This window comes from Pezoporus wallicus, unplaced genomic scaffold, assembly GCF_028554395.1.
Source record: "Pezoporus wallicus isolate ANWC-B61680 ecotype Strahan unplaced genomic scaffold, APGP_CSIRO_Pwel_v1 contig_1583, whole genome shotgun sequence".
Lineage (NCBI taxonomy): Eukaryota > Metazoa > Chordata > Aves > Psittaciformes > Psittacidae > Pezoporus > Pezoporus wallicus.
In genome coordinates this window covers 281,017-725,253 of record NW_026637266.1, presented here as the reverse complement: position 1 = coordinate 725,253, position 444,237 = coordinate 281,017, and the positions used below count along the sequence as shown (strand labels likewise).

General features: G+C 40.4%; 10 protein-coding genes across 20 annotated transcripts; 6 read left to right on the top strand and 4 right to left on the bottom strand.

The window, feature by feature from the left end:
- The first annotated feature begins 245 nt into the window (after nt 1–245).
- SEC24B (SEC24 homolog B, COPII coat complex component) lies at nt 246–42,564 on the top strand. Its single transcript, XM_057404556.1, has 24 exons — nt 246–378; nt 4,680–5,384; nt 11,790–11,975; nt 16,377–16,481; nt 21,145–21,225; nt 21,967–22,145; nt 23,458–23,642; nt 24,802–24,904; nt 25,746–25,872; nt 26,516–26,625; nt 27,545–27,657; nt 29,069–29,187; nt 29,598–29,653; nt 29,964–30,170; nt 30,877–31,000; nt 31,608–31,766; nt 32,209–32,382; nt 33,058–33,168; nt 34,351–34,526; nt 36,109–36,246; nt 37,084–37,188; nt 38,270–38,362; nt 40,115–40,218; nt 41,657–42,564. Exons 1-24 carry the CDS (start codon nt 261–263, stop codon nt 41,769–41,771), a joined length of 3,693 nt encoding a protein of 1,230 aa, XP_057260539.1. The 5' UTR covers nt 246–260; the 3' UTR covers nt 41,772–42,564.
- A 10,169-nt stretch (nt 42,565–52,733) lies between these two features.
- On the top strand, nt 52,734–98,145 carry MCUB (mitochondrial calcium uniporter dominant negative subunit beta). Of its 5 annotated transcripts, none has more exons than XM_057404553.1 (9): nt 52,980–53,118; nt 54,204–54,398; nt 90,389–90,464; nt 90,735–90,905; nt 93,600–93,704; nt 93,968–94,128; nt 95,240–95,443; nt 96,881–96,997; nt 97,943–98,145. In XM_057404553.1, the coding sequence occupies exons 2-9, from the start codon at nt 54,381–54,383 to the stop codon at nt 98,018–98,020; spliced, it is 930 nt and encodes a 309-aa protein (XP_057260536.1). In that variant the 5' UTR covers nt 52,980–53,118; nt 54,204–54,380; the 3' UTR covers nt 98,021–98,145. The 5 variants fall into 5 exon arrangements, with proteins under 5 accessions (XP_057260535.1, XP_057260534.1, XP_057260536.1 ...); XM_057404555.1 differs by lacking the exon at nt 52,980–53,118 and adding an exon at nt 53,350–53,466; XM_057404554.1 differs by lacking the exon at nt 52,980–53,118 and adding an exon at nt 53,420–53,557.
- A 379-nt stretch (nt 98,146–98,524) lies between these two features.
- CASP6 (caspase 6) lies at nt 98,525–105,981 on the bottom strand. The gene is made up of 7 exons (XM_057404549.1): nt 105,653–105,981; nt 104,839–104,881; nt 103,093–103,239; nt 102,585–102,661; nt 101,978–102,153; nt 100,454–100,610; nt 98,525–99,994 (listed from the first exon to the last, which is right to left on the bottom strand). Exons 1-7 carry the CDS (start codon nt 105,729–105,731, stop codon nt 99,756–99,758), a joined length of 918 nt encoding a protein of 305 aa, XP_057260532.1. The 5' UTR covers nt 105,732–105,981; the 3' UTR covers nt 98,525–99,755.
- A 5,221-nt stretch (nt 105,982–111,202) lies between these two features.
- Nucleotides 111,203–116,286, bottom strand: PLA2G12A (phospholipase A2 group XIIA). Its single transcript, XM_057404548.1, has 4 exons — nt 115,930–116,286; nt 114,742–114,818; nt 113,431–113,596; nt 111,203–111,949 (listed from the first exon to the last, which is right to left on the bottom strand). The coding sequence occupies exons 1-4, from the start codon at nt 116,144–116,146 to the stop codon at nt 111,831–111,833; spliced, it is 579 nt and encodes a 192-aa protein (XP_057260531.1). The 5' UTR covers nt 116,147–116,286; the 3' UTR covers nt 111,203–111,830.
- A 3,044-nt stretch (nt 116,287–119,330) lies between these two features.
- On the bottom strand, nt 119,331–134,474 carry CFI (complement factor I). The gene is made up of 12 exons (XM_057404547.1): nt 134,374–134,474; nt 132,503–132,821; nt 131,115–131,259; nt 129,984–130,162; nt 128,893–129,003; nt 127,209–127,325; nt 126,007–126,054; nt 125,439–125,542; nt 124,713–124,828; nt 123,777–124,051; nt 122,560–122,661; nt 119,331–119,787 (listed from the first exon to the last, which is right to left on the bottom strand). Exons 1-12 carry the CDS (start codon nt 134,431–134,433, stop codon nt 119,570–119,572), a joined length of 1,794 nt encoding a protein of 597 aa, XP_057260530.1. The 5' UTR covers nt 134,434–134,474; the 3' UTR covers nt 119,331–119,569.
- A 2,034-nt stretch (nt 134,475–136,508) lies between these two features.
- GAR1 (GAR1 ribonucleoprotein) lies at nt 136,509–141,167 on the top strand. Its single transcript, XM_057404546.1, has 6 exons — nt 136,509–136,726; nt 136,807–136,961; nt 138,344–138,403; nt 138,804–138,939; nt 139,863–139,991; nt 140,418–141,167. The coding sequence occupies exons 1-6, from the start codon at nt 136,522–136,524 to the stop codon at nt 140,429–140,431; spliced, it is 699 nt and encodes a 232-aa protein (XP_057260529.1). The 5' UTR covers nt 136,509–136,521; the 3' UTR covers nt 140,432–141,167.
- Nucleotides 141,168–146,714: 5,547 nt separating this feature from the next.
- On the top strand, nt 146,715–157,653 carry RRH (retinal pigment epithelium-derived rhodopsin homolog). The gene is made up of 7 exons (XM_057404545.1): nt 146,715–146,946; nt 151,023–151,213; nt 152,735–152,834; nt 153,543–153,696; nt 154,046–154,214; nt 156,255–156,433; nt 157,336–157,653. The coding sequence occupies exons 1-7, from the start codon at nt 146,841–146,843 to the stop codon at nt 157,439–157,441; spliced, it is 1,005 nt and encodes a 334-aa protein (XP_057260528.1). The 5' UTR covers nt 146,715–146,840; the 3' UTR covers nt 157,442–157,653.
- A 624-nt stretch (nt 157,654–158,277) lies between these two features.
- Nucleotides 158,278–171,128, top strand: LRIT3 (leucine rich repeat, Ig-like and transmembrane domains 3). Its single transcript, XM_057404535.1, has 4 exons — nt 158,278–159,044; nt 160,288–160,766; nt 168,741–169,046; nt 170,001–171,128. The coding sequence occupies exons 1-4, from the start codon at nt 158,929–158,931 to the stop codon at nt 171,101–171,103; spliced, it is 2,004 nt and encodes a 667-aa protein (XP_057260518.1). The 5' UTR covers nt 158,278–158,928; the 3' UTR covers nt 171,104–171,128.
- A 16,978-nt stretch (nt 171,129–188,106) lies between these two features.
- EGF (epidermal growth factor) lies at nt 188,107–247,410 on the top strand. 7 transcript variants are annotated; one of them, XM_057404540.1, is made up of 24 exons: nt 188,107–188,755; nt 197,946–198,077; nt 201,479–201,678; nt 202,660–202,841; nt 205,476–205,706; nt 206,818–207,020; nt 211,949–212,074; nt 213,106–213,228; nt 215,671–215,793; nt 217,569–217,694; nt 218,701–218,837; nt 220,720–220,868; nt 222,477–222,581; nt 224,371–224,594; nt 227,383–227,550; nt 228,288–228,437; nt 228,885–229,034; nt 229,820–229,936; nt 230,745–230,870; nt 235,274–235,424; nt 237,874–238,038; nt 242,186–242,288; nt 245,322–245,424; nt 246,909–247,410. In XM_057404540.1, exons 1-24 carry the CDS (start codon nt 188,629–188,631, stop codon nt 247,130–247,132), a joined length of 3,645 nt encoding a protein of 1,214 aa, XP_057260523.1. In that variant the 5' UTR covers nt 188,107–188,628; the 3' UTR covers nt 247,133–247,410. The 7 variants fall into 7 exon arrangements, 5 of the variants coding, with proteins under 5 accessions (XP_057260523.1, XP_057260524.1, XP_057260525.1 ...); XR_008971583.1 differs by lacking the exon at nt 245,322–245,424 and having other exon boundaries at nt 242,169–242,288; nt 246,909–247,014; XR_008971582.1 differs by lacking the exon at nt 246,909–247,410 and having other exon boundaries at nt 242,169–242,288.
- Nucleotides 247,411–291,901: 44,491 nt separating this feature from the next.
- ELOVL6 (ELOVL fatty acid elongase 6) lies at nt 291,902–369,770 on the bottom strand. The gene is made up of 4 exons (XM_057404539.1): nt 369,451–369,770; nt 317,768–317,899; nt 296,373–296,524; nt 291,902–294,376 (listed from the first exon to the last, which is right to left on the bottom strand). Exons 1-4 carry the CDS (start codon nt 369,537–369,539, stop codon nt 293,952–293,954), a joined length of 798 nt encoding a protein of 265 aa, XP_057260522.1. The 5' UTR covers nt 369,540–369,770; the 3' UTR covers nt 291,902–293,951.
- Between the last annotated feature and the right edge of the window lie 74,467 nt (nt 369,771–444,237).

Sequence of the window (444,237 nt, the reverse complement as noted above, 5' to 3'; positions counted from 1 at the left end):
GGCAGGGAGGTGTCGCGGAGGTGCCACCAGGGGGCGCTGTGGGAGGCGGCGTTAACGGGCTCAAGGCCGCGGTGGCGGGAGCGGCGCTTGGGCCCGGCTGCGTGCTTTGCCTTCCGCGCTCCCGAGGAGCGGCCGTGGCCTCCCGCCCGTTGGGCCCAATCTATTGGCGACCCTTGATGTCCGGCTGCGGCTGGGGTGAAGAAGAAGAAGGAGGAGGAGGAACAGGCGCGGGCTGGAGTGAGAAAAAGCTGCGAGAAGCCATGTCTGCGCCCGCCGGGCTGCCGCCGCGGCCCGCCGGTGCCGCTGTTTACCCCAGTAGGCCCGGCGGTTCCCGGGAGGCCGCGGCTCTCCAGAGCGGCGAGCCTCGCTATCAGAACGGTGAGGGGCCAGAGGCCTGCGCAGGGCCTAGCGTTGGCGGCCGGGGCGGCGGGGAGAGGCCGCCCGCGGAGTCCCTGAGGCGAGCTGCACGGCTCCGCTCCCTCCTCGGGAGCCCTGCAGGTGCCGGGGCCGGGGAAGCTGGTCTCTTTTCCCTCCTCCTGCAGTGGTGGGAGGTGTGGGGGTCTGTGCGGGGAGGCAAGGGCGCGGGTCCGCCGGAGGGCCCGGTGGGCCACGGTGGAGCCGGCATGTAAGGAAGCCCTTCTCTGCAAGGCAGCAGAAGCCGCTTAGGAACCGCGCGTCCCGCCCCGGCTCTCGTCGCTACGTGCGGAGTTAAGGTGTTAGAAGGCGCAGCCTCGCTGAAGCAGCGAGGGAGAGGGTGTTCTTTACTGCCCTCCCTGGAGGCTGGATCTGGTCCGTGTTGGGGCGCCTGCTTTGTGGTGTTTCGGGAATGCTCTGGAGGCCCAGGCACATCCAGGCCTCGGTTCCGGCAGCCGTGCGTGAGTATGGGCAGGAAACCACGTACCGTAGGTGAGAGCGCTTACTTGCTTCATAACTGTGTGTGAACTTAAACATAGTAGACGGTAGGCATTCACGCAACAGGATCTTGGGATTTGAGTTGAATAAACAAGATTGGGCAGTGAAATATGGGTCACTGAAAAACAAAGGTAAAAGAGTTCAAAATCCCAAAATACTGACTTCCTTTTCAGAGGGAGAGGTGCTGATACTACTTGTACTATGAATTAATTAGCGTTCACTGCCTAATTTTTAAATTGGTGTGCTATAAAATCAGTTTTTTATTAACCTCGTTAACTTTTCAGGTTGCCTGTATGAGCTTTGTCCCCACCTAATGATAGTATGGTATCTAAATTATGCCTCTTGCTTGCCTAGAGGTTTAGCTTTTACTGTTTAACCCTTTATTTTGTAGTCAGGCTGTTTTGAACACAGGCAGTTTTTCTGCGCAAGTCAGTATGCAGGATAATGACATGGAAGAATTTTTACTGCTGAATTTTTCTCATGTCAAAGGGGTAGTTAGGTGATAAGCAGTTACATGCCTATAAAGTAGGTTTTGAATCAGTTTGCATATAGCGCAAAAGTCGTTGAAGTGACCGAAAAGGAATGTAATTAAATGGTAGATTAGTATTCTAATGCTAAGCTTTGTCAAAATTATTCAGAAAATGCCAACCTGCATGGCTTTTACTGAAAAACATAGCATTATCAGTGCACAGCTACTACAGCATCAGTACCCTGAAAGTATGTTTCACAGAAACAAGTAGAAACTAACATCATGCTTTCTTCTTGTGTTTTTAACTGACTGAAACTGATTTTTAAAGAACCATCATTACTATTTGTTATTTTAATCAACTCCTTGCTGCTGATAATATTCTTAAAAACAACTTTCTTAAAACTTTATAGTAGACCATTTATTTTCTTTGAAACACTTTAATACGGAGAAATTTATACACTGTTCAGAAATAGGTTTGGATTTTTATTTTATAACTTGCTAAATAGTCAACTTGGGCTTCTGTATGCCTTAAGATACCTTACAGTGGTGTGTATTTGATGATTTGTAGACAAGAACTCTGAATTTGTCGTTTTGTGTCCTTTAGCAATAGCATTCCAGAATTTTTAGATTAGTGTGTCTGTCGTCTTCTGGTACTAATCTTCTGAAGTTATAACACAGAATTTAAGGCTTACTTTGGTTTTTGTTTGTTTGGTTGGTTTGGTTTCTTTAGAAGAAGAACAGGAGAGAGAATAGAGAGAATTAATAACTGAGAAGACAATACTGGAAATTTCTGTGCTGTCCAATAGAAACTAAATTTTACAAGAAAGGTTATAATTGATTTTGAAATTTAATTTTACATCAGTTTTCTGTAGTTTAGATGTTAGATATATGAGTACAGCTATTTCTTCATTAACTGAAAGAAAACACCAGTGCATCCTTTTAGATAGTTGGAGTGCTCTGTGCTGTAATTTCATAAAATCTGGATTTTTCAGGTAGAACTTTGAAGTTACTCAGATCTGATGGAAGGATTTTTTTTGCAGAAAGCAAGCAACCTGTTGCACATAGACTGATATTTAAAGGGATGTTCAGCTTTGTTTATAAAAGTTTTGGCTGGTCCAGTGACAAATTCATTTGAGACTGTTGGAGCTTTTAGTTTTAGTATAACTTGGGGATATTTTTTTTTTTAATTCTTGTTTGTATTTTTTTTCCTTCTCTCTTAAAGTGCTTTTGGTTTGATTCAATAATGAAAGCAAGTGTTTAAAAAAAAAAAAGCCCTTTTTTGGCTTGTTGTTCAGAAGTCTGGGGCTTTAAAATACAGTTCTTCTGAATAAATTCTTGCAAGTTCAAGAAGCTTTTATTGCTGTAGTCTTACAAGTGGCTTTGTATCTAAATGGCAAATTACCTCTTTCCTAGTTTCAGCATAATGAAATGTTGCTTGTTAAATCAGTACTAAAGGTGATGTTTTTTCCAGTGGCGATGGAGGACTTTGCTAACAATTTAATGCATTTAAATGTAAGGCTGAGAGGATAATGGTGTTGAATCCCCATTGTTCTGTCTAGTGTTGTCTACAGTTGGTTTGTAAGGTTACCATTTGTATCTCTACTAGAATTTTGGGACCATCATTTTCATTATGTATTTAGCCTTGTTTTCCATCCTTCCTCAGGCTTTGTATCTTTTGGGCAATTTCATTAAATTTCATAACGGGGATAAAGGTCTGAAAATGACAAAATCCCTGAATATATTGCAAAAATAGGAAGCTGGGTCGTTGAAGGAGCTAGACATTCATTCCATATTGTGAGAGCTCAGCAGTGCTTGATTTGCAGGCTCGTTTGCCAGCAATTAACAAGGCACAGTGGTGCTGCCCCCTGTCCATTCCCTAAAGGATACCTGCAGGATCTGTTGTGAGTCTTCTCTGGGGTGTGTAAGGGGATGTTAAAAGTTGCAGGAAACTAACAGGTATTCTTGGCTAGCAAGTTTGTGTTGTAGGGTACGCAGACTATATATAGGTGGGGTTCATGGCAGATGGTTAAGTTATTCAGGTGAGAAACTGAAAACCAAACATGACACTAGCAAGCAAAGCTTTATGTACCACACAAAGTAGTACAGCCATAGCACTGTGCTTTTTTTTTTTTTTTTTTTGTGATGTCTCACCCCCACCCTCCTTAAAAACTGATAAGGCTTTTGGGGTTCACGTGTTAATGCCCGTGTAGATATACATTATAACATTATAAAATATTAATTTGTCTGTAGCGGAGCTTCACTGCTTCCATTATAGAGATAGTGTTTTAGCAGTACATCTGTGTGTAGCTAAGGTTTTCATATCCTCTTGTGGAGTTGTTTTTTGAGAAACTTGTCAGGTGTTTTGGGAGGAAGGCAAAGTACCTAAGACAACAGGACAGACTGTGCAATTAACAACATTTCACAATGACAGAAAAGATTTATGCAGATTTCCGGTGTTGAAAACTGACCAATTATCTCGTCATCATTAGTAGCTTCAACTACTAATTGCAGTACAAAAATTAATTTCTTTATAATTTTTAAATGGACAAAACCTCACTTCAGATAATGGGAATAATCTGTCATCTGTAATTGTAAAACTTGCTTTTAAAGGACCAGAAGTTTAAAATAAAAGAAGCACTTTTTCAAATGTCAGGTGTGTCTCTTTTAATGAGGTCTTCATGGGATTTATACTCTTCTGTGCTCATGTGAAGTTCAAACCTTATAGATGTTTCTACTTAAAAATGGAAATAAAGGTGACTTAGACATACAGGGTTCAGGAAAACAAGTTGAGGAAAACCCTTCAGATTTACCATTGATCTGTTGGCACTGAAAAGAAAACCAGTTTGGACATAGTTAACATTGCGTCTCTAGCAAACGAGTACTGCTTTGACCCTTACTGGACTACTATGTAATTAATCTCTAATGTTGCAGAGCCAGTTGCAGTGACAGGAAAATCACATCTCTTATACCTGATGTAAGTATCGGGCAGTAAAGAGAAATGAAGTGCCTTATCAGATACTCTGTAGTTTCATAAAATTGTTGGGTTTCATAAAATCATAGTATGAAAGAGCAGAAGACAAAAAGAAGTGCCCTGCAGCACTGTATCTTGGTCACCATATTGAGGATATGTAAAGAAGTGTGCATTATACTTGGTTTGTTCTCCTTCTGCTGATGGAAATTGGCCTCAAAACTAGTGGTGGAAACCAAGAAGAAACTTATTATTAGAGTAAGTACAGAGTCCGTTGTCACTACTAGCAGATGCACCTTTAATACATGTGACATTTTCTCTTTGTTTCAGGTCCTGTGCAGGGTCACGCGCAGTTCCCCTCTGGCTATGACTCGCATCCTCCAAACTATAGTGCGCCTTCAGGACACTATTCCCAAGTGCCCAATAAAGCTGCTGCTTCACATTTGGATAATCAGTATAGAGCAAATTACTACCCTACTTACTATTCAGCACCAGCACAAAATGTTATGACTCCTTCTGCGGGTACCAGTGCGTTGAATACACAGGAATCGCAGCAGCTGTACAACAATATTCCTCCCCATACCGTGGGGTCAGCTGAAGGACCTATTCAAGGAGCAATATCATGTGCATCCTACTTGCATACAAGTGCTCAGCAGTCATATGCAGCATTTGATAATCACTACGGCACTTCTGTCAGCTCTTCAGTTACATCTCAGGGATTTCCCCTCAATTCTGATCGCTACACCATGCCCCTGGCTCCTGGTGCCACGTATCCTAATGTTTCCTATCCTGTGGCTGCTGGCAGTGTGTACGGGCAGGCATTTACCTCTCAGACCCTACCTGCTCCTGGACAGTTCAAAGAGACAAATACGTTTTCTAGCCAGAGTACATCAGTACCTCGTTCCCTTCAGCAGCATGTTCCCATGGGATATAATACAACATTATCAACTACTTCATCTGCTCAGTCCATTCAAGACAACCTCTGCAGGAATCTCGCTGGATCAGTTTCTAAAGTAAACAACCAAATAAATACAGGTATGCTGTTATTTGAAGGGTAGTGAACTTCCAGACCTATCTGGGAAACATCAGAAATCATTATTTTGTTGGTTTGTACTTGTTCACTACATGAAATTCAGTGTCATAATTTTGAATTCTGTCCTTATTAATTCTTGAAGCTTTTTTTATTTTTACCACAGTCCTCACAATAGCAGCTAATTGTATCACTGACATCTTTCTACAGAGATATACAGGAAAAGATGCTATTTAGGGGATAGCTGTAGTTTATTGGCTTTTTTTTTTTTTTCATGTGAGTGGCCTTGGAAGGGAATGTCTTTCATGCACTTTTGAAGGAATGTGTAATTTCCGAAACACGTATATTAATCACTAAGATACTTCTTTTCTGGCTAGAGAATTTTTCGAAGTCGTGATCTAAGTTGTTTCTTCAAATTTTACCTAAGGGAGCGTGCATATGCTCTTCAGAAAGTTCAGAAAAAGTGGAAGCCTGCATGGATTTGGAAGCAGTTGTTTGATATAATACTTTTATGAGCATTTGAATGAGTAATTTGGTAGCTTTAGTTTATTTTTTTTTTTTTAAACAACAGCTTGACATTTTTAATATGGATGTAGCTATGAAGGGCAAGTTGAGGACAAGTATGCTCAGATCTTGGTAGCAGCTGCAGCTTCTGCTTTATGGGAAAACTGATACAAGTTCATAGGGTAGGCAGTACTTGGTAGGAAGAATGGAAGAGATCAGAAGTGTGGGAGTGCTTGAAGCGTCTTGCTCTCTCTGAGAGATCAATAGCATGTGCAGGAAAATTCTGATTTTCTTTCTCAACTGGTCATTTTCTGACCACGCAGTTGAAAGTTGTTCTAAAATAGTGGTTTTCTTTTTCTGCTTTTTCTCTTTTTCTGAGACTGATTAGAGAACTGTAGAAGGTTTCCTTTTTTATGCCTGATATTTCAGATTATAGCTTAATATTGGAATTGTTTTAGCAGTCGTTGTAGCTGAGGTTTTCTAAGACCAAGGACTTCTGAGAGAACATGGTTTTGATTTTTTGATGATGATAAAGGTTTGACTGGAAAAACTAGCTAAGCTTAAATCAAGCTTATCCAATATATGCCAATGGTGCATTTAGTTTCAATACTGCTTTTTTCTACCCCAAGGCTAGGATGTAGAGAGTCCTCATTCAGGTCAGTTTGAGTACTTTGAATATTAGTAGATTTGAATTCTGTCTCTGAGGTGCTCTGTGCAATATTCTGTAATATTTCAAAAACATGAATCAAAATACTGTTTAAAAAATTAAAATAGGGAGCTTCTTGAAAAGCTTCTGAAGTTGATTGCATTTCACAGTTGAGCTTAAAAATGAATTCTTTCAAGGACTAAAGATTTAAAACTCTGGCCAAAAAAATTGTTCCTGAGTGCAGAATCTACAGCTGGACTAGAGAGAATGCAGATATCTTTCCAGAATAGAAAGATTTGCAGTAGTTGTATGAAAATGAAAACAGAAAGTTATAATTTGAACGTCTGTTAATTTTATTTCCCTTGGAGCTATCTTGAAATCAGTGATCTGTTTATAACAGTATTTTTTATAAAGAACAGCTGTTTTAAAGGTAAAAAGTGAAGCTGACCAGACTATGAAGAGCAATGTAAGCAATGGGTGGTCTTATTTCTTAATTCAGTGAGTGCCCTTCTTAATGAAGTGACTGAGTTAATATATGGCCTTAAGAAAACATAGTAATAGTATGCTTGAATTTCAAAGTGCTGATGATCAAACTGGCTGTGGTAGTGGTGCATAATAGGTACACACTTTGCAGTTACAAAAATAAACACTGATCTGATCCACTGTTTCTGTTACACTTGAGTAACATTGCAGTACCCGGTTTGTTTGCCAGACTGCAGGCATAATTACTTAAACCGCATTTAACTTGTTTTGAGCTTGCAAAGCTGCTGAGGTAAGCATGCCCTGTGCTTTGGACTGGATTGTGGAACTGGTTTATCTGGAGAATAACTGTTTTTCTCTTCCCTCTGAATCCTGGTATAACCTCAGCACACAAATGATTCTGTATTTACTGACTGGGAAGGAGCAAATAAAGATAGCAGCCAGTAGTAGGCTGAAGGAAGAGCCAGGCTGTTTTATTATTAAATTCTAAAGGCACCATTTTTGAAGTCTGGGGCTAAATAGACTCCATTCTGTAATATCTGACTTTTTTTGAAGTCTTTGGCTAGAATATGTTAAAAATACAATTGCTGCAACACCTGGTTTATAATAATTACTAACAAAATAATATGAATATATAATAAATACAATTTTTAAAATAGTAATAGTCTTGTCCTGGCATAATTTATTTACTTATTGCAACACTGATATGCTTTTTAAATTTCCAGTGCAGTTGTCTTGTTCTCAGATGGAGTAATTTCCTGTATAGTATTCTAATTGTTTGCAGCCTTTCAGAAAAGGAATTGGATCTTGAAAATTGTTTGTCTGCTCTTGTATGTCCTTGAAAAGTGTCTGAGTCCAACACACAAGGAATTTAAAGAAATAAGGAGTGCTTTGTAAAAAGTAGTTTTTCTGAATATTTAATCCTCCCTACTGTTCTCTAGGAAGAAAATGATGGAAAACTGTTTCAGTCTTTTCTGTATATAGTTTTTGGCAAAAGTGGGGAAAAAAGAAAATTTACTGTAATTCCTAAGAGTGCTTTCTGTGAGTGTTCCATGTAAAGAAATTTTGATACAGTGTACTACTATTAGTCAGTGTCAATAAGACAGTTTCATGCTATTGCTGCTGTGCTGTGAAAGAAGACCCCTTACAACCCTCAAATTATAAATAAGCAAATACTGTAGTTCAGGATGCTGTCTTAATGTATTTTTCAACAGCAGTTTTGCGCAGTCAGTGAACACTGAAAGCTCTCTGTGATGAAAATGAAGTGTTCTTTCTATAGAAGAATGCCATGTTTTTAATAAAATCTATGTTTAATCAGGACTTAAGAAATCTAGACTGGCATGAACTTTTCAGAAGTTTGATGATTTCTGAATTGTTTTCTAGTTGAATCAGAGAAGTTCTAAGCCTTGGACTTACAATTGGATTTTTAAAGAAAATTATTTGTGTAGGGGCTTAGAAAGCCCCTAAAATGCTGAAACTGTTCAGATCAAAGCCCTGAGCTGCTGTATGTCATGTACTAAGGGCACAGAACTGCAACAAAAATCTTTTTCAGAAAGTTCAGTAGCCACTATCTAGAATCACTGAGGTATTTTCAGTGAAGCTTGCTGAGATTTCTAAAGAAGAAATTTATTTGAAGAGGGATCTTTTTCTGGAAGTTGACTTTTTTGGTAAATAGCAGCCAGTGAGGATAATTTTCTTTGCTTTAGGGAGTATAAATAAAGTAGAAAAGAAATATATTTCTGCTTGCTGGTTTAAACTAGTTTCATCTAGCAAAAACACCCTCTTCTATTTCAGCAGAACAGTGTTGGTATAGGTATGTCCAGAAATGGTGTTGTGCTGTGTAAATAACGCACTTTGTATTATTTAGGCTTTTTGTCTTTCTAGCTCAGTAGCTTTCCTTAGTGGGTTTGGGGTTGGGGTTTTTTTCAGCTTATTTCAACTGAAGTTGGTGCACTCTGATTTTTCTTGGTGCTTTCCAGTCAGTGTGGATGTCGGCCAGGATGCCTAAATTTTAGTGGACTCATCCCTGAGAAGGGGCGAGATAAGAGATTCCCTCTGTGGGGATAGGTCAGGGTTTCTTTGCTTCCTAGTCCACTGTCCTGTAATCATAGGCCGTCTGCTTGAGCAGGAGACACTTTAATTTCTTGATCTCATTCACGTACTTCCCCCCTTGTGTCAGATCAGGATTTAAAGTCCTTGCTTCCCCAGTTTCTTAGGAATGTAGGTTATAACCCTGTAAATCTGCTAATATAGGTGTAGTTGGAAAAAGAGGAAGGACTGTAGCTGAGATACAGAAAGTTTGTCTTTCAACACAGTCCTATATCTTCCTAACTGCAGGGAGGTGTTAAATCTTAAGGCAGGAATTGCATGTTATGTTGGAGGGGGGTGGAAGACCAGGAGGGCTATAGCAGCTCAAAAGGAATAGTTCTTACATCTCTTCTGAAAAGTTGAGAAGGTACTGTGGTACTGTGCTTTTTGAACTACAATACCTGTAGGTCTCAAGTTGGAAATTAAGTAAAAACTTTTAAGTTACAGTGCGTAGAGAAAAAGGTGACTTAAACTGCTAGTTTGCACAGCTATGCAGATTCTTACTGTAACATACCTTTTAGCTGTAGAGCTTTATTAGTACATGGCTTTTGTAACCAAGTGGTATACTTGGTCATTTTTAGTACAAGAGATGTTCGTGGTTGAATGGCACAAGGGAAGACTTCAGTGCCCATTATAGGTGAGTGGAGTGGAAGATGAGAAACAGAAAATACTGTGTCTGTGAGATTGGGTTTTATGTTTATTGCAGCCTGACAAAGCCCTTGGCTTCTCATGGGATTGGTTAGTGGCAATGTTATATGGCCTGATTGGGCTGCATAAGCTGATGGGAAACTTGGACTGAACATCAGTTTAGAGTATAGCTTTGTCATGAGCTAAAATATGCAATCCTAAATTAATCAGTACTTACATGACAGAGTCCAAGCTGCTTACTTGCCAGAGGAAAAGGAAAAAATTGATACCATAATTACCATAACCATACATTTGTCTCATGTGATGATAGCTACTAACAATGTGTTCTTTTTTAAGATTAACTTTGTTGAAGTGTTTCCTTTGGTCTTGGTTATTTATGGCTTTCAAGAGCTTTCCAGAGCCACCAAATAAAGTTTAATGTATAATTTTGCAGGTTGGATTTTTTTTACAAAGAAAAAATGAAAAAGTTACATTTTTGAAGGATATCTTGGATAACTTCTGAGAATAGGTACTAGTACTTGGCTTGAAGTACATTTTCAGTTAATCTGGGTGTAAATTGGTTTTGGTTTTGAATATGTGACACTGGCGTTACAGCATTTGGCATGCTTTACAGCAGTGCTTGATGTTGCCAACATCACTGTATTGACTTGAAGTACGGAAAATACCATAACCCCATAAATAACTCTCTCTGCTACAGAACCTGGGTAAGCACAGTAATGTTGCAAAGAGCTTCCCTTGTCTTCTTGCATATCTTGCTTTGAGGGAGCTGTGTTGCTACCCTGACAAGAATATTTCTGCTGACAGATGCTGATGCTTTCATGGGGAGTCCTCAAGACGTAATGTGTAGAAGCAGAGGTTATAGCAAGTACATTTCAATAGAAAATGCTGTGTCCATGACCTTCGAAGAAATACATCTTTTAATTTGGATTTTGATAACACTTGTGTGAAAGCTGTCTGTATACTCAACATTATGTTTGAAAACTGCATAATAAATGAAAGTTCCATTAGGGTGCTGAAAATGTATGCTGTTATTTTTGGCAGTGAATTTGAAAAGCAGAGGAATAATTTTAAGCTGCCTCTTCTTTTTGCTCCTTCTAAAAGACTCAACTTCCCCTAAAGTCCTTCCAGATATCAACCCCGTTACTTAAGGAAAAGTCAGGGAATATATGAACTGTACTGCTATATGTGCAAAGGAAGCAATGTTAGTATTACAGGTGCATCATCCAGTGAATTCTGTAACTTAGATGAGTACAAATGGTGAATTTTGTTCTTGCTTAATTTCTGTTTACGAAGTAGTATTGGTCAGATTTCCTTATTATTATTTTTAACAGCTTGTCTGTCAGGATTTTGGAAAGAATCAATATGATGAATTTTTTCAGTTCATAAACAAGGAGTGACCCTATTAAAAGCTAACTTAATTGAAGTTATGTTGTCCTTATCTGATAGGAATTTCAACTGAATTTTGCCAGATCTCTCAAAGCACTAATCTTGACTTTTTTTTTTTAAGGAGAATATATCTGGTCCAGATGTTTGAAACACATCAGAAGTTCTGTGGAATACTCGGGGTTGGTTGAAACAGACTGCTTGGAATATAGTCTCATAACTGAGTATCAAAATCACAAAGTACCAGGCCTGTGAGGAAGGCAGAATGTTGGTCTGCTGCACAGCTGACTTTCAGGTTTCCTGTCTCTGGGAGGAATATTGAAAGGGAGTTATCCTGCATGGACTGCATTCCTCTTACCCAGGAAGAGGAACCTGTGAGGACATGGAGTTATGAGGATCAGTCAAAAATGGATCAGTTTAGCTTTTGCTTAATCTTGATCTTGCTGTATCATGATTTCCTTTTTTGCAGTTAGCTGTCAGAGCAGTTTGTTCATTTTAATGGAGTTTTAACGTTATATTTAATAAAAAAAAACAACTCTTTTGTATAAACTTTTTTGAAGTACTGTATTATTTTTGTAGTTACTGTGAAATCAAATGTGATTGCTTTTATTGTGTAACTGTACAAATCCAAAGCATTCCTGCTTTCTGCTGTTGTCTTCAGGTGGTGGTGATTCTTCACAGCCTGTGCATTCTGTGAGCCAGAGCATTCTGTACACCAAGCCTGGGGCTGGAACATCTGCTTCCTCTCCTGTGATCTCACCAGTAAGGACACCTGCTCCAAGCCTTTCTTCCAAGCCGCAGTCTTCACCCTCTGTTGCACAGTCACCAGAGCTGGGCCTTCAGGAAGGTACTAAAAGGGAATGGGAAGTTACAGTACAGATTTCTGCCCTGTTCCACATGCACACCTTGGAACCTTTATTGCTGCTTTTCTGTGCTTGTATGACTGGACTACACCTTTTGCATCTCTTCATGCTCCCTCAGTGTTCTTGTTGTATGCGACCTTGGTTCTAGTTTCTCTTAGCTTTTCTGTTTGATTTCATTTGGTCACGTCTCCTTTAGCATTTTTGTCTTGTTGGTCTTACATGTCTCTTCCTCAAAACCTCTTCTTTTAGTTCCCTCATTCTTCTAAAAAGCTGCTCGCTATTTTAAGTTCTTGGAGGAAAGTTTTAAAAGTAACGAAAGAATCAGTTGAGTCTTCATCCATGTGAATTCTGCCCTTATGGTTTGACTTGTCTGTTGACTGTTGCACATTTCTGTATTTAGTATTCTATATCTAATGTACTGTGCTGGTTTGTTTGGTTGTTTTTTAGGGGGTAAGGAGGCTGTGTTTTCTCTTGGTTATTTCAGAATTTTAAATTCTTATTTGGTGTATGAGGAAGTAAGCATTAATTTTTCCACAAACAGTTGGATACATTTAGTATTCAAAAATAATTCTCAGAAGTGTGGTGTGTGACTGTCACAGTATGGGTTTTTATTCTTAAATTTCAAAATCCTCTGACATAAACATTTAAATTTCCTCTTTTCCTCAATTTCCTTCTTTTCCTGGTGGATTGGAGAATGTGAAAAAACAGCTTGTCTGTGAATCAGCATATCTTACAGGCAAAAAGATAATTCTTCATTGCTTTAAAGTCCTATGTACAGTGTGACATTTTGAGGAAAATGATAAATCAATTTTTGAAACTGTGCTTGGCTCTTGCAGAGTTTCATGGTTGACTTTGATATGAGGTAGAATTTATACTGTAGATGTGCTTCTTAGGAAAAACTGTTGCTTCATCTTCCAAAGAAATCACATACTTTTTCTCATTAGAAACAATTTTAGCTGTTCAACTGTGCTTGCCTTGATGTGCAATACATATGTTCTTGCAGTGATTCCTATATAATGTGTGAATACTTAGTACATTAAATAAAAATCACTGTGGTCACTACCAAATGCACTGAATTCAAATACTTCCATATAAGTGAATAATAATGCACTGTGTGTATGAGCACACTTTAAAACCAGCTCTATACCTGTGTGAGGAATATAAAGATGTCAGGAGTTTTTGAGTTTAAGAATGAAGTAGGATTCGTTTTTGTAAGGACTACTGTTTGTAATATTAAAGATCTTAATACCATGCTAACTTCATTGAATATATGTGTGTTGTGGGTAGAGAGCCAGTTAAAGATCTTCCGAATATAGTTTATTTTTGCATGTGTTTATTTAATTTTCAGTCTGGCTCCATTATGGAATTTAAGCCACATAAAATGTATGTTTTGTAAGTCCTTCATGGTATGAAGCATAACTAAATAGTTAGTTTGTTTCATAGGTAAATGAGTTCTTAGCTCAGTTTACCCCTTTGTGTCCTTCCGCCTATATTTCTAGGGTCTGTAAAACACAGTAGGTTATTACATTACAGGTACATTGGTATCTAAGTTTCCAGTGCAAGAAATCTGTGACAATTTAAATACGTGGTTACATTTTAAGCCAGACCTTGAAGTAATTCACTCAAATAATGATTTCAAAGTAAGCTTTTGTGCTTCTAAGGGTGGGAGATTTTCACATTATAGTAACTCTATATAAGAAACTAAGCAGAACTGAGTTGTCACAACAGAAGTCATGGTTAGGCACGTGGTGGCACTTGAAACTGCTGTCTTCGGTCACCCATTTCTGGCCTTCAGTTGCTTTCTCCCCCGTGATCGGCTACTGGTGGCAGTAGAACAGAATGGGATGCATTTCCAGCTGAGAATGACTTTTAAACTAGGTTATTTTTCAGTCAGATCAGTTCTCATGTTTTTTGTGCCTGGACAGTAGTGCTAGCACAGCGCAAGGAGTATCCTAAAGCCAGAAATTTGTAGTACTGCTGGCAATGAATATAAATAATCTATGCAAACTCATAAGGATGTTACAAGTCACACCAGTCAGAGGATTCATAGTAATATAGTCCATGATTCCTAAATTTCTATGTCACCAGCATATTTTTTTAATCTCCTTCTGTATTCTTTCTGAACACATGCATCTGTCATGTGACTGGAAAAGTGGGAGATTTAGTAGAAGTTGGGTTGGTTGTTTTGGTTTTTTTTTCTCTTCCAAAAAGCATTCCAAAGACTCCAAAGTAATATTAGTAAAATAACTAACTCAGTCTCGTCTCATCTGCCCGTGCTTGGAATTTTTGCGTTGGTATGCCCTTTGCAGCTAGATTTTTCTTTCTTCTCCTATTTTTGTACATGGTATTTGTTAGAGGTCTGTCTTTGCACTCTCTCACTGTGCCCATCAAGTGTGTTTCTTCTTATCATCCTGACTTTTTTTCCGTTTTAATTGCATGTTAATTATTTAAGTTGTTTTGTTTTCCTCCACAATAATGCAGTTGTTCTGTCTTTTCCCTCCGTAGCTCTCCCAGGCCTGAGAAAAGACATAGCCTCCTTGGCTGTAGTCTGGTTTTGCGCAGAGAGTATTGGGTTTGGGGTTTTTTTTTTTAAATCTCTTATGAAGTGCATCCAATAGCCTTCATAAAAGATGGGACTATGACTCACTTGAGTTAGTCCTATGAATCACTTGAGTTAGTGTTTTAGCAGTATGAAGAAACTGAAGCTTTGTACCTCCTAGGTCACACTTGGCTTTATTTTTTTTTGTGTCTTTATCATTGTGACTACTTGTGGAGAAACTCGATTGGAATCGAATGAGTATTAATGCAGTAGAGTAAATGTAATCATGTCAGTCTCACTAACTTCTGTATGAAAGTTCAGCTTCTCAAGAATACAGTGATATGGTTTTGCTCCTTTTTTTTTCACACTATTTGAATAGGTATTCTTCACCTACATTCTGTTGTTTTTCCAGAAGTGAAATTGAAGTGGTCCTCTTGGGTCTATTTGCTAAACCTTTTTAAAAATCCATTAAACTAACAGCATTTTTATCCTATATTTTAAGTAAAATACAAGTTGATAGAGTTGATAATAAGTTGTGGATGGGAGATTATTACTGTGATGGTTTTAGATTATGCATAACATATGACACTTCCGTAGTGCTTTGTAACGTTAAAGTACACTCATGGTGCCACAGTGCACAGGGGAAAAAAAAATCCCAAGTTCTCAAAAGTCTGAACAATTTTAAAGAACTTTGAAGAATTAGGATATTTTCTTGTTATAGCAATCCATTGGATTGCTAAGAGAAGCAGTAGTCATTTGCATATATTTAAATATGACTACAGACCATTTAAAATCCTTGCTAACCCTACCTGGTGAAAAGAAAAACTTAAGATTTCTTGGAGGTGCTGAAATTGCATCAATAATGAGTAATGTAGAAAATCAGTTCTAAGCCATTGCTGCATGCTTTACTGTTTTAAAATACTGTATGTGTTGCTTTTGTGTATTGTTCGCATGTTCAGGTAGATATTAAAAAAACAAACAAAACCAAATAAAATCACAAAATGAAACAAACCCCCACACATAAATTAAAAAAAATAAAATTAAAAAAATATATAAACCAGACTAAGAAAAAACAAACCCAGCCAAGCAACCAAAAAACCCCAAATGACTACCAAAAAACCTTATAGATTATTATTTGGAGGTAACAGTGTTAAAAATTGTTGCATTGTCACCAGGTCTTTAAAGTGAATAATACGTTTAGGTGCTTAAATATGGGTCTATGAGCCTGAATTTAGGAATTAACTTAAAAATAAGACTAACCAAGTTTTCGTATTTACCCATCTTAAATTTCACTGGCTCTGTTGCAGAGGTACGTCTGTACTCTCGCATATTGCAGCAGCAGTATATTTCATTAATTTTTGACACTGTTCAGAATTCCAGCATGAATTATTCTTGTCTTAAAAGGGACAGATGTGCCAAGCAAAAGTTCAATATTAATGTTTTCATAGCACAATAAAAATTTGTCTAGGAGGGAGTTAATTTTGTTCTAGGTATTAACTTCTGAAAGTATTCCAGTGGACAAACTGATACTAAATACATATATAAAAAGTCTCTGTGTGTTAACTTCCTGATATACATGCACACACACACACACATATATATGAAGTTTCCTCTGGTACTAATACTTTGCTAAACTAGCCCACTAAAAACTGCTTTTGTTGTACTGGTAATATAGTTCATATATGAGCTATAGCTCTATAGTCTAGGGTTGTAGATCTAACTTTTCGCATGTTGGGATTTTCTCTAGAATGGCTAATTTCTCTTGCTTTTAATGCAGTGATTTGTGACTTCATTTCTCATCTTTCCTGTCTGTCTGATTCTTATGTTTGTGCTTTCCACTTCACAGGCATGCAGTATGGTGGATATGTTAATAATCAAGCTAGCTCTGCACCAGCTCCCTTGTCATCAAGTTCAGATGATGAGGAAGAGGATGAGGAGGATGAGGAAGCAGGTTGGCTTTAGCTTTACACCAGTATCTTGTTCTCTTCCTACTCAAGTCATGTTCCATATTTCCATCCCCTGAAACGTTTTTCCTTTAAGATAAAACGTCACTCTGATGCGTCATATATCAAGTTAACTAGAAGTTTCTCAGCTGTTTTTAGTGTAGTAACAAAAAGGAATTCAATAGTAGTCAGCAAGTGGTTGTCTTTTCTCATATTAGTATCAGATGGTTTATATAGCTAACAAAGTAATAGTCACAACTTGCAAGTCTCCCTTATTTTTAGTGTTTTGATTTGCAGTAGGTTTTAAACTCTTAAAGTAACTAGCTCCAGAACTTAGACTGGTAATTGCTTATGTTAAGCAACTAGATACTAGTTTGTATTTACCTGTTTCTCATCTTACGCATAGGGAACTCTTAAAATTAAGGTAGTAAAGTAAATATAGAAAGATAATAAGCGTGATTTTTAAGACAGTAAATTAATTTGTGCTGCTTTTTTTTTTTCTTGAGATATGTCTCAAGCATGTAGGTTCAGTATTAACGTCTTTGTTCTGTAGGGAACTTAAGAACTTTTGCTTACTTTTTAAATTTTTTTTTATTTTTTTAAGAAGCAGTTTGTCCTGATTGATTGAAATGTTACGTTCATGGTTGCAAGGATTCTGCCTGTATTTTGTCAGAACGGTCTGGCTTTGAGTTTGATGTTTCTCACCACCTTAGTTGCTTGAATGCTAACATTTTCTTCCAACTTAAAGAAAACCATTTACAATCTATATATGCATGGTAACACTGTAAAAAGCTTCTTGAGATTAAACATTAGACATCTACCTGTGTTGACAGATGGAAGTGTCTGCAATTGCATGTACCTTGTGCTGATATGCTATTCCAATTTGTGTGTGCAGTTTGGGGATAGCAAACTTTTGTAACTTTTACTTTAAGCTTATAATTCATATTGTAGCTGAGCACAAAAAAAAAAACAGTGCCATATAATTCTGAGTTGTATTTAAATATAAAACTAGGGTACTTTGAAAATAGCTTAGTGCACAAGATATCATGAAGAATGGAGCAAAACAGGGATGACACCCAAGTCAAAAATAGTGTGGTGGATTCATGTTATCCGTTTGGATAATATGGATTCAACTGTTACGTTGAATAATTAGAACATTAGAAGTAAATAGTTGCTGTTGTTGTTTTTCCTAGGAGGAAGGCATTTTCAGCCAAAGACACTTATTGTTCTAGCTAGAGAAAGACAATGTTTGGAGGGTGCAGTAGTATCAATATAAGTGATATTATTACCCCCATCCTAGGGGAGCAAAGGTATTAGGATAGTTTGCATATCCTATGTAATTCTGGCTCTTTCAGGTAATTGATTCAGTGTCTTCCTTTGTGTGGTAACACAATTGATCTTTCAACAGGCTTCAGTATTGGTATTAAATTATGGATAGGAACTCTAGAATAACTCCACTTTTTAAATCTAAGGATACTTTGTAATTACTTTTTTTCTAAAGTAATGAGTAATTAGACTATAACAGCTAGAAAGCAATCCTACTTTGGGATATAAAATTTGCTTTGGCTGTTGTGGTACAGCTGCTGTTTGAATTCTGCTTTCTAAAGAGTAGTCTAAAAAAGACAGGAGAGCATTCTGGCTTTTGGTGGTTTTTCTATTGTAGAACTACTTACTGATTTTTTTGCCTAATCCTATGCAAAGGTTTCTATCAATGTAAATGTAAGGGGTTTGGGTTTTGGTTTGTTTTTTTTTTGGTTTTTTTTTTTAGCAATTGCAACCTTTGTTTCCTTACTTTGTTTCCTAAACCTACCAAAGTTTTCATACTCCCTCCCATCTTTCTCAAGTCCTGTACTTTGATAAAGCCTGTAACCTTTGAGCTATCATTGTATTTAAATTTATCTTACACGAAAGAGTTAAAGGACGCACAAGTTCAATATGTAGGCTACCTGATCAGTAAGCTTTCTGTTTTTATGCCCTGTCACTGGAGTTAATATACATCCTAACTACATTTTGTAGACAGGTTTCTAGCTCATGCTTTGGTACTGTTTTTATGAAGAATAGGTATTGGACATCTGTTTGCTTGTGTTTGTGTAGCTTCTCACTTTTTTATCACTCTTACCAGTTAGATCTTATATGTTGCCAAAGAGTTCTTGAAAACTCTGAAAGCAAAATTTATATTGGTAAAATAACAGCTGTAAAAGCATGTTCTAAGTATTATTTTTGTCTAAGCAGTGTTAACAAAACATTTTTTCTGTCTTTGCAATATGTTCTTGTCTGGTCCTTATTATGCTCAAATAAACTTTTACAGCTGTTATAGCTTAATTCAAGCATAGGAAAACTGTTCTTTAATTTTGTAGAAGATCTTGGGTTTTTTATTGTTGGAGCATCTGTGAGATCTCCACGACACATGTGACCACTGTAGAGTTTGAAGCCACATTTGGTCTGCAGTAAGCTGTATAACTCTCGCTGGTTTTGGGTCAAATACTTGTTTTCCAGTGGAAAGTAGAATAGGACACATTGTAATTCTTATACGTCTGACAGTTTTGAGGAATATCTTACAAAATCTGAAAGTTCTTTAGAAGCCAAGACTGGAAGTGACAGGTCTTCAGTTAGCATGTGAGATATTCAGAAATAGGATTCACTTTCTTATTTTTAATTAGACAGACTTTGTGGTTCAAAATACCTGAGTTTATACCTTCTAACTGGAACTTTTCTGTATGTTGGAAATGATACATAGATTTTTTTTTTTTTTGTAGTAGTAGAAGTATGACTAATTTGCATTATTTTTACTTACAGCATGCTTTAAAAATATATTCTTTCATATATTTGTCAAATTGGTTTCTATTAACTTTTCTGGCAGAGCTTGGGAAGTCTATAATATTTCTTTGCAAATCACTATCATTAATGTCTTCCTAGTGAAAAGAGCAAACTCATCAAATTATATAGGTGGATGTGAGTTTATGAATGCAATTTACTGTGGGAAGAACTCTGTAAAGAGTGACATAGTGGTGAAATCAGAAAGTTTGAACTAGTGTTTTATATGTTCACAACTGTGCTTATAACCTCTTGGTATGTCTTTTGAAATGCAGAACTAGCTTCTGGTCAGACAAAAAAAGTACTTCTTGAAAATTCTTAAATCTTGATCTTCTTGAAATAATAAAAGCATTATTTTGGCTTTTCTGTACTAGGACTTCCCAAACCTTTACAAGCTGTGTTTCTCAGGATAAAATAGCAAATAGCTCAGGATAAAAATAGCAAATCCTGTTTCCTTAAGCTTCTAGAATAGAAGGAATGATTAAATTTGGTAGGAAAATGAATCTTGCAGTTATGTTCTTTTATAAACTTCAAGGTCAAAGGGAAATTTACAGTGAAGAACAATCTGAAAACTAACATTGTGTTAGTTTTGCAGCGTTAATATATTTAAAATAAAATGCATTGTTAGTGTTTTGGGGTTTTTGGAGTAGTTTTCTATTTCTTAGATGAATGCTTTAAAGGCAAAATGCTCAAAAATAATCTATACAGTCACGTTGTCACTATGATATTAATGTGTGTCCCAGATGTCAGGGATGCTTTATGTTTCCATATGCAGGGGTCTCTTAACTTTGAAATCTCAGTTGAAGTGGGATCAAATCTCTCATGTTCCCCCACTGAATTTCTCCCCTAATATACTTTCAGCTTCACAGTAGGATGTGTGGTCACAGTTGATCCTTCTGAGTACAACAGTATCAGTAAATCTCTTCTAAGTGTGTTCTGTCACAAAAGTTATATATATAATTGTCTTTTCTGAAATCTTAAATATACTCCTTTTCTGTGGCACTTCATGGCTTGGGGTGTTTTAATGTCTTTGGCCTTTTTTCTTTGGAAATGTATGTGAAGTCACACTTGAAGAAATGTTTTTAAATATTTTTTTTGTTTGCAGTATTTTGACAGTAAGACATTCTAGTTATATGCATAGAGTGAACTAAAAATTAAGCATTAGGTGTCTCTTTGGTATTAACAACCATGTATGTATCTATGTGCTTTTTTACTTTTGGCTAGTTAACTTATTTACTTGTTACTTACTTTTTTACATGGTTACTCTTTACATAGTTACCTTTTCCTCTACCAAAAGTAATATTCTGGGACCTCTTACCAAGTTCTACGGAAAACAGAAGCTTTACATTGAAAACAAAACAAGCTCTGAATTGCAACACTACAGAAAGGAGGAAAGAATTGTATGCTTGCCAGTTTTGCTAGAAGGTGGGGATGGTGCATACTCTGAAGACGATAGGAGTCTTCTGTTGGTTGCAGTTACGAAGGAAGTCATGACAGAGATTGTGCAAGGCATCAGTTGATGTAGCCTAGACAGTTTAATAGAAAATATTTTTTATCTCAAGAAACAACTCTTTTCGTTGTTTTTGTCCTTTTCCCATTGATCTCTCTCTTACTATTTCTTGGGCATGTGCTTGCTTGCTTGCTTGCTTTAGTATCACATCAGTTGTTTCTCTTCCTCCCCCTCCTCTTTGCAGTAGTAACAGCTGTCAAGTTATAGGGCTGAAGTGCTGTTTTTTCCCAGGAACTTTCTTGACAGTTTCTTACCGAAGTTCTTAGGAAAAAAATCTCAGTCTCTTTATTTCTCAAAAATTTGCTATTTCTGAAGCACCTAACTTTAAATTATTTTTGTCCTCCCAGCAATTGATAGTTCCTCTACTACAAGCAGTGCCTCTCCTGTTCTGAACAATTATGATGCCCTGGAAGGAGGTGGCTATCCAGGTAAGCAGTTTATTACATACTCATTATGAAAATTTTTGTTTAGAGACTTACATATTTACTGGTTATGATTTTTTTTTTTTTCTATTCTGAGTGCTGCTTATTGTTAATTAACAAGTAGGTGGAAGGAAATGCTTATGAACAGCATGGGGGCAGTCAGCAGAGAGAACATACCTGACTTTTTTAATCGCTCTTCACAGTTTTTACATTGAAGTAACCATTTGATAAAAATTCCCTGCGTCATAAGTCATACTTTCCATTGCAAAATTGAGGGTAATGCTGAAATTATGCTTCATGTGAAAGCAAGCATCTTTCTCTAGGTTATACTATATGCCTGATTGTTTTAACATAAGTTACTGGTAATAGTTGATATGCAGTTCAAGTTTTGAAACATCAAGGATATCAGGATATCCTGAAGGCATAAAGAATAATAGCATCAAGTTTAAATTTGTTCGATCTGTTGATTTGATTGATTTTTTTGTTTTTGTTTGATAAGATAGCCTTTTGTTAGTAGCTGCCTAGGCCTATGATCATCTTCCCATGTATGCCCTCTTTAACAGCCTAATTGCAGTAACTGATAATTTATTTAGTCAGTGAAGATACACAACTTAATGCAAAAACTTAAAATGGAAGTTTTGTTGGTTTTAGGACGACATTTAAATTATAAAAGGAGTAGTAATACTTCAAAAAAATTCAATACCTGTGGGTTTTTGCTTTTTTTTGTTTGTTTGTTTGTTCTTCCAGAGACACGTTCTGTGAGCAGCAGCCCAGTTCCTGCTTCATCAGCCCCACAAACACCAAAAGCTTCTAAGCCTTTTGGTTACGGATATCCAACACTGCAGCCTGGCTACCAAAACGCGGCACCTACTCCTGTGCAGCCCAGTAATCCAGGACACCATCCTGGGTTTCAGCACTATACACAGGTTTGTATTTTTAATTTCAAAGTTACTTCAGGAAGTAACTGCATGGGGAAAGTGTTTTCTATGGGATATATATTTTTCTTTTTTTTTTTTTTTTTGCATGTGTCCATATTTTATTTTTTATAATTTCTGAGACTATAAATGTTAAGTGTAATATTGATATCATAGTTCTGGATCCTAACTTCTTATTAGAATGCTTTTGAATTAAAATTTTAAGTATATCTCCAAAAAGTTACACTTAACAATTTTGCTTCACCACTTATTACCAGCATCCACAGTTTTAATGTTTGGGGTTTCAAACAGCTGTAGTTTATTGATAGGAAACCATGAAGAAACACAATGAAGTACTTCATCAGCAAAAATGATTTTGAGCAGAGTGCCACTGTGGGCTATGATCTCAAGCATTAAATCACCTTAAAAGCAAGATATAGGGTCCAGAGGAAAGAGCTGTGCAGAGCCTGTGCTGGGTGTGTGGTACAGCTGGTTGCCTCCATCTGTCCTTTTTCCTGGTAAAGAGAGGAACAAGCACTCAAGTACAATCACCTGGCTCCTGATGCACATGTGAGTCACCTAAGAGCAGTGAAATCTGATGAAGAGGCAGTTACTGAGGCAAAATACAGATGCAGAAGAAGGGCAGAGAAGTTAGACTCTTTTCAGGAGTACAAAATAAAAGAACAAAACCCAGTAATTACTGGTTGCAGCAAATGAAATTCTGGTTGGACCTATAAAGGAAAATTCTTCAGAATAGGAGTGGGGAACAGATCGTGCTGTGAAGTCATCAATCCTTAGATATTTTTGAAACTCAGCTGGGCAAGACTATGATCTAACTTTGAAGTTAGCCTTGCTTGAGCTGGGCATTGGACAGCCAGACCTCAAGTGTGCATTCCAACTTAACCTTTTCTCCTCTTTTATAGTGTTTTGGTTTTAATTTAAAAATAAATATCTTTTTAAGTTTTTGTAGCTTGGAAAAGTTACATTGTAACCTTCTGGGGGGAGAGGGGGGTATTGTCAGCCTTCTAGTAACTTGTTTTCTTATGCCTGGGAGGCTTGAAGTTTTATGTGTGACCTCCAGTGTTGATTTGTATAATAAATTTGAATTTTGTCCAATGATACTTATTTGGCTGTTATGTCAGTTGTGTCTTAGCATTTTTTTTAATTTCTACCATAAAACTCTTCTCTTGTTTGGGTATATTACTAATTACTGCTGTATTTTTTTTAATATGTTTGGAAGAATTGGGATTACGGGAAGATTTAAGGTTGTTATTCAAACATGACTGTGTGTTTACCTGTTTGCAATGCTCTCACTTTTTTTCAGCAATATCCAGGTGTGAACCAGCTGTCCTCTTCCATAGGAGGGTTAAGTTTACAGCATAGTCAGCAGCCAGAAAGCTTGAGACCAGTAAACCTCACACAAGATAGAAATATTTTGCCTGTATCTTCAGTTCCAGCCCCTGTGCCTAACTTGAATTCTGAACTTAGGAAATTAAACTGCAGTCCAGAGTAAGTGTACTGTGCCTAGAACAGCATTTTCCAGTGACTGATAATTATGTGTAGTGTCAAAAAAGTCTAAAATGACTCCTGACTTTAAATCTTTGTAATGACCTAATATAACTCACTTGAAAATAAGTTTATCCTCTACATCCCTATATAAAGGTTGAAATCATGCTGCCATCAGAATGCATTGAGTTGGGCTCACTTATTACAACATCAGATCTGCTTAGTCTTTGCTTTGTTTTATCCATGTTAAGGAAAAAAATCTATTAATAAACTCCTTATTGTCATGCAGTACATCTCATAGAATATTTTTATAATATTGCATAGGACTTTTTTCCAGAAAATTATGATGATCACGTCTAAGTACACTGAATAAACTCTGAACACATTTTACTGTGAAAATTGTAATCCCGATTACAATTATCCTTTCACCTCCTGTTAACATTAAGCAGTACTTTTTACTGTCCCAACTCAGGTGCAGCTAGATACAATGGAAACTGCTGGCCCTAAAAAAATCTTAATTCTAATTACAAAATAAATTTTATTCATCGCCCCACACTAACTCAGCTTACTACCCTAGTGGCAATGCATGTCCCATCAGAAAACAGAAATCACAAAGTGGGGGGTCTCAAAGTGATTCTCATGTGTGGAACACTTTGGACAGCACTATTTGTGCATTGGGATTTTTTTAGTGACCTTTTTTTATCTTTTAAGCTCACCTTCCACTTTAAGCAAAAGAAAATATTGTTACTTTTTCAGTATTTGAGATCCTTTTGTACTGTTTTATCAATATTATTTTTTGAGAACTAGCAAATACTGTATTCCTTCTTTAGTTCCTTCATCCTCCTAAAAAAACTCTTTGTAATTATTAAAAAATACAGCATTTTACATTGAGCGTTGTACCTAAATTAGTTTTACCTCTTTATTTTAAGTTTGATATACCTTCATTGCTGAACTACTAAACTGGGGAACAGGGGAGTATATTTTTGTTTAATTTCTTTAGAAGGCTTTTTCTTAATCTCCTTGATGCATTAGTTTTTATTTATTAAATCAGCTTTATAATACAGGATTTCTTAAATTTCAGAATTCTTTAAGATCAGGTGTTAACACAATGTTTTAAACATCTTTTAAAATTCTGTTTTCAACATACTGTTTTTCTTTTCAGTTCATTTCGATGTACATTGACAAATATTCCACAGACACAGGCTTTGTTAAACAAAGCTAAACTTCCTTTAGGTTTGCTGCTACATCCCTTCAGAGACCTAACGGTACGGTAGCTTACTTTTCCTTTTTTTAATGTATGTACTTAATATACACATTTGTCTTATTTTTGTTCAGGCAATAAAATACACTGAACTCTAAGGCCTAAGTTATGTGGGACTTAGGAGGAGGAGAAATAAAACCTTGATTTGCTACCTCATTTTAATTCATGAGGGAAAAGTTTTGGACAAGTCCTTCAAAATTATTTCCTTATTCTTGGAAATCCTTGTTTGCCAGTGGTTCTCTGAAGCTCTGAATTACTACTCTTGTGTTGGGCTCAGAACTGTTAGATGCCTCTCAGAAAGGTATTTACAATGCCCTCTTGGAAACAAGTGTTTATGTTGAATGTGTTACTGCCATGATAAATGCTGTCAATAGAAGGTAAACACAATGTGAGGTTATTCATGAGTGTTAATCAGCCCCTCTCCATTTAACTTATTTGTATTTATGTGAAAAGGTAAATAACTGTCTGCTATGACTTCTTTTCATATGATGTGTGCTCTTAGTGTAAGGTTTGCTCTCTGTCATGTTTAATCACACAAAGTTGTCCTGTCTTTCATTATTCCTGTTACTATAGTGGCTGTGTCATTGTAACTGTGTAATTTAAAGTGATTTCATTAAAGATCTCATTTCAACTTTTGATTTGTGTGATTGGATTAAGATAATAAATACTATTTCTCTGGATTTTAAAGGGAAGGGTTTTTTTAATTGACATCATAATTACTCTAAGAAAATTAGCTGAAATAGAATATCTAGTCTTATGAAGCTTTTATGCACAGTACTGCATAATAATGTTTTCTGTAAAATGATTGTGTACCTTTGTTACAGTTTTCCATTGTTTCTTTTTAGCAATTACCAGTAATAACATCAAGTACAATAGTGAGATGCAGATCCTGCAGGACATATATCAACCCTTTTGTTTCTTTCATTGATCAAAGGAGGTGGAAATGCAATCTGTGCTATAGAGTTAATGATGGTGAGTCTTTGTAGGAAGAGAAGCTTGCATTAATAAAATCTCTTTCAAGTATTTGCATTATATCAGTCCATGCTTTAGATTAAAATGACAGCGTTCCTTAGGTGGGTTTTGGTTTTTTTTTAAAAAACCTCTGGATCGTAAGTCAAATGTTCTGTGCATTTTCTGAAGCTTGTTTTGCTTGAAGGTTGTTTTGCAGTTTTCTTGGTGACAGAAAAAATGTAACCATATTATCCTGATTATAATAGAATCAATTTACTCCATTGACTGTTGTTCCAACATACAAATAGAAACATGATAACAGCTGCTACTGTCTGTGATCCAGGCCAGAGTTTATGAGAAACGGTAGAAGTTGAAGCTTTTTGTTATTGTGAAATGCTCTATTTGCATTGGTGTTTTAAAGCTGGCAAGCTACTGTTTTTTGAAATAGGCCTTCTTTTGTTTTCAGTTAACTGCTGTTGCTTGAGATACTTGAAAAGTTCCTTTGTTTTATGTATCCTTAATGTAAGTCTTTTTCTGTTGTTAGTGATAGCTGAAATGTCTGCATTAGTTTCCCTTTCCTTTGGCTGCCATAATACTTTTTATTTGCTGACAGATATATAAACTTTCTTGAAAAAATAAACCAAATTTTTTTTGTTGTTTATAGTTCCTGAAGAATTTATGTATAATCCTCTGACGCGATCTTATGGAGAGCCTCACAAACGGCCAGAGGTCCAAAATTCTACAGTGGAATTCATTGCTTCCTCAGACTATATGGTAAAAGAAGTTTTCATGGTAGCTTCAACACCGATTATTAATAATGCATGTTAATATAAATGCATTTGCAATTAATGCTGCTTAATGCTCCAGTGGTATGTGTTAATTTTCCTGTGAAGGTCCTCTTAAGACCATATAATAGTTAAAATACTTATTTTGAGTTTTAGTAAATGTGGACAGTTAGATGCAATTGCAATGCGTATAGTTGTCCACTGTAGTTTAATGTAGCATTAGCCTGATCTTGGGTTTCTCCATCATTTTGAAGACATTTTGAAAGACCAATGGAATAATGAGGGAATTAAGTTGGGTTCAAATTTTTTGTTGATAATTATGATAGAAATTGTTCTAACTAGGAGTCAGTCTACAATTACGGTGGTAGTAGTCTTGTCTCCAAGAAAGATAAACAAGGCCTGAGAAAAGGCCCTGTTCATAATGACATTAATAACAGCAGAAATATATTTCTTGAATTTAAGTACTGTGGCCAAGACATTTGGCAATGAATAAATACAGCTTATTACATGGTTGGGAGAAGTATGTAGGTAGAATATTTTAATTCCATTTAATTGATTGCATTGTGCACATACTGAAAGAACAGTTGTGTTTTGAAGAGTGAATTCTGTATCTGTTACAAGTCATTTTTGAGTTGACTCTTGGAAGGAGAGACTAAAATACCGAATTCTGTTTGGAAGCACAGCATTATATACTTGTTACAAATGGGAACTGTTGAGCACTAGGAATTTTAGTTATATCTGTCCACATGACTTCTAGTTAGTAAATCAGTTTTACTGTGTAACGTATACCTTGCTTTTTTTCTAAGTATTCCCTTTTCCCGCTTCCCTTTGAAATGACTAATCGTTGTTAAAATTTCTTTAAATATGATTTTTGAACTTTTTTTTATTTTTATTTTTTTACTTTGTAGCTTCGTCCTCCTCAGCCTGCGGTATATTTATTTGTTTTAGATGTATCTCATAATGCAGTGGAGGCTGGATATTTGACAATAGTCTGCCAGTCATTGCTGGAAAACCTAGACAAGTAAGAATATAAATAAACTTTTCAAATTAGTTAATGTGTTATTATGAACAATACTAACATCCAGTTTTGTAGAAAACCTGCGTATAGTGTTCAGATATTCTGTCCCTAAAGGACAGAAGTTCTGCTGCCTGAGATTCTGATGTGCAACTTGCATCTCTAAAAAAACCTGAACAGCTGTTGAAGCAGTTTACATGATGAGAGCTTTCTTCCCTGCATGTGGTTAAAGGTGGATCTGCAAATAATTTACTATTTATATGCAAAGTATATGTTGCTGTAAATTCTAGCAACATGCTGATTGTACAACGTCTATAAGCTACAGTCTTTCCCCTTGACAAGACCAACAAAAATAACTAAATTACAGGGATTAAATTGGCCTGTTCTTCGTCTGAAATGGCTGAGGTGCTATGTCCTGGAATGTTGTAACTCGTGTGAGACTGTCTGAAATGTCTGACAACCAGTTGTCTGATTTTTCAGTTTGGTCTTTTTCAGATCACAGCTACACAGATGTACCTGTGCTGCTTTCTATCTGTTCTCACTTTTATACTGGAACAGCATGTATGGGATTGGTGGTGGTGCTTTATGAGCATGGGTTAATAAACTTTACTGTTTGTGTCTTTTGAAAACTAATTTGCATCCTGTTGAGATCTCACTCTGAAAATTGTTTTCTGCAAGTGTTTCTTAGGAAACTTGATTTTAATTTCCAATAAAGATATCAAAACATACAGTGAGTCTCAGACACATGCTAAATTATTTTAGGAAAACACATAAAATTCCATACAAAGTCTACAGGAATGCATCCAATTAATTTGTATACCTAGATGGTAAAACCAGTATTAGCCGCTATTGCTTTTGTTCACCATCATGGTTTTCAGCATTTGCTGTTTTATTTGAGAAATCTCATTCAGTTTTTCTTTCTGTATTTCTAATGCCATATATAGGAACATGAGCCACATGAGAAATAAGTATTTTGCATTGTAGAGAGACTGGATTTTGGTTTAGGGCTGTAAGTGCTCTTTAACTATGTTAGTAAATGTGGGGTTTTAATTAGAAAAAAGCAGAACAAACTATTTTCCATTAAAAACTGAAACGGCTACCTTCTGTCATATGTCAGTGTAATGATTAAACAAACCTACTAAGTTCCAACTTGGAACAAAGCATCAATATCTTCGTGATTGCTTATCTGTAACACTTAGTCCTGTAAATGGTATCATCACTATCCCACCTTTTTAGAAAATACTGAAGAATTATTACTTGTATTCATGTTTCAGATCTCCTTCCTTTTGTTCACCCTTGATACATGAGCTGAGTTTCTGCTAACATCAGCAGGAGCTATATCCTACTTATGTATCTTGAGAGATAAATTTGGAGTTTAATTGGTTGGGTTTTGTGGTGTTTTTTTTTAATGCTTCAGGCTGCCTGGAGACTCGAGAACAAGGATAGGGTTCATAACGTTTGACAGCACTGTTCAGTTCTACAACTTGCAAGAAGGTTTATCGCAGCCTCAGATGCTGATTGTCTCAGATATCGATGGTAAGTTGAAAAAGATGGAAACCAGATTTTTTAAGAACTAGTTTTCTGGGTTTTCTTTTTTTTTTTCCCCCCCCCGAAGAAGGATTAGAATTTCTCCAATATTCTGGAGAAATTCCAAAATTATGTCAATTTTACTGAATGCAAAGGGAATATATTTTTAAAAATATTTAAATATATTTTTAAAAAATAATAGTTAACTACAGAGTAGGTGGTTTTTAAAAAGTGAAATTTGATTTTGCTTTGAATAAAACAAGCTTTGTATAGACTGTATTATTTTCTCTAATACGTATATCAGAAAAGTAGGCTGTATTTTATGGTACGTATAGCAGTGGGCAGTGAAATATTTTATTCTGTTTTGATGTTTGGGGGTTTATTTTACTAAGATGCTTTTTTATCCATTCTCCCTACAGATATTTTCCTACCTACACCAGATAGTTTACTTGTAAATCTCCATGAAAGCAAAGAGGTACGATTACTGAAAACATGTCATTGAATATAGAAAAAAGTTAAATAAAGAGGTTCCTTTTAAACTTTGAATTCATGCCTATCTTCATAATATGTAATTCCAGTGCTACTTTTTAATTTTTAATTATAGAAGTATTACATGTTATTTGTTTGATGCATCATAGTTTTTAAATTTATTGCTTTGTTTTCCTTAGTGTGTTGAAACTAAGCTGAATTCTTTGTCTACCAGTTGTTCCAGTTCAGCTTTTTAGAAATAGCAGAAAATCTCAAGCTTGCAAAATCTCATAAACACCTTTCAATCTGTTCTGCAGCTCATAAAAGATCTATTGAATGCATTACCAAATATGTTCACCAATACAAGAGAAACACACAGTGCGTTGGGCCCTGCTCTTCAGGCTGCATTTAAATTGATGTCTCCAACGGGTGGTCGGATATCTGTGTTTCAGACTCAATTACCATCTTTGGGAGCAGGGCTTTTGCATTCCAGAGAAGATCCCAATCAAAGGTCAAGCACAAAGGTACAAAAACTTCCTTTAATGTTCATCTCATGAGACTAGGGACTAGCCGTGTCTTTCTGACTTGAGTAGTTCTGCAAATCAACTCTTGGGTTTTGTTTTATAGCAATTCCCTAAATTTTAATTATTTGATGTCTATGTGCATTTAACTTCACTATTTTATACATGTGTGTATGGTATTGTTTCAGAGTGCGTGAGCTGTCTTTTGGGCCTTTGGTCAATAGGTTTTCTTGGCAAGCAAAAGAAGCTTCAAATATCACTGACTCAATTAATATCAACCTGGGTTTTGAACCAAAGCGTGGATATATTTAATTGTAGACCCGAAACATTACTGCTTACTATATTTATGGCCTTGTAGTTTACAGCAAGTGCCGCATAGGTACATGAATGTTATTTGTATGAGAATTAAACTTCTTTGAAAGTTTGTAGCAGTTACATTATGATACTTTGTAGCAGTTGTATTAGGTTATTACATATCAGTTATGTTAGGATACCTACTTGCAAAATAAGTATCATAATTACTTGTAAATACAAACTAAGAGAATAAGGAGCTTGAGGTAAATAATTTCTGCAGGTGGAAATGCCTATGAATTATTACTTAAAGGAAACTTCCTTATGATACTTTGCTACTGAATAGCATGTCTTTGCTACATAAAGTTAGAGTGTAATTGCTGTCTTAACTCTTTCCTGTATAATTTATTCACCAAAGGTGGTCCATCATCTTGGTCCAGCAACGGATTTTTATAAGAAGTTGGCACTGGACTGTTCAGGCCAGCAGACTGCTGTGGATTTATTTCTCTTAAGTTCACAGTATTCTGATCTAGCTTCTCTCGGTAAGAAGTACCTCACGTGTGCGTTCAATTTTCCACACTGTCTTCAGAAGCACAGGCTACTTTGGGAATTCTTAAATCATGTCAGTGTTTTTGTACTTTGTAAGTGCAGCTAATGCTGCAAAGGAATTGACTTTGACGTTTGTAGCAGTAAAAAATAAGTGTTGGATTGCTCATATCAGACAGTTTATTCTGGGATTTCGCAGTTTTAAAAGAGAAGGTCCTCTTCTGTTCAGGAAGAGGAAACAGATGGCAAAGAAGTAATAAAGTTTAATCATGAGGATAGGAAAGACTTCTCATCTTTCAGTATTAAACCAAGATTTGTCTCTGCATGCACACTTAATTTTGCCTCTACACCATTATCTATTTCTGCATGCACTCCTGTCTTAGCAGTCAAAAGTAGCATGCTTATTGCAGTTTATTATTAGATCACTGCGTATTGGGGTGACTCATCCCTGAGTATGGGCCAGTTCTTGTTGTCTTACAGATGTGGGTCATACCAAGAAAAAGATGAGCATAGCTGTGACTTGCAGAAGGTTGGACAGAGCTTTTGTGTCCTGACTTCACATTTAGGTTTTACTTCTCAACCATATCTTTTTCTCTGTCACAGCTTGCATGTCCAAGTATTCTGCAGGGTGCATCTATTACTATCCATCTTTCCATCGTAGCCATAATCCTGCTCAGGCCGAAAAGTTGCAAAAAGACCTTAAAAGATACCTTACAAGAAAGATTGGATTTGAAGCAGTTATGCGCATAAGATGCACAAAAGGTATGTTTGAAATACTAATACATATGGAAAAGTTGGTGAAAGCATGTTAGCTGTCATTTTGATGTACTTAGTGTTTAGCAACATGAGATTTCAGGTTATTTCTCTTTCACTGAAGAGTAGTCAGATAGTTTCTTTTATGTAAGTTATGTTAATTTTTGCCTTTTGTTTTGTTTTTGTTTTCACTTAAAACGGCACCATCTTGCTTCAGGTAAGTTGACATGTCTAGTGTAAGACCATTGTTCAGTTCAGTGTCCAGAATCTAATCTGAACTGTACAGGACCATGCTAAAATGTCTAATGAGTCACATAATTGATTTTGCATGATAGTTAGAATAAGCATTTTTACTATTTTCTTAAACTTATCTTGAGAACTGTGGATTTTAATTATTGACAGGTTTTCATGCTATTGTAGCCTCACTCTGAATTATTTAATCTGCTTCTAGGTCTTTCAATACACACTTTTCATGGGAACTTTTTTGTACGATCTACTGATTTATTGTCCCTTGCCAATGTCAATCCTGATGCTGGATTTGCAGTACAAATGTCCATTGAGGAAAGTCTGACTGACACATCTTTGGTTTGTTTTCAAACAGCTCTGTTGTATACTTCAAGCAAAGGTAAACCAATTCAAGTGATTGGCCACCCAGCTTTTTGTTGTTTCATCTAACATAATGTTAGTTAGTTCCACACAGCTAATTCCACAGCCTTTTGTTGTTCTCTATACCCTAACAGAAATTTCTTAAAGATAAGAGCCTACTTGGCAGTTAATCACATAATGTAAATCTTTATCAACTTTATTTTGATGGGGAAATGTAATTTATCTCTATCCTGCATAGAGCTGATTCAGCAAGATACTTCAAAGGCACACTGTTGTTATAAGCAACATGGCATGTTTGGCATGTGCTTTGTTCAAAATCACAGACCTGTGATAGATTAGAGCTAGTTGCAAATACATTGTGGGGGCATGAAGAATAGCTGCTAATTTCTGTTGTGGAAAATGCCACAAAATTTTGGGCTGGGAATCAGTGTACTTCATTTGTAGGATCAAGACACATCGTGGATGTTACATGCTAGTTTGCGTTACAAACTTGTGCTCGTTAATAAGTTGAATGCCTTAGAGCACTGCATAATTTGAACAGGTGAAGAGACAGGAACAGGAGAGTGTTACAGCAGTTTCCTGATTGGTGCATTTTTACAAAATGGATGTATCTTATATGAGAGGAGGTATTCTGTAATGACTGAATTAGTACACCTCTACCAGGAAATACTGCAAAATGATCTCTACTTATTAGGTGAACGTCGAATCCGAGTGCACACGCTTTGCTTACCTGTAGTAAGTTCACTGGCTGATGTATATGCAGGAGCGGATGTACAAGCAGTTGTATGTCTCTTGGCAAACATGGGTGAGTACAGACCAGGAAGATTCAAACTTCAAATATCTTTTTCTCTTCTTACTTTTGATGGCCATTTAAATCAAGTAGTGAATGAAGCCTGAGTATTGTGGCAAAAGGTTGGAATGGAAGCCTGAGAATACTAAAAATAACAAAATCAAAGTTATACCAAAACTGTCAACTGAAATATTCCTTAATCTGAATACTTAGTTGACTTTAATAATTTAAAAGGAGTCTTACTAGATTATTCTCCAGAGTTTATTAAAGGACAAAAAATCATAGCGTACTTGAATCAAAACTCTTTTTTGTGTCATCATCACTGCTGTTATATCAAACTTTACCATTTGGGGTTACTTAAACAGTGATACAGTTGTGTAGTAGTTGTTACTACTTAAACAGTGATACAGTGTGTAGTGAGTTACTGGAGATGAAAAGGGAACCTCTGACAACAAGGTATCTGAGGTATGCATTAGTTTTGTATGGTTCTATCCTGTCATTGCTGGGTGGAGGATTCTTACTTGTCCCCTACTTCTGGGTCATAAGTAGCTGTTTCATAGACTCATCTCTGCCATTGAACGTGCATGGCTCTGTGCAGCATTTTAATAGATGCTGTGTTGTCTATTAATGGTTAAATAAATTAGAAGAAATAAATAGCATCTCGTCTTGAGTGCACATTTAATCCAGCAGGTGGCTTCCTCCAGCCAAAGGATTTGCAGCCCTTTCTCAGTAGAGAGAGATAAAGTTTCATTTGCACTAATCATAATTATGCCACTGAAATAATGGAAGAAATTTCCTGGGGGGAGAGGGAAAGTTGCTGCAAATCGTATCTTGGACATAGGAGAGCAGAGAGCTTAATCAACAGCTAACTTACTTGAATAAGGTTTAAAACAGAATTTATATTTAGTCTCGGGTATATACCATAGCTTTAAACAATTTTTTTAAAATTCCCCCCAAGACTAGGGAGCAGAGATCACCCACACTGTATTTTTTTTAAGCATTGTGAATGTGAGTTTTGGTATGGGCAATCTTCCTGTTTTCTCCTAAAATAGTTAAGGCCACTGGTGTGGGTTTGGGTTATTTCTTTTTTGTTTTTAATCCTAAAATATCACCCAAAAGCACAATTGAGATTTTCAGAATTCAAGGGAATGAATGAGGCCACCTATATTAACTTCTTTTATCCTTCTAACCCAACAGCTGTGGATCGCTCAGTTTCATCTAGTCTTTCAGATGCAAGAGATGCCTTAGTTAATGCTGTGGTAGATTCCTTGGCAGCATACATGTCAACTGTCTCGAATCTGCAGCAGTCCATGCTAATAGCACCAAATTCCCTCAAGTTGTTTCCACTGTATGTTTTGGCCCTTCTCAAACAGGTATGTATAATCTAGTGGATTAATGTTTGATATGTGAATCATTGTTCCATTTGAGGAATTCTTCAGCTCTAGGTCAAGCAATGTGTGCACTTTTCTAAAATTATGAAAATTGCGTTATTCTTTTCAAGCTTCCAGGACTTTCACATAAAAGTCTATGTTAGCTTATTTTAAATTAGTGCCTGAGAAGTTTAATAGTTTGCTTGGCTTTGGACCTTTTATATTTTGTCTTATTTTGTTTTACAATTAAAAATACATGTACATAGTAACAATTAGTGTTTCTCTGATTTTGGCAGCTAATTGTTGTTGCGCATAAAGATTGTTGGAAGTTCTTGTTAATACTTTTTCAATTTTATTTTATGAAGGAAAACCATTTCAAATATTTTTTTCAACACATACACTCTGTACTTTAAAGCACCAAGAAGGAGAATAAGTTTCCATGGAGATACAGAGAAATCTGTTACAGAAACTGAAGTGATATAGTTGAAAGTTCAAATAGGAGCAGTTACTGCTTGGTGATTTTGGGTTTTTTTAATATATATTGGCAAACATCATACTTAAAAATAGAGAACTCACTGCAGGATTCTGTCATGAATAAATCTCATAGCTTAAAAGATTTCCATGTCTGATGTTTCTTTCTTTTCTTATCACGAATCAACCTTTATGTAAGTTTGGCAAGAAATCCAATCATAACTCGTTTTCTTTGGCATGGTGATTACTTCAGTCTTTAATACACTGATTAGGACTTCTTTGGTACTTCCATAATTAACACCTTTGATGATGGGGAAAAAACAGACCATTTACTATGAAGAGGATCCATGTGAAAGACTGGCTGGGAAAATAAGTTGTTTAGGTCTTGACTGGGTTTTATTATTATTGTCTTTATTTACAATAACTAAAAAAGCCTGGGGTATAGAGAAACCACAATCAGAATTCTTTTGGCAGCGAGGGAGAAGACAACTGATGCACTTTGTTGTAGAAGTGAATATTAGCTTTGATTATAGGAATATTTCCCATTGAATCAGAATATGGTGCTTGCTTCATTGTGTTGCTTTTCACAGTGATCCTTTACCAATTGCTTCTAAAGGATATCCAAGAAATCCAGTAGGGAAGAGTTACAAAATAAATTTAATACTATGAGAGCCTAGTTCCTGCTATAGAACATGAAAGTATATTTCCCTTCCAAAGCTTTTCCTTAACATTTAATTCTTGCTAGTAAAATACCAGTTAATCTTATCCACAGAAATATTTTTTTGAGCTGTTCTGGGCCTGTATCTTTGCATACCTTGCAGCAGTCAGTTTCACAGGTCAGTAACATATGGCAAGAATAAAATGAGAAATCACAGACAAATTTTACATGAAGTAGGGGGGAAATGTATTCTCCTTCATCAATAAAGAGGGAGAATGGATTACCTTTTAAAAGGTATAATATTCAAGTTGTGTTTGATTTTAATGTATCTCAGTAAGATACTTTACAAAACCTTTGTCACCTTCCTTGACACTTGCAAAACATCTGAAATGCAATGTTTATATGTGACATAAAATACAGGGCTTATTTGAGTAACAACATACTGTTCTTTAACAGAAAGCATTTAGAACAGGCACAAGTACACGCTTGGATGATCGTGTATATGCTATGTGCCAGATGAAGAGCCAGCCTCTTGTTCATTTGATGAAAATGATACATCCCAACTTGTACAGGATAGACAAGTTGATTGATGAGGTAATGTATGAATTTTTTAAATAGATATTTTTTTTAAATACTCTTTTACTATATGGAGATGTGCTGAGTCTCCAGGCTATTTCTTTCCCTACATTATTTCCAGAATGCGTCACAGTTTCTTAGTAAATAATTCAGCCTAGTTTTGTATTGGAAGGGGAAGCAGCTTTAATCTGAAAATACTGGGGATTTGGGATTTTTCTTATTGGTTTTGTCTGGTTTTATTGCTGGGGAGGAAGGAGGTGGGTTTGGATTGTTGGGGTTTTTTTGGTTGGTTGGTTGGTTGGTTTTGTGGGTTGTTTTGGTTTTGGTTGGGTTTGGTTTTTGTTTTTTTTATAATCTTATTGGTAACAGCCAGATTGTTTAATCAGACCAGTCATAGTGCTCTGTGGACAAACCCTTGTATTACTTCAGGCAGGATGTTAAATCAAAGAACTTTGTTACTTGAATACAGTAAAATGGTGAACCTTTATAGAGAGTGGGATTTTATGGTTTTCTGCTCTTGCAGCACTTCTGGTGAAGTTGAATACAATGAAAAAGTCTGAGGAGGTTGTTTGTAGAAAATTTAAGGTCTTTTGAGAGTTTGGCATCTATAGCATGAGAAATGTTGCACACACAGATGAAATCACTTTTTTTTTTTTTGGTGATAAAGTGTCCCTTAATTTAAATACATTCTACAGTTGTTTGATGTACATAATCATTTTGGCATTTTGTTACATGAGACTCCTCAAAATTTTGCTAAACTTTTTGTTTTTCTTTTTTTTTTTCCTTGGTTTATTTTACCTGGATAAGATAAACAGGATTTATTCTGGAGTTACTGAGTATTGTTTTTTGTTACAGAGTACAATACATGTAAATGACAGAGTTGTTCCACAGCCACCTCTTCAGAAACTGTCTGCAGAAAAGTTGACAAGAGAAGGAGCTTTTCTAATGGATTGTGGCTCAGTAAGTTACCCGTTGCACACATTTCTTTAAAAAAAAAAAATCAAGATGATGCATACTGAGTCATTGAAAGCAGTCAACTCCTAACAGTAACACTGTAGTGATTCACCATTACAGGTAACCTGCAGTAATCTGTGACCCAGTTGAAGGCTTTCGTATTTTGATCAGAGCAGTATCTTTTAGGTTGCATATTAAGGCTTCAGAGGTTAATTTTATTTTCATGCTAGAATATATACCAAGAGTTCACATTCGACTGGGGGTTTGGGTTTGTTCGGAATTTTTTCAGGCTTGATTTTTTTTTTTCTTTTTTTTGAAAAAATGGATTTCCATTTTCCAAACCTTCTCTTAATAGTTATTAAATTCTGTGTACTACAGCCTAAGCACTTCTCTACTGATGCAGCCTTCTCAGTTATGCACAAATGTAAGTGATTTGTGGGTTGTGTGAGGTAAGAGTTACAAGAGTGAGGGAATTGTCCACCCTCCACAAATAAGTTATTTGTAGAAATTACACTAAACCACACTTGATTGGATAAGGCATTATGCTTCACAAATGTGATAAAACGTTATGCTATTCTAATGGCAGTCTAGAGAGTGCTTTAAATCTTGTATGAGTTCAGAGGCTGACTGTGGATGTCAGAATTATCTTCTGTCTCCAGATGTCTGAAATAATTAATGTTTTTGATAATTGATGCTTTACTATGACTTTTTTAGATTGGTAAGTCAGTGTGCAGTAAGTGACACAGTGGTGTGACTTCATGAAATCTAAGGGGTTTTATTTTAGGAGGTTACATGGGAAGTTACCACATTAACTGTTCAATATAGATGTGTCCTGCATCCTCATTCTTTCAGTATTTGCCTTCTACCTATAATTTTTGACATTTAATGATCTTATTCCGAATGCTACCAGTGTATTAATAAGTAAATGTGCAAATAATGAATATAGAGATGTATATATGAATTGCAAATGGAGCTTTCAAGTGACTCATTTGCATGAAAGGTATTACCTTCCAATTATGTCACCACTTGTCTCTTTCTCTAAAATGTATGCAAGGCCTTTACTAAAACTGTTTCTAACATCTTACAGATTTTTTACATTTGGATTGGAAAAAACTGTGATAACAACTTCATAAAAGATGTCCTTGGATACCCAAACTATGCATCAGTACCACAGAAAATGGTAGGTGTTTTAATGAACTGTAGAGTGCTTATATTTGGAATCTATACTTAATCTATTTTCTCTGCATTTTCAGTTTTTAATTATGTAACTCTGAATTAGGATTTTTTTTTTTTTTTTAGTAGGATACTTTCTAGCCTCTTCCCAGCTTCTTAAGAGGGAGATAGAACTTGTGAAATGCTTTCAAGGAAGGAAAGTAAATTATTCTATGACATTACTGCTTTTATTATTTTTATGGATACGTATGTGAAATTCCATCCTATTCTTGTGAACCCACAGAATAGATACAAAAACTATCCAGGCATGTTAATTAAGATGACAGTTATTTTATTGATATCATGATTTTTTGGAAGCCTTTTGTTCTCCAAACCTCGTGTAAGATACCAGGTCTATGGCGTGATGTGATAGGCCTGTAAGTAAAGGGCAAGACTTAGATTTTGTTCAGCTTCCAAGCCTTGAGTCAATGTTAAAACAAAACTCTTTTAGCTGTTAGGACATCAAAGATACTTGGATGTGTGTTTTGGTAGAGGGGATTTTATGTTATAAGCTGTACCTATAGTCTTGTGCGTGAAACAGAGCAGCAGTAAAAAAGAAGACCCCTCCTGTGTGGGTAGCACGTCTAAAATGTCAATGAGTGGCAGGTAATGATGGACCCTTTTAAGATACTGCAGAAAAGTACATAATTGAATGGTTATATTCAGATAGTACCAAAAACTTAGTAGTCATTATAGAAGCACATTGGAAGATATTTCTGCTTATAAAGCTTGTATGGTAAGAAGGGTAAAGTAAATGACAAGATACAATTACAAGAAGAGATTAAGAATGGTGAACTTTAAGACTACTATCAGACTGGACTGCTTGTTCAGAGTTTTGTATTTTGCTTGAATTAGCAGTTTAAATCTATCCCCTCTGATCAGCTGGTGGTAAGTATTAGTTGACAGTTTTCAGGAAGAACTTGGTTAAAGGAAGGACAATAGTTGTTTTTTCCTCTCATTTTCATTATAAATAGATGCTATATAACAATTGAAAAAAGTTAACAGAAATGAGTTATCTTTACTTTTAAATTTTGTCCTCCGTTCATTTACTACCAAGGTAGCAATGGAACTGCTTTTAAATTTGGCATCAATTCTTTTTTCATATTGTCTAAAAAGGTTATATTGTTCCAAGAGTTGGTATATTTAGCTCGGTGAATGGCTCAAGTTTTTTAAATTCTATTTATTTTTTTTTCAGCTTATTCCCTGATGAAATAGTCCAGTCTAATCTTTGCATTTTTGGAAATTTGCTTACAATTCAGATTTCACTTCATGCTTTGTTCATCTTTTCAGTACTGCAAAATGCAACATATAGGGATGACAAAGAAAGATAAGGCAATAAAACTGGGAAAGCAGCATTTTGAAAAATGATTGTGTTTTCTTTCTTTAATGAGCTTGCTTTCTAAAATCTTTCACGCTTAAAAGGCAATTTAAGTTAAAGACGTACAGCTTCCTACAGGTCAGATACTACTGAATTTTTGTACTTTAGGCTGAACTAAAAATGGGTATATATTATGCATTGTTGGTAATTTCTTAATAGAAATTAAGAAACAAATAATGATTAATATGATTAAATTTTATCTTAAAGTAGCCTTGAAAATGATAATTTTCATAATTTCTTAATAGAAATTATGCCTTTTATTGTGTTATGACTATCAGGATCTAGTTTTTAAACAAGTTTTTAAACAAAGATGGTGACTTCCTTCAATTACTTTTCAACCAGACACAGCTTCCTGAAGTAGATGCACTTTCTTCAGAAAGGACACGATCTTTTATATCTTGGCTTAGAGACAGTAGACCTTTAAATCCAGTTCTTCAAGTAATAAAGTAAGTATTTCTGTTAGATACTAAGTAATTATTGGCAACTTGTAATTACAATTGACACTAATGAAAAGTTGGAATATCTGGCCTGAAAAAAGCTGAGTAACATCCTCTTTCCACTTGATACGGTACTGTTATCTGAAACCTCATAGCAACAAAGGTCATGTTAGAATCTAGTACAAATTAAGCTAATAGTTTTATTGGTATTAATTAGTTGTATAGTTTTATTATATTGTTAAGAATATGTTAAAGCAGTGGATGTCCTTAAGATCAGTGGGATTAACCAAGTTAATTTCTGATATAGCTTTAATAATTTCAGTACATGTATTAAGAAAAAAAAAGTAAGGCTAGTAATCTCTGGATGGTTTTAATAATTGTCTGTGTTTGTTACTGAGCTCCATAGGACAGCAGTTGATTTACAACAGGTGAGGCAAGTTCTGTAGCCTTTTGAAACCATGAAAGCACCCACTTAAAGAAGTTTAAATTTTATAAAATGCTTATATTTGAGTTTATTTTTTATATTTGTCTTTAGAGTACTCAGTTTACTGAGCCAGATGTGAGATCACATTTTAGAGAGCATGATGACTTTCTTACTCAAATAATGTTTAAGCATAGGACTGAAGCTTTTCTACGTTGGCATTGTAACTGCTGCTGAAATTGCAAGTAGTGCTGAGAGACCACAGTAAATAGCAGAACTTTACTGCATGCTGTACTACAGAGTACAAGGGACTGTGCCCCAGCAAATACTGGCTGCATCCCACCAAACTTTTATTGGGGCAGTAATTGTGGATACTAGATCTTTGACACATTTACCTTCTCTCTTCTGTTGCCAAGTAAGAAAAACTGGGAAGGGAATTAAGATTATATTCTTTACTGTAAGGGTGGTAAGGCACTGCAGTGGGTTGCCCAAGGAAGTTGTGAATGCTCCGTCCCCTGGCAGTGTTCAAGGCCAGGTTGGACAGAGCCTTGGGTGACATGGTCTAGTGTGAGGTGTCCCTGCCCATGGCAGGGGGGTTGGAACTAGATGATCTTGAGGTCCTTTGCAACCCTAACTATTCTGTGATTCTATGATTACATGTAATCAGAGATGTAAATTCTGCATTTTTTTTAATCTTTATCAGGATTTAATATAACCCTTTTACTATAACCCTAAAACAAAATTATTTTTGTTTCCTTTTTAATGTTTCTGCAAGGTATTTTACATCCTGCTTCACTTGCTTTTCTACCATTTTATACTTCTTTCAAAGATGCTGCTGTTTGATAGTGTATTTCAAATTTCAGTGTTTTTTCCAAACTTTAGATTGTTTGCAGCTGTAGTATCTTTGGACTGAATCTAGACTCCAAGGACCAATAAGCATTTCATTAGAACCTAGCCCTCTGCTTGTATTTACCTTTGATTTTTTGCTCAATGATTGGACTAAAATATTTTCCTCTCTTTTTTCAGAGATGAGAACCCTGCCAAAACAGATTTTTTTCAGCATTTAATTGAGGATCGGACAGAAGCAGCTTTTTCATATTATGAATTCTTACTTAATATTCAACAGCAGATCTGTAAGTGAACAAGGAGTAAAAAGAAGAAAAATCCTGACTTCAGAGAGAAGCATGGGCCCAGAGAAGCATATCAGAAGTTACAAAAAGTGGATGCTTGTTCTTCAGACAATATACAGTGACCAGCACTGTTTTGGAAGCTTTACAGCTAAAGAAGTATACATTTCCAAAAGAATTTTGCAGTTTTACTTCAGTCTAAAAGTGGTAGGAGTGATGAAGCTGTTTCACTAGTAAACTTTAAATTGGTTTGTACACGTTTCCACTTGTGCAGCGGTATGGTGCTCTGTTTATTGCAAGCTGGTGAATTTATGTAGCTATGTGGGATATTTCTTAATGAAATGTACAATTAGGTAAAGCCTTTTTTCTTACATTTATTATAGAAGCCCTTTCAGATCCAGATTCTTAACAGAGATGTCAAAGGGCAGTGATGTATGTTGGTTGTTTATATGAATTTCTTTTTAAAAGGAATGATTAATACTTACTAAAGACTTCAGCAAATTCCCTCTGAAAGTTGTAGAGTTTCAGTAAAGTACATCAGTTGTAGAAATAAAATATATAATGTACATAAGTATTACATTTGTAAAGAAAATGTAAAAAATGTAAGTAAAAAAAAAAGACTTAGCTCAGTGTGCAGAGGTGTTGAGTGCTCAACGATGAATTGTTCTGTCCCAGGCTAGACAATGAAGTTGACTATTAAAACATGCTAAAAAAAGTATCCGTGTAGAAGGAACACAGCTGCTGCTTCTGTTAATTTTAGGTGAATTTATTTATGATTGGCTTACTAATTAAAAATATTTTGCTTTATCATGTGTTTTTATATTTATGCAAGTATAATCTTTTTGCAACTAACTCTTACTGAACTGAATATTAAAGAGAACATGTTTACTGCTTTATTTCACAGACCTCTGGAAGGGAGGAGAAAGCACTGCATAGTCTGAAATGAGCTATTGATATGAAGTTCCTAAAACCCTTCTTATGTATTATCCTAAAGAAGGCATATCTGTTAGCCTCGTTTTACGTTTTGTAAACTACTGTAGTCTTGGTCTGGGTTTCTGTAATTTGTGTCGTCTGCCATTTAGAGTAAGCATGGGTAATCACTCACACTTGATGATTTGATTTCTGCTGTGATCTAAAGAAAAAAAAAGAGGGGGTGTAAAAATTAATTACATCAATGGAAGCAAAGGCTTGAAAATGTTCAAATTCAAAATGTAATCACACTGTTGCATCTCTTTGAAACCTTGGGCATAGTAATGTTTTGGTAACTCGATGGTTTGGGCTTTTTGATAGGTTTATGACAGATTTTTAAATTCGGTTGTTAATTTGGGATGGCTTTTGTTATTTTGGGGTTTTTTTTTTAGGCACATTAGAAATAATTCATAATGCACAATCACTCACTATTCTGAACTTTGTTTGTTTATTTAAGTGCAACAAATAAATGATGATTAGTATGATTACATTTTATCTTAAAGTAGCCTTGAAAATGCTAATATTGCATTTTTGACTGCCATAGCCCCTGAATCAAATAATCAAGAAAAAATGTACTAGTTTTGGTTTGCAAATGCTTTAAAAGCTACACTAATTAAATTCTGCGAGTGGTGTTATTCTGCATGTTAGCACAAAGTCATTGTTTGGAGAAGATACCTTTATAAGTTATATTTGTATGTTGTCCTTAACTAAATGTGTTTAAGTTACCCAAAGATTACTTAAAAGAAACTTTCCATTTAGCAAATTAATTTATCATGTAATAAATGTCTCAGGTGATGTCTGAATGTTGTCCCTAAATCAGACCTCCTTGATTTCAATACTTGTTTATAGATTAATTTGCATTGAGTGAAAGCTTAGTGCTAATGAAGTGGGGCATCTTAAAAATAATTTGTAATTGCAGAGATGAAAATGGGATATTAAATGCCCCATGATAGATGCTTCTGACTTACAAGCTCGGTACTGAATATCTGGGAACACACTATGCCATGATTAATTGCAACGTATTCTGTAAAACCGTTACTTAAAGTTTTATTCTTCTATGGGTTTTGTATATAAAAATTATGGAAAATACATCTTGAGAGCTATTTGTTCAGTAAAATTATTACATGGCACAGAGAATCTAGTTACTTTTTTACCATAGAGCACATCTCCATTCTGACTGATCTTTGGTTTAAACTTTTAAAAGACAGTCTCATAGAAATATCTTGAATTGGAAACATCTCAGGATTTGGGGTATTGATTTTAGTGTTTTGAACAACAGTATGTTTGTATGCATGGTAAAAGTATCTAAAACAGAGGTTTATTTAAGACGGTTTGGATCACACCACTGTACCAGAGGATACACAGCAAAAGATTAATCCCTACCAAGGGATGCACTGCGAAGCTCAACATGCTTTTTGCCTGCTAAGGTTTGGGAGGAGAGGTGACAGGCATGCTTCCGTATCTGTTTAAATAAAGTGCTGAACTGCAGACAACATCTCCAGCCATTTTAGGGACTGAGCTTTTTTCCAAAATGCCTTCAACACTGTTTCATTAGAAATGAAAGATTTGCTGGGTAGGATGTTTCCCAGCCCCAGCTAAGCAAGTCTTCAGGGGATCATTTCAAATTCTCAGCATTTTAAATGGGCATCCCATTCCACGTCTTAGTTTTAAAAACATCTAATACCTCTTTTTACCAAATAAGAGGTTTGGGAGTTCCTGTTGGAGAAATTATAGTCCGGAAAGTTCTTAAAATGATAGGACACGATATGCAGCTCCCAAAAGATTATTACTAAGCTTGTTTCTGTATTTTGTTCCTAAGCTTCTTAGAAATATGCCTATTTATTAATCTCACTGTTCAGCTTCATAGCAATGGAGAAAATATGACCAGGTGATTTTGTTTGGTTTTGATTTTCTGTGCATTTTGTCAGATACTGAAAAAATGGTTTTGTCATTACCGTTGTTTTTAAAAAGCCACTCACAAATCACTTGTGAGTAAACCTGAGAGTCAAGAGGTCTTCAGTAATTTTAAATGTGGAGTCTTAATGTTTTTGAGGCAAATACATTTTTAAGAATTTTATGCAAGATTTTCAAGGTATGGGACAGAAGTGTGTTTGTGAGGGGTATTACAACCTTAATCACGGATTTCTCTATATGGAAGTATTAACTCATGTAAGAGTCCTGAAAGATCTTGTTTCAATTTCAGTTTTAGAGGGTATTGTGTCTCAGTGCCATAAGCTTAGCAGCCAGATTTGGAACTAGTGTTTTGGGAGGTCTGAGGCTCTAACTGGCGATGGATATACGGAGTACCCCAAATATGTGTCAGTTACTCTGTCAAAAATTTCTTTAGCGTTCAGTTTCTTTGTTGTTTTGGGATTTTTGGTTTTTTAAGAGTTCTTCAGATTTTAATACATGTTAAATCTTTCCTGTAACTCTTATATTTTATTAAAGCTACATACATGGGTTGTATCTGGGGTTTTTCACCCTGGAGGCAACGAAGAATACAGATCTCCAGTTACATCCTTAATCATGTTACCATTAAAAGTGGCAGTTTTAGAAGGTCAGGAGTGTTGGAAGGAAGTACTGTTTGGCTAGCAAGTAGCATAGTATTTCTTTGTGTTTATCAACATGAGTAGACAGTCTCTGCTTGCAAGACACTGAGGCTTTGGGGGATTCTTAAGTGAACATGTTCAATGGCACAAGAATCCTCAAGCATGAGAAGGAGTTGATAATAATTAACCATCCTGATAATCTGCCAGCCACAGGAAATGTCATTCTCATAAATTGTGAAGACGTTTAAAAAATGAACAAAATATTTTCATGTTAGAACATCACTGACAATTGACAGAGAAATCCTGTTTAGGAAAATACTGTCTTTTGCTAATAGCTTCCTTTCCTAATAACTTCTGTAGATAGGATACTTTCAAAAAGTCCTACAGGCTATAAACCTCAGCTTCTATGAATACAAAATGTTACTAAAAATTACCTGGTGACCTAATGCTGAAGCAAAGAAAAAAAATGTGTAGCATTCACCTGTAGCAGAGGAATTCTTTATGCTTTTCTTTGTCTCTTCAGTGGCTGAATACGCTGCCTTCATTACCTCCATCATAAGTGGAGCTTAAGCAAAGCCAGGAGGAGAAGCAGAACTGGAACCACTGGTACATGTGCTGGATGTCTTCATCCAGCTTGCTGAGCATGTGCATAGCTTCTAAAACATTGCTGCTTTTACTGTCTATCCAGATGTTCAAGTTCAGCAGTTTATTGTAATATGGCTGTATTTCTAAAAGCCTTTAAAGTTTATTCGATATAAAATGCCATTAGTGTCCAAGCTTCCCTTTTTCCCCCATCCAAACAATTATTTCTGACTACCAAAAATATTTATAAGAGTGTAATATTTTCTTGGGCAGCAAGCGCAAAATCTCTCAGCCCAGCATCCATGTTTTGAAACTCTTACATTCCTAGAAAGAGTGGGAATTGCTTCTACAGCCATGGCTCTGGCATCCCTAGCAGTGCGGATGGATAGGCTCTGCAGGAAGAGCACAGCTGCTGAGAAAAGCAGCACACGAGGGGTCTTTAACAGTGGCTGGTATAGGATGATGCGGGGTGAAATGTGAGAAATCCCTAGTGTGCAGGTTGTCTTACTCTCAGTTGCATCTCTACTTTACATGTTTAGAGATCAGCTTGAGATGAGAAACCCTCCTGGCATTTTTGCTCATCAGAATACCTGAGTATTGTTGAGCTTAGATTGCAGAACTTTTCATTACAAGAAATTATTCAATCTAATCACCTGTGAAGAAAAGTGTATTTTTTTCCTTCTTTCTGGAAATTGCTGAATGTTTTGTAGATTCCTGTGCTGGGGGAAATAGTAGACTTCTAGGAATGTCTTTCAGCTTTAACTTGAGAATTTTACATGAATAAAATAGAACATGTCTTAGAAGCCAGCCTTTTCTCCTATAAGCTGCCATGCTCCTGGCAGTCTTTGTTTCTTAGCTTAAAAACAATAGCTGAGCAGACAACATGGGAGGGAGGGAGGGAGAACTGTTACCCAAACAAAGAATGTTACTACAGAACCATTGCACAAATGTGCTCTGCAGAATAGGTGAACAGAGTATAATTTCCTGGGAAGGGAGTGGGGTGGGAGCGGGTGCTCAGGTCCCTGCACATTTGCATAGCAGAGGATGTCAGAATACGGCTGTGACTCACAGTTTGCGCTCAGCTCTGATGTTCATTTGTATCTGAATGTGAAATGACTTAACAAAACCAAACAAACAAAAGAATCTCTGTATCTAGGTGTGCATGCCATCCTCTGGTATAATTAATGGTTGTTCCTGTTTGAGGAGTCATTCTTTTTTGCTATCTGCAGGTTTTGGACTATGAAGTATGTATTTAAGTTCAACTCTTTCATGTTGGTTTCATGGTCTTTTCCGTGTATTTGAGTGAAGCGTGTCAAGCTGTACATAGCTATTACTAACTCTCTGTTACTAGCATGGAGTACTTACACGTAGGTTCCGCTAAGGACCCCAACCACAAGGACTGTGCCATGCTGCGCCCTGAACAGTCATTGCTTCCTTTCCCACCCTGATGACATTAAATTTACACATTCTCACATTTTAAGCTGTGAGTTATTCAGAGGTGTAGGTTATTAGGAGTGCCAGAGTGAGGAAAACCACTTTCTAAGCTCTTTTTAGTACTGCAGGTGCCAAGCTAAAGACTTGAGCTCTATCTCTGTGCCAGGCTGGTGCAAAAGGGGCCAGAGCCTGAAACCAGCTGAAGCTCTGCCTGATGTGGGTGGTGTATCCAGGCAAGGGGGAACAGCTGATCTTTTCCATCATGCTACTGCTCTCTGATGACAGGCTGTCCTGCGCTGAGCAGGAGCTGGGCCTGGAATGGCTCCAGAATTAGGAAACCCTATAAGGCAGATCTATGCCCATATTTTCCCAGTGTGTTGGTTGTTTCTCCCTCGAGCTGTGGTTCCAGAGGCAGTCTAGACTGATCTCCTTGTGCAACAGTTCTGAAAGGGGGATTTCTGCCCTGTCTCTGTATGTTCCCGCTGCCTCCCTCTGTCAGCACCAAGTCATGCAACTGCTTGTCCTGAGACGCAGGTGTTCACAACTGGGCAGCCAAGTAAACTCTTGGCAAATATTCAAAGTATGCCTACAGCATTCACATCACCTTATACAAACGGTTATTGTTTCACTTGTCTGTTCCTGCAAGGTCCTGAGTGCTCAGCACCTTGAAGGATGGGGCATATAAACTTGATTTTATCCACCAGAAAAAAATGTTGGTGTTAGGGACCAAGAAGCTAGCAGGACTCCTCCCTTAGGGACCCTATGCTCCCCCAGGGTTGTAAGAGGAAGGCTCTTCACTGAAAAGCTATGCTGTTGTTGGTGCCTGTGGCACGAATGCCTAATAGGCTACTAAAATTGTCCTGGGAATATCAAATGAAAACTTGGTATGCTGCTTCCATACCTAGAACAAGGTTAACTTTGAACTTGACTTTCAGTATTAACTAGTGTACTCAAACAACAGTCTTTTCCATGGATGCTATGCTAAGTGAATTTCTAGGGACTTGGCCTGTGTTATCACGCTGGGGTCAACTTAAATGTCAAGCTGCAGCCTTTCCCTCTTGGGCCAGTTCTTTCTTCATCTGGAACTTTTTGGGACACAGGCTCTGAACCATATTCTGTGTGATTTCCTGCCCAGTGTAAGCCATATCTATGTGTGCAATCCCAGCCTGAGAAATAGCTTACTGCTTAGCTTTGATAGATTTTTGAGACTTCTGTGGCTATCAGGTGGTCCTCCGTGTCATTCCTGTATGAAGTTCTTAAATGGGATAATTATTTTTGTAAGAATTTATTCTTATAATGAATCAAAGATAAATTTATGAGCAAAAGAATATATATATTCAAGTTTAAGCAAACAAGCAGACAGTAGAAGTCTCAGAAGAGGAAGGAAAAAATTATGACTGGATGATGCAACTTTCCTAAAATCACAACTCAGATCTCTGCTCTACTGACCTAATGCAGCAGTGCAATTTAGGCAGCCCGGGAACTCTGTAATAAGAGTATAATTTATGATCCTCCACCTAGTCTAAGCATTTCTCATTCCTTGAGTAAGAATTTAGCTCTGTAATTGGAGTCCAGGTCTTTTCCCATGTGGCGTTTTGCTTTCCAGCAGTTTATTTAGGAAATCTTATGCACATGATCTGCTGCTCTAGAGAAAATAGAGCTTTTGTCTATGCACTGTGTCAGTCAGTGGTAGGTCTCATCTCACTCTGCCTTTACCAGAGCAGGAGTATCAGTATATTAATCCTGGCAGAGCTAACGTTCTGCAATGAGCTCTTCTTCTTGAAGAGAGATTTTTGCTGTCTGTGCACTATGAGGGAACATAGTTTACCCTGGTGAAAAGTTTGTCTTTACATTGAACTGCTGCAGTGCTATTACTGTGTCCAGATGGAGCAAAAGAACTTTATATGCTCCCTTCTTCATGAAAACATAGCAGTTTCCGCTTTATCCTTGTGACTTCTGGGAAAGTTTGCCTTACCTGGAATTTTGCGAGCAAGGCATGAGATCTTAGCTGCTGAAGAGATTTTGCTTCTCAACACCAGATGCAAGATAATCTATCAAAAGAAACATGGGATTTTTTTGGAAGCTATATCACATAATCTTATTCTATTCCATTGTAATTTGTCTTTTGAACTGTAGTATGCGATTGTTAAAAGAAAAACCTCTAGCTATTGGTTTTCAAGTAAGATACACTGGAAAGTTTTGTTCCAGGACTATGCTGGAAGTGGGAGGATGAAATTCTGCTTACTGAAGGAGGATGGTTTAAAACTGCTTTAGAGGGAGGAACCTCAAGCTATCTGCTGTGGGTTTGTTATTGCATGGATGGGGATTTTTAGTTTTGTCATTGGGGTTTTTTTTCTCTCTCTTACCCTGTAATTCTGCAGAAGTACCTGTGAACAAACAAGGGAGCATCAGAAGAACTGTGGTGAGGGAAACGAGACAGAGGATGAGGAAAAGGGCTCTCGCTTCCCTGTAATCATGACTGAAGTTACATCTGAGCATATGTGTTCCCTTGAGCAATGGGAACATCATCCTGTAATTGGGGTCCTGGTTCATTTTGTCATCAGACTTTTATAGCTGGTTAATGAAGATGATTACCGTGTAATAAGTCTATGTACCTTGACAATCCGGTAAGATGCATCTGGAGTTAAGGTGCTGTTCTAGAGCTTGATATTTTGCCTAGAGAAAAAAAGGTTTTAATTCAGAAGATCGTCTGTGTCCTTCTGTCTTACCTTAAAGTTTGTCTTATTTTGGTTTTCTACCTTGACAAAGATTTGAAATTAATGCCCTGAGATTTAGGAGATTGGAAACACTGTGGCCAGGGTCCCTCTTATTTCCCATTAGTTTCACACTTCCTAGAACTCCATCTGGTTTTATTTTAGTGAATAGTATCCTCCTTTAAAGATGACCCTGAGAATATGACTTGAAACATAAGATTCTAGTCTCTAATAATCTGCTTGTTTTCATAACCATTTTCTTACTGGAACTGAAGCCAGTCACGTCTGCGTAATATGATGACAGGAACCCTGATGCTGTGCATGCATAAATCATGTCCCTTGAAGTGTCATTTCCTACTGGCAGAGCATGTTGTTACCAGAAGGGAAGAGATTAATTTGTGTCTCACAGGTAAAGAAAGCTCATTCAAAGTTAGTTTCAAGTTAATGTAATCTAACTCCTTGTTAGCAACTCCACTGTAAGCACAGGGAGGGGAGAAAGCGGGCAAAAGTTTGGGAAGTAGCAGATCTTCCTAACAACTGTTCTCCTCGAACAGCTGTCAGGTACAGACCTTGTTTTAGTGGCTGTACTAAAGAAACTTTTCTATTCACCCCATTTTATAGCTATTTTAATGGCATCTGTGACCAAAGTGGTGTTTCACAGGAATTTTATACATCTATTTGTATTCACTGGATATGAACAGATAATTACAATGACAGTTTTATGTAGACTTTTCTATGTCAAACATTAATTATGTTTGATGTTAGTTTAGAAGGTACATTTTGAGGTATAACTTGAAACAAGCTAAGTTGCAGTGAGTACTTATAGTGGGAATAGTAAGACATAAAACATGTTGCTTAGCCAACAAAGCAGGAATTGCTTTGTGAGAAAATCAGAAACGTGTGACAGGTAAATCTTTTTAAGCGTGGCAGTGACACAAGGCTCAACTAGTAAAACATTCTCTCATTTCTCATGGCCTGTAGATAGAAACATGAGTCTTCATTCCTAGCAGAAGCTAAATCCACAAGTTGCTGTGACAGTGCTTCTTTGATCCTTACTGACCTTCTGAAACAAAGTACAGAAAAAAAGTGTATCATGGAACAATGACCAAAACCAACTCATCTCTTTTCTAGTCCTGACACTGATTTTTTCCTCCCTAAAGAGCAGGATTTTGATAAAACCATCGCTATGTGGCAGAAGCCTTAAAAAAAAAAAAAAAAAGCCATTTACTATGACCAAGACACCTATGCTTGATGAAACCATAAATATTGCAATGAAACTGTAAATACTCCATCTTGAATTAATATACCTAACTCTGAATCCTTTATTTCATCTTTGGCAACTTCATGGATCTTAATATCATTTACTTAATAAGGTACATAAGTCATAGAATCACAGAGTCACAGACTGCTTAGAGTTGGAAGGGACCTTAAAGCTCATCCAGCTCCCACTGCCCTGCCATGGGCAGGAACACCTTCCGCTAGAGCAGGTGCTCCAAGCCCCGTTCAACCTGGCCTTGAACACTGCCAGGGATGGGGCAGCCACAGCTTCTCTGGGCAGCCTGTTTAGTGCCTCACCACCCTCACAGTGAAGAGCTTCTTCCTCATGTCTAATGTAAATTTGCCCTCTTCCAGTTTAAATCCATTTCTCCTTGTCCTATTCACCTAAAAACAAGTCTTACTTTGCCTCAAGGAAAACTACTCCAACAAAATTTGGGGAATTTTGCTGTGATAAATATTAACTGTAATTGTATCACAAGTTACTGCCTTTGGGAGTCACTGTCTCTCACAGTGCAACTTCTGTTCTGTTGTTTTCTGGGACCATACTCACTTTAATAGATTGCAGTTACCCTGAAACAGGAATGAATGGATCAGTGATCTTATTTGCATAAGGTTTCTGCTCCAGAACTTGGAAGAGGGACTCAAATGGGGTCTTATTTTGTCCCTCAGAGCCATCAAGCATGCAATCAGTGGTGGAGTTTTTCCATGTTAATGACACTCTTTCAGATGTGGTACAGCCCAGTTTATAAGATACTTTTGTCATCACTGGGTACAGTTGGTTTTGTTTTGTGCAGCATTGCTTGTAGGAGCATCATAAAGGGCAGAGAAAGCAGATGAAGGTGGCACTTTTGTGTGTGTTTCCCTGATGTAATGTCATGGGTATTACTCACTTCAGTGGTTTGCATTGAACACAAACATTTGCATTTGTGGGCATGAAGATTCTGTTGGATAAGGGGCTACCAAACAAATGACTGACCAGAAGAGGGTCAGGCCTTGCTAACTGCTTTACTGATGTAAAGAGAACTTTCTTGTAAAGTAACAAACTCCAAGAGTGGGAGTTCGTTTCTTTGTGCTTTGCTGATCATTTCTGTGGAACCAGATTGTGTTTATTCCACTGAAACATGAGGAGTAGCAATGGTTTTGTTCCTCAAAAAGGGAAATTATCAGCTATGGAAAAGGCAGGTGCTCGTGTAAGATAGGAATTAATAATTACCTTGGTCTCATTTATAACTATGTATATAACCAAGTTACTGATACCCATTTTCAAGTTCAGGAAGACACACGCAGAAGAGGGGGGCAGCACCTGTGTGTAAGGAGCTATCGGTTGCGCCCCGCTGAGGCAGGGCCACCTCTTCGTCCGGAGTTCACCGCTGCCGCCGCGGAAAAGCCTCTCGGCCCGGCTGCGGGCCACCCGAGCGCACAGACAGGCCGGCAGACACTCCGCTTCTTCCCGCTACTGTCCCCGCCCGCCCCGGGCCTCGCCCCGTCCAGCGGGACGGAGGGAGCCGCTCAGCGCTGCCCAGCGCAGCTCCTCCCCGGGGCTGGCGGGAAGAAGAGGAGAGCACACAGCACCGCCGGAGGAGACGCCCTCCGCGGGGACTCGTCCCCGCCCGCCGCGGCAGCCAGCGCCGCCCGCCACGAGCCGAGCCGTGGCGGAGCGCGCCTGAAAGCGGCCCGCTCCCCGCCGGCGGAGGCGGCCGAGGACCATGCTGTCGGGGCTGGGCCGGGCGGTGCTGAGCGGCTGGCCGCGAGGCGGGCGGCAGCCCCCTGTGCTGCTATGCGGCCGGGCAGCGCGGGTCAGGCGCGGTGGCAGCCCCCTGCCCTCAGCGCCTCAGGTGAGCCGCGGAGCGGGCGAGGTTCGCCGCGGGACGTTGTCGGGAAGAAGCGGGAGTGTCCCGCGCGGCAGCCGCCGCTGCCTTTTCCCCTGACGCGTGGCGGGGCTTAGCGAGCGGAGCGACACAACCTGGGGGAAGCGCAGCAGCGGCCGGGCTGGGGGCTTCGGGGCCTGGCGGGACGGGCCCCTCAGGACCGCTGCCTGGCGAGAGGCGCGGTGACTCACACGCGGGGCGGGGAGGCGCCGCGCCGCTGGTAACGGCCGCGGGTTGGGGACGCCCTAAGGGGCGGTGGGGCCTCAGCGCGCCTCTGGCCTCGTTCCCGGCTCCAGGCGGGGTGGAGAGTAAGGGGTGAGTCACGGGCTGCTGCCGTGAAGTGCGAGGGGGGAATGGAAGAGCAAGAAAGTTTCCTCACAGGCTGTCGGGGCATTAGAACAATGAGGTCCGTCAGCCGGTGCGCTTCTGTGGGCTTTAATAAGTCTTAGAGTTGAGTAAGAAGGGAAACATGAAGGCACAATGACTTCAAAAATACCGGACGTGGGACAGTGTGGTTCTGGAGTACTGAGTGACTGGGAGGGGAGGCAGCTTCGTCCTCAGTGGGTGTTTTTAATGTTAGAGATGCTATACGTGCTTGCAGGTCTTGCAGTGGTGGAACGGGATAGCCTGTTTCCAGGGCACACTGGTGGTGAGGAAGTCTCTGGAGCATGTGGTGACAAGCTTTTCACTGAGCAGCTTCCAGAGTTTCCTTGAAGCTGGTGGTGGCAGTTGGGTTTGAGGAGTTGTATGGAATGAGCTCTGTGCTCTTTGCTAAGAAAATTTGCAAGAACTGGCCAAAACTCTTACAAAATGCCGTTGCATTAATTTGCCCAACCTCTGCTCTGTTAATGTGAGTGGCCCTTCTTTGTCATGCGTGTACATGAAGGCACTTAAGAGAGGAATTTCAGATAACTATTGACTTAGCTTCCTTAATCTTCTAAGGTTCAAACGAGGCGTGCTAAAACCATCTTGCACCTCCCTGAGAGCATTACACTGTCATTCAGCACACACTGATACGACATACTTGGTTTGTCACCTCTTAACTTCTCCAGGGTAGTGCTTTGCAGACAAGCTTCCTGCTTTTCTGAGGCTCTGAAATGACACTGAAGCTGATAAAACTTCAGGAAGAGACACCGAAAATGAGAGGGGGAGGAGGAAACGCTCTTGCTCTGTCAGTGCTGCCGTTATAAGAAAGAACAGAAAAGCGATCGGCCCTGTTACTTCGTGGGATGGAACATGACAGTGATGTGACTCAGGAGCTGAATACTTGCCCCGAATAGATTAAGGAGAGGAATGTTGTAATTTTGAGGAAAATTCTAGTTGGGAAAAGAGTTTAATGCAAGACTTTGTTTATTTCTTCAGTGGAAAAATTTTAAATAAATTAATATAAAATGCTTTTTATGTATGTAATCCATAGTGCTGCCTTTTCTACAGAGTTGTTAGCATGATAGGTAATGGAGCATGTTGACTGGTTTTGCCCTTCCTGTTTCCATCTTTGAGTACCTTTCATTTTTTTAATTACATATCTGCAGAACTGTTCAGGCAATTAAAATATTTGTTCTTGTAAACACTAAATGAATGGCCAGCAGCTGTAATTTCAGGCTAGTGAAAGTAAGAAGTGTGGCAGTTGTTACTGCAAGTTGTTCAGCTCTTTATGGTTTCAGTGTAATGCAGAACGTCAGGTGCCGTACATCTTGTTCAATGCAAATATCACTGTTGTGATATTTCATTTTTCTCTTTTATCTTTTCTCTTTCCCCTGATTGTTGCTGTTGCACGATGCTAGTTCTGCTGCTTGCCATTGCTGTTTGTGTGAACAAATATTTTGCCTCTAGCTCTGGACAGAAAGGTTGGAGTGCTTGCACAGGGCTGAGGAACACAGGGCTTGCTTGGTTGCTTGTTGCCTTTGTGCTCAGCGTGGTCTGGTGCCATCGTGGGCCATGTTCTCCAGCTTGTTTGGTGATGGGAATCCATTTGACCAAATACCTTTTGGGGCACTGACTGCAGGTTTCCATTTGTAAAGCTGGAGGTGATACTTCTGTGGCCACAGAGGGCTGTAGTGTGGGTACTTAGTCATCACATACTGAAAGATATTCAAGTATTACTGTGTTGATAGACAGGTGTGTAAGTACACAGTGTATTTCTGTGTGGTGTTTTTGACTAATAAATCCACTGCTGTCAGGACAAATGAACCGTCATTGCAGTGGCTAATTTGCTGTAATTTCTCTGTAAAAGCAGGGATTGCTGTCCCAAAGAACTATATCCTTAACTGTTAGCTTTTCAGCTCTGCTTTTAGACAAAATCCACAATTATTCGGGTAGCTGTGATCCGCTGCTTTGCTTTTAAAGTGATACTCATACAAATTCCTTTTTATGTTGTAAAGTTGAGGGTTTTGTTACATGCGGAGTTTTGTATTAGTTTTTTTAAGTGGCTAGTGCTTAGACACTTAGTTTTTCAAACCAAGAATCTTGTATCATATTTTTCAGACAGGCTTTCTTATTACACATAACTTTATTCCCCAAAGGGCACAGTTTATTTTGCTAAAGTCCCAGATTTATCATACTGCAGTTATTTTGCATGTGATGAAACCTAAAGGTTGCCAACTCTTTCACTTCCTCTTCACTTGCACGATTTAACTCCCGCAGATCTTTCTGAGAGAAATGCCCTGCTTTCACTGCTCCCCCTGCCATATCACCGTGGAGAACAGATATATTAACACAGAATCAAAGCTTAGAATTGCTAGGGTTTTGGTTTTTTTTGTTTTGTAAATTCATAAACCTTTTAAGCGGGGAAACATTGAAAAGACTGGATTTAATATAATTCTTTTTTTTTTTTTTCTTAGACGCTCCTCATTACTCCCTTTATAGCACTGAATTTGATGAATCTAAAACTGGGTTGTTTTCTATGGCCGTTCATATACGTGAGATTCCCAGTTTAGTCCATACTATAGAGATCTGTACCAGCATGCCTGAATCACTTGGCATGTGGAAAATGAAGCCTGGGTTAGAGTTTCACTTCCCTTAACACTACTTTTCTTTAAAGTCTTGCAGCCCTGTTCTAGCTACAACTGTTTCTATCCTGTATGAAGATGGACAGAAATGTACGAAGGTGAAGTGAGGACATTTCTCTTGCAAAAGGCGGGGCTTGATTTAAACAACTATGAGGGAACTAAAATGTGAAAACTTGACTTTTTTTTTTTCAAAATGTGAGTTTATTTAACATCATTAATTCAGAATGCATTCAATTTTTGTGAGCAAAGTTCTCTTACAATTGTATTCCCCCTCTGGAATACACTGTGAGGGGGAAGATGGTGTGTGAGCTGGCAAGATCAAATTGCAAAGGTTTCTGTGAAAAACATTAGGGCTTTTTTTCTTCCTTGAGTAGGATATCGAATATGCTTGTTGCTGGGGGGAATTTTCCTCCTAGTTGCAAATTGCAGCCAGTAAGAGAGTCATTGGTTTTGTTTATCTGCAGAAAGCAGGGTAGAGAGGAGGTTCTTTCTTTGTTTTGAGGTTTTTTGTCAGTTCCTGGTGTCATCCATATCTGTTAGAAATGTTTCTTTTAATGCTTTCAGCTGATAAGTTTTTGACTACCCAATTCATCAGACTGGCTTGAACTTTTTTCCTGTCCTTCCTCTTAGTTTTTGTAGTTCTTCAAACTCCTGAATTACTGTAATGATCCCAGCATTATACCTGTCCAGTTTCTCCTCCTGTTTTATACAGTCCTATAAGTAAGGACCTAAATGGGTCCACAAGTCCTAACAGCTACTGGATAATTGGAAATGTGTTTTTTTCTTTTCATTTATTTATTTATTTACTTACTTCTTTTCTCTTTTGCACGGACTCTGCTATCAGGATTTCTAAGTCTGTCAGAGCAGCAACCCCAGGACATCCCAGGTGGCTTCACAGAGGTGAATTATCATTGAGTGTCTTGCCCTGCTAATGTTTCACTTAAATGTTGCTTAAGTACCGGCTTTGTATTTTCAGCCTACTCAGGTCCTTTGGAAATTGAGGTCCAATTGGAGCCAAGAACTGGGAGTAATCTGTGGCTACTGGGCGTGTTTTGCCCCATATTTCCTTCCCTTTGAAAACCTTGCACAACACAAGTTAGCTTGTTGATCGAAACAGAAACATTGAGCTTATACTACCATATGTCAACAGAAACATACAACCCACTAAGTTGTTTGTTCATGGAAGTACTGTTTACTCTTACTAATTTCTAAATACCTTCGAAAGCCATCTAGATCTCTGGCACTCGCTATAGGAAATGTGCTGTCTCAGCAGGTTCATGTATTTGCCTCTGATGGCGTAGCTATGCCAGAACAACAGGATGGCTGCTAGCTATTTCCTGTTGTCTCTTGTCATCTGACAGCTGGGAGATAGTTACGTGTTCTCTGATAAATACACTTTTGGAAAGAGATGTGACATATAGCACAGAAATTCATCATCCTTTGTACTTCACCTAATCTCATCTACTGTGTTTCTGTATCTAATCTGTCTGGTACAGATTCTGTAGTAACTCAGAAGGTTCTGAGATACTCTTGTATGTGCATATATAACTACCTGCAAACCACTCATTTCCTTGAAATTTAGGGCATTTCTAATAACCAGCCTCACTCAGTGTTTGAAACTGACATCAACAGTGTTTTTGTCCGACAGGGCAGATAACAGAAAAGCAGCGAACTCAGATGTGTGTATCAAATCAGCTATCCTTGCATAGAGTATTGCGATGCTTTTTTGCCTACTCTAAGTGTTCGTAGATGCGTTTCTTTGTGTGAATATAGCAATTCCTATGAAAGGAAATGAAAACCTGCTCCTGCAAGGCTGTGAAGAATGCATTTGTGCTCCTTAGGATCACAGGCTTAAAGAAGTTGGAGCTTTTGTGTGCTGACTAAAGGCTGTGTGGTATGCAGAAAATGTAAAGAAACCCTAAAATGTAAATGCTGTCTAACATTATTATCTGTAGCAGAATCTGCATAGTATTTTAGCCAGCTTCCTGAAGAGCTTTCCCACATGGGATGCAGGAGCAATAGGCTGTGCTTCTTAAAGGCTGGGAAGTACATTAGTCCAAATATATGCAATAGACATAAAAGAAAATAAAAATTTACTTAACTTCCTGTCAACTGTAGCAACATTATTTATTTATTTTACATATTTTTTTTTTAATTTAGAATGGGGCTAGGAATAGTCATACCATAAAGTGATACCTGTATTGGCTGCATCAAGTAGATGACAGAAAATGATGCTGTGATTTCATGTGAAGTGGATGTTGTGGTCATACGAACAGTACTGTGCGAGTAATTTTTGTTGTTCATGCAATGAGAAACATCAAAGTCTGGCACTGTTCCTTCTGGCACTCTCAGTTTTTCTGTACCTGTAAAAAGACTAATACTAAACCTCTAGAAGATGTCTGAGAACATTGCTTTGCAAGAGTCTTAGGTGCTCTGAAGATTTACCAGAGAAGTGTTGAATACAAAATGCTGATTACAAACCTAGTGCATGCTTTAAAAATATGAGTCTCTTCTGATGTATTTTTTTCTTTTGATGTTTTTTTTTTTTAAGGTTTAAAAACATGTTTTAAAGTTTATAGGGCAAAAACTGTAGACTATTCTAGAGCTTATAATATCTTAATTTCTGAAGTAATGAGAGGGAAGGAAAGTAATAATCTTTTTTGTTTGGTTGGTTTTTGGTTTTTCTTTTCTTGTGGTGAGGACTTTTTGAAGTCCTTACACAGTAAAATTTTTTGGCATTGGAGAGGAAGCAAACAATGCACCTGTTCTCTACATCTAGTTAAACATTATAACCTTTTTTTTCCAGCCTTCCCCTTAAGGGGAAATGAGCTGAAGGAAAACAAATGGAATAGCTGGGCTTGAGCTAGGCTTGCTTTCTCTAGGATTGTCTTTACTGTGGTGACATACTTGCAAGTCAGCAGCAAAGGTGAATTTCTCATTGGGCTGCTCATTGGTGGGGGGCATTCCTACAGCCAGGGGAGAAGGCAGTAAACTTAGCTAAGCCCAGAGGTGTTTCACAGGCACTTCTGGACCTTGTTATAATATAACGCTAATTAAGTGTCTGCTAAGGGCATGTAATACCAACATGTGCATTCCCATGGGTGCGTTTCTCTCCTTTTTTGCTCTTTTCCAGAAAGATGAAAGGGAGATACAGGTTCTCTATGTTGCTGCCTTGTCCTCTGTCTTGCTGTCAAGATACTGAGTAATAACTTGGTGATCAGGTTTGCACGGGAAAGAGGTGGCTCTTTATAAGGTCACTCCTGCCACTCTTACAACTGCTCATTGTGTCATTTCTGGTATCCCACTAATCTGAGTAGCCTACTGAACAATGAAAATAAGCTATTTGTTCTGTGAACTTGAGTAAGGAGGTGAGTAGGACAATTTTCAGGCCTGCAAATTATTTGCTGTGACTTTTTCCATCCTCAGCTGTTGCATGAGTCCCGGATCATCTTGAAATTGCATCCAGTGCAGGTGTTCTTACATGCTGTCCCTGAAATACTTTGTGTTTGCCAGGCAGGCTGTTCTTTAATTCTTGCAATATGTGGAGACTGGCTTAGTCTATACAAGTACTGTTGTATACCCATTTGTAACTGATACACCGTATGAGGAATCCATGACGTGATCATGGTGAGTATAGATAGCTTATGGGGAATGCTTGACCCAAAGTCCATGATCCCCAAGTGTTGGGAAAGTGCGGATCTAGACTCTGAAGGTCAGGTCCCTCACTAGTAAAATAAATCCCTCATGCTAGAGTGATTCTATTTACTGCAACACCAACAGCTGAAGAAGGAACTAGAATTTTAAAATGAACATTGGTTGTCTGCTTGCCTACTAATGATGGTGATTTCTGTAGTCATAAACTAATTCTTCTCTACCCAAGGGGGGCTGGTGGGGGTATGCAACCTACTACTCTGTGCAGAAGTGTCAGATGTCAGCAGTAAGTGCATGGGTAAACAAATAGCTTTGTGCTTGTGTGATGACGACTGGCCAGCACAACCTCTCCTTACCAGCAAGGAAACATTCAATAATCCCTCAGACTGAAGTGGATAAAAGATGATTACTGTAAAAATGGGAAACTTATACCTTCTAAAGGCTGGTTTTATCATAATGAGCACAGGCAGTACATCTTCAAAAGGACAGAAAGATTGAGTACATTATACACAAGCAAGATATAATTTTCTTTATTTTTTTTACTGCAGATAAACAATTTGAAACAATTATTTTCACATTTACTGTCTGGTCATTTTAGATCAGAATTACTTCAGTCTTTACATTCTGGTCAGATGGAGAGAAATAAGTTGTCTTTGAGTTGTTGTCTTTAAAGAAAAGTTTTGCTTATCTGAAAAGCAGGCAATGATTTAATCTTCCCAGTATCTCCCCATTGGTACTTACAAGTATAGTAAAAGACCACAAAAAATTGATTTAGAGATCACAAGAGCATCCTTAAATGTCCTGTATTTTTGACAGAGAGGAGGAAAAATTACATTGCTCTTCTTCCTGACAAGTAAAACTTAGGACATGAGGACATCACTTTGGTCAGAGTGCCATGATAGGGAAAAGTTGAGTACAGTACAGTATCTCTCCATGTACAGTGCAGTTGCCTGTTTTACCCAAAGGGCTTATGCCATACCGTTGGCAGAACAATGTGCTATGGTTTTGTTTGAGGTTTCCTTTTTCTAGGACCTGACCTGACCTTTTCTGTACTTTCTCATGCAAACTATTCATTATTTATATCTATACTTACTTTTTGACCCAGCTTCTCTCTGCCTGTGTCAGCAGAGCTGTGAATGTATTCCATTGTGCTGTCAGTGGAAGAAAGACTTTTTAAATAAAACATATTTCTCACCTTTATGTGTTTGTTCTAAGTGGAAGTATAAAGGCGCCATGCCCCTGAAATAGAGCAGCATGTACACACCTAGGGACCTCTGTGGCCCCAGCAGCTCCTCGTCTGGCCCCTCTGAGCTGGAGTCCCTCATGTGAGACATGGTTTGTGACTGTGTAACCACAAAGTAGTTCATTTTTCTTTTCTGCAGATACTGTCTGTTTTTGCCTTGCCCTAGGCACAGAAAGAAGCTGAAAGAATTGTTTGCAAACAGTAATTGCAAAAATATAACCCCAGTGGAAGAAATACATGTGTCATAAAATAAATATTATGTGAGAATTTGAAGTTAATGGTCTGCTGTCCTGAATGCTGTACTCAAGGCTAGCAATTCTGAATCAGCTGAGTGTTGGAAGTCAGGGATCTTGATCAATGGCTCAAGTAAATGCTGGCTGCTGTTAACATAGATAAAATAGTTGAAACTTAAAGGTACTAATCTTTCACAACAGTGTTTTAAGAGCTGTGTATCTGGTTTGTGTATCTGTTGTGTTTTAAGTGGAATAGACACCTGTGAAATGGCAAGGTTAGGAGTTTATCTTGGCTTCTCAGTGGATCATCTTCAGTCTACCCTTCCTCAGCTTTTCAGAATTTTAAAATTCCAGATGGAACTATGAGAAAGTTGTTAACAACTCAAAAGCTTCTTAAAAGACAGCAGCAGTTATGAAAGTTTACGCTCATGGATTCCTCAGCTCTGTAAATAATACTGGTTTTCAAACCACTGCTTATGCTGGTATTTTTAACTAAAACCAGGAAGTCTCTTAAATCTGGGGACAGAATGGAGACACAGCAATTAATGATCTTGAGGAATCTGTTTTCTTCTGCTTCCAAAGGCAAGAGGCTGAGCATGTCTCTTGTGCCGCCATCTGTTTATATTTGACTTCTGGATGGCTACGAACTATGTTCAAGCAGGAAAACTGAATCAATTCCTTGGAGTTCTCTTATGAGGAGCTTCTGTGCTCAGTAACCAAATGCCAGGATTCAACTCTATAGTGTATCTGTGCTAGATGGGACTTTGCTTTTTGCTTACATGTTCCCTTTTAATCTTACGTGCTGCTAGTGACATCTGGATTCTTAATAGCGCTTTCCCAAAGGCTGCTTTAAAATGAGTCCTGAACTATTCAGGCATCATGTTACCTGTGTTTGTGGCACACCTTTTGGTAGTTTGCTTGGAAAAGTTTCTGAAGGTATAATGAGTTCCTCGTAATATCCCGAAGGGTAAGCCTTGCTCAAGGTGCAACAGAAAGAGACTGGGAAAGTTTAGAATGGGGAGCTTCCTGGGGGTTTTGCCCTAGGTTGCCTTGGGAGATGATGCGGTGCAGGATGTGTCACAGCTTTCTTAAACCAAGAAAAGTGTAATAACAATCTTGAGACAATATTCCTGCCAGAACTTACTCCCAGACATGGGCACCACAGCAGTATCTTTTGCAGTCAGTTCTTAGTGGTACAGTTTCTCAGCTAGCTGCAATGGCTTTCAGTCAAAAGCATTTCTTGTAAGGCAGGTAAACATTTTTTGCAGAGCTGGAGCTAGTCCCAATTTAAAGTGCAGGCATTGCCATTTCTGCACTGAGTTTTCTACCACTTTTTTCTCATTTTAATTTGTTGGTTATGAGTGTATTCTCCAGTGTTCTTTATTTTTGTAATTTTAAATAACATCCTTTATCTGAAGCCATAAAGTTTGACATGCTATAGAATATGAAACTGTAATTAATATTTAGGCCTGTGTGCTTTAATCAGAAGCCAAAGGTGTGTACTTTGTGTTTGTAGTCTTTTGTGTGTAGTGAAATTAGGCATGCTTAGAAGACAGCAGTTTGAAGGTTGACTGTAAGCACACTGGGAATGGGACAGTGCTGAAGTAATTTAAAGAGGCATCAAATAGCCCAGGCCCTAAAACTGAATTATAGCTGTTAAACCATGTGTGCTTCTTGGAGTACTGACTGTTCTTGGAGTACTGACCCTTGGAGTTCTTCATGGCAGTGGAAGTATAAAATGAGCATGTTTTGCTATAGTTCAAACCTTGACACAACTTTAATCTTGCCAAACCATCATAGTGGTGCTGTTCTTCAGCATTTCATAATGCTGCATATAATATAGCTTGGTACTGTTCATTCTGCAGTGTCCCTGTTACTTCTTGTGAACAAGGATGTAACTTGTCTATGGGGATTCCTCTGAGCCAGCAGATGAAAGCTATAATCCCATTGGCATTCAAATATAAATAGAGTTTTGGGTTGTTGGGAAGTTAGATCTTAAAACTGTGCACTCTACTCCTGACAGTTACAGCACATCCTGTTTTACTTGGCATTAAATATCAGTAGTTAATAGTTTTCTTGACATATTACAGAAGCTTTTGTGCAAGTTATGAATATTCATAACTAATTCAATAATTAACTGCATAAAGTTACACAGTAAGGTAGATGCTATCAGAAGTTATTAAGAGGATTAGACAAAAATGCTGATGTTGATTATTCATATGCTGCTAAACATTTTGGATGCCATACAATATTTAGAATTCAATCCCTTACATACCGCTCTTGGTCTTTGTGGTGTTCCTGATAGTTTCTAGAGTTTGGCTGAGGCTCTGCAATGGTGGGTCAGCCTGTTGTAGAGTCCTATAATTTAAGGACTTGAGCGTTAAGAAAAACACACAGCACTTCATGGCAGCAGTCAGACCAGTGAGATCCACTACAAGCAGCCAGCTGCAACATGCTGGTTCACAGGTCAGTGCATGCTCCTATGGCACAGGCTAATCTTACCTGCACGCATGCAAGAGAAGTACTGTATTTCCATGACAAAAATTTGCAATACTCCATATGTACGAGTAATGCTAGTTTCTGTGAATGGCCGTCATAAAAAATAGTCAACCAGCCGCTATTCCTAGGCCTGGAGCTAACAGAGGAACCATCTTCTCTGCTGCTTTATTTTTATTTCACTTGGAGCCAATACTGAAAAGTGGGTTGGCAGGTCACACATTAATATTTAAATCAGGTGGTTGCTGGTATCACAGGGCTCCCTTGCTGCTGTTAGAAATTCACTGGTGTGTGTCATTTAAAATGAAAAAAAAACAGTTTGTCTCTCTTAGTGTTGCTGACACCACATGTAGCCCAGCCCAATGCAGTTGCCTCAGTCTGTCTCTAGCTCCTGCTCCAGGCGCCTTGCTGCTCTTTCATTCGAGAGGTCACCCAAGTGCATCCTGAAGCCCTGCAGAACGGCAGGGGTCGTGCTGCTGCAGTAATGCTTTCTCCGCCAGTATTGGGTCGTGATGTGGTTTTCAGTGCTGTGGAGTATCTACTTCAGGGGGAAGCTGTAGTTGGAGAAATTTTAGTCTTATTCCCTGCTTTCATGTTCTGTCCCTGTGTCCCGTGTTGATGAAAGCAAAAAAATCTCATGTCCGAGTTAAGAAAGATACGGTTGAACCCCAACAGCACATATCCAGAGGGAGGGAAATATTGAACATTTATTCAAAGACAGTTGTGAAAGCACAGAATTGATGGACTCTTGTGTTTAGCCCAAGCAAGCCATCAATATTTAGTGGGCTGTTTGTCTGCATTGTTCATTGTAGCATACTCTGCTGGGATGCACTCTGTGGTATTTATATCCCTCATCCATGCAGAACTATTCAGGCTAGTCCTTTTCATTTAAGTTATTGTTTGATAGTGTTAATGCCTCTGTTTAAATATGAGTAGCTTGCAAGTTGCTTCAGCTGCAACAGGTAAATGTGGCAGATGATAGGTTTTTAACTGAACTTCAGTTATCTTATTCTGAGAGTGAAGGAAAGTAAAGACAAGGGGAGACAATCTACAGAGACATTGAAAAAACATATTGCAGCAGAATATGGTGGCATCAAAGAGACTGAGACTGTATTTTCCCGTGTACTTTTTTCCAGGATGACACGTTGCAAATGAGTCCCTGTTGCTCACTTGTTGTTAATCGGGTATGTTTTCTAATTTGCTATACTTTCAATAAACCTTCAAGAAGAAAATTCAGACACTATTTTGCGCTCCAGGAAAATTCTCACTGAGTCCTAAAGGTGTTTGTTGTAAGATACTGCAGCTTCTCCAAACTGCAGTTTTCTCAAGAAGATGCAAGTTTTATAATGTGAGAAGAATTAACAAGAATCCTCATACTGTGTATTTGTGGGGAACTCGGCTCTAATCTCACTGTCTTTCTTCCTTACAACAAAGCAGCAGTCTTGGAGCATGGCTGATTGCATTATCTCCATTTCAGTAAGGAGGATTGTGAGATGTATAGTCCTGGGTGTCTGTATTTTGCAAAACCATTTGCAAATGGTTTTGGACACAGATTGGGCTCTGTGGGCATGATTATGCTTTTCACTGCAGCTTGTTCTGAGTGGGTTGCTGTATCCAGAAAACACTGTCCATATGGAGAGACTAGCTGGGATCCTGAAAGCAGCAAGTAGCTGCTCAGTGTGTTGGTGCACCTGGACCAAAAGCCTTTCTATATTGTGCTGTGAACATCTAGCATATACCTTCTCAGTGGGTTGGGAAGAGAACAGCATCGCAAGAGCTTGTTTCAGGCTCTTTTTGTGTGGAGTGCCAAATTCACAAGGTAACACAAACCAAAGAATAATCCTTAACCCAAGTAGGTTTTAAGGTACAGAAGACATTTTCCCTCTGTATTTCTAGCAATGAATGTTCTCTGTGTCCACTTCAGTCACTTGGCAGCAAGCAGTCCTTGACTGTTTTGTGTGTGTGTGTATTTTTTTAATGTCATCGCTTCTCAGAAACATTAGGCACTTATTTTCTGAACAAAATCTGTGTCCTTGCCCTCCATGGGGATTCAAACCTTTGAGATGATTTGAGTAGTGTGTTTTTTCAAGCTCTTTTATAGTCAAGAGGATAATATATTCATTTATAAAAACTGAGATTCTTATCCTGTAGACAATAGAAGATCTGAAAAAAAAAATAGCACAGGGAGTAGTGCTGTGAGTAGCTGGTGGGTATGTTTTGCTGTCTGGTATTGGACTTTTTAATTTGTTTTGTTGTGTTTTTTTTTTAACTTGGTTAACAAGTTTTTGACCCAAGTTAAAGATTGACTTGACTGTGAGCGTTATTGTTTCTGAAGTGAACGGGTTTCAGCATCAAATTGATTTTCCAAACAAACGAAGTCTGATTATTTCCTTGATAATGTTTCAGGTATTTTCTGTCAAAGTATTTTTTTGTCTCATTCAAAAACTAAAAATACTTTTACTGTTCAGTCTTTTCTACATAGTGAAAGAGACAATATATACTAGCATGATTTAATATGAAGTAGCTTGAGCAGACATGGTTTTGGTAAAAGAATTTACAAACTGCTGGAGTTAAGAAAGATGTACTAGTCAAAGCACTACTTTTGCTGGTATAGTCCCATCTGCAGTAGGAATTCTGCCTTTTGGAACCTGTAAGGAACAGGGAATTTTCCAGCCAAAGTCCTAGAGTTGGTAAAAGCCAAAGAATTGGTGTTAATCCTGGTTTAAGATCTTTGAAGGAAAATTCAGTGTAATTATTTATCTGTTCTGCATATATGAGATGTTTCTGTACTGAGAGGCTTTGTTGGTATATATACTACAAATCTTTTTTGTGGACACTCTGACAAACAGGAGACATAACATTTATTACCAATTTTTTTTCGTTTAACTTACAGCAGTTACTAGTCAGCTGTTTTCTGTTTACTTTGAAAGTTTTAAGCTTAAAATACTTAGAATAATATGCTGTCATAATACTAACACACATTCAATTTAGGGTAGCGCATTTAATAAGAAATATGAAAGAATATGAGGAGTGATGGTCTGATAAACATACACGGGAATCTCAATATCTAGCTCTGTAATTGCCACTAGACTTTTCTGTTGAATGATCATTTTCTATGTTGCAGCTGATAGCTTTGGTAATGAATGGGGAAGAAATGTTGAGTGGATTTATTTTTTTTTTCTATTAGACACTTCAGAGCTAATAGTAGCTAAAGAACTCCCATATATATATATATATCCTGTGTTTTTGTTGAAATGTTTCCTGATTACTATATCAGTAAGCTCTTGATAAAGCCTTAGCAGGGTTCATGTGAAAACATTTTAAAAGTACATGACTCTGTCTTAATTATAGTGAGGCAAGAGCTAAATACAGTGTTGAATCAGCTGGACATTAATCACATCTATCCAGTGATGCTGTGAATCAAGGTGAGCAACTTGTCAAGAATAACATGTCAAATTGTCTGTTCCTTAGCTAAAGCAGAGTTGATTAAGCATGATGATAGGTATTCAGTGGAAGCCGGAGGTGCTGTCTCGCAAAGAAGCAAGATGTTGCCAGCCAGTATATTGGTGATACCTTGTCTCTAAGGCAGCAACTCACAGTTTCTGTGTGTGAGCTCGCTGGGAGTCAGGACCCATGACCTGATGACTCCCAGCACACTGGGATGCCTGCCAGCGTGGTCTTCAGCATTAGCCATAGCGCATCTTTTTGCACCAGCACCATGTGATGCTGATTCCTCCTTTGTAGAAAGAACAGAGACCAATCTGGAACCTGTTTTTCTTGCCCGGGGCTAAATGTAACATAATCATCTGTTTTGTCACTACTGATGCTGAAGTAAATTTAACTCGTGCTAATAAAATGCCTGCAGAAGGACTCCTGCATTCTTAGTAGAATACAGAAGTGAAACAGCTGGTGTAGTAATGCGATCTGCTGCTGGTTATGGATCTAGAGGTATATTTGAGAGCACAGTCCTGGCATTACTCTTCTAATGGTGCTGGTGACATTTGAGCCGGAGTTACAAAAGTAAGTGATATTCTAAATTCTCATTAAAAAAAAAAAAAAGATTTCTTCTGCAGAAAACAGTCTCACTAAAGGGGCAATACGAATGAAAGCAGATTTGTCTTATCTTTGCCATGGTACCTAAAAGGCATAAAAAGAATCTGGAATGTTGCTTAGACCCACAGATGTGTCCAGAACTGCACTTCAGATTAGCCCTTTGGATATGATGCTTTTATAGCATTTTAATCTGTGTGAAAGTACTTGATTTTCTTCGCAAATAGATTTACAGATTGGACCTTGTAACTCCAGCTCTTGGGATTTCTAGGTAGTCTGTTCTTTTTTGTGAGTTGCTCCAGTGATCCCCTTTCATTCTTGAACGCTGACAGGAGGAGTAGAGCTTTAGAGGATTCAGTAGACTTTTTTTTTAGGGAGATCTGAACATTCTGGATACCATAGGTATAATTTCAACAGGCTCAAGACATAAGGGAAAGATGAAAAGGAGAGAGAAGTGATAATAGTAATGACAGCTGCCCCCTACTTCAAAATCCCTGGGGAAGGAGATGCCTGGGTGCTGTAGTCCTTGTGTGGAGCTCTCACTCTGTCCGAAACAGACAGTGGTTAGGACTCATCTTGCATCTTCAGAAGGATGTAATAAATTGGGACTGCTCTACACTTGCTACTGACCTTTCCTTGAAGCTGCTGGGTCCTAGAATTGGCTAATGACTTTTTCCATGTCTTCCCTTCCCAGCTGCAGTCTATACACAGCTGGGGAACAGTTGATCCATACCTGTGAAATACTGCCCTGATTTTAGAGAATCGTTCTCCGCCTCTGCTAATAGTTGAGAAAAGAACAAGTTTTTCTAATTTGTGAAGGTGAAACTCATAAAGCAGCAAATGTAGAACAAACATTCAGATGATTCCGTATTTGAACGGATAAGAGGAGTGGCTGAAGTTCATCTCAAATTAAGTAAGTACTGTCATAATCTATTAGTAGGACCATTCACATCCTGGAAGAGTACACTTACATTTCTGAACATGATATACTGTCGGCTTCGGACCACAGGGGAAGATGAAAGCATGACGCTGAAGTAAAGGAGAATCAAGCTGAGAAGTATGTTGGCATGATTCTCGTAGTTAAGTATTTATCAGAAGCACACTGTTCTTAGGGTGTCATTTTTCTTCAGCCATCAGTATAATAAGGTCATAAACCATGCATAGATCGTAGTTTTCCAGGGAAATGGCTGCAAGGGGTCCTGCTTCTTGAGCAAGAACAAGTGATGTCCAGTTCCATTTAAAAAAGAAACTAGAATATATTGAGTATTTGTTGTTAGTCATGAGAAAGCAAAGTTTCTTCTTGAGCTGTAGAGTTGGTGTAGTACAGCATAAGGGAGTATTCTGTCTCTGAGTTAATTCCTGTGAGTATCAGGATGGGTGCTGACTGTAATAGGGTGGCTGTTAAATTGATTGTGAATATAGTGGTTTGATGGGGTTGGATTTTGCTGTTTATCAGCTGCAAGTTCATTATGCAATTTTATCTCTCTGCTGTTTGTAAAGAAAGTTTTCAAGCCTGCGGTCTCAATTTCTGTTAGTGTTGTATCAGTGAGTGCAGCGATTGTGCAAGGCCTCTCTCCTTATCATAAATCACTTTTGCAGGCATGGTCGTGAGCTTGCTGGCTTGCTTTGGTGTCATCCTTCTCCATAGCCCACTTCATGTTCACCCCAGTTTCTCTCTTAATTCTTCTGCAGAGGTCCAGAATCCATTTTACATGGAAAGGCAAGAGCAGTGGCAGTATGGCAATGCCTGCATTGTCTTAACACAGCTGCTAACATCATCCTGCAGCTGCTGCTACTGAATAAAGAGACTGTGCTTTGTGTACACCTCATGTTTTGCACATACAGAATACAAGATGAAGTTCTGAAGTGGCCAGTGTATTTTTTCTAGGTCCTGCTGTCTCACTAGTGTTGAAAAAATGAAGCCATTTGATAAAAGAGATAAATAACTGTAAATTTCTGGTGTCCCAGTGAAGTCCAATGGCACAGGTATTGAGAGAGAATCTGAAAGGCATCTGAAAAGCAACATAAAAGCTTTAGGGGGATTGACATAGTACTTATTTTGTAATTTTTGTTGTAATACAATAAGCTTGAATTTACTTGATACTCCATTTTACTCAGCACTATCTTAGTGCTAGATACAAGTTTGCTAGACAAAAGGAAAAGCACAAATGTAATACATTTGTCGTGCTCCTCCCCATCTCCCAGGGAGGAACCCCCCTGAATTTTGGCACTCCTGCTAAAAGGTCTTAATGATGAGGAAACCATGTGAATATGCTAGGGTGGTAGGAAAGACCAGTATAATTTTGCGTGGCATGTGTGGGAGGAATTTTTTAGGGGATAAGAGAATAAGAGTACTGGTATGACAGTATCTGAAATATATTAGGCTTCATCTTGCCTAATACCATAAAGATATCACTCACTGAAGGGAATTCAAAAGCAGTATAAATGGGTGGAAGCTGTAGAGATTCATTCATGAGGAAAAACTTAAAAGTCTGGGATGCATCAATAGGAGCGTGACCAGCAGGTCGAAGGAGGTGATCCTGCCCCTCTACTCTGCTCTCTTGAGACCTCACTTGGAGTACTGTGTGCATTTCTGGTGTCCTCAACATAAAAAGGACATGGAACTGTTGGAACAAGTCCAAGGCAGGGTCATGAGGATGATCAGGGGACTGGAGCACCTCCCGTATGAAGACAGGCTGAGAAAGTTGGGGCTGTTCAGCCTGGAGATGAGAAGGCTGCGTGGAGACCTCATAGCAGCCTTCCAGTATCTGAAGGGGGCCTATAAGGGTGCTGGGGAGGGACTCTTCACTAGGGACTGTAGTGGTAGGACAAGGGGTAATGGGTTAAAACTTAAAGAGGGGAAGTTTACATTGGATATAAGGAAGAAGTTCTTTACTGTTAGGGTGGTGAGGCAGTGGAATGGATTGCCCATGGAAGTTGTGAATGCTCCAACCCTCGCGGTGTTCAAGACCAGGTTGGACAGAGCCTTGAGTGTCATGGTTTAGTGTGAGGTGCCCTGCCAATGGCAGGGGGTTTGGAACTAGATGATCTTGAGGTCCTTTCCAACCCTAACTATTCTATGATTCTAATTAAATATGCATAACTTGCCTAAGCAGTGACTACGGGGGTTCATAAATCTAACAAGTATGAGAGGTGCAAGCACAGAAAAATAGAAAAAAACTGTGTCAACAGTCTGGGATAAAGCCTAAATGGAAACTTTGAGTGTCCTAAGCATGACTTCCTGAGAGTGAAATGGTCTGAGCTATTAAATATGCTCCTTTGGGAGAGGATAAGAATTAATTACTTGATGTACGCAGAGCTACACTACACAGAAATCTAATAAATCTGTTGTAAGAAAAATCCTGTCCTTTTAGGATGGTTAGATGTATGTAGTGAGCCTGGCTTCGTCCTGTGACACTAGTCACATTAGCTGTCAGCATTATTTGAATCTAGCATGAAGGATATGCAACATGAGTTAGCCATGCTGGTTTGGGTCCTAGAAACAAATACTGGTTTATAAACCCGAAAACCCCCTCCCTCTCTTCTCATCCTTGAACACTGGGTTGAGGGGAGGAGAGTGTCACAGGATAGCATACTCTGAAAATTAAACATTATTTAATGAGCTCCTAAAGAAAGAAAATGAATATGTTAAATGTGCTCAATCCCCTTTGTGGAGGCTAATCTAACGTATGAATTCACAAATTCATCACTTAATTCATGAGGGTTCTAACTCCGAAGTTCTCTGATTTGTAACTTGTGCACCTGTGAGCAAAGCAGTTACCTTCCTGAGGGTGAGAGTGCTCAATCCCTCCTCCTCTTGCTTAATGCAGGCATTCCTGTGTCACGCTGGAAACCATGAGAGCCTCAGCAATCTGGCTGCTGCTGGATCTGCTTCAAAAGCTTTTTGGGTGCACTGAGGAAGTTGGGTCTATACCATTTCCATAGGCTAGTAGATTCTGAAAACAATGACAATCAAAATCCAAGGCTGATGGCACAGGAGACAGGAAGCTGCAGGTGATAACAGCTGACTAATGGCCTTTTGCCCTTCTTGCCTGTGGTGTCCTGCCAATGCATTGCTCTCGCTTTGACCTAACTGTGCTGCTCCCAGCATATATCAGGTCTTGGGATGGTCTGCATGTTAGCCAAAATCTGAGCAGGAGCTGGGTAGCAGGCATAGACACTTCCTCAGACCTGCTTCTGTCTAATGGTCAGGCTGAAGTTAGGTGGTAACAACTCCTCCTCTCTTGCCACAGGCTCGTTCTTAGACCCTTGCTGCTCTTCCTTGGAATTCTCCTTTGAGAATGTAGCAGTTGTGTTTTCTGCTACTTACGGTCACCTAAGTATGCAGGCATGACACAAGTCTACCTGAAATAAGGTGCAGTCTGAAGTGGAATTGGCTGCTGAACAGTTGCTGTGTGCTGCACTTGTTGCTGCCACTTCTTGTAGTATTTTCTACATTTAGCAAAACAGCTGAAGGCTAAGAGATTCAATCTCCCAAAGCCAGGTTGCTGAGTGTCTTTAATACATGTGATCTTTGCAGTGATAGCTGTGAGACAAAGCAAAATCGTGTGACAAGGATGTCAAGCTGCCATACTTTGTGAAACCCATGTTAAGTGTGCTTGTATTTTGCTCTTTTAAAGAGAATACATGTAAAATGTGCTGTGGAAGGGAATGAAAGCATTCTTGCCCTGTCCTGATTTCCCATTGAGCCCTAAAACAGAATCACATAGCCCTCTTACAAATGTGTTGCAGACATGATACTTTGCTACACAGGTTTTGTTCTTTGCTCCACTATAATCTTTGTGTGCTACCTTTTGCAAGTCACTTAAAATGTTTGGTTTTTTTCAGTCTGGATAAAGAAGTAATTGTACTTCCCTGCCTGCAGCAGTTGTCTGAAGATCAGAGACAGACATGTGCAATTACAGTGTGAAGAAGAGACTTATAATCAAACTAGCTGTAAGTGCTCTAAAAGATAAAAGTGTATTTCCTGCCTCCAACCTTTCCCTCTTTTCCAAAGCAATTTTTTCAAAAACATCTTTCTTTCGGCAGGCTCACTACTTTGTTGTTGAGTATTGCAGTATTGTTGAGCACCGAATAGTGACAGCTGTTACATTTTGGCTTGAGGTGCTCTTTACTATCTGTGCCTGAACACTCAGCAGTTGAAAATAATCATGGGAAAGGATTAAAATGCCAGGTGTTGATTCTGTTTCATGTGTAGGATGCCAACTGTGATTACAGTGTAGGGTCAGGCTCTTGAAGCAGAGGCATCCTTTAGAGAATGTGAAGCAAGGGACTGCAAAGGACTTTATCAGGGCACCCCCTTCCTCTTTCTTGGCAGGTGTCACTTATTTCCTGACCATCACAGACTGAAAGTGCAGGACCTATCAAAGCAGCTTCTCAGGCATCAGCTGTAGGAGCGTGACTTGCTTTCTGCAATAGGGACTAAACAGCAATGTGGACGAAGCTAATGGTTTGATGTAAAGAAGCAGAACCCCACAGAGACCTAGGAATCCTGCAGCCCTATAATATTTTTTTCTGGTTTTGCCAGTTTAATTTTCAGAAATCTCTTGTTCTTTCCTAGATTTGAGCTGTTCTGTTACTGTTTAAATGCAGCTGTACTTTGAAGGGTTGAACTCATGAAGCACATTGTTAATTTAGTCAGATAGTTAACAGCTACTTTGTGAAATCCTGGTGAATTACACAGTGCAAAGTAAATACATGTTTTCAGCATTTTGACTCCTATACAGGTATGTTATTGGCTACTGGAGCCTGGCTAAATCTTCATGCTCCAAGCCTATGGATGTTGTCGGTAGTTGTTCCAGTTCAGTCATCTGTGAAATATTCACAGATTTACAGTCAGCTTAAAAGTGAAGCTGTCAAAACAACCTGTCTGGTAATGATAAATAGCTATCAGAGAAGTGGTAGGCAGCTTCTGGGCTGAAGTGTTTCACTTCTAGAAAATTTAACACCATTTGTGTTTTGTATAATTTCTTCATTTATATGCAGAAATGCATAAATAAAAATTCTCATTTATGTTTTTTTTTAATGTTTTGAAATGTCTGAACTTGTCATGTGGCTGTTATTTTTAGTGGGTTTTTACTATTTTTCCTGTCAAAGGAAGAAAGAGGAAAGAGATGAATGACTTACTACACGTTGTAAACAAAATACACAGTGATGGGTGAATTTAAACAGCTAAACTGCCTGACCACATTGTCTGCAGGCAAGTGGTTGAATCTTACTGTTTTAAAGTTTTCAGAAAAGACTGTCTTATTAATAGTAGTGGTTGTGAAGTACCCACAAATAGAAGCACAGCAGTTCAGGTCAGCTATTTCCCATCTGATTTCATAAACACAGGTCTAATTTTCAGATGAAGGAAATGAAAGGAAATGGTTCTGTTGTACTGTATCTGCTTGTCTCCATGTGGAATGGCATGTGGAAATAGTCTCAACTGGGATCTGAATGAGGATAGATTATGAAACCAGGTGCAGACTGAAAAAGAGGGCAACTTTGAGAAATATACCAAAGGTGCAAACAGATCACCCTTCTGTGCAGGACAGATGAGGATATTGTGTATTTGACTGCCCATGTGCAGTGTTGATCTCAAAAATAGCTGCTGACTGCTTTTCTTGTTCCTTTGCAATAGCTTTATTTGTCTTTGCCTGCTTTTTCCATGCTCTTTTTTTTCTGTAGCTTCAAATGAAAATCATAAAGGTGAGAGAAGAAAGGGACAGAGATGCTTGGGAGAGAGTAAGCTCCTGGGGAAACAGATGTGTCAGGTGAGAAAACAATACATAGTCAGCATTCCCTGTGGCATTCCAGTTGTTGGCTCTGCTGCTCTGGGATAATACTCAAGTTTCTGTATTTGTGCATGTCCCATCCCTCTAAATCCATGTCTGCAAACCTTCAGTTAGGCTGGTCTGATATTTGGCCTGTTTGGGGAGCTGGTAGCTATTCAGCTGGTGACCAACCAAAGGTCACTAGATGCGTCATTGTCGTTGGGGTCATGTTTTACACTGACCACAGTCCACTTGGTTTTCAGGCTTTTCCAATTTGGGCCAAGGATTATATGTATATATCTCCAATTTAAGGTATATATATATATATATACATGAAATAGCTAGTTGAAGGTCAGGATGGTGCCTCTGATGTAATTTTCCCATAGCTGAGGGCTTGGGGTTCTTATCTTGGCTCTACGCAGAACAGGAGTATGTGTCTCTACAGAGTGACTTGTCATTTGCCTTTGGCAGTTAACATTAAAGTCTGGATAATAAGCATTCCTTGATTTGTTGCTTTAATCTTCTAGAAGTAACACTTGGCTTTTGACACTCCCTCCCTTTCTTTGGTAAAAAAAATTTGAGTCCCTAAGTCACTTAAAAGAGTAAATGGTTTTGTTAGAAACTTCTGACTGTTTCACCTATATGTGAATGTTCTGCTCTTACTTGTAGGACCTTAATTCTGAAAGAAAAGTTGGGGTTTTTTTTTTTTTGGTTTTTTTGGTTTTTTTTTTTGTTTGGTTTGGTTTTGGTTTTTGTTTTGTTTTGTTTTTTTTTTTCATTATGATGCTAGAGACTTTTTATTGGTTGCCTTGGAAATTGCCTGTGGTTGAAGTTTGGGATTTCAAAACAGAGAGGAATTCAGCTACTCACCATTTGACAGAGGCTGGGCTCTAACTGATACGCAATTTTGTAAGGAAATAGGTAATCAAACGCAATGTAATGGGGGTACGAGATGGCAGGGTAGCATGACCATAAGGAGTCAAAAAAATAAGCAGTTTCTTCTGATTGCAGGTAATTCTTAAGCACTCATTATGCTTGCACTGTATGAAACCTTTTGCTGTTGTCTCTGTTGCATTTCATCTTTAATTTATATCCTTGAAACCAATTCTCCTTGTAAACTTCACTTGAAAACTTCTTTCTCCTTTTTTCAAGGAGTATCCCTGGCACTGTAAAAGTAATCCATTTTAAATCAAGTTTGACAAACCAGAGGTAGGAGTAAGTAAGACCTAAGTGAGCTACCAACATACCAATTAGTAATAGTAATACCTACTAAAATGTACTTGTCTTGAATTTGTAAATAAGATATCAGTAAATTGAAGGCACTATATTAACTGTGAATGCAGTGATACCACGTTTGGGGTGGCTGTGTAAGAGCTCTTAACCTGCTGATGTGTGAGTATCCTGAGCAACTCAAACAGAATACAACTACTGGTATAATGTACAGGTTACCTAAACAACATGGTTTCCAGTTGCTTTGCTGATTAATGGACAGGTCATGGTGGATAATTTTGAGTGCTTACTGAAATCAGTTCCTTTTTGTCCCTTTTTGTACCAAACTAGTACATGTTTGTGGAAAGAAGTGTCCCTGCCTGTCGTTTGTTTGGTTGTTTGTGAGATCCCTGAGCTGAAATAGTGTCGAGGCAGTTTTGATAAGGTTGCAGTCTTGGCTGCATGTGTGTTAGAGGTACATAACAGTACTAATGTATTGTGACACTTCTTCTAAAACTCTTTTTCCAATGAAAATATGGGAAGACAAAAACTAACAACAACCAGAGTTCCTTGCTATCCTTATGCATTGTTTAGCTGATCTAATCAGAGATTCACTTGTATACAGTTTTAATTACTGCAAAGACATGGATTGATTTTTTTTTTTGTGTGATTGTTTACGTGAACTTTAATTTATATACATATAGGATAAAATATTTGGGCACTACCTGAGCAGATTAATTTGTACACCTGTTGGCTGTTGAACTTTCAATTTTAACTAAAAGAGTAAGTTTTATTCATGGCATTTTAAAGGGAAGTGCTGAAGGAGGAGGGGGAGGAAAGAATTAATTCATATATTGTTAGTGGTGTTCTGTCACTCTCTGCCATACTGAGGAGTACCAGTGGATCCGTATGCTGTTTCTCCTCTGCCCTCTGGTTTCTCCTCCAAATTCACCAACATTTCATTTCTCATAGGCATTTATGATGATACCTGTCATTGTTTTGCATCCTGCAGCTCTCCTCAGCTAGCCATTAGCTGTGTATTGAGTACGTCATCTGCTTTATCCTTTTGAAAAAGTAAATCTTGAACATCAATATTTGTAGTTTTAATAATATTATTACCAAAAACGTGAATATGGCTGATTACTTGTCATAAAAACCCAGGAATATTGTCCTGCCTGTTTTGATACACTTTCTCACATACACACAAACCAGTTACACTTTCCTGCAAAGTTGAATATACAGGATATTGTCAGTGAGAGTATCCATTAATGGAGATGTAAATCTGCACAACTGTAATGGTCTGTAGTATAAAATCAGATTTAATTTTTTTTCTACAGAAGGCTCTCATAGAGTACCATTGAGGTTACCGTTTTTTCCACGTAGACGCATTTTGAGATTTAAAAAAAAGCTTTTAGAAGAGGATATCATTACAACTTTTAAGAGGATATTACGCTGTTATGTCTCATCAATATAAAACCATGATGCACAAATGAATGTTTTCAACTGAATCTCTTTATCCCATGAGCACTACATACTCTAATGAAATGTAAACACTGTAGGGGATGAATGCATTCCAAATCCCTGTAAGCATCGATATGGAGATTTCCAGTTCTGATTGCTGCAGCTTGCTCTGTGAGAGGTCAAAACTTATGAGACATGTCTCCTTAAATCTCACCTCATATGGAAGTGGGTGTGCACTGTAGCTTATGGTGAGTTATGATTGGTACCATTGCCTGCTGGATGTCTTACAGTTATAGTTCAACTGCAAAACTGAAGTTTATAGACTGAAAAAACTAATGTTTTTGTGATGTGCATGCGGGTTTGGAGTGCTTGGTTGGAAGGCAGTTGTGGGTTGGAAGTCTGCGGTAACTTTTAGGTGCTTGATACCAGGCTTAAATACTTTAAGTCTGAAACACCTTGAGGTTAGTGCACTATCTGAAAACTTGGATGTTAATGACTTTGCCTAGTCTGCACGGTGAGTCAGAATGAGAGTTAACCACCTATTCTGACTTCCAGCTCACCTGCTTACATTGCCAGCAGGAAGAAAATTGCCACAGTGTAAAGTGGAAGAGAATACATCAGTGTGGTTCTTTTATGGATGTTAAAATTGGTACCTTTACTGAGACAAGAAAAATACACTCCTATAATAGACTCCTGGAACAGTCTGTGCTGTCCCTGGCTGAGGGTAGATTAGATTGGGAAGAGCTTACAATAGGACTGCAAGAAAAATGGCTGAAAAGTGCATCAAAGATGAAGTACCTGCGTATATATGAAGCAGTTTATAAAGCCACATTTCCTACAGGGTTTTCACTGTAGATTGCACATCTTTACCATAGCTCTGACAACACCTTTGTTATAACTCAGTTGTCCCAGGAAAGGCACTAAATAACATACATGTCTTTGAATATGGTGCCTTCAGTGTTCTTACCTTGCAGCATTCAGACTTTGTGAGTGACCACAGGCTCTGAACAGCAATATTTGCAATGCTTCAGTGCTCACTCTGAATTAAAGCTACAGATGACCTTTATGGAAGATGGCAGTCTTTCCACAGTGTTAGAGATAAGCAGGGGGAAATTATTTTGTTGTTTGGTTGGGGATGCTTTTGTCTGCATGCACAGAATAACATGTTAAAACTATTCTACATACAAATTAATTATGGTTATGAGGGTCCTGGATAAACACGTTGAGGTGGAACAGCTGACCCTTGCTGCTTAACAGCATTGCTCCTCTGTTGTTTTGGTAGTGTGGAGCAGCAAGCTTGCTGCCAGGAATGAACAGATGTTAGGTGTCAGTTTTGAGTAACCTCTCTGTAATCATATTTAATTTAAAATTAAAATCTCTAATGCGCTAATGTTTTATGCATCGAAGTAGGGGGAATGTAGGCTGTTGGATCTTTGAGCACTTGTTAACTGTTTCTGACCAAGTGGCTCCTGGCAGTGTAATAATGTTAGTGGAAACTGACTTCAGTAGGCAGACATGCGGCATAATTATGTGTCCTGTTCATATAGGAAGCCACACTACCAAAGCAAAAGAAAAAATCCAGGTCATCCATAACTCTGCACAATAGTCCTAACCTGAAGTGTGATGTTTATGGTTGGGGTTTTCCTCTCTTCTGTTGGCAGAGTTAGTAAGGCTTTGAATTGCCCCTGATGAACTGAGAAATTCACTGGGAAAATATTTGGTCACTTAGAAGTTCAAAAGCGCTAATTAATGAGATATATAACAAGGAGCTGCCTTGCTAATCAGTTTACAAAGATAGAAGTGCATTGAGAACACTTTCAATTCCTTCAGAGCAAGGACTTTTTGCAACTGCAGACACAACCTGTACTCTACACCTTCTTTCAGATCAAAGTTGATAAAAGGGAGAAGCAGGATCTATAATTTCTAAGAGTTAAGTGCAATTTTGAATTCAACTTCATATACTTTCTTCACTTGACAATTAATAGCTTTCAGTAAATGGTTTATTTAGTTTATCAAAAATGTAAATTGTCTTCTCTGTTAATATTTTACAGATGAATTTCTTTGCTGTTTCCAAAATAAATTGTTGGCAACATGTTAGAATAGCTGTTGGCTTCTCTCCTGACCCATTGTGTCTTTTTTTTCTGCGCAAACTGCGTATACATTTATACATATACTTTACAAAAGAATGCCAACTTGATATGCTTTTATTCTGAATCTCAAAACATAGTGGTAGGTAGGAAATCTTTTTGGCTATGCACATTTACATAACAAAGGGAGAGAGTCATTTTAATTTTCCAGTGATCATATGTTAAAATTCCAAGATTAAGAACTAAACAGTTTTCAGATCCTTTGGATGTGAGAAGTTTATATGTTCTGCTGCTTGCTCTTAATAGTAAAGCATTAACAAGTATGCTAAACCCATAGTAGTTATAATAAGTTATTTGAGATTTTACTTCAGGTAGAATTCCTGTACAAATTTGGTGGGTGTATGTTGGAGCTGGGGTGAATAGAATGACCACAGACCATTAATTTTCTAGGTCAGTGTTGTGCTGTGTTCTAGTGCACAGAGGCTATAAACATGGCAGCCTGACACTGAGCACGTTGCAGGATTGAATGACCTTATTTTAGAGTGTTCTTTTAGTAGTGCCTTCCCCAAATTATATGTTTTTAGTCAATTAGGACCAAGTCTGGGGGAAAACTGGTGTTTAACTGCAAACTCCTCTCGATTAATTAACAAGGCGAGAGGATTTAATTGAGAGAGTTTAAAGGAAATGTGCCAGCATAAAACAGATTTTTCTAGTGTTGCAGGGTGGAGGAATAGTGTTGCTGTCTGCAGGAATTTGTCTGCAGGTACAGAGCTGGGTAAGAAGTTCTGCTTCATAATCACTGCATTATAGTAATCTGCTTCTGTTGGAAGAGTGGATGACTACATCCAATGTATATTGATGTTACTATGGGCATGAGGAGAAAAAGAGCAGGAGGTTTTGACTATTGGTTGTTTGTTGTGTGTGGCATTAAATTCTTGTTTGCTTTAATGTTAAAAGGGGTTCCTAAAAACACTTGGTAAACTCTGCATTTACAGAAGGCAAGTTCTTCCCCTGCCTGTTGCGCGAGCCTTTCAAATACATGCCTTAAGTGAATTAATAGAGGAAGAGGAAATAGAACAGCTCTTAATTGGCTGGAGTTCAAAGCCTTTGGGGTGAAAAGTGAGCAGCTAACATGCAGATTTGCTAACCTCCCCAAGGAAGCACATCGGGGTGCATCGGGATACAGGTGCTGCACCATCTGGAGCATACAGAGCCTTATATCATCTACTGGTTTGAATCATTTTTCTCATGATAATAAGCTTTAGAAAAAAAAACAAAACACTGGAAACCGCTATAGGAAATATTTAGTTTTTCTGCTTGTTTTGCCTGCTCTATAGAAAGCTACAAATTTAGAGGCTTGGGGTACAGAGTAAAGCCTGAAGGGCAGAGTGAAGGGCTCAGTGTATCACAGCCAGTATTGGTTGTTGATTCCCAAATATCATTCCTATCTGTATGCTTTATACTTCAAGAAGAAGAAGTTGAAAATCAGACAATGCTGGATTCAATAAGGAATGCTGCAAATGAGTTCACTAAGTCATTGTTTCAGCCCAGGTATGTTTTTAAAACACCGATATTAACAGCTGAAACATGGAAGTGGGCAGGAGCAGCAAAGTCACAGCCATTTGATGTTTTTAGTGTAAAATAACTTCTTGAGATGAGAAAAGACTTCCAAAAGAAAAATAGAAAAGAAAGCAAAAATATATGGGTTTTTATTTCTTGATATCTGACAACATTTTGGTGTGCCTTCTTGGGTGATAGCAATGTTTGAGATGTGTCCACAAGTATTTGAGAGTGATAGGTCCATAGACAAAAGTTGAGAAGTGCCAGGACATACATGCTCATCAGGACCCTTGCTGAACTCTTGGGATAACGAGGCCTCTACACACTCAACAGCATGGTTGTTTTTCATGCCAGAACAGTGATTGGATTTTCTAGCTAACTTTGCTATGGTTACCCTTTTAGCAGGAACGCTTGAAGCTACTTCTCCCAGCAAAACTCTTTCCCAACAAGTAGATGCCTACTTGCCTACTTAGATGAGTTTTGTGGGTTTGAAAACATTTATGTAGTCCTCTGTGATAAAGGAAGGACTTAGAAGAAAGTTGTCTTCTTAAGTAAAGTGTTTCTAGAACAGTGTTGCTAAACCCAGGTTGTTGCAACTGTTCTGTGAGGTGGTGACCTCGTAGCAGCCTTCTAGTATCTGAAGGGAGCCTATAACGATGCTGGGGAGGACTCTTCATCAGGGACTGTAGTGATAGGACAAGGGTTAACTTAAACAAACTTAAATAGGGGAAGTTCAGGTTAGATGTAAGGAAGAAGTTCTTTACTGTGAGGGTGGTGAGGCACTGGAACAGGTTACCCAGAGAAGTGGTGAATGCTTCATCCCTAGCAGTGTTAGGTGGCATGGTCTAGTGTGAGGTGTCCCTGCCCATGGAAGGGGGGTTGGAATTAGATGATCTTAAAGTCCTTTCCAACCCTAACTATTCTATGATACTAAGATTCTATAAGTGTGCATGAAGGCCCAAGGCTCTTAAATGAATTGACACTGATACATCTGTAGTGGCCCCTTTGATCTTGTTGCTTAGAAATGTTTATTTTCTTTGCTTTTGTCTGATTATTTATTTTATATTTTCCTGCTACCAGGATCTATTAAATGGCAGCTGTACAGTTTTGGCAAAGCCTGGTGAAGTTTCTATTAACTGTGACCTTAAGTTTGCTGTTAGTTACTGGCTATGGATGTTCTTATAGTATCTGCCATAGAATTTTGTTTTAATGCTATTCTTCAGAAGCTATGGAAAGGGAAAGGATCAGCTTTCTCGCTTTACTTGGCTGTTTATGCCTTTGTTTTCTTTAGTTACTTTCTAACAAGGCTAAAAAATGTGGTTTGCACTCCCTGCAAGTAATATGAGCATCCACAGGAGTGTAACAGCATATAAAGCTGCAATATAAACTAACAGTGTAAGCTCTGTTTCGGAATTACCTTACAACTATCTGTTATAAGGGATATAAATCATTGCATCTACATACTAATACCAACTGCTAACAGAGAAAGGCTTTTAATCTAATCTGTCAACTCTTCTGTTCCTACCTTTTTATTTCTTTTTTTGTTTGTTTGTTTTCAAGCAATCAAAACAAATTTGTATTTTCTCTTTGAAAAAGTACTTGTTTACAGCTGCCTGTGCCAAACACCAGTTCCTAAGTATTTCAGCTGGTCTAACTGCAGATCTTTTATTATCTGGGGTGGTAAAGAGGGGAAGAGATTTAAACAAAAAGAAAAAAAGGAAGGAAAGGAGCTACAGAGATGTTTATAAAAACATCTTATTATGGTCTGCTATGTTAACATAATTATATAGACAAATCATTCCTGGAAAACGCAGTGGCAGGAGAAAAAGGAGAAACCTAATAGTGCAACATTCAGATACTTGTACCTAGATTTGCTCTAAGTTATACTGGGGCTAAGCCAAAAACAGAAATTAGACTACCTTCTCTATGCAGCTATCCTGTATTGCCTTAGATTTGATCCCTAACGTTTTCCCGTCCCTCCAAATAATAGTTAATTATCTAATTAAAAAGCTTCTTTGCTTAATGTGGGTAGGCAAATGGAATGAATCTTCTGTGTCCAGCTGAAGTCAAGTGCAGATTTTCTTGGTCTGTGTTTTCTTGCTGGGATGGCATCTTCTGCCCCAGGGTGATCAGGGAAGTGTTTTGTATTTGAGAGCAAATAAGAGGGAAAGGATTCAGCTCTACTGGTCCACAAAGCTGGCTGGAGCCTGGCCAGGTGGCTCTGGATCTGCAGCTGACAGTCTGCATTGCCAAGAAATAGTCTGCTTTTAGGATGATGGTGTTTGGGTAGTGGAAATTGCTAGCTTGGGGGAATGCTCTTCAAAAGAGCAAAATTTCAGTACTACTGTATAAGAATAGTGCAGTTAAGTTTTTAGGAAGGTGAAGAAAAGGAATAGGGGAGATGATTGATTTTGCAGGTTATTGGGGTTCCTGATGGCATGAGGTCAGACCCTAGGGAGGTCTGAGATGGGACAAGGTGGGAAACGCACACAGTGAGACAAAGATGGAAATAATTTCCTGGAGAGGTGCCTAAGTGGCGAATGGAAGGGATGCTGTGGAGAAGAGACAGCTTTCCCTGCCTGGAGCATATACAGCTGCACAGCTGTTCCCTTTCCAAGTTCTGTTTGACAGAGCGTATCTGCTAAAAACCTTGCTGAAAAGCTGCATAAGAGCCATCGCTGGGATTTTCTCCACTGCTGATAATTCTGACTGACATTTTTCCACACATCTGTCAATACTAATTCTTAGCCCCAAGTCAATCAAATTTCCTAAGCCCTCTCTTCTTTATTAGTCAAGCTGTAAATGCCTTAAGGCATTTTGAAATCTGCACAGTTGAGTAAAGAAAATCCTGGGAAAAAGAAGTGCACCCCGTAGGGGTATAAAAAACCTGGGTTTATTGCGTTGGTGGGAAGGGTTATTTATATTGTAAATGGAAGCGTCCGTTCCAAGTGAAAATGTTGACAAGCAGTTCTGTTTTGAATTACATCATCTTTTTCCTGTGTGCTACAATCTGCCCAATGCTTCCTATGTGAAAAGCTCTGCAAGAGGAAAGCAAGTGTTGGCTGCAACTTCGATAAACCTGTAAATGCATTCATCTGACTTCACATCCTCTCTCTTCTGTTATCTCATTTCAGCTGAAATTTAAACAAGCTTTTTCTTTGCTGGCAATTTGAAGAATGAGTATTATTACTAGAGGTGATTGAGCTTTTTTTGAGAGAGATACAAAAGCAGCTGTGTGCATTAGTATATGCTCTTTCTAAGACCTTTGTAGGAAAAGATGCAGCAAGCCCATTTTCTTATCTAAAGAGATAAACTGTAAGAGTAATTTTGAAAGCAGAGTTACTCTTATTACCCTTGAAGTAAAATTTTGCAACATTTCCCACATCAAGATGACTGTCCCAGAAGGCACAGCACAAGAGCAAAGGTCTGTTCTGTGGGACAAATTAAAAACCCTGTCTGTGCTGACAGATTAATCTTTTGACCAAGACTGTTTTTGGGGAACAGATGGCACAGCTCTTGAATGTAGGCTTGCTTTTAAGCACAAATACATTTTCATGCTATAATCCCTCCTTCTCAGAGTCTTACCCATCCTTGATTTGCACATTTCCTTCTAGGTGTTGCATCCCATCTTCCATTCTGAAAATAAAGTAGGTTGGGAAGAACAGCAACTTTCAAACAACTAGACTGTATTGAAACCAGATGAAGATGTGAGATTTCCAATACTGAAAAACCTTAGACTCAGAGGAGATTTTGGACCTGCTTCTCTTGGTAGGAAGGGAAGGAGAAGGTTTGATAAAATAAGACACAAATCTTGGTGTTGCTCCTAACAATGCCCTTGGCCTGTGTAATTATCTTGGTTTTAGGCTTGTCCTTACACTTGCTGAGAAACCTGCTTGCTTTCAAAATCAAGGATTATCTGTACCTTCAGAGTAGTCCTCAGAAGATGCTGCCAAGCAGATGTCAGCTGATGTTCATCTTTTTTGTCTCCTCAACACTTCCTGGTATTGCTTCTTTGCAGTAAGGGGGCACTGCTACTAAAATCATGCTTTTGGATAGAGGATGGTGAGGCTTAATTTCAGCCTGTTTTAAATGTCGGTGTTTTCACCATCTGTTTTTAATGCTTGTAAAACCTATATGGATGCAAATCCAGGTGCCTCCTTAGATAGCCGGAGCTCTACGTCCTCAGCTACCTGGTGGAGACTCAGATGACCTCGGTGACATACAATGTGAGAAGAGAAACTTTGTCTCTTGTGATCGTCTTTGACTTGCTGCGTAACTTTTCTCCCCTACTTGCATATGCTGAGTAGAGTGGGGAGGGTGTGGAGAGGAAGAGTTTGCGCAGGGAGTGTGTGAGAGAGCACAAAACAGTAGTGACAGAAGTCAAGGGAAGGATGCACACTTGCTCAGTGGAGGCTGGGTGGAACGTCTTCCTGGCAAAGCTCTGCTGCAGTGGTGGATTTGACCAGCTGGGCCACCATACAAGAGGTTCTTGGTGTTCAGTCGCCTTGATGCATGTAGCACAGCTGTCACTTTGGTCATTGGTAGTTTGTCTGGCTGCTTAAATCTAGTGCCAAGTGTTCTTGGAACCTGAGCAGAGGCAGGAAATGAAAGATCATCAAAGATGATAAAGGCACAAAGAACAACAGGCACATGAAACCAAAATTTGATTGCTTGAGCTCTTTTGGTTTTTACAGTGCTGTGAGGCAAGTGAGTTTTGAAGGAAAGCTGCGTGAATGCTATATTGCTCTTCCTTCTTCAGTATCACCAGACTATGCATGGTTATGTTGAAACTGCTGCTTTGCTGGAAAAGACATCTTGGTTACTTTTTTAAACTTTGATCTGTACTGAGGAAGGGGTTAAAAATACTGTTTTTTATGTAAGCTGCAGGACTGAAATATAAATGTTGCAGTGCAGTTCTTGTAGTGCCCTGTGGAGCAGCTGGGAGAAGGTATTCACCACATGGTCCATATTGAGACAGGAAAGCTGTGTCTCAGGAAAATAAAATCTGTCATCTTTTCTCTGTCCTAGAGAGAAGAAGATACAAAAGAAAAAAGTATATATCCTGAATGCTCCCAAGTTTCACAAGTTTCTTCCCTTGCTGATAGTCACCAGGTATAGGTGTATTACTGCAGGATGAGTGATGTGTCTCTTGCAGGGGGTTTGCTTGTTTAATTTAAGTTGGGCTTCCAGAAGAAATTGCTAAATCTGAGCTATGTACCTTGAACCTGCCGTTTGTATTGAGGCTGGAGTTGCATAGTCATCTAAATCTGTTCTAGGACCAGTAGAGAAACAATGAAAGTCCTTAAAGTGTAAGCAAAGACAAATTACTGAAAAGTTAAGGAGAAGGTGTTTCTGTAGCTCAGATGGGCACTTCTAAGGTGATTGTAGGACTCCTTATGTCTTATTTTCCTACTCATGTGGGATTGCTTATAAAAACAGCACAGAAACTTAACAGCAGATATCTCACAAATGGCCTTGGTGATTCATTTTAAAAAGGGAAAATACCTTATGTGCGGTTACTGTAAACTTGGTCTGAATACCTGACTGATTTTTGGTCGTCTTGGTTGTACAAGATCTGCAAATTCAGTAGACTGTGACAGCACCTGCTTTTTTCCTCCTTTCCCTTGGTTTTAAACCCTTCTGAAATGTCTGTAGATAGTTTATTCTGAAGTTGCAGATTGTTACTCCATAAATAATTAATTTCTCGGTTTGTTTCCCCTGGAGAAACAGACAGGAGCTGAAGTCATTCATATGCAGAGAACTTCTAGGTGTGTTTAAGTAGAAATAGAAAAAATATATGTCAATATTGAAAATATAATTAGCTATTTGTAGTACATGTCCTCCCTGGGCAGTGGCTAACACAATACCGGCCCTCATTTTCCTCCTGTTCCACATGAGCAAGCAGCATCTAGAAGGGTGACTTCTGTTGCTCTCTCCTTCACAGGCTGGGAAAGATCAGTAGATCAGTGCGTGGGGAGAATGCTGCATACTGGGGTCATTGGCTCATTGAGTGACACTCAGAGAGGTCCCAAGATTCATTTTTTGGCATTACAACTGCTGTTTTCCCCCATGATTTTTGTCCCTTCTGTTCCCTTTGTCCAGTCCTTCTCTGGTAGCTGTGAGCAAGGAGCTGTACCAGGTGTTGGGACAGGGTCTCCAGGAGATAACTGAGCTCTCCTGTTCTGCCAAAGGAAAGACTGTAATACTATGTTACTATTGAAAAGCACACTGCAAGATTATTAGAGTGTGTTTTGCTGCAGTGTAATTAAGGGTAAAAAGCTTATGCTGAGTGGAATAGTGTGTTTTATTGCTCTGCTTTTCCATTTCAGGTTCTTGTCATTGCCTTAGAAAGAAGGAAATTAGAATATGGGATGCCATAGCATTCATAGTTGAAGTTGGCAGTAATAATCTTTTGTGAAGGCTGCTTATGAGTTTGACTCAAGGCATTCTTGACAGCATCTCATGCTAGAGGAATAAAGTTAAGTATTTCATGGCACTTCAAGAAGAGGGCAGACTGAGTTCAACTGTCTGTTTTTGGGTTGGGATGAATAGTTTTCTACTAACAAATGCAAGTTAAGGGGGAATGGAATGGTGAAGGACCATTACATTAGTTTTGCTGCCAATACAATGAACCAAAACTACCAGATCTTCTGAGATGCATATAAGCGAAGACAAACCAGTGTCAAGTGTGTGATTGTAGACTAGCTGCATTTTGATTCAGGTTTTTTACAACATTTTGGTATGGCAAGTCAAAATGTAATAAACCAACTAAGTGTCAAAGACAATAGTTCCGTGCTCTCAAGACAGTCTCCTAATGACATCGTTTTGTAGAATTCCTTATTAAGATCACTTTTTAATGAGAAGAAATATTTTTATTTCTTGCTCTTTCCCATCCCACCCACGTTACAGTTTTCCATAGAACAGAAGTTATGGTTCCTGATGAGGTTTCTATTTCCATATGCAGTGCTGAGGAAGACAGAGACTTTCATGTCACCTCCTATACTGATGATGGTAGCAATTTATTAAACATAACTGGTCACACATAAATTTGAGACAAAATTTGCAGGTGCAGTCACTCAGCGTCGTAAGAGATAGCTTATTTGAAACAGCTAACTCCAGAAACTGCAACGTAGGTAGGTTCAGTCGTTTGCCACTCTCAAAAGTGAAAAATGCAATATTGCTATTCCTGTCTCTCCCACTCCTCATGTCTGGCTGTGTAATTTTCTAGCTCAGTTTTGCTCCTACATTACTCTCTAAAGCTGTGCTGTAAACCAGATCATTGGAATTTCCTCTCCAACTTTAAGAGTGGCAACTTCTCTGCTTACAGAGACCCTTAATAGAGAACATAGTTCTTTAAACTGGATCTGTATTTTCTGGTTTATACTAACTTTTTTTTGTTTTATACCAACTGGTATAATATTTTCTGTTTTATACCAACTGGTATTGTTTAATGGAATGTATTGGATTATTTTTATCAGAGTTAGCACTCTGTGCCTTAAATTCTTGTGAGTTTTCACTCCCAGCATCCATGCCTTGAACTGAGTCAAGAGATGTCATGCGCTGTGGCCAACTGCTGCTCACAAGTGCTTTGCTTTAGGAAGCAAATATAGCTGAGGGAGAAACAGCTAACAGTTTCAGAGCTAAATGTTGTTCACAGGCCTTTGGCCTGATTCCCATAGTTGTGATTGTGTTAGTGTTTTAGGATATCCTGCCGTGTGTGTTTGTATTGCAGAAAGATGTAGAACAGCTTTCTTCAGCCTCTGTGTGGTTAGATGAATTAGCCAAGATTCCAGCTCTCACTGATGTTACTGTGAGGGCAGTCTCATTGGTTTGGTCCTGTAGTTCAGTTTGCCAACTTCATTTCTTTTCCAGTGGCAGGGTAGGGGTCATTCCTAGCACTTTGAAAGAGGCGCAGTGCTTTGGCTAAAAGGTGCAAGCTAATGGTTTAATAACTTCATTGAAAATGGAGATTTAAATCTGGAAATATAGGGAGAAAGTTGACTCAGCCCTTCACTCAGTTCAACTGCATGGCTCACTGGCTTTTGCTTTTCTTATACTAGACATATTCTTTCCAGGTGATTTTAATGGGTAAGCTGCATTAACAGACAGCCTAAAAAATTTAAGAAAACCTTTAGCATATAGGGAGTCTTTCAATGGACCACGCATGAGTCATAATGTCAAAGTCTAAAGAATAATAGAATGAAATACCTTAATGGTCTTATTTCAGTAAATGTAATTTAATCTATTTTTTACTTAATATCTTTAAATATTTTGTTATGTATTAATTGTTGAATGCATTGTTTCCTTCATAAGTAAAATAGATACCCAAATTCACAACAAGAGAAAATAAATAACCTTCAAATAGAGTCTGGGTGCAATTCAATGCCTGGGGCATTTTGGATAATAGATATCAGATCTTGATTGCAAAGTTACGTGCCAAGTGTCTTGGCCCAGCCTACAGACAATTCTTGTAACCAGCTTAGTCAGGGATGTGATTTCGCTTCCTACTTCTGCATGGTACACTTAGTTTATAGCAGTAATGCCTGCTTTGTGGGAGTCACTGCAATAAAATTGTTTTTTTTCCTTGTTCAGGGGGACTAGCTGTAGAGGCAGAGGCCTTTTGTTCTGAAGTCACTGCATCTTTCACAGTGTGGGTGGACTGCTTGAAGTACATGGGTCTAATCAGAGCAGTTTGTCTTCTCTGTTTTGACATCGCTGTATTAAAAGCTCTTTATGGTTCTCGCTGATGTGTCAGGAAGGAACAGGCTTGGGAGCACAACCAGGCAGGTTGAAAAACCTGCTGTTATCCCTGTCCCAGAGCATAGGGGATGCTTACAGCATCTGGGTGTGCTTCCTTCAATGTGATACCAGAGGCTAGTTGCAGCAGCATCTCAGCTAGAGCTGAAACAGACATTCATGTTTAAAAAGTAAAAAAATCTTCCATACTTTGGCAAGCCACATTGTTGGGTTTGTCTCTTAACAACATGAATGTCAACAGTTAACTTTTGGTGTACAGTATATAATTATGAAGCAAAGGAAAGTAACCTCAGTCACTTTTCTTTGAGAACATAAGTGTCAGAAGTAAGTTTATGGTTCAGCAGTAGAAGACTTCACTAGAACCATGCCCACTGTTTTAAGTTACACTACAGACTATGAACTGATGCAGAGCACTTCTGCTTTCAGGCACCATGATGTGGAGACTTCTCAAGCTGTTCCTTCTTTGCAGGACAGGAGAGGTCTTATTGTAAGAGTTGCATGAAGCACTTCAGAGCCATGGCCATTTTTTTTCCTTTCTTTCCTTCCACTTCCTCTTTTCCTCGAGTTATTTAAACCACGTTAGACAAAAAGTTTAACTATGGCAACACCTTAATACCTTTGGCAATATTTTGTACTGTCTTTAAGGATGGTTCTGTCTTTTGGCATAGAAATTGCAAAAAGCAGGCTCCCTGTGTCTGTGCTGCAGGTGCGGCTGTGGAAGCACACCGAAGCGTGGAGGGAGCAGGTGGGAGCACCTTGCAGAACACTGGTGCCATCTGATGGTAAGCTTTCGCAGCACATTCTGCACCCTCCCCTCCGTGTGGAGATGCACATTTCAATTTTGTGGGAGTAGGGGGAGATGACGTTAGTTGCACGTTATATGTAAACATATATATCCCCTAAAAATAGAGGTACTGTATCATTAAAGAAATCTAGAGTGTTTTGTGTTTTTTTTTTCTTTATTCATCTTGTGTTTTAAAAACAGCTTTTAAATTAAACTACAACTTAAAATATTACTTTTTCACTTTGTTTTCTTTCCTTCCTCCCCCGAGAAGTAACTATTGACTATAGGCATGGTCTTCCTGTGATAACTCTTATGCTGCCCACAAGAAGTGAACGCTGTCAGTTCACTATTAAACCAATGGTGACCACCGTAGAGGCATTTCTGCAGGATGTGCGGAGAGAAGATAAAGGAGTTGAGAGAGCGGAAGTCTTTGCAACAGGTATTTTACAATTCTGTCATTCCTCAAAATGAATATGTTTCCTTTCAAGTGGAATTTTCAAATGGAATTCCTTTCTGTCCTGAAGCATGAGTTCAGTCCTCCATCAGGTTTAGCATTGTTTACTGTAGGGAAGCTCATTGTGGATCCAGTGTGTGAATGAACTTCATGTACACCGGAACTTTGGCATTTTTTGTGGGTTTTTTTATGTTAGGGTTTTGGGGTTTTTGTGTGTGTTGGGGTTTTGGTGTTTGGAGTTTGTTTTGGGTTTTGTTTTGTTTTGTTTTTTTTTTATTAAGGCTGTGTCTGTTAGGCAGCAAAGTTAGAAAATTCTCTTGGAAAAGATAATTTTGTAAGAGACTCTTCAGAAGCCACTGTAATTAATAGTCATTGCCAGCAGCTGGCCTTCCCCTGAACATGGGGGTTTTGACTAAAAGGATTTCTTACTGAGGTGAGGCAGGGCTAGCCAAAAATATATGCTGGCAAACAGTTAACCTCCGAGTACTACTATCCTATCATGCAGACACATCCGTGGCACAAGTATTTGTGATTGTGTGCTGAATCTTTCTCCTATGGCCTATCAGCAAAAGTTAACTACTTATTTTTTATCAATGCAAGCATCAGTCACTTGTGAAGCATAAGAAACCTACAAGTCTGGTGTTTCTCGCATGGATGGGCAGCAGGTTCCAAAGTGGAATGGAATTTGGACCGTTTCCACCTGTCTCACCTGCTTAAGCCCCCCCATCCCAACTTTGCAATAGAAACATTGCCCACTTTGATTAAAACAATGACTGTTCAACAGTTCTCTGTTCTGTATTTTTCAAGTGCCAGGCAATTGTGATATTAGAGGACAGCTTAGATGTTTAATTCATTATGAAACTGATCCTGTAAAAAGAAACTATTGGTCAAGTACTGAGGGGTTGAATTTGAACATCTATTATTAAAGAAAAAATTCAAAGCCTTGATTTAGACACTTCTACTCTGTCATTTAGCCATTAAATGAAAGCCAACCTTAACTGAAAGTATTAAGGCTGTGTATGATGACTCATTTTCTGTGGAGTTGAATTTGGTTCTGCAAAACTTCTGTAGACAAAAAATGGCCCTTTGTCCACATTTGAACACTTTTAGTTAGGTATAGGAAGGAAAGTAGCCTTTTGCTGAAAGCCTGTGAGGCATTTTCTAAAATAAAACACCTCACTGCCCCCAAACGTTTCTGCTTTTCAGTTAGTAAGAGGTTGGGCAGGTTAATAAACCGGTGTTTTATCACAACCAGAACAAAGAGTTTGTCTGGTACTTCTTTTGAACAGCTTTTTTTGCTTAAATGTCACTTCATAAATATCACCTTAATCATTTACATGCAAATGATGTCCTATTACACTAGGGAAAAAAAAAAACAAGAGTGGATGGGCACATTAAAACTTCAGATTTTGGATTGAAAGTGCTAGTGTTAGCCTCCCCAGTTTGCTTTGCTACACACAGAGTTGGTCAGGGAGCCAGCTGGTGCATTAGCTTGCATAGCTCAGTAGTCTTAGCCTCAGTAGATGTGGTCTGATGATAGAGTTCCAGTGAATAAATAATTGCAGGTGTGTGGCTATCTGTTGTGCCTTTCTGTAATGGGCACATGCAGACAGATGGAGGTGGTGGTGCAGCAGCACTGTGGTAAATGTTTATATACAAAAAATTTATTATCCATCTTGGAAGTAAAGCTGCTGTTTTCTGACACTGCCCACCTCTTGTCAGGGGCAAGAGAAGGTGCCCTTTTTATGTACAGGAAATGGAAGACCAGGTCAAATGGGTGTTGTGGATGTGGCTTCTGAATTCCCCCACTCCCTACCACAGCAGTGTGTCCAGGAGCACCAGTGGTGTGTGGCTCCAGGGGTTCTTGGGCCATCTGAACCCCCTGGAGGGGCTAATTTTACTGGGTGGCTCTGGGATCTGGACTTGGGCCAGTGAGAGCTCCAGGGATCCACCATTACATGTTGCTGCTAATGACTTCAGAAACTCCTTTTCAGTGTCTACAGCTCCCTGCAGGATGTGGTGTGTTCCTTTGCCTCCTAGTTGCAGTGACGTACGGTGGATGGTGAAACGGGGAGGACATACGAAAGCTTCCAGGCAGGAAGAGTAGTAATATACTAAGGAAAAGAGGTTATTTACAAACTCCAGGACCCTTTAAAAAGGGGAAACAAAAAGCAGAAATGGGCCAAAACAGTTCTACATTTCAGCAGAGGTTTTAGGTTCCATTGACCCTTGTGTATTGAATGTAAACTAGGAAAGGATCCATTTCTCATTTGGATGCAGCTATTTTTCCTGTTACCAAGAAAATAGAAGTGTTGCCAGAGTACTAATCGTGCCAGATCTGCTGTGTTGAGAATGCCCTGGGAAGGGCTCCAGTGTGTCTACACTTTTGGATGAGAGCCTTTTCATATACTGAAGTTGCAGTCCAACTACAAGTGGCAAATGCAAGTTTGCTCGTTGTAGTGGTGAGTCTGAATGACATTGCTATTGAAGGCATTCAAACACACACTCTGTGTTGATGCTCCTTACTACTGTTTAGTGTCACTTACCAGATTTACTAAAAGTACAGTTCCTTTCCAAACATTATTAATAAAAAGCTCTGGCACTTTTCCAAAGGAATATCAGTTAATGTTTAAGTCTCCTTATGAGAAATTATTTAGAACTTAAATCTTTCTTCTGCAGATGGTTGCAAGGTCTGTGGTGCAACCTCAATGGAGGTCTTACTGAGGAATAACTTCACACTTGTTATCAACAACATAGCCTATTGTGTGTCACCTCCTGTAAAAGGTAAGAGCAATGCTTATTAACTCTAATTACCTCACTTCATCGAGTGAAAGAAATGGGAAGTCTCAGTCTGGATAAAGGAATTTCTCTCTGGTTTGGGTTTGTTTGGGGTTTTGTTTTTTTTTTTTGGGGGGGGGGGAGGAGGAAGGAGGGGTTCTTTCTTTTTCTACCATTGGTTGGTCCTGCTTTTTGGGGTTGGAGGTGGAGAGGCAATGAAGAAGGGTGGGTTCTTGAAATGTTTTATATGACAAACTTTTTTTTTTCAGATAAGCTGAGTAGTGAGCATGCTACTGAAATGGAAGATATAAAATACTTGGTTCACAGACTGTATGTGGCTCTACATTTAGAAGATCACCAGGTCAGGAAAGAGAGAGAATTGCTACGGAAACTGGACCATCTGAAAGAAGAGCTATTGCCTCTTGAACAGGTTGGAAAGTGGGGTCACTTTTTTTAAGAAACTCAAAGGCATTTCCTTTCATCAAGAGTAAGCCCTGTGACAGAAGAAAATCAGCATGAATGGTTATGGTGTGTCTGTTTTGTTCATTATGTAAATGAGGCTCAATTCAGATTATTTTCAGTTCAGTTCTTTTCACTCCTGGTATGCACCTTTCCTGGGTAGAAGCCACAACACCTGGAGAAAGCTGTCATGAACAAGCCTCCACATGGCTTGTATTGGGATTGAAAGTCCACTTAGTCATCTGTTTCTGCATGAATTCTGAATACCCATTACAGAAAAAAAAACCCAAAACAAAGCGAGGTAGAAATCACCTGTGTCTTAGGTTAGGCATTTCTTTATCACTAAGGCAGCAAGGCAAATTTTCTGGATTAATGGTTGCCAGAACCCAAGAAGTGAAGGTGTGAATGTTGATGTAGGGCAGGCTAAGCTAACCCAGCATGAGGGGAGGAAGCCAGAAAGAGCCTGACAAAGTGGACATATGTTTTCTTGGCTTCAGACCTGCTTTGTAAGGACCAGCCTCAGCGTTAACCACAGCTGCCTTGAATGGTAAATGGAAATCCAGTAGACATAAATCCCTGTATGTCTACATAGTAGTGGGAAGGGGAGATTAAAAGCAGGATTTCTTGGTGCACGGCAGAGGATTTCAGTCCTTTCTCAGCAGGGTAAGTGGAGTCAGTAATAAGAGCCTGAAAAAGGATCTAGTCCAGCAGGAGAAAACAGTTGAGGTGCTGCTTATAGAATCACAGAAGAATTAGGGTTGGAAAGGACCTTAAGATTATCTAGTTCCAACCCTCCTGCCATGGGCAGGGACACTCACACTAAACCATGTCACCTAAGTCTCTGTCCAACCTGGCCTTGAACACTGCCAGGGATGAAGCATTCATAAATTCCTTCCTTGGGCAACCCATTCCAGTGTATTACCACCCTTCTGGTTCCTCACCACTCTTACAGTAAAGAACTTCTCCCGTATATCCAATCTAAACTCACCCTTGTTTAAGTTTTAACCCATTACCTCTTGTCCTGTCACATCAGGGGAGCACTCATATTTGCTTGAACAGATTTCTCTGTTTCTTTTCCTCAGATGAAAGCCAGAATTGCAGTCAATGCAAATGCAAAGACCACCAGGCTTCTATGGGTCGGCCTAGCTCTGATGTCTACCCAAGGGGGAGCGTTGGCATGGCTCACATGGTGGGTCTATTCATGGGACATCATGGAGCCAGTCACATACTTCATCACTTATGGGAGTGCCATGGCTTTCTATGCCTACTTTATTCTTACTAAACAAGTAAGTCCTTGTTTTGTAAATGTCTGGAGTATTGTAAAGGAGGAAAACTGACTCTGAAAATCACAATATTTGGGCTCTGATGAAAATACAATTCAGTAAGTAGCCTTGCCATCAGACCTGGTTGATCCCTAATGGGGCTGGATATGAACACTACATTGTATGAAATCATGCCAGGTAACTGTTACACGTGAACTTCCATACCAGCCACTTATTTAATAAGTCTCATTAGTGTTTTCTTTTAAGATTTTGTAGATCACTTTGAGTAGTAAACAGCACATTGCTCATTGCTGAAACTGGAGAGCAAATAGTACTGCTGTGCCAGTTTTAGGAATGCTGCGTTACAGAAGCAAATCCCTGAACAGCAGCTTTTATTTGGAGAATTTTATATACAAGTAATGCAGAGTACTAAACCCTTTGGAACTCTGGCAGCTGCGTTACTGAAATATACCCGGTTCAGTGCCTGAAAAAATGTTATTGCTTTGCTCTTCATAATCTGACTGCTTTTCCTTGACATTGGAAAATAGGTTTACCTCCATTGATGAATGGAGGTAAACCTGAGACAGCTGAAATGGAGCAGGGAACAGGCATTGTTTAGAAGAAAAAATGTTTGCTGACCAACATAAAGACCAGATCTTAACTGAGCTACACAATACAGACTGTAAGACTTCGAGAAATGTTTCTTTTGCCTGTTTTAGCTCTGTACTTTACTCCCAGAGTGGACATCTTGATGTTGAACTAGTGTGATGTGAAAGTCTTTTTGTTATGGAGGTATGTGGCAGAGGAGCCAGCACTGCCTTCCATAATACCAATGGATCTATAGACCTTGTAAGACATCAGGCTCCTTTAGTGAAAAGGGGAGACGACTGTTTTTATGAAGAACTAGCTCTGAATACAAGTATTACTCCTCACTGATTTTTAAGAGAGGCTAAAGCATTCCTGGTTTTTTTTATATGAGTAGGTAGAGAGATTACTACTTGGCTTGACTATTACTGGCTCTGAATGCAAGTTTTACTCTTCCTCACTGATTTTTAATAGAGGCTAAAGCATTCCTGCTTTTGGTATATGAGTAGGTAGAGAGATTAGTACTTGGCTTTTTTGAACAGCTGCTGACACCATTGCTTGAGACTTTCAAATAAGTCTTTGAGAAATAGTAGCTGAAGTTTTTCTGACTCCTTGGAAGCAGTGTCCAAGTTGACTTAGTCAGTGGCTCCAGTCACAAAGATCATGCTGTGTCCTTATTGTAATTGACAATTTCTGTAGATGAGAAAGAAATTATTCCTACTGTATGTCTAAAAGGCCCTTACAACCTATAGAACCTAACTTCATATATAGTCTCTTAACAGAACATGTGCAAGTTGAACTAATAAATCTTCCTGAAATGGACCTCTACCCAGTTTTCTTGCTAACTCCAAATATGTGCCCTGCTTTCTTCACCAGGACTACATTTACTCTGATGCAAGAGACAGGCAGTTCCTCCACTACTTCTATCGGAAATGCAAAAAGCAGCATTTTAACGTGGAACGATACAACCAGCTCAAAGAAAACATAGCAGAGGTATTTAAATACAGTCCTTAAATAATGAGGTAGCCTCTGACTTGCTTAAGAATTTTTCAGTAAACTCTAAGCTAATAGAAAATTGACCTCAAGGTTTGCTACTTACATTTAAAACAGTGTATTACTTGTCACCCAGTTTCAGTTGTTTAAATGACCATACAGTGTTTGCTACTGACATACAAACTACTTCAGTAAGTCATCAAAAAGGGAGACCTTCATGAATTCAATTCAAAACAAATGTCAATGTCAGTTTATCAGCCCTGCACACCCATTTTTTCATATTCTACCGTGTTGCATTTTTTGCCATTTCAATAGAAAGCTGTATTGCTTCAGAGACAGTATGTTTGCTGCACTGCTGTGGTAGCACAATCCTCCTCCCTTCCGTGGAAGAAGAATGAATGTCTTGCAGAGTTCAGTATTTAACATGTTAATCCTATTCCTAAAGTAAAAGCTTAGATTTATAGAATACAGACAATGGTATGGAAAAGGAGAAACTTTTTGTTGTCTTCAGGAAAGAGTGTAGCAGATCTCTCGCTCCTCATTTCTTACCCCCTCATCCCATCTCACCAGCCTTTTGCTCAATGTCTCATAGAAGAAAATTGAAATTACCCATAATTTCATTTCATTTCATGAGCCACATTTGACATAAGGCTAGAGTTTGATACTTTTTCAGTAGCCTAAGAGTATGAATTTTGCGATTTTAATTTCAGGAAAATAATACTTTGGGGTGTGGGTGAATGGTAGGATGGGCAAGGCAGATGCTTCTCTCTGGAGACTGGCTGAATGACTTGAGCAGGTCTGTTAATGTTCAGTGCCTTCCATTTGAGTAGTTTGTTTTCTTGCGCAAGACCAGTGCCTTCTGAGAAAGATATGGGATGTGTGAAAGAGAATGAGAATATGGAGGGCTGCAGAAGGATGAACTCTCACTCTTTCTTGCACTGGCAGGCAGAAGAATCGCTCAGGCGCCTGCGCCAGACTCTGCAACTGAGGCTCCCAGTCCAGGAAATCAAGGACAAGGACTGACTTTGGTTTTGTATATATTAGAATTGCTCTTTCAAAGCTGATACAAACACTTAGTTGCTCTATAGGAACTGGATATTTTTGACCACTACAGTTTTGAAAGTTGCAATAAATATGTATAAAAATTATGTGGTTGCTTGATGGTTTGTTAGTTTTGTTTGTTTGTTTGTTTTTGGAGTTTTTTTTGTTTTTAAACCCTATGAAGAAGCTGCTGAATTTCTTCAAGATATTTGACAAATCTCCATACTAAAATGGAGACATTCTGCCTGTTAGCAAAATGACAGGGGTGTTTTATTAGTACCATTTACTATGGCACAGCAGTAGCTCATAGAATAATTAACTTCTGCATTAAGAATTTTTTCCCTGAAATTACTGTTTCCTCTTCCCAGGTCTGAGCATTCACTCTTGCTGGTGTAACACCACTGGTGAGGTTAGGTGTGCATCACAAGTAAGCTTTCTTTAGTAAATACTGCTGGAAAGATAAGATCAAACTCATTTACTATAAAATAATTTGTTTCACTGTTGTATTTTATTGAAAGAATTTATAAAAAAATCAGACATACATGATTTATACAAAGCTTAAAAATAGCCGTAGGAAGACTCAACATCTATGAGCCAGGACATGGCATATGGAAAGATTTAACTGAAGCAGAGCCATTAAATCAATTACATCATACCCAGGAAAGTGGATTAAGACACTCTTCTCAAATTCTCCACTGTCCCCCAGAGTTAAGCATATGTACCAATAATGTAAAAAATAATAAAAGAAATATTTGCTTCCAGTCGGTATCATTGAGCTACTGCTGATGCTGCAGTAGTAACAATCCTGTGCTGAAATGTCCTATGGTGACAAGTGTGCCATCACTTTTATGTACACAGTGACAGTATGGCTGATCTCCTCTGAGGCCAAGAGGAGGAAAAGGCTGATCCAGCACCAAGGTCTTTAGTACGAAGGCTTGCGTATATAGTATTTTGCAGAGCTGCCTAGAGATGACCAGAAGTTGTAAGTAAGCCTGGAATCTTGAAATGATGTGCTTCAGCTTTAGAGATATGTGCAAGGTGAGCTTATGCAAAGTCACACTAAGCAAGTGGTGCATGGTCTCACTTAACTGCTGCTTGCTTTTCTCCTGAGGATACAAAGCACCAGCAAGCTGTAATTGTGCCCCAAACATAAATGATGTTGCAAACAAAAAGCAGTCTTCTATCAATATATATTAATGCTACAGTTGTACTCAAGTAATTAAGCTCCTCTTTAGTGTTGAGAGAAAAAAAAACAACATCTAAAACGCTCAATAAATGCACAGAAATTGGAAGGTGGATACTGCTGTCCACAAATTTCAAAAGATGCCCTACATATTCCCTGTCAACTGCGCTCTAGGAGCAAGTTAACCTAATGCAACATTTGAAATGTTTTGCAAATATTAAAATGTGCCATAGTTAGACACCAAAAAACTTTTAAGGGAAAAAGTAATCTAGAATACCAGTTCCCATAAAATCTTAGCACCTAATAGTTTTGCACCGATCAACATTTCCCAAATTCCCTGAGAAGAACAGAGCTGTAAAACTAGCTTTAAAATTCCTTTAAGATTTTGGAGACTATTATGTATACAAACTATAATGTCTGATCACAGTATTTTTGCAAATAATCTTGGAGAATATTAGTCTCCTGAACTAAGACGGTGTGTCTTTCACCTCTGCAGTGAGTACTAGTTAATGGTTGTCATTATTCAGTAACAATCTACTTAGATTTTGGATGAAAATACAATTTTTTAGTTAACATTGAGGCAAAACAAGGGATCTGTTTTTTTCCTATAGCATTAATGTCTCTGCATATATCCACTTTGCGATAAGATACTTTCCTGTTAACGAGAGTAAGAAGTTCTGTGAACTCCAAGGAAGAGCCGTGCTTCCTAAGTGCCTCACACAAATCTTGAATGTACCAGGAGCCATTTACAGTTTCACGATGAGAAAAGTAACCTGTTGTAGAAGAGGAACATAAAAATATATCCAAATATAAATAGTGATGCCATTCGAAAAATACATGGACAATTACTGCTTGCTAGCTGCATCCGTAAGGGATTACTAATGGGTGTAAATCTTACTTTGCCAATTATGTAATTTCACTGGAAATTGTAGATCAGAAATGGCTTTGAGATCACTTACAGTGCTTAGCCAAGATAAGCGTGGTTCAGGGGCTGACAGCTTACAGGATTGCATCTGCACATTACAAGAAAGCAGATGGGACTGAGGGCAAGATACATGGAGGAGCACTTTTTCCTTAATATGTGAGGCTCTTTCCCAGACAAGATGTCACTTATCAGACACGTAAAACAGATGACTTGGAACTGTACTCATTATTTTGACTGCAAAATGAATAAATGTTAAAGCTTGTTATGGTGAAGTATCAGACACTGAATGTAAAATACTAGAACTTACCTTGTGCCACAGAGTAGCACATGATAAAGTCTGCACCAGCAGGCAGGGTATAGATACCAGCTGCATCCACTTCAGTCTCATTGACAATGGATTTATCACTACCGTCTAGTGAATCCTGAACAATAACTGGATCATCATGTTTATCACCTCGACATGCCTGTTGATTAGAAGTATTGTTATGCTTTCACCTCTTCCAAGCTCACCTGTGTTAACATGATACTTCTCATGCTAACCAGAGGGACCTTCTCTTGTTAGATGTTTCCACATTACCATGAGTCTGAATTCATAAAGACCCATTTGCTTCTCTGTCAGTTAAAACACCTGTGCTGAAGCCCAGAAAAAGCTCTGAGATGATCACAGAATCACTGAGATTGGAAGGGATCTCTTGATCCTCTTGAAATCACCTTGTCCAATCCCCTAGGCTTAAACTAGATTAAGTTGTCCAGGACTGTGTTCAGTCAGCCTTCAACTATCTTCACAGAGAGAGACTGCAGCTGAGTGTTTTCTTGTGTTTAGATGGAATTTCGTGTGTTTTAATTTGTGCCTCTTCTTTATTGATTTCCCCCAGCTGTTTATAACATTGATAAGATTTCCCCTGAGCAGCCATCTCCAAGCTGAACAGCCCCAGCTCTCTCAGCCTTTCCTCATATGAGATGTTCCAGTCCCCCAGTTATCGTTGTGGCCCTTTGCAGGACTCACTTCAGGAAGTCCGTATTTGTGTTGTACTGGGGAACCCAGAACTGGACACGGTACTTCAGATGCAGCTCACCAGTACTGAGTAGAGAAGAACAATCAGCTCCCTCAGACCTGCTGGCAAGGCAGTGCTGAATAAAGTACTACAGTTACAATCTGCTGAGGGCCAGCTTCTCCCATGAGTTTGCTAATTGTAATCTGAACAAAGATGGGATAAAGCTCTGTGTAACCTGGTTTGACCCCATAACTGACTCTTGCTTTGAACAGGAGGCTGGAGCAGAGACCCTGAAGGTCCCTTCCAACTTGTATTATTCTGTGAACAGAGGAATAAAATGCGGGGTTACATATGGGCTTTATTTGACCACTTAGCACAAACCGTATTTCTGAGACTATAAAGCCTTAAATTGATCCTTTGAATTCTACAGAGATGCCAAGTACTGGTCATGGACAAAAAAGAAACAAAAGAAAAAAACAGAGAAGAAAACCCAACCAACTAAAAACCCAACCAACCAACCCCCAAAACAAAAATATACACTCACAATCAATTTGACAAGGGCTTAGTTTGGGTTGCTTATTAAATACAGCTAGAATCATAATAATAACACTCATATACATAAGGGTTGGTTTGTTGGGTTTGGTTGTTGGTTGGTTGGGTTTTTTTTTTAAGAGTCCTTGTCTTAAATTCTTTAAGGAACAATTTTCCATAACTTCTTTCCTACAGATGCAAAAACTTTCCCTTGTAGAAGGACTGTGTTAGGAAAAAGAACTCCTGTATTACAAGAAGACATAGGTCAGAGTTAACATCACTGAATGCAGAAACAAACATCTTACCTGAATGATAAATATCTTTGGTTTTCCTACCAGACTCTGGCACTTGTCTCCTCTGAACATGTCAGTGATTGTCTCAATTTTGATGTAGGTATCGTATGCATAAACATGATCATTCTTGCCATGACTCAGGAACACACAAACAAAACAGTCAGCATTACTGTGGTCATCTTTGGAGGCTGAAATAGTCAAGTGCTGTTTAGATGACTAAACAGTGTCCTTTAGGCTTAAAAAACATTGTACATTTGTATCGTATCATTCAATCTCTGACTAGTCCTGTTTCAAACCCTATTTTCAGATAGTGTAATACTGCAAAGATTTTGGAGGTGCAATGATTTAACATGGCTGAAGGTAAAGGCTGCTAAAAGTAGGAAGAATAATGTTACGCAGTCACTTTCTTTCAACTCTTGGCAACTTCATTAGTTCTCTCCACAGAAGCTTCACTTACGCTGCAATAAAATAATCTGAAGCCTAACCCTTAAATTCTTCTAACGTTAAACAACTTCCTTCTGCACAAAAATCATTTTAAGTTGGATGAACAGAGAGAATGGAACAAAAGATACTTGGAAATTCTGCTACAAATAGACATAAGAAATACGTAGCCTCCTACCTTCAGAAATTTTCTGCAGTACATCTTCTGCTTTCAGATCATCAAAATGTCTGACTTCAAACCCAAGCTCTGTCAAACTATTGTTAAAACACATGAGTATTAGTAAAAATTTTGCTCAAATTATGTCGGTTTCTGTGAGCTCAGTTGCTTTCCCTGCAGGAGAATGAATATTCCCATTTATGCATTATTTATGAGAGCAACTACTAAAGTTGAACTCAAGCTGGTGTCAAGTGCAGGTGTGACACCTAAAGTTATTTCAGACAGTTTTTCCTCAGAGAGCTCTGGACTCACTGAAATCACAGGACTTCTGCCAGCAGTTTCTGCAACTTAAAACAATGTCCCTTGAAGCTTTCTTATTACAGCTTTCTTTGCCAAGGTTGCACAGGTGCTTCTGTCTGCAAAATCTTTTATTCTATACTTAAATGTTAAGATGTGGGTAACTGCTTTTATGAATATCAGTTCTGAAGCTTAGCTTTTTAAGCTTTAGTAGAGAAACCAAGTTTCTTACCTGCGTTTTAAATTGTTTCTGTCTGCAAGAGTGCCACGTCTGTCTGTCAGCTTTAAATGCCAAAAAAAGTGCTCATGATTGAAGATTAATGCAATTCCTCTTCTTTGATGGTTCATTTTGTATTGCACTGCAGGATCAAGGGTTTGCCTGTTGCCAAAGGTGGAAAACATTCTTGATTAATGAATTAATGGCTAATTGGATTCCCTTCCTGTATTGCTGCTAGCTGAGATTTTTTTTGTTGACTAAATACTTGGAGGATCCATTTTTAGAAGACAAGACCTCAAAATATCTTAGGAAGAGCCTAAATTGCTAGGTATTTTTGAAAATCTTGGGTTTGTTAAGTAATTCAGTAAAAAGAAGTGTTGACTGCATACTAGACTCCATCAGGTAGCTGAACAGTTTCTCTACAATGTATTTGTATTTTCTCTTGTCAGGAGGCTGTCTCCTATAATAACACTATAGGGCATATAACAGTGCACTTTAGACTTGGCTTCAATTCTCCATGTTATAGCTAAGTATTATTTTAACATAACTGGATAGTGCTTATATACTTAGTTGGAACTGTAGCCGTTTCAAGTTCTTCTAACTAAACCAAGTACTGCATCATAAGCAGTAAACTAGTGATGATGTGGTATGCCCAGTGTATCTTGCAAAGAGAGAAGAAATTAAAGAAAACGAAATCAAAGCTATGCATCTAAGTTTTTAGCAACCAGCTGTCAAAATCCTAAAGATGAAGGACTGTTGTTCTGAAGGACAAAACAAATGACCTACCCAGCTTCTAAGGAAAGGACTTTATCATGGCAACTAGTGTGATGGTTGATTGAGCAATTTTACTGCTTTATGAGCAAAATGCAACATAGAAATCTATGATAGCACACCTATGGACTGTGCACTTGGACCCAAAAGGTTGTTTCCAAGTGTTGGCATAGCTGTATTTTGAGAGACAAAGCAGACAATCTTACTGCTTTTGTAGACACAGAGATATTGATGCAGAAAACAGAAACTACAAGGCTCTGGTAATAGATAAGGCCAGTGTTAGAGGTACACAGAATGACAGTCCAGGTCATGCTGCCCTAGGACTGGCTGTAGTGACAGCTGTTATTTTTGGCATGTAACTGGGTTGAGTTGTGGGTATTTTTTCCCTGCTATGGAATGGTCAGTTTGGTGCAGTTTTTTTCTCCTTGGGTGGTCAACCTATGCAGGAATCATTCCTTTACACCGCCCGCTCCCCCACCAGGCTATTTACAGCAGCATTTGAGAGTTCTGAAGGTTTTGGATAGCCTTTGAATACCCTTGAGACCTACCTGCTGATTGCGATGGGGATCAGCATGTCGGTACACATACAGTGTATTTTAGCCATACCACCCTGAGAATGGCCTGTTTTGTCTGATCTCAAAAGTTAAGCAGGTTGCTTAGAATATTTGCCTGCAGACATTAGAGTGCAGTTTCATCAGCCAAATGCTTTTGTTTCATTATAAAATGACCAAAGTTACCCTTAAGCTATTTCTGCTTCTCCACTGTATTATCAGCAACCCATTCATAAAAACATCTTTTTGTAACATCTGAGAATTCAAACAGGGAACAGGAATTCTGGATGACTCTTAGCATCTGGATGACTCTTAGCGTCAATGTTTCTACAACACTGGCTGGATAACCAATAAGAACAGCTCTTAACAAAAATCAGAAAACCCTGCACTGACCTCAGTGCCATGGGCAATCTCCCTGTCACTGCCATCAGAACTTTACCTTACATCAAGCGCATCTACTTCTGTGATGTTCTGATTTCCATCTGTTAAAGAGATCAAAAAGATATTTAGCCACTAAATCATTCATTGAAAAGAAACAATTAGAACTTGTGCATCCAGCCTTAAAATTTAGCTGTTAATGTGAACCAAAAGCTCATTCACACATGAGGTGAGTAGGCATGCAGTTAAACGGCTTCATTAGCTTTTGGAGGCTCTTCTTAAAGTCCTGAATTTTAGTTGGTCAAGACATGCATATTTTATATCTGTGTATCTGTATCTACATAGACATATTCAGAGATCATGATTTTGTATAACTAGCTGGCTGTATTTAAACAGAGTGTCTAACTCAGTATTTATGATTTCACATAATCTGAAAATACACTGATGTTCCTTTCATTTCAGTAATGCTGCTAATGCAAAGCTGATCAGTCTCTGAGGTTGGATGCAGCATATGAGTTATAGTAGGTAGTGTAACAGTATGTATAGCTCATGACAACTGAGAAGATGCAAGATTTATACCTTTTCTTCTGCTAAACTAGATTGACATAAATATCTCCAGTAAGAGAAAGCACATAAAGGTAACTGTGGGAACAACCGGGAACATGCACATCTTGGGAGCATCAAAACTAAAGACTTGCAGATGGCTGGGCCAAAAAAACTTATTCCTTTTCCTTAACCTTTTCAATGGACTACAAAATCACAGCACCTCCTCCTACTGGTGGAGACTAACTACTACATTATGTTTATATATATTGTATACCGCATTATGTTTTACTATTTTATTCAATATTTTACTATTATATACTATACTGGACCTGTAGTGGTTACTGTAGGTCTGCTATCCAACTGGGCATGGCCTGCAATTGTAAGAGAAGATAGGTCACATATACACATATTTTACAAACTACTTGGTACATACACAGTACTATCTTTTCCCATCTTTTCATCACATCTGATTAAAGCCTTTTGCAAAACAAACTAACATAGCTATGTACTGATAGAGGAGAAACGCTCATCAAGATATTAGAATAAACTTGCAAAAAGCTAGACTCTGCCTTAGAAGCTTTTACGTTGAACATGACAGCACAGGAGGGTAGGGGTGGCTCAAAGAAAGTCACATGCTTCTGAGTGTTAGTATTTACACGTACACATCCCTGGCAAATACGGATCATACTTTCAGGTGTCGAATCTTACCATTACTGCTAGTAACCTGAACGCACAAAAAAAAAAGGCTATTTCAGTTTGCTTGAAACGTATTGTGCAAGTCAGACTAATGATACAGGTGCTGGAAAATGTAAATAGAACACAGGCACACCACCTCTGCCTACGACTTGGTAATAGGAAGCCAGAGATCTTTTAAGAGTGCATCTGTTTGTGTAAATTTACACGGTGCTTTTGCTTGTGTGCCTGAGATCTGACTCATGCTTTTGCCTTAAGGGGACAGCAGACCATAAAAATGTTAGTCAACAAACTTTTAGACAGAAAATGCTGTCATGTAGACATAGGAAGAACAGAATTCCTGGGCCACAAAAAATCTAGGAAGGATAGTTTTCCTGTTCTTCTAATCCTGTTTAGTCAGTTCCCAGTCTTTAACTTTCCACTGCCACTGTCATATTGCAGTTTCATTCAAGTAAACTCTACTTAAGACATCAGGCGCTGCATTCTACTCGCAAGGCTACTTCCGCGTTGGCCGCCGCCAGCCGTCCTTCCCGCACGGCACCTTCCCCCCTTTCTCCGACGGGAAACAAAGGACCAGCTCCCCGCGAACGTCTGCAGCGACCTCCGGGCAGCGCTACCCCAGCTTCGGTCGGTTCGGGTCACACGAGGCTTGGGAAGGACCCTTCTCCTCAGCCCCTCGCACGGGAATCCCCGTCCCACTTTTCCCCTGCGGAGGGTAAGGGGCACCGAGCCGCGGGCGCCACAGGCCGCCTGGGAAGCCCCTATGGCCAGGGCACGAACCGGCCCCGAGACCGCTGAGACCTTCTGCAGCCCCGCACGGTAACAGTGGGCGTTCCTATCCCCTGCCCTAACCCGTCCCCCCCGACCGCGGCCGCCGCCGTTACCCGCCGTCCGCCTCGGCTCTTCCCGCCGACCGTCTGCTCCCGACATGACCGCGGACTGTATCACCCCGCCGCCGCTCCTTCCCGGGACTGGCCCGCCCGCCCGGCCCGGCCCACGTTCCGCCTCGGAGGAGGGCGGTTGTCGCCTTTACCTCCGCCGGCGGTCGGCCCCTGTGTAAGAAACAGGACGGGGGACAGAAGGGACCCCGGCTGGGTCGTGCGGATCCCGGTGCGGGAGCAGCGGCAGCAGCGCTCAGCGGAGGGGCCACGCTGCGGGTCTTCGGGCTGCGCCGGGGCTGCGGGGGTACCGCCGCGCCCTGACGGTGGATCCGTAACGGCGGTGGCTTGGTGTTCAGGTCCCTGCTCGGGAGATGGCAGAGGCCGGCTGCTGCCAGTCGGAACTCAGCCGGGAAAACTGAGGAGGGGTGCGTTAGAGTCTGCGATTACTTTTTAAGTTTGCCACGCATCACCTGTGTTCCTGTGATGTGTACTTCAGTGGCCGTGTTCCACGGACCGCACTGCCATAGGCAGCGTCCTGAAACATGGCGAGAAGATACTGTGTTTGCTAAACTGAGATTTTTCAGAACTGTACTTGAAGCCCCCTTAAAGACACATACTGTTGTCTTGCGGTAAAACTACTGTTAGCCAAAATGCATTTTTGGACATGCACCCACATGTAAACCCTCGAGAGGTCCGGGTGTGTGTAATTTTGCAGCTTTGTGCTACTCTTGCATCAGTTCTCTTTGATCTCTCAGAACTCTGAGGAGAGACCCAAGGTACTGAGCAGAGCGCTGAGATACCGTTAACAAAGGCTGATATTCCCAACCTGTTCATTGTATGGCACTTACTGTTGTAAGTAAACCGATCAGTTTCTAAACCAAAGCCAATGACATAAACATCCTTCTGTATAAGAGCTTTGCAGATTAGTACCATGAATGGGTCTGAATTTCCTATCTGGACTATTCCTAGGTAGGCACTAGGATAAACGCGGGTATGAATACACTCTTAAGAGATTGCTGCAACAAGCATGAAAAGAGGTGGATATAGAGTGGGTATTTTTACCCAGTCTGGTCTGTTTTTCCACAGGCTTCTTGCATGAGTTAAGCCTTTTAGACAAGACATCTCCTTTTTGGTTGAAGGAGCCACGGGTATTTCTAATTACCTTTGCTTGCCTTCCCTTTGTTTAGACTTGTCTTCAGACTGCCAGCAGGCAGCGAGATCAAGATAAAACCATTGTTTAAATTGTCTTTGTGTACACTGTAGTTAGAACATGATACCATTGTAACAGCTCAGTGTCTTCCACTGTAAGACACTAAATGTGGAACATTTAGACTCTTAACAAGCAGATTCATTGTTTTGCAAACTCCAAATCCCAGCTCTCAGCTCATGCTAGAGCTGCCCTAAGCCCACTGGCAGCAAGTGTGAAGTAGCAGCTGTAAAACCTGAATCTAGGACTCTGCAACAGCTTTGCGTTCAGCACCTTGAACTTGCTCAGCCCTGCTCCTCAGTCCAACAGTTTGCGTAGATCCTAGTAAGACAATCAAACATGTTTTCCACTTTGTTCTGCTGGAGGTGAAGAGCATATGCAATCAGCCAGTGTTCAGATGAGTCACCGGAATGTGATCACGGTGTATGATGCCTAAGATAGCGTTTGACTGCTGTGCATTTCAGTTGATTTTAATATATGGAAGTTTTTGTTATATGCGCATGTACGTGTTTGAAACACTCTCAGATTGTTGCAGTAGCTTCACCGTAAGTTGGAAGTAGGTATTTTTGGAACAAGTATTATGGATGTATCAGAAACGTGGTTCAAAGAAGTAAGTTTGATTGCGGACACACTGCTGTTGTTCAGATCACAGAATGGTTTGGATCAGAAGGGACCTTAAAGATCATTCAGTTCCAAACCCCCTGCCACGGGCAGGGACACCTTCCCCCAGACCAGGTTGCTCAAAGCCCTGTCCAGCCTGGCCTTGAGCACTGCCTGGGATGGGGCAGCCACAGCTTCTCTGGGCAACCTGTGCCACTGTCTCACCATCCTCACAGGGAAGAATTTCTTCCTAATGTCTAATCTAAATCTCCCCTCTTTCAGCTTGAAGCCATTCCCACTTGTCCTATCACTGTATCATCCAGAAAAGCAAAATAGCCTGAGGAAGGCAACTGGAATAAGCCTTTAACCTGTAAGAAAAAAAAAAAAAGTAAAATCATTGCAATATTTAGAGTATTACAGATTACATAAAAGCATGCAATACTGAGTCACATGCCAAGAGCTGCTATATATAGTATTGTTCTGGTTTAATAGGGCAGGTGGATAACACACAGCCGTTTGATTGCTCTTCCACAGCAGAAGGGAGGAGAGAATCATAAAAAAGGTAAACTCATGGGTTGAGATAAAGACAGTTTAAAAGGACTGGAAAGGAAGGTTAAAATAATAATGATAAAAGAATATAATAAACAAGTGATGCACAATGCAATTGCTCACCACCTGCAGACTGATGCCCAGCCAGTCCACGAGCAATAGGACAGCTGTCATCCCCCAGGAACTCCCCCCAGTTTTACTGTACAGCAGGATGCCATATCATATGGAATATTTCTTTGGCTAGTTGTGGTCAACTGTCCTACTTGTGGCCCTTCCCAGTTTCTTGTGCACCCCCAGCCTACTTGTTGGAGGGGTACTGAGGAGGTGAAAAGTCCTTGACTTGGGCTAAGCACTGCACAGCCACAACTAGAACATCTGTGTGTTAGCAGCATCGTTCTCAGACTGAAACCAAAACACAGCATTGTACCAGGTACTAGGAAGAAGATTAACTCTATCCCAGCTGAAACCAGGACAAGTATTGTTTTTTTATACTTACATATAAATATGTAAATTGTTAATGGTATGATTAATCCTGGGGGTGACAGCTAGTCTTGATTTTGGGGCTGTGGCCTGTAAAATGCAATTTGTGTAGTTTGCAGGTAACTGTAATCCAGGATTTCTGCTGCAGGAAAAGCTTAAGCAAAGTAAAGATTTTGTGGAAGAAGTCAAATGCTTCCTCTGGTTTGCAAGCATAACTATTAAAGTGCTATCCAGAAGGGTTAAAGCTCTTTTCTGTGTTACAAATGGTTTGAAGGAAACTCTGGACAGCTTTCATGGTATAATTACAGATCAACACAGAAGGGAACAAAAACAGTGAGGATTTTCTGTGTATAAGCATCTAGTTTAAGCTCTTCCTACCCAATTCTAACTGAATTACAGTGTTTTGGACTCATAGTGGTACTTTTTTTTTACTTTACACAAGCAATGTCATTACCATTCCATCCTTTGGTGTTGTCAGACTTTCAGGATTCCAGCCATGGAATCCCAGGGTAATTCAGAATTCTTTCAACTCTATGGCAGAAAATACGTTTTGCAAAATTTAGAGAAACCACAGGTTCTTCAAGCACAGTTTTGTAAAACTCTATAGTAATACTTGTCCTACAGTGCTACTTCATATCCACAAATAGGAAAAGAAACCACAAAGCACAGCCAAAGGACTTTAGCAGGAACTTTATTCTATGAGGCACTTACATTCACTGTCATGTACAGTAAGCTGTCCTGGTTTCAGCTGTGGTAAAAGTTAATTTTCTGCCTAGTAGCCCTAGTGAAAAACAAAACAACCCACAAACAACTGATACAGAAAAAACATATAAAGTACTTCCAGAGGAGAAACCATGTTACAGTTGAGAAGTCTGGCAAGTTTTAGGCTTTTAGCATGGCTTCCACTCCCTGCTCGCAGACACAGTATTTTCAATTTCAGTCCTCCTGTGGATTTCTAAAGCAGAATCGGGGGAGCAGGATTTCATGACAGAGGGCCTACTGCAAAAGTTCACTAAGGACTGACAACTGGAGGTAAGCAATGAAAGATCAGTACAGGGAACAAACCCAAAATAATTCAGACACCAGGTGATTTCGGCTGAAGAAGTCAGAGAGCAAAGAGGTGGCAGAAGTACAGGCTCAGATGCTTCTCAGCCTCACAGAGGTCATGGCAACAGATGACAAATACAGGCTCAGATATCCATCAGCCTCGCAGAGGATATTTTAAATAAAAAGGTTTATTGGGCATACTGACCCTAACAGTGGAACTTTTAGGTTTTATCAGAAAGGACTAAATGAAAGATCAATACAGTAACCAAGCTGTGCCACAAGACAAAATATAAATCAACTTCTTTAACAATGTATCTTTTCTATGCATATAATACATAACAAAAAAAAATGTTCTATTTGAAAAATAAACATTTGATTTATTTCTAAAATAACATAACTACATTCCACCATTCTGTCAGATTAAGGTTTGCAAACTGTTCATTTCAGTGGTCAAGCCTTAAAAGGATCAACATACTTGATAAGAAAAGTCCTGCAGAAGTAAGAATGATGTAGAATCAGGTAGAAATATGTTGTGCAGATGTACACCCTTGCTCAGGGCTTGGGGGTTTTGTTTGGTTCTGTTTGTTTGTTTTAGTAACAAATCCACGGGACAAAATCCATCAGAGAGAACTGAAGGCAATTGTACCACAAGCAGGATCTATCAGGTGCATCAACTGCTAGCAAACCTAAAATTTGACCTATATTAAAAGTCATCTGAGAATTCAATACAACTCTTCTGCGCCTCTGATTTCCCTATTGTGGAGTTTTCTTCAAAATTTTAAAGTAGTGCTTTAAAATAGCATACCCTGAGTGGACATACACCAAAGGAAACTAATTACAGTTTCAAGCTTCTGGCATAAAGGGAAGAGAAAGAAGACTTGTTTCAGTTTTTACATTAGAAGAATATCACAGTGACTTTCAAACCAGTATATTCATGTCAGTGTCTAATATATTACTGACTGAAAAGCATAAAACTTTGTAACCAAACACTTGCTTCATTTCAGATGAGTGTTTGACTTATTCTACACCATGAAATCTCTGTACCTTCTTTCAGAGATCTGTCTTATCCTCGTAACGACACATACATGCAGCTCTCTGGCTATCCAGGTATGGTTTACATCCTAAATGTATAACCGCATCAAACAACAGCTGAACAGTTGATTCACAAGCTGCAAACAAAGAGGAGTTCAGTTAAAAATACGCTTCTAAGAGAACAGGAAACTAACAGAAATTACTCTGGCAAAGAGAGCATGATGCTAAGAAAGAAGAAATCTTCCCTGAGCCTAGCAAATAAATTGTCAAATGAAAGACTGGGCCAATACAGAATAATTTCCAAGTAAAGATTTTTCATATGCTGAACAAGATGAACAAGAAAATTCATTGCATATGGAATGTTATCAGTGTTAGAAACATAGAGTCATAGAATGGTTTGGGTTGGAAGGGACCTTAAAAGTCATCTGGTTCCACTCCCCCTGCCATGGGCAGGGACACCTTCCACTAGACCAGGCTGCTCAAAGCCCCGTCCAACCTGGCCTTGAATGGATGGGGCAGCTACAGCTTCTCTGGGCAGCCTGTGCCGGTGCCTCACCACCCTCACAGGGAAGAATTTTTTCCTAATGTCTAATCTAAATCTCCCCTCTTTCAGCTTGAAGCCATTCCCCCTTGTCCTGTCACTATGTGTAGTAGCAAGTCCCTCTCCATATTTCTTGTAGGCCCCTTTTAGGTACTAGAAGCTGTTCTAAGGTCTCCCCAGAGCCTTGTCTTCTCCAGGTTGAAGCACAACTCTCTCAGCTTCTCCTCACAGGAGAGGTTCTCCAGCTCTCTGATCATTGAAAAGCCTAAAAACCACCACTTGGTCCTGAAAAGATGAAAGAGCTGTTTTTCCTCCTCACTTTTTGCATCCCAATTTATGCAGAGGTTGCTGTCTTCAACAGCAGCTCAATAGAATTGAGCATTCACCAACTGTGACACTAAACACTAATGTCATGATTCAACTGCAGTTAAATGAATTTGAGAAGTTTAAACACAGGCCTGTTATAAAAACTTTCTGCTCTCTATGGGAGTACTTACTGTAAAAGTGACACTGTCCAAGTTAAAAAGTGTGGTTATGTCATGTACTCATCAGATACAGGCCAGCAACCAGAATGAGTACCATATAGTCTGTCATTAAAAAATCCCTAAAATATATTCACTAAGGGATAGCGTTAATTACTTCCACTATAACAGTATATTATTCTAGTATCTTACTTCATAAAAGGAAACAACTCATTTTTTCCCTACAGTTTACTAGCTATCACACGTAGTAGACATATAGAAATCACCCACCAGAAAAATGAACATTCATCTATGCTACAGTAAGTGCAAGAATCATACATGCATTTTGATCAAGTTATATTCTCATATTCATACTCCTAAAGGGGAAGCATTAGTTTTTCCCCTTAAGGTTAGCATAAGCCCTGACCATTTTCCTGTGCTGTGTCACTGCTCCACTGTACAAGTGTCTGGGCTGCATGACAAGAGGGACAGAACAAGGCATCTTTCAGCAATAGCATCAGCTTATGAAAACGTGGCATTACTGCACTGCACAAAGATTCTTTTCCAACTAAGCTTAGTTAAACTTGAAATGAAAGAGAGGCTTATTCACACTTACCCTGGACACTCTCTGAGATTCCAAGCGTTTTCTGCACATTTCTGCAAATTTTGGAGAGGCAGGACTGAAACTGCTCATCACACTCATTTTTTGTATTGCCACAAGTATCGTAGCATCTGTCGTGGTGATTGCAGCACTTTGTCATCGACGGGATTCCGATGTCAAACTGTGAAGAAAATCCCCCCACACCCACTCCATTAGTATTCCAGTTAAGAGAGATGCAGCCTACAAATAGGCTGGAACAGTCATAAATTACAAACTAATGCAATCAATCCAGCTGTCATTCACTTATCTCTGCATTGTGTTGTTCACCTCTAGTAAGCTGCAGTGGTTTTGCTCCAGCCAGCAGCCAAGCACCCACAGAGTTGCTTGCTCACCTCCCATCCCCCTCCATGGAATGGAGAGAATAGGAAGAGCAAAAGCAAGAAAACTTGTGGGTTGAGGTAAAGACAGTTTAACAGATGAATGGAAGAGGAAGAAAATGCCACAAAATTAGCAGTGCAAAGGTAATCGTTTTTCATGTCCCACAAGCAGATGGATGCCCAGCCAGTCTGAGCAACAGCCACCTTGGAAGCCAAATACACATACTATCACCATCACCCCTCCTTTCTTCCACTGCTCCAGTTCTTGTTGCTGAGTGTGACTCTATGTACTATAGAATATCCCTCTGACCAGCTCAGGTCAGCTGCCCCTGCTGTGTCCCCTCCCATTCTCTTGCTCAGCTCCAGCCTAGGTTCTGGGGCGGTGGAGGGGCAGAGTGGAAGCAAAAGAGAAAGTCCTAAAGCTGTGCAATTACTGTGCAGCAATAGCCAACACTAACAGCATTCTGGGCCAAATTCCCAAACACAACACCATGCAGTCTGCTATGAAGAAACTCCATCCCAGTACATAAGCTAATGTGTATTTTCTTTCTAGCACTAAGCAAAATGGATTAGTGTCAGTAAGGACAGAAGGAGTCAGAGCCAGACCTTCCACTCTCACATGGCTACAGTTGGGGTTATTCAATGCTTTCAAGATTCTGAGAACAAAAGACTAAACCAAACATTCAAAAATTATAACTTAATCATCAACATTAAATTTTATCCCTATCACATTTTATGTCAATGGTGAAAATGTTTATGCTATGTTCGTTTATAATACTAATTTTTTTCCATATGTTACTACCAAAGCGTGTGTTGGAACTGATAAAAGCAAGGACACTGTACATGGATGCTGTCTCATCCTTAGAACAGGGGAGGGAGAAGAACACCTACATCGAGGAAAACTGATGTATGGAAGACACACAAAAAAGCCCCAGATGGAAATACTCACCTGAACTCCAAATAGAGGGGATCCGCAACCATTTGGTGGTGATGGTTTATAGCCGTAGCGAGGAAAGGGCTTTGATCCTGAAAAAGGTAATTTATCATGCCTCAAACAGATTGAGATTTTTTTACAGAGTTTTAGTGCTATTAAAACTCACCACAGGCATTTGTGTAGCTTAAGACAGTATCAGTTATATTTTTAACTTAAACATATATTGAGGCACCTAAGTATCAACAATTCGTGCCAAATTACAACTTAGGGTTACTAAGCTTTTTCTAAAACACAGGGACAAGAAACCTCAGCAAGTGTCACTGTTAGGTCCCAAGTTAAAAAAAAAGAGCTCGAGTTACTGAAATTGATGTGTCATTACGTTAAAGAGTACTTTAGAGGAAGCCCATTGATACTTCTATGCTTTACATGCAATCACCAGTGGTGGTCTGATTATTTTTTTTAGCTTAACCTTTAAAATTAACTGTAATGAAACATCTCTTTATTTCTACAACTCTAACATTAATAAAATTTAAATCAGTGCAGACTGCTAAAGCCGCATCTCCCTGAACGCTTACTAGTGCACCAAGGCAGGGAATTCTGCATCCCAGGTTAAGGAAGATTGTGGAGTTAACTGGAACAATGCCCCCCCTCCCCTTGTTTCTGTATTAGAAACAAACCGAGGCCACAACTGAAAGTAACAAAGAAAAAGCATATTTGAAAAGTGCATGTTCTAGAGAGAGGAAACCTCACGGTGTCCTGGCTGCTCCTGCGGAGACAGGGTGCCGCAACCGAGCTCCTTTCCTGACTTGACAAATCATCCACCCCACTAAACTGAGGGTGAATCGATTCGGCCGAGAGAGACCAAGAGGGTTTATGAGTACCCTGTGTTTGGGGGCACGCTGAAAACCCTGCAAGAAACGCCCGTTCAGAGAGTCGTCCGCCTGACAGCCGACAAGGGAGCCACCTCCAAGAGGGATATATATATATATCTACACGTATAAAAACTTGTTAGTGCGGTTTCCTCTGCGGCTGCGCCCCGGTTCCCTGGGAGCGTCGGCAGCACCGGCTGGAGAGCTACAGCCGCCCTCCCGCCCTCGCAGCCGCGGCCGGACCCGCCCGGGCCGGTCCGCCCGAAGCAAGCCGGCTTCGGCAGAACAAGGGTCGCCGCGGGCCGGCAGGGTCCCGCCCCGGCACCCGCCTCACCGTCGCTGCACTTGTACTGGCAGAGGCCGTCCTCGCCGCCCAGGAGGTCGAGCGCCGCGTTGAGGTACACGTCGATCTTGTGCACTCCGTTGCGGATGGTCTTCAGCGTCATCCGCCAGTCGGGGGTCTGCGGAGGCGGCGGCGCCTCCTGGCACCGCGCCGGCCGCGGGCCCAGCCAGGCGCAGGTCGCCAGCACCAGCAGCACGGTGCGGCTCATGCCTGAGCGGCGCCACGGGGCGCCGGGCGCCCGCTAAGCCGCCGCCTTCTCCGTCACCTGCCCGCTCCCGCAGCGGCGGCCCGGCTCGGCTCGACCCGGCCCGCCGCCGCCGCCATCGTCACGGTCCCCGCGGGCACCGCCCCTGCCCGCCCGGCGGGGCGGGGCCTGCGGTCGCCTCGTTGAGGAAGCGACCCCGACGGCGCCGGGGCCTCCGCAGGAGGAGGCGGACAGCAGTGTGTAAGAGTGCGGCTGGAGCGGCGCGGCCGGTCGCTTCCTCAGGGCCGAGCGGACTGCCGACAGTCGGAGAGGGACTGGGGCGGGTGGGAGGGAGGCAAGTGAGTGATGTCTCCGAGGGGAGCAGGGAGCCGGGCAGAGCCTGTCACCGCACCTGCAGGTGGCAGAATCAGGCACTGCGGGACGCGGCCTCGCACCTACTGGCTTACAGTGCGGGCTGTTCCGAGAGGAGCAGGTCACGGTGCCCCGTGTGCCACAGGGGACCGTTCCCAAACCTGCGCAGGTACACAGCGAGAGAGCCGCTGGTGCCAGTGCGGCTGAGCAGGGCCGGGAGAGGCAGTCGTGCTGTCAGGTAATACAAACACCAGGGAGGTTTTATTTGGAAAACCTTTATTTAATAACTGTGTTAGAAGTGATGAACTTGGCATTGCTAAATGTGAAAGGAGAGTCTACAGTAGCCTTTTGATGGAAAGGCGGAATGGCTGATTTTCGAGCCGGCCATTGGGATGTTGCGACCATGGGGCCAAGTGGATGGAAGACCAGGATTAGTGCCAGACACATCGGGGCTCGGTTGCTCTGGTGACTCAGGGCAAACGCTGCTCTCCTTCCGTGCAGTGTGGGGGAGAACTTGTATTAATACAGCTAGAGAAACATGACCTTTTGGGAAGCACACTCATTCAGAAGCCAACAAAAATGCAGTAGAGAACATGTACTTGAAGTATTAACATTTTGACGTAATGATGATGTTCGATGTGAAGGAAATGGATCCAGTGACCTTTACACATGACAGTTTCAGGTAACATCAGCAAATGTGCAAGACAGGGTTGTAAGAGGGCAAAATGAAAGTAAACCTGTTGAACATGAAAAGCCTAGTCTTGATTTGTTGAAAAGTCAGACCAAAATGATATTGCTAAACATCCTGTTTAGTTTTGGGATTTTTATTTGTTTTAGTATAATATTTATTTTTTTATTTTATATTTAAGTTCCAGATGCTTCACAGATGAGCTGAAGTGAAACTATGTGGAAATAGTTTTAACTTTTGTATTGAAAGCTCTGTCTTTAAGACCTGTAGAATCCCTCAGAACATAGTAGTATTTGGCTTCAGAACAAAGTTAATTGTAAGGACGGACAGGAAATGAAACTTCAGAGGAAATTCCAGATCAACAGGCACACCAGAAAGAACATAGTAAATATTCTACTGTTATTTCTCTTTTCAGCGTCAGCATTTAATATTATTTGTAGTTAACTTAAGTGAGAAAAATTCTTTATAGAAGTCAGACAAAGGGGGGAGCTCTTCCTACACCCATCCAGCATCCAGCTTTTCCCTATGATTAGTTTACAAAGACCCTGATTCAACAAAATAATTCCTGCATAGCAATATACTTAAATGCTTTCCTAAATAAGCAAGCCTTGTTGGGGGGGTTAAGACAAACAATTTGTACCATTACTTTAACTGTTGGTGATTGTCAGTGTCTTTACATGACAAATTCATGCTGATGTGGGTTTTTTACAAGACTGGAAGGGAAGTCAATGAAAATGTAAAAATGTCATTGGAAGCAAAGTATGGTGAATTATAGAAAAAACACCACCACAACTGTGGTGTGTGATCATATGCCATTTATTCAACAGGATAATCATTGAGAGGAATAAAATAGAATAGATACTAAAAACATTTCTAATTTAAAATACAGTGAAGTATGTTCTAAAGCTATTGAGCCGTTTGATAGAACTTACCTGAAGCTATTTGACAGTTTAATGTCAAGGGCACCAATCCACAAACCAAATCCTAGTACCCGTAAAAAAAATGTGCACGCTCTCTGTGCATAACTCTTGCAGAATGTGAGACTATTACACATACAGTGACATTTTCTTATAGCTGGCACTGTTACTGCTGCCTAAAATTGTGTAACATATGCAGTGGTTGGGCCTGTGCTTCCTATTACCATGTGGGCAGAACTTCTTCACAAGGAACAAAGCAGAGGGTTTTCTGTTTAATCACTGCAGTTTTGTTGATGGCCCCTTGTCTTTGTCCAGTTGTGGATCAGTTAAGGTAGTAGCAACACTCCCTATCTGCATATTGCAGGATCAGGCCCTAGATGCTCTTTCTTGGCATTAACTGTTTCACGCTTCTGTATATTTCTGTAGAAAGCTTGTGTTAATCTGAGAATCCAGTGGGGAGGTTTTATGACTGAGAGTATTAATTTTTAACTGTAACTTGGATTTGTAGAATTAAGTCTATATGTACAATATACAGACTTTCCATTTTAATGTATTTATATTGTTATGCATACTGTGTATGTTTCTATGTGTGTATATATAAATATATATGCAGTAAAACTCTACTTGCTGTGAAGAGTTTGTTGGATACCAGAAATATATATATACATACATAAGACAGTAAAGACAGTAAAGATGCTTTTAATTTAAGATTCAGGTTCTAAAACTCCTTTGTAGCTTCTGACTAGCTGTAGTTAAATTAATAAAAATTAAGAGCTACAAATATTGCCCCAAGATAGGTGATCGGATGAGGAACATTAACTAGGTAAAAATTGTCTGAGTTTGTAGCTGAAAAAAACACCACCAAAAGAGTTATTATTTTGGTATAATTATATTACGACAAATTTAATCATTATAGTCAATCTGTCAATTAATAGATTGTCTGAAGTCTACTTTTGCAGTAAGCCTGAAGAATCAGCTGCCAAGCAAGGCAGCATCCTGAGGGTTTCTAGTGACCTAGACCTTGAGATGATGAAAGTTCTTGAAAGTACTCTGTTTGCTGTCTTTTCTGTGAAGTTCACATACTGCCAGTGCAGTCATTTTCCAACTACTGCTTTCAGTATGGGTGTTGCATTTTAACTAAATAAACAACTAACTAAATAGACTAACTAACTGAAATAGAATATGAAATATGGAAAAAAAACCAAAAAAAGAACCCAAAGTAACAACAAGATATTTTAATTTCCAGCTTTTATTAGAGACTTTTGCTGCGGACTCATGACTGTAAAATTCTATTCTTACAGGCTTCTGTAAAACTGTGGAATTGTGGCATTCACAGGGCATTAAGAATTTTCAGAATATATTCTTTAAAGATTTGTTCTGTTTTTAAGTCACACGGCTGCTGATTGTAAAAAAGGACCAATGTGCATTTTTGCATGGGTGATAAGAGGGAAGTATTTAATTTTCCAAGTTTTAGGTATTATACCGTGAAATGAGACTCCTTTTCACATGATGGCTAATCCAGTCATAATAGCTGGCAATTTTTGTATACACACCAGGGTGACCAGCCTCCCCACAGTTCTCACCCCAACTCACAACACCCCAGACATACGCCACATTTTCTGCGTCAAAACAGACCAAGGGTCCTCCTGAATCGCCTTTGCAACTGTCTGTGGAGCCATCATAAGTACCTGAAGCAAAAGAAGAAATAAAAGGCAAAAAATAAGTTCATATACGCTCTAGCACACAAAACAGAGCTCAGGAGATTTTTCAGGTTCTTGCCACTTCCTGGCAGATGTTTGCCTAATGATCACCAGAAAGGGGGTTCCTGACTTCTTTGGTCTCTTGTTTCTCCTTTCTTTGCAAGTGCAGGGCCTCTCTTTACATTTGTGGCTGGCCAAAATTCTTCTCATTTGCTCTGATGTCAGTGATGTGGGTCTTGTTTTACCCTGTGCAGTAGAGAATCCAGCCATATTGCCTATTACACCATTAATAGTAGCTCATAAAAAGTGACCAAAAGCAGAAGGTAAAAGGTAGAAAGATTTCTAGGCTGATTCCTATGGCAGTGAAGCTATCATACTATGTTTATGCCTACGTGCCTGCATTTGGTGTCCCCTCTACCCAGTAATTTCTTGGCCAGTTTCATCTGTATGCAGCTGTACAGAGAGGCAGAGGGCCTCAAAATTTTCTCTACCACCTTCATGAAAGTAGGTCAGGAGCATGTGGATGCTGGGATGGGAGGGAGAGCAACTGTCCATAAGTGCCCTTATTGCAAGGTCTTGGTCATAATGTGGACTAAATAGCAGCCCTGAGGCACAAGTGCGTAGCATCCTGCATTCTTCGTAAATTTCAATGTTCACAGAACTACTTGTTTGCAATGCAGCTCCTGAAAAATTGAATTAAGAGTGAAGGATGTGATCTAAACAGAAATACTGTTGCAGACCTAGAATATGATTTATGCTTTGTCTTATATCAGTAAAAGTTTATTAATTTCTAACACCCTTACTACACTTTTCTGCTGTGTTGATTGACCTAGTATGAAGGAGACCATACTATGCATGAGTCTCCAAGTTTTAAAAACGTAACCTCTTTCTTCAGTCCCTACATTACTGAGAAAGAGTTTTGTGAACTTTTCAGAGCTGGAATTACTAATCCTGGAAAACAGGATTTCATTGCTTTTGTTCAATTTAATTAATATTTGCTTGTATAACTAACTCCTGGGGATAGTAGCCCTTAATTCCCAAGTTTGTATTTGCATCAGGGAGCAGAAGCTAATTCCAGATACCCCTTTTATGATGTTTTCCCATATGATACTGTCTTTGTTCCTTTCTGGTAAAGTATGATCACTTGAAATAAGTTGAAGATCAAGGAGATAAGTTATGGAACTTGCACAGTAGACAAACCTAGTATCTTATAGATCTCATGCTGAATTTATCACAAATTAGAATCATAGAATCATAGAATAGTTAGGGCTGGAAAGGACCTTAAGGTCATCAAGTTCCAACCCCTCTGCCATGGGCAGGGACACCTCACACTAAATCATGTCACCCAAGGCTCTGTCCAACTTGGCCTTGAACACCACCAGGGACAGAGCATTCACAACATCCCTGGGCAACCCATTCCAGTGCCTCACCACCCCTACAGTGACGAACTTCTTCCTTATATCCAGTCAAACTTCCCCTGTTTAAGTTTTAACCCATTACCCCTTGTCCTATCACTACAGTCCCTAATGAAGAGTCCCTCCCCAGCACCCTTATAGGCCCCCTTCAGATACTGGAAGGCTGCTATGAGGTCTCCACGCAGCCTTCTCTTCTGCAGGCTGAACAGCCCCAACTTTCTCAGCCTGTCTTCATACGTGAGGTGCTTCAGTCCCCTGATCATCCTTGTGGCCCTTCTCTGGACTTGTTCCAACAGTTCCATGTCCTTTTTATGTTGAGGACACCAGAACTGCACACAATACTCCAAGTGAGGTCTCACAAGAGCAGAGTAGAAGGACAGGATCACCTCCTTCGACCTGCTGGTCACACTGCTCTTGATGCAACCCAAGATACAGTTGGCTTTCTGGACTGCAAGTGCACACTGAAGCTGGCTCATGTTGTTTCTCATAGACCAACACCCCCAAGTTCTTCTCCGCAGAGCTGCTCTGAATCTCTTCTCTGCCCAAATTGTAGCTGGGATTGCTCCAACTCCAATGTAGGACCTTGCACTTGGCATGGTTAAACTTCATAAGGTTGGCATCAGCCCATTTTTACCATTTTTACCAGCCATCAACCCAAAATTATTTGGCTTTTCTAATTATTTTACTGTCAAGACAATATTTATATAAACTACTTTACTTTTTTATTTAAAGAACACTTGAAACTATTTGTTCTGTAAGTTGAATACTCATTGGTCTTCTAGTCATGTATTTGGCAATATCTTTTGTTACTTGAGAAGCAAAAAAGTGTATTCAAAGTCCTTATTTTAGTAGTAGGAGTGACAACCAGTTTCCTGGCCAGACTAACCCTAGTTGAAAAGTTAATCGCATTTTTCCTGAGTTGTAGTGTGGTAGTAGCAAATGTCTGAGTAGATGAATAGTCACATTCTAGGTAGTGGGACTACTAATGTGCTCTCAGACAGACATTTGCTTAAATATGTTGCTGATTCAGAATCAAATACAGTAAAGGTAGGAAGTTCAGTGGGTTGCAAAGTGCTTATTTAGAAAACATAACTTGAATTGCATGTGAAAATTTGCCCTCATAATCATAGAAACTTGGCATCCTGTCTTATTAACTCTGATTATGAAGCAGATATATAATGGTGGATGATTCTAGACTCCAGTGGCTAGCATTTGGCTAATGGTGATAATGTGGCAATTGGTTTATTGGCTTTCCCAAGTCTAAAAGATTCCCATCCTGTATGTCTGGCCTTATAAACAGTGGGTTTGATGCTAAAGATATTATAGGAAGAAAATTGATGCTTACCTGCACATGCCATTTGTTTAAAAAATCGTCCTGGGTACAATTCGGAACAATTATGAAATAAATTAACGTAGCCCCACTTGAGGATATATTGCTTTGTATAACCTAGAAAAGAATAAACTTTTCTATATTAAAAATAGTATGTACATATTTGACACTTTTAATATCATAAATTGAAAGTTATATATTTACTTATCTACAGAATATATTCAGTACTCTAAACCAGAGGCCTTAAACTGCCAGTAATGGTTACCCCATGCAGCACATTGGTCATAAAAGCAGAGTGGTTTAATTGCAGTGTTAAATAGAGTACTTTCCTTTTGTGACGTTTTCACCCTTTCCCTTGCCTTGCCTTCCTCATTTTTTTCCCTATATTTCCATATCAAGGTTTTCAGACACTGAGAAATGGGTATATTACTTTATATGAAATGGAGATGTGGCTCTGATCATCCTTGTTACTTTTTATTTTTATTTTTTTTCCAGTTCTGTTCTGTCATTTTGGGATGAGATATTGGGACCAGATATTGGAAGTACATGTATCCACAAGGTTAAGGAGACCCTCTGGTTTGCTCTCTGCCTATTTGCTAGTAAATCCCAACTATCATTTGCTTTATAGACTGCTACTTAGTATGGACAGGAGAAACCCCACAAAATGTGTTAGCTTCAATGCCTGGCTGTCATCACTGAAATACAAAACAAATGCTTCCCAAATCTTGGAAAGTGTGATTACATTTGGCTTACCTGTCTCTGTGCAGCCTTCTCTGGACTAATCTCAAACACAACTGAGACAAGATGTGCTGAGTTTCCTAACTGTTGGCTGCAGCTCAGATCCTCTTGGGCAGGGGACAGAGGACAGGCTGTGACTATGGCTCATTGTGGGCTACTAACCGCACTTGTTAAATATCATTACCAGGTTTCCACAGCTGATATAAATCCTAGATTGGCAAAAGGAACATGTCTTATTGTCTGGGTAGTTTCCAACCAGGGGTGTGCTCCAGATTGATTTACTAAGCAGCTGAAGAAGCAGAGGAGGCGGTACAGAAAAGAGAACCAACAGTGATAGCTGGATGCTGAACCAGAGACTGTGTTTTCTGTATTCAGTCTCTTCTGAGTACTTTGTGCATAACTACTCTCCAGCCTTTTTAAAATGAAAGCTTACCACAGTCAGAAAGCACATGATACAAACAATGCATTCTTTTAGTAAGCACCAAAGTAAATACCTTTCTCTAGTCCCCATCCAGAAACCTTGCATCTGTCACCAGTCTTGAACATATGCTCTGACCAGGGGATACACGCAGGTGTGCTGTAATCCAGGGAGCATTCTCCTTTCACAGAACCTCTCAGCTCCAGCAAAGCAATGTCATTTTCATAAGTTGATGCATTATAATTTTCATGGATTATCAGTCGGTTTAGTCTTAAAGTATCTGTCTCTCTGTCATACAATATTGTATCCAGCAGTCCGACCCAGACACGGTACAGATGAACTCGATTTGCCCTCAAAAAAAACAGTGAAATAAAGGATGTTTTGGTACTTCACACAAGCACTGTACCTTTCAACTATCTGTGAACTTTTGCATTTTATCAGATTTTCTCTAGAATAAAAATAATGGAAATGCAAAGCAGATGATGCTAACTGCTGAGCACTGCAGCTAGTACAGAATAAACTATTAAAGGCCAGGCATTGTGTTTAGTGCTGTGAGAGGAAGCACGTGTTTATGCCTTTCTTATTTCAAGTGAAAAAAGAGTGAGCAGATGTGGATGGGCTGCTGGGATTGGCAAATCTTCCCTGCCTCCTCTTGCTTGTTCTGTGGCATATGTGACCCCAGGGGCAGTCTCAGGGAACAGAACCTGGACTTCTCCAAGGCAGAGATGGGAAGAGAATATCTCGCTTTCAGCCAAAGTGGTTATGGTGAACCTTTTCTGCCTGCCTACTATCTGACTGAAGAATGCTGTGTCTCTTCAAATTCATTGTTGCATTTTCATCTTTCTATTCACTGCCAAAATATTCTACTTTTTCTGAATTTTCCCCATCATTAATGTGTTTTAAATTGTTTAGGCAAATAATAAGTAAACAGGTAGCCAAGAAAGGGAACAATAGCTAGATCAATCTTTCAGATTTGCAAGAAGAAAATAATTTCCCAGTTTATTGTTTTTACCTGACACAGTGTGCAGCAGTCAGAACCCAACAGCCACCAATATAAACCCCTCCACAGTACACTGTTGCACCTTCATTGCTAGTATCTTTAATTGCCACTTGCCAAGGGAATTCACCCTATTCAAACAACAAACACCCAAATAATGAGAAATCATAATAATTTTACTGCTTTTAGTGCATAAAGAGAAACATATTTCTTGGTATCATCTCATCTCCTTGGCTATATCAAATTGTACATAAAACATCTGCTGTGTAGAATTGTGAATCAAGCTCCATCAGAGATAAAGGGTAAATATTCTAAAATGCAATGATTTTATTCAATCTTCTGACTCTGTGTGATGCCTCCTTCTATTGACCTTTTTGTTGTGACGCCCCTTATAGCCACGGAAACAGATGCAGAATCTGACCTGGTATGATCAAGTGTAGCATTTTTGACTGTGTTCTGTTTCAAAGGTGCAAATTTCCCATCTCATCAGAATTCTTATTTCAAGCTATAGTAGTAAGTATTTTGCTGAATCATTTTCAGTGTGTACTTGTAATGCTCGATTTTGCAACCCCATGCTTTACTTTATACATTGTGCCTCTCTTTCCTTCAGTGCAATGCCACTACTGCTGCAAAGCATGAAATTACTGTAGTAGCTGACTTATTTCTGTATATTTTAACAGAAGAACAATAATGCCTATTTAAATTGATGATGAATGAATGGATGGTAATATTATTTTTTACCTTTCTTGCAGTCTCTCCACCTATAATTCTTTTCCGTCGAGTTAGTGTGTGATTTGTAAGACCACAGTGTACTTTGGGAAGAAGTGTCTTTATCATTTTTCTCTCTTTAACAAAAAGGAAAAATGTATCTCAGAAGTCAAGTATCCATTTGCTCTATTTGGAGACAAGTTTATCTTGAAAAATGAGTATTGTGAATATGCCAGTAGCAGGAAAGCAAAAAATGTTGGCATTTGTTTTTGCTTTGAAAATTGCTTGTGTCTTAGCATCACTTATTTCCCTTTATTTCCCACTGCTGCTTGATTTCAGGAGAGTAATTTTAAAGCAGTTCCCCTAGATTTGCTGAGAGTATACTTCCACCAGTTGCCAAAACATGCAGATGTGGCTCCTCAGCCAGGATGAATTATTATGGCATTATTGAAATTAGCAGAAAGCAAGACAAATAGTAAGTCTCAGTAAATCACAAAGTCCAGATATCTGAGTGTTCTGGATCTGGCCAGATCTGGCTGGTAGCGAGAATGCCACTAAGAAGAGGGTGTGCTGTTGGTTTTGGAGGGTTAGTTACACTTACCTTCATCCATACTGTGATTTTCAGGCCTTATCTTTGCCTTGTCTTTACCTGTAGTAGAATAACAAAATACTAAAAATATTGGCAAACATCTAAATTTGTTCTATTACTTGAATACATGTTTGTGTGACAAAATCCTGGGACATGTTTTAAATGCCTAAGGGCACACCATTTCAAATGGACAGCAGTAATCTCTCAGCCTAGTGCTGATGTTTCCTACTCTTTGGCTGCCTCCCTACATTCAGCAGATACCAATTTGTAACTGCATGATATCTACTCTGCTTTGCATGCCTAGTGAGCCCTTCTGCAAAGAAACCCTGAGAAACAGTTTGTTTGTTTGTTTGTTTGTCTTTTGGGGGGGGGAGGTTGATCTGCGAAGAAATATCCCATTCTTCACCAGGAAACAATGGAAATTCCTCCTCCTGCCCCATCAACTTTTTTGAGCTTTCTAAAGCCCAAAGGAGCACTAGGTAACAGGATATTTTTATTTTTTTTTCCAATTTAGATGATGCTGTTGTATACTGTGTGCCTCTTTAACAGGGTAGGGAAGGGTATTCAACATGAGAGGTAAATTAAATGTTTCCTGAATCTGGTTTGTCAGCTTTTATTCAAACAAAATGCCCATTGAATTCAGTTCCTAAATGGAGGTTGAGGTTTGGGTCTGTTCTCATATTACTGGCTGTAATGTTTACATTTAGATTTCAGTCTACCTTTACCAATAGTGTTTACTTTTTGGCTTTAGACTTTGTCTTTTATCACAGCAAGGAAAAACATTCTAATTTCAGACCAAAACAAAATCTTTTGAACAGTGAGGGGAACAGCCGGGAAGAATCATAATGGCAAACCAGTTCAATTCTTCATCTGTGAGGAAAGTATTCCTGCCTGTCTTGTCTATGCTTTCTTCACAAATACAGAATGCCAGTTTGATAGCTGGCCATATAACCAAAAGACATAATCTGCCTTAAACCTCATAAAACATCACCTGTTTCTTCCATCCTTTAGTTTTCTAGCTATTCTTTTCTAGAAGGAATGGGAGGAAAACTACATGACCTTTTCTTCCTACTATGTATAACATAACATCGGGAAGACTAATTCTTGCATTTGGTTTTGCTAATCTGTTAAATTAATAATATGCATTGTGAAGTCTCTAGTTATCATTGAGCAGAATGAGAGGGAAGAAACAAAAGCATGTTTCAGAAGAAAACCTGCACAGAGAACTCGAGCTTCATCCTCTCCTGTAAGGCAGTCAATTTCTTTGTTGCAGACATTCTTATTTGGAATACAGATATCTGATCGACAGTGGAAACTGTTGTCTCTGCACTCTGTAACGCAGGAGAATTACAAATGTAAATCACGGGATGAAATGACACAGCAACCTTGCATAGTTAGGGAGCTTTTTAAAATGTAAACACAATATAATATCCATGTTAGGGGGGACTCGATTGTTCATAAATAGATCACAAAAGCAGGCTCTGTAAGTATAAACCAAAATGAATACTTGGATCTCCTCAGTTTATAATCTTGAAGTTTTAAGGCTTCAAAAATGTGGATCTCTGTTACCAGTTCAGTTTTGTACTTCTAGACTTGGAATCACTCCTTAACGGCTTCATCCATAAAACATGCCCACACTCAACCTCAGCCAAATGACCTCCAGTTTTGGCAGCATTACTGATTATCTCAAATTAGAAATTTACAATGCTTGGATCAAATTTTCCCCTTTCAAATCAAAGCCGAAGCTGACTTTTGGTTGAAGGGGAGAGGTTCAGGATTAGGAATCAAGAGTCCTAGTTTGAATATGCTGGATTTAATAACTTATTTCTTCTAAAACTCTTTATTTATATTATAAACCTGAGAACCCCTTTAAATTCTTGCGATCACTTTGTATGTTATCAAAAGGAAAGCAGTGCTTGGAATTTATAGCAGGGTTTTTTTAAGCTACTTTATAATCTCATGTCTATCTACTATTTAAGGATATATTCTTTAATAAAAAATAAGATAGCTCTCTAAAATCCCCATATGATCTGAACACCATTCATCTTAGTTGAAATTCTTCTTTTGCTTTCAGGAAACATTGTTTTCAGCTCAGGCAGCTGAAACAGCGCTATTTTGGTCAAGTGGAATCTGAATAAATGTTCTCTAAATATATGAAGCCACAAGTAGTTTGTTTTGAGTTGGATTTTGTTTATTTTTTTTCCTAAAATGGCTGTGACTGGGTTTCCATAACTATTGGATTGAATTTACTGACCATTGTAAAACTACAAAATTAAGGTTTTTTAGGAATAGTGATGGGATTTGTAACCCACATTATTGTTTGGCGCCCAAACCCTAACTGCTGAAAGTAGTATTCTGCATTCAAGTCATGGTAGATCCATTCCATGTTTCTAAATAAAATTGTTACAGCTAGAATTGCAGATGCTGAAAGAATAACTGCTCATGAACAAGCAATGTGACAGGAACTGTTCACAGATATTCTGTGGATAAACTTGCATTAATAAAGTTAAGAGACATCTTACTTTGCTTTAAAGATAGTTCATTTGGAAAACAGTGTCTTTGTTTAATTACTATTGATTTTTCCCAGCTAAAAATACATTTTCATTCTAACACAACTAATTTTTTTGTATCAATGTTTAACAAACCTCCTAAAAAAATCTCATTGTATTTTCTCATCCTCCAAGGAAATTCAGATTTCTCAGAGATCACTTGCTTGCTTTAAAAAATTATATTATGCCTATGTTTTTTCACCTATGTATATATAAATTATGGTTTGATTGCTTTAATGTAGTGACCTAATGAAAAAAAGACTTTAGCTGTTTACATCACTGTAAAAATTCTTTGGGAGTGGTTTTCTGCTCAAATGATTTTGAAACACCTGAGAAAGGAAATTATTACCTCTGCAGCACAGTTCATCACTTAGGTCTCCACAGTCATTGATTCCATCACAGGTTTTGTCCAGAGAAATGCACTTCTTGTTGACACAATGAAACTCACCATCTGAACAAGCTGTGCAGCATAATGAAAATGAAGTTAGTGTGGAAATGTCTGTAGCTTCATAATTGCCCAGGGAAATACTCTGCTTGCTCTTTTTGTCATATCAGCAGTTTGGCTTATCAACAGTAGGCATTCTGGGGCCCAGTAATGTAAATAGGAATCTTTTTTTTTGTGTTAATTGCCTTCTCATGAAGTGTTCAATGTGACCACTTATCTTCCTCCTCCAATATGCAGTAGCCTGGCAAAAGGGAACTTCATTTTTTCTAGACAAGGATTAAACCAGAAATGATTGGCTCAAACCCACTGTAAATGATTCAAGTGATTAAGATGATGGATGTTCCCCCTTTAGAAGGAAGTCATCAAGAGTCCTTGAACTCCTACCTTTGTGGCACAAGATAAAACCTGAGGCGATTTGTAGCTCTCCTTACCAGCGGCATCTCAGGCTCATGCTTATCAGTGCCAAAGCAAGCCTACTACAGAGACTAGAAAGCTGTCAGAAGTCAAGCCAAGGACTTGATCCCCCTTGTACCAGTGAGAAACTCGGGAGTCCTGAAACTCCCCAGAAGACACGAGCAGTTCCACTACAGTCATGTTTGTCTGGCTCCAGTGCTACTAATGTCCTAATTGTTCTTCTTCATAGACAAAGTAGCAAGTAGGAGGAGTAACCCAGGAGAGGTAAGACTTCTGGGATACAATATGCCTCAGTATCCTTAGAGGACTGGAGGAACAAACAGAACCATGGATGAAATACATAGCTGTAAAAATACTTCAGGAACAATAGTGATTTTCCAAACTTATGAACTCGAAACCATCTTCACACAAGGCTGCCTCAGTTGTCTTAAAGTCTGCAAAAGGATGATTTAAAAAAAAAATAACCAAAGGGTTTCGGTGCAGGTTTGTTGTGGCTGGGAGTTCAGCAAACCAGGTCCTAGTTATTTAAACTTCAAATGTAAGAACTCCAAATAAATGTAAAACTGAAAAAAACTACTAACCTCTGAGATTTTCATGGCACTGGAGGCTAACCAATCCCTCATTACTATCTCTTGATTTCACCTCTATGTGACATTCAGCAAGACTTGTTTCTAGGCCCCTGCAAGTTATCCGAAGACAGCGCAATGAATTTAAAGCAGATTCTGTGATGCTGGAATTGGCTTGGTAATATTCAGCACCTCTATGAAAACATAAGCAATAATAACAAATTACATCATTTCACAATGGATTGTCCACTGCACATACTGAGGAAGCTCAGGCCACTGCAAGGCTGGGATTAATATATTTAATCTCCCTTGTTTTTATGTGACTGGTATCCTCCTAATAGTGTCCATGTCCCCTACCTTCAAAAAGTATGTACTGAGTAAATAAGTAACTAGAGAGAATTACAATGGACTGAATGCTCTGTCCCAGGATAAACCCTTCTCTGCTACCTAAAGAGATACTGATCAGGACTAGGAAATACTTGCTTCTCACTTACAGGGGACAATGAAGGCACTGCAATAGCATTTGTAGTCTTCAGGTAGGGTTGGAGAGGCAGCCCTACCTGACCACGTTAAATTAGTGCAAAAATATTATGTACAAGATACAGCTGACTATGAGGAGATGAAAGTGCAGCCCAGGTCATCAGTGTGGTTGCAGGAAAACCAACAGGCTCTGTGTGGCTTCAGCCTTCCCTGAGGACAAAGCAAGCAATGGCAATGGGGGCAAGGCATGAATGAAAAAACTGTGTTTTGATTCTCGTAAGTCTGGCTGGTGCAAGTGGCAAAGCAGAGCTGTACCCTGGTGTCAGCGAGCGTAAAAAACTTTTCTATGCACACAGATCCTTACTCAGAGCTATTTGGGGATGGTCCATCTGCACACTTTCCATTACACAGACCTGAGAGGAAACCTCTGCATTGGTCTTCTGCTTTATTTAAAAATAAAACTATGGTCTGTATTGTTGTAATGGAATACAGGAATATGTGGTTTGGATTTCACTCTCAGGTCTCAGTTTAAGAAGTTTTATCAGCTAATACATTGTTCATGAGTCTTCTGCCTTAACTGTTGGCTGACTGTGCCTGGCACTTATGTAAACATTGCTACTTTTTCAGATCCTTGCAGTTATCCAGAGATAAATTCCCCCAACTTACAATTCAAAGCCAAGGTGTTTGCAAGCCACGTTTGCTTCATTCATAGTCCACTCACTATCACATACGAAAAAGTCGTTCTTTTGATTCACAGGCTTTACTTGAAGCAAAGTTGAATCTCCATGGCCCAAAGAAATTGAAAATGTTTCTTAAAAAAAGAAATAAAAAATAAAAGAGAAATAAAACAATCCCCAAATAAACTCGTATGATGTAGATGTCTGTAGTGGAAAGACAGCCCAGAAACAAACCAGGACTAATTTGTATTGGCAACCAGTTTCATATGGAGGGTAGGTTGGGAGTCAGAAGCTTCAGGTATTATTCTGAGGACTGACTTTGTGGCTTTGAGACTGCCACTTTTTCAAAGGGTACCGGTTCCTACCACGTAAGAGTACCTGGAGGTCTACTGAGGAAAGGTTGCCTCTTAGTATAATGACTTTCATTAGAGGACTTTTGATAACCATTAACACTTCAAGTAAGATGGCCAGACCCTCTGTTACCTGTGTAGCAAAACGTAACAGTGGAAGCTAAGCTACTCAGCTTAACTTAGTGAAGCTGTATAGACAACACACCAGGAACACACAAAGGCTCTCCAATCTTTTCAGTGGAATAGGCAGAATAAAGTTTTGCCACCCTGAGGGCAGTGGGCTAAGCTGCTGCTTCTGTGGGGAAAGGGAGTGATATGATAGTACCAGGGCAGAGACTGAGCAGGAGAACCCTGCGCTGGGCTTGCTGCTCCTGCTGTGCTCAGTGGCCTGGAGGACAGGTAGGAACAGCAACTGCTACTGCTAAAAGCCCACCTGCCTATTTAGCAGGAGCTGTTTCTCCCTGCACTTAGGAGTTTGATCTGACACAGCAGCCTGGTGCAGCTGAAAAAGCAAGTGAGAACAGCTGCTTGTCACTGCACAAACTATGGTTTGCAGGGCAACAGCTTTCTATTTTTATGAAATCCACAGCATGAAGATGATAGAGGTGAATATGGCTCGTCTTCTCTCCATGCACTCCCCCATTCATTTCAATAGCTTGACTCCGTGCTTTGGACTCTAGCTCCTTTGAGGTCTGTCCCTCTTCAAGACACCCTCTCTGCTAATGTTCTCAGCAGGCCTCCTGCTGGGCCTCCCACTACAGTCAACACCCTGTTTGGAAACCTCTGAGCTCTGTGTCTGTTTCTTCCCTTTCTACCTGATGATTTGAGCAATCTACTAGCAGCAGCATGACCTGGGCCTTGTCAAATGTTACTAACAATGTCAAGCACATTTTTATGAAAATCAACAAGTACTGCCCATTTTCAATGACTCCTCTTTTTATATTTCATGTTCTTGCTAGGGCAAGGAAAGTATATCCTTGGCCATGGATGACTGACTGACAAGTTTTGGGAAAGGAGGTGTCAATACCTTCAGATGTGCATCTTCCCTTGTGCAGAAACTTTGCTTCGGGACGTTGACACTCATAGCTCTTTAGCTGACAGTAAGTGGGGAAGTACTTTCCACTGGTAGAACAAACTGAAGAGCCATTCTTTGGGCACTGGTAGGGAAGCTTACAAAGGCACTTTCCCTCCACACACCGTTCCCATGGGTGACAAAAAACTTTCTCACAGGACTTGTGTGTGTATCGGTTGCTTAAGCATTCTCTTATAAGGTATGTGTCTTGCTCAGCTGGCTGGGCAGGCTCAGCCTGCTGAGGCTGGTTTTCTTCAGCAGTAGAAGCTGCATTCTGTAAGGCACAAAATATGAATGAAAAAAGGAGTAAGACTAGGAACTGCACAAGAGTTCTGCAGAACTCTTTACTGACCTCAACAAAGTGTTCTTGCGTAAGCCTTTTCCTCTCTTACAAGCACAAAGGTGCTAAAAATCATTTATAGTGTATTTCCTTGTCTTCAGCCACCTCAGCTTCCTCAGTTTCTCTGAACTTTTTTCTTCATTTTGGATGATTCACCTGGTGTGATCTTCACTCCTACAGGTCTCTCACAAACGCACTCTGAACTTCAAACATCAGCTGAAGTGAACAGCAGGCTATAAATATTTTTAAGTCAGTGGTTTATAACATACCACAGCAATGGGATTGTAACCAAATCAAAATACAAGGGGACTTAAACCCCATAATAATAAAAAAATGGCAACTTTTTTTTTCTGAGAGTTTTTTATTGGCTTGGTTGGTTTTAAGTTTAAATATCACCTGTAAATAGTTTTAAACTACTTAGAAGCAAGTCCAGAAATCTAAAATTAATGACTTGTTTCACTGTGTGACTGCTGAAGCAAAAAGTATCTTAAAGGAATTTAAAAATTAAGTGCCTTTCCTTATTAGCTGTTTTCCTGTATCTGGCATAGCAGTGGATTTTTAATGCAATTGCTGGTCATCACTAGTCTGCAAGATTCTGACCCTCTATCCAGCTGTCCCTAGGTGAGTGACTGCACCCACCATGGTGCAGCTCTCTGGCTGGCTGCTTTTGCTTACTCTGATCTATGGATAGGAAGAATGCTGAAACATGAAAAATATATATGGATGAACTTTGTATAAAAACGGGAGAGAAAAGTTAGTCCTGAAATGTGATTTATCAGCTTTGACTGTGTCAACTGAATCAACAGAGCTGAAGTTTAAAGTTCTGAAGAAATCCTGGCCATAGTAAAGTCAGTGGGGATGTTGTTGGGGCAGAATTTAATCCAACAAAACCCCTTTCAATGGTTGTATAATCTTACTAAATTCTTCCTGTTAGGTCAGTAGAATCCAAACTGTGAGCCAGATCTGGCTTGGCATAACTCCCATTTGTGCAAGTCATTTCTACTGAATAGGAACAAAAGGTGCTGATTTTTATCTAAGGATTCCTCTAAAAGATGTGGGTCATGCTGAATGCTTGGCCCAGGTGGGCTTTCTGGGATGCTTAGCCAGAAGTGGTTCTGCAGCAAACCTCTAGGCAGTACAATGGTGCCATGTTAGGAGGCTAATCTCATTTCTCAAAAAAGGGAGGGCAGGGAAAATTGCAGCACTATTCTGGGGTTAACCATGTTTGCAAATTGGGTTTAGGATAGGATCATTATTCAAATCTCTTCCAGAAACCTGTTAGCATAAACCTCAGACAGAATAAATACATGAAAGAGAAATCACAAACTTCACACATTCAAGCTAGGCTACAAGAAATGTATAAAACCCAAACACTATGAAAGGAAACAAAAACCAACCTAACTGGTTTTGCTTTGTAAATTGCTTTTTAACGTTTTTTATTAATAAGAATAAAAAATTAATGCAACCAAATAAAACAAATTCTTACCTCTGATCCACAAAAACAAAAGAGAGACAAGAAAAGCAAGAGAAGTGGGACCATTCGCATGATGAAATTTGATCTTTGTAGGCAAATTCCTCTGGTCGGGATTCTTTTGAATGTCAGTTGTTAGATTAATGTTTAATTTTTAACCATTAGTAAAATATTTTAAAGTGTGTTTAGAAACAAAGGACAGGAGCCTCAACTATTAACTGATAAATTTGATCTCTCCAAAAGGATCCTGCTGCAGTTTAACTGCTTTTACTGTAAGTGCAGACGAGATAACAAAAGTAAAGTCCCTCAAGTAAATGATTAAAAGGAAGCACACACATTTCCTTTCTTTTGCCCAGGAGACTGATCAAGTCATCATGCTGATTCTCCTGACTGTAGGCATTCCTCTTTGCCAGATTCTACTCTGCTCTTGTGAGACCCCACCAGCAAGTTCTGCTTGCGTTGGGTCCCCACCACAAGAGGGATATGGAGCTGCTGGAGTGAGTCCAGAGGAGGCTATGAAGGTGATCTGAGGGCTGGAACGCCACTCCTATGAAGACGGCCTGAGAGAGTTTGGCTTGTTCAGCCTGGAGAAGAGAAAAAGTAGCTCTGGGGAGACCTTATAGCAGCATTCCAGTACCTAAAGAAATCTGGAGAGGGGCTTTTTACAAGGGCATGTAGTGAATGGCTTTAAACTGAAAGAGGGCAGACATTAAGAAGAAATTCTTCCCTGTGAGGATGGTGAGACACAAACACATTAACCAGAGAAGCTGTGGCTGCCCCATCCCTGGCAGTGTTCAAGGCCAGGCTGGACGGGGCTTTAAGCAACCTGGTCTAGTGAAAGGTGTCTCTCCCACGGCAGAGGTGTTGGAACTCGTTTTAAGGTCCCTTCCAACCCAAACTATTCTGTGATTATTGTAAAAGATAAATGTGTTTTTTATATAAGAGAGAGATGTTTTAATCTATGTGGAAACACATCCATGTTAATACCGACAAACTCATACGATAAGGTCATATTACACGATTCACGTCGGGAATTCTCAAGTACTGGACAAACACCTGAAGTACTCTTCTGACAGTCGGTTTCCAGGACACTGTGGTTAAAGCCAGCAGGACCGAAGTCTCCTCCCACGTCCCTGCATAGCCAGCAGGGCCTCACAGGCAGCGGCTCTCACTCGTTCGCGCCGGCGGGCTTCGATAAACGCCGTGTAAGAGACGAGTCTCCACAGGCCTCCCGGCGCACCCGGGGGGAAGCGAGGCGGCTCTGAGCACCGTGTATATGGGGAATCCGCAGCTGCGAAAGGAGCCGACCACACACCGCCACCGCCCGAGTCAGACTGCCCCACAGGTACAGCAACCTCCTGCCTTTTGCGACAGTATCGCTCAGCGAGGCAGCTTCATTTACGGCAGGCAGCCCCGTTTACGGTGGTGTGGGTAGTCTCCCGGTGGCGATTTGCGGTACTAGAGGAAGTGGCGGGGCCGGCGCGCACGTGGAGGTACGGCGGGAAGGGGGGGAAGCCACGCGGGACAAAGCCATTGGCGGCCGTTGGGCGTTCCTCAGCCTCTCTCCTGCCCCGCAGCACTGAGGGCTGCGTCGTGCTGCGGGCGGGGGTCCCTTCACCATGTTCCTGCATTGGCATCCCTGTGCGCAGGCCGCACGAGGTGCTCCGCGGGCCCGTCAGGTGCTGTGGGCGCATGTCGTTACCGTAGAACTGTAGAATGGTTTGGGTTAGGATCCTAAAACCATCCAATTCCCCCCGCCCCCCGGTTATGAGCAGAGACACCTTCCACAAGACCAGGTTGTTCCAAGCCCCGTCCAGCCTGGACTTGAGCATCGCAAGGGGTTGTAGTGCTGCGCCGCTGGGCTGGGGCTGGAGAGCTGCTGTCTGCTCCGGGGGCTGTGGACTGTCGCGCTCAGCCCTCGGCCACTCAATCCCTGTATGATTGAAAAGCACGCTGTCACTGCTGGTCAGTTTTTACAGGTAGGCATTGCAGTGTAAGCTTGGTGTAGACTAGGTTTTTCATGCGCCTTAGTGTTTTTGTTGAGGACTGAAAGGTCTAACTTGCATTAACAAACAGGCTCTCAGGAGACTTTAATTTGTACAGTAAAACACAATTGAAGTATTTTTTATCTTTTAAACAGCTGTTTTTAGGAGGTAGTAGAGAATGTCTTTTCGTGGAAGAGGAAGTGGAGGAGGAAGAGGAGGTGGAGGAGGAAGAGGAGGCGGCTTCAATCGAGGAGGAGGAGGTGGTGGTGGTGGTGACAGAGGTGGCTTTAATCGTGGTGGACGAGGTGGCTTTGGAAGGGGAGGTGGACGAGGAGGCTTCAACAGAGGCGGATATGACCAGGGGCCTCCGGAAAGTGTAGTTTGTAAGTTACATTGAAAGGCTGTGTTTATGTACTTTAGAATGGCTGCTCCAGATCTTTAGCTTGCTTGTTCTTTATTTCAGTACTGGGAGAGTTCATGCATCCCTGCGAAGATGACATTGTTTGTAAATGTAAAACAGAAGAAAACAAGGTGCCTTATTTCAACGCTCCCGTGTACCTGGATAACAAGGAACAGATTGGCAAAGTAGATGAAATCTTTGGACAGCTGAGGGATTTTGTATCCTTCAAAAAAATGTGTGGTGTACAGTATTTTGTTTTAAAAGGCTGATTGGTTATTGAATGGAATTTCTACAGGATTTAAAAATAGTTGAAGGCTTGGCTACCAGTTAGATGTGAACAGTCACAAGTCTAGCTGCAACTGTTGGTGTAAGTAGGTGCCTCATGCACATTAGGTGCCTATCATAAAGCTTTTTCTGTATGATAGAGTACCTTATGTCAGTCATTACCAGTACTGGCAGATGTCTTTTGGATCCATTGTGGTTCAGGGTGTTTCTTCTTACGTGACAACAACTTTTCTTCTGTATCTTACTCACCTATAACAGAGCTGGATCAAGGGACTGGTGTTTTTGTGCATTAGGGGACCTTGCTCATGCTTCAGTTTATTACTTAATTACAAAGTTGAGTTTGTGCTAGGGTGTTTTATTGCTCATTGTCCAGCTTCTTACTTAAACTGCCAGTAAAGGTGGGCTTGTGCTGAGATGTCTTCTTGCAAAGCTGGCTTGTTGAGATTGACAGAATTCATGACATAAGCGGGACAGTGGGATGTAACCCTGTAACATGTCAGTAAGGCTTAGCCTGTGTTGGGTGAGTATCAGTAACTAGGTACATGCATTTTCCTCTACCACAGTAAGTGAGAAGTAAAATATACAGGTTTAAATCACTCGCTCTCTGAATGTATTAATTTGCAGATTTACTTTTTGTATCAAAATTATTTGGATTTCAGAGACTTGTTTTCTTTCTACAGTAATGTATTATGAAAATGCGTTACTTGATTTTGCAGTAACTCCTTGCTTCTCCATTTAATCTTAAGTTTTAAGTAAGAAGAGTTGGCCAGCAGCTCTTTTGATCTTAGGAACTGTATACCGAAGTCTTTGGGTGCTGGAGTGCTAAAGGGCTTCATACAATACTGCACATGGGGTTCCAGAGTGTCTGTCACCTCACTGGGATGAGGCTGGGCATATAATTGCTCCGGCAGTCCCTGCTGGCTCTTATTTTTCCACAGCCTGCCGGTCATATCACCCAGCAGCAGCACTAGCAGAGCCCCTGCAGCATGAGCCTTGAGGTCACCCTGGGTTGTTCCTTGCTATACAAATTTGCTTCTTTACAATTCTGTTTTTATGTGCTCTTTGCACGGGATGTTCTTCTTTACGCTTTAATCATGGAAAATAAAAATGGTTTTACCACAGAATACTGTTTTTGTAACTGTGTGAAAGTTCTCAGAAAAATTGCAGGTATTTGCTCCTTAATTGTAAGTTTCCATTTGCAGTGGTGACGTTTAGCTTTATTTATAAAATACTAATTTAGAGAATGTTTGAATGTGCCAATCAAAATAACAAATTCATTTCTTTTTCCTGTTACGTTCCTTAAAGAAACTAACAGTATTTTTCAGTGAAACTGTCGGAGAATATGAAAGCCTCTTCATTTAAAAAAATGCAAAAGGTTAGCCAATCTCAATAACAGAATGCTATTGTATGTCATTGGTTAGATAAATCTACTCTGTTACAAGATAATGAAAGCTTTATGAAGCTTTTATTAACAGCTAGTTGTTCTATGTAAACATAAATATTAATTTCTTCTTCTTTCTCACTTTTCTATCTGCCATGTTCTTTCTTCTCCCTGCCCTCCAAAAACCAAATGAAACTCATGCAAATATCATCTGTATTTTAGTAACTTTATAACACTGTGATTCATTTCTTGTGTTCTTTCTTTATTTGACTGTTTGCAGAGGAAAATTTGACATAAAAAGTTAAGACCAAATTGTGGATATTTGTAAAGGGAGATATTAATGTGCTCTTTAATATTTGTTTGTTCAAAGTCCAATTGAACTGTCTTCCTACAGTTTTACATTGACCCAGCAAAGCTACTACCACTTCAGAGATTTTTGCCAAGGCCACCTGGAGAAAAAGGTGCTCCCAGAGGAGGTGGTAGAGGAGGACGTGGTGGTGGACGTGGAGGAGGAAGAGGTGGTGGCAGAGGTAAGGTCTCAAGAATAGAAGCTGCAGTATGTTGTGTTTTTTTGTTGTGGGGTGGGTTGTTTGAGTTTCTTTTGTTTTCTTTTTTTCTTCCCTTTTTTTTTGGGGGGGGGGGTGTGGTGTAAAGCTGCAGTTGAATACTTGAGTATCAACAGTAATATTGCAAAGAAAAATGTTATGCATATTCCTTTTTGACTCAATGGAAGAGACGTTGTCGCCCTTCCAATGGCAAGACCTAGGTTTCTGTAGCTAAATAACAGCTCCAAAGCATAGGGAGGAGAGTTATGCTGATATGAAACAAAGACAGAAAGCGTCTGAGCAAACTTGTGGTTAAAGGCTGTAGATAATAAACACTCAAATCTGTCAGCAAAATCTGTATTTGTAGTATGTTCTAGTCTGGACAAATACTTGAAATGCATTGTTTGAGAGAGAGGTGAATGACGATTTCATTCTTCTTTGCTTTTTGGAGATTATTTGCCATGTGCTCCTCAATTAAAGCTGATTTTTTTCTAACATCACAGTGTTCTGCATCTTCTCACTGCTCTGCCCCTTTGCAGCAAGGCACAAGTATCTCAAAGTTGTTTTGGTTTTGTTTGTTTATTTTAATGTTCTGTTGAGTTTTAGTTAATAATTATTAATTATTAATGAATAGTTGTGATTATTTTATTTCTGTTACGAAAGAAAAGTTTTGTTAGTGTCTGGAGTATTGTGGACATGGTATACCAGATATTAAAGAATACCTAAAATGCTGCAGATGGTCCCTAGGAGAGACAAAGTACCAGTAGCTGACGTGGTAACTGTCCAGCAATTGACTGTTTTTTCTTGTTGCTGTGCTTTTCCTTTCAGAAGATGTGAATGAAATAAGTTGTTATGCTTAACAAAGAATTTATATGCTCTTCCACATATAATTTCTTTCCTGTGTCTAGGAGGATTTGGAGGAGGAAGAGGTGGAGGAAGAGGAGGAGGAGGAGGGTTCAGAGGAGGAAGAGGTGGAGGAGGAGGAAGAGGTGGAGGAGGATTCAGAGGAGGAAGAGGTGGTGGAGGAGGCTTTCGGGGTGAGTGTGTGGTTTTTATATTTCAGTAGTAAGAATGGCTCCTGATTTCTAAAGTTTTAAATATTAAACAGGATGTTGTGTTTTTAATCTCTTGCAGATGTTTATAGTTTATAGTTCTATGTAAATAGAACTATAGAACAGAACTATGTAAATAGAACTATAGAATAGATGTTTATAGTTCTATGTAAAATGTTTCTGTGCATCACAGTATCTAGCTTAAACTGAAGCACAGCAATTTATGCATTTTTGATGTGTATATAAGACCATGTTAGTTTTTTGTGTTCAAAAAGGACTATGAGAACAGGTAATGTTCTGTTATTTTATTCTGTCAACTCATTTACTGTTATATGTATAATTTATTTGCTTTAAATGCATCTTGCCTAAGATGTGAATTGTTTGTTCTGTTTCTCTTTCCTTTTAAAACAGGAAGAGGATATTAAATGTGGAACCATGAAGCCTGCTGTCTTACCATATCATCTGTGTAAGTGAAGAACAAGGAAAAAACTTTCTAAAGGACGCTGAAAAAGTTCTTTTTATGAAGAACTTGAAGCTGTAAAATAACAGTTATTTTTACACTTAATGACTGTTGATCAACACGTGAGGAGAGCATAGCTCCAGGCAAAGAACTGAAGACTCTTCAGAATATACTTCACCTTTTTTAACTAAGCCAAATCCAGTGTTGTCCTTAAACTGCTTGTTTCTGAGGAGTAACGTAGTCAATGCTTGACTTCATGTTGGAGTTTGGAGTAAACAATCAGTTGAAATGTTTTTTTAAAACACTGTACAGCTTCACTACATGCACATTCATCAATATGAACCTGTTACCTGTGTGTGACTGATCCCTAGTTCTCGTCCTCTTTTTTTATATTGAATCTTCTGTGTTGCTCTAAAGTGGACATGCCTTTTAAGCAGCCTTTATGAACCTTTTTTTTACAAACTAAACTTCAAAATTTTGTGTTGTTAAAAAATTTGTTTATATGTAATTATGTGTAAAAGAAAAGGAAGATAGTAAAGGATATTTTGTGGATTTTTCTGTGTAAATATCAATGAAAGCCAGACACATTAAGACATCTTCTTAAAAGTTGCTGTCTAATGAATAAGACAAGGTTAATACTATTAAGTCACCTAATTGTATCTAATTGTATGGATATTAAAATTGCTGAGGGTTTTTAACTGGTCCCACCTCCCCCTTAGCCTGTTTCTCCTAAGGTTTTGATGTCCTGGCACTGCACCTCTTTGGTGCTCTGAGCTTGCACAGGGTCTAAGATGAGATAGCCCGTCATAGGGCTCCTCTGCACATGGTGATTTTGGTTAAGCATTGCTTAAAAAAGGCATGAAAAAGTCTGCACAAGTCTGGTCTCTTTAGTTGGATGCCTTATGAGAACTCCTGAAAAGCTGGTAACTGTCTCTTAATGATGGAAGAGAAGAAAGTTCTTTTCTGCTCTTTTAACTTTGGAAACGAAATAAGAATAGGAAAGTAGAATCGCCCTGGATTTTATACAGAGCCAGGAGTCCATTCACAGTCTCATACCAAGCACTTCTAAAAAGGGATCTGTAGAATAATCTACATGAAGGTATTTTCAACATCTTGTGGAAAGTAGTAGATTTCAGAATTCATTGTACTGGTATGCTTTTTAATGAATGCAGTAACAGGCAGATGAGTAATGTTAGCCTTCTGCTTAGTAAAAACAACCAGGTAATTTGTCAGAACCAGGATTGGCCAGTTATTGGTCATTTTAACAAACTTGACTGTTAGTTTGAATAGTCTCTGGAACAAAACTTGATGTGAAGTAGCAAAGCAAATGTTCAAGAATTCAATGAAGTCTGAACAGATACTGCATAGGATAATAGATAAAAATGCTACCAGCTTGAAAAAAAACCCGAAACACAGATTTCTGCTAGATCTGGTTTTGTGAGATGAAACTGAAGTCTACTGTTCAATCACAGCACAATCAGGAATTGAGGGATAGTGACTACATTCCTGGTATTGCTACAGACTTAACTTCAACCAGGTCAGTTTAAATCAAGACCTCTGGAAATGTTTAGACTTTTGTTGCTGTGTGTTGTTAGGCCTAAGTGACTTGGGCTCTGAGTTAAGGTATTGTAGACAAAATTCTATTGCATCTCTGGCATACCAACTTGCAGTTGAGCAATACTAACCTGCAGTGAAACTGGAATTGTCACTACTTTTGTGATACTTGTACTTGCATCCTCTGTTGTGCTGAGGATGGTCTGCACTGATGCTTCAATAGCTAGCTGCAGGTAGCTAAAGCTGACTTAAATCTTTCCTTCTGGCTGTGTAAGACTAACATAACACAGTGCTCAGTCCTACACCCAAATTCATGTTCTGCTTTGCTATTCTCATGGCATGCTTTAGGGACATCCTTTTTCTCAGGATATCAGAAGACTACTGTCAGGACTTTTCAATTGCATGATGTGACAGCTGACTTTTCAATTGCATGAAGGACCATCTTTCAGCCTGGGACAAGAAGTGTATGCTTCAGATCTCACAGCAGATGGAGCAGTGAGTCAGCCTAAGCTGTTGCAAGGCCAAAGCAAAGACTTCTACATCTCTCTGCAGAGGGGTTAAAGAGCAATATCCATTGCTACTCCAGAGGGAGGATCAGACTTGCTTATAGGGAATTGGATTGCAGCCCCAGCTGAGAAATGCATGAGGAGTATTATGGCATGCCCTGTGCGTACAAACAGTGTTGGATGGGATTAACACAAATATCCAGAAGTTTATAATAGATCTTTGCAGAGGTTGTAGGACATCCAGATGGTAATGGAAAAGTGTCTATAGTGACTAGGTGTGAAATGAGCTTCCCCATAATGGGGAAGGATCATGTTTGGTTGTGGCAAGGCCCATCCAGTGTCTGGTCCCTGTTCTGCCTTGTTTTCTATGCGCCATGGCATGACCCTGTCCTCCTAATGCAAGTAGCTGCTAACTGTAACAGATGAAAATTCAGTACTTTCAAAAAATTAAGGCATGTTTTGTGTGCAGTGAGATGCTGCAATGAACTAATACAGGGTCTCAATTTTATATGACTCCTTCCTGTCTGTCTTAAATTCTTTATTCAGTTCCTATCCAATTCTGTCTCTGTGCTCCCAGTCCTAGTAAGTGAAGTGTTTGAGTGTTATATATGTGCTGACAGATATCCTAGGCTTTTTCTGCAGAGCATAGGAATGGTGGGCTCAGCAGTACCTTGACAGAAATAGGTATGTTGGCAGAAATGGGAAGTTTCAAGTAGCTGTAGTGTCTAGGGGAAAAAAGGTCACAGTGCAGTCTGTACTGAAGAGGATGGGGGAAGGTGTTGGTGGCAATTTGGGCTTTCAATGGCAGTTTGGTGTTCCCTGTATTTCCCCTCACTGGCAGCCTTTGCAGCAGATCCTGGGCCACCTAAAGAACTCCTCACCTCCCACTGCTCCAGGAACATGAAGGGGGTTGTTCTGCAATACTCTGAAGCTCAGGAAGAAGACAAGCCTCAGAGCACCCCAGGACACAGCAATAGTGGTGTCACCTACCTGTCTTCTTGTCCACTTGTCAGTGTCTGTGTGTGTTCACTGTTGGCAGAAGCAGAGTATTCAACAACCAAGTCCTGTTTTAAAAAGGCAGTTGCAAGTGAATGTGTTAGCCGCTGCAATATTTGACCCAGGCATAGGGTCTGACTTCCAGCTGATCTTGAAATGACAGCTAGTTAATCACTAGGGTCAGATTGCTTAAAGGTTTTTTGAAGACCTTGTGCCTTTTGTCCTTGCCAAACTAAAATTCTGGTTTTGTATCTTTTCTATCTAGGATCTAGATCCTGTGAAGCAGAGGGTAATACATGGAGGTGTATTGTAAAGCTTAAATTACTGCCCATGGAGAAAGCTTTAGTGCCTCTGCATTCCTATTTGGAGGGATGTTTTTAATCCTTGTGTTTTCTGTAGTTGCTGGGGTAGGATGGTTCAATATAGTTCATAGAGTTGCTGCGTTACTTTGACAGAGAAATTTGATGAAGTGCGGAAAATAATTGGGATATTTTAATGTATGTCTGCAGCACTGGCTGTTGTAAACCAGAAGGGATTCTCTAGCATTGACACGAAGTTATGGATGTTTGCCTGAAGCCATGCTGGATAGTCACATACATACTGGTGCAAAGTTATTTGCAGTTGTACAAAGCATTGTCTTGGCAATAAACAGTGTTGTTCTAACAAAAAGCATAGCTCCTGCGTGAAGTATGACAAGTAAAAAGCTTTATGGAGTCACGTATTTTTCAGGGTGTTTTCTTTAATTGGCTGAGAATCTGTTTAGACCCAGACTTTTCTAATCAACAGTTTAAATCTAGTAAAAGCCTCTGGGAGGGAGGAAAAAACACTTGTTTTCCACAGAGTTTGAACCCTTTGCACCTGAAAACAACTCATAGAGCCCTCTAGTGGTGATGTGCTTAATAAACGTGGGAGGGTTTTTTTGGGTTTTAAAGTGGTTATCGCCGAAAATAGGAAAGAGGGTTTGGTTTGGGATTTATTGTTCTTAATGCAAATGGTAAGTTTCTCTACTCTCATCACTAGTGGATTGAAATATACTTTACGCATAACCAAAAGCAACTTGCTAAACCCTTGTAATAAGTTTTGCGTTGCCCTGTATCTATAGAGATACTTAAATGCTTATGAATGACTTAAATAGAAATTGTGTTTTGTTGCTATTGACCTGGGACAAGTGGGAAGTAAAAGCATCATCTGAGGTTATAAAATGTCCCTCCAACACTAATAATGCTGTCTGTTATTGGAGGATAAAAACTGCCTGAGGTTTTGGATTTTATCTTTCTTTTTTTTTAATGCCAGTATTAAAAAGCAATGTGGTAAGCCATATTTTGTCTGTCTTAGAAGCTGTGGTTCAAACTTTGTGGATTATTTATGTACTTTAATATTTAACTCCTTTATCTTCTTGGCTTGTTACATGAACTGCAGTGTTCTAGAAAAAACTTAACTATTAGGTTAATGGTAAGTAATGCCTGCCTTTAATTTTGACTTTTTTCTCTTAATTCTTGTTGCTATAAAATTAGTCAAATTTAAGAGACGAGGAGATGGAGACAATGTGGTGGTGTCTAGGATAGACTGCAAGTCTTAGAAACTTGTGTTTTAAGCAACAAGTATGTATAAAATCTGTAAGGTTTTAACTGCTACTTTAAGTCTGGAATTCTGTCTGAACAAAAATAGTAATGCTTTACGTTAATGAGACATCCAGCATTGTAAGCTCTGAGATGCTTTTGAAAATCTTGCCAAAGTTTCAGGGGAGGAAAGCAAAAATATCAAATTATCACTATGCTTTTATCTTTTGAGGCACTAGGGAAGTGGCTTCATTGCCAAACAGATCATCTTTCCTTTCGGAACCCTCCCACCCTCTTGCTGCCTAATCCTCTTCTGAAAGGAAAAGTACTGTAATAATAGAAGTAGCCTGAGAACTGTGAGTGTAGATCTGTGGCATTAAAGGAAATGTTTGTTGCTAGAATGGTGACATGATCAGCCGTAGTAATGATGACTAAATGCCATGACAGCACAAGTTTAGTATCAAACTTTTCTTACCTTTAGATTCAGATGGATGAAAGATGCAGGATGTCTGTTTTGGAAAGCTGAGGAGTGGGAGGGAATGCTTTATGAGTGTTTAATGGGTTAGAGAAGGGAGAGCTCTTCAGGTGTACTTCCTTTCTGTGTAATGGCCATATTCTTCAACACTGTCTGTGTCACTACATCCTTATTGCTGATCAGAAGACATGACCTAGTCTGGGAACTTGCTTGGGCTGCCTGTGAGCCATGTACCACTCAAGAACTACCGGTTGCTCATCCTCGTCACTTTTATTCCCAGTATGAGCTCAAAACTGGAGACAAAAACTGTATGAAGGGGAACTGGTGGGAAACACCTTCTTTGATTACTTATACTGATACTGCAAATAAGCTGTTTGGGCAAGGGTTTATTGCAGCTAATACTTATACAAGATTTGGAAAAGATCTTTACTTTGTTGTGCTGCTCATCATTGAAGAGAAGAAAACGTAAGCTTCTGCTGCTCAAGGCTTTGGAAAATATATAATAATTTTCTGCCCAGTAACATGCTTTGGAAAATTTGCCCAAAGTAAGCTTATGTGTGTGTGCGGGGGAGAGGGAGAGTGTTCAGACTGGTAAGACATATTCAACAACTGTTTGTGTTTTAGAAATGTAGCAACTGAGTTTTCTGAAAGTCATGCTTCACTTCAGGAAAATATCAGACTGTGTTTGTCTTGGGTCTGTGTCAGCTTGAGAGTTTAAATCAAGCTGAGAATCTTGAAGAAGTAGGTCTTTAAGGATTTGAAGGCATGTAATTTAGAGTGAGTGTATCTGCTTTTAAAAAAGTCAACATCGTGTCTTTATGTTGTGCTGTGGTTTTGTGTATTCACTGTGATGATGGGAGTTAATTCCAAGGCAGGCTGACAACCAACTAACCTGATTCAGCTTTTGTTGAGGTTTCTGAAGCATTGCACAAGAGGTTTGAAGGAAAAAGTTTGGGAGCATGTGACAGTTAATCTCTTTAGCAGTAAGAATGAAGTTTAAGCATACTGTTGGAAACACACTCAGGTCTGTGCTGCTCTTTGTTTTAATTAACAATCTCCTGCATAGATTGGGAGTGTAAATGTACTTGCACTTTAGTCCAATTAAATTGTGCTTGGAGGCTGTCAATGGCGGGGGAGGAACTCCCTCCTACTCTCCCCCCCCCTTTTTTTAATTGTTCAGTGAGTCTGTTGAATAGTGAAAGAATTTCCCTGGCAGGGTTTTGTAGTGTTTCGTCGTCTTGATGAATTATTGCAGCGGGTAGGCGACAGTCTCTTTTGTTCAAAATGCATTGGAATGATTCATCCAATTCCTCAGAGAGTGACAATGAAGCTCATTCAGCCTTTACGCAGACTGAGCACAACGTAGTTGCAGCTTACTTAATCACAGCAGGTATGGGTATTGGCAAATAGTCGCATAACTGTTTAAAATACAACTGTAGTTCTGAATGTTCATTTTGTATAGTAACAGAGATGGTGTTTCATTTTGTATTGCACAAATGTCTGATGACTCTTCTCCATAGTTTACTGACGTGTTAGCAGGCTGACTGAAGTGTGCAGAAACATCTAAGTTTTCTGCTCTATATTTGAAGGTAGCATTGTGTGTTGAAAAATATATTTTGTTGATATGTAATTATAGAAGAGAGTAAGAATTAATTTCTGCCAGCTTGCAAAAGGGATAAAAATAGGACATAGCTGTCACATCTTGCATTTTTCTGTGATGTGCTTGAAGCTATCTTGAGATTTCTCCTGGGCCACATGTTTGTAGTAATATATGTGTAGTCTGAGCATGTGAGCGGGTGTCTGTTAGGGGGATGTAAGGGGAAGGGTTGGAATGTGACTTAGAGGGAGGGAGCTGGCCATTAATCACAGAAGAGGAGACTCTGGTTGCAGCTGTATTTTTCACCAATGACACATGTTAGAAAAAGCACACTGAAGGGCTTGACATCGTGTTCATTCCCTGTGACTGCAATGGCCTTTGGCTAAACTTGAATAATTACGTTTGACCCCCCCCCCCCCCCCCTTCTCCTTGAAAACTTTCTCATTGTTATAATCATAACTGCTTCAGTAATGCTTTTTTTTGAGCATTGAGAGCTATAGCAATGAAATATCAATGTGACCAAAACCTGAAACTTACTGTCTTTAAAAATAGGCTTTCTATATCTTTATTATGGAAAATCAGATCAGTTTATAAATACTTTTTTTTTTTTTCCCCACAGGCTTTACCATACATTTTCTATGCTATTATTAGCTTTTAAAATACATTAAAATATTAATGGACTTTAAGTTTATATGAAATAGTATTGTGGATGGTCTCATTTTATTTAGCATATCTATTTGAAGTGGTATCAAAGTGATGTTCTGGTTAAAGGCTATTTTCGAATGCAAAGGCAATAATTTATTTCAGATTTTTAGAGAAATTGCTAGAACAATTACACAGAATAAGTAGACTTGTTATGAAGCTGTAGAGATGAATTATGGTAATGTATTGGAAGGCTAGATACACTCTGCAGTACTACAACAGTATTTGCAGGTAACTGGATCTATTATGTGCTGCAGATACGTATGATATTTGTTATATTTTTAATTTAAATTGGTTAGATTGTATGCAACAAGGTGGTCTTTTCAGATAGCTATCTTTTTAGATAGCTTGGTGTTAGGGATCAAAGCTATCATAGGTGATCAATGGGAAGAGCTAGAATCAACCCAGATCTTCTTCCTTAATCTTACAAGGAAATTAAATGTCTTTAAAAAAGCAAACAAAAAGTTGCATTGCTTTTCGTTTATTTGTTTTCCTCTTATAATTGCAGGAGCCTAGTAACTCGCCTGTAGGCTTTACTTAGCTTTCTTAATGAGGAATCTTTTTGACAGTAAGATCTATAACATCTTTGAAAGTATGATTAATTGCATTGCAAATGCCTTACTACCACAGATCTCACCTCTGGAAAATTTAAGCTGTGTTAGTAAACAGATATCTAAGAATAAGAATAAAGCACAGGTACAGTGCTCATCATCATGTTGCTTTTTAGAAGGTTTGAATTCTTCTGCAAATAATTGCTTCGTTTTCTGAGAGTGAAGTAATTGTTGAGTATTGCACTCTACAGTGGCTAGTGTATTAATTCTAGCGATGACCACAAGGATACTCAGGCTGCAGGAAGCAATACTACTTCATGGACATCTTTCATCTTACAATGGTGAAATGCTCTGGTATCATTTTAAAAATGCAAAGTAAATTGTGTTATACACAGACCTAACCTTCATTGTTTTGATGCTGCTACATGTGCCTTGCTTAACTTTAAGGCTTTTATTTACATTTGTTCTGCCTTTCATTTTCATTGCTTCCCTGGGAAGGAGGAAAGTAAATTCTTCTGCTCTTGATCAGGTTATGAGGCTTTTATCTTCAACTTCATAAAGCTACAAGGTTTATTTAAAGAAATGTGGGAATAGTTGTCTAACCCTAAGATGCTTCACAGGCCAAGTGGCAGCATCTACATGTTGTATCAGAATCACATGAGTTTGTCCCAGCTGATGATTTCAGGCTACTGAAAGTCTTGGGCTTGATCTGCACTCCTTACCCTCTAAGACTGGGCTCTGAGGCACAGGACTTAACTGCGTCTAGCAGGATCTTTCCTTCCCCCTGAGGATACAAGTTTATAGCCCTGTTGTATTTCTGATTTCATTCTTGGTAGCTGTAATATCTGTTAAAGCATGCCTCATAGGGAGCCTGTGCTGTTTTATAAAGTGGTAGTTCTATTTTGTGAGATGACATACTACCTGTCAACTTGAAAGCTGACAGAACTGGCACTGCAAGTGCTTTTACTGTGTGTTGGTTTCAGATCAGATCCCCAGCTCCTTGCTTTTTTGCATTTTAGGGCCTCATAGCATCACCCTCCTGAAATGTGTGACTATATGAATATGACAGCTGATGACATCTATGTGGCTATGCACCTCCAGCATCGTCTGTAATGTAAAGTTGCACTAGGCAGGAGACTTGCACTTGAGAGCAGACATGCTTGGTGTTTAGAGAATGGAAAGAGAGGCAACCAAGTATTAGTTACATTTTTGCTACATTTAATTTAAGTTACAGAATCTGTTGTGAGAATTTCTGTGATGTAGGAGATTGGTATTGGTTAATGCAATGTTGCAGTAAAACTCGCTGTGTGAGTTTCAGGTATAATAAAAAGGGTACATATTTATAGGAATGAAATTGAGAAATTCCATTTAAAGGATGAAGAATTGGTGTTGTCCTTATTGTCTGTTATCTAAAGAATCATCTTTGTTACATTTTTATGTATGTTACAGAAGGCTTTCATTTTGCCCTTTTGCATACCTGTCATGTCTCGCTGAACATAGTGGTTCAGATGGTACTTCTGATGTGTATTTGACCCTAGGAATGCCTTAGTTCAATGCACTGGGGTGTGTGCTGTTATTTATAAATCTATTTATTGTGTTCCTGTGGACTGCCAAGGATGGAGCCCACAGGACTTCCTATGCTTTAAAAGAATTTTCATGCTTTGAAGGAATTGTCTTCAAAATTCAGCTGTACAGCTGAAGTACTTGAAACTGATTCTTGCCTTCAGGTTTTCTAACCTTGCTGATTTGAGGTTGTTTGAACTGCAGCATGTTTGTTAGTCTGCATATAAACTGATGTTAGGGATTTTTAACTCTGTGCTGCACCATTGACAGTGACAGAGGTGAAAGAACATTGTATAATACTTACAAACCTTACTGCCCTTTCCACAGAGGCATGTCACAAAAGCTAAAGTGTGTGTGTCAGTTTTTTGGCGGAGTCAATAGAGAAGCAGAAATCCCATCAGTGAAGGTGATGGCCAGCAAGCTGGAGCAGGATGGGAAGTGACTGTGAAAGAAGATGAGTCTGCTTTTGGAAGTCTACATTCAGTATGACAGCCTCAAGCTCCTTACAGAATTATGCCTCCAGTCTGTGATGATGAAAACTACAGTGTTTTGATTCATAGGTGAAACTTCTTAAATAAAAATTAAAAACAAACAAACAAATCCCACAAAACAACCCCCCTGAAAAACTTTAAGGGTCATTTCCATGGATAACATGTTGTGTGTTAGACTTTTAACAAAATAATTCCACTTGTTCATTTAAGGTGCCCAGGCTATACAAATATTTGTAAGTTTAGGATTTGGTTCAGTGACACTGTAACAGCTATGTCAAACTACGCGATCTGAACAACTCACAGACTCCTGTTATTTACAAGTTATTTTTTTCATGGCTGTGTTTGCTTGAACATGTTGGAATTCTCCATTTTATTGATAAGAGCGTAAGTGGAAAAGTTTTTCTCTGCTTGTCGGGCGTCTGTCTTCTTCACAAAATTGCACTTGACTGAAATTACCATTTGTTTAGGACATAGATACTCCAACAGGCTATATTTTCTTCTGCATGTATATTACTGGCTGGTGGGTACCTTTGGTAAAGTTTCCCTTTTTCTGTTTTTACAGGAGTGGTAAGCATTTTCAGTAATATTGTTGTTTTGGGCATCTTTGTTAAATACAAAGAGCTTCGGACAGCAACCAATGCAATAATTATCAACTTGGCTTTTACTGACATTGGTGTTAGTGGCATTGGTTACCCCATGTCTGCTGCCTCAGACCTGCATGGAAGCTGGAAATTTGGATATACTGGATGCCAGGTATTGCAATTAATTCAGAGAGAAAGTTTTGAGCACTTAAAAGCAAACTGAGAAATAAGCAGTAGCTCAACCTCGCATTAGTTCTTTCGAGATAGGATGGACATGCAAAGTTTGACGTTAGACCTGAAGCTGATGTTCTGTCATGTCAACAATGTCTGGATATAGGATTTTGCATGTGATTTTCAAAGTGTAACATTGTATTTATCAACTAGAGATTTGAAAATAGCTTTAAGAAGACTTGGGAAACAAAATCCTCAAATGAAGAAGGTTATAGTAACACATGCACATTTGATGACTTATTTGATAATGAAAAGACTTTGGATGTGACTACAGTTTTGATTATGAGTTTGACAGATCTTAATGAGTTCTGCTTGGCCAATACATGTTCTTTCGGATTGCTCTATTACGATATCCAAAATGAAGGTCTGCAAGGCTAAGGCTAAGATTTAGCTTAGTTTTAATAGCTGTCTATTTTTAAAAATAGTCTGACTGAAAAATTATACTTCCATAGCAGAAACATAGTGCCCTTTGCTCTGAACTGTGATTTAAATCTCAAGTGTCCATGAAAATAGGTAGTAATATAAAGGTGTATACTGAAAATGTGACTCAAGAAAAACATTAGCAGCAATACACATTTCAGACCTTTATATAATGGATATTTATAATAATCAGAGTTCACTTGCCTGACTTATTTCAAGTTCAAAATTCAGTTACTGTTTGACAGGAAGCCTCACTTAACATCTTTGTACTTAGGCTATCCTGTAGCGGGTTGAAGTTGATGTGAAATCTCAGTACCAATGGTTTGGAGTTCACTTGACACGCAGCTCCCATCAATCTAAACCAAATGAATCCTGTGAACTGAGATGGTTGAATGTCATAACCACTGTTGGTATGTAATCTGGCACAGGGTGCTATGTTTCTTGGGTGCCAGTGCTAACACAGCCTTCCCAGTCTTCCTTCCTGATCTCACTGCCCATGGGATGAGGGGGCAGATGCATTTAGAGCATGTTGGGATTGCAGCATCTGTCACTCTGTGCAGCAGATCTGACACATGTAAAAATGGAGTCTGATGGGGAAAGTCAGTGTACCACATCTGTGAAATAAGTGGAAAGAGTGACAATTCAGGATCTCACATTTGCTAAAGCCATAACCTTTTTGATGAATCAAATGCTGTTCAGATTTCCTTCAACTTATACCAAAACCACGAATTGAACCCCTTCAACCTCCAGACTCTGAATCTCAAAATTTACTTACTGAAGTATGGTGTTTTTTTTCTTTTTAGACTGCTGTTTTTAGGATTTCTGATGCACACACGAGCAGGTTGCTTTTGAAACATTTAATTTCAAATGAGCCGTCTCCAAATTGCCTTCACTGATTTAGTTCTTTCAGTACCTTGCTTATGAAAGAGAACACAGCCTGAATGTAATGTATTAGTGCCTTCGATTCAGTCCACGAATTTGTGCTTGTACATTTGACAGATTTCTCAGAAAATGCTTTTTTGTTTCTGTGTTTTAATTTCAGATCTATGCTGCATTAAATATCTTTTTTGGGATGGCGAGTATTGGTTTGCTCACTGTTGTTGCAGTTGATCGTTACTTGACAATCTGCAGGCCTGATATAGGTACTGTACTTATGGTAAAAAAAAAGTTCACTGTTGAACTTCTGTGAAATAATAGTCAAACTGTTTTCTCATAAATGATTCCATAATTACAGTGCTAGGCATAATTTGAATTTACAGCATGATCCTGCAGTACTTGGTTAAGTAAATTATCTAGTTGGCATGAATAATACTGCTGGAGAAATGAATTTTTCACAATTAGGCTCTTATTCTGTTTATAAGTTGTATTTTCGTGGTTGTTTGCGGTCTTTGGAGGACAGTATCTATATACAGAAGCACATGAAAAGCCTCCAGCTGTGGGAGGTTTTGAAGCAGGTGTTTGCTTCTGCTGTTGTGTTAGCACTGAGCTGTACGTTTTTCTCTCCTCTCTGTTACAGCCATATTGTCAATACAGACATATTGTCACAGTTAATTCCTGCCCCTGCAGTCCTGCAAGTGTGTACTTGAACGCACTGTTGCATAATAAACTTTTTGACATGGGGTTAGGATCAGGTATTGCCTGTATGATGTGAGTTGGAGTGGATGATGGTATTTAGGTGGTGTTACAGGTTCAGCAGTATGAAATGATATACTGCAGTGTTTGGGAGTGTAGGCCTTTGAAAGGAACATTATTCATCTAGTATGTGCTTGCTGGAAGTCACTTGTTGCAGTTCAACTCTGGAAAGAAGCAATAGATGACAGCGGTTTGTGATTGTATGTGTTTGGCCACAGGGAGAAGAATGACTGCCCGTAGCTATGCCACTCTAATCCTTGCTGCTTGGATAAATGCAGTCTTCTGGGCTTCCATGCCTACTGTAGGCTGGGCTAGCTATGCCCCGGATCCGACTGGAGCAACATGCACAGTAAATTGGAGGAAAAATGATGCGTAAGATTTCCCTTCACACTTTCTTTTCAGTTTGCTGTCTCATTGAAGGCTAAGCTTATTTAATTCACCACCCTCTGAGTATAACTTCTGTCAGAAGTATGAAGTGTAGTTTATAATAATAATTTTAAAAATATGGAAATAATATAGAGCAAGTCTAGAAAAAATACAGGAATTGAGCTGTGCTTGAAAACTGCAAGATTTGTAGGTGCTAATAAGAAAATTAAAGCTAAAGAAAGTTTTCCTAATTCTTTAAAAGCTTGTTTTAGAATTTCAAAATATCAAAATCTTTAGTAACTTTTACTGAATGGCTATTTGTAAGTTACTGTGTTTTGTTTTTCTGTTTTATCAGGTCCTTTGTTTCCTACACAATGAGTGTAATTGCTGTTAATTTTGTTGTACCCTTAACAGTCATGTTTTACTGTTACTACAATGTTTCCCGGGCAATGAAACAATATGCCAGGAGTAACTGCTTGGAAAGCATCAACATAGACTGGTCTGACCAAGTAGATGTGACAAAGGTATAGTAAATTAGGGCATGTTTTATTTTAAGCATGTTCTTTAGCATTAAATCTTGGGGCCAAAGGAACATTGCAGCCTTTTAAGCATTTCTGTTTCCTACATTTCCCCTTTTCCTTTTGTACTAAATATAACTGAAATTCAGCCTAGGTGAAAACTCTTGGCTTGACTTATAACACTATATTCTTTACTTTTGGCCTAATACTCTTTCCAGATGAATAGCTACTTTGAAGCCTGGGAACAATCTGAATTTTCCTTGCCTCTACCATTCTGTCAGTACACAGAAATATACCTCAGAGGTGTCCATCCTAGGAGGACTTTTACTCTTTGTGTCTGTAGAGTCCTTAGGCTTTCTGCTAAGTAGGTAGGGGTGTCTGGTCTGAAATGGACTAGTCAACTCTGATTTGAACTCGTGGGCTAGAAATAGAATTACATTTCCAAGCTCCCAAAATGTGTGATTCTGATCCCTTGTACTTTTCAGTCTGTTAAGCTTATCTCTTATGTAAACAGTAGCAAATACCAGTTATGGCATAAAATGATATATTCTTCCTGGAAGGTTGACATTCTTTTAACGTCTAAAAGTCCTTTAGAAAGCTTGAAGCTCACTAGCTCCTTTGATTTTGTGTAAAGATATGATTTATAGCTGGACATGATAAGTGAGAGAGAATTGGGCAGACAAGTATGTACCTATGCTTTTGAATTACTTATCAATGCAAACTTAACATTCCTTGGAAAACTTTATCATTGCTAAATTGTGAAAAATAGTACTTTTACCTACAAATAATAATCTAACCATTTTGCTCTTCTTAAAAACTTCCACAATGCTTAAAGCTGAGGATTCAGGTATGAATTTAGGCTCATATTTGTGAAGAAAATATATTTTTGCTGTTTTGCAGTTGAAGATACCAAGTTATATTTTGGAAAAAAAATAAAAGGATTGAATCTTTGGAGTTTCTTTTTTGGAACTGGACTGCTTGCTTTTTCAACAGCTGGCATCTTTAAGCTTCTTTACATTATTATTGATATGTGTGACATTTGTATGTAAACAGGAATCTTCTGTGGAAAGAGTCGCTCTGTTTATTGGTTGTGCTCTAGAAGAGCTCATACAAAGTAGCCATTTACTTCTTGTTTCTCATTTTGTTCATCACAGAAGGACTAAGGCTATAGGTAAACAACACTAGGGAATCCTATACATACAAAGAGCCCTGCAGGTTTGTCTGTTTATTTAGTGATTCGTTTTGTCCTCTTGATTAGTTTGACATTTTCATTCCAGTTTCAGTTACTGGTTCATGTCCCTGACAAAAACCAAAGAGGTCTGCCCCAGCTGATTCCTCTCCTAACCTTCCACTACCCTTATTTTTTCGCAGTTCATTTCTAGCTGTGGTGTGGAGTCTTCTGGGTTATGAGCCCCACGTGCCCGCACTGTTCTCTCTGACAGGCAGGCAGAGAAGAGGTAACTGCTCAGATAGCTGCTCAGCGTGATGCTTGAACATGGCTATCATACTTCATTAAATCAGACACTTCTGGGTTCCATAAGTATATGGACTGAGCCTTTGTATCCAAGAACATTTACTTTCTTTAATTTTACTGTACCACAGTTAAACCTTATTAAACAGTTTTATTTATTAACATCTTTATGAAATATTTGGTTTAGATTTTACTCTCTGTTCATATTTTTTATTTGTAATAATGTCCTAAAGTGACCTGTTATGGTGGTCTTAATTCATGTGTGAAGTCATCTCTGGCCATTGAAACTTCTACTGGAGAGATTTAGCATGATAAATAGTGCTGACTGTGAAGGAAGATTGTACATAATGAAGTCACAACATGCCAAAATACATGATGGTGTGATGTGCTATTAAATCCCCAAAGTGAGATTTCATTATGACCTGTCAAAATTTGTCAGGTGTGCTTGTTTACATGTTGCTATTTGGGTCTGCATAGCCCTGTTTTCACAAAGGTGCATGTGCCTTTGAGGTTAGGTTATAAGGCCTTTATCTTCAGGTAATACTGGTTATGAGTCTGTTCCTCTTCTTTTACAGATGTCTGTTGTGATGATTGTAATGTTCTTGGTGGCATGGTCTCCATATTCTATTGTGTGTCTGTGGTCTTCCTTTGGAAACCCAAAGAAAATTTCTCCTGCAATGGCCATCATAGCTCCTTTATTTGCAAAATCTTCCACATTTTATAATCCCTGCATTTACGTCATTGCAAACAAAAAGTAAGTGCTCCCAATTTAATACCACTCTACTTGATGATTTTAGCTAATCATAAAACTATAGTAGGTTCATCTGAAAAATATGATTAGCAAAGAGGTCAAAGGATAAATCACTGATGATTTAACAAAGATGACCTTTCGGACAGGAAACCCTAAAAGAAATTGTTTTGATCATCATAAGAATATACTAAATTGATAAAGATTTTTGAAAACACATCAACACAGCTTTTGTAAGACAGTTTTGAAAGTCCCTTTGTGGCTTCTCAAAGGGACTTATGGATTTTGGGTTGCATCAGCAGTAAACTGGCTTTAATAACTGTGGCCAAAATGTGTGGCGGCTTAGTGACATATAAATTCTGTAGATTTCTTTGCTTGATTTGGGATGTGTCATATTCTGACTGATTAGGATGGATTGACACCGTTAAAGTAAATAAGCTAGACCTATTCATCTGTTTTGAGCAAGCATATCAAATGCTCTAACCAAGCCAATGCCTCTGACTGAGAACTGGGTTTTGCAAGGAAGCATCCTTCCTTTCTCTACCACCAATCTAGAAGCAGAGCCCGTGATCTCTGTCTAGGTGAACTTACCTGATCCTGCTGAAAAAATCCATCTAATTTTTTTCACCATTCTGTAAGTTCATCTTTGTCATGGCTATACCCTGTCCTGGGATAAGCAAAACCTGCTGTGATGCCTGTTGTAGAAGAAACTTAACTGAGTTAAGTTCATGTACATGGAATTGAAAAAGACTTGGGTCCTCTCAAATTCCAAATACACCATTTTTTTATTAAGTAAGGTTTACTGAAGTTGAAAACTGTTGTAATACTGAAGGTAGCTTACCCAGTGTTTCTTGGTGTTTGGTTCTCCAGCTAATGATCTTTCTGTTTTCCCTTTCTTGCCTTTGCAGGTTTCGGAGGGCAATCTTGGCAATGGTGCGATGTCAGACAAGACAAGAGATAACCATAAACAACGCCTTGCCCATGAGTGTATCACAAAGTGCACTGACGTCGTAGAACTCATGTCATTTGCATGCATGAGTTAAATGGAAAGGAGTGAAATCTCAGTTAAAGCTAATTAATCTTTTGAAAGATTAATCTTTTGGAATAATTATCTGCCCCAGACAGCTGTTTCTGTTAATCACAATAATCTGTTTAGATAGGTTAAGAAGGCAAAACGACAAAACCCATTAAGACTTTAGGTTTTGAGAATGGGGTTTATTGGCCCAATATGTCTGTCCCAAACAAAAAAGGGGTAGTGATCACTGACTCTTACAGTGTGGACAACGTGACACAGGGCAAGGAGAACCTAAATCCGGAAGTGCTTAAATTCAGTAACATGGATTTTGCACCTCTAATTCCTTTCATGAATTACTTTTTCTCATCTTCCCTTGAAAGTTTTCCAGACTTAAAATATTCTGGATTCTCCCTGTGTGAATATATTTCTATAGAAGGTGTCCATGTTGGTATGCTTTGCAGAGTTCTGTTTCTGTGAATATATTAGCAAAATATCTAGCCAAACCCAATAGCACCTGTTACCAGCTCTTAGGAATTTTAAGGAGTTTTTGGATATTTTAACGTATTTTTAAAGTTTTTTGCTCACACAACCAAATGAATTTGTAGGAAAGACAGCTTTTGTTTTTAGTAATAGTAACAGAAACTATTTAGTAATAGTGCTTGTGACTGCACAGCAAATACTGAAAATGAGACAAACTGTACCCTCAATCTTGACATGTGGGAAGCATATAAAACTGAATAAATATTTATAGTTATTTCTCATAATTTCTAAATCAATCTCATGGTCATATAGGTCTGTTGTGTAGTTTTCAAAAAATACCTTTGGTGAGGTGATTTATTCAGGATGGAAAAGATGACTGTGTATACATCTATTTATGAATGCTAGTATATGCACTCTTGATGATACTCAGAATTTTAGAATAAATATCTTCTGTTATTGCGTATGCATGAATATGAAGTTTGCCTTTGCATTGTGTAACTTATTCACATGGGTGGGTTGTTTTGTTTTTGTCAAAAAAAGCCTGTTTTTACAGGATTTTTTTATGTACTCTGGAATCTATCTCTGGCTTCCTATTCATTTGCAATTTTCAGTATTAAAGAAAATGCCATGCAATAACCTCATGCTGTACTAGATTTCCTTCAGGAACCTTGGAACGTTTTATGGACAGTAACTAATGCATTGCCTCTTAGGAGCAAAGAAGCATTTTATTACATGCTAACTTTGCAAGCTATCTATTAAAATAGCCTTGAAACATGCTGGATATGCCTGGAAACAGTGTGTTGTTCTAACAGAATAAAGAATGAACTGGCTTAACTGATCCATTTCAGGATACATTTGAAGGTTAAGCAACTACAGATCTCAGTTAATCTGATGTAATCTGCTGTTACTAAATGGATGTCTGCATTCACATTCATAGCACACTGCACATGAGTGCCTAGGAATGAAGTTTTAATTTTTTCCATATCAGTTCTGCTGGGGAGAAGTCATGTATCTATTTGTTTATTTCTACCTCCTAATGACCTTTCTTGAAGAACTGCATGGTTTTTGTCCTTCACAATGCACTTGCGTTTACCATGGCAGAAGCGATGGCACTGGAGCAAGGTATATGTTTTATTCTTTGTCGTACAAGGCAATTTATAAGGAAAAGGGATGAAGAAATTGGAAATAACATTCTCATACGTTGCAAATTGGTTCTAGCATAGTTGAAATAAAGGCATCTTTTATGCCGGTGTTGTACAGCTAGAAGCATTCCTGAATAGGAACAGATGGTGATTATGGCTCTGTACTTTTCAAACAGCTACTTTAAATCTTCAGGTCTTGCAGAAGGCAATTTCTTTCTGCTCCATGATTTTCCTACTATTGTAATGTCCTTTCTATTTTCAGAAACTAATTGTCTACTGTAAGGTAATTCTGGTTTAAATAAATACAGTAGTTTCTTCTTTTTTAATCTACGGGAAAATCATATGATTTTTTGGAACTGTAGAGGTTAATTTGAAGTTTGATAATCTGGGTATTGTCATATCAGTTTTGGGAGATACAGTTTCTCATTGCTATTTGTCACAATATACCCAGTATAAAGCTGCATGAGGAGAAAGTAAAATAAAGAAAAAAATATAGAAAAAAGGAGGACAACATTAGATGTCGTCTTATTGAGGGGAGGGAAATCTTAAAGCTAATGAGTGCAAACAACTTATTCCACAGAAATGGAAGCAAACTGATTCTTGAAAATGCTGAGAGATCCCATTTCAATAAAATCAGTGGGAGCAGAAAGTTCTTAGCACCTCTAAAAAGCAGGAAATTTTTTTTCAGACAACAGAAAGAAGGCTAGAAAGCTCTCCTTTAGAGAAATATGTTAACATTTTCATTTTTCAGTCTGTTCTGAAAGGTAAATATAGACAAATACTTTGAATCTTCATCATGCAGAAAAAAATAGAAATTAGTAATCCAAATGTCTGAATTTTAGTAACACAAATGGCATGCAGTTCCCACTTGAGATACATGCATGCATTATTCCTTATACAGTGGCTTCTGTTTTTCAGTTGTCAATAGAACAGATGACAGAGGATGGTGCTTATATGCTTTATAATAAAGCAAATTAAACTTCACATGAAAGTATTTTGTGGTTTTTCTTTTTTTTAATATATTTAGAAACTCCCTATTTTCCTTTTTGATTTTTAAATGCAGAGGGCTGCTCTTGAGCTGACATTCTTTATTCTTCTAGTAGTGTTGCAGAAAGTAATAGTATCTGCATTTAAATCTAAAATGCAAATTTCTGGTAAAGAAATGTCAATATCTTTCTCCTTTTTCTCCCCTATTTTTTTTGTGTCTTTCTTCCTGATGCTAGGTCTGTACTCTGTAATGATCCTGACATGTATGAGATCCCCGTAAATGTTCCTGTGGATACTGTAAAACTTCGTATAGAGAAAACTGTCATACGAAGGATTCCAACTGAAGCCTTTTACTACCTAGTAGATCTCAAATACCTGTGGGTAACTTACAACTGCGTGGCAAACATTGATATCAGCAGTTTCTATAACCTGAAACAACTGCATGAGCTACGGCTGGATGGTAATCTGCTCTCGACGTTCCCTTGGGAATCACTGGCAGAGATGCCCAACCTACGGACTCTTGATTTACACAATAATAAAGTAACCAGCATTCCTGCTGATGCTGGCCGGTACCTAAAAAACCTCACCTACCTGGATATATCCAGCAACAAGCTAACCACCTTGCCATCAGACTTGATGGACATTTGGCCCCCCTTCTCAGAATCTGTCCTGTCTAAGAGCAGAGGCAGTCTTGCGACCCAGAGAGTCATTTTGGGTATGTTAAACAGCTTGTCTCATTCCTTATTAAAATGTACCTAAATGTTAAGTTGAAAGTGAGAGCAGGTAGGGGACCAGCCTGGGATTTGGGAGAGTGGGTTTTATCCGGGTCAGTCCTCTGGTTTGCTCAGTGATTCTTTATTTGTTTATTTCTTGTTGGTGGAAAACTATAAAATGAAGATAGTGATCTCGATGCATGTTGTTATCTCAAGGTTATAAAATTAAAGTAAAATCTATGAGATTCTGGTCTACCAGAATACAGGCCTTATGGAGCGCTCGATATCCATAGAAATGTAGAACTTCCAGAAATTGAGTTTTGGATGACATTTCCCTCATCACTGTATGTGGTGGCAACTGCAAGCATATCCATTTGCAACTATTTTTTCCATTGGCTCACAAGCCAAGCAAGTAGCTAGAGTTGATGCTCATATGAAGCATGTCCCGAGACACAGTGCTGCAGACAATGTTGGCAGCTCAAAAGGGGGTGGCTCTGCTGTCCCTGTGATTCCTGTTGACCTTGCATTGCTTTAAATTAAACCCTATATTTTTCCCAAATTTTCATGTTAATATGAGAGAGAGAATAGGAATCTGATCCCTACAACTTCACAGCACTTTTTATAGTGTTGAAGGTACTTTTATAGTATTTAAGGTATGTGTTTAAGAATAGTTTGTCCAGACTGATTTTTTTTCATACTTTTATTCCATCTCTCCAGTATACCATCACATCAGTTCTGTTTGTGACTTTGTGCTGTATCTTATTCTAAGTAACCCCATTCTCTTCTGCAGCCTCAGAACATGGCTGGAAAAGATCTATCAATAGTGTTCTCTTCTGTCACTGTTTGTGCATAAGTGGATGTTTTGATGGTTTTGTAGTGTAGCAGGAGGAAGGGAGGAAAGCCAGCTGTGTCTCTCTCTACTGGAGCAGTTTTACACCCACTGGTAAAGATCTGCCCAACATTGTACTGCCCAGTATTTCCAGTCTCTTGATCTAATCCCCACTATTCAGTGTCCAGTTGTTCAGCTGCTTTGTTTCACAGCAGAATCTGCAATTTAAAACTCTTATTCAGGGGAGATTGTAGAGAAGTAGCTTCACAGATGCAAGCAGGCTGAATGAGTTTCACACATGAATGGTAACTATAGGTTTGCAGCATTAATAGGATCTTCATCTATTCAGGATTAAAAGAAAAAGCTGTAAAAGTGTATCCAACTCAGTACTCTTTTCCCTGCCCCCATACTAAAGGCAGTGAAGTAGGAGCTGACTGTGCTAGATCTAATTCTCCTGATGATCTCATGTGGGAGTCCCTTGTCTTACAAAGCCCTCACTGCTTAAAAACCAAAACAGCCAACCAACTAAGAAACCCAAAATACCAAAAAGCTTCAAACCCACACAGTCTTTTCTCTTTCCCTTCCCCCCTTGACAACCATCTTCAGGCTTTGTTGGTGCAGGTAGTTTGCCAGCGTCCTCTAGTCCTGGCAAGCCTTCTTGTGCCAACATTGAGTCCCCTAGAGACTTGGAATGTGATGTTGGATCATTTTCACTTATGAACTACAGCCGGGTTTGAATACAGATCTCCAGAGGGGTTCAAAGAATGCCTTGCTTCTCTTTTTATAATGGTACGTGCTGAGGTAGGCTCTGTGAAGTTTTTAAAGATTTCGATCTAAGGATGTAAAATGCCAGTTAGTACTTTCATTGTGTTGGGTAAATATACCTTAGGTAAGCTGTGAGTTATTAGCTGAATTTTCTTTCATTGACATCATATAGCCTTCTGATGAATACATTCCAATGAAGACAGGCAGTGATTGCTGTATAAGAAACTCACTGGTGAATAAGAAAACATCCCCTTCCTCTGGAGATTAAAAAGTGCAGTACTTTTTGTGTCATGGGTTATTTTGACAAGCTGACTTAGTCTCCACTGAGTGTTAGTTTTATTATATTACTGGAGCTTGCAAAGTGGTAGTTATACCACTCCCACTCACTGCCAGGAGCTCATCCTTAGGTTGCTGTTGATGGACCACTACAAAGCAGTTGTTTTTCAGGAATGAATGGCTGACAGAAACTATCAGGCTAGAAAGATGACTTAGGAGTTGAGATGTCTCTGTAATGCTCCAACCATAGGAGATGTCAGAACAGGAGAAAGATGTGTTCTTCTAACACCTCTTCTGTCTCTACCAGGATTGCTGAAGCCCAAAGGAGGAGAAATGTAACCCATAAATATTCTCCTCTGAGGCAAGAGATAAGGATCACAAAGGTATGTGATCAGGTAGGATTTCAAAAAGGCCATCCTGTAGCCTGCTGGAATGCAGATCCAGATAAAATGAACTGTTCTGGTTAGATCAGTGTTGTTCTTAAGGCCTGTGGCCTGACCTTTCCGGAGCTTCTCTGGTAACCTCCAGTGCTTATCTATGAGGACAGTGAGAAAGTTTCTCTTAATATATAACCTCAATCTCCCTTACTGGAAACTAAGCTGATTACCTCTTGTCCTACATAAGATGAACATACAGAAAAACTAATGACCATCTCTTATAGAAGTAACCTTTCATACGTTTTCCTTCCCCATTTGCTGCCTTAACTAATCACACCATTTCTTTTTTTGTTTTGATTTGTTTTTTGTTTTGTGTGGTTTTGTTGTTGGTTTTGCTTGTTGGGTTACCCCTTCCTCCTCTTTTTACCGTAGTTACTGGTTGCCTTTGGACTCCTTTGGGTTTTTAAAAGAAGGGTTTCTTTAAAATGTAATAGCCACAATTGCAGACTTTGATGCTCAAGAGTGTCCTATGTGCTCCAGCTCTTCTCTGTAGGAGCACTCAGCCTAGCCTATGTACCTGCCTGGAATAGTATGCAACCAGAGGTCTGCTAGAAGCTGGAACCCAGAGTAAATAAATGCTGGTTTTGTCTTGTCAGGAAGACAGCAGCCCAATTCAACTTAGTGTAAGCAGTTACTACTTGAGCTGGCTTCTCTCCTAGTTCTGTCAAAGCAAGAGCCCGAACTCACGTGTTCGTGCATACATATTTTCTGACACCAGGAAGCAATTTTGTCTTCAGTATCTTGACTGAGCATCAAGAAGGTTGCATGTAAGAGAAAGCTCAGGTTTCCCATGTTTACTTCAAGGGTTCTTGGGGGGAGCCATAGACTACTTCTGCCAGGGGACTGGCATGTTAGCATCTCTTTATTTCAATTCATAACTGTACTTAGGGTTTTGGCTTTTTTTATTACCTCTCACTATATGATTTTCCTCTGTGGACACTATCCTAAATGAAAAAGGGTCAGGGAATGATTCCTGGTCCTATGGCCAAATGGCTCACTCTGGCTGTCATCCACACAATTTAGGGCCAGCTCTCTGTTAAACTGACTGGCTGTTCTACACTGTTCTCTGTGGGTCCTAAGAGATGCTTAAGAGACCCTAAAATGTAACTGTGGAGGTGGGGATGTGTTTTCTTCAGTTCAAGCTGCCAGAAATAATTAAGAATTGTATTGCAACCCATAGAATGTTGTACGCCTGATACTTATGCAGGATAGTTTGGAGGGGCAAAGCCTGATGCACTTACAACATGGGGAAGAATGGGATAGAGAGACCTGTCTTTAGTGTGGTCTCATCCACAGCCTTTCAGGGAGCAATCCCTGAAGTGTGAATTGCCTCAGGAGCCACAAATGACTTTGTCTTGGAAACTGCCCTTTTGAACAGTTCAAAACAAAGCTGTGGAGTGAGCTGACAACTAAACTGTGGAAATGATTGAATGACCAGTGTGTGAGCTCATCTGGCCCTCTCTTAGTTACCTCTGGAGCTATAGCCTAATACTTTGATCCAAATCACAGCTAAGTTTGAGCATTGGCTGCTGTACAGAGTGAAATTTCTGGCACGAATGATGGCAGTGGCATTTTCCATATGGAAAATTGTATCTAGTGGGTTGCTGAGAGGAACAGAGGAATCCAGTATTTGATAGAGTGGCAGTTAGATGAGATCTTGCTTCTGCTATATGTAGAGGTGCCAAAAATTTGAATGCTGCAGGTCCATCAGGCTCCCAGCTGTTATGCTGGGCCATTGGGTAGATGCTTCTTTTCCTGAAACTACTCCCTAGCAATTACTGTGTATAGGACGCACTGGGCACAGTGCGGGAAGTGGGCTTTGCTGTTTTGGAACCTTGGATCAAAAATCTTGTAGCTTCAGTTGGAAGAGAGCCTTGTGTAAGTTGTCCCAAGCTGTGGTGAATATATCCACCAGCCCAGAACTTGAATATTTAATATACTGTCATTTTACAGCAAGTGAAAAACAGTAAATTATACAAGTTAAGGCCTGAGAATGGTTACTGATTTACAAAGGAAATTTCACTCACATCTATTTTGAATGCTAAAGTCCATATTGACACAGCATGGGGAAACCCTCCTTATTGGGAAGACTGCAAAAATGTGCATGCACAGACTCATGTGTACACATATTTGGCATTGTACGTGCAAACATATGTATAATTGTGTGAGAGTAAGTTTAAAGTATGCTATATCTAGAATATAGAAAGGCTTTTAGAGCAGTTTATGGTCCCCTAAAATACACTGCATTGGTTACATTGCAATGCATAAGTATTTATCAGTGTGTATTGTGCCTTGGTTAGTACTTAGGTCAACAAGTTACTTTAATATTTCTAGAAAAGAATCCAGGGTTTCTAAAGACTTGCTGTTCCATCAGATGCACATGTCATTGGAGACTTAGCATTATTTTTATTTTCTCTTCTTAGGAAATTATTTTCCAGCAGGAATTCCATCTTATTCCTTTTTTAAAGCTCCCCATTTTTTGCGGTTTCTTTTTTCTTTTTTTTTTCCTCCTTTTTCTTTTTACTCCTTTTTTTTCTTTCCCGTTTTTTTCACTTATTTCCTTTATTCTTTAATGTGTTTGTTGTCGCTTTTATCACCTTTTAAACACAAGTTGTTATAGCTCAGAATGCCCTTTGTAGTTTGGAAACTAGGTTTACATTTCTATTTATGTTCTCTTCAATAGCTAACTGAGGTATAATCAAATTCAGTGTTTTTTCCTTGCTCCCAACTCAGTAGTGTTTTCATCTTTCCATTTTGGAAATTCACATGACTTGATGACTTACAGTGGCTGTGCAAGTTTACTAAAGATAGTGTGGATACTGTCAGATATTGGTAAGACACAGACAAATAGAAGGAATGAGCCGTGGAGGCAAGGAAGGAACTCCTACAGTATATATTATATTTATTTTTATGGGTCCTGTTTATTTAGGCAGTTCCACTGGGAAGCATAATGGATGGGGGAGATAAGGTGACTAACTGAAGTAATGCTTTCTTTGCATTAAAGCATGGAATTACAGTCTTCTGTGACTACAGTCCTCCTCTGAAGCTGAAACCAGTCCTTTGGAATGATCTGAGGTGGTCAGACCTGTGTCCTGGACTGAACTAAACACTCATCCAGTCTAAGGACTATGCATCTTTACTTCATCATTGTTTCAATTTTGTCATTTTTTGACACTTACTGTTAACAACTTTGGGTCTTCTTTAGGACACTGGGAGAATATGAAAGCCATGTACTTATATATGTTAGGAAAAATTTCTTCACTTAAAGGGTTGTCAGGCACCGGAGCAGGCTGCCCAGGGAAGTGGTTGAATTGCTCTTCCTGGGGGTATTTAAAAGATGTGTAGTTGTGGCACATAGGGATGTAGTTTAGTGATGAACTTGGCATTGTCAGGTTTATGGTTGGATTCAATCTTAAAAGTCTTTTCCATCTTAAATGATTCTATTTGAAAGGCCTTTGACGGCTGAGAGTGGTGTTAGAAACAGTAATAAACACCATCCTTTCTGGTAGTAAATCTTGTACGATGAGGAATCATTGCAGAAGAAATACCTTCAGTAACATTTAATGTAAGGGAGAATCTGCTGCCTGGTATGTGGGATGGGAGCCCTTACTGATGCTGCAAATCTATCCTGATTAATGCTGTGGACCTAGAGCACCTGCCCTGCCTCCTACTTGTAGCACAGCTACTCCGTGCTTCTGTCCTCTGGCTAGCACAGAGATTATGCTGGGAGTTCACTTGCATTTTAGCAGCATTTTGCTATGGACTAACTCTGGTAGTTGAGGGCTGATTTCAAGGGGATCCCTCTTACACCTTAGGGGAATTTAATTTTCAAATACTCATATAGTCTCTTTCTTACTGCAGTGAGAAAAATTGACACCTTATATGTGAGAATGCAAAAAAAAACCCCAAACCCAGGAATATTGTCTCTAACTACAAACTAAAGCTTCCCTAATTTAAAAGATGAGCACAAATAGTTACATACATGTGTTTAATTGGCAGAATTTTTATTTTATAGCAACCACAAGCAGCTGATGCCCAGACATATGGAAAACATTTGGATGGTATCTCTTATGCTTGTGAGTATAGGTGTGAAGTTCACAGGGAAAAAAAATATATATATTTTGGAGGGTTCTTTTTGTTTCTTGGTGGTTTTTTTTTTCCTTTCTTCTTTGTTTTTTGCTTTTAAGACAAGCAGTTGCTAATACAGTTTCCTTGATTTCTCCTTCCCTGTTCCTTCAGGCAGTAAGTAGCAAATGTAAAATCCCTTCTGTCTGCAAGGGGTGAAATTGGATTGTGATGTCAAAGTTACGGAGTCTCTTCAGGTCAAGTCTTGTTTTAAAGAGCAGGGATTAATTGGGGTTTACCACAGTTTTAACCAATCACTGTCATTGTGCTTAAAATAACCTAATCTTGATCAGGTGACAAAAGGAAGCAGTTGTTAATTATTCGTGTATTCTTTCCTCTACAGGTTTCATCCAGGAAAAGAAAAAGCAGAATTTTTTCATTAGTTGTTTCTATAATTCCTAAAAATACACAGTAAAAAGGAACAATATTAGCAGGTGCTTCAGTTCTATTTTTCTTTTAACATTGGTTTAATTGATATGACCAGTCTGTTGCATTCATCAGTAATTTCAACAGCAAGGAGTTCTTGGGCACTGTCCCTTATTTCAGACTGTAAGTTCTGCTTATTGTTAATACTTGGGAAAAAGAAAAAGGTATGCTCAAATGTATAAGTCAAATGAGAAAATATTTGATCTTGTGAGTGATATGCTACGTTGTGTTTTGCCTGGTGAAGCTGCTGTTGCTCTATGAAGGTCAACACAATGGAGCAATCAATACCAGCTGAGGATTTAAACTGGTATGCTTCAGAAATGGCTACTCTCTTTCACCATAGTAGGTTCACCAAGGGAGAGAAGCCTCACAATCAAAGACTTTTGAATTAAGAAGCAAACGTTATAGCCTTTAATAGAAGAGATAGTGTTCTTGCATGCCATTATAAAAGCATTGTAGTCATCAGCTTTTTCAAGGTCCTTCCCATTTTCTACTCTTCTGCTATTCTTTTTGAATGCATTTCAGAGGTTGTCCTAAGTTGAAGTTGGATTTCTAAGAATATTGGTACAGTTCAAAGCCAGATAAAAATTTGATTGGCCTAAAGCTTTTTCTCCTTAGCCTTTATTTTTTTTTTTCAAGGGACAGAGATGTTGGTGTAAAGCTATAACCTCTTAAACCATTGAAAAAAGAAGATCAAATTATAAGAGCCCAAAGGACTCAGAGCAGAAGAGAGTGATGAGATGCAATAGCCCTGACAAGCTATCATTCCAGAAGGCACAGGCTTAAGACATCTTTTCAATGTATTTTTTTTTCCTAGGTAAATATCAAAGCAAAACACAGGTAGTGCCTGTATCTATTATACTTCTGTGAACTTCTGTGAAGAAAAAGTTTAGCTTAATAAACATTCATACTGTTCTTCCTCACCTCTGCAAAGTCTCCCCCACCCATCAGCCAAACAAACAAAAAAACCCAACGAACTAAAACTCAGAATAGGTCCATGGTTCTCCTTGCTTGTACTTGGTGGTAGGCACGCATCATATTGTAATCACAATATTCATATATTGCCTGACAGCATTATTTTTTCTTTCTTCCTTTCCCCTCTTCCCTCCCTGCTTCAGGTTTGCAGGACAACCCATGGTTTTGTGATTGTCGCATTTCAAAGCTAATTGAATTTTCCAAAATTGTGGACAACTCAGTTGTACTTCTTGATCCATTGGTTTCATGTAGTGGACCTGAGAGCCTGGCGGGAATCCTGTTCCAGAGGGCTGAGCTAGAGCAGTGTCTTAAACCATCTGTAATGACATCAGCTACGAAGATCACTTCCCCACTGGGAAGCAACGTTCTGCTACGCTGTGATGCGACTGGGTACCCAACACCGCAGCTTACTTGGACTAGGTCAGACAATATACCAGTGAACTACACAGGTATAATTCCTCTTTTATAGGACATGGGAAAGCCTGAAATTGAGGGTTGCCTGTGCTTTGAGATCGTTATAATGAGTAACAATGGACCAGATATTGCACCAAGCTGGCAATTGTAGCCAGCAACTGCTGTTAGGAAATTCTTTGTTGAGGTTTGGTCTGAACAGGTCCAACAGACTGTTCTGATTCTGGATGTGGTTTGTAATAAGAACAATGTTCATGAAGGGGGGAAACGGGTGAAGCAGGGGAAGGGTAAAGGAAAAGGGAGGCTGGGACAGTTGTGTGTGCTCCAGCACCTCAGTGTCTTTCTTGTAGTGAGGGGCCCAAAACGGAACACATTAGCCTCACCAATGCTGAGTAAAGGGGGACAGTATTTTCTATGTTATTTTCAAATGTTTGCTGTTTATTTGCAACACCCATTTTGAATACTTGATATAATTCTAGCTACTGTCATAGATATTTGTGCAGTAACTTAAATACAAAAATGTTTATTGCTAATGCCAAGCAGTTCACAGTTATCTTAAATCACAAGTCTGAAGAAGGTAATAGCCTGAATTACTGAAATATCTTAAGACAAAGGTCATTTCCAAAAATGTTTTAAATGGCTAGTGCGTTCAGTGTCACTTCAAGTCACTGATACTTGTATTTCCTAGTCACATAGCAGCTTTAAGATATTTGATTTCTCTTCATGTGGTTTTGCTTTACTCAGTGAAATTGCAAATTCTATTCTAAGTCCTCCACATATTCAGTTCCATTTTGACTGAAGCTGAGCACTTTTTCTGCAATGATATAATATGGCAGGGACTTCCATAGTTTGTGTGTGTGGCTTGTTTTTTTTTTTAAGTTTAATACATGTGATTCTTCCTGGCAGAGATAAGGGAAGAAGCAGTCTAATAATGTTTCCTTTCTCTTTACCTACCCTTTTTATAATGTTTTACTCTTTGCATTTTTCTATAGTAATCCAAGAAACACCTGGAGAGGGTGTCAGATGGTCCATAATGAGCTTGACAGGGATTTCATACAAGGATGCAGGAGAATACAGATGTAAAGCCAAGAACTTAGCAGGAATGGCAGAAGCTGCTGTCACTGTCACAGTGATTGGTGTAGTTACTACAACTGTGTCACCACAGAAGTATGGAAGGAAACAAGAGGCACAGAGACAGAATACCACTCAGGATGAATCGAAGCAGGAACCTGAGAGGAAAACCACACCTCTTCCCACCACACCAACCACCACAGCACTGGTTAGCACTGAAGTATCAACAAGCATCAGGTTTACTGACAAGAAGCAATCCAGGCCCATGTCTGATGGAAAGAAAAATTCAAAGGCAGTGACAAGTGGAATCAAAAAGCAGACTGGGGACCCAAGCAAGAAAAGTGAGGAGACAAAGCAGACCGGGGAGATAGGCAAGAAAGGCGAGGAGACTTCATTGAATGCAGCAAGTACGGCTGAGCAAAATGTCACCGTAAAGAATCTAAGAGTGATCAGTGAAACTGATGAAAGAGTGACCTTAACTTGGAAAACTGTCAATGCCACAAGCAGCTCTGCAGTGACCGTGTTATACTCAAAGTACGGTGAGAAAGATATGTTGCCTCTGAGCACTGATTCTAGCAAAAACAAAGTCACAATTGATGGTTTGCAGCCTAGTACTCAATATATGGCATGTGTCTCACCCAAAGGAGTGCCACCTACAAAAGAGCAGTGCATTATTTTCTCCACTGATAGGTTAAATAATGAAAGCAGCTCTCAGTTTTCAATTCTGATATTGGCCAGCAGTGCAGCATGTGTGGTTGTTTTACCTGTGATATTTTTCTTACTCTACAAACTTTTAAAACTTCGTATGAAACCAAAAACTGCAAAGGAAGCTGACCTTGCAAGAGAGTCCTATGTGAAATTTGAAACACTCTCTCTGAAACCTCGAACAGTGTGTGCAAGAGAACAGCTCTGGGCACGAAGGTACACAGATGAGTCGGAAAGGCTTCTCCTCTGTTCTAGGTCAAGCATGGATTCTCAAATGACTTTCAAAAGTGAAGGCTCTAGGTCTGAGTATCTGTGTTGAACATGGGTGAGGGTGGAGGAGATGGTATGTAAAATTAATCCAAAATGATGATACTGCATTTGGAAGCAGGTTGGTGCTAGGTGGTGGTCAGAATCTATTATGTGATGTAGTACAGTCTCCTTGATGGGTAGGGTGGTGGGTAGGAAGGAGAATAGAAGAAAAATGTTGCCTGATTATTTATTCTTTTTTTACATTTGTGACTTTGGATGTGAAGGAATGATGTTCTTCAAAAGAAAAATACAGCATGAAATGGTTGCGCGGTTGAAGATCATCTATTTTTTTGTTTTCATTAAAACACCATTCTGTTTTCTCTTCTCTTGTTTTACTGTATGATGTGCTAGTTGCCTGTATCAGACATTAATCACAACCTTCATAAAAACGAAGGAGCTTCTTTAGTATTCTGAAGCTCAGGCAAGATATCATTATGAGTAACTCTGGGGGCTGTAGTAGATATTAAGAATGTTAATTTACATCAAATATCTTATTGCAAAATCTCAGCCTTAGAATTTACTTGGATGCATATGTGTGTATACCTCATTTTCAGAAATCTCTCTACAGGAAATCGTTAATCACTAGTGTAAGATTAAATTCTGCCTGCTGGAATGCTGGAGAGCTTTTCTTGTAAAATACAGGTTGGCAAGAGAGAAACATTTTGTCAAAAACCCTCTGACATAAACTTATGGCAGAAAATGAACACGCTGAAAAATCTCCATCTACATGATGGTGCTCAGCAGTCAGGATTAATAGACTGAGCGTTTGAGACCATGGGAGCTGTAGTAAGGAAGCAGGTGAGATGTTTAAAAGCACAAAATTAGCTCACCTACATATGATTTTAGAATTAAGCTTGGTGTTCCTTTCTGTGTTACAAGTATGTGTGGTTAAAAGGTACTCTTTCTTCTTTTTCTAAGAATAATTTTAATTGCAGTAAAAATGTTTTCTGATTTCTGGGTGGAAAAGTTTTGATTTGGCAGTTTTTGTTGGAATTTGGGATTTTTTGGGAAAGCAGATTTTTCTTGTGTTAAAACCGAGGTTCATCTGACAAGCAGGTTATGATAAACTAAAGTTCTAGCTGGATCTGAAGTGTGGCAATATTTGCCTTCTCTTTTCCATATAGATATTGTAGGCAGTAGCCACTAGTTGCTGCTGAAGGTGTTTCCAATTAAAAACACCGTGCTTGCCCTTAATGCGAGGAATTGTTTTAACATATATTTTTTAATTTGTGGAGAATATTTGATTTCGGGGCAGGAAACTTGAATCTGGAGTTCAAAAGTGCCATCACCTGACTTGTAGGTGGTACATCAATACATAGGAGTGAAGTGGTACAAACCTCACTTATGACAGCTCACTTGCAAATATGAATAAAACCTTTTGGTTTGACTAATCCTTGCGGGGAATTGGCACGTCCTAACATTAGAAATTACTCTCTATGACCACATGTGCTATCAGTATATCAAGGAAAAAATGTATTATAAAGGGCATGTTCTTTCGAGTAAACATGCGATACATTATTTTTTCCACAGCTCTTAAGACATGCATCTGTACCTCATGTCAAATCAGCAAATCTGCTGGGAATTTCAAAAGGATTTGGTGCAAAGGCCAAATCACACAATAAATATATGTGCCCTGCATCACCCAGGATCAGTTTAATTAAAAAGCTGAAGAACTACTTTTGGTAAAGAGATGAAAATTTTTACACTGTATCTTGTTAATATTAGTGATAGAATCATTATGAGATAGATTTTGTCACCCGTAGTCCGTTTGTATAATATTTTCTGAAATGCAATACTGAATCAATGATCACTATGAACAGTGATGGCTATAATATATGCTTGCCTGGTAGCAGAGGTTGGGAGGATTTAACAAATGTTTATGCATCGCCTTTCATATGTTTTGCACTTTGTTAGCTCAAGTCATCCAGCATTTCACAAAAAATGTTAGACCTTCTCTTTTTATACGTTACCCATAATAAGTGTGTCAAAACTGTATGGTGAATGAAATAAGTGAGTAGTATGAGCTGAATTACAAATAGACCTCATTTTTACTTGAAGCTTTAGTGAGCCTCAGCACTTGTCACAGTTAACCACAATCCTGGCTTCAATGTGCACTCACTAAGCCAAACTTTAGGCATCCATGCATCCATTTTAGTCCTTGTCAGTGCTCACAGTGGACTTCCTGTTCTTTGCACTATCATCAGATTCTCATACTTTTCTCAGGTGGGGGATTAAGAAAGAAAACTCTTGTGTGTATACTATAAAAATGTCTGTAGTAACAAAACTGTTCAGAGCTGGGCTATATCTAAGAAGGTAAACTAAGGACATTTTAAACTCATTACCTTTTCAAAGAAGTAATTAAAACAGAATTTGTTTCGATGTGAAAATAAAGGATTGTTTTTATACGTGACAGTGTGTCTGCCTGACCCTTTCATATTTATAGCTTTAGACAGTGTGATGAGTGCAGCTGTGGGGACTAGAGGAAATCTGAGAAGAAATGAGGGAAAATGCAAAAAGAAGGCTGAGAAACAATGGAAGAGTAATATCTTAGAGAATGCTGGGACTGTGTTCCACAAAGGCTTTTGCTTGTAATTCTGTTATGTACATGGCAAGGGTCCTGGAATGTCTACACACAGTTGAATGAAGGTTATTTTATTCACAGTTGAATAAAAGGTTGAATGAAGATGCTGCCAGCTTATTTCAATGAGTGGAGCTTTATACATGCCCAGCTTCAACAAGGTGGGGGCAGCTATAAAACTGGAGTGTGAAACAAAGGCACTAGGGGAATTTTGAAGAATGTACTTGAAGCTGGTCTTCAAGCCTGCCTGTGTCCCAGTGAAAGTTGTGAGAGCTTTTCACAAAACATTGCCTATAAACTGAAAAAGGGAGAGTGAGTAGTTTATACATTTATTGCAAGAAAGAGGGATACGCATCAGCAGCAGTTCTGGCTAGGGTGTGAAACCTAGGCATGATATACTACAGTAGTCCGCTGTGATCTATGATTTTCCTGTAAAGCAACCAATTTGTTAGATACGTGGCTGGGAGGCAGACCACCTTGCATTTCCTTCATGAGCACAGATGGGATTTCAATATGAAGCTTGTTTTAATTATCTAACTGGGTGTAGGCTGGAAACATGCTGCCCAGGACGCCTTCTTTCACAGAATTCATTGCATTGCTCTAGGTGTTACAGTCAGCCACAGCAGCTCCAGGCTAGCACTCTCCTTTGTTGAAAATGAAGAGTTTTCAACAGAATAGGTGTTTTTTCTTTTCTTTTTAAATCACTGAAAAAATTTTCCTCTGAATTTCAGAAGACAGAAATTCACATCAGACCGGAGGCACGATTAATGTGCCATTTTTATAAACGATTTCTTATAAATCTGAAAGGCTCCCTGGTTAAACAGCTGCAAAATCAAGCTGAAATATTCAGCCTGAAACAGCCTGTAGCAAGGAAAGAATTCTTATTACAAAGCTGTGTACATTATTCATCAGTGCTCAGGATGGGAATTTTTCAATCAATAAGGCAGAAAGCAACTATGATACAATTTTTCTCAAAACCTAAGTAAAAAAGATGCACTTTTTTCTGAGTTTCTATTTTTTATAAATTAACGTGCTGACCTTGCATTTAGAAAAGTATGTGAAGCTGCTCCAGTTATTGCAGCAAGTTCAGTAGTACCTGTCAGGTATGTATTTCAAATATATTTGGTCTAATTTAAGGTCTGGTATTTCTGAAAGATACCTTATTGGTTTAAGAGAGTACTGAAAAGAGCTGACTGTACAAACGGCTACAACTTTTACCTCTCATAATAGTGCAGTATGAGTTTACTGACAATGTGTGAATTACTATATCCTACATATAAGATGCTCTGACAAGAAAATACTTTTTCTAAAGTGCTATGAGTAATCATGTATTTAACACATCTTTTCATGGAAGAATCAAAGGAATTTGGTAGTGGTCTGGCAGTTTTGGTTTTTTGTATGAAACTAAGGTGACTGAGAGAGGATCTGGTGAAATACTTCATGTCTGAAAAAAATCTAAAATGGAATGCATTCTCTTCTCTCTTAATACAGAAGAAAGGAGCTTAATATATGTGTGTATTGAGAGGAGGAATAGAGTCTCCCACTGTTCACTCAGAGTTCAGATAGTTTCTTCTGAGGCCTCTGGTATGGGCTGCAGATACTTGAGACATGCTACAGGACTAGATGGAAAGTAAGAACAATCCAAAATGACAATTACTAGTAGGTTCAATGCAACTATAATTTAAATTAAATGGGTTACTTGGTCAGGCAACTACACAAATGGGGTTTTACTTATATATTTTAAGTCTTTTCATTCATTTAGATATACAGTTGTAGGAAACCTCTAGAGTTCTCAAATAGCAGTTTTACTAATCCTTCAAAAAGTAAATTCATAAAGAAATCTTCAAAAGATGTTCCTGCTTAATTTTTTCTCACTTATACTTTCCAGTTTGCTGTTGTTTTGGAAAACAGGAACGAAATTATATATATAGTCTGCTTTGTAATATTTTCCAGTCTCTAAAACAATTACACCTTTGTCAAAGAAAAGAAAATTCAGTCCAATACCCATAAGTACCTTTTTTGTAAGAACCTGATTTAACTGGTGACGCTGAAGTCTAATGCCATGGGCTGATCGGATCGACTTCTGAGTCATGTGTCTTGAATTTTATGCTGCTAAGATCTGGCCAAATGTTTGCACCCCCCAAGATAAATCTTACCAAGTATAGTTTTTGTTTCATAGCCCAGTTCCTTGTGTATAAAATCATGTGGAAGTTAAATCACAGAGGGAAAAAGAGGCCAGTGTAAGAGTATGGTAAGCATCCAGCTATACAGCATGGCAAATTAAATTCAGAACAATATTACTTTCTCTTTTAATGTTACTTTAATCTTTTTTTTGTCATTTAAATTTTATTCTTATTTGACTTTGGGTAGAACCTTCTTTTGTATTAGACTGATTCTGCACTGTACTGTCAGCTTCAGATTACACATAAATGACGTTACCCATAGGTATTTTTCCAGAGCATACTCTCAGGTCTTGCATGACCCATTCTGGTATACCACTTGTTTAGAAAAGAAAAGTACTTGTTATTTCTTATTCTATAATATAAAAGTGACATGGTGGAATGATATCCTTCCTGCTGAAGCAGGACTGTGCAAACAGGAATTGGAACACTCCTGCTTTTTCTGGGACTCAGACTTCATAGCTGGGGATCACTTACACCTTGCAACTGTGTTTGCAGTCACATCTGCATTGCATCAATATACAGAAAACACGCAATTCCTGGAGTTCTGTGCCAATCAGTCCGAGTTCAGCGTAAAATCTGGGCATAATATTTTTAGTAAAAGATTACCCCAAATTATTTCTCAGTGTTAGGAAAGATTCTCTCTAGAATGACAGAGGCACATTTTCATGGGCTAAATTTCTACTCTTATTTGTTCTTTAGCTTGCTTGAGCATTATTTACTCTTTGACAGAGGACCAGACGTTCCCTTTGGATAAGGTAATCAGCAGCAGAAACAATAAAAGCCACGTTTTTCACAAGCCAGAAAAATAACTGTCTTTGTTCTGGTCAGGAGCAATGAGTGAATGGACATTATATTCAGCATCCATATGAGCTACTTCTTTGAAACTCTAACAGAGACTTCATCAGAAGAGGTAATTGGGAAAGTTACTTGTTTACTGATAGACAAAAGTGGCATTTTCTTGTCTCTTTAACAATGACTTAGATCAAGAGGTTGCCTGAATGTGAGCTGGTACAGACTAAAGTTCAGCCTGCCACAAGATTATGAAGTTTCTAGTTTCTTACCACTGAAGATTCACATAGAAAGTCTGGATTGGACGATAGAGAAAAATGGTGGTACTTAAAGCTTACAGACCTTCACATAACAAAAATGGTCGTGAAAATTCTTTTAAGGATTCATCAGTCAAAAATGATGCTGGGAAAAGGAATAACCTTTAAATAATTTATTTATTTATTTATTTATTTATTTATTATTTATTTATTTTTCTTAAAGGCTGGAAAGGCCCAGAACCAGCAGATAGACATTTGGAATGGCTCTCAGTACAAGCAGAATACATAAATGGTATTTGGTGGCTGGGACATGAAACAAGAATTTTTGTCATAACTATGTGCAAGTCTGCCTTGGAAGAGAGCAGTAAATTGGCAACCTGATTGAAGGCAGATTCTGAATAAGCAAAAAGGCTGTGGTGAAGGGGAATGCATGAGTAGCAAAGGAGAAATTCCTACAGGAAGCACCAAAGTAAGATTAAGTAAAGAATAAAATCACCCTGCTGAAGAGTACTTTTTCCCCTGAGTGCAAAAATCTTTACCAATCTTTTGGCTTATAAAATCATGGGCAAGAACTGCAAGGAGGAAGAATAGTGAGAATTCACAAGTTACAATAATTCAACAAGTTCCAATCCATTGATCCAGGACAGATTTTCAGTAAAGAGAAACCTGGTCTGGGGGAAAAAAGACTGTGTTCTTGTTTATGGCTTATTCGTTTTATTTAATATTAATTCAGGAGTTGGGGTAACTGCTTTGTATCAAGACATGTGGAAGGGGAAATCCTAGACTTAGTCTGAAGGAAAGAAAAAGATTGGCTTTCTGAGTCTGACACAGGCAAGGAGCTGTGTGATTAACACCTCTGCCATCAAGAGAGACTAACTCAACTGTAAAAATGAGGTCACATGTTAAGTGCAAAAAGCTAGCACAATATTTGATAACTGCCAGATAGAAAGACAACTGCAGTGAACTTGAACAGCGCTGCCTGAATAATTTTTCAGTCTTATTGAAACAGAAGAGAATAATAAACTATGATGATATATTTCCATAGGATCTGTTTCAGTCAAAACACATCCTTGTACATATTTTTGATCTTTTGCAGTTATAGGAAGTTCTGGGCAGAATGAATTGACAAAACTTTAACTATAGAAAGCCCATTACAAATCAAATAACTTCTGAGTCATCAAAAGGGCAGGGGAAGAGGCCTGGAGGAAGTCGAAGTCAAGCGTCACCACCTAAAAATATATCTGAAATGATGAGATTTCTTCCACTGATGAATATTTGGAGTAAATTCCACAAAAGGCCATGTTTTTTATGAACTGTGTGATGCCGACCTTGTGTGGGCTGGGGATAAAATGTAGGAATGGGTTTTGAAAAGATGCTCTAAATAATTTATTGACCACATTCTGGGAATTGGCATTTGACGATGTTTCTAAGCCCACAGCCATTTCAGCAAATGTCAGTAGCTCAAGACTTAGTGGAGTGGTACTCCAGTTACAGTGGGATGAATCCTGTCACACATGATTTCAGGCAGCTTTCAGATGCCAAGAATAAGAACAACAAATAGTGAGAGTGTCTGGTTTAGAGGCTGGGGCATGGGAGAGATTCAGAAGATGCTTCCACATCTTGATAACTTCAAAGACATGACAGGTAGCTTGTAAACCACTTGTGGTATTCATAAAATAACAACAGTAAGGTGAAGTTCCCCTTACTAATGTTTTTCAAATCTATCTCAAAAATATATTATGCCAGGAACGTCTCTACAGATGACCAACTATTTATTAAGGCGATCATAAATGACTGAGATTTTCAGCATGATAAAGGAGCACATGGAGATACAGCTGAATGGCTTCCTTTCATCACTGGATGAACCTGGTGTATAGAAGTAACCACTGATGACCACAGACAAACCAAAACTATCTATGTTGTTTTTAGGGGGGAGCTTTTTGCTTATGTTCAGCAGTTTCATGGCAGTTCCACCATCTTCAAAGATCAGCAGAAACAGCCCTGCCAGCTGCCATAAAGTTGCCACTTACAGAGCTTAGCATCTGCACTGCCTAAGTGATAAGGCTGCAGAAAGGTACAGTGACTGCCATTCAGAAGGTAGAATACCATTTCCTTCTTTGGTGTTGGCTGACTAATTTTTCCAGTTTTATGGAAATCCTGCTTTTCAGTAACTGAGCAATTCATCTGGTCACAGAAAAGCAATTGCTTTGGGTTCAGCACTCCAATCTCAAGAGTATTAGAACAAGCCCCAACCACTTTTTCTAACCACTGATTGCCAAGAGCTTTGCTGCATCAGAAAGACTTGTTTTTACTTCTAGGAACAGTGCAGTTAATTGGTCAGGAGAAATCCTGACAACTTTGGAGGCAATTTTTCATGGTAAATTGATCCATATTAAACTTGTGAAGCTAAGATATGGCAGTCTTTTCCTGTCTGTACGTTTGTCCAAATTAAACAATGTGTTTAATCTGATGGGTCCTGGTAAGAACGGTGTGGTGCGAACTACGAACTATGAATGTTGTCGTTTATTAATTGTGGGTGCAACTGTAACAAAAGTTCTCAGCTGTAACAAGAGTTCTCAACTGCTATGCAGCAGTACAGACAAACCATTCACCTTAAATACTTATAATGTTTTACTCTTTTAAATTGTTCTGCACATGATAGATTGTTCTTCGTCGTATGACAAAAAGTTATTTTATGATATATATGATATATATATGACAAAAGTAGAAGCTGAATACTTGATCCACAGACCACTATGACTTGAAGAATTTTTAATACGTGATAATTTCTGAAGGTATAATTGCTTTGTTGTGTAGTAGTGAACTACTCTTATTTTCAGTAGAGCTAAAGGAATGTTGTCAATTTCTAGTTAATGTTTGCTGCTGGGTGCTCTCTTAGTCTAAGATTGAGAAAAGAAATGTCCTTTTCATATGCTCATGCAAGGCAACTTTGGGACAGGTGCAAAAAACATATCCTGAAGCTTTAATAAGACTGTCCTCTTCTTTTGCCTATGCTTTTACTAATATCTTTTAAAATATTAAAAAATTTTTTTAAATATTTGTCTATTTCAGAGTATCAGGCCTCAGTTAAGTTTTACTAGTTTAAAAAACATGTAAGTAGCCCCTGGAGAGCACATGATAGAGCTGTTCTCCTATCCAAGGACCTGATCCCTATTTACTTCTGTGAGAGAAAAAATACATGTACTTATTTATAACAGTGTTGATGGTTAAGACATAAAAGAGACCTAGTCCAATGTTTATAATGCATTAAATAGGAGTTTGATACTGGCTTCAGTGTGCTCAGGATCAGTTTCCTCTTCGTGTCTGGCAGCAGAGAGCTGTCACTCTGAGTATTTTGTCTTGGAACGTGAAGAAGAAACTCTGATCCAGCAACATTTGAGGAGAGTCCCCACCCTTTGTCCACATGTTTTGCAATGATGAGCGGCTGTGAGCACTGTGAATGTATGCAAGAATGAGTTTCTTTGACTTCTATGCCAACATACATAAGGTAGGTCCTTCTATAAGTCTCTCTGGAGGTATATAGATGATATTAGAACGTTATGGTTTGGCCCAGATATTTTAGGTATTTAGGTTTCTTCTTACGACGCGTTCTGCTTCGCCTGCCAGCCCAGCTCTAAATAAGGCAGTCAAACACAAATACGCAAATGGAGAGGTTTCTTTAGCATTGGGAAACACACGCAAACTCTCAGAATAGATTTCCCGTGCCCCTCTCCCCTTACTAGAGTCTTGTTTCATTTTGGAAAACTGGGCATCTATAGTTAATTTTCAAAGCACTGCCCAAGAGGTATACCAAACCCTCTCCCATGGGCATTGCTGAGAAGGATCTGGGTGGGTTCTCCTTTTACAATTTTGTCCTGATGCCCAGTTGATCTTAAATGCAACAGGATTGTAATATTATACAGAATGGCCTTGAGGTACTCTAATTTTAATAAAGGTACTATAATAGATTGGGGTGTATCTCATAGATGGTGATTTTGGATTAGCTCCTGTGTTCGCTATTGTGGTTTCAATTCGATAAATTGTGAAGTGACTTGAGAGTGTAAAACATTTTTTTTATATAGTGTATAAAGCAATGAGTCTCAGAAATGCTCTCTTATACTATGTTAAGCTAGCTGGTCAGTTCCTGCTGATGTCCTGTGGTAAGTCTAGCAAACCCACAGAAGGCTTCGGTATTTTTAGTCTCCTAGCACTAATAGAATTAGTTTGCACTTTGAAAAATAAAAGCTTCAACAATATAGTGTAAGGATTTTTGGTAGAGACATAGTATAAACATTAACATATTTCCTTTGAAGGAAGTGTACTTTTACTGTGCTTTCCTGTGTAGAAGTAAACTTACACTGCATTCTGAGAGTAACAAAGCATGTTTAAAAGTTTTCCAGTGCTTTGCTACATTTTTGGGTTTTTTTTCTTCTGTGGTTTTTTTCTTAGTTTTGGTTTTTGTTATTTTTTTTTAATTATTATTTCTGATGCAACTAATACAGTAACACAAATTAATTTCCTCCTTTTCCTTCTATTTTGTGGCCTAATTTGTTCTCTTAATATGATCTTATCAGTAATTAATTAACATTCTGCAATTCTGAATACCACTTTACATACAAGGATCTCAGTGTACTTTATGCAACTTTCATGCAAGAGGGAAGTGCTGGTCCTTTTTATTCGAAAAGATGAATAGTGAGGTGCACATATCTCACACAGAGTGACAAGATCACACAGGAAGCCTGTGGCAGCAATGTAAATGAAATGAAGGAATCTTTTAGTATGCTGGGCATATGGTTAGAGAATCTGTCTGTGTGTCCATAGACATTTTAAGTTGGAAAGTCTAACTATGCCTGATTTCACTATTGCTTTTCCTGGTTTGGAAGTGTAAGGCAAAAGCTATGCAAACCAATGCATACTGGCAACTGTAAGGGAGGTCGCTATATCTTTCAGGAATCTGTTTGGTCACTCTTCAGCTAGGCAGACATTGCTCGTTGCTGTGCAGCTGAGTGGACATTTTGTAAGAACATATGCGATAGTTAATGACCGCTTTGCTTGTTGTTTGTGTGTTGGTTACAATCTCTTGTATGCTGTTCTGTTGCAAAATGATTTTCCTTGGTCTTTAATGCTTAGCCCAGTGCTTAATACTTGCTTCATCAGCCCCTGAGACCAATCCTTTGTTAGGTTGTTCCATTTTCTTCAAAAACACCATGAGACTAATACTAATTCTGACCCCTGTGGCTAATTTCAGGGGATTCCTGTAGTGCATTAGTGTTGTACAGAGGCAAAGGGACTACTGTGAAGAACTGCTTCTCCCTTTTATGAAATCATCCCTGTCACTTGAGTCTGAACTACAGCCTCTGTATTCACATTTCCACCAGCAATACAGAATCTGTCTGAAGCTTTGGAGTATGCAGAACCATTATCTAAAAGTTAAATATAATGTGGGCTATTACTTGTACTTAATACGCCTGCCTTTTTCCGCACTGCTCTTCTCTCCTTGTCCCTGTCTAGATAGAGAATTGACAGCTGTGGCCTCAAGCAGGGTGTGTTTGGTAGCTGCAGGGTTTGGATGCCAAGTTCTGGGATATCATGCTCACAGAGGCATTTGGGTCTGTGATAGGCCCTGGCACTGCACTGCCTGCAGCTGTGAGGCTCTCTCTGAGGTGGTGTCAGGTCAAGCTGCCTCCTCCATGGCAGAGCCCTTTGCTGATCACTTGCTGCTTTCTGTACCAACTACTTCCTCATATGGTATAAGAAAACCACATGCAGGACTCTTATGGCCACTGTGGATAGGGTCTGACAACCATATAGTGTTTTGCTTTAGATTTGCACACTGCCTGTAATATTATCTCACATGGTAAATGACAGCACATCAAAAACTTGCACTTCCAGTGCAAGCTTACTTTCAGTAGGCTCTGGGCAAATTCTTCACGAAATTCTCAAAGTTCAAATATTTATCTATTAGGACATATTTTCTTCTCAATATCTCTTGAATCTGTGCTATAAACTGTAGGGAAATGAACATTCCCAGCAGTTAGAAATATATTTTGTTACACCTCCTCTTGGTTGCCCACCAATCCACTGGCAAATCCCTCAGGCACCAGCTGCATGGCCACATACAGCAAAATGTTAAATTTCCATGGAAAGAATGTGGCTTGCAGCATGCTCAGGCAGTCTTCACCTCCTTGAGAGTGTCTGAGTCTGGCAGCAGCTGGGAGCATCCTGCAGTCTGCTCACAGGAACTTGGTACCAGGCTCTGACAACATCTCTGGTAATTCTAGTCTTTTGAGTTCATCTCAGGTGCATTTGCTGTGGAAAGCTGACTATGGCAATGCCTGTTTTTACTTCCACTCCTATTTATTGTCCATCTTGTTTGATTCTGCCTCTGAGGTGTGACAGAACTAGGTGAAATGGGGTTAATCTAACTAAGTGAATTTGATTGGTAAATGCAGTGATTATGTTCCACAGAGCCAGTTGGGAAACAAAAACATAAAATGTTCCCTGGTGTTTATTTTTGAAAGCACATCGTGGTCACAAGAGGAACCATCTGAAAAGGTCTGCAATGTAGAGACAAAAGCTGCCTGAAAAAGTTATTTTAATTACTCATCTTACCAGCCCAGAACTTGTGGGATAAAAAGAATAAAAGTAGCAATACCTGTGATAGGTGGACTCAAAACAAGAACCTATGGACTGATATTTAAAATCCTAATATCTTATTGGTATCAGTAAAATGGTGGGTGCTCAGCAAGCCTGAAAATCACTGAAATCAGATTTCAGCCAGTGTCTTTGTCCTCAGAGATCTGTTAGAGTGGCTGTTGTACTATGTGAACTAGAAATAATTCTGCTGTGGGTGAAACAGAACTATCCCTGGGATGGAAACACAGCAAAAAAAACCATGAGGAGGCTACATTTTCGACCTTGATAGTGAAGTAATGCCATACCTGTTACCAAGGTCCTTTCTTAAATGGTCTCATGTAGCAAACTGCATAGATTTTATTCACGCTAACAAATGACTTGCTTTATCTTCACTTTTATCTCCATTTCGGAGAGCCAAATGACTGTTTCAACATGCTATTTAACTACTCCTTTATATCTGCTAACATAGAGGCCTAATGTAGTCATCTAACATTGATAAATGTCATAAGTCAGTAATGTGTTACGTGGCTTCCCCAGAATGTTTTGCTCTTGTTCTGACTGTCTGGATATAAGAGAGAGCATATTTAACTTTCTTTCTTGATCCTTCTGTGGATTCCAGAGTGCTCTAGCTGATGAAATAGTATTCACTGTACAGCAGCTGGTAAAAGGTGCCTGTCAAAATGTTAAACTTAAAACTGCTTTAAAAAGATGGTATTGGTTATAATTAACAGTATGGTTTTAACACAGACTTTTTTTGTCTTTTCCTTAAGATCAGATTGCAGTAGGAAAAACTGTAACCTTAGCAGACAGGACATGGGTCTCAAGCCACCAAAAAAAAATGCAGTGACTTTTTGTCGTAGTTGCTGCTCTGAAAGGAATTGAGACAACTGGAAAGAGATTATTTGCAATAACACTTGGTTTTCATAAAGCTTTCATGATCCAAAGCCCTGCTCTTTAATTAATTTTACTAATAAATTAAATTACAACATCCTGCCAGACAAATATTATCTTAAATTGCTGAAGAGAACAATAAGTGACATGCTTGAGGACAAAACCAGAATGACCATCATACCTTGGGAGGAGATTTCAGGCATTCCTGGCTTTCTGAGATCACTGGAATATACCACTCCTCTCACGCTGTGCCTCCCCCTGCTCTGTCTGACAGGCAATTTAATATTGCATAATGTCCTTTTTGTCAGAATTGTACACGATGCAGGCTCAACCCGCTTAAATTATGGTAGCAGTACTGAATCAAGCAGTGCCATGTCAGAGAAAGTTGTGTGATCAGTCAGCCATTCCCACAGTGACCCCGAGATCAGACTTCAGTAAGTACATGAAATGCATGGCTTACGCAAAGCTGTATTTTTCCTGAAGGCTGTCAGGAATCTCCAGTATAATCATAAAAGTTGCTTGTGCCAATCAGCCACTGCACTGGTAGCAATACCTTTTCTGACAGAATGACACAACATGTTGACCAGGGGCTGGCGGGTTCCCTGGGGCCACTGGGGGGATCTCTGGAAGCTGTTCAGTGGGATCTGAGTGTTCCTCACTGCTCTATGCTATTTGTACTAGAGATGACCACTACAAATTTGCTATGCTATTTCAGTGAACTCTTGCATTTAATTATTAACCTGTGTTGGCAGTAATTGGGATTTTGATGACTATTAAATGTGATTTTAACCAGATTAGAATATGCCTAAAGGTAGAATCAGACTTTCAGAGGCTGACAAGAAAAGAAGTCAAAGTGTTAACAAGCTATCTAATGCACAGTAAGCAAGAACAAAAAGCAGTACATGATTTAAACAATGTGCCAGCTAGTACAATATAGATTCTGAAAACCCTGGGAAACTGAGGGAGGGCTGTTTCCTTCACAGTGTAGAAACAGTCAGAACATGCTGTCCTTGAGCTAGGTAGCAGCAGATCTTTGCCAGGGGTAGGAGAGAAGACCCTCTCCATTTGAATTGCTAGCTTCTCTTTACCAGCTTTGGCAAAGCAAACCTTCCAAAGCTAGTTGAGACAGCAGGAAGTCCAAAAGAAAAGGCTAAAGTGGGTATTTGTTCATCAGTCTCTTGAGTCAGCAGGTCAAGTTAAACTAAGTCAGTTCTCATTAGATGTATTGGGACAGATAATTTTAAGATCATTTGGGCTGATTCTGTGGTGAGCCCTACAAATGAGACTGCTGTGTTAATTTACTCTGATTTATGATATAAGTGCTAGAATAAATTTCTGTACTTAATAGCTCTAGGTGAACACAATAGTTTGCTTTGTAGAAACAAGTTTGAACAACTTCTTAAATATGAAATGATTTTAGGTGTGAAGGGATTATTGTGTGAAGTATGCTGAATCATTTGGTGAAAAATGGTATGTTTAAAAAGTTCAGGCGTGGTACAACCTGATGCATTTCATATTTAATTGAGAACTTTCTGGCTTGGTCTAAGGGTCTTCTTCACTTTCATGTAACTTATTAACAACATCCTTAAGCCTAGATCATATTATGGGTCTCAGTGTTACTTCTGACCTGAGCTATATTTGGGTTTTGAGAGTAAAAAAAGTAATCCCACTATTAAGAGATTTTTCTTCCTGTTTTTAAACCATTCCTATGCTTCTAGGATAGTAAAATTAATGACTTTATTAATCACTCTTTACCTGACTGCAGTGAAAGGATCTCTTTTTTCAGAAAAGATCATTGTGGTATTGGTGTGTCAGACAATCCTCTCTTCCCTATTACTTTAGAGAAAAATGAGAAATTCTGGGGAATGCCTCTCCTGTGTTTTGAGTAAAGACAAAAAAGGAAAAGGATTGGAGGGGTGGTGGTGGTTTAGAGATTAAGGGAGTTGTTCAGAAACGACAGTGTGTAAATGAGCGACTAAAACATCATGGATAAGGCATAAATTGCTTCTGGGTTTTAATAGGAAAGGGAGAGCTTTTGTCTCCTTCAGTGAGTTTGCCTGAGTCTGCCCTGGAAGAGGTCAGGGCTGCGCTGGGATGGCCACCCTCACAGTCTAGCAAACACTGCTGGTGGTTGCTCACAAAGAAGTGACACATTCCTTTTCAGCTGTTTAGGTTGCCAGCTCCCAGTTTGAACAGTGAAGAAAACTATGTGAGGAGGAACCGATGGCTGCAGAATTACTAAAAAAGGTTCATGTGGAACGTACCACAGCTCCTGGGTAGGACCCTGTAATCCTAGAAGGGATGGCATTATACTCTGTTTTCACACTGGTTTCCTTTTTGTATTCCAGAGGACTGTTTGGGGAAGCAAATGCTGTTTGGCATGAGTCTAGCCCTGCATAATTTACATTGCTGTTATTGTATTTTATAGCATGCAGAATAGAGACTCAGTTCTGAGCAGAGTATATGGAAATGTGGCTGCCATTTGTCAGTCCAGGTTTAATTAGTTGCATTAGCTGTAGCAGTGGTGAAGCAAAGAAATGAGTGTTGCCTGCACACAGGCAGAAACATCAAGAAACAGTTGCTTTTAATGGAGCTTGGCCCAATTTATAATTAGGTTTCATGCTTCTTATTTTCTGACAGTGCAAATCTGGACTCCTTGATTCAACTAAATACTGGGGGGACAGAATTCCCGGAGATGCAACTCATACAGCTGTAGGTTACTGTCTGATGCTGCTGCTGTATCCAGCTGTTGCATTAGTATTTATTTGAATATAACACTGCAGAAATTAAAAACAAAAAAAGGGGGGGAGAGGAGGAAGAAAAAAGTGACAGAACCAGAATGCCTCACAGTAGTTAACTCAACAAAGCCTGGCACAGTCAACCATTTAAACACCTGCTTGAATCTCCGCAAATTCAGCAAATTACTTATTCCTGTGCTCTAGAGCTTTGCAGTTCTGGGAAAAAAGGATTTTTTTTCAATACTGGAAGAATTATGAGCTTGATGCACCTGGAATTTCTCTAGTTTATATACCTCAGCAAAACAAGTGCAAAAGAGCACTGCATCACAACAGTAGCTTTTTACAGCACTGGTGTGTGCACATAAATGACTGCAAGACATGAGATGCAGACTCAGAAGACATTGCCCCTGCCTCAGACAGCAGGTATTTTCCTGGAAGTGCAGAAGGGCCAAATTCAGACCTGAGAGAGATGGTTGCAACTTCTTTGAAATCAGTATTACAAACGCACACCCTAGGTCTGAACTTCACCTTAAGCCAATTTGAATTTTCAGTTGAAATGTATCAGAGAGACCAGAAGGACTTTTTTTCCCCCCCTTTTTGCATGAAATATTTTGATGACAAAGTTTGCTTCTGGTGGTAAAACACATGACAATATTAAAATGAATGCTGCTAATCATGATTGAACAGACATGGTATAAACCTGCCTACAATCTCTGAGAAATAAAACTTAGCTGGCATGCTGCAGGTAGTTCTCAAGCAGGAGGGGCTGCTTTTCTAAATAGACTTTATTTATTACGTGTGGCTGGGTATCTGCATTCTGGCTCAGTTCCCTGTAGTAAGGAACTGACCACATTACTATTTGCAAACACAGGGTTCACTCAAGTGGTACTAAAAAGAGAAGAGGTGGGGCAAGCGGAGCTTTAAAAAGGAAAGAGAACTCCGTCCAAGTTTGTATGCAAAAAGCAACTGCGTTTTGGAGAAGGAAGGTACCTGAAGATCTCGCTCCCTGTACTCCACTAAAAGCTGTGGTGAACAGTTTTCCAAATCTGCTCCTTTTAAGATTTAAACAGCAGCTTTGCTTGTTGCGAGGAGGTTCTCAGTGATCCTTGCTAGCATTGCTTTTAAGCTGCGTTAATTTTGTGGCAAGAGTGTCAGGCATTTCATACTTGGCTTCCAAAAGAGAAAAAAAAAAAAGAAAGAAAGGCAAGAGGGAGAGAAAAAACCCGACGAGTGTGTGGAAGAAATCTCCCAGGAATTTCTTCAAGGTTGTGGTCAGACACAGCAAGGGCTAAAGTGTCAAGAAAAGCAAGGCAAAGATAAAACTTGGTATTGTGATAAGATGTCTGAGTGTAATGTAGGAGATTGCAGAAACCTTTTGGGATTACACATGTTCATCTTGCCTTGGATATGACTGAATACAAGCTAGTTTTTTTCTAGTGACAATTCAAAAAACCCTCAAGATTATGTTTCTCTTCCTTGTTGCTTTTTTGTCAGTGGTTTTTAAAATTGGCTTTGTTAGCCTTTCAGCTCTGCAGCACTGGAACTGTCCTAATGGATACAGATTGAAGACTGAAAACTCTGCTTGTATAGGTAAGTTTCCTGGCCATTCACAGATTAAGAGAACTGTATTTGTATTCTCTTAATTGAACTTCATAATTTTCAGAGTTTTTTTTTACAGATTATGTGTGTGTTGTACTGGCAGAACTGATAAATCAGCCTCTCGATACCTTTTGCTTGTCATAATGAATAGAACTCATTTTATTTAGTTGTTCAAAAATCAGTCACTTCTCTGTGATTTTCTTTCTCAGAAAGCAGGATAAACTTTTATAGGCTGATTAAGAGATCTGAACTGTTCCCTAGTTACCAGAATTCATTGACATATCTTTATTGTGTCTGCATTTTCAATACATGTGCATGCTCATATTCATGCTTGTGTATATGTATAATTTGTATATTGGTGTATTTTTGGATTTCTATATGCATATAGAAAGTATTTTAATAATTATGTGTTATTATATACTTAGATGTGGGCTACACAACTTTGAAAACTGTTCTTTCTATGTTTATTGGTGCATGTAGGTACGTGTGCTTATATTTAATAATATGTTTCATACAATACATGAATCACAGGCATTTGATACTGTAGTACTAATGTCTGGGTGAAATGTCTGACTCTAATATTAGCATAATCACCTCTACTGATATGGAAGTGATTATATTAATGGAGGTAAAATACCAGTTCCTATTCTTTGCAAAGTGTAAGACAAAGAATGTCAGAACCCTTCTCACTACCTTGCTGCCTTAAAGTCCACATTGTTTTAGAAAGCTAGAGCCAATGAAGTGGGCTTTGCAGTAAGGAGATGAGGAAGCACTCTGTAAGGATTCAAGCAAACAGACCTAATACATGGAGTTAATGCTTTTGCCTTAGATTGCTTGGGCTTCAGAGGCTCTGACTCAGTTCTTGACATGATTCCATTAAATCAATAACAGGTGCCTCCTCTGCGCATTCTGCCAAGAAATGCCATCTTGTAAGCTGAAAATACAAGTATGCATGTTAAATGCACTCGTGTTCACAGAGGAGGAGCTTGGTCTTTTTTTTGGTGCAAATTATAAAGCTGACTGAAGTTTTATCTGAGAGCCAAACACACCTAGGGTGCTTCCACACTGATACTTCAATTCAAATGAGAAGCATACTTCAATTCAAAGGAAAAGCATACTTCTGAAACTAATCTCCTTTCTGCCACCTCTTACTATGCTTGTCTTCACACCGTGGAGCACTCTCAATGTGTACAAACTGGATTCCCTTTTGGCCAACCTAAACCAGAAATTGTTCCCATAGGAGAGCATCTATCCTCTGCACTGTTGATGGCCATTTGGTCCATGGGACCAGAGTAGACTTGGTTCTCCATAACCTCAACCTGAAATATATACAGTGTACATGTCATACCTTCAGCAACTGTTGCACCTTATGGATCCAGTCCTATGGGTCCACACCATTTGCTAGTATGTAGATAGCTTCCACAAGCTAACTATGATGTACATTGGTTATGACTTCTACATTATTGCTTTGCCCAATTAAGAGCTCATGTATTGTGAAAGAATCCTTCTGACATGAAGGGAATTGCTTGGCTATTGTTTGACGAGTCAAAACGCACTCTAAATACTGACATTTAAAAGCCTTCAAAGATGTACTTTTTTATCCCAGTTGACATATTTTGCATATTGTTGCGCATCACTCTTCCTCTAATAGAGACGTAATCTATCCTGCATTATGTCTTTTCTCTTGAAAATTAGACACATTCAGCTTCTGTATGAATGGGGGTGGCTCTAGGTAAAGCACCAAAATGGAATGACAAATAGTTCATCAAACTTTGCAAGAAATAGTAATAGAGGTCTTTTGTAAGACTAATAACTCCTGTGTAGCCCAGACCGTTTTCCTTTAGAGGAAGAAGGTTGCATGTTTTCACTGGGGTCTAAGAAAGATGGGTTATTTAAAGGTAACTGAGTCCCCTGTTCTGACATCAGCTTAAAATAAATGATTAAATCAAGATGGCAATGACAAAAATTGCAAAAGTGTTTCCAATCTACCATAACTTGCTGATAAATGGATACATTCATTTACCAGACTAGTCTTGTTCTAACCTCATGACCTGTCTTCCCATACTTTCTGTCTTACAAACTTTGCTGTTGTGGGCCCCTCTGAAAGGCCTCTTCTCTCTTGGCATACCAAGTCAGGATCCAAATAATATCTCTTAAAATAGCTGTATAAAATTATGTGAGACATTTAGGGTTAGATTTCATTATCCGTCCACAGGATGAGAAGGTCTTTGATCTTTGACTATCCCTAGAAATAAAAGGAACTAATTAAGAAGTGAGCTATTTAGCAACGTAAGAAGAGAACAACCTAGACCTTCATCCGTAGTGCCAGTATGGAAAATAAATCTAGAAAAGCCTACACACTTTCCAGTAAGTGTGGCTTGTAACAATTCACTAACAGACAGCAGACACCTTTCCAGTTCATGGTAGTCCTTATGGCTGGCGAGATGCCACCTCAGTCACAGACGATAAAGAACATTTTACAATTGGTATATTTATTACAGCTCACCAAGAATGGTTGCCAAGCCACAGTTCAGCTTGCTGTCACTGTTCACAGTTCAGTAGTATGAGTCATGTCTCCCACTCACCACTTTTATGCCCACCTTCAAAGCCTGCCTACAGCTTCCTACCACTTGCTTCCACTGCACCCTCTCTCTCACATAAGTAATGAACTAGAATATCATAGATCCGGTCTTCTGGTCAGAGCATGACCTGTGTATCCAGCAAGCAGAGGAAAGGACAGGAGGAATCTATTCCACCAAAGCACCCTTCGGTCTTACATTTCATGTCAGAATTTCACCTTTGCTTAATCCCCTGTAATGCAATGGTCTCTAATTAAGAAGATACCCTAGCACATCTCATCTTTCACCGATTCTATGTTACACAGTCTGGGCTACACAGGTGTTGTTATTTCTACAAGGTAATAACATGTTCAGAGTTGGTCCTGTGAGTGCTTTGATTTCTGCATGTGTGGTACACCAGAAGATGGGCCTTATGCCTATTGGAATCAGTTGTCTGTGCCTTCCTGAAGTACTCCTTTAACTCCTTTATTCTCTCATGTTGTACAGATGCTTTCACCACTCAAGACCAAAAAGTTTCCCACGTGTCACTGTTTATCTGAAGGAACCCCTACAGCAGCCTCTTGCATTATCAGCTTTAGACTAGACATTAATGCCTGTCAGTCTTGGCCTATCCTAGGTAAAGATATTATGTTCCGGATATTGGAGGTGTACTTTGGCTTCAGGGCTGACTTTGAAATATCACTTTGTCAGTTTTAAAAACAAAGGGAGACTTTTACTAGAAAAAAAACCAAACAAACATCAATATTGTTAAAAAGTTTTTGAAGAAGGCAAAACACAACCCACAAATTGAAGTTTTATCTTAAATTCCACGCATCTGTACTAACTTCTGGCATTAACTGATTAGACCTTGTCACTTCTTCAGGGCTAACATACAGCACATTCCTGCAGAGCTACAGCTTGCAATTGAAGGTGACAACTGCAGCTATATAGGTCAGCTTTTTTGGTCAGATGCTTCTTTCTGTGTCTCAAGCTTTCCTTCTTTATTTCTAACTGTTCACCACTCTCCTGCCATGCAGCACTACTGATGAGGAATATTAAGTTATTCCTCTTTGTGTTACATTTTAAATTTATTTTAATTAGCTAAATCCTGGCTTCACTTTGCTCCATAAAGCCTTCTGAACACATACTGTTAAAACTTATGTTATATTCTGCGAAATATGAAGTGCCAGAACCTTAAGTTATCCTTTCTTTGCAACATTGCATGAGGAGTAGTAAGAGCCAGTGAAATGGATAACTATGTTGTCTACCTCTGCTCAGACATAGGGATAAATCTGTTGAGACCCTACTGTATCCCCCTGTATTTCAGAAGAGCTGCAGTCAAGGCATGCTTGTTTCCTTGTTTTCAATAGCTGTCTTTCAGCTAGCTCACTTCATATTACACTGCCCTGAGGAAAGATGCTTGAAAACATTGTTACTAAATAGTAGTGAGGAATTCTTGAATATGGGTCTGAGCCCACAGACCAATTCACAAGAAGATTCCCATTGAATTCTCTGGAAATTGGATACAGCTGAATGTGGACAATTATTATCTTTAGCTGTAAAAACTTATATCAAAAAATGAAGGAGATAAATCTGGTACAAGAAGTGACAGAAGTGGTATCACACATCACATGAAGCTTAACCCTGAACAGGGCTAAGGGACAGACTCCAGGACCATTGGTTAATACTACAAGACTCATCATCAGTTTTGCTCAGTAGAAAATAGAAGATATTAATTTTGTGTTCTGTTTTAAACAAAACTGACTGCTTTCTAGTATCCAGGTTGAAACCTGATTTTAAAGGGATCTAGATGATGGTATTTGTTGATGTTTTTCAAAGAGGGCCAAGTGACAGCCTCATTAACTTCATCTTTGAAAGGCAAGCCAGTAAATATTATCTTGCAAGTTACATGATCCAGAAAACAGACATCCATTTTGTAGTTACTAATTTACACATAGAATTTATTCTGAAGACAAAACCCAATTTTTATTTTTTTTTTTTCAGTGCCCAAACCTTTGAGGTCTGAGTCCAGATGGGTAAAAAATTCAAGACACCGTAGTCCCTTGAGATATTTTTTTACCTTTTCTTTTCAAGATATCTAAAAATGTTTTCTAAATTTTATTTCTAGTCTAAATTTGATTCTACTTTACACTTGATTAAATCATATGATTGCTGTCATATCTGTGATATGATCACCTCTGTGGCTCTGGACTGGAAGAGTTCAGGAGTTGGTAATGACCTTATTGTATTCACACTGTATTTCTTACCATAGTATTTGAGCACTTCGCAGCATCTATCTTTAAAGAATTGTGGGTGATCAGGTTGTGCTATAAACCTCATTCAAAATCAGAGAGAGAAGATACTGAGCTGTGCCTCATCTATCTTCCTGTGGCCTGCTGAGAGATGGAACACATTTTTCCATTTCTGGCTATCTTGTACTCTTTGAGATGTATGCTTTTAACAAAATAGGTAAAAAGCATGGGCTGCTTTCTTTGTAACCCATATGAAATTTCATGTTCAACCTTACTGAAGAGATTGTGGTGGTGGCTAGATACAGCAAACTGAATTAATTCCCAGCCCAGATCCAAAGGAGCCAAATTTGAACGAGGTTATTTGAATGTGTGTATCTGCACATGCATATTTTATGTATATAATGTATGTATTTGGGGCCATAATGAAAAGCAAGTTCTGGCTCACTGTGGTTCCTCTGTATCCCTGCCAGGCATACTAATGTTTCACCTTCTGCAATCAGAGCATTTCTCAGGACTCTCAATAAAGTAGCGTATTTGTATGCAAAGTCATTGAGAGCTGCAAACATCATGATGACATGATTCATCGGTTTTGCTGATTCTCAAGGCATTTTTTGCATAAAGAAGCCTTTGAGAACTGACCAGAACCTCATTCTTCCTTTCAAGGCTGGCTGTCAGGGCATTGCAGACAGCTTTTGTGTTCCCTAAGCCGATTTCTTTCACAGGGTAAAGTTCCCACCAGGGGATGTGGTTGCCAGGACACGTAAAACAGCTACAGGAGGATGCAACTCCGTGAATTGCTTTGGCACTAAGAGTGCAGGTGAAAGCACTGCTAGTTACACCTGATGGATGGTTTTATGATCAGGTTCTCCTAAACCTTAAGAAACAGCCTTCCCCTCTCCCTCTTTCTTTTCTTTTTTTTTTGTACTTTAAGCAAAGAAGAGAGCATAGGACCCTCTTCCATTGTTAGCACCATAAAAGCTGAATGTTCATAGTGCTGTGACATGTTTTATAATAGTGCTGTGTCTGTTGGTGTTTCCTGTTTACCTCTGGAAGGGGCATTCTCCGGTGGCTGAGCTGTCTGTCACCACTGAACCCCTCGTCTTTTATTGAACTGTTATTCTTCCTTTATAGCCTTTCTTCAGCTGGGGTGATTGCTTGCTTTTCAGCATGGGTGAGAGTTGCTTTATTATGTGAACTTTGGTGGTGATGAAAATGGGCAGATTGATAACCCCGAAATCCTTTCTTCAAGAACAATTACTGGGAGGCAGTGTAAATTCTTGTAGACTGATCAATGAGCATGCTCTTTCTTGGAGAGTCTGTTTTGTACACTCATATAAAGCTAGAAAATCCATCCTGTAAATAACAGGTCGTTGTACCAAGTTACCTAGGTACATAGCTCAGTAATCTGTGCTTGGTTAAAGTATGTCTTCCCAATCTGATCCTGACTTGAGTATATCCCCAGACATTTTCCATACCTTCACAGTTTTTCTTGGTAGCTAGTTCCCTGAGCGAATCACACTTCCTGTTAAAATGTGAACTTAATATCTAAATCTGATTTCTCTGACTTCAATTCTCAGCCATCAGTCCTTATTAAAACTTTCCTGCAAAAGGTTGTAGTGTCCTTTAGAAAATAAGGTATTTTTCTTTATGAAGGTATTTACATACTATGATTAATCCTTCTCCCAAGACCCTTTCTGATAATCTAAGCAGATTGAGTTAAGTGTCTCACGGAAAGGCAATTTTCCTTACCTTCAAATCACACTTTATATCCTTGTTGTATATACCTCCTAATTTTCCAGGACCCTGTAACAACCAATATCTAAGAAATACAAGCAGTGTGCCAATACAGTCTCAACATTGTTTTACACAGAAGTAAAATTATTTCTCCACAGTCATTCATTTCTCCTGTGTTTATATGTGTTGTGATTTGAATTTTCTTGCCCAGTAACATGCTAAAAGGTAACTTTTCTGTCCAGTATGAACACAATCTGTAGGTCAGACCTACCTTTCTTATTCTTCTTTAATGTACTCTTTGTCGATCAAATAATAGTTCTCTCATCAGTGTTTCACATTGCTCTCTGTTTTTAGCAATGTTACATCTACACAGTCGCCTTCATCACCCATACTTGTGATTTCCTTATAGGAATAATATCAGGTTTATTTAACAAGATACTATTGTCATAAAAGTACATTGACTGTCATAAACTACACTGTAGCCTTTATCAACACAGGCTTGTACCTACTTTTGTACTGGTGACCAGATCAGATTAGCTGTCCAGCTTAGACAGCCAGTTGCTCCATTTGAAAACCAGTGCATCAAGGAGAGATGCAAACACTGTCCATACCTGCAGACTCCTTCAGGTCTCCGCTGCTACTGACAGCAGCTGTGACAATGAGCTGAGGTCACCAAAGCCCTCCTCTATAGGCTCCCAAAGAGCCCTTTAGTTTAAATCACATGCAGGCAATGTTAGTCAGGAGTAGCTAGTTTTAAATTGGTGACCTGGAGCTCTTGGTTTCTGTAGCCCATTAACAAATTTCTAAGATAGTCAAACCTTTCTAGAGGGAATTTGGAGGAGTTATTCTTTTAATGCGGTGGAGAATGGCATGTGCATCTCTAGTATGTGTGGGAAAATATGCTCCTGAAAGCAGATTGCTTGAAGAAGATTGTGGGTTAGAGTTAGAGTGCTTTATGGAATTAAGTTGCTGAAAATGCTTCTGCTTTACCTTCATAATCTGTTCAACAGAAATCAGTTGCATGTGCTCCGATTACATTTCGTACATTGTCAAATTAGTTCTTCTGCTATGTGGAGCATAAGATTGTGGGAGAACTCTGAAAACAATTTGGAAACATCACTTAGTCTGTACAGATACCTTATGTGGCTGTAAACTTCTAACATTCTTATGAACAACTTTGATACCTGACACACAAGAAGCCCCAAAACATTTTCTGCTACACGTAGTTTTTTAAAGGGTTTAAAGAAGCAAGTTTCCCAGACCCATGGGATATCAGAGATCTGGTTGTTTGGCTTTCCCTAGAAATTTAATTCAAAGTGCTGGTGTGAGCTGGTTAAGTTGCAGTTCCTTGTAGCTATCATGAGGTACCATTTCTGACCTTTGAACTAGGGGAATCCTCACCTAATGCTCCTCCTGAAATACTGTGGTGATTTGCACTTGATTCAAATAATCTCGGACAAGTTACCCATGGGGAAGCATTTCCATTGCCCTAAATTCTTGATCAGGGATACAGGGAAAAAAAAATATTGTGCGCTATCCTTGGAATAACTCAATACATATATGTAGTTTTGGCTATGAGCCAATGTCCTTCAGTGACTTAATCAATCAAATGTGTCTTTAAAATAATTTGTATTGATTCCTTTTTTTCCTATATGTGCAAAGTCAGACAGTCAAACCCAGAACAAAAGTCACTGACATCAAACAGAACTTGGGGAAGGAAAAAGCTACTCTTTAGAGCAACCCTCACAGCAGTTATACAAGAAATATACCAGGATGTGGTACTGTCAAATGTGAAGCACCTCAGGAAGTTACTATCAGATGCATTTGTTTTCAGTAGGAACTGAAATTTATCTGAATTTTCTAGGACAATCATCCATGGTAACACCAAAGGGGTTAATTTCTTTCCTATTAGTTCAAAATATGCTCTTCAGAGGTGACTTTTCTCTGAAAAATAAAGTCCTTAATTTAGGACTTAATTAATAGTTACTGCCTCAACCCCTGATAAATCACCATAAATATGTTAAGTATCTTTTAATTCCTAAAGGCTGTAGCCTACCCTACCAGTTAAAAGCCCAGTTTCTAATTAATTTGCTTGTTGCCTTGGCTTGGGCTTGTTGCTGTCAGAATACTGTGGGGGTTTTGGGGTTTTGTATGTGTGTTTGGCTCAAACCAAAAAGAGCTTACTGTGGAACTCAATGCTGTGGCAGCCTGTTTGCTGTTTTGCTGTTTCCTAAAGTTTGGTAATTTGTTGGCAAAATTATTACTGTGGAAAGAGGGTAAAGATAAAATGAAGCAGCTGCAGGCAGCATTTGCATAGCAAACAGTAATGCAAGTCACAGAAATAGAGAACAAGTCAAGTCTGTTCCCTGTGTTTGGGCAATGAGACCAGAGTGCCCAGACACCAGGAGAACGGTAATTCCCTTGGACACTTTTTTAATGAAAAATAAAATCACTGTGCATTTGACAATGGACAAAACAGTAATTCTGAAACTAATGCATGAAACAATACAGCCATCCTTTCCTTTTTTAATGAAGAGATATTAAATTCTGTGACCAATTTATTATGTCAAGGGTATTCTTTCTCTTTGCTACTTTTGCTAGCTGAATTTTCTTCATCCGTTCAACAATGTGTTTCAGATATTGATGAATGCCTTGAAGGCGGTTTGGGAACCTGTGGCCAAACCTGTATCAATGTTCCAGGATCCTACATCTGCTCCTGTTTGCCTGGCTACACTTTGGACATTGACAAAAGGTCTTGCTATGTGAATGGTAAGGTAATTTTCTCTTTTACTAATGAAAAAAGAGCTTTAGATATTTAAGTAGCATTATTTTTCAAGGAGAACCATGCCTGGCTGGTCCCTACTCACAGTGCCTGGGGTGTTCTTTTTCACTGGTGGAAAACTGCCTCTTGTACTGTGTAGGTAAATGGCAAGGCCAAAGTGGGTTCTACAGAAGAGTGATGGTGAAGAATGGAAAGTATGGTGGTGGGAAGATGAATGAACATACAGAAACAAACAAACAAAACTAAACAATGACTTCCAGTTTAGTCGAAACACTCTCTCTGTGTGCTCAGAACTGTAAACTCTCTTATCCTTACTGCTTCCAGGAAAATGCAGCAGTACATAAGATTTTGTTACCTTTGCCTCTTTCAATCTCTTGGTGTTGATGTCTTTCCAGTTTGTTTAGGTTATAGGGGCAGTGCTGTGAAATCAAAAGCAGGAAACCCTTAATTTTGGTTTGGTCCATTAGCAGTTTCTTAATAAAAATGAATGCTACTGTGAGTTCTTTCTATTCCTTGTTCTGTTCTGAATGTATAAATAGTTTTTGATGCGTAAGAAGCATTTAAATATCAAAAATTTTTAGCCTTTCAAAGAGGAGAACATACACAGTTGTGGCCTTTGAATAACCTTAATTATATCCTCAACAGATGCTACCTAGGGAAAAAATTCTAGTTGGATTTTATTGATTGGTTTAATCCTATGTTGCATCTAGAGTACAAGGTACGAGTGCTATGGATTTCACCTCTCGCCTCTCCTCCTGGGTTTCCTGAATGTTTGGTTTTGGTTCTTTCCTGGGATATGTTAAAGCTCCCTTCTTATCCAGGAGCACTGTTTTTTTTTTTCTGCCTAATTTTTACCTGGGACTCTTGTGAATGCAAAGATATGATCTGACAGGGCATGTTTCTGACCTAGGAAGTAGGAGATGTGCTTGAGTTCCTGTGTATGTAGACTCTGGGACTATGAACGTGGGTAAAAGTATTCTGTGCAGCTCCCAAATTAGCGCCAACACAGTTACTTTAGTCAACTCCTAGAGTCATTGACAGAAACACATGACTCACAAAGATAGATAGATTTTTTTTTAATTAACTATTTTTTGTACTGAAGTGAAACCAAACATGTTACCCTACCCCACAGTGATATTTCTGCACAAGTATCTTTCAAAGAACAATCCTACCTGAGGACTTCAACTTTTTTAAAAATGTTATTACTGACATTTGTAGCACCAGGAGAAAATGACTGATTGTTCAGGAGACGCTGTGGTAGATAAAGAACATTTATGTTAGGTATAAACCTTCCTGTAGGGGGTACACTAAGTGAAATACCCTCATGTTTTAAAGACAGGAAGCTCTTTAATGCCTGTGTTGTTTACCTGTCAATTAAACCCTTGACAAAATTAAGACCCAAATCTGACTGGTGCCTCTGCAATAAAAGTTTGATTGTTTGGTCCCTAATCCATTTGCAACTGTCATTCACAGGTGCCCGATAGGAAATTCAAAGAGTGGAAAGGACAAAACCAAACTATATAAATGCTCTTAGTCAACTAATTGGCAAAAACACAGGCAGTACAGCTGCCAAATTCCTGAGATAAATCAACCTTGCCGCACCTCACCTTTCATGTACTGTTTACGTAACGCAAGTCTTCAGAGTTTAAATATTCTCACATGGGGGGTTGCTCAGTGCAAATAGCAGCAGAAAAATGGAGTCACTAAAATCCTAGAAGCAGCTGTTATAACTGAGTGATAGCTTGACACTTAAGATACAGCAGTCTGTTAGGATAGAAACAAAATTGTAAACAGGAGAAAATGGCATCTTGGGTGCTTGTCAGAACTTTCTTCACTTGGAGAAATCAAAATTGGTCTCATTTCTCTGCTGTGAAAGGGGTTGCATCAAACAACCTTGCAATCATGATGAAGCTGGAGCATCTGGCTAAAATTTGGACAGGTAAAATCTGTTCAGTTTAAAGCCCCAGGTTTCATACTAATAATAAAAATATTTAGCTAAAAGTTTGCTAAACTGGCCAATAAAAAAGAGTTTAATTTTCAAAGATAACTGTGCAAGAAAACTTATGAAAATGTACCTTTGAGTCTTTGATGGCATCCTTACCTGATAAATAGAGAGTTGCTTCTGCACCTCAGGAAGATCAATTCAGCAAGTCATTGCACAGGCTTGAAAGCTGTCATTCTGTTGGTTCTATAGCAATAATCTCATTTTACTGTTACTTGGTTAGAGCATTACTTGTATGCCATGATCTGTTGTTTCAAGCAACTGTGTTAGATACCCCCACCATTCTCACCGCAATCAGATTATCAGATTTCTTTGAATGCTATTGTTGGTAAATTAAGGAGTAGGCTGTACACCCTCTTTTTTTTCATATATATATATATATAAATGCTTCTTTTTAAAATGAAGGCTAATTGTGTCTGGTTACCTAAAAAACTCATTTCCTCTGCTACACACTTGGCAGATATCCATGATACTCAAATTGCCTAAATGAAAACCATTCTGGTTTGGAAATGCAGTTAAGGTTCCTAGGGTAATATTAACCTTGCTCTATGGTGAAACCCTAAAAATAACAAAGAAACTTGATAAAACCTTGGTAATGTAATCTGCAGCCCCAAGCATTCTGTCCAACTAATTATACTTCCATACCTATCACCTGGTTTTAAGGCTACATTAAGACTATTTGGACCATCTTTGTTACTCACCACTTTCAACCTTAGTTGGATTTCTAGAGCATAGGTCATAATTGGAGCGCCTTTCATTTTAACACTTTTTTGTTATCTTACTAATACTCTTTTACCCTTCACTCAATTTGAATATAGTTTTTGTCTGGAACAAGTAGTTGGTGTTGAGCCGTAGAAGTTTTAGGTATAGATCTTCTGGCTTCCTTCAGCCTTCTGCATCACAAGAAACTTCCACAGACTCTTGCTTCTACCTTTGCCCTGTCTTGGGATTTTCAATTTCCCTGTTCAGATAGCTAAATTGAGACTCCAAACCACCTGCCTGTGATAAATTCTTGCTATAGTACAATAGTTGGAAGCAGTCTTCAATTTAGGGATGCATCCATGGCATAATTCTTGCAACCTCTGTAGGCAAGCATGCAGTGGTTCTTCTGACCTTAGACTAGGCTGTAGGTTTTGCCATTACTGGCTAACAGACACTGCAATCTCAGTTTCATGACTCAGATTTTTGACCTAACTTTCAGCATTAAATGTGAAAGGACCATTAAATTTATGTTGTATTGGCTCTCTGAGATATGCCTAGAAGGTTATCGTTAAAATACAAGACAGATGGTTAGATCCTGAACTTTCTCTTTGGCTACAAAAATACTGATGAGAATTTAACACAGAAAAAATACAATGCTTATCCATTAATTGGTCTCTTTTGCAGACCCTGCGCCATTCCTACTATTTAGCCATGGAAATGCCATCTTTAGAATTGACACTGAAGGGACCAATCATGAAAGATTGGTGACTGACACAGGTCAGTCAATGCTTATGGATTTTCATTATACAGAAGAGAAAGTGTATTGGGTAGACTTTGAAAGGCAACTACTTCAAAGAATTCACCTGAATGGCACAAAACAAGAGGTAAAGTAATAAATTTTCTGGAATTCTCCAAGTTAGGGGGCATAAAACCGTCTAAGGAAACCCCCTGCTCTTTAGGTACAATGCTGCCATTCCTGTTCATTGATTAGCACTTCAGACTTATTTAATACCTTTTGCTGTTGTAATAGTTACGTTCCTGAATCTAGGCTGTTTTACTGGCGTTTAGAATACATTTAGTATTTTCTGTGGTTTAAGTGAAGGGGTGTTAAAAATGAAGGAAAGGAAACTCAGACAAACTAAAGCTTTGAAGACAATAATGTTTCTAACATTTTTAAATTAATCCCTGGCATTATGGAAGTTTGTCTTCCAGATTACTGTAACTCAAACTGGCACAAATACTATGAGAAGAATATGCTTGAATTCCTAGTAATTTTTTATCAAACCTTCTATTGGTTTCTATAGTTGCATAAACGCTTCTTTTAGCACTTCATCCTTTGTTCAGAAAAAGCTATGCAGTTCATTGCATCTGCCTGATTAAGAAGGGCAGACAGGCTGCTGTGGCTGAACTCTAACACCGGGAGAGCCTTCTTTTGTTTGAGATTGTTAGGGTTTGTGTACCCATGTGGAGTCTTCACTGATGTATTTTAAATTGATTTTTAGGGATCAGGGTCCAGCAACAGTCTGTTAGGAGGCTTTTCATCTGTAACAGTATAGGTCTTGGTATTTCATAGTGTGCCAAATGCAAGAAGTTGTAGCTAAAAGGTTAGTCCAATGTAGTTCTCATGGAGAAAAGTTTTCCCTTTTGCATGGGGTCACTCAATTCAGAAGATGTGTAAGTACAAGGACCAAATGAAAGGGACTAGAAAAATAAGACAAAGGATCTACAGGAGTGAGAGAAAATGAAGCAGGCAGAGGAATGAAATGGGAATCTTCAGTCTGGCACTCCATTCCTTATATTGAAAGCCTAGTTTAGGGTAATCATTGGGATGCTTCTTGTTGTCAACTTCTTTCTTTTGTTTACAGAGGTTATGTTACATAGACAAAGGCATTTCAGGGTTTGCTATTGACTGGGTAAATCAAGACATTTTCTGGGCCAATAGACAGAAAGCAACCATAGAAGCAACGGACATGAATGGGAAGAAACGAAGAATTCTTCTAAGAGGTGCTGGTCATCCCACAAGGATTACCATTGATGCTGAGCAAAGGTAATTTTAACTAGGTTAGTAGTTTTAATTGAAATGGGCTCGAAATATGCTAAGTACTATGACTGTGGTTTATAGGCTGCTGGGCTAATCTGTGCACAGTGTATTATCTATAGTCCAATACCTCCCTGAACTTTGACAAAAGATAAAAGATTAATAAGCATATAAGAGATAAATAGAGAAGTGTGTGAGAAAAGCCTTCTGAAGTCTAATGCAGAATCTATACCTGTTGGTCATCAGGGAAAATTTTGCTAGTGAGGAGAGCTGAGGCAAAAGATGCATTGCTTGTTCTTTCTCAAAGTCAGCAAAATTTCAAGGCAGAGAAAGCAGGAAAGCAGAGAGCACCAAAGGGGAATGATGCCTGTAAATGCTGGGAGCTCCTTTTGCCCCGGACTTGGCACATTTAGAATATAAATTGGTGTACTTTCTGAGAAAAAAGTCTAAACTGAAAGCTGCACTCCTGTTTCTCTTGTCTCTTTGTCAGTTGCTCTGAATATTGGTTCTGAATCTACCACTGGTACTTCTGTCACTAGTAATTTGGCCTTCATAGAAATGCTTCTTTCAGCTTCAAGCCTTTTACACTGAGAACCATACTCACATGAGAAGTTTGGCCACCCCACGAGTTATCAGTGTGAGCTGTCACAGTGGTCTCGCTATGATAATTTCTCTTTACATATAAGCCTCTTCCATTAAAATTGCAAAGATAAAAGCTTTAGAAGACTTTGAGATGCTTCTCTTTTGTACAGCCAAAACATGTTTTTGTTGCCACTTCTGATTAATAGTAAAGTTGCTCCGCAGTGTGTGAAACTCTTTTAATATTAAAGCTTTTGTGTCCTTTCCTAGTACATTTATACATAAACCAATCTTCTAATGCCAGGAGCATTGCTAATATTCTTTGGAGTCTTGTCACTTGGGTAGGATTTAAAGGTCTGAATATCAGTATATGTAATATTTTCTGATTTGCTATTAAATGTAGTATTTTCCAGTCTTCGAAATATTCAGAAGTCATCAAAATCACTGTCAAATGCCATCAAAATATGCTACAAATAGCATTATAGGGATATATTTGCTCAAGTTATGCAAAAGTCTGGGGAGACACAAGTGCGTATATTCACCTAGGTGTGATTCACCATGCATAAAATCTGCACTCATGTCCTTTCAGGGAGGCTAGTAAGTCAGTAATAAACTATAATCTTCTGTCCATACACTGATTTACAAAAGTTGTGCATAGAGACTATAACCACCTTGGTTTCTTAGTTTCCTTATCTGTAAAAAGTGCATCCTAGCATTCGAACTCTGAATTTCCGGAGTATTGATGTTTATTAAATAACAGGTTCTACAGAAATGCAAACAGATATTAATTGTCTAAAAATGGCAGTATAAATATGGGGTGTCTTTCTGGAACACATTTTCACTTATACATTAGTAATCTATGATAACTGTGAGGAAACTATAAGACTATGTAACAGTGCAGAAAAGCTGTGAGGCAGGGGTTGATTCTTTCTGCTGGTTTACTATATCCCTTGCCAGTGAGATCTAATCCATTTTAGAGCCTTTAGCAAATTGTTAATCTAAGCATAGTGAAGACGGCTTTATGCAAAATTGTTTTGTACGTAGATTCTGTAATTTTTGTGAAAACAGGCAAAATGATGATACTTCTTGGAATTTTTGAGCAGAAGAAACCCAAACAAAAAATCTAAACCCAAGCAATAAAAAAATGAAATATACATGAATGAGGGATAATTTGCTATTTTGGAAGAACTGTTGTTAACCTTAGTCACATGGGTAAATCTGGGTTCTAATCCATGAATAACTTGACATATAAGTAGCTTCAGTACATGACTGTTTTGAGTATTGAAGTTGTATTTTGACTCTGTTTTAATTTAATAACAGCATAGACTGGTTGCTATAACCAGCAGGAATTCAAAAGAAACAGGAACAATAATAGAAATGGTATTTTTAAGTTAAGCACTTAAGTGATATGTTCAACTAGAGTTTCTGGAGATTCCTCCACAGGGGCAGGGGGCAATGGGAATCTGCCTGAGACATGCCTTTCCACAAATTTGCATGAGCTCCCCTTAGAACGAAGGGCTAGTTCTGGTTTCTTTCTCTGACCATATGCTGGAACACAGCAGAGAGACAGATGATAGTACATCATAGTTAAGCTGGGCTGATTCCTGCTTGACCTACATGAGAGAAAATTCTAGGATCTCATTGCTTCCTGAACAATCTCCTGAACAGCCATACAGTCTCTGATAGAAACATTTATTAACATAAGAAAACAATGGTAACAAAACTTTAGTGGTACCATAGCTTCTGTTAAACAGGCAATGCTTTGTTGTCAAAAATGATTTCAGTTCTAAATAGAGCTATGTTAAGGGAAGATCCTGAAATAGGTGAGTATGTATTAAGGAATTCCTTTGTTTTTATTATCAGTTTTGGTTCTGAAAGCATTGTGGTAAGACTGAAGATTTCTGTGTACAGGAACAACTGAAAATTGGTATGTAGCAGTGGTGTGATCTTGCAGCTGTGGTTGTTTGGTTTATTTTGGTGGGTTTTTTATTGGTTGGGTTTTTTTGTGTGTTTTTGTTTGTTTTTTATTTTTTTTTTTCCAAAATATGCCTCTCTTTCCTGCAGGCTATTATTTTGGTCTTCAGATGGTACTGTTTCAAGCATACATCGACTGTCTCTCAGTGGAAGTGATGTGAGAAGTGTTTTAAGAACTACAGAAAAAATAAAGGCAATCTCACTAGATCTGGTTGACAGAAGGCTCTACTGGATCCAACATGACCATGGGAAAGACATTTCCCATATTGGGTCATGTAACTATGATGGCGGAGCTGTTCGTTTGCTCAAAAACTCTGTGCGGTGAGTTTTCCTTAGCTTGTCCGAAAGAAAAGACTCATTTCCTGGGGATGTATGAAAGCTCTCTTCCTCATCCTCCCTTTCATTTTATCAGTTCATAACACGGGAAGATGTATAAAGTGTAATGCAAATGGCCTGTAACCGTAAATCTACAACTTCTGATGGGAAAATGGAAAAAAGTCACTGTTGTAAGGATAATACTGCCACTCAGTACTTTCCATCTTCGAAGCTTTTAGCAAATGATAACTACTTAATCCTTAGAAATCCTCTCTGAGTGTTTATTAATGGCCTTTTCATGCAGATAGGGAAGCCAAAAGCAGAGATTAAATTATTTGTCCAGGGTCACAGTGGGTGAGCTCAGGTGTCTGAGCTGTGCTCAAGAGAGTGAGCTAGATCAGGCCCTTCCTATCCTCCTCTAAGCCTGTTGTCCTCCTTAGCTGTCAAATGGGGATGTGGTGAAAACTGTTCTGCACAACAGACTTGTTCCTTTCTGCTCCCAAATGCTGGGGCTAAGCGCATCTGAGGTGGCTGTTAGACCCATGTGCTGTTGGGTACCTTTGATATTTGGTCTTCATGCTTTGCAGTGGTACATATGCTCTATAGTATGCATGTTTTTTGATGAGGTACTCAGGAAAAGGTCACCTGTATCACTGCAGTCTCTGTCAGTATGGCTAGATTGGCATATAAGTAATAGGGATTGGCCACAGCAAAATGAGAAAAATACATGTTTTTACTGGCTTTCTGATTTAAATATGCAGAACACCATTTGCATATGGTGGACACGAAGCTGGTTTCTCCCTACATTGGAGCTGATACCTAGGCTTTCTCTGTCAGTTGAGTCAGTCCTGAATAACAGCTCATATAAGCTATGAGAAATGCAGGTTATCCATTTTGCATCTATTATTTCTTGAAAATCTGAAGTATTCTGTGTGCTGGATTATGTGTGAATGTGTCTGGCACCTCATCTGATTCTCATACATATAAGATGTATAAGAATGCAAGTAAATGTCAGTAACAGTGGACTTAACTGAACTAGATGCTCAGAAATATATGACTGAGTAAATATATAAGTATCAGGTAATGTGCCATTTTGTGTTATTTTCTTTTCTTGTAGACATCAGTTGCTTGGTATGTCTCTCTTTGCTGAGCACCTGTACTATTCAGAGTTGAAATCTGGTATGATATGGAGAGCCAACAAGTATACCGGAAAAGTTGTAGTCACAATTAGCCTGAAGCCATCATTTTTTCCACCAGTGGAGATAAAAGTGGTACATCCATTTAAACAGCCAGGTGCAAGAACAGATTCTCAGGATTTTGGTAAGTAAACTGTAATGATACTATTGTATGTGTGAGAATAATACTCATAGAATCATAGAATCAGCTAGATTGGAAAAGGTCTTGAAGATCATCAGTTCCAGCTGTTACCCCAGGACTGCCAAAACCACCACTAAACCTTGTCACTAAAGGCCTCATCTACACAGTATTTGAACACTTCCAGGGACGGTGATTCCACCACTTCCTTGGGCAGCCTGTTCCAATGCCTGACTACCCTTTTGGTGAAAAAACTTTTCCTGATACCCTATCTAAACCTCCCCTGGTGCAGCTTGAGACTGTTTCCTCTTGTCCTATCACTTGTTACTTGGGAGAAGGACTGACCCCCACCTCTCTCCATCCTCCTTTCAGGTATCTGTAGAGAGTGATAAGGTCCGCCCTGAGCCTTCTCTTCTCCAGACTAAACTACCCCAGCTCCCTCACCAGTTTTTCATCAGACTTGTGCTCCAGACCCTTCACCAGCTTTATGCCCTTCTGTGGACCTGCTCCAGCACCTCAATGTCTCTCTTGTCGTGAGGGGCCCAGAACTGAATGCAGGATTCTAGATGCATTCACACCAATGCTGAATACAGGGGGATGATCCCTAATCCTGCTGGCCACTCTGTTTCTGATATAGGCCAGGATGCATAATGTCATGCACTGCTGATTTTTCACAGTAATAATTTTCTTTGGCAAAATTCCAGGCCTTGGTGAAGTCAAGGGAAGGTTTCCTGCAACTTCAGTGATCTGCAGTTCCACTTAGTATGTGTAACTCCAGCTGGAGTATTAGGCTGAAAGTGTGCTGAGCATAAACAGCTCGTTTCATTAATCTGAATATGCATGCAGATAAATGTGATTTTCTCCTTTTCTTTGTTTACAAAAGGTGTTTTCATACTTTCCTGCTAAATGCACAAGGCATGCAGCTTTTTAACTCTCCATGTAGATTATCTTCATCAAATGTCTGCTCCTTTCTGAAAGTTTTATTCTAACATGCATTTAAATACCTTCTATGATTATGGCACTGAATGATTTTAAGTTCACAGTATGTGCTACAATTATACTGTGATATCTCAGCTTTGTTGTGAAATGTCTGGACTGATAGCCTGTTTTAGATGGACCTGAAGCTACCGTAATAACTATGAAATAAGAGCATTGAGTCTCTTTAACTGGTATCAGTTGCAGCCTACACTATGAGGTGGTCATGTCACTGCCTTTCACTGTAAATCAGAAAATGAAGGTAGCTGCTTATGGATAGCTCACCCTCCTTGAGAACTCCTGCTGAGACAGTAGGAAGTTGGGGTTTTCCAGGAGAAATAATGTTTTGTTATCTAAACTCTGCAAAAGTAGGCATACAGTATTCTTGCTTTAACGGAATAGCTTTTGTCACCAGTTTTGCTTGGTTATAAACAACTGAACAAACAGTATAGAGGCATTTGTTTGTCAAGCAATAGTTACAGAACTCCTAAGGGAAGATGGCCATGGGTTCACAGATGGCATAAAGACATAAGGAGAAAGTAGTGCTTGTTCATATGAACAAAAATGAAACTGTAAATCTCTCTCTTGAACCATTTCTAAATACATACTATAAAACAGGCTTTGTCTTTCTTCATGCCAACCAACAGTTTTATAGGATACCATGATGCCTCTCCTTCCTGAAGCCTGGTATAAGTGGGAAAATCAAAATCTTCAAAGAAATTTTCCCCTTCAAAAGCTTTATTTGCAGTGCAGAGAGCTGTTAAGTTGCAGAAAAGAGTGTTCCTGGAAATCAAGCTTATACTTGTAAACACAGGGAGCCTCCATTCAGAGCCAATACCTGTTCTGTGGTTCCTTCAAGGAAAACATTCATCCTTGTGAAAGAAAACACTTTTTTCAACTGACACATTTGGTGCTCTCACACAGAGTAACTAAGGAAGGATAAATTTGTGGTGCAGACAGTTGCACACATCTCAGGGTTGTTACAACAGGATTTGGAAGGTCTTATGAGGCTTATGAGGTGTCTGTCACCATGTCTGCATGAGCATGAAGATGGAGAGGCAGAAACAATTACCAAGAACATTAGTTCATGACCCTCAGGGATATTGCTTGGATTACCTATGTCGTCTCCACCAGGGTGTGTAGCATGATTTCATTGCCTATGGGCATTTAGCTTTTATTCTTTTCTCAGAAGATTAACTCTACTTCTTTAACCAGGATGTGCTTCTTTCCCGTGTTTCTCCTTCCACTGCAAAAAGGGTTTCCCCGCCTTTATTAATAAATAAACTACCAACATTTTAAAATGCCTTGCAGTATATATCCCTATATTTCCAACATGTTTAGTAATTTTTTTGTATGACAGTAAATGTTGTCAGCAGTAGGCCTTAATTTTATTTCAAATACCTTCTTGTAAAAATGTCTTGGAAATGATGGAGTAGAAAGAAGCTTAACAGGCTGAATCCAGATGAACCTTTTGGACTTTGGATGTATGTTACTTAGCTTATCCAGTGCAAGACTGGGATGAAAGGAGGACTAATGAGCCTGGCGTGCAAATGAGATTTATAGCTGATCTTACAACAGAGAAACCTGGAGATAAAAGCATACCTAGACTAATTGGATGCTCAGTACAAGCTAAGAAAGTATTTGTTACAGTGTAGTGTCTGCTGTGAATTATCAAGCCTTTTTTAAAGAAGATAGCACGTGAGGTCCTTCAGATGAAAAGGGAACTGATGAGAAGTGCTCAACTGACATGATCTGAATTTTTTACTGGAATTTGGATTATTTACTTTACTACTTAAATACCTCATGTCTTTTCCCTTTCTCTTTCAAAAGACTTTCCTGGATTGGTCAGGGCCAATAAATAAGAAAAGAGAATTAATTCAGGTATGGGTTTTCCAGAACCCCACACAACCACTTTCATATGGCAGTTTCTGGAAGACAGCTTCTAATTCACCTCAGTGTTCTTAGACAGCTAACCCTAGATTTGATGACAGTATATGTATTTATAAATGCCTGCTGGAATGTTCTTCACACTTTTATTAGTGGTTTGTAAAATATCCCATTACCTTAAAATCTTATAGATTGTCTCTGGAATTTTTTTAAAAAATATCTCTTTGACAGGTTAATGATACTCAGTATACTCAGGATATTTCATTTTTTTTCAGGAGCTATGTTGTTTTTTTGCCCAACGTAAGATACTACCATCAGGCTATTATCCAAGAACAGCCGTTACCATATGAAAGAGGTGATAGGAAGAGAAAAAAACCCACCAAACCCAAAGAAACTAGAAAGTATGGTTTATAATTATTGTTCTTCCAGAGAATATTACCTTAAAAACTTTGTATTTCATAATCTAGTCAGCATTCACTTTAAGCTTTGAAATATGATTTTTTTTTACATATTAATTTGGCATTATCAGGTTCTAAAATTTATTCAGTTAAAAAAGAATGTCTTCTTGAGATTGCCCGGACGACAAAATTATTGCTTCTGTTATTTCTCCTGTAATTCCTGGGTATCTTAGGTCTCATTAGACCAAAAATGGTAAAAGCAAGGGGCAAAAAAATAGCACCAGTGATAAGCACAAGATGAAGCCTTGAATATGGTCTTGTTTCTGCTTTATATTTTTTGTACACTTGCATGTTTGTCATCCTAATGAGTTCTGTATTTGAAAACTGGACACCCCATTACTGTATATTCCTGACTCGGTTGCAGTAGGGACAAAGTCTAAGGGTTCAGTTAAAAATTAATTGTACAAAAAGAGAAGCTCAGCTAAAACTATGTAAAATTCAAGTCTCTCAAAATATAACATTAATCATAGACAGTATCCATCTAGTCATCCATTGGTAATTTTTCATTTAGTTATGCAGATTCTACTAGAGAAGAATTTGTCATTTTGATGCAAATACGTGCAATGTTGACAATTTCAGCCAATCTGAAGTGTCAGAATGGGAAATTATTTCAGTTGTTTATAGATGTGATCTGTCATTCCACCAAATAGTCAGCATTTTATTCTCTGTTGTGGCTAGCAGAAGACTAAATGTCAAACTTAAATATTATGCTGCTTTCCACCTCTTGGAATTTAGAGGGTGAATTGGAAATAGCGCAAGAAAAATATTCACATACAAATTTCTTTGCCTGTATGAGCCTGTATGAGTTAGATGTTAAACAGACATCACAGGGCAAAGACTGTGCTATGTGTGGGTGGCTGCATACTCGCATTCAGTAGCAGCAGTTCAACTATTCTTAGCTTGGGAAAGGGGCAAGCACCCCAGAAGAAGATTAGGAAGATTAAACCAAAAATAATAGTTTAGGAGACAAGAATAAAACCATGAGCATAGCATATCTGCAAAAGTACCAGCTCTAAAAGATAGCTGAGCATAGACATAAGGTTCTGCAAATCCTTCCCAGGAAAAAGTATACCTGAATGCCTGTTTGCCTTTTTCTGTAAAGCAAGAGAAGTAGGAAGGCTTCTGGAGATCTTTGGGTACTTTTTTCTGTACCTGAAGATTTTTTGAAGGAACTTTGAGTGTATCTTGTTGGACAGCAGAAACAGTTTTAAATCTGAGTTTAAGATTTACAATGGTTGCATTTCTCATAGTCAGAAACCAGGATCCATATCAGTACAAGATTCTCTAGACTGTGCTAATAGTTTTTGCCCAAAGGAAACGTATGGTCATTATGATCTGTCCAGCTGTTTTATTTTGTTAAATAACGTGAGACTTGAGTACTTCTTAGTGCTAATAATTTCCAGCTTTTGTACGCTCCTCCTCTCTTTTTATCTCTCTTTTCTCTCTTTTTGCATATGTGCTGTCTTTCTGTTGCTCTTTTCTGTGCAGGTCTGGTGGCATAGGAAGCCTGCTGTTGAGAAGGCACATCACTGAGCATCTTTCTCAAAATAGTCTCTCCTTGAAGGTTGATATGGCAAGAACTACATTACATTTAAATTATATTTGGTCTTACAGAAAAAGGAGCTTGTGATTTGAACAAAGAAAGGTGCAGAAGAAGAATCTGCAGGCCAGACTCAAGGACTCATCGGTGCAAATGTTCTAGTGGCTTTATTTTAAGTCGAAATAAACAGTTTTGTGAAGGTAATATGTGAATCTCCCATCAGCTTTATACTATCAGATGAAAAAATATTCTATTCTTTTGCTTTACTCATTCCTTGACTATGAAGAAAACACTCTAAGATCTTAAAAATCAAATTGTGCCATTTAAGTTTTGTGTCCTTCCAGGTTCTGAAATAGTCTAAAAAGGAGACCTATGAAAGTGTCACAAGGGCTATTCTTGTGAGAAATTTTGTCTGAGTAGTTAAAGGAGCTTCAGATAAGTAGACATGCTTATGGGTGCTTATATAATCTTTAAATAAAAATTAAAACAGATCTATCACCGAAGGTGAAACATTAAAAAGTCCTGCAACAAGATGGCTTTCTGAAGTCCCCACTTTCAAAAAAGTCACAAATTCTGAACGTGTTTCTAAATGTTTTAATCTGGATTGTTTTAACAAAAATAAAAATCTATCATTACTGGTAATAATAGCTGTTTTATTTATACATGAATAATAGCTATTTTTGTAAATCACTTTTAGAAGCACCTTTTTCACAACGTGGCCAGATTTAAAAAGACATAAAGGCACCAGAATTCCTAGCTTGAACCTGCCTGAGAAGCATCCATCCAATTCTCAGGAAATTCACTAGGATTGCTTTCTGAGTCTCAACTTCTAAACCCCTTTTGGGTACTGAGAATTTTACTTAAGCTATGTTAGAGCCAAATATTTTAGAATTATTTTTGTCTGAAGAATGTATCTAATGTAATTTTTTTTTTTTCTGGTGCAAACAGTATTTAACTGACACTGGTGTATGTATGGGAAAGCATACTTTTGAAAATCCTGTACATACCTAGTACACATGCAGCCTGAGTAGGTTTTGCTAGAAGGTGTTAAAAGCTAATGTGAATAAGGTCTGCAAACTTGCTTTTATGTCACTTATTAGGAGAAATATATTTTTGTAAAATGAATGGGAAAAGGAGGTACTTTTTGAAGACTGTTAGTTTGTTTCATTAATCTATTCCCTGACACAGGCTGATGATGTTATTCTGACACAGAAACTGCTTCTTTTGGCAGATATCAATGAATGTGGCTTCTGGAATCATGGCTGTACTTTGGGTTGTGTGAACATCCCTGGCTCCTATTACTGCACCTGCCCAAGAGGTTTTGTTCTGCTGCCTGATAGGAAAACTTGCCATGGTAAGTAGCAGAAATACATAAATGCTTTGAGTATGATATTGGAGAGAGTCCCCAGTTAACACTGGAACTGCTGAAAGTTGCACTGCTTGCTTCCAATCCCTTATTATGTAGGTAGGATCAGCTTAAACTGAATGAACCAAATTCAGACGTTATGTTTACAGAAGTGTAAGATGTGAGTAATCGAGTGTGAGCCTCTTCAGGAGCAAAAAAGAAAAAAAATAGAAGAGTCACGTCTCCAGAGAGACCTCTTTCCTCACATTAGGCTCTGTGACACATTCCAGGTCAACAAGCAGTTATATCTTTCTAAATGTGGTCTCTGAATTTGGCTTACACTGGGTATCCCACAGAAGCATTTACACAGTCTCTAAACGAGTTTGTGTAAATTAAATGCATGTTCATCTGTTTACAACAAATAATGCGCACAGAAGTACTCATAAGATTGTTTAACCTGGGGATTTGCTGCCCCTGTGTGTTTTGTTGGATTTTTTTTTATAAGTTAATCTGTGTACAAGAAGTACGCCTGAGAGAATTTATCCATATAACATAGGTACGTCAAACAGGAAGCTCTCTGAAACTGGATAAATGTGAATAAATTAAATGCAGAGAACACAGAGAAGTGGTTCAAAAACCAGTGATTTTTCTGTCAATAAGCTTTAAGGACCATATTTTAGTCATAGTAAGAGTCAGAGGTGGAGGGTTTTTTCCTCCCTTTATGCAGCACTGTGTATATTCAGCCTACAAATTAATTAAGCCTTTCTGAAGTAACTCTAGAACATAAAATGTGAAGTGCATCCAGGTTTTGAGATCTTGGGATATTCCCACTCACTTTTCTAGTTCATAATGAAGTGAAGCTTAGGCACAGACAAAGATCCTTCTACCTCGTTTCCATGGAAATAAAACACTAGTAAATGCCCCAAGTAGAAGTGCCAGTGCATACCAATGAGTTCAGTCTGGATCATGGCAGGATCAGGAACTAGGGTGTATTAAATATCACTACCAGAGACTAAATGCAGCCATAGAATCCAATAGACTCTAGCAGTCACTCTATCTATTTTATACCTCCCAAGAGTCATTTCTCCCTCCGTATTTAAGAGGGAGCCAGGAGCAGGATTCAGTGACCCAAACACGGGGGTCCAGGGTGTGTGTGTGACAACTGCAGAAGGCAGCCAGATGTAACAGAAGATCTATGGGAGACCTGCAGCCAGAGGCTATTGGGAGTTGTGATATCCTTTTGTGTCCACAACAGTCCTTAGACACTATGCAACTCAGTCCTACTCTGGATGACTAGCTTGAACTATGTGCCTACATTTTGAGTGGCTCAAATTAGATAGAAAATAATGTTTTTCTAACACAGGCTAGGGATGCAGCATGGACAGTATAACTCCTTAACTACTGCAGCACAAGGCAGATATGTCACCAACTACGCAACTTGAGAGAGAAAGAAAGAGAGAAATGCAAGGTGAGAAGTCCACATGCTGACCAGACATTTTGATGCTTTGTCCTCCAACTCCAACTCCTTTACAAAATTCTTCATCTAAAGCCAGAAGTTCTGGCCGGAAAGACCATGAGATCAGTTTCTTGACCCTCTTCACTGATCTTAAGAGGTTAGAACAATCCAGTCCACAGAGCAGTTGCCATGGAGAAGCAGTATTTGCAGCAGCTATGCACCATTTAAGCTGGTGTATGTAGCTGATTCAAAGAAGCAGCTGTGGGAAACTTGCGTTTGTTCAAGTCTGTGAGGCGTGTTGCCATGTGGCACTAGAATTGTCATAAAGAGATAGAGCACTGCAAGGCAGAAGGTGGAAGGAGCATATCCTGTGAAACTGCATTAAATAAATACCCAGAAAAATGTTGGCACTCCAACAATTGGAAAGTAAAAGAAAGCTCTTGCCAGGTCCTCAGATGATTTTGACCTTAGGCTTTAATCATTGCCACTAAGGAACATAGCTTTATTTCTGGAATATTCATCTCCCATTTTTCTTGGTTCTAGTTCTGTTACTTTTGGAGTAGTAGGAAAGTAGTTTTTCCTCATTCTCTTTGTGTTTTATACTTATTCTTTCAGTATAACTTCCTTGTAGTTTTCAAAACCTGATCTATATTTAATGAAATGTAAAAAAGAATGTTCTTTAAATTATTTCTTTTTTTATAATGCATTCCCATGCAATTTGGAAAATTTAAAGCTCATCAATATTATAGCTTTGGGACCAAGAAATTTTGTCTTTCTCATTTCCTATAATTAGGAGAGGGTGGGGAAAAAAGATTGGAAAAACCAAAACAAATCACAACAAACCCCAGAAAGACCACAGAAGTGTTGTACTTTCAATATCACACTTTTATTATTTTCTTTTATCTTGCCTTTTCTGTGCTAACATCTTTTTTGGGGGACTCTGTAGATTTTTTTTAAACATAATTTAACTCTTTTTCCTCTTCAAATTACTGTAGAGCTAATTTCCTGTACAAGTAACAACACTGAATGTAGCCATGGTTGCCTTCAAACATCTAAAGGACCTGTTTGCTTTTGTCCTGAAGGATCTGTGCTCAAAGTGGATGGCAAAGCATGCACGGGTACGTAACATTTTTTCTAGCAGAGTTGACTGCCAAGCTCTGTTTATTCTTGGCATTGAGATCCAGGAGTGAATGAAAGCCTTTTACACTCATTTTGCACGGCTGTAAATGATTGTACAAGATTGAGGCAATGGAATGTCAGGAACTTTGAGTGCTGAGATGAACAATATTTATCTTCATTTTTTAATAGATGTTTCTTAGCAGCAACATCTGATGTTTGCAGGCCAAATGCCTTTGTTGTCAGCAAAAATAAAGGCATCCCCCAGATGTTTGTTGCAGGATACATCTAAAATTTGTATTTGAGGAGAAATACAGGTACAAAATTGGCTTGGATGAAATCTGAAGGTGACTTTATTGACGTCATGTGTTGAGGTTTAAAGCCAGCCAGCCAGCTTGTTCACTCACTCCCCCCCTCCCCCTTTTCCCTCCCCCTACTCCCAGAGGGACGGAGAGGAGAATCAAAAAGAATGCAACTCCCACAGGTTGAGATAAGAACAGTTTAGTAACTAAGGTATAACACAAATCACTGCTGCTACCACCAATAATAATAATGATAAAGGAAATAACAAGGGAAGAGAATACAACACCTCAGCACCAGCTGACCGATAACTCACTCCCCCCCAGCCCGACCAAGCTCTGACCAATACCTCCTGCAACCCTGCAGTCCCAGCACTTCCGGCTCACTCCCAGTTACATCCTGGGCATGACGTGCTGTGGTATGGAATACCTCTTTGGCTAGCTTGGGTCAGGTGTCCTGTCTCTGCTTCCTCCCTGCTTCCCCTCCTCCCTGGCAGAGCATGAGGCTCACAAAGTCCTTGGCCAGACCAAAACATCCTTGTTATCAGCTCTGTTCCCAGGCCAAAAGTCAAACACAGTGCTGCTCCTGCTACTAAGAAGGAGAGAAATGACTGCTACTGCTGAACCCACGACATCATGTAACCCAGGTTTAGAGTCTTTCTAACTTACAGCAATTTCATCTGATTGCCCACAAATGGAATTTTTGCAGTCAGAATATTAGAAAAATGCTGCAGCCAGTAATCTGTCATCCTCCATTCCAGCAAGCTTTCCAAATTCAGGGGACAGTAGCTTTTCAACTGTATCTTTACAGGCTTAGGGGTCAAAATAGCTCCATTAATGCCAGCCACACGCCTTGAAAAATCATCTTCCCTTTTTGCATCCTTTACATACTGTGGACTGTACTGTATACATAGGTTCAGTCAGTGTTGCTGTTCTGTTATGGACACTTCACTGATGAAGCTCCGGTTGGCATTGAGGCTATAACCATTGTACAGCCCCAGGAAGAAAGAACAGTTTCTTTTTGTATGAAATCGTGGTTTGAGTAATAGAAAGTATCAATTCACCATCCTAGTCTAACTAACTTCTGGGGAGAGAATGGCATTAACTTGATGTTTCTTTGCATGGAATCGAAAGTCTGATAAAGTTATTATATTATCGTAGATGGGGTGAGATTTACATGGGAGAAAGAGTTCTCTGAAATAACAAAGATTTGGAAGCCGCCTTCATATATACCCTCTCCCCCACTCCATCTTGTGTTGTGAATTTTCAGGAAAAACTCTGGAAAAATACTGCTACTTTGCTTTCACTTCATTTGATTTCTGCTTTCAGCAGGAGGTATTTCAGTAAATCTACAAGTCACTGAGATGCTTTGCACTGTAGAAATTCTGAGGGAAACATTCTTTCTCTTATACCTCTGATTTTATGTCATTTTTTTTCTTGGAATGGCAAAGTTAAATTTTTCAAATACTCTATTTAAGGTTGTACATCTCCAGATAATGGTGGCTGTAGTCAGATATGTTCTTCACTAAGTCCATCCTCCTGGGAGTGTGCTTGTTTTCCTGGATATAAGCTTCAGCGAGACAGAAAGCACTGCACTGCTATAGGTTCGTATGTTGTTATGCCTGCAAATTTCTGACAATGAAAGCATAAACATTTTAGAGTCCTTTAAAGTGGATTGCATAGCTTGGATCCATTTTTGCACCGGTTTTAGGTTACTTTGTGAAACTCGGGAAATACTAGTTTTTTTTTTTTAAAATAACTTATTTTAGAAATATACTGGAACAAGCAGCAGTGTATGGTTCAGTCTCCCTCATGGAAGATTTGGTCTATTATTGAACTTCTGCATTTCACTCTGGGCTCCTGTATTGAAGAGATCTACCTGCACACTTCAGGGTTTTGTGCCTTTATATAAATACGGGTGTAGTTTCTGCCCGGTGTTACAGAACTGTGATTGAGGTGTCTACATTTGGAGAACAGGGCAGGAGGTAGTCTGCACTACTATAATCTGTCCTACAAGTACAAGAATATGTCTCCCCCACTGGCCTCAGGAAGCCCAGGTATTTGATGTGCATGTTTGAGTTTTGGATTCTAGACCCTTGTGTTTCTTCTGAGAAGAGGACAGACCCTGTTGAACAACAAGGTATGAGCAATTGCATGAGAGGAGCAAAGAGAAGTCTGTAATATGTTTCTGGGATAAGGGAAAAGCTTTATTTTTCTTGAGAACAGCATTTTTCTTGCTTATACTGTGAAAAGCTTCACATGTGCAAAAGTCAAGTGTTCTGACATTTATGGTGTTGCTGTGAAATGCAGAGGGAAGACTTCCTTGAGGCTAAGTCACTCTCTGAAATGCAGCAGGTATAGTGGCTTCCTTCAACACAAATCTTGAAGCTGATCTTGGGCAAGGCACTGATGCTGAATACCTATAATCATATTTATCTTTGATTTCTGAGTCCAGTGGAATGTAGGAAAAACACCTTCATTTCTTGGTGCTCCTGTTCCTCATCTTGTCTTCTAACATTCCTTACTTACAATGTTAGCTAGGTAGTAACACAGACTAGAGCTCACTTTGAAACTAGTGGAATTAACATATGTGTACATTTTCATCAACAGGTCCTAAGCCATTTTTGTTATTTGCAAATGGCCAAGACATCCGACAGATCAGTTTTGATGGAACGGATTATGCAAGTTTACTTGACTGGCAGATGGGAATGGTCTTAGCACTGGACTCTGACCCAGTGGAAAACAAGGTAAGGCATTAAAAATGAGAGGATTTTGAAGTGTTGCAAGGACAAATGGATTGGGCTTTCATGTGCCTTAACCTTTCTGCTGTCAGTGATCAGATTACACATTGTGCTGATCATTGTTCTGTTGCCTGTCCAGGAGCACAACTGCTACAGGATGTCAAACACTAGTTGTAGAGTTTCATCCTTTATTCACTGATTGACTGTTGATGTCGAATGTACGTTGACAAGGCTAATTCATAGAGAATTTGGATTTCTAAATTCATTGCAAGCATGATATAATTTTCAAAGAACTTTTGTATGATCAATAATTTTCTCCCTCAAGACTTCAGTACTGTTTTATGGAAACATATTGCGGGCTTTTTCTTCACTGGGAAGCTATAAAAGCAACACTATCTTTTTTTTCTGTACAGCTAAATCCCATGATCCCTACTAAATGTAGGAGTAATCTTAACAAGAGTTATGTCCTATGTCCTGACATTATTGAACAAAACTGCTGAACACTCACTGGATTTATTGCTCTTATAAAGCGTTTTCCTTATATTACAAGATATTGCTGTTGTGAGTCTCCTCTGCATAAAGAGTTGTTTGTGTGGCTGCGTCACAGTGCCCTACTCCTTGCCTGCGGAGCTGGGAAGAATAGGTGTTCAACTGTGCTTTGCTAAACCTTATGTGGCAGATAGTTATTTTTTTCCCATGGTGGGACTTGTTTACACTGTAAAAGCATTACAAAATTATATTGGATGGTACAGTGGAAGCTGACGAGGAGCTCAGTTGAGTTGCTGGACACATCTCAAGACACAGTTAAACAAGTGCGAATGTTACCAGATCTGTGCTACAGGAGGATCATTTCAGGCACTGCAGGAACATCTCCACTTGCTCCCGAAATAGGGTCCTGCTGGGAAACTAGCAGTTGTTGGGTGCTGTGTTGAATGTAATTCAGCTGTGTCAGTGACAGTGGCTGTGCACTGTTGTCAGCTTCTGTAGGGAGCTCAGCATGACAGCACTGTTGGCAGTGAGGAGGTGAGGTGACATACAGGTGGCACTGAGATGAGGTGTAAGGTGAGCTACTGCTCAGCATTGCTCTGTGCTCCCCTGGTAATTGAATTAGCTGGTTTAATGCTAAAGGCCACCCTCCCACTTTGTTTGACCTCATGGTTAGCATCAAAGCAAAGTTATTTGCTTTGTTGTTACCATTTGCAAAGAAAGCCTCAGCATTACTTTGCATATGGTTCTGCTAAATAGTGTTTGGCTCCATCTGGGGATCAAATACAAGCCAATTTTTTTTCCCCTCATCCTTGGAAAACAAACTTAGTTTCCGCGCCAGCAGAAAGCTTTTATTTTGACCCAAAACTGAGAAGCCTCTTCTAGAAATGTTAATGTTTTGCAAAACAGAGACCTGGTAAAACATTAAGAGAAGTGCAGGTTGAAAGAGGTGGAGGAAAAAAAAAATTAGAAACAAATTATATAATTCCTTTCCCCTTCCCAGCTCCTTGACACACACTACTACTCTCTCCTCCCCACTCCTCCCTTCTTAAAATGAGCAGCAGTGCTTTTGCCTGCCCCTACTTTTGCTTCCTCAGCTGTGCTTCATGTGAGGTAGTTGCTCACTGAAACAAGACCACAGGATATTCAGAGGTCTGTATATAGGGCAACCAGGATTTGCAGCTAAGCGCAAGCTGCCCGTAGAAGTCATCCTGGTTGAAAGATAAGTGCCTTTTTATTTGATCAGGGATCACAGGTTACCTGTGCAACCTTTATGTGAATAAGTAGTTTATGGAACTTTCAAAATGAAAAAGTTATTTTAGAATTGAAATTATTAGACAAGAGAAACGGAGCAGAAAGTGAGATGGGAACTGACAACGCCTCATCTTTTGTTTCTTCACAGATTTACTTTGCCCACACTGCCTTGAAATGGATAGAACGAGCTAATCTGGATGGCTCAGATCGTGAAAAAGTTATTCATGAAGCTATAGATACACCCGAAGGCCTTGCTGTGGACTGGATTAATCGTAAATTGTATTGGGCAGACAGAGGGTACATGCTCCACAGTGCATTTATGTTGAAGCATGCCATAAAATATTTGGAATAGATGACTGGTGATACAGAAATAGCAGAGATATCACTCTAAATTCAGGAACGCTTCACATTTTGATTGGGTAGCTGTAATCTCAAGTATATACAGTTGGAAGGTTCTTTAAAACTGAAATACTGGAACTTTACTTTGAGTCTGCTATTGTATTTTTATCTTTGTCTTTCCAAGAAGCAAAGGTTTGGACTCGATTGCAAGGAATCTAAAGCATGTACTGCATATATACATACACATATACATATGTGCACATGTGCATGTGAATATATATGTATACACTCCTATTTATATATGTGTACACTGCATGTGTGTATCTCTAGGTATATATATATATAGTTAGATAAAAATACTGAATATTACTGCACTGAGTACATCTTGGACAGAAGTCAGCATTGTTGACAGCTGCAATCATGCCCCTTTAAGTTAATGGAAAGCCTTTGTCAACTATCTTAGGTAAAAGAGGAAGGATTACTGGCAGACAACATGACTTCACATTTCAGCTGATACCTAACTTTACAGAGAGAAACAAAATTGACCTTTGGTGAAAAGACAGTGTCAGATCAGAACACATAATGAAGACTCCTTGAACAGCAGTCACCATGTTTCAATATGACCCATCATTTATTAGCCAATATAAAGTGGGTTTGAATGTCCAGATCACACTCCTTCTCACTTTTATATATACCGCTAGTCCTCTTCCTTGCTATAAGGTACAATCTTGTCTACAATATTGCAATCCCGGATAAATACGCCACTGCTTCTTCTGAAATGGGAAATTGTGGTGCTTGTCTCTGTAAAAGAGTCAAGGGTGAAGCTGTGAATTTTTGTTTGCCACTTTCTTCTCACTCACTGCATTTATTTGTATTCCACATTTGCACAAATATATTTCTCCTTCCATCTTTGTGCAGCCTTTCTTTGCAGTTTCAGAAAGGCATGGAAGGGTGTAGGCTTGCTTTCAGGTAGAGCCTGATACTTGTTTGGCAAGGTGAAGCTTGTAGCAACTAGTACAATTTTCTGAAAAAAAGTTGGATTGGGAGACTGGCAATGTATATTCTGTACTTGACTCTGCCATGGATTTTATGAGTCCTTTTTATCAAAAGGACTTTAGCTTCATTCTTTCCTGTAAAATAGATAAAATAAGTAAAATGCTTGGCTATTTCTGAATGAAAAATGCTATGTAAAAGGTCTAGTTTAAAAATTCTTCATACATTTGATAATGCCATTCAATTAGGAGCTAGTTTTCTGCCTGACTCCCTTTAAAGCTAATATTTATCTATTAGCGATCATACTTCCAACTCATTATCTGCCCAAAAAAGGAGAACTTCATGTCTGCTGCAGAGCAGCAGGTATTTTATCATCTGGACCAGATAATGAAGCTGTAACATGAATTACTTGTTGATAAAACTACTGGGCATCCCACATCAGCAGGATTATTTCCTGTCATTGCAAAGTTATTTATTACAGTTTTGTGCTGAACTAAACCAAGGCAAAAACTTAGTATGTTAGGTAATTAACAAGATAGTGTGGAGGATCTAACAGTGCTGTGTGTGTTGCAGGAAGGCATGCATTGAAAGGAGCAATCTGAATGGAATGCAAAGAAAAATGATCATCTGGGAGGATATCTCCCAGCCCCGAGGAATTGCCATTCACCCGTTTACTAAGTAAGGAGTAATAAAAGTAGTTAATTGTGTAATACTTGGGGAATTTTCTAAAAAATGAGCATGCCAGCCTTGCCCTTTTGGCAGTCTAAAAGTGCACTGGTCTCATGTTATAATAGTCACTGTCTTGCAGAGTTGTGAGAACTGCAATGTTTTATTGCTGGGTTTCTTTTGTGAGTTGGGATGTGTTCACTTCTCCTATGGATGTAAAAAAATACCAGAAACATTAAAAGATATTGTATGCAGTTTAAGCTAAAGAAACCCGCAACAGAAATTACCCTAACAGCTGTAAGCACCACTTTACAAACTTTGATGGTTCTCTATCTATTGGTGTGAAGAACGTAGTTTTTAAGCTACTTAAACCAATGGTTCCTACAAAGGACTTTTTTTGGCCATGTTTCAGTTTTTGAGGAAACTAAACCAGACCTACTGTTGTAGAGATTTGTTGATTTAAATGCACCTTATATCTTCTTACCTACTGCTGAGATGATGACAGGAGTTTGGAACGTTTAAACTCTCGATGAAATTCTGGCCATTTGAATCAAAGGCAAAGCCCCATGAATTTCAGTCAATATGCCTCCTGTAGTAGCATGTTTTTAAATCTGTTGGATTTTTTCTTTATCTTTTTCCTTTTTAAATGCTCAGATCCTGCTATAACTAAGTACTGATGACTCAAGGAATGCAGCGGAGTGGGAAGGGTGTTTTATTAGCTTTACGCTGGACATATTAAAGACCTGAAAGAACCTCTTTCGGTAGAGGTTGAACGCGATAGACATTTTGTAGGAAAACATTTAAGAACAGGTAGTTTAAGGGAGATTTGCCTATTAGAATTACTGGCAGAGGCAAAGCTATTCTACAAGGGGAAAGGGAGGGGAAAACGTCACTGAAACCTTCCTTATTGGAAAATTAATGGTGAAGGGAGGAACAGCCATTATAGCAATGTCCACTGTAAAGTCAGTATTGAAGGGGGATCTGAAACACAATTAAAGCTATTGAAAATACTGATCCCTACATTGGCTACAACAAAACTGCTTATGTAAATAAAGCTAAGTGAATATGTGGATGAATTCAGTAAACCTGAGAGAGGCAGCTGCTGCCTGGGAAGGCTGGAGTCCAGACTTTAGAAGTAATTTGTGGTTTTGGCTATCCCTGTACTGAGCTGCCATCAAGCAATGTGTGCTCATTGAAAAGTGGGATGTACTCAGTCAGCAACACCCAGGACCCTGAGAATCATGATTTTATGAAAAGAAGAAAAGAGGCTGGGCCTGATACTGGTTTATTAAAAAACAACATCAAAAACCCCACAACCATCCAACCGAGACAAATCAAAATAAACCCACAAAAAAACCCTGAGGACTTTTGATTGCTTTCCATGGGTCGCAAGTAGTTTTGGTGTCATTTGTGCATTGCTAAACCCTTGTTTAGACAAGGGGCTGGCTAATGCATCATCTTCTGTTGTCTGGGTTTGCTAAACTGCTATCAGCAGTCGTGCAGAAGACACAAAAAGCAGATATGAAGAGCTGGCAATTAGCATAAGCAGGAATTGTTGTTCAAAGGTTTTGTGCCAACAAACAGAGGGAGGATTCTTCATAAATCCCAGTGTAATCACCTGGAGTCTTATGGCAAGTGTGAAAAGATCAGCAGCCAATATATTTGCTTGAAGCATGCAATTTTTCTCATGTGCCTCAGGCCTATATTGCTCTGATCTGACCTTTCTGCTTTGAAAGAACTCCATGGAGAGGAGGACAAACATTTACTTACTGACTTCCTGTATGCATTTTGTTTTCTAAAGGAGATTATTCTGGACTGACATGGGGGTCAATCCCCGGATTGACAGCTCTTCATTAGAAGGCATTGATCGCCAGGTTATAGCCAGCACTGGTCTGGTGTGGCCCAGTGGAATAGCTCTTGACTACTTAGCTGACAAAGTGTACTGGTGTGATGCTAAGATGTCCGTGGTTGAGAGTGCAAACCTGGATGGTTCTGGTCGTCGAATTCTTGCCCAGAATGATGTAGGTGAGGCTTTGGGGTTGCTAATTACCTATTGCTGCTTGTCAGTGTGCCTGTGTGTCTGCACATGTGCATGTGAATTACCAGCTGGTGGCTGTGGTGTATATTCCATGCAACTCTCTGCTGAGATTAATGGCATCAATTAGTTCTTCATTCTGTAACCTAGCTGGCTTTAATTCATTTTAGCAAAAGAACACTTTTCTAACATTCTCTGCTTTTACTAATCAATCACTTTGCATTCTACAGACAACTTTTCTGCCTTCACAGTAAGATTTTTAAACGTGGTTCCCTTGTTCTGTGTATGGCTGTTTAGTGTAATTCAGATTTTGCTGTGTTTATTACACCAGTGAATTATACTTGCATAAGCTGGAAGAGAATTAATCTTGGCTGTTAAGGTCTTTGATCAATGAATCTGCATCTTCACAGTGTTGAACACTGAGATGGCTCTAAATACACAATAGACACTGACTGGAAAACTGATTTATGCAATATATGGTAGTTGTTATGGGTGAGATTTCTATTTGTGACAAGTAGCTTTTTTTGGAGTAAGAAAGCAGAAGTATTAACAATGAGGAACCGATGCTGTACCACATCTAAAGTAAACCATATGTGTAAGAATCTTGTACATGGCAAATTAGTTTCTGGAGAGAACAATTCCCTTTGTGCATGATATCTTTCTGGGGACAATTTTGTTGGTGTGCATACAAAACATAGCAGAATGAGGACTCTTGTCTCAGTATCATGATTACCATGGGTAAAGACTCTACACTTACTCTGTCAAGCAGCTGCTGCTCTAGTCTGTGCTCTGGGAAGGTTTACATTCATCTCCTAAGCAGATACCCTCCCACTTGTTTGAAGGGGAGCAGTGTGAAGTCTTGAAACAAGCAGTGTTCTGCAGTTCAGAAGACATCAAAAGGCCTGGGCAGAGCGACTTCCCAGCATTCCTCTCTTTTCCCCTGCTCTGCATATTCTGCTGTATGTTAACCTTGAAACTGATCTGCAAAGGAGGACCCTGAAGCCTGTTGAAAGTGTCACTGTTTTCCTCCGCAAGGAATGAGACAGTGTCTTCTGGGGAGAAAGCAAAGGAGAACAGCTAAGAGCACTGGAGAAAAACAGGGTGTGGGAAAGGAGGAGGGCTTGGAGCAGCGATACGGCTGTTTGGAAGTGGGAGAAAAGCACATCATCACCTATGTGGAAAGAAAGAGAGAAAGTGCAGAACTGTAGGGGTATGAATTTAGAAAGGCAGGAAGACTTGATATCCTGATGTTTTGCCAGCGCTGTTAGTGAAACCAGAATTCAGCTTCTGTCCTTGGACAGCTGTACACTGGAGGACAGGAAGGTGGCATCCCTTCATAGGCATTTAACATACTTTTTTTTTTTTTTATTACAGCAGCTCCCTCTAGTGCCCCTGTACCGAGAATTCACTCAGTATAGCTGCATACAAAATAGTTAAAATTATTCCTGCTCTTTCACCTGTTTTCAGCTGTAAATAAAACAGCCTATAAGAACCCACCTAAGGCAGTGAACAACACAACCATTCCTTTTGTTTAGGCAGCGAGTGCTGTTTGTACCCTTGTGGAAAGGGTATATGTGGTTATCCGTTTTCTTGGTCCTGCTATCTCTATTGATGGCACTACACTTTTGGTTTTAATCCTTAATATATTTCTAAGCTAAGACGTTAAGGAATTGCAAGTCAAAGTGGGGTGTTGTTTGTTGATAGTGCACGCTATAGATCCCAACACTGTGAGGATGGGGACAGTACCTAGATCTTGAGCTGGTTGTTCAAATTTCATGGAAAGAAAAACTAAGAACCACACTCCACCAAGCATGGTTCAGTGGAGGTAGCGAACTGCTAACAGAATAACAATATGCTCTTCAGTTTAGCAGTTGAAGACAGTGTTGTAGAATTTTTGTCATGTACAAGTGGGTTTTGCCAGTTTATTTATGATGTGTATTTAAGATATACCAATACATACTCCTTCTCCAAGGTTCCTGTTGTAATCAGTGAAAAGAGAGGAAGTAACCTGGAGGATCTACTGCATTCCATAGATTGTGTTAGCTGTTACTGTTAGTTAGTTGACTAACAGACAGTAGCTAACTAGTCCCAGCCTACTGCTGCTAGTTGGCTGGTGTGAGGAAAATTGGTTCCCCTCCTGAATATTGCACTGTGAAGAATTGGCTAGTGAATGCCTGTGCATGTTTATATATACATGTGGACTACTGTGTTGCACTTGTTTGTACTTCTGGCGCTTGCAGAGACCACACAGTGGCTTTGGGTCCTACCATCAGTGGCTATAGTGTCTGTGGCTCCCAGGCTGCCCTGTGCTGGTACACTTTTGCAGGATGATACATGCCATGAGCTCTTCTTCTTGCTGCTATGTGAAGACTGCAAAAGGAGCTGTGTACCTCAGCAACTCTGTGCTGGGCCACTTACTGGCAGAGGAGGGAGCCGCTCCACTTCTGCAAGGCTGGTTCCAATGCTGCTTCAAGAAATGATGAGTCTAAGGTAGAAGCATCTTGTGAACTTGATCTGGTTGGAGGTCACCAGCAGTATAGAGATTGTACTGAGTCAGGCAAGTGTCATAGCCTCCTCTGCTAAGAACATAAGTAACATGTTCTCATGGTCCATCGTTCAAGGACTGTTATCCCACCCCATGAGACATCAAAGTGGAGAAGTGGCTATGGCTATGCCACTGTGTTAGAGGTAGACCTGTATGCAGATACTGCTTTTGTTTACATGATTTCTTGTGTGTGTTCTACAGATGTGGAAATGAGAAATCTGATTTCTTTGTAGGCCACCCTTTTGATGTAGCAGTGTTTGAGGATCACCTTTGGTTTTCTGACTGGGCTAGGCCATCACTAATGAGGGTGGACAAGAAGACCGGCCAAAACAGGGTACGTCTTCGAGGCAGCATGCTGAGACCCTCATCAATGGTTGTAGTTCATCCTTTGGCGAAACCAGGTATACTGCAAAAATTACGCAGTCATTCCCTTCCGGCCTCCTCTTGTTCACTAATATCAGTAGAATACATGTCCCCAGGGAGAGGATTATCTTAGAAATAGGCACTTTAAAAGGCCTTGAATAGTAAGACTGGCATTTATTGAAAGCACCATCTAGGCATGTGTCCCAGGAAGGCTAACAGATCTTGTATACTTATGATCATGCACAAGAATAGATGCTGATCAATTGCCACAAGGCTAACATAGAGTTCTAATTCCTATTTGTCCTCATTTATCAGCACTCCTCACACACACAAATAATAACAAATGACACAGGGAAAGATTTTGTAAGATTTATTAGTTTTGGATCAAATAGTTTGATTTTCTGTTCGGAGCAATCTCCCTGTAAACAGAAAAATAGGCCAGGGTTGAGAGAAAGTAATTACCGGTTCCCTCTGACTTTGCAATGTTCTTTCAGGGAATGTCAGGACTCTAAATATTAAAGGATAAATAGTAAAGTAAATAAAAATAAAGAAAGTGATGTATGTATTAAATACAGAGTATGTGAATCTGCTTCCAGCCAGAGGCTAGGTGAGAATATTTATGCTTTACTATATGAATCTTTTTTTAAATTAACAAAAAAAAAATTCTAGTTTTTGTCACTCCTTATTTGTTTTCCAACTGCTTCAACTCTGCCCAGTGAAAAGGAGATGCTGACTGAAGAAGCAGCTTGTTAAGTTACCTTTTTTTCTGCATTAGGGGCAAATCCTTGCCTTTATGAGAATGGAGGCTGTGATCAGATCTGTGAAAACAATTTTGGAGTTGCCCATTGCATGTGCCATCCAGGATTTGGGAAAACTCAAGATGGAAAAGCCTGTCGTGCTCTGGATGCTTCCAACACAACAGCAGGTACATTCCTTCAGCACCAGCACAAAAGGACACTTCTCCCTCCTCCCAAAAACCTTGAGAATCCTAATAGCATTGAAAAATATTCACCTTGGTCTACATAACAAATGATGGTTTCTCTGAAGAAAGAAAACACTGGGGTGTTGTCCTGGGATAATAGTATGTTGTCTGACTGTTGTAATTTTTCCCTTGGCCCAGTATGAGATGTGTGCAGTGCTGACAAGTATTGTGAGCAGTGAGTTGCATTATTTGTCTTTTGTATTTGAGAAATGCCACCAGTGAGTGGTTTTAGGAATAATTTGAGGCCAGAAACAGGCTAGTCTGGGATGATACTTGTGTTTATTTTAAAAGAAAATAACTGTGATTATTGCAAAATTGACAAGTGATAGAAAAACAGAAAGCTCTTTCAATAGATTTAAATGGTCTGTCACTTTTTTCTTGTCTTTTTAGGACATGTCTCTGCACACAAGGAGGTAATGCCAATGGCAACACCAGAGACCTTGCTCCAGAGAACACTAACCAGTGGGATACTCAAGGATACAGACAGTGGGGAAAGGCAGAACACTGGAGTTTTCTTGATGGCTGAAATCATGGTATCAGGTAGAGTCTGATGATTGTCTTCCATTTACTGTGAGGCTCTGAACAGGTTTATAGAACAGAAAAAAATCATAGCCCTTAAAGGAAGAAAAGCTGAGTGTCAAGCCTGGGAGCATTCATGCTCTTAACCCTCCTACAAGAAGGTGGGTCTATGCAGTTATGCCGGGTAGGATGGCTTTTCGGTTTGTTTCTTTCCATGATCCTTCACTATGTCAACAGAACTTGATAACATTATCCAGGTCTAGAGAACAAATATTTCTAATTTGGGATACTTGTGAAGGTCTTTCCCTTAGATTTTATGAATATATTAAGTTACTCTGAATAAAATAGCAGCAAAATCACTGAATTCTACATATGTTTGATGACACTAGACCATTGAATTATACAGTAGGTTTTGTTTACAGTATTCAGAAACCTTGATACTAAATGATACTTTAGCTCCATCTAGACAAAGACAACCACCCTAATGATTGCATTGACTTGTCATCATTAACCTTAGAAAGCCAAGTTTCAAACTTGTATGTTCTGGTTTTCTTCTTAATTTTTTTGGTTGGTTGGTTTGGTTTTTGTTTGTTGCTTTTGGTGTTTGTTTTTGTTTTGGGGTTTTTTTTGGTGGTTGGTTTTTTTTTTGTGTTTTGTTTTTTGGCTTTGGTTTTGGTTTGGTTTGTTTTTTGGGGGGGAAAGAGGTTGGTTTGGTTTGATTTCTTTTTTTATAATCTATATATACATGCTTTGATCTGTCCACATGCATCTACTGGTGATTTTTTTTTTCTTTGTTTGTGCAATAGATCAAGATGATTGCTCAGCACTAGGATGTTATGTCAATGCAGAGTGTGTTTTGCTGGAAGATGGTGCTATGTGCCAGTGTTTGAAAGGATTTACCAGGAAGGGGAAATCATGCTATGGTAACAAAATACATTAATACAACCTTCTGAAAAATTGTTGATTGAGAGAGAGGAAGAAAATTATCTTTTCTCACATTGGCAGCTCTGCTGCATGAGCTGTCAGAGAAAGGTCAAGGGTACTGCTTGTTTTGAAAGGCATGATGAGCAGAAAGCATGTGAGAGGGAATGGTTAATTATCCCATGTTTTATTTTCACCTGAGTCATGGGTGTTAATCCTATTAACAAGTAATAACATGGATTATGAGAATAAAAGCATAATGTATCTATTTGTAAAAACTACCTAATAATAAAAAGCTCAGTCCATAGTCATGATAGTTGACGTATAATTTAGAAGTATGTAGTAAGGAATCTCTTAAAATTAGTATTCCTGATGTAATGTTTATGTGAAAGGCTGCTCTTGCTCCTTTCTAGCCCTAGAAAAAGACTAATAATCAGACAACACATTGCTGAGAGTGGTCTCTAAGTTTTTGGACTTGCATACTGTGTAAATGGAAGCACTTTGTTCTCTCACAAAGGCCAGCCCGGGATGGCATTAGAAACAGAACAATTTACCATTTAGTGTCTAAACATGGAGACTCAAAGGAGTCGATGTTGCTATGGAAAGGAGAAAAGACTGTCTTAGACTCTTCAGAACATCCCCATCAAATTTTATACCAAGAAAAACCCTTCTCTTCCCGTTTGCTTCAGGTGCATAAATGACAAGTGCCAGCATAGTCTGAGGGAGATTCATGATGTAGACTTTTCTTTTTATCGATTTACCTTATGGTTTCCTGGCCCATGTGTCCCTCCTCCCTGTTTTGTCTCACAGATATTGATGAGTGTGCCATAAATATGGACCGCTGCAATAGAAATATTTCAGTCTGTATCAATACGGAAGGGGGCTATGTTTGTAAATGCCTGGAAGGCTACACTGGAGATGGAGTCCATTGCTACGGTATGGGCATGTGTGAGAACTGTGCTGTGTCTGAAAAGCTGGGGCAGGATGAATGAGGAAATAGCATGTCTGATGATTTGTGCTAGCCTTCCATCAAGCTGTGAAGCTGTCATACAAGCCGTTCTGCTTCTGTCTGAAAAATCTGGTAGGGGCATGGATCCTAACAGTGGCTCCCCTAGACATTTATCATTTCTTATTTTCTGATTCTTTCCTTCTTGTCTCAACTGTGGCAATCTCTGCAACTGATCAATATGCAAAGCCTGTAGTTGTCAGTGGATACCTCCTTTCAGTGTTTGCACTTTTTTCAGTAGCTATAGCAGGAGAGAGGAAGAATGAAGGGGAGGAAAGAAGTGGAGGTGAAGCAGTAGAGCTTTATTGGAAATCGTTGCCATGAATATAAATGAAAGCAGATATTGAGTGTGTCATAATACTCATCAAATAATTCCAGGTCTCTTTAATAGGCATGAGGTTCAAGGTGTGACACTGACAACTTGAGTACATTTAGAGTCTTGTTAATAATCAGACCCACTGATTTTTTCCATCGAGCTCTAATGCCAGGTCTTTAGTTCATTCACTTCATTTTGTAATATTTTAATCCATTTTAGCTGCAAGTATCAAGGAACAGGAAGCTTTCTCCCCCGTATTTGACAAGCACACAGTTTGTTCAGAGCTTTATGAGAGTCTTTTCTTCTCTTGTTCTTTTCCCTTTTCTTTTTCCTTTATAACCTAATTCAAAGTTTGACCCAATTCTTACATAGTCTTTAATGGACTTTGGTTCTTTGACACTGATAAGGATGACTGAAAAATTAAGAAAAGTATCATTATATGGGCAAGGTGAAAAGTATCAGAGGCAGGAGGTTCAAGAATGCATTCTGCCTACAGTGGTCAGAAATCCAGAGCTCATATCTTTGAGGATGTTTGGAAGTGCAGACAGAAGTGACAAGCTTCTCTTGCTGTCTCAGTGTCACCTGCAAGGCATATCCCTAGGCAGCCCTGGGCTCTCACTGCCTGTCCTATATTTGCTCAGTTAGAATGATTGTGGTACCGATCACTATTATTGAAAAACAGTTCATTATCTTCCTGAAGTCCTTAAGTCCAGAATATGGTAAGATAGTTTTCACAGCGTTTTATAAACAATGCAATGTTGTTGTGATGTAAACAGAATTGAAACTAATTCTGTTTTTTTTCAAGCTTGATGACTTGACATGTAGTATAAAAAACAGAAACTGGTGATTTTATACTTCAATTTTAGACACCGGCATTGCATACACAGTGTCCAGAGATGTGTCAGAACACCCAAAGATGGTATAAGATAAGTTCATGTTGTGTTGTTGAAACCACATGCTCCAACAGTTTTGTTCCCGTATTTTTTTTCTTTTAAAATTGCTCTGAATTTACTACAGTGTTCTGGACTACAGCTTGTTTAATTTTATGGTAGAAAAGTGGTTTATGCAATAATTTCACCCAGATTGGGAGGATAGATTTGTGATTTTGTTAACCCAAAGTAAATCTGGCAAATGTATTCTGCTGACAGTTCATAAAGTGAACCAGAGGCTCCCATTCTCTGGTATGTGAACCTTTTGAAAGCCTACACCTTTGAGGAGGGTGCTTAGGCACTCAGCACCATGCATGTGCCAGCCTGGGGGATGAGTACCAGCCTGGCCAGAGCTGCCACTGTGGGCTGTGCTAGAGAAGGTGTGGAGGCAGGGTGAGAGTGTGCAACAGGCTGTGGGTGAGGGGTATGTATCAGTTTAACACAAGCGTGGAAACTCTTCTTGTACTCGGGGAGCCTCTTCACAGTAATTCAGAGACCAACTTCATTTAAGTGTTTACACAAACTGGATAAACCTGTAGTTTCTAGACCCTTTCCTTCATCTGAATTTTTTGCTTAGGCTGGACCAGGTGGGTGGTACAAGGGTGGGCAACTCTTCACTCCCAAACCTTTCTGCCGTCTTACTGCAAGAATGTCAACTGACGGTACTCTATGCTCATCTGGAGTGAAAGCTAAGACTAGCAATGCCAGGAGAATATATCTAGTACAAATTAAGTCTTCTCCTCAACTCTACTGCATTTGTTCTATGGGGAAGCCTTTCCTTCCTTCTCCCTGTGGAGAGCTTCTGCAGCAGCATAGCATGTTCCGAGAGGCTAGGGAGGCTGTGATTACTTGGCATAGGAAATATACTGATTGCTTTTCTGTTACATTTACATTTGCGTAAGGAAGGTCTTTAGTGTTTTTCTACAATGCCAGGAGTTCTCCAACGCCAGGAGTTCTTCAATGCTGCAACTGCTGCCCTTTAACTGATGCTCTGAGGCATTTCGTTCTTCTAACTGCAGACTGTTTGGGTGACAGATATTGATGAGTGCAAGACGGGGTCCCACACCTGCGGAGAGAATGCAACCTGCACAAATACAGAAGGAAACTTCACTTGCTCGTGTGCTGATGATGGCAGTTGCAGTGAGTACATGGAGTGAACAATTAAAATTAAATGGCCCTTAAGTAAGAGTTGTGATGAATTCTTATATCTGGAAATTAAGGAAACCCTCTATAGTGACAACGGGCAGCTTGTGGATCCATTTAGCATTACTTTAGGAGGCTGTTTTGGGGTGGGCTAAGGAGACCAGATTCAAGTTTAGTTTGGAAATATCTACATTAAGGTTCAATGCTAATTTTTACTGTCAAATATAATGACACATCTACCTAACAGCCTTTACAATCAACAGAAGCAAGTGTTTCCTAGAGGTAACATTTTTGGAGGTGATTTCAGTCTGTCATTTTTCAAGCTTTCTGTGCCTTCTTCCCCTTTGCAGAAGCCCAGTACAAGAACAACACATAATTTAAGTCCCATTTAATCTTCAGAATAAGTCTTTCAGATCAAGTGTCTAAATTTTCAAAAGGGCTCTGAAACTCTTTAGAAAATCTGGTTGCCATTTTAATGATGGGAGATACTAGTTTTATGATGGGAGATAATCACTATTGCCTATCTGACCCTCCTTTCAGGGCTTCAGTGTGATGGCAGCATTCCCTGAAAGCTTGGAGCTGAGTGGCTTATCATCTTACTCTCTGTCAGCCCACTTCATCAGGATGAATTTTACTCCAGATCTGGAGTAAAGATCTCCAGACAGCCGGACGATGAAATGACATTGTGATTGTCACAGATCTGGTTTTGCAGAAAACCAGAAGGAAATAATGGCTTTTTAAAGTAGAACACCTGTTAGGATCGCCATCCTCTTTTCAGTTAGTTAAACTTTCAGTAGCTTCAAGTGTCACTCAGGACACTTGAATTGATTTTAAGTGATGATGATTTTAAGTGATGCATGACTTGGAAGTAATGCCTTCTAGGTCCTTCAGCTGTAAGTCTGATTCCATGTCTTTGTGGGTTTTAACACACAATTTTAGTTATTTGCCTAATAAGCTCTTTTAGCAAGTTGAAATTTCCTTTACAGAATGCAGCCACACCTGGGGTTCAGTAAAACCATTCATCCCTTTCCACTCAGGCTTTTTGCCATGGCAGTTCTGCAAATAAAAGTTTAAAAACAAATGTCACTGAAGGTCATGTTGCAATAAAACTGGTGCGAGTCATAAAACTGATCCCATAAAATGTATGAGAGTAATAAGGCACATTTCTGCTCAACCATACTGCTAGAAATTCTTTGCTGTGTAGATATTTGATTCTGACCTATAGATTTGATGCAGCATCAAAGAAGGCAAAAAAGCACTTATTTTCTATAAGGGCATGACTGCACTGTAGGTCATTCTGTGCAAGATTTAGAGCTACCTTTAAAACTAGTTAGTCTAGATATCTATATAAATGACACTGAGTGGTTCAAAATTGGGTCACTAGAGTACCCTGCTTCCCCAGTAATGCTGTTATCTGTACCTGAGCTTGAAACTATAAAAAATGTAATCTGCAGTCACACACAGATGTAATCAAGTGGATGGCAGCAGAGTAGAAATAATTTGCATGAGATCAAGTTGCATGTGGAAGCTTCTTAGTCTAAGATCCAAATGTGTGAAATACAGTCACCCTTCACCTGTACATATGACTCTGGTACTTTGTGCATGGTAAAGATTTACCATACCCTAAAGCTGCACCTTAAATATCATTTGAGCCTAACTAACTAGACAGTCAGCGAAGTTTTTCCTCAGAGCTGTACTCACACATCTTAGACAGAATGCAGCCAACCTCTATAAGTCTTTCATTGCAAATCTAGAATCAAGCATATTTAGTATTTTGATCTTAAGTTCTGCATGATTAAATTCGATAAACAACATAAGCAAAGGAGTAAAACACAAGTGATTGATCAAAATTAGAGATTTTTGCCTACTTTCCTTAAAGTTCTGGAACTCTTTCATAAGATGCTGCCAAAAGTTTGAGATACACTTGTGAAATCCTGTGTTTCAGAAGCTACTTTCACCCCCACTGATGTCAGCAATGAATATTCTACAGTCCCCATGCAAGGTGATATTGTAGGATGCCCTCCTTCATACGAGTCATACTGTCTCCATGGTGGAGTGTGCAATTATGTTTCTGATCTACAAGACTATGCTTGCAAGTAAGTACAGAAATTTGTATTGTCTGTGCTGATGAATGATACTGTTAGGGCTCAGTTGAGTGCAGAGAGTGAAGTGTTTGTCCGTAAATTACCTGTTCATCACTCATGGTAGGAATTATCATCAGACTCTGCTCTTTTCTGTTAATGATCAATCCATTCGCACTCATTGCAATATTAATAATAGGATTGGATTTGTCCCCTAAGCACTCGATTCTTTGCTTTGGAAATGTGAGATAAGTTGTGAAATGACTTAGAGCTCATGACTTTATGAATGAGGTGATTGCTCTCTCTCCTGTGTAATGATGACTTATACCTCCTTGTTGGCCCTGCTGCTCATGTGTTCATCCAGCTGTTCATCCCAGCAGTCACTGGGATGGAAAAGGACCTTTGAGACTCTGTCTTGTCTTCTCTAACTGGGACCAGAGAGGAAAAGTCTGGTGTCAACATCTTCCCTTACAGTTTGAAGAGTCTTGGTTCCTGGCAGAAAAGGTACCACATGATGGTCCTCTTAAGAACAAGGAGAGTAGCAATAAGACTTCAAAAATGAGACCTCCTTCCTCCTGTCAATATTTTTGTGAAGCCTCATTCGTTCTTCCCCAAATGCAGTTACTGGTAAAAGCAAACAGAATCTCATATCTTCAGAAGTCACCCTTGGCCTGGTCAGTGTGACAGCAAAGTGTCATGGGGTAATCATTTCTTCAAAACCATTAGGGCTGGTGTTTAATTGTGTAACTTGATTGTATTTGACTCTGTGCTATATCTTTCTTTAAAATCAAGCATAAAAGTAATTACAGTGGGACAAATCCAATGCCTGTCCCCTCCCCTGGGGTCTCACCTGGTTAGCGAGGACCTGTGCAGGGGATGAATACTGTTTGATTATAGGAGAATCTCCCTCTGTGTCTCAGAAACTTGAATGGCCCTTGTATAACCCTGGAGTAAGGAGAGCAAACTGTTGCTGATGTGTTTCTCTGATCCACCGTTCCCCCTGATCTTCCTTGTACTGCAGTGCAGGAACCTCTGTACCAGGCAATTCCTGCAGGCACTGCAAATCCTAGTCTTCCTTATTTTTAAATATAATTGGTCTCCCCTACCTACAGAACTCTGTACCAGCAGGAATATGAAAAGAATGTTATGATTTTGTGTACATACATGGGAATGAAGTGGGTGTATTTTGCTGTGGATTCCTAAACTCAGCAAAACCCTTGGGGAAAGTCATTACAGGAGATGGACTCAGGGTCGTCTCTGGTATTTGCTAGAGATTTTTAGTGTCAATTTTAGAGGAATTGAAAACTTTTCACTCCTCATTGAGTTTCTCCTACTGAAGCTAAAGAGACTAAACTGCAGAACTTTCAAACTGGATCACATCTCTCTTCTTTTATTTGCTACGTGTTAGTGCATAATAAGACTCTAAATGTATGTATTCCTTAGCCGTGGAAATGCAAGCCCTGTAAAAAGCTAAGGAGCAGTCGTGTTTAGCCATCTTGAGAGACGGGATTTGCGTGCGGACCTTGCTGAATTCTCGCAATGCTGAATTCTCACTAGATGGCAGCATTCATTCACGTAGGCTGTAGTAGGTTAAATACTAAAAAGAAGTCATGGAGAAATGTTACCCACCAAAAATCACATACCAAATGTGATTTGTATTTTAATTAATTAAAGCTCATACACTACAAGCTAATCTTCTATTTTTTTTGGAATTTATTGTGATCTTACATTAAAAAAATTATCATTTTTCTGCCTTCCAACATATATGTATTCTGACTTGCGGCAGAATGAGTGCTTGTGCCTGATTTAATAATGAATGCTGATACAGTGTTTCAGAACATTAGGTAAAAGTTGCTGCAGGTCAAATCCTGCTTCTTTTGCTCATTTGATTTACTCTTTCGACTTGAATAAAACTACACTGATAATTGGGAGAAGGATTTGAGCTTATTTTGCAGAGAATCATAGAATTATAGAATAGTTAGGGTTGGAAAGGACCTTAAGATCATCTAGTTCCAACCTCCCTGCCATGGGCAGGGACACCTCACACTTAAACCATCTCACCCAAGGCCATGAGGGTGAGGGATGTTGGGGAGGGACTCTTCATTAGGGACTGTAGTGACAGGACTGCTGCTGGAAACAGATAAATGGAAAAAACTTAGGGAAACACTAATCACTAGTTATTTTCTTCTACTATTTACCTATTGCAATCTGAAAATTATAATCTCTCTGTATAATTCTATAGGTGATTCAATAACATTGCATTAAAAGAAGTCTTTTAACATCGAATTCTACAGGTTTTGACAGCCATTCTTTTAAAGTGATTTAGTCTTCACTACTACTAAATTCAACCAGGCATTTCTCTAATGGTTGCCGATGCTAAATCAATACACAAAGTGACTGAAGTGATGATCTGCGTTTTTTCATCTGCCACCAGTTACAAAGCCTGCTTACTTCCCTTTGGCAGCTGTGTGACAGGTTATGTTGGGGAGCGGTGCCAGTTCAGCGACCTGGAGTGGTGGGAGCAGCAGCATGCCGAGCGGGTGAAGATGCGGAATATCACCATCACCGTGTGCATAACAGGGCTGGTCCTCCTGCTCCTGCTGGGCTTCCTGGCTGCCTACTGCTACAGGTAGTGCTTCCAAACATGCCGTGAATGTGTGCCACAGGGACTGAGGTGCTGCTGAGTTTCACAGGGGGCTCGTGGTGAAGAACGTGAGCTGCTCCTCAGCTGGTGGAAATCGCCATATCATCCTACTCTTTTGCTTGTCAATAATTGGATCTATGAATAATGCAGAAAGATCTGGCATATATCTTGCCTACAATACTCACACTGGTGTTAGTGAGTGACATGTCTGGGGAGAAGAAGAACAGATCTTATTAGGTTTGAAGAGAAGGAGTAATTTGTATTGATGAGAGAATTCAGGAGCATGCTATTTACTTCTTGTTTGATTTCCCTTAAGAGCTCTAGATGTCTGGAATTGTCATGGCAGGGTTTGGCTCTTCTCTGCTAGCTATCCTGCTAGTTTTGTTTTGCTTCCTTTTCAGTGTAGTGTTACACCAGAAATTGTCCTTGCCATAGAGAAAAGCAGCATACTAACCTTCCAATACCAAGCTTCCACGTGATGCCTCCAGCAATGAACGTGAAAGTAGTTTTCCTTGCAGTAGAAAGAATAAAATCAGGGTTGTGAGCCTAAAGCACATCTGTTGTAAAAGTACTCCCTGACATTTTCCATGGCTGTAATGAATTGTGCAGGTTTGGGATTCTTTTAATGGCAAAAAAGAACCCCTGCAGTCACTATTTGAGAACCCAGTCTCATGTTAAATTAAATGTCATCCATGTCCCTTAGACTGGAAAGTACTCAGCATTTAATAAGTTAGAGTCTTTTGGCCATGACCTTGGCAAATAACTGTTCTTAGAAGCTCTTGTTTAAATGCATATTTATATTTTCAAGTAAACAAATAAAAAGCCAGACAGCAGCCAAATCAAGAGTCTTCTACTGAATCATAGAATCATAGAATTGTTAGGGCTGGAAAGGACCTTAAGATCATCTAGTTCCAACCCCCCTGCCATGGGCAGGGACACCTCACACTAAACCATCTCACCCAAGGCCTCGTTCAACCTGGCCTTGAACACTGCCAGGGATGGAGCATTCACAACCTCCCTGGGCAACCCATTTCAGTGCCTCACCACCCTAACAGGAAAGAATTAACTTCTTATATCCAGTCTAAACTTCCCCTGTTTAAGTTTTAACCCGTTACCCCTTGTCCTGTCACTACAGCTCCCAATGAAGAGTCCCTCCCCAACATCCTTATAGGCCCCCTTCAGGCCCTGGAAGGCTGCTATGAGGCCTCCATGCAGCCTTCTCTTCTCCAGGCTGAACAGCCCCAACTTCCTCAGCCTGTCTTCATCCTCGTGTCCTCCTCTGGACTTGTTCCAACAGTTCCATGTCCTTTTTATATTGAGGACACCAGAACTGCACACAATACTCCAGGTGAGGTCTCACAAGAGCAGAGTAGAGGGGCAGGATCACCTCCTTCGACCTGCTGGTCACGCTCCTTTCGATGCAGCCCAGGATACGGTTGGCTTTCTGGGCTGCAAGCGCACACTGAAGCCGGCTCATGTTCATTTTCTCATAGACCAGCACCCCCAAGCCTTTCTCCACAGGGCTGTTCTGAAACTCTTCTCTGCCTGCCCTTCATGTGCAGGGGTTTTGTTTGTTGTTTAAGCTAATTTTAAAATTAGACTGTCCTAGGCACAAAAAGTTAAGTTACAAAAGAAGTTAAATATGGAAGCCAATATTTTTCTGTTCTTATTTAGCGGTTCCTAGGATATTTAGTCTATAAAGTAAAGAAGCTGCCAAATTTCTTATTTTCTATTAACTACTGGTATGGGTCTGGAATTAAAGCTAAGTTCAAACTGGTTTGTTCTCACGACCTGGGATTCAGAAGCTAATCAATGCAATGATACATATAGAATAGACAAATCATGAGATTATTTTATTTCCCGTATATATCATATAAACATATGTCATGAAAAATAGTCAGAATGTGGCTGGATTTTTGGTGTGAAGGTATTCTTTCTCTTCTGTTGCTCTCTCTTTTGTCATTTCTCTCTGATTTACCTTTCTTTCTTGCCAAATGCTTTTGATCAATATAACTATTTATCTCAACAACAAGTTTTCAATTACATGCTTGACTGAGTTTGTACTGCAGCTGTTACTAGCATAACTAGATCAAAATGAAAACACTGACCAAAAATCCCTATTTAACTGGGGTCTAAAAACCAGCATTTGATTTGAAATTGCTATGCAGCTTTTTCACGTAATCTACTGTATTTTGAAAAGTGCTTGTTAAGTCTGTAATAGTCCTGCTCCTCCCCCTGTAAAATAGAGATGCCTATCTATCTCATTTTAATTGGAGGAAATGAAGTTGGAGATCTACACCTGCCAGTTAGAAAAATGTGTGAACTGGAGGCCAAGAATAAAAGTATTGGGTTAGTTTCTCAATGACTGAAACCTGCTGAAGATCATTGTGTTAATCTTAATGTTAGGTTAATGTAGTCTGACAAGTATGTAGTATGTCATTTCCTGTCTTTGGGATTCAAGAAAACAGGTCTTTTCCAACAACAGCAAAAAGACCCCAACAACACTGAATCACAGCTTTAAACAATCTCTTCATCCCAATTGGCCTCGGCCATGAAGAAAAGGGTAGGATTGGGAATGAGAAATTCTTGGCCTCTTCTCCATGCTTGGTCAACTAAATTTCACTGCGTTGTCTGCTTGTGCTCAGTTGCACATGAAGACTCCCATGCCCGCCAAGTCCATCTGGCATCTGTTACTCTGCATGCTATATAGTAAGATGTAGAATTAGTGATCCTCTTGAGCAGGGCATCCAGCTGGACACTGTGCCTGTATGTGAGATCTGTGCAATGGATTTTAGGACTCTTAAGTAACAGGCTTGAGTTTCATCAGCACTATGAGCTGCAATGCAGAATGGGCACATCCGAGTGACAAAACATGAACAGCAGCCTTGCCATTGTGTCAGGAAAATTCAAAATGGACTAATTTCCCAGCCGTCTGTTCTGTGGGTATATCCTCAGATCTGGCACCTGTTTATATTTATATGAGCAGTCCCAGTCTTATCCTTTACTGGAGGCAATAGGAAGATGTAGAGAATCTAGTGAGAAAATCCATGATGGAGATAGACAGATTTTTCTCATTTATAGCAAAAAGCAAATTTTCTTTACATTGTATTGTCATGGCGGGAACAACATACAGTAATTGCAACACATGTATTTTCCCAGTCAGTATGTGAATGTGATGCAAAAATAAAAATTCCTATTTTCTTAGATACATGTTTACTAAATTTAATTTCAAATAGATCAAATAAAGGAATTTTACAACTTGAGATTTCTGGAATTTGAAGAGTGTAACATTAATTTTATTAGTTGATGTCTAGGAGAAGAAAAAAACATGTATGTAAAGTCAGTATAAATGCACTTACTTGAGGCTCAACCAGTGTAAATGAGCTCTTTTTCTTAGGACCATGTTTTCTAAGTTAGGGGCTGTATGGGCTTTTAATAGTGCCTTACAAGCAATTGCTGTTTAACTGCAAAACCACCATTTTTTGAATGTATGGAACTAGCTACTTAGGGCTGATTATCTGTTTCCTTTTCCAATTCCACGTTGTCCTCTTGGCTTTTTTTCCCCTTGAGTTAATTCTGTTGGTCATACTTTTTCCTGGAAATGTCTAAATTCCAAGTTTTTGTGGCTTTCAGTTCGTTTATTATATAGAAATTTCTGATTTTTTTTTTTCATAAATGTTGCAGATGAATGGCAGAAATGACTTTCATAATTGTAGCTATCAATGGTGTACAAAAATAAAGTCATTTTTATTTCTGGGCTTCACTCACAATGTTCGTTGGGTGGGCTGAAACCTAAATCTTTATAAGAGGGATATATTAAAAATAGCATAATATAAGAAAAAAGAAGGGGATAGTTAAAATTATGAGGCCTAATTTTTTTTTCTAATAAATGACCCTTTACAGATGGCACATTACAGCAAACATTTGTTCACTTCTTACTGACTTCTGTTTCTGACAAGCTGCTTGTTTTAACCACTGTGCAGTAATTGACAGTAATACACCCTTCCAAACCAATGAAAGAAAACGAATTATATGCCCCTTCTGTAAATACCCATAGCATAATGTGTGAAAGGAAGCAGCATCTGTTCCTCCCAAAGCAAAATAATTTGTTTCAGCTTTTGTTCTGTTGCAGAAGTCAAAACTTGTATAGGAAGAATCTCTATGCAGAAGCGATAAGAGAAGCCAGCAGCCGTGCTGACAATGAGAACGTGACACCTACTAGCAACAAGTCTCGGGTAACTATATTAATGTGGGGTGGTGAGGGAAGCAGGAAGGATCAAAGAGTGTTAGGGATCCACTTGAGATTATCCATCAAATAATTCACATCTTAAATATATTAAATAACTGCTAGAGTCATCAAGTGCTTTGCTGTGAACCCTAGTTCATCTTACCTCATTGTTATCCCTCAAAGTTCACAGCTGCCTGGATGTATTGCAACCATTATCCAGTGTTATTGTTAGCTTTGAAAACAACAGTTGGGGAACTGTGTTCTAAATTAAGGAAATGGCAATGTGATGACATGGCATATCACAGAGTTATTTTCACAGGAAAGCATGCCCTCTGTAAAAAAGGCTTCTTGGAAGTCAAGTATGTGCTCCACGAGATGTTGAACTTTATTTTGGGGGCTGATGAAATTAGATGTTTTTGTATTAGAGGCTACTACCTTGTAAAGAGAAACAACCAGAATGTTATTGGGCAATTTGGAAGGGAATATAAAATACTAATTTTGCACTGGTGTAGATAGAATTGCCATCATGATCTGTTTGTACTGGCCTGTTTCTGTCGTTGTTTTTGAAGTTGCATCAGAGAATTTGGCCCCATCAGATCTGATCTAAGGACCTGATTCTCACTGGTATTAAAATGAAATTACACTACTGGGTGGACTGCAATTGAAATGTGCAAAAGTGATGTACCTGGCATCTGCGCCGTGTCTGAGACTCCTTTCTCAGAAAGGCATGACTTACCCTGAGAGCTTGTCTGCACACACATATCATTCAGCTCTGAATAAGCTGCTATAATGCAGGTATCACCATACTTATTCAGGTAGCATCACATTAGCTAAGCACCATGGACTCTTCAACGCCCATGGTTTAGATTGCCTGGCAGGATTTGTTAGTGCATAGGCCCTGAAACAAACTATCAAACACATATTGAGCGTGCTGAATTTACTTGACCCTGGTTAGGATATATTGCTCCTTAGCTGGTCAACAGCATGCTCTTGTGGACCTTTTACTACCAACAGAGCTCCTCCAAGTATTAGTCAGCAAATGTGCTGAATTGTGGCAATGCCATCATTCGTTCACAGCAGAGACAAAAAGCACAGTTTACAAAATGTCTGAGACTAGGAAAATCAGAAACATTTGTTGGGAATGAGAACAGCTTGTTGCCTAGGAGCTCTGCTCTAGGAGGCCTGCAGAACATCAGCTCTGTCCCACCTGCTGTTGTCCTCCCAGTTAATAATAGTGGTCAATGACATTTTTGCTGAACATAGGAGTAATTAAGCAGCTAAGCAATGGACTGAATCAACAAAAATCCAACTTATTCATCTCTTACACACTTGTGTTAAATTTCACCATGAATTCTTGCACTGGGAGACATTAAATACATTAATGATGTAATTTATTGCAAATGGCTTGTTGCAGGATGGCAGAAGAAACCACCAACCCTTTGCTAATTGCTGCTGCTTACACAGTAATGGATTCCTGGGGTTTCATGAATGTGATTTTCTCTGTGCTGATGTAGCCATTGAGTGTTAAGTTCACTGGGACTTCACACATGCATGCGCTAAGAATAGAAACTGTTGAGTTGCCAAAAAGCAGCAGGAAGTTATCCATTTCTACTGTTCATTTCAAATGCATTACTGGGGGGCTTTATGTATAAAAAGGAGATTATACTACATCAGGGATAGAAAACTCTATAGCTCCTCAACTTTTAAGGCACTGAAATAGGTTTTTGGGTGCTGTTGATTTACCCAGCATCAATAATCCTAATGAAGGACTTTGTACGGGGACTGGATGGTGTGTGACTTTAAAAAGCTCATGCAACTCACTCATTCTGTAGCCCACAGTGCTACTGCTCATTTGTGAGGCTGGGGTGAGGGGGTGCAAAGACTTCCTTGTTCTTGCCCATCTAGGCTCATGTAGTGGGTAACGAGCTTTTATGCTATTACACATATCAAATGCTAGGTATTGCGACACTGAAACTATACCTATAAATTGTCCAAGTGTCATTCACTTTTTCCTTTACTCCTTTCAGATGAGACTACGTTTAGCTAAGGGTATCCCTGGGTATTTTTTCACATTCATATTAGAGTTCCATAAGCCAGGCTAGGTTTGTCTTACAGAGATGTAATTCTTGGTAAACTTCTGCACTTGTTTGAATTTTATTGCTGTTCTGAGACGTTTCACCCAGCAAGTGTTCTGTTTTGCATAGGCAAAGATATTTTGCAGAACTGTGTGTAGCTGAATCTCCTCCCAGGGTCTGTCACATGTGGGTTAGCAGCTGTAAGACTACAGGTTTTATGTAAATGAACTGAAGCCTAAGTAGTCACACCTGCTGCCTCTGTGATCTATCCACATAAATCCACCAATTACCCACCTGGACCTCTGAATCTGTCAGTCCTTCTGCTGGAACATCTTATTTACAGATGCTTTCTGTTCTTCCATGTCTCTGCTCTTTCAACATCGCCTTTTCCCCTCTATACTATTTCAGCACAGTGCCTCACATTTCTTTCCTCTGCCTCTGAGTTTTTTCTGTTTTCCTCCTGGTCTCTTCAGCCTGATCCCCCAGAGGGTCCCATCTTCTGCTTCTGAGGCATCGCTTCCACTGTCACCATTGGGTGATGGCATCGCACCCCCTAGGTGGTGCCGAGCACCAGAAAGCGTTTTCTTCCCTGTGCCTGACGGGGTTTCTTGCTGTCTGATTGCAGGTCTCTAACACATTAAAAGCAGTCCTCAGTACTATGGAGAGGGTTGGTTTTCATGAACTTTTGCTCTTGCTTCTGGAAAGGTTGATTTGCAAGGCAAGAAAGTGGGTTGTTCTCTTCACTAGACTGCGACTGTGTACTTCCCAAAGAAAGACTGGGTCTGTCATCAACTCAAATGTTTAATTATCTGCAGGGGAAGGGTCATTCCAAAAGCCAGGGTGACCTTTTTCCCCCTGCTGTGGTTAGTGTGTGGACCTTCTAGTTTGCCTCTTGGGTTTCAGAAAACCAGTTCATTTTATATTATTTAGGCTCTGTATTTTGTGCATATTGTATGCATTTGCAGTTTGCGGTTGTTAAGGAGTGTAACAGTTCTCTGGAGACTAAAGCGGTTGATCTAATTGAGTGTGAGACAGCAGATCCTCATCCTGCCTGTCCTTCAGAATATGGTGAGTAGGATTTCCTTCCTTATTAGATCTCTCTTCAACTTAGTACCAGCAGGAGCAGGGACTGATAGAAGAGACAGCAAAATCAAAACTATATTTCTAGCCTGTTTAAAGCTGCTGTGCACAGCAGAAACCATGTTTATATTGCTGTGAAGAGGCCATTCAATCCTTCATTTTGCAGATTATTCATGAGAAATTACAACAGTGCTTTCACACTCATAAGATGCCAGATGCTTCTAGGGATAGTAATAATATATTTTTGCACTTATACAGGACTTCACAGGTTTGCTTCATAGCAAGTTGTGCCCATCATACTGACGTACATCTGTGGAATGACATACTTTGATAGTCCTTATTCATTCAGGCAGGATTACTGAGATGGTGTGAAGAATACAGGTCTGCCCAGAAACCTTTTGCCCTGCAGCAGCAACTACATTTTTGCTTTTTGTGTTAAACGAGATGTTTGTCTGCTTAGGCATTGTTTGGTGTTTAAACAAGGGTGAGATGAATAACAGAGATGTGTCACCCATCCCTGGTGCAAAGGCACCAGGCAGCACAAAGGCACACAACAGACTTCCATGGTCCACAGGTTACCTGCTGGACCACCCTGAGTTTTAGGAAATGCTGCCTTATAGATGGCAACTGAATCTCCTAATTGCTCAGATCATGAGAACAAATGAAGACTGATATCCTTAAACATGTGTCTTATTTACCACATATACTTCCCAGCTACAGAAGTCAGGAACTAGAGAACCTGGTTTGTATCAGTCACTTAAAAACATGCAAAGGTAAAAGTTCGAGGATACTCAAATGGACAGGCATCTTGCAAGATATTTAAAATTGCTCATCCTTAGAAGTCACTTTATTCATCAGTAGAAAATATGCCTCACATTTACTTGGTTGGGCTAATATTGTGAATGTGTAGAACTGTATTGTCCAGTGAAGGAAGCCTGATGTTTCCCGTTAGGAAGCTCTGTTTTCATTTATAGTTTTATCAGATGCAGCTATTGGAACAGGAATTTCTCATGACAGGTGTCCAATTTTTTTCCTAACTGAAAATTAGAAAAGTGTTTCAATCATGTTAGACTCAAGACTAATAAAGAATCTGATGCCTTTTCTAACATGTTAAAGAAAGTTCTTACACCATACCAGTGAATAATTCTAAGATCTTCAGACTTTGGAGCAGTGGCTTTAATTTTGCCAGGCAGGTAAGTCCTCTTGTGACAGGCATGCTTTTTCCTGTTCTTAGGTATTAAAACATTTAAACATGAAATTTGTGCAGGGCATTTCTGAAAATCTTGTGTAAGATCTTGACTTTGCCTGGTTTTTTGTTCTTTTGACATGAATTGGTTTTGTAATTGTCGGAATACTATCCTGTGTTTCCTTTCATAGATTTCCTCTTTCAAAGCTGTTATTAGCTTTTTTTTAGCTTAGTTGTTGTGGAGCTTCTCAAATGGCTTTCAGTAATACATACGCATTTTCTCCAGTGGAAGAACAGCCTATAACATATAACAAAGCAGCGGAGACTTTGGCAGAAGAGGAGAAAGAACAAGGTTGTCACCAAGAGGTTCCTGTTGGTGAGAAATCATATCAAACCATGGGAGCAGAAAAGGACCCTCCTCAGGCTCCCTGGAGCATCCACCCGAAGCCGCTGCTGGAAAGGGACCACCGTGAGCTTGCTGCAGCAAGCCTACTGATGCAGCCAGACTAGAAGCAGCCTGGGTCTGAGCAGGAAAAGGAGGAAAGATGAAGCCAATAGAGAATGGAAACTCATTCAACACTGAAGCAGCCCCTTTTTTGTTCAAATCTGCTTTAGGAAAAAAGCAAACGACAGCCCACAAATCAAAACAGAACAGAGGAGTCCTTACCACTCCTTCCCTGTCATCTCTGCTTGGAAGAATTACTGTGAGCAATGTATTAACAATGAGTAGCCTATTAATTATCACTTTAAGGGTCGCTGCTGCTAACTTCATTAGCTGCCTGCTACAAGGACACAGGGGAAAACTGACAAGTGGGTGATTTTTCAGAGTATTTTCTAGTGGCGTTGGTTGCAAACAGTGGTCTCTGCATGTATGCAGACTCCAGAAATTGCCTAGATAATGGTCCACAAGGACAACTGCAGAGAAACTGGAATGGAAGATTGTGCAGGAAAATGAGTTAAGAATCTTTATTACAGTATTGTTCATGGACACTATAAGCCTCTTCCAGTTCTGCCTTCAGGCCAGAGTAACTTCTTGGACTTCACCAGAGATATTCTTGGATCTTCTTCTCTAAGTGAGCACCAAATGCGATCTTGCATTTCTCAGGTTTGATGGGCTGGAGGATTGTTTGTGAGCATATGGTGTTAACTATGCTCATGTCTATGAAGTGAGAGGTAGTATTTGAGGGGAAAGGTGTTTCTTCCATTCAGTTTTCCAGCCTACACTGGTTCTTCAGAGCGTTTCAGGATTGTTTCTGGACTGAGGCTGTGGGTCTGAGTCTGCTTTCAGCCCCGCAAGGAGGCATGTGCTGGAACTGTCCTCACAGAAGTCTGTCTGGCAGCCAAACCTGGTACATTATATAATAGGACTTAGTGTGGGGAAAGACATCCAGCCAGTTGCTGGTCTGACAGAACAGGAAGAGTGGGGCAAACAGAAAAACACCTCAGTTTGGACTGACTTCCATCTAGCTGTTTTGTGCTGCCGGATAAAATCTATGGGAATAATTGTGAAACAGCACCAATTTTTCTTGTAACTGGCTTTCTAACAGCTACAGTTCCCTTCCAGTTATTTAGTAAGAACTAACTTACAAAGCTCTGTTACATACAGTTTGTAGTTTAACTGTTTATTGTATCAAGTGATTTTTACAACCGGTTGTGACTTTCTAAGGCTATTTGCAGAATATATTGGAAGATATCTGGAAATCAGTTGGATTACTAACAATGTTTTCATTGTAGGGGGTCTCTCAGTCCTCTGCCTTTGAAGCCTACTACTGTAACTATTAGACATTTTCTTTAAATGTCACTACAGTGCTCACTACTACTGTTCCTTGTTAGTCGTTAGCTGGATAGTAGTGGCAAATGTTACTAATTTGTTTGTTTAACACACAATTTTTTGTTGTTTTTTTTCATACTCTTGCCAGGAAGTTATGGGATGTATGGGATGCTGTCATTTGGTTACCAGCTCTGTAGGTCATGATGGGAAAGAGTATTGAAAGGTTTTACGTCTTGTCCAGAAGAGTTACACACCTGAGTAACTTTGTGGAGTCCGCACTGATTTGTTTTAGTGTAAACAGCAAGAATATTGAGCCCAAGGTGTCCAAATTGCAAAAACTATAATGCTATGTTGTGTGAAGTTGTCACTTATTTATCTTCTAAAGTGATTTTTGCCGGTGGTTCTGAATTGTTGAGTCTGATTTCTAATCAGCTGAGTTCTGAATTCAGAATAAACTTGTAAACTTGGCATTGCCAGAGATTAATTGGAACTAGTAGCAATGAAGATTTATTTCCCTGTTCATTAAAGAGGGGTTGGACTAGATGACCTTTTAAGGTCCCTTCCAACCCAAACTATTCTATGATTCTATCATAAGATGCATTCTTTTGTGTGAATGGCAACAAGGGAATTTCTGTGAAAAAAGAAGTGGTTGAGGAGAGTTGGCACACTAAAGTGTGTTCAGGAGAGGGCAGAACCATTGGTATTTGGTAGATTTGATTTTAAGTTCAGTATAATAATATTAATTTCATTAACATTTTTGAAAGTTTCTAGTGTGGATTCCTTGGTCTTTCACAGTTCATCGCTGATCTTCTGTGTTTTAATGGGAAGAGAGTCCAGCTATAAAGACCCTGATTCAGTAAACAATTTTATTCCCATGAGAGCTAGTAACATTGCTTTCATCCCTGCACTTTGATTATCTGCGGTGAAATATAATGTTTTGCTTAAAATCAAAGTATTGTGTTGAACAACAGTCAAACATTTAATTGGAAGTTTCCCTGATCAAAAGAAATAACGATTTGTAACTTTAAATATGGTTTAAACAAAGGTGTTCAGACTCTTTACAAATTAATTTCATATTCTACCTGGTGATTTGTTTACTTTTCTTTCTTTCTGTCTAAGGGTCTAATTTTAATTTTGATAGTGTTCTTTACAGAATAAGATAGAAAAAATCAAGGTGATATGTTTTTGGAATTACAGTGTTTTGAGTTTTACATATTTCCTAAACTCAGCTCTAAACTGAAAATAGTCTGTAGTGTAAAACCTTGAAATGATATTTCAACACAAATATAATATATTTGGTTTATTTGTATGTTTATAAAGGTATCGATTTATAAAATAAAATAGAAAAAAATATCCCTGGTGTCCCTCTTGTTTTAAAAGAAAAGAATGCAAAATTCTAGTTTCAGTTAACCCATGTCATGTTTGTTGATAGCTCCATTGGTTTCGTAATGCCACAGTGTGTAATGTGTTGGTGCAGCACATGAAGGTATCATGGGTTCTTCATTCACTGCTCAGAGAATCTATACTAATGAGGATTATCTTCTGCAGCTCACAGGTAGATCCCAGCTTGAATACAGTAAGTTTTTATTATTTTAGTTAAGCATTCCCATAAACAGTAGACATCACATACTCCTTTTTATGCACATTTAAATGTCTCTTAAAATGTTACTTATTTGTCCAGAAATACTATCCATGACTTCACAATGTTTTCAAACTTGTCTTCAAGATGCGTCCCGGGTTCAGCAGTAGCAGTCATTTTTCTCCTTCTTGGTAGCTGGTGCAGTGCAGTGTTTTGACTTTCAGCTCGGGAACAGAGCTGATAGAGATGTTTTGGTTTGGCCAAGGACTTTGTGAGCCTCATGCTCTGGCAGGGAGGAGGGGAAGCCAGGAGGAAGCAGAGACAGGACACCTGACCCAAGCTAGATAAAGAGGTATTCCATACCACAGCACGTCATGCCCAGGATGTAACGGGGAGTGAGCTGGAAGGGCTGGGGGACTGTGGGGTTGGAGGAGGTATCGGTCAGAGCTTGGTCGGGCTCGGGGGGGGGCGGGGCGCAAGTTATCAGCCGGCTGGTGTTGAGGTGTTGTATTCTCTTCCCTTGTTATTTCCTTTATCATTGTTATTATTGGTGGTAGCAATAGTGATTTGTGTTATACCTTAGTTACTAAACTGTTCTTATCTCAACCTGTGGGAGTTGCATTCTTCTCGATTCTCCTCTCCGCCCCTCTGGGAGTAGGGGGAGGGAAAGAAGGGGGGGGGGGGGGTGTGAGTGAACGAGTTACCTGACTGGGTTTAAACCACGACAAGATGTTATTCTTAGGCTTTCCATTGCAAACCAGTTGAAGACAACTGATCAAATCCTGGAGGTTCCTCCATGTGTTTTGGCTAAACTTTTTTCAGGTATGCAAAAAAAACCTCTCAAACCCCTTTTTAAATTATTAGAACTTCTGGGTCTAGTTAGCTTACTATTCACCTCAAATCCTACTTTTAAAACTAAAATTAACATACGTTATATTAAGTAGTAAAAGAGGAATTTAGAGACATAGTGGGAAAAAGCTTGACAAGCCTAAAGTGAGAAAACTATTGGGGAATTCTAAAAAGCAAGGGAGAAAATGAGATTTTTTAGCTTAGTAAATTCTGACTTTATTGAAATTGACATTTCAATTCTCTAAAGCCGTAATTTCATCATAAAGAAGTGAGGAGTGATTCATGCTCATTCATAATGGACATAGGCAGTGCAATGGCTCCTAGTCATACAAATGCATGACATCTCATTTTAAGTTCCTTTTGCAGTCACTTGCAGCTTTGCAGAGGTTTATCTGTTCAGGAAAAAAAGAAAAAAAGATCCATCCTGGTAATCTCTTTCTGGATGAAAATATTAAGAAAAAATTAATGTAGGAAAAATCTAGGAAAACTCTTCCAGATGGGGATAAGGGAAGCCCCTTCCTTCTTACCATATATTGTGGTTTTGTCTTACTTGGAGTCATTTTATCTTATGTTACTTCAGGGTGATGCCTACGCTGTTCCATTAGTCCTCAGGACACATGTGGTGTTATTGCCTTGCTCCCTGATAACTTGCTGTCTTTATCTCTGTGTATGTGAAAAGGAAAGATGTTAGTGGCACTACAAGCCTCCCCCAGAGCCCCAGGAATGCACCCCAAATGCAATCTGAAAGGGTGATAGCCTAAGTTGGCTCATGTTCCTGTGATCTTTTATTGAGACTGCTGTTTAATGCCAGTTTTGATGTGGACCAGGAACAGCCAACTTTGTGAAGACCATTCATCATGGGATTAACTTTCTGGCACTCCGCAGTACTGAGGTGGACTAGATTCAGACCAGTGAAAAGCCTTAGTCCTTTCTAACCAGCTGTAGGGGCACTACTTCAAGACTTTGGAACTTGATTTTTGAAGCAACTGCTGTAATAATCACCTGTAAAGATGCAGAAGCCCCTTTGTATTGGGACCCTGGCCACTGTCATGTCTTCTGCCTCAAGCCTAGGTGTTACAACCAAAATGTCTTCTCCCTGCTTGCTTTCTTTTTGGAGGGGATGGTTCTGACTCTTTTGTTCTCTTAAATGCAAGCAGAAGCTAAGCAAAAGCATAGAGGGAACTTCTACACTTCTTAGATCAAGACACTGTAGTCTGGCAGCTGCCTTTTTTCCAGGTAAGAAGTTAAGATATGTCTCCAAGTATAATTTTAAGAATATCTGAGTCATAGACCCTTGTTTTTTCTCACACCCACTGCTGTGTGACACTGTTATCTTTCCAAGCACCCAGCTTTATACCACATGCTTTCTAGGATCTTCAGTTCACAAGTATTCTTGGTTATGTTACCCCTAATCTGGCCTTGTCAGTCTGAACCTCACTCATTAAGGGTTAAGGGATCCTGTCTGCCAGGCAGTTTCCAGTCCATGTAGCAATATTGGCCTTGCCTATGTGGCCTTTATCCAAACCAACTTGGAATGGTTTTAAAAGTAAGTCAAAAACACCATGTAAGGGTGAGCAGTTACTGGTAACAGAACTGCTGGAGTCCTGGTCCATTAATAAGTCCCCTAGGTATTAATATGATGCAAATAATGAAAAGAATACTTAATGATTTATAAAAGAATTAGCTACTCATGTCCATGTAAAAAAGATTTATTATTAGAAAAGCCTCATGGTTTAATGGCTTCATAGGTTCATGACCTAGCAAATTTTGTGCAGCTCTGGGCTTTTTATTGATTAAAGCCAACAAGTTTTATGTGCTGTATTCAATGTACAGCTACACTGTGCACATTTTAATGGACATGTTCTTTGTTAATATTGATTTCATGAAACAATACATTTGAGTGTAATGTAATAAACTGAGAGAATGCACAGCTGATATTTCATTAGCATGTTAGCAGCAGTTAGTCATGTAAGAGTGGTGGAAGTGTGATATACATAAATTTATCTTTTTTTCACTCAAGAAAGAAATAGAAATATTTAGACTGAAAGATTTTAATGACCATTTTGCTGTTTACTTCTTGTTTGCAAAAGCATGTTTGGCCCAGTTCCATGCAGCCTTTGTGCAGTGTTTGTGCCTGTAAATAGTAAGTTAGAAGAAGAAACATGTACTTTAAATTGCTCTTGAAAGGTAACCATTTAAGAAAGGAATCAATAAACTAAATACAGCCAGATGCCAAACATCTCACTGGAGACCAAAATCACTAATAGTTATGGAAGAGTCAAGGATCCCTATAGTATTTGTATGAAATAATAATAGAGTTCAAACTTATTTCCGCTGACCTTACTGCTGCTTAGTAAAGGTTTTAGCAGAGACCTGGATACAGTCGCATTCAAGAGAGGTGTTTGGAATTAAAATACAGATAAAAGGAAAAAGGTTAATCCAGGTCAAGGGAACAGACCAAAACTGGGATTGCATAAGATTATAGTATCTTTCCTCATTTCTCCGATGGTCAATGGCACGTAGTTTTAAGTAACACTCTTTTCTGCAAAATCTCTTAAATGAGAGTCTAAACATGCTATTAACTCAACTTTTTGGCTTTGCCAATATCTTTAATTACTATACAATGATTTTTGACCTCTAAGAGAGTTTTGTTTGCCTAAAAGCACAATTGTCCTAAACACTACCTCCAGGAGACTGAGATATATAACAAGGCACCCCCTACTGCTTATTGAGTGTTGTAATCATAATAGTTCTTTCTCCTTTCTCATACCTAGTAATCTGCATCAATTGCAGAAAGTACATCGAAACACACTATGAGCTGATTTTCATAATAGCAAGTGAACCATGTCTCCAGAGCTGAGCAATGCCAAATGCTGAGGCAGTTGGATCTGGATTTGATCTACCTTGTGACTGAATGTAATAATAAACCAAACCTAAAGTTTTTCCAGCCCGTCGTCCCCTACTGTTCTTTTGCATCCCATATAGCATTGCCTTAAAATGCAAATTCAAAGCTTTGTGGCTGAGGATGTTGGTACATCAGAGAGGGTTATTCAGCAATCAGGAACTCTTGGTTCTCTTCCTCACTCCACTACTCATTGGGTGGCATCAGGCAAATAACTCTACAGGTCACTGCAAGCTTCTTCCCTACTCCAAGAAAAAAAGAAACTGAAAAAAAGAGAAAGAGAGAAGGACACAAGAATTCTTACCTATATTCTAATAGCTTTCATTGTGGTGTGTTTTCTGATCTTAAAAAAAACTTCCCATAGAAGGGCTAACAACGCTAACATTAAAATCAGAAGACTTGGAATTAAGCTGATGGAGATTTACATTTTTGCTGCTCCAGAGACATATTAAGAACTGTTTTAAGTAGACACAGCTTTAGCACAGTTGTCATTGTTGAATTACTTTACACTAGATCTGAATCTAACCTCAATCTAGCATCATTATATGAGAAGAGTAAGTACTGAACACCCTATATCACTCAATATTTTATTTTTGAGTGATGTTAACTAATCTTTCTTGGTAAAACTCAGCCCTTTGTCTACAGCCTGTTCACCACAGAGTTGAACTTAAATCCTAAACCAGTTAAATCATGCTAACTTTTTGTGCGGAGGTGAATTCACCCTCTATTTATATGTGTAATGATAAGCAGATCCAGATTTAAGATTTTAGAAATGCTTTAAAGAACAGAAGTACTGAAGCTGTGCATCAGGAGGCTTCAATAAGCAAAACACAGGTATGTTTGCCTCAGTGTATAGTTTAGGATGAAGGGAACATTAAAAGCATTCATATGTATCAGGGAGAGGTCTTCTGATCTACAATAACACAAAGCATGGAGTGTGAAGTCTGGTTCAAGAGTATTTTCAATTAAAGATTTCAGCCAAACCCATAGTGTGTAAGCTAGGGTATGTGAATGTGCTTCATACCACCCAGCTTGCTATAAGCAAAGGTTCTTTAAAGTTAGACCTAACAAATGACTTGTTTTGAAGTCTTAGGAAAGAATGTGTGCTAGAGTGCACTAATACTGGCAAACAACAGAAGAGAAGTGAATATAGCCAAAACCTGGCAGATCTTCTCTTGGAATGTAAAGGGAGGGGAGTGGCAGAAGCCGAGAACAAAAAGGTTAGGTGTTATTCTTTCCACACGTGCTTATAGAAAAGGGATAGATTTCATGTTTCACCTTTTTCCAGTTTAATGTGTATTTTTTGTTCTGGTTTTGTATTTGCTACCTTTTTCACAATCCATTTTTCTATTACAGGTCATTCAGCCATACATTTAGGTAGCTTTGTAGTATGCCTCTGCTTTGTAGTATGCCAGGTAGTATGCCTCTGCTTCCCACCTGCAAATTCAAAGGGTCATATTTACTACGCTACTAGGCATTTGCATTTATCCTACATGCTGTGCGTAGATAACAAGCAGCCACAGTCTGCTTCTTCAAAAATATAAAAGCCAAACAAATGTCCAGAAGGATGAGAAACATCTTAAATTACAGTTGCTGGCAGGCGTCAAATCTCATCATAAAAATAAGAATGAAATAGGGAGTTTATTCATTTTGAAAATGGTCTAGAAGAGGGTGAGGAAATGAAGAGAGTGATTAAAGGCAATGGGTCATCAGAACAGGCCTTCCTGAAGACAAACCTAGATCATCTCGCATGTGATACAAATTCATGCAAAGTCTGCTTTACAGACCTCTCCTTTTATTACTTACATGAGTGAAACTACCATTTGTAGGGCAATGTTTTGAGGGGTTCTTTGTATGCATGTTTGTGTGTTTCTGTCTTTACATTAGCACAGTGCATTAGTTTAAGGATTTAATAGAACAGATTGTCATTATACTAACAAACAGTGGATATGTCCAAGAAATAGCACAAAGCTGAATGGAGTGTTCAGCGGGAACAAGCTCTTTCCAAGGGTACAGTGTCTCATTCTCCCCCCAACCTGTGGATGAATGATCTGTGCCACCTCTGTGGGTTTCAGTTCAGTAGCTCTGCATAGGGTGGTGGTCAGGCCAGTCTGAAACCTGTGTTCATGCTGGATTGTGCCTTACATATGTCCACTGTTGTGCTCATGGTGATAGAGATCCACACCCTTTTGTTGGTTACCTATCTGAAGTGTATCTACTTATCATATACTGTCACTCTTATTGAGTGACCACCTAGCCCCGCTGAAACACACACATTTATGTAGGAAGATTTCTGATCTTCACCACCATCACAGTTAAGAAGCATTATGAATTGATGCTTTCTCAAATAGGAACTTCAGATATTCCCAGAAATGCGTAACTTAACATTTTCCACCCTATCAGATGAAAGGGACACACCGGTGAATTGCTTCAGCATTTCAGATGTTAGAAGTAGCATCCATCCACGGGTACTCTGAGCTGTAGGATACATTTTTCTTTAAAACTCTAAAAGGTAAATATAAATGTGAATGTATGATTTGTCTTCTTGGCTGCTGGATAGAGAAGCGATAGCAAGTTTGCAGTAGCGTCTCCCTCTTGTTGAACATAATCAGTGTTCCAACACCTAAGAAACTTGGTAAAAGTATGCAAGATTTCCAGTCACAGCTCCAGTCCTGCAAGGTATGAGACTTTCACCTTTCAGCTTCAGAGAAGAGTTATGTGAATGTATAGGATTATAGCTGAAAGGAACCTGTTGTGGATCCCTGTAAGTATCTGATGAATGCCACTGCTGCCCCTGGTTTTGTAGAACTCTCCAACCGTTTAATGAATGCAAACACTCTTAAAATCAAACTTTCTTCCTATACTTTGAAACTCTATTTATTTTCTTGGAGAGGGTTTTGGGGTATAATTTTAATCAAACTGTGGCATGCCTTACCTGTAGGAGCAAAGCAAAGCCTCAAAAACACAAACCAAAACAAACCCCCAAAAAGAATTTATACAAATGAATGACTGATAGATATATAGTAGAACATTCATTAAGCCCCCACAAATGAAAAAACATGTATTTATTAGCAAAGCTGATCTCTTGAAAATTTTTAAATGTTGTGCTGAAAAGCAACTGTCCGATATTGATTCAACTACTTTATGTGAATTTACTTTGTTTATTTACTTTTTATTTACTTTCTTTGCTCCTATGAATTTTTGCTTCATTCATGAACTAAGAACTAAAAACTAAAAACTATTTAGAGCAGATATGCACTAAAAAAATTATTTTGATGTTCAATCCCGATTGTATTTTGCCAGCAAAATGCCTATTGTGGTTTTAGAGAAAGGAAGAGCTCAATTCATTTAAACAGAATGTTAGAAGGGTTTAGACCGTTTTTACATAAAGCTTGGATTTGAAACTTGAGTTCAAACATGCGTGCTTTGCAACACACCACCATTGAGTAGACTGTTAGCAGTGATGTTCTGTGTTGTCTCTTTGTCCTGCTTTACTACTGCTGTTCAAGTTGCATCACCAGGAAGCCTCAAAAAGTGGAATTGCCCCTGATAATGTCACCTAGCTTCAAACCTGTATGCCTATTGTGCTTAACTTTCAGTAGCAGCAATGAGACTTTTGTAGAACCTGTTCACATCTGATTCGCAGAAGTTAAACACAATGAATTGAGGGAAGGACTGAGTTCCAACTTGAACTGATTAAAACCAGATGCTCGGTACTGTTATAAAACAGAGTTTTATGGGTTGAATACAGTAATATTTTATTTCATAAATATGTGCTTTACATCAAATCTAATGGGAATTGTAAAGTAGTACCTGACAATATCAATGCTTAAATGTCCTAGTGTAGCATATTAAAACAACAGCAATTCTTTGCTCCTAACACAGCTGAAGTGCAAATTTATATGCTGATACCCTCTGTAAAATGTGTCAGATGGAAGAGAGAAACACAGTCTCTCAGGACAATGTTTCAGGGCCAAATGCAGCCTCTTACGGGATGTCTTTACAGATTGATTTCTCAGGGCTATGAAAAATAAATGTAAACATTCTTGCAAAAGTCTGTCAGTGTTTATGGTCTGCATTATGTATGACTTCTGTCCATTTACGGCAGAAAGAAACACTGTGTCATACAGACATTACTATACTATTGTATAGTATCGACACATTGGTGTGTCAATGGAATTTCAAAGAAAATCTTCTCTAGCTCAATGTTTGCTTTCCTGGAAAGAATTAATTGCACATCCACATCATTCTCCAATTGGAGAATCCCATGTAAACTACTTTTTTTTTTTCCTTTTTATCCCTATCTCCCTGCTCTGGGAAGGTATCCAGCCATCTAGCAAGCAAAGCAAAAACGTTGGGAGATGCACACCTAGCCAATAAATGGTGGGACTGACTTGGCAGCTGCCAGTTTCTTCATGCCAGTGCCAGACACAGTGGCTCACATAGGAAATATAGAGCTGTTGGTTGTACCAAGGCTGCTAAAGCTTGGTGCCTCGAGTTTTCACCTTATGTTGCATTTTATAGCAAATGAAACTGTTGCCTCTGGGTAAGAGAATCATAGAATTATAGAGTTATAGAACACTTTGGGTTGGAAGGGACCTTAAAGATCATGTAGTTCCAAACCCTGGCTGTGGGAAAGGACACCTTCCACTGGACCAGGTTGCTCAAAACCCACCCAGCTTGGCTGGAAAGGCTGGACCTACTCTATAAACAAGGGACAGCGCTATAAGGCATGATTTGTGACTGAAAGAGATGTACTAGCAAAAATTCCTCGCATTAATGCATATACACAAATTAAACTTTCCTTTAACTGGTTCTGGCAGTAAGGTGCAGTGCACCAGTGGTGGCTTTTTATGTCTGCCTTTCATTTTTGCTCTTTTGCAGGAGCCACTCCCTCTGCTTTCATTGATGTTTCCCCAAACCCAGCATGAACATGAGCATATGATGACAGATTTCAAACCCAGAGGCAGGGTACTATGTAAGCAGCAGATTTCAGAGCTATAGTGTTTATAGGGTTTACTACGAAATACTGGAGGAAGAGCACTGACACAACACATCAAACCCTATTTTTCTTTAGGAATGAGATCAGGACAAAACACCACCATGAAGTGTCTTCCTTATTTCAGAGTTACAGTGGTCAAAATGTGTCAGTGTTTACCTGTAAAGCTCAATTTCTAAATTGGGCATACTTTTGTTCCAGTTTACAGCTGATAAGGCTGAGATTAAAAGTGCTGGAGTTGGTTGGTACCTTCAACCTGTCTCCTGATTTCTGTGCCAGGGAGTCTGCATTTCTACAGGGAGTGTAAATGAAGGCATTATATGGATGAAAGTGTGGATCATTCTGGGCAAGGCCCATCACTGTATCCTTTTGATCTATGGGGAAAAAAATTTCCTTTTGTGTTAGATCTATTTGGTGTTTGTGAAGACATATGGAGTGAGAATACTGGAAACCACATGCCCACATTTATCTGAAGGTTGGGGATTACCTTCCTGATGGGTGAGAAAGAAGTTGCCTCAAATCTCATTCAAATGTTTCCTTTGTTTCAGTAATCTTGGAAGAGAGACAAATTATAGAAAATATGTAATTTTGACATGAAAAACAGTCCAAAAGGGCCCAAAATGAAACCACAAATTCCCTTCAGCTAGGCACAGAGATTGAATGTGGCTCTCTTGCGAATGATCTGGTTTTGCATGTTGAAATTCCAAAGGTTGGTCTCTCTCTTTTTTCTCTTTTTAATTGGAAAAAAGGATCATTGCTCCCCCACCTCATTAACTCTGCTAGTCTCCAGTGGTATTAAATCTCTTTCTAGGAGTTTAAAGTAACCCTTCTACATAATTTTAAATATATACCAGCATCAGCTTGTTGAGGGTCCTATGTGCAGGTGCCAAGCTGAGGTTGGTGGCAAGAGCAGGATCTCAAGGAGGGGATCTTCATATTCTGTCAAATTCTTTCTGATGTTGATTTTAACAGAGAAAATGTGGCCTAAGGGACTGTATGAATCAACATAATCCAGCAACTTTCTGTCTCAGTTCCAAGTTCAACATTTAACTGCTCTTTGATTTTGGACAATGCGGTGCTTTGTGTTTCTTTTCTCTGTCTTTACCCCTTGAGACAGCCAGCAATTTGGGTGCATAAGACACCCCTCCTGTGCAAAGCCTACTTATGCCATGTCCTGCAGTGTTGTGCCCAGAGACGTTCCCAGCTCTACCCCAAGCAGTACCAGAGCAAGGTCACCCTGTTGGTGTGGAATGCTGGGCACAGGGCTGGGCCATGTCTTTGCTGGGTTGGGAGCAGACCAGAAGAGTCTGGGTACTGCTGCAACATGGTAGAGCTTAAAAATGTCCTAGCTGATCCAGAGGTGGTAATAATAAAAATAAAATGTAGTTCTATTTTAAAAAATAAATCCTGCCAGTGCTATACAATCCGGCACTAGTGTTTATCTAGAAAATAGAACATGGGGTTCTCTTTTCACTCCTTTTCTAATAATACTGGCAGACATGCTCTTGTCAGGACAAAAGCGTACCAGTGAAATCTCTATGAAAATTAGCCATCTGAACAATCATTTGCACTAGCTTGCTAGTCCTGTTGCAAGTTCTTATGGTACACAAATATATTTCAGTGAGTGCCAGCAGCCAGCATAGTTTTTATTAGTAAATAGGCTGTTACATCATTGTTCTTAACACTTAGAAAGGGATGGCAGACTGAGAAGCGCAGAAAGCTGCTGTTGTTTCAACCTCGTCTCCTCGTCTCCCCACTGAAGGTCCCTTTCCTTTACGTTGTATCATCTGAAACGGAGAGCAGTGTTTTGCCTTGCTGTGGATTTAAGGCAGACAACGTGATGAGAATCTGCTCAACAACGTTTTCTGCTCAACTATAACGCTACAACCACTTTGTGACCACTTCTGTTTTCAGCTTCTCTGGCATCATTCTTTAGGACATACTGGGGAAAAAAAAACCCAAACAAATAAACGCGACCATGAAGTTCCTACGTAAGCAAAATAGGATGTTAGGTTCAGCAGTTTGCTAGAACTGAAACCTCTGTATTAAGGGGGGAGCCGCTTGTCAGAGGGGGCTGGAAATAGTGCAACGAGGAATTTACAAAACAAGGCTGTACTTCTGTGAGCTCTGTGTAGGCCTCCAGAGGGAGGGAGGAAGGGAGGGAGGTCTCCTCTTTTATTATCTGATGAACATCAGTCCCTTTGGTCAGACTGCTAGGCGCCTCCTGGAGCTTAACCTCAGATTAACATCTGCTTCATTTCAGTATCTGTGTGATAGTAATATCAATAAACATCATCATTTTACAGTAAAAACTGATAGTTAAATCTGCGCCTGCTGACTTACTAGCTGTTGTCCCCTGGGGAATAATTGCAGATAGCAAAGATTTAATAGATAAAAGAAATATTTTATATTTCACTGAATACTAAATGTGAAGATCTTGTAAACATGATTAACCACATACAATGTGTGTCCATAGAACGCATGAAACACAGGCAGAGGCAGGCTGAGTTTCCTGGTGTTGGTTTAGACCTGCTGTAAATGGTAAGTCCTGTTGGCCAGATTTGGACCTGTTACACCAGTGGTACCTGCAGGTCTGGCCCTTGCCTCCTTTCTGCTTTGCAAAGACCTGTGGCAACTGAAAAAATGTAATGGAGGAAAACCACAGCTGAGCACGGTGTCACATTGCATATACATTAGCAACTAAGAGCTCTTGAACTCTAATAAGCAAACTACTGTCAGGCTTTAGCTGGACAGACCCCCTTCTGAGCTACAGAAATCCTTTTTTCATCGCTTTCCTCTAGACTGCCCCATGGTGTCTGGTAAACAGCCTCTTGAAGTGATGGGGTTGCACCTCCCACCAGTGATGAGGAGTAAGGAATGTCCTGAAGGAAAGTGTGAGGCATGAAATGCTTTGAGCAAGGTGAGGGCTGACAAACACTTTCTACTATTACATGTGAGGCCCTGTTAAGAACCGAGCGTGGTTCCACAGGGATACTCCTCACCAGCAGAAACAGCTCTCCTAGGGCCTCTGCAGGGTACCAACTGAGCATCCTGCTGAAACCAGTGAGCAGCCCCCAGCAGTCACTGAGTGGTGCTCCTGTCAGTCTCCACCCACCACTCGCCCTGTCTCCTATGGACAATGCCATGCTGAAGTGTAGAAGACTAGGGAGCCAGAGAGGGCTCAGTCCCCAGGCTTGGAGATGCTTGTGTGATACATGTCCAATTCTATGCAATTCTATGTTTCTTGGGTGGTAGTGCAAGCAGGATCAGAGCCTTGAGCTGAGGGGGGCTGGTTGGTTTATAAAGAAGATAGAATGGGAAAAAGAGAGAGAAAGACAAAACCTGAGGATTTAATTTTGCTTTTCTAAACAGCCAGCCTTCATGTTTGTACATTCAGAAAAGGTCACCATCAGGAAATGAAAATGCAAAGAGTGAATAGGAACAAGAGCACAGCAATGTAGTTTTGCCATAAGAAAGAGAAAATGAGACTTTTTTCTTGAATTTTATATCATATTCTGCCCTGGTGGTTTGGGAAAAAAGATACAGTAGAGGATGTTAAACTGCTTGCATAGGCAGCGATTTATATATATTTTTTTAGTAAGAAAAGTGTAAAAAACCCAGAAAACAGGGATCTGGGGACCCATATTAAAGGAATCTTTAGAGATCAAAGATAAGCTGTTCCTACTTTACCTAATCTCCATCACTAATCTGTGCACTTAGCATGGATTAATACATATCACATCGTGAAAGCCTGATCCTGTTAAAATCAATGCAATTTGGGCCTTGATCTTGATGGGCTATCAATTCAGCTATTTGAATAATTTCTATTTAAAAAATTTATAGCTCTATGTGTGTATTCAGTGCAGAGACCCAACCAGAGATCAGTAACTTGTACAGTTGAAGTAATTAGTGCATTTTGAATATTATATTCATATTATATAATATATAATGAATATAACATGTAATACATATCTTATATTAGACAGTACATTTTGAATAGTAAATACATTTTGAAGCAATTAGTAATTTGTCTAATTGCTTGAAAATGAGGCTCAGTTGGCAGTGAAATAGGGGACTGGGGAAAGACGGTAGGACACATTGGTCAAAGTTTTCACCGGCAACACAAATCTTTTCCACAGAGGTTTAGGCTAAAAGCTTTTTCTTCACCATTCCCATGTGGACCGCCCCTGTGGCTGAGCCATGTGCATCAACCCATTTAGCTCCCCAAATGCATCAGTTTCTTGAGAGAAAGGAGAAACCCCTGCTCTCACCCTCTTCCGGAGGAGAGTAGGAGACACTTGAACTCTGTTTGGCTAAGCCTGTTTATAGTTGTGTTTTGCATTAGGAAAAGAAATTTTATGTTCAGTAGTAGGTGAGAGTAGTAAAGCTTTGGGGAGACTGTGTGTGGCCTGAATTTCAAATCACATTTTGCTGCAGATTCAGGGGTTTCCCCTCCCACAATGATGCCCTGGGAAATTTGGAGGCAATCAGGGGCTCCTCCACTGCTTTGAGCACAAAGCCTTGCAGTTTTGGCTCTCAGGAGTATCTTCACCTGTAAACTGAGTATGGGGTACTGGAGCAACAAAACCTCATCCTGCCCTACTTGCTGAGCCTGGTTTGCCAATGGACCCCATGAGGGTACTTAGCAGCAAGCTGCTATCTAGTTTTGCCCAGCACACATAGCGCTGCTTTGCAGCCTGGGTAGGGACAGCTTCTGGTAAGTGGCTGTGTGTGGAAAACCTTGCTAGAAAAGGTGGTCTTTGGCTTGACATAATACCACAGGCGGCAGGGTGGGCTCAAGGAAGCTGGCCAGCATATGCAAGGTCATACCATCCATCTTCCTCCTGGCACTGGGTCCTGGGCCATGTGGGCAGGCACAGAGCTGGCCAGTGCAAGGCAGCAAGAGAATCCCAAACAGCTGGGATTAATTGGGTAATTTGTGCTTGTTTCTTTGAATATGTGAGGAGGTACAAAATGCCAATTAATATTATGAAGTTTCTAACAGCCTCTTTTAACTGGTGCTGTTTTATTTAGCATGCATTTATAAAGGGCTTCTGGCACAAGGGACTGTTATTTTTAACATCCAGAAATGAAAATTTTGGGGTACATGTCCAATGCTGTCTTGGAAAAATTATATTGATAACTTGCCTGATTAAAACAAGACCAAAATTAATGGAGCAGGGCTTACATTAATGAAACAGAGCCAGCTCACAGCCTTCACTCTCTGAGCCCTTTTGAGGTTTCTGGAAGAAACCTTTATACGGCACTAAATGTCTTTCAGTGACATTTCTTAAAGAAATAGTATCTCCATGTGTAATATTATTTGCCTATATTTATAGAGAAAACACTTCCATCTGAACTCTTAAGTGCTTTACTGATGTTAATGAATCCTGGCTGGAGAGAAGAATTATTTATATTTATGAACAGTGCACCTCAGGCATGGAGAGAGTGAGTTATTTTCGTAAGTGCAGAAAGGCACTAACATCCACCCACCCAACATGCTCCTCTTTGTGGCTGCATTGACTAAAGCTGTATGGCTTCTAAAATGTGCTCATGGCTCAACAACACCCTCATGGATCATTTCAGCAGTAACCCTCCTCTGTCATCTTTTTGTCCTCCCTGCTTTCACACCTAAGGTAAAAATTCCAAACACATTCAAAGATCTTGCTGCTTCTGCAGAGTTCATGGTGCATTTTCATTGCTTTCAGTGGTTTCTGGTTGGGCTGGAGCTTCCACAAATAGATACGGGAGAAAGAAAGTCACTTGTGAAACCCAGATTTATGACTAAACTGGGATCACTTCCCAGCTCCTAGGCCTCCTGATTGCCTTGCCAAACCTGTCGCCATCGCTCAACGGGACTAGCACACGTCCATATTGCTGGCATCCTGGTTTCTGTGTGATGGAAACCTAACTGCGTATTTCATCAGGAGAGAAAGGAGCTGTGGCAGCCTCCACCAGGTCCCTGCATGGATCATCAGGGCAGTATGACCCAGGGCAATGCAAGTGGCACACATGCCAGGGAGCACAAGCATAGTAAGAGAGTCATTCAGCAACAACCCACTCAATCTAAGTGTGGTCTTACAGGCCTCCAACTCTTTTTCATCTCCTTGAAGCATATCAAAGGAAGCTCAAGGGAGCTGATAAGGAAGTCATGGCAGGATCACAGTCTCCAGGTGACTTCAGCAAGGGAATTGTACAGGCTCTCTTCCAGCAGATGGTTTTCCATGAACCCAGTGAATCAGAATGGAAATTATTTGTAAACCACTGTTATTGAGAAGGTGTCTATTTCTTTTCTATATCCTGTACCTGGTTCCTGGGTTACCACTCTAGTTTCTGCTTCTGTAACACATCCCAAGCATGAGAAACATTGCTCTGAGGCAATAGCTGGATGAATCACCATAAAGATAATGGCTTTTCAGGTGATTTTCCCATTGGCTTTACACTACAAACTGTTTCCTTCCTTGGTTTTCCTTTCATTTTTCCTAAGCAATAAGTATTCCTGGTATTGACAACTAGCATGTCAAAGTGCACAAATTCAGGTTGCAGAACCAGGGAACTTACTTTTCCTTTGAAGTTGTAAAATAAGTATTATTAAAACCCAGCCTGTACTGCTGCCAGACCCTGCCATTGAACAGAGATGTGAACTAATTCATGTCACTTTAAAACCTATGCAGTGTTCCTCCCAAAGCTCACATCAAATCTTCTGGGGAGGTGTTGGGAGAATCTGTGTTATATTCTCCCCAGACTATAAATTGAGAAGAAATTTGATGACGTGCACAAATGGGATAGAAACTAGAGCTATTGTTTTTAATGTGGCACGTATGAAGGTGAAGAGATATAAAACTGATCTTATTTCTCTACAGAAATGTGTACCCGGAGAAAAAGAGGATTTGAGTGGTTTACTTTAGAAAGAAGTTCTTTTTGCCTACAGGAATATTTGAAGTTTCTTGTTCAAAACATTAAAAAAAAAGGGTTTGGGCACAGCTAGTTCTTAATCCCGTGGGCTAATAGAAAATAAATTGGCTAAAGCGAAAAAAGGCAATACATACCATATAAAATGGGGCTAGCCAGAAGTTACATATACTGAAGATTTTGGTAGATAACAATAATGCAGTGTTGGCAGAATGTTGGCGACTGATGAAAATGCTGGGCTCTAAATGGTGGACAAAGGCTTTTTTGGGAAAGCAGGACCCCACTGAACCACAAACTAGATAATCTGTCCATGGACCACCAGGAGTTAACTGTAACTCTGTTAAAACTAGCTGATTAGTCTGCCAAAGGGTTCAGTGTCTCTCGATGTCAGTGTGAGCATCTTGCAGAGAGGCTAGGAAGTGGGTCTCTAAACTCCTTTGGAGGCATATCATACATATGCTGGGTTTTGGGCATTTGTACTGAGTGCTAACATCCCCTTTCATTTTACCGAGTATACCCTTTAGATGTGAGGTTTTACACAAATTAAATTAGGATGTAACACAGTTGTTTGGTCTTCCATTCAAAAGTACATTTAAAGGAAAGAAGCTGTAGCATTTAAAAAAGGAGAGCAATGAGTCTATACCCAGAGGAGCTGTCACTTCAGATAAGTGCAAAGGCAAGTTCTGTAGCACGCTAACATGGAGAGCTGGTTTCTTTATGTGTTGGTTTTCCTCACTACTTGATATAATCAGGAATCCAGGAGCCGTTTAACCTGACCCAGTATAATAAAAGCAATACTGAATTATAATGCTGATAGATATTCAGGATCTAATATATATCTCCTAATATATGGGGAAACTGACTCCATTCTGAATTCAGTACATAACAGTAAGCACGGATCAGGTTATTTAGCATGTTCTAAAAACATATATAGCCAGTAAAAACATATATGCTTGCATGACTGGGTTAATCTTTTCACCAGATTTATGAATCTGTTAACAAGCCTTCCTATTCTCTCTGAAGGAGGCTAATATAAGCACTGTAATGTAATCATGAAGATTTTGACCTTAGCACTATCAATGAGAAGCTTTGTTGCTGGCTGAGGCTGTATAGCCATATGCTTGAAAGTGGGTATTGTAAAAATATGTTTGCTATGAATTAATATTTGAATGAATTTTTTCACCTTGTTTTATAGCTGGTTTTGTCTGTTCTCTGGTAAAAAATTGTGTTGGGAAAATATCTGAGAAGAGTTAAATTCAAGCTCTAATGCAAAAGTATTCAGTGAAACAGAAATGTACGTAAGCTACACAATTATTTTTGCTCTCTCAGCAAAGGGCTGGAACCAGTCCCAAGTGTGACCAATAATAGCTGAGCAAGCTTTAGTCTGGAACATTAAGTATTTGTTTACTCAGTAGATAATTACACATGTTCTTATTGAAATAACTGGTAAATTAAATGCTTGCGTAGATGTTTGCAGGATGCTGTTTACAACTGAAACATTATAGAACAAAACAATCCTTTTGGCAGCAGTAAAACAAAAAATACATTTTGGGATATTACAAGTGGTCTCAAATATTCTGCAGATGGAAAGAGATCCTTACATCATGGGATGCATTATTTGCTGAGAATGAGCTGTTCCAGCTCCAGTTGTGGGTGAAAGAATTTAAACCAATCAAAAATTACACAAAGCCATAACTGTGAGGTTTAAAATTCAAGTAGGTGAAAGCTCAGAGTGAAAAAGAGCTATTTCCATGTGGCTGAATCGAGATAATGACGTGGGATGAGATCCCTTTGACACATCCTTAGTCCAAGCAAAAAATTGCTCAGAGGGAATGAAAGAGCCCAATTTGTACAGTGCATAGGGAGAAGGAGAAGACAAAAGGGTAAAGTTGGCAGCAAATGGTTTGGAGGTCAAGAAGATGAATTTTGAAAGTCTTGGTCATAACCTTGCGCTGATTTTTCTTTTGTCTTCTGTTTCAAGGAATTTAAAGAAGGAACTTAGGAAATACCATGTTAGCTAACACTGCTGACCAAGACTTGTGAAGGTTTTTTGGTCAAAAAGACCAGCTTTAAAAGTGTGCTTTGAAGTGGGTTTTACTGATTTGATTGATTTCCACCTGGGTTCTCAGATCAGCGGCAGGGAGAGACAACGACTACAACAGCAAAGTGGAAAACAGTGGATCTTCTTTGGTCTCAGAGAGGTAGGATGTTCATTTTTGGAGCAGAAAGCCTGGTAAGAGTGCTCTGTATTCATCTCTTTCAGGATACTGCTGTACCTGAGCTCTCACATTCTCAGAGTATTAATCTTTGCAAAGGTCAGATAAAGCAGGATTATTCTCATTTTAGAGGTGGTGGAGTCAGGAAGAGAATGTAACTTTTTCCCACTGTGACAGAAGTATATCTGAGGCAAAGAGTTGAGTCTTATCTCACAGTTTGTCCATGTGGAACACATGTTCCAGAAAACGAGTCATTTGAGTGCTCAGATTCATGCACTGATTTACAATGGGTTTGCCAAAGGAAAGGGACATTATTTATTTTCATTGCTTTCCAGGTGTGATGGTTCACAGCAAATAGGTTGGGAAGCTGTATGAAGTGCTCCTCCTCCAACTCTGTGGTGCTTTTCCATGAAACTGTGCCATCTCATCCACACTGATCAGCCTCTCCTCTCCACATCTTGATGCCCTTCTGCCATTTTTACCTGCACTGAAAATGTTGGTGAAAATTCTTCCTCTATTAAACTTTCCATGTGCAAAACTTTATTTGTAAGCCTTTCCTTGAGTACCTTGCCTCACATTCCTTTCATCTAAGTTCTCACAAAATTAAGGGGCTCCTTTCTTCTCAATCATACGTTTCAGATGCTTTTCGCTCTCATCTTTCAATGGTTTGTGGACCTTTCCTCTACAACTCTTGCCTTTGTCTATTGGGAATGCACCTTCTTTTGTCTTAGAGAGATGCCATCACACAACTCCAGCAAGCCATGTGTATACAGATTTATTGCAAACTCACCCGAGTCCCCATATTTATGTTAGTTACTGTCGTGTTTAGTCTCTATCAAGTCAGAGTGAGTGGCTGCATCACTGGCTCACTTACAAGCTTGTATTAAATGCCATTTTCAGCATGTGTTCTAAAACCCTGCATGGTGAAAATAATCTATTTTGTCAGTTTTGAAACATGAAACTCTTTTCACCAGCCATCAGGAAGAACCTCACATAGGTTGTATAAATGACTTTGTTGGGGGCAGGCTAGATGCTGAACTCATAGATTCATTAACTGCTTAAGCAGAAGTGCCTGACAGGAAAATTCACACTGACAAGGTAGCATAACTTGGTTTACCACAAAGTCAGGGGGCAACAGCATCCAGTTTTGTCCAGAAAGCACCCACAAGTCTTTCCCTTCTTGCGTGTTAAAAGCTAGCCCTGCTGTAGAAAGCAGCTCATTGAAAACAGCTGTATTAACTGGAGTACCTGGACAGGAGTCATCTCTGGGTGTGCAGCTTAGATGCTGGATGAGCTTCCTAGCAAAGAGAAGGGAAGCTTTCCTTGAGTCAAGGTCTAGCTGAAAGAAGGCAACCTGTAATGATGGAGCTCATATAAAGAGTCAGATAGACATGGAGACTATCAAATGTAGCTGGGGTTGTGTTTTGGTTTCAGAGGCTGTTGGGTGAAGGGGATGCATGCAACACTGAGCTAAATGAGAGCAAGGAGGTTAGAGTGCTACAGATTTGTTTCTCAGTATCTCTCTCTGAACAGAGTAGATGATTCTTTAACCTCATGTTTAGGGAAATAATCACCTTTACTTTTATTCTAAGTCTTTTCTGATACTGAGTGATTTCAAGGTGGCAGAGCTGTATGCTCAATTCGCTGGAACACGGTTTTATTCTCCCAGCTTCTGACATCTCACTCAGTTTAGATGTTCCTTGGTATATGGGGGATCACCTTCACAAAGATGAAAGTTTTGTCATACAAAATGTCTCTTGGGGAATGGCATCTCCTCTACTAGATCAGAACCTCCTTGGCATGAGGCTGGCCATTGGGAAACATCCTGAAACACAGGAGTCCTCCAAAAATTGGGGAAAAGGCCTTCTGCTCACCTCATGTGTGGGATAGTTGAGGTATGTGTTCATCAAAGCATGCTGCATTTTAGATAACCTGCCCACTTCTGTGACTTGTATTTCACCAGTCAGGAAAAGGGCTCCCTATAGAAGGGGCAGCTGATAGAGAATTGCTTCATTTTTGGGGGGAAGTGGGAGCCATCTGGTATTTTTACGTATTCCATGTCTGGCTGGTCCAGCAGAGGGGGCTTTTACACAGAGGAGAGACAGGTTTGTGCGCGCTGTTCTTAACACCCAGGTGGCTGAAGGAAACAGCAGTCTGACCGGAATTCACCTACAGCACTTAGTGTGTAAACACAGTGATGGGGTTATTAGATGAAATTCGTGATGCAGAAGGCATTTGGCATTTCTTATTTGTGCCTGGACAAGTCATCCCAAGATGACTGATGCAGTGTTATGTCTGATAACAAAATGTTCCCTGTTGTCACTCTGTTTTCCCAACCACAGGATGTTTCAGTAACTGCTATAAAATATGCTCATGCTGAAATGTAACAGTAGGGATAAGATCTTGAAGGAAGTAATAATCTAAAAACCTCAAAAGGTTTTAGAATTAAATTCATGACTGTCTTTAATACAGAATAGCTTTATTTATTGATCTGAAATGTCTTGTTTGATTTTTAAAGTTAGCTTCCTACACGTGATAAATTGAAGCTCCATGAAATGAAAACTGGTCATTTGTGCAAGCAGGCCCTCCATGGATAACGAGCTTATGACCTTGTTTTTGACCACTAACCCCCACTGTGGGTACATTACCTTCTTCAGATTTCATTTATACATCCCAAAATCATGTGCCAGACCTTCAAATAACCATACACATGCTTTACAACTCCTGCCCTAGTCACCCAGTCTGTGCAACGCCATAGGCAAGCTCTTCCTTGCTCACGAGTGGCCTTCAGAAATTCACCCATTGATAACTTAGTTAAAAAAAAAAAGTAAGCTACTTTATTTCATGCAGAGGCAGATCTGAGTTATGACCAAAACATTAGTATCTTTTCAGATATTCCCAGCATCATTGAAGGTTTGGTATAGATCATTTTAGGTGCAGAGTGAGAAATGACAGTTCAGCTAAGGTGGCACCTACTGTGGAGTGACCCTGGGTACTGAAATCCAGATGTGACTCCTTCTGTCTTTGAATGTCCCTGTACAATGTATATTTTAATCCGCTGCTGCTTGTGAGCCATTCATCTTCTAAGGTTGTTATATACTGCTGCACATACAGTGATAAGTGTTCTGGGCAGATTTATCTTAACATCTTAATTGTGTTAATTTTTTTGTATTTACTGGTACTTGTGATTGTTTTTCTTGTTGTAAATGCAGCCTTTTCAGGTTTGCAACCTGCAGGTTTCTTGGCACTGCCCCCTCAAATAGGGTATCGGGGGTGGGGGAAAAGAAGGAGAAAGGTGTGAGGCTTTCCTTAAAGCCGTGCTGAAAGTGCTGTAGGAAGACCATGGCTGCTGCAATGGAAAACCTGATAGGAAGATGAAATCTGTGTTTCAGAAAAACCTCCCCTCCCAACTGATTTTCATACTGATAATTTTTCCTGAACATTTCTGTGTGTTGTATTTATTATCAGTTTGGCAAAAAATTTAATCATGAAATTCATACACTGACAGAAAAATCCAAGAAGCTATCTGAGACTTTGGACCCAGGATTCTGCAAGGCAAGGGATTTATACAAGGGAATAAAGGTGAAATAGGTGAAAGTTGTGAGCTGCTTCCACAATGGATAAAGGATACCATTCTGAACTGAGATGGAATGTGCTTGGTTGGGAAAAACGCTTGAGTGATTTGAATTTTTTGGCACCCCCTTCTCCCTGTTAAGTGTTTGACTCCCTGTGACAGAGTGGAATCTATGTTTGTATTAATTATAGTAGAGCCACAAAGAATAACAAGTTAGCACAGCATAGTTTATTCAAGTAATCCAAATCTGACAGTGCTTCTCTTGGCTCGTTTTTTCTGATTCAGTTTTTCCTTCCTAGTCAGGCACGTCCAATAGCAAGTAGCAAAACCCCAAATCTTCCTATGTATGTAAATAAGTAAATGAGCTTATTAAACATGTTGTTTTCTTATAGCAAGTTCTCAGTCATGCATAAAGACTATGCATTATAATTTGATACTGGAACCTATTCTTCAGGTGTAATCCTGTGCTATCTAAATTGTGGTAGTGGTTTAATTATTTGACTCCATGCTGAAACTCAGTAGATAAAAGGAAGATACAAAATACCCCATTATGTTAAGAAAAAAAACTAAAAAATTAAAAATTGGCACAAATTTTATATTTAACACAGAATACATTAACACTGGCTATTGAAAATCTATATAAATTCTGACACCATTCCTGGCCTGGAGTGACAACTGGAAAAATACCGGTTGCTTTTTAGAGTGTTACAGTTTTTCTATTATAATTTGTTATTGATTGCATATATGACATACAGATTGATTATGCTTTTAATACCATTTTGCCTAGTAGCTGCCTAAGGTTTCTTTTGGCCATTTTCTGCAAGTACAGTACAAGTTTTTTGTCATATCTGATCCTCTGGAATAAAACTCATCTGTTCACTTTTAGAAAGTGAACTTCTGCAGCATTATTACCAAGCATACAGCTTGGTAATCATGAATTTTATGTTTCTTAGCAAATGCTTTGCACAGATTTAGCTTGGAAAAAAATGCCAGAAAAAACCATTGAGGGTTGCAATAAAAATCATAGAAAGAGCACAGGGCTGAAAGGTAATTCAACAGTTTGCCTGGTTATTTCTGCTTCAGGATAAGGCAAATTACCCTTATAATAATATTGTATTCTGTTATCACATCTTTCTAATATGTTCTTCAATGCTTCCAATGATGGAAACACCACACCACAGCCTAGGCCTGCAATACACTGCAGTGATTCTCTCCTCTTGTCATTACCCTATGCCTATCTTTGAAACAGTGTGTTCGATAAATCCTTCACCCATTCTGTGGATGCTTTGAAACGTAATAGATGAGCCTGAAAAGGTCAAATCACCCGTCTGCTTCAAAACAATACTTTCTGAATGACCTTCCTTAAAATGGCACTTTTGAGAAACCAGCATCACTGAAACTGTGGAGCTTTCTGTTTTATGAATAATCAGGACTATAACCAAGAAACATGATTTTCTTTAGGTAAATGAAAATGTGACTGTGAGTAGTGAAAAATATCCCCAAAAGAAAAGGTTTTGTACATCCTATGAAATGAAAATGACACTGCAGCTTGCATATATGTGCATGTCTATGTTTGAAAACAGGATTAGTTTCATATTCATTTCTAGAGAAGGAGATGTGGTTTTGACAATTTAGGAGAAGCTCCATGAGTGATATTTTGCAAAGTTTCAAATTGATTCAACAGCACAGAACAGCACAGAACAAGATGCCCCACTGTGCTCAAAACTATTCTATGATTCTATGATTTCAACTGAAAGACACTGTAATATATTAAAAACTATAAAACCATTGCTGCCTCTTCAAAATTTACACCTATCCCCAAATGTGTTTATAAAGAATTAAGGTAAAGGAAGGAGATCACTGGGAAAAAAAAAAATAATCAAATCTCAGCTGATACATAATGTGTTAATGATTGAGTTGCTATCTCTAATTTAGGAATAGTGGCAAACCACTGATCCTTTTCTGTTCTTTATCACAGTGAATAGTTTCTGGTTTTGGATAAATGGCAGTAACTTTGCCAAGATTTCCTATAAGCTGTTTTTGTGGTTTGATGCTCTAAGGGGAAAATTATACCAAAGCAGATTAACAAAATAGCTCAGCCTGTGTTATGGTTTGGTACACTGACAAAGGGGGAAGATATATTCAAAACATACCTGCTATATGACTACCATCAAAATTTGATAAAAAAACAGACTGCCTACTTTTGAGCAGTGGACAACTAAGGACCTGAGCACTTCACAGCAAAGCCCAACTAGCCCTGCAGATGAGATGATGCTTGTAAATACTAATTCAACAGAGGCAGGCATTAAGGAAACATCTTCAGCACCTCAACGTTCTCTGGGTAGAGTGTGCCTAGGGCAGAAAGACCCTGCTGACTAAAACACCATCAGCCTGGCACTGAGAACAAAGAGGCTGGAGGAGGAAGAACTTCAACTGCCAAATACTTGCTCAGAGCCTCACTGAGTTTGTGCTACTGTGTGCCGCTGCTGTGGACGTACTGCCTGGCTGGATTATAACCAAGGAGAAACCCCTGCTACCACTGTTTCAGATTACCTACTAAATTCCTGCACCGGTATGCTGCAATATCCCATTTGCTAGGGGTATTAGCAGGTTCATAGGTAGGCCTAGGAGCCAGATCTCTTCCTCTTCCTCACTCTTTTTCTCTGGATTAAAAATCGAAAGGTAAGCAATGATGGTTTATTCCTGAAAAAGGTTTTTGGGCCAGGGACAAACAAACCACATCTAATTTGCTGTGGTTTACGCACAGATATCATAGTTAGTGCTATGAACTTAATTCTAGTGATGCTCTTTGATCTTGCTCCATTTGCAAGATCTTTACAGTTTTACCTGGAACTGAGTGATGTCTTAGAATAAGGACTCTTTTATAATTTTTTAGCATTGTCATCTGAAGTTATTTTTGGATCAATATTATGGCTTTTTTTTTCTTTTTTTTTTTTTTAATGTAGCTGCTGAAATTCCATGTCATAACCAAGCTATTAGAAAAGATATATTTGCTTCAATATACTTCCTGTCAGATTCATGGAAAATAAATACCTGCATCATAAGAAAGAAAAATAGTGGTTTCTATTCCCAAACAAGAGTGTCTTGTTGAGACCTCTGAGCATCCACTTCACTTTGAGTACGTATGTTCGTTCTTTCTTTGATCACTTCATTAAAGATGGAGAAATGATTGATTTGTTCTGGTCTTAGCAACTTTGCAAGCTGTGCAATACAAAGACTCCTCAGAAAGGAAAAAAAAGGAAAATGGGAAGGAAAGAAAATGCTGAAAGGTCTCCTGGCACTGTGAATTGAAGCAGAGAAATTTGATTATGACAGTTCTTTTAGTGGCAGTGCATAGACCTGCAGAAACCAAGTGTTTAACTTCTCAGGAGGCTGGTCTCTTGGCTGATGTATTGCCTAACAGCAACACATGCCATTCATAATACTCTGCAGACACATTACCATGCTTGTTCAGGTCCTTTCTGGTGAGGGAAGAATCTAAGATTACTCCTTTGATTTAGAAAAAAAAATTACTGAATTCCGCTAAAATTCCTTACATCACTGCATAACTGCCCATCTTTGCCAACAGCACAATGTATGGTCTCTTCTATATTGAGGGAAACAGCTATAAGGAAGCAACCTGCCTCCTTTCCTCTTAGGCAGAATGAAAAATCTTACAATCCATTAGCCTGGAATAGATGAGTTCTGAACAAAAGGATTAATGAATAGCACAATTTCACAGCATTTGAGTAAAGTTCCCATAATATCTCTGCAGTCTAATTTCTGCAAAGAGCTTCTCATTGTCATAACAATGACAATGAGTCTTGACAGGCTCAGAAAGTTGGGGCTGTTCAGCCTGGAAATGAGGAGGCTGCATGGAAACCTCATAGCAGCCTTCCGGTATCTGAAGGGGGCCTATAGGAATGCTGGGAAGGGACTCTTCATTAGGGATTGTAGTGACAGGACAAGGGACAATGGGTTAAAACTTAAACAGGGGAAGTCTAGATTGGATATAAGGAGGAAGTTCTTTACTGTAAGGGTGGTGAGGCACTGGAATGGGTTGCCCAGGGAAGTTGTGAACGCTCCATCCCTGGCAATGTTCAAGGCCAGGTTGGACAGAGACTTGGGTGAGATGGTTTAGTGTGAGGTGTCCCTGCCCATGGCAGGGGGTTGGATCTTGATGATCCTTTGGAAAGGTCCTTTCCAACCCTAACTATTCTATGATTCTACGATTCTACAATTCTCAAACACATGCATGATTGTTGTTGGTTTTGTGTGTTTTGGGGTTTTTCTTCCGCAGTAGGTTTGAAAACCAAAACAAACCCCAAGACAAAATCCCCTCCTCCTCTTTTGGGAAGCTATGCTAGCAGTTTCCCACAGCTTCAGAAGGAAAAATGGAAGAAGACAGGAGAGATGTAATATGGAAAAGGATGTGGAGTGCTGGGTACCAATTTGTAGTATTTGGTCGCATCTTGTGAGATGAACTCCTGATCACTTGAAAGCCAAGTTCCAGTTAGAGCCTCTATTTGCTCTTCAAGCCACCCTTCTCCACATTTAGTCCACTCTCAGTGCATCTGTCTTCACGCTGGGTGAGCAGCTCTTGGAGGACAAGCCCCACTTCTATCATCACCATTCCTGAAGGGTTAGTCTGTCCCTTTGGGCTGTTGTCTTTCTGAGTAGCTCCTTACTCCATGGACAAAGTTTCATGAGACATTATTAACAGCACTATGTAATATTAATCTATGAAATAATAGATGTTTTGCTTGAAAAAGCTTTTAAGAGAACAAGTGACACAGAAGCATTTAATCCCCAGTGAAGAAACTGGTCTAAGAACCCTTTTGCTTCAATGTAGTTTTCTGCATTTTCTCAAGGGGATGCTGTCATCTCTGCTGATTTATGTTGGGTGAGTAGTTCCCCACAGACTTCTTGGCTGTCCTGTGTTGTTTATGTAGCATGAGGAAAAAAATTGTCAGTCTTGCCTTCTCTCTTTTGGCTCAGTAGCTGGCCCTCGCCATAGGGATCAAGTCTATTGCTTTGATGCTATCAGCCAGTTGCACTGACTTGTTAAACTTCCAACTTATGTGAGCACCTCCTACTCTGTTATACACCCCCCAAATCACAAAACCACCACAACGTGGGGCTGCTAGGTGTGATGAAGCAGGGCATCAGCAGAAGCGAGACAGCATGGTTGTTGGGCAGGGCTTTCCCAGAGGTGTGGGAAATGCTGCTGCTAGACCCTACTCTGCTTGATTCATATCAGACTTGGTAAGAAAAGGCATTACTCACCAATCAGACAAACACCTGGGCCACTAATTGAAGAGAGAGTGAGCAGAGCAGATTTTCTTCACATCTTCTGCATGCAGAGCCCTCCCTTTAATATACAGCATACATTTAAAGGACCAGGAATGTGAACTATGGTCATTTACACAGGAAAACCAGGTCCACCAGGCCATTGAGTGAGCTGCCCCACTGCAAACTCTTTCTGGTGTTCCAAGTAGCACATGACAATCCAGCATGAAACAGCTATTTAATGTGTGTAAAGAAGGATGGAACTCAAAGTGCTTAGAGAAGCCATGGGGCAAGCGGCACTGAGCCAGCACTTACTCAGTTTCTGTTCTCTGGATTTGTCATGTTTAGTGCCTGGCACCTTGTCCTGCTGCGTGAGGATTTAGGGAGGAAAATCAGTTTAGTGAAACTTTTTTCCAGCAGAATTTCTGAGAACTCCATTGAGAAAAGTCTGTAGGCAGGAGGAGAAACATGACTTCTTTTTAATTTGAAGGCTGTAAATTTTTATCCAAGGGACTGACGTTTCACCAGCTAGTGAAGTGGGCTGATTAGCAAATTCAGGAGTCTTGCTTTCATTCATGCAAAAGAGAAACAGGGCAGCTGTCACTTTCCAGACCCCACATTGCTTTTAGTAGGGTCTCTGCACTCAGGTTGGTGCCCCATGGAGCATCCAAGTTACTGTTGAGATTAGTTTTGCGTTTCTCATTATTACACAGGACAACTATATCATTGCAGTATTACACACGGCTATGAAAGAGCAGGGCTACAGCCCAGCTTCTTCCAGCAATTGGCTGCGCCGGCTGGCTCCATGGCAGGCTGTGTTTCCAGTGCAGGGCTGTGGCTGTGCTGCCTGTGAGCATTTATGTCGGTATAGAGACCCACAGCTTAGATGTGTGCTTCCCACCTTCCTTCTGAAGGGGGAGCCTTCAGGTTCCCAGGGCGACTTCCTCCATGACTGCTTGCTTAACCCTTATTTCAAGGGATAATAGGAAAGCGATGGGCTTTTACTTATGCAACGACACAGGTATACAGTTCAAGCACTGCCTGCTCCCAGCCCTTTGCAGCCTGCGTTTGCCCACTCTGAGGTGCCTGGCAGGCAATGTAAGGGAGGAATGCAGAACTGCAACATGCAGCATACATTCATTTTCATTTTTAATTTCCACAGCAAGATAAAACATGGATTCCTTCCCTTTTAAAAAGTCTTCTGCTCTCCTCTTAACGACTATATACCTGGATGATTAAAGAAAGCCACAAAGACATTCACTTTCTTCTGATGACACATGTGTTGTCATGTGTATTTGTTATTCACTCATGTGCAGTCACTTCCTAGCCCCCACCTGATTTCAGCTCTTTTGTCTAGAAAGGAAGAATTTTTTTGGATGGGCGGTTTTTCCCCTTCATTAGATTGACTGCTAGAGTTGTCAAACAGGTATTTTTCCTCTGGAAGTGATGCAGCTTTTAGCAGTCAAGTATTCTCTCAGTCATTTTCTCTTCCAGATTTTGCCTGTTACCTAAACGTAGGCTTTCCTCACGGATTACAGAGGGCCATACTCTTTGGTGGAAGCATGCTCAGAATTACACCTCATCCACAGCCTCCACTGTACAGGCTCATTATAACAGTGATCCTGATGGAAACTTGCTTCCTCTGCTTTCTTCAGATTCTGACCAGAAAATCTAAAATAGACTTATGTGTGAAGGAAGGAAAAGGAATATATAAGAAAACACTCCTTGCTCCCTGATGAATATTTGTGTGTTTCCTTCCATCAGGGCTAACTTTCCACATGAATATCCCTTTACACACTTGGAAGCTCATACAAATGCAAACATAAGACAGTTCCTTTCCAGAGCCTGAGGAAGCATAGCTTCCTTGGTCCTGTAACTGAGTATCATGAGAGAGTATGAAATGACATCAGGGCAGGCAAATTAAAGCCCTTTTGATACTTACTCCAGAGGCTTGTGCACTGGCTTGCTTGGCCTCCTTTTGCAGGCTGGTCTGCCCAAGTAATTAATTTCCCCCTGCAGTAGCAACCCTGGGCCTCCAGCTTCTCCAAAATAGCTACCTCAGGACTTTGGCTGGGCTCCCAAACTGCAATAGCAGAACCCTAGGCACGCTGTGATTTTAGGATCGGAGCCCTCCACTTTTAGCCAAGAGTTTAGTAACAAAATTTATTCTTAGGAAGACAAAATACTGGCTGCCTAAACTGAAGGCTGCTTTTCCAGCCCACAGCAGTCCTCACTGCTATGAGCTCCCCAGCTGCTACTGCCCCTGCTCCTGCTCCTCTTTGCTCAGGGACTCAGTGACACAGGCTCTGCTTGCAGGCAAAGGATGGTTCCCTGGCAGGCCCTGCCTTGGTAGCAAGAAGCAAGACATTTCAAACAGCAAGACATGCATTCATGTTGACTTGCTTGTCCCTGTGCTGCTGGCAGGGAATGGGAGGCTGGCAGTGAGGTTTCACCTTCATGCTCTGGGGCAAAAGGAAGGGGATTCTGGGAAGGGCATGGTATTTCTCAGTTGGAAAGCATCTCAGAAAAAGAGTCTTGAAGGCCAACTTTTTCCATGCACCTTGTGTCTGAAGACCTTTGTCAACAGGTCTGTCACCCCGCTTGCTAGCTTCTCACTCAGTCATGCTCTCTTTTGGCAGGGGCATCCTAGCAGCTACCTGATGACTTCCTCCATGGGAATGAAGCTTGTCCCAAGCAGGAATTGAGATTGTTTTCCCTTCAATCTTAAACAAAAATTTTTTTTTCAAAGTTTCCTTTAAATCCTGGTGCCAGAGGGATGGGAAGAGGAGTTAGCACAAGAACAAAACTAAGCTTCCCTTACAGTTCAAGCCCAGAAAGTTGAAAACCAAGCAGTTTAGGATACAAGTTTGTGATGAAAGCTCTGAAGTATTTTTTCCTGAAATGGCACATTCCAGAAAGTTTTAAGAGGGGAAAAAAGTGCTTTTAGGGTTCCCAGGTCCAGCTGTCAGGAGGAAGTTAAACACCTTCTCTTTCCCCAAAATACCATCTCTGGAGAGAAGGAACTTGTGAAGAGCAGCAGTCACTGATCAGCAGGTGCACTATAGATGTAGGACTGCAGACCACTGCAGAGACCACGCTCCCTTTTTTTGCTCAGCACGTGACTGTGCAGATGTGACAAATAAAGTGCCTTTGCCTTGCAAATCCAGAGTTTTGGAAGGACTGGAAGCAACAGAGAAAGGCAGGTCAGTAGAAAGCCTGCATGTGGACTGTGTGTCTGTGGGGATTTTGCAATGCAGAACAGATACTGGCAATACCAGTATGGTCTCACAAAGCAGGAGAGGTTCTTTGAGCATTTCTTGTGCATGCCATCTAGCCAGCCTGCAAATGGAGAGGTGTCCAGCTAAGTGAGGACAACTGTGACCAAGTGACATGTGAGTTAAGTAATGAGCAGCAAGAACCTTGTTAGAAGAGGGTTCATGCTTAGAGAGTCGGTCATACAAACCCTGTAATTATGTGCTACCCTCTAATTATGATATCAAGATTTTCACTGTGCCTTTGAAAACAAGTTGAAGCAGTGCTGATGCAAAAGTTACTTCAGAGTTTAGGATTCATAAATAACTCCTGTAGGTGAAATACCTTTTTTTAAAGGAAAGCATTGTCTCCCATTCTACCATTTACATGACCGATGTAGAGCTTAGCTTTAGACAAAAGATCAAAATGTATTCTTCTGGGCCTTTCTATACACTGGCTTTGGAAGATTTCCAGTTAATAATAATTATAACGGTACTCAGCTCAAGCTCCAGCTGTGGAAGACAAAGAAAAAACTGATGAGTCATTCTGCAATGAACATTGCTTTCTAAAGTTAAAAGTTTTGTAGTTTAACTTGACTTTGTTATTCTGTTCCTCCCTCTATAGTTATTATCTCCTTAAGGTATATATTACTTAACAGTATAAACAGTCTCTATGATTTCAAGGACTGTTTGTATTATTCTTGCACAATTCATGACTACTGCCATGGACGTCAGTAAGTACAGGGAAGTGTGACTTGGAATAGCTCAACCAAACAGCAAGCGGGATTGGAAGTTTCCCGCTTGCAGCTCTTATAAAGAATTACGAAAGTTGGTAGATAAAATTATCTTACTTTTTGGAACCAGTGAAGAGCATCTAAATGGAGCATGCCAACACAAGGAATAGACAATGATGATGAAATAAAGAGGTAGCTTGTAAATACCCGAGTAGAACTTTGAAGGAAAGTTATTTGAGGGAAAAGGAAGCCTACAGAGGGTGGAAACAAGGACAGGTAGCCTGGGAAGCATATAGAGAAATAGTCAGAAAAGCCAGGGATCAGGTAAGGAAAGCTAAAGCCCTGATGGAACAAAATCTGGACAGGGACATTAAGAGCAACAAGCTTCTGTAGGTACAAAAAAAAAGGAAGGCTCAGGGAATTACAGGCCTCTCAGTCTCAGCTTGGTGCCCAGCAAGATCATGAAGCAGACCCTCCTGGAAAATACGCTAGGGCTCAGGGGAAACATTATTGCAGCCTTTCAGTAATTTAAGGGGGCCTATGAGAAACCTGGAGAGGGACTTTTTACAAGGACATGTAGTGACAGGACAAGGGGGAATGGCTTCAAGCTGAAAGAGGACAGATTTAGATTGGATAGATACTAGGAAGAAATTCCTCACTGTGAGGGGGTGAGGCACTGGAACAGGTTTCCCAGAGAAGTTGTGGATGTCGTATCCCTGAAATTGATCCATGCCAGGTTGGAAGGGTCTTGGAGCAGCCTGGTCTGGTGGAAGGTGTCGCTGCCCATGACAGGGGGGCTGGAACTAGATGATCTTTAAGGCTCCTTCCAACCCAAACCATTCTATGATTCTGTTATTCTATGAAATAAATAGTTACAAATCTGGAGACCCACAGAATTACAACCACTGCCTTACTCAGATGGTGTCTGTCTTACCTAGACAATTTCAGTAAAAACTGGAAAGTCTGAAAAGTTTAACCTGTCTAATTAACACTGATTGTGAGAGTAATGATAACTGGGCTTGATAGACATAAATGGGGCCATCAATGTTGAGAGCTCTTCAGTAATTGCATATGAGCCTAGTGTTACCAGGAGAAAGAAAGGAAAGACTAATCTAGTAACAAACATATTGTGGCTAACAGTAGGTTCACAGCTGACCAGCTACAAGCACTTAGATGTATTTCACCAAGCAGTGAGAGTCATTAAGCCACGGATATAATCCTGCATCCAGAATTCAATAAGTGAACTGGTTCAGTGCATTGCAATATCAGCATCACAGCTCTGTAGGCTACAGCACATGCAAAGCCTTTCCTCTTAGTACTTCCATGTCTGTGTTTTGTTTGGGGACATGCCTCAGATTCCCTTTTCTTACCTCCCCACAGCAGAGAGGATAAAAGTGTCCAGCCAGCCTGGGCCTTTGGCAGTCCTAGCACCTGCTTTGAAGATGCAGATGCCCTGTTTCAGAACCCCCAGTGGTGATGAAGTGACATGAGCAGCCTCTGTACCTGCATCTTCTAGGACACCTGAAGAGAGTTCAGGTGACACTTCTATTATTTCATTGGGCAACATATGGGAAAAGAACTCATTTCTTTTACATCACTTCCCATTTTCTAGACTTGCCAGTGTGTTATAGAGGAACTAGACTGGGAGGAGTTTTTGCTCAAATAGACACAAAGCCAGATGTAACCTGTGTGCTTCATTCCTCTTCAGCAGGGGATGACTCAGGAACTCAAGCTGTGTGTAGAACTACAGTGCATGAGAATTTACAGAGGAAGGTCTATAGAAATACAGTACAATATTCTACAGATAAAAAATTACCATACAGTATTTGACAGAAATACAGTATTTTGACAGAATCACAACACACTAGCAGGCACCTGGAGTGCATACCATACTATAGAATTAAGCTTATCAGTAGCAGTGAGGAACAGTTTACTTGAGCAATAGCCTCGATTGTTTCTTTTAAACTGCCATTATTGTTAAACTTTAAAAAAGCAAAAGCAGCAGCTTCAAATAACCAAGCTGTTGATGTCTGATGAACACAGTTCACTCTGCAGGCACCTGAGCGGTTCTAACTTTGGGTTTTTAACTACTGAGCCCTTTCCCACTGGGAGAGTGAATTCATGGAGGAGTGACAAGTGCATGCTGCATGCAGAGTTATATGAGCCCTTCTCTGAAGGCAGCATCAGGAACAAAACCATACTTTGTAAACTTACTGTACACTTTGGCTGCCATTTCTCAGCTCTTACAACACCGCAAGTTCAGTTTGCGTAGGATACTCTCAAGCAGTGAGCCGCCATTCAAAATGGAGGTTATATGTTCCTTTAAAAACCTCCTGGGGTTAAGAACAAACTCAGTTGTTACCTTTGAAGGAAACAGCTCCATGCCAGCAGTCCCTGGTGGGCAGCAGCCCTGGGCAGCTGGAGAGCCCAGCACAGGCACTGCTCAGCCTCCCCCGGCGGCTCTGGCTGTACCAGCACACAGCACTGGAGCTGCTGCAACATGTGAAACAAGGACTGTTGGGGTAATGATGACACCTTGTTTGCTCTCTTCCAAATACCAGCAACTTGGGTTTTTTTTCTATTTTGCATCTGAAGTGGTTTATTTTTTTCAGCACTTACTGCTTTTATTTCCCAGAGGCAGACCCTCAAGCTGATTAGCATTGCTCTGCTGAGGGACATGGAAGGGAAAGGAGACTTTTTCTTGCCCAGTGTTTGACAGCTCCTTCACTAGCTCCTCCCTGTGATGCTGTATGATGCTAGGAGACAGACATGTCTTTGTTTCTGAGGCTCTGATGCAGCATTTCCTTGCTGAGCTTTCTTTCTCTGAGCCATACCGTTTCATGAACGTGGCCTGGATCCCCTAACAGCACACAGGACCTGCCACCAGCATTCTTGCTGCTCTCCAGAACAGTACAGAGCTTGAACACAGCAGCCACCTCCTTCACTGCCACAAATGAATCACTTCTGCTCAAAGCCCTTTGAATGCCCTTTGCCTCCCTCACCAATGCACAGAGAGAAGTCACATCTTGAGGTTGCACAGCATGAGCAAGTAATACTTTCTCAAGGCAGTGCAAGAAGTGAGCAGCCTCTGGGTGCTAGAGTTGCCCACTTAAAACAGCAGGGATGAGTGAGTTAGCAAAGGAAGGCTGAAGCCGCTCTACAGCTGCAGGGAAGAAAGCAACCCAGTGCCAAGGCTGTGTGAGTCCTTCGTAGTTGTCTAACAAGGGATTTCTATTTGATCTGCTCACACTGAGCAAGCCAGGTGTTCCCAGCCTCTGTCTGCAAATCCATACAAGCTACCAATATTACACACCGCATGCAAGGATTCTGGCCAACTGCCAAATCTCATTTCTTGTGCTCTTCTTTTGTTCAAAGGAACAGGTTTTGCTTGATTTAATTCAAACGAGCCTAGGATCAGGGAGAGAAAATATCAGCACAAAGGTGTCTTCTTGAGGAGTCATATATTGCATAGCAGCAGATACTCTGGAAGTTTTTCCCCTGAGTGCAGTCATACTTAGAAATACTTAACTCACACAGTTTTTTTCTCCTGCCTCAGAAGATGTATTGCGCTGGATGGTTTTGTACTGACAAGGCTGGCTGCAGTAGCGGAAAGTGGGGTGGAAGCTCACAGAGGAGCTCAGCTTGAACCAAGACCTTAGACTGAGTCATTGTAGTTTTCCCAGTTTTCTTTTGAATGCCCATCAGCTAAAACCAGCAGGTGTTTCTGAGAAGCCAAGTTGCCTCCTTTTCTGTTTTAAATAAGCCCTGTGAAGAATAAGACTATCTGTGCTATCCTCAGCATCAGCAGCCACACACTCGAGTTGCATCTAACAGCTCCAGTCACTCTGCATGGGTAGGTCAAGGTCCTCTCCTGCCAACCTAAAAAATGCATGGAGTCAGCCCAGGGGCAGAATTCCCACCAACAGCACCCCTGGAGCACACCTCATGGTCAGTCCAATGGCCAAGAATGGCTAGGTCTTCTCCAGGCTCCCTGGGAGCAACTGAGTGCCCCACTATGGGGAGCTGCTGGCCACAGACAGGGGCAGAGACCCCCTGGGATGGGTATTTCTCACAGCTGGGGGGGCAGACCCAGCACATCTCCTGCAGACACACTCTCTCTAGCTTTTGTGTGTGGCTCCAGGTTCCATCCTTGCATCATGATGGTTGCCAGATGTGGGGCAGGTGAGGTGATGTTTACTTGGGGCTTGCAAAAGCTCTACCTGAAGAAACAATTTTATGAGTTATGCTTCAAGTGATGTAATGTCCTTCCAGCCTAAAACTCTTCAGGGATCAGTAGCTGTGAATTAAACTCTGAAATGGCACAGAGTTGCATTCATAAGATGCATAACCCTATTAAGTGATAACAGGCCTGAACTGCTTTTATGTCCCTATACCTAGCCTCTGTTACACAACAAAATAAATGTTCCCAAGCAAACAGCACTCCCCCAAACAGCTTTGACCTTACCTATTACAGATACCCTGAATGGCCATCAGCCTGCATGTGCTCTGTTTATCTTGTATAGATATAGCCATGTTAAAAGGAAAGCTTTAGTGAGAAAGCAGGAGAGGAGGACAGCAGAGTCTTTCTTAACTGTATTTAGCTGTCTGTCTAATGAATACTTGGAAAAAAGGATTTAAACGCCCTCAGCAGTTCCAGTGCCACCATTTGGGTGTAAGTAAGTGCCAGCATTGTACTGGCCTAATAAAAATACTGACCCAAAAAATCCTTTATGTGTGACCTTTAAAGGTTTTTTTTTAGCAAAAATAAACTATCCTATATAACACATTCCAAAATTGATATTTTTTGTTACTGTTAGCTTTATTATAACTTCATCTGGTACTAGTTCTATGCTTAAATGAGTAAGATGTAAAATACACAAGAAGCCACGTGGCTCATTTTTAACAGGTAAAACTAAATTTGCACCAGCTGCAGCTGACACAGTTAAGTGCTGGTACTTCTCTAATAATTTTGCATGGAAACACAGTATTTCTACTAATGGTGAATTGTTGCATTAGCATCCCTAAGCATGATCTGAAAAGGTGACACCATGCTCTGAAATCTCATTCCTATTAGAGGTGCAAAATAAGACGTGGAGAAGCTTAGTGCAATTTTCTTCATCGTCTGCTCTATGGGTTGGTGCACTGGGTGCATTGCTGGGGCATGAAGAATTACAGTGAACTCAGCGGCAGAAAGGATTCAGGCAATGAACTGCAAATGTAATTTAGGGAACTGCAGCTGGCGATAGCTGGATGAGGACTGAAGCCAGTGCTCTTACAGATGGATGGAAAAGTCCTCCTTTGCAGCCAGCCCAGGGCAGCTCAGGAACAAGGACAAATCTGTTGACCAAAGCCATGGAGCTAAGCTTGGCATGGTCCTCGAAGCAGCAGGGCCTGGGGCTGTCTTTAGGCTCATTGTGTAGAGCAGGGAGGAAAGCTGAAGAGCAGTGTAGGTGAAAGGCAAGACAGAGCCCTTGCCCAGCAGAGTTCATCTGGCTTCACCTGTCTTCCCTGGATCAGTAATTAAGCAATGCAGCCTACTCCTTTTCTGTGAAAGACATAAGTAATTTCTTTTAAGCCTTCTCTGCTGAGCTGGTGATAGAGCAGCTGCAAGGGTTTGCTCCCTGCCATGCCCTTAGGCCTCCAAAGGGCTAGAAGGTGGCAAATCCAGAGAAGGGATTTTGTGGGCACATCACTTTGAGTGAGCACAGAGGGCATGAAGCTGCTTGGAGAAGGATGGGCAAAGAATGTTTATTCAGCATTTTCACATTAAGTGATATGGCAAAGCCTGAAGAAACTCCTTGGCTAAGCCCAGCATTACTGTGAAATCTGTGTTTGCTTGCATGGACAGTCAGTTTTGTGAAACACTTCAGCTTTGTCTTTGAGGCAAACACTATGCATGAGGGGCAAAGTATAGCTGAAGGTAAGGCTGTGCTGTGCTCCATGACAAGCAGGCAGGAAAGCGGCAGCTACAGCCTCATGTCCCCTGCTCTGTGGCTGGGCTATTGCATGGGGTCAGCTTCTGTCATTCATGCCTGGCCATTCATCTGCTCTGGGCCAGAGAGCATTTTTTCTTGCCAGGATGGCAACTAACAGAGCACTGCTAGAGTCATGTGGTGAGATACCTGCCTGACCACACAGTGCTAAAGGACAAGCATGATGCAATTTCTTTTATTCCAATATCATCTTTCTGGGTAAGTGGCAGCCCACATTTGTTGGGATGTCACGATGACCAATTCTGGTGGGGACTTTCAGCACAGGGTCACTGCAAGTCATGGCATCTTGACAGAGGAAACTAGAAAGGAGAGCTCATTTCTGCTTGGGTGGAATGACCCTCCCTACCCACAGCCTTGACAAAGGTACTGGCAGAGTGTGTAGTACATCGACAAAAGCTGTACCCCTCTGTTTTCCACAGAACCTTAATGAAAGAAGGATTTACAGGCTTAATCTCTGCTCCTACCTCAAATACAGCTGTAACCCAACCTGGTCACAGGTAGCTGTCAGAAGCATAGATAGGTAGGCAGTGGAGCCAAGAAAAAAAAACCAGAAGTCTGAAAAAGTCCTATTTTTTCTCTCCCTAGTTATTGGTAGGAGTTCTTCCCAGCAGCAGAGCTGCTGCCTACCTTGGAAATTCCCCTCTGCTTTGCTACATTGGCTCTTCCACACTCCCTCTGATAATACTGAAGATAATAGGCAGCACATCCCTGTCCACATGTCCAGCTCTCTCTTCTTGCTGCTTCACTTCCAGGCTGCTCTGTGGGCTAGTTCCCAAACCATTCCTCAGGTAGATCACCAGGGTCTCTCACAGCCCCATGCATGCCCATCCTGGGCTTCTCACTCTGCTTTACCCTCCTCCCTCTACCTCCAGCTCATGCTGCCTTTGCTCAGAAACCTGTTTCGGGGCTGGAAACCTTTCCATGGGGAAGGGGAGTGGTGGGGTTTCGGCTGGGATATGCTGCAGCCCAAATATTTACACTTTGGGTCCTGCCTCAGTTTTTGGTTAGTTCTGCGATAGATCTAAGTCACCTTATTGACTTGTGTATACAGGATAACAAAGCTTTTGTTTTCCTTTATAGACTGCTTTTGTTTGACTACAAAATATTAAGAGGAAAACAAGCCACAAAATGCTCTTGCTGTGCAGAGTGGGGTGGCTGTCCTGTGCCCACCATTCAGCATGGGTGCTTTCCTGCACAAGTTGCGCTGCAGGCAGGGGGATGGCTAAAAGTGGTGCTCAGGGAACAAAGGACAAATGACTGTTCAGAAAAAGGCTGGTGCAGAAGCGCTGAAAAGCAGACACTGCCATCAGGAGGCATGTGACAGCGTTGGCTGGGCTCGCTGGCAAATGCTGCTGTGCTTGCACAGTCCCCCTGCTCAGAACATATCATGATAGATGGGGACTTTGTTTCTTATCAGAGATGCAGACATTAGGATTTCCTAGGTGTAGAAACAGGACATTCAAACACTGATTATCTGTATGTATCATACAGACGCATGTGTAAACATACATACCAAGCAAAAAACATATAATGTTTCTAAATGTGGTACACAAATGATAAACAGAGATTTGCCGGGAAGTGAAAGACAGAGTAGCCACACTGTAGTCTCATAGCTGGAGAACCACTTCGCTTTTTCAACAGCTGGACTTGGTGTCAGTATAGAGAACAAAATGGATGTTACAGATTAGTAAAACACAGAGACAGGTTTTATTTTGAACCAAAAGTTAAAATTTTATTTTGGAATATCAACATACCCCAAAAAAATAAAAATAAAAACTTCCTTTTATGTAGTGAAATAGCCATTTGAAAATGGTAAAATAAAGATATTTCTCATACTATTCTCTCCTAGTTATTGTACACATATTTAAGGTTGCTTTTAATTCTGAATATAAATCTAGCTTGAGCTTTAAGGCTCCCAAAAGCCTCAATCACGTAGTGGCTCTTTTGAGAAAGCAGGTAAGTCAATAAGAGCTGTTTTTTTTCCAGCAGACAGGCCTGCTTGAAGCTTTCCAGGACTGGACACAAGTGAGACTTCTCAGAAAGGTCACTCTTTCAAGGGAGTATTATTTTATACCCATTGGGGAATATGCTCTAACCCCACTTCATGCAGCATTTCATTGAGCTTTATGATGTGCTGGGAAGGGCCCTGGTTCCCCTCAGCTCTCGAGTTCTTGTGCAGATCTTATTTGTGTTGGTACACTTGGTTTAATTTCAGAAATCAAATCCTACCCTGTAGTATTTGCTCTGCTAGAAATTAAGTCTGTAACAAGGCACTGATCCTGCCTTTATGCCTGTAAGCAAAAGGTTTCTGTGCCCGCTCGTAGTTGCCCTGACTGCAACAGGACCTTTACGATAGCAGGATGAGGACTTGTCCTTTAGCTTGCTTCTCATAAAATACATGGAATGGAAAATATACTGAAATAAAACAGTAGAAACCAACCGACAATTCTGAGTTGTAAATCTTCCCTTTCGGAGGGCTCACCGATGCTAGGCTAGAAAATATGATTAAAGATCCCAGTCAGGGCCTGAGTGATGCCCCAAGTGGTTCATGTCACCACTAAATAAACAAGGGGATTTAGGTCTCGCATCACCCTCTGCAACTAGGCTGCAGCAGGCTGAAGCAAAGCTTGCTGAAGTCACTAGACATCTCACCAACAATCTCGCTTTGAGCAGGCATTGGACCAAGTCCTGAACTTATGAATGGAATGGTCTGCAATTTGTTTTGATTTCTTCTTTGATCAAGGCCATTTTTATCATTTAAAGTATGTATTTATGATTTGTATATAAACAAATTATACTCCTGTTACTGGTTCTGAAATACAGGATAGACTACAACTACTAGAGATATTACTGCACTAATATATTGTATCTGGCACTGCTTACAAAGGCTGCTGTTTCACTTCTGCAGGAGGGACCCCTTCCTGCAAGCCGTACTCCACCAGCCAGCCTGTTCTGGGCACCTGCAACTGTGGAGCCCACCTTCCTCCTGCCTTGCCTTTCCTCATCTTGTGAAGGAGTGAGCGCTCAGCCTGGAAATACCTTCACCTAGGATTTGGAATGGGGCTTCTCCCTCCTTGCCTCTCCTGCAGCTTGTGCTCAATACTTTATTCCTACTACCCAGCCTGGCTTTTTCGAATGATTCCTCTTGCACACTTTGGCCCTTATCTTGTAAGTAAAAGCTTGTATTAGTTTACTGTGAGATTCTCATGAGAGGTCTCTTTTGGAGCCAGCTGCTCTTAGTTGAGTGTTATCAGTGAGTCCAGACATACATCATTTCTGACTCCAAGTTACAGAAGTTCTGTAAGCATAAGAGGTTTCCTTCTTGTCACAGGCACAATTTAAAGAGGCTCAGAATTACCCAAGTTTTTGTTCTTTCACTTAAATAGCTGAATATAGTTTCCTTGGAGTGTCCGCTACACAGCAGTAATGTTTAGGAAGAGCCAAATTCTGTTCACAGCTGCCTAAGTGTAAATCCATACCAACCGTTCTGGTTTTATTTCAGTACGCTGGATTAATGCATCAAAATATAAAAAACACTTTGACCCCGGCAGACTGACCTTATCACTAGTGTAACTCTTCTGACTTCAGTAGTGAATCCCATAACAGCATTTCCAGCATCTGTAATGGCTGTCACAAGTCCCATAATGCTTGGTAATTTACATAAAGTTTGAATTCCCCCATGTGTGTGAATGCAACAGAATTACAGTTTTATTTAAAATAATATAGGAAAAAAGGGGTTCTGGTAGTGGGCAGAAAAATTTGAAAGTGTGACCTCCAAGCAGGGGAAATAAATAGGACCCAATTAGCTCGTAGGTTGGAACAGCTGGGTTATTGTTGAGGTGTCATTACATTAGGGTTGACTGTCCCAGTATTTAAGTATGTGTGAGTGGGTTAAATGCAATGTCTAAATATCATGTGTGCACATTTCAGGAAGAAAAAAGAAGTGAGAAAAGCAGTGTAAGTTGATTTTTGTCTTATCTTCAAGTTCTTTAACGCCAGGTACCACTCCAGTGTAAAAGCTCAGAGTGCTATACTGGGGCTATAGGACCTGTGTAAATGCATGTGTGACACATCATCTGCTGAAGCAAATGGCAGTGTGACAGCCAATTTCCAGTGTGACAATAAATGTACCCTAATTTACCACTGTCCCTTGTGTGCTTGACCTTGCTGCCCCTTCCCTATACATATGCCTGCCTGCAGCCTAGTCACCTGCCAGGACATCCACTGAATTCAGTGCCTGCATGCCAGGGGTACACCTGCAATGCGTCTTGAGGAGGTCAATCCAGCTGGATTCTGTGCAGGAGCTGCAAAAAGGAAGGTGGCCATTGCCTGCCTGGCCCTGGCTGGTGGGGTGCTCAGCATGTGATGGAGCAGGCACTGGGAACCTCGCAATGGTGTCTGCAAGGGCTTTGGAAGGATGGGGTAAGAGTGGTGAAATCCCTGCTCTGCTGAAGTCAGTATCAGCATTGCCAGAATTGCCATCCAGCATGCACAGGTGTGTTTTTTCCCTTATGTAACTCAGGAAAAGAATGTACTAAATGTGGCAGGTTGTTTGCAACCCACCCTGTTTTCTGTCTGTGTTAAACTTGGGAGCAAGTGGTGTTGACTTGCTGTGGTGTTACTTCATATTGATAAAGTTTAGGGGGCTTCAAATCATTAGCCATAAGCTTCAAATTAGCCTGAGATGTGTTCGGTTCCTTCCTTCCTGCTTAGGTAAAGGCAGTCAGACACAGCGGCTCTGTTCACAGCAGAGCAAAATCTCCACTGACTTCACGGGGTCCAAAATTTCTGCTCCAGCTTCAGCTCCAGACGCCAGGACACTTCCAACCCCTCTTGCTTTATTTAAGAGACCTAAGACACACAGGACTGAGGGTCTAAATGGCACAATGGTGAGCTTCTACTAACACTTCTCATCTAATTGCAGTCAACTTTAATTTTGCCTTTTCCACTCTCAACTGGTCTTAAGCTGCTTCTTAGCCAGGGCAAAATTAAGCATGAGGAAAAAGGCTTATTCAGCATTATAATTATCTACTCCCAAGCTGTATAACAAAATGGTTTGCACATTTAAGGTTTTGTCTAATATTTCCACATATACAGTAGTCCTATTAATGAGTATCATAGCTTCATTACTGCATATCACATTTTGCTATTTGTTGTGTACCATAAAATAACGTCAGCACATCAATAACTTAAATAACACAAATGTAAACTCATCTTCTGCTTGTTACAGTTATGATTTTAGCCTGCAAAGGCTTTTTGATTTGTTAGACCATTCACATAACATGGAATGTAGCTTTATTTGTTTTTCTTTTGTATAGAATGAGACACCAAAAGCCCTTGTCATTTCTTAACAGGATACTAAAGCAGCTCTGTTTCATGAATGACAGCACAATTAAAGCTAAAAATCATAATAAAAAAAAAATCTTTGTACTGTACAATCTCAAATTAAAGCAAGAAAGATAATGACAATCTTTTGCATTAGCCAGGAAATGTGATTCTCTGCCACTGGGCTTTTTTTTCTTGTTGAAAATTCACAGAATGTGTATATGGGTGTAGTTATAGGTGTGTGTATATTCTATGCAGAACAGCAGTCCCTATTTTGTTGATCTAGTTCTTCTAATTGTTTAGTTAAACTACCTAACTGATACAATTTAGAATACTACATTAACACATTTAACATCAAGTTTACATACTTGTGTCTTTGAAATACTAGGAACTTTTACACATTTTATTTGGCTTTTTAAGGACTGGAATCTCACAGATAATGCAATCTACTTGTCTTTGACAGAAAATATGGCTGTTCTCAACTAACTCTCTAAGGTTCAGAGTGAAATACATTTCTCTTTACATCTGTAGCCGACTTCAGAGAAGAAAGAGCATCTTCTAAAGTGGTCAGTCTGATGTTATAGTACAGATTCTACAGAGAGATGTACTTAACGAAGGGTAATTCTCTCTGGACTTTAGAGTTAAGCTGTTGCAGCAAAATTACTCTGTTTAGACTATTTTTTTCTCTACACAAATCTCAAGAAAACCCTATTCCAAGTATGTTTTGTAGTAGTATCTCCACATGACCAGAGGAGGGCACTTTGAACATCTTTGCACTGCCCAGGAGGCAGATGCAGAAGCACAGTGTTTCCCAATGTCGCACAGTCCTGACACCTCTTCCCACCCAGGCAGGTATCCTTGTGTCCACAAAAATACAGAATCCGTATTGTACCACGGGGCATTGTTCTGAAAACAGTGGGCAGATACATCACTCTCTTCCTGCTAACTAGGATTTCTTCTGATTTCCCTCATTTAATTCAGTGTTGCTGTGGGTTAAATGGAAATTAACAGGTAATTTCTAAAAATCAGGAGGACAGTTGCCTCCCTCTCCTTCCTGAACATCCCTCTGCCATTAGCCCCTGGTAATTTAGCAAATATTGGTTGACTTAACCCTCTATGACTTATCCTGCTGTAAAAACTCCTTGCTTTTAAGTGAAAAATGCACTTGGAAAATGCACTCTCTGAGATACGTATTGCAACAGTGCATCTTTTCACATTAAACTCTTGTACTGCTCCTTTCTGCCTTCTGAGGGAGGCAACTCTGCATGCCAGATCTGCTCCCCTGGCAGAGTACATAGTGGAGAAATCAATCTCTTCTCTTTTCCATACATGACCACAGCGTGGATTTCAGCCACCTTCCATGCAGAAAACAACCTTTTGGGTTTCATTTTGGCTAAAGGTATCAACCCTATATGGAAAATATTTTAATTCTGCAATTGCGCTGTTATCACAGGCAGATTTGTTTTTCTTTTTGTAACCTCTCTGCTTTGCTTTGTTCAAGTTTAATGCTGAAAAAATATTAGAAAGGATTTAGAAACTTTCTTTTAAGTAAGTCTTTCCTCCACCCTGGGGAAACACAATGCTTATTTAATGTAACCTTTTTCCCCTCATTTCTTTTCTCTTCTTTCTTTTCTTCCCTTTTTTCTTTTCTTTTTTTTTTTTTTTTTATTCTTCTTTCTTTTCTCCTTTCTTTTCTAGAGCAGGCAGGTACAAGAAGGAAGTTGTCTTTCACCAGCAGTCCTTTGAGATAGAGTAGAATTCAGTGAGTTCTCACCATGATAGGATCATAAACTTACTGGGTTAAACCAAGCTAACTTTCCCTAAGCTGCCAAGATTTAGCTGCACCATACATATATGTGTTTCCTTGTGCCATTTTCTTTTCTTATAATTTTGTTTTTCTTGATGACCCTGAGCTATGGCTTCTCGTTTCTACCACTAGTCAACCTTCCTTTCTTTTCTGGTTTTGCCAATATAGGCCTCAAAGAAAAAATGGCAGAAGAGCACAAAGTAGCTGAGGTACATGAGAGAGGACAAGATGATGTTCTGCACGTGGGAATGGCACTGGCCATGCTGCATCCAGAAGAAGACCAGGTAATTGATCACGCAACCGATCAACATCTGAGTGATCTGCGACAAGGTGATGAACATGGCAAACTTGCGTGAAACTCTGAAGCCAGCAGCCCGCAAGGCATAGTAAGAGTACATAACAGCGTGTACTCCATAGTTCATGGTCATGAACCAGCCACCGCCAGCCACCATGTCCTTGTAGGAATACCAAGAATAAAGTAACACAGTAATGTGATGGTACCAGTGTAAGAAGATGAGCTTCTGTTTCCTAAGAATAATGAATATTGTGTCACCTGTAACAAAACACAAAAAAAAAAGGAAAAAAAAAAAAAGGAAGGAAATGAGAAACATATCGAACAATCCTGTAATTACCGCAGGGCTCTCTTCCTTTTGCTGATGTTGGAGTACACACTATTTTGGAGCCACCACCTCACCTCCAGATCTGAGATTAGATCTGTCTGACCTCAGATCTGTCTTATCTGAGCGCTAGCTTGGCTCCTAATCTCTATGCAATCTTCAGAAAACCAAAATATACACATTTTCCTGTGTGGATAACCCATTTGAAAACTCTATAGGTTTACTTGGTAGCACTTTACTTGTAGCTTCATCGTCTGTTGAAGTCTGAGGTGAGGCAGGTGGATGTACTTGTATTGATTCTGACTGGGAGATTGTCCATCAGATAGTGTGACTAGAAGAGAAATGTAGCTCAACAGAAAGCAGCACAGCACCTGAAGTCCTCAGATTCAAATGCCTACCTGCAAACTGAACCTAGTTAAATGCAGTAGATCTTTCTGATCTACTATGCAAAAAGCTATTGCATATGCAATCTACAGTACCAAAAGGTATGTAATTACCAGAAAAAATGCTTCTAGAAAGAAATTTGGTTTACGTTGAAATGCACATCCTTTTCTGCAAAATCATGCTGCTGTTGTAGAAAAGTAAACTTTATTCTTCATTCCTGCTTTTTCCTTCCTTCTGGTTCTCATTATTGCACTGAGCATCTCAATTAGATATGCATATATATATATATATATATATATATATATATGCTACTTGTTTTCTACTGTTGTAGACACAGTGTTTCCAAAAAGTTCCCTGAGATCTGAATCTGGAAACTTATTTCTACGTATATCCGTCCAGGAAACCCATGTAATGAATTCTAGTGATGGGTGGAACCAAAACTGCACTGTCTGCACAAGGTCAGTAATAAGCTGTAATGCTACTGTTTACTTCATTAGCTGCAAGATGTTGACTCATGTTTTAATAAATAATCATATGTTCAATTTACTGGTGTTGTGCAGTTCTAGCTGATGTTTTCCAGTTTTAACAAGTAGATTTCTGTGGTTTTGCAGTAATTTAAACAGCATGAAACCAAGAGATTCTGACACAGCAAGGCAAATAGCGTCTTGTCTCTCTCCAGATTTTATGCTCATTTATTGCTGTCCTTGTAATTTGCTGAATCAAATTCTCTGCTGAAAGGTAAAGACTTATTTTTGCTGTACACCTGAACACAGTGAGTACTACAGCCCTTTGAGGTTTCATAAGGGCATCCTCCAAAGTGAAAGCTGGGGACCAGCTAAATTGATGGCTCCTCCTTCCCAAAACAATCCTTTCTGATGCTAATAAGCCATGAGATGAGAACATATGCAGACTTCCTATTAAGTTGGCTTTGGCATGTGTATCCTAAGTATTCTTAAAAAAAGAAAAAAGCTGGAGAGACAGGAGTTTATAAGAATCAGGACTGGAAAAGCTAGGGATATTAAAGGAAATTGGTTTCTATTTGGAGGGAGCAGACAGCCACAGCTTTCAGTGTTTAGGGAGGAAGCACATTACTGTTCATAATTGTACGCCTCCATGTGTGTTTAAGGATGAATGCTGCATAACGGAGGCAGAACCTAACTCAAAGCTTCTTCCTGACACAGGTGCTGTTGCCCACCCTTCACTTCTGGGGTTAGTGACTGCCAATTATGCTACTTGGATCTGCCTGCAAGTAGCTGAGGAAAAAGTACAGACCAAATTGCTCCTACCTCTTGACTGCCCTGTTACGTATAATCACTGTAATTTATTCCTTGGCTGGGAATAGGCTTTTTCAACTGCACATTGCTCTAACTTCAGTCAAGCTTAATCTCTAGAGACTAAAACACGCAGAGTTTGGGGCTGGTTTTGTTGGCTCAATTTTGCTAAGACTAAGACAAGATTTTGACAACACTGAGACCCTTCCTGTGCTTCCTGCACAGCCATTTCTGCTTTAAATAAGAATAGCGAGAGAAAGGGAGAGAGGGTACTTACCCAGTTCGGGTGCTTTGCTTAGCACAAATGCATATGCCCAGAATTTGCTGACAGGTCCAATGTAAAAACTCTGATCACACACTGACTGCTTCAGGCCTTTGGTCATCAAAATGTACAGCATATAAGCACCAGTTCGAACAGCACCGAATATACTTCAAAATGAAAAGAGAAAATGAAGAAAATTGAGTGGACATTTGAAATCTACACACCATCACTTGAAATCATTATGAGAAAAAGGCTGAAATGTGCTGAAATAGTAAGTTTGAGAGAGCCTGATGCTGGAGCAACTCTGTTAGCTTCTAGGGAGTTATTCAGAGCTCAGATTTGTAAACTGGACTGCAGCTGTATTCCCTGGTGAAAGTCTGGAATGGTAATGTCAGTGTTTTTCATTTCATTACTACAGGAATGATCCTTCACTTTTCAGAGCGGTGGGAGACATCAACTTCAGCTGAAAACAGCATGCAGAGTTTTAATGCTGACAGCTGGGAGACTACAAGAAATGAGTTGATAAAGAGCTGTTATCAAGATAATCAGGACCAATTCCCTCTTCTGATTTCCTCAGCATTTTCTCTTGTCTTGCCTTGTGTTCTTTACACGCACAGGAGCTCTGAGCACAGACAAACCCAGGTAGGGTGCATAGATTTTGATGGTGGGTGTCAGTCAGGGCTGGTGTTTGGTGCATGTGCTACCTTCATCTCTTAACAGGTCACTGCTAACAGAGGAATTGACTAGCTGAATCGAGTTGTAAACAGCAGATTCACACACATCTCACCAAAGTGAGGTGTAAGGTAACAGTGTTCTGTAAATGAGAAACATCAAGAGATTTGCAATGGTATTAATTAGTGCAATCAAAGAGGAGATAGGTTCAGATAACAAAAGATATCCAGCTGATGTAAGGAACAAAGGCTTCTGTCTCAGCAGCAAGGAGCTCTGCAGAGGGAATTGCCTCACTGTTTTACAGCAAGGTCATGCTTGCCTATTGTCTACCATTGTCACTTGTTGGCCCTTCAGAATTTGATGAATACTGGGTGAAACAAGCAGCTTTCAGAAAAATGGAGCAAAGAAAGACCCAATCTCATTTGGGGTTGAGTATGTCTTATTTTATGCCTACATCATACATCCCTTTGCCACTACCCTGCTTGATCTTATCTCCCCTTTAACTTCTTTGTGGCCTTTTCCTACTCATGAATCCTCTGCTTCCTGCTCTGCCTTGGTGTCTTTTGTGACTATTACACAGCAGCAAGCAAATCAAGCCACCTAAAACTTATGTGTAGACACATATGGGCAATGCAAGCTACCACTTATGCAAAGTGTGTGAAATAAGGAACAGTTCATGGAAGTTACAGATTATCTGTTACTTGTCTTGTGAAGTCAGCATTCTTTTAAAAATGTGGTTTAGAATTATCAAGGCAGACTCAAAAAGTAAGTCTGTGGCAGTTCTCATGGCACTTGATCAGAGTTGATCGTGGTTTAAGTAAGCCTGCCAAGCATAAAAGCTGTTGATTTAAATTTATATATTTTTTTGCACAATGTAATTAGCTTTCCAAATCTGTGGCACTGATATACCCAGTCAAACCTGCCTGCTCCTAAGGAGCTATTACTTTGCTCTCTGCTGTCCACAGCACTCCTCAACCAAGTGGAGTACTGCATGGTGCTCTTAAGACTCTGTCAGACAGAGCTCAGATGGAGAGGTGTTACCAACCTGACTCCCACACCATTACATTTCAATGTCTGAGATTTCACTGTGCCATCAGGAAATTCAGACTACAGTGAGCACTTAAGAAGCTACCAGTATTATCTGCTACTTGTATCGTGATAGCTGCTTATGGTCTCTACTGCCAGATGAGTCCTCCTGTGCTATATTCAAATAAAAAAACATTCTGCTGTGGTATCAGAGTACTGAAGGAATTTAGCCAAGTCCAGCTTTCCCATTAGCACAGCCCAAAGCAATGCACATGTTCCCAGGCTTAGGCAAGATAGCTGTTGCAGTGTCTCAAGTTCATCCATGCCTGCATGCAAGAAAGTGCAGTATTCTCATCAAGTATGCAACCTGTAGTACATGCTCTCTGTGTAGGGTTGTTCACCCCCAGAGACGCTTTCTCAACATGCTTTTCTCATGTCTTTTGGAGATTGGTCCTTTTAACTCGGCAGAGAGTGCTGAAGCCAGCAGGAGGAGTTTTGAAATGAGGTGCAACTCCTTCTGTGTCTTCTCTCTAGTGTTTAACACATGCATTTGGTTTCTTTTTCTCAGGAGTTACATTTCTCATACCCAAGAAGAGAGGAGATCCTGACAGAGATGTGATCTGATCACTTCCTGAGGCAGTGAACTCCTCAAGCTAGTCAGGACAGGCTGCTGCTTGCTCCAGAGTTTTGGGTGGTGGCAAAAACTGGGTGTAGGAAGATCACTCAGAATATCTAATGATACACTGGTTCCCCAATTAGCAAACAACTCCGACATTAAAGTGGGGGAAAAAAGGAAATTCTAAATTATGAAATCAAACAACTGCAAGAAATATAGCTTTCTCTGTACAGAAATTGTATTGCTTTTCTAAAATATCACTCGTTATTAAAGTTTTAAAACCAAAGAGAATTTTGTGCCATGAACAGAGATGAGAAGACTGCTTGTTTGAAAAACAGGCAAATGTTGACCTAACCATAAGTGACTGAGTATGGAAACTCAGGGATTTAATCCAGACTGATAACAGAGCAAAAGAGTATTTGCCCTGTGGGGATTACAGGGTTTCACTTTGCTGTCCTTGAGATTATACCAATGTTATTAATTCTTCCTGTCTTTCTGTTTAGCAGCTACTGCAGAGCTCTCCTTGGAGTGCACTCACACTCCCACACTTACTTTCTGTAATTACATAGGACGGTGGCTTCCTCTAGTTCCGTGACTCCAGAAGAAGTGACTCCAGCTATTGCTCTACATGCTGTGACTCAGAGTAATCCAAATTTTTAATCAGTAAAAACCAAGTTTCAAATAATTCACAAGGGAAGGCTTCATAAGTAAGGGGGATGGCAAAATGATTCAATTACCTAAATAGATGCCATGAGCAGGTAGCTATTTATGAGATGCGCTGCATGCCAAAACACTACCTTGCCAACAAGCACACGCCATTGGAGACAGAAAAAGATCTAATGCATGCCTGCAAATGTTCCTTGGACCTGGACAGCCAGGACTGCTTTTTGTGCCTCTGCCACTAAATCTTGTTTGTTCTGTAAGGTAAGATCAACCAACAAATTTCTATCTTGCAAAGACATGATGTGCAGCAGTGATGACACTGCTTGCTCAGTAAATCACTTCTGCTTCATTTTGTCCTTGCCCTGCTCTGTGCTGTAGCTTTTGTGAGCTATTGAAATGAACTGCTTACCAAAGCAGTCTGTCTGGTGGGAATCATTTGCAGTGATTTCAGAAATCAGGTAGCAGTAAATTACTGTACAATTACAGCCTTTTGCAACTACAGAGACTGATCAGAAATGAACTGTACCAGCTAATGCAGCTTTCTCATCTATTCGGACTCAAAATGCCCTACATTCTCCTCCCTTCAGGCAGTGACTTCTCTGGTAGATTAACAAATACCCAATTGATATTTTACTACCCATAATATGGTCAAAATGTACCCATGAGTAAAATAAAAACTAATACTTTTCCCTCACAAATCTGTTTACAATTGAGGCTGTGGTAAGCTGACACTGGCTGGACACCAGGTGTCCACCAAAGCCACTCTATCACTCCCCTCCTCAACTGGACAGGGGCAAGGAAATACAACAAAAGGCCTGTGGGTCAAGGTAAGGACAGGGACAATTACTGTCACGGGTGAAACAGACTCAACTTGAGGAGATTAGTTTGACTTATTATCAATCAAATCGGAGGATAATGAGAAATAAAAACTAAATCTTAAAACACCTTCCCCCAACCCCTCTCTTCTTCCCAGGCTTAACCTTACTCCCAAATTCTGTACCTCCTCCCCACCAGCAGCACAGGGGGACAGGACAGAGAATGGAGGTTGATGGTCACTCCATCACATGTTGTCTCTGCCACTCCTTCCTCCTCAGGGGAGGACTCCTCAGACTCTTCCCCTGTTCCAGCATGGGCTCCTCTCTCCACAGGGCCACAGGTCCTGCCAAGAGCCTGCTCCATCAGAGCCTTCCCACAGGGTCACAGCCTCCTTTGAGCATCCCCCTGCTCCTGTGTGGGATCTTCCACGGGCTGCAGGTGGGTACCTGCTCTACCATGGACCTCCATGTGCTGCAGGGGGACAGTGCGTCACCATGGGCTGCAGAGGAATCTCTGCTCCGGTGCCTTGATCACCTCCTGCCCTCCTTCCTCACTGATCTTGGTGTCTGCAGAGCTGCTTCTCCCACATGTTCTCACTCCTCTCTCTGGCTGCAGCTGTGCACAGCTTTTCCCCCCTTCTTAACTATGTTATCCCAGAGGCATTTACCACCATTGCTGATGGGCTTGGTCAGTGATGGGTCCATCTTGGAGCCAGCTGGCATTGGCTCTATCAGACATCAGGGAAGCTTCCAGCAGCTTCTCACAGAAGCCTTCCCTGTATCCCCACCGCTACCAGAACATTGCCAAGAAAAACTAACACAGAGGGCCTTAAAATTCATCCCATGCGTGGGTTAGGTGCAGCATTAAGGAGGGAAATTGATGGCTGGGGAGCTAGCTGATGGGAAGACAAAGCAGGTGTTAGTGGCCAAAGCCTATTAGAGCATTCAGTTTCCTCCATCCCACTTACCAGGAGGGACTGAGGCACTTCTTTCTCAAAAGCCTGACAGGGCAGCAGTTCAACCCCAGCTGCCACTGTAGCAGGCTCAGCTCCTTCTCACAGTAAGAAGGACAATGCCTGTTTTTGCTAGGGTGGTTTTCTGTGCAGACCCTTCACTGCACTTGTCTCCTGACACCTCTGGACATCCCAGCCCAGGACCAACACTGCAGAATTCACCAGGGAATGTGACTCCACACTAAAAAAAATAAAAAGTTCAGCACAGAACATAGCAACATTTCCTAAATTATTTTAGCGCTGTGATAATCACAGAGCCAAAATTCTCTGCTCTCATTTGTGTCTTAACAAAACAACTTCAACTAACCAAACACCCCATGAAAATTCTATCTGCAGAGCTAGGCAAAGATGGCATTGAAGGGGACAGAAGTCTTGACTAAGGTGAATGTCAAACATGTCAGCTACAAAGCTACATGTCGAAAGCATGCCATCCTGCATACACAGCACCAGCAGAGAGCAGCAGGGAGCCCAGGGACAGCAAGACCCAGCTGTGCTGCACAAAATGAAGAGCTGGCAGGGACTTCAAGCAATGCCCTCCTTACCCAGACCCACATGCTGTTCAACACCCAGGCCCAACAGCCGGTCTCCGAGGTGTCAGACTATCCTCTGCCACGGGTGTGCTGGGCTAGCCAACAGTGGGCCAGCCGGGCACCCAGCCAGAGCTCCCACTGGGTCTGGGTCCAGCTCCCAGCCTGGGGCCTGGCTGGAGGTGAGAGGAAATCTCAATTCTGCCCCTACCTGCTTACATGGCAACTCACAGGAGTCCCAGCAGGTGAGTGTGTGCCCCGGGAGAGGTGGTGGAGAGCATGTGGTCCTCCTTGCCACACGGAACAGAACAGCCAAGATCACCTTATACATGCAATCACAGCCCTCAGACTGCAGTCTGCTTGTACCATAACAGCAAGAAATAAATAGGAAGCAGGTTCTTTGGACGGGTTTTGTTGTGTTTTGGGGCTTTTTTTACAGAGGAACCAGTCTGAATTCAAGAGATGTTTAAAGGTCAGCAGGTGAAGAATGCAGAGCTTCTTACACCTTCCTTCGTGATAAATCAAACCACCTTCACCTTTCTGTTCTGTTGAGCAGCGCCCATATCAAGTTTTGCTTCTGCTGCTGAAGAGCTGGTTTCTTAACACAATAAAATGGCCTTTCTGTGCCCTTCTGATTTAAAACCTTTAAAAGTTCATAACAAAGCAATTTTGCAACACAATTGGTAGGTTTGCTTTCTAATTCTCTGGAAGTATTTATAGAGCTTTTCTTTACCTGATAAGGGTGAGCTTCTTTCAAATCACTCTTACCTTCTTCAGTCTCATGGAACATAGTCCCAGAGTACCAGTACATCAACGATATGCACCCAGAGGATGACTCAGCAGGGACAGGGCTAGGTGACAGCTTTCTTAAGAAATTGATGGATTTTGCTGCTGGAAATTAAACTCTCTGTAGGAGATTTCTATCTGCCTCCTATAAAACCCCACTTCAGCCACTTTGGCTGACTCAAAAGACAGAAAGGCACCTCCAGAGGATGCAAGCATTGAGGGCCGCTTGCCTTGCAAACCAGCAAAGAGAATGTTTTTTCCCAGCTTAGTATAGAATTATTTTTTCCTAGATGATTTCAGATAAAGTTGGCAGACCAGCGTTGGGAACGTCCCCTTCCACTGAGGAAGAACATGAGGACAGGTCCTACCTAGCAGACAGGGGAGGAGTTCTGAGAACATGCATTTGTATGGCGACTGCATGCTATATACACAGCAGTATTATAAGAAGATATACATAAACTATTATCTGTATAGACAGGTGAAGTAGTCAGATCACAGCATGCTTGCTGCCTTGCTAATGCTGTGGTGATTATACTATCAAACCAGTGGGAAAGATGAAAGATTTAATGAATTGTTGGCCTGCTCCCAAACTAAAATCTGTGCTTATATTTTGTGGTGGCTTCAGGCCCCACAGCAGCAGAGTACTCTGGGAAATTGCTAACCTTTATGCCAAAAAGAGAAGACTGTCAAACAAAATTTTGTTAATAAGGAGATTTTATGGGAGTCTGCCCTCATAATCTGTAAAAAAAAAACAACAAACCCAATCATATGAAACTGGTAATTTCTTTTTAAAGTTGAGCCAAAATGAACGGGATTGTCCAGGTGAAAGTGGCCATCTGGGTGGTGTCAAATGAGGAAAGCATATTAGGCTATGGTTTGTGCTTACCAGAATTATGGACCAACAGCATACTGACTTTTATTGGTGCTTATTTAAAGCCTACTGAGTCAAAATCATTTTGTGGGTAGACATGCAGTGTGTTTCAAGGCTAGGAGAAGAATTAAAACCTCAAGAGTCTGCCTGACAGACACGACATTCATTCTTCCATGGGGAGCAGATTGGCAAGACCTTCTGTCACACACCAACCTTCCAGCATGTGGAAGCAAAGGGCAAGTGAGGAATACATTTCCTGGCTAATGAAGTACAAGGGCACATGCTCACAGAGTATCACAGAGAGCAAATGTGGATCCTGCGAGCAATTCGCAATTGCTTTGCTCTGCTTTCCAACACCCAAGCTGCTCTTGGGTGTCTGTGGACTGGCTAGATTTCTTAATTTATTGATTTATGTATTAATTGTTTAAATAAATCACCTCTTAACTCTTTTTGTGTTTTGTTTTTTTTTTGTTCCAGTGATGTGCACATTCACCCACATCTGGCCAGCTTTGCTGCGGAAGGGAGGAGCAGCACTACCTCCACTGGGCAATGTGCAATACGTGATGGTGCTATATTTAAAAAGTTGGGTTTTCCAGATGGATTAAATTCTCCAAAAGAGTAAAGGAATTAATTAAGCCTATGACAATTTTAATATACAGTTTCAATAAAAGATTGACAAACTACCTGTTATCTCAGATGTGCCTCTTGTCTTAGTTTGCCTTGACTGTATTCAAATGCAGTTCCATAAAACCATGGATCTTCTTGTATTTAAATAGGTGTAGAAACCATAAGGTTGCTTTAGGCTTATCTGTGATTGCAAAATCATAGTACTTTCACTGTACAGTGAGAAACCATGCATAAGAAACTGATCATTAAGTAGAAATGAAATGTGGGCAATGACTGAAAGAGATCATCTGGCTGTTGTTCAGTGACCTACATGGCATTAATGACTCTTATTTTGATCTCAAAGAGTTAATGAGAGCTGTGCCTAAATCAATGCAATATGACATGTCCTCTAATCTCACAGAAAAGCAGCCTAGAAAGGGATCTGGCACCATCATTCTAAATGGTCAATGTGACACAAAGACAGCCTATATGAAATACTCATAACTGATAACTGACCAGAAGAACCAGCTTTGTAAGTCTGCACCTGGTTATTAAAAATATTTTGTTAGGTTTGTGGAACTGAGGGTTTCATCGTCCAAAATAAATGAATCAGTCTCCTGGTTAGTGAAGCAACACAGTATTCATCTAAGTAAGTGATAAAAAAGTTCGAAAACGAATAGTAGTGACCATGGATTTGGTTTCTCTTAATTCTAAACGTAATGTTTCTGAGGTGTTTTACAAGCATTTAAAAGAGTGGACTTCTTAATAGTGAGTTACCTTGAAATCCTAGAGATGGTTCAAATTACAACTGATGAACTTAGCCCAACTCTTATTTTTCTAAGAAATGGCTAAGAAAATAATGTAATTATGTTGTTGTTTCATCATCTTTCAACATTTCTGAAGTGCTTTCAAGCAACATCAAGGTTAGTGATGGAGAGAAGACCCAATCCTGCAGAAAGACTGTTCTGATAAAACACTTGCAAAGCACTTCTCTATTTTACCTCCCACAACTGATCCAAGTACCTTCCCAGAAGACCCTGTCATCCAATCCACTTGTGATGAAAAGGGCATCTCCATTCTCTCTGCAGAGCAGACCTTCCTGTTGCCATACCAGAATTTTGGTCTTGTCTGCTTTCCAACAGCCAAGTGACACAGCAGCTCCAGCTTGGGCTGTCCCATAATTACCAACACCTCAACAATATTCAGGCCAGCAACTGCTTTAGGTCAGATGTCCCTGTGTGACAAACTGCTAAGTACAAAGCTATTCATAAGTTGGGGGTCTCTTTAAGTTCAGACCTAACTTCTTTCAGACTTCCTATGTCTGTGTTGGCATCTCCAAAACTCTTAGCATTGTATTCACCAACAGTGAATACACCAATAGTATGTTGACTACATACTGGATGTGTTCATCAAATAGTGAATATTCACCAACAGTGAATATTTCACAGTCCTTAATGGCCTTTACTCTTGTGACAGCCCAGTAAGGTGGCTAACAATAAGATCCATTTCAAAGACAGACAGGTGAGGCAAACTGAAATAAGTGTCCTGTCAAAAATCTGTGCCTGAGCCAGAATGAGAAATGATGTGCAACATCATGAGTTGCGATTCAGTGCCCTACCCATGCAGTCCATTTGAGGTAAGCAGAAAGAGATCTGACCTCACTGGGCATCAGTGAAAACAGTATTATTGAATTAACAATAAACACACTCCAGTAAGGACAAATTTTCTTCAGAGAGTCCTTCGACCTGCTATAGATTTTCTTTTCACTGTTGAAAGTTATTCTCTAAACTTTCAGGTCCCAAGCTCTCCATCTTAACTACCCAAGGTACGTCTACATCCTATATCCTTAAAGATAAATCATTTTTAGACATAAAAAGCTCTCAACATCACATTTTCATTGTCTGCACACCTGAGATTTTGGCAGCATGCTTTCAAGACCTAAAAATACAGTGATGCCCAGAGTTTACAAAGCTGTGCTGCCCTAGAAACACAAATAGCTGAAAACTTCCTGACCTAGCCAGAAGACCAGACGCACCTTACACAGACTCAGCCAAGACTACGCCTTTCCCTCTGTTTTCCCTTGACATATTAGGCAACTACCTCCCCCCAAAACCAGGGAGGATTTGGCCTGTCACAGCTGGACACAAGCCACAGAGAATGAGTTTCAGAATGAGTTTTAAGCGCACCCCTGCTTCTACCTCTCCCTCACTGTCCTTTCCCTTGAATTTGTGTAGGACCAGACCCCTGCAGCTGGCCTTGCCACAGGAGGAAATATTTGGATTCTTCTTCCTTAATAGGGAGAATTTTGCTGTTGTTCTAACTACTGCAGTTGTTTCGTATTAATGCTCCCTGCTGATCCACTTACTTGCACCAGTGAACTCCAGCAGAAAATCAGGTATGGATCAGAATCCACACTGGGGGTGCCTAACTCCTTGTAACATAGGCAGGTACAAAAACCGTGGCTAGTGAGGTGGAAAATTCAATGCCAGTATTCTTTAAAACATCCTGTTTTTCTTCACTATTTCCCTCTGTTGATAGAACTACAAAAATGTAGGTTTTAATCCCATTCAGCAGCAGCTGATTCTGTAGGAAGTTCATCTTAAAAGGCTTCTATTTACCCTTTGTCTATGAAGGAAAGTCTCTGAAAGAAAAGCCTGAAGACATAACCAATGAGTCAACCACAGAGAAAAACAGAACACTGAACCGTCACTGTAAAATGAAAAAATCTCATTATTTCAAAGTCAGTCTTGCAGAAGACTGCAGTGCTCACTTTTTGTGTGTTTGGGGCTTGAGACTATCATGCCATTACTGTGCACCTCAGCTGAACTCCTTTCTGCTCTATATTGTTTGCACTTTGCTGGGGGAAAAAAAAGTCACACTGGCAACCATTTTTTCCTCTAACAAAACTAACTTTGGGCACAGATGTGAAAACATGTTACCGATTCTCCTCTGATGCTGATGAACCACGGTAACTATTTACATGCTCATTCTGTCTATGGCAATTTTAGCGTAAATACAGATTTTAGTGTAGAACTGTAAAATCAGAGAAGGAGGTTTGTGCTACCGTATTTTACCCCTTTGTAACTGTGTTTAGACAACCACGTGCTCATTTACCACAATTCAGTTGCTAACAGATAATCCAAAGCACAGTAACTCCCTTGTTCTTCAAGGCCTAGCCTATTGATAAAACCATCTGGGACATTATTTATTTTCTTACAATGGGCAGAAGCAAGAAAAAAATATGAAAAACCCACCTTGGTCCCATGATACATCTTTTCCCTATGGTAACTGAACACCTTTAAAAGCACATTTTCAAAAATTAACAAAGTAGTTATTTAAGAGCATTTATTAATCTCATCCTTTAAAAACAACACAGAACTCTTCAGCCCATGTGTCTGAAAAGCCATAAGGTACCTGTATCCTTCATAATGACTGTGCTATTGTAATTAAGAGCACAATGTTCAGAAGTGTTTTAGATCAAAAGATGGTTTTAGCTTCCTAAACTCCCTAAAAGCTTGAAATGGCTAACACTGTAGTTCGCACCTGCAATCCTACTTCTCCAGCTGAGGGAATACATTGCTTGGTAATGTCCGTTTTCTTCAAGGAGCAGTATGCAATAACTGGTGGTGTGCACTCTCTTTGGCTCTTCCCTGCTTTGAGCTTCTTTGTCTATACTGAGTCATGTTTCTGCATGGGAGCTACTGCACGGCTCAGTCTACAGGCAGGCTGCTTGCCTCCACTTCCCCGCTGCCTGCCTGCCCAGTGATGCTGGTTTGGCTGGTTGCATGGCCATGCTGATTTAACTGGACTGGTGAATGACGCAACTAAGACAGCCTCTCCTGTGCTTTTCTTTTTAATGACATGATTTCATTGCTCTCAATCACAGGAGGGAAAACAACGACTGGGGAAGGCAGGAGTCCTTCCAGATAGCTTTAGTGCTACAGAGTTCAAAATGTGGCACCATACTCTGAGAAGCTACTCTGCTCTGGGAAGCCACTGAAAATGCATTTCAGATGCTGGATTGCATCTCTCTGCTGTATCTTGTTTACGATATGGTTCTTTTAGAGAGGGCCAGAAAATCCAAGGACTGACTCAAAAGCTTGGAAATACACTTAGGCTATAGTCAAGAATGCAGCAGGAACCGTATGAATGCTGTAGTAAGTACCATGCCTGTTATATATTCTCTCTACATAATCCACTGAATTACAGAATTGGGTGCCTCCAAAACATACTTCCACAAATAGTTACCATCTCTGCAAGGGCATTAAACCACCAAGAATTTAACAAGTAAGTCCCAACAGCAAAACATTTCTTCTAACATCTTGCTGCCCAGCTTCTCCTCAGCCTCTCCCCCTGCCCATCTTCTGAGTGGGAAGGAGAACACACAGGTCTTGCAGCTCACACACAAAGTCCTCCCTTGTTCTTCTTGAAGGTGATGGCGCCTCATTCAGGGAGGAGTCCAAGCCACAACATTGTTGAAAAAAAAGGGTAAGAAAAGTGGGAAATGAGGAATAACATATGTTTTCTTTTCAGTGTGGTGCTCACTCTAAAACCTGGTGGTCAGCAGTAGCAGAAGTGTTTGATAATGGGGAGCTCTAGCTCTCTGTGCCACTTGTCAGCAAAAGTTGCACTGATTTTCAGTTTTTATCACTCGTTTTGGCAGAAGACTTTACCTTGGATAAGTTCATTCTCACTTTGAGGTTTGGGTTCAGTCCTATCAAAATCCCAAAGCAAAATTTGACTGAATTCCCCTTCCATCTCTAAAAAAGACCCCCATCACTGAACCAAACACACAAGCCTTGCCTTTCAGACCTTCTACTGTATCTGATCCAGATGTCTTTTTAGTAGGCCTTTCAACACAAATCAAGTTTATTTTTTCTCCATTGGGACCAAAAACCTGAAGCCAGGCCAGCTCGGAGTGATTTTAAAATTGTACAAATATTTTACATGGCTCTAAGAAATAATATATCATTTGTGCAGGTTTATATATCCATAAGCATATGCATACACGGCTGGGCGGTTATTAGTTTCCCATGTGATAAATTCTGGAGAGGGAAATGAGATATTAAAGTGACAGCTCGCTCTGTGGCTTTCAAGTGAGAGCAGATACTGTGCTCCTTGCATGAGTCCTTTTTTTTAGTCCTCAGCAATAAATCATTCAATGTGGGGCCACTCCCTTCAGCCCTTCCCTCTTGTTGGCAGACTTCCTCGTCACAACTCACCTTGCTCCCAAAGCCACTTCTTTGTCCTTTTCATTGACAAAACTGGAAAGAAACCAGACTCAACTTATTTCCTTCCCTCTCCAGGGACCTCATTAAGCGTACCCAAACAGTGACATCTCTGCAGAGCTCTGGATCAATGGGCACTGTCATCTAGAGATTTTAATCACATTAACACCACAGCAGAATAAAATCCATCTGATTCTCCCTTGCTAAAGTGGTAAGCTCAACAATTCTGCCAATTGCTGCAACTACTACTCAGAAGGTTTATTTATATGTGTGGATAAAAACCAATCTAATCTACCACAGCTACTTACTGCCTTCCAGTCCCTCCTCATGGAGCCTGAATTCCCTCTCCAGGAAATGCAATTTGATCCCCCAGAGCTGCCTTCTTTCTGCTTGGGATTAGCTATATTCAGACAATCCAGAGGAGGAGAGTACAAAAATAATAAAGCAAAGCTCTGTGGTCCAGTGGAAGAACTTGCACTGCTTACAAAGCATAGCAGAAAAAAAAGTGCCAGGGCTACATTCGCCCAAGTGGTCTTTGCAACAGAGAAGAAGATAATTGGCGGAGGTAAAAAGGGTTATACTTGCAGAGAGTCCTACAGAGAGCACTCGGTGGCTAAACAAGGGCCACTGGGTTTTGGTAGAGATAAACAAGGAGCAGTGGTCAGGCTGAAGGGCAGCTGCACTCCATCATTACCCTAGGAACATGAGAATAGCATAAATTGCTTACAGGGACACCCATGTAACCATACACTGCTGAAAAACATGTCACTGTGTTCTTTCAATGAATAAAAAGTAATTTTTCAGCTCTACCTACGCCTCCCTGTGCTTCATCTGACTTCCAAAGAGAGAGTTACAAGCTAATCAATAGTAATTACCTATCATCCAGCTTAGCCCTCCTCAGTGTGCCATTACCTGATGCCGCTCCCTGATTATCTGACACATGGAGGGTGAGAACTTGCAGAAACAATATTTCTTGATGAAAGCTGTTACTTCTGAAGCTATAACTCACTCTTCCATCACTAAACAATAATTGGACCTTTGCTGCAGTGTAAGATCCTGGCACCCTGTGAAGGCTGTATACTCAAGTAAGATGTTTTTCTCCCATGAAACGGTTCCCAGTTCTTAGATATTTATTTCAGCAAGTTTGGACGTGGCTAAATTACTTAAAAGGATGGGAAAAAAATCAATTTTCAACTTCAGTCCTGTGTCTGGTGCAAAATCTCATGAGAATTAAGGAATCCATCTCAGGATTTCTAAAGTAGGCCATGCGGATTCATAAGAACAGTGTACCTCTTAAGCAATCCTTAATGAATGCTTCAGGGGCATTTGCACTTGTTCCTGTGTCATTACTGGAATTATTCTCAGTATCCAGCATTATCTCAGGAAAATTTTAGAACAACTGTAATTTATTGCAGTGATTTAAATGATAATCCAAAAAAAGAAGCACATCTATTTCTGTTGGATAAAGATACTTACAGGATCAAATGTATCAAGTTGGTATAGTAACTGTCATGTATAGAATTTAAATGTATGTATTCAGGAGTTTGAAATTATCCTAGGCAAACAAAGCCAAAAAGTAATAAAGTAAAAGATTTACCAGAGAATCAAGGCAACCGATGGCAATAGTCATCACTAAAGCTGTAAAGCAGGCAGATAACAAAGTAAGCAAAATCTAAGTTACAGGAAAAGGCTAGCATTTGACAGAATAAAGAAAGCTTAAAGAAGCTAAAAGTTATAATAAGTTGCTCAGATACACAAATTTAATGGCAATTACAGGCCTGGAGCCACTGATCTACCTTTTCACTTTGTCCTCACCAAGGCAGTAAGTACTCCTGCAAGTGCCTAGAGAAGTTCAGATCTCAGGGATTTGCCTACACTCAGTAAATAATAAATACGTATTTTATCTATTTAGCAACCCAGGGAAGATGCTGAATGGTAGAAGCATGAGGATGCATATTTGTTTAGAAAAAGTTAAACTTGTCACAAAATGGACACTCTGCTTGACACCCATGTGCAGCCCTGTATGTGAACACTGCTCTGTTAGGCAATGTTTGTTAACATGCTCGTCTGCAGGTGCAATGTTGGATTTGACTGGTCATGCAAGTTAACACCTCTCGGTGTTTTATTCCCACTGTCTCAAACAAGCACAAGCTGTTGCGGACTTACTCAGAAGAAAATACACGGAGATTTCTATTCCCCAGAGATTTCTGCATGGGGGAGAACCTTTTACCAGGCACACTAACCAAGTACCAAGGCTCAGTAAAATGCAGAAGTGCTGCCACAGCAGGACAGATGGGAGGTTTAATTTTTTTGGAATGAATTATCTACTTTCTCTCCAGTACAATTCCCTTCTTAAGCAACCAGACAGATGTTCCGTTTTCCTCAAATACACTTCTCAGTCTGCTCCCCATTTAAAATGGAGAGGGAAAGTCTCACTCTTGGGGGACTCTGCTCTGAGTACTACATTCATTCATGTTGCGTAGTGGTGGGTGAGGGCTCCTGATCTCATGAGAAAGATACAATTCAGACAAACTGACTTATCAACACTCATTGATTGTGAGTGTGAGGGCAAAACAAGCTCAACAGCTGCTTTCCAAAAAACATACTGCATTCACTTTGCTAAATTCAGTTTTCCAGCAATAAAGGCAAACAAGCAAGCAAGCAGAGAAAAATGTTTTTAAAGGAAAGAGGCCCATCTCAGCACTGAAAAAAAGAGATCCTATCCGGATCTCCTGTAGAGCAGCATTAGCCAGGCCTCACAGTGGATCCTTAGTTTACTTTTAAATAGGCCTGATTAGGTAAAAATAGTAAAATCAGTTTACATTCAAAATTACTTTGATGGACACAACAGAGTCCACAGCAGTAGCAGCAGAGTAAATGAAGAGGTGAGATTTCACAATTGGACGGGCACAGCACTTTGTGGCATCAATTACAATTCCGGGAATAGAGGTATTTGTCATGGGATGATCTTCTTAGAATAAATAAAGCACATACTGGAGATACATCTTCTTTGCTGCTCTTGGTCTATATATTTTTATCACCCTTACACTGCTTTTTAATGCCAGCTAGCATTTGTTTTGTAAAGTATGAATACACCCAACATAGTACTGTTTGCATTTTCCTATTGGGATTACAGTACATCTTACAGAAAGTAGATTTTTCTTCTTAAACTGGTAAGACTCATCCAAGGGATTTTTGTCTTCTCAACAATCATTTTGAATGCCTACTGTTCACCCAACTTTCAACTCTTGCTCCAAACTGGTAATGAAAAGATCTTTCCAATATCTGTTATATAAGAAAATCATGTAAGTACATATGGACGAACATGGTAATATAGAGAAAAATTGTTAAGTTGGCATATATTAAGCATTTTACTAATTTGGATTCTGGGAAATGTTCTACTGAGGATATGCCTTAACACTTTACAAATTTAGGGACTATTTCACATGGAATACACTTGCTTTTAGATTTATAAGAGAAAATTATTAATTCACCTTAAATGCTGCTTATTAATTGTAATGTTATTTGGCAAATACCGTCCTTTTCAGTAATTAGTATTCTCTTCGAATCTACTGTCAGGACCTTTATAAAAGTTCAGAGTATTTCAGGATTTTCATGGGCTGCTCAGCAACATATGAAATTAAGTTGTGTTTTAATCTCCATGGCAAGTATATGTGAATGGCAGCTCTTGAGACAGACATAAATTTGAGGCATTTTTCATCAATTTTCCCACTTACAATCATGATAACTAGTATGCATTTCAGAGTCATACATCGAACCAATTGAAATCCTTTTTTTAAAGTTATGTTTAGTCTTTTCTGTTCAGTTCAGCTTAGGACTGAGTGCCTCACATGAAGGTGTGCTTTGTACTGCCTTGTCAGGAATTGTCTGCGGAACAAGCACAAACCCTTCTATAAAATGCTGCTGTGCTTGCAGTATCAAATCAATCTCCTATCAGTCTCATAAAAGTAAAGTGAGTCACCTTCTTTCAGTGAGCCTGTTTGGTTTTGCATTTCAAATATAAGACCTGTTGGAATACTTTACTTTTGAGGCTCTGCTTAGCTTTGTGGCAGGCAGCTAGTGACCTTTTAGCTACATTTGATACCATTCCTATTACTCTGAGAGAAACTGTTTCCCAGGAAGACAGACATCTGGAAAGTCTGTATTGAGATAAACTGATTTCCTACACAGCATATTCAGCATAGCTGAATTTAGGTTAGAATCTATGTAATCTCAGGTGATGATAACAGCATTATGGCTGTGTGGTTTGGCTAGACAAAGAGAAATCCCTCCTCTGCTGCACCAGCCATAGTTTGGCTTAGCCTCTCTCTACAAATCATTGCATCACATTGGATGTTTTAGCGTCTTCAACTCCCCTATTGACATGACAGCTTTCCCTGGAGAAGACAACTTTTTGCTATTATTACTTAGTGCCTTGACCCTGAGACATCTGTTGGCCGCCTCTTAAGGATGGAGGGCAAGTGAAAACAGTGACACGCTGCTGTCTTGTATGAAGATGAGGTGATCAAATACATGTTTAAGCTCCTTGATAGTGATGATACCCATACAGAGACTCTACAGACTATAAAAGGAATTACAAAAATCCAGCTGAGATGTAATGAAAACATGAAGTAATGACTTTTTATCCTCCTGTGAGAATCCTGGTCTCAGCTTTGCTAATTCCTAGAGATGCCAGCATGACACTTTTGATACGCTCCCAGTAAAAAATTCAATGAATGACCCTAACGTTATGTTCAAAGTCGCATGAATATAAAAGCAGCAACTCAGATTCAATATGTTTTTGCAGATTTTTAACCCCCAGGAATTATTCAGGGCCAACTGTCTCTTTCATGTAGAGGTGAATCAGCAACAGTTTCCTTGGGGTCTTATGAGAATGAAAAATGAACTTTTATGTCAGCTTCGTAACAGCAGGTTTGCACTGACACAGAGCAGCAGAGAGCTGCTCCCTTGGGACCTCAGCAGATAACCAGGCTGGACAAAACCACTTAATTCAAGTGCAGAAAACAGAACAAAAGACTGAAAACATTTCAGGCAACAATAAGCTTTGAATGCTCGAAACAAGTCAACAAACTGCTAGGGAGAAAAGAACATCCAACCCAACAACCCAAGGAAAATATCCCAAACTAATTTCTCTGCCAAAGATTTCAGAAGATCATGTTTTCACGGTAGTTTCCAAGTGAAAAGAAAGATTTACTGTCATTGCTCCTACAGAAGTTTACACTGAGGAGTGGTAACCTTTTTCCAGAGACAAAATGTTCAAAACTTGTCAACGCTTCCAACAGGAAATAAAGCTGCTTTTCTGCCTCAGAAATCCTGCTGGCTGCTAGTGTTGACACAAAAGTCACTCCTGACCAAGATCCTGAATGCTCAACAAGCTCAGTAGGGTGGTGTAGTTGTTTTGTTTATTTATAAGTGTGGCAAGTTTCCTACTGTAGCTGCTACCACATTTAAATGATCTTGGCAAGAGCAAAGTGTAAAGGATACATTCTGAAGAAGGACCGTGTCATTGCCTGGCAGGCAATTTTCTTTGTTTTGTCTTTCTTTTAAACCCAAACCACATCTTTCCAGCCTCTGCAAAGTGTTACTATTTCTGACGATTTCTGAAGCAGGTATAATGGTAGGGAGATAAACAAGACTCCAGAAAAAAGCCTCACACTGACCTTGGGGCATAAAATTTAGAGCTCTCCATGCTGGCTTTTCTTCCTCAGCACAACCATTTAAGGGAGACCAATACATTACTTAGAATTTCTGCAAGGTATTGTAAAAGTAATAGCATTTCAGCATCCCAGAAAGCCAAAGAGGAAGTCCTTTAAAAAGTTAAGGAACATTTTTCTGGATCCATAGTAAGCCTACAGGCAGAACGCTGCCATCTAAATCTACCTTCACCAACCTTAAGAGGAAGCAGAAACGTCCTTCAGGACAAGCATATGTAAATGAAACAGACAGTTATGCCAGGAGCCAGAAAAAAAAAAAGACTAAGTTACTTGGAATGTTTACAGCATTCAAAGTCTAGTGCAGCTTGCTCAGAGAATCAGTAAGGCTAGAAGTGACCGATGGCCCTAGAAAGGACACTGTGGTAAAATACCAGGAAATGAATGTTCTAAATAATACTTGTTATAAGAAGTCTTCACCTCAGGTTTTAATGAATATTCTGCATTTCCTCTGTTTTCTGGGCAAGAAGTCAAGAGGTTTTGTGTTTGGGTTGGTTTTGTACGAGATCACTAGATTATTTTTCCCTTCCCTACTTCACTTTGCTGCATACTACTCAGCACCTCAGAAGAGCAAAGCTTTCAAAGCATAGCCATGTAATTTTCATCATCAACTGGTCCCTGCTAGCAAATCCAGAAGTTTAAATGCTCAATGCTTCTGTGTACTCCAAACCTGTCATACTCTTGTTCATCCCTTCTTTCTCTACCCTGCTGCCTCATTTCCCAATGTGCAGAGGAAACAGTATGTTCCACAGTGCTTGAGGAACACTTGTCCCTGAATTGTGCTATTGGAGCTGATAGAGAAAGCAAACCCCGCAGTGGTGAACTCCTCTCAAACTGTGCCCTTCTGGCCACCGCTTCTTGTCTCCACAAATAGAGCTCACCTCAAATGCCTACACTGTGCGGCACAGCAAGAAGTGGTCTGTGTGGCAGGTTTAGTCTAGCAGCTTGTGGCTCCAAAAAACATGAGTCCACATGTTAGATTTCACCCAGCATCACTCAGCAGCTCATGCTGCCCATGCCTTAGCTATTTCATATGATGATGATGGGAAACTACAACTAGTAACTAAGGAACACATCGATTTTGAAGTCCCTCTAGACAGCCATTTCACAATGTAGTGTGTATTCTTGCTAGGTTATGATTTCGGGAGGAACTTAATTAGAGAAATTGCTTACAAATCCAACATTGTGAATGTCAGCCACAGATCCATCTCAAAATAATGTGATTTTAAAACTCATCCTAGACACCTTCTGCAGAGGGCGGTTCTGAAATAATGCTTCTTCCTCTTGGAAGAATTAAACTACAATAGGTTTGTGTTAAATCAGCTATTTCTTAGCGTCTATATTCAGTAAGAAAGTGTTACTGGAATACACATTTTGGATCCTGCTGGCTACAAATCACTTTACAAACTGATCCAGGAATGACATGCCATAATGACATGCCATCTAGAAACCAGTTCAACAGCTGCTAAAATTCAGCCATTTCTGGAACAAACGGCAACAATTGCTTACAGGATGCTAACAGCAAAACTGCATTAGACACACAGGCAGAAGTACAGCATCAAATGCAACCAGATGAAAATTATAAATCTTCAAAGCAGTTTCTGTCTGCACCAGGATGTATTTCTTTAAAGGTATTGATGACCTATTAAAATCAAGCCAACATACACTTCTGCTGTTAGCATGTCCCAGCTGGATGAGACAACTTAGAAATACAATTTATTTCCCGCTGCCAGAGTTTTAGAAAGTGTCAATGTGATAAACCAATTTTGGATGAAAAAAGGAAAAGCCACGAAAGAAAGCAAACTTCTCCATTCATGCTTAACTTTAATCTGTAGAAACTCAGCTCAAACTATTCCCATCCTGTGAAAAATTATGCCCCATTCACAGCTGTGCAGTAAGCAAACCTGTTTTATGCACTTTAGAACTAATATAATTGGCAATTGCTATATTGATATTTGAAAAAGATGCAGGTATCAGTGTTTGTTAATGGTTTGCAAACGGTTTCTATGCAGTTGAGTGAACTATAATTTATATTTCCAATGGGCACTGAAAAGAAAGATAATCCTCAGGTCTTCTGTGTACCGTTATTAGTAAATTGTACCACAAGTTCATGTGTTTTTAAGGGCTATTTTATGAGCATTTGTTCATTGCTCATTTATCTTCAGTCTCACTAAAAATTACCATATTAAGCAGATAAAGTGGAATTCAGTTTTACTCCTGACTTCAACAACTATCAAGAATCTGAACCTGACTTTCCCCATACTCGATGATAGGGTCAACACACAGCTAGAGATGTTCATCACTAAAAATTACCTTTCGCCATGAAACCACCTTTCTGCTACATTCACAAGCTCTTTGTGATAGAATAACCAGAAGCCAGATTCTGAGTACAGTAGCCTAATTTACACGTCATCAAAGCAGTGACTTTAGGTTTACATCACTCTAATGGAGATTACAGTCTTGACTAAATATTCCATATATGCACCCATGTAAATGCAATAATAACTGGTAAGTGAAAAAAAGAGTAACATCTTAACATGCTTGTTTTCCTTTGTAACTTTCATGGTAAATTTACTGCAATAATAAGTGCTTTTTCTTATGTCCTCACTTTATTGTCATCTTTGTTCTTCAAGAAGGTTATTGATTTCTCTCCTCTTCAAATGCTGTGTGATCTGGCAAGTCAAAGGGGATCATTTTAGTGATAGGAATAGATCAGGACATAACCCTGAACAGCAAAACTAAAGAAATGCTACTTCTGAGCTTGTTGTCACATTAGCAGTGCTGCTGTATGTGAAGAACCCCAAACCCTCATCACGGACTACTGTCAAAGGCAGTTGGTGTGAAGAAATGCCTACCTGAAGACGGCAAGGCTCAGGGACCAGAGCACTAATGGCTTCCTCAGTTCAAATTTTGCTCGTTTGTTCATTAGGTGCCGACCACCAAATATAAAGGCAGCATACAGAGCTGAAAATAGGAATGATTTCTTCCTGCAAAACAAAACCAAAAAACACCCGTCAAGTATTTAATTAGCATTAGATAGACAAGAGAGTTACATCTGGATATAACTGCCAAGGGCTTGTGGGTCTTCTTGAAAGGAAACTCTTTCAATGACCCTCCTGCAGCCCAGCTGAGGTTATTGTTAGTGTATGAACCTATATGCCTGCACACAGGGCAAGGTCCAAGTGCAGGCAAAACTGATGCTGGGGAAGCTCTGAAAAAAGACAAACAGTTTTGGCTCCCATTCTTCCCTGGTTTCTGAAGACTGAACTTCTGTGAGGAACATAACAGATATTGCAGAGCCGACACACTTCTACAAGCACAACACAGCTGATACGTGAACCAGCTGATCACATTTTGCGGTTCATTTATCTTTTTCATATCAATTTCTGTTTCCTGCAGGATCCTTACTACCTGGAAATTTAATTTCCCATTGTTTCCTCCACGAAGGCACTTAACTGCACAACATGAAGAGCCCCATGAAAAGTGGAGAATCACAAGAAGTCAATAACCCCATTAAGCAGTGACGATGCTGGGTGGCACTGCCCTGCTGCACAAGCCCTGCCTGTGAGCACCAGTTCAGGAAACCCAGTGACTGTGCTGAAAGGCCAAGCATGGCTCTCTTAAGGAACTTCAATGATACTCTTAGAATTGCAAGTTTTATTTTTAAAACTGCCTGATAGCAGTCCAGCTCAGCAATAATCAGCAAACACTTGAACTCTGCTACTATAACTCATTGTAAAACAACCATTAAAAGTCAAAAATAGACTCAGATTAGGATTCCTTCCCACACAGCACAATAATACACTGACTAAGACCTAATGATCTACAACATTAATGGTGGCCTAACTGTATGGGTATACATTTAGGAATGGATTTTTCTCTAAAAAATCTATAATTATATTCACAAGTATCAGTGGACGATGGCTTTGCACCAAGAGATGCTGGTTCTTTTTGAACCCCCAAAAAGAAACATAAACACTCTCAATAAAGGTTTAACTATTTCATTAATATCCCAGACAAGGTGGCAGCAAGCCGCAAGATCTTATGTTCCTTATGACACTGGAACGCCAAGATGACGCAGCATCAGACCAACCTGTGATCAGGGCATGGCATGCTGCCCAGCCTGCCTGTCAGGGCCGAGGTTCACTTGCATTGTATTCTGTATAGGATTTTCAGTTGGATGTTTCTACAAAAGTATGTTGCTTCGCCTCAAGATAAAGACAACGATGTGCTTGTGGTGCCTGATAGTGCCAAGTAAGTGCCACCTCCAAGCTCTTCCATTATGATTAGCCAGCTGAGGGTAAGCCATGGTAAGGATTATGGACAGGACAGGATGGTCCTGAAGGCCAAGCAGTATGTGCAGTACAGTACAGCACAACACAGTGCATGCCTACACCTGTTCAAGGCAACCGGTGCATGAATCACAGGCTCCTCAGTGGACAAGGGTCCTCCCACGAGGTTCATGAAACCTAAGAAAAGATGTAAAAGCACATCTGATTGGAAGCATGAAGAAAGCACATGCAGCCTTCACTGGAAATAGTGACTTTATGTGAGTCTGAGAGCTAAGTAAAAGCAAAGTCCAAAGAGACAGAGGCATATCAGTATACATGCAGCAGCATGCCATTTTCTGTCTATTTAGAAACTCTTCTGTTTCTACTGACATGTTTATAGCTCTGTGTTGCAAAACATAGGTAACTGCATGAAAATCCGACTGCTCAGTGCTCTGCACTAAGAAATGAAGACCTAGTGCCTGTGGTCCCCTGGGTGACCTTTAGCATCCACGCTGGCTACAAGCCCCAGGGTAACTACCGAGTGAGTGCCCTCTCACCTTGTGCATTGAGATGGTCTAATTGCATGGCACTATTTATAACAACCATGTTTTGAAAATGATAAAGCATAGGCCCTTACTCATATCATAATAAAGAAAAAAACATTCATTTTCACCTCTATGTTCTTGATTTTCAGTCAGGGAAGGGGCAGAATTACCACATTTATCAAATCTGACTGAAGTTTAGCTTGGCTGGAAATCAGTAAATATTTGTTAACCAGTTTGGGTAGTGATGAAACAACTCAAACTTGCTCACACCAAGCTGCCTGTTAAGACAGGATTTATGGAATATGGGACAGGAACAAACTCTCAATGTGAAGTCGGACTGCCTTGCCACCTCCTTCCCTCTGCAGCCTCTTCAGCAGCAGCCTGCAGAGCAGCCCACTGCCAACCCGGGCATGAGTGAAGGAGTGTGGTGGGCTGTACCACAGTCTGCAGTGCTGTCCTGGTTGCCCCAGGGCATCAGGAGAGACATCCCCTCTGCATGTTCCTGCCCCTTTAGTCCCACGGAATCTGGGCTTACAGTGCTCAGTGCAGACAGATGGCAACGCACACAACAAGGTATGGAGATACTCATACATGATATATACGTATGGCCATTCGAGCAAGGTCATGTGCAGGAACCCCAGAGGAGGGCCCCTGCAGCCCCATGCCACAGGGTGGGTGCAAATCCCACACCTCACGGCACTGCAGTGGGAAACCCTCATGCCAGAGGCAGGGCAGGTCTGTGTTGCACTGGTCCATGAGTGGAGCTCCAAAGCAACCAAAAACACTGCAGGATGGTGCAGGGGAAAAGACTGCAACACAGTGCTGCCATGCAGCTGCCAACAGGATGTGAGTTGCGTAGGCTGGCACAGGAGGAGGTCAGGATTTAAGAACAGTAGCTAAAGGTTCTTTGTGGGAAGGCAGGCAGGTACGAAGCTGTTCAGTTCTGGATCAAATACAGCCAAGACTTCAAAGTAATGGTTTGACTTCAGTTCCAATTCAAGAAAAAAAGACCAGTCTGAATGAGTTAGCAGCTCAGGACTGTGCTCTGTTTGACTCCCTTCTTCCTGGGTAAGATACCCTACATCTTCCTGGGCAAGATACCCTTGCACCAAGTAACATTTTGTTTTGCTTCTTGTTATTGAAACTATTTCTCGTGAGTTCGGTCTATTGAGGTCAATAGTTCCATTATACTAATTAAAACAGATAGATTTTAGGTCAATTTTAACAGCTTTGTAATGAGTTCAGCAATATTTGCAATGATGATAAACGGTATTCCCTCAGCATACAGCTGTCTTGGTGGTGGCAGAGACAGGAAGATTTGACTGCACGCATGATGTGAACTGCAGAGAGCAGCTGTCAGCTGTTTCAGACAAGGAGGGACACAGTAGTATCATCTCCTATCAGAGGTAAGCACAATACTGAATTACTGAGTAGGCTGATTTTGAAATTATCACTCTGTTTTGACACTTGCTGACAACTTCCCATAACTTTCTGCATCCAAAAGACTTTGAATCTTCCCCTCTGCAGCATAATAATGGTTAAAAGAACTGGGTAGTCCAGGTGATGTAGTTACAAAGGGGTTGGAGAGCTATGGACTCTTAAGAAAATCTGTTTAACTGCATTAGACTGGTATTAACCAGCTTCTTACCAATGTTTTTACGATGGATTTTCCTGAAAGGTTCATGCCTACAGTCCGGTTTCTGGGCTGGTGATGCAAAGCAATGGCAATCTGACAGTATTCAGTTACATTTGATATGGTTTTAGCCAAAGGCAGCTAATACCCAATGAGCCTCTTTAAAGACAGAGTTTTGGAGTTGTTCTGAAGCACTGTAACTTTTCATTACTATTTTCTGAAGAGAAACTAAATAGAGCAGAATGATGACCAAAAAAAAAAAAATAACCTTGAAACTAAAAAAAAGAAGAAAAATCCCCCAAAGCAATTCAGTAGCAAGACTCGCATCCAGTAACTTCAATGTTAGCACATTCGTATGTTTGTCTTCAGTTCTGTTCTGCAGGATAACATGTAGACATAAAGACAGGGCTGCCAAATCCTCCACATTTTTTCTGGCATTTCTGTTTCTCACAGTTGTCTCCCACCTTCCTACATTTTCAGACTTCAGGAACTAAGTACTCTCTCTACTGAATACAACTCCATGTTTCCCTGTCAAAAGTTGCCAGCTCCTTCCCCCAAAAGGGAATTTTCTGGAGAACCTATAAATGCTCTGCTCTGGCTAGGGGTAACTACAGGAAATCAAGGCAAGAGTTTGGGCTACAGGATGAAGATATGAGGCAGATCTTCCAGGATGCTAGCACAGAGGTGGCTGTATCATGAGGCAATGGGACATGCAGAAGCTGCTGACATGATGAGAGAAACAGAAGAGAAAGGGTCAATGGTAAGGATGGAAGCCATTTAGAGTGGCTGGGGTCAAGAGGTGGATGTGAAGCAGGGACAGCATGGTAAAGGAGGCTCGTAGTCCCTTCACTGACGAAGCCCCTGGAGTAATGCTTCTTGCACCCATGTGCACACCAACAGGCTCAGGCTATCCACACTGAACACAAAGCTTTGGTCACTCTCCTGCAAAAATCCTGCAACAAGGGCAGGTAGTATTATCCCCTGGACCACAGCCTGTGGACTCTGCTTGTCCCTCTGCACTGTGTAAAGGCAGGTGATGTGTTTTATCAAGGATGGATGCAGGTTTGGGCACTCTCAGAACCTAAAATCCTTTACTAGATCTTCCTCATAGTAGAAGAGAGACCGGAAAGAAGAAAAGAAAATTGAGCAGAGGGAGGCAGAACCTGGGGCTGATAAAGGAACACAAAGGAAATCCACCCCACCAGGAACAAAGCTTCTGCTTGCTCATAGCCAGGGAGTCCTACCCAGGAAAGCCCTCTCAGGCACCAAGGAGTGACATGCAGAGATCAACCATCCAGCCTCAGGCAGGAAAACACAGCATAGAAAAGAATAGCAACAGTAAGCAGACAGCTAAGGAATAAGAAATCCTGACTCCCCCAGAAGTACGTTATTTATAAAATGCTTCAAGTGTAAGAATTACCACAGCATTCAAACTAAGGGGCCAAAGCCTCAGGGTGAGCCTCAGGTGCAGTAGCATGAGACATACCAGTGTCTCTGATGCAAAGTGAAAGAGCCTTGAATATTGCAGTGCTGCTGAAGGAGGTGGCTTCAGCCCAGACGCACTGTTGTAATTTTTTTTTCCTGAAAATAGAAGCCTGAGTCATTATTGTAGAGTTCTCTGATGTTAATGAGCAAACTGAAACAGAGATATGTGCTAATAAATGTAATATTTCCATGGGATTTTCTTTAATCGCTAAGGAAAACCTTTGCAGAAATGCACAAAGGACAACCTTATCATGCATCTTTTAACTATCCTCTAACACGTAATACAGGATTATCCTCATAACAGCATTCATTAGGGGAGTAGTAAAGTGAATCGGTGTTAGCCCCCTCTATTTAGGGGGCTATATCCCTATAGGGATTTTAAATGATTTTTTTTTTTCATCAAGATGCATTTACTTTGCACAGGCAGAGCTTGTTCTTAAGCTCATTACCACTTCTTCATATGCTGGAAAGGGAGCACAAGAGGCAAAAAAAAAACCCTAAACCACTGCAATTGCCAGAGCAGAGTGCTTCTGGCAAGTAAACAGGCCATTTCAGGCTCCCAGTGTTTTCTTTTGGCCTTCTTCATGATCATTTTATTGACTTAAGAAAACAGACTTTACTGTGGGGAAAAAAAAAGAAAAAAGGATGGTCAGTAAGATGAAAGATAAGGGACTTTTCTTACCAGTTTCTCTCAGCTTTCAACAGAAAACAACAGCAACCACTTATGTTTATAATTAAAACTCCTAACCTGAGAGTCTAATTAAAGTGGGTTAACCTGACCAGTATAAATCACACAGCATACCCATGTCCATACCTTACAAGCAGTGACTGATAGCCTTGGCAAAGTTACTTTCTCTCTGGTGCTTATTTAAAAATCACATACTCTGCATGTATAAAAAAGGGTGTGAAAACGCTTCTCAGTCTCTCAGTGTTTCTATCTCTGAAATACTGTCAAAACAAACCTTTCTCTCACTCTTCCCAGATATAATTTTGACAGAACCAGCAAAAAGAGATCTAATGTGTGGCTACCCCAGATCTGCATATGAAAATATAACCTGCACTCCTAGCTTTGAGTTTCTGCAGCTGTTTCCTGTTGACCATACCAGCCTTAATAACAGAGGGAGGACATGCATAAAAGGAAGACCTGTCTGATACACACAAGCCAATGCAGCCTGATTTATTCCTACAGCTCAGTATCCTTTGACATTTATATTTAGAGCAGTAACGGCGACAGTCACACACACAGGTGACTCACTGATGATGGTCTTTGACGTAACAGGCTATCGGAGAATAAACAGAGATGTACCTCATACCAATCTGATCCCTTGATTTCTAAAGCCTGCCTCCCAAAAGACCATTTTGGTCTCCTCATGACAGGTACTGTTGGATATGTAGGTCTGTGCTCCCCACAAGGCACCCTGGAGAAGGAGGTCAGGGCCCTGAGGGCACATCTCAGGCAGGGACTGCTATTCCCCCACATCTGCCTTTTCTCTGGGGTCCTGTTCCCATCACCCAATTCATGTCGTTACTGACAGACAGTACCTGTATCTGTATCTGTCCAACTCCTTAACCCACAGAAAGTAAGGAAACACAGCACTGGGAGGCTGCCAGAGGGACTGCTGCAGGAACTGTCCCAGGCTCAACTTGGCCAAAAAGGATTTTCACATGTTCCTCATGCCCTGTAAGTGCTAATAGCAGAGCTGAGGCATAGACGCTCAGGCCCCCTGTTGCACAGGTCAAAGCAGGAAAGGTGAGAGCTATCAAGCCAGATAACTCTGAAGAGCAGAGAAACTGCAGGTGTTTATGGTGTATCATGAGGTCACAGACTGGTGTGGTCCAGCTGGAGGTCCGGCTGGAAACGGCCCCAGTTCCCAACCAGCCAACCTGCATGGGCATCTTTCCCAGGGAGCAAGGGGCTTTGCCCAATCAAGCCTCCCCCCACATCACATTTAATCACACCCAGGAGCAGGAAAGCACTCCCAGGGCATGCCATTGGCAGGGCAGGTAACAGCCCTAAAATTACAGAGAAGAGAAACAAGGGCACAGCAGTGTGGAGGCACTGGGGAAGATGGCTCATGTCCTGCACCTCCCTGAGGGTTGCATTTGTTCTGTTGAAATGTGTTTGCCAGTAGTTTGTCATACTCATGCTTGTAGAATATACATGTTACAGAGTACCAGCTATAAACTAAAATGTGTGCAGCTAGGGATGAAAACAGCAGCAGCGAATTTTGCTTGCTTGTGCCTTTGCAATGGGAAAATGGAAGAGAAGCTTAAGGGTGAGAAACGGAAGTTAAAATTTAGGGACAATTTATTTTTATTTGTTCTATTCCACATGGAAGTGGCAAACTCCATTCTGAAGTATATGAAGTCCTTTGCTCTTTCTAAGCCTCATATTGCCTTAACTGAACAAACCATAAACCCTTAAAAATCCGTAAGCTACAATTCCAAATATACACAATGTCACAAGAGAAAATTACCCCTCAAATGGAAAGGGCTTCCAAAAAGAAACCAAAACAACCCCCCAAAACTTTGGGACTTGGAAACCAGCTTTGCCAAGATTTTGTTATCACTGAAGGCAAATTAGCTTCCTCTCTAGCTCTGCCCCAGATTTCCTCTACTTTTAAGTTATGTTTTGAATGGTGACCCAATCAGTGCAGACGGCAGCTGACGCTGTATTCATGGTGATGACAGCCATCTTCCAGTTTCCACCTCACACGAAGCCCAGTGGGCTGGATTGCTGGATTGCTGGGGTGAGCCCCACTGTACCCTTCTACCCAGTTAACACCATTCAGCCTGTGCCAAAGCCTGCATCGGCCCATCCTCAATGCCTCCACTCCTCCCCAGGGATGGGCCAGCATCTGACCTACTGTTACTGACACTGATCATAAGTAACAACCGTTTTTGCACAAGCCCCCCAAGATTTATGTCACCAGAGCTAAGAATTGACGGTGGCCCCAGAAGAATCAAGGAGCATACTGGCAAAACAGTGACCATTGCTGTCCCTGTTAGCAGTCTTCATAGCAGGTCAGTGTAGTCAAAGAAACTCCTCCTGTACTGGAAGCCTCTGCTATGTCCATCTGTATCACTCTGACAACATACCTAGTTCTTAATACATAGACTTGATGACAAAGCAGGGTGTCTCAGTGTCCCCTTGGGCCCACCATGGGTTTCCCCAGGGTTTGCTGGGTCCTTCAGGCAGTCAGTAAAGAGACAGCAGAGAGCAGGGAAACTAATGTAGGTCATGGGCACTGCAGTTCTGATGAAAAGCTACAGTACTTTCACTTTTAATTCCATCAATGTAAATTTAAACCTCCGGCCTCCACAGTAAAGACCCGGAGCTAGTAAACACAACTGCAAGTGAACTTGGGCCTACTAACCTACATGTCTACCAGTTGAAATCACTCTGTATGCACATCTCACCTAAAAGTGGTTAATGAAGATGCTAGTGGAGGTATGTCATAAGAGACATAGCATGAAAATAACTAGATCTCCATAATGCCTTACTCATTTGATGCGCTTTATCTGATCAAATCAATCAATGGTTATGACATCTAATAAGTTTACACTTACAACAATGTAAGACCTTCAGATCTGGAAAGATCCCTGAAGCAACTCACATATGTTATTTATATAGACAAGTGCTGCTTTTCTCACTGATCAGGGGACAGACATTTATTTAACAGGACACAACACACACTACAAGTAACACATCAATACAAAAACATTATTAAAGCTACCTTTGCCCCTGCCTCTGCAGGAAAGCCTATGCTCCACAGTGATTATGATCAGCTCTCTCCACCTTTGCAAGTGCAACTTGTAAATAGTCTTGGAAATAATGTTTGTTGGACCTAATAAAATATTTCAGTAGGAAAAAAGCAGTAATTCAAAATAAAACACAGAAAAAGCAGGGATTACAAGCAGTGTGTTGTTTTTCTACCTATCCACCCTAAAAGACATTCCAGTGGACGTTGCTCCCTTCCAGCCTTCTGCAATATAACCTCAGAAAATGATGGTGCTACAACTGCCAGCAGATTGCATAACACGAACAAAAACCATTCTGATTTTCCTGAGAGCATTCCCAGCCAAAAAAGACATGCAAGATTCTCCTGTGGAGGAGAGCGCAACCTTAGAAACAGGGCAGCCAAAAGTAATGTACAAATAAGCCTTTACGGCTAGGGTTTGGTGACCACCTTATGGAAAGGATCATATAACTCTCTCAGTACTGGAAAATATTAAATTATCCTAGAGGAAACCAAACTAAGGGCATGGATGATTGAAAAGCATAATGAATTAGAATATACACTTACATTTCTGCTCCCCATCTAAAAACCTAAAACAATATGGACACATCAGCGCAAGCCAGCTATGCCATTCTGTGGCCTAGATCTGATTAAAAGGGGATATCGGTCCCACTGACATTGCAGTAATGGAACTCTGGAATAAAATGTCTTGCTTTCAAACCCTGTAAAGGCTCACATGCCCTGTGGAAGAGAAGGGGGCAAATGGAGCTCATAAAAAGTGGCATTTTGGTAGAGAAGCAAATGGAAAAATATTTTTCAGCATCCCTGCATGAAAAAAATCAGGTCATCTTAAGAGCAGCTGCCTGCTCTGACTGGTCCTGCAGTACTTTTTGATACATGATGTCAATGACTGCTTGATGTACCAAATAAAACCTTCAAGGACATCTGACCCGTGCCTAGTGCTGAGAGATCAAGTGACAAAGGATGCTAATGGAAACACTGCCACTAACCTGGACCTAGCTCCTGACTGATAGGAAACTAGCAAAATCCAGGAGAAAAATGGGGCAATTTGGCCATAATCTTTTCAACCCCCTCTCTAAAACAAAGAGCCCTGATAAACAGCCATTTCCCTTCTTAGTCACCTGGGAAGCAGGTCAGGACAAACACAAAGGTGTTTCAGCAAGTGCTCGAAACTTGCTACAGGGAGCAATTCAGAATAGCTAGAAGGCAGGTTTACATGCTGCTACCTCCTCAGAACAATGCTTTGCAGCTTGCCCAACACGTCCACCAGCAGAGAAGCCACCTATGCATTAGCTCGCTACCTTATCATTAGCAAATGGCATTCCATGAACTAAACCTTGCCACTGCTTATGTAAGGGTTTCATGATTAAATGGTATTTCCATGAACTGAACCTCGCCACTACCTATGGATGATTTTTATGCTTTCCACTCCCAGTGGAGGCTTCAGTCCTCAAACTAATCTGCTAATAAATTTCCCAGTACTTTCAATCCATCATGATTCCTATGTTATTGACCATGATCTATAGCTTCTTCATTAAATCCAGAATCACTTTACTTGAAATCAGTGAAGGAAGTACCTTTAAAACAGACTCTTTCAAAGATAAAGGAAGAGGAAAGCTGGCCTGCATCCAATTAAAATTATTTGAGGAGAGAACATAAAACACCATGAGAAATACTGCAAGTGATAAAACAGTAACAGGAATTTTCCAATTACTGAGGTTTCAGGATCTGATGCAGACAAAATTTAGAAGGCAGAATGACATTCCTAAACCCACAATGGAAATGAAGATGGGCCAGAGGAACATAAGCAAACAGTCTACGATCACCAGCACCCATTCCTCAACTAAATTTCACAGGCCAGCTGTTTTTTCGGTGTTTCCTGCAGACATCCCACTGGCAGCCCTGAAACAACTGGAATAAGCCAGCAGGAGTGGCACAATGCAGTACAAAGTACACGGCACTAATATAGCTTATCTCTATATCCTGTCAGCAGTATGTTTCTGACAGCTTGTTCAGGCTTTCCACCTCTGCCTACACCTTCACACTTGGCACGGGCACCCTTGTCTCTCTCTCGAGGTGGCAGGACCCGCCAGCTCTTCCAACTAAAGAGTATGGATCTCTCTTTTTGCTTTCAGCTGTGAGGGCTTGGCTGACTGCATCCTGCCCTTAGCCACCCCCTCACCTAATTAGATGGTATACTAAACTGCTTAGCAGTATTTCACTTTCCATCGTGGTATAAAGAGTACAGGTTACTAAAGGATTAGCAAGTATAGCATTAAAGTGTTATATATACACAGAGAGTTTTCTGTTCTAGCTCCTGCTAAATCTTGATCACTGGGAATCTGTTAAAAGATAGCAGATGCCAAAAGGCAAGAAACCACAGACAAACAAGGTGATGAATCTGGACTACAGTAGCAGTGGTTGCATACATGACAGCGTGAGAAAGAAACGGAGCATTACCAGGACTGAGCAGTAATTGACATTCAGCATTTCTGGACAGGCAGACAAATGGAGCAAAGCAAGGGAATAGGAATATGTTTTTAAACAAATCAAATACAACAGTAGTCTGAATTTAATGGCCATGGCTGTCAAGGGCCAAAAGGGAGGACCAGATTACTGCAAATGAATAGGAAAGCCTGTTAGCATGTCAGTGATACTGTTTCAGATATGTTTTTTTAAAACAAAAAATTGCCACCCATGAAAGTAGAGAAATTAAATAAATGTCTGACCTTTGTTTTTTCCCAAAGGTCACATAACCAAAATTTGTTTAAACATCTTCAAACATATCCCTTTTGCTATTCTTTTTCTTAATTGAATTTCCTACCACTGATTACCTCCATAACTTGTGGATTCTGCTCAACCTTCTCTCCATGGCAGGTTTGTTAAGTTATGGCTGGCCTATAAAGAGGCCTTTCATTTGCAAAGGGAATAGAGGAGTCCTTTGGCACCTGTGTGCAGGATCTGATGTGCAACAGAGACGGGGAAGAAAGTGATCTTCCCAAAGATACCATTTTCCCTGAGAATGCCCTGAGGTGCTTCAGAGCTTTGCAGTGCTCCCACCACAGCTCATGCCTGCAGCTGAACTAAAGTAACGCCTAGGCACCAGTCACCCTTGCTCCCTGGCACCAGCCAGCCCCATCACACAACTCACACACACTGAGAATAGGCATCTCAAAGCCTTCTTGCTAAACCAGTGGGATTCGAGCACCTACCAGAGACTCCATGGGCTGGGCACTCCAGTTTCTGTGCATCAAGTACACATTAACAACAGCCTGCTTTTACAAGCCTCTATTCTTGGGAAAGGCAAATGCTATCTCTTTGAGGTTGGCAATGATCAACACAACTGCATATTTGCCACCCAGCTAACCTAAGCGCTCAGAGAAAAAGTTGCAACTCTGTGTATTCAACAAGTTTTTCCACTTTCATGATACCCTAGAGCAAACGGCAGTTGGCTACTGCTCACTGCTCTCAGTTTTGGTTGTTGGCTTTTTTTCCCTTTAGCTGTAGCGTGCTTTAAGATTCATGAATGTAAGCACACTATAAATACATATCAGAGAGTTTCACAGTTACACTGCATCTGAACTGACATTTCACTCCGGCAAAAGGCAGCCAGTGCTGGAATTCAAAACGCCCAGGGGAAAACGTTTACTCATGTTTTAAGGATCTATGCCAGTGAATCCCCTCCTGCCCAATAGACAGGTTTTTTCTACTTTATTTTAATTTCTCTAGCTCACTGGGACTCTGTCCCACTGAAAACAAAAATATTTTGGAGACCTTGACCTGCAGCAACAATGACTGAAAACACAGACAAGTGCCCCTGTGTTTGCTTGCATCCCAGACACAGCACTGCTGTGTTGGGACCAACTCATACCTGCACTGCGAGTCAGCAGTAATGGTTCTGGGCACCACTTCTGTTTTGGTCCTCTGGGGCCCTGAGCTGCTCTCTTCACATGGTCAGCACAGTGCAGGGCTGCAATGGCTCACATGGAAATTTCCAGCACAACCCTCCATTTTGCTCCTTCTCACTAGCCTGAATCACTGAGGAGACTGCGTGTACAGAGGGACAAGCAGCAGAAAATGCCTCTGATGAAAAGTATTCGAGTCCTCTGTCTTTACCAAGAAGGCACAAAGTCCATGTTCAAAGTGCCTTTTGGTTCAGCAGTTTCAGCCTCGTCAGCAGCACAACATCCTGAGGGGAAGAGGCCCTTCTGAGCGGGCAGAGCCCAGTGTGCCGCTCCAATGCCCCAACCAGCAATCCCAGCAGAGCTCCTGCATCCCTCACCCAAGCACAGGCTAGCAAGCATGATAGGTTGGGCCAAGCAAAAACACATTCAGTTTTGTGATTCATTGCAAATTATTTGTTTTCAGCCTGCAGTTTGTTTCAGACCCTCTAGCTACCTAGTGTATCAGCAAAAAGAATCAGCATCTCCCTGCCTTAGACGTTCAGCAATCTCACATGATACTGATGACTTGTTCACAGTTGTATCAAACCTGCAGTTGCAAAAGTTTGCTCTTTTGTGGGCTGAATTCTTATAAATACAGCTTTGAGCTTCTGTCCACACTTTGAAAAATGCTGGATCCGTGCTACAGCCACCACTCCACCCATCCCGCCGCACCCCTGGCAGCTTTTACCCTAAATAAAACAAGGGTGTTACGTGACTACAAACCAGATGATGAACCTCACCAGTCTTCAGTCACAAAAGTACCAGTCCTTATTACTTAAATCAGCTTGTGCTTCTTTCTTCTTCTGTCTGTGCATTTAAATATTGTGCTGATATAAACCAAACTCCCTGTAGGACTGTAGGATATTTTATCCATGTCTTAGATGTGCTCTTGTTTGCTTGGATGGTGGGAAGAATAAATACCACTTCTGCTTCCCACTCACACCTGTTAAATAATACCAGTACTACAGATAAAACCCAAATAATACTGTTAATACTAATACCAGTAACATGCTAAATGGATCTCTTAAATAATAATTAAATTAAACAGGCTCACTCACCGAACAGGTAAGCAAGAATGACGCCCCATGTAATTGAACCTTAACCCAACTGCACTGATACATTTGCATTCACAGAAAGACTGTAACCTTTGAGTAAAACTATATTCAAGTGATTTGGCTAAATTTGGTGCTCACAGCCTGTGCTAGACTGACACCTTTCTGAGAAGGTGCAAGAAAATGCATTGGTTCTATTAGACTTCCTAAATCCTGTGGATGATGACAGGAGGTGTTAATAAGCAAGAGTTTGAGAGCTCCTGGAAACCAAGAAAAAGCTGCCCATCTGAATTTAGTGGATGCAGCTACCCAACTAAGCAATGGATGAATGTTCTCAAGCAGCTGCTTCTCTTTCTCACTGTGGTATGCTGAGGCATTTTAAATAACCACAGAGTGGCTTAAACCATAGGGGTGGCATATTAAGCAACCTTCTGGCACATGTCCTACAGCCAAAATTAAATTGTGAAGTCCTGGTAAGAAACTAAATCAAACTAATAAATCTAAAAAGTGGCACAATACAGTCTTCATGTCCTGAGAGATGCTGGCATGGCTTATTCCTGTATACTAGTTCATTTTGGACAGCATGAACAGTCCTACAAAACTCCCCGCATGTGGGGCTCCCTGAATCCAACAGTACTAGGGCTTCTCCATACATCGAGAGAGCCTTCACTGTTTAGTTGGTTCCCCAGCAAAACTCATGAGCTCTCTAAACAGCCTCTCTGGGGGCACAATTTTAGACCAAAAGCTGTAGCTCTTTCCTCACGCATGTCAAAGCCGCGTGAGATGTTTCAGCACCTTCACGTCAGCAAGGGCAACTTCCTCCAGCACTGCCTGAATGCTCCAACCTCCACTGCCTCTTAATGTGTCTGGGAAAAAAAAAAAAAGAAAAGGAAGTCTCTCTCCTTCCACCAAATGAAACATTTTACAAACCAGTAAATTGACTGGGGAAATATATGGCTCTGGTGGGTCTGAGGAAGAGGATGGCAGCAAGAATGCTGGGATATTAAAGTCCCTGAAGCCAGCTGCCAGTAATGGGCACTGACCACTGCTCCCGGGACTGCAAGTGTATGTCACATGAAATAAGCCCGTACCTTACGCTTAAGTTTCTAAACCGTTGTTTTCATGGTGCGCCCAGAGGCAAAATACAGGGCTCTGCTGCCCTTCCTGAAGCTGTCAGGACTGGACTAAAGAAGTGGAGAAAAACAGAGAAATAAAAATCTGAAGGAAAATAAATCCAGGTCATGGCTGTGAGTTGGGTCAACCAGCTACACAGCGAAGGCAGATCCTTTTCTTTCTCTCTGCCCTTCAATGCCAGACTTGTTTAACTAGATTCTCCTTGGTGAATTTTCTTTTATAATTAACAAATGAAAAGGAAACATGCTTCTCTGCATTTAAAAAAATACCGCAGCTGCCTTATGCAAGCCAATTCCATTTTTAAAACTGGGTAAAGACTTTGCTGCCTCTGCTTACATACAGTCTTACCTTTCAGCCTTGTTAAATTTGGGATGGAGAGGAGGAACGAGGCAGTGTCTTAAATGATTGATGATTTCTGCATTCATATGAAATTATAAACTCTTAACAGAATAACAGTAAGAAACAGTCTCTCGCACGCAGGCTGGCTGGGGCAAATCTACGACAGCAACCACAGCGGGTGGTTGATCTCACAAGGTTTGAAAGGCCATCTTGATCCTCTGTGTGTGCTAGCCACACAAGCTTTAAATTAAAAGATCTGATGCCTTACCTAGGCTCACACAATTCTTCCCTGCTACGTCTGTTAAAAAAAACTGGCAGGTTGAGTTTGCTCTCATGCAAAGGGGAAGGTGAGGAATGTACATAATCTTTCCACTTTTCTTGGCACCAGAACAAACCTGCAGACACCAGCCACTGCTATGCGTAGGCAGGAAGATGACTCCCAGCCATTAGGATATCCAAACTCTGGGAGACTCTGCTTTCCAAGTGCAAAAAGGTTTGCCTGCATCAAAGATGAGGCTTAACAAGTTTTGGGGAAAAAAAAACATTAAAGACACGTGAGGGGCTGCATGACCCTGCAGGTCCCTTACAGAACAGAACTGGGCTTGGGCAGTTCTGCCTGCACTCCATCACTTCCAGGATGACTGTACTGAAAGTGGTCACTGGGAACACAGACCCAGGAGAAGAAAGGCTCCATGGTGCTTTGTATGGCTGGGTGTGATGCAAGGAGGTGGCAGAGAAGTCTCACCTCTTGCATGCAAAGATGCATGCAAACCTGGCACCTTTAATTTGCAAAAGCTTCTCACTTTCACTCCCTTGCAGCGCCAACACAAACCTCCTGAGGCTGCAAGGCTGGGACTTGTTGAGCAAGATGTACACAGTGTACCTCAAATAAGGTCCCTGATGAGGCTGGAGCAGCTGCAGCGGCTCTGGCAATTGAGGCAGCAGGGATCCCAAAGTGGCCCCTGACAATCTACTAAGCCTGCCTCTAGCACAGTGCTCTACAGACCCAGGGGCTTTGGCTGCATGGTTAAATGCTGTTAGTTCAACCCAAACCAAATAAATTAAAATTAACATTCCTTTGGGGCTGACTCATAGAAGTGTAGTCTTTTCACTGGCTTGCACTTCCTTCCCTCCACGTGCTTGTCTCTCTCGCTGGCAGAACAAGGAAGCATTGCAGTTTACCAGAGACCATGTTCTCACACAGCCCCAAGACAGGTCCAACTTTGCTCAGCACTCTGCATCCCTGTAGCTACACACACAGTTTAAAGGGCTTTGATTCGAAAGGCAACCCAGAGCAAAATGTTTAAATACCTCACTCGGAAAACCTCACCAAGCTGTGCCCATGCATGGATTCTTCTTTATTTTCATTTATTTGGCTGAAATGTGTTGCTGCATCAATGCACCGATTCAGCTGTATTTTTGAGAACTAAACAGTAAACAATATGCTAGCCCATTTCTAGTAAACATGTCACTTGTAATAAGAGTGTGTTTTTCTTTGGCTTGGTTTGGATCAGTGGCATGAGTTCATTATGTATCATAGAGAGTAAGAAGAGGGTAAAGATTTCAGAGTTTGGTCCTAAATTGTGCACGCAGAAAGGAAAGAGAAAGGGAACCTGGTTCTTATAGATAACAGTATGTATCTGAGATGGAAGCCCTGGTAATTAGAAGTTTTTACCAGCTGATGCTGACAAGTCTTTAGTAGTCTCAACCCCCTTCCCAGGAGACTTCATAAAGGACAGCACTGCACTGATGGCACTTGGAAGCCTCAGCCATCGCTGCAGCAGCCACTAAAAGAGCTGAAGGGGAATTAACTGAGTCACACTCTCACTCCAGGTCAGGTCAGCCCAGGTCACGGCTGAGGTGGTACAGACAGACCTGCACAGATCAACCTTAAAGGGAAGGCAAAAGAGCTGCCAAGCTGGTGTTTGCTCCCAGTTGTAAAATTCACACACAAAAGCAGCACACTATGCTTTTCCATAGAATTCTCTAGCTGTGACCATACATGTATCATGAAAACAAGAAAGAATCATAAAATTATAAGATCATTAAGGTTGGAAAAGACCTTTAAGATCAAGTCTGATCATTAACTTGGCACTGCCAAATTTACCACCAAACAAAGTCCCTCAGCACCACATCTACATGTCTTTTAAATACTTCACTGGGAAGCTTGTTCCAATGCTTGACAACCCTCTCAATGAAGACATTTTTGCTAATATCCAATCTAAACCTCTCCTGGTGCAAATTCAGGCCGTTTCCTCTTGTCCTATCACTCGCTACTTGGGAGAAGAGACTGACACCTGGCTCACTACAACCTCCTTTCAGGTAGTTGTAGAGAGCTATAAGGTCTCTCTTCAGCCTTCTTTTCTCCAGGCTAAACATCCCCAGTTCTCTCAGCTCTTCCTTTTAAGATTTGTGCTCCAGACTCTTCATCAGCTGCATTGCTCTTTTGGACATGCTCATAGGTTACTGCAACTTATTGGGCAGGGAGGGGAGGGAACAACCCTTGCTTAGGGCATGATCTGGGCAGAAAGCATCTATTTAGAGACCTGGGAAATATAGCTCAGCAACTCCAAGCCAAGCATAAATGCGGCAGGCAAAGCTTGTCTACTGCCTGTCAAATAACAAACATATTTGTATCCTGTCCTCTTTATCTGCACTGCCAGGGGGAAATAACACAACAAGAAGGCCTAACGCTGCTAAAATATGTGGTAAAACTGCACAGATGCTAGGCAAGACTGCATCTCTCTCTTACTGCCAGAGAAATGCTTAGGTCTGGTGTGGAGCTCAGGTACATTAATATAAAATTCTCTACAGTTTCCGAGCACTTTGGAAAAGTTGCATATTAGTTGGTAGATAATGTTTTTGTCATTTGCCATCCCTAACACAGACAGCAGAACTTGACAACTTTAACAATCTTACTTTATTCACTCCCACAAGTCCCTCATCCAATATTTTTTCTTGATTAATCACAGGATTTGGGTTGCAAAGCACCTTAAAGATCATCCAGTTCCAACACTCCTGCATAAGCAGGGACACCTTCCACTAGGCCAGGTTGCTCAAAACCATGTCCAACCTGGCACTGAACACTGCCAGGGATGGGGCAGCCAAAACTTGTTGATTAAACAACCTTTCTTACAGGACAGATCAGCTTTCAGTGATCTCTCCTTTTGTGTGACCTCTTCACGGGTAGAGGCACATTGAACATCTGTTCCACTTCCCTGGGGTTCCTTGCGGTACCTCTAAAGTGTTCAGTACTGTTCTTTGCTGACTCGGTTTTGAAAAAATTATTTGAAATAGCTATTCCCCATCCAAAAAATTCACATGGCACGGCTTCCCAAAGTGAGTTAAACAAAGGTATCTGAAGAGGTGAACTACATATCTGACCATGTTCCAGCTTTGGTCAACTGCCAGAGTCAATCCCAGCCATTTCCAACCTCTGTATTCTTAGCACAGTCAGCTGGAAGCAAGAAGGGGACAGATATCACTGCAGGCTTGCCTTCCTGCTTCCCGAAGATCATGCTACGTGACTCCTACTCACTGCATGGAGGAGGCATCACCCCTGGGCCCACTATGGCTTAGCTTCCTCTAGAGACGAGCTGAGAAGATCCCAGGGGGAACGTTCCACACAAAATTAAGAGCAAAGTGCTTTCTATTAAAGAAAAAAAACACGGTTTGTCTCTTTCTAATAATTTTTGGCCTGTCCCAACACAGCTGAACCCATTACAGTTCATTTCACTGGCATTTGTGGCAATACTTATAGACCATATTTGCACTGGTGCCAGGTTGTCTGTGTTGTGAGTCTGCACTAACTCCTTCATTGCAGTTACTCTAGAGAAGGTTTCTCTACAGTACAGTATTTCTGAAGAACAGAAATAAAACCAGAACTTACTAGGAGCAAAAGTAACTGAGCTTCATCTTTGGTTTACAACAGCTCAGTGGACAGAGTGTGTATGATACATATGTAAGTGCCACCTCCTTAACTTCACTGTAGGTCACTTTAAGTATCTTGATTTAGTTGCCCAGATATAAAACAAATACACAGTGATATTTTCAATGTCTGCATTGCCATCTTTAACTTTGGAGAGACTCCACCTCCTGTAATGTCTCCCTAACACAGCTGTGTTTGCTAGAGCCTTTAAACACTACAAAAATAATAGGTAGTAAAGCCAAGAGGGACATGCCTGTGCAGAATGCCACAGCACTGAGACTCATAAAGACATATTAATATGGATAGATTCACAGTCATAACTAGCAGTTACTTTTACTATATACTCATACAGTACTTTTCCTAACAGTGGGCTGTTTGTAAATGCAGCTGACTTCAGGCTGTAATTATGATACAAACTGGTTCACCTACCTTAAATACCTGCATAACCCTGTTATTGCTCACACTATTTGATGTTTTTACTTCTCTCCAGAAAAGCACACTACCATTTTACAGACAAGAGACTGTGGTACAAAAAAAATCTGGCCAAATTCGCATCTCTGCTTTTCAGTCCCTTCTGTAGGGGAACGCTCTTTGATGGCAAGAATTAGCAGAAACAGATTTATGACTTCTTGCCCTTTCTCTCTCCTTTGCTTACTCTCCTTCTCTCATTTGCTTACCCTAGAAGAGAGATAAACATATCTTAGACTATAGAGTAATTAATTTCTCATAGGGTCTAAGATTATAAATACCATGCTCTTGGATAATCCTTAGCAAAGAACTCCCTCTTTGTGGTCAATCCAGCCAACTCTCAATCTGTGACTGCAGGGGAACAGCTTAATGGTTTGGATACCCTTGAGACATGTCTACAAACCACTTTTAGCCTACACCTATTCCTGGGTCGCACATGGAGAGTCTCCCCCATCTACCTGCACATGTGGAGGAACAGGCTGTTTCAGTAGCCCCAGTGAACAACTCTTGGACCATAAATGACCACATACTGAGGACAATTTTGTTTTTCATTCTTAAAGGCAGCAGTTACTTCCAAGTGTGTGTCTTTGTGGTATCTGCAGAGCACATGCATGTTCAGGAAGACATGGGAAAGGAAGGATGACAGCAACAGCAAATAACAGTCCTATGTGTATTGGGCCCAGACCTGACCTGACATGCTATACTAGGTACAGGAACGATGTGGTGGGGAAATTCACACACTTAGCAAATTGGAGTCACTGCAGTGTTGGGCTTCTGGATTAATGCTCAGGAAACTAAAGCTGCTCTATCACAAACTATCCTGTGATCATGAGCAAAGAAAATTTGATGATTGTCCTTAACCACAATCGGATGCCAAATTCCCATGGAAATCACTTGAATAGATGCTTTGAGGGCTCTGGTCAGATCTCCCCAGTATATCTAGGTTTCATTTTTACATATCCAAACTAATCTTGATACTGGGTTGAGTCTGATTTTATCCAAGTCAATGACAACCCTCCTGTCCCCCAATCTTTCCTCTCCTGCAGAATTTTTAGTGCCTACGGGAAGAAATGAAGTACAAATATTGCCCAAGACCCTTCCTCTACTCAAACACACTTTTGATTACTAATTTCATTAACTGATTGCACTAGGGAACTGCAGCACCAAGCATATCCCATTTAGGACACATCTGCCTTCTCCTTTTTAATACCTCTTCATGATTTGCAATGTATTTCTCTCAGTTAGAGGCAGAATAACATTTCCTAACGTAGATGGAATTTATTCAGAAGCACAGAAGTCAGTTGCCTACTACTGACAGATGCACTTCAATGTAATTAGTTTCATGACTATTAATGAAATAACTCATTTGAACTTTCACCACTAAAATGTTAATGAGTAAGACTGGATAGTGGTTTGGTAATGGGATACAGGTCATTTTACAGTTTGCTTGTTTAGTTCAAATCTGGCCCATGTCCATCATGACCAAAGGTCATTACTACCTGAAGACTATTTGATAGCTGTGCAAGACAAGTTGGTAGCATTAAGCCCATGCTTAGCAAGAACTAGCAGAAAAGCAAAGTGGAGAAAGGTCGCTGCAGTGTGCTACTTTCACATAGCTGAGGTCAGAAAAGTTCAGTCGTTAGGACTGTTTACCCAGCACGTTTCACCAGCAGTGAATTCAATGAAGCCAAAAAAAGAAATAATTTGAGTTAGAAAAGTTGAGGATTTTTTTAGCTACAGTTAGCCTCTCTAACTTACTGCGCAGATTGTTTGCTTTTAACACAATTCTAAAGAGAACTGGAAAACCAAATAAATACTAAACCCATGAAAGATCATACTTACTATTTCTAAGTTTTAACCAGTCACTCATAAGATTCAAAAAAGCATGTAAGAGGTGAACCATGTTATTCCTGGTATACTGTACCCTATCACCACTCTAGCAAACCAAAAGCTTACACATAGAATCACAGAACAGTTAGGGTTGGAAAGGACCTTCAGATCATCTAGTTCCAACCCCTAACATGGGCAGGGACACCTTCCACTAGACCATGTTGCCCAAGGCTCTGTTCAACCTGGCCTTGAACACTGCTAGCGATGGAGCACTTACAACTCCTTTGGGCAACCTGTTCCAGTGCCTCCCCACCCTCAGAGTAAAGAACTTCTTCCTTATATCTAACCTGAACTTCCCCTGTTTAAGTTTAAACCCATTCCCCCTTGTCCTGTCACTACAGCCCCTAATGAAGAGTCTCTCTCCAGCATCCTTGTAGGCCCCCTTCAGATACTGGAAGGCTGCTATGAGGTCTCCATGCAGCCTTGTCTTCTCCAGGCTGAACAGCCCCAATTTTCTCAGCCTATCTTCATACAGGAGGTGCTCCAGTCCCCTGATCATCCTTACGGCCCTCCTCTGGACTTGCTCCAACAGCTCCATGTCCTTCTTCTGTTGAGAACACCAGAACCACACACAAGACCTTCAACAGTGGCCAATACATGATGCATCCGCCCTTTTAAAAAATGACGCTCTTCTGTTTTGGTAGTGATGTAATTCGGCCCATACAAAAGCATATCCCAAAATTAATAAATTCACCCTGACAGCCCACAAGTGCAAGCCTTACAAATTACTGCTACCTCTTCACAGACAGTAAAATGTGACATGCAACAAAATTATTTGCTCAAAGACTTAGAGGAACTGGAACTGATTGAGTTTTCACAGGGAACTTTCGGAAGCGTAGGCACAATGTAATTACTCAAGAAGAAATTCAAACACTGCACTCAGGCTGGCAATCCTTCTCTTATAATTCTACATTGGTCTGACCAAGGTTATGTGTCAATACCTCCAGCACCATATTCCTTCACACTGCCATCTGATTCCCGCCATTATACTGAGTCACAACACAGCCATGTAACAAGCCTCCTCCTGAAGCACGTATTTTGAAACAAACAGGCAATATATGCAATAAATGCAATAAATATAGGCAAACATCTTGGTTTTCCCCTTCTTTAGTGTCCTAAGAATACAGTTTTATTTGGATTAGATTATCTTCTGCAAGAGTTCACCCATGGGAGATCTCACAAAACCTTCACCATTCTTCTTGGTCATGGAAAATGAAATTAGAACTGCGGAGTGTCACCCAGGCCTGTGCAGATATGATGCTATGATGGGAGCACTCTTTCAAATGTAATTATGGGTTATCAGTCACTCATCTAACTGGGCGGCTGTCATATATTTACGCACACATACAACATACATGACTGGACATCAGCAATTGACAATACAAGAAATAGCCAAGAATAATTTATTGAGCAGTGTTTCGTACTTCACAGGGGACAGTAATTGCACCTGCCTGTGGTTTTCAGATGGCAAGATCTTTGCTGCAAGTCTGGCTTTTAGAGCAGTGCTACTTGGCACATTTTGCAAACCAAATTCTCATAAGGTGTTTCTGACTAGGAACCTACTGGGGAGGTATTATAACCATTAGACACTTTGGAAATCTTGAGACAGCAGTAGATATGCAAAGTTGGGGGTTGGAACTAGATGATCTTAAGGTCCTTTCCAATCCTAACTATTCTATGATTCTAAGTTAAGCATTTCACTTCATGCACATTTCAAAGGGAAACTTTCACATTACATCCTGTAGCCTTAATTCCATAGTTAGTGGCTCAGGCAGGAGCAGTCTTTTTCCTCTGTTTTAACACAAATACGTGTGACATTTATTACTCTGCTGCACATAAGATCCAAACAATTCATTAATCAGTTAAGAACCCTCCAAACTCCACACCAACAAAATCAAATGTGGTTTTCCCCATGTTACGCATGCACCCTTCAGTAACATCCCAGATGCTCCATGCTTTCACTAGACATCTCCAGTTGGGATACGGAGTCACCTTGCGGTCCTTGAGCAAACCCCTGATTGCACCCAGTCTGAGACAGCCTCTCTTGGTAAAACCCCCAATTTGAGCTAAAAAAGGCTCAAATCAAAAAACCCTTTGAATAACTACTGAAACTTGATGAGCGGCTAGTACTTTTATCTACGAAGCCACGCTGTCAGACAGTGTTTTCATCTTAGGTAGAACTGCATTCAAATTATTTGCTTACTGACTCTAATATTTAATCCAAACAGACTGGATTGCTGCTTCTGAAACATGTTGATATTACAAGGCAAAGGTGACAGAAGGATTATCAGCAAAACTGAATCTGTTTGAATTCAGAGACTCGACAGGGGAAAGTGCACTTTTAATAGCACTGCTTGAATATTACGCTTTGATTCTCGAGAAATGGGGCATTTTATTCTGTATTTATATTTTTCCTCAAACAGCAAGCTATGGCACTGTTTTCCTACTGACAGATCTTTTTACTGAGATGATTTCTTTTCTCTCTTTTTGTTTTCTTCAAAAGTGGGATCTTCTGTACTTCACAGTGGCATTCCTGAAATAACTTTGAAGAAATAATGACCCTCCCTTTACTTTACAGGTTCTCTAATACAACATAAGCAGCTTTACAAGGCTTAGCTAGTCTCTGCTGACCTAACGGCATACTTTACTCCTACAATAAACTAAAATAAGCAGCCTGCTTCCACAACAATTGACCAATTAACATAGTGATTTTGTTCTGTTTCTTACTAAAAAATAATCCTATACTTTCAAAAATCAGACATATCAAATAACAGTGGATGAGATTACTAGAAAGAGAGATGCAGACATCTTCTCAATAAGCAAATCAGTGTTGTGCTAAGGTTGTTGTGTGTCTGTTTTTTGTTTTGTTGGTTTTTTTTCAGTTCCCAGCAATTTAGGGTTGGTTCTTTTTTCTTGCCTCTGATTCACTTTCTCAAGTGCAGTCACTGTGTTCAAATCCCTGCTGGCTGCTGTGTTTGACCGCTTGCCAATCAGAACTACAGTGTTCATAGGGGATCTGTCTGCTACTGAGTCACTGCATCCCTGCAGAGAGCATGAGGTCACTTGCTGCTAGATCAGAGCACCAGCAAGGATGGCCCAGAGCTAAGCAGGACTGTGGAAACATCTTTTACATAAGAGGCTCCTCTCTTCTGCCTGCCATAAACTTTCCTGCTTTGCTTTTACTGAAAGACAAAAGATAAGCTTGTGGAATTTACTATCATCTGGACCATCTATGTGTTGCACTGTGTGAAAAGGAAACATACACTCTATGTATGTTGATATTAGGAAGTACTGGGGGAAGATGGCATTTAATTGGGAAAAAAACCAAATCTGTTTCCTCAGACTCAGCTCATCACTCCTCTGACTGCAGACAGGATTCAGATGTGATGCCCCCAGCCTACTTCTTTTGTGTTTGCCCACAAAGGAATCAGCAAAGATGCCTTTAAATTGCTATCATTAAACTTCAAAACTGGTGACGTATGGCAAAGAAACTCGCCAGCACTTAATTCAGTTCAAGCTACCAGGCAGAAAATTGCGTGTTGATGCAAACTTACTTCACAAGGGTTTAATCATTTTCTTTTCAAGGATCTAGTTCTATCTTAGCTGAAAATTTGGTTTCTGAAACCCAAGTGGCAGCTCTGATGAGCAATATTTGATCAAAACCATGTCATTTTTTTGCTTCACCCATTGCCAACACTATTTGCTTTCAGAAAAAAATAAACCATCTGTTATTCATAATCAAAGCTCAATTTTTTAATTCCTCATTTTCAGAGCTTCAGCTTCTGGCTGATCAACTTGGGCAAAGATTTAAGTAAATGATCACGACAATCCAGTGGGAAATGCAAGGTAATGTTATCCTTAAGTACTGCTACATACATAGTATGCAATAAAACTAAGTAGTTAACAGATTAAGCATACACTCAAACCGATCCTGTGAACAACAGTGAGCAAGGGCAAAGAAAGTGGCGCAGCTTTTCCCCAGCAGATGTTTACGTGGCAACGAGCCTTACCTCCCTCTCAGGGACATCACCATCGATGCTGATAACGCATGAAACACTTTGAATAAAAACCTGTATATGGCAGTTAGATTAATACATTTTTACCCTGTTTCACTCAAGAAATTCCAGAAACTCGACATGAAAGGCTTCTAGGTAGCAACTTAGAAGAATACAAGATTTTTCTGAAGATGTGATTGTCTCATGAACAACTGATAGGAAACACTTATGAAAAGGGCAAAATCTCCCAAGGTGCCAAAACATTTTACAGTGCTCTCATTCTATAGCTTTCCATGTGTTTACCAAACTGGTTGGTGTGTGTTTATATTAGTGTGATCGAAATAACACTTCAGGTTCAAAATTGGTCATTCATTCACACCTTATAGGCCAGAAAGGACCATCATCTAATTTGATGTTCTGAGTATCTCAAGTCCTCACATTTAATCTAGGAACTAATCACAATCACTCTGCATAGAACTTCACCTCTAAGGCACAGCCCATTGTTAGGCCACCCTTTTCAAGCTCTTCAGTGCTATGGATTTTCTTCCTTTCTTTCCTTTCCGGTGCTAACATGCTGATTTTGGATAAACGCTTGTATTTCTCTTCACAGGGCATCTTCAGTGGCCCTTAAATCATCTGCAAGTTCTTTCACAGCTTCTCCAATCCCCCCAGTGACATTCTCAATGCTGGAAACATGCATAATTTCTTTTGAATATACAAACTAATCTTTTGCCTTTCTTCCACGTTTGCCTCTTTGGACATCGATTTGAGCATGTTCTGTGGAAGGAAAACCTGACCTGCCTAAAATAGTAATAGTTGATGCACAGGCACATCCTCCAAAAAAGCTCTCTGAAATCACAGGACCTCCAAGGACCCTTGTATGTACCACTAAGGCCCATAAACACCGTGTGCTTGCTTTCTCTACAAAGCACTTTATCAAAAATGAAAAATGTCAAGAAAAGCTGTGGTTTCTTCTGCCTTGGCTATGAATAATACCAAAGCACTCACAGGCTGAGCAGCACCAGACAAACCGTGACATCGTTAAAACTACCACAAATGTTCGACTGGAGGTCATTCTCAGCCCTTGGGAAGAAATATCAAAGAAGAAAGACTTAGGATGGCTACAGCTAAAAGCACAACCTAAGGCTTTAATCATTGCCCCATTGGAAGCAAGCACCAAGGCTCACAAGGGCTCCAAATAAACTGCAGCTCAGCATCTGCTTAACACATCTTTTACGTATCCTTCTCAGGGTAGGATGGATAAGGAATCAAAGGAAATGCCATGCAAACAATTCACTACGCAATTCCGAGGTGAAATTTTAATTGCACAAAAATAAAGGCCTTTGGCTTTATCATTACAAAACCAATTTTATCTTTGTCCTCTTACATGTTTAAATTGTTCTTGATTGTGCAAGCGAAGACATCACCTGGTTGTGCAATCTCCAGCAAGGTGACATTTATTCAGCAAACGCAGGTAAGAAACTGAGCTTCTAAAATGTTAGATGCATAATGTAATTGTTTGCTTTCCTGCAATTATTCTAGGCTGTAATATAAATACCATCCCTTCAATACAGCTATGTAAAAAGATAAATTCTGCGCCACATACATAGATTTGAAAAGCATCTTTTTCTGTAGCAGTGAATCCAATCTCGTAAATTGCGTCAGGTTATCATAAAAACATGTTTTAATGAAAATTTATGGGCAGAAGCAAAGTGGCACTTCACATAGAAACTTCGAAACCCAATCACAGTATCTTCACACATGCATCTCAGTACTACTTAGAAGAACCACTTGCCAAAGAGTGCACGTATCACCAGCTACGGAAAAAGAAAAAAATATTTTGAGGTATTTACTTGAGTATTTATTTGTTCTTTCCCTTTCTGCGGCTTATAAAGCATTTTTTGGCAGTAAACCCTGTACCGTGTTATTTCTCTGTTTCTCCATAAAAATTGGCTTTCAGAAATGTAAAGTCATCCATCCATACATCACAGCTACCTACGCCAAATAATCCAAATGAATAATCCAGCAAGTATCACAAAAACCTATAGTTTTTAATTGCAGACTTTCAGGGGGACTTAGAGGACCAGGGAACATGGTTCCCTTAGCCCTCAGAGACACAGAGAATCACTGCCTTTGTCTTATTCTGAATTAGCACTACACAGTTCTAGAAAGATCTAAGTCCTCTTGGGCAATTCCAGAAGCTTTCTAGCTCCTGCATATGCAGTCAAATTCATCTGTCGATGCGTCAGAGTTAATGTATCTCTGAGGCCAAATGAAAGTAAGATATAATTCTGAGATCTTTCCCAATGGTAAAACTTACCAGTGGCATCATGAGTAGAGTTGGACAGCGTTTACACTTGCCTTTGGTCTCACTTCTTCTCAGTTAAGAAAATGGACATATCAAGCAGTTGCCAAAAGAAAGCTGTGACTGATGTTCACCTGCTGCTCTGCTTTGTTTACTGCTATTAATTATGTGCTAATTCCTTGAACTTTCAAGGGTTTATGGGTATCTTGATGTCCTAGCTTCATTTCGCTGGCATCTATTAAACTTTCAAAGAACCTGCCTGCCTCAGGTGGTCTTTTCTTCTGATTTGGAGCTACATCATTACTACTGCAACACTGCAACAAACAGGGAGCCCCAAGGCAAGCAGAGCAGCTCATCCCACAGAGCTCAGAGGATTACACACGATAATGTTTACTTGTGCCACACACACAACAACCTGTGAAATGAAAGGGCTGGGATGGGTAGCTCCAGTTCCCCAACCACGCAGCATAACTATCTGCAGCCAGCACAAGCTGTAATCTCACCGATGCTTCTCTGGGAATGCCTTCAAGGAGGACGGGGCTGAGGCCATACCGTGCCACCTCCCTCGTGCACATGGCAAGATGGGCACAATCTCTCTGCAACAACTCTTGTGTAACCAAGCAGTGAATCCAGCTCTCAGTATCTTCAGATTGCAAACTGAGCTGAAATACCCTCATTACATAAGGTGGGTTGCCTGAATCAGTTCCAAGCAGGTGGGGGAAGCGGGACATAATATAAAATCAGTCAACACACCTTACACAACCAAGGGTGCAATTAAGAGGAAAATTCCTGAATGGCTCAGCCCGCAGTTTTGCACAGGAAATGCAATGGAAATAGAGCACCACACTTCTTCTCTAATTGTTTCCTGTTTACATGAAACCCAACACTGAAGGGACCCTACAAAGGAAAACCCCATAGCTACATATAAAGGAAAACCCCAAGAGCTGCCCAGGTTAATGAGGCCTGCAAAGAGAGCTTCATACTGAGCCTTAAAGACTGTCCTCTTCTAGCCTTTTAAATTCTCTCTGTCCTGCACTCAGAGGAAAAGGTTTTCAATATACAAGGCCCTGTCCTATTAACCATTAAGCACGTTTAGGTTTAACTATCTTTATACTTGGGAGCAATGAAGAGTGATCCAGAAAGATTAGACAGAATACAGTGAATTCCTCCTGGCCTTGCAGGACATGGCAGCTTGAAATACCCTGCAAAGAAGATAATTTTCTAAGCCTTTGAGATGTTGACCAGCAGGGTCTGGTGATTTTTTTCCCCTGGACTCATTCTCCAGTCTTCTTGCTTATTTCCCAGGTATTTTAACTACCTAAACTATATTGAACTGAATTAAATCTAATGTAGAGTTATGTCATCATCCTAACAACTACAAGTACAGAGCCAGCCGATTCATCCATTATCATCTTGTAAAATGACTTTGAAATTTGCCTTTTGTGATAACAGTGATTGATCCTAAAAACATCACAAACCTGTGATTTTTCTCTCCCCACATAGACAAGGAAGTGCAGAAAGAACAGATGGATCTCTGCGCAGTTCTGCAAGCATGGTAGTGTAGAAAGATCACCCAGTGTCTACGTGAGTTTGCAGCCAGGATTATCCATTGTTCTTCTACTGATAGATAGTAAAGAACAGTTATTGTAAGGTCTGTATTGGGTACTCCAGTGTGATCACACCAACTCGTGCAGGTTACTGCACTGCTTGTTGTAATTGAAATAGCTGGGATAGCTTATGTAAAAGCAAAGATACAATTTTATCACCTTCTAAAAGATTACCATTTAAATGCAGAGCTAAGTTTGTCTCCACACTTAATTCTCATGCAAAGTCCCATGCAGAGCATCTAGACTCCCACATGTTATGTGTTGATGTTTCAATGTCTATCTGATTTTACCTTATTTGATGTGCAGGAAAAACTTTGCTTTGGGAAAGGCTACTGTACCTATATTTACTCTGCTATGTCTATTGTTTGTTTAGGACAGCTACTCTGGTGGGCTCCATGGACAGCAATAAGAAGAAGGACTAAAAAAGAGAAGAAAGCCTAGTGTCTCAAATAAAATGATTATTTTGTAACTGAACAGTAACTGTATTAGAGATCAGCTCTAAGTAAAGAATGCACACACAGAATAACTTAACGACAACAGTGATCTTTCTTTGGAGAGTTTTTCCTGCAAGGTGAGAACATTTCAGATCTCATAAATACCTGAAATGGTCTTGTGCTTTCTGCATCTGGAAATCCGTACTTTATGCTTCACTTCCTACCTATTGATTCAAAACTTGGTCGTGACTGAGGAAAAGGATTAAAGTGAAATGCTGAAATTTTTGCTACTATATTCCAGCCCACATCGTTATAATGGCACAAGTTTAAGAATTGTTTCAAGTCTCCCAAATTAACCTCATAGCATGGTTACCCAAGTGACACCAAAAAGGTACTCTTAACACATCGCTAGAGAAGTTACAGAAAAGAACAGTAATAGTGGTTGTTCTACATTTCACTTGGAAAGAGCAACCCTGAAAGGTTTGAAACCTTTGCTGAATTCAATGAAATGAATTTAACTGAACTTCAGAATGCACAGCATGTTGAGATTTTAGATCTAGTTCACATTCGCTGTAAGAGAAGAGTAAGAATCAAAATCAAAAGACCTTCAATATTCAAAAACTCTAATATAGCTAAAACCAGAGCCTGAATCTTTCACTTTGTGCATGCAGATTTGTTGGATCTTCATCCTGAGGTGAACTGCAAGCAGCTTCCAAACTCAAGAGAAATAGTACCACCTCACACATGACCATAGTCCAGGCTGGTATCAAATAAAATGTGATGCTGTAAAACAGAGTACACTCAATGCACAGCAAAGTGGAAATGGGGGTTTACCTATTACTGCAGTGGGTGCAGTAACCCTCTATAAAGTAATGCTTGTTACATTTGTTTTTGAGAAGTGCCATAAAATTGATACATGGCATGGTGCTACATGAGGATGGTACCATTTTCTACTCAAGCGTGTTAAAACAGTATTTGTCATTAGTGTGACTGCAGCCTATTTGATAACTTAACGCACTACCCTTTGGAGAGAAGTCAAAATACAAACATAGTTACTTACCTAACCGGGGTTAGAAATAGGATTACCATTTAAATACATTTCAAGGCCTACTGGAATAAGCTATTTCACAAAACAGTTAATGGCACACCTCTCTCCACAAAGCGTGGACACTTTACACAAGTGTTTACTGCCTTTGTTTATAAGTCAAAGATCAAAAGATATTTTAAGATAAACAGATCATAACCTGAAAAAGGTGAGGAGCAAGCCAAGAAAGTCAGATGGACAGAGGACCGACACCAGGAACCGAAGACTTCAGCTTTGGTTAGATGGCTTAGCCTTAACCACTGAATTGAACCAGTGAAAATGCTGTAGCCCTTTATGAACTACTAACCTGCCAGGAAGAATTTAGAGGCATACTAATTATGGTATACTAATAAAAAAACAAGATTGTGCTAATATTTGCAGAAGAACAGGTTTAAGTGCAACTTCTGCAAAATCTGCATCGAAAATACCCAAACCAGTGCTTTCACTTGGCACAAAAGTATTTTGTCATAGCTGGGGAGGAGCCAATGAACAGTATCTGTCATGTGCAAGTACCTGCAATATGACTGCAATACATCCGTGGCATATGCACATCAGCATCTCTCTACACTCAAGCAAATTTAAACAGAGACTGAGAGGTATTTACTCATAAATAAGCCAAATATCTAAATTCCAGGATGTGCACAAATTGCCTCAAGTTACTAGATGATGAAAGCTGAGCCAAGGAAGATCAGCAGGCATTAGTCTCAACGTACACTTAAGAAAATAAGAGACAGAAACACTTGACAAAATATTTAGGAAAATCATGTAAGGATTATCTCCATAAGAGAATCAGGTCTTTACCTGGCTTTGAATCTCCTCTTTTTAAGTTAGCATTTTTAACCAGCTGCTCACGGTAAAGAAAAAAACTTGTCCTATGGTATTAGTGGAAGCTTTGCCTCAGCAAAACATGGCAGAGCTAGGTTTGCTTCCTGAAACACAACAGCAAAATCGTAGCACCACAGATAGAGACTTAAAAGCTCCTTCTGTACACATTTCTGATACCAACCACAAAAGGTACCCCTCCAAAGTCAACTGGAACAGTCAATTGGAAGATGCTTTCTGATTGTTTAGCTGCAGTGATACACCTGAAATTCTGAATATACCAGAGTATCATGAATAATCTTTACTTCAAAAATGAAACACGGATTCTATTTTATAATTAATGTAGATGTACACGTAATGTGCATTTAGTTTAAAACCTGACTTACAAGATCAAAATGCCTGAATCCTGAAGTACCACCAAATCCTAGCTAGATTAATTTTTAATCACTGCAAATCAGGATATAAATTGCCAGCTAGTAGAGAGCAGATTAAAGGTTAATGTAGCCCAGAAATTTCATTGCTGGAGAAGCACTCCCATCCTAAAATCAAGTACATTCAAACAGCACAGAAAGAAATGGTGGCTCATACTTTTTCTGCTGTGCTGTAACCAGCAGGATGTTTCTCCCTGTGACTCCGAAGAGGCTGGAAGCATCCCAAACTAAGCTTCATTTCAGTGAACAAGGTCGTACGGTCTGTTGGGCAGCTTCTCAGACCTCCTTGGCTGGTACAATGTTTTATGCTTCATTTGAACCAAACCAAATCTGTTTCTCTCTCCATCAGCTTTCCACCCATTGCCTCTGCCTGGCAGACACATACAGGCACCCTTTTCAAAGCCCATGATGCTGCTTCCAACTACAGCATCAGGCTCCCTTCTGTAGAGGGTTTTAAATTTTAGTCCAAATGCAGAGCTGAAGTCTACATTGGTTAACAACAGCAGAAAGAAATTCATCCAAGTATCTGGGAAATACAAGTACTCTCTCAGCAAGCTGCCAAGTCTGAAGCTTTAAAACGTATCAACATACCGTGTAGGCCAATAAGTAGTACTAGATTAAACATAAATGCTAAAGGCCTATTAAAGTCATTAAAATTAACTTAACAACATCGACTTAATACCTCTAACTGCATTAAGATGCCTCAGCATGCTTGTAAAATAAACAGCTGGAAAATCTGGCCTAACTATCCATATAACTAATATAGGGATATTTCCTTGACTGTGCTGACAGCCCAAAGTCTCTTCCATAGGTACAAATCTCTTCCCTCATCTTAAACAAAAAGCCAAGTGGCCAGCTTTGGGCTGGGTAGGGGATATGGCACAAAGCTGTAGGGCCAGCAGTTCTGGGACCCAAGCAGGGTGGGAGAAGACTTACAGTTTCCAGCCTGTAAGCGTTCTCTAGTAACGCAACAAAGCCTCCTACTTGACTCTCAAAAGTCAGGTGCTGAAGTCCTGGTTCCCATTTTAAACTCTGCACAGAAGCAGCTATTCATCCCAAAAATTCATCATCCAGTTGCATAAGGGGACATAAATATGTTACCAGGAGTAGGTTCTGCAGTCTGGAGCTGGAAGAGAGTTTATTTTCTCCAGCATCACTGCCCACCCCATCCTGTGACAGAGTGCAATGCTGAAGTAAAGCTTATTGCTCACCTTAGGCAACAGAAATGAAGAAATATCTTAGTAGAGCAGATCCCAACAGAGTACACACTACCACTTACTGATAAGGCACCTTTTTAAAAGCTCTCGTATTATTGTCTGTTCTAGGACTGGTTTCTGTTTACGTGGGTAAAATAAATCTTAATTTATGATTTACAAATAGATGATGCCAGATGCTCTTTGCCATTAAATATAACACAAATTCAAAGAAGGCTGGGATAGAGAAGGATCAATTTAATCATAGAATGGTTTGGGTTGGTTTAAGGGACCTTAAAGCTCATATGCCACAGGCAGGGACACTGTCCACTAGACCAGGCTGCTCAAAACCCCATCCAACCTGTCCTTGAACACTTCCAGGGATGGGGTAGCTACAGCTTCTCTGGGCAACCTTTGCCACTGCCTCACCACCCTCACAGTAAAGAATTTCTTCTCAGCATCTCATCTAAATCTACCCCCTTTCAGCTTAAAGCCATTCCCCTTGTCCTGTCACTACACACCCTTCCAACAAGCCCCTCTCCATTTCCATTTTCTTTAGGTACTAGAAGGCTGCTATAAGGAAGCCTTCTCTTCTCCAGGCTGAACAAGCCCAGCTCTCTCAGCCTGTCTTCATAGGAGAGGTGCTCCAGCCCTCAGAGCATCTTCATGGTCCTCTTGTGGACTTGCTTGAGCAGGTCCATATCCCTCTTGTGTTGGGGGCCCCAGAGCTGAATGCAGTACTGCAGGTGGGGTCTCACAAGAGCAGAGGGGGAGAATCACCTCCCTTGACCTGCTGGTCACAATACTTTTGATGCAGCCCAGGATACGGTTCGTTTCTGGGCTGCAAGCACACACTGAAGCTGGCTCATGTTGACCTTCTCATCAACCAACATCGCCAGGTCCTTTTCTGCAGGCCTGTTCTCACTCCATTCCCTGCCCAGCCTGTAGCTGTGCCTGGGATTGCTCCAACCCAGGTGCAGGACCTTGCATTTGGCCTTGAATTTATGAGGCTGGCAACTGCCCACCTCTCAAGAACATCAGGGTCTCTCTGGATGGCATCCCTTCCCTCCAGTGTGTCAACCATACCACACAGCTTGGTGTCATCAGCAAACTTCCTGAGAGTGCACTCAATCCCACTGGCCATGTTGCTGACAAAGATGTTAAATGTAAAACAACAGCTCTTCTCATCATTTAATTCTCACTGCATGGGACCAAGGTGCTAGGCACTGCTTTTGAGAATCAGTAAAAGTAAGTGCGAGAGTGCAAGCACACACCCTCCTGATATTGTTTGCTTATGTATTTGGTCCAATATGTATTCAGAATCAATGACAAAAATGTAAATCCAAAAGTGAGTAAAGCTGGTCACACAGTTCCTTAGCTTTGCCATCAAAATGCCTGGAGGCTTTCCAGGGGTTGGTTCAAGAAACTGACAGTGATTTCCACCATGAAGAAACAGCTAACAGAAGACACCACAGAAGCTGCATGTTTAATGGCCTCCAGCACTTACAAAAGTCACAATCAAAAGTGCCAAGATTTTCAAACTTAGAATTTCTGTTTATAAATGCTAAATATCACTGATCTCACTGAACCTGGAATACTGAAACCTGCAATAAGAAATGCCATAAATAGTTTGGCTTGAGAAAAGCAATCACGCCTAAAAAGAACCAGAAATGCAGCCCTTTCCAAGTTGAAGTTCCTTAAAGCAAAACTACCATGCCTGAGCACTCAGAAGTGTGCCTCTGTTCAGCTGCTGCTATGCAGAACCAGAACACAGTGGCTGTAGCTTCAATGCAGAGAGGGTTTTGAAGGCACTGTCAGTGCTAGATTCTGCTTCGTGACATTGGGGAGTGCCATCTGCTCTCAGTCTGACACAAAACTGATGAGCAGGAACCAGCACACTGGGAAAAAGCACGTTTCATTCGCAGCAATGCAGCTGCAAGGTGATGCTGTGTGGTACGATCTCCTGGGAATGCACAGATAATGCTCTTTGAACCATAAGGGAAGAAGCTGTTTGCCAATTAGTTCCCTGGTAATTGGCCATGCAATGTCACTCTTTGCATGAGGACTGCTGGGAAAAACATTGGACATCATCTGATTAAAACAAGAGAAAAGAGCATTATGTGATGGCAACTTAATGAGATGGGATTCAAGCTAGCCCTCAGCAAGCTGGACAGGAGAAATAAATGGTGGCCTGTTCAGAAGAGATTAAGAAGACAGGATAGTTGAAACCATCTGGGATACTCATAGACAAAGCCTAGGAACCTAGTCTGTAAAGGGAAAAACCCTGAAGCTGTCATTTTCCTTGTATGCTAACCTGGATCCTCAAACATTTTAGGAGTGTCGTTTAAGACCACTGGTATTTGAGAAGACATGCAGGAAATGAGCCGTACCTCCAGAAGTACATAGGCATTGCACATTAAGAACAGCCATCCTTTGAAGTGGCAAGAGACACGGACATTTGATGGCCCCGGGTGAAAGATCAAAGCAGGAAAGCAAGCAGGGCTCTGACGATGAAGGGCTGCTGCAGCTCACCCAGACAGGAGCCAGATGAAGCTCTTCCAGGAACACCCTATGTCCAGGGTGGGTGCTGAGCAGGAGCTTTGATCACCCACATGCCTCCAGGAAAAGCAGGGCAGTGGGGAACCAGCAGCTCTGAAGCAGTTATCAACCATGGCCATGTACGGCTCCCACCCTGAAAGGACTTTCAGACACAGGCTGCCTGTATTAGTGTCCTCTACAAGTGAAAGCATAGGCTGAATTTAATAGGTCAAAACACTGCTGGGGAGCAGGACCTGAAGAGCAGTTAACACCGAATGGAGCAAAGTCCCAGGCAGCGATGCTGGGGGTGGCTCTGCCCCAAGAGCTGCATTTCACAGCCTTCCCACCCATGCTGGGGCAGGGGGGGGTCAGGCCCCTGTATTCTGTTGCTATTATTCACTTACGGGTGAATTATATTAACATTTGTATCCAAATGTAGATGCCTCCTACCTCCACAGAAGCCAAACACAAACACGCTTATTATACAGTGTCTGGGACACAGCCCTAGTAACAGAGATAAAAATCAAGGCATCCAGGGAACAAGAAAGAAAAGGCAGTGCAAGAGTGAGTCAGCAAATGTAAGCAATATGTTAGTCAGGCAAGCATTTCTGAATGCACCGCAAGGTTGTTCTCACTGCAAAGCTACATCCCAGATAACCTGGACAACACACGACCCCCATGTGAGGCCCCCCTCCCTTTTGCCAAGGGGCCTCTGCATTTTCATACTGGTATGGCAATGGCTTTTAATGCAGATTTCTTCCATTGCCCTCCCCCCATTCTCAGGTCTGGGAAGTGAAAAAAATCTGTGCCATGTTTAGAAAGATGGAGACTCGATCATGGGAATCTGGTAAAGCAAAGGAGGCTGGTTGTGCTGCTGCCTCAGGTGTCACAATAAAGGCTGCAGGATTAGCCTGGTCATTTTGCAGGCCACGAAATGCTCCGCTGAGCCTGTCTACAAATTAGCCTGTGGCCTGGCTCATCGTCCTGCCAGCCCACAGTTCTCTGTAAAACAAGTGACTTAGTGCCACAGTGACCACCACAACCTGCCCTATCAGCGGGTGGACCTGCCCCTCTGCAGTGAGCCATCGGACAGCAGGTCTGAACCTCTCCTCTCTCGAGTCACACACATCACAAACGACCACACCACGTTCAATGGATACAGCTGCAGAAAGCAGTGAGTGGGAAGAAAAAGCAGGTATGAGGCCAGGAAGTTTTACAAAAGCCACTGGATTTTAAGTCACCATCAAAATTTTTTGCAATTTTTCTGATCTAAATTCTGTTTTTCTACCACTTTGAAAATGCAGACTAATTAACTCATATCCTTATACACTCTGGTGCTCTGAAGAGGATACTTGCTTTTGTAAATGATATTTATAAAGCAAAAGCTATTTAATACCTGCCTAACATATACCCATAACCTTCAAAATGTCCCTTGTGAGTCAACACACCCTGACTTGAACAGACATTTCTTTACCCCTTCTGTTCTGCAAGGCGTTCTCCAGCATAGAGTCACTACCCCAGAGCACAGCAGAAAGCAGCCTAAGCCCCTGCTTGCATTAACTGGTTCAACACTGGAGATGGGTAGTTTTATTCTGGAAGAGGAGCAATTGCACAGGGAGGACTGGACATAAGCCAGTCAGGGAAACAAGCCCTTTTCAGTTTAATCTTCATGCTTTCTAGTGATCCCCCACATACTAAAATTGATTCCACAGCCACATCCTGCATTTACATACATACATAGGTATTACTGCAGGATGGCAGCTTATTCTGACTTCAGCAACACTCATATCTCTCTCTGAATCAAAGCTACAGCTAATGCCAGAGCCACCTTATGTACTCATGCACAGAAATTTGTATCCTCTTCCCATTCAAGTCACAGGCATGTCTCTTACTGACCTGGATGACTCCCAGACCCCAGTCGTAATAGTGAAAGCCACTAGTCCCTGAAAGCCTGTAGTTCTCTGGATGGATGCCTTACCCACTCTTTGAGTGAAGCAGGTTGAGCAGGCTAGTCTAGAGACCAGATCGCAGGGTGTTATCATGGCAGACTTTGAGATCCAGCCTGAGAGGGATGTTTTTCTTATTCATAATTTAGAGTATTTGTCCTCACTTATGCAGCTAGAAGGAAACCACTCAGACTGCATGCAACCTTTTGGGCACATGAGCCATGAACATCTCACTATACATGCTGTCATGGGCTCTAAATATCAAAGGATACATCATTCCCATGCCATGGTGTCTCTGGGACTACTTTCAGGAAGGGCATGCAGGTAGCCTCCAGGCAAGGCAGCTGGAACAGTTTGGCACAGGCAGTCAATTCACCTAACTGTAGCACTGGTTGCATCTGCATGGCATGGGGAAAAGTTACTCTGGGAAGCTACTCCAACACCAGTAAACCCAAGGCAACCCACCTTGACATCACCCCATCATGCAATCTCGGTGGCAGGGAGGCTGTCCCTGTTGCCTCACAGGCTGGCTGACATTCAAGGGGCAGAATTTCATCCAGCAGTCAGGGAAAACACATGATGGTACCATCGTGTACCATCATGTTTGATGTGCTTTGTTTACTGTACGTGCAATGGGACTCTCTCAAAAGTGCTGGGAACCAAAGTCTTGCTTTCTTTTAATGTCATATAGTATCTGGGAGCTAAGAGGAGACAACTCGGATGAAAGTTAGTGGAATTGGTCATTCTAATCTGGCAAGACTTCTGCTGCTGAAAACTGTTCCAGCAGTGGTTTTGGGCAGCTCTCAGAGCAGCCCTGGAGGCTGTGCAGATCCACCACTTCCAAGACATCCCTCCTGTTGTTAGAAATGTTACATTATAGAGCTTTCTGACATTAAAGTATCTAACTTACCAAGAATGTGACTGTGATATTCAGTAGAGACCTTAGATGCTAAAATACTATAACCCTCCATGGTAATACACTGAACGCAACTGTCCCTCTTTCCAGATACACAGCTATTTTAATAACACAAGAGCTATTTGAAATCCCACCAAGTCAAGACTCATTCTTGAAATTTTAAACAAGGCAAATGGGTTAAAGATGTCTGAAGCCAAATTCTCTTCCCCTGTAAACAGATACAATACGATCTAATTTAATGGAAAGCGCCGTGATTGCCAGCAATAAATACGGATCGTAACTAAGGTCATCAGGACACAGCCTATGAAGACAAAATGCTGGAATTTAATTGTAAAAGTGTAGGGAAGGTACTTGTGGTCTGTCAAAAGCCTCTCCCAATCATATAAGCCATTTTAATTGATGCAAGTCAAAACTGCTCACCGTACTTGCAGGACTTCATCGAGATATACCAAAGGACCACTCTTGATATCTTACATACTTTGCATGACTATCCTGAGGCCACCAGCGTTTCATTGAGGAATATGCTCCATGACATCACAGCAGCATCACAGGGACTACTAAGGCAAGAATAGCATTTGGAAAGGCTGAGATCAAAATCTGCATTCCCAGCTTTAGTGCCATTACAGGATAGATACTAACAGATCCTTTTTTTGTTATCCTAGCCCATTTTTCATCCCAATCAAGAGCATGCTACTACAGAAAGCACAGGGAGGAGCTCTGCTTGATCACCACACAATAAAAAGCTGTGATAGCTCTTATCATTACTATTTCTCTCTAATCTCTGGATTGCCCATATTATCAGCCTGGTGTGTATTTTTTCCTAAATGTAGACACAACCTCTTCATCTTCATACTCTTCTAGCATCCTTTCCAATTATTCCATTTACAGCAATGACCATTTCAAAATATGCAAGCTGTCATAATCATTCTACGTACCAGATGATACATTACATTCAGCCAACATATACAAGCTTAGGAACTAAATCTCTTTCATTGAAGCAAACAGAAGTTTTATTATAGACTTTATTTAGGGTTTTTCCAGCTAGTGACTGGAAAGTGGCTTTTAAAAGAGGCTCCTTTTATACCAGGATATGACAGGGGCTGAGGAAAGCTACATGTAAGCACTCTTCTTTTGTTACTGCCCTATTCCAGAAATCAAGTACCAAGTGACTTCCATCAGAAGATGGTAGCGGACTACCCCAATGCAGTATTTCTTGCTGTTCATACAAAGACAACTCAGGGCCAGGTCTGCACTGCCCAGCTCCATCAGCGCAGCTCCAAAACCCACACCAGTAGTTTGGCACTGCGTGGGCTATTTTGTGTGAGCACAGAGGGCTTCTCCAGCCACCCGGTTTGACTGTTCCTAAAAAGATGTACAGAAAATGAAAGAGAGAGGGGGAAAGGGTGATGTAAAGGAAAAAATTAAGTAGATAGCTGGAAAAGAAGAAAATGCATGGTGGGAGAGAAAGGAAGAAGGATGTTTGGAAATGGCTGTGGTCCAGTTAGCTCCTAGGAGTCTCTTCACATTCAGTGCAGAGAAGGGAATGGTTTTAGGATGCAACTTATTTCTCTTAGCTCCCTATTTCAGGATGAGATGACTCAGGCACTTCATGCAGCAGGTGACTATGTGTGGTCAGACAAATCCCATCACCGGTGCCTGCAGGGTGCTCAAATGACTGAATGAGTGAACAGTAATACAAACTGCCTGTAATCATCAAATATCAGGATCTCAGATGTGCAAACCTCTTGAGCAGGATCAAAAGACGTATGTGGAGGAACCTGGGAAAGGCATGCACTGTAACTACCATCTTTATACAGGGCTACCATTACACAAAGACCACCTCTCATGAACATCTTGGGCCAGGTGTTCAAAATGTTTCTTTCAGTAAAACATTTTCTCTCATTTCCTAACAAGCATGAGCATCCTGCATACAACAGCCTTGCGACAATCTGGCTCTAAATGTTGCAACAGGAACACCTGTGTTGATCCTATCTTCCAAACTAAATTTTGAAATTCGTCCATGACGTGAGCGCTGATGCAGGAGGAGAGCTCTTGGAAAATGCTGGAAAGCTTATGGGAAATTCTTAAAAATAAACCAAAAAAACCAACCCTGAACCCATCACATGTGATACTAAAAGTTAGTGAACAGGGACACATTAACTGAGGACTCCAAGGACTCCTCTCAGAGCTATAACATTATTTTTACCCATGGTGTAGGCTGTTTGGAGCTGTCCTCACTCCAATGGGATATCTGCAAAACTACCCACATTACAGAGGTGGTGGCAAGGTAGCTGCACAGATCTGGCTCTGACAGCCCAAGCAATAAGTTATCTGAACCTTTTAAAAAATAATTAGTTTTGTCTGCCTGGGGTACTACTAGTCTTAAGCTAACCCCCCAAGCTGCTAGGGGTAAGACAAGGGTTTTTCATAGCATCCTTGGCCAGTGCCTTGCACAGGAGAAATCTCTGCCCAGCATCACATCCCCAGAAATGCTGCAATATGTTAGATCATTGGGCATTTTCAGCATGAAGTGCCAATCCAAGTAAGATTTAACTCCGCAATATTTACAGAGTTCTGAAACAACAGATAATGATTTAACAAAATAAACTGATGGTCTGTGTACACAGAGCCACTGCAAGAGGGAATGCCACTTCCACACAGTTCTGTTGTGACTGATACCCAAAATAGTATTTTCTTTATCAGACATGTGATCAAGAAAGGGTACTAAAGCACACAGGAGTGATCAGGTCAGATCAAAGGTTGAATCAGATCAGTATCTTGTTTCAGACAGTGGCCAACAGTAGCATCTTACGAAAAAATGCAATGGGGAAACGCCCTCACAAAATAATGTAAAGACAACATTATGCATCTCAAAATACTTCTACCTGTTAAACAAACTGTTTCATCGGGGTCTGCAATCAATGCTATGCTTTCTTTTCATCCATTCCACTTAGCCCAACCTCGTTGCTTCTCTTTTTACCTAGGAAACGCACTGAAATCACCAGCAGGTTTTGCCGGGTTTGGGTCAGTCACCCAAAGCATGGTGATGCCTGCGCACAAGGGCCAGGTCCCCATTCACACCCTGAAGAGGGGTTGAGGTCTAACTTGGGCCCTGGAAGCCATCGGCCTCAGAGCTACCATGTCGACAGAGCAAAAGTCTTTGTAAAAGTGAAGGCAGCTAATGAAGACAAGAGGATCATCATGGTGTATGAAATAGCTTGGAGATTTCTGCTCGGCTGTCAAGCCAAGAAGGATGAAGAAACAAGAAGTAAGGAACTGAAATGTTAGATGTCCACAGAATTTGCTGCTAACAACCAACATTTCTCTTGGTTGCGACCTCCAAACACATGAGAAAGGAGCTGGAGAGCCAGCCCCTCCAGAGAGAACAAAAAGGAAGAAAACCCAGGACTTACAGCTGCATGGACATTTGTATAATGGAAACCACAAAATTCCCATTACTGTTTACAGAGGACCTGCATTCAACAGATGCACAACAGGAGACCTAGAGGGAAAACTCCCATTAGAAGCTAAAAGCATAATTACATTAGGAAAAAGCCAGACTTTGAAAACAGTTGTTGATAAACCCTCTGTGTGAATGGGAGAGTGCAACAACTCTGGCATCCTGCTTTTGCTTATACTTGGGGGATTTTACTATTACTTAAGTACCTCTTAAGGGTTCTAAATAAAAAGAATAAAATAAGAAAAAAGAAAGAAAAATAAAAAAAAAGGAAAAATTAAAAAAAAAAAAAAATCAGACTATTTCATTAGCCAGAAGATCATACTCCTCAGTGATATCATTCTGGTGTTTATACAGGGCAAATGCTTGTCCTTAATAATGCTCTTGACTGACCTTAACTTTTATGTCTAGGGATAACTGAAGCCATCAGATAGCAAAACCAACACATTCAATTTGAGGAGCTCATAATCAATCATAGATGATGTCCAATTCATTTTTCACTCCCTTTGCAGGCTTCATATGCTGAAACTAACTGCAAACAAATTTTAAATATTCTATTTTAAAGTTATGGTCAGAAGATGTTGAACAGTCTGAAGTTTTATTAAACTATATGAAGGACAGCTCCTTCCACAAATTTACAATTAAGAATGGTCTGGACTTTTGCAGTTTAATCTCATGACACCAACAATAAACTGCCTTGCCTCAAATATTACAGCAGCTCTTTCGAGTCCTCAGTTACCACAATCAAGGAGACAAATTTCGCACAACATCCTTGACAAGAATAAAGCATTCTTCAGTGCTAGTACAAGTGTAGAGCTGCACAGTAATGCTGTTCTCTGTACTGTTTTAATGTAATTACTCATACAGGTCTTACAACCTCAGGATCACCTTTGTGACATGGTGAAAAAACAATTTTGAATATCCCCAGGAAGGAACTGTTTCCCATTTTACACCTTCGGAAGTGAAGCACAATCAGTGATTTCCAGAGATGGCACAGGTCCTGGGTTTCTATTGAAACTGTGGGACTTGGGTACCTTTTGAAGAACTGCGTCTGATCGACTGATGCCTAACTTGTACACAGTGGCTACAGCTGCATTCAGTTATCTGAAATGTACTGATCATCATTCCCCTGCATGCCTCACAGTGCATAAACCACTCTATGTACTCTGCAAAGCACCAGGTCCCCTGGCATGAGGTAAATCTTTGACTTTCATCACACCCTCTTCTTCCCAACTCTGAATACCAGCTCTACCCAACAGAGGTCAAGGACTGTTCAGCAGATGCAAGATCTGCCCATTTCATCATTTCATGGCATGTCAGCTCTGCAGGATCTGGGTCCCTTCTCTAACTAAACCAAGGTCATGATGGCTTTGGAGTCCTTCCACGTTGCTCCCAGTCCTTAAATAAGTCAGGGACAGTACATTGCTGTGCCACGTGCTCTGTAGCCATAGAGTAAATACACAACCCTTCCACTCCAACCTGAGACAAGGTTCAAGAGGGCTGACAAAACAGCTTGCAAGAAAAAAAGTACTGGGTAGCAGTATGCAGATAACGTGGTTACACAAATAGCTCACACCTTGATAGAATCTGAGACAGTGGAAAGTTTATTTTACATTCTAGCTGACACTAATTTACATTTTAAAATAATGTTTTAACCTCTGCCCATTTCCATTAAAAGAAGAAAGCATCTAAACTCTCTCTTGATTAGGCTTTCCAAAAAGTGTTCTACATCATCTTGCCTTCTACAGTCCCAATGGACCCTGTACCACAAAAATCATTTTCAAAACTGTGGAAAGCTCCACAAACTCCCTTAAAGCAAATAAAGAAACCCCAGCTCTACACCCTCCTATGTCTCCAGCTCTGTACTGATAATGCCTTTGCAGAGAAGGGTCTCTGCATTCCCCACCCATTTGTCCCACCTCCCTGGACCCCAGCACGCCAGGGTACCAGCCTGCCAGTGCTAACAGTCACAAAGACAGAAATACTACAGCCTTTTCCTTACAAATTTTTCCACTTTTTTATCTCTATATTGGTCACTAAGAGTCAGCAGATCAAAGTCAGCTGAAAAGGGCTTGGGATAGACTCTTGAGCAAGGGGCAGAGACTGCGCAATGACATAAAGGAGGAAAAAAGTACAAAACATCCTTTTATTCCCAGTACCACTATAGATGGCTGTGGAGAAGAGACCAATGGCAAACGCAGCACATAAATTTGAGAGTTAAATACTCTGCCAGACCTTTCTCTGCTGAGACCAATGGGAACATGACCATGTTTGACTCTTTAAGGAGCAGTAGGTGTACTGAACATGAATGCTCACTGCGTTTTCAGCAAGGAGGTCATGGAAAAGGCCACTTATGTTAGGCATTGCAGAAAATGGAGTAATCGAGACCCCTAATCACACAATGAGTTACATGAAGTGATCTCCTGGTTACCCTGAGTCCCATTAACAAGCAACATCTACCAGCACGGAGTTCATTAAAAGACCAGGATCTAACAAATCATTGTAGCCTGTCTAGAGTGCTACTCTTACCAGATTAGGGACAACCAGACTGTGCCCGTTTGAGGGAGGAAGAGAAAATGGATGTTCCCATGTAAATTTTACTCACTGCTTTTGGACAGTTTTTAATATTTCTACGTTGCAAGGGATATGCACATAACAGTGTCTGCCTCAGAAAAACTAACAGGAAGACAAAATGCATCAAGGTAAAAAACAGTGGCTCCTCATCAAGGTTATGATTAAAAACTGGCATTCAGGAAAGTGATACCACTGTGGTGACTAGGAGGAGCCCAGAAACATATGTGACCTGACAGCAAAACAGCCAACAGCAATTCATGTGCCATCATAAAAACTGCTGTCCTCTCGACATGGGGCAATGACCTTGGCCAAGGATGCTCTTTGCGCTCAGGCTGCCTTCGCCTGTGGTGCAAAAGAGCCTGTGGAGGTTGACTGCAGGTTGTACTTTTGTCAGGACTGATGAAGCAGGGATGCTACCATGTAACAGAAAGGACAGCTGCCTGGTGCCACTCCAACGCCCCTAACACCACATCCCTGTGAAGCTACAGCTTGGCAGGCTAGAAAGCTGGACCAGCACTCGGGGTGCCTTCTGCCACCGATTTCACATGGATTTAACCAGCAAAGGAATCTGTCTCTCTCTGCAAGGGTGCCTGCATCCATAAGCTAGCAGAAACAGCCCCAGAGGTGAAAAGACTGTCTGCCAGGGGAAAAACTCCCTGTGGTTCAGGGTCAGGCCATTTAGAGGAGAAAGGAGATACCTGGGCACCCTGCACCCTAGTCCCAGGGCAAATCGGCTTCTCCCCATCACTCCTTTGCCCGTCCACATAAAGCACCCTGAATCTAGGGATTTGTGCCACCACTTGCTACGCAGCCCATGCCTGCACAAACACCGTTGGGCTTTCACAGTGTATGCCTACTTGACGATATGAGTTACTTTCTCAAAAGTGCCAAGACGTAGCATGCCACATCTCATCCCAAACCGAAACACTCCTGAATGCTCTTCTTCACTTGTGGAAATGGCAAGCTCCTGAATTACTTCTTGCTCCATTCTTACAAGTTCATTATTCCCACAGGCACATGGTGTTTGACAAAGTGGAAGAGATGTTTTCACTCTCAGAGGCTTAAAAATTAGTGAAGTAACATGATGACAGATGTGTTCACACTCTAGGGATAGAGTAAGCATAAGGCCAATGCCTACGTTTCAGTGGTAGGCTGAACCCAGAAGACACCCATGTATTTATCTTCAGGATGACATTTCTCTGCCACAGTCTTTTTCCTTCTTTTTTTTTTCCCCCACACATAGACAGAAAATACATGAACTCTGAAATGACATGTACTGTTATTCCCCATAGACTCTGTCCTTGCATTTTCAAGGAGCCAAAGCCCTGTTATACACCATTGTATCAGCCTTTTGCTCAGAAAGGCCTGAGGGATGGAGGAAAGGCAAAGAAGCGGTATCCTCTAATCTCTGCAGCTCCAAAGCTACCGTGCGCTGATTGTCCTTTCAACTTTATGGACAGTTTGCACGAGAGAACAGAAAAAAGCCCCTCTGGGGATGAAATGTGGAGGTAGGCTCAGTTCTTGCGCTGGCTGAATTTTGTTCAAGCACAACAGTCTTGCTGTGGTAAAGAGCAACTCGTACACTTTCCCTTTGAGTCCTTGCTGCAGCACAGAGAGAAGGGCAGGGCGACTCTTGTGTCCCCTCCACATCCTTCTCTGGCATTTAGCAAGAGCTCAGGAGAGGGTAAAAAAAAAAAGAAGTAATTTACATCAGTTTTTGGCTGCCACACACGTATGCCTGGAGAGATACGTGCACAGCCTCTCACTCTTGATTTCTGCATGAGGTAAGAGTAGCTTAAGTGGATGAGGGAAGCTTGCTCTGCATTTAGGAAACAAATCTGTCTAGGATGATGGTGCTTCTGTGAATTATTAAAAGGCAAGTGTGTTTCAAATCCAAATTAGTTGACCCTCTGCTCCGCAACATCTATCTCCAGTTTTGACTGGAAAGAAAATCACACCAAAGGATAAATTTCTCTCAGCATTGGCTGTACTTTCTGCCCCTCACCACATAAACATTTTTGCTAACAACAGGCTAAAAATAACTCCCTGCACCTGGATGTTTGTTTTCAATACACAAACATTTACACTCATCTAAGGTTCACACAGTCAATTTCAGAGTCAAGTTTGGGTTACCACAGCCCTTTAAAACTAAAAAATGCCTGGCTGCATTTACACAGTGCTTCTCTCTTTACTGGAAGCCCATAGACAAAAACAGCCGGTTTCTGCAGCAGAGCCCCACAGCATCTTTAGGGAATAACCAGCTCCGCTGCCATCCTGCTCATTCTCCTCTGCTCCAGCTCAGCTCCTGCTGCTACCTGTGAGCATGCTACTGGCTGCCAAGGGTTAAACCTTGGCTTTTCAAGGAGAAAAACAGGCTTGGAAAAAGCCAGGAGGGGCACACAAAAGGAGGAGGGGGGGAGCCTTCGGAGGGCAGGAGGGGAGGGCAGGAGAGCAGGGATGCCCGGAGCCCTGCAGCAGCAGCTGAGCAGCAGCAGAGGAAAAGTTTCTGTGATTTTAGGCAAGCCCTGCCCTGACGTCATCTCGCCCAGATAATCTCGGCGCAGTCAGCACAGGCCTCCTGCCTCCCCATTGGCGAGCCCCTCGTCAGCAGACATCTGAAGATAATTATTATTGGCCAGACAATTATAACAGGAACAACTGTCACTTCGTGCTGATGCCCGAACCTGGCGCTCTGTGGCACGATGGGAAGGACCTCGGCGCTCACTGCTCCATTCGTGCGTTGCTGTCGCTATCTGCTTTTCCAAGCACCAGCCAGTTTTTGCTGCCTCGCTGCCTGCAGCCGGAATCGGGATTCCAGTGCCGCAGCCCTCTTTGCTGCATGTCTGACTGAACTATGAATGTTCTGCACAAATACGGATGCATTTATGCACAAGAGATAAAGGACTAGAGCTACATTAATTCTCACGCTGCAGTTTAAGGCAGAGGGAAATCCCCTGCAGATTATTTATTTCATCACCCTCCCCTCTCTGAAGAAGTTTGTGAGGAGGTGCTGGGAGAGTTTGATTTAAGAAATCTTTGTAAGTAATCATCTTAATAAACATTCGACTTATTCCTGATTATACTGAAATCAAGCCTCCCATGGTCTGAGTACAGTAAGATAGTGGATCACATTTTAAAAGCTACCTGGTGGCACCATATGTAAAGGTACATCCACAACAGCTTTCCCACAGTATGGGAAAGTTTAACTGATTTCATGAGACTAAATGAACCCCTTAGTTCTTCAACCTCCTGAAAACCCACCATCGCTTGTTTAGGGAAGACAACTGATTGGGTGGCTCTCACTCTCAGACCACCAGTGTGCAGGTCTGCCTTTGCAGCCTGCAACCCTGCTCTGCCCTTCACGTCTCTCTTCAGGAGAACCAAGCAATTTGGGGGCTGTACCGTAAGGGTACATAAGCATATATACACATAAGCTATGCATTGAGGAGGGCATCAAACATATCAGCTTCTAAGTGTCAGGGAACAGACAATTCATTTTTCTTCTGTGTCAAAACAGTAGCCTCTTTACAGCACTACTAACTGAGACCCAGGCTCTAAAGAGGTCCCCCCGCAATGCACACTGCAGGATGGGGCCTCTCTAAAGTGAAGCAGGAACATCTGGAATGAAGCAAGAAGGACCTTGTTCACTGCCATTAGACCAATTCACTGTCAGACAGGCTCCATTCATGTCAGCCTCAGAGGACAGATCTCTAGGGGCAGATGCAGTGAGGAAATAAACAGTAGGATGGGGCTGTGCTGAAGAAAAACCTGGGTGCCAGCGACCAGTGGGTGCAGAGGACGTGCACTTGCTCCAGGGAGCAATGGACTTTGGGACAGGCTTGGAGGACAGAGGCAAAGGAGGCACAAGCTTTGGCCAAACAGAACCAGCCACCATGATCCATCCAGACCAATCAAGCCAGCACGCAGGGGTATGCTGCTACCCCTAGGCTTTGTGTTCAAGCTTTTCCAGGTTTAGGCTTGCACAGTTATAATTAAAAGGGCTTGTCAGTGCTTTAACCAGCTCAGAACCCAGAGGGTATGCAAAGGTATCCACGTCCTTCCTCAAACTGGCCTACATCTTCATATGTGACCCAGTCAGAATCCAAGGACTTTTCTTAAAATCCAAAAGACACGGTCAACTCCTTAAAGCACCCTCACCCCCCAGCACCTCACAGCCCAGGGGTTTTTATGGCCTTGGATAGGATCAAGAAAGATTTCTAAAGTTAAGCAAAACAACAAATGCCACACCTACAGAATGTGTTTACCTCCATGTTAGACATGGTAATAGCATGGCATCCTAATTTAAATGGAGATTATGGTATAAAATCCTACTAGCTTTTCCTGAAGCAAGTCCACTTAGTCCACCTTCCTCCCCAAAGAATGCACAACTGTGTTCATCCCTAGAAACTACTACTCATCAACCTCATCTTAGAATGCTCTTACGTTAATGATGCGTATGTTAAGGCTACACCTACAAAGTCAAGAAGCCACGTACTGCCATCAGTGTCTGCATAAACAAACCTACGGTGTCACCCTGATATGAAGAACAAAACCTTCTTGTATGGACCTTAGCTGATGCATTTTACCAGTTAAGTTCCCCCACAAAATTCAAGTGCTGGTACAGCAGCTTTCTTTAAGCAAGTGAATAACCTGAAGATAAAGCCACACAATTTAACCTAAAACTCCAAAGGGTCTTCAGCGGCATTTTGATGACAAGTCTGCCACGACAGTGGGCACAGCTCCATTTCACTTCCAGAAACAATCCCAGGCCACAAGCAGATTGCTCTCCTTTACTTTCATGTGAATCAAAGGTAATAATTCATCAGTTCCCTTACAGAAGGCAAAACTAGACTGAAAAGCATGTGCACACAGACCATTTTGCCTCTTTAGCTGTACAGCAGCAACATAAAACTGATGGTCTCTTCCTTTGAAGCTGGGAAGAGAAAGCCTGGCATTACAAGAGTCCCAGCTGGAGACTCTGCAGCACTTGAGACTGCCAGGGAAATTTTAACAACACTGCTTAGCATTTATATAGTACCTGACATCTTCAAGTCACTCGGCAAACATTACCGAAGTCATCAAAGCACCTCATGAGAGCATTTCAGCATTATTACTCCCTACCCCCCTGGTCTTTCCCTGCTGGAGAAACTGAGGCCTAGGAGAGGTTATGTAATAATGTTCCCAAGGTCATGCCATGAAGTACAGCAGAGCCAAGAAGATGACACAGGAATACTGGCTCCTAGTTATGTTCTTTAATCTAAACCACATCTCTCCTGAGTTATTTGGCTACAAAATACATTTGGGTATTCTCCCCCCCCCTTTACCAGTTTGTCCTCTTCTGATGCCAATTTTTTCTGGAACATGGACAAAATGGGAAGCATCTAACACTCCCAGCCCAAGAGTGTCTATGTGGTCTCCTTTTTCTGGAAACATGAGTGACACTAGGTAACCCCCAAAGAGCTAATGACTTCACCTGCAGGGGAATGGAGACACACACACTTAAAGGGTCATTTTAATTATACTGCATTTAGAAGCCCTGAGAAGAGTCATTGGAGGATTCTAGCAAGTCCGTGGCTGAGATCCACCTAGGATCTGGGCCCATTCTACCTTGCAAACATAGGCACCAAAGCTTGGACCCAGAGACAGTCTTACCCTGCCATCGTCAACTGAGGGTAGCACCGGGAAGCTCCTCACTTGGGAGATTCAGGGATTGAAGGAACCTGAGAGGGCAGGTGGCACTGCTGAGGGAGGACATGTGGGCAATGGGAAAGGACGGGGCAAGCTGGGGAGAGACACCACGGAGCAGCAGACAGGGTGAGACTGGACACCAGGTCAGGATGGCTGGGGACAATGCAGCAGCAAAGCACGAGTGAGCACAGGCAAGGTGTGAACACAAGACCCGTACAGACAGCCAACGCCAGAAGCAAGGTGCTGGGCACGTGTGATGGAGTGGGAGATCCCGGCCCAAGGACGGCCGCTGGGTACGACGCAGGAGAGGGCAGTGGCAGCCGGGGCGCTACCTCCACGTTGCCAGCCGAGGCCCGGGTAGCAGCGTGAACCGCGCCCGGGACCAGGGCTGCCGCCGGGGCAGTGCGGGGCACGAAGCAGGCTACCGGCACAGCGTTCCCGTTGGGCGGGCAAGGCTGTGTGCGTGCATATGTCCGTTTGCGTGTGTCTGTGCGCGTGTGTCCGTGCGGCTCCATCTCGTCGCAGCCCGGGCAACCCCGCGGAGTCTCTGCGCAGCGACCAGCACGGCGGATCCCGCCGCGGTTCAGCTCGCCCCAGCTCCCTGCACACGCCGGGAAAGTTAATAGCCGCATGGCTCCAAATGAAGTTTTATTAGGAGCTGGGGGAGGGGAGCGGGAAGGAAAGGGGCTCCGCGGGGAGCACTGGCAAACGCGCAACTTGTTTTAACGAGCGGGGAGCGGGAGGGACGGGCAGGGATGGAGGCACGGGAGGCCGAGGGCAGAGCCTGGGGCACGTGTGCGGCTCTGCACCGCCGGGCCACCCGGAGGCCGGGGCACGGCAGGAGGCGGCGGCGGGAGGTCGGGGCCCGCACCGCAGCACACCGAGCAGCACCGCACCGCCGGCGGGATGCCCTGGCCTTGCGTAACCCGGCGGGGCGGCCCCGCGCACGGGCGCGCAGGTAGCGCCGGCAGTAGCGCCCGCCCGTGTGCCCGCGCACGGCGGCGAGGAGCCGCACCGCGCTGCCGGGCGCACACAGCGCGCACCCGGATGGGCTCAGCGCCTCTCCGCCGATCGGCGGGGCCGGGGGGCGGCACTCACCAGTTCTCCTGCATCCACTGGATGGCCGCATGCTCGTTGAACTGCTTCTCGAATTCGTATTCCTGCAAAGTCAACACTGACATGTTCATTGGCTCGGTGGCTGCGGAGCCGCTCTCCGCGCCGAAATGCTGCCTGCCGCCGCCTCGGGAGCCGGGCCCCTGCGCGCCCGATGCCGGAGAGCCCCCGCCTGTGGCCTGGCCCGCCCCGCCTCAGCGGTATCCCGGGTTTAACATAGCTCCGCTCCCCTCCGCGCCTCTCCTCCCGGGCCCGCCGGTCTCCTCCTCTTCTGCGGCCGCCGCGCAGCGCCCGGGGGCGGTGCGGTCTTAGTGCCCGCCCGCCGCCGCCGCCGCCGCCGCCCGGGACACCCGCCCACTCTCGCGTACCCGCCGCCGTTGCCCGGCGGACGACGCCGGTTGGTACCGGGGCTGCGCTCCTGCAGGGCGCGGAGGGTACCCCACACACATACACCCCTCCAGGCCCTCCAAAATAACTACAGAAATCGGAAGCCCCCACCTCTGTATTGAACCGCTCCCGCAGCACCCTGCGCGCCCTCCTTGGCCAGCCGGGAAGTAAAGAGGCACAAGCTGAGGTTTAGCCAGAAAAGCAAACGCGTACACTGCCCCCAGATAGCCTACACCCCGCGCCCTGTTTGCTTTTGAATTCAATATGCCCCTGCTGTGACTGCCGCGCTCCGCGGCGCTGGGCTCTCTTGCCCCCTGCCCAGCCAGGCCCGAGGTGCTGCAGGGAAGGGGGTGCTGGTGAGTGTCCCCAAGCTGTCACTGTCTTGCAGAGCCCCAGGCTCCCCGCTGTGTACAGACACGTTTGGGATGTTGCCCCGTGGCTGGGGCAGCATGGGGCAGGGACCCCGGGTGTAACGATCATCTGCTCAGCTCTCCTGGCAGCTAAGGTACACGGTGTTTATGGATCCTTAATTTTCCCTTCCCGTCTCATCTACCACATGCTGATGTCTCCAGCTGAGTTCCTCCGGCTCCGGCAGCACCCGGGACGTGCTTTACAGTGCGAGCTGGGCTAAAACAGCCGTCCCAGCCCCCACCGAACTTGCAGTCTGAAGGCAGGAGAACAGCTTTTGTGTCAAGAAAGCCAGCAGATGTTAAGAAAATGAGCAGATCCAGCATGGGTCAGCATGCTCTTGTCCCTTGTGGACTTCAGTTCTCATTAACATGGAAGTGTTCAATGTCATTAAACCCAAGCACTAGGGAGGAGAAAGAGAAGCAAAGAGAGAGCCCTCACGTTGTGGGATGTCAACAGCCAACTAGTCAGATGCTCCTGCTTGCGTTTGACTAGTGTGACTTCAGAGTCATGTTCTTCCTTTTTCTCTCCTTTTTTCCTGACAATTAGAACTTTTCTTTTTCCCTAACGAGGGCTGAGTTTCTCACATTGTCACCTGACAGGGGGTTTTAAGCAAACAGAACCTCAAGCTGCTCACACTGAAACTGCAAGGTCATGCTAAATTATTATTTATTACTATCATACCCAAAGGCCTTCAACAGATCAAGGTCCTTCAGTCCTTTTCTCAAAATGATTACTGTCAGTACAGGCAGGATGAAGGGGAAGAGCAATAGCGCTAGCTTTGCTTTCCAGATGAGAGGCTCTGAGAGCTGCAGGGATTTTCAAAACTGCCTCGCATCAGCTTTCAGTGGCTACTGAACTTGCTGGTGGAGTGGTGTTTGGGAAAGCTGACTTCACATGCCCTCCTGCTCCAAAGGATGTGCCCCTAAAAGTCCAAATCTCCACTGGCAGGCAGTTTTTGTGGATGGGGACCAGAAGGCAGATGGGTGAAGACATCTGGAGAGATCTCCAGCACCACCACACGTGACATTGGGTGGCTGGATGAAGCACAGGGTAAAGGGCTCCTCACAGCTACAGAGCTCTAGGTCTGCTAGAGCCATGGGACTTCTCCTTGCCATCATGCTGGAGGTTAAATGCTGCCCATGGCAGATATTGGCCCACATCACCTGCTCCTCTGCTAGATATAATTCCTGTAGGATTAAACTTGGATGTGTCAGCTCCAGATGTCCTCACCACAGTGTGCATCAGCACTTGCTCCATTAAAAGCTTCAGGTGATACTGCTCATCCATCTGAGCGATACCTTTGTTACAAAGAGATGGAGAAATTAATGTGTGATACAACAATGCTGTTGTATGTCAATGCTCTTTGCTTGAAAATGACTAGAAAATAAGGAAATTTGGGCTCCAATTTTGTGAGAATATTTGTTGTGTCTGGTTATATTTACACCCATGAGTGGCAAAATATTTTTTTTCTGTCTTAAAAGTGGAGTTGTTACAGAGAGACCATTACCAGAATTCTCCATTTTGGGGGGGGAAATATCAGTATCCCTTTTTCTGCAACTCCAACCTATTTTGGATTAGAAACGTGTGCCTTAAAGGCTTATTGCTTCTGATCATTTCATGAGTATCTGGTGCGTTGAAGTTTATGGTCTGGGAGTTTCCTTCTGAACAGATGTTCAGAACAGAACTGCCCCAAATGCAGTTTCCAGAGTGTGTGGATGGACTTTAGAAATCCTGAAGTGACAGATTAGCCAGAAGGCCTGAGACCTGCTCCCTTACAGTGGCAGCTTCCTAAAATCAGTGCCAGAGCTGGTGCAGTGCACAGGATGGAGCTGAAGGTTATGAGATGCTATGGCAAGGGCTCCTCTAGGGTTTGGATGGCCACAGAGCTTCAGATAAGGTTGACTATTGCCACCAGGGTTTCTGTTTGGAAATACCTGTCTTGGGACTCAGCTGCCATCCAGATTCGAAGCATCTGTGTGGCACTGGGTGCTCATTCAGGAGTGCTGACTCTGCAAGGCATCATGTAGAAGCAAGTCCCAGCAATGCTTGAAAATCAGCTGTAACAGTTTTGGGAAATATATTAACAGCTTCAAAATGCTAAGCCTGACTGGGGTTCACATGCATCTCAAAAGCTCACCAGGAACTTCTCCAGTTTTTCGATAGCTTTCGATGACTTCTGCATAGGTTAAGCAATCGGCAGTGAATACTTCTTTTCGTCCTGTCCTGGCCTCATGAGGGCTACCTGAAAATTCACCCTAGCATGTGACTATCTATCTGCAAGTTAATACCAAAGCTCAGGGTCACTTACAAAATCTGTGTGGACAATGGAAGAATGCATAAAATCTTCTGGGCCTTGAGTAGTTTCTAAGCCCTGCTTCTGGTTGCTTATATCAACTGCAGTCAAGAGCAGTCAACAACAACAAAAAAATATAGTCTATTTTAAGGGGAAATAACTTTTACGTAATCATTCTTGAAGTAATGTATTTAATTCTCACATAAAAGCAGGAACTTGAAGTGAAAGTTGTAGATACCTTTCATGAGGAAGGATGTGGGGAGAATGATGTGGTTTCAAGAGACAGGGAATACAACCTAAGTCCCTCTGCACACATAACATGTGCATACGTTTCTTTTTCCTACGGGGTGCCCATCTCAGTCAGTAAATAGGTAGTTATTGAGCAATACTTTTATTCCCCTCATTTAGTATGTCTTCTAAAGCTATATAGAAGACATAGCAACTAAATGTTGCATTTCCTGTCAGATACATGTTAATGCCATTTCCGTTTTACCCAGGACGCTTTGGCTGAGTAATGCAAGCAGTTTCTTTCAGGATTTACAAAGAACTGTCTAATCAGGTTAGGCACCTTACCATTATCATTCCTGTTACTAAGCAAATACTTTTTCTTCCCTGTCACAGTGTTAATTTATTGCAAAACTCATTAGGTTTCTATTGCTGTAAGGAGTAATTTTGAATAGTTTGTTGTACTGGTGTATAGCTAAGTCTTGACTAAACTCTTAGCAGCTGCTGGGAAATGGGATGCTATGTTGCTGACAAGTCAACATAAGATATAGTAAGTGGCAATGAGCTGACACTGTGGTTTAAACAACATCAATTACTAAAACAAACAGAACTTGAAGGAGGCCCGTGTGCTTGAAAGGTGGGGGTTTTTTGAGCTATATCAATTAATGCATTAAAGGATTCAATCTCTCTGTCTTCAATTTTGCCATATTTGAAAGCAGAGCAACATACAAATAATGGAAGCCATGAAAAACTGGCTTCTCCTATACGCCCCGTAATAGGAAAACAATTAGGTGGTGCCATTGGATAAGAAAATGGGAGTTGATATCAAGAATTAATAAAGGACCTCCTTAAGATTACTAGCTGGTCCTGATTGGTCCTAACAAAAATAAAAGTTTCAGAAAGTGCCAAGGAATAAACAAAAGACGGCCAAGGGATGCTTATGGACAGCCCAAGTTTACCTGGCAAGCAAATTGGGTTAGTCTGTGCTGCTGCATTATTCCTGGACTCAACCACAGACAGCTGGTAAGCTGCTTGGATGAATGCCGTGCTAAGCCTAAACAAACCCTATGAACAAACCGTCTTACGAAGTGTCAGCTCATAATAAAGCAACAGTAAGCATTAATCAACATCAAAATGTTATAAAGAAATTTAAAGCACAATTATTGTGTCCTCTCTCAGGTCTGTAAAATAACCTATGGCTCAACATACTCCCATTCATTTGTGCTATAGTACCCAGCTTGATCATGTACTTAAACCACCCCTGTGCTCTGTAACCACCTAGATCTAAGCTGTTCTGCAATATTTTTAATGCAGCTCATGCCAGTTACAACAGAAAAGATGATGGGCAGGAGCAATCTGCAGAGCACACCGCAGGGGCCAGGCAGTAACTCTAGCATGCAGCCCTTGTGGGTAGCTTGGACAGCAATCTGCTCCTTCTCATTGTCAGTGCTATGGCTTAGATTGGCCAGATAAAAGCTCAGTGTGGTTGTAAGTGGGGTAATTATATCTTTGTCTTCACATGGTTCACGTCCTCAGCCCCTCTCAGTATTTTCTTCACAGCCATAAGAAGCAGGAGCATTTTTCAATTCATGCTGAAGCTCTAGGCCATGGTTTGTGGCAAGAAGTGGAAAATCTCTGCGGTTTCAAAGCACATGAAGTCTTGTGCATAAAATGCAATCCAACAGCCAGACCTGCCTCATTATAGCCATTTCCATATAAATCACAGAATTTGAATTTCCCATCTTTGCGTTCACTAGTAGCAGTTCTAAGCATATCCCAGATGGTACTCATTCATAAGCAAAAGACACAAGGTTTTTTCTACATTATCTGCCAGTACATCTGCAGACCTATAGATTGCTTCACCCCTACAAGCCAGGGAGATCATGACACCGACAGTGTACTTACTTCCCTACAACTGTGGGTTAAACAATATCAGTAAACCTGAGAGAAAATAATTTGACTTTCATTGCTGAGAGGTCAGCAAAAATAATCTGTTTTGTAAGGGAAGGAGGTGAGATGAGGAAGTGAAAGGCAAAAAGTTCAAACATGAACATGTGAATTTGGAGCTGGATGACTACACTGAACCACCTAAGTTTGCATGCTGAGGTCATGCTAAATATCTGTCTTAGAGGTTTTTGATGTTCATCCATATATTTGCTTGATTTTCCTACATACTACTTTTTATTTGAATTAAAAATTGAAAATGTGGTTGAAATAATGGAGTCTGTGCAATCACATTCTAAAGACTATTTAATTTTATGGTGCCATACAAAAGAGCCACAGGAGGAGAAAGCACTGCTTCAAGTGATTAGTGATGTTATTATAGGTGCCTATTTATGCGTGGGTATGTGTATATTTTCACTGACAAGTGGAGCGATACAAAGATAACGACAAGTGTGTGAACTTCAACCTTAACTTTCCATAATTTTTCATACGTTGATGTTCTTTTAAAGCCTGTTTCTGAATATTTCACAATCTTGGAAATAAGCAAAAAGCTGACGGGCACTTTGATGAAGTAGCTGCAGAGCAAAATACTGGGCACCCTGAAAATCCTGTGGTGAGGCTTTTCTCTTCGCAGTTTCAGCCTCTAGCAGGGAGCTTGCTTGCCAGCTGCAATTAGGAAAGTGTCATTAAGCAGGCCTGGACTTTTCACATGTTTCTGCTCTGTGCAGGTTTAGCTGCTCCCAGAACCAGCACAACTGATAGTGTTCATTCACTCCCTTCCTTAAAAAAAAACCTGATAATGCAACAGTGATATTGCCAAATGGCTCTCAGGCTCTATCCCAACTGTCACAGCTTGCAGTACATACAGATCATGATTCTGCTACAGGGTTCAAGTGCCCTGGAAACTCCTGGTGACCTCAGCAGGGACAAGATGTGGTGGCACGCTTGCTGTCTGAGGCAATGGAGCCTCGAGTGGGATTTGGAAATAGTGCTCAGCCCACTCACTGCCCATTGGAAGATGAACATCATCACTTGGTCTCCTTTAGCAGGAAAGCAATAACAGAATTAATTCCTGTTAATTATTGCTTATTTAGTCCAGTTAAGATTATTATTACTACTTACCACTGTAATGTGCTACAGAAATCCCATGCAGAGGTTACTAAAATGAAGGACAGGACTCAGTCATCAGTTATGCTGCCTAACCTCATGCTGCTGCTGAGATCATACAGGTATGCACAAAGGTTAAATGATTTCAAAGGGGGAAAAGAAGGTCTCATTCTTCCATGTAATATTGTGACATTTAATTCTACAAATATTGGTTGTATATGTTTTAAGGAATTACCAAAAAAAAAAATCACTGCAAACAAACAAACAAACAAAAAAAAGATGCCTAAACTGATTCTTCAAAAGTGAAAATGGGAAAATATTCCTCTTGGGTTTTTTTTTCAATTAATCAGATGGGCTAATCCTGCAGTCAGTAATGAAGGGGGTACAAAAGCTGGGAAAATCTTTATAGTCACCTCCTCTAAAATCTTTTGCTTTACATAGCAAAGTCACTTGCTCTGTGCCATCTGGAATCTGAAAAAATAGTCCATAGAATAACTTTACTTTGCAATTTAGAGTTGCATGCACTTTAGAGTACAAGAAAGAAAAGTCGTACATAAAAGTGGTTGCACAGTTGTGCAGAGAATCTGTTTCTAAAAGGCTGCCTTTAATTTTTAAACATTTTTTTTAACATCTTTGGGACTGCACAGGTATTTTCTGGCCTCAGAAGTGCTTTTTGTTGGCATGAAAAAGTGCTCTATGTTTGTATTAGATTGAATCCATGAAGAAATATGATTTTTGTAGGAAGTCAATAGGGTCAAGGGAGAGCTTTTGTACTGTATCTTCAGCCTGCTGTTGCTATTTCAGAGGTATGGGGAAGTCTGTGGGCAGGCTCTGCCACTGCTACTCAAGCCTCTACTCGAGCTACTCAAGGAGTACCCCTTCTCCCAGGCAGTGTTCTATCAGTGTAGTTGGAGATATGTTTTGGCACTGATGAGGAGTCTAATGTCAGTGACTTCAATCTCAGTGCATTTTCAGGGAGACAGGTGCCTGGTACTGCCATTTGAGGTGTCCTCCAGTATTCTTTCTGGCATCCAGCAGCTATTCCCATAAATCCCATGTCCTATCTGCTAGCCCAAAGGGTGTTCTGGATACCCTAGCCCACCCACCTGTGGAAGCAGACACCTTCAGTTGGGTACATGACCATGCCTGTGTGCCACAAGCTGTTTGCATTCCAAGAGACAAGCCACAGGAATGACTCTTTTGGCGTCTTCCAGTCATTTGGAGGATGAGTGCTATTTGGGGAGTGTTCCAAAATAACAAGTCATCCTGCTCTCTGCACTCCAACTGATTGCCACACTATCAGGCAGAGACTGCCTGGGTGGAAGGGTTGAGCTAGCTGGTTGCCACAGAGGGGGAGTTTCTGCTCCCTGCTCTCCTGTTGGTCATACGCTCCTCCTGCTTCCCCAGCCCTGGCAATCCCCTCACCCCTCTACCAGCTGATTCAGCTCACTACAGTGGGTGGGTACATGACCTAAAGAAAGCCCCAAAGAAACAAAAAATCAGAAAGAAAATTAATATCTTGTGCAGTGAATTGCATTGGCTCCTTGAAGGGTCAGGTCTGTCTTGTGGAAGGGGAAAGTAGTGAGGCTCGTGGTGGAGCTGGACTTGGGATGTCACCTTGTGCCCTCTCAAAGGGGCAAAATGAGCCAGATTGCTTGGCCCAGAGGCTGTAGGATGGGCAGTGGAAGAAAAACCACCTGCTACGTGTGGCAAGGGTGCTAAAATGTGAAGTGCTAATTCTCTTTGGGTTTATGTATTCCTGAGCAGACAGACTGTGTCTCATTTTTGGCTATCTGGTTGTTTTTATCTTGTTTTACTGCTCCAGTGGTCACCTATCTACCAGTCTGTAAATTGGGAAATGTGTGTTGCTACAGCCAGGTGTTGATCAAGGGTAAGCCTGTAGCAGGGAAAGCCTATAGCAGGAACTACTTCTCACTAATAGGAGCAGAGTGCTTGAAACAGATTAGCCCTAGGCTGACTATTTTGACCAGAATGAGGCAAGTTCTGGTTTGCTCAGCTTGGCTAACCTGCACTCGATGTGGGAGAGGGCTCCATTTGAAATGATTCTGATTTGGAAATTGGGGGATTCAGAGTTCTGGTATTAGGGGTTAAGCCATAAGTTGTCACATGGACATAAGGTAGTATGTGAATGTATCTGTTTAAGTATTACTCAATGTGAAAAAAGGGGTGATAAAATATGAAGCTATGAGTTTCTTCAGCATTTTTAAAGGTCAGATATCAGGAAAGATCTTTCTAAGGATAAGAATTGCCTTTCCATAGGAAGAAACAGAAATATTCCCCTGTCTTTGATCCCATACTTCTTTTTACAGTCATTTCAGTCTCCCTTTTCCAGGATAATCCTGAGAAGAGGGGTGAGTTTTCTGGCATGCCCGTATGGTTATCAAAGGTTTGAATATATGAAGGTCACATATGACCACTGGTCACTATGTGGACCCAACCAACTGAAGATTCTTTGCATTTCCATCCAGGCCTCTTCACTAGCTTCCTTCAGAAGGACAGTGAATTAATGCATTGCTTATCTGAGAACCTCATCTGTTCAAACCAACACCCAGAAGACAGGAAATTTCATCACTTGCTCTGTATGTGTATAACTTGTGTCACCAGAAACTCATGTCTTGGGCTCTAAAGGTCAAAGTGACTATTCTTAATTACAGGAGTCAGCAGAATATTTATTAGATGTCAGTCAGGCCCCACAAACAGACATACACAAATACCATTCACAATTACACCCCGAAACTGTGAACTTAAAGATTTTTATTCATTTAGCCTAAATGGGTCAATGGGAGTTTCCAAGATACTTCTGACAAGTCCCTTCTCTGCTTCAGTTTTAATCTGAAGAGCAAAACTGAGAACTCTTCCATCACAGCAGATACAGCTAGACTAAATTCACTATTGAGTGTTAAAAATTTGGGGAGACTTAGAAGGAAAGTGTCATTTTACATACAAAGCACAATTACTATGTTGCTTATCTGCTACATACATTGTTCACAAAATTAAAATGTGCCCTATTCTTACTGTTAGTAGTAGAAATGCTTGTCTTTGACTTGTGGTCATCAGTTAAGAAAGACCTAGATGCCACAGAGCTGTAGCTAGGTGTTAATTACTGGCATGTTGTATAACACAACGCTTGTGCTTGCCATGATGATCTACTGAGACAAATAGAGAAAACTCAAGTGTGCTTTTAATAACTCCACAGAGGGAGAGCCCTAATGAGATAATGCAGCTCTAAAGTGAGCATTGGGAGGCATCATAGAAGCTTTGAGCTCTTCCTTGCTCAAGGAGGGTGCATCTCCTGATTTATACCTCCTTGAAGGGTGTGTTATCAGTTTCCCTGCACATGCTGGCTCAAAAGAAAGAGGGATGCCCTCCCTCTTCTTTGTCCCCTTAGAAATGCTGCACAGGCTAATGGAGGGCACAGAGGTGCCCTGGGTCAGAGAGGAAAGGTCTTCCTACCCCCCTCTCAGCTCCACAGCTCACAGGTAGACTAGGCACAGCCGCTACAAAAAAAAATTATCATCTTACAAGTTAGAGCTTGTGGGTTTTTTTCTGTTTCTTCCAACAGAAGAAAATTAATCATTGAAGCACACTGGTCACTGGGTAACTATTGGATAAGTGGAAGGCTTTTGCAAATAAAGAACAAGGGTCAAATTCTGATCTGAGTCATAAATCATGACCTCTCATCAGCTACCCCAGGTTCTAGTACTGTATCAGTGGCAAGAAATGGTAACCCTTAGTTGCTACCTCAGGAAGCCTGCCTGGTGCACATATACAAAATAAGGTCAAAAGTAAGTAAAAATCACTGAAAAAAAAAAAAAAAAAAAGTGATGTTCTGGCTGTGCTATCTTCCTTTCACTTGCCCTGCCCAGGTGATCGATCATGTGCTCTGATGCCAAAAGCAGATGCTGGGCCACTTTTGAAAGTAGCAGGGGCAGTGTGTTTTTAAACAAAAAACCCAGTTCCTTTTAGAATGCAGCTGGGATTGGCAGGAGCCAGCCCTTCGAGCTATTGGGGTACCTCTGCTCCCAGGAGCATCCTCCTGATGCTGCTGCCTCTGCTGCTGCCCCAGCTCCCCACTCCTGCTGGGTGGCTGTGCCCTCTGGTGGAGCCTGTATTTTGGAAATTGCTGGGTAAGGACCAGCCCCAAAACCAGGCTTGGGCAAAGGTGCCAGCAGGTGCTAAAGTCCAAGTAAGCCACCCACAGCCCACTTCCCCTCCCACCAGTGTCTGTGCCTGAGCATCGGGTAGACTGTGACTCCCCAGGCTGCTGCTTCAGGGATGTGTCCGGTCGCAGCTCTACCAGGCAGGATTTAAGTCCCTGTTGGTTGCAACAGTTTCACAGAATAAAGCCCTCAGCAGCCCTAGGGGAGAGCACCCAAGCTCTGGCACCCTCTCTCAGGTGGATTTTAGGCACAGAGTGCAGAAACACTCTCTGTTGCTCCCTCTCTGTTCCAGTGGGGTTTAATTAATTCCTGCAGTCTGTACAGCAGTTTCCAGCATGCTTTCTTCCCTAGTGCCCACTCCAAATCAATCCTGTGCTAAATAGAAGGAAAGCAAGTGCAAGTCTTGGGAGTGGGAAACCCCAACCCCAACAAGTTGGTCCTGCTGCCAAGCTAGCTCCTAGAGTTGCTTCCCCCTCAATTTGGCAGGAAGAATCAAGGCTGTTGCACCAAGACATAATTTGGAGTTTGGCTCTGTGGGAGAGCAGGCTGCGGGAGGCTTTTGTCAAGGCTTCATTGGGTGTTTGAGCTGTGCTGGGTTCGTTACTCAGTACCATCTTTTGTACTGTCCTGAATATTGTTAGGTACTTGCAAGCTATTTCTTTTTGTGCAGGGAAACACAGCTCTTACAGAGTTAAACAAAGCAGATAGAGCAAATACAATGCTCTGCCTAGGCAACTTATTATTTATAAACCTCAGGGGAATGAACCTAGTGAAATGAATTGTACCGAAGGATGTCCTGCTCTGGAAAATGGTTAGATAGGAAGAGGGGCGTAAGATGGATAAAGGTACTTCATGAAACTCATTTGCTAATAAAAGACAGATTTGGGTAAGAGCCAGAATTACTGGGTCAGATTTTTACTGAGGGTCAACCACTTCAGCTGTGTCAAAGTCAGTGGAGGTCGGGCAATTTACATCAGCTGGTCCAAGTCTGTTATGAACTCCATCACAGCTTTTTCCTCTGCTGACAGCAATGTAGGGGAGGACTCTATTTCACCTTTGCATCCAGTGCAAGCATCTCAAATCATGTTTTCATTAAACGGTTTTATGAAGACCTCCTAGAGACTAAAATGAATAAGATGTGTCACTGACTTATTCTCGCTGAGATGCATTTATTGATGCACGTGATCTGCATTTTGGGTATAGTTTCTGCTCTTACACACAAGAAGGGGTGTGGGATCACCTTGAATTTACTATAGAATAGCGAAGCATTCCCAAGGGGAGACTCCTCGGTAGGGAAACTGGGCTCCATGATAATTAATATTCATGCACACAATTCCTATGGTCTACATGTAGTGAGGGGAGAGATTTCGATCCACTTGCAGAGTGATACTAGAAAATCCTCCTGTAATAATAGCATTCTGGCATCTACAAATTAAAGCTTCTAGACTGGCTTGCCATGGGCAGTCTGCAGTGTTCCCCCAGGAGCCCTGAAGCCGGTGCTGTATGTGTCCATGCTGTGGCTAGTACCTAGATAAACAGATCTTGTAACATATCAGACCCACAGTTTATGTAGGTCACAGTCACTGATTCACTCAAATAAATAGGAAACACAGATATATTCTTTCCATATTTGTTCTTCAGCCCTCTTATAATAGCAGTCTTTTAGGTTTTTTTCCTGGTGCTTTTCTTCTACAGACTTTCCAGTTTCATTTCATTTCCCAATGTACATGTTACCTCTCAATCCACCCAAAACTAGTAAGCCTTGATTTTTGAATAGTTGAGGGAATAAAGATGACAAACAGAATAGAAATAGTATAGGATAAATTATTACTCCATAAATCTAACAAAATAAAAAGCCAAATATCAAACAAAGCAGAAAGGAATCACATCTTTCTACCCATATGCACACACATGCCCCGGAACCTTTCAACCATGCTTGACATTTCGTACTTCTACACCACAAATTTTTCTCAGTACATTGGCCTAAATACATCCTTGCTGTAACTCCAGTGACATTAATGACTGGCTTTCACAAGAGCTACATTTAACCTTAGCAGCCCGACGCACTTGTTGGAATCAGCCCCGCTCAGAGGAAATCATCATTTTCGGTCTCAGGCAAAGTGGTCATACTGACTGTGAGACTGTACTTTTGATTTGTACCGCTTGGCAAGACCCTTGGAAATTTCCTGTGAAACTGCACCTGAGTGCATTTAGAATAAAGCCCTGAATTTCCATAAAAGCCCCTAGATTTTTCCTTGCAGCCCTTACTCTTGTGTTGTGATGGCCAGGAAGATGATCTGGAGTCAAATCAAGCTCCTTTTGAAAGCAATAGCAAACTTTTCTCATCTGTGTTTTTCCTCAGAAGAGTTTATGCTCTGAAGTAGAATGCAAAGAGCAGGGACAAAACCTATTGAGGGTCTGTGGAGGGAGGAGAGAAAGGAAATCAAAGGAAACCAAAGGAAAAGGGAAACCATCCTTGGGAGAGTGTTAAACAACTGTATTAATTCAACTTTGTCACCACTAATATTTTGCCAAGAAATACTTTATGAAAAAATAAACTTCTTTTCTATGCCTGTTTTAAACAACCATAAACCTTACTTTACCTTATTAAAGATAAACAACATTTACCTTTAATGTCAAATATCTACTAGGTACTTTGTAAAATACATGACATGTGTTAAAGCAGTATTTTGTATATTGTAAACTGTTCATAATACTGAAATGAAGTAAGACCAGAGATCAGTTCAGTGCTGTATGTTATGTATATCATGACTGTCATAGACATGCCTTCTATTTTTGACAGCTGAAACTAAGGGCAGTTTCCCTACTGCCTTTGGAAAAGCATTCATCTACAATTTCAGCCTGGAAGGTCACTATCTTCTTTTTCTAACAAGAGAAACCATCTCTTCAAAAAGCTGTGTGGTAGCTCAAACTGCAGGGACAGCTCAGCCAGTCTTCTGCTGCTGAAGACGGAAATGCAGGTTTTGGTCTTCTGTAGCGTATCTGTAGCCCCTGTCCTTCTGCTAGCTGTAATGAATGCCTTGCTCCAGCATCTGTTTCTTCACTCTCCTCACTTCATTTTCAGAGCCAGCTGACAAATGGCAACCTCAGTCAGATGTTAGGGAACTGAGGCCATCATCTGTTGGTTAATATCTCATTTATTCAAATAATTCATAAATAGAACTGGCATAAAGACCTAACTGCAGAAGACAAATCAAGTGCAAATTTATGAGAAGTAATGTTAGAGCCTGGCATAGACGTGTAGGATCTATCTAGATTACAGCATGATCACAGCTGTATCATAATCTTTAATTACTGAAAAGCAACAAGAACAAAAAAGAACAAGGCTGGATGAAATTTTGTTAGCAAACACAGCAAAGTCTAGTAGAGAATTCTGTCTCAGATGTTCACACATGAATTCAGCTGATTAGGTTGGATCTGCACTCCCCTCTGTCCCTAGTAACATGTCTTAGGATAATCCAGACTTTCATCCAACACCTTTGAAACGTACAGGTTTTAAAAGACCATTGTAGACCAGCTTCTGTTCCCAGAGTCTCTCTGGCCCCACATGCCTGCCCTGAGCTCCCCCCAGCACACTGCACTTCTCTCTGGCCTGCCCCATCCCCGCTACATGTCTCAGGCCCCTGCTACTACTGTGGATCTTTCAGCCTGCACTGCAGATATGATAATGGGAAGCACTGACCAGCTTTAACTGTAGGTTTCCTTTCCAGTTTTGTTTTTTTTTTTTTTCTCATTCTTGTGAAAAGGAGTCCTTTTACTCTTTCTTTCCACGTCAGAGTGCTGGGAATAGGTACTGCCAGAGCCAGCACTGAAATGCTTCAGCTCCCTTGTATGCGAACGTACCTAATTAAACCCACATGCAGGTACAGCTGTAATTTGTGAGGTGTGCACTGAAGCATGCAGGCAATGATCTCGGCATCGTACTTGACAAGCAGAACAATAAGGTTCTCTCCTGTGCAGCTCAGCTGCTGACAACTTTCTCAGCCCTGCCAGAAAGGCAGCAACCCAGATTTTACAAAGTAGGGGGTTGCTGGTGAAGGTGCCAGGCTTTTAAGAGCTACGTGAAAGCACCTGGGTACTGGTGGAGTTGGTACTGATATATTCCTACTGCATTATTATGGGGTATTCAGTTTGTAAGGGTTATGGTTATAAAGAGCCATAAATTCAAAAGGTCACGGGGAAAAACATGTTTTTCCCCACTGAAGATAGCAGTTGAAGCAAGTAATAGCTTCAATGGGCGCTTAAATTCTTCTTAAGTTCTGAGGGAAGCAAATATATTTTCCATTTCATTCAATAACAGGTGGATCCTGTGGAATTGCTCAGTATTGTGTGAATTTCCACTTTTAAGATAAAATGCCAATTGGCATTTGAATTTTGGCACAGAAAGTGTGTTTTCACTCATTCCACAAAGGTCTGTGGGTATTATTTTTTCATAGCCAGATTTCTTGCACACTTGCAAATGAATTGGATTCCTGTTGCACTGGCAATTCCCCTTCAGCAAGGCAATAAGGAGTCCTTGAGAGCCTTGGGCTTCAGGACTGAAGGCAAATCATCTTTCTCCAAAAAAGAAATAGCAAAAGCAGCATGCATGATCATACTGGCCTCCAGAAGCTGAAAGGCAGATCAGTTTCCAGCTATGACTCTTCTTTGCAAGTGAAGGTGAAGCCAGTCATCTCTGGGATCAGGAAGTTCATCTCATCAGAGCCAGGCTGCCAGCATCAACCATATGTGCCAGCAGGCTGCTGTCAGTGATGTGTTCTGGTCACTAGCAACTGCTATTATATTTAAACCAACAACCTATAACTGAAAGATTTTTCCCTTCTGCTGATCCCTAAAATGACCTGAGAAACCTGAAGTTATTAAGGCTCATCAATGATGAAGTTGAGAAAAGCACCTTCAGTAATTAGCTTTTTATTCCTTAATGGAATCTGATTAGTGTCCTAAACCCTCCCTCCTCCTGTGCTTTGCACTGTGTGCTAATTGTTGTGTGTGACTTTGTGAGGGACAATCAGCGTGCTGCTGAAATGCTCATTTTGTTTATAATTTCATTAAAGTATTCTGGAAACATTTCCAATCCATTTTCTGTATCTGTTATCTTTGCATTCCCAGGTAATTTAGTTACAGCAACGTCACTGAGAAGAAAAAGATCAACCCTTTGATCTCAGTTTCTTTTATCAGACTCAGAAATACATATGCTTTCTACTCTATGTCTAAGCACAAAATAGTAACAATTAAAGACCTAGGTAGAAGTCACAATCTGAAACATCCTCTGTCCCACCTTCTGCCCAGTGGGAAAGGAGGAGGTCTGCAAACCACAGTTGCTATTTCAGCACCATTCACACTGCTACTTACTGGTTTTAGCCACAGAAACAAAACAAAAAGCACAGAATTCCTATTATAAAATACAGTATCCACATAACTGGTGCTAAAATGATCAAGCCTAGCATATACTCCTTATACTAATTGCGGCTGATCCCTTATAAATAACCTAAGTTGAAGTCTGCTGCGTCATAGGTATAGGAGATTCTCCTTCTGAGGGAGAATTTTGTACTCTTTAACATACCAAAGTCTCAACATGTGAGTGACTACTATATCTACCTGACTGTGCAAGAAAGAAATTGGGTCTGCACTTTTAGGCAAAACCAGGATTTTGTTTCTTCCTGAATTCAGTCTGTCCCAGGTCTAGTAAACAGCTGAATGGAAAAATGATTGGCAAAGGAGGATATCCACCAAGAAACGTGGAGGACAGAATCATTGTTAGGATTGTAAAAGTCCACGTTCTAGTATCAGTATCGCTGAATTTGCACAGCCTCCTCACTTGTGCCTTTATTATTACACTTAAAAAGCAAGCTAACAAGATGCATTGAGCAATGGTAGCTGTAATTGTGCAGGCACGATTTATGCGCTTACGCATTTGCAAAACCTTTCAGTGACTCTGACAGGAGAACAGGCGCTTCGGTTCTGTAATGAGGTGGTGGCTGACGAATACTTATTTTTCCTTTGGTACCTATCTTGTCTGCCTTAATTGGCTGCTTGGGAATGCACTTGGAATCCTGGCAGCAGGCACTGACACGCCATCTCCTTCACCGCGGCACTCTGAAGTGCGGGTGGATGCCATCAAAAACATTTTCTTTTTAAACTTGAGTGGCAGTGAGGGAATGTTGGAAGCTGTCCGTTAAGGACTGATAAGGCCAATACATATGATCCTATGCAAGAACTTCAATTTCTCTTCCTCTCCTTTCTCTGCCTTTGTCTGCCTGCAATCTACCTTCTTTGAGGTAGGGAGTACTTCTTCTTAGGTTGTATATTACCTGCCATAGTGAGACTGCCATACAGAATTAAGGGAAATAATAATAATAATAATAATAATAATAGTTATTATTATTAACAACAATTACAACACAAGACTGTCCTAGAAAAAAACACTGACCTCTAGGGAACCTGAGTTCTTCTGCAATACGTTTGTTTCCTCCAGAACTGAATTTGGCCTATTTTGGAAGATACTGAAACAGAAAAATAACCTAATTTCTTGGAGTATGAACATTCCAGTGGGAAAGTTTGCAGTCACTACCTTTTAAAAATTAGGCTATGAATTTTTCTCTTTGACGTTTTCCAATGAAAGCTGATAATCAGTAATTTTAGCCATCTTCTGGTAAGTTTAGAACCCCTGGGGGCAGGGCAGAACAGAGAGGACTCTCTTTTCATTACATGTTGCTGAATTAACTGAACCTGAAATGCTTTGCAAATGTGTACCCATGCCAGTGAAATTTAGAAAGCAAGCAAGCAAGCAAAATCTCTTCAGCAGGTTTCTTGCGTGTCCCATTTCCTAGTCACTTGGCAGCGGTCTTCCCTGGGGAAAAGATGCCAGGGAAGCTAATCTGCCTGGCATACAGATCCCCGGCAGGCAAAAATTTTGGGGACTTCCGTGACTGAAGGCTCTAGCAGAGTCTGCTAAGCAGATGACACTAGTCAAAGCTAAGAATGCCTTCAGTGCTGTCATGGGGGACTCAAAATGATTTTGTTTTCCACTTGAATTAGGGCAAAATTGGACTGAAATCTCCAAATCCTCAAAGGTATAGAATTACATTTTTCTGCATAGATTTTTAGTTTTGAACAAGTCAGTTGTTACATTAATAAGGTTTTTCTGAATGACGGTCAGAAAGGCAATTAGAAATATTCTCCACTGGTAAAAGCTTGGCTTTCACTATGAAAGGGGTCCCTGCCTGTCAGCAAATCCCAACATTCAGCACATTGTATTTAAAAACATAGGGTGCTTCTATAGGCCTGATTTCCACCTCCCTCCCTTCGCCTTTAAAGGTTAATCGACCATAGCAAAACAGAATTTCACCTCCATAACAAAGGCAACAAGATGAAAAAATAATTTAATTTTCCCTTATTTTCTTCCAGTGGCAAAGCTCCTAGCGCTGCCTGGACAATAAAATACCAGGATTTATTAACCTAATACTAACAAAACCTAGTAGTTGCAGGAAAATTGCCGAATGAGTAGCAAGACTATGCAAATATGGTCCTAATGGAATATTTTAGCTGCTACAGAATTTAAGAAAATAGAGGTATGATTGCTTTATACTGCCTCTGGGCAACTGCTAATTGCACACTGTAGTTATGTCTCCTTAGCTATTACAGAGGGTAGGTATGAAATGAGAGTGAATCATAATGTTAACTCAGTGCAACAAGTATGCCACATCTTTTTATTACAAGGAGACTTACGACTTGCAGGTGTCCAGTCGATAGATGCATAAAGGGTCTGCTACTAATCCAGAATCAGTGCAGATGCATCCACCTGCTTCAGCTGCCGCAAGCAATCTAGGGGCATCACAGAGGCCTGTGTAGCTATGGATATTGCCATGCTATGGCTGAATCCATGAATAATAGATACTGCTTTTCCTTCCCCTGTATAATATAATTCTTTTTAACTGTTAAACATTGTGGATAATTTGAAAATATCTACTTCATTTGTTTTTCAAAGCACCTGCTGCATTTTCTCACATATATTAGACAGGCATTAGGTGGCAGTATGGACAGGAGACTTTAGCATGGGGCAATGGGCAAGATAATTTGTATTACTTATTCAGTTGTAACATGAAAAGATGCTCTAAACATTCTTTTCTGTCTGAAAAATGGAGATATAAGTAATGATTCACTGACATCCTGTGAGGATTAATTAGCTGGTCTAGATGGGGTTCTGTGAATGAAAAATGCATTCCATGCGTAGAGAAATGGTCAAGTAGAGAATTTTTCTATGACATCAGTTTAGTGTCACAGATTTTGTCCTTGGTTCCTGCAGTGACACATTTGATCCATAATTCAGCCCATACATTCTCAACTATTCTATTTTTAGATTTCTGAGAGACTGAGATTGGGATTTATATCTGAATCTAACTTCCCAAAACACAGGCTGACAGGACTGATCAGAGCTAAGTGCACAAGTTAGTAAAGAGCTGACAAAGGACTTTCATAAAGTCATTCCAAGTTAAAGATGGAAAAAAGTCTAGTGGGTTGTCTAATTCATCTCCCTGACTCCAGAAGGTTTTTCTTTATTGCACAATTTTGCTTGTGCTGTGTATAAGCTGGCAAAAATGCTGTTAGAATTTTTCTAGGGAAACTCCCTGTCTGACAACCAGGGAAGGCGCAGATTTCCAGATCAGTTTAAGCCTCATTTTCAGCCCATAACTTTCAGCAACATGCCTTAACTCGATCCACATCACTTTTCAATGTGCAAAGGGGTGTTTGGCTAAAACCAGTAAAATATCAAAATACTCCAGCTAAATTCTAATTCGAATGTATTTCAACCCGCATCTGGGTCCTACTTGAACTCATTTCAATGACTCTAAAATTGCCATGTATTACTGATATTTCAGCTTGCAGAAGGGTATTTCTGTTCCCAGGGAACCAAAACATTAACAGGTCAACTTCACCTGATGCTGCACCTGGGAACTTGCAGCAGACTTCCTACAGGAGAAAGCCTGTAGGAGCTTAGACTCTAAGCTTGTGTTTTTACACCTGAAATACAGAGCTAATGCCATCTTTTATGCCAACATATCACACTGCAGACTCATTTCACTGGCTCTGTGCTCCCATCTTTGCATATTTCTTATCTTTCTGCATAGCTGGTCTGTACAACTTTTCCTTCCTTTGGATTATTTCCATCTTTTCCTCTGCCTGAAGGATTTAATTTGCATATTTTCACCCCAAATCTCACACTGTTATTCTATGTCTGTGTTGTTATCATATGCAGCTCTTTTTATGTCGCTTCTTTTCTATTTCCTCTAGGGCACTTATACTTTCATATCATCTGCAGTTTCCCTTACTCTTACATTAATGAGGACACTTGCATAGAAAGGGAACCTAACACAAATCCCTACCTTATCCATTTTCCTTTTAGGATTCATTTCACCCTCATGTGTTTGCATTAAATACCACTCTTCCCAGAGCTCCTTGCATGGCAGAAAGTTACTCGGCTTCTCTGCTACTATTATTGCTCCATGCCTTACCCAAGTTATTTGCCCCACCAACCCTTTTCACTTCCAATATTGGATTCCTTTCCAGTTTAGCCTCAAACACTGGAATGTTCCTGTATCTCTCATGAGAGCCGGTGTGCTGCAAGATGCCTGTTTTCTATGTACATGTGACCAGGCTAGAACAATTTTCTTAACATTCAAAGCCATGTAAAGAACTGATCTAGACCCTGACCCCATGCTTGTATTTATGAGTGTGCAATTTTAACTCAAATGTTTTGTTTGAGATACTGTCACTAGTTTTCTCAGATTTATAGCTCTCAAGGCCAACAGGGGTGACTCTTGAGCAGCAACCCCCATGTTAACTCTCATGTAGGTGTAGCTGTAAAGAAAAAAACAACTAAAAATAAAGTTTTGAAAATTGTTACCATAAATTTTAATGACAGCCTCACTGTTAAACCCTGTGTCTTATTTCTAGTCCCATTTTTCTGGCTTCAAGACTGCAGAGAGCCATCACCAAAACTTTTTGCAATTGTAAACTCTTACGGATTGCAAATAAGTCACTCTTTAACTTTCTTTTATAATAGATGCTACCTCCTAGATCCAGGATTTTCTGCCCATAATAAATATTTTCCAGCTTCCTAACTGTGTTCATAACTCTTCTCTGGCAATATCCTTCTTGAATTGTGAATGACAGAACTGGTCACAGTATTCCATTAGTGCTCTCTCCACTGCCAAACACATATATCATTGCTTCATTGCTACTTGAGCTACCTCTGTTTATACATCTAAGGACTGCATTAGACACTGCCCAGTCAAAGAGAAGCTTATTACTTAAGCAGCTCAAATTACTCTTCCAATCCTTTACAGAGATGTTGCTTTCTGGGTTGCAGGAATCTTTCTTCCCCTCATCTTTATTCTAAATTGCACCCATATCATGTATTTGTATGATAAACTTCAGGTTAAGACCTACATTGTTTAGTTTCTTCTCAATTTATCCAGACAACCATGTCATTCTGTGTGCCTTTTAAGCTCCATGTTGCTGTCATTCTATTGAGTACTGGCAGTTAGTCAGTGGCCAAGAAGCAGTTATCAGCTGACCACTCTAGGAGCTCATGGTTACCTGCTTGTAGCCGTGACTGAAGGCCTGTCTTCTATCTTGCCTTTAAGATGTCATCTGATAATTCTGTAGCATTCTTATTTATTATTCAAAAATTATATAAGATCTAGAAAAATTCTTAACAGATGTTTCAGTACATTATATACCAATGCCATATAAATTTATCTTATCTTTATGTAACAATCTAGTTCAAATATGAAAGTACCCATTAAAGTTCTTTAATAAATAGTAGTAAGTATTAATTATAAACTCATTCATTCTCCCTTTATTTTCTTCTTGTATCCTGTTTAAAATATTTCACCCAGAATCAGTGTCAGAATGAGAAATAGCAGTTGAAAGCATCTGGGTCACGCCATCTTCTGATTGTAAACATTGGCATAGTGCTGGAGCTTCCTCTTCGTCTGAAAAGCTAATTAAAATTCATCCTAGAAATACTGAGGTTCTCAACCAGCTCATTTAAAACTCCTGGGTGTTGAGAAAGCAAAATAGTGCCTTTCTCTCATTTTCATGGAGATTTTGTAACAAAGTTTTTACTAAGAAATGTCAGACTTGTTTGGGAGCGCAATGAAATTGTCTAACAAAACTGTCAGTGGTGGCTGTATGTTTCAGGTAGGTGCTCCTCCCAGCTGCCACCTACCCCTGGAAGCAGTAGTATCTGCATTGCTTCTGTACTTCCCTTTCTGGGACTAAGCTCCTCTGAACAGACTGGTACTTTTGCTTCTGTATCATACTTGCAAAACAGCTCTCCCAGGTGTCCTCTGAATGAACACGCCAAGCATCTCCCAATAGCCTCTTTAGTCTGGGCCTTGCACAAAGCCCTCCATATGTCCTTTCTAGGGAGGTGCCCAGGCAAAGGCACACACTGTTGGAGCTTTTAAGTTTGATTTGGTGAGACAGGAGCTAGTTGTGATCCTTATCTCTGGGGGATGTTCTTACTTGAAGCGTTCCAACTGGATTCCCACCAGCCTAGATTTAAAATGAAGTGAAATCTTCAAGCCACACTCCCTAAAGCATCTATCCCCACAGCTGAGGCCAAGGCCAAGCAAGGACTTCCCACTGCTTATGGCTCAGTTCTCTGTGTGATCATGGATGCTTGGGGCCTTGTGGTCAGTATTTCCAGGCACATCCATAAAACCCCTCCTGGGAATTCAGCCTCAGGGAGGGCACATTTCCCTACCTGAACTGCCTCAAATACTGTTTCCTGATGGGAAGCACAGGAAAGAATGAAAGAGATATATAAGACTTTAAAGTTTATTTAAGATTAAAGTAAAAGTAAAAATAGAAATAAAGGTTCAAATTTTGTTCATACATGACCTCACCTCTGGCTTTATTCAGCAACTTCTGTGTCAAGAAAATGAGCAACAGCCAGCGGAAGGGGAGAAGAGGGTGAGGAGCTTAAAGCTTCTCTTACAGAAAGGGTGGATGAGAATAAATTATATAAAAATAATCCACCTAAAAAATAAGCAGAAAAATAATGCTAATCCTATTTAGATGTGGTAATTCTCACTATATGTTTTATTTATGGAACTATAATCCTATAACAGTAAATAGTGCTATTTACCCTCCCATGAAGATAATGTGGTAGAAAGAAAGTTATGCAGCATGAGAAAAAATGTACACTAAAGGATGAAATTGATCATGTAATTAAAAGAGATTTTTCATGGAGCTTAATAAAGTTTTCAAACAGCCTTACATAATGGAGATTTATAAGGGTTTGCTTTCACAAAATGCATAGTACACTAAAACTGAGGAAAAAATTACCCATACATGTTATGTTTCAACTATCGACATTGCACAAACAGCCTTTGTCAACTGTAAAACCAGATGGTTTCATCTGAGACTTGTTAACAGGAGCAACTGCAGCTACTCAATTGATATAGGCCTGCCTATGCCTCTGTGAACATGAGCCACACAAACTCATTTGCTGCTCAACTCTTTCTGCACTAGTTCCAAAGGACTATTTAGCAGTCCTGGTGGCCCTGAAAGCCCCCTGTAGTTTCCACATTCAGCTAAATATTGTCCTGTGGGGTCCAAGTCTCTGCCCATGACATGCTAACTGAAATTTGGCTTGGGGAAGGAAAAGAAATGAGGAGAACTGTGGCTGGGATAGAAATCAAAGGTAAAAATTCCTAGCTGGCCAAAGATCTGAATGAGCTATGTCCTGATTTTGTGCCAAAACAGAGCTCTAAGTTAAGCTATAAGAAAACACAAATACCTACTATGGTTTTGATCTGTCACCCAGCAAAATGCATGTGATTGCTTTACACAGTAAAAAGACCCTGTTCTTGGCTTTATTCACCCAAAGCTTGATCGCACCCTACAGGGCAACAATTAGACACAATTAGATACAGAATTAAGCAGATCTGACCTATGAATTCAGCCATTGCAATAGCTCCTGCTCAGGACTCACACTTTTATTAATTTAATCGTCGTGATTTGGGTTTGACATCTCAATATGTGTGATAAAGAATACTATAAAAACACCATTTCTCATGAGATATACCACAACCCTCTCCTTTGTTATGATGGTGGCATTCTGGGAGCAGAACACACAGATTTCTTACTCTCCTCGTTCTGCAGAAGACCACTGGTGGCTCCTCCATAGCCCTCTGTCCCCATTTTCTTTGGGAGGTATATTCAATGAAATCATCACCCAAGACTGCCTTTCTGGACCATGACTTGTAGCTTTCTGCATGCACATAAACCCCACTGCTCACTGGATCTACAACTGCCTGAAGTCCTGTGTCAAAGGTATAATGCTTTAATCTATTCCTGCACCTGCAAAATTGAAATTCCTCCCTCCCATGGAATGGCAAATCTCCCCAGTCAGGATGCTGTGGGAAACAGCTCTGCTTTAGCTTGGTCCCTATGGCTTGATAATTTAATTTTCTGAATCTTGAGTAGTTTCCACAGCTATCACAAATGCCAGCTAATTCTGAGCAAAGCATTTAATGCTTTTGTTATTCATTTTCTAAAGTATATTAAGGAATTCAGCAAAGCAGTGTATAATTTAGAAAACAGCATTATTGCAGTCTATCAAGATCAAAAATGCAGGACTGAAAAGGCACAGAAGTGTGTAACAATGCAGAAATAGATATGCATTGATGCGAACATATGCACATGTTCATGAGTAGTGCTACTCATTCGCGCTTTGTGTGAAGTGGAATATTTCTAGCAAGAAACGTGGTGATTTACTTCAATGAAAGATATGAACCATGGTTATAGGACATGCAAGAGCATTTTACAAGTCTCTGTTGATGGTGAAAGGCAAAATCCATTAGTATTTTGGTCTGACTTTTGCTTGAATCTGGAAGAGAAGATGAAGACTATTCTTGCCATCGAATTTTAAGCTGATAATGGGATCTAATTTATTAGTGTTTTTTCATGTCTGCCCTTTGCTGTGAATCTCTGAAGGCTTTAAGGTAACTGCTAACTCATCTGCACCGAGAAAAAAGACAGAGAAGGACAGTTCTGGGTACTCCAAGTATCCTTCTCTTTTCACCGCATCTGCTGAATGAGCACAACCAGAAATGCCATGTCTCTTCCCAGCAGCACAATGTGTGACACAAACACTGAGTTGCAAGCATCCTTTGCCTCACCTAGAATAAAGAAGAAAGAACTAGCCCTTCAGCACATGGAAAGATGAAATAGCACACCTATTCATGCAGGGTACCTGGCACTGCTATGGGAGGCAGTACTGCACACTCATGCAGACTGATGGCCTTGAGCTGCAGCAGAGGCAAAAGTGAGATGGGAGCAGAGAAGGATTTAGGATTCTGAAGGGGGCTTGTGGGCAGAGGAGTACTAGGCTTGTGCCAGTCTGGTGCAGGAAGGGCAATTTCTAATCGGGGCTTCTAACCACCTGGAAATGCTTTTCAGCATCCAGTTCCCAGACACAACTCCTTCCAGTGCAATCCTGCTGTGTACATTCCACACACAGCAGAGGTGAAGGCTGAGCTGTAGCATCATTATCACTGCCAATGCTGAAAGCTGCACAGCTCAGTGATTAGTTTCCTGATAGAGACTTAGACGAGCTAGGGTTTATGCCTTTTGGGCTGGCACCAGTGCCACAACAACAGAATAGTGCAGATGTACCTGAGTTAGAAACTCTTCAGGTGAGCTAGTGCTGCTAGTGCTGTAGCAGTTTTATCACTGCAGCATAAAACTAAATGTGGAAGCAACCACTCTGCTACTCATTCAGCTTCTCCAACCTGTTTTGCAGCACATTCAGCACTTCATGATGTTGTGAGTACAGCACACAGATGTTATCCACTCTGTTGCAAATTAAGCCCTCCTGAGCCAGCTGGAGACACCACTACCCTGCAGTGTCTGTTGGGAGTGAATGGAGAACCTGTGTGCCTAACAATTCACATCTCTAGTCTGCTTCTGTGCAAGAAGGATACTGAGAATTGTTGCTTACCTTTGTAGTGCTTTGAGGATAATAACATAAGCAATTTTCTACCCATCAATTACATTATGCCTTAGGAAATCGGTTAGTGCACAGTGAATCTGATTATGCAGGACTGGAAACAGTGTCTACCCACAAATCAGAAATAAAAATCTTGACCTTATCTTCTTGCTTCTGCAAAGGCCATCTGGTGGTCAGCTGGGTGTTGGTTATGCAAGTGATGTGCACACACCACAGAGAGGCTTTACAGAAGAGCACAGCACTGCAGCAGAGCTCCTCCAGCCCCTGCTTCACAGCTTCCAAAAGAATGGAGGAGAAGTCTGCTCTCCAGACAGCAGTCAAGTGGACACTTGGCAGTATTTACAAACCAGCACTATTTTCTCAGTGCCCTTGCACAAATACATGTGAACTTTTGCCAGCCATTTTCCAAAATTATCTGTTCTATTACTTTAAAAAACTGTACTTCAGTAGAGGCCAAAATACTGCCAGCAGTCATTAAGAATGACTGCGAGCAGAAAGGGGAAGGACTGAGATTTGCTCCTAGACTGGCCATGGCATACCTGATGCTTGAAGAGAGGGGGGTGTCCAAATTAAAAGCAGAAAACCTCTTGGCTTTTGGGTGGGTTTTGTTTGGGTTTTTTTTTAGAATATAATTGAAAAAACCTCTGTTCTTGAATTCCAAGCAATCCTAGTTACCATGCAATTATACCTTACTGCAACCAGCCATTTATATGCAGCATAACAATCTGCAAACAGCACTGAACTATCAGAGAAATTTTGATATTCCTGAGTAACATGGAAAAATTAGGCTGCTGTTCAGTTTTCAGTCTTAAAAGAAAAACAGTAATCCATCCTGCACTACAGGAATTTAGACTGCATGAGGCACGTGCTGGCTACTTTTGAACTACTGCACATTTCACTGTAGAAGCCCCGTCAGCACTTTACTTAGTGGGATGCCTGGCTAAGATTAATTCCTGAATTAGATGGCTCTCTCTCATATGATTACATGGCAATCAACTCCTCTGCTCACAGCCAGTGATGACACCAGTATCAGTCCCTGCCAATAAAACCTCTTCTTCCCTTTCTGCACACTGGCCTGTAGCTCCTGGCTGGAACTCTGCACTGCAGAACAGACACTAAAAATCATTTTGCTGGAAACTTGGTGGCTCAGGGAAATGTCAATGAGTGTCTGCCTTTGCTTTTCAAGCACTAGCAAGACTCCAGCTGGTCCCTTCATCTCCTGGTTAAAGGAAACTGAAAGCAGCTACCATCTGCTTGCAAAATGTACCTCTCTGAAGACTTGGTATTACCAGTCACTCATAAACGCCTGTGTCTGTACAGACTACGTATTTCATTTTCAGCAGGCAGTTTAAGCAATCTAAGGGGCACAAAGATACCTGAGTTACAGATTTAGTCTATGGATAAGACACGATTTTGCCTTGTCGTTACCTGTATGAAAAAAATCATACTGCGAGTTATACAACATAATGTTAACAGCACTCCAGCTCCTGTGTAAGTAGACAGGAAGAGATAACTGTTGTCTAGGCAGAAGATGGCATGTACCACCAAGCTGAGTTTATCCTTTTGGCCATCTAGGCACAAGGAGAATAATACTTTGAATGTACCAAGGACTTGTCCTGTCTTTCTAACAGAGCAAGGAAACTGAGTCATGGAGCCCCCCATCTATGCCTTGCCAAGAACAGCATGCCAGAGGAGATCCCAGCCCCTTCTTACCTGCTCTTGAGATAGTAACTTGTAAGCACATGTCATTAGCTATTTAGAAATTTATATTCCCAGCATATTACACTTCCTTTCACAACAACTTCTTAAACAAAAAAGAAACCTGATTTTTGCTGTTATTGGCTCAGTTCCATTCCCATTTCCAGAAAAAAAAATGAAGTGAACATCGCAGGGTAGATATTCTGCTCCAACCTGTACTCGAAAATAAGCTTTTTTTCACAGTTAAAGCAGACAGCTGAATGGAACAGTCAGAACTGGGGCTGCAACTGCATTAATTGTTCTTGTAGGACAGTGTCCATTGCTGTCCCTGAAAGCAGTAGTACAGATCACCCCTGGGTGATCCCAAATAAGTAGTGGTTGGAACTCACATTTCTGCTAATTACAGATAGGCATTTTAATAGACTAGAATCATAGAACTGTTAAGGTTGGAAAAGATATATAACATCATCAAGTCTGACTATTAACCCCGCACTGACAACTCCACCACTAAACCATGTCCCTAAGCACCAAATCTTCAGAATCCTTTTGTGAAGACATTTTTCCTAATATCCAATCAAACCTCCCCTGGTGCAATTTGAGGCCATTTCCTCTTGTCCTATCTCTTGTTACCTGGGATAAGAGACCTATCCCCACCTCATTACAACCTCCTTTCAAATAGTTGTAGAGAACGAGAAGGTCTCCCTCCCCTGAGCATCATTTTCTCCAGATTAAACAATCACAGGTCCCTCAGCTATTCCTCATCACACTTGTGCTCCAGGCCCTTCACCAGCACCACTGCCCTTCCCTGGACCCACTCCAGCACTTCAATGTCCCTCTTGTAGTGAAGGGCCCGGAACAGAACACAGGATTTGAGGTGCAGCCTCACCAGTGCTGAGTGCATGGGGATGATCACTGCCTTGACCCTACTGGCCACACTATTTCTCATACAGACTAGGATGCTGTTGGCCTTCTTGGCTGCCTGGGCACAAGCTGGCTCATATTCAGCTGGCTGTTGATCAACGTCCCCAAGTCTTTGCCCACCAGGCAGCTTTCCAGGCACTTTTCCCCAAGCCTGTAGCATTAAATGGGGTTGTTATGACCCAAGTGCAGGACCCAGCACTGAGATTTGTTAAATCTTGTGCAACTGCCCTCAAAACATCATTCCAGCCTGTCCAGATCCCTCTACCCTCCAGCAGATCAACACCCATCTTAGTGTTATCTGAAAACTCACTTGATCCCCTTGTACAAGTAGTTGATAAAGAGATTAAACAGAACTGGTGGCAGTACTGAGCTCTGGGGAACACCACTTGTGACCAGCTGCCAACTGGATTTAATTCCATTCACCACCACTCTTTGTGCCCAACCATCCAGCCAGATTTTTAGAGTCATAGAATAGTTTGGGTTGTAAGGGACCTTCAAAGGTCATCTACTCCAACCTTCCTGCAGTGAGCAGAGACACCTTCAACTAGATCAGGTTGCCCAGAACCACATCCAACCTGGACTTGAGTGTCTCCAGGGATGGCACATCTACCACCTCTCTGAGCAGCCTTTTACTGTTTACCTTTAATGCTGTATTGTATCTCCAGGAGACATCTAGATATTTTGGAGATGAACCCAACACTTGCTTGTGTGTTTAAGACAGAATAGGATAGCAACTGAAGAAAAATATGAAAAGATCAAGTAATGAAAGCAAAATTACATTTCTGGAATTGCTGCCTAGTTTTCTCCTCACAAATTGCACACTGAAATTAAAAAAGCCCCAACAACTGAACATACAGCTGGATACTATATACAGCTGAAGGGTATTATATTAGATCACTGTATTCTAGGTACAGCTAAATGCTGTGTCATTCCAGTATCTCCTACAGTGTTTTAAGTGGAATATAATTGTTAACTATTGGTTAGTTAAATAGTTTAGCTGAAACTAAATCAATGACACTTTCCTTCTCTTTCCAGAGTGAACATGCTCTGCAGTATGAATGAGTACCTTCTTTGCTTTAGGCCAATCGGATATTTACATCTTGCTTCAAGCGTGCGAAGATCCCTTTTGCTGCCATCACTCCTACTGCACTGTCCTGACAAAACCACGTCCTGACTCCTATTATATAGTCCCAGTGGAGAAGGTGGATTTTGCCCATGTGCATGGTGCTGTCAATGAAGGAATAAACTAGCAATAATTTGGAAATTATGGTGTCTCCTACTTCCACTGCAGAACTTGGCATCAAAGCTGGTCTGGCTCAGCAAGCTTTTTCCATTTAAAAGCTCACTATTAATCCTATCCTTCTTAAAAAAAAAAAAAAAAATTAAGAGATGCTTATCATACCATTTTATCCATAATCAGTAAGAAGGTGCGTTTTCTTTTTTCCAGGACATAAAGATATTTGTGGCTAAGCAACTTCCAGGTTTTATTACACAAAAAAAGCCTACAAAGTATGATGGACATTTGAACCAGGGTTAATTCCTTGCACACTTCCATCAGTGTGAATGACAGGAAGCCTGGGAGGTCAATGACCTCAAACAAATGCAAGCCTCTCATGTCTTCCCCTTGGTATGGCTGCTTGTTTCAAAAGCTTATCTAAGAAGCAATCACTTCTGCAGTGGCAGAAATTAATGGCATTAAAAATAAAATCGAATTAATTTTGTGTCCAAAGATCCTTGACCAGCAGTCTGAGAGAGTCACTAGAAATACACAAACTTCCTCCCACTCTTCCCCATAAATATTCCTCAACACTGTGACAGACGGCATTAGTAAATGGTGGATTTGTGACCTTGAATATCTCAGCTTTAAATCAGTGCCTAGCAGTACTACCAAGCTTGGGTTATATAATCAGATAACAATAGATGGCAAATTCTATTTACTATCAGACAACTAAGTGCAAAAGGTATGAAGAGTTACATCTGATCTACTCTGATTCCTCGAACAGGTTTATAGGACTGGCTAAATGCAGGGCATTTATAGCAATGTACTATAGCAAATCTATGGAGACCTATTAAAAAGCAATGAAAAATACTGTAGCAAAATATTTGGCTTTGTTTCTTTTTGCCTTGCTTGCATCTCTGCTAGCACAAAACCACAGCCCTCCCTTGTGACCAAAATTGGGCCACTGTCTGGATGGAAGCACAATCTAAATTGAAAGATTGTTTTCTGATCAAAACTTCAGGGCTGTGTTTGGAATATTTAAATTGTGGGAATTACATTTCTTCACAGCAGCATCTCATGACTACTAACTAACTTACTGCTTTGTCCAATTGCTGAAGCTTCTCATGAGATATTGTCTCTCACTGGAAAACCCAACTTAAAACAGAAAGGTACTACCTTGCTGCTAAAAATGGAAATAGAGAAGTAGCAAAGACCTGGTACAATCACTGGGAAAAATATGCACGAGCGGACTGAAATGTATGAGTTTATTTGAGTGTAACAGGAAGGTAGCATAAGGAACCTGTGGAAGCATTGTCATTCCAGGCTCTGCAATCTTGCTGAACATTTCAAAACCAACTTGGCAATTTCTTCTGTTGTACTCACCTGACAGACATGCTGCCTTTCTGACAATTCAGTGGAAGGAGGAGGATAGCATTTACGATACCACTGTCTGCATGCAATTCTGGCATCCAGGAGACAGAGAAAAAATGGAATGACCTAAAATAAACCATTTTCTCCAGTGAATCAACTTAATAAAAAAGGGACTAGTAATAAGCTGTCTCTAGGCTTTTTTTGTCTGTATTTCTTTAGACTTTTTTCCTACAGCCTGCCTATAAACCTTGCCAGAATATCTGGATTCCCTTTTTATTTGGCAACAGATAAGGCAGAGAGGCCCTTACATCTTATATAGCTTAGAGATAAGAGGTGATAATGCATTTAAATGAAAGTGCTGTAGCTGAAGTTTGCTTAGCTGCCCTGACTCCCTCCAAATCTCCAGATGTTTCTAAGTCCCATGGTGTGGGACACCAGGAGCAGATGACAAGGGACACCCACTGCTGCAGAGCAGGCAGGACAGGGTGGGTGGGAGGAGCGGGAGCTGACTGACCTGCTCTAGGAAGACCCCAGAGCTGGCCAGCAGGAGCTGCTCTGGTCACCTCCTTTCCCACCAGCATCTGACAGGCTATGCCTGCCTCTGCGGAGCATACAAAAGATCCTGATATGTGTTTTGATTATCTGCTGTCTGGCACTTGCCTTGAATTTTTGATGCTAACACTTGAAAAATAGCTGCAAGTCTGCTAAAAAAAGTAATGTTTTGACAGTGCTGAAATTCAAACCATACGCTATTAACTTTTACTACTACTTTGTAAATAAGAAGAAAGCTCTGAGAATGACAAATCTGATCACATACTGCAGCACCAGCTCTTCTCTTGGATGCTTTTTGAAAACTCAGAGAGTATTGGTATCCAAAAATAGTGAGTGTCTCAGTTCTGTCCAGGGACAGATGACGAGCGAGTTGAGAGTCTGTGGGTGAGAATTAAGGGGCAGGCTGGCAGGGGGGAATACTGTTGTGGGTGTCTGTTACAGACCACCAGATCAGGGTGAGGAAGTTGACGAGGCCTTCTACAGGCAGCTGAGAGCGGCCTCACAGTCACAGGCTGTGGTCATCGTGGGGGATTTTAACTTCCCTGATGTTTGCTGGAAGGACCACTCGGCAACCCAGCCACAGTCCAGGAGGTTCCTCCAGTGTATGGAGGATAACTTCCTCCTGCAAATGGTGGATGAGCCGACCAGGAGAGGAGCGCTGCTGGATCTCATCCTCACTAACAAGGAGGGTCTGGTCAAAGCAGTAAGGGTTGAGGGCTGCCTTGGTTGCAGCGACCACGAGATGGTGGAATTCAGGATCTTGTGTGGCAGGACCAGTAGAATAGCAAGTAGGATTGCAACCCTGGGCTTTAGCAGGGCAAACTTTGGCCTTTTCAAGCAATTGCTAGGGGAAATCCCATGGGCAAGGCTGCTTGAAGGTAAAGGGGCCCAAGATAGTTGGTTGGCATTCAAGGATTGCTTTTTCCGAGCTCAAGATCGGAGCATCCTGACACGTAGGAAGTCAAGGAAGAGGGCCAGGAGACCTGCGTGGCTAAATAGGGAATTGCTGGGTATGCTCAAGTGGAAGAGGAGAGTTTACAGGTCATGGAAGGAGGGGCTGGCCACTTGGGAGGAATATAAGGCTGCTGCTAGAGGATGTAGGAAGGCAGCTAGGATGACTAAGGCCTCCTTAGAATTAAACCTGGCGAGAAGGTTCAAGGACAGCAAAAAGAGCTTTTTCAAATACATGGCAGACAAAACTAACACCAGAGGCAATGTAGGCCCACTGATGAACGGGATGGGTGCCCTGGTGACAGAAGATACAGAGATGGCAGAGTTACTGAATGCCTTCTTTGTCTCTGTCTACTCTGCTGCAGGCAGTCCTGAAGAGCCCTATAGACCAGTCAGCCTCACCTCCATCCCTGGGAAAGTGATGGAACACCTTATCCTTGGTGCCATCTTAAGGCATATCAAGAATAAGAGGGTTATGAGGGGCAGTCAACATGGCTTCACCAAGGGGAAATCATGTTTGACCAATCTCTTAGCCTTTTATGAGGAAATAACATGGTGGATGGATGATGGCAGAGCGGTGGATGTGGTCTACCTTGACTTCAGCAAAGCATTTGACACAGTCTCCCACAGCAACCTCACAGCTAAATTGAGGAAGTGTGGACTGGATGATCAGGTAGTGAGGTGGACTGTGAACTGGCTGAAGGAGAGAAGCCAGAGAGTTGTAGTCTATGGGGCTGAGTCTAGTTGGAGGCCTGTAACTAGTGGAGTGCCTCAAGGGTCAGTACTGGGACCGGTATTATTTAATATATTCATCAACGATTTAGATGAGGGAATTGAGTGTACTATCAGCAAGTTTGCTGATGACACTAAGCTGGGAGGAGTGGCTGACACGCCAGAAGGCTGTGCTGCCATCCAGCGAGACCTGGACAGGCTGGAGAGTTGGGCAGGGAATAACTTGATGAAATATAACAAGGGAAAGTGTAGAGTCCTGCATCTGGGCAGGAACAACCCCAGGTTCCAGTATAGGTTGGGAAACGACCTGTTAGAGAGCAGTGTAGGGGAGAGGAACCTGGGGGTCCCAGTGGACGACAGGATGACCATGAGCCAACACTGTGCCCTTGTGGCCAAGAAGGCCAATGTCATCCTGCGGTGTATTAGAAGAGGGGTGGTTAGTAGGTCGAGAGAGGTTCTCCTTCCCCTCTACTCTGCCCTGGTGAGACCGCATCTGGAATATTGTGTCCAGTTCTGGGCCCCTCAGTTCAAGAAGGACAGGGAGCTGCTGGAGAGAGTCCAGCGCAGGGCAACGAAGATGATTAAGGGAGTGGAGCATCTCCCTTATGAGGAAAGACTGAGGGAGCTGGGTCTCTATAGTTTAGAGAAGAGGAGACTGAGGGGTGACCTTATTAGTGTATATAAATATATAAAGGGGGAGTGTCACGAGGATGGAGCCAGGCTCTACTCAGTGGCAAACAATGATAGGACAAGGGGTAATGGGTACAAACTGGAACACAAGAGGTTCCACTTAAACTTGAGAAGAAACTTCTCAGTGAGGGTGACGGAACACTGGAACAGGCTGCCCAGGGAGGTTGTGGAGTCTCCTTCTCTGGAGACATTCAAAACCTGCCTGGACACATTCCTGTGTAACATTATCTAGGTGTTCCTGCTCCGGCAGGGGGATTGGACTAGATGATCTTTTGAGGTCCCTTCCAATCTCTAGCATACTGTGATACTGTGATACTGTGAGTTGACATAATAGCTGTTTCCTGCAATGACCTATTTTTGCCGGAAGCTTAAAAACCCTAAGAACCAAACACAAACCCCCCAAAAAACTGAAAAAGCACCTGCATGAACCTGGTGAAAATCAGGAGAAAGTAACTTTGCACTCAGTGAAAGGGATGCACCTTTGTCCAGTGCACACAGGGTCACTCAGATGTCATTGCACAGGTCCTTTTGCCAGCCTTAAGCATGAAAGCAGCACCTCTTTGCCACTGGAGCAGCTGTCACTGCCAGCTGGGCTGTCCCAGCAGCAGGTGAGAATCAGTACTGTAAGGGATGATGCATGACAGCTTTTCTGCTTTCTCCCTTGTGTCTTTAAAGGCCGCTGATGATGCCAGTAGCAGGCTGCCTTTCACAGCTTGAACATATTTTTCTCAAGCTGCTCTAATAGTCAAGTGAATTGGTGGAAGCCTCTTTCCCTTCTTTTGCTGCTGCTTAACTCACTTTTCTCTCCTGTCTCCTTTCAACTTGACTGTTTTTTCCTCCAGCTTTCTGCTCCTATGTCACTTCCCTTTACCTTGCTGAGCCCTCTTAATAAGGAAACAATTTAAATAGTTGTAAATTTCAAAGATAGTCCAGAACATTATATAACCTTGTTAGATGCATTACAAATTTAAAGCTGTGGATTAATTAGTTAGCAATTAATAGGTTAGCAATTCCTTCTCTCTTTTATTAAAGTTTAATTCCTACTAGTTGTAAAAAAAAAAACACTGTTTTTCTAACTCAGCTTGTGTCCTCACAGTAAACCATATTTTCAAGTATAGTTTTAGTCTATGTGCAGAAATCCCAAATCTCTCTATCTTTGTCCAAAAGAATCCAGCTTAGAATGCAGCTTAAGTTCCTTTTGCAAATATGCACTACACTCTCATATTTTAAGACAAAAAGAACTGTTCTTTATGAACAAAAGCACAGTCAATATCTTTGGGGTACTTTAATGAGATCTATTCCCAGCTGAATAAAATAAAATTCAAGAGATAAAATTAAATTAAGACTCGTGACACCAGGCTCAGTGGTGTGCTTGACACGCCTGAAGAAAGGAAGGCCATCCCGAGGGACCTGGACAAGCTCAAGAAGTGGGCCCATGTGAACCTCATGAAGTTTAACAAGGCCAAGTGCAAGGTCCTGAACCTGGATTGGGCAGTCCCAAACACAACTACAGACTGGGGGATGAAGGGATTGAGACTAGCCCTAAGGAGAAGGATTCGGGGGTACTGGTGGATGAAATGCTGAACATGACTCAGCGCTCTTCATTCACAGTCCAGAAGGCCAACTGTACCCTAAATTGTATCTAAAGTGTGGCCAGCAGGTCAAGAGAGGTGATTCTGCCGCTCTATTCTGCTCTTGTGAGACCCCACCAGGAGTACTGCATCCGTTTCTGGAGTCTTCAATACAGCAAAGACATGGACCTGTTGGAGAAGATCCAGAGGAGGGCCACCTCCCTTGCAGGTGGGAGTCACATCATGTCCCATAAGCTCCCAGGTTCAGACACTCTGCAGGATCTGCCTACCCCATGGTACCATCTCAACTAACACATCCTAAAGAAAGTTTCACATGTGGGATCTGCAGAATGGGCAGCTATAGCGCAGACAGTGACATCTTAATTTTGGCTGACTTGTATTCCATTTAGAGAGGTTTTGAGTGATTGCTGAGGTCTTAGGGGGTCTTAGCCATGGGGACAACTGAGAGGGAGAAGGTCACTGCTCTTGTGCACAAGAACATAGTTTGAAATAGCCTCTCACGTGGCATGGCTTGTTCTCAGCTTCTTTTTCTTTGAAATTCCTTTTTTTGGTTTTTTTTGCCTGCTCCAGATAGATGACTAGAGCCAGAGGAGTGATCACACTGTGCAGATACTACAGAAAACACAGAATAAGTAATACTTAACACCTACACACAGCTTTTATCTGCCAATGCACATTGCAAAGCCTGACCTTTTGTTTTGCAGTGAGCCGCCCCTAGGCAAACCCCCACAAAACTGAAGAGAAGTTAATGCACGAAAGCAACTATCAACAAAATGTAGACGATCACTGTGCATTAGCTATTCCCAGAAACACAGCTATTCACAAAAGGGAAACACACATGGCTAAAGGAAGCAGTCTGAAACCCTGCCCCAATACTGCACATACAAAATGACTATGAGGTTGTATTTAACTCCCATTTATCTGACCTAGAGTTACTGTTTTAGCAAACAAATAGTACTGCTGAAAGATCTGTGCCTCGAGATACTGTAGTGGAAGTGACAATTAAGAGTAGATAGCACATTGCTCTCTTTATGATAAACACAATTATATAATGTTATTATGCAGTGATATTTTTCACAGCCTGCTTTTCCATATATGCCATTTTAGAAACACAAATAACTGGAGGTGTTCTTCCAGATAGATTGGACTGCCTGAGGTTATTCACATACCAGAGATTCAATGCTCAAAAAGCTTTAAATAAACTGAGCCCAAAGAAAGGCATAGAAGTCAAATGTACCATTAAAGAAACACAAGAGGATTTATTTTCTCAAGATAGTACTCTATAGAAGTAAGCACAAAATAAAAACAGTGGCTTCCATGCTATATGGGAGCAGCTAACAGTGGGCTACGTGCAAATTGCTTTCCACCTGCTTCTCTTTCATTCACCAAGCAAAAAGGGGCAGGTTTTCTTATCAGTTCTCCTCAGTGTCACAATCCTTTTTCTTTTTCGTGCTAAGGACAGAAAAAAGGATAACAGAATGTAACATGTAATAATCACCTGCACTGAGTTTTTTCCCCTCAGCTGTGTTGTGCCATCTGATGGCAGAAAAACAAAGGGTGGAGGATACACTGAAAAGGGCAATTGTTTAGTTTTGATGTGGGAATAGGAAGAATAATTCTGACAACTATTAATGAAAGTCTCCTGCTTGATTTGTAAACTAAGGAAGGGATGAAAAGTCTTGAAAAGCTTGGAAAAGAACTCAGACTGCATAGGTCTAGCTAACTGTACTGAATCAAAACGAGTGTCGAACTTCACAGAGAAAGGGACGTATATGAGTATTGCCTTCAAAATAGACATTTACAGCCAGGATATTTCAGATAGATCCTGGAAATTTATTTTTTAACCTCCTTCAATAAATTCTTAGGCTCTTCATCTGTATGACTCTATTCTGAGAGTTTAGACCATGAACACCAACAGTTTTCAGGAAACTGAGTGCCATTTTTTATACAAGCTCTAAAGCAGTATTCCTCAAACCTTTTGCAGATGGATCTCTTTTTCTGGTGCCTTTCTTTCTAAATGTTTACATAAGCCAGGAGAAAAGCTGCTTTTAACTGCTGACAGGACATCTATCACACCAAGGTGGATATTAGACTCAATTGTAAAGATACCAGATTCCTCCTCTTTGATCCCCAGTGATCACAACACACTGTCTGAGACACGCTGACTTTGGAAATAAGAAGTTCAGTAGTGCAGTTTCTGTTTTTTTTCTGACATTCATAGGACAATATTGTCCACATGAAGTCCATCATTTCAAGATAGATATAAAGAAGATATACATCATAACTATGACCCTCCAGAAAGTCAAATATTTCTGGGACCACTGTGAACAAACTTGAAGCCCCAGACAGTTCTGCTGTTTAAAGAATTCTGTGAGAATTTGTGGAACCTTATTAGCAGGCAACAACTATCTTAGGTATTAGTGCCAGCCCAGACATGGTCATGTTTAGCAGAAAAGAGATTCTGTGACCTAGTGAAAAGTATTAGAGAAAACTCTCTAGAGCAGTAGAGCTTAGAGGGAAGACACTACAATGTTTAAAGGGTATTATTATACAGCTCACCCTGGACTGTAGATGAGATCTACAATTGAATACATCATAAATTGGAATTTTTAAAGCAAGAAGCAAAAGTTTACAAATTGGAAAAAAGTGTCACTGAACTTCAATATAGAGGCTGTTTAATGAGTTGGGCGAAAGGATTTTCAGCTTTATACAAGACATTTTTATAGTTGGGCAATGTTTGTTAAACTTGCATTAAGTTCATCACTGGTGTAATCCGAATGACATTAGGCATGGGAATGTAACCCTTGGTTGGGGCTATCCAGTTAAAACTTCAGTTAGACCGATTTCCTCACCCTGAGCCTAGTCAAGAAATCTCACAGATCCAGATCTTAGAGAGAGAAAGAAAAAAGATAAAGTTGAGTGAAGAGTGATGTGTCATTTAGATGCCTACACCCAAAATTAAAGCCCTGTATTTGCAGTTAGGTACTAATGCTGGAGAGCAATTTTGTCCATAAATAGGTATTTCATTGCTCCCCAGGTCTTGACATAGCTGAACAAAACAGCTGTAGACAGTGCCCAAGACAAATCAGGGTCCAGAAATAAGCAGTTTTCTGGCTAAAATTCTCTGCAAAGCTCAGTGAAGTAGATATTTCTAGATGCTACAGAAATCCTGAAATCAGCCTCCACAACAGAATCTGACTGAAGAATATACATATGTCCCCTACCGTTACAACAGCAAGGCAAAGCAGCTGTGGGTCCATCATACAGATGAATGATAGGATTTGAACACTTATAGACAATCTTCAGGTTATTTATGGAGACAAGAAAATACCGCTGTGTAGAGCCATTTTTTGGGAGTCACATCAACACATAAAGGTGTGCTATTTATAGAATCCATACAATGGATACCATATAAATACTTCATACAAAACAAGAATGAAATTCAAGGATCTATTTACTGCCCTCCATTCACATTTTTATATTTATCATGATTTCACTTGTGTTCAATCAATTGATTGCATCTACCTTTTATCTAGAGGGTAATCATGTTAAATGTATGCCATTTATTTATACTGTATTTAAAAACAAGTTTTTCAGTCAAAAATAAATGCTTTATGACAAAACCACTGAGCATATGAAAGTCACCTGAGGTTAATGGGTACTCAGCTGGGAAATAAAAGAGGTGGAGGGGTTATTTCCAGCTTTGGTATCTGGAAAAAATCCATTCCGAAGCAAGATCTTAAAATTTGTATTTGCATGTATGAATAAAAACATTTTTGTAAAATAGGCGCAATGATGTTAAGAGATCTGTCCTTATTTCTTTTCCATACTATAGAAAAATCCACAGCTGGACACTTAGGATTCCAAATTAAATGTAAAATCCCCATTCTGGCATCAAATTCTGATCTTATAATTTTAATAGAGCTTCAGTAACTTAAATGACTTCAACAGAACCTGAAATTGCCTTCACAAGTCTCTCTCAGTTTCTTTAATCACATTTCAGTCATTTATATTATAAGAATTGCTGAAGTATGTTCCATGTAAATTCAAACCTGGCCTTTTGTACAAATTTGTGACTGGAGATGAACATTCAGGAGTGGTATAAATAGCTACCACAACCTAATTGAGGACAGCCTCAGTGTAAAGAACTGAGAGGTAAGAATGAGACTACACAGGGATCCTTAAAATTCTGATTTAAAAAGTAATTAATATGATTTATTCTGAAAGAAAGAGAGTGATAAGAAAGAAAAAACTCTTCTGAAACAATTTCAGGGTTTACAGCTTAAAGAACTCTGTCACCCAGACAAAACAAATGGGGTTTTGCAGTCAGGAAAGGAATTTAGAAAACATGAGGAAGGTGTCACTTAGCCAACTAGATCCACAAATTTGTAAAATCTCAAAGGTCATGACAATTATAATGGCAGTGTGAGGAGAACTAATTAAAAACTTGAGAACTGATTTCCTCAAAGAAGCAAAAAGTGAAGAAAAGACAAGAAAGATATTACCATCTTCAGACAAAGATATATAAGGTTTTAGGGAAGAGAAAAAGAGCACACATTAATTGACAGAAATTGAGGAAAACCCAAAATGTTCTGGAAATGCACACTGACTGCAAGAGAGATTCATGACTTACTGCCTTAACATCAAAGCCTTATCTGTCCTGAAGATGATACACTTGAGAAGTTAATCTTAGGCTAAATGAAAACTTAGTTATTTTAAAAGACAGAACACTTAGTGGATGAGAATTCCATTCCAGCTCCTTGCAATTAAGTTCAGGCTCAGAAAGGGAGAAATTCCTCCTGACCATTAAAGATTACACACTTGGTGTTTGCTATTGATGAGGAAAGTGATAAGACACTGAGGTGAAAAGTTGTAATGCAGATGCATGAGACTTATTTGCTCCAACAGATTTGCAAAGGAAACTTTTTTTAAAAGAACATTATTTTTTAAATTAAAAACTAGGTTGGTTAATTCTCTGTATCTTTAATAACTTTTAAAACACAGTTTACAATTATAAGCTATTTGTACATGTGAGGAAAAGGAAAAGATGCAGTGTGATTTTTTTTATATACGCTGGCACTGTAAATGTTCACTAATTCTATCTACAAACATCAATTCAGTGCAACTAATCAGAATATTGGGGTGTTAAACTCTAGCAGCAACCGGTGGGTGAAACTCTGGTAGATCTACTTCACTGCTTGCCTTTTAAGAGTACAGCAAATAGGCTTTTAGATATTTGAATGAGATTTTTATGGCAGTCAAAGTGACTTCACAAAGAAGTCAAGTACTTTGGAGAGCAGTCTGAGGTTATGGGCCAAATTCATCCCTGGGATGACTAGCAGAAGCTTGCACTTTTATTGCCATCAGATTAACTCTGACTAAGTCTTAGAAGGTGATACGGAGAAGGTTAAGCACAATGAGACACAAACCCAAACACAACAGTAGCACATCCTTCATGTATCAATTTAAGAACTCTTACCAGTTTTGGTAGGTTGTGATCAAAATTCACTAGAAGAAATGCTCCAGGACAAGAGGAGACCTTGACAGTGTGTACAGAAGAAATGCTGCTATTATTGACTACACCTAGATTCCACAGAATATCCTAGAATTTCTTATTCGAATTAAATCGTATGTATTGCTACTTGAAGCAATTGCTACCGAAGGTGTCATACATTTGTAAGACACGAAACTCTAACATGAGATTCTTTGTAAGATGAAGCAAAGAACTGAGCAATATCACAGCTCAAAGTTAATTTTAGATCCTTAATTACATCAAGTCAATTGGGTCAATACAATTGTAATGGGTCTAGAAGGGAAACAATGACCTGAAAATTGAGATAACATTTTTCTGTTTCATTATTTTCAATGTTTCTATTAGAACAACTAAAACGGAAAAGTGTCCCTAGCCAGAGAGAAATCCAGGAGAATATCTCGTCATATTTGTCTATACCTGACCTACATACGAACCTAAAGTTAAGTAGCAAACATGGATACTTCAGAGCTTTTCTTTCAGAGAGAACATTCGCAACAATCCGCAAATGCACCATACTGATATCACTGGGAGGTGGACTTTTCTAGTATGGTGTTTAATTAAAACTTACCAGTGAGGTATGAGCCTGAGCTTCACTAAGTGCTTATATATCCATGAAGATAATAAATTCTTATTTCTTGTAGAAAACCAGCTAGCCTTAAAAGGCCTCAACAAAGGGTAACAAGCTGCGACATTCCATAAATGCACCCATCTAACACGCGGTGCTAAACCAATTGACTGAAGATGCAGAAATTCAAGATTTTGTGTCCTTTTCCACTGAAAAGACCAACTGTGGATTCTTTTTTTCAAGAACAGTAGGTGCTTCTGGACTTTTTTTTTGTCCCCTAATAAACCTTCTGGAGAAAGAAGAAAAGGTTACGAGCACTGGTGCAGAAGGGACTACTGAAGCAGTCTGAAAAAGAGCGCTGAAGAATGGGAATGATAGTAGCCTCTGAGGATGTAAATGCTCCTCATCTGCTCCCAATTCCCAGAGCAGCTGCACAAAATGCACTGGCCTTACACTGATTTAGGAGGATAGACTAGATAACCTCTCAACCCTCAGCCCTATTATTTTTTATGAATCAGCAGGAAGAGAAACTCCCTTCTCATACAAATCTCAGTTCTTGAGGCTCCAAATTCTCATTTTTCTTTTCAGGTGTTTATATTATATAAACACAGGAATCTTACCATTAGACATAAACCAGGCCCAACATAATTACAGCACAGATCAGTTATCAGTAGATTCTGGGGCCTGCCCTATTGACTTTCTTAGAAGAGAAATGCAAACACATAAAATATATATGATGCAAACATTGTCAAACACACACAAAAAATAAGGAATAATTGCTGTTGGATTTGCTCATATGTGATTTTGCCAGCTTTTGTCATCAAGGGAAGCCTGTTTTGTTCATGTATTGTTCTTGTGAGCTAGGAAGTTTTCAAGGTATCTACAATTACTGCAGTCCCAAAGTGCCTAAAAGACTATTTTTTTTCATTCCCAACTTCATCTTTATTCGTCACACAGTACCCTATAATTACACATACTCAGAGATTTTAATAAACAGATTTTTACTGCCACAGCCATCTTCACCATATAAAAAATGTCTAGTCAGGCTGGCAAGCTTCCCTTTCCTTAGAACTGTTTTTACTGCGTATTGAAAATGAGATTGTAAGACAGCAAAACCAGGTTCAGTGGGCTCTCGCTGATCACATACCGAACATAAAGGTTTGCACCATGGTTCCTGACATTACCAGCTTTCTTCAGGCTGCATCATGTGATCATTTATAAAATCCACTTTGTGATCGCTTCTGGTAGTCCCAAATTAGCCTCCACTGTTTTGTGCTGGAAAATAACCTGCCAGTTCCTTCAAGAAGCAAACCAGCAGCACCATGAACTATAAGCTCTCCAAAATCAGACATACATGCACACGTTTCTTGTTTCAGCCCCGTCAGACAAGCTACAGAGATCTTTAACTTCAATTATTTGTAACTGCCTGGAAATCAGCATAAACTGTCCATATGGGAAACTTGACAAAGCTGTCAATAATGCCTGTTTCACTGTAGATTTATGCCAAAGAGCCTTATGCTCATACAAAATTAGACAATTATTTTAATTTTTCATTTCAGTTCCTTTCTAAATATTTTAAGAAGAAAGAAATGAGCCTACAGTGGGGTAAAATTATAAGACAAGGATGTAGGCATGAAGAGAGTATAGACAGCAATAAACTAGCAAGCATAACACTGTATGCATTACTGAGCCCCTGGGCACATATTTGACTGAAGCTGCTTCTGGCAGCTTACACATTTTGCACACAATTTATAATTCAACTGTGTGTCACTAGTTTTGGAGTTTAGGCAGATTAGGTTTAGCATCTGATTTTCAGTAATATATAGGAAACACTGGAATATTATACGCTCCCATAGCAATACTATAAACCCAGAGTTATAAAATTTAAACCAGTAAAATGGATGAGTTTGCAACTGGGATGTTGAATTCATTTACTGCGTAGCTCTGCAGTTTATTTCTGAAGTAAACCTGAGGCTTTGCTGAAGTCAGTAGGCATTTTACCACCTACTTCAGCACAGCCCAGATTTTAGCCTTATGATGTGTGCTTGCACAGCAGAGGAAAAGAGACAAACAAAGTGATCAATAGGATGATTTTTGTTTCGCGCTCTTGGCTGAAATGGTCATAGCTGCTGAAGGGAGACTCTATTTAGACACTGCTAGTTTTTAAACCTGGCCAGGAAGTCTAATGCAGTACCCTGCAGCTGTGGCTAAGGAAAGGAATCCTCTGCTGTCCAGGAAGGCTCCAGTGGAGCAGGAAAGGTGTCACCCTCCTGGGACAAGCTGCTGCAAGGGCTCCTTTAGGCTGGGAAGAGCTCATTGTGCACTGCCAAAAGAGAGAGGAAGGAGGCATTGCCAGCCCCGACCCTTCACCCCCAGCATCTGCAGGCCAGAAAGCAGCAGGCTGTGTTGCTTTCCAAGCAGACCAAGGCCCATTTCTCACAGCCCGGATTTGGCGCCAGTGGAGTGTTGCTCCTTGGCAGTGTCTGTACCGATTAAGATCACTGAAGCAAACAGGGAAAATAAACTGTCCTCCCCTCCCTGAAAACAGTCTCTACAGTGCTAGGGTTAAGCAATGCAGAGAAGCTGGATCCCATATACTTTCTTCTGGGAATTCCAACACAGATGCCTGCCTCCCATGCCCATTTGTGACTTCTCACCAATGTACAGCTAGTGTAAATTATGTGGAAATACTACTCCCCATGCAATCACAGCTCTTTTAATCACTGTGATACAAGCACTTGTGCACAGAAAGTGCTGATGTTACCCATCTAAGCCATTTACAAGTTTTGTCCAGAGCTGGATGTGTTTTCCTCCTGGGACATCTCACATCCACTTAGGACTGAAGGACATATGCAATTGTCCTAACCAGACTATTGTACATCTAGGAGCTTGTGATCCGTGCACCAGTTGCTTTGAACAAGTGCAGGCACATGCTGTGTTGTGCCATACTGTGCTGCGTACTGCTTGGCCTTCAGAACCATGCTGTACTCTATGTATCTCTTAAACCTAAACTTAAGTGGTTAATCTTAATGGAAATGCCTGGAGATCTATTTCACCTGACACCAGGGATGATGCCACCAGCACATCCTTGTCTTTATCTTCAATGAAAGCAGCATATTTGACTGATAAGTCCTATGAAAACTCTGAAGACTGCAATGCCAGTGAGTCTCACCCTTGACAGCAAGTCTGCACAGTGTACCATGCCCTGACCATAGGTCAGTCTGACGCAGCATCGATTTCGGGGTTCACAGTATCAGAAGTGACACAAGATTTTATAGCTTACTGTCACCTTCAGTGCTGAACCAGCCCTCCTGGGGGAAAAAAAAGAAAAAAAAAAAGGAAAAGTAAAGGAGTTATTTTGACATCCTCATTTTCTCCTACCCAAAATGCTCCTGGGGGCACATCAGGAAGGCTAATTAGTGCTATTCAGCAAAAGCAAGGACAGGGGGTTTGACTGTAAACACTGCAAAATAGCTGAGTTTACAAACTGTTTTTCCCCTTTACATCCCATTTCCACCTGCTTCTTTGAAACTTACATACTTATATCAAACCAGCCAATAATCCCACCCTGCATTTGGACAGCCAAAATTACTGGGTTAGACACTCAGGTGGCTCATAGTTCACTGAGATCAGGTTTGATACCAAAGCTTTTTATGGAGTCAGATTCCAGGCTGCAGCTGGGAGAGCTATCCTTTCCTGAAATATACCCCACTGAACTTAGCAATGATACAGAAATACAAACAGCCTTTGCTTGTTGAGGAGTGCAGACAGGATCTGCTGTGTTTAATTTGTCGCTTGTGAGGTAAGGGAGAAATGGCTATGAGCTCATAAGAAGAAAGGAAAAGTCAGAGAAAAATTGACAGCAGATATGTGTACACAGCAAACTCACACCTTCCTTGACTTCCTGGATATCTGATGTCACCCTACTTGCCGATCACTTCAGTCTGCTACATTTAAAATGTTTCCCTTGTATTTGGAATGGTTCTCTGAATCCCCAGTTCAGAAAAGACCCTGAAATATCTTGAGATGAGAAATGCTCGATTCCTCAGTTGGGCAGCTGAAAAGTGGAAATTCAGGCATTTGTATATGAGTGTTGTGCCAGCCCTCCAGCCACTGCAGGCTGTGATCTGGGGAGCTGGCAAGATACAGCAACTGGCAGAGCTCCTGCTCCCCAAGCATGCAAGCGAGCAAGGCACAAACTGCCAGCCTCAGCACCTGCTAACCGGGAGCAGAGATTGACTCAATGGCGCAATATCCATCCCATCACTTGCAGAAATATTTGCATCTATATCCATCATAAAGCTGAAGTCTTGGGTTTCTTTTAGTCAGTTTTCTGGTGACAGCTAATGTTGTTTATCATCCCTGTGCCATAAAAGTTCTCTGAACAGCAGTGAGTTTGAACTGCAAATTCTCTACTGTAAATTCACTTTGAGCACCTCATTGAAGAATGTATTAAAGAATATTACCTATGGTAAGTGAGGTACCAATTTGGAGAAATCTATTTTGCCATAAAAGGTTCTCAAATGTGCTTTAAAGCAAAATCTAAGACCATTACTTCAAACAAAGAGAGTTTAGTTGTTACTGCCTGGCTTACGCTTTTTTCAAGGAAGTGCTATGGCACAAACTGTAAGGAATCCTATTTTTGTCAAAAAAGAGCCTGAGCAACAGTTAACACTTCTCAGCAGATAGGTACGTACACCACTCCTGCCTATAAAAGCAGCCATGAACAGCAAGCAGCTGGCCTTAGTTTATTATTTTTCAATAGAGTGCATCTTGAAAAAAATGGCTTTTCAAAATGCAGGAGTTCCAGAAAGCTTGGAAGTCTTTAAAGCAGGCTTTCCTATTTTCCATGTTAAACATAGCAGCGCATTTCTGCCCAAAAGACTTGTTAGCACAGCTGAGAAAAATTGCTTGATAGAAAGACATAAGCCATCAGCTGTAAAGATGGGCTCAACTCTAGCATATGGAACTGAATTAAGAAAATAAACTTTCAAGAAGATTTGCAGGAGACACTGACTTTCCATTCCTACTCTTCTTTAAAGGCTTATCCTGAATCTTTTCTGCCTTGTTTGCGTATCTTTCAGTAATTACCTCTTTCCATCATTCAACTGTATACTAAGCTCCATACTACTTAACATATACCCCCCTTTTTATTCACCTGGGGTTTCTTCTCTTATTTCCATTTCGTCTTTGCATTTTTAAATGTCCTTAAGACTCCTTGAGGTTTTATTCTTCCAGGCTGCTCACACCCTGAAATGGTAGACCTGACAGTTCTATATGCCTGTGATCATCTTTCTCTGGGAAAAGATTGCTTTTCTTTTCTTATACTAACAACTTTCTCATAGATGCAGACCACAGTGAGTCTTCTCTTATTCCACTTCAGAAAAGGAGAAAAACAGGGCTGGTTTTGAAAGACAGGAAGAGATAACAGGTATTGCTTGTGTTTCTTCACATACACTGCTACTCCTCCAATGATGAATATCCCAATGGTCCCCAGGTCCTTCAGTCATTTCTCCTGTGGTCTCTCCTGTCTGGTAAATCTTCCCTTACTTTGGCACTGAGAGAAGAGATACTTCACAGATGGTCAGAGGAGAAAAAAACAAACCATGGTGGGATTAGAACTACAGCTTCTTACTTAATTATTTTAAGATTTGAGCAGTTGGTGCTGCAGGAAATCAACCACACAACCTGTTGCTTACCAAAAGGGATTCTGCTAGGGTGATGACTACAACAACCCCATCTTCAAGGAGGAGTCTGATCAGGTTTCAGTGGAAAAAACAGTACCTTAAAAAATGTACCTTCTGCCTCCTAGACTGCCAAGTAACAGCATTTTGCAGAGGTAGATGCAGAAACAAGGAGACACTGAGTGGCTTTGTACTGTGCTATCATGGAACAACAACAGCTCTTTTAGACTTTCTAATCCATCAAGCTCTCTCACCACACACACGCACACATGAGAAATACCTATAGGCTAACATCACTCCTAGTAACACAAGACAAATGCCGTTGTGCTTCGACTGTTGAACAGTGCGTGTTGTGTAACCTGACACTGCACACATGGCTGAGGGAAGAGTTCAGAGGAAGAAAGGTTTTGCAACTGAGACTTGGTCCAGTTGAAGTGGCAGAGCAGTGAGATCAGCAGAGCAGTGCCATCAGGTGCAGCTGCACAGAGATTGCTTGTGGTCCCTGTGACTGGCCAGTCACACAGACTCCTACGACATTTCTAACTGAGGGACAGTCACCGCATCTCATGTAATGTATAGCAAGAAGCATTTTTTTATGGTGACAATGCAACTCCTTGGTCATGACATTCTCCCCGTCTGCTTTGATCAACAGATATCATTGGCTGTTTTACAGAGATGCATGTTCTCTCCTACCTTGCCTTCCACTTAATTTCCCCTAATATCACCCTGGAGACTTCCTATTCATAGGGACATACATTCCAGATCCAGAAGAAGTCTTAAAGTTAAAGCATCATTATGTCCGAGATTAAGACACTGAAGAGATAAGGCTGAAATGAAAGTAACCATTCCAAATGTCCAATGTAGCATCTTAAAACACTTTCAGGTTAGTAGGAAACTGTGCAAAGGACCAGGATTTAACAACATTATTGTGGTGGGAAATGGACAGGAAAAGTTTAAAGTGGAATTAAACCTCAGGGCACAGGCCAGCAAGAGCAGATTCAGGGCTGTCCTTGCTGGGTTTGGAGCACTGGGGTTGAGCTAGACCTAGCAAGGGAATGAAACTGTCAGCATACTGACTGAAGAATAGGGTTTACATCATCTCTGAAGTTGAGTATCATAAAACTAACAGGAGATGGAGACCCATGGTGTTAAAAATGGGTATTTGTGGGTTCTTTGAAGTGTTCAGATGCTTTTTTTGAAAAGCAAAAAAAAAAAACCCAAACCCTAAACTCATGATTTCCTTCTTCATGTGTAATTCCTACTGCTCATGGAGTATTTGAATTTGTTTTTTTTTAAATCTTGCTACCTCATGGGTATAGCTGAATCAGAAGTTAACCTCTGAAAACTTTACTAGGATCTAAATGCTTTGAAATCTCAGGGATTTCCAGACGGAGCACTTAATTTTGTCACTACATTTTTATTTTCCTGAAAGCAAGGCTGATTTGTTTCCCCCTCTTTGATAGATACCAACAATTATCTTTAAGAAAAAGATTGTTTTGTGGCTAAAAGTATGGGCTGGGAGTCTGGAAATCTGCATTTCTATTCTGCTTTACTATAGGTGATCTTTATGATTTTGGGCAATTCATTTGATCTTTCCTTGGCCCATTTTCCCTTTTCTAAACTGAAGAAAATGGTATTTCCATACTTTCCATAGAAGAGTTATGAGCATAAATGAATTCATCTTTATGAGGTACTAAAGGGATTCTGATGAGTACCATAAAAGTCTGACTTACAAATAAAACCCTCTCTGTGTTCTGGTTTTCCACTGATATAGCTGTTTTTCTCTACTTCTTAAAGCAAAGACATTTTTTTCCAGAGTAATATTTTTCACTTGTGACACCTCTTGATTTTACCTTGGAACAATAAGTACTTGTACATTGCAGTTGTAGAGATTATTTTTATGCATGATATGCTATAGATGAAACTTTCAGTGTCCTTTATAGCCAAACAGAACAGAATAGTTTCTTTCAAGATTTATTTTTAAAGCCTGTGAAAAACCACCAGACTTGCAGCTGACTAGGCTGAAGCATAGCACCTTTATACATAAAGCAAAGAGAGCATGGGAAGCAGAGAGAAAGAAGAGCATCACTTCTGCTTGCCATTCAGTCCTAGGGAAGGTTGACTCATGGGTGAGACAGCAAAATAACATCAGTATGTATAAACTGCCTTCTTACTCCATCTGTAAAACAGAGGTTTGTGGGGTGTCACTCAAGCTATTTTCAAATTTTGGATAACAACCAACAAACAAACAAACCAGGCTGAGGTCTTTCAGAAGAAAGAGAAGAAAACTATTCTTCCTACCTTTCACTGGCAAATTTGAATCACTTTGTTAGCATAAAAACCATGAAATCTTTAGCAGAATCTATCACACAAGTACTAATTCCTGCTGGTAATTTGGGCAATTGTCTGCTTCTGCCCTACCTGAGGGTGGAGCTGCACCTATAGTGATTAAGCAGTTGTGGTGTCCCTGACAAAACCCGTGCGGTGCTTGGATCAATCCAATTTTCTCCATGCCTCATCATAGGCGTATGGGACATTGGTCTCACCTGGGAACTACTTTAGCAATTCTGTATGGAAGAATGGCACATATTATGGTCAGTAAGGTTTAAAAATTAGGGAGCAATGTCATCTGTTTATACGCAGTGCATTGCCACGGGATCTGACTAAACCTTATCACTGTCAGGTTGGGTCAGAAGAAAGCCTTGGGAAGTGTTGCAGCAATGGAAAATGTTTATCCTGCTACCAAAAAGCAAAGAGAATTTTAGCACCAGCTTTGCAGAGGAAATCATGTGCATAACTAAAGTTTCTTTTGTTGACTGAATGTACTCATTCCTGTATGTATATTTATAACGATACCAACTGTTATGTAGAAATTATCTACACAGTGCTATTTAAAACTTAATAAGAAATTAAAGCCTTCAAAGTATGCAGGGAAATAAATCTTGACTACTATAAAAAGCAGCTTTAAAACAACTTGAGAAAAGAAAGCAATTCAAAATCTTATCCTATGCTTGAGCACTATTAGGATAATAGGGAGCTGCATGACACCATTCAGGCAAGCAGATTGTTTAAGTAAGCCCCTAATCAGAGAAATTCAGTCAGCCTTTCAATTATCCTTCCCCCCGAGTGTCGAGCTGGTGAGAAAAAGCACTGGAAGAAGGAAGCATTTTAAGCCATATACTGCCACTTGCAGGTCAAACTATGTTCATGTCAGCTACATAAGGCAAGGATAGAAGCACACAAATTCATAGACATATAATGCAGGGCTTCAGTAAGAGATTTGCTAGAGATGCTCTGGAAGAATTTCTGGCATCCTCTCAAGAGAGGAAGTTTGAACAAAACTAGGTTTGCTGCCAAGGAGGAAGCACTTAGCAGCAAGCATAACTCTTAGAGTAACTGCGGTTACGTGCTCAGGTGACTGGTAGCACAGCAAGATGTCCCAGTATTCACAAAACAAACAGGAGTGCACAGAAACATCAGCATGTTGAGCAAATGCTCTTGAATGACACAAACAACAAATGACACAGCATGCAGTTAGGTTAGGACAGGACCAGGGCGAGTCCTGGGCTTTGGGAAAAGCACACATGCTTTTAAGCCATCCCATCCTCTCCTAGTGGCCTGTCTGGCTCTTGGTGCCAGTCCATGCTGACAGGTCTGCACTGTGCTGAGAACAGCATTCCCTGCCGGGTGGCTCTGCTAACTTGGGCTTGTGCCCCATTCTTCCCCTGTGCCAAGGAAGAAGCCCTCATATATTTGGCCATTGTAGGTTTGTGCTCTGAGCTACTTTTCTGTGAAAAAAAAAAAAAAAGCAGCTGTGAAACGACTCATGCCAAGGACTTGAGCCCTCACCTGGAGCAAAACCAGTGGTTCAGGCTGTGAAAATCTCCTCTAGGTGCCACATACAGAAGAAGAAAGGAAGGACCAGCAGTGAGGAGGGAAAGGAGGGCAGGAGATCTGCCATTCCCAGCCCACTATGATGCCTGGAGCCTCAGAAGCAGGCAGAAGGCCAGGGTGACGCTAGTTCAGTGCATTCCACTTAGCACACTCCCCAGGCTGAGGTCCAGCAGCATTTAACCTCAGGTGGCACTCTGAAGCTGCTGGCTGCATTTGAGCAGCCCTGCAGGACTTCCATGCTCTCCTGGGCCTTAGAAACTAAATACAGTGATAACAGCCTCAAGGTCTTCATCACAATTTATATTTGAAGGGAATTCACAGACTTTCTGCTGGTTTGGAGGAGGCAGGGAGAGAAGAAAACTGAGTTTAACATGCATCCAAGCGGTAGCCCTCATCTCGCAGCAGAGATGCGTTCCTGCTGACATTTTAAATTAATAACTTGTCAGTGAAGCCTGAATTACACTCAATATCGTATTACTGCACATCCATATTATGCCTGCATGATTTCATCACAATAAAATGACAGCATAATTTGGGCTGATGTAAAAAATGTAGCAATAAGTGTGAGATTATGAAAATATTAATTGCTTTCCAATCAGTTGGGTGACCATGCGCTGTATACCACCTTCAATGAGGAAAGACAACCTGGGATCTATGCTGCTGTACTCTGACCTCCTTAGACAAGTTGGAAAGGGAATATTTTGATCCTGGTGAAAGGGTGACTGAAACTTCTTGCCTTTGTTTTTGTGGTGCAAGCCAGCTTATTGCACTACAGGGAAGAAATCACTGTGTCTACTGTTTCCACGAAGTGTTTTGAATAGCTGAGAAGCTAGGAAGCTTAAATTACACCAAATTAGGTGGAAGTGAGCAAAATGCTGTGGAATTCATTGGAAATGGTAACTGAACATACTCCTTGATGTAAAACTTAATTGCTCCATTTTAATATTAGATTATACACATTTCATTCATTTACCGAGAGATAATAATCATTGAACTTAAGCTCAAAGTCATTACTTACTATTTTCAGATCCTTTCATTCTTGTAATTTGGGATTTTGTCTTAAGTATCCTAGAACAGTTATAAATGGTTTACATTTGTAAAGGATTCTCCCTGACATATTTTTCCAGAAATTTGTTAATTTGTACCATGAATTAGGATCCTGCTGGAAAGGACTGAACTTAAATTATTTTTAAAAAGCAGATGTGCTACATATATATGCATACAACATTAACTTGGGCACTCAAAGTACTGCGTACCCTCACATTTGTTTTTTTTTTTATTATGACTATAGTATAGTACTTAACATTTCTAAGTATTTTGGTAAGTCTATATTAGCACAACAGCATCTTGGGCAAAATAACAATATATTAATATTCTAAATTTCTGCTTTTTTATCATTTTATACTGTTAACCTTTCTAGAAAAAAAAAATATAAAATTGATCTCTACTTGGAATAAATGTATTAAATTGTATTTTTAAAAAGTTTTTCAAGAGCAGATGAAAAAATATTTGAATTAAAAAGTCTGTATGTTTTCAAGCTAGACCTTACTTATACTTCTATGTCAGTTAACTCCTCGACGGTATACGCGTTTGTCATTCAAGCCACTAATGGGGAGATAAGAGTGTCCTCACCAGCTTTCCTGAAAAGTGTTCTACATAACCTGGCTGTTTGTAACTCTCTGATTAAGAGGCATACAAGCAATAGAAACACATTTGTTCTGCACACCACAAGGTTCCATTAGTGAGCTTTGGTTGCTCTCAGATACCTCAGACGATGTCTGGTTTGATGCCGCAGGCATCAGAGAACTGCATCTGATTTCTGTGACCAAAGGGTGTGGGAAAATTACAACACAGTCAATTAAACTAAACCTTGCTCTGTAACCTGAGCATAACTTTGCTTCTTGGAGCATGGCAAGGCAATTTAATTTTCTAGAACCTGGATTTGCTGAAGCTGCTTTCAACTTTCTTCCTCTTATAATTTAGCTTCTGCTCATCTGTTTTGGAGTATGTATATCGGATTGCATTAATATTGACCCTATAAATGAACCAAAAGTAAAACTTTCCATGTAAAAATAAAGAAATAAATATCAAGGATTTCGACTCCTACAATGAAATGCTATTGAGGAAATTTTAGGATATTAGGAAAAGCCCTGAACACCTGGAATTCTGTCAGGTCCTTAGGTTGCTAATATAACTCAAGCACAACAAAATAAGAGAGTTTACTTCTAAGGTTTCGGACAGCAGTTGCCACATGTTTTTGAAAAGTGTACTGTGCATTTAATTATGGCCCTGTTCCCTTTCATGTGTGATCAGGTCACACTCTCAGCCCTCCATCCCAACAAAAAGTCTATTGTTAATCTCCATGGACATGCCCACTATACAGGCCACACTTTCTTCTCCTTTCATGGCATTCATTCTACATCTCTAGCTTCCTATGCTGCCTAGAAAATCAGGTATGTAGATATTCTGCCTCGGTGGCCCAAAACCCTGTGAACCAGAGAAGTCGGTTTCTTTTTGTGAGGTTAAATTTCACTGGATTTTTGTGCCATGAGGGGAGAGCCTGTTACTGACTAGAGAACCTGAAGTAAATGTGCTCAGCAGAAGGTAATTTCTTTATTGAGCAGGTTTTGGCCAAAGCCTTCCCTGAAGCCCTAAGACACACTCCTATAAAAATAAACTGAACCCCCAGAAACATATTTTGATATTTCTTCATCCATGTTCGAGTCACAACCATCACACAGTCTCCTTTGGAGGATTATGGAAATACTGTTCTAAAGCCCCAGCTGGTCAAGGTACTTGTCAGGGATGTGAAAAAGATGAGAACTTGGACACAGGATTCCTCCATCACAGGGAGAGCTTGGAGCTGTCAATCACATCTGGGAGGAGAAGGTTTCGTAGAAGAAATAGCAGAGGGTTTAGAGCAAAATAGAAAACTAAAGTTGAAAGTTGGACACTTTGCATAAAGAATGGAAAAAATTCTCACATTACTGCACTAACCTTCTTGCAGAAGGCAGGCTGCATGCTTTCAGGTGCCAAATTTCTACCACTACATCTTTTTCTCCACCATGGAGATCATCTCTGGCCCCAGTCCAGGACTGAGACAACGCTCCAGTTTATTGCAAAGATGAGTAAAAGTTGATTTTTTGTTTTTTGTTTTTTAATGGAGAAAATGCAGAGGAGACATAACACCATGAGGCTGCAGTTTGAACTATAGAGGACACAAACCAAAAGGCAGCATCTCTCTTCAAAAATTGCTGAAACTCAGACTAAGATTTTAAAGGTATGTCAATTATCCAGCTTATATATACGTCCAAATTACATTAACCTTAGGCCACAGGCAAATATATTGCAAACAGCAACTGGTATTAAGAAAACAAAACCATTCCAAAGGAAGATTTAAAAACATCAATAAAACAGGCTTCTGATCTGAGAAATGCCTTAACCTCAAAGAAATGCTTCTGAGGCAATTCTTATGAATGATAAGCAATTTCATGGGCACCATTTAAAGATAAAAATATAGTGGTGTAGTGTGAAAATGACAAGAGCACTTAAAAGCCCTATTACCTAAGAAAAGAAGAACAAAAATTAGAATTTTCCACAGGTTACAGCAAGAACAGCTTAAGCCAAATACAATGTATTTTTGTACAGAAAAGAGCTAATGTTTCACTTTGATGGCTAGAATGAGGTAGCTGCATTTATTAGAAGAAAGAGTCATGGAAGGAAGGAACTTCAGTGTTCAGGGCCAAGAAGCAGCTTCATCCTGTGTATGTAATAAAAGACACTTTTCATGGTTAAGTTATTTACTTCTCAGACATTCTGAGTTAATGGTTACTTTGAAGGTCACTATTATGAATGTGAAAAATTACTTAAAATTATAACTTTAAATGATGCAGAACTAAGTTAAATGGTCAAGCATCTCAGTTCAGCATGGACATTGGCACAAGATAAAACCCTGGATCGAAACAAGAATGTTTTCCTTAAGTCACTTAATGTCAAAGAAGCATTTCTGATTCTATCACACCTCCTGTATTAAGAGCAAGGCATTTTGACAAGTATCTTTGACCAGGTAAAGTGCTCGTATAAATGTTTCAAGGCAATCAGTAGGGTGTGAAGTCTGGGATTATGCAGAGTCATCGGCTCAGAAGGGCTTAGTGCTGGTTTCAAGTTTCATAGATACTGATGCATTACTTAGCGCCCCACTTCCTGATACTAGGAATGTCAAGTTCAGTCGTATGACAAGAAAACCTGTAGTCTTTCTAACTTAAAGGGATAAGTCTGCAATTTCACCAAGTACACCTAGAAGTTTCCAAAACTAAACTGAGCCGAGCATGTATCTTCTAAGCCAGACCCATGTTGGCTGGAACCTCAACCCTAATATTTGAATGTTTGCCTCTTCAAGCTAATTCTTGTAATTTAGTTTCTTTTTGCAGTTACAGAGTACATGGTTTTCCTTTTGCATCTAGCAGGACAAGATGACTGTTGCAGCGATCCACTCTTCCGACCGGTAGGGAGCCAAGTTCTCTTTTTTCTCCCATGCGGTTAACACAAGAGCACAGGCCAATGACACTGAATTTCTCTCCAAAAGACCAGCTGAGAGCCAGCATGGCCGGCTCCAACCCACATGTACCAAATCAATCTGGACTTGTTCTGACTTCTGAAGAGCCTTGTGGGATTAGCTCCATCATGTTCTCTCAGGTCTGAGGTTATGGTCCCTCAAAGCCAGATTTGGACAAATTAAGTGCTGCTTCATTTGATCTCTATAGAGGCTAAGCTAATAAACCTAACTAGATCTGACCTGCTTTGCATAGAGTCTGACTGCAGGTTTGCATCCAGTTTTTCAGTCAGGGGTTTAACAGCTGCAAGGGAGAGCTGAGTCTCCTGATTCTAAAACCTCTTGGGTACTCAGCACCTCCTCTCTCAGACACTGTTTCTGAGGCCTTTAAAGAACAGGGCAATGTCCCATTTATTTTATTCTTCTAGTTTTAAAACCTGTATTAATGCTGTACTTGTTACTTGGTCAGCCAAATGAGACTGTGACTAGTATAAATCAATGGCTCAGAAGCCTGGGGTTTAATACTTCATATAAATTCTGGCACCACTCAATTTCCTCAACAGCATGTTCTCAGAGTTGACTGAAATTCCAGGGTGTAAAGAAATGTTTCCACATGTTAATAGGATACGGGAAATGCCAGCTCTGCCTCTGCAAAGTTTCTTTAACCAGATGTATAATTTTTCTCATTAGTAAACTGAAGAGGTATGCATTTTCTGTTACAGATGCAAATGTAACATTTGTATGGATCAGTAAATAATTTTCCACTGCAATGTAAACAGGCTTGACAGTTTGAATCTGCCATGAATTTCAGTGATAATTATGCAAATGCCATACAATACCAAAGGAAAGCAATTTCTTATATATTCATGTGGAAATATTTATATTATAATTATTACAGCAAGAGTCAAAGTGTACCGACTATAAATATTTATGACAGCTCTATTCTGCATGAGCAGTAAGTAAAAACTAACTGCTGTCCTTCATAGTTTTGGCCAAAATAATTCCTACAAATCGTTCTCATTAATCTACCTCCAGAGGTATAGTTGTGTACTCTATCCACAAGAGCTCCAACAGCTGAGTACGTACTTCCATGTTGACTGCCAGAATATGTCACTACCACCATGCAGGGTTGCTTGGAGACATACTTGCTCACATAATCTGAAGAAAAAGGCATCATCTGTGGTAACAGCATCTTGATTTTTCTAGGCTTTTCGGAGTTACCAGGAAAATTCTTCTCTCATCTGTATGGCTGCAGATGAACAAGATTTATTGTCTTCAAGGGAATTTCATATTTAAAGGCCAATTCACTATGGAGGGTGATGAACTCACAATGCAAGTGTTAAAAATGTAACAGTTCTGTTTTTGTCGTAGTAGACCTTTTAGATGGTCGCATCTTACATGACCACCAGGTGTAGATTAGCATTGGTCACATTAACCATTTCTGCCTCTGCACTTCTTGGAAACCCAGTGTCAGACCATTTTCAACCAATGATATGTGGGGATACACTGGGGAACTCTGCTCAGCTGCTTGTGACAAGGAACCCTTTTTTGAGGAAGGCCTGTCTCCAAGTAGTAAAGTATTCCCCGTGTCATAGTAAGAAATCAAGCACATGAGCAGTCATCTTCACTATCCTGAGAAGGTGCTCTGAGGTAGCTATGAACCTCTTTCTTCTAAAATAAACAAACTGTGTCATCATTATTAGTAAGAATGAGAAGAATTATGGATCCTGCCCCCAGACTGAAGGCTAAGAGAACTCATTAAGAATCCACCAAAGTTAGCTGGCCTGCAACTAACACTTACTGAAGTTTTCTGGTTAGGAGTGTATTATAAAAGACCTGTTTGTAAATTTATTGCAAAGAATGGAATGTTTTGATAATTATTCAAACCTTTGAATCAAAGCCTCATTAGACTTCAATAAAATCTACTGGTTTATGGGACAGAGGTTAAGAGATATAATAAGGAAAAGATCTCACCAAGATAATATTCATTGGAATCACAGAAAAAGATAAAATAAGGTAAAAAAGGAGGGATGAAGTTAAAACAGAACCTTCATCCCAGTTTCTGGAAACTTTACAGAGCCTCACAGATAAAACACCTTTTGTTGTCCAGATCACAGTATCACAGTATGCTGGAGATTAGAAGGGACCTCAAGAGATCATCTAGTCCAATCCCCCTGCCGGAGCAGGAACACCTAGATAAGGTTACACAGGAATGTGTCCAGGCAGGTTTTGAATGTCTCCAGAGAAGGAGACTCCACAACCTCCCTGCACAGCCTGTTCCAGTGTTCCGTCACCCTCACTGAGAAGAAGTTTCTTCTCAAGTTTAAGTGGAACCTCTTGTGTTCCAGTTTGTACCCATTACCCCTTGTCCTATCATTGTTTGCCACTGAGTAGAGCCTGGCTCCATCCTCATGACACTCCCCCTTTATATATTTATAGACACTAATAAGGTTACCCCTCAGTCTCCTCTTCTCTAAACTATAGAGACCCAGCTCCCTCAGTCTTTCCTCATAAGGGAGATGCTCCACTCCCTTAATCATCTTCGTTGCCCTGCGCTGGACTCTCTCCAGCAGCTCCCTGTCCTTCTTGAACTGAGGGGCCCAGAACTGGACACAATATTCCAGATGGGGTCTCACCAGGGCAGAGTAGAGGGGAAGGAGGACCTCTCTCGACCTACTAACCACCCCTCTTCTAATACACCCCAGGATGCCATTGGCCTTCTTGGCCACAAGGGCACAGTGTTGGCTCATGGTCATCCTGTCGTCCACTAGGACCCCCAGGTCCCTCTCCCCTACACTGCTCTCTAACAGGTCGTTTCCAAACCTATACTGGAACCTGGGATTGTTCCTGCCCAGATGCAGGACTCTACACTTTCCCTTGTTATATTTCATCAAGTTATTCCCTGCCCAAATCTCCAGCCTGTCCAGGTCTCGCTGGATGGCAGCACAGCCTTCTGGCGTGTCAGCCACTCCTCCCAGCTTAGTGTCATCAGCAAACTTGCTGATAGTACACTCAATTCCCTCATCTAAATCGTTGATGAATATATTAAATAATACTGGTCCCAGTACTGACCCTTGAGGCACTCCACTAGTTACAGGCCTCCAACTAGACTCCGCCCCATAGACTACAACTCTCTGGCTTCTGTCCTTCAGCCAGTTCACAGTCCACCTCACTACCTGATCATCCAGTCCACACTTCCTCAATTTAGCTGTGAGGATGCTGTGGGAGACTGTGTCAAATGCTTTGCTGAAGTCAAGGTAGACCACATCCACCGCTCTGCCATCATCCATCCACCATGTTATTTCCTCATAAAAGGCTAAGAGATCGGTCAAGCATGATTTCCCCTTGGTGAAGCCATGTTGACTGCCCCTCATAACCCTCTTATCCTTGATATGCCTTAAGATGGCACCAAGGATAAGGTGTTCCATCACTTTCCAGGGATGGAGGTGAGGCTGACCGGTCTATAGTTACCCAGGTCCTCCTCCTTGCCCTTTTTGAAGACTGGAGTGACATTTGCTTTCCTCCAGTCCTCAGGCACCTCTCCCGTTTCCCAAGACTTGGTAAAGATGATGGAGAGTGGTCTAGCAACGACTTCCGCCAGTTCCCTCAGCACCTGCGGGTGCATCCCATCTGGACCCATGGATTTATGGATGTTCAGATTGCTCAACTGGTCTCTAACCCATTCCTCACGGACTAAGGCAAACCGCTCCGTTGACCTGACTTCATCTGAGGTCTCAGGGGTACAGGGCTCTTCAGGACTGCCTGCAGCAGAGTAGACAGAGACAAAGAAGGCATTCAGTAACTCTGCCATCTCTGTATCTTCTGTCACCAGGGCACCCATCCCATTCATCAGTGGGCCTACATTGCCTCTGGTGTTAGTTTTGTCTGCCATGTATTTGAAAAAGCTCTTTTTGCTGTCCTTGACCCTTCTCGCCAGGTTTAATTCTAAGGAGGCCTTAGTCATCCTAGCTGCCTTCCTACATCCTCTAGCAGCAGCCTTATATTCCTCCCAAGTGGCCAGCCCCTCCTTCCATGACCTGTAAACTCTCCTCTTCCACTTGAGCATACCCAGCAATTCCCTATTTAGCCACGCAAGTCTCCTGGCCCTCTTCCTTGACTTCCTACGTGTCAGGATGCTCCGATCTTGAGCTCGGAAAAAGCAATCCTTGAATGCCAACCAACTATCTTGGGCCCCTTTACCTTCAAGCAGCCTTGCCCATGGGATTTCCCCTAGCAATTGCTTGAAAAGGCCAAAGTTTGCCCTGCTAAAGTCCAGGGTTGCAATCCTACTTGCTATTCTACTGGTCCTACCACACAAGATCCTGAATTCCACCATCTCGTGGTCGCTGCAACCAAGGCAGCCCTCAACCCTTGCTGCTTCAACCAGATCCTCCTTGTTAGTGAGGATGAGATCCAGCAGCGCTCCTCTCCTGGTCGGCTCATCCACCATTTGCAGGAGGAAGTTATCCTCCATACACTGGAGGAACCTCCTGGACTGTGGCTGGGTTGCCGAGTGGTCCTTCCAGCAAACATCAGGGAAGTTAAAATCCCCCATGACGACCACGGCCTGTGACTGTGAGGCCGCTCTCAGCTGCCTGTAGAAGGCCTCGTCAACTTCCTCACCCTGATCTGGTGGTCTGTAACAGACACCCACAACAGTATCACCCCTGCCAGCCTGCCCCTTAATTCTCACCCACAGACTCTCAACTCGCTCGTCACCTGTCCCTGGGCAGAACTCGGTGCATTGTAGTTGCTCCCGTACATAAAGAACAACCCCACCACCCCTCCTGGCTGGCCTGTCTTTCCTGAAGAGGACATAGCCCTCCATGACTATATTCCAGTCATGCGAGCTGTCCCACCACGTCTCTGTAATTGCCACCAGATCATAGTCTCCTGACTTAACACAGGTTTCCAACTCCTCCTGCTTATTTCCCATGCTGTGTGCATCGGTGTACAGACATTCCAGGGAGCTAGCTGAGCACACCGATTTCACCCTAGGATTGTAGGAGGCCTCCCAGTCTTCATCAGTTCTGGAGTGCTGCCCCACTGGGGCAAGCCCAGCTACAACCCCATCCCCCTTCAAATCTAGTTTAAAGCTCTCCAAATGAGCCCTGCTAATTCGTGCCCCAGCATCCTTTTGCCTCTGTGAGATAAACCTTGCCCACTTGTCATTGTCCAGACTGGTGCCCTATAAAACCAGCTTTTATCAAAGAATCCAAAGCCCTGCCTGCAGCACCAGTCTCGAAGCCAATCGTTTATGTACTGAATCTTCCCATTCCTTCCCACATCATCAGTGGAAGATGGAAGGAGTGAGGAGAAGATCACTCGAGCCCCAGACTCTTCCACCATCCGCCCCAAGGCCCTGTAGTCTTTCTTCATCCCCCTCAGACTGCGGGAAGCAGCTTCCCCCTCACCTGTCTGGAAGATCAGCAGCGGGTAGTAGTCTGTCGGGTGCACCAGGTTGGGGAGCGCCCTGGTGATATCCCTGATTTCTGCTCCAGGCAGACTACACACTTCCCTATGATGAGGGTCAACTCTGCATATCGGGCCCTCTGTTCCTCTCAGAAGGGAATCCCCTACTACAATGACCCTTCTTTCTTTCTTATCAGAGGCAGTCTTGAGGTGCAAAGTTGACCCCCTTTTCCTATGTGGCCTTGTGGGCTGGCCTTGCCCCACATTCTCACCTACCTCTCCTTCAAGATCCAGGGCCTCGAACCTATTACGGAGGGACACCTGGGGAAGCAGGGCAGGAAGGGGGGAGGGTTTCCCACAACGCCGAACCGGAACTCGCTTCCAACCCTCGTCGTCTTTTTGGTCCCCTACCTCTGCACAACAGCTACAGGGCAGGGGCTGTCTCGGGCCATCCCCCTCTGTGTGAGAAGGCAGGGGGTCCTTCCCCTTTTGGGGGGTATCTCCCTGGAACCGTTCCGACTGGCACACCAGGGAGTTACTCCACCAGTCGATCTCCCTTTCACACTCCCTGATGGTCCTCAGCGTCTCAACCTCCTCCTTAAGTTTTGCCACCAGATCCTTGTTTGTTCCAGTTTTGTGATGAGATGTTAAGGTAATATTAGATATTGCTTCCTAGCGTCTTTTTCCACATACATGACAAGAACAAAATTCCTTACAATGTATCCAAATTTAAGACTAGTGATATTAGGAAAAGAACTAAGTCTTTAAATGGTGTTTAAGTTCCTCTTTGTAAGATGACTTTGCAAATTTCAGACACACAACTCCCCCAGTTGAAGTAGCTTTAGTACTTTTGATACAGACCTCTCAGAACAAGGATTTCTTGACTCTCTTAAATCCAATGTGATTGTTGTCACTGAATTTTTGTCCATATCTGAAAAAAGATGTTGTGCAGCTAGTTGTTGGCTTCTCTTAAATGTGTAAAGGACCTGGTTCTTTCCTAGTAAGGCCACAGTGCTACTTGTTTCAATGAGATCCCACTGAGTCCATTACTTCTGGAGTGCCTACAGAACACATGGAAGCTGCACAGCCATTGATAACCCTTTTGAAGATAAGGAGAATGTTTTTCACTGAGGTCCCTAGAAGAGCAAACAAGAATATTTACCTGTACTTGTTCTCTGACCCTTTCACATTGCTATGAACAGGATTCCAGCTTTTTATATTAACTCACTATTGACAATAAGAAGCCTTGCCTCTATACCAGGCCATTAGCACAAGGAAATGGCTGTATACCATGAGTGATGTGCAAGCCCTTAGACTGCAAAATCAGAGATCAAGAAATGGATTGACAAGGAAATAGACCCTTGCCTCAGAATACTTCCTGCGATCCTCCTTTTATCTAAATTGGTCTTCACCAGGTAAAGTTAAAGTTTGTCACACGAAGCAAAGAGTAAAAAACTATCACATAGATGGTACAATCTTTACTGTATTAATCCTGTTAATGATTATCTCCCTGCCAACTGGTGTCAGCAGTACAGAACAGATAACATCTCTGATTTCTGATCTGATCTCACCATTCCCTCTATAGTCCTTAGTGTTGCAACAGTAGAGGCTATTCCTGAGCTGAACTTATGTTAAAGTTTTTATGGCTGCCTTCAAGGTTTGTAGGACTAAACTGTATTAGCAATAACACTGATCTTTAGCACAAGCATATCTAAGGAGCAGAACATACTCTGACTACACGAAACATTATTGCATCTTTTAAACCTAGATTACATCTCTTTAAAGTATGAAAAGAGTATATGGAATTTTCTGATATCAGTCTGCACTGTATGAATAATACTTGGTTTACCCAGTACAGAAAATTCAGTTCGATGCACTGAGTATATATCTTACTTTGGAACATGCAGGAAATCATAGAATCATAGAATAGTTAGGGTTGGAAAGGACCTTAAGATCATCTAGTTCCAACCCCCCTGCCATGGGCAGGGACACCTCACACTAAACCATATCACCCAAGGCCTCGTCCAACCTGGTCTTGAACACTGCCAGGGATGGAGCATTCACAACCTCCTTGGGCAACCCATTCCAGTGCCTCACCACCCTAACAGGAAAGAATTCCCTTTTTATATTCAATCTAAGCTTCCTCTGTTTAAGTTTTAACCCATTACCCCTTGTCCTGTCACTACAGTCCCTAATGAAGAGTCCCTCCACAGCATCCCTATAGGCCCCCTTCAGATACTGGAAGGCTGCTATGAGGTCTCCATGCAGCCTTCTCTTCTCCAGGCTGAACAGCCCCAACTTTCTCAGCCTGTTTTCATACAGGAGGTGCTCCAGTCCCCTGATCATCCTCGTGGCCCTTCTCTGGACTTGTTCCAACAGTTCCATGTCCTTTTTATGTTGAGGACACCAGAACTGCACACAATACTCCAAGTGAGGTCTCCCAAGAGCAGAGTAGAGGGGCAGGATCACCGCCTTCTACCTGCTGGTCACACTCCTTTTGATGCAGCCCAGGATACGGTTGGCTTTCTGGTCTGCAAGCGCACAATGCCTGCTCATGTTCATTTTTGCATCTGCAAATATCTCTGTATTTAATGTGCTGTAAAAGTGTCTAAAGAATCTAACATAAGCATCTGAGTTTTAGCATGGAAACTGTGCAAATTCAAACCTCTGCCTCCAGAAGATTTTCTTGCTACCCTTGCATTTAGATTCAGAGTTAACATGTCCCTCAGCTAGTCAACACCTTAGGAAAGGGGAGAGTGTTCAAGAGGAACATAAAATGCAGACAGAAGGAATGGGGTGCTCTGGTCTCTTGAAGGAGCACCCCTTTCACCTTTTGAAAAGGAGCACATTCTAGTTAGTCCACAGCAGTACGAACAATCAGGAACTGTCAGCTTTGTTGGCAGGAAGCAAATAGCCTCTGTACCTCTCCAGGGTTCACCTCTGCTTGGAGATCTTCTTCCTTCTTGGGCAGCAACCTGCACAGGCAAGGCGTCCGCCCCAACCTCATATAAGCCACACAAGCAAATGCTACCCCGAGCTCAGATTACTAGCTGCAGCATATGAAACCATGTCATCCCACCATAGCAAAATCCTTCTCCAGCTAAATTAGAGCTGACATTCTGCATTTTGGCAAAGCTTTCCTTCTTTTTCATAAAAAAAACAAAAAACCAAAAAAACAAAAAAAACACAAAAACACAAATCCTCATCAAATATATTGTTCAAGATCTCTTGGCATTGTTAGAAAAATTGAATCTTGCCCTGACTCCCCTGCCCTAGCACACACTAGCCATTTCAATACTTAACAAGAATCAAAAGCTTCAAATCAGGGACAGACTACATTAACAGACTTTTGTGGTCCTGACCAGCTCCAGCTGGGACCCACACCCCTACTTATTGGAGCCCTATCTAGGATCAGGTTGGGCTTTTATCCCCTTTTTTAAGCACTGCCAGTCAGTGGTTTAGGACTCTCACCCTCACTTTCCAACTAGACCTCTTTCATCACTGTAGACACCCACATGGTGAACTGGTGCTTCATCAGAATTTACTAGCATGCTTTCAAGCTTTGAGCCCAGAATTTCATGGCAAGGCAAGCTGTACTACTTGCCATGTAATCAGATATGAAAAACCTGAAAGCTCCTAAAGAATGTGTTTTACCATTTTACTCTATGTCATTCATCAACTGCCACTATAGATAGTATTTTAGCCCTGTGCATGGGCAAAGGCTTCTAAGCATCTTCACTAAACATCTTCTATAAGTGCTCCCTCCTGAAAGTTCTTTAAAAGAAACATTAATATTGCCTTCTGGATAACACCAACAAACACAGTCATGGCATAATGGAGTTGAGAAGAACAACTTCAGATGAGGTAAGAAAGAAACCGATGTACCTCCCATCGCTTTGGAAAAATTACTGCAAAATTTGGAAAGATTCAGCAAAGCATGAACAGAGACTTTATCGTCATACTCTAGAAAATACAGCATTTCTCTTGGATGGCACCAGAATTAGCATGAAGGATCTGAACATGTAAACTTCCAAATGCCCGTGTATTGTCTTGCAAATGAATCCAGTGTATGTTAGGACTTCAAGCATTTTAATGGAGTAGGTTCCTTTTTCATTCCGGAGAAGTAACTTACATCTACTGGGGGCAAGCAATGGTGCAGTTTAAGTTACATTGTAATGAAATGTTGGAGTCTGGCTCTAAAAACATCTAAGTTGTAAAAACGATAGTAGCACAGTTCAAAGAAAGTACATTTTAGAACCAGGGTGATCAAGTGCACTTGAAGCATTAGCAATATTAAACATCTAACTTCACAATGGCATGGCAGGGAAACATTATTCTGCTGTTTACTTGAGTAGAGGGACGTCACATAGATGCAGTAAGAGCCTGTCCTTTTAGCCTGTTGGTTTCTTTCTGGCAAAAGCTACCACTGAAGGATGCAGCTAAAACATGGGAGTTAACCATCACGTGAGGGTAATCTCCAGAACAAAACAGCATTTGAAACTCAGAGCCTTTATCATACAACTTTGAGGTTATTTAGCTGAAGTTCTTTCTGTGGTAATAAACATTCGTATCAGTTTATGGTTTATGCTTGTTCCACTTTCCATATGTGAGGACACTAATGCTATTTCTGTGTAATTTGCAACTGTTAAAGCCACTCCTGATGACAGAATAAAGTCCAATTGCATGCAATAAGATAGAACCATTTCTAGCATTTCAAAACATACTGGTGAATCCTGAGTAAACTATTAACCTGTTAAACTAGGAGACTAATTTCACTACTATAGTACAGGAATTCCTCTGAAAATGAATGCTCAGTTTTCATTTAAGCAACATGCTTCTCTTAGAGCCAACAGCTGTGGCTACCTAAACTCAAAATACTGGAAATCTATCAGTAGAAGTTTAAAACAGAACAGTACCGTGACACCATTTGCATAACCAGGCAAACCTGAATAAATATGATTCAGGTTCCCTCACTGCCACCTTCATACAGCTGCAGAAAGTAATCTGGTTTGTACTTCTGGGTATTGAAGAGAAAAGGAAAGTTAAATCCAGGTGTTTTCAGGGCAGCACGCATAGGAGAGAGCACAGCCCAGCTCTTCCACTCTAGCCTGAGTAGCCGGCCAACAAGAGTGGATTATCTTCACAGAGACATTAGTGTGAAGAAAGAGAAACACTACTAAATCGGGAGGAAACAATGTTATTCTCCACACCTGTTCTTCATTGGTATGTGAGTGAAACATCTGTTCCTATTTATAAATGAGCAACGAAATTGCCACAGAGTGAGATAATGGCAGTCTGTCCTCATCAGAATAGCAAAAGTATCTTTTCAAGATACGCAGCTCAGGAAAACAGCATGGGTTTCCACTTGCTGGAACAGGAAAGTAAATCACAAACTGATACAAACATCCCTCAAAGCCGTATTTCCATCTCTGCTGGGTCACTTGGCTCATAGCTTTTGTAACTTGGTTATCTGAAGTATAGAAATAGTCACACAGCTTTGGGAACAGGCATAAACACAGGTCTGGTCTTGACTGCTCTTACGTTGGTGGGAGACGAACATTAAAAGCCTGTGCATATAATGTTAGCACAAGAGAATTGAATCTGAAGTGCCACACATCTGTCATTGAGTCACACAAGTGCCAAAAATAAACCAACCAAAACCAACTGGGTTGCCTCATAAACTGCCCCTCCAGGGAAATATTTTTACATATAATCATCCTCTACAGCAGATATACAGAAATCTCACCCAGTCATCACCTCAGAAAGCGAATTCCTTTAGTCAACACCTCCTTTGACCACTTTCTCCCCAGCTCTTTTGTTCAGAACAGTTAAGGCCATTCCCTCTGCTCTGCTGGTCATTGCCTGGCTTCACCACTTGCTTTCTGGGTGAGGCTGTAAATCCTAGCAGATCAAGGGATTTGGAACTGTATTTAAGAGACTAGTTCATGCTGTTCCCAGGGGGGAGGTGGCTTTAGTGATTTGCTGCATAAAAGCACTTTGTTTGCCTTGTTACAATTTCTGACACTCCTAAATCTGTGAATGTATGCTGGTAAACACCTGAGGAACTGAATTTTAGAATTTTCCCTCATCAGAAGGCATTAATGGGTGAGGGTTTTTACTGACCCCCATGGAGGAATACAAAGGCTTTGAGGTGACACGGTATTTAGGGTTGCAGAAATTAAACAGAGGCTGTAGAAATGATGGTCTGTCTGAACTGAACTAGTTGCCAACAACTTGGTAAGCAGACAGTATCGACAGACAGTACCTCTTGTTGGGACACAGTATTACACTTGGCTACTAATAATGACTGTGATTCAGGCTGAATATGGGGTCAGCACCACTCAGGAGGATCGCTCTAATCCTTGCTGCACTGGGTCTTCTGTCCTGGGTGAGGCTGTGGAATTAGTGCTGAATTTTATTTCCTGACAGAGCCAGATAGCAGAGTCCTCATCTGAGCCCTGCACTGAGTCATCAGGTAAAAGGCACTAAGAGTCCATATAGAGAACTCGCTTGGACACTGCTACTGGTCACGTGTGTGACCTAAAGCAATGTATCAACTCCCTGTCTGTAGGAATTTTTCAGTATATTTCAGGAGACAAAAAGTCCTAAGTCTTCCTGTACCACAAGGAAGGTCTGGCACAACGTGAGCACAGACACACAGCTCAATGTGGTGATGGCAATAATCCAAATGATCACACAAGCATAACCAGAACTCATCTTTTTTAAAATGAGGCTGTATATCTGTCTGCAAATCTAGATATAGCCAAGGGTATAACACTGGTTTTGATAGAATGGTAGGAACACAGAGCTGAAGCATATAATACATACAAGCTTTCAGGATAACCTTGGAAAACAAGTGCTGACTTTTGTTTTTCTACATATCTTCTTTTTTTTTTGCTTTTTCCTTCACAAAAATATTAAACTAGATTACAATTTTGGCAATTCTTTTTTTAATATTTATTTCATTATTCTGAAGATTAAGCGTAAGATTGGATGGTTACATTCACTAGGAAGCACTTGAAAAACTGGGCCACTTGTTTAAATGCTTCATGTGAAGCTGGGAGTCTCAGTTGAGTGTGTGCCAAAATATTGCAACAGAACAATAGGGAACAGCTTGTGCAGCATGTTAAACTGTAGTGAGTCTGCCTGAAAGCAAGGGTATGAACTCTGCTTTCCCTGCATCGCTAAATCTGCAGATACCACTTAGAGGAAAATAGGAATTAAGAAAACCAAAGGGCAAAGCAGAAGGAGCCTTTCTATTTCTCTATCTGGAGCATTAAAGGGTTTTTACCTACTATTGTTAAAACAACACCCTTAAATGTCACACAGTCAGAAGCATTCCTTTGTAATCTAGGCAAAATATCCCCAAATATCAGCAATTCAGGTATCTGCCCGGGTATGGGATAATGGACAATTAAAATAGTAATCAGGAAGAACTGGGGGATGGAAATAGGTATCCTTTTATGTTAACAACTTTGTAGTTGACTACAAAGACAATATTGTTTTAAGCCTCTCTGTAACTTGTGATTAGGTTTAGCACCTTTTCCCATTTTTCCCCAACAACTTGATTAGCAGACAGTATGGACAGACTGAAGATTTTAACATCTCTGTCAATAATAGAGGTATTACAGACCAAACAACATGGAAGGGAGTGGCATAGCTTTTGTCAAAAAAACAGGCTGACCCTCCAGCTGGAATAGACAGACTCAGCTCTTGTACAAACAAGCCCTTATGTCATCATCAACTTGGTGCACAGATTTTTATTTAAAAAAATAAAATTATTAAAGTTCTGTCTCTGAGAGAGCTCTTTTGTTGCCGTGTATTGTTGTAGTAGTGTATCTTTCTCAAAAAAAGTTATTTCCATTATAAAAAAATCACATGGAACTTTAAGGTGTGAGGACTTCAGTAGATTGCACCTTGCTTCATTTGTTACCCTAAGCATATGCTTCAGAAACAGCTTCCTTTTCTTGGCAAAATAAAGTATGATCATTGTAAAACTGCGCTGAACAGTTTGTCCTTTGACTTTCTAATCTTTAGACTGACACACAAGCATTGAAGAACACTGTTGATTGCACCATAGATATGAGTACTGATAACTCAGCTGGCAATTGCTTTGTCCTAGAGTCCAGTAAGTATTCTTCTCTACTGAGTATATATCTTAATGGAGTTATTTAATTTGAAGAACTTTAAATAAAGTCCTGTATCATCATGAGAAGCAAGCCAACAGAATGAAAGCCTGTCATGTAATGTGAATTACATGTAATACGAATTGCGTATGTTGGATTACAAATAATCAAGATGAATAGTAAATACCTATTTGCCTACATGGCTATACCAATATACTTGTCCTACGACTTCATTTCATTCTCCCTTTCCATTTCTTAGTGCCCTACTTTTTTCTCATGTCACATGACAGTAGACGCACTCTCTGGGCAAGGACAAAGCCTCTCCTCCATCTAAAAGCATTAGACTGCTCTTGAATGTAAGTATATAAATAGAAAAAAGTTCTGTGAGGAAGAAGCATCTGATACCCTATGTCTAAATGCTCCCCTCAGACATAGTAATAAATGTAGGCCTTCCCTGCCCTACTTCTTGATCTCTGTCTTTAGTGAATGGAAACATTATTACTGACCTCAGAAGGAACCAGAAATAGCCCAAAAACAGCATACACAAGTAGTAGTACGTTTTTCTAAAAGAATTAGGACAGAGGCTGAAAAGTTGTCTTTTATGTCCATTTTCCTTTATTAGGTTTGTTGGTATTTTCATGGCTTCTATTACCAGAAGTGATCAGAAGGAAGTTTGTTTTAGCAAAGAAAGATTCCTGCTAAAGTCTATCACTGGGCTTTGAGGGAAAAAAAAATGTGAATTAAAGTGAGAAGGGGAAAAAAGCTCTATGGGAAATATCTGCCTGTACCAATATCCCATTCTGTAGCTTGTCCTGTAAAACACTAGTACTCAAAGTTCTTCCCTTCTGGGGGAAGGGGTGAGGCAGAAGGGAGGAAGTTAGATCTATAATTGTCAACTTTCTTTCATCCCCCAATCTCTTGATTAATTCTCAAATGCCTTAATATAACTACAATCCTGTTTACAAAGGGGAAAAAAAGGATTTTTTTTCTTTTTTTAATGTAATAGTAAATGAAATATTTTTTTGCCACGGCAACTGGTTTATCAGCTTTATCACTCTGGCCAAGAAAATGGCTTGGAAGTAACCTAAATACATGCTGACAGACAATTCCCCTGAGATTACATCTCCAACTGGGCAAAAATGCTTAACTGTCATCTCCTCTTCCATTAACTTGGTTTCATTTATGAAATTAAATTATTAAGTTCTTTAGTGCTGGAAATCATGCAAGCAATTATTTTCATGTGACTGGGCATGATTTCTGAGGCATCTTAAGTAGGAAAAGACTACATGAATTTACATAGCAGAACAGGTCAGAAACCTCAGTCCACTGTTCTGCTTCTCGGTGGCTTGCATTAGATGCTTCATGAATAGCATCTATGGCCACTCACTATGAATGCCACTATGAAAGAAATATATGTGAGAGAAACTTGAAAGGTTTTCCTCTAGCCTGTGTCAAATTTACTACCTCTTAAAGCTCTATGAGTTTCCTTAGTATTATATTATGGCATAGGTAAATAGCTTAATCTAAGCTACCCATTATGTTTGCACTGTTATCATGTCGCTCTTTTTTTCAGATTCTCAAGCACTTTGCTATTGACTGTTATGGTATTGCTGTCAGTGCACACCATTGTAATAGAGCAAGATTCAGGGTCTCAATCTCTCTTGGTGATTAAAAGGATGATTGATCCTTCCATTCTGTTTGTTGTGCCAGTTAGTTTGATGCCTTCTTTTATTCCCACTATAGATTTTTTCAGTAAAATGAGAAACCAACAATTTACTGTAAGTGAAAACATGCCTTCAACTGAAAATACTGTTTTCCAGAGTAATGTTCAATGAAGCTAGATTCATACTTGGATTTAGTACTATTGCTGTACACTGAGCAGAAATCATTACTGGGCTGACTAATGCTTTGTTTTCATTTATTCATTCTGTGAACCTACCCTGCTTCTGAAGGGAAAAGCAGTACAAATAAGCCTGCCCTGAAGGTTAACAGTTTCAGGTTGGGGCCAGTCAAGGTAAAAAGGAAATTTTACACTTCTCCATCAAAATGCTTTTCTTCTTATGCCCTGCTATCTAGACATAGAAATGGACCAATATAACTGCACCAAATGACACAACAGTGCCCAAGGGCAGAGGTGACACCTCAGGGAATTGCAAATTAGACAGATTAAAGGCTGTTGGATGGCAAGTGGAGGGAGGAGGCTTTCTAGGGTATTGTCACTCACTCTGAAAAAAAAAGTGAAGAGAGTGGAAAGTAACTTTTTCATTCTAAGAGGATAAAATGCCTTCAGAAGCTCATCAAGGAATTTCCCACTGAGTTTCTAAACTGCAGTATTTGTTTTCCGGTAGGCCTGCTGGTGGCCCAGCCTATCTAGAGGTTTCCCTGTAAAAGCTTGTTGCTCTTCTCACTTTTGCTTAGGAAGTTGATAAGTAAAATGTATGTTGAGTGAATTTGAAAAAATGTCCGTATAAGATAAATTGTATTTTGTTCATACAGTAGAACCCTCCTCAGGCATGTTTTTAAAGACAAGAATGAAATTTCACATTGGAAGCTCTGCTCTTTGAAGTGCAGAGCAATAAACTGTAATTATTTTAATGACCAGTGTTGACAAGAATTATGGTACTAAGATGTAAAAACAATAAAGTATGTCAGAATTGGAAAGTTGGAACTGTATTCCCAGGATCCAGACTATTCTGGTTTTGTATTAGAGATTAATGATTAAAAACTAATTCATTAGATATTAATGATTAAAAGCAAGCACATCTTGGTAGCAATGAAATGGAAGATTAAATGATGATGTGACGTGACATGATATGATATGATATATGACATGATATATCAAAGCAAACGAATACAGTTTGAATTGCTTTGCTTACACAAATAGTATAAGATGACATTCACATTTCAAGGCAAAGAATCTATGTTCTGGAATTTAACAGGAAAAAAAGGAAAGGAACAAAATAAAGTCTCTACTAAAGGTAACTCCCAGTAGTTTGTTGCAAAGAGGCTTTCAGGTAATTCCCTTCAGCCTTGACCCTAGCAATAAAATAGCACTGACCTGCTGGGAAACACTGCAGAAACTCAAAATAGGTGGTGGGACTGCACTGCACTTCCGTCCAGCATGTTATACATGAACCTCTTCAGTCTGCAGCAGGAAATAATGCAGTCCTCCTAAGGCACTGCAGCCAATACCACACAGCTGGGGCCAGATTTCAAAGATCTAAACGAGGAACCAGTTATGACTGAAGAAATCCTGACTGTCATTCTGAAATCACTTTAAAACATTCGCACTTCCAAACACAACCCAAAAGGACTTGGTTTGTAGTTAAAAACTGTCATAAAAAAGATTGAGTGTGGCACAAGTACCACTGCAAGCTAGTAATTACTCAGACTTGTGAATTCTAGGGCGTTAATTATTACTAGAGGGTGTTCAAAGCCAAAGATGGAGACACAATTGGTCATAACAGATATAAGAAAACAGTGGACAAGGGAATTATTTCTGACACAGTTCATTTGTGATCTGGGGGAAGAGCACAACCAGCTTCACATTTCTCAAATTAATGTCCTAAACATTTTTTTTTTTTTTTTTTTTTTGCTGGAAGGCCACAGGGAGAAGTGAAGTGCAGCTCTGCCAGAAAGCAGTCACTGCAGCAGATTGCTTCATGCCTTCTCTTTTTGCAATGACAAATCTAATGAGGAGTGTTTAGCATAAAGAGGGCCAAATTCCTCCTGATGGAGGCAGAGAGGCTCCATTTATTATCCCTTAATCTTGCAGCAGGGGCAGCTGAGGGAACAGAAGAAAATTAGAGGTCCTTAGACTCTTGCTGCCCTTACGTTGCCTTAACGTCCCTTTAAACAGGGAGCCAAAGACTTCCTTGGCATAGGTTCAGTAAGTGTTTCGAGTTATTTCAAGGACGGACTTGGCTTGGATTTTCATTTGTGAGTTGCAGTGAAAGGTTGTTTTTTTTCTTCTTTTTTAATATACTTCATCCATTTCCACATCTTTGATGCTTTCCAGAGCAGCTCTTTTTCTCATTGTCATCTTCAATAAGGATTTCCTAGGACTGTGTGACTCTTTCCTGAATGCCTACAGCAGGTTTCTGCTAGTGCTGATCCTGGCTGTCACTTGCAAAAATTTTATTCCATTTTCCAAACTTAAAATTGGATATTGTATTGAAAATGAATGGTTGTCAATCTGGACATAAAAATTAAAACTCATTTATATTCCTGGTAGTTGTCTGAAAAGATCACTGGACATTTCTTCTAGGGTGTGTACATGTCCCCACCAGCAATTTCATGACAGAGCAGAGTGACTTCATACCCACATTAGGTAGCTAAATCGGCTACCTAAAAAAGCTAGTGTGATAATTATGGTGCAGACTGAGAACTAAACCCTAACTTCAGATGAAATTGCTTCAATTACAAATCAACACCAAACGATAGCAGATGTTAGCATTGCCCAGGTGACTGATAAGATTATTAAAATATCTTTTCATTTTTCCAGAAATTAAACTAAAGCAATTTAAACTTGTCCAAGCTTGGCTAGCTCTTGCCTGCAGTCATACTTGCAGTTTATGCTGGAGCAGCTTGGTGTGAGCTTTCTTCCACTTTCCATATGGGGATTCATTACCTTATGCCTGTGAGGTGAGAGGGTAGACAAAGTATCTATCTATCTCCTCTGGGAAAGCAGACTTTGTTCCTTGCCCCTCTCTACCTGGAGACAGCAGAGCAGGGAAAGCATTGGCATTGTCTTTGGGAGCTCTGCCCTCCTTTATTGCTGCTGTGTAGAGGAATTAATAGTTTGAGCCCTGTCTTATCCTTGAACATGTATATTAGGTCAATGCAGCTAGGCAGCTTCTTAGCTTTGCTATCTGACCCCAGTGGTGTCAGCTGGGAACAAAACATATTTCTGATATGAGAGGGATAACTTTGCTCATAACTACCACTATCAGAAATATATTATACCTATTTTTGGCTTCAACTAGGCTTGAACCTTATAAAGAGAAGTTCAATGCTTGAGCTTGGGCATAACTGCACTTCCGCTCTTGATTGGCAGGAGAAACCTATTGGAGATTATTATCTCTGCTGCTTGTTCAGCTAATTTGTTTGTCACTTGTCATTAGCTTGTAATGGGTTTTACTGCTAGTGTTGTTTTAAGGCTTAGGATAAGAAACACATATATTTTTGCTGGTTAGGACCAGCTCATCATTTCTAGCTCTTACTGAAGGAGATACTTGTTACCAGTGAAGAAATCTGCAAGTCTCATCATAATTACAGTAAATAACCTGCTCTGCAGTCTATAAACTAAAACAGCATTTTTAATTTTCAGATTAAAAATGTAGCAGAAAAGCTTATGGCTGAGAATGAAAATGGGACAGATGTAGAAAACATGCCTGAAATTAAGACACACTATCTTGTCACTTATGGTCTGCTCTGGTTTAAATTGTCTTATTTCAAATCTATTCCTGCTTTTTTCCATGTCCTGTCCAATCAGAACAAGAGAAAAGCTGAAATGGTTTTAAATGTTAAGTCCATGATCTTCAATGCTGGCTCTGTTGCTAGAAGTTAAATTCTTACCCAATCCATTAAAGGGCACTTATTTCCCATGTCATATCTAGTTTTGATCATAGCAAAAAAATGAGAAACAATAAAAACAGACATAATATGAAACAGATTTTTTGCTTTC

Bases quoted from the DNA above. Each gene is read 5' to 3' on its own strand.
- SEC24B (XM_057404556.1), top strand. From the start codon at position 261: ATGTCTGCGCCCGCCGGGCTGCCGCCGCGGCCCGCCGGTGCCGCTGTT. The intron at 22,146-23,457 runs GTTTGTATTTTT...ACTTTTTTTCAG, and splicing joins GGTTTCAGCACTATACACAG to CAATATCCAGGTGTGAACCA. The intron at 24,905-25,745 runs GTACGGTAGCTT...GTTTCTTTTTAG, and splicing joins ATCCCTTCAGAGACCTAACG to CAATTACCAGTAATAACATC.
- GAR1 (XM_057404546.1), top strand. From the start codon at position 136,522: ATGTCTTTTCGTGGAAGAGGAAGTGGAGGAGGAAGAGGAGGTGGAGGA. The intron at 138,404-138,803 runs GTTAGCCAATCT...GTCTTCCTACAG, and splicing joins CATTTAAAAAAATGCAAAAG to TTTTACATTGACCCAGCAAA. The intron at 138,940-139,862 runs GTAAGGTCTCAA...TCCTGTGTCTAG, and splicing joins AGGAAGAGGTGGTGGCAGAG to GAGGATTTGGAGGAGGAAGA.
- LRIT3 (XM_057404535.1), top strand. From the start codon at position 158,929: ATGTATCTATTTGTTTATTTCTACCTCCTAATGACCTTTCTTGAAGAA. The intron at 159,045-160,287 runs GTATATGTTTTA...TCCTGATGCTAG, and splicing joins AGCGATGGCACTGGAGCAAG to GTCTGTACTCTGTAATGATC. The intron at 169,047-170,000 runs GTATAATTCCTC...ATTTTTCTATAG, and splicing joins TATACCAGTGAACTACACAG to TAATCCAAGAAACACCTGGA.
- MCUB (XM_057404551.1), top strand. From the start codon at position 52,990: ATGCTGTCGGGGCTGGGCCGGGCGGTGCTGAGCGGCTGGCCGCGAGGC. The intron at 53,119-90,388 runs GTGAGCCGCGGA...TCTGTGCTGCAG, and splicing joins CCCTGCCCTCAGCGCCTCAG to GTGCGGCTGTGGAAGCACAC. The intron at 94,129-95,239 runs GTTGGAAAGTGG...TCTTTTCCTCAG, and splicing joins AGCTATTGCCTCTTGAACAG to ATGAAAGCCAGAATTGCAGT.
- PLA2G12A (XM_057404548.1), bottom strand. From the start codon at position 116,146: ATGAGCCGCACCGTGCTGCTGGTGCTGGCGACCTGCGCCTGGCTGGGC. The intron at 113,597-114,741 runs GTGAGTATTTCC...TTTTCTTCACAG, and splicing joins CCCCTCTATTTGGAGTTCAG to TTTGACATCGGAATCCCGTC. The intron at 111,950-113,430 runs GTAAGTGTGAAT...CTTTGTTTGCAG, and splicing joins AATCTCAGAGAGTGTCCAGG to CTTGTGAATCAACTGTTCAG.
- CFI (XM_057404547.1), bottom strand. From the start codon at position 134,433: ATGCGAATGGTCCCACTTCTCTTGCTTTTCTTGTCTCTCTTTTGTTTT. The intron at 131,260-132,502 runs GTATTGACACCT...TCTTTTTTTAAG, and splicing joins GGGAAGATGCACATCTGAAG to AAACATTTTCAATTTCTTTG. The intron at 129,004-129,983 runs GTTAGTAGTTTT...TATGCTGCACAG, and splicing joins GTGCCATGAAAATCTCAGAG to CTTGTTCAGATGGTGAGTTT.
- ELOVL6 (XM_057404539.1), bottom strand. From the start codon at position 369,539: ATGAACATGTCAGTGTTGACTTTGCAGGAATACGAATTCGAGAAGCAG. The intron at 296,525-317,767 runs GTAGGCATTTCT...TTCATTTTGAAG, and splicing joins CTGAGCCTTGCCGTCTTCAG to TATATTCGGTGCTGTTCGAA. The intron at 294,377-296,372 runs GTAAGTACCCTC...GTTTTGTTACAG, and splicing joins AAGCAAAGCACCCGAACTGG to GTGACACAATATTCATTATT.
- CASP6 (XM_057404549.1), bottom strand. From the start codon at position 105,731: ATGTGTATATGTGACCTATCTTCTCTTACAATTGCAGGCCATGCCCAG. The intron at 102,154-102,584 runs GTAGGAGGCTAC...TGACTATTTCAG, and splicing joins ACTGCAGAAAATTTCTGAAG to CCTCCAAAGATGACCACAGT. The intron at 99,995-100,453 runs GTAAGTTCTAGT...CTTCTACAACAG, and splicing joins GTGCTACTCTGTGGCACAAG to GTTACTTTTCTCATCGTGAA.
- RRH (XM_057404545.1), top strand. From the start codon at position 146,841: ATGCATTGGAATGATTCATCCAATTCCTCAGAGAGTGACAATGAAGCT. The intron at 146,947-151,022 runs GTATGGGTATTG...CTGTTTTTACAG, and splicing joins AGCTTACTTAATCACAGCAG to GAGTGGTAAGCATTTTCAGT. The intron at 156,434-157,335 runs GTAAGTGCTCCC...TTGCCTTTGCAG, and splicing joins TACGTCATTGCAAACAAAAA to GTTTCGGAGGGCAATCTTGG.
- EGF (XM_057404540.1), top strand. From the start codon at position 188,629: ATGTTTCTCTTCCTTGTTGCTTTTTTGTCAGTGGTTTTTAAAATTGGC. The intron at 215,794-217,568 runs GTACGTAACATT...ACTCTATTTAAG, and splicing joins GGATGGCAAAGCATGCACGG to GTTGTACATCTCCAGATAAT. The intron at 245,425-246,908 runs GTGAGTAGGATT...CATTTTCTCCAG, and splicing joins TGCCTGTCCTTCAGAATATG to TGGAAGAACAGCCTATAACA.